At 38.4% G+C, this 576,716-nt stretch overlaps 2 protein-coding genes across 5 annotated transcripts; both read right to left on the bottom strand.

The window, feature by feature from the left end:
* Nucleotides 1-46,857: 46,857 nt before the first annotated feature.
* On the bottom strand, nucleotides 46,858-113,265 carry SYT9 (synaptotagmin 9). 3 transcript variants are annotated; one of them, XM_085063053.1, is made up of 8 exons: nucleotides 112,995-113,265; nucleotides 82,634-82,985; nucleotides 80,460-81,006; nucleotides 55,312-55,432; nucleotides 54,109-54,280; nucleotides 53,387-53,516; nucleotides 52,667-52,823; nucleotides 46,858-51,671 (listed from the first exon to the last, which is right to left on the bottom strand). In XM_085063053.1, exons 1-7 carry the CDS (start codon nucleotides 113,140-113,142, stop codon nucleotides 52,716-52,718), a joined length of 1,578 nt encoding a protein of 525 aa, XP_084919179.1. In that variant the 5' UTR covers nucleotides 113,143-113,265; the 3' UTR covers nucleotides 46,858-51,671; nucleotides 52,667-52,715. The 3 variants fall into 3 exon arrangements, with proteins under 3 accessions (XP_084919179.1, XP_084919180.1, XP_084919181.1); XM_085063054.1 differs by lacking the exon at nucleotides 52,667-52,823; XM_085063055.1 differs by lacking the exons at nucleotides 46,858-51,671; nucleotides 52,667-52,823 and having other exon boundaries at nucleotides 53,387-53,511.
* Nucleotides 113,266-202,953: 89,688 nt separating this feature from the next.
* SPON1 (spondin 1) lies at nucleotides 202,954-491,660 on the bottom strand. 2 transcript variants are annotated; one of them, XM_085063050.1, is made up of 16 exons: nucleotides 491,545-491,660; nucleotides 370,163-370,269; nucleotides 343,337-343,470; nucleotides 323,042-323,115; nucleotides 322,246-322,368; nucleotides 318,286-318,434; nucleotides 233,840-233,904; nucleotides 213,341-213,542; nucleotides 212,669-212,809; nucleotides 212,265-212,340; nucleotides 211,646-211,828; nucleotides 211,152-211,322; nucleotides 209,950-210,117; nucleotides 208,970-209,134; nucleotides 207,422-207,685; nucleotides 202,954-206,693 (listed from the first exon to the last, which is right to left on the bottom strand). In XM_085063050.1, exons 3-16 carry the CDS (start codon nucleotides 343,441-343,443, stop codon nucleotides 206,530-206,532), a joined length of 2,052 nt encoding a protein of 683 aa, XP_084919176.1. In that variant the 5' UTR covers nucleotides 343,444-343,470; nucleotides 370,163-370,269; nucleotides 491,545-491,660; the 3' UTR covers nucleotides 202,954-206,529. The 2 variants fall into 2 exon arrangements, with proteins under 2 accessions (XP_084919176.1, XP_084919175.1); XM_085063049.1 differs by lacking the exon at nucleotides 491,545-491,660 and adding an exon at nucleotides 376,901-377,373.
* Between the last annotated feature and the right edge of the window lie 85,056 nt (nucleotides 491,661-576,716).

The raw sequence follows: 576,716 nt of genomic DNA, 5'->3' as shown, positions 1-576,716 counted from the left end.
GTGCCAGTTTATGATGAATAATAAAGCAGATGCACTATGCTGACTGGAAAGGATATAAACAAGTTAAGCTGTCATGAATAATAGATAACCATTTCTTTAATTCTTCTTTAGAAGTCAGCTTGTTGTTTAGCAGAGCTACCATTGTTATACTGAATCCATTCCTCCAGCTTTGTTGTATCTCCAAAATTAATTATCTCCATCCAGGAAAAAGGTCACATATTTCTGTGCACACTGTACAACATTTTGCAGTACTGTATCAAGTGGATTTGATCTGTTCCCTTTGACCTGTCAGGGCTCGGTGCACACTGAATTTTTATGGTTTGAAATGTGAGTTTCTACTGAAAATATTTCAGTCTTGTCATAAAAATATGCAACTTATAGACTCCTTTCTTAGGAAAAAAGCAAAACTCTTGTCTTAGGAGATAGGCTGGAAAGGACCGAATCCATTCAGTAATAGATAATATATGGTAAAATTTTCCATCTCTCTAGCCCTAAGTTGGCCAGACAATCAGAAACTGTTTCTGTTAACTGATTAAAATAGGAATTCAGTGCCACCATTGTGGCCTTTTACTGGGTTGTAGGAAAAAAATAGGAAAAGCTGTTCTGCCCTGCAAGCTATCCAACCTGGCTCTGTTTGTTTCTCTGAGTAGATAGGGCATGACTAACTCGTCCATATGTTCAAACATAAAATTCCTGCTGTGATTCTCTGCAACAGAGGACAAGCAGCATCTGTACATGGGGGAGATATCTTTTCTGCACTTGAATCAGCCTAGCCCTCCAATGGCACATATTTATTCCTGACACTTGGGAGCTAGCACACTACTGCATCTTTCAGGCCTGCTGGTATAATAGCGAGATATCATTCCCTTTATCATTCCCTTTTCTGCACACGACACGTGAGCATTGCATCCAAACGTTCTGCCACAAACTCACTGTCTGCTCTGTGCAGAAGGATTGTACAGCCCCTGTGGAATTGTCATTGTCCTGGGCCCAGGAACACAGTTGGGCTGGTTTGGAGAATAGTCCCGGGCAAGCAATCTCTGCAGTCATGGCAGAGTTAGCAGGGAATTTGTGTGTGTTGGTGTTAACACGTGAATTTTGGGTTATGTTAGTGTTAGGACATGAATTATAGGTTGTGTTTGTGCTAATACATGTACAGGTATTACGTATATTCTTTTAGAGCCTCTGACAAAATTATCTATGTGTGTCTGCCTGAAAGGTGATTTAAAAAGATGTTACTAACTCACATGGCATAAAAATGACACATCAGATTTGGCCACTAGCTTATTTTTTGTGACTTTCCTCCTGGTCTTCATTACAGTCTAGTTCCCAGTCTTTCAAACTCTAAAGTACATCTGTAATTTACTAATGTCACACCGAATGAAATGGCATAGGATGTAGGAAAGACTCCTATGGCATGATTCTGCAGAGATTTTACAGAAAGAGACTTTAGTCTTTAATTCTAAGCTTCATGTTTTCTTTCACTGGAACTCCCTCTTAAGGAAATACTGTAACTTTCTCCATGTTTGACGCGTGCCAGGTATTGGAAGGTATAGACATAATAATCTGTCTGAATGATACCCTTGTGTGCTGCCTTTTGCTGCGTGTGTTGTCCTTGGCTCCTAAGGGGCATTGTTGTCACACAGCTGAGGATGTGTCACAGCCTGTTAATTACAGATTAGGCTCTCAGACTGCCTTTTCCTGCCGCCGTGCAGGACTACATATTTCCTGTTGGTGTGTGTTTCACATGGCTCCTTATCGAACCTTTACAAAACAAATATGCTTGTCCAGAGTCTTACAAACAGGAAAAAATAGAGAGTTAAAGGTGACTTATAAGAAAGCAATGCAAGAAGACCTGGCAGCCCAGATAATGCATCTGTAGCCCTACCATACAACAGGCCCAAAGCTGCAAACACACTGCTTTTTGTGGAACAACCAGATGCTGCCACTGGAAAATGTCTCAGTCTGACATCTATGGCCAGATGGTCAAACCTGTGCCCTCTGAATATTGTAATGCATGCAGAGAGTTCTGCCAAGTGTAAAAAAAAAGGAATGTGATCCAGGCACTGTCAGCAGTTAAACAGGATAACAGCAAATTCTTGCATATGCAGCCAAGGGACATCAAGTTTTAGTGATTGTTTATGCTGCGTGTGTGAGCCCATTGTGAGATCTAAGCTTTGGCCCAGCAATGCCCTGCCCTTCAGAGCTGTTTCATTTTAGGATGGACAGGTGCTTCTCCCAGGAGGGAAGTACGAGGCACTGGACCTCTGGTATTGTGGCTTCTCAGTTGCTGCTGGTAATGGATTTCATTATTTTCTTTTTGTTCTGCTATAATGTACAAAGAGACTGAAACCATCCACAGATTAAGTTAACCTGACTTTGAAATGGAAACAGGAACAATTTCTGAGAGCACAGAGGGGCAGGAACTGAGATCCCTACCTCATAAAACCCATTCATTGCATGGAAAAATGGCCTTTTGTTGTGTTTATCATGCTGGCTCTCTCCTGAGCAAACTGTTGTGAAGCCATTCAGTGCATCTGTTGAGGTAGGCTGTGAGTTGGGGTACAAACCTGGTCCCAAATCCAGTTTAAATAAGAATGTAGATAACTGCATTTATTTTATATGAGGATATGCATACTCATACACTGTCTGGAACTATTTGTGATAAGTATTAAGGGCTGGTATGGCATTTGAAGAGAGATCTCTTGGATTATGTTACTTGATCAGTAAAGTGGTAATTGCAGATTCTAATATATGCTTTGTGACATGAAATGTGGCTCCAGCTGGATGGTGTGGTAAAAGTGAATTCTGGATAATTTCTTTCTTCTTGAAGCTGGCATCAACTAAAATGAGTTGAAACACATTTTCCTTTCTCCCTCTAAACATTGCCTGGTTTCTTGGCATTATTAAGCAGTTGTGTTTTTTCACAGCTGCTGCATTTGCTCATAAACACAAAAGGTGAAATACACCTTGCATGAAAGATGCAACAGACCACTGAGTGCCATTATGGGACTTGTTTCCATTGTAGTTATTGGGAATGCAATTGTACACTTGAGAGTCTTTTTTACCTACCTAATTACCCAGTTTTTCTGTCTACAACTGGGATAATAAACTTTAAAAGTCCTGAAAAGATTTTACAATGCTAGTGATACAAACACAACATTTGCCTTTATTCTTACTGCTCTAAAGCTTCACAAGCTGTGCTATCCCAATTACCTGTTTTCAATGAACATCATCCAGTGAGAAATTTCCAATCCTCTGTAATCTAACTGAATATAGGCAAAATGGAAAAATGCACATGGAAAAATCAGTTGGCCCAGCAGGACTTTTGCACAGGCTAATTCTTAGAGAGGAATTCTAATTTACTCCAAAACACCTGGGGTGATTCCTCCGGGTAGCAAGTGGCAATTTATGCTCAGTGAGAAACATACAAGTAAATGATTAGTAAGATATACTTCTGCTCTCTGCAGCAGTATCCTCCATGCTGTAGAATAGCTGTAAACTACCCTTTTTTCCCAGATTGTGACATATGGGTTGTAGTGCTGCTTTTCCTTGTATCAGACAGGATTCACTGAGAGCAGCACTGGGAGTGGGGGAAGTTCTGCAGCCTCATAGTTGGGGACATAGTCAAGCATGACACGAGAATGGAATTCTTCTGGTTAGAGCACAACATTGCAGATTACAGGAGTTAATTGGGGGTTAGTTATTCAGAAAATATGGTTCTATTTCATGGATGTATATACACAGTTATGGATCTTTGGTTGGAGCACTTCACATTTGTGTGGAAAAAAGGTCACGAAGTGATTTAATATAGAACAGGATGCAGACAGTTTGTGCTGGATTTGGAGCCTCAGGGGAAGCAATCTTTGCATGGAATTGTATTTTTAAGTAAAGAACAGCCTGAAGTTTGCAAACTTTCCCATCTGGCACCTCTTGCAGTTTTATTTTCTTTTTGGCTCGAGCTCAACATTTTAGGTGGTACAGTGTGCTCAGGAGGCTTTAATGCCTGTGGTGCTCCCCTGCTGCAGCTTCCCCCAGTCCTTCAGTATCTGGAGAAGCAAGTTAAAGAGGTTGTACAAACTTGCTGAGGCTGACATCATTCCCTTGCTTTTGTATTCACATGGAGGGCTCATGAGAATGATGCATCTAGAAATGGTGTAGGAGAGAGTGTTGATGGCCATAAACTGTAGAATTATGCCAGTGTATTGGCATTGTGAAAGCATATTTTCTTTACCCAAACACAGCCAATTTTCTGAATAGTATCCGATACACAATGGTCTTTCAATAGAATTTTAAAAGCCTCTTTTTGGGATTTATGCTTACCCATTTTGGGATGTCCTGATCCTTCACATGTTCAGATTTCCTTTTTCTTCCCTTTCATAGCTGCTTGTAATATTAACTATACCCTCATAAATAAAAAACCATCTCTCTTGCCTGAAGGAAGTTTATTGTGTTTTTGTAAAAGATTGGTTCAGGGAGTTGAATTCCACTGGACCACACATGCTTGCAGGAGCAGTCATAAATTTTGCAATTGCAAGCATGGTTAAATCTTTTATTTATAAGTTGATGTACCTTTTATACTGTCAGAAAATAGTGAGCAGAATGTACTTCTGGTGCATCTGTCTTAATGTCAGGAATATATGCCAGTTTACAATTTTCAAACATCAGTTTCCAGTGTGAACTCCTGAGTATGAAAATAAACAAACTGTCTTGCTATAAATAGAAGGCAAACATGTTTTGATAAATTAATTTTAAAGTAACCTTAATTGTATGCAAAATATTGTGGAGAAAATATAAATTGTGAAGGTCTGTTTAATTACAACTGGCAAACAGAGGGAGCTGGACAGATTGTGGCTTTTAATTCTCAGCACTGCCTATGGGGGCTGAAGAACCTCAGTTCTCCCAGAACTGATTATAATCCATCTGACGTAGCACTGCCATCTCAGAGATTTCTGAAATATGGGAATTCTGCAGTAAAACTGGAACAAAAAAGACTAAATTTGCACATGGATCTGTGTTCTGTGTTTTTTAAACTCTGTCTGCTTGGCCTGTGTGCATGTATAACTAATAACTCAGCATTAAGCTTTGTGTCTTTGAAAGCCTTGCTTGTGTTTTTTCCAGCTGCATCCCTTGATATAATAAAAGGTATCATGTCTCCCAATAAATCTTACCTGGCTCATATCCTCAGGCTGTTGTAACTACAGCAATGTTAGGTAATTTGCCAATTTTTGCACGTGTATTTCAGCCAAGCTGTGGAGAAGTATAAAATAAAGTAGACAGAATTTGATACATGATGTGATCCACTACATGTTAGTATTTAGAGTATTTTTAGTCTGGCTGCTGTAAGTAGTTGGTAGCCAGGACAGAGTGGGAATAGCTGCGGAAGCTGCAGAGCAGAAGTGATGAGTAGGAGGGCTACTTGTTTATTTCTCAGCAAAAAAATGTGCACTTTTGTGATTTTATTTTACATTCTGCACATGAAACAATCATATTTAAAAAAGCTGTCTCTTCACAGCTTTCTGCATTGAGTAGTTTTCAAATTATTAATTAATAGAATAGGAAATGTTTCTGGAAGACTTAATCTGAATAATAAATAAGCAGAATAATTTACTACTCACCCTTTGCTAAACACATACTCAACAATTCCAGTTAAAAGCTACTTTCTGCTGCTGTTCAGTGAAAGTGGTATTATACGATGTTTTTGACAATAAAAATTACCAGCAGGAGATTCAAAAGGCATTCAGTAGCTCCATTTTTATGTTACATATGATTTATTGTTTTACTAATAGTCTTTATAGCGAGATAACATAGAAGTCCAGCCAGGTATTAGGCAAAATTTAACTCTTTGCTTTTATTTATCACAATATTTATAATATCAGTCCTTTACTGGCTGAAGTGAGGAAGACCAAACCTTGTTCAAGATTTTTATATCGCATGAATTTAAGTGTAGTTACTAGCACTGGATGGAATGTGTGGAATGGAATCAGTGACACAATAACCAAATGGTGAAGGACTTTGGCAGATGTTTTCAGAGGTACAGGCCTCCTGTGAGATTATCATGAGCCAAACTGGGAAGTCCTGTGGGGTCTTTCAGCTCCTGGTTGGACAATCCTGCTGTGTCAGAGTGGCTCCACACAGGAATTCATATTAAACAAGTGTTCTTCTGCTTCTGAGCCAGGAGGAGTAGCTGCTTTCTTCTTTTGCTTTTTAAAATGTTACCACAAATCTCCAAGCTGTTTTCTCTTTTCTCCCAATGTTCAGGGAGTGCCACAGATAAATCAGAGTAGATTATCCATTATGGGATGTATCTTGATGGTCGTTTACCTCTCAGATGTCTTTCAAACTAATTTGGACAAAAATAAACACTGGAATTTTCTGTCCTGAGTGCTTCAGACATGATTTCTCACTGACTAGCTCAAATGAGCATTTTGTCATTTGGCTTCTTCAAGTCAGGAGGATAAAATTGGGCACTGTCAATTGAAAGCACTCTAAATAGCTTAACAGCCATTACCTTAGGCAGTACCTTTTACTCTTCATTTTGTCTTGATTCCAAATATGACCTTTTATCTTTATCTTTTGTTGACTACTTTTTCAGATTTGCAGCCTCTGAAAATGAAGGTGCCTTCCTGTACCCAGAATAGCTCCCACAAATCAGCCTGAAAGAGTGTTTCAGAAAGGCATCACTATAAATCATTAGATATTTGCACCAGGGGGGTGCATATAACCACCCATTAAGCGAGTGATGCTTTTCAGTGTCTGGCCTGGGAAAGATAGGAGTGTATTGATGCTGTTGAGTGAAGCACTGATCTTTGGTTTCTATTCTTTCCACTGTTGGAGGTTCAAACACAACCCATTCCTTCAGAAGCATAACACTGTTCTGAAGAGGACCAGAACATGATGTTTTCTCCAAATCTCACGTGGTATTTAATAACCACAATAAGCTGTACATAAGTGAGCCATGTGTCTGTCAGTTATAGCCAGGGACCCCAAAATATTTTATGGATGTTAATTGTGAATGATATGCAATAACACTTATAGTGGAAGAAAATTTATTTTAGTTTTATTTCATCTTTCTCTGAGTTTAAAAGTCCTTTTTTGTTTTTTCACAAGTATCTGGAGGTATTAGGAACAAGTTTTAATGACTGAGATATTTATTAAAATCACTTTTAATTTGAAAATCAGAGCCCGATACTTAACCCTCAAATCCCATTTTAAAAACTAGAATATAAAAACTGCATTCCTAGCTTAAGGCACTTTGTGAAAGATGCCAGAGTTTAAATAAACCCACAAAATTTTACAATTTTATGTTCTATTTTTGTTTATGCTTCATTGGAAAAAGACTGAGTATTTAAGTGGCCCTGTAGAAATGCTTCAAAATTACAGGAATTAGAGCTGTAGTTTAGAGATAGAAACTGCTTTTGAGAGACTGAAATTGTTCTGGAAGCTGTCTTGAGCAAGATGGTCCCACTGTGTGCTGCACTAACTCTTTTTGGACACATCCATTGCACAGCCTTGGCGTCCTATCAGATCCTATGGAATATTGTGGGGGAATTTTCAGTGTGATTTCCATGCTGAGCTGAGGAACCTACTGTGAGCTTTGGGAAGGCACTGAAAACAAATGGGTCTTGTTTAGCTGAAAATAGGAAACAGGGGTGCAGCTGTAGGGGACACAGACAGCTGAGGGGGTCTGTGCTATCCTGGCAGATGTTTGGGTGGAAGTGCCCTGAGGGGCACACAGGGTCATCCAAACACCCCTGCACAAGCTCTAGGGCCTCACATAATGGTGCAGAGGGATTTTTAATGATGTATTGTGAAAGCTCTGTGTTTTTTCTCTGTGGAAAAATAACAGAAATGTCATGGCTGGCTGAAGAAAAAGAAATCAGAATGGTAGAGACAGAAAGTCCGTAAGAAAAGGTGGGGATCAGCCAAGCTTGAAGAATGTGGGTTTTCTTGTTTGTTCCTTGTGGTTGTTTGAGGGAGCAGGTAGTACCAGCTCTGAAAAGACAAAATTGAACATGGGGGATGTTTTGTTGAACGTTACACTGATTTACACATGCAAACAAGGACAGGACTGATTGCCTGCATCAAGCACAGGAAGATGTTTTTCTGCAAATCCCCTAAAATGGACCCTGAGGATTGGGCCAACAGGGCCACCAGCAGAAGGGTGTGCTGTGGGTACATTGTCTGCACCAGCCCCAGCCTTTGTGATCTGTACACTCCATTAGGGGAGTAAATGATTGCTTCTGTGTATGACCAGATGTTTGATTTGAAGGCCATTAATCAAATTTCCCAAGGCAAAAGAAACATTAAGCAATTAATTAAGATATAATACTAGACTTGTATGAGCATTCTGACTGCGCTAATTAATCAAACCAAGTTGGAAGATTTTGTTTAAGGAGCTCTGAAGCATTTTCTGATATACATCAAAGAGAGGATCTGTAGGTATTGCAGATGAGACCTAAACTATTCAATCCACTCATTTTGTGCTCACAGCTGCTGCCAATATGACAGATTTTGTGTTTGACAGTCATGGTGAAATCAGTATTTTTTTTTGTTTTGTTTTGTTTTGTTTTATAGTCACAAAGTCCTTGGTAATAAGCTGCAGTTTGGTGAGACAAGGGAAGCCTATCTTTCCCTCTGCTGAAGTGGAAGAAAAGTGCTTTGAGTTTTGAAGGTGAAGCCAGGCTACTGTTTTAACCAGTCATTTTGGGGAAGTATGGAAAGAACGTACAGTTAGGAAAAGCTACATCGTGATTATGCTCATAATTTGTAATGTTTAATGCAACAGAATCTAGGATCCATAGGTTGAAGGTCCTTTCTCGTGGACACTGTAAACTTATTGATGAAGGAAATGTTCCTTTGTCACTAGCAGAATTTTAAAACTGCAGAAGATTTCCTCATGTTTTCTTATGATGGGCACAGGCAGACTCTTTGAAGGCCAAAGTGAGAAGTTCTTCAGGTTGATATAAAAAGGATATTTACATTCATTTGGCACTGGAGGTAACAATGACTGGTCTGTTAGCTAATTTTTGTTTGAAAGCTTTTCGAACCAAGCTCCAGTTTTAGAACTCCTGTTTTTTGGTCTGTGGTATGAAGGTCCTGGATGAGGAAGTTCATGATAAACCTCCCATGGTCAGCCATGCAGGAAATCAGGTAGTGGCAATTAGATCAGGTGATTCCAGACTGTATTTAAGAAATATAACCATTAGGTATAGAAATATGTAAGCAAATCTCTCTCTTGACACATTATCAACTATAGGAAGCAGGAAAATTAATGAAATGTTGTAAATTTTCAGGCTAACAGTCAGTACACGAATGGGTGTATTTGGTTAATTGGGTACTGGAGCATATTTTGGTTGGTATGTCAAGAGACTTCCAGAAACTGACCTGACTTTTTGGGATAGCTATTGTTTGGAGAACATGTCTCTGTAAAACATAGAGAAAAAGTTCATTGATCAAAATTATCTGTAGCACTTGAAATTGAAAATGGAGAGCCTGCAGTTATTAAAAATTAAGTACGAAGTTTCAATGTCATAGAAGATCTTTAACAACTGAGGCAGCAAAATGGATGGGGTTTTGACAGGCTGAGTCAGATGAGAGGGCAGGAGCTGTGTTGTGTGGGGTTTGTGTGATGAACTGTGGCTGTCAACCAGAAGGAGATTTGCTAACTCAATCAAGGTTAAACCAATACCACCAGAATGAGTAGGCAAATAGTGGCTGTAGCAGAATTTCTCCAAAACAGGTGAGCATGAGAGTAAAATATCTTTACAATGGTTAAGAGGAAGATACCAAATAAAAGAACATGACTGGGAGGCTAACTTGGCTATCAGCTTGGGAAAGCAGCCAGGTGTATGTTTCCATAGAAACTAGAATGACAGATTTATTTAAATAGTTGCTTCAGGGCCAGAGTCTTCCCTTACTGCCTAGAGAGGGTTCATTGGCAATAGATAGAACAGACAGGTGCCAAACTGATGAAATCATCCCTGGGAATGAAACCATTAATTGAGATTGAAGTCTTACAGGGACTACAGAAGCTGATTCATTTGGAAAAATAAACAAGCTATCATGTTATGCTCACCCCTCTTTGCCAGCCTCTCTTTTTGAACCATGCTAATTGGTCTAATAAAAGATATTACCTCTGCCCACAAAGTTCATCTTTCTTCCATTGATAGATTCTCATGGAGCAAACATTACCATCGGGGAAAAAAATGTTGCTATTTAGTTGTAGTTGTTTATAGCACCTCTTTTTCTTTCCTTAGATCTCTCAGGAAAACTTTGGACACTGATATTCATGAACCAACTCAAACTGTGACCTGGCTATAGGAGAGTTGTTAGAGTTTGTTATGATATGATTAAAATAAAAAGAAAACATTTTTCATATTTTTTATGCAGAAAGAGCTCATGCTACCCTTATTCTCTTTCATATTTAATGGTTTCAGGTTTTGAGTGTCAGGGAATTTTTTCTCCCTTAAATCACAGAATCTCAGAGAAATGCTGTTGTAAGACTGATGGTTGAGAAGGCTAATCATTTTGTGTTCATTGTGCTGATTAAATAATATTGGGTTTTTTTCAAGTATCTATTTCTGCAGTATTTCAATCTTAAAAACATGATACTGCCACATTTGAAGAAGGATTAGAGCATATCGCAAGATATGAAAGTCTGAAATGAGAGAAGATTGTATCAGGATAAGGTTGGGAATGTAATTTTCATCATAGCCAGACATACATGTCTATACAGCTTACCCCAATTAGTATTTATGAGTTGATTTTTTAAAGGTCATGCATGTTGTATTCTCCTGATGAAGTTAAATTTTAGAGAAAATGTACTGGATGAAGCCACAGTGTTTATTATTTCACATTGAGGTATTTAATTTTTTATTTTTTTAATTTAAACGCTGTGTCACTGGAATTCATTCTCTCTACTCTAGAATATTTATTAGGCTAAATTGGCAATATTGAGATATGCTTAAATAGTTTTATTTCTATGCTTCAGAAATGTACACATTGTTTTTTGATACAATTTTTAAAAATATCAAAGCTTCAATATATATTTATTTCTTTGAAATGTGTGGGGTCAAGGAATTATTATGAATATTTATTTTTCTGGGTAACAGGTGGGACTGAAGGTATGGAGAAAGGAAACAGGGAAAGCCAAATCTGGACTCAGAAAAGTTTGCAGCAAAACTTTCAGTCCCGTGATTGGGACCAAAATTTCATGAAAGGTTCCAGAAACATTATTAATGAGTGAATATTATGCGTTTTCATACTGTTTGTATGCTAAATCTGCTACACCACCTTGATCATGTGCTTTTTTCTTTCTCTTGTCTTCAATGACAATGATTTATTTAAAATGCTTGATTTAATATTCTGGTGCAGTCAAGTTGAATTAATTTTGCTTATATGAACCATAAGCTTGTTCTTACCCTTGAAATATGAAATATTTGTATATTTTAAGTGTACACAGCTAATACAAAATCTACATAGAAACAAACAAAAATTCTGATGCAAGAAAAAAATTGTTCAGAGTAAAAGTCTTTTGTGAATTTCAGCATGAATATGTATATTAAAAAAAAAATCTGTTTTATGATTAAAGATTGAGACAACCAAGCCAAAGTTACTCTACTGCTATTTACAAATCCTCTTACAGTAAGCCTCTTCCATGCTCTCCAGATATTTTTGTGTGTCTCTTTTAGGAGCCCTTTCTTCAGCATAAATGGAGATGAAATTTAGCTGTGTGAAGTTTCTTTTCTTTCATTTTCTGTGCTGGCACCATTTGCACAATTTGTTATTTGTGTTCCGTTGTTTTGCACCTCTCCTCAGCTTTGCTGCAGTTGAAGAGAATGATGGAAATGAGCGCAGCAGCTGACACTCAGGTTGGTCCTTCCAGAGTGTGGTGTGTGTGAAGATTCAAGCACTGAGTTCAGAGAGCATTGGGAGACTGGGATGTGAACAGCCCAAATCCCAGTTTTCTCTGGAGTCCTCCTCTCAAGCACAATTGTATCACTCAGATCACCACCAGTATATTGACATATCTAGCAAGACAGCTAATAAATGTTAAATCTCCTCTGCTGTCACCAGCTGTGAGCTTTGTGCCCCATGCAGCAGGCACACCCTTCCCAGTAGGAAGTGCCTTTTAGGGGCACTCCAGAGTTTGCAGTAAACTTCCCAAAATGAAAAACTTTGAAGTCACTCTTGATATTCTGTCACTGCAGAAAAAGGAAGCAATGACAGTCTATGATTTGTCACAAGACAAGAAATAACCTCTGAATATTGGTCTCATTAGGTAGAGGCTTGTTGTTACGGCAACATTATCATCCCAGTTGATGCAGAAAACTGAACAGAGTCACAGAACAGCAATTACAGGACATGTCAGAGTGAAAGAACTGGGTAAGAAATAGTCTTTGAGGAACGGATTGTTGGCAGGTTTCCCAGGAAACTTCTAACACAGAGATGCCTGATTCACCTAATTCCTTGATACAGTCCACACAGCACAGCAATAATTGCCTGCTTACTGAATGAGCACTTGGGGATCAAGACCATTCACCAAATCCTGAATACACCACATTGAGCCAGGAGATTATTTTCTCTACCTGTCCCACTTAGGGACAGGTGGATTTTGTCCTGCAGGTTCTTAGGGCTCCAATTATCATACTGAAACCTTTCAAAATGTTCAGAGTTTGTGAATGAGATGATCACACTGTGCATATGCAGTATTTAATATAGGCAGAAAGATGGTTGCAGAGGGGGATGATTTTGGAGCTTTTGAAAAGCTCAACAGAAAGCATTGAAAAGCAAAAATAGTTTCTAAAGAGATGGAAGGTAGGGGCTGTTAGCATGGGAAAAATCTTTTCCTGTGCTAAAATGAGCTTTGTTAAACAAAGTAAATTTTTAACCTCATTTAATGAGCAAAGAGAACTCTTAATTTAAACAAATGGCAAGATTTAATTGTTGATGGTAAAATTTATCTGAAGGTTAAATAATAGCAGTGGGCTGAAATTTGTTGAATGGTCTTGCTCCAGCCCTGTTACAAGATGAAACCCTGTTTCATCTGCTGTTGCAAGTGGCTATAATAGGATCAAATCTAAGTGTTGTGTGAGAGTTTGGAGATCTTACAGGCACTTTTTTCAAAGGTAGAGGTAAAGAAGCGTTTCATGGTTCTGATGATATCTCATAAAGCTCAGTGCATTAGTGTTGAAAGTCTACAGCTGGATCCTGGTTAGGTTTATAGGTAGCCAAAATTAAGAAGCAGCATCCCATTCAGCCTTTCTTCCTTAGGGCGCGCACAAGCAGCATTCACAGATTTTGCAGAGGGCTAAATGCTGCCTAAAATATTTTTCTGACCTTCAGTGAACAAGGAAATGTTGCTACAGTTTAAAACCAGGCTCAGCTCCACTTTAGAACTTCCTTCATAGGCTAACAGAGCTTCATGCCATTTCTTTGATCCCGTTCAAAAGATACAATGATTTGCAGTAACAGAACTGGTACAACAGCTTTGATGCTCTTAACTGACTGTTTCCTCATCTTCTTTAAAAATATTGTATTTAAACTCTCAGGACTAGCATGTGAGGAAGTTGAAGTAGAGAACTGCTGTGTTGCCATTATCCCTTCATGATGAGACAGGATGTTTAAAATGAAATTTTAAGGCACCTGGAGTCCCAGACTGACTGAGCCATTGGTTCCTGTGCAACCTCTATTTCAATTAGCAGTGCTTAAATTGGGAAAGAATACCTGGTCTTGGTTAAAGTACAGGTTATTGGCAAAGTACAGGTTATTTATCTACAAAGAACCAATTTTTAAGGTCAAGAGCTTTCAAGATATGTTGATTCTAGTAAATTAAACAGTGCCAGTGAACTTCAGTATTTAGCAGAACACTATTGTCTGTATTGTCACTCTTTTCCAAAGGTCTCCTGCTCACTTTTGGCCTGAGCTCAGTGCCATTTTCCCAAACAGGAGCTAGGCAGGGTTCAGGCATCAGTGTTGGTCAGGAGCCTTCCCAATCTGCCATCTGAATGCAGCCTTTTTGGCAGGGAAGACAGTTTATTAGTGTGACATGAGCCATTCCTTGCCAGGTGGCCTGAGGGCCAACCAGCAGGCTTATGCATATTAATTTATTAGCATAGCAAAGGCACACTTAAAGGTTGGGGTTTTCTGATTTGATTTCTGGAAGTTTTTTTGTAAAATTAATTGCAAATAAATTCAGTTTCAAATTTTCATTTCAAAATGAAAAGCCAAGGCCTTTGGTTTCAAAATGCCAAAATTAAATGTTCCAGCAATAATACATAGCAGCTGTTTGTTCTCTGATGAAATCACTTAAAAATTCATTTGTATTCAAATAAAAACTTGTTTTCTCTGAATTGTTTTGGAAAAAGTCTTCAAGTTTTAGTGCTTAAAATTCCTTCAGAGTTTGGTATTGCTTCAGCTCTCACAATCCTGTTCATAATTTGTTGTATGGAAGGACAAAAAAAGATGAGAATTTTTCTATGATTTCCTGTAACATTGATCCTTCGTAAAACAACAAATCCAGAAAGGTATTAATGGTCTAATGAAATACCAGACACATTGCAGAAGGGAAGCAGAAAAACCTGCTCTGCTGAAAGAGCATGAGGCTGCACCTGGTTAAACCAAGGTCTGTGCGGGGGAATGACATTGAGATACCTGGAATTATGCCCATCCTGCTCTGGTGGGACACACACTGCTCAGGGATGGAGTCACTGGAATCTGAAGTGTTGATAATTGGGGATGGTAAGTCATGGCTTGGAGCACAGCATCAACATGTTCACCAGGCTGTGCAGATCTCCAGGTTCTGAAACGTGACCCTGCTTTCGGGAAGCCAGGATAAAAAGTCTGTGCCTGCCCAAAAAATGCTACTTTCTGTCAGGCAAGAGTAGACAGAAAGATGGGTTAGGTAAGGTGAAACTCCACTAATTTATGTCTTTTATAACAACAGCCCGTGAGTCCCTTTGCTCTTAGAATTTCAGGATCTTTAGTGAGCCAGATCCTAGAGCGTGGCAGAACCTCCCTCTCCAGGGAGTAGAGCAGAGCCCTAAATATAGCTCAGTCTGGAAAGTGTTTGGATGTCACTGGGGTAGGGAATGTTTTATGAGGTTTCCATGTATAAATAAAAGATGAATGCAATTAGTCCTCACCATAGGATATTTCCTTCTGTGTGACCCAAATTCATTTTTGCTGTGGCTTTCAGCAGGAGATGTGCCATCAAATGCCTTTTGAATATCAAACGGTTTGAATGAGCTGCCATAATCAGCTCCATAACCTTTTACAACCATCTTTGTGGAGAAAAATTTTCCCTTTGAAATCCATATTGGCTATTTTCTTTCAGGTTATTACTTCAAATATGCCATGCAACTCTCTCCTAATTAGGGATTCTAGCTTTTTTGTAAGCTCCAGATGAACAGTGCTATTTTGGTTCCTCCAGGTCAGGGCTACGTGCACATTATAAACAATGGGGCCTCATCTCTGTGCTTTTGGACATTCCACACTTTATTTGTGCCAGAGATGTTTTCATGATGGCTGCCAGCCTCTGAATTCACTCTGCTGTGAATCTGGACCATCAGATTAATTTAGAGCCTCAAACATCCATGAAGCTCCTGGTAGCCAGATCTGCTCCATACCTCTAGGGCTCACATCTCATTTTCTTCAAAACTGCAGTAAGATCCACAGAGTTTTTACTGCTATTAAACTACGGATGTAAATTTCTGTTTTTACTCCTGTTAATCACGAAGTCACTGGCATTGATTAAAATTGCTTAGAGTCCACAAGCAAGCCCGATGTCTTCTCTAGGAGGTAGTGATTTGAATGAACACTGAACAATAATGAAAGTAATTTGGGGGGATGTTCTTACAACTGTGCCACTCTGTATAAATTTTAATAAAATTGTTCAGCAACACCCTTCCCGAAGTTCCAAATGCCCCACTAATAATATTGTGCAAGAAGTAAAGGACAATTGTTGTTGGTACCAGAATGGACACTGACTTCACTGAAAAGAGCTGGTCTTCCCACTCAGGTGCAGAGCTTTGAAATCCATCTTTCTCTGGAATTTCTTCCCTCCTAATCCTTGTTCCCTACTTGAAACCATCATTACTTGTTTCTGGTATTGCCACCTCTGAAGCCTTAAGTTGTTTTGAGGAAGAAATATAGAGGCAAGGGAACTTTATATTAAGAAATAATTTTTTTTCTCTGGATTTATATTCCCAAATAATATATTGAAGACAGAAATAGCACGTCGAAGCTCAAGCTATCACACAAAAAGTAAAGTGAGACATGAATGCTTAAGATACAGAGTTCTAGACATTTCAGTGAATGAAACTTTGAATGAGAGCTTTGAAGGAAAATGATAGGATGCTGGATGCTGCTGACCCTATGTGTGGATTTTGGAGTGCAATTATTAAATTTTACAGAGGAAACCCACAGTTTAATGACATTTTTTGACAAGAAGCAATCTCCATAGAAACATTACTTAGTAAGGCTGTGCAGTGCAGTAGAAATCCATCACACTCTTTCACATTTCCAGTAATTGTGCTACAGCAGTTGAACAGTTCGGTCTTCATGTCTGTAAATAGTGGTGTCTGATTAATAATCTCAGTAGTTATGATCCTCCGAAATCCCTCAGGCTGACAGAAAACCAAGCAGAAAAGAATTCCTTCTGTAGTGTTGAATAGAAGAGACTTAAATGGGGGAAATGAAAAGAATTTATATAATGTAGGATCATCATCAAGTGCAGAAAGAGCATTTGTCACAATGGAAAAATTTGTAAGTGCTGAAGCTTTCAGTGTGCTTCACTCATTGTGTCTTACCAGTGCTACAATCTTTAGATACTGCTGAGTAAATTATGCATTTTTATTTGATTTTGCATTTGATTACCATGCATTACTTTGCATATCTCAGTCATCACACCAAAAAAAAAAGTTTCTGAGGATGCACTGGGTCTTCATGTTTTTGAAAAAAGACAAGAGAGTTGAAGGTTGATGCTATTGAACAGAAATGAAAATATCCAAGTATTTAGACAGAGTAGAAATCAAATCAGGACATGCCTTGTGCTTTTTGTGGGAGAAGAAGATAAATTGATTGTTCAGACTATAACTTGTTGAGACAAACTGGTGCTTATTGCAGAAATAAACAACAAATGAACCTAAACCATGGGAATTTTAAAGTTTATTTGCAGGTAGAATCAACTGACTTTCCATAATACCAGTTCTAGCTGAAAGCACTTGTAGATGACTGAATGTTGATTTTCTGAAAGAGTGGATAAATATTTTTACCTTGATTTTTTCTAAGTAAAATGATTCTAAATTGAGACAGGACTTCTCAGCTGAGTGACATTTTAGCTCAACTTTGGACCATAAATTGTTAACTGTTCCACAACCAGTTGTAATCTTCACAGAATGTCATATCACTAATTTCATATGATTTATCCAATTTATCTGTATCATCTTGAGTTATGGTCCTGTCATAGTGATGCTTGAAAAGCTATTTTGTTTCATTAGAACATGTTGACAGCTTTGAGAAAAGGTTTGTTTGGAGGGAAGGGAAAGCTTTTTCTTTTTTTTTTTTTTTGACAAATCCTTTGTGAAATACTGTCAGGCACTTGCACTTCACTCTCTTGGGGCTGAAGCTGGAATTTTGTGCAAGGGATTCCCATTGTCTTTTTTTTTTTAATCAGTGTAAAGCGTTAAATACTTGTAAGCTTCTGGCCTTTTCAAATAAGCTGCTGATTCAAAACTAATTTCTTGTACCTTCTTCAGGTTCAGAATTCCCTTTCACTCTAATATAGATATTGCTTTTGCATTTGACTCTGCTTGGAAAAGCTGTGTCCAGTGCTGGTGAGTAGCACTTCCAGCATTTTTAGAGATGTCTATAATTAATTTTACATTTATGGTAGTTCTTGCAAAACACCCACCATCAAAGCAACTCAAAATACTTTTTGATGAAAAGTTCATGGATTCTGTTTTTATGAATTTTGAACTGAGTGAATGTAATAACATCAATTTTGCAGTGGGGAAATCTGTGTAGTCATTTCAGTCATTAAATATGGCATTCCAGCCAGTAGGATTTGGATGTTTTGTCAGGGTACAGCCAGTAATAACTTTCATGCTATTTGACGAGCAGAGATCCATGCAGACTGAACTATATGGTGCCTTGAGCTTTTTTATGGTTTTCAGTACTTCCTCTAAAAATACACAGATATGTATGTAGAGATGCTCTGAGCATCTGTGTCCTTGTGTACTTCCAGCATCCCACTGAGATTTCCAGAGTAAGTTGGAATCATGAGTCTGGATGGTGTAGCTGAAGTGGCATTTGAGAAGTTTATTTTAAGGTGCAGCAATTTGGTGCACTTCTGCAAGTTTTCTTCTGCAAGTTTGCAAATGACTTCCCTAATTCAATTCCTCTCCCACATAAACTCCACAATCTCTTTACAGAATAATTTTTCTGTGAGCTTTTAAGAGAACTACTCCACAGCAGCATTAAACTCTACTCCTACTTTTATTTAAATTAATCCTGATAAATCAAGTTATAATTCCTTCCTGCATCAGGGCTTTTTTTCCATTCAATTTATGTCAATTGCAAATTCATATAATTATCTGTATTTATGCCACATAAGACTGTACTGCTGTTAATGCTGTGTTGTAGTCAAATAATTTTGTAGTGTTTTAAATACAAGTCAGCAAGCACTGAGCATTCCTGATTTCCCTCCTTTCTCCTTTTAGTTTTGCCTTCTCGTTTGCTCTTCCTGTGCTTTTAACTTTGGAAAGGTTCATCACTAACATCGCAAGGTTCAGCAGTGCCTTGATTTCTTTTTATTCCAGTACCAAGTTCCAGAATAATTTAGTAGTTGCTGAGAAAATTCTGTGTGCTACATTCATTAATTTTTCTGAACAAAGGCATGACCATTCTCATTTGGGAAGGTAATGTGCAGTTGAATGGAAGCATCACATATTAACTGTGCCATTCACAGTCTGGAGCAGCTCCAGGAGGGCAGAGTTCAGTAGCTTCTCCGTTAAAAAGAGAGTATCTTTATTTCTTCCCCCATCAGGATGTTCCTTCATTAAAATCTTGGTGCTAGAGCCTGTGTGCATCTGCCTGCTTTCTCTCACAAATGCCAGAGTTCTCTTCCTTTCTTTCTTCTGTCAAAGGACATCAGAGCACCTTAAGTCTCAGTGAGGACCATGAAAAAATAAATACCTGCCTGAATATCAGTGTCAGAAGTCCTGATGAACACATGCAGTTTGGATAGATCCAGATTTCTGTGATACAGGATGGTGTGTTCCAGTGGGACAGTCACAGCAAAGAGTAAAAAGGCTCTGGGATTCCTGAGATGATCAGAAAATACTGGTCAAATATTGTTTCTTTGGGTCTGGAGAGTTCCTGTTCTCATTTTGTGATTGATAGACACAAAAAGAATAATTTTGGTGAGTTAGTATATATTGAGAATTCTTACAGTGGAATATGATTCTATGTTTTGACTGTTTAGTACAATCTGGCACACCTAGTCCCTGCAGAGAAGCTTTCTAACAGTCGGGAAAAACCTTTTTCTTCCAGTTACCAGCACAGAATTTCTACTGCCTGATCATACTACTGAACTTGAACTGGTATAATGATTTAAGTATGAAAGTTAAACCACAGTGAGGCAAACAAACTGCTATCATATATATATAGCATATATCTTGAGATATATTACCAAAGTACTGTCTTTTTTCATCTGGCATAAATCTGTCATTTACTTTGCTTTCTTGTACTGTTTCTAGTATCAACTGCAGTTAATACGCCTTTCATCACTGCTAAATTCCATCCCAGTGTTCACTCACTTCTGCCATAAAAAATCTGAACAGAAGAAGTTCACTAAGAATCAGAAATAAAATGAATTGAAATTAATGTAAATTAAAAAGTTAGAAAGGTTCTTGACAACTTTCATCTAAGAGGCAGAAATAAATGCCTTAAGTTCTGTTCACCAGAGAGAACAGAAATGTAGTTAGCATTTTCCTCTTCTAGCTGTTCTCAACACTGTCATAAATTTTGGGATTTTTTTTGGTCTTTTAAGTGTATATTATAAAACAAGACAGAGGAGGTTATGCAAGTTAAGTAGCAGAAATTATATTAGCTGTAAAAATCCTGGCACAGAAACTCCCAGGGATTTCAGAGTCAGAGGTCTTGTGAAAACAGTCTGACCAAATATTTGAGTTAGAAATTCACAGATTTTGGGGGTCTAATGAATAGCTTGAAGGCCAAGGTGTGGTCATATACCAGCTGTATAAAAATTAGAGATGAGCAGCTTCATCTCTGAAATTCTTGATGACTCCACAAGACCTTACAGTGTTCATCTGTCCATAAACCTTCTTTGCATTCCTTTTCAGCAGGAAATCCAAACCAACCACGCAGTTTATACTGAGGAGTTTGATTCAACTCATTTTAATGCCAAAGATGATCTATGAAGTAATTGGAGGGTACACATGGAAGCTCGTATTTGCCATAAACAGGAAAATTGAAATTATTGGAGGCTGCATTCTACTTTTATTGAGAGCAACAAAGAAAAGAGGCCAGAATAAAAGGGTTCTGTGCAAAACCAATGAGCATGTGCCTATGTGAGTTAGTCTCTGCCTGTACACATCCTTTGAGATAACCTGCCTCTGGGCACAAAAATATAGCTGCAATTGTGGCAGGGATGTGAGAAAAGATTTTCCATTTAAAAATTCATCGGCTGAAAGTAATAGAACATTATATAATCAAATTATTTTCATAAACTATTGATAACTTAGTGATTATTTAGCTTTTTAGGCTGGCTGGATTTTGTTCACTGAAAATCTGTTAGAAATGCATAGTTCACACTGACATATTTCTTTAGTGGCCACCACTATTTACCCCATTCTTTATATTCTGTCTCGATGAAGATTAGCAATTCCCTTTTAAATATGTTCTCAGTAATAAGATTTTGCTGAAGATTGAGATATCACAGAATAATTTTCTGCAGTTCTAGATGATGATCTCAGCATTTTCAGAACTGTTAATTCATTGTCGTTTCCTGCACAACCGCTTTGTTATATCTGTTCCGGTGAGAAACACCAAAGAACATTTAGATTGAGAGAAACTAAAACTGAGAGCGAACAAGCTTCTTCCCATGGGCTTTTTACCTCAAAACCACTTTTCCAGCTGACTTCCCCAACGTTTACCTGCATCCCTGACTGCAGGGCTCTGAGACGCTCTGTGTGTCAGTGTGTTTGTTTTCATGTTATCTCACAAGGAGGAGGTGCACGTTGGCAAATTTTCTGTCAGCTGCTGTGAACTTCATGGTGGCTCAGCAGGAGCCTGTGGAAAACACAGCCAGTGTGGAGGCTGGCATGGCTTGCAAACTGCTCTGGCCATGTGGGGTCTTCTGGGGATATGGATGTAAGGACAGGTGTGCTGCTGCAAACACTCAGAAACTGATATGGCTTTATTTTGTGGGTGGCCAGGGGAAAGAGAGCAGTGGTGTTGCCGCTGCCTGTGCTTGGCTCTGTGTTGCAGAAAACAGGTAATTAAATTATAGGACTATTCAGGCACACTGGGTTTCTCAGATGCCCTAGAAAAGATGGGTGGAAGATTGCTATTAGAAGAGCTGCTCCTAAAAATCGATTAGCTGATCACTGAAAGTGATAGTAAGAGAATCTGAGCCTTTTCTCCCAAAGGCTGTGGATGAGAAAGCTTGGGAACAGCTATGTTTCTGCAGGTGTTCATCTGGGCAAAGCTAGGGGAAATTGAATTTGGAATTGAGTGCAGGAAACAAGGTCTGGAGTTCAATGTGATTTCTGAGTATTTTGCAGAAAAGCTAACAAGTAGTGGCTTTTAGAGACCTTCTTGAGATCAGATGGAAGGTGACAGCTGTGATTAGGGAGGTGTGACACACGATCCCTTGGGAATTGGAGCCTGAGCACCTTCAGAGAATACTGAGGTTCTTGTTCAACACACTCCTGTGAGGCCTGAGGCAGCTGTAGCTGGGGTTTCAGACCTCTCCCAGAGCCAGTCTGAGCTCCACCAGAGTTTCAGGAGTAGCTGAAGTGAGCCAAAGAGATGCGACTGAGAAAAGAGATATCAGAAATAATAAAGTGCTCTCCAAAAATGCTCGTGGTTAGATTATGAAGCCAACACAGCCAATTCCTCTGGAATGCTTCTCATACTCAATGGGAATTTATATCAGATACTTCAGGCATAAGTGCCCAGATGATTTTCATTCCAAATTTAAAGAATGCTTTATACAATCACTGGAATTCATATGGCCTCTCAATATTTTGGAGACCATAAAAATGCTGGGAAATTCAGCTTTACAACTGCTATTGACCCTGTTGCAATCAATAGCAATGATTTGTGGCTTGGTGTTTGTTGTCCCTGTCTAAATGTACTAGAAGTGAAAGTTATATTATAATTCCAAAACCTCTGCCAGGAATATTTCTCTGAATGTTTAATTTGCATTTGTTGCTGTTTTGTCACTGCCTATACATAATCTGCTGCAGATTCCTTTAAGAATAAATTCCCTTTATGTCAGAAAGATCTTGGGGAATAAATCTCATAACATGGTGTAGTATTAGTTCTACATGAGACTCTCTCAGAAGCTTTGTGTTTGGGAAATCAGAGTCTGGGGCTGGAACTCCAAAAGCAATTTTCATCATTTAAAAATAGCTCTAGTAAACAGCAGTGGCTGTGAGACAAGGAGACTGTGAAAGGCCTGGGAAGGGATGTGTGCACAGGAACTGTGTGCCAGGAATTTTCAGGTTGGTGTCTTATCTAGGTTGGCTTTTTCTTTCTACCACAGACTTCTGCATCAGAAATCAGTATCATAAACAAAATAAAGTTATATGTATGTATACTTTTCCTCTCTGTGGAAGTACTTAGATAAATGACCCTATAAAGGATCGTGAAGTGCTCGGAAACCATTGTAGTAAGGACTATCTAAGTACACTCTCTGATGACATTCCAGATCCAAACGATATGGAATACAGGATGATTTAGATGCACACACAAAACGTTTCATGTTAATGCAATATGAACTGAAGGGTCCAAGTTTTGACTGACTCAAAACTGCTGTCTGCTCTGAAGTTTTCTCTATTTGTTTGTGTTTTATTCACTTAGAGGCTCGTAAGATTTTTCCATCCTCTGGACTATGAGGGCTTCATGCTTCTTCATATATAACCCTGCCTTTTGCTGTTGAACTTGCAGAGCAAAATCTTTTCAAAATCTCATTTTGAGGAAGCACATGGATGGAAACAGTGAGGAATTAATTAAATGGAAAGCTTATTTTAAAGACAAGGGAATGTGTACCTGACTAAATATGTAGTGTAAATAATTAATGCTATATCTGTTGTATACACAATAAAAATGTACATCAGACCGAGCTAGCCTGGGGGCTCTGCAGGAGTTATGCTCTGTGTGTATCCCATGGGAGCAGGAGAAACCAGCAAAGCTTCTGCATTTCATTAGAGCTTTTGACAATTTTGTAGATCTCAGGCCTGCTGGGATAAGAGGTTGGCCTTACATGACTTTCTCAGATGAGATGTAGTGTAAACACGTTTCTTTGGCTGGAGTTTTCACAATGTTTTCCATGATACTGGATGTTCCTGTTCGGATGAGCAGGCAGCTGGCAACTCGTGTGTGCTTTGAGCAAATGCACTGCAAGGCATCAGCAGCCCTGCTGTAAACTGATATAGGTCAGGTGTAACAATGGTGATATTCTGAGGGAAGTATAAATAAATGGGGTTTTTTTGTTGATTTGTTTGTTTCCACCCACCCAAAGATGCTATAGAATGTACGTGCTGCATTTAGGCAGTTGATGAAATATTTCATTTAATACATGTTCTGAAAATCTGTCAAGCATTGCAGGATCCAGAATCTTGTGTCCTCCCTTTGCTCTCTTTTACTTACCTATATATCTAACCACAAGAATTTTATACATTTTTTGTAGATTAGTTTAGGTAATTTCTCTGATTATTTCATGAAGATGGTAATCAAAAATAACTTTCTTTCCAGAAGCAAGAGAAATACAGTGGCAACTTTTATCAATATCTTAATTTTGTGGCAGACAGATGTAGAGGGAACTTTGCTACAGCTGCTGAACATGCTTAAGGTAAGATATTTAGTTTTTTCTTAGTTTTTCACTCACTCAAAGCCATGAGTTGAAAGTTTCCACCACTCAGGATCAAAGATTTCCACCATGCAAATCCTATTCATACTGCGTAAAGCTAAAATCCTCTTGATGTCTGTAATTGTTTTGCTCATTCTAAAGATTCTGTAAGTAAGAAATTTTAAAGTCTGCTGGTACACTTTCTATGGATTTCCTACTCCTCAAAGTCGTAGATTTGCTGGATAGTGTTTTTAAATTATTATAAATATCTCACTCTTTTTTTGTTTTCAAAGAGATGGTAATAGAGGAATAAGTGAAAGCATGCCCATATATATACATATATATATATATATAAAAAGCTATAGTAGATGTTACAACACTCCTTTAAACTTTCTACCAGTGACATACACTTTGGCTCTATTGCTCTGCTCCTTCCTATATCAATTCCCTGTGCTTCCAAGGTTCAGAGGGTGGAATTATGCACTAACAGTGCTCAAGGGGCCCCTGCTAGTCTTTGATTACGATCTTTTCTGGGTCAGATTAATAATTCATGCAATATTTCTCTGTGAAAAGAAATGTGTTGTGTGTCATCTCCTGTCACCTTTTTAAGGTTTGTTTCAAGCCACTAACATGACTGAGGCTGGATATAAGTTCACTTGAGCATTGAACTTCAGAAAAAGGATGATTACTAGGTTATACTAGCAGGCTCCAAGTGAAGGGCACTCTTAAGTTGGATGTGTTTTCTGGATCTTCAGCTATTAGACTGTGTAGCAACTTCTCACAGAAAGTGATGGAATATCCATTATGTGAGGCACTTAAAATGCAATTGATAACATCTGACGGGGAGAAAAATATCACTGTGGGGAATAAATTTGCTCTGTGAAAGAGCTGTAGAGACAAATAAAATTTGCAACATATTTGAGGGAAGCAATACATTTTTCATGCATCCTTTATCTGGTTGCTTTAGGCCATTTCATTACTCATAAGATCTTGTTCATGTTGTTTGGGATACAGAAGTCATTTGATGTAGATTCTATATGTTTTAGATTTAAAAGATCATGTTTGATTTAAGAAAGAAATGTATCAGTTTACCTCAATTTTTAACTAAGTGAGGAAATCCATTTTCAGGCGAGAAAGTAATGGCATAAACATGGATTTGAACTGAATGGTTTAGAACAGGAAGAGGTGCCCAGGGATCCTGATCAGCTTTACATTAGCTCACAGTTTTTTTGGGTTTTGGGTTTTTTTTGTTTTGTTTTTTTCCCCAGTTATGCTCAGTTTGCCTGTAGTACTTTGGACACAGTGCTGTTGGCTGTGCCCTTGCTTGTTGCCTTCTTTCAAAAACAAAAGAGGCCAAGGGTGTCTTGGCAGTCTCATGTGGCTTCTTATCCTCTGAAACGGTGTTCAAGGAGAGCTCTGGGAAGGGGTGAGGAGAATTTCCTTGTGCAGACATCCATGGCTTGAGCATTCCTTCCTGCAGGGTGCAGATGAAGAGGGATGATTGTCCAACCCAAGACATGTCAATGCTTGCTGAAATCCTCATCAAATAATGAACTTTTTGTATGACTGTGGGAAAGTCACCATTGTTTTATTTCCCTGTCTAGGAGGCTGACTCTGAGGAGAAACCTGTTAATCTGATTTACTCTGTACTAGAAAATTTGGACTATACATGTTCTTCTTCTCCTAGAATCATGGCTCTGACATGGAAGAAGGCTTCTGCTTCAAAGCAGTCATGCTTCACTCTTTAGTTGAAGGAAATAGTAATTTAGCTTCACTTTAAATCTCAGTATCCAAGTCCAAAATGATTTGGACTGTTTTGTATTAAATTGAATAAACAACTGGGGTATGAATAATATTGCAGTACTAAGAGAAAGTCTTGTTGTCTTTTGTTTAAAAAAGAAATGAATATATAGAGGATAATAATGTTAATATTTTCTGCACAGATAGTTGATGATAACCGTGCTTTTCTTTCACATTCCATCAGCCTGGGAGAGATTAATTTCTAAAACATCAGCAGGGATTACATCATAAAAAATACTGACATAGGAGGGCCATAGAATTCCTCTCTTTTAAAATGGTATGAATATGATTAAATTGCAGATGAGGGACTGAAACTTTTTATTATAGCAGTGCAAAAAGGTAGATAGGGCTGAATGACTCTTTGAGGCACAGATTTCAATAACACTGCACAACCACACTGAGAGAATAGCAATAGAACTTGCAAGGGAAGTATTAAGCACAAAGAAATTTGCGTAGAGATAGAAAGGTCTAATCGTATATGTAAGTACTTAATCTGTGGCAGAGCTTGAGACAGCTTAGACTGCATGTGGAAGAAAAGGAAGTGGGCTTTGAGATTATCTGTGTTACATTTCCTAGGGAGAGCTCAGGACTTTTTTTTGAAGACTAAACCCAGCAGCACCCGGTTGGCATAAACTGGAATTACAGGTATCCTTAACTACAGTCTCCAAAGCATTGGTCTGGGGAGAACTGTAAATATTTTCTGCATTACTGGCTCTAAATACTTCACCCTGTTCTTAAATTCTTGTTGCACTAGGAGGGTGAGAAACAACTGCCATGAAATTTGCTCTGCCAGTTTTGTATTCTCTGAGGGTTTCTTTGTGCTGGGAGAATCCCTTTTTTCTCAGACAGGTTTAAGAGTTTTCTGGAGGTGTTTTTAACTCACATGTCTTTGCCTCACACAAAGCAAAATTGTGCTTTGATGTTTCTTGCTCTCTGGTTAGACTGGATGCAGAGGGAAGGTTCATGTTTGAGTCAGTAAAAGTTGCTAGAGATCAAATCCCTAGTGATTCATCAAAATGCATGTGTGGTATGGAAAAATGAGAGTTTTATGACTATGACTTCCTGTGGCTTTGTTACTTCCTTCCATGCTTGTATATAACTATGATTATCATCACTGTAAAGTCAACAAACACACAGGAAAAGCACAAAGCTCTCTCTCTACTGTTCTTGGTCCTCTTCTATGCAAGTATTTTGTACTTTATACCAGATATTATAATACTGTTTAGAGGACAGCAATGTAATTATGATTATATGGTTCTATTGTGGCCAGTAAATCTTCTGAATAGATTATTACAATCTTTTATACAAAAATGCAACAGGAACAAAATAAAGTCAAGCCTTTTTACTTTGTCAGAAGAACACACCAGTATATTACTGAAATAAACTATCTTGACATCATGTAAAAGAGGTAGCTTAGATTACAACTTTCTCCAATGCATTTTATTCAAAGAGGAATATTTTGATGGAATATACAAAACTATTTACTAGGACTGCAATTTGTGTATATAAAGCGGTATTGTCAAAAAACTCTGAGCTAACAGATCAATCTTAGTTGTAATGGCTGAGATGCCTCCATTATTTAGGATATAGAATCCATTTTCGAAAGAGTTCTAATGGTTACCAGTACACCACTGTTACACATTTCAGGAAAAAAAATGAAAACCACAGGACTCCTATCCTGTTGCAATGTTTTTCTTGACTACTCTCTTGCACATTCAGTATGCTACCAGGTGGCTCATATATAATTTCAGAGTTTCACAATGTAATCCATAGGGCTCAAACAATAAATTCCCACCTTGTGTTATTGTAATGTAGTTTCTCTGGAAGAAGCTGCCTTGCTGTGATATTTAACAAAACCCAGACCAAAGAAACAAAGAAGCCAAAAGGGGAGAAAAAGTTTTGGAGTTTATTTTTTCTTTTGAGTGTAGAGTCACTATTGTTTTTAAAGTTTTCTATGAATTTAATTACTGAGCAGCCCTTTAGTTCTGCCAGCAGTCAGTCATTTGTGCATGGCAAAGCAGCAGAGTCTGGCCAGCACTCATGGGTGCTTTTGAAGGCAGCCAGCTCACTCCGTGGTGCTGTGTGTGTTCTCCCGAGGACACCCTGGCATGGAGATTCTTTGTTTGTGCATCTCTGGAATCCTTGTTAGCCAAATGAGGGTAGTGGCATAGCTAGTGCCCTAGTTCAGGAGGTTCCTCTGTTTTTAAACTTTCATTGGTGGCAGGTAAAAAACTAGGTATATTTCATGAGAGAGCACTTTTTTTTTTCTAATTCTAAAGACTGTCACTCAAATCTATGGCTTATTATTCTCTAAAACCTAGTCTCAGTTATCACCGGTCTGAAAATGTGAAAAGAAATGAATCAGAAAAATGTTAGTTCATCCCCAGTCTTGTTTTTCTCTTTGTTCACACCATTATTAGTGCTTCTGTTTTAGGCTGAGATTCTGGGATAAAATTTTGTGGCAAAGGAATAATGTGTGTCTGTAGCATTGCAGGATGGCAAGAGCCCTGATGGATGGCAGAATTAATTACATGTAGATCTTTTGTGCTGTGTGATATTTTGCGTAGTAAGGACAGGTTGCTTGAGATTAGTAGTTATTATCCAGTCTGTAGAAGAGGCATAAACCTGAATTCTTGCTTCCCAACTCTGAAAAAATTATTCTTTGATAAAATTCTTGGTTGCACATGCATATGCTTATACATAAACCAGGTTTTCCTACATCCCATGATTCAAAAATCCTTGAAATTTAGGTTCCATTTACAAAATTTGGTATGATCCTATCAAAAGAATAGGTTATGAGAATCATAAAATCCTTGAAAATAAGAAATACTTGATTTATTAACAAGGAGTACATTTGACAGGTAATGTGAAGTCATAAGTAAAAAAGGGCAGCTCTTTATTTATTATTATTACCTTATTGTAAGAACTGGGCTGTGCTCAAAAATTAATAACTGCTAGAATTTGCTGGTTTTGGGTTTTATTTCACTTCAATCAGAATGTCATTTTGTGAAATTAACTTTATTTAACGCTTGCATTCTATATTTGCACACTATTTTCTTTGCACACTATTGTCTGTTTGGACTCACATATTGTCTTTGCAAAATTTCACAGCTGTAAATTTAGGATCAATGCTTTAATAGACTAAGATACATGAAAATAAGATGTGAATACCTTAAATGCACTTTTAAATTATCTGACACTCTTCATCACTGCTGATTTTATTGATGACTAAGTCTGAAAACTTATGAGATACATCTTAAAAAGGATTTGAAATTACCCCTTAATTCACATTCTAAAATTATCAGACAGTTTTCTGGCTTATGAAATGCGTGTTCAAATGGTAGCAAATTGTAAATGTGTAGAGAAATTTAATTATACATTTTAAAAATTGAACTAACCAATGAAGTAAACAAAAAAAGATAGAAAGCAAAAGCATCTTATGAGTTCAATAGACTAAGGAGGAAGACAGCTCTCCTGTCTAACTGTTAAGAGATGAAAATGTGTATTTTAAAATGTTGGATATAATATTTCTTGGAACATATGTCAGTTTAGACAAGATGACACATCCGTTACAGAGAATATCCAAATTGCTGCTCACAATATTAAAGTCACAGTTCTGTTCCAGCATATCTGTTTAATATCTTCCATGAATAATATTTCAAGAAATATTTTGCCCTTATTGGTGGTGAATGTACTGGTTTATAGCTTTGGTGTCCAGGCACTTGGCTTTCACTGAGAAAATTCCTTTGGATCAAGTCTTTCCTGTCAAAGAGGAAAATATTTGGTCTCTGACTTTCTGCAGATCTCTGATATGGATAGGCAAGGAGCAAGTATTGATCATAACATAATATATTTTTATTCTTTACCGAGTTTTTCATAAACTTCTATTCCTCTGCCTTCCTGAGATGTTTATTACTTATTTGATACCTCATTGAAATTTTCTGCAAATAAGTAGAATAATTTTTAAATTGCAGGCTTTCGCATAACTTTGATTATCAACCCTGAATGCTGCAATTCAGTGCTATTTGGGGTACCAGAAGTGGGTTAGTCACAGCAGCAAAGACAGACTGTTTGATCATTAATTAACACACACTCCATTGTGTGTGGTGAATTGTTTGCTGCTTTTTAGTAATTCTTACTGTTAAACAAACAATTGTGTAACGCCATTGCTAATCATCTTCTGAGATTATATTTGCACTTCAGAATTAATTGTAGTAAAATCAGGGCTGTTCTTCTGCATAGGATCTCAAAGCATTTTGTTACGTGACATTTTGATGGTGCACAGATAGAAAGTTTACCTGTATTTGTCCTAATTAAAATTATTCCTGGAGACCTGTTCTTTGCGTATTCAAATCAGAGCATTAGGCTCCAATATGACCTACTAGCCTGTTTTAAGGAAAAAAAAAAGATGGATCTGCCATTACATTGAAAACCTATCAAGAAATATGTGTTTCTTTTATTTGTATGAAATGATATGCAAAGACGTAGTGATGCTAATTGGCTTCCTTTGAAAAGTAGGTTCAGGTGGTTGAAGGAAGGTGTAAATTATCAGAAATACAAAGATTTTTGGGAGATCTAACAATCAGGCATAGCTCATTTCATCTGGAGTGTTAAAAACACATTACAGCTTTTAGTCTGAGTGATTAATCTCTTGAGGTTTGTGTTAGGAAGCACATATTCTTTCCAAAGACCTTGCTAATAATAAAATGCCATTCGAGCCGCGTCAACACAGAGATGGGGGTTAACAAGTTATTAGAATTGTTTCCCTGCATCCCTTAATGAAGGCAAGATGCATAGATAGAAGGCTTAAGAAATTCAGAATTCAGCTGCAGTCTGTATAATCAAGCAGAGAGTAGTGTCAAATCAGAAGCAGAGTGTTTATCTGATGAAACACACTCCTTTCCACAAATCGTTGATTACTCTTTTCTAATGAGAGCTGACTTGGGATAATAGCCAAGAAAAACTACTGTTTTCTTCACTGAAAGTTTAAATAAAAGCAAATGTCTTTATTCAAATCCTTTTATGGTGCAAGAAAAGTTAATTTTTATCATTGCAAAGTCAGAAATGTTTGAAGAGAAAAAAAGGAGAGATTTCTGTGCTAACTAGTAGTATTTTTTAAATCTAGTGTTACAAAGCTGAAGATTTCCCTCCTATAAATTCAGCTTGAAATATCAGAATGAAAACTATTCCTGTATGATCATTACTTTTGGACACACAGTAGTACGTATAGCCTGAAAAAATACAGACGGCACGAAGAATTATTTCATCAGACCACTTCATTGCTGAAACTCCAACAGGTTCAAATTGAAGTGCCTGAAAACCATCCTGTAGGCTAATTGAGTTTCCTCAAACCCCAAGGAAACCCATGATGTCTCCATGGCAACTGCTCTTTACTTTTTTATTTAGAAAAGTGTTTATGCATCATGCTTCACATATTTTCAGGTATAAAGAAAAACGTAATACTGGGGAATTTTAATAGTCAGCAGCTTTTCCTTTTGCAGTATTTCCCTCAGTGTGGATATTATAGTTGTATTTTCTGATCTTAACTAGATTTTTATAATCAGGTGGTTATTACATTTTATTCTTGCATTGCAAAACACTTACCTGGTAACAAAAAAAATGATGTCTCATTTTCTTACACTTTTAATCCATATCATGTGGTTGGTATTTGGCTATTTCACTGACCGTAAACTGGTTCAGAATTAGGCCTAATACACTGAAACTGAAAAGGGAACCAAGTTCCTTAAGAGTGAGTAGGAACCTGCTCTCTCTGATGTTCAGGCTAGCATATTCAGGAGGTGAACACCTAGAGTCTGTATTTGCCTTTCAATGAACCTGCAAAATGAATGCAAACAACTCATTTCACTTCTGTAACTCAGTTCCTGCATCTACACGTGGTATAAATGATTTGTTTTTCCAAAACACTGCAACATCTGCACTTTGGAAAAGAGATGAATTACAGCTCAAAGCTTTTGCCTCGTGGTGAATACAAACCAAATTTCTTTCCAGAAATATTTTGCCATTGTCAGTCCTTTCCTATTATTGTTTATTTATGCGATGATGCCAGGCCTCTGTGGCCATTTTAGTCACCTGCACAGCTCCTGTAGTTGCAGTCATTCCAGAGACTTACTCAGCAGTTTCAGTTTTACCTGCTTGTTTTTGTCAACACAGTATTTTTGCTAGGATTACAGAATTGTATTTTTTGTATTTGACCAAGACCTGGTTGGAGAGCTCTTGGTCAGCTGTCACTATCTGTACCTTAACACCCAGCTAAAATTGGGCTGGGACAGGCAAGAGATCTATTTAACCTGTTGAGATCCCCTCCAAACGTATTTCTACAGCTTTCTGGTACTTTTCAATAAGGGATATTTTAAAAAAAAAATTTCATTCTTACTTTACTGACAGTTTTTTTTCCCCTTCAAACATTTGAATTTGAAGTTTGTGTGCATGTAACTCCACTTAGGCTGAAAATCAAGGATTGATTTAGGTGCCTTATGGAATTGAAGTCGGTCCTCTCAGTGTCCCATTCTGGTTCTTCACCCTCTCCTAGAGAAATAAGAGCCCAGCATGGTGATGACTAAATTGCTGCTGTTGCTGTGGTCCTGTTTAGATGCATCAGGGAAGAATATCTTCAAGAACATTTCCTATTGTTTCAATTAAGCTTCAATAAATCAAGGAGCAGCAAAACTGCTCTGTGACCTTGACTGAAAATAACCCACTTCAATGACCAAATATAGAGAAAGTAGTTCCCAGACAGTCTGGAGAGTATAGATTGCTGGTCCAGAATAATCACCCAGTAATGATCACATCTACAAGGACTTTGTGATTGGTTTTTATGGAAAATATACAAACAACACCCTTGCCCCAGCTGTGCCACAATAATAATTAATTTATCAGTGGCATCTGTACAAAAGCAAACTGCCAGTCTGAGCTCTAGATTGTACTGATGAGAACTTTCAGTCTCCTGTGCTAGAGGAAATAGTGGAAAGCAGATTTAGACAAGCATTGTGTATGCCCAAATGCCAGCTGATTCAGGCATTTAGCTGCTTCTATTCAATGAGGTAAACAACTTGCTTGTGTTTTCATTTGCACAAAAAGCACAGTCATAAATGTGTACATTGCCATGAAACTTGAACACAAACTAGTTGTTACCAGTTGGCAGGAGAGAAAAGTATTGGCTTAAAACATGATTGTTGTGGTCTTTTCTGATTTGTTTTCTTCAAAGCAAGAACATGCTGTAGAGTGATTGCATCCCGTTCATAATTGCATTGCTTTTTCCAAAACCTAATAATAACAGCCTTGGTGGGATTTACTTAATGTTTACCTTTAATATCACCAAAGAGATGAGCTATAATGTTCTAGGGATGTTACAAATATATAATAACAGTCCCTGCTTGAGACTCTCAGACCTTTTTAATCTAATCGTGATTTGTTCATATGCCTCACTTATTACAGAAGACATTTCTTATATTTGACATCTCCAGCTCTGATGTCTTCCTTTAGATCACAAGCATTCAGAGCTAAGGCTTCAGCTTTTGTTTTTATCAAGAAGAAAAATAAAGCATGATTTGCTGTTGGAGCTTTTGGGCCCCCTAAAGAAGCCAAAAGGGAACAGGGGAGTTGCACACTATTTGTCAGATGGGTAATTGTAAAAACCATAATAGTGACTGCACACCTCCTAAAGACTCATCTATGCAGGCAGAAAACCTGGCAGGAAAAATCTGGCTGCTATCTGGTGCATTCTCAGTACAAAATATCAATAGTATGAGATAATAATAGAGAATCTGCTTTCAGAATTATTATCCATTTTAGGTATTTTTAGTGATCCTAATGGGTTCTACATCTATAGAAATGCTCTGTATTATAGAGGATGATTCCAAAATGAAAGAAAAAAAATTCAATTGTAAAGAAGTAGTGAAAATGAAAAGCATTCCAGAATGCATAATCCTCTCCTAGCAGTATTTTAACTCCTTTGGTGAAAGTCCAGTCCCAGAAACACAAACGTTGACTTCAATAAGCATTTCAGGCATGGCTCTTTCACTGTGCTGAGCCCTCAAGGCTTAATTTGAAACAAATAGAAGTTGAGTAGTTGATGGAAATCTCTCTTTCTTGAATAATGTTTCTATGAGGTAGGATGTTTCAAGTTAAGAATTTAGATCTCAATTAAAACATTATGCAGGGAACAAGGAGGAATGTTCATTGACCAATAATATAAATATAAATTAATGGGAGTTGAGTTAGAGATACTGAATAAATCAAAATGATATTAAGTGTGAATATAACCTCCTTCTTTCCTAAGCAAAAACTCACATGGAATACAAACAAACAGCACTAAACTTTGGACAGTAATTGTGGGAGAGTTGTGAAAGATGGGAAGAGGAAAATGCAGAAAATGGATAACAAAGGGTTAGAGTTTCTGTTCTTCATCACTATACTAGTTTTCCATTCCTTTTGTCCAGGTACTAAAATGATAATTTGTGTGAATTCCATTAATTGACCAATAACCTTAAAGAGACCTATTACTGTTAGGTTTAAGGGGAAGTTTATGGAAGAAATGTAGTTATGTGGTAGCATGCAGATCTTAGCTTGGAAACAGAACCCCTGAAGGACCTTCAGTATTACTGCCACTGTCCCATGCAATTCATGGGTGCAGAAATGCCAGGGAACACAGGGATTGCAACCAAAGACAGGGAAGGAGCAGTAGGAATAGATTCGCTCATAAGGAAAAGAAATCTGCTTTCCATAAAAACACATTAATTAAAAAAAAGGAAACACAGAACTCAGAGTAACAGAGAAACAGATTGCTTTTTATGGCTGTATTTTTATCACTTCTCATGGGTGATGATTTCTGTGGAAAGACAGCTTCTCTAGTACACTTTTTCTAAATGTTGAGCATGTGTGTGTGTGTGTGAGTACAAATATACGTACAGGGCTAATAGGGAATGATGTTTAGCATGGCATCAGTCATTCATAATGTACATACATTAATTCCCAGTTAAACTTTACTTGATCATGTCTTTTAAAGCTACATTTCTCCAGAAAAGTAATGAAAAATTGTTTTTTCATTAGTTACAAATATCATCTGCCAGTTTAAACCTACCTGGGGTTGGTTATGCTGTATTATAGAGGCGCATAAAACTGATATTATCCATTCTCCTTTTGGGTAAGGAAACAAGCATATTTCTCCTGATATGTCTGGGGATGAAATGGAGTATCAGAAGATTCAATTGATCCCACATTCCTTTGAAGGTGCCAAAACATCCTGATGTAGGTCAGGGTTTAAGGACCTCAGCAGACTCCTCAGTGCATGATTTGCACTTTTCATTTCTGAAATGTTCTTCTTTGCTATTGTAGATATATTGATTAAACTGAGAATGTTAATAAAACATATTCTTCCTGTTCCTCAGCACAGGAAGAAGCCACTCACATGCACACATTTATTGCATGTAGTATAGATAAATAATCAACTTGATTGATTATTGAGTAAAAAGTCAACTTGAGTGAATTCAAGAGTAACAGAAAACATTTATGTGGTTTTTTTAAACATCAGAGACCATGGAAACTAAGAGAATTTTCCAGGAGAAACAGATGAGATTTTGAGGCAGGTTAATCTTTAGAACCAATACAGGCTGCAGATGTCATAAACTAAAGCAGCATTTCATAAACACCAATTTTAGTTTATTAGGTAGAGTAGTTTAATTTTGGCATCCTGAAATAACAGATGAGACACTTTGTTCCATTTTCATTTTTATATGTATTTATATAGCTCTGCTTTTTTGATTTCATTTGTTTTGGAGCCTTTGCAGATCTTCTTTGACAACCCATTAAAGCTGTGAGGATTTTTTTCTACATCATTGCCTTTAATTCTAGTCCTGTCTCATTTTTTCCCATCACATTTTTCCTCTCCTCTCCATCTCTCTTGCTGTTGTCTACTTTTTTCTTTACAGCTCTCTTGCTGCTTTGCTTTCTGATCCATTATTTGAAGTAAAACTTCTTCCATATGATGAAGAATCGCAGGCATGAGGAACATGATATATTCTTTCCTCAAATACAGACATTTATCCCAAATTGTGGGCAGGAGCTTCTGTGTTATGTGGTTTAAAAGTATCTGTTGAATCCCTGTAGTTTCAGCAGAACATTGATTACTTCTCTGATAATGTTGTTCAAACTTAAAAAGATTGTCAGTAATGTTGGAAAGATAAGTGGAAGACCACTTTGAATTTGATGTGAGGATAAAGTACACTGGGACAAAATATAATCCCTTAATAGCAAAGCCTTGTAAAAATAAACAAGGCTAAAAGCTGGGGGTGTATTTATTATGGCATGTGTTGCAGAAACTCAACGCTTCGATATTTGTGCTTGTGATCTCTTGAATAACAGGGAAATACATCAAATAAATGCTGTTTATATATACATAGACAGATAAATAGATGTAAAATGTCTAGAGGAATGGGAGCTGTTTGCAATCACGCCCCTGAATTTGTTACACTGAGCTGGGACAAGATTCTCAGAAGTAATGAGTAACCTTGAGTGTCTACATTCTGGTGTCACAAAGGGACTTGCTCTAAGCTCTTGCTGTAAGTTATGTTTGTCTTTTTCCCTAAGTGTATTCCCAGCTGGACACCAAAAATAGAAGCTTGCTGAATCAGTAAAACCTGTTAATTTTGCTTTAAAAGGAATTATTGTAGAGAAAATTCTCAGCCTCCTCACCTGGGGGCTTCTGATGGAGAAGGGTCAGGATAAGAGGTTTCATAATGACGCAATGGGACAAGTGAGAAGAATCAGCAGCAGGATTAATTACTGCTCCGTCAGTGGTGTCCCTGTGCTGGCTTGGCAGGATAGGGGCAAAATGTTTCCATTTAATAACATGTTATCAATGGAGAAATAGACAGAAGATTCTGCAGTACAGTTTTCACAGGACTGCAGCACAAGTTGTCTGAAAACACAAGGGAGTTAATTGTGGAATGACTTAATAATGACAGAGCTGTTTCCATCAGACTGCCTGGTAAGTCCCCTTTGCTGGCTGGTGAATGATAAGGCATTTGGAAAGTTATTAACACAGTGCTCAACACTGTAATTCCTGGCTCTAGTGGGCTGAGGCAACAGACCTTGGGACTGTTCAGCCTGGAGAAGAGAAGGCTCCAGGGAGACCTTCCAGCAGCCTCCCAGTGCCTAAAGGGGCTACGAGAAAGGTGGAGGGGGACTTTTTACAAGGGCTTATAGTGACAGGACAAGCAGTAATGGCTTTAAACTGACAGAGGGCAGGGTTAGATTGGATATTAGGAAGAAACTGTGAGGGTGGAGAGGCACTGGCATAGGTTGCCCAGAGAAGCTGTGGCTGCCCTATCCCTGAAAGTGTTCAAGGCCAGGTTGGATGGGGCTCTAAAGAAACTGGGATAGTGGAACTGTGACAGGGGGGTTGGAACTGGTAGATCATTATGGTCCCTTCCAACTCAACTTGTTCTATAATTCTGTAATTCTATGATCTTATGATTCTAACCTACATATTGAGTGGTTAAAATTTTGAGGCGGCAGGAATTGCCTGTGGTTCGTAATAGATCTGACAGAGACCATTAACACTTTCCTTTGCAACCATCCAGTGATTCTACTTCTTTTCTGATATCCATGGCTCTAATATATCCCTCCAAAAAGGATGGTTGACACAAGTTAATAACATCCTTAAACAAGGATTTAGTTTTTTAATACTGAACAAAAAGAAGCACTGCATGCTTTTGTTAATATCCTATGTGTTCTGGTCCTTGCATTTTATGTATAAAAATAAACAAACAGGTTAAGCAACACCATGTTAAGCAACTTGTTGGCTTTTTATTTTGTAAGTTGAAGCACATATTAAAACGGGTTTTATTTTTCCTCATTGTAATCAATGGTAATAATCCCAGTAGTCTTATTAAGTGCAAGAACTGGCCAGAAAGCTGGTTGTGCCTGAGTTAAATGAGAGTACAATAGACTATTTCAAGAATTTGGAGCTTACTTAAAACATCTGTTATTTGGGGACTTTGTTGTTTGATTTTGATTTTGTTTTTGGTTTGCTTTTAATGAGATAACATAGTGCAGTCATTCTTTGCATGAAAAGAGCACTAAAACTTGATTAAAATATTTTAATGAGTCACTGAGGGACTGTACAAATGCCTTCATATGTTAGATTATATGCAAAAGGGAGGACTGTACCATGCAAACTCAGTGCTCTAAATCCCAGTATAAAGCTGTAAAAGGAATTGTTCACTGCAATTAGGAAGCAGCAACAATTGTTTGAGAGACAGAGACTCCAAGTTAGTCTAGACTGAAGTCCTTCTTGCAAACCTAATGGAAAGCTTCCATCAGAGATTAGATGGAGTCAGCAGCACTTTGTGGTTTCTCAGCAGATGGCCAGAAGGTGTCCAAAAGTTAAATCTGAAAGAAGGGCTCTAATTCTGCCATTTCAGAATTCTGACTGTGACAAGGTTGCAGCACTGCCTGAGAGAACCATGGACTCTGCCATGTGAGCTCTGTACCCACCAGGCACCTGAAACTACAGAAACTTATAAAGATACCGACAGGAAAGACAAAGTTTATTGGAAGACCCAAATTCAAAAGTCATAGATCATGTGAAGGTCACATGAAAATTTCTTGAGGTCTAAAAATGACTAATATGGATGAGTTCATTTACTCTGTCATTCTGAACTCTGAGATTTCTCCAAATACCTTCTCAGAAACTAAGTGAAAGCTGAGATGCTCATCCAGTGTCTTGGTCTACCTTGGTTTTAAGGAAAAATTCTGAACATGTAGCACTGATGAAAAAAATAAGTGATATTTTATGTCATTAATAACCAGAATGCATTTAAAAGTATAAAGAAGGCATTTGGATGGAATTGAGGTGCCCAAATCCAAAGCTGCAGCTTTGAATCTTTCAGTGCTATTAATATATTTATGTGAGATTTGCAAAACAATTAGATCTGTGAGATGCTAAGGTTTTAAGTAATTTATCAAAACTGTATGTGGAGAATCAGTGTCTGAAGAAGACCTGGATATCCAGTTATATCTTATATTAAAAAGATAATGAACAAAATACAGAAAAAGCCTTGGACTTCAGCAGACTGGATGTCTGCTGGAAATACAACAGAGAGGAAACAGTCCTGGAGATTCCTGACTGTACACTGGCAAATCTTGCTCAAGTAATAACTAATGCAGGAAATAATGTAAAATGGTAAAAATTCTCTAATAAAATATAGTATTTAGTTTTATAAGTTTGCAAGTATTTTTAGGATTTATTTTATTAGTGTTCTTTGACATTGTCAGTTATTTAGATAATCATACTTGTAAAAAATTTTAAAGATTATAACTTAAATGATGTTTATTATGTTATGTAAATGTGCCCTTTTGAAATGTTTTTTAAAATTTTATAGTGGCTTATTTACAACTGGGAAAATGTAATGATGGGTTATTAAAAATAGATCTCCATTTTCTCTGACTTTGCTTTGGGAGTAATTCAAAGTAATAAGACAAAAATAATGGCGTTTTGTATTAATTATAAAACAAACTCTCACTCAATGCTCTTGCCTTTCTTTACCATTACTGGCACCCTGTCCACTTGATCACCCTGACAGAAACAAAACCATCTGATGGGATTTCAGCTGAAGCTGTGTGAGGCAACACAGGGTCTGACCTCAGTATAAATACCTCAGAACTTTCATGGACAGGCTTGGATCTGGAGCTAAACTCACAGATTAATGTCTTCTTTCAGTGGTAGGAAGCACCAGAAACAGGCTCACAGCTGTGACACTTGGAAATGATCTCTCCTTGATCCGCATTTCCCTGGTTATGTTTAAGGTTTAGAGCTTCAAACCCAGACATATGAATTTGTATGAATATTCACATTTGTATGTATGAGCCATGCAAAATTCATCCTATAATGATGTTATTCTAGGGGACATTTTCTAATGCATTGGGCAGGAACAAGGGCAATGATACTTCTTGCTGAGAAGATAAAACAAATGGTTGATCCTTTGAAATACATTTTGCTAGAGAAGATCTGATTAGTGGCACACATTTTGAATAAATTCTATGTGTCTGTAGGAGAAATACACTTCTAATGAAAAATATAAGTACCCAGGGAAAATCTTCTAAGTACATGCAGCCAAAGGAGTTACAGGAAGGCAGAGGAAGGAGGAAATTACTTGTAAAAGCAGGAATGAAGTAAAATTATTTTGGAGATGAGAAATAGATCTACACAGTACTTTTCTTAGCATTTCCCAGGATATGTCCTGTGTTTTTCATTTTATTGGCTTAAGGGAAATGCTTTTATATCCGGAACACAAACTGAGGCACAGAAGAGGAATGCCCAGAGTAGGTAGTGCAGAAGGAAATGTCAGGGACTGAAGGCAAAATGCTCATCTCAGATTGCATTCTTTTGTCTAAAAGAGATGCTGGAATTCATTCATCCAGTTCAGTAAAGCCCAAACCTTTATCTTTCCAAGATGTTGTTCAGGGCTTTTTCCTGAGATGCAGTGAATGACATGAGGACTCATGATGGAAAAGGGTCATCTTCCTTGACTGGGTTTCTTCAGTAGCCTCTGTATAATCAGGAGTGATGTCCTTCACTAAGGACAGCAGGATGTTGGAAAGTGTGTTTGTGACTGATGTAATTAAAAAATATAACATTAAGGGGAATTTGTTTATAGGATTACCTAGGAAGTAAAGGTTGTGGTTTGTAGTTAAAGACAGAGCAAAGGAAATACTGCAAAGCCCTGAGCCCTGCTGGTACATATTGGAATTGGGGCATTCCTTTGTACCCATGTCCAGCATGGTGGGCCACGCAGAATTAATCTAACATAAGCACAGACATCAGTAGAGGGATGAAGAAATCTTTACATTGGAGAAAAAGAAGCCTTTGTGTCAGAGGTGATCTGTATTTAAGACATTGCAGCATAAGGGAGAATATAGGAAAACTGTGGTCTCACACAGCTTGTCCATCAGCTTTAAGGCACTGATAATCTTAAGGAGGCTTTAAGAGCCCATCAGGGAAGGATAAGTGCCTCCTGCACTTCCTCTGGTGGTTCTTTCCACAAGATCCCCAGAATGGAACATTGAGTTCTCTGCTGACTCCCTGCAGAGCATCCCTGGCAAAACGCTGCTTCAGAGCTGTCACACTTGGCAAAGGAATTGTGTCAGTAGGTGGAAGGAGATCAAGAGGATACTAAGCATATTTTTAAGCTCTTGAAATACATATCAGCCCTTTGATTTTGCCTGACACAACCCTGGGTAGCACAAAGATGTGTGTTTCCTCTCTCCCCTACTGTCCTGTGGTTAGCAGATCAGAATGAAGAAATGGGATCAGAAGTTTTATGGGTGTCTGATGTGTGTCTGGTTGCAGGGGAAAAAAAAATTCCATTAGTGAAAGTCGAATTTGGGAAGTCTGGGCAAACTTTTAGAGCACAAAGGTTGCACTGCCAGAATGAAACTATGAAGGCAGATGCAGGTCGGAATGGTTGGTACCCATAAAAATCACCATTGCACAAAGGTTTGGGATTAATTGGCCTTTATCCCACTTACCTGAAGTGGATAAACAAGACTTGATTTTACCCCCTCAATTAACAACTTGGTAATTGTATTGCTTTCCATGAAGAAAGGAGAGAAAAGTCCCTGCTTGCAGCTTCGATCTCCATAGAAGAATTATGTTTTTCTTCAGTTATTCAATAAGCGTGGTAATTTTTCACTTGGGAACAAATTTTTGTAGGTTCCGGAAACTGGGAATCTGCACAATTCTATTTATGAGCAGGATTAGATGGTAATGATTTAATTGATGGTTGAGCATGCAGACAAACCATGCATAAAAGATCTTCTCAATAATTATATCTTTTCATGGAGCAACAGGTTTTTGTAATTTAGGTTCCAGACAGTAATTACAAACCAGATGCTATTTTAGGCACAGTCTGCAGCACACCCTTGGTACTTACCAGGAAATTCAAAACAAACACAAAACTACTGCTGGAACACTTGAGGCAGAAAGGTGAATTAAATTGAGGTAATGTGGTACCACACATGAATTGCTATAAGAGTATTGTATATATTATTATAATAACCTCTATCTGAGTTCACTGTCATGGAGCATGACTGCTTTATGTGGAATTATATTTATAATGTTTTGTGTTGAACCGCCTGTGCCAAAAAGTTCAGGTTTTCTTGCAGACCTAAAAATAACTGTGTGCCAATATTGGGTGCTTGGAGAAGAAGGGATGAATTGTTTCCTGCTTTGATGGTTTGGCCCTGATGGGAGCTGCTCCAAGAAGCAATCCCTGCAGCCCCTTGTCTACCAGCACCTTGCTGTACAAACATAATACACTGCTAAAATGGAGGCTTATTACCAAATTGTGAAAGCCATTCCTGTAACAGAGACAAAACTCTGAAATAAATGTGGGGTTTGCTCAGGCAACCAAAACAAATAATGCTTTACAGGTTTTTTGGGTTTTTTTTTTGCTTTGTCACAAGTAATTACCCTTCTTGAAACAGTTCACAGCAGGTTGCAAAGGACAAAGGAAATTAATACAGAGCAGTAAATCCAAATCTCCTTTCTTTAGAAGTTCTTTCTCTTAAGGACAGCAATTTAGAGTTTGCTGTGCCTTTGGTTTAGATCAAACTTCCAGAATGTTTTTCTCAATTAATTGTTGTTATTTGGACAGTTGGATAGTTGTGTCAGTTCCCCTGAATCCTCTGGTAACTCCTTTTATAAACACAGCTCTCTCACTTGTCTATTTGCTCTCTGTGTGGTTGAACATTACTTTGGACAGGTGTCAGAATGTTCTGACATCTCAGGTTGTGTTATGGCCTCAAACATTTTATTAAGGTACTTATTCAAACACCTGAAGACATCAAATGTTTGATGTCTTTAGAAACAGACATGAGTAGCTATTGATTTTGTGATTTGCTGTCACCTTGGATTTTGCAGCATTCATCAAAAGTGTTTCAGGCCTGACCATTACTATTAACTCATTAAATTGAAAACTGGCAACTTATTCTATCATGTCCTCATATTCTGCAGCAACCCTTATGTCCCTACACTCCTGGTCTGTTACCTGAACACAAAATACACACCTTTCTAATGAAAATGTTGTTGCTGTGAGGTGAGTGGCAGATGAAATGTGAGTAAAGATTGAAACAGCTTGTTACCAGCCCTGTCTGGGACTTGGGCTTCCTGGGAAAACTTCTGTGTGAAGAATGACAACAGTTGAATACATCTGTCCAGTAAAATTCACTGAGGAAAAGAGTGTGAGGGAAAAATTTTGAGGAAAGAAGGAGACAAAAAGGCAGATAACAGAAGTTAAAAAAAAAAAAGAAAAAAAAAATAATAGTTGACAAATAAAATGAAAATCCATCAGGCATAGACAACTCAGAAGTTATTTCTCTTTGCAATTGAATTTTCATGGCAAAGAGTCTCAGATCTTGCCTGAAAAGCTGCAGAACTTTTGAAGGTTGAGCTGAAATGTGCTGTTCTGCCTTGGCAGGGTGAGGGCAGAGAAGGGTGTTGGAGAGAATGGCACTCAGTTCTCAGGCAGATTGGGGGAAATACAAAACTAGCTCAGCAGAGCCCCACACCCAACCATAAAGATGCTCCTGATGAAAGGAAGGAATTGTCTTTTTTTTTAGTGATCTCAACCCATTATTTGGCAGTGTTTGGAACAGTGAATTTTAATTTAAAGTGGATTTATAGTAAAAGTAGGAGGAAATAGCTTCCTGTCCTTCCTCACCAAGCGACGATACAGCTCCAATGTCATGTCAGGAATTCCTTCTTCTGTTTCAATCCACTTTAACTTTTCAAGTAGTTTAAGCAGTGCAGAAAGGGAAGCAGTCTTGGGATATTTTCAAACAATTGGGTACAGATGCAAGAAATTAATTAATTTTGGGAAATCTGACAAAAAACCTTAGCTACCAATAGCAAAACTTATTTTTTGTTTATTGACCAAAATGGTACCTATATTTCTAATTGCTTCAAGCACAAGACTTTTAGAAGTCTTATCTGCAGTTCCTTTAGCTCCCCAGTTTTCCATAATTTCCGTAAAATTCAAAACAAGCTTTATTTCTTTGCAAGGTTTTAGTACTAAAATTCAAAATGAAGCAGAATATCTTTAAAAATGTTGTTTGAACTTCACAATTATTTTATGTGTTTGAATGACCTGCCTACCCTGGAAGCTGGTGAGACTCCTCCAGGGTACCTGAAGAGAGGGGACCAGGGCCAGACTTAGCAAAGATGTTCTGAGGACGTAATGTTCTTTTCCTGAGATGTGGTCTGTGTTAAACCCCTTTGAACTGAAAGTAAAATGCCAACATGTTTGGAGAGCTGAGATTTTGAAGTGAGGAAATAACAGTATCAAAGGTTGTTTTCTGGCAGAAGAAAGAGGTATTTCTGCTGAAACAGTAAATATTTGGAAATGAGTTTCACTAAAATATAAAAACTGATTGATGAGTTTGGATTTTTTTTTTCAGCTAAGTTATGGGATTATTCTTCAATTGTTATCCAGGTTTTTTAATATTATTTTATGTTGTGAATTATATATATATTTTTAAGACAGACAAAAGTTATTGAAAAGGGCCAAAACTGCTGCATTTTTACAACATGGTTCATAAAATAATGTTTAATTTTTGGGAGCTGACCTCTATTAATGTATTTTTTTAAAAATACTTTTGTGTTACCAGGAAATAAATGATATGATTACAGTAGCATTCTTGAAACAGAATTTCACTTGCTAAACTGAAAATTACAAAATAGAAGTTCAGGGTACATTTTTTTTCTTAATATTAAGAAATGGTTTCTCCAACAATAATATTTTTATTAACAGTTTTATCTTTGGGTGAGGATCTAACACTAGTTAGCTCATTGGCAATTCTGACACTTCTAAATGATTCTTTAATTAAACAGCTTTAGTCAAGCTCTTTGAACCAGTCTGTTCAGGCACTTCCAATGTTTTGGAACATTTACAGATTTTCCTATGTGTTGATATCATAACATAAATTCACAGAAATTATTTTGCCAGTTATTAAGTGGTTTAAGGCCATGACCTTTGGATGGTGTGGTGGGCTAGAGTGAAGTGTGTGGTTAATTAATAATGAAATGATCACTGCATAAGTACACCAAATATGAATTATTTGATGCTATTTAAATGGCAATATTAGAATACCAAGCAGGGAGATGAAAACACTGATACTTACATTAGACACCTCTGTTAGGGCCCACTGTGACAAACTCCAGTGACAATATTGTTAGAGGTGTATGGAATCAGTTCTCAGAACAACACGCCATGTGATTTCCTTCCATGGGAAGGTCACTCCTGGAGCCACAAAGTTTCCCAACAGGATCCTGGCTTGGGAAGCAGAGTTGCAGCCCTGTTCTGTGTCTGTGCTGCTTTCTGAGGTACTGATTTCTCTTTACCAGCCCATGTCCTCAGCTCTGCAGGGACATCATGCACTCCCACTCCTGTCACTTCAGGCGCTGCTTGCACTCTGCTGTGTCCTCACCAGGCATTCCCCCTGCAGAGAGTCACAGGCAACAGCCAGTAGAGCTTCTTACTGACAATGTTCCTCCCTCAATTTCCATCCCACTGCTGATTAGCTGGGCAGGATTGCAAGGCTTCTCAGGTTTAAGGCTATGGGGGATGCCTTGCTATTGATCAGGCTTTTCCAGTGAGGATTCTCAAACTTTGGCTTCTCACTTGCAGTCATTAATGGGCTGCTGCCATCACTGTCCCTTTTTGTCAAGTCTGTAGGCTACATATGAAGACTTGCAGGATGATTCTGCTGGAAAAGTATCTTGAAAGGAGAGATGTGTGGGCCTGTTTTGACAGAGGAAGAGGCTTTTGCTTGCTTATTAACCAAGAAATAGAGACATGCAAACCAGTATTTTTGAAAGACATTAAAAACATTTTGAAGTTCATTTTTGAAGTATTTTATGGGGGCTTATGGGACAGAGAGAGATAATTAGCACTACATTCACTGACAGGGACAAAATGACTATAGATGTGTCCTCTGTTAATCTTCCATCTCCCACTACCCCAGCACGCCTGCAGGAAAAACAGGAGTCTAGCTAGGGCCTAAAGGTGTTCCCATTATTAAGGTTAGTATCAACTTCAAAACTCCAGGCCTGTTCTCATTTCTTTTCCATGTGTCTGATATCAAATAGTCCCAAGAAGAGAACTGAACTAAATTAATTTCCTAGTGGCATGAACTATTGTTTTGTGCCTTGTTACATGTCAGCAGCTCTTGATTAATGTGGTGTGTGCAAGCAGGCCAGAGCTTCCAAATGAGGAGAGACTGAGTTTATCCCTACAGACACAGAGAGACTCCTACTTAATTAGAAGTCATGCACATGTAAGACTTGCTGAAGGATATGTAAGTTCAGTTGATGTGAAAAAAAAGACAGGAGAAAAGGGCAAAGGTGTTGTCTTTTTGGGTGCATTTTGTGTTGTCATACCAGATACATCTGTTCTGTATTCCATTTGTTTCTGGACTCTGCCAGAATGCCCCAGGAACTTCTCAGAGCTACATGTCAGGTGTTGACAGGAGGATTGCTAATTTTGCCAGCATGCCATGCTAAATAATTATTTTGGTAATTTAACACAATGTCACTTGATAGAAGCACTTCTGTAGATTCTTGATTTTCTTCTTCACAGTAAGCATAGATAAGATTCACATTTAATATGTCAAATAATGTTTCTGTAATGATGATTGTGGACATGGGATGAAACAAGCAGAGGGTTCAGTATCCAAACTCCCTAATCATGTTTGAGTGTGGTAAACTAACTCATACTAACACCTTTGTCTCTCTAGCCTCGTCTATTTTTATCACAACACAGTATCTATGGAGAAAAACTGAGCAAAAACTTTTCCAAAGTGTGTGCTGGCTTTCTGAATAATGAATTGAACTTTAATATTTATTAAATACAAAATAGTAATAAATTACAATTGCACAATTTCTTACAGAGTTTTTATTAAGATCAAAACTTATTTGTTCAGACTAGATTTATATAAATAAATCACAGTACATTTTTACTTGTGTTTAGAAGTTTGTAATACATATTACAAAATTAAGAATTCTTTTGTCCCTCAAACCATCACTGCGAAAGGAATCATGCATTATTTCTACTAAACGAACAAAATGCCCACCTAATTGAGAGAGCCTTGATACAGGTACGGCTCTACTCTCCAAAATTAGACATGAAACATAGAGATACCAGGACTATTTATTGAACAAGAAATAATAAAGTATAGTACAATGTTCATGTGTTATCAAAACCAAAAGTATACCAAAACAACACACCTCTCTTCACGCACCTTTGCGATGGGTATTAAAGATGACAGCTGGCCAGCATGCAACCGAGTAAAACATCTCCGTTTTACAATGTCTACGTTTGAGCAAAAGGAGGAGGAACTAAAAAACCCAGACAAAACAAACAAACAAATGAAGAGCCCAGATGTTTACAAGTCCTCACGTCCCCTTCTCCTCTGTGCCACACGTGCTGCCTTTGCTCAGCAGATGACACCTTTGCTGGGCAGTGCCACCACTGCCATGGGGATTAGTGCCCCTTGTGGACCTTCAAGGAGATGGATGTCCTCTCAGAGAACCGCAGGGTCCTGGAGAACTTCCAGCTGTGGTTCCTCGCCCAACCCACTGTATCAGAAATGAACTGCAAACACAGCTCTTGGAACAGCTCAGCCTTGGATGCTGAGGTGCCACTGGAATGCAGCAGGCACCTGGCACAGCTTGGCTCACATGCTGCAAGGCTGCCACTGCAGCACCAAATGGTTGCACTGATTGCAGTGAGATTCAAGGTGATGCTGACTCAAACTCTGTCCTGCTGCCATTCTTTGCAGCATAGGGGGCTTCTATTAAATTCTACACTGTCGTGGATTACTTTCTCTACATGCTTTTTCCCCCCTACTAGATAAGAAAGCCATTGTTTTCCCTGTTGATATTGAGATGTAATCATTTGGCAATGCACTGTTCTAAAGCGAAAAAAGCATTTAATCGATGACACGTCAGATGGAGTCACCTGATTTACTTTTTTTCTCTTCCTTCTGTTCAAACAAAATGCACTAACAGCAAAGTCATTTCAGACAGATTTCTAGCTGGGTCAAACAGATTTTTCAACTGAATTTTCTGGTCCCTGTTTATTGTTTGTTACTTTTAAACCATAAGTTTTAAGTTTTTTTTTAAAATTTCAGTTGCAGACATGTCCCCTCAGTGCTTGAATGTTACTAGGTGATAAGCACATAAATAAATATATCTGTTGTGTCTCTGACTTTGGATGCTTATGTTAATGTAGCTACATATCATATTAATATAGCTACATATCATGTTTGGTGTCTAAAACACGTGAATGAAACCAAGCCAAACCAAAGAATAAAAAACAACCCAAAAGCCTCCTGACAACCATCCCCTCAAGCCAAGAAGGGTGGACTAAAGTAACTTATTTTTCATTCTTTTGCATTGCCATGAAAATGTTGTTTCATTTTGTATCGATCCAGTAGTTTAATTGGACCTCTATGTAACAAGTGTCTCACATGTACTGTTTTTGTGGTTTATGGATCTGCTGGCATGGAAAACTGAGCCATGCAACACTGGTAAAAACAGTTTGAGCACTGGGTCTTTTATGCTACATGTTGGTTTTCTGTTCTGGTAGTCCCCGCTTCCCCAGACTGAGATGAATGTTTGTTTATCCACTGCCAGGGCTATTTACAGGGAAAAGCAAAACAAAAGAGAACAGAAATGCTTTTAATGTCTTGTGATTTCAGTGGAAACAGATAAAGAAATATCTGAGCACTCAGCTGCAGAAGAGTGGTTCTGTGTTTTGTCATGGGAATATCAGGCCACTGTCCATGGTACTTGGCCTCAGTGTCAGGAACTTGGAAGGTTTTACCATTGTCACTCATGGCTTTTTCACAGAGCAATGTCTGACACAGTGGCCTGTTATGGAAAACTAAGAGTAACAATTTAATAGCACATTGTTAAAGATCCAAATAGGATTAAAATCTTGCAGAGATGCATTTCTAAGGGATTTTCGCTTCTATTTTGGAGTTACGATACTTGTCAAACAGTAATTATTCATTCACAGCAAATAAGAAAACAAATGAGGGTTTCAGCTTTGAAATCACTCTTGTGAGTCTAGTGCTTATTTACTTCTGTGAATCATAGTTCAGAAGAGAAAGATTGAGCAGTACTGGGACCATAGTTTTCCCTGGTTTTCCAGCTGAGTTTGTAGCAGAATTATCTATCCTCTGTTCCTTCCAACAAGCTGTTGTATTATTGTAATACAGTCCAAAGAGAGCAGCAGTCTACTGGCCAACCAGAACCAGAACATCAAAATATTTCAGGTTTAGGGAATATCACTAGTTAAATGGAGTATAAAGGTGAAGAGTGAAGTATCCAAATATAGAAAATATCTATAATTCTGTAGATGCACTACTATGATAAGGCAGGTATTTATAAAAAGCACATAGTAATGCCACAGCCTGAGTAACAGTTTGCAATTCATGAGCAAAAATTAGGAGAATTCAATAAATTTAGGGTTTTTTCCTCATCCCTAAGGTTTTGAAGTCTGCTGGATTCCACTTTAAATGCTCACTGTCACAGAGATTTCTTTCCCTTTTTTAGTAGAACTGTGTTCAAAATAATTCTTTTGATGCCAGACCCTTGAGCATTAAAAAAACTGAGTATGGTAATAAAAAAAAAAAAAAGAACTGCAACCCACTGTCAATTATAATGATACCACTTTTCAGTGGATGTCCCTTTGAGCTGCTGGGGGGCAAATCCTAGAAAGGCTCCTGCACTTTTTCATGAACACCAATTGAGCCTGCTGTGTAGGTGTTTTCCACTTCCCAGAAATTGCCAACCCTGTAGTGGGAAAATATGCCTGCTCTATATTCTAGACAGTGATGCATGTAGAATGCTTTGTCCAGGAAATCAGAGAACTCCTCTCTAAAGGAAGAGCTCCTCCTTCTTTGCTCATGCCCATCTCCCCTTGTTGACTCCTGGGAGATGAGCCTGGGCAAAGAGTGCAGGATTTTGCCCCAGGTGAGGCTCATGCATGAACAGATATGCACCTTGTGTTGTATCACTGGCGTTCTGATGGGAAGCTTCAGCTGAAGGTGCAGTGAAACAGGTTTGCCATGGCAACGTTATTTTCATTCTTTTGGAAATGCCCAGTGGTTACACTCCTGAAATTGTGCTTGGGTGGGTTTGGAAGTGCTATTTAGTTTGCCTGGTATACCCTTGTCTGTGGTAGTTGTATTCTCCATGGCATGGCAAGGGATTTCTGAAAACCACTGTGCTTGCAGGACTTCTGATTTATAGCTGCAGATCCAAGATCTCCTGCAAGTTCCAAGCTATTCTTTACGCAATTCTGATTTTGTGGAAGATCCTCATTGATAGGTTATACAACTAATTTTTCAGACTTGGGGTCAAAATTTTAGAAATTTCTTCAATCTGTGCATGCGTATTTGTGTCAGCAAAGTTGCAGATCCAAAATGCTTGATGAGCATTCAACACATAGAAGATGTGAAGCAATGTGTGTGCACATAAACTCATCTGAGCTCTATTTAAAGAGCAGGGCTCCCTCTCTGTAAGTACATAGCAGACATCTGTATTGTACAAAATACCCATAATTTCCATTTGAATTTCTTAAACAAAAATTCCCACGTAAAAACAGGAGTCAAGTTCTCTGTAGAAAACACTGGAGGATGAGAGAACTCCATCCATGGCTAAATAAGTGGCAAAATATTTATCCCAAGGTCTCTTGCTTTGGGGCACAGATTTCATTATGTGACAGAATTCAGTGCTTTGATTAATTTTCTTTTAATGGTCAGAATTTACAATATACCATCACATAAAACAGCCCTGCTAATTCTACCACAAATAATAGGGGAAGTCCTGACAGGCACTATATATTTGGAACAGCATTTTCAAACGACATGGGAAGTGTGTGTTTGTATGATCCAGCATTGCCACCCAGGACATGCTTCCAACAGTTTGCAGTGTCGTGGACACAACTCAGAAACATTGACTGGAAAATCATTTACAAAGGTTGAGGACTAACAACCTCCATGTTATACAGATGGTTATCTCCTTTCTCAAAGAACATGCTGTCAATTACAAATACCATATGCATTTTGTTCTCACCCGGCAGAACTTTTTTACAGTTTTTCAGATTTGAAGGATTTCTGCAAGGAGCCATATTAATTTGTTTTCATGTAAGGTGAAGGGAGGCACCAGCTGAGACTGAGGATGCAACTTGTCATCAAAAAAGAAATATCTGATGGCAATCATTCTTAAAAAAAAATGCTTAGAAAGCTAACCATTCACAACACTGCACCTTTTTTGCAAATACAAGGACGATATTTGTTGCTGCTTCCCATATTTGTTGGTTTACATTGGTTTACATTGCTATCATTTTGCTTGTAAAACCTGGGTTATTCTACTGAACAGAAATGATGGCTTGAATTTGGGTAATGCTTACGACCATACAAATAATCTATCAGTAGCAGTAGTGTCAGCTGGAGAATTAATGCTACAAGTGGATAACATCACGCTATTTGAAACCAATAGCTCTTCACACAGTAGAAGACTGAGGGTCCTATTCAGCAAATATTCAGGGTCCTATGGCTGTGGCCACAGAGGTTCCGGAAGCTCTCGCTGAGTCTAATCCTGATTCAGGAACCAAAATGATATGCTGTGTATATATTTCTCTGCACAGCCTGGATGCGCTGGACACCCTCCCCCACTTGACTCCTGGGAAGGAAAAAAATATGTCTCTGTTTAGTTTTTAGTGACATGAAAAGCAATCCACAGTAATGAAATCTAAAGAAGTTAGCCAGGCATGTATGAAAAGAACAGGATGCCTGTGAAAAGGGAAGAGCTGTCAAAACTTAACTGTGGGCTCTGGCTGCAATGAAATTTATCAAAGAGGGAAGACAGGTTGGATATAAGGATGTTGACAACTTCTGCTACAAGACACTTCTTGTACTTTGGGCAACAGTAACCCTTACACTGCTCCCGTGTGCTGCTTCAAGCCTTTCCTACCAATGCTTGGCTATGCTGAAAGTTCCCAAATGGCCAGGCTGGCATTTCAAGGTGGCACTTCAGCCAGTGTCTACCCTGCCACTGAGGGCACGAGGACATGGGCAGAGCTGCCCCACTTTGTCCCATCCTCTCTCACTTGGGTGCTGGCAGCACCAGTGCTGTGGGAAGACATTGAGCCTTCCCACTGCAACATAGCCTGTGGGCACTCCCTGCTCAAACTGCCCTGGCACCCAGAACACTATTCCTTATGGACACAGGGTAAGCCTGTGGGATTCTTCCCAGCATGTAGCATCTTCCTGGAACTGCCTGTGGCCAGTGCTTGCAACCAAGTAGGGAAATCTTCAGTGGAACTGTTGTAATACAGCTGCACTCAGGTGCAGAAAGTAAACTCAGAGGGGCTGTGAACTGCCTGTCTCCGAGTATTAGTGCTGACAGCATCATTCCTGGCTTCATTTGGTACTGTGCTCTGTCCTGTCTTTCAACACTGGGAATAACACTGTGGCTATTGATAAAAAAGATACTTCCTTTTGACTGGGATTACTGCCTGACTTTAGCCCGTGAGAGCAGCAATAGGTGTAAGTCATGTTAACTTTAGGAAGCAATTCAGTTCGATCTTTGATGAATTTCTGTGTCTCATGAATCAGGATTAGTGTTCCCTGTATTGGGGAGAGGATTAGACAGAGGGATTAAAAGGACATCTTTACCCCACTGGACTCTGTGGAATAGCCCCTGAGGATATGGCTAAGAAAGAGTTCAACAGGAATGCCAAATTTCTGCTGAATAGGTTAAAAGGGTGAGGAAGCCTCTTCGGCAGCCATCCAAGCGCAGAAGACCTGCATAACATTCCTGCTGAATAGGGCCCTAAAGACAAAAAACAAAACAAAACAAAACAAAAAAAAACATAGGAACCTTGAAAAGCTTTTCTGATTGTGTCGCTTCTTATCAGTGCCTCAGATCTCCAGAGACACTTAAACATATTTTTTTCACTGCAGTTAGGCATCCTTTGAGATGTTCTAGTGCCATGGATGATATATTGTTACAAGAAAAGAAATCAAATTAGGTTGTTGTATATAAAAAAAGCACATCTTGATTGTTCTGTAAACAAGGTCCATTTTTTAATATCAATTATCAGTGAAAATTACCCAAGATCTTATTCAAAAAACAAAACCAAACCCTTGAGTGTATAATGTTTGGTGTTTTCATGTATATATATTTGAGACATCAATTACTTTCTGTCTCCCTAAAACTGAAAGGAGCAGACTTAACTTGCGTGTTATGCCTGAATTTTAACATCAGTGTTTCCAAGCCCTTTTCTAGGATATACTTCATGCATGTGGGTCTTGGGTTTGCTCATAAAATTTTATGCCACTTGGGAGAATATTCACGATTATTGCAAAGGGGAAAGCAAGAAATCAAAGTCTTACCTCTACAAGAGGATGCCAGTGAGCGATGGGTTTCCGAGGGTACGAGAGCATTTCGTTCCAGTGGTCGCGACCTAGACTTTCTGCATCGTTGCCTACTTGACAAACTCCAATGACCTCATTGTGACCTACACTGTGAAAATGGTCCATAATATTTTTTTCTTAAAATTTTACCTTCAGAACCACACCATTTACATTTTTTATCAGAAACAGTGATCATGATTTTTTAAGATTAATTCTTGCCTGAAGAATATAATGCACTAGAAAATATGTAAGTTGGCTCTTTGCGTTTCCCGCTGACCAGAACAATTTAATATTTCCCCCCTTATAGCACACAAAAGGTTCTTTGCCTGTGTTCTGTAATTAGTTGCAAAGGCAAACAGGCTCTAAGACACAACTTTATAAATGGAACATGTGAGTAAACACCTAGCACAAATGTACAAACAGAACACCAGTGTGTGGCCTCTCTGATTAAATGCTCAGTTGCTTCAGCTCTGCTAAACACACATGCAGCTTACTTATGTCAGTTTTGGATACAAATCTATATTTTAAAATTTAATAAAGAAATTCTGCCTGAAAAATCAAAAAATTAGAGTTCAACATGACATTAATTCCCTGCTTATAGGGGAAAAAAATAATAACAACTTTCTTTCGGGATGCAAATCTAGTGTGCAAGATTTTATCAGCCAATATTTGATGCCATTTGACAGCTACAGGTATCTCACCGGTCATAATCCATAACAGCTATCGACAGGTTAATTTGGTCAATGTTTTCTGGAGGGACGTCAAAGACTATGGCTTCATTGTAAACGGGATTTAGGGTGTTCCTCTTGGTGGAAGTTTTTCTTTTCTTTAGCCGCCTTCCTTCACACATTAAAGAAACCTTCACGTAGGGATCTGTGTGGATCATAAGAACAGTGTGATTTTCTTTTGATGCTTTTAGGCAAACGTAAATGGAAAGTGAAGGGAGCAGACTCCTTGTATGCCCATACCTGCTGGCAGAATTAATCTCCTGGACCTGAGTGGAATTTGAGCTTCCCTGTTAGCATGAAAGCTTTACATGGTTGGCTGCTTATAATGAACAATTTAGGTTCAAGAAGCTCCTTTTTGTGTACCAACTTCTCAAAGGGTATTGAAATATCCACTGAAGCGTGTTATACATGACTATTTTATACAACAGCCTGTGTATCAGCCTATTTATAGCAGCCTAATTACTTGTTAGATTTGTAGGACAGACAGAAGATGACAATGTTTTTCACAATGGGATTTACTGATGTATAGTTAAATACAATTCAAAGTGTAACAATTAGTGGCTTATATTTCTCAAGAGAATTATGATTATTTTTAAACTCCTGAATGTAGCAAAAAAAAAAAAAAAAGCTATTTTTTTGTAGCTCCTTTCAGAGAGATTTATAACTCCCTGCTAGTATTTAAAAGTCATCTATGAAATCTTATTTAAATTAGTTTGTAATTTTTACTGTCGAATTTTGAAAGGGTTGCTGAAAGGCTTCTGGGATGATCACTGCTTTCTCTATATGCCAACAACAGCAGAATTGGCTCAGTGGCTCTTGGGGACTGTCAGAGAGGGTCACACTCTGTGTCTTTGCTGTAACAGTCTGCTGCACAAACAAATTCCCAGTGTTGGGAATGCATTTTGGCCAACTTATTCTACTCCAAATCACAGTGGCATTGGAAATAATGACCTTGCAGTCTTTTTGAGATCAACTTATCTTGAACTGTTGCTTGGAACTAAGCAAACTAAAACCTTTTATTTATTTCTCATAAACTCTTGTACTTGAGTGACTCTAGAGCTCAGAGTGCAACAACCCTCTTCTCAAAAATCATTCTGAGATTTGACAGTGTTAAATTCTGTGTCTTGGGAGGGAAATGGGACAGAAATCCACACTAAACATTAAATTCATTCATACCTGATGCTCCTGTGATATCCATTGCCTTTAAATTTCTTGCCTTTATTATTGTAATAGTTAGTCTACCAGCTGTTGGAAGGTAGCAGAGTGAAAACATAAGGTCACCAAGATCCACGTTATCCTGTTCCAAGAAAAGAAAGATAATGTGAAGCAGTAATAACAATTTTTCTACTCATAGCAGGACTTAAAAATATACCTTTGGTGATCAACAGTTATGCAGTAAAAGCTGAATACTCATTCTGAAACATATCTGAAAAAAACAGCCATCCATGGACATACGAGGTTCGAGCCACTGTGTTTGTTGCTAGACCACCAAGGTTCTCCAGGGTAAATGAGGTTATAGTTTCTAGCACTCAGTCCTTGGAGATGACACACATTTAAATGATGAGGAACACCGTGAGGGACTAGAAAACCTTTGTTCCATTTTATGTTTTGTAGTGATTTGCCTGTATCACTGACAAGCAGCCATGAATGTCTGTGCCTGTCCTTCTGGTCTGCAAGAAGGAAACCTACAGAGAGTTTCACAGAAAAAAAGCATGGTTTGGGCAGGGCAAATTCTGTGCAACTCACAAGTTTGCATGAACTTAGGTGTGAGAGCTGTGAAGTGTCTATGGCAATGGGACAGTCTCCACCAGAAGCAGAGTAAGGATTATTATTAATTGTTGATAATACTAATAATAAAAACTTTCTGTGCCTCACACAGACAAGCTCCCTTAAGTAAGCTTATCCACCTGTGACATTAATAGAACAACTTGCAACCCTTTCCTGTGCTAAAGGCATCAGGGTTTCAGACAGGTAATAGAAAATGTGCAAACCTTGATTGCAGTTACAAAGCATCTTTATTTTTTTTAAAGAGGGAAATCCATCTATTCCATTGAAAAATAGAAGAGAAAGGATTGTATTAAATGGTTTCTGTGATTTGATTTGCATATTTTTGACCGAGCAGTGAATTCATACTTTCATAGACCTATCTCCTGTAACCCAATATTACATTCTTGACTGAGAAAATGTTACCTGATCCAGCAATTTTGAGGCTACATTCCAGGTTTTATAGGGCAGAAAACACAGCTGTTGTGGGGTATGTGTATATTGCTTGCTTAGCTTTGTGCAACAGCTTCTCATCTTTCCCAAGCTGTTTCCTTCTATGTCGGTCACCAAAAGATGAAGGGTTGTGGATGACATAGAAGGAGAGGGAAAATACCTGGAAAGAGCCCCTAGCACAGGTTTGTCTCTAAGGCAGCTCTGCACAGACTGATGCCCAGAGCCTGTGCAGCTCCTTTACGTCACTTCATGAGTTAGCAGAGGACATAAGCAGGACAGGAGTTGCTGGCACAGAGCTGTAAAAAAATGTTGTGTCAGAAAGGAATTCTAGAGGCCACTTGATCCAACCCCTTGCTCAAGAGAGGCATCTTTGCTTTAGCTCACGGCTCATTCAAGGAAAAAGCCAAACAAATACATTCATTCAAAAGTAGGTCCTTTCCTTGTGCTGTTATTTAAGAGAGATGCTGTCAAAGAAAGAAAAGGCTGATGTTACGGGCCATTTGTCAGGAATAACCAGCTTTTAACCCTTCCTTGACTTCATCAGCTATCATCTTTCCATTCTAAAGATCAGCATTTCAGGGTAGCTGAAAAGCTGGTAAAGGCTGGGGCAATATCGAGGTAGCTGCTATGACTCAGCCTGCTCAGTGTCTCTTGATGGCTCCTACTTGGAAGCAGACCTGCTGCAACAAACTGTGTCACTGACTCACTTGGTGGGAGGATCACAGTGCTGTTGAGGAGGTGATGCTCTAAGAAGTCCTAGAGGTTAAAGAGATTGTTAGCACATCCAGGAGGAATTTCTCTCAGCTAACACCTGCCCTCAGCATTACAGGGAAAAATCTGATCTCTGAAATTTTCCCAGTGATCAGCTGAGCTTGATATCTATAACCCAAAAAAACAGCAAGCAAAATTTTCACTTATCCTTCCTGTGGCAAGGAAGAGGAACTTCCAGCATGTAAACGTACTTTCCCAGCTCTGAGGTGCTGAGATCCGTAGCTGTGAAATTCTCTCTTGTGCTGCAGCTCTGAGAGGAGCAGAATTTCATAAACCATTTAAAGAAATTATTGACTGAAGCCATCTTTTTGGAATTTGTCACTCTGGCACATTTTGATAGGTTTTTTTTCCTGAGGTGGTCACCACCCTTTAGAAGAGGACAGCATTGCTGAGTCACACAGGTTTTCCCTGGACACAAAGAAGCCCCTCAGGCATCTGTTGTTTTAGCTGTGTATTTTGGCATTCTTCAATATTGTCAGCTGTGACAAAGTCACTCTGTATTCAACTCCAGTGCTCTATGTGGTGACTAGGAATTCATTCTGTGAATACTGTAACTGCTTTACTGTCACTATCAAATGCAAAAGTTTCCATTCCAGACTTGATCACCCTGAAATGAATATTTTAAAAACTCCTATCAATTTGCATCAAGAAGTTTACAGGTAAATGAAATACTATAAAATTGTTTTAGGCACAGGTGCCAGGAAATCAGAGAATCATAGAATATCCTCAGTTGGAACTGACTCACAAGGATTATTGAGTCCAACTCCTGGCTTCACAGAACAGCCCCAAGAGTCTTACCCTGTGCCTGAGAGCATTGTCCAAACACTTCTGGAACTCTGTCAGGCTTGTGACCATTTCTCTGGGGAGCCTGTTCCAGTGCCCAACCACTCTCTGGGTGAAGGATCTTTCCTAATATCTAACCTAAATCTCCCCTGATACAGCTTCCTTTCATTCCCTCAGGTTCTGTCACTGGTCACCAGAAAGAAGAGTTAAAATATAGCTGCATAAATGAACTGCGTAAATGAACTGCTTAGGAAAGGAATGGATCACATGTGTTGAATTATGACATAATATACTTAACCACAAGCTTTGCCTTGCAACTGAAAAATAATTGTCACCTGCACTGTGGCACAGCTTTTAGTAAACGTGGTGATGACAATACTTTGTTAATGCTTTCTGAAAAATTGCACTGGGCATTATATGGGGAAAACAGTGTTATACTGGAAAGAGAGCCTGGGGTTTCTTTAGTCTTTTCCAGCTCTAGAAGCTGTAGGTGTTACAGCAGTAGGTCACAGATAATGGTGAGATTGTCTGTTCATAATCCAATGCTCGTAGTAATCTAACCAGGGCAGCCTGAGAGAGTGACCGAAGGGAAACCTGCAGGCAGCAGCAGGGAAGAGACACTTTTTGGCATGCAAATGAGTCTGAAAGAGAAGCCCTGTCTTCTCATACTTTCATTTTGAATTCTAGGGAATTAATGACTACTCCATCATACTGGCTACTTGTAAATGCTTTTGAAAGTTTGGAAAGAGTTTTTATAACAGAGAAAGCCTTTCCCCATGCCCTGGCTAGTCCTCCCTGTCTCACCCCTATTTTCTGTAATCAAACGGCAACATAGAGAATTGTTCCAAACAATGTATATATTTTGCTTTTGCATCCGCAAGGTTCAATTAGGAAGGTTTAATAAGGGTTTAATGTTCTTCAGAGAGTCCCACAAACCATGACTGCACCCCAGAATTTGCATCTGTTCATCTCCCTGGGTAAGTGCAGGGGAGCAGGCAACACGCTCTGACTGGAGATCAGCGTTGTCACAGGCATGACCCTCACATCCAGCAAACACAGGTATTTTCTACAAATGCAGCTTTTCAACAGAACTAAAGCCAATGTATCAGTGCACAGAGAGGATTAGTGCACATCTTCACAAGTTTAAAATCACTGAGCTACACGGCTTAAGCCACGGACTGTCACTAAAGGTGTGCTGTATTAGCAAGAAATCGCTTGGAGGAACAGAATTAACAAGCATAGAGGGTCGGATCTTCTGCAAGGATTAGTTCCTGTTTGAATTGGGTGCTTATGCATTACTGGGTATGCTCGACAAGTGTGGCACTACAAGTATTATACTGCCAGAGATACTTTAAAATTCCTGCTTAGGCAAAGATTTCATAATATTGTAGGTTGTCCAGTCATGCATGTTGTACATTCCAAGTTTTTGTCTAACTTCATTCAGTGTGGGTGTAATACCATACTGGGCATGTTAAAGTGCAACCATGACAGCTCTAATACAGGCAGAACAAAAGTCTGGTCAGTTGTATTAATAACTCAAAAGAAAACAATCAGAAGATAATTAAAATTGCAATTATAATTTATTTATATGTATATGCCCTACATTATTTTTCTTTTGGTCCCGTTCAGCTGGAAGCATAAAAGAACTGAATAAATATCCTGTTATAAACATGCCCTTCCCCCATTGTTCTAAAAAACTGGCCAGGTTCAGAGGAAGAAAATACTGCCTTTATTTTTAATCTTTAATGTGCCTATTCCTGTGTTCTAAAAAAGGCAGAACAAGATTGGGATCATCTTTGCTTTTCCATTGCCCCAGGCTTCAGCCCCAGGCTCAGGGTAAGGGTTGAGTGCCTTGAGGTTGTAAAATGTGCCTTACAGGGAGCCTCTGATAATCCCACCTAGATTTGTCTCTGAGCCCTTGCTGTGTTCATGTAGTTCTTTTTGCAGTGGAGCGAGACAATGAAGCTTCTTCCTTAAAAACATCCCAGTGTTACCTGGGAGAGTTATATGTATTCAGTCCAGGTGGAGAGCTCAAACCAGAGGCGTAAATCACAAGGTTTGCCTGAAAACTGCAAACAGGATGAATCCCATAATCCATGAAACCTCAAGGTAAATGAGTGCTGTTAGGAGCATGGAGACCTGCTCCCCTCTAGTATTATGCTTCTTTCTTACTGTGTTTCTGGTGGAAATACTTGATAGATTATAAAAATCATAATATTTGAATAATTTTCAGTGGCTTCTACTGAAAGGCTTATTGTCTTGCTTTCCACAGAAAACATTTCTGGCTTCCCCCCTGGAAAACTAAACCCAAAATAAAAATATATTTGAAAATGCTGAATTCTAATAGTAACATTAGTAGATTTTTAATCTATAATCACCCAGCCCTCATAGATTTAAAAATTATTCCATTTTGCTGGAGATTAGCCTGCAGGATAAATCGCTCCCTAGTACTGTGTCAGCAGCTCCATGCTGTTGCTTAGTGAGTACAACTCAGCATATTAAACAAGGAGATGTGTAACCTTAAAGAGGATGATGACTAAAGGTCCCTAAATGGCCTCACCTTTGATGCCTCTGGGGCTGCGTTAAGCAGCTCAGCCTGGATCAAATGTTCTCAGTGAAACCTGTAAGTTACCTAGTTGTCAGAGATATCCTGACAAATGGGGATGACATTTGGGATCAGAGTTCTCCTCTCCCTTCTCATAAATACATTTGAGTGCAGAAAATGGGTTTATAAACTCATGCAAAACAGGCAGCAAGGGATGGAAGAAAACAAGACAATTTATAGGTCATATCTTCTGCTTCTGCCTCTGGGCTGGAAGAAGATATGCTGTCCTTGATTTAGGCATTCATAAGCTTTGCACCCATTCCTTTGGAAACTTGAGTTTTGTATTTCTGGAGCAGAGAAGCTGTGATAGGCCTGCACCACGCAGTGCCTGTGCCACTCTAATTAAAGCATATGTCTCAATTATACCAGGTCCCTCAGTTCTCCAGCTATAAAAAGACAGTCACTACTTTTTCACTTTTCTGCTATGTTGCAAAACTAATTATGGCTTGTGAGGTGCCCACATGTATTTTTATGCATCTCACCAACCTAACATTAACTGGAGCACTTAGCAGGCACTGATGCCCTTGATTATTTCCTTTAAAGTTCCTAACTCTTGAGAGAGGTTTCCAAGGCAGAAGTGGTTTTAGAGATTTGCTGAATTCCTGCTGCTATGTCAGAGCTGTACAGCTCAGGCAATGGTGGCTTTGCATGCTGCCTCCTTTAGCAGCTCTACGTGTCCCTGCAAAGGACACTGGAAAAGAGAAACATAGCAGAGGTGTCATGAAATGAGATGCTATCATTGGAGCTTCTGAAGCACAGGAAGGACAGATTGCCACTATCTAATTAAAGTCACTCTTTCGCCTCCCCTCCAAGCTGAGGAGCATTAGTTGCATTTTAAACAACAAAAAATTCTTCCTAGTTACTTCCAAATCTTTCCTGGAATTAAGGGAATTACATTGCTATAGTGCAAGATAAATTTCACTGTACATCATTCTAATATCTGCTAATGTGGGGATTTGAATTTTGCAAGGATTTATTTCAGAGGCGGTTCACTCAGCTAAGACAAGGATGAGTGAAGTATTCTAGGTATATGTGTTAAGCTTAAATGGCTTAAAAATGCTTTTAGAAGTGCTATCTGCTTTTTGGGATGTACATTTATTAAATTGCTCATCTGTGTTGAGAAGTCTGGAATAAGATTTGAGTGATAATATACTAGTTCTGTTGGGGAACATGTCCAGGACACAAATATTATGCAAACCTCACAGACTCTAATCTGTTTGGGAATGATAATAAATCTAAGGTATCTAACATGAAAAAATTGTGAAGTTAGCTCTACATTTTTTATTATTTCATCATAGAACTATTTTGAGTTATATCTATGAGAAATATATACTGATAAAAACTCTTTTGAAATGTTGGATTTTAATTGAATTTGCATGTGACTAGAAGAGTGCCAGTTGCTTCTCATCACACATTTTGAGATGAATAGAAAAGACATGACTGGAAAATTCTATTTTCATGACATCTTAAATCAAAGAAATGAACTCTAGTAAAGCAGATATTTATTAATGCCTGAATCAATCTATATCTACAGAGATGTGATTAAGTAAAGTATGTGGAAAATGGGGATAGCCTATCTTTTATAATTATTCTTCCAATACATCAATGTCAGGCTATATTTCATGTTTTAAGTTAATTTGAAAATGGTATCATTTTCTCACTGCAATTTCATATTTTATACTTCATTGTCTCTTTTCTTTCTGCTTTTCTTAAAAAAATGAAAGCAAGTAAGTAAAGAAGCCTTTAGAGCTTGGTATGTCTGATTGAACTTACTGGGAAAGAACATTAACAAACAACTCTGAATCTTGGTTTCACTGCAGAGAAGAAATATGAGAAAGCTGAATTGTCTTCATGTAATTCTCTCTGGATTTTGGACTCATAGTTTTGTTTAGCATTTTGGCAACTTCTCTATAAAGATAGTATCAAAAGTAAAGCATCCAGCTGATAGCATATCCTCTGTCTACACTTTAGAGCCTAAAGATCTTTTGACATGGATTTTTGGCGTTTGTGTTTTGTTTTGTTTTTTCCTCCTTGTTCCATTATCCTTGTGTCATGACTACTTATCTTTAATTCAGGCCACATTAGAAGGATCCTCCAGACACAGCTTTGTGTTGTGCCAGTCATTCAAGATACCTCAAAATGAGGGTAGCTGGAGCACAAGTAGGAGCCTTTCACTTCCTGAGTGCTTCAGAACAAATCCAGTCAGTGTCCTTGAGAAGAACATACTGATAACTTTCTCTTCCCACAATGTCCTCAGTGGAATCAAGGACAGAGGCCTTTTCCTGTAGGCAGTCAATGTACTTATCTCTCTAAAGACCCAACATCTCCACTGTCGTCATTTATATCCTATAAATAGGATGGCAGTGATTAACTGAAAGTTCCCAATCGGTGAGCTGCATATGATCCTCAGTTATTGGGAGGCATTTACAGAATATATTTGCTCTTAGAGTAACTGAAAACTTTATTGATAAATTATTCTGTAATAAGATCCTTTAATAAAGCCTCCATTCAGTACAGATAAGCTTCCTCCCTTGCTTTTTCTTAAACATATGCTTAAGTCCAATAGACTTTACTGGGTTTGAATCCTTTATGCAGATTTTCAATTTACAATAACTACAGTGGTTTGCTGAATCTGGGCCTAACAGTGAATCTAATGAATTATCCTGTAGCTATTGAGATAGAAATAATGTCTTAATTTGTTCCAAAGTAAATTGATGAACTGGGGAGATAGTCTGAATTGAGCTAATGAAAATTAGTAGAGACATGATTGGAAAAGCTGGAGTACTTATCCTGTTTATGTGTGTGTGGCTGTGTCAGAAATTGATTTCATGGGAAAGCCAGAAATGAGGCCTTCTGAAAGTGAAACTTCTGTAGAAAGTTAATAGAAGTAATTTTTAACTCCCTCATCAGTTAAGAAAAGACTGAGTACAGAGTTGGCTCTGAAGGCTTGCTAGATGGCATTGTTGGCCAAAGACAAAAGTTAATTTAAGTTTCCCCTGGTGAATTTAGCTATTCCTCTGAAAAATATTTTGATTTCTTGAATTGTTGTTGCTTTTTTTTTTCAATTATTCTATGACTTGTCACTTTCTAGAAAATAAAAAATTCAGAATAGATTTAATAATACAAAAGTCTGCCCTGGCTCTTGTTTTCCAGGCATTGCAGGCTGCCTTGGGTAATTTTGGTTGGTACTGGGAGGCAGGAGATGCACGTGTGTGTGTGTGTGTGGGGAAGTGTTGCAGGATAAGGAAGGCTTGAAAAGTAGAATAAATAACTGCATCTTCACGCTGGAATGTGCAAAAATGTCATAACCTGCGAGACGTGAGTTTACAAGCAAGGTGCTGCAGAGAAATTTTCTTCTCCTTTCCTCCCAGTGTATCCCACCTCAACATATCCCACCTTGTCAGTGTTTACAAGCTGCCACCTTTGGAATGGCACTTCCAGAGTCTGCTGAAAGGGAAGCCTGGTTCTGGTGGGTTTGATTTTTCCACTGCTAAAGCCTCAAGGGAGAGCACTTTGGCACAGCTGACTCAGACCTTTCCCTCTGCAGGAAAGGCAGTGCCGCTTCAGAAATGTTGACAAGCTTGGGAATAGCAATGAAATGCAAATTGCCCTACATAGGAATATGTGTTTGGAGTGTGTTTTCTTGAAAGGAGACGAGGAGGGAGCTTCCACTGGGAAAAATAAAAGTTTTGATGTTGGGTGAAGGTGATAGAAATGGAAGGACAGGTGGTTCAGGCAGACAGGGAATGTCTCACAGAGGGAGCGTCACAAACCCATTGAACAGTACAGTCTAGAAAATCAGGCAGTGGTTGCTTAAAGTGAGGACCAAACATTTTAATGACTGTCTATCACTATCTTTCATGTCAAGCTCATTAGTTTTACTGCAGGCTTTTATTGACTTGGATTAGATTTCCATTTCTTTGTGAAATACTGAGACTGAAAAAAACAAAGTGAAGCAGAGGTTAATGGCATTGTAGTGTGCAGTACCTTACCATGCAATTTAACCTGGTGGGCTAACCTTGCAGATTTAAAATAAAACCCTTGGTAACATCACACAAATGGAAAGAGATGAGATAGCCCATGGTTTCAAGGCTAAAGGCTGTCTTGTTTTATGGGGAGGCTAAATTATGTGTTAAGTGTTCACTATCTCTAGGCAAACAGGAGCTTGGAGAAAATGAAGCAGCAAATCCATTCTAATGCATAAAATTATTCCTACCACGAATTATTTGCCAGTTACCTCTTGCTTCCATTCTGACATAAGTTGAAAGATATGTTCAATTATCTCCATATACTGCTAATAATGAAAATTTCATATACATCCAAGAAAAATTGCAAGGGAGGAAGCTGGTTTTAAAAGCAAGTTAACTAATCAAAATATTTTAATCCAAAATGTCTTGCCTGTTAATTTTTTCCCTAGTGTGTTAAAATGAAAATGTCAATTTAAACTAGATCTGTATGCAAATGAATGGATTGGCCTTTCACTCTACCTTGAGTTACGATGGCTGCACATGAACTTACAGCTCCACTAAAATATCAAAAGATCTTCTGTCTCCTAACCCCACTCAATTATCTGTCCATGTAGAGGGACTGAGAGCAGTCAGCCTGTCAGAGCCCCGGGGGCACTAACAGCCTTTCCTGGGGGATGGTGGGATGGGACCTGGCTGGCCAGGTCCTGCCCAGCAGCTCCAGGGTCACCTGCTGCTCCCAAAGTCCCAGCCTGCCCTGGTGTCCTGCTGACCTGGTCTTAATTAAGGATAAAGTCTTGCAGAGTGGCCATTCTGTACAAGAAAAAAGCTAATTAGACAGGCTGCTGAAATTTTATTAGAAGTTTTTGGGCCCTACTAACAGTTCCTCACCTTCCTTTAGCACTGAATGTCATTCCCAGTGCAGGCATTTTGTATTGTGCAAAGCAGCTCTGTTATAATGTGTATTCAGAGCACATCGCTCTGAGAAGGAGAGAAACTAAGTACCTGGGTAGTGCTGAAAAAAGATGGAGAAAGTCATAATATCAGGAAAAAAATGCTCTTTTCAGTCTGCAGAAGCACCTATAATGCGTTGTGGAGGTATTCATTATACTCACATTAGGTGCTCTGTACTGACTGCTACTCAAACTTAGCACAGGTCACTCAAAAAATGGGTAATAAGGAAAGGCCATTTTCACAAATCTGAATCTACCATTAATATAAGTTTTCTCTACAATTTTGAAGAAGTTGATACAAAAAAATGGAATAGTCCAAATAGTATTGTGCTTGAAAAATAGAAAGTTAATGTCAAACTATGCTGCAGTAGCATATCTTGCCTACCATTCTGGAAATTTTCTCTGAGATATGCTTAATTTTTATTTTTTATTTAATCAGATGTCTCCTGATAGATTTTGCCATCTGCTGTGGAATTCCACCCCAGATGTGATTTCAGTGGGCAAGATATGGTGGCCTGCTATCCATGTAGCTGTGCACCTGCCCTGGGAAGGTCAGGAGGGGCTCATCCTGCTCAGGGCTCCAGTGCAAAGGATGCAGAAGCCCATGTGCCTTGTTCATTGGAAACAGGCAGCAGAGCAGCACTTTGTCCCTAGATTTTGACCTCTTGGATGTAATGTGCTGCTTCCACTAAAATAACTGTTAATGAACACTGCAGTGCCATTAATCCAAACTCTGTCTGGTCATTTAAAAATTCTACTGATTGGGAAAAGCTACCCAGGGAAGTGGTGGAGTCACCCATCCCTGGAGGGATTTAAAAGACATGTAGATGTGGCACTTAGAGACATGGTTTAATGGTGGCCTTGGCAGTGCTGGATTAATGGCTGGACTACATGATCTGAAGGGTCTTTTCCAACCCAAACAATTCTGTGATTCTGTGATATCTGGATATCAAATCCATGTTCAATGAAATCCCTGGTGCACCTTTTCTTTTTTTTCTCTCTTTCTCTCTCTCTCTAATGCTTTTTGGCCTCTCATCCCACTAAAAAGTAATACAAGAATTATTACCAAAGTTGAACTTTTCAAAAGCAATTTTTTCTGTGTGCAGCTCCTTTTAAGTTTGGTGTCAATTTAGCAGGTGGGGAAAGAAGCATGGGCTTATGAATCTACTTCTCCTACTTTTTTTCTGTGAGTTACAAAGTGATTTTCTTCATTGCTATTGAAAGTTACATTTTTCTTTTCAATAGGTACTTTTCCTAGGCATCCTTGTGATTTTAAATCCAATGACTAAGTGTCTTTCTGCTGAAATTTCTTCATGTGTTTTGTTTCTCTGGAGACAATTTTGTCACGTCATGTCACGCATGCCCTCAGGTCAGGCAATGGTGAGAATACTCCATGTGTTTTCTGCCAAAAGCGGCTTCATTTCTAGAGTTCCCTCGTGTTGAAATCCTGTTACCTTTGACTTGGATGCTATTAAGTGGTGCCACTAAATTCAAAAAGTTGCCTTTTTCTGCTCTGTCACCTGTATAACAGTAACCTATATAGCAGTAACACCTGTGTAACACTAACAGTGCCAGACTCCAATGCACCTTCCACAGAAAGCTTCCTCCACCACAGAAAAGGTGAAAGAAAAGGTGAAAAGGGATCATTATGGCTCAAAACCATGTCTGAGAGCACTCCATGTAACCTTCCATTAGACTGAATGAACAACTACATTTCACAACATGCATTTTGCTAGTAACACTTCTCTATGAAATTACCCACTTTTAACAATAGAGAAAACAATTTCCATGGAAGTTTCATTTGCTTCTTTGCATGGGTCATATAGAAAAGAAAATATCTGCAAATGTCAAAGTGAAGCAGCCAAGGTAAAGAGACTGCTTCACTGCTGGGTGTATTCTGTTAATGGATGGGGTGCAGAGGGGTGCAGTTATATTGCTTTGAATGTCCTTGCACAGCCATTCCATTTTAATTGCAAGTTAAATGGAAGAATAAAATCATGGACCTTAATCCTACAAAACATAGTTATTAAGTATGTCAATATGGATTAATCCCCTGCATCTTCAATATTCCACAATTATCTCATTTGATAACTTAGAATGTCTCTGGTTTCCAAATGCAAAAGGAATTAAAGCAGTAGAGGGAGGAAGAATGACAATAAAATTAACGATAACTAGGCAGCATCATTCCAGAAGTGTGGACAAGAGGACAGTTTTCATCCTTTGGTTCTCAAACCATGCTGAAAAGAAAATTGCACATTTGAATTAGGAGATTTGTTGGGGTTTTGTTGATTGTTTTTCTGGGGCATGGTGGGGAAACATGGGAGAGAAGGCAGGCTCTTCTGTTTCCTCCTTGAGGTGCTACTGACAATTTCATAACAGACTACAAAATTTGCTGACTGCATGACATGCTGAGATGCTGTTGGTATCTAACCCTGTCAGGGGAAACCTCCCAAATCAATGCCATGGAATCTGTGGTGATCCACTTCTCTCAGGCAATGCCAGGAACATTTCACTGTTTCTTGCTATCTTCATTGCTGGTGCTGCCCAACAGTTCCTGCAAATCCTGCTGCCTGCTTTTCTTCAGAGACAGCTCTGGATTATTGTCATTAGGACACCTGAGCTATATGGATTTGGTCATGGAGAATTTATGCTGTTGCTGTGTATCCTCCACCTACCTTATGAATAAACAGAGTATTTTAATCTTGAAGCTGCTAGGTAGTTTACTACCCAGTACTACATCTACTTAGGAGCTACACAGGAAAAAAAAAGAGCTTTAAAGTTAAACAAGAGACAATGAGGAAGCTGAAGGAAGGTGAAGAGAGAAGACAGGAATCCATTTTAGAAAAAGCAGACTCTGAAATCATGTGTATCATCCATCCAGGTGTCTACAGTGTGAGCAGGGGAAGATGTGATTGTGCAGAGTGTGATAACAGCTCTTTTTCTGTAATACTTGTTCTCTATCAGATGTGTTTGTGCCTCCCTATTATATTTAGACGTGCACTGGAGGCAATTTTAGGGCCACTTCAGTGAGCATGTTTTTTCTCTTAAAGAATGCACAGAGGGTAGTGTAAGATGTGAGATAAAGAGAGCACTAAATATAGAAGTGGTTTAGTGCTTTAAGCCCATAAAAATGAGTCAACAGAACTCCCTCCTCTTAGGAGGCTTCTCTCCTAACTTGTTTCACCTTACACGTGCTACATGTAAAACATAGAGAGGAAAATTATTGTTTTCTGCAGCTTGTTCTGCTCTTCCTTGTGGAATGGCGAGTGTGGTGAGCTCCTCAGAGTTAGACCTTTTTGTGCCTATATTCAGAATAAATAGTATTATTCAGTACTCATGTATGGGTAGGAAAAAAGTAGCACTTTTGGGCAGCCTGTAAGTGACTTGGTAAACAGGATCTGAAAGTCAACTAAATGCGTCCTTGAATTTTCAGTTTAGTTGAATTAGTTTGATTAGTTTTATGAGTTAAGTAGTTTGATGGATTTTAGATGAAATTAGAGTGGTGAATTGGCTTGTCCTAAATGGTGAGTATGCTTAAGAACCCTGTTAGTCTGATTTTGGGCGCTTGATCTTATACCTTAAAAGTGCCTGACTTCAATTTTTTGGAAGTATGATTTCAAAAGAATTTAGTGCAGTTATCTCTGACCATCCTGACTCAAAACTGTCAGAAAAGAAGGATGCATGCATGCTGCTTTAGCACTGAAAGGTTTCCTGAAATAAGCGGCTTTTGAGAAGCACATGATGATGGGGATGAAGACAGAGAGCATCTACTGCTATAGATACATTTGTCTTTTAAAATATCTGTATTGTAATGAAAAAAGTGTTACTGTAACAGATAGGATAAGAAGTTCTTTATATGTCCTTCTATGATAAAATCTTGGTGTCAAATGAAGTGTTTTCCATGGCTTTCCCAAGAATGTTGGTGCTCCATACATTAAATAAAGTGAAGGATTTGGAAAAGGAGCTGGTAAATGAAAAATGATGCTGATCTACCAAAAGGAATGGGTCAGGGGTGCTCACAGCAGAAACTTTGGGAGAAAATAATCTGTTTTCATTCCCCTATGGTTGCTGCAGCCAGTCAGAAGCTGAAGATGTAGCTATAGAACCCAGGTAATTTCTGATGGAGAGATTTCTGTCTGCTTTCTCTAAAACCAAAGTTAATAGCTCACTCAGATTTTAATATTTAGATTTGGGGGGAGGAGGAGTACCTTCAAATCTTTTCTGAGTAGGTCATTGTCAGCATTTCTTATGCATAAAGGGATGGTAATTTGCTTGTTCTTCTGTTCTATTGCACTTTCTGATGTACATCTCAAGTTATCTGTTTACATTATTTCATTCAGCTTTTTGTACTGTTTACAAGATACTATTTCCAAACTATAGCAAGAGGATATGCATGAAATCTGAGCTTCTGTGGGAATTCTTTCCCTGACTTTACAGTAGAGTCAGGATATAATCCTGAGCACTACTCATTTCTACCTGCATAAAATGTTGTGGTCCCAACAGAGTGAAGTTTATCATTAAATTAGCATTTACTGTAAGATTCTGTGCTCAGTGGAGTGCAGATATTGAAAGGTTTTCATTATTTTAAAGTGATTCCTTTCTTCCTGATGATCGTAAATAACTCTCTAGGGTGCTTGAAACCAAAGTCTGCTGTTTTTCTCTATCATTTTTGTACACACTTTTGTTTTACTTTACTGCATACATATTTATTTTTTTGTTGGGGTTGTTCAGAAGAGTTATCATAATGCAGATCAGATGGTTGATTAAACCACAGCTGGCTTTTAAAAATACTTTCTAAAACCCCAGCATGCTCTTAAAGAGGAAACGCGTATAGAGTTCAATGAATTCTGAAAACATGTACAAAATACAATATGGAGAATTGTTCTTTTGTTCTTTGGAGTTAACCTGCAAAGTGTTTCTCCTATTCACTGCTCCTTTCAAAATAATTTTGCTGCAGGAAACAGAAGAGGACATGTTAGGTAGAAGGGGCAATAACTTCAGTCACACGACCTGAGGATGTCAGTAATTTGTTGCCAGGCAAGCAAGGTTACGTTTTCTGATGTTGTGATAAACTGCTACATTTTAGATGCCAGATTTGGCCCAAAATCTGAGTGGGGAATTTTATCCCAATAGTTCATATAGTAGACTGTGAAAACCTCCAGCTGTCAGTTGTTTTCTGCTTCCCTGCCCATCACAGGCAAGATCCCATCACTAGTCAGGAATCTTCTTCCAGATGGTGTATGTAGCTTTAATTTGGAGCTTGCCTGATGAAGGGAGCAGTGAATGATTAAGCACTCACTAAGGTGAGAGGTAGCTTGTGACTCCTGTTTTCTTGAGTAAATAGAGCAAGGTGTTTAATCAAGCAATGAAGGACCAGGAGAATGTAGCTACACAAATCTCAAATGTCATGATAGCACAGACATTGCTAATGCATTCTCGTCATTTGAGCCTGTCACTTCTCCAAAGTACATGGTGTGAAATGCTCACTCTAAATCGCTGTCAGGGAACCACAGGAAAGCTCAGACACTGCAAAAGCCTCTCTGCCTCATTTACCCCTGTGGATACTTCCAGTAACTTCAGCAAGACTAGCTACAGGAGTTATAATATCCATGATTGCAGAATTTGAGTGTGCACTGAGTGTGCATTGCCTTTCAGATTTGTGAGAACCAGCGCACAATTCGGACATTTGTGTGTCTGTCATTTATTCTTCCCCAGGCAAGCACAAAGTGATGTTGCTGTGGCCTGCTGGATTTTTTCAGGAAACACTATAATTTACATGTTGCTTGTGACACACATGTATTCAGAGTGTTTAGAGAAATGAGCACACATGGGGAGAAATTAAATAAAACAGTGAGTTAAGATGAAGTTCTCTGCTGCAAAGACGTCATAAACTTGGGGCTGATAAATCTTGATGAAAAAGCTTTCCGTCAGGTCCTCAATTTTGCCATTGTTTCTTTAGCTCTGCTCTCAGAAAAATAGCTCACTTAGCATGAAAGAGTGATGCCTTTCTGCCCCTCTTCCCCTGGATGGTTTGGCTGCCAAGTAACCTATTTTTCACAAAGTGAAAGAGTGGAGGAGCACAGATATGGATCTTTCTGCAATGACCTGAGCAAGGTTCTCTACAGAGCCTTGTCAGCAGCTCTTGTGCTCTGAGGGGCTGTGACTGAAGACAGAAAAGCTGTCACATACCTTGACCTCTGAGGCCACCCAGAGACAAAGAGGGCCTCCAAAATATCTGGAATGATACTTTGTAGAATCACAGAATATTCTGAGTAGGAACAGACACTCAGGGATCATCCAGTTCAACTCTTAAGTTAATGGCCCTCATAGGGATTGAACCCACAACCCTGGTATTATCAGCACCATGCTCTGACCAACTGAGCTCATCTTGCACTAAATCTTAGGAAAAATGGTTTGTGATCCTTTGAAGTTTCTACTGCCATTTATGTCAGCTCAAGGTTTCCTGGATGAGGAGAAAAACTAGAAAAGCTATAGATACATATATAGATACATATTATGGGAACAGTATGCCCTTCTCCACAAGTCAGCTCCCACTTCAGCTGCAGCTTCTACTGTTTTTCCCCCGCAAAGGCAGTGGGGAGGTCAGAAGACAGCCTTTGTATGATTGTTTAGCCTTGTCTTAACTTTGGCAAGTTCCATAATTTAGCCTGTAAGCACAAATCCCATGCCTCCTAGCACTAGTTACAATCCAGCATTTCTCCCTTCTGTACAGCCAATATTTTGTCCTCTGTTAGAGACCCTGGAATACTGAAAGGTTGAAGTGTGAGACAGGTGACATCCTCTAACAAGACTCTGAAGGGGACCATACAAATCTTTCAGTGAGGAAAGAGCCTGTGTGTAGCTTTCTACACTTCCTTTTCTACCTGTTTACCTGGGTCACAGGTGTACTCAAAAAGATGAAGTCAGGACTGTGCCCTAGCACATCCACATTTTAGTTTGTGTTAGGATGCCAGCCTGATGGATATGATGTGCTGGAGGTGCTTCCCAAACAGCTCTCTGCCCCAATAACCAGGATATCCTGCTGCGAGTTCAGGGCACAGTGACAGTGAATCCCTAAAGAAATAGGAACAAAAAAGTCCACTTGCTGCTTAAATATAAGACCCTGGGAAAATAACATGAGAGCTGGGTAAACAGACTGCACAGAGAGTGAAACTGTAAAACTCTGAAATACCCTGTTTGGTGGAGAAAGATGCCTGATGGCTGTGATATCAAGTGGGGATTAAAGGCTAAAAATGGCTTGAGGCTTTTCACATAAGCACAGTATGTTCAGAGGGAAGAATACTTTCAAGTTTGGCTCCAAATATTGAAACTTAATTTAAAGAGTAGGATTTTGCAGAAATTTGGATAAATCCATAAGCTATTGAAATGCTTTCTGTGACCTCTGCTAGAAAAAAAAAGACAGAGTAAGCATTCCCAAAACTGTTCAATAATTAAATGCATGTTTGAAGTGACTTTTTTTTCCCTGCCTGGCTAAATACATGTTCAAATTGAAAGTTATATAACCCTGTAGAAAAAAGGCTATGGCACAGTCTAATCCTGAATTATGTGCAGAATGGTTACAACCAAGATCCCTTTAATACAGCTATTTTAGTCTTAGTGCTGTGTGAATGCTCTTTGCTCAAGAATTGCTGCCTATGAATTGTAAAATACTGGAGCAAGTTTTTTTGTTTTTTTTTTTTTTTCGTATTTGCAGCTCCCACTGACAATTTTGGATGGTATAATTGAAGGACAGGCTTGGCTGACCGGGATCACATTTTGACTTTGGTTTAGATGCAGTCAGTGTTACTGTGAGCTTTTTCTCTCCCAGAGTCTTGTTTGAGAGAGATTTCTGGGAAAAAAAGGATTGGCAGAGGAGGGTGAGAAGAAAGGAGAAGGGGGACGTGTAGAACAGGGACACTTGCAGACACTTCCACTAACCAGGAAGCAGGAATTTCAGATTGTGTCTAACCTTTTTCAGCATGCAGCTAATGTGTGGAAGAAAATGTTCTTTATACACTATTGCTGTTCTGGGGCTGTTGTAGCAGGGAAAGAAACATGGAGGATACAGGGACCATAGAGAACTCAAGAAGATGCAGCACTGATGGGCAGGGAAAGTACCAGTTTAGAAAGGAGGATTCTAACATGAAAAGGAATTTTGAGTTATTTCCATTTTGAAGCAGAATATCCAGGACTTGACTTGAAGCATTTTGTTTTCAAAATATTTTTGAATATAGTAATAGAGGGCATTCCAAATGAGAAATCAAAATATATTATTTTGAAATTTCAGCTTTCTCAAAATACTAACTGTGAAATATTTTTTTTCCTTTTAAATTTTTAACTGGAACAGCACGATTTCTGCTACACAGGTTTGATTTTTCTAAAAAATTCTTTTGTCTGCTTTACTTTCTTTTGGTTGGTTAGTTAGTTGGTTGATTGGTCGGCTGTATGTATGGGTTTTGGTTTTTTTTTTTTGGTAGAGAAATATCCATACTGAAAAAGCTCCCTTGGAAATTTGGATGGCCATGCTCCTGGATTCTATAAACTTCACATGGTACACACACACACACGGACACAACTCTCTGAATTATTATTTCCTTAAACTGCTCCCAAAACCCCAATAAACAGTAGCTGAAGCTTCAGCGATATTAAAAGATTCATCCTGGTTCTGGCTATGCCTGTGGAATTACAAGGCTGTTAGGTAATCCTTTGCGTGAAATACTCTTCATTCCTTTTAGAGCCAAGCTTGCAGTGCTTGTACCACCAACTTGGGACCAACAGATCTGCATCTCAAACCACTGCTCTTCAAGGCATTTGACTTTTTTTTACTTCTGACCCTTTCTAAGTTTTGTTGTATATTATTCTCACTGCTACCCAGTTGCTCAAGCAGAATTAGGCATATGCTCTCTTCAACTTTCCTGAAAATTTGTTAATACTTTATCTCTACCCTGTATAAGTGTACATAACCACGTCTGTACTTTATTTAGCCATGCTGAGTGCTGGTCTCATATCATTTAAATGTCTGGCATTCCTGGCTAATCTTCTCCTACAAAGTAATTAGTAAAAACATTAGATTAAAATAGAAAACAAACAACCAAAAGACAAAAGGAAAAGCCCAGTGTTGAAAATGAATGCATTTAAATAGGTGGTTAAAAGGATATTTAAAAAGAAAAATGTTGGCTGCAGCTGTTCTCCACTGTACAATGTGTACTTTCTTTACCTGTTGTGCTGATGCTGAAACCTAATTAATTTCTATTTCATCCTTTCTGTGGTGACCTTAGAAATCTCAAGGATTAAAGATCTATGGCTTTCCAGCATCTTTTGGCTATGAAATGATTCATTACACATGCACATTCATTTTTTTTCTATACAGTTGATTAAGAATAGACAGAAAAAAATCATGCAACAAAGGTTGACCTTGTGACTCAGAAGAAGATGAATATCCACTGATCTGCCTCTCAAAGGCAATTATACTTTCTGTATTTTTTTTTTAATATTTCTGGGTTTGATTGTGGTTTTATTGTTTTTGGTATTTTTAAATTTTTTAACAAATTCATTAAATGAGGTGAATCTTACCCCTGGTGTTTACTGCTTAATTTGGCTAGCCATTAAATGGTAGTTGTTGTTCCTAAGCTTTTGCCATGTTTTAAAACAGGGAAGACTCCTATGTTTTCAAATCTGTCTCTTAAGAGACTTGCATTTGCAAATCCATTATATAGGCACATCTCCACATCCATAACTGGTTGCTTTCCTGATGCCAAAGCCTACTTGCTTTAAAGAAATAGAACACCGGGTTAATACAGGATAGGTTTCCTATATTAAAAAAAAATGAAAAAATCAACTTTTGTTTCCCTTTTACTGACATAAAAAGTAGATATGACACTTAACATTGATGGCCTGGATTTGAATCCATACACAGAGCCAGAGCCTTGGTTTGTTTCTGTTCCTCCTCAGACTGTTAACTCAAAAATTTTGTTAGCCATTGTAAATATTTCAAAGGCTTTTCTGAGCTCTTGCTCAATGCCATCACTTCTCTAAACCCTGCAAGTTGCCAGAACAGGGATTTCAGAAATACTAGCTAAAACATCTTGACAAGCTAAACAGTTTTTAGAACTGGAGTAGGTGGACTTAGCTGACTTCCTGCCAGCTCCAGAGTCTGCACACTGTCGAGGGAGATAAGCAGAGCAAACGGAGTGGATTAAGGCTGGTGCCAGGAATCTGCAGATCCTGGGCCTGCTCTCTTTTCTGCCATTAGTGGTGCCTTCAGCAAGGCGCAGCCTTGTTGTCTGAGTCTGTGCTGCTGGAGGTGAGCTAGGGACAGTATTTACCTATTTCTTTCAAGGAAGGATGTTTATTTTCCTTGGTTTTTGAAGGTTGAAGTCCTGAGCCTTATGACCTGCACCTATTCATGTGCATTTGGTAGACACTGAGCTGCTCACAGCCTCTTAGCAGCAATGGAACTGAGCAATGAAACCTTTGGGGAAGTTTTTTTTTAGTTCTGTGAGATTTCTATATTTTATACCTTTGTTATGCTTTCCATGAATAACTGACTGAAAAATTGAGTCTCTTTTCATCTGTCTTCCTCACTTATGGGGTGGGCATTTACATGTCTGAAATAGGGACCTTGAAACTTCCTTCTGGTGATGTTAAGATTCCAGTTGCATCTCAGTTATACAACAAAAATGCCTAAAAATACAAATTCTCAAATCTTTCTTTCTCAGGCAAACTCAAGAACAACAGCAGTGAACAATTAGCATTTTTAGAATGCAGAATTTCAAATACTTATAACCACCCTACTTTTTAACTCTCTCCTTGTCAAATCACTAACATGCATATCAACATGCAACTTTAATTAATTCTTTTTTTTCAATATGCTTTTATTTTCTGGATCTGTGCAAAAGGGCTTCAGCATTATCTCTTACCCTGTGGTATTTTTGACCCAGATGCTAACAGAGCTTGAAGAGTCTTACAAAGAGATGAAATCAATTTCTTGGCTTTGAAACTTCTAGCATATGTTGGGTCTTTCTGGATGTCAAAGTGAACAACTTGATATACAGCTCATGCTTCTTCACAGCTTTGAACTATCCATAACTCTCTTTTGGGTTTTAGTAAACACATTTTTTAAAGTCTGTGGCATGTAACTTCTCAAATTCTGAATGTATTACCCAGGGTCTTGTTTCTGTAATCTCTTCTCTCTTAGATTCAGAAATATTTCCCTTCTATAATTCAGTCTCATTTTGTACCCTGATCTATTGGGTTTTTCTGAGATGAGAGAAATATGCAAATGGGGTATTAGGAATAGGATTTTTGAGAAGTGTGTATATGAGCTTAAACATTCAGAAAAAAGTGCAGTTTTCATTGTTCCATGCCTAGATATTAAACATAACTATTTTTGACAACTGAAAAAATAACATCAGTGGTAGAAGGTATATATACTATAAGACCAAAGCCACAAATTTGCCTCCTAAAATGACTTCCTTACTCTCTTTATCCCCCCCTCAAAGCTGAGGCCTCTTTTTAAATACTCCTCTTCTCTACAAAGTTCACCTGCTTAGCAAGTGCCAAAGGCTGAACACTTTGGGAATCCAAACACCCAGAATGAACCAGAGTTAGGTTTCCAGTCGGCAGAAACCCTTTCTGTGCCCTGCATCTGCCTAGTGATGTTCAACAAGCAATTCTTGACAAGGGATTTTCCTTTCTAGGGGTACAGCAAGTTATGCAAGTGGATACTTGACACCTTCTAAAAGAGAAGGTTTTCCTTTATCTGAAATGGACCATCTGACACCTTCCTGTTTCATACCTGACACCTTCTTCTTTCACAGTTTTTTGTTTTATCTTGTGACAAAGCCATGCCATTTTGCTTGATCACATTTAAGTTTGAAGATGGCAACCAAGGAAATATCAACCACTTTTTTTTCTCTTCAAACATGCCATCAGTCCATGAACAAATGCAACCAAAAAACCCACCCCAAACCCTGATTGTGTTTCAGATGCTACTAAACAAAATATGCCAACAAGAGAAACCCAGGCTGAAAAGAAAAATCATCTTTTTTTCTTGATAAACCAGAAACCAGTGTAATCTGACTGGTAGATATAAAAAAAAATATTATCTAGTTCATTTCATGCTCATGCTAAAGTTGATCCACTTAATTATGTCTACCATTATACAGCCCACTGCTGCTTTTTTTCTGCTTGGAAAAAGTGTCAGTGTTACAGGAGAGAGATTTTATGCTCAGAGGACCTGGGCTTAGAAGAACAGTCATTTTGATATTGGAGATTCGTCTTTGGCAGCAGATTGCTTTTAAACATGCAAAAAATTTTTATGCTGATATGCATCTGTGTAACAAAATAATTTCAAACTCTGGGATGGTAACAGATGTTATGGTTCAAAGAATGAAAACTGCTGGTTTAGTATAAAACAATTTCCAGTGTTAGAAAACAGAAGAAAGCACATGGCATAATAGGTCAGTTTAATGGCATTGTTTGCAGTAAAGCTGACATTTCAGGAATAATCTGCAGTGCTCACTTGAAGTAGGACATTTTGCTGGGCAGAGAAGGATTTGAGACATTCTTTTATATTGCTGTGTCAAATTGGATTAGAACACAATAAAAAGAAGAATGTAAAATAAAGGCCTTTGGGCTCACTGGTTATGCAGTGTAATAAGATGCACAAGGAATTAAAATGAATTGTACTCTTCAGAAGTATGACAAACTTGTCGTGTGTAGTTTGTGTAGAACTTCCCTTTTTCTCATTCATTTCCTAGGTTTATCCTTCCCGTGTGCACTTTTTGTTGACCTACATTGAGTGAATTCCCTTTAGAAATCTTGCCCAGCATTTTTCTGTTCTCTAATTATTATTTGAAACAAGACCATGTTCGAAGAGAAATTATTGAAAACCTGTTACAGTCGATACAGTTTTGGTTGGCAACCATAAACTGCCCAATGGGGCTCTAAACTTTGCCAAAATTTATTTCTGAGTTTCACTAATGCTGCCTGCTGGCTTGGAGCGCAGCCACAGGAGTATTCACTGCAGCAGTGTCACTGAGTAGCCCTGGATCAGGATTCAGCTTCTGCTGTCAGTCTGAGACATATCTAAGCTACACAGACAAGAAAACAGGCTGGAACTTGGTTTCTTAAATGATGCATGGAGTATTTCTCATAACCTCATGGAATAAATTCTAACCTTTGAAATTTTGGAAATGTTAATTGGTAAGCTGAGTACTCCACACTTCCATTTATCTGATCCTCTTATCTCAGAACTCACATTACCCAAAATTGGATGTGTCTCCTATGTACCATGAGTCACTTGCTTTGAAAAGGCCTCTGTTAGCTGGAAACCCAGTGACAAGTCTAGATGGCAGGTTGTGGGTTCTGTTTGGATAAACAGGGTTACACTTCACAGGAGAATCGGTATCAGGAGGAATTAATAAATGACTCATGTTTCAGTCCTGAATTTAATTTCAGATATTATAGAAAATCTGAATACAAATGATATGCTGCATCACTTTTGAAATTTGGAAGAAGCAATTCAAAAGAAAATACCAGAGTCAATCTTCTGCCTAGGTTAAAGCAGAGAAAAAGGACTCGTACATATCAAAGTAAGCCCAGTGTGCATGCGCATTCAACTTTCAGTTGACTGTAAAAAATGAAGTTGATCTTGGGACACTTAATGCTGTATGAAGGCAGCCTTTCACTTGGAATGACTGTCAGCTGCTGTGTCACATCATTTCTTTTCCCTTGCAGCTGAAAAGCAGTAACTTCTCCTACCAAAGTCAGGTTTATCCTCCCTGACACCAAGTGTCCATGCCTGTACCTCAAGTGAGGAACTGCTTGTGCTGCTGCTGCTGCACTTCCATGCTTGTGTAGGACAGGATTGTGCAGAGAATTCACCTTAAAACTAGGAAAATGTCCATTTTTGTAAAGAATATTCAAACATAACAAAAGAAGAAGAAAAAAAAGGATTTAATCACTTTGATCTGTAACATGGCCATGTTACCAGCCCACAGAGATATGAGGGTCTGAATTCAGGCAAGTTATTTGTCTCAGAACATCCTTTACTTTTCAATGGCTTCTTGTTCTCAGCTAAGCAGATGCTTCAGTGCTTTCCTGAACCAAGGTCTAACAAACTTACCCTTTGATCTTACTGCTAATGATGTCTGGTTTATTTGACTCTAAAATGTGCACTCCACTGGAGTATGGTTTGACATAGCAAATGAAATATTTACTGACACTTGGCACTGGTGCCTTCACCTCTGTGGATTTGTGTAATGTATCATTCTCATTGAAGGTCTCTCCTCCAGAGGATGCGTGGGGATTCATTTCTAATGGCATTACAAGGAGGTTGGCTCCTGCTCTGAGTAGAAAGCTCCTTCTTTTTTGGAAGTAATTTTTGTGATTTTATACCTAATCACTGTTTGGATTCCTGCATAGAATTTGATAACAGAAATACAGACTTAAATATGCTCCCCATTTCCTTAGGAACAAAGTGATGCCAAACAGAGTTAAACCAATTCAGTGTGTTTCATTGCTTTAATGGAACAGCACTGTCTGAACTCTGTTTGGCTGGATTATAGCTGTGGGGTTTCTGACTTTGTCAGAATACAGTCTTTTGAAGGACTGAAGATCACTGCATAGGAAATGTTGAATCTGCAGTTCTGGCTAATTAGTATGCTGTAACTTACATAAAAATCATGCAAAAAACAGGAAGACAGGCAAAATAAGAAAAGTAATATTTGCTTAAGTAAATTCCAGATTAAGTAAGATTAAAACATTCTCCAGCATTTCTACCCTATCAGCAGGGCAATGACTAAACCCACTGTCTCCTACATAAAACAGTCTTTAATATATCCAAAGAACAAGAAATGAGGACTGAAAATGTACTGTCGATTTCCTTGGATTAAGGTCAAAGCTTGAGAAAGAGAGAGAATGGAGTATTTTCCTTCACTAATTCGACATACAATTTCAGTTATAATCAGATTAAGGAAATAAAGTCAGAAACAAATAAAATTCAAAAAGAAAAATTATAATACTTACATTGGTGACATATTCAATATCCTTCCAGATATTACATTCCCTGGGAAAATCTGCCAAATCTAAAAAATTATCCACTACCACTTGGCCAATCAAGTCATGCCTGGAGAATCTGTCAAAATCATACACAGAGAAATGGAGTTTCCTTGTGTTGAGATCATTGTATGGGACAGTAAATAAAAAAACTTCATCAAACACTGGATTTAGGGTCTTTCTGTGCACTTTAGTCTGGTGTTTTGTTTTCCTGTCGGGAAGCAGATATATCTTCACGTACGGATCTGAAGTTCCAGAGAAGTCCTTTGCTGGCAGGTTGATGGCCTTGTGAATCTTCACGATCAGCTGCTCTAAATCACAGTCATACTTGAGGATAAAGTTGAGTTTCCCACAGGCCTTGCTGTTCCCCCTCCTGCTGTCATCCGTGTCCAGTGATCTCTGCTTGTACAGCTCTGGCTTTATGCGGCCAATGCCCGTCAGCTGCTCCTGCTTCTGAACCTGCTGGATGTTGAAGTCGGGGTTGGAGAGGTTGAGCTGTCTCCGGATTGAATTGTGCCTTCAAGTGAAAAGGAAAGAATTGAAACAGGCTGTGCTGAGGGTGGTGAGAATGTGTGCACACACACTAAAGATCATATTCTCTGACATATTATTGTAATGTACAGTGAGGTGAGATTTTTAACAAAGGGATAGACCGTGAGACCCAACAGTTGTGAGAGCTGACCTTCAGCATCACACTGCTAATGCCACGACATTTTCTGCTCCCCTGGCTCAAGCTGGTCTGAAATGGTTTGCTGACCACCCCAGCAAGTGTCTTCTATTTTTTCTCTCATATCTGTTGTAATAAACCCTGTGGTACTTTGGCTGAAAAGCTCCTTTACTATCATTAATTGAGGATGAAATGTTGCTTTTAGCTTTGGTCCAGTGAAATTTAATAATTTACACTTATTGTGGCCAAAATTTCTCCTTCATGGATGGTAACAGAAATCAAATTTGCAATCCCTGTTGAGGTTGGGGGAGGTGAAAGTGAAAGTTGGGTTAGGTGAAATCCTAATTTTCTATGAATTCCATTTTATTGTCCTATTCATATGCAGCAATCACTCAGTGTGCTGGAGTACCAGGAGCTCAGGTTGAACACAGAAAGAGAATGTGGAAAATGCCAGCACGGGATTAGTCCAAAGCTATTTATATGGAATCTAATCAGTAATAGTTCCTCTGCTATCAGTGTTCATTCATTCCTGGTAAATATCTGTTTACCCATGCTTAAAGCAGGAACAGCCTCTTATGTGCTATCCTCATTTTTTTTTTCCTCTTGTTGCATAATAAATACATAATCTTATGGCTGTACATTAGTCATTTCCAGGATAAAATATTATCATGTCACCAAAAAAAAAAAAAAACCTCTGAAAAAATAATTCAACCCTTAAGCTCCTCATGGCAGTGAGAAGTACAGAATAACTTGTGGAGGAATAAAAAGAAGAGAGGCTAGGAAAGAGCCACTGGGCTAATGCTGTACCTTCTCCAGCTGAAGTGCATCTGCTTTGACTCAGATATTTACTGGCTCTTCAAATGCTGATCCTTATTCTTACTGTATAAAACATAATCCTTTTATCACCTGCCCCTGCACACACTCTCACCCTCCCCCTTTCCTCTTCCCTCATGTACTGGTTCTCCAGTTCCCCTGGAGACTTCATGGACTCTTCAGTCACTTTTCCCCCCACAGTCATGATTGTGGCTAAAATCTATGAGTTTTAAGCCTATTTCTAACTCTTGCAAGTGTTTCATTAGCGTGCCCTACTTTTCTTCTTTGGTTGTTTTAAAAATCTTTGAGGAGATATAACTGAGTGTTCAGCACCAGTGCTAAGTGCAAATGAATATGCTTTACAAGCTAAATCTAGGCTGTTCTGGTGCTTTTAAGGGACACAGTGCTCTGTGTTATCCAGTTTCTGAGGGAAAGGCACCAATGAGACAGTAGTTGAGAGAAGAGTGGAATAGGGTTGTGATCCTGTCCCTTTGACCTACAAGGTTCGTGCACCTCAACGAACAACTTCTGAGTCTTTTTTTTTTAAAGGAACGTGGCAAGAAAAGAATACATTTTTTTTAGATCAGTGTGCTGTATAAGCAAGCTATGCTTTTTGGACTGTACCTGAATTCATGAGTATGAGAGAGAAACTGGAGTTACTGACCGAGCAGACGAGGTTGGCTCAGTGGTCTGACGCTGCATTCGCGCATTGGGCGCGCAGTTCTCCTTGCTTCCCGCCTGGGTGTCTATGGGAATATCAGGGGAGGTGTGGCTGATCTTCATGGAGGACTCGGGATAGGCAGTTGGCTGGCCCAGATAATCCTCACTGTAGTCACGTTCATTGGGCTCTGTGTCTGTGTAGTGCAGCGGCTCCTGCTTGCTGTCCTTGTTCCCAAACGGCAAACCACGCTCCCGCCAGGGGATCCAGCACAGCTTCCAGGACACAAACAGGGACACACCAAACAGAGCGAGACCACAGGCCGTGACAACTAAGGACAGCAGGCTGATTGAGATATCTGCAAATGATAGAAACACAGCCATATCATATCTCTGGGCTCTTCAGAGCTCTGCATCTCCAGAGCTTCAATATGGAACGCAAACACCTCTGGACTGCATATCCACAAAAATTAGATTCTGATTGCTGCAACAGTCATAAAATACAAGCTTATTAAAAGTCCTAATTTTTTTTTTCCCCCAAGGAGAAAAACATTGTTTGGAATTCAGTATAAGGCTTACTTTGATAGAAGCTAGCTTGTAATTTCTCTCCAAAAGCTGGGTGGGGTGAAAGGTCATTCTAAATATGAAAAGGGTCGTTCACTTGCTCACTCAACTTCCTACTAATGAAAGACCTGTGCCTGAGGTACATTTTATCCCTTTTTTTTCCATTTCTTGTAGTGCAGTTTCCTCCACCTTCTTTACCAGTTCTTACTGCCTTCTCTTCCAGAGCCTGTATTATACTTAAACACCATGAAAATATGCACACAAGCACATCCGTGACAGGAATTTTTTAGGTATTTCACTCATGTATCTTGGTTCACAATTTTAATTCCATTCCATCTAATTTTAGACTCATTCCTATCTTTGCAAATTATTTTTGACTATCAATGCATGGCTTGCTCTTCATAATTTAATTAGGATACCAATATCTCTTCAAAACTGAGATTTTTCTGGGTTTTTGTAACTCCATAGGCTCTTTCTTTTCTGTTTTCAAGTTTCTGGTATAAAGAGGAATGTGGAGATGAGTTTTCTGTTGTTTTTTCCCACCCTTCCAGCATTATCTTACTCCATCACCACAAATAAGTTACAACTGGGAGTGGGTTTCGCTCTGTTTTGCTTTAAGTTGCACATTGGGAAAATGACTCAGTGGAACAGCTGTTTTTGTGGTTACAGTGTTTTTGAAACGAGTCTCTCTGTGGATTACACAATACATCATGCCTTAAACACAATTAGCGAGAATTCTATTTTACTGCCTTAAATTATAAACACAAGCTGATCAAAGCAATTTTTCACACTGTGTGTAGGTTCAGAGTGTCAGGCTGCATCTCTCTAAGCAAACAGCTAGCCTGAATTTTCAAAGGATGGCAGGAGGTTGAAATGTACTGCTTCTACTAAGACAATTATTTAAGAATGACAATTCAGATGAAACATTCCCAGTCCATTTGAAAATAAAAATAACATTTTTTAAAAAAGTGGAGAAGTCAATACCTTCTGCCCTGCTGTGAGTCTCATTCTCACCAGCCAGACAGATTAAATTTCCACAGTGGGGGGAGTGACACTGCAATCCATTTCACACAGGAGCTGTCCAGTTTATTTAGCATGCTGAAAACCAATTTCAAACAATTTTAGCCAGCATGGCCCTCTCTGTCCTTCTCCTAGTCATATGAAGACAAAGCTCATTAACAGTGGGGACAGCACAGCAGCTGCTTGGAATTACAGCAGAGTTTCAGAGCTGAAATTAATTAAAGAAATTCCTCCCATGCATAAAAGGGAATTTGGGAGAAAGTAGAAAGGTAGTTCTTGATAATTTTTGAATATTTATTGGTAAACAAGTCTGGCAGTGGAGGCAGAGCCCAACCTCTCTTTTTGATTAAAAAGTTGAGGATCAAGGATGCAGTAGTGAAATAAAACCTTCAGAATAAAGCAATTTGTCTTGAATTCCCTGGAGAAGAAGGAAGAAATACATCAGAGGTCTGCAAAAGGCCATTTTTTTCAAATAACTGATTCAAGTAAATGATCCAGCATTGAAAGAAGTGAGCAATTTGGAGTTGTCAGGACCAGCCAGAAGATTACAAGGTGAGAACAGAAGATTGCCCAGTGATAAGGATGTGTGAATATGAAGGTGAGGAACAATTCGAAAGGTAGAGCAGCAGTCGCCTACCTTACTTTGAAGATGACTTTAGGAGAGGAAATTTTCCAGAGAACAGACACCATGAGAAAAAAACCATGAGGGCAATATGAACTGGTTTTCATTTGGAGAGTTTGGAGGTCTTTAATAAGACCTGAATTTGATAATATAACAGCCTTACCTCACAGCTTGCTTCCAGAGAAGCTGCTTAGTAAACAGTTCAGGTCACAGCATGAGAGGGGATTGCTTATCCATCATCTTGGTTTTTCTTCTTCCTGACTCCTTAGTGTCAGAAAAAAGTTTTTTTTATGAAAGTTTTGTTTCTGTGGGTGGAAAAGGGGCCGTCATGTATCTGTCTTACTTCTATGGAAGACAGTAGTGCTCTAAGCTGTTCCCTTTCATCAGACAGTAATTTTCACATCCTGCATGCCTGGCTGGCAATTTTCAACAACTGGGCAGATCTATTGTGAATAGCTGAGGCGAGAACAGTCCCACGTGAAGAGATTTTTGGCTGCATCCTGGAGCTGCTTTTCTATTAGCCACTTGTACTGTTACATACTGTATTTTCTGTATAATTTTTACTCCATCTTTCCAGATGTCTCAGTTTTTCTAAGCCTGTTTATCTGAATTCTCCTGTGGTAGCAGTACTCATCTGATGCCAGTGATTTCCTCTGCTTTGTAATGAGAGCAGGGTAAGTCTTTACTTTTTTGTCCTCACAGAAATGAGATCTGCAGCACAGAAAGTGTTCCTCAGAAATCCAGCTGCTTCTGAATTTCCTCTGTGAATGCCATGATGCCAGCCAAGCGTCTTGAGGGGTTGATATGAATCCAAGTCAAAATTTCATATCTCTACCTTTGCCATTATGGCTGCAGTAAGAGCTGAGCTCCCAAATTCCAGCATGTCAGAATACTTGGACAGTATGACAGTATGTTGATGCTGGACAATGTGCTCCACAGAAAGTAAGGCTACATTTTTTGTTAAAAATGTATATTTTTAAAGTGGGTTAAAGGAACCAATCAAGGCAATAGACTTTGAATAAAATCATAGATTATTCTAAAAGAATTTGAATAGTGTTGAATTTTTACATACATATTGCATGATTGCTGTGCAGTATGGGAGTCTGTAAGACCAAAGACAAATGTATAATGGTTCCATTCCAGGTCTGACAGTACCAAATTGCAGGCCTGTGACTTGTTTTTTCTGGAATAAGTGGTTGTGCCTTACCTAATAAAACTCTGATGTTGGGAAAACTCCCCCAAAATTTTGAGAAGCAAAATACAGAAGTAATAGTGGTGGTTTTGTTCGTTCATATGTGAAACAAGGACTGAAGTATTTTTTTCCTTCTCATATTTATTAAGTTACCATTTGGATTGCTAGATTTTATACAAAATAAAATATCTAAATTAACCAACAATGGGAAAGGTCAATAGCTAACACAGATCAATTTATGTGTCTAGACATGTAATTGGAGTTATGGAGTTGAAAAGCACAAATTATACGATTTGGATTCATCTGACTCCAAAAGATTCAAATAAGAGCCAACATACAATAAATAAAAAAACAACTGAACCGGGAATTTCTCATTATCCAGGCACCGAGAGGACATATGATCAAAGGAACTGCTGATCAATAATGTAATTATTTAGACAATAAAGTTGTTGGTGCCTGGATGTGACTGGTGTTCTACCAAATGAACTACTTTCCCAACAAACTGGCTGTAATTTGGTTTAACTTGAGGCTGAAAGGGTTTTGCTAGAAATCCTAACTGGCAGAGTTCTTTTACACATTCTTATTGAAGTAAAACAAGCTCTCTTCTCTATGCCTTTAGAGATTTACTCTCTCCTTTTTATTCAAAGGACTATTTAGATATTCCAACATTATTGTAATATACAGTTGATCTGTTGGGTGAAGTTTGGTTAGCAAGTAGTGAAACAAGTCTTAGCAATCAAAAATCTTTCAAGACAGATATTTTTAGTCCAACAGACACAATCTTCCCCCATTTATACCCAAGAAATTTCAAAAGACATTCAAATAAAATAATAAAATTATTTTTTTTCTGAATAATCATATTACTAGATTTTAGGATGTACTGGGTCAATCTTTGTGAATATGATTCTGTCTAAATTCAGTGGAAATTTCAAGCTGTCATTTCCTGAAGGAAAAAATTCCTCCTTTCATTACTTTTTTTGTTGTTTAGGGGGAGATTTCAAGGAACGTGAAGTATTTAGAAGTCCAGTTTCTTGCAAAACAATGAAAACATCAGTGCCTATTGCTTAAATCCTAGCTGTGCTTTTGACAGTCTAAACTGGCTTTCTTTCGTGCAAGTACATCCATGGAGGTTTAGCCATCATTCAGCTCAGTAGTTGTACTGTGGGAGCAACTGGATTTTTTTTAAACCTAGAAGTCTGAGACCCTAACTTTTCCAGAGGAGAAGTGTTCTTAGGATGAAGTATCTGAAGCAGTTTTAAGCTGATATTGCACTGTAGTTTCCTTTGTGCTTCACAAGTTTTCCTTAATTAACATCAGGGGCACTTGTTCAGGACAGAAGGTGTCCCTTTGCAAAGACTCCTGGGACAAAGGAATAATTCTCAGCTAATGTATTCTTCTCTGAAATGCTGTTAATTATCCTTAATACTGTGTTTAGAAACTTCCAGTGCAATTCTTTAAAGGAAGGCAGCTGAAAACCAAGGGAATGAATCTCAGATTATATTAATTTTATGACACATATATGCTCCAACGTCTCTGTTTGACCCTGAAATTTATGAGTATGGGCCAACAAAACAGGCCTAAATTATATCAATGTTGGGGCTTCACAGGGTAGCAACATTCTCTGTGCTCTGAAGATGTATTTGTAGCTGGGTCTCACTGGTATTTGAGGCTGTTATTAGCTTTTAGTGATATTTTAAATTCCCTGGTTGTGTGTTCTACATCTTTCAGGTACACTTTAGAGTATGTAAAGCTCTTGTGTTGGTTAAAACACTGTAATCCTCTGAGTGGCTTGAATGTCTTTTTATTCCTAAATAGTGTTACAAATTCCAGTTTATCGGTGTGTGCTTTCTCTTCATCTGCGTTGCTTCGGTTACAAATTAGTTAAATGTTTTTCCCAGGTACTGCTTAATATTAACTAAGTCTCAGATATGAACCAGATCAATGAAATACAATCCTAGGACTTCACCAAGGTACTTGTCAATTAGTGTAAATCTAACTGAGTTCCACATACCATTTCAATATGAAATCAGAATTACTAAAGGGCTATATAAAGTACTCACAACAAAAAGTGCAAAAGCAGTAGGAGATTTATTTTAACAGAATATTTTCCTAGTAGAAATTTCTGGGATACAATTCAATACTGACGTAAGATTGACATAACAGTCAATCATATTGATAAGATCACAAAATGAAATCTTTAAGCCAAAAAAAGAACAACAAAACTTAAATTGTTCATGGACATTAAATAACAAAAAAAAAAGTACTCAAAACATAGTAAATTACTCCTTTTTTGGTTTGCAAAAAGAAAGTTTTGCTTATTAAGAAAAAAAGTTATGTAAGCAGAATGTCTTGTCTGTAATTCATGTCAGGTCACTTCATACTTAGTTGATTAATTACAATAAAAATTGTACTTTTTTCTATTTGTTCTAAGAAGAATTTATTACTGTTTGCACACCTAATCTCTAATATATTTAGTCTGCATTAATGCAAATTTCTTTGACAACTTAGCTGACACATAATATTCTGCTACAGCTTGTAAGTGACAAAAAAGCCTTCCCTGATCAGACAGCTGGATGAATGAACAGTGATTTTTAAAGACAGAGTTGAGAGGAATTGTATGTTCAAGGGCTTGCATTTTTCCCTGACATCTTGCAATAGTATCTACTGACAAAGAATGATGCTGCTCCTCTTGTGAAAACTAAAGCTTCTGCTTCACAAGTGACATGGACACAAAGTGTAGCAGAAAAAAAAATTTTCATGTCTGCATGTACGCAACTGTAATAAGATTTACCCAGGTTTCCATGCCTCATTATTTTTGGTTATTACCAAATTCCCTTTCAGTAGTCATTTCATACAGCTGATAAAATGTGCAAAATTACTGTATACTTTTGGTATTCTAATATCAAGAGTCAAATACTATAAACTGGGAAAAAAATCCGTAAATAATAATAACAGAAGAGAGGACAGCAGGTCTAAAAAAACCATGCCAGATTTTCAAGTGCTCCGTGTGCAGAGATGGCTTTAAGGGCTCTATTTTGTCCTATTAGGAAGAATCATTGAGAGTGATCCATTTGCACGACAGGAAAAGTAGCTGGAGCAGAGGAACATGAAATCTTCTAAAAGCCTTTTGGCATTTGAGGCATGCTGGTGTCTTGCTAGCTAAAAGGGAAAGCTGGTGTTATGACGAGTGGGAAAGAAATTTTGGGAGTAGACACTGATACTGTACATTGCTATGACCATCAAGCCTTGTGAGGCCCTTCACGATGCAAAAGCTGAGCAGTTGTGTTTTTTAGAAGTTCCTGTGACTGTAGCCAAAGCCAAATTGCCTATTTCTACCCACCCACTTTTTCTGCTTCTTCCTAGGATGTGTTAAATCCTAGAATCCAATTATTTATTCCAAGAAAACAATTAATATGACACACTTAGATGTTTCTTTTTCTTGCAGGATCCTTCACAAAGTGAACAGAGTTGCTAATTAATGTTTTGCAAGTGTTTATCCTGGCTTTTTTTTGCAGTATGCAAAATAGAAGTTCATGCAGTAATTGAAGAATTTAACTTCTCAACTAGTTGTACAAAATTACTATAGTCACTTTTGGCAAATACTGTGTATGTTCCTCATTAGCAGAATGAAAGGTTTTAATAACAAAATGAATGATGGAGAATGAATAAAGCATAACCTAGGAGAAATTTTCTAGTAGAAATTTTTTGGACAAATTGTGTGTGTTAAAAATTATGAAACTGTCAAGATTTGTGAATATTTTAATGACTATGCCATCAGAGCACACATTAATCTTGAACATTATGACCCTATGAATAATTATGAAGAGGAATTGCCATTTATTTCTGCAGTATAGAGCCAGTAGCAGGAAGTCCCCAGGTTATGGAAGAGCAAACAGCTTATTTGAACCGTGCCAATAAGCTCTAAGTTCCATTATAGTCCTTGAAAGCCCAGTAAGATGCAATAACAGTAAAGTGTTTTAGAGTACTAAAGGAAATGACAGAGCAGCATTTCATTTCCCATTTGTATAAAATTGAACAGCAGTGTTGTACCAAAGTGCTCAAAACAACAGTTAGAGAGATCATAAAATCCTAGAATGGTTTGGGCTGGGAGGGACCTTTAAGATCACCCCATTCCAACCCCTCTGCCATGGGCAGGGAACCCTTCCATGAGACCAGGTTGCTCAGTGCCTCATCCAACCTGAACTTGAACACTTCCAGGAATGGATCAGCCACAGCTTCTCTGAGGAACCTGTGCCAGGGCCTCACCACCCTCAGTTAAGGATTTTTTCCTAATATACAGTCTAAACCTACTCTCTTTTAGTCTGAAGCCATTCCCCCATGTCCTGTCACTCCAGGCCCTTGTAAACAGTCTCTCTCCATCTTTCTTTTAGGCTCCCTTCAGGTATTGGAAGGCCACAGTTAGGTCACCTTCTCTTTTCCAGGCTGAGCACACCCAACTCTCTCATCCTTTCCTCGTAGGTGAGGTTTCTCCATCCCTCTGATCACCTTGGCCTGCTCTGGACTCACTCCAACAGCTCCATGTCCTTCCTGTGCTGGATATCCCAGAGTGGATCCAGCACTGCAGGTGGGGTCTCCTCTGGTTATGTTAATAACCATCAGTAATATAATTGATATGCTAATAAAAGTAATAAAGAAGTAGCAATACTGATTTCTTTTAATTTTGATCCCCTTTAGGGCGTGATCTTTTCAGCAGTAAAACAACAACAAAAAAATTAATTTACCTAAATCTCTCAGTGAATGACTTTCTTTTGGTGGTAAAATTTGTGAAATTAAATTACTACAAAGGACCATGGGAGATGTGGACAGAGTACTAAAGAGTATGAAGGGCTGTTTGAGCTTTAGCAAAATTTAAGTTTCACAATAATACTTAAAGACATATCTGTGTAAATATATAGACACACACATTTATAATATGATGAGTATGATTAAAAAAATATTTTCATAGAGATAGCCAAATGATAAACTGGAGTTGTGTTCCTCATAGAGTTCTATTCAAACACCATATTTTTCTTTCAAACTTCCAATCTTTTTCCTACTGGAAGTATTGAATTTCACATACCGGTGGTCTCCTTTTCTTTACAATCTTACTAAGCCTAGTAGAAACCATTAGCCTTTCTGTTTTTGAATAACTTAAAAAAAAGTTTATTTTTTAACCTTTCTTAATTTGTTGGGGTGTTTTGTTTTTTGAGGGTTTTTAAAAATAAATATTTAGGAAATATGAAGACAGTACTATTATTCTGGACAATTAATGTAGAGTGGAAGTGCAAGCCTCTCTTTAAAGTCAGATTGCTTGGAATGGAAATGAGGTCAATTATTTCATTAGCTTCCTTTTCAGAATCAACTGCTCTAAGCCTACATGATGGGACTTTGGCCCATCACAGTGGTTCAATATTTACAATAGTTGCTTTACATTTAAGGAAGAGCCAAAATTCATTTGCTTTCTCTATACTGGCAGATCATAAAAAGGTTGTCGTAAGTGTCAAAACCTCACAAGGGACTTCAAGAAAGTTGCCTGCATAGACTGATATGGATAAAGAGGAAATTTATTGCTTATTACTGTCACAAATCACTAACATCTTAAGCTGATTAAATAGCCTGATTTTTCTTTTAGGAAGGAGTTGTTGGCACAAAGAGAAATAAAGACAGCCTTGAAAGCATTTATTTTTCTCAGATGAGGAGCCAGATGCACTGCAACATTCACACTGACTTCCTTTAAAAAGTGTTTCAGCCACAGCAAATGTATTCTGTGTCTGTTTTCCTTTGTGAAATTAGGACGCCCACTTTATAAAAGGAAGCTTTTTGGGCTGATTCATATGTATTAGGGTGTGATGGAAGCCCTACTGGCAGGGATATTTACTACTAAGAAAGATAACAAATTAATAATTTACAATCAAGTCATGTTTACTATGAATTCACTGTTAGAAAAAAGATACATGGAATATATTTCTTTTCCCTTTATACCCCATTACTAGAGAGCAAAAGACTTCGGCAGATTTATGACTGGCTAATTCTGGAAATCATGAAATCATAGAATCATTTGGCTTGGAAAAGATCTTTAAGATCAAGTCCAAATGTCTTGTCTGTCGACAACACTGTCTAAGAGAAAACTGTAGAATGGATATGAAAACAGAGAAAATCAAGTGAAATCTAAAGTGAAACATCTTAGGAATGTAGCAGCTAAAGAACAGAACTGAGAAACAGATTTGATAAAATTATCATTCAGACTGCTCTTCTGCTTTTTCATTCCTAGACATGGATTATTTTAAAGCTGAGATGCTCTTGGAAGCCTTCCTAATTTTGGCAAATCTGAATACAGAAAAGAACTTCAATTTGCTTATTTTTGCAAAGCATATACTAAAGAATGTATGCTTTGAGTAAGATTTGAATATATCTCGATTTCTGTTTTCTTGGGTTTAATTGTACTGCCATGCAAGACATTATATTAAAAGAAATTTGTAGAAAGAACGGTAGCAATAACTCAATTTCTGATGAACTGAATAATTTTATGTTGTACTTAGCTGTGAATGTAAAATTGAAACTGGGCAGCTTGAGGGGTTTTTCTTGTATTTCTCATTCCACAGTGGGCAGGAGGCATCAAATGTGCAGCTTTTTCAGGGAACAGCAAACTGGAGGTACTGTGCTGTATTGTAGTTCAGTGAGGGATGAATTCAGGGCTTTACACCTGCTGATTTAAGCACTTTGATTGGGCTATAATAGATTAAAAAGAAGAAAAAAACCCCAAGATGATAATAAATCTGAGCCGTGCACTTCAGCGTCAGTGAAACAACTGTGGGATTGCTGCTCTCCAACACAGATGTCAAAGTTCACAGATGGGATGCAAAGCTGCTGTCAGTGACTCAGGAAGATTAATGTATTAATTTGCCCTTAAATTCCCTGAGTCAAATTGGGCACCTATACCTGGAGAAAGGTGGCCCTGCCACACAGGTGAAGGGCACATTCAACAGATCAGTTACTGTGAAAAGGTCAGGAGCTTCTGAAGACCTGCTGGATTCACAGGGAAAACAAACCTTTAGAAAGAGACAGGTGGGGGACAAGGGACAAAGATGAAACTTGATATAATCCTCTGTGCTATCAACTTCCAAATTTGCCAATCCCTCTTGTAGCTTCCTGTCAACAGCACCCATAGCTTTGTACCGATAGAAAAATAAAATATAAATGCCAAAGAACAATATCAATAACTAGTTTATGAAGGCTAGCAATTCTGGCAACCAAGATTAAGATATTTCAGCTTTTATGAAAAACAGCCTATTTTTGCCCTTCCACCTCTATGTAAAAGCAGACAGTTTCCGACAAATGCAGTCCTGCAGAAAGGCCTGCTGCCGTAGAAGTTAGTTTATTTTTCATTCATTTTGACATAAAGGTCAAGATAGTAATGCTTCAGCATTTCAGGTTTTTAAGGCTGATAGAAACTTAACCAAACACATTAGCCTTGCATCTTTCTGGAGGTTTCAAAAACTGCAATGGGCCTCGTGGTGGATTTTGCACCTATGAAAAGCAAGAGATGTTTTTATTTTAGATATTTAAAATCACAGTGAGCTGCAACTCAGGAAACTTGTGAACACCAGAGACTAAGGGCAGAAAAGGATAAGAAACTCTTATGTTCATACAAAGAGATATTTAAAACAACAGCTGCACGTTAAATCCTATTTGCCTGTATCAATGACTTTGAAGAATTATGTTACTTCAGTGCATCTAAAAATGTCCAGCAATTAAAATATTAATAGTAAATATTTTAAAGCTGTCCTGAAGATTGTAATCTATTTCCCTCAATGACAATGAACGGGAGCACTTCATACACTCCACTTTCCAAGCTCTGCAGACTCAGGCAGGTGGCTCCACACCAATTCACACCGGTTTGTGTGCTCAGAGGTTTCTCCTTTGCTTTCTGTTCTTTTCCCTCACTCCCCCCTCCCCTCTGATATACACACTCACACATGAGCATCCCAGGCCTAAGACACATCAGCATGGCTGGAAAGATAAGATTCTGATGTATAAAATGCACATAAATTGACCACTGACATAAGCTTAATAAAGGATGTTGCCTGTAGGACTTTGGTGGTTTAAAAAATTACTCATGATGAGTAAAATAGGTCTGTATGGCTGGAGCCACAGTTTCCTGAGGGACCTTGCTCTGTTTTGATGGAGCTGTAAGGAGTTGCGTGAGAAAGCCAAGTGCAAGCTGCCCTCCTTGACCTTACAGATGCTGAGTCACCATCCCTGGAGATATTTAAAAGGTGTCTAGACTGGCACTTTGGCACTCAGGGACATGGTTTAGTGGTGGACTTGGCAGTGCTGGGTTAACGGTTGGGCTCCATGATCTTAAGGGTCTTTTCCACCCTTAATGATCTTATTCTGTGATTCTATGAAAAAGTTATTAGAATAACAAAGCCAAACCCTCTATGCATCTATGATACCTGGATTTATACCAGCAGCTAGATACAGGCTTATTTCTGTGCCAGGAGCCACTTAATTGCCCTCAGGAGTGATTAAGAAAAGCGGTTGACACTTTCTTGTCCAAGTCTTCAGACCACCTCTCTGATGCTCAGTTACTTCATTACTGTCCATCAACTTACAGTATGCCTCTCAACTTCTTGGATTATGACAAGAAAATATATTAAAAATATTTTTCTCCAGTGCTTTCAAATATCATATGAATGGGAAAAGATGAGACAATTGAGATTTTTAGTGAGAAGATGTAATTTATAATGCTTGAAGACAAATTTGCAAGCTATTTTTTTTCAAGTTTTGTCTTTATTTAAGTTTACTGACCTCTGCTACATATATAAGGCATACAAGACAGCCTTCTATCCTTATTTAACTAATCAGTAATGCTGCCATTTTTGATAGGATAAGCAAATTATTTTTTCTTTTAAAAAAATCAAGGTTTATTCATGAAAGCTGCTGAAAAGCATTAAAATTTTGCATGAGTTCTCTCAAAGTGTCTGGACATACACAGTTAAAACCACCGTGAGTAAATCTGAATCTTAAAAATGTTAATGGAATGTAAACAGTGTAGAAATGTTTTCAGAGGCCCTAGTGGATATTTGAGAAATTGTTTGTTTTTCTGTTCACAATACCAAGTAGACTGTTGAATAAAGCTGTTAAAAAATCTCAGTGATTAAACTTTTTATCACTAAGTAGCTTTTCCCCTTCGCTTATAAATGCCAAGTTACTTAAATGGCTTTTTAGAAACAGGAGCAGAAACCACGATGCAGCACAGTTCTCAAGGTGAGACTTGGTAAAACACTTTGAAAAGTTAAAAATGGAACCTGGATCTTCTCACCTTTCATTGTGAGTCTAGCAACTTTCCAGTTGCTTCTAGTGAAGCATGATGCAACTAAATAGAAGGGATGCATGCAGTTGGACAAGCACACAAGCAAGATTTTGACCACCAGACAGATGGGATGTTCTTTTCAAATGATCCAGTCATAAATGAGTTAATTAAATAACTGAGTCCTGAAAAAGCTGTCATCTCTCCCAATGCACCTGCTTTCTGGGAGGCGGCAGGCACACAGCCAACACGTGAAGGACTGACAGCATGAGCAGACTTTTGCAGAAAGTGATACAGGCAGCTGAAAAACTACCTCACCATCCCTGCAGCAAAAAAAAGTCATGCTGAGAGTTAGTTCTTGGGTTGCAAAACAGAAGAATTTTTTTTTTTTAAGTGTAGATTTCAGGAAGACTGAAATACCATGAATCGTAGAACTGTTTGGGCTGGAAGTAACCTTAAAAATCATCTACTTCCAAACCACCTGCCATGGACAGGGACACTTTCCAACTGACCAGGTTGCTCAGAGCTCCATCCAACCTGGCCTGGAACACTTCCAGGGATGAGTCACCCACAACTTCTCTGGACCTCACCACCTTCATAGGAAAGATTTTTTTTCCTAATATCTAATCTAAACCTACCTTTTTTCAGTTTGAAGCCATTCCCCCCTGTCCTGTCACTTCATGCCCTTTTAAAAGTCTTTCTCCCTCTTTCTTGTGGGCTCCCTCCAGGTACTGGAAGGCCACAATTAGGTCACCCTGAAGACTTCTCTTTTCCAGGCTGAACAAACCAAATTTTCTTAGCTTTTCTTCGCAAGAGAGGTGCTCCATCTCTCTAATCATCTCCTTGGCCTTCCTCTGGTTAATATCTCTCCCATGCAACTACAAATAAATTCAAAAGTAATTATAACCAACATCTGTAACAAAAAATTGAAATAGGGGTTTTGATAAATGTAGCAATTCTGGAAGATCTAAGCAGAAAATGCAAGGAATAATATTCATGCAGATTCCTCCAGTAAAGATTTGTAGTAGTCTTCCATGCCCCAAGTGATGCATCCCATCTTCTTGAGGAATATGTAATTGTAATGGTACATGCAGTTGCTATCAAAGTTAATAGCCTCTTTCAAGTTGGAATTCTACAGATTTCAATCTTGCTGTGCTTTCTTCTAAAGCAAACTCTGCAGCATTTCTTTTATAATCTTTTATTATCAAAAGACCATTTTACATATTACATAAGAACCTTAATCTGACAATTAATTGAATGTAGAATAGCAAAATAATTAACTGGGTTAAAAGTAAGATCTAAACTAGTCTGAATATCCTGGAAATCAGTCCATGGTATTTAGGCTTGTTTTTTTCATTTGGAAGAGCTTGAAAAAAACCTTCCACCTTGTGACCTAGACGAGCTCTTTTCATCTAGCATTCTGGTAGAAGATATTTCTAATGTTTTAGACATACAATTATTGCCACTATTTGTCATATCCAGACTTTTGGAGATATTTTGTGCTTGCGGCAACTAGAATCTACACTCTCTACTAGAAAATGTATTCTACTGGGTTTGCATTTTCTTTAATTAAGTTAATTTAGCTAGATCTGTATCTTATCTCCTGAAATTATTTTCTCCAGAAAAAATTAGAACAAGCAAGTTTCTTAACATTGGGAACTAAAGAGGAACTCTGCTTTAACAAGGACAGCAAGGAAATTTGTGATTAGGTCTTTCTTTAATAAACCACTATGACATGAAAAGAGTAGGTGGTTTTGGTCTAAATTTGAGAACCAGACCTCTCTTCCAACATCCAGGCTCTGGATGACAGCAGGAGACTATGTAGCTCTCCATTCATGGGAAGGAAAATTTTGCAGATTCCTGTTGTTGGTCTGTGGGAAGGGCTTCACCTATTTTTTTTCTGTCCTAGACTGTTTCTTGGCAAAGCTCTTTGTTTTACTGAGGTTTCTAGACAGTCCATGCTAATTCTGGAGCTTTGGCTGTTTAAATAGAAAATATTGCCAGGATAAACTGGCAGAGGAATTCATGTGAGCCATTCAGTGCTGCTTCTACCTTGTGACCTAGACGATGCAGAGCAAATCCATTCCTTTAAAGAATTCCTGTCTAGTTCCACATGCAGAAGGCATTGCTCTCTTACAGACAGCACAACAACTTGTTAACTTCGGTCCTTACCCACACTGGTGTGCAGCAAATGCAGCTCCTCTTGTGCCACAAAAGCTGGTAATGGAGATTAACTTGTGGTGCCTTTATGCACAAGTTGCTGCCTCTGAAGTCAAGTCAGGGAGATTTCAAGTACAGGAAGGCCATGAGTTTGGAACATGAATGATGTTAAAGTCTTGGTATTTTTCTACTCTGAAGAAAAGTACCTCACCACAAAGGTCTCCTTATTTTGAGCTGTGTTTTTGTAAGCAATTAACTCCCCATTTTTGAGAACCAAACAACAAAACAGTAATGTACTGTGCATTTTAGGATAAATACAGTCTAGCAATTACAGTTAATTGCATATGAGATTCTCAATGAGACCGGGGATGAAACAAAGGTGACAAGCAATTTGCCAGACTGCACTTTCGGTGCCAAAATCAATTACAACATCCCAAATCCTGTAAACATATATAGTAAACTATGTGTCATTGTGCATCTTTGACTGATGTCCAGCATGTACTGTCTGGTTGTGTTTAGCTACAGGGAAGATGCAGTAACAACTCCTTTAAAAGACAGCCCACAGCACATATTTATAGAGGGAGAACAAAATATCTGCACGTACATATATTGCTGCTGCTGGTGCCAGCAGCTCCAGCGTGTTTAGGCCAGCCTCTGGCTGTCATTGATAGCGTAAATACAGAGTAATAATTAATTACTAGGCAATGCTAACCAAGGCAGAATGAGGCTGAGTATGAGGTTGAATTCATAGCACTGAGCTTATTATTCAATTTGGCTATTAGATGATAGTACCAGGGGATTACAAATCCCTCTGGGGGTTATTCTGCAGTGAAATACCACCAGTTGCACAGTATCCTACTTCTCCTAAAACAGAATTTCAAATGTGTTAGGTTCACTCAAGCAATAAACAAGAAAAAGAAGATAAACAACCTTACCAGAGAGAGAAATTATAATCACAGTGTATGGCACTGTGTTGTTTTAAGATGGGCTCAATTATAATCAGTGATACATTTTTCACATGATGCACACACCAAACTCTCCAGGTGGATGCACACAAACAAATGGGATGGAGAGAAGGGACCACCAGCTTTGCAACCTTCTTCTTGCAGACTCATGGCTGCTCTTCCTTGGGCCTGTTCCAAGGGGAGAACCACTGCTCTCCTTACCTCCCCCCAGAATCACAAGGAATTTAAAGGAGATGTTGGTGTCAGTCCCTTGTTCCTAGAAACCATAATGCCATTGCTGTGGGATACTTAAGAAAACAGCATGGAAACACTGAGCTTTCATGTCTTTTCTCCTCCCACAAGACTTGCTCAGCTGGATTGCTCTCAGAACTCAGGAATTCCTTGGGTTTGAAGAACTTAAAAAATTCTGCTACTTCTAAGGTGGAAAACAAACTCAATGGATGGTAAATTTCTAGCCACAGTTTTTTTCATCTTCTGGTCTCTAGAAATAGTAATGGAGGCTTATTCTCATTTCTCCAGAGACAGCTACATCCCACTTTTCTTGCTAACTGGGATGTGCTGATGAGATTATTTTTTCAGTTATTTCAGCGGGTGATTTTAAGATAAATTTTTGAGAACTTGCTACTTTTTTCTTTGTCATCCAACACAGTTAGATAAAGCAACCACCAATATTTAATTCTTATCCTGGTTCCACATGGCCCCTCAAAATAAATAAAGAAAATTAGGTTAAAAAATAAATTAAAACCACTCATCTGAAAGCTTAATTATATTAGGAAAAAGTATGCCTAAAACTGAATTACATGAACATTACTTGAAATTTTCTCTTTAGAGTCAGGTACTTGTACACATCCTTTTCTCAGGAGGTGCCAGTGATCCTATTTGTTTAAAATTAACACAATTCCCACCACTGTGTTGACTCAGATGATTGTAGGAAAAAAGGAATAATTTTTTGAATGACTAAAATGTGAATGTCTAGAAAACAGAAAATATTTCACTTGTAAGCATGAGATTACATTCATTAAGGCAAAAAAAACCTGACAAAAAGAAAGAAGAAGGGAAACGGACCAAGTCCTTCCAAGAACTGCATGTTCCGTATTTCCAGAATTGTGAAAGTTGGGCTGTTAGTGGGTTGTTGAGCAGAGTTACCCAATGTTAATTTCTCCAGAGGACTTTCATGTAAGGGGTGGGTGATTAATTCTGTAAGTTTCCTAAACATGAGCACAACACACATTGAGTAATACTGAAATTAATAAAAAAAATATACATCCTTAAGGACAAGTAAACTGAGCCATTAAAAATACACTGTCTAATCCCAAACGTGAGTGGGACACAAAATGGGGCACATTAAAAAGGTGTGCTCTTCCAGAAAAAAACCCCTTTTTATTGCACATTTCTCCTACAATAATGTGAGCAGGATTACCATGACCATATTCCTTTCAGTTTCTGTCTCAAATGCTGTCACACCAAGATGTGCATTTGCAATCCAAGCCAGGCCATGAATGCAAACACTCAAAACTCTCATGCTGAAAATGGGGCAGTAAATGGTAAAATGCTGGGATATGCAAAAGATTACCTAAAGTTACCCTGTTAGAGCTGTTGCTGTGTCAGATACAGGCTGGAGTGTGTGGCATGACTTAAGTCTGAGAATGTAAATCCAAGCTTGCCAAAAAGGTATCATGAATAAATTCCATAGCTAAACATATGAAGCCCAGCACAGAAATAGAAGTTTTGAAATCCTCCTTATGCTTTTATTCGTTCCCACTTGAATGTGCATTTCACAAAATCACTGCTTCTCAATTATGGCTTCCTTGCTGATAAAAGAGGCACATTTCTATTTGCTAACCTACACAGGAGGAAAATGTATTCTGTTTATTATTTATAAGAGTAAAGTGCTGAGAGGCCCCAGAAAAGCCCAGGCACTTGTTAGGTGTTTGCTATGAAAATAGAGCGAGCCATATTCAGGCAGGCTACTTTCCACCAAAATCCTTGGGCCCACTGTTTTCTCTTGGCTGTTTTTAGGCAGTTTTCTGCTCAGTGCTTTACTGACATCACACTTGAGACATGCCCTGCTTCCTCTGCTGATTACAGACAGGGCATTAAATGGAGTTTTAACTGCATATCAGTACTGAAAAAGCAGCTGAAAGGCTGGAGAAAAACAGCACTGACAGATTCCTACAAGATCACATCCCAAGTGCTTGGCCTTAGTTAAAAAAAGAGCCTTAGTTTTCATGGTCCCCAACTAGTAACCTATTCCAGTCAACTAAACCATGACTCCTGTGTCTAAACAATATCCCTGAGTCAAACACATTTGTATTAACATATTGTTGAGCAATATTTGATTTGCAGGATTCACAGGCAGGCATCTCCTGTGCTGTTTTGTTTGTTCATAGTCCTCCTCAGCCGGGGTGAAGTCCTTCCATTACCTTGAACCAAGTGCGTCAGCATCGTTCCTTCTTTCAATTGCTGAGTCAGGAAATACTCTGTCAAAGCTTGCTTTTTCCCCTTTTTTTTTCCAAAGGCTAACAGGTAAAAATATTATAAACAACACTTGGGTTTTTAAAAACAATATTAATATTTATCTCAGGATGACTTAGGGATTTAGGATCTATTTGCTTTCATTTGCTGGGAACAGTACTTCTTGAAATGCTGTAAAAGGAGTGCTTCTCTGTTCATCAAGGCTGGTTATGCAACACCTCTGTACCTAACATTATTTCTATTCTTGTCCTAATAAAACTATTTTTATTTACTAGCAACCTTTCTAAATTTAACAACCCCAGCACGTGCTGTACTATATACCATGAATCCAAGATCTTACGTGAATATCCACTGTGAGGTGATGCTTCTTTTAGCATCAATGATTCTATGATTGCAATTATTAGCTGTCAGCCATGTTTCAAACTGCTGGGACTGCCACAAAAAAGAAAGAATTGCTCCTCTTTTACAGCTTTGGAAGTTTTATACTGCTGGAGTCCAAGGACTTACATATTTCCCAGATGCAGCTAGCTGTTCGTGCTGTCATGCATTCCACTACACTCCTTTACTGATTGCTTTATCACATTTAGTTTGCTCCCTGATCTTTGAGATAGCATTTTAAGGCACTAATTTTTCAGCTTTCTGATCTGCTTTGCTTAGAGAGATAATAAAAAGGGATTTTCACAGGCCTTGATGCAGCAGTGAAGACTTGAGAAAGGAAAAGAGCAGAGGATGGAGGGACTGCACAGCTTCTTTGCCCCTCCATCTCCTTTACAGCATTATGTCATAGCAGAAACTGTTAGCAGGGCTGTGGAAGAGAAGCAGACAATGGAGAAACAAAAACAAAGGGAAGAGAGCTGCCAAATTCACCCTTGGCAAAAAACATCTCACAAAGTCAGCAAGACCATCCCAAGAGGAAATCCAGTGTGGGAGAAAATTAGGGATGCTGCTCAAGAGAACAGGACCTGGTGAAATAAAAGGCAGTACTGATTTGGGGTTTTGAATTCCCTAATTCCCATCCTCCCTGGCTCTCATGATTTTGAATGAAACATTAATACTGCTTCAGATGCTTCTTCCCTCCAAGGCCAATCAGCTGCTCGGCAGGGCGTGAAGCGGTTGTTCATTCAAACAGCTAACGAGGGAGTGGAAGGACAGAGCTAATTCTGAGGCTTTTCCAGCACTGCTGAAGCTCACATTTGCCTTGACACACAGGGAATGACCTGAAGAGCCTCTCTCCACTTTGGAAGAGGAGTGGTGCTGTACTAATTCTGCGTAAACAAGCCTGACTTGTCAGAAGGGATAATTTTTCACAATACGGCCATAAACATCCAGTTTTAAGACTGGAGTAGACACCTCGCCCTGCTTAGTGCCATGGCAACAAATACCACTGGAAATCTTCCTCATACAGAGGGGTACAGAAAAAAAGGAGGTAAAACTGCCAAACAACTGAAAATGTCAAATCCCAAGCCTACCATTTTAACAAAATTCTCTCACTGGACAACAGAGCCTTTAGGATAAGAAGTGAATCCTAAGAGTGAATTCTAGATGTTCCTGAAGGTGAAAAACTGCTTTCCCCTAACCTGGCAAGGAATGAAAAGTTGAAGTGGCTGAAGATGCTGCTGGTTCTTTTGCTATTAAGGTCTGTTCTGGTTTCCAGATTCCAAGAAAGAAAGAGAAAAGAAGGAAGAAAAGTACATCAAAGGAAGAAAGAGCAGTTTTTGTTCACAATGCTGGGTCTGACTTGTAACACTACAGAAGGACCGATGGAGTAATCACTATCAAATTGCTCTGGCAGACCTATACCTGTGCACTGCTATTTTGGGAACTGCTTTTAGCTATTTTATCATCACTGGCTCCTAGCAGCAGCAGGAAAGAAATCATCTTGACTAGTCAATTCGCTCTTTATAACACAATGACAACAGAACAAGAGACAGGTACAGAATGAATAAGGTAGGCAGGAACAAGACATTAACTTGAGAATATGAGCAGATATAAAAATGTTACACCTTCTGCAGCTAAGAGAAGCTGGCAGGAACAGTGATGCTGCTGCACAGGGAAGAGTCAAAGTGACAAGTTTTCCTTATTAGGGGAAGCCATGATGGCCAAGCTTTCTCTTTCCTGATTAGCCACAGCCTGACTGTCAGCATCAAATCACAAGTTCTCAGGCTGGCTTAGAAAGCCATTGAACCCACAAAAAACCCAGGCAACAAACAAACCAACGATAGGACCCCAAGACAGACAAAAAATTTGGACAGATCTGCTTTGTCTTCTTTTTTTTCTTTACAGTAAACTCCATAAAGAAGCCCAAAAGGCTTTTAAAATCAGGACAAAAAGGGCAAGTTTTAGTGTAATATAGACCAGAAATAGAAATTCTTACAACAGAGGTATAACACAGTACATCCACAATCTTCCCTGTCTACTAGGTCCCCACAGGCAGGTCCTTAAAACCCCAGGCTTCAACTCTGCTAGCTCTAATTTTCAAGTGACAGCAAGTCTGCTTGGTGCTTTTTGGTCCCTTGGGAATATGAGGGATACCTCACTCTTCAGAGGCTTGGCTGCCTGTTCTGCTCCTCATGTCCACCTCCCGAGCAGCATGAATGACAGGCACTATGCTCATGCATGTTGCACCACGAGGTTTCACCCCTCTTTGTTTGTTCACCTAGGAACTTAAAACAAACAAAACAAATGGACAAAACTAGGTCAACCCCCTCACCAACTGTTTACCTGCTAAACCTCTCACCTCCATTGTTTAAAACTTATTAATCATCCTTAATATTTTTCAACATAAAAAGAAAAAAAAAAGAAAGAAGAAAAATTGATATTTGATTTTTGTTATCATGGATGACTTAGTGGCATCTGGAGAAATAAAAACCTTTCTCGATGGCATTATCTATTGCAGGGGAGAGCACAATCACAGCAGTAAACAAAATTTGAGCAACTGGTTTAGATTTGTGTCTTGTATTACCCCAAGCAAATTGGTCAAGCAAAAAAAAAATATACTGATAAAAGAATTTTCTCTTCAGAGCTTTATGTATTTTTGAAGTGATGCTAGATCTGTTTTCTCTTGTATTTGGTTGCTAATGGAAGTAAAATCTCTTTTCAGGAGGTAAGAGCTGCCATAATGGCACTGCTACACATATCCTACATCAGCCCTACTACAGGGAATAGGATAGCACTCAGCAAGAACAACTCAATACCTGCTGCATTTCCCTGTGGCCAGGCTCAGGAAACATCTCTTTCTTTGTGCTGTGCAGAGAGAACTTAGCATAATGAATACTTGAGATCAGCCTATTTAGGGTAGGCTTCCCAAAAAGAGATAGAACAACTAGGCATTAATTTTATCCATTCCACTTCTCTAGGGGAAAGAAATAAACTCTTTTAAATGGGTAAAACATCTGCTACAAATAGAAACAGAAGATCATAAGACTGTTGGTCTCATTGATCATTTTCTAATTAGCATTGCACATTCCTTTCTATAATAGTAGGATAATTTGTACGGAATTACAAGTTGTAATTATTTATAAAATTGGATAGATGTGAGAAACAGCTTTTGTAACGTCTTAATATTTACTGGTGAAACCATGAACTCTATAGCCATGAAGCTCTTGTGAATGACAAAAGAAGCAGAGAGTTTTAAAATGGAATTCTAAGGGAATTTTACATACCTGTTGACAGATGCCCAGTGACACACCACGTGTGTAAGATGGGTCAAACTTTATGTACTGATTGATTAGACAGCTGTGGCTAGCACAGGTTTTTCCCACGAGAATTCTTCTTGTGTTTTATAAATAAAGATAGGGTTTGGGTGTTGTTGGAACAGTGTCCCAGAACTTGGACAGTGCAGGCCTGGCCAATCAGGCCTGGGGGAAGGCTTCTGACTGACCAATCTGGGTGACTTTTGAAAACTCTATATATATATGATGAAATCAAAACAATAAAGGTCATTCCTTCTTGCCACTGAGAACTGGTGCTTTCATTACTCTGCTAGCTGCTCAACAGCAACAGACAGCCACTTAAATTCTTACTGCATTCTGAAATTACACTAAATGTGAAAAGAAAACAAACCATACTGTTGAAGTCAGAGGACTAAACCAGAGATGAATCAAAGAGATTAGAAATGCGGCAGTAAATAAAATGAGATGCTGCTTGAGAAATGGAGTGGGAACACCCTGAGGGGCAAACACCTGAAACACTGGTATATACATGTATTATTTAAAAAGGGATGGAGAAACCAGGCACAAAGTAACCTGGGTGGGAATGATGAAGACTGGTTTACAAGCAGAAATTTTAAAAGATAAATATTTAGTATTTTGCATATGCATATGAAAGGTCCATCACAGGGGGAAGGAAGTATTTAGGGAGTTTCACAGACTGTAAGATAGAATTAGGATATTTTAAACAAACTCCCCAAAGGAAATGTAATGGACTGAAGAAATGTATTGGAAATACACTGGAAAGGCTTTCTTCTTATGTGCATGTGAAACTCAGTAGGAAAAAATAAGAAAGTGAGAAAGTATCCTGGCAGGAATGATCCTATTTCAAATCCTCATTCTTCTTATTTTAAACACCCTTTGAAAGCTTTAACTCCAAAATCATTAGTGCCTGACTTTTTTTTGTTAATGTGGTGGATTTACAGCAATAATCTGAAAGCTTTCTCTGACAGATTATAGACTCTTCCAACATTTATCTTTGGTAGAGACACATCAACTGTAAATTGCCTTAAAACATACAGACACACATGCCAGTTTCGACTGCATCTGCTATATTTCTGAATTCCAGCTAACCTTGGGAGGTACACAGGATCAAATCCTGTAGCGTACACGTCTGCCAGAGGAAGCCAAACTGATCTCACTTTGCTAATGAATGCCTAAAATCAAAAAAAAAGAGAGGCAGCTGAATGTCTTGAGAAGCTTAAACCACACAATACCCAGTGTGACTACAATAGCAATTGTAACAAATGTGCAAACCACCACCTGTTATACATAACACTTTCTTTCTGTACTCTCCAAATAAATGGATCAAGTAGTCTCCACTTAGCAGTACTACAAAGCATGCAAAAAAGATTGATCTTGTAAAAAGATGAACTTTAAAACTGCAGGTTTTATAAGCTGTAACTGACAGCATTCCTTCCATCTGTAATTAATTATTCTAAATTCTTATCCCTTGAATGCAAATTTTGTTAGCAATATGAAAGGAACATAAAGCTTTAGGTCAAAATAATCTCTCTTTATCTCTTTGGTCTAAATAAAGCCACAGAAGAGCTTAAATGAATGATAAAATATAGCAAAAGATGTACAGTGCAATGTTCTTAAGTACAGCTTTGCACTACATCAACAATGATCATTATTTTCAGCAGGGGAAGAGCTAAACCCTAGAAATGTGGTTTTAAACAAAAATACATAAATTGCAGTTTATGTTCAGCCTCTACGTATTACACACCAAAGTTGGTACAGAGCTGCACAGCCTCGAGATTGAGTTTAACCAGATCTGCTGTTATGACAGCAATAATTTTGGACTTACATTTCTAGGTCTCTGAATTGTCAGTGTAATTAAACTCACACAAATTAGCTTGGAAAGGAATTTTCCAGAAAGCTGTCTGGGGGAACATGTGGCTGATCATTTGTACTTGGGTCACTAAATGTGTGGATCACACGAATACGTAACAATTCAGAATTCTACCAGTACTGAAAAATATCATTACTGTAACACAAGTTTGTGGGGTTTTGGCAATTAATAACCCAAAAATCTGTTACAGTAACACCTCTGCTAAAGTAATCAGAGCTTTCTGTGCCAAATGTAAACTGCTGCCTTGCACAAAGATTATGGGTAATTCTTAGGAAAGTGTAATTAGAAAATTCTTTGCCCTTTCCCCCCATGTACAAGGAATGTGCAAATCCCATTGAAATAAGAGCTATGACAAGTGCAGTGATCAAGATTTAGTGGCACAACCAGTTTGTATCTATAAGGACTAAATTTAGCCTGTTGCTCTTCATCAGCAAAACTGGCATTTAAGATGAGAATTCAGGTGTAAGTCAGACTGTATGCTATTTAGCCATCCTAATTTTCAAAGGTCATTACTCTTCAGGTTGTTTTCAATTATATATATTTTTGTTACTCACAGTTGAAAATAGCCCATTTTCCTTAATGTTCGATACACACTGGGAAGAGACTTGCATGAACTGTGTGATGACTGCAGAGATAACTGATTTTTGATTCAGTTAGCATGTTATTCTAGCTTGTAGCATTACTCCACAAATGGGCTTGCAATGGCTTTGGGAAATAAGTATTATTTTAATATATATATCTTAGAGGAGTAAACACATTCATGTTAAATGCAAAGGGCTGTAGTTGGCATCGGTCTATTTAACACAGTACAATCCATTGTTATAGTTTCAGTGTATAAGGACAGACTGTAGACAACAAACATTTGGTAAATTTCCCATATAAGTGAGGACTGAAACCAAAAGGGAAATGGAAGCCCCTGAAAGCTCCCACTTTCCACCCCTGTACTGAATCTGGATGCAGAGGCCAAGAAGGGCTACAAGGCACCTTCCTCCTGTCTTTTTCCCCTAGACTGAAACCCTTCTCCTCCCCACAGTGTCCAGGAGCAGCCATGGGACAGCAGTGGTGTGAGGTTTGCCCACAGGGACTGCAGAAAACCTACTCGTGTTTGTTTTCTCAAGGTAAAGTGCTGCTACAGTGAAGCTGCTTTGCACCTCTGAAAAATATGAAGTGATCTCAGCGGTGCAAGGCTCTTTCCTTTCATATCTGAAGAGTATTTAACATGACTGTGTTCCAGCCTGATCAAAGCTCAGTTTTATCATGAGGAAAATCTTTGTAGCCTTCCTTTTCTCTAGTTCTGAAGGGTAAATCATAGCTTAAACACCAATGCATCTCTAGGTTACCTGTAAAAAGAACAAAAATACGTTCTAGCAAAAAGTTATGCGCAGTTATAGTAAATTATTTACTTTTATTTACATTTATTTACCTTAATTATAGTTTCAAGTCTTTTTAAGCACACAGGTAGTACCTTTACTTTGAATAAGATTTGCTCTTTTCTACAAATTGTTTTGAAGTTTAGCTATCTGTTTAAAACAGATTTCCAAGGAATAAAACAGTATTAAACTCCTCCAGTATGACAGGAAAATCTCTGAGAGCCTCTTTGTTTAGAGGGAATTAAACTACCTGAGCATTTTAGAATTCAAGCAACAGGAAGTAATATTTTTTACCTTTTTCATACTCGTTCCTGCCTTTTCAAAAGAGAAAAAGAATACATATTTTAGTCTACAATACATAACATGACTGTATTTTTTTAAACTTTTGAAAAAGCACTTTGTTTCTTGAAAACCAGAGGAACTTGGGCCTCACATGTGTTCGTTCATTTGACCTCATGAGAGTGAATATGATTCACACTCATCCTCTATCCTACAAAGAGTCTTGCACTAGCATGACACTTGGAATACTATCAGTTTGGAGTGGTAGCATTCTACATGCATTTTTCAGGAGGAAAAGAAAAGTAAAACTATGGAAAGCAACTGCTCACAGTGAGTAAAATAGAAATAAAAAAACATACTGGAAGTTACTTCACCCACTCAAATGTTTTTCATGTCTTTACAACTTGTAAATGCTTTTTGCATTTATCTAGATAAATCTAGATGTACTTAGCATCTTGATGAAATTCTGCACTTTGATATGCTCCTGGAAGATTTCTAGGGTGAGGTTGGAATAAATCAGGAAGCAATTGGAGGCATAAAAAATTTAAAACACCTTTTTAAGGAATCAAACTACTTTCTGAAGACAGGTTTTGTTTTTAAAGTCCATTCTGAAATAAAGGGACACTTTCTGGGGTACAATTTAATTGCAAGTATTAGCTTTCCAGGGAATGACCAGTTTACTGGAACAACACTCCCCACAGAAAACCTTGGCTCTCACATTCCACCAGTGGGTTGGGAGGCCACATTTATGCCTGTTAGGCTTTTTGTGTTTTTCTCTGTCCTGAAGTTGAAAGTATACATTAAAAAATAAAGTACTAATTCATAAGATACTTAAATTGCACCGCAAGACCATAACTGCAGTTTCTCATATATTTTATCTTCAATATCCATCCCATTTCCATTCCCACATTTTTTAACTTCTTGACTGTCAACTATCTTTACCTCAATCAAGAACTAAATTCTGCCTCTTTGTCACTGTGCAATATTGATCTCATACTTGCAACCTGTAGAATACTATATGCCTAATGGCCATCACTGTGCCCACAATGTTCATTGTGTATTCTGTTTTAGCATCTATAAGCCAATTTTAAAGAACATAATTAAGAATATTTTAAGACCTTACTGGCTCGTCCTCAAGATGTGCAATCCAAGGCAAAAGAAAAGAAATCTTTACTTTTTATTTATATTCATTTTTCTACTACAAAATTAATGAAAACTCACTATGATTAGTGACTTCGACTTTTTTTAATAACTCTTATCTTCATAAGCAGCTTTTTTGTCTTAATTCCTCTTTTAATGTTTAGTCTCTCCATCAAGACTTTCTGCTTTCATCATTTTGTTGTTGTTTTGGTTTAGTGGATTTTCTTTTTTTTTACACATTGATAGAATTCTTCTTCTCAAGCAATGTCCATTCCTCCTCTACAACATTTGCTTTATCTGGTGTCATGGGGTGGTATTTCATGATCTTGAGTGATTGTTTTCAAATGCCCACATGACAAATGTGGTTTTCACTTGCATATCTCTGAGAGGTCCACCTGACTCTCCTTTATGAATGTATTACATACTTGATGTGTTCAGACTTCGCAATTTACCCTCATAAAGCCCTTCTATGATACAGAAATATTGTTGACATTTTACAATGGAACAGAAAACGAGTCAGCTTATTAAGGTATCTAAATGCTTAAGGATGCCTCCTGGGATTTTCAAGGTTGTTCTGACATATAACTCTTATTGAACTAATTGAAGATTTTTCACTAAATGCCTAATTTGCATTTTTAGTTTTCTGAAAAGCTTTAAAATCTGACTCACTTGTGTCACCCTTTAAATCCAGGGTACCAGTGCATTAAACCCAGATCTCATTAGCCCTTAAACTTATGCTCAAAGCACGTGCAGTACTCCCCACAACAGGGGGAAGTTGCATGAAAAATAAAGATGTGGTGCACACTGCAAGCATCCAGTCCCCTCCTCGTCTGAGTCACACAGCAAACACAGACGGCAGGGAGCCACAAAGCCAAGTGCATCAGATGTCAGGCAAGAGAGGAGCGGATCTCTGGGGATCTGGCTGCTCAGGGCTGGGACTGAGGGGCGCCAGGAGGCCGAGTTTGCAGACAAACACTGCTCTCAGGCTCAGCAGCCCCTCAGCTCATTCCCTCCCTCAGTTAGGGGTTGGTTTTTCTAACAACTCCTGACGGGGGACAGAGCCAACAGCTATGAATGGCTCCAACCAAAGGTGCTGCAGAACCCCCATGTCGTTGGGTTTAGGCAAGTAGCAACTTTATTTCAGAAGAACTTCTGAAAGCATTTCTGCTCACGTTAATTCTGGGACAACAACTAATCATGTATGTTTGCTAGCTGCACTTTTCTCCCCTCTAACGCTGTAAGCATTTTTACATTGCTCTTTTGGACAGCCCAAGAGCAAGTTACTCAGTTTGACTCAAGCACATCACCTTCACACCTTGGGGGGCAGAAAGCTGGAACAAGGACAGCTTCATCTTTTGCCCAGCTCTGGTAAGGAGACGCTGTCCTTCAGCACCGCTTTTCTTCACATCCCTATGTTTATGCCACTAGTGGCTGGAGAGGGAATGGATCAGCTGTCAGGCCTTTTTAAGGCCACTTCGCCCTTGTTAAGTCAATGAAACTCACCGTATAAAGCAAGCTGGATTTGGTCAGTTTACTTACTGCCCTCTGACTGTGAATGGTATTGCTTGATTTTGGAAGCCATGTGCACTGTCTTCCTGCAGCCCACAGCACCACAACTAAGCACCAGCCAAACAAACCACATGGACAGCCAGTTTATTGGGATAATATATGTATTTTAATCAAAGAAATCTGAGACTAGGTAAATTAACAAATTCCTTCCATTACTTCCTTACAGAAGTATTTTCCAAGTCATGGCTTATGCGTAACATGTTGCCTGCTAGACCCTCTGAGACTGGCTGCAGCTGCAAAAAATAAAAATGTTCAGATTGAGGCCAATGGGAAGATGCTGCCTGCAGCATAATTGCTCACTGTTGTTGCACATTGGCTGGCGAAGGTTAGGGACTGCTGCTCTGTGTAATCGAGCAGGTTCACAACAATACTGGAAGGCTGTTGTGTAATAACAGTTCAAGCAAAACAGGTAGAAATAAACACACATTTTATTTTTTTCATTTCATCTTTAGGTAGAGGTGATAAATTTTTACTGAGCACACCATGTTTTAAAATCACTCCCAAACAGATGCCAGGTACTCTTTTTGCCCGAGGCTGATGGAAAAAAAGCAGGTAGCTTCTGAGAGAAATCTGAAAAGCTGTTATCCAAGTAGCTGAGGTTAAAGTCTCCATATGCATTTCAAGTAGTTTTGTATCCGAAGTGAGGACTGATTTAAGCAGACGTCTTTGGAATCATGACCTGATATACAAATATGTGATTGATCCTTCAGTAAGTGAAAATTACAGAAAATCACAGGTGTCTGTCACAAAAATTACTGCTTATATGAACAAAGTAATTAAATCTGCCTATACAAACCAAACAATTAAATTTGCCTACTTTTAAGGAATCCTTATCAAACATTGCATGAATCATTTCAATTTGAATATTTTAAGTAGTGAAAAGCCAGAATGGCTGCAAATAGCTTTGGATACAAGCGAGCTGAATGACAGAAAATTCCTTATTCATTTATTGTGATAGGAGATCTTTCTCCTTCATCGAGTATTTTTTTACTTAGTTTTACTTGTTTTCTCCAGGCCTTCAGCATATCCAAGGATTTGTCAGGAAGTTGCACTCTGAGTGTCACTTCAGGCTCACTAAATTACAGAAAAATACTTAAGAACAGAATGTCATTAGACTGTCCTATGCTAAATGGACTGGTTTATTTCAGAGAATAACGAAGCAATGAATACTGTGCTGTGATGATCGGCTGATCTAGCAGCAAGCCTTTCCAGTACTGCAAACGTTTATCAACTTCCCTTTTAACTCTCTACATTTCTCCTCACACTGAGGAAACTCAACTCGACGATGTAAAAATAAATATACTAAGTTCCTACTTTAGATCGCAATTTGCCTTTCCCCTGTGTCCAGAGACATATCCTCAACCTTTTCACGTTTTTGTGCAGCTGGAGCTCAGCTTCCTTATGAGAAAGCTTCCTTAAGTTAAAGTTTCTAAGTAAGAGTGCTATGCCACGATGCGGAAACCATGATCCTGACACGCACCCAGAAAACCACCCAGCGCACATCTTGTCATACCTACAGCCCCCACATCCGCTACAGAAACGCGAGGAATAGTCTTTCTAGCTTGTGACATACAGAACTGGGGAGTTGGGTGAAATCGCGTTCCGGTTAAACCGAGCTACGAGCCCGCACAGCTCTGCGCTTCACGCCGGGCGCTGGGAGGGCCGGCGGAGCACGGGGGCAGCTCCGGGGCTCCGGCACTGCAGCAGAGCCGCGGCGGGGCCAGGCAGGGCGGCTCCGACCCGCTCCGGGCGGGCAGCGGCCAAGCAAAGTTGCCCGCCAGCCCCCCCGCTGCCGCACCCGGCGCGGGCTCGGGGAGCGCTGCGGGCTCGGGGAGCGCTGCGGGCTCGGGCTCCGCATCTCCCCCAGCGCCGGGCGCTGCAAGCGAGCCGGGCGGCACCGACCCTGGGGCAGCTCCGCGTCCCCGGAGCGAACCCCCGCAGCCCCGCGTCCCCGGAGCATCCCCCGTCCGCCTCCTTCCCTCCTCGGCCGCCCGCTCCCGGGCAGCCCCCGCCGCGCCGGCAGGCCTCTCCCCGCGGCACCGGCCGCCCGGGGACGCTCGGGGGACTCGCCCCGCTCCCGCAGCCGGGGCCGGGGGGAGGCCGCCGGTGCCCGCGCCCCCGAGGGCGGCGGCCGTACCTGAGTCGCTGAGGCGGGGCCGGGCTCTGTCCCGCAGGTAGTAGATGAAATCCCGGCAGTTCTCGTTCTCCACCGCCCCGACGGAGCACAGCTCGGCCAGCAGCTGCAGCGCTTTCTGGCAGATCTCGTCCTCCCTGTCGCCGGGCATCGCCCCGCAGCATCCTCGGGAGCGGAGCGGAGCCCTGCGGTCAGGCGCCGCGCCGCTGCCCGCCGCCCGCCTGCAGCCGCCGCGCCGCCGTCCGCATCCTCCTCAGCCGGCGGCGCCCGCCCCGCCGGGCCGGGCCGGGCCGGGCCGCCCGCCGCTCCCCCCGGTGCCGCGGCCGGGGGCGGCCGGGGGTCCCACCAGTTGAACGCGAGGGCGGGGAGCGCCGGCGCCGCGGCCGCCCAGCCGCGCTGGCGCAGCGCTGCCGGCGGGGGAGCGGGCGGGAGCCGCCGCGCCCCTCTCCGCCCCGGGGGCAGGACAGCCCCGCTCCCCGGCCCCGGCCCGCCCGCCGCCCGCGCCCCCGAGCGCACACGCTGCTCCGCGGCCCGGGGCGGCGCGGGTGCAAACTTCAGCGGCGGCGCGGCGGCTGGCGGAGGACGGTCCTGGGCGCGGGTGCTGAGGGACAGCGCCCCGTCCTGCGCCTCCCCATGGCGGGCAGGCCCGGCCCTCCGCCGCTCGTCCCGCGCCGTGCGCCCTTGTGCCGCGCTGCCGCTCCTCCCGGGAGCGAGCCCGCTCGCTCGGCTAACTGAGAGCGAACGCCGCGCTAGCGGAACGCCTCGCAGCCCGGAGCCCGGGGAGGGGGAGATGCTAGAGATGTATCCCGGGCGGAGCGGCGCTCTTCATTCCGCAGATTCATGTTTCGGCCCGAGAGGGTGACGGGTTAAAAAGAGTTAAAGCGCGGCTGAGAGAGCTCGGGCACCTGAGAGCCAGCCATAGCCGGAGGGGAGGGCAGGAGAGCCTTGCCGGAGGAGGTGGGGGCTGAGGAGATGTCTGCCATTAGGCATGTTTATCCTGACAAGTAGGAGATTCGTAAGGTGCTGCTTTGCTTTCTGGGTTTGTAGGCTGGGAGGCTGGTGGGTGTCATGAGGGGAAAAGCTGAGAACTGGCTGCTCCATTTAACTTCGTTTTCCCCCTCTCTTTTTCTCCCTTTTATAATAGTTTAAGCAAATATCAAAGGCCATGATGAGCTCAGAAAGTTCAGGCTGGTGTGGATGCTCAGCCTACTGTTTAAAAACTGCTGATAACGGTTCTAGAAATAGCATCATCTTCTAGTAGAGGCTTTTTTCTTCTTAAAGAAAAAAGTATATCATCGAAATAAGATGCATTCTGGGAAAGGGAATGATATTAACAAGAAAAGTTGTTTACTAGTATAACTTGCCTCCTAGTGCTTTGGCAACATTGCTCATGTCTGAAATTCATTTCACCCCCACCCCTCCCGACCCCACCCCCCTTGAATAGAAAACTGATATCTGTAAAACATGATTGTATAAGCCAGGCATAATGCTACCAGTAATCAGACAACTCACTCATGCTTGCTTGTTGTTATTAAGAATTAATAATAGACAATAAAATGAAATGTAGCTGTTACAATTGTCACCACTGTAATCACATTTTTGAGGGTCAGAGATTTTGATGACATCAGTATATGTTTTCACATCTAATCAGGTGAAACTCGGCTAGTCTCAATAAATGCTGCACAAATATTCATCTCGGTGCTGGAAAAACCAAGGCAATTTGCTTGTTTCTCCAAGCATGCAGGGAGAAAGGGTTCTTAAGAGGTACTGTCAGTCACAGCTTTTTCTCTGACACTACGGATCAGGCTGTAGCAGTCCTGCTGCTTTACCTATTGCAGTGAAGAAGGGCCAGATTTTGAAGAACTTGGTAGAACTAGAGATACCAGAATGTCTTTTTAGGATAAAACAGATTCAATAGGGCTATCAAATCATTCATATATATGTAAACTCTCTAGAGGCAGAAACTTTCTAATCTGTAACACAAAATCAAGTCCTGGCCAATACTAGTGAAATGTTAAAGAGGAGGAAGGACAGAGGAGATATCAAAGACCACTGACAGAGATATCTGCAAAGTACAGTCAATGTCCAGTAATCATGTGAGACCAGATTTTGAATTACTGTAAAATTAGCCTATAATTTTGATATTATTTGGATATATTTTGGGAGTTTGGCACTGGCCAAGATAGCTGTGCTGTTCTATAGCTTGACTTCTGTCCAGGACAGACAAATACATCAACTGCAAAGTGATATTAATGCATTTACCAGAGTGTGACTTTTTATCCTGTGGGACCACAAGTTCATTGCTAGCTTGGGATTCAAGGCTGGTACAGATTGAACTCTGGACAGCCTGGTGATGAAGCAGTAATTTCTTTATCCTTTTCCTATAACTAAAACATCTTGCTTCATTTTTATAAATACCAGCAATTTGAAGGGGCTGAGATGTTTGTAAGACAGGTGCTTAGAGATGGAAATTTTTCAGTCTGGTGGAGGAGAGACCATGAAACTATTTGGACTTCACTGCTAGTAAACAAAGACATCTATTCTCCAAAGCTCTAAGTGCACGGTGTGAGCAAATGCCCATGTCTCTGGAGATAACAGCAGTAAATGTAATCAGCTGTGTCTCAAAACAAGGGCATTTCCTTCCTGAGCGTGTTTGTGAGAACTGGATTGTATCTACCATTTTGTTATCATTGATTTCGTGTTTCTCTTCTTGCAGGCACCCCTAGTTGTGATGAATTTACTCATGTGTCAGCTGCAGATTTTCCCCATTGAGAGGACTGTGCTATGTTTGAGATCCCTAATGAATGCTGCACCAATTAACTTTGGTCCTAGAAGGTCATTGCATGACACAGTGGGATACTGTTATTAACTTTCTATTGAGAGTTACAATTTTTACTGACCACAATAAGTCTATTTTTTTTCTGTTTAGCTCAGAGCTGCCCTCACACAATACAGTGTACACGGAAGTTAGAAAAAAAAATCCCCAAGTCTGCTACACACAGAGTCAGAATAAGTTTAACTGTTTGACCTACAACGGTTCTGTCATCATCAATTGACACATTCGTCTTTCTTTTCTTGAAATAAAGCTTTTCCCCAGTGTTCTGGCAGCAGCACAAGGATTGCTGGCAATGAAGTCACCTTCAAAGCTGAGGCATTCATGAAACAAATGCATTTCTGGAAGAAAGTAAGGCAGCTTGCATCAGAATTTTTATTATGGCTGTGCTGCAATCAGAACTTATCAAGTGTTTGTGTTGAGTATTTATAATTCTTGGCTTAAATTTGCTCATTTGGGCATAACTCATCATGTGAGTACCTTTTTCTTTAACAAAAGGGAAGAAAGGAGGCCAGGGGTATTTCAGGAAATCAAGAAAACACATGGAGCTTACTAATGCAACACAACAAACAAGATTTTTTTGATGGCAAAAAATCAAATTTTGTGAATCTGTAATTAAAGAGTAGGACCAAAAGACAGGGAACAAGGAGAACATTGCTGTGGTTAAAGGAGGCCATTTCCCCAAAACCCAAATAGGTTTTTTTTTTTTTCTGAGATGATACTTTTCTGAGCAGTTTCATTCTTGAGATGAGTTAGTTACTCCCCACAGAAGATTTTAGGAATGCATTTAAGAGGAGGGCAGCTGGAAAATATGTATGCCCCAATTTGGGCTTTCCCTCACCATTGGCTTCTAGAGGTCAGATGGAAACAGATTAGTGTAACTAATTGTACCATTGCTTTGATGATGTTGATATGAAAAAATAGCTGTCCTTGGGTACAGGTAGTAATGAGGAGTCATTTAAAGATTTTGAGATCAGAGTTACATACTCTGAAGAAAGAAGGAATGGTGGTGTATTTTCATTACAGTTTTTATTAAATCTTAGGGCTTTTTGTTTGAAATCAGATGTCATTTATTGACATCTGTTTAGATTTTTAAAACGTAATGCATAAAACCAGTGTTAAATGCTGGGATAGTACTGAGCCTTGTCCTTTCTTCTTCAGGAGGCATGTAAGCTGTTCCCATGCCAGAATGAGTAAAATGTCATTTTGGGGTTTTCTGAATGATGGCAGGTAGCTTTCTCACAGCAGGTCCTGAAGGAAGAGCAAAACATCTCTCCTGCACTGAGCAGAGGAAAAGTGTGTCAAATCTCTTGGATACCATCAAGTGTCACTAGAAGCTGTGTTGCACTAGAGGATTAGGAGTATAGACCTGACAGCCAAGGTCCTGATACAACTGGGACTCGCCTACATTTTACAGACTGAGTTGAAGGGGTGTGGATAATGAATGAGTTGTCTGAGTGAAGGTTATGAGAAAAAATAAGGCTGTAGCTTGTCAGTAGGGTTTTAAGTTTCTTTTTCTTTTTTGGTTGTTCATTTCCTCATGTTGCTATCAGACAAAACTTTACTGCCTGGGGAAGAGAAGGAGTTGCAAGCTCAAAGTAGGAGATAGTACCCAGAAGACTGTAAACAGTGTGACATGAACACAAGCTCTTTCATCATGGATGGACCACTTTCATGACCTCTTTACAGCAGATTACCATTTTTTTCTTGATCTTTATACAATTCACGTTGCTAATAGAGAGTACTCTGGGTGCTGTAGCTTGTCACATACTATTTTAATCTATCTCAAGAAAGCTTCCTTAAAACTTTAGAAAGAGGGAGGAAAACACATCTCTTCTGATTTGCCTTCTAATTTGACAATCTCTTCCTTGACAGCTTTTGCAAACTCTACCGGGAGAAAAAAAAAGTGTACTGAATAATTCAGCCTTGAGAGTGAATTGAGCTTGAGGAGAATTGTTGAATTCCCAAGTCTGTGGTTTGTGGTTTTTGTTATTGACTGCTCACATGGATTTAGAGTCCTGTCTCTGCAGTCAGTGGTTTTTATCTCCCCTTTGGATGCTGCAATTTTGTCTGGCTTTCCAGCCCTGAACACCAGCTCTCTGATCTTGCAAATAAACACACAAGAACCATTGAAGGACCTTCCTGCTTCCAAGGGGAGCCATAGCTAGCCTGCTACACCAATAAATCAGGATTTAACCCTGGATCTAAATGTTGAAGAAGTCCAATGAAAGTTGATGGAGTCATCATACTGAGTATGAGGCACTCTTCCTACTACGCTGGAATATCCAAATTCTTAAGGAAAATGAAAGCTTGATATCAGAAAGGAACCTTCTGTAAATGGGGTCTCTTAACTCACTCCAGATATACTCCTGAAATTTCTTATTTATATGAACATGCTAGTGGAAGCCAGACAACAACTCAGTAGGAGTTGGTCCTGCAATTTATGCATTGGCAGCCAATAATTAAAAAAACCCAATTTATATCATTTTTTTGTAAATGCATAAAAAATAGAGCCCATTTTCTGCAAGGTGGAATGATGATGTCATGCATGTCACTGAAAGTAGCTTGCCTAGAAAAAAATGTAATTGCAAGAGTCTAGCTGGTATTCAGACTACATAAAACCAGAACCATGGTCATCATTTCTTAAAGCCACTGAATAAAGTTAATGTTATTAACCAAAAGCATTTTTTCCTCATTGAAAAAGCAGAATAATTTGCAAAAAAAAACCAACAAAATTAGTCTGGAAATTGTTATCATACAGTCTAGTAAAACCTTTATACATTAATTATATATATATGTGTATATATATATATATACAGTCTAGTAGAACCTTTATATATGAACTTTATATAATTGACAGTCTCATGGAGTGGTACAGTTCATATGGGTAAATATCTGAGCTCAGTCATAATGTGGACTGCAGGAAAGCTCTGCTAACGTAGTTCCACTCAGCTGCTTATAGCTACACGTTAACATTTCCTAACCAAAAGAAGGAATAAAAATGTTTTGTGGTTTTATGATGAATTTGTAAGAGAATGCCAAGAAAGTAACTTTCTGTGGGGAGGATATGGTGCCTTGTCATTGAACTTTAAAAGATAGCAGACCTTAAGCTAAAAAAAGAAAAAAAAAAAACCAAAACCAAACCAAAATCCAAGCCAAATCCTGAATATCCAAGAAAACTCATTTTTGATTCATGGTAAATAATGCTTTGTAACTTACAGATATCAGTAGTGTTTCTGTAGTCATGGACTCCTTTGAAAGATAGCTAAATATAGAAAACTTTTTAAATCAAGTAACAGATCAGATGGCATATACTTGAAAAATAAATCCAAAAGTTCCCTTACGGATTGATGAAATTTTTTATTCCTTTTACATCTATCTTTAATTCTGATTAACATATAATCAAATAAGTTAGAGCGCATTCAGAAGGTAGTATTGGTTAAAAATAGTCAATTTTTAAGAATATTTTTAAGAATATGCTTTCTGCTAGGTATTCTTAAAGTAGCAAATGCACAAATGGCAGCTGTTCTGGGTTCAAGGCAGAGTTTGGATGTGCAATCTCTTTTTTCACAAGCAGGAATTCAAATCAGAGTTGAAGCACATGCATGCACATTGTTTTAAGTACCAGAATATTTCTGGTTATAATTAAAGGAAAAAACCCCATGTCCTTCTGGTTATGATTAAAGGAAAAAAAAGCCATGTCCCATAAGGTAGATGCTTCCCAGGTATCAGTCGGAATCAGGGCTGCCTATTGAATGCTCCTGGAGTGTTGGTTTGAGGATCCTGAGGTAGAATCCTTTTCTCAAATCTCTGGTTAAAGTTGAAAGACTTACCTTGAACTCCCCAGCTTTTATAACAGCTGACTTGGGCTCAGCCTCGTTACTGAGCAGAGGATTAACAGGAATAACAAATCCCTCTTATCCAGGTGAAGAGGGAGATGAAGGAATCCCAGTGGAACATTTGGCTGCAGTGTAACTTGTGGTACCTCAGTGCAATGTCTGCCAGCCTCCTGTTCCTGTGCAACCACAGGACACAGTGCTGGGCATAAGTCTGCATAAGACAGGGACAGTTTTATGGGATCTTGGACATCTCCCTTCCCAACAGACTAACAAACAACTTCTCTCCCCTTTTGCAGTTGAAACACTTGGGGAATAAATGAGCTGTGATGCTGTGTGAGATACTTTTGAGGGAGAACCAGGTAAGCTGTTTCTTTGGCACAGGAATAATTTAAACGTATGACTGAAGTCCCTTGTGTAAATGAGGTTTTTCAAGACTTACTGACAGCACAATATAAACACTTTCATCAGAAGAATAAGGGTTTTTTTTAATGTATCTCTTTGTGCTGCTGAGGCAAAAGACTGCAGTTTGCTTTATTTGTTGTAACAATTATAACCTATACCTTAGAACAGTTTTTTCTTCCACCCTGTGATCATATGCCCAAACAGCTAGGAGCTATTTTTCCTTCTCTGAGGAGGTTCTGATGAAGCTCATGCTATGTGGTAGGTCCTGGCCACCTGCTTTCCTTGGTCATGTGAATGCTTTCCTGAGTCATACTCCCAAAATACATTGTTGCCTAAATCTAGGGAAAACTGACAATTGGTAGCAGTTGAACTTTTCATACTACAGCAGAATTTATGTTAAAAAAAATTCTCACAGATGAATACTGTCTGGAAAACACGAGTTTTTTGCTAAGAAACTAGGTAAGCACCTAGTTTGCTGTGTGAGAAGGGTTTCTCTTGGCATTAATTATCCCAGGAACTAAAGTCCTTGGCAAAACCCTACATAGGAAATTGAGATTCATGTTCCATACTTTTCTGGTTAAATATTGAAGCTGTCACAGAAATGTTCCCCAGCCTATGTCAGCTGCTGTTAGCTTTAAGAGCCGTGTTCATTCTTCTTTAGGCACTGAGACTTTTCAGTTCTTTTCAACACAGTAATATCTCTTCAGCCAGAAGAGTTAAGGTTGCTTTAGCAAGGAAGAGGGCACAGGCCATCTATAAGGTAAGTTGTTCTGTGAGCCAGAACCTGTGGGAAAAAATATTTTCTGTGATGAAATAACTCCTGCCCTCACCTTTTCGAATGCGATCTAAGCGAGATGCTGTTATACCGAGATCCTGCTGGTTTGGCTACTATGGTTTTTGATTTTAACCCTCCTGGAAGAATGCCTGTCTTTGGGAGAGGATTCTAAACAATATTCCAGGTAGCTGATGGAGTCCACCTTCCAGTCTGGAGGAAAGAAGGGGAATGTAAAGTAAGGTGTTTGTCCCAGTATTTGCTTGGGCTGTCTCTGCAGTGGTACTTGGACTGGGTTGATGCCAGAAATCTCCTTGGTCAGTAACTGAGCTAGTTTGAATTTTGCTGAAGTATGTGCCTGACTCCACGGATTGTGTGTGGAAGTCAATGGTCCCTTTCCCCCATACTGGAAATTAGAAAGTGAAGAGAACATTATCCACCCTGTTCTTGTACTGGCTAGAGTAGAATTTGGAACACAAAAGCAGGCTCATGGGGAAAAACAAACAAAGTGAGTTGACAATGTGAAGCTGTTGCAAAAAGAGACAAATGTGACTCTGCAGTTTATGGTGAGGAATATTGCATGAAAGACAAAGGACATAATTATCCTGATTTGAATTTGCTGGTGCTTCATCTAATGTGAGTTTTGGATACTGCAATTTCAGATGGAGACAAGTTGAAGAGTCTCTAAAAAAACAAGAAAAAGAAACAAAAAAAAAGTCTTAGAAAACAATGGTCTCTAAGCATTGCCTGTGAGAAAATACTTTAAAAAAAAACAGGTTTCATAAGCTTTTCTAAAGAAAGAGAATGATGTTATGACTGTGGAAAAAATTGTTGGTTTTCTGGCCAGGTTTTCTGGCTTCTTTAAGTAGAATGAATATGATTACATAGAGAGACAGGGAAAAATAAAATCAACACAACATATAAGAAAGCAAATGCAGTTTTCTGAGCAATAGAAGGCTATCTAATCAGATGAGAAAAGAATTTAAGTGAGCAATGCATTTTTGCCTAAAATGAAAATCATGCAAAAGCATTTTACATTGATGTCTTAGAAGTGGTTTCGGTTAGCAAAATTTTTTATTTTGATTTAAAATATTTTTCTTTAGTAAATAAGAAGTTTTAATAATAAGAGTAAATAAGTGCAGTTGCTGTTGAATGTGTACTAAATTTAAAGAAAACATGAAAGGTTTCTTAATTGTTTTGAAGGCAGCCCATCTCAGGCCATTTAACAAACAGTGCAACTCCCACCAAATTCACGGTGAGACCATGGTGACTTTCTCCACTTTGTACAACAGTCTTCACTCTCAAAGTTGGGTAAAAGCAAAGTGATCTGTAAGGGTGCCTGTGTGTGGTGCAGCAGGAACATTTCAGTGCATTGCAGCAGTCAGTTCTGAGATCTATTTGCCTGTGTGGGGTCTGGGGATTTTAGTAGATTGTAGGTTTCCATTGTAAATTGTGGATTCACTTCAGCACTGCAGTGGTGCATAGAACCAAAGGACTGGGAGATGAAACTTTTACAGCTCTTTCTTCTGAATCCCACAGTGGACTTATCACACTTTCTCTTTTTTTCATTTTTACTCCAAAAATACAAAATTATTAAACCAGACAGGTATGTCTGCTTCTCAGAGTATACTTTATCAAAGTACAGATGTGAGCAAACTAAGGAATGTGTGATATGATTTTTTTATTGGTATTTCTCTGCACTGAACTGTCGATGGTGACTTAAATTTCTCTACGTTATGTAACAAAGATGTTATTGGTAATAACTTTGCTCTTCCTTGGCAGACATGCCAAATATCAAGGGTATAGAAATTTAATCTTGTTATTGATAGCAACAAGACATTTTTAAGATATTCATCAAAAAGATCTTTGAACTTTTTGTTCTGCCCAACAACTTGATACTCACAAAACAAGGAGAAATAATAAAATGTGAGTGTTGTGTTTTTTCCAAATGCTCATCTGTCTCTCATAGGAGCTTTTTAACCTTTGATCAAAGTATCTAAAACTACACAATAAAGACCTTAAAAATTAACAGATCAAGATTTACACTCAGTTATGTCTCACAATGTAACCTGTATTAGTGTGAATGTTGAAATAGTCTCTTCTGACTCGATTTGCTGCTTTTCGCATTGAAACCCACTTTGATTAATAAATGTTAATTAACTTACTGTAGCCTTACATAATCAGAGTGTAATTTCTTAAGCTGAGAGTTCATGACCTGAAAGTTATAGTTAAAGTTTGTATCTGAATTCAAACTTTCCTTTTGTTCATTATCACGCAACCAGAAATGAGTGAGAAATATCTTTATAATTATTCAAAATTTGGAGAAATTTCCTGATAACTTCTGTTCTAGCATGGGCAGAAACCATGCCTTTTTTCAGAGTGTTTTGGACTCTTTTTGATTTTGCTAATAAAAGTGGGACTGTCTTCATTTAATCAAAGACTTTACCAACTTGGGAAGAGAGCACTCTGAATCAAATTCCTGATACCTCCTATATGAGTTTCCTCCCATTGCCATACCCAGCTGCTAGGAAGGAACAAAGGCTTCCCTTTCAAATTCTTTTCTCCTCCACTCTCTCAGAAAGTTTATTTTTCCTTATAATATTCCTAAACCAAGTGAACACACTGGCATTTCCTTACAGAAACCTGTTCAGTTAAAGCATTCCTGGCAATTTGTGTTGCTCTCTCTCGAAGGCTTTGGCAGAGCAAGCAGTGAGTGGGGCTTCTCTATTTTAGTCCTAGCATCTGGATTTGGGTTGACTAGCAAGATTCTCCTTCCTCCCTTGAGGCCTAAGATGACTTCCTATTTCTCTGTATTTTCTGTTGTTTTTTTCTGTGTTTTATTTTTTTCTCTTGTGTAGCTCATAAAGTCTTTACTTACAGACATGAGGGGTTGGATTATCTGCTTTCCCCAGGAGTCTGAACCCTTCAGTCCTAGATTCCTTGTTGCCATTAGGTCGGCAGAGCAATATGAGCCTGCTTATTGCAGATTGTTTCACCCAGTGCAGCCAGCTATTTTTCCCTCAAACCATGTGGAGAAAGAGAAATGATCCATAGCCAGCCACAGCCTTTGTTTTTTCCCTGCTGTTCTGTTTCTGTTCATGCGCAGGCTTTTCGATTTCATGAAGCAGCTTTACATGAAAGCTGAAATGTAATTGCATCCTCCTGAGTAAAATGGACAATTTCTGTGCCAACCGTGTTTTTAAAGAATAAGATTACAGCATTCACTCTGCTGCATGCTTTCTCTGCGAATGAATCCCTTTGCTGATGTAAAGGGATTAAATATTCTAAGACACCAGCCAGACCAACTCTTTATAATTCCACAAGTGTGGAGAAGATCACCTTCATTATTTTTGTCAGGGGAAGAAATAAAACATAACAGGGAGGCCTATTTCAATACACCTTGCTTTACTCTAGCAAATACTAGTGAGGATTCATTTCAGCATACCATCATTCTTATTGTTCCCCTCACCTCTCCATGTTAACTTACACTATAATTTCCTTGTGGAATTTGTGGCTTTCTGATACACCTTGTAGATCTAAGGCAACAAAATAAATATTGTGCAGTTCGCAGATTTTGATTCTTTGTTTTAAACTGAAGCCCTGGAGTGTGATAAAAATTGTTGCCATAGGAAAAAAAAATAAAAGGGTGCAGGGTTGCAAACAAAGTGGTTTCAAATATCTTTTTATGCCCCAATTTTGTAGTTTCTATTACTCTTTTTCTAGCTCTTAATACCTTTATATGGCTGTCGGTAATGGGTGGTTTTCACTATTTTGTCTTTCACTGATTGTACTTTGTAAGATTTCCAGGCTTTACTCATGCGTTTTATGTTTGACTATGGACAGTCATAAAATAGTTTTCTTATAGTTATGTTGTTAGCATAACAGTGACAATATGTCTCACTTTCTTTTTTGCCTGCCAGATGATGGTTCAGATTTACCAGAAAGGATACTTGATAGCAAATTATGCAATGTAGTCCTTGTTCCCAAAAATGTGCTTCATCTCAAATCTGCATGATTTGAAATTAAGGTTGAATTTTTTTTTTCAAAGTCATCCCTGATATCTCCTAGAGTGGTGCAAACAGCTTAAGGCATAGAGGTTAGGAAAAATAGCACTCTGGCTGTTTTGAAAAAGGATGTATTTGCAAAAGTGTTGGAGGTTCCTAAAGTCAGGACAACCTGAACTCAAGAGTCTGGGCTATCTGGGATAATGCAGTTCTGCTTTGGACACAGCAAAGATAATTGGAGGTATGGTTAAGTTGTAAAATTTGTAGTGTCCTTTCGGGAGCTGCTGAAGGGCTAATTCCCATTCATGTCCAGTCCAGCAGATTCAGCAGATTCAGCAGATGTTCTGTGTCATGGGATGAAGAGGGTGACAAGATGCTTCCCCTTTGGTTATTGTCATCCCTTCTCTCTGCTGATTGCAGCTGCTGCAGGAGAGACCCAGTGGTGCCACATCACTGACTCTGTGAGCTCTCTGCCTTCATCTCAACCACAGAACACAGCAATAACCAGACAAGCCCTAAGGAAGTATTAGAGCCTATGTCTATAAAATGAGATTATGTTCTGAAAGATGCTGAGCATCCGCTCTGAATAAAATCAGTAGGAACAGAAAGTGTGCAGTGCAGGGCAACACAGAGGAATACAGAGGGAGCACTGTGACTCAAGAGCATTGGAACTGTGGAAGAGACTGCTATGAAATTAAAAACAGTGAGAAGTATTTAGCCAGACTACAGTAGACTGTATTATAAACCAATGTGAGCAGTGGTACTTAGGGGCTTGGGGGAAGAGAAGGTGGGTGGATCATCAGAAGAACTGCAAATGCCAAGAGAAAGGACTAAACCATCATAATACTCAATATTCTCATGTGGTGTCAGATTAAAGAGGGAAACTTTAGAATGGGATTGTCATCTGCGTGTCTGCATCTGTATGTGGAAATCTAATGGGTACTGACAGCCTTCTTTTTAAGGAAATTCTGTAACTCCTGTTTTTTTCCCCATTAGTAATCATAGAAATTTTCTTTCTGAAATGTAAGGTGCTACAAATGCCATGATTTTTTCTTTCTCATTTTTTCTTTCAAGTGGGAAGCACAAAAAAAGTCTGCATTTTCAGAGAACAGCTGGCTATTACAGTATTTTTCTTACTGTTAACCTTACTAAACCATAACTAACCTAATTTTAGCCAAATTGAAACTAACAGTCTTCAGTCTGTAACTGAACAAAAGAATTTGTCAATCATCTTCGTGAGTTCACAGAATCCTAAGATTACAGGCAATTCTCATGTATTCTGTACCCATCTGCAGACCTTAACACCAGACAACCTTTAAAGCATCCTCTGCCTAAAAGGAAAATGATTCAAAGACCCTGTGGGAGAGAACAGAAGGGTTTTCCCTTCCAAGGCAAGAAATTCCCTTCTTTCTTCTTAGTCCAAGCCTGTAACTACTTCAACCTCACAAGGTCTGCCTTTCAAGAGATGCTTAAAAATTCCAGAGAGGTAGTACTTGAAATCTGAAGCCAAAGTTTTTCTACCGTCTGCACAACTTATGATGTATTAAGACCTCTGTTAGATGGTAAAAAGAAGAGCACTTTATTGGAGACTGCTGATGATTACTTTCTCTTTTAGGACCCACTGATTTTGCGTGATACTTGTGTAGAGCATTACTTGAGTCTAAAGTTTAGTCTTCTGTGGCAGATGTTTCTGCCAGGCCTTTAGACCTTTCCCATTGTACTTGATTATTGGGAAGGCAGAGCCTATGCTGTTGGACAAATGCTAACTGAACTAGCTGTGTTTAGCACTCAAGGAGCAATAGCAGCCTTCTGGGGGCTCTTATTTCTAAATACAGAAATATTTCTGCTACCTTACCACTTTTTGCTACCATAAACTGGTATCTGTCTTAAACAGAGTGATGGAGTAATTCCCTCTCCTCCCTCCAGCCCTTATTTTTTCCATGGGAGGTTTTGAACAATCACCATTAATTTCACCTTTCCAGCTCTGTGTTTCCAACTTTAAACCACCCTAACCCATCCTCTGGATTGTTTCCAGAGGCTCTGTACATGCTACAGCAGGAGTAGTAATTCCTCTGTGGTTCCTTTCATGTGTCTTAATTTTCCATCCTTGACAATTCATGGCTAGTTTCACCTCCAGAGTTTCTCTTCGCCTGACCAGCCCCAGCCTAAGCTGTACTCACCAGCTTTGGAAGGAGTGACATTATATTTCTTCCTGTGTTATCAAGCTCTTATTTTAGCTGTGTGAACACGTCAAGGTCTATCACTCAGCTGCATATGCTCTCCTTTTCCAAGCTCCATCCTTAACTTACATTCCATCTTCCAGCCTTGCAGTGGGACTTGCTGCATCCTCCTGCCAGTGGCAGTGTGTTTACACCTCTGCCCACAGTCCCCAGGTCACCCGGAAGGCTCCCAGCCTGCAGCACTCATCTCACTCCTGCTTCTCTGCTCTCCTGAAAGCTGCATTGAAGTGGAATTGTGGGGCTGGTTAGTGCTTGCCTGAATTGGAGTGACAGCTCATTTAGCCCTACTTCCTCCAACTCTCGTTTCAGGAGCATCTGCCAAACCGAAAGTAGGGCTGAATCTGGAAGGGTTTGTAGGAATGAAGTGAGTGCTGAGGATAGGACAGGAAGACACAGCCCATTCTGCAGGATTTGCCTGCAGAATCTTGGGATTCTGCAGAATCCAGGGAGAGAGTCAAATGCATGCTGGATTTTTTAAGACTTACAGGGCTGAAATGGAGCAGGTACAAGTTGTATTTCAGGTATAGCTTCTACCTTATATATTTCTGTCATCCTTTTATCTGTGGTCTTGCTGATCTTTTATGACATAAGGCTCACTTCAGCTTCATAGCTTCCCCATTCTTGAGCTGTCTCTCACTACAGTCTCAGCCATGACCAATGAGCTGCTATTTCTCTTCCCATGCTAGAAACTCCTTTAAGATCTAGTTCTGAAGATTTTTTTTTTCCCCTCATCCCTTAATGTATTTCTGGCCATGTGACTTGCCCTTCCCATTTCAATTATAAATCATTAACTTGTGCTTACACCATAAATGTATCAGATGGAAGGAAGCTGTAGCTCTTACCCAGGTTGAAACTGAGGAATCAGTTACATTTTGGAATGCTGTCCTCTGTAAGATTTCCAGCTGGAGCAGTGAGTCCAGATTAAACATGCTTTAATTTCCTATATAGAGAGCTTTTGTCTCATTTATCACTGCTGGAATCAAGCATCATCTTAGGGCTTTAGCCCTTGCTTTCTTGATTGCTGTTCATAGTCTGAGCCTTATTCCAAGTAATAAACCTAGACAAAGATACCAACCTGATTCTCTAGGTAGCCAGTCAAGTGATTTTTGTCCAAAATAGAGGTCTAATCCAATAACAAATTCCAGGTTTACAGGCCTTCCTATGGTGACCCTTAGTACTATTTAGTCCAGCTGCTCCTCTTCCCAACCTTCAGGCAGTTGTGTATGGATTGCTGAATTTAGTCTTTATTCTGTTTTCTGGGCTTCAAACCTTCTGCTTGACACCTCTAGCCTAGAAATACGTAACTGTGAATTTCTATGCTGTGTTTACTTTGGTAGATAAATCGAGTTTATTCCTAAGTGGGAGAAACCATAGCTAAGATTTTGATTTGAAATCCTGTTGAAATAATGCATTTACATGAGTAACTCAATATACATACACACATTTTCATTCTTAGATATGGCTACTTTAAGACAGAGAGCTAATTCACTTCATCCACCTATTCACTAATAGTACTGATAGTTCTTGTGTGTAGCCTTTCTCTGTGCAATTACATTTCCATTTCAGAGTGTAAGGAAAAAGGCTCAAGCTCTCCACCCACTCTCACCCTTCCCTTTGGGGCTGGATTTTTCCAAGGAGTGCCTCTCTTTGGAAGAAGCACAGGGAGTACTTTGTGCTTTTTTGAAAAATGTGTCAACCTGCAGCGATCTCTCCATGGCAGCTGATCTCTTGGAAAGCCTGGCTGCCATCCAAGTGTGCCAGAACATGATATCACCTTCCTCAGTGGGCACTTGATGGGCTCATTAAAACAACTCGACACGTTCCATGATTTTTCAGATAGATTAAATTCCGTCTAAACACGTTCTCACTGATGCATTCAAAAATACTTCTCCAGAAGGGATGTTTCTCGGCAGCTGCCCAAGTGTGTTTCTTCAAGCATTTGAATGGTAGAACTTTTAAAATATTCATCCCTTTTGATGATGAAGTATATTTTTAACAGATATTCTCTCTTGCAAAAACTAAGTTTATCAATTTTGCAAAGGACTCACTGTGAATTTAATGCAATATCCAACATGTAAATAGCAGAATTTATGTTGGAAGTTTGGAATTTGGTATATTGGAAGATGGCTCACATTCTCAGAGTAGATTGGAAGCAGAAAACCCAGATCAGAATGAATCTATAAACACAGTTTGTTAATATATCAGTAATGGAAAATCAATTTTCAGGTCTTGAATTTTCAGAATCAGTTTTAAGATCTTGAGTTTTCAGACTGAATGAGATATTGTCAGAATTAAATGACCTGCTATTGGTTTATATTTGTTTTATGAAGACATTTCAGGAAATGGTTTCTATCAAGGCTAACTGCAAGCACATGCTTATTGTCAACTTTAAACTCTTTTCTAAAAGGAATGATGAGAAGAGTAAAAGAAGACTGGCAATATCTAAGATTCCTGGAGTGCTCCAGATGTTCTGAGTGCTGAGGCCTTGCCAGAATCCTGCTGCCCTGAAGGATCAGCAGGGTGGTGGTTGAAGACAATGATGTTCAGTGATGTTAAGCTAAGTGCTTACACCCAGAAGCTGTGAGTCACTGGAAGACTTTCTGCTATAGGGATCCTGTGCTGTCCTAGAGTAAATTAGAGATGAAATATCCAATTCCATAATAGATTTACATTATGGTAGCTAAAGAAAGTCCTTTACTTCCCTTGAATTCGGATTGACGAGCAGCTGCAAAAATAACTCTCCTGTTTATTGATAAATTACAAAGGGCACAGACCAAAAGAGCTTTGATTATAGTAGAAGAAAAAAAAGCACTCTTAGCCAAATGATGCTGCAGCATTTTGATTCATAGCTCTATGACATACTTGTGGTTTTGAATCTGTTACTTTGCTTTTAGTTTGAGGACTTTTGAACACAGTCAGATGCTTTGTTGTTTGCCAGTGGGAGAGAGAAGACCTTTTGTCAAAGCAGCAGTTTCAGTGAGAATTCCATGGCTAAGGTTCATATTAGTCAGACCTTTCTTTAAACTGTAGGCAGCAGTCTTTTTTTTTTTATTTGTGATGAAAGGAGAAGGTTTGATAACCCTGCTTAGCCTTTCTCCATGCTATGTGATTTACTTTAATAAAATACCACTTTGCCTTGGGCTTTCTGCTGACTGTGCTGTAAAACTTGTACCCCAAAATGTGTTTGTCACTCTCTGTCACATCTCTTCTTATCTACCTTCATCTATCTGTCTATTTATGTAACCTTCTGCATCATCAAATGCTTATCAGCGCAGGAATTCTGGAAAATACCATCACAGAGCTGTCAGTGCGAGATGCCTGTGTTTTTCATCATTTCTGAAATGATGCTGCATGCCTGTGTCATGTTGTACCACGCAGCTGGGAGTGCTGAGGGCCTTGTAACTAGGTGAGGCTGGGCTTCCAAGGAGAATAAAAAGGGAGCACAGGAGTGTGAATGCTCAACACTTGATTTCTGATTCATTTTCTTTTCTATCCATGTAATGAGAGAACTTGCAGTAGCAGGGAGATGCTCTGTGAATGAGCTACACAAATTTCTCAGAGAACCTCGAAGACAGGGAAGCACAAAAGTGGTTACTTCAGCACTTTTTCTCTAAAAATAAATTTCCGTGACTACTGACTCCATTTGTCCTGTACAAAATGAAAGACTGTCCTTTACGCAAACAGTTGGAAAGGAGAGAATTACAAACCAAATAAGAGTGTATGACATGCTTCACTAGTCAAGAGATATAGTATGATACAGCAGTATGTATATGACAACAAATGGATGTCAAAATGTAGATTTCTGTAGTAGAAAGACGTGTGGATTACAGCTGTTTGCCTGTACAACTTGTCACAAATAGCAGAAAGTAAAACACCTGAGTGCCAATTCTGCTGTTCTGTTGTGAATGGTAGTGGATGAAAGCCCTGCACCTGAGCATTCACCAGGCCCCTGCAATGTGGATTTTTTTCTGTGGCTTTTTTTCTGTGGCTTTCTCTTGTGTGTATCTTGTCAGCTGCAGGATCAAGGGGAATAGAATAACTAGGTCTCTTTTCCAGCAAGCTATCCTTATCATTGTGTATGTTGGAATTTTGTGTAGTGTTGGAATTTTGCTGGCTTTATTTTAAACTGTTTTCCTTCTCTTTTATCACCAGTTGTGCTCAATATCTGATATCTTAGTCTTCTTTGAAGATTAAGAAAAACAGGTACTGGAAGTGTTTTGGGAGTTTTGCATTTGTAATTTGTCTTATTGGAGAAATCCTAGACTTATAATTTTCTAGGCATGTTTTTTTATTTCTTATTGCTATTTGTGTGTTTTCACAAATCCACTCAGCACTGCAACCCCCAATTCTGGCATTGCATGCTGATGTTTTTCTCCCATGTTTGTTAGCATTGTGCTTCATTTGATGCACCTGTGAGTTTGACCTAGAGCTGTCTTGTTCCTGTTCAGCTTTTCTCACTTCTTATTTTCTGCAGAATCATTGGCGCTGTCTCTCATGATCTCATTCAAAACACCTTCACACATTTATATTCTCAAACACTTTATTAGTCAGGTCTAAAATAACTGTCTCTTCCACCTTCTTTTTTTTCTGTCTCCTGAAACAAAACTTTTCCTCATTGCTTTTCCTGAATTTTTGGTTAGTCTGTGCCCAGGTACATGTTTAGGTTGCAGGAATTTGCCATCAAGAGATGTGAATTTCTCAAGGCTACTTTCCCAGTCCTACCACACAAGTAGTACAGGGCTCTAAAGCTAATCTTGGAAGTGCCACAACGAAGCCATTAATCTGCACAATTACAATGTAGAACTGGTGTCTAGGGCTTTCATGTATCTTAATGATTTTTTTTTTTTTTTTTGCTTCCTTTTATTGCTGTCAGCTGCGATAGATTAGGACAGGCTGAAATGAGTCATAACTTACCCCAGGCATGCTCTTTGCTCACAGCAGCACCCTGGAGTCCTGCAGCTCACCATCTCTGTGTCAGCCTTACAGCATTCTGCCTGAAATGAGTACGTGGAGGAACAACAACAGGAAAATGAGGGTGAATGGCACAAGGAAGTCAAAATGTGTGCAGGTACCTGGGAATGGATGGTAAACTTTAACTGAAGCAACTTGAAGCATTTCCTCCAAGAAAAAGCTGGTTCAGTTTTTCCTTAATATGTTGTGAACACGATGGGGATGTGGGGAAAGACAGTGAATCTCTTTAACTGTGCACTTTGCCAAAACAAATCTGCTTTTTGTAGATTAGGAAGGCATGGAAAATGTGATTATCCATACTGTGGGCTCCAGTGGGTTTCCTGAGGTTGGCTGAGGAAGAAAGCAGAATCCTCCTGAGATTCCAGAATACTGCAATAGAGAATTGCTGATACAACACAAATGTTGGCTTCAAAGAGTTGCTGATGGGCTGTGAAAGGCTGGATTTTGGATCTCAGGAAGATTTGCCCCATGAGTGCTAAAGTTAGATTATTGCCCCTGTTGTTGGTTGTACTATACTATCTGTGCTTCCATGCTGGAGCCTCTCCTGCCTGTATTTTCCCTTGAAGTAAAGATTGGCAATATCTATTGCAGAGAACACTCTGTTAAAAGGAAGCTTGGGAAGCAACACCACTTGTGAAGCTGTGTTGGCAAACTACCCAAGTTGTTAAACTTGAGTTTTGAGCAGCAGATTGTCTCTGCATTGAGCTACTTTCTTATGGCTTTTATGGCTTCACTTGCTATGATATGACTTTGATGCACTTGTTAGGAGAAGTATATAGAGGTCACTTGTCTCCTTGGAAACCAGAAGATAAAATTACTCTAGTTGTATCTGTATTTTGATATAAATAATTTTTTTCTTCTCCAAAGGATAGCTACCTAGACACTGAAGCATTAAGCATTTTGTAATGATTTTCTGTCTTTTGCAAGGTTGAGGGGGTCTTACAGTGGAAGAACAATAACAGCGCTCTTAATTGACCTTCTCAGATCTACTATTTGCTTCAAGCATCTTGCATTCTAATTAGAAATCAAAGCATTGCAAGGTGTTCCCTTCACCTCTTACTCCTGATAGCTTGTGGAGTTTCTCTGTCTTTTGTCCAGTCTTCTCTTCAGTGCAAGGTTATTTCTATGCAAATGCTTTAAATAAAAGCTTTGAGGAATATGTTCTTTCTATAAAACTTCTACTTCTAATGGTAAAGATCTCATTTATAATCCATGGCACTGAAGCAGTTGTTATTGTGGAGAAATTAATGCTGCACTGCAAGGAGAAGGAATGTGGGAAAGTGCTAAGAGTCCACTAACTGTAGGTCAGAAACACTTTTAGCAGATAAAATAGAAGTGCATTTCATTTGAAAGATAGATGTAGTGTGACAGGTGATTTTTTTCTTACTAATAGAGTTATGGTAAAAATCAGCAACTAGACAGATGTCCTCTAAGGAGATTTAGTCTCTAAACATCTTTATTTACTAGACTATTTCTTGTACATTGCAATGTTTAATGCAGGGAAAAATGACCACCTGCAGGGAGCCTAATTTGATTTGATCTGGATCACAACTGGACCTTATGGCTTGGTTTCAGACGTTAGAAAGATGAGAGTGTAATAGGAACCTTCAGTATAAAATGTACATATACATGCAGTGTGATACATATACTCTAAAGCCTAAAATTGCTCCTGCCATGCCAAAAATTCATTTTTCCATCTTGTGATGCATCTCTGATTCTTCTCCAGATGCTGCTTATGGGGTATCACATAGGTTACAGCAAAAGCCTGAGTTTCTTAACCCCTAAGTTTCTTAATCCCCTTCCCCTTTGCTTATGGAGGGGAAACCACAAGGTTTGCTTCTGTACTCAACTGTTAAGAGAACTAGAACAAATCAGTTTTCAGGGCTGAGAAGGGGAGTGTATTACGTATGGATTTTGACTTGAGAAAATTCCAGGTGACCAAAAAATCTAGTATCAAATTAATCTGCTCAGAGGAATCACATGCCAAAACAGTCTGCAAATCCTTTTGTTGAACAAACTCACACTGAACCTCTCCGTCTCTGTGGCAAAGGATATATTTTCGTTCTTTTTTTTTTTTTTCCCAAATGAATTGCTGAATGTTTTCTCTAGCAATAGCCAGTTTAATTGCCAGGAGTGTGTTGCAGCATTCTAGAACAGCAGCTATGGTTATGCTGTCCCCTGTGCCTCTAGAGCTGACTACTTCACCCACTGCACTTTATTGTGGGCTTAGGCTGTCCAACTGGCAGATTATTTCTCCAGTACTAATAACAGTTTTGTAATTAGTTTAACATGTAATCCACATCGTCTCTCGTGGAAAATGCAGTCTCCAAGACTACTATATTCTGTTAAATTTCTGAACTACTAAAAATTAGGCATAAATACCTTGCTGGTGAAATGTGTTTTCTTTCTACTCTTGTTGTATGCCCTTGTTTTTACTGGGCTTTTGGAGGTTCTTGATGATGACGGAGTTGGAGACACATTGCTCCCAGCAGCATTCTAATTCTCTTTTCCTGATTTTTCCTGGTCAACAGACTTCCTCCTGACCCCATGCCAACCAAAAGCAGTTCATCAAGGATAGTGTGACTGTGTCCACTGAATTTTGGAAGTTCAGACTTTATACTGTTGGCTTCTGCTTTGAACATGTTGCTGTAGTGCTAGAAATGGTTTGACTGAAACCAGTTGGTGGATCTGAAAGTCACCTTGGGTGTTTGGGTGAATTGTGTGGCACATGTCAGGTGGCAGGCAATGGTTTTGGCATTGGAACAGTTTGCATATATGTCCTTTCTCTGACTTTCCAGCTCAGGACCTGGTTTTTGGTTGCTTTCATGTGTTCTGAGAAACAAAGGCTGAAGCCCAGCTGTCTGTGCTACACTGATGCTCCTGAAGGGAAGCTTTTTGTAATCTGAAACAAAAATATGAAATAACTATTTAGTGTCTTTTTGTGCAATGCAAAGCTTGTTAAGGGATTTCTTTTTTTCTGTGTTCAGATAAATTTATCCATGGAGAAATGGACACGAGTTTCTATTAGCATTTAATGTTCTGCAGTATTTTTCTGTGGTTAACCATTAGTGAGTTTCAAAGTGACAGGGATGGGGATGATGACTAAATTTTGCACAGGGGTGATCTTTTATCATTTATAAGAAAAAGTTACCACTGTTTCTTCTTCCTGACTGATAATATAACAAGGAATCAAAAATTGTGTAGCACTAAATGTAGTAAGATATGCCTAAATTATTTCCTGAATTTATTATCACAAAAATCCTTCTGGCTGCCAGGGCGCTGCTGGCTAATATCCCACTTGCCATTGACCAGAGCCCCCCAAGACACTTTGCCCAGGGCTGCTTTCCAGCCTCTCATTCCCCACTCTGCACATCCAGGTGAAGAATCCAGTGCTTGTCCTTGCTAACCTTCATACAGTTGGTGATTGCCCAGTCCTCTGATTTATCAGGGTCTCTCTGCAGGGCCCATCTGCCTCCAAGGAAGTTGACAACTCCTCCTAATTTTTTATTAGCTCCAAACTTAGTATCTCTTGAAGTCCTGTGTCCAAGTCATTCAGGATGTTGCAGAGCACTGGGACAAGGATGGAGTTCTGGGGAACCCCATTAGGGGCAGGTAATGTGGTGTTTGTAGAATGTGATATCATATTTTGGTGCTCAACTCTGAGCAAATGTCAGGGAGACGTTTTCAAAAGGAATGAATCCAAAGGCAGCCAGTTGCTCAGCTGATGGAAAATGCCATGGAAGCTTATAATGTAAAAGCAACAGTAAGCAGAAGTCTGCATGTAAATTGTGATTGGTCCAAAAAAGGCTGAAATTGCCATAGATGAAGTCTTACATGAGGAATTTACAAGGCCTAAGGTAGAGTCCTACCTTTTTAAGTGTCGCTGAAAAGGAAGATCAAAAGCCCAAAATTGTTCACTAAATACTTGCCAAAAAAAAATCTCTACAAACTACTATAAAGACACCTAGATGTCTGTATCAATTGGATTTTTCTCTATGGAAACTGGAAAAGACTGTTGTAGAGAGTGGAGATTAGAGATTTTTTTCTTAAAAAGCACACAGCATTGACTTGTTTTTGTCCTTTTTGAACTAGACATATAACTCCATGTAATTTAATTTGGCTTCCACAGAAATCAATTGTGAATTGTCTCACTCTTTCCCAGTCAGTACTAAAGCATTTTAATGGTTTGGGATTGATCTAATGAGCCCTGGAATAACTTGTATCAAAGTGGCTTGGTAAAGACTAATTTAATTTTTCTGACAAATAGTGTCAGGATTTTAACCTATTGGGAATAATCCTCAAAGCTGAATGGGTGCACTGAGTGGAGCTGAGATGGGCTAATAAAGTCTTTACTGGCTGTAGGGGGTGTGATGTTCCTTCACTTCCAGATAGAGCTCTATGCATCTAAGTTTGTTTGGAACTTTGTGTCCGTGGTACTGGTGTGAATGTTCAACTTCATAAAGAGAGCAGCATTGATAATAGAATTAAAAAATCTCACATATTAGAGTATTGAAATTATAGTTTGAATTTCAGCTGAAGATAAAATTTGTGTAGTGCAGCTCTACTTTCATTTTTAAGTCAGCACCTCATGACTTGTGATAGATCTTTGCTTTGTGGAGGATCCTGACAGCTAGATGTATTTTAATGAATCTGTTTTCCTTTGCTATGCACAGTTATATTAGTAACTAACTGCTTAGCTTGAAATATTTTTATACCACCCAGAGGGAACTGGGAAAAGAAGCTGGAAAATAAAAGCAAACATTTTGTTCTAATACTAATGCATAATTTTCTTTAGAGTTTATAAAAGCCCTGGAAATTAAACTGTTTCCTGCAGAATGCTGTGAATTATTTACATGAGTTAAGTTTACATGATGCTACTTATCAGCAAGGTGGAATTTTCAATGTGAATTTTTTTTTTTAATTGGGATGCTTTGGGTGTTTTATTGCATTAGCCTAATGCTTAGGTTTTGAGAGATTTTGCATATCTCTAAAAGGTTTTTCCAGGAGACTGCAAGTGAGCTTGCTTTCCAAAATGCTCGAGGTGAATACAGTTGAAATTAATTAGAATGTAAAATTTGATGCAGAACTTCTCATGTTTCCTATGTAATAGATATGTGTGTAGGAAAAGGCAGATATGGAAGCCCTTGTTCTGTGGAAAGGTTTTTACTCTGTTTAAGCTTGGTGACTTTGATAAACTATTCATAGATTAAAGGTCTCCTGCATATATGCATTTTTAATCTGGCCCTAAGGAATATGTATGAAGTTTTAATAGTGTCTGAAAGAAATATATTTATATTATTTCAGTCATCCCTAGCTACTCATTTTGCATCACTTGATGCTCTACAGTCTGATAAATTCTAAATTGAGCAGTCATTTCTGGAACTTCTGTTTTTTTTAAACATCTTTGTACAAATAGTATCTTGTCAGATTACTGGGGAGCTCAGAACTATGTTGGGGTGCTTTTCCAAAGAATACAACTAATTTCATAATTCTTCCAGTTTATTTGTTGTTACTGTAGTGCCAGGAGGAGAGAATTTACTAACTGTTGCATATCCTATTCACCTATTGATTCTGTAAGTTTTACAGAAACTTAGAAAATGTTTTATTTCTTAGAAATGTTAGACTGAACTTTCTGGGTTTTTTTTAAAAGAGAAGTAAGGATGTTGGCTGCATTAATATATTGAGGCTGTTTGCTAGAATCCATTTTTGGGTAATAAAAGTGCTGGATTAAGTTGCTATGTAAGAAGCAATGGAAGTGCTGATTCTACTTGTATAAGTATTTTTGCAGGGGAAAGATACAACAGATGTGTTCAAGAGGATGTTGGGAAACAGCCAGTGCATTAACATAGCACCCAGCTTCTTCTTTTGCCTTGCCATGTGGAAATAAATGTGGCAATAATTGCAGTTATTTTTGCTATTTAACACCAATCTCCTGGAGTAAGTGTGCTAGTGACTTTCTATAATTTATCATGACTAGTCAGGAATCATTTGATGAGAAATGTTGTTTGATAATGTTTTTTTGGATTTTACTTAGACCAAATCTGGGTATTACATTCCTGGAATATGATAGAAGACCTCCAGTAGTGCTCTTACATGCACATAAACCACCATCAGGCAAACAGATATATGAAAATAATCAAATATTAGAGCATTTGTAGAAGAGTCAGGGAAAATATATAAAATACTTGGACTATTTCCTGTTTTGTTAATGAATAAGAAATGACCTTCATTACTTTAAGATATGCAGTATATCGAGATGAAACCTTCCCATGAAGACAATTGGGTCCAGCGTGCAATAAATCAGTAGTAAAAGTTGAAAGACATCAGATTAAAGTGCTGGTATCCATTACAATGAAATTAGTCTATTTTTTCCTTTTTTTTCTCTTTAAGGAAATTTCTGAATCAAACAGAAGTGGCTGCTCCCAGACTTTCAGAAAGCAGGAATTAAAAAATAGCATATGATAGCTGTGTTGACTTCAAAGTACATGAAGTCCTCGGAAAAATTTCTTCTTGCCTAACTCCCTCTTGAGCTGTTGGCACCAGCTGTGTGGGATGCAAGTTGAAAAACTCTACTGGGAGATAACTACTCAATGCTGCCTGAATTTTTTTGGTTCTTTGTGTTGCTCTTAGTTCCATCATTTTTAATTTGTACTGGAACATGTGGAATCATGGAATGAGATGAGTTGCAAGGGATTTTAAAGGGTTCTAAGTGTGACAAGGGTTTTTTTTAATAAATCTGTTCTCTGCTGGACACTACTGCTATGTATTCTAGAAATATGCCTAATTTGAGTGCATGTGGGGAAAAAAATTCTATTAAATTGAAAAAGAGCATAACTTTTTGGCCCTAGCTGCAAGCTCTCTATCTCTAGACAGACTCCCATGCAGACCAAACCCCCATGCTTTGTTCCCCTTTGCTTTCGGTGGGAAGGAGGTAGGGGAGTGAGTGGAGAAATGGTGTCTTAAGGGCTTATTTTTTCTTCTCTTTCTCCTCCTCTTTTCCGGTAATAATAAATTTCACTTTGGAATTTAAGAGGAGCCTCTTCTGTCCCTGGAGCATCTCCCAGTCCTTATCTCAACTCATGAGCCCTGTGTGTATTCACTTTTTTTTCTGTCCTTTGCCCAGCTGTGGCAGAGGAAAGTTAGCAAGTAGATGCCTTGGGTACCTTGGTGTCTGGCCAGGGTCCAAACCATGACACCTCCCAAGACTGTCCTCTCCAGATGAAACCATGGATCTGGCAGGCTTCAGACATTCTGGATCCTACCATCTGCCACAGCTTGTAGAGTTAGAAGAGTTTGTCCCCTGCTCTGTCTTATTTTGAAACATACTGACGTGCTTACGGGATAATTTGCATAAAGTGACATCCGTGTTCAAAACCTGGTAACTTTGAGCCAGATGCTTTTCAAAATTATTTACATATCTGCTGAATAACTTTGGCAAGGGAAATTCTGTACAACCCACTTGTAAATAACTCGTGACAGTATTTCTCACTGCAAATTTGAGCTACCTGGGTTAGAAAGAAGTAAAATCATGTGCTGCTCCTCCTTGGTAGGATGATGCATAACCCTTCACAACAGCAAACAAGAGGTGCTGTTGCTTTTTTGCCACCATTTTAAGACTGTTTCTTGTAAATGTGTGCAGAATCTCTGTCTTGTCAGTGGTGAATTCATGATTCCACTTCCCTGCCTTCAAAAATGTAGTGATACTAATGTTAATAATTCATCTTGTGAAGGAACACTGAAATAGCTATGGAAATGCTTTTTGCAATGTGCTGCCTTTGTAATTTTATTATCACTCTAAATACCTACATTATTTCTGTGTAAATATAATTAGAAGTATGTAATGGTGTCTTGTTAGGAAAAAAAGCCTGCTGGTTTTTTTTTTCCTCTATTCTACATTGTCAGGTTCTCTCTCTTACCCTTCACTGTTTTCTCTTGCATGTGCAAGAAAGATTTGGCAAATCTTTGCCTTTGAGGCTGACTTGCACAGGAATCTTCAGTGTCTTTCTTTAGAGTTCAAAGATGACCTGCTGGTCTATCAAAAGCCATCAAAATATGCCTGCAGGTGAGCAGTGCTTTGCAATCTGACTAGGAATTATTTAGTAATTCATATTTTCTGTGCACCTTTACTTGGCTTGTGTGCAGCCAACTTTTAATACAGGACATGGTGAAGACACTGGGCCTGTGTGTCTTTAAAATATCAGTTTATGGTGTCAAGGGGAGAAGTTCTAATGGTCAGCATTAGAACCATTAAATGGTGCTAAACCACATTCAATGCTGCTTCTGTCTTAAGGTAGTAAAACTCCCTCTGAGGTGTGTATGAATTCCTATTAGGTTGGATAAGTCTTGCAAAAACAACCATTGTAATTCAAACCTCTTTGATGCAGAAGGAACATAAAATCTGTTACCTATGTTAACACAGGCAGGGATTTCAGCAGGCGAGGTGAGAGAATAATGCACTCAGCATCTTGTTCCAGTCCTCGCACCTCGAGGCTTATAAAGGCATCTGCTAAATGCTGGATGAAGATAGGAATGCTTTGGAAATGCTCTTTTCTTTGTTTTATAGACACCATCATGCTAAATTTCCTGGAGACATGTTCTGTTTGTCCTGATAGCAGAATTTCAAAGAATGATTGACTGATTCTGTTATTAAAGACTGTGCCCAAGAGGAAAATGCTGCTCAGTCTTTTGTCTGTTGGGGTTTTTTATCACCTTCTATGTGTTTTTGTTAATGTAACTGTTTATATTAATTACAAACTGTAGCTTTATTTCAAGTAATGCATTTTTGAAGGCTCAGCAACAATGTGTGTTTGTAATGTAGTACAACTGTAAGATTTAAATACATGTTCTAGTTTCTTTCTGCTGTTCGGCTGTGACCTGTGCTGTGTTAATAAGAGTGAAGCTGGCACTCTTCCCACCTTTCTCTTCCATTCAGGGCTTGCAAGGCATGGAGTACAGTTTCCAGTTTGGGGCTGAGGAGTGGGATTGAGCCAGGGCAATCCCTGTGCCAAGGCTGACAGAGCTGGGGTTCTTCAGCCAGGAGAAGAGAAGCTCCAGGGATATATTTTTGTGGCCTTTCAGTACCTAAGGGGAGGCTGAAATGTGGGCACAGATATTTTAGTATTGCATGCTGTGATGGGACAAGGGCTGAAGTTTTTAAACTGGAAGAGGTCAATTCATACTAGATATAAAGAAGAAATTTTTCACAATGAGGGTGGTGAAACACAGGAACAAGGCAATGCCATGTCCCTGGAAACATTCAAGGCCAGGTTGGATGGGGCTCTGAGCAACCTGGTCTAGTTGAAGACATTCCTGCTCATTGAAGGGATGTTGGACTCACCAACCCAAAACACTCCAGGATAAGTGATGGGTTTGTGACTCTGTCATTCTACAAACTGGTCTGAAATACTGTAGCTCCAAAACTCACCAATTGGTCTGAAACATTTTAGCTCTAATGCTTAAATACAACCCAAAATGCTGCTAACAAGGTTTGTTGCCTTTCTTTCTTGGATGACAGGGAAACAGGATAGCTGATAGTATTTTCCAGCTGAATATTATCCTGAACATGGGGCATCTTGGAGTGCTACAAGGGATAGGAGAACTGTCAGAATCATGCTAAGTATGCACTTTATTCTATTAAACTCAATGCTTTGGGGACTTTATTCAGCTGAGTTGGGTCAGGCAACGCCTCATGATCCAAAGCATTTGCAAGAAATGACAAACTCTCTGCAAGTCTTTTTTGTGGTTTTGGTTTGTTTTGTTTTTGTTGTTTTTTTTTGTTTTTGCCATCCTTTTCCATTTACCCAATTAATTGGGGTCACTGCTTTGAAAGCAGGCTTGTTTTATTAGAATGAATTAATAATACACATTCTTGTTGCTATGTTTAAAAGAGTCTGATTTACAGTAATGGAAGGATCATCTGATTCTAAGCCTGGATAGCTTAAAAATAGATGTGGATGACTGATTCTATTGCAGCAATATAATGTTAAAATACATGAGTTGAAGAAAGGACAAATAATGCAAAGTGTTGACTGCATCTTGTAAAACTGTCTTGGTGAAATTCTGATGCCTTTTTCAGTGTAAGCTTAGTTTAGCTTAACGTTCTGTGCTTTGAAAGGCAAAGATGTTCAAGATCAGTAACTAAATAGCACATCCTGTTGTGCTGGATCTGCCAGGGAGGAGGCAAACATGGCAAAAACATTCACCAGCAGTCTTGCAAAAGAAGTTTTGCAAATTAGATGTACAGTCAACTTCTGAAGTCTCCCAGAAAGAGTATCCATGACATAAATAACCTTACTGTTTTGCCAACAGCTACTTCTGGAAGATAGGCTTTGGGACTTTGAAGAGGGTCAATTTTACTTTGATTAGTGGCTTAAAAAAGAAACCAAAGTAAATGAGAATAAAACTGAAATATTGTATCAAATTTTATGGAGAAAAATAAGTTTATAAAGGAGAGTTTTGGAATATTCCAAGTCTTTCAAATCCTCATTAAAGTGTTTGGTCGCTGCTTTGAAAATTCTGTGGCTAGCAAAGGAGACATAGCCATTAAACTCCAAAAAAAGCTGTGTTATTTCAAGTCCTGTTTCTATTAATAGCAAACCCAGAGTGCAGCTGAAAGGGTTAGTACTTAAATGATTCATAAAATGTTAGTAAATGTACCTTGAGTTGTACTTTTTCAAGAGTGCTGTATACACTATTAATTATGCAGATGGAGTAGTAATGGTTTGTAAGGCAATATATGTCTGCTGATTAGTTACTAAAATAAACCTCGACTGTTTGGGGAGAAATACTGTCTAATAATGAGCTATAACTTTTAGAACATAAATATTAATTTCTTACTGTTGTATTTTTGGTTCTTTATAGTTCAGGACTTTGTCTTCTAAATGCATGGTATCTGTAGAGGCTGAAAGGAAATTCAAGAGCCTGTGGAAAACTGCTCAGTTAATGAGAGGTAAATGAGAACAATGTTTTGGAAAATAGGCTATGTTTGGTGGAGAGAGAAGTGTCCTGGGAGAGAAGTGTCCTGGGAGAGACTGGAACTAAGTTTGTTTTAAATTTTTTTGTGCATACCATCTGCTGAGGCACAAAAATTTTCCTTTGCCTAATTTTGAAAAACGGTTCTTTAGCTTCCCCAGCTCCTGCTCTTAATAGGCAGCAGTGTACATTATCAGAGATGGGACTGTTACATTAATATCCTGTGGCAGTGTGTGGATTTAAAAGATGGAGTACATTGTTAGCTGCTTAGAAGTTTCCCTCAAAGGACAGATTTTGCTTCAAGTTATTGTACCAGTTGTAAGGAAGTTAGGTGAAAGTTAAGAACTAGCAAGGAGAGTAAATTTTCTACCTACACTCCAGCAGCTTTCATGCTTTTTTTATTATTTATACCCCATGAATATTCCAATGGAAGTAAACCCTGCTTATGAGCATCTGGGTGGGAAAGGGAGATGTTAGAGAAAACATTATTTTATACACTGTCTCATGATTATAACTATTCAAAGGACAGAGTTTCCACCTAGGATAGGTCTCAAAAAATATTTAAACCCAAGCCAGATAAGTAAAAACTAAGACATAATAATCAGATGGCAAATAAACCTTGACATCTATTTTTTTGGTAAAAAAAGAACATAAAGGAGCTTGAAAATGTGATCAGGGTGTCTGGTCTAACATTTTTCAACAGCACTGTTGACACAGTTTCCACCAGGAGTGTTTGTTTACTGTGGAAATGCTGTACAAAAATAAATCCTCAGAAAGAAGAGATATTTTTGCTGGGTGTGCTGCAAGTGCACAGTAGCAGTGCTGGTATTTAACTCGGGACAGACACAGATTATCTGCTGAGCCCTTCTCTCTTTCTGGGTCAGAGCCCAGGCGTGATGCACGGCCAAGCGATGCCTGTGGCGTGCGACACTTGCTCGTCAAGGGAGGATGAGCTGCTGGAAATGTCACCCCCCGAGGTGGCAGAGGAAAAGGGAAGCCCAGGGGGGAGCTGAGCCCTTCCTGCTGTGAGGTACAGCTGGGGCATTTCGAGTCAGGGTATTTGGGACTTTTAGAAGTGCTGAATGATACAGTCTGTGTGAGCAAAACATCAGTTGTTCTCCATATCCCATTTTTGCAACGGTTGTAAGGGCTAGAACTGCTGTGACTAATGCCTCATGAAATGAACCCATTTTCAGTTTTAAAAATCTTATGCCTTTAAACCCATGTTTGAGACTTGTGCATAACATTGTTTCCAGTTCTGCAAGACAATATGGTTGGACTGAAAACAGTGCTCCAGGGTCCTGAATTACAAACCTTTGTTTGCTTTAAAGTAAGGGATTTCATCAGATAAAGCCCAAAGGTCCCTTTCAACCTTAAAATTATTCTCTGATTTTTGCTGTTGGTTGGATATGTTAACTGGAAGAAATGCTGACTGTAATAATCTGTAGCATTTCAGGGACTTCTTATATGCTTTCTGAGAGGCATTTAACATCTATCAGCAAGCACAAATTACTTACCAGGGCCTTTTATCCACTAATGCAAAACATTTCCTTGAGAATTCTAAAGCCAGTTCAAAATAAATTCAAGCCAGTTCTGCCACGGATCATCATCTCAGACCATTAGCTTGCCTAATTATGGGCTTCATGCAGAACTCTGCAGCTCTCTCTAATGCTTTTCCACTACCTGTGAGCATCCAGAAGTTACTCATGAATGATCATCCATCCAGCAGCCAGGCAGATTCGGAAAAGGGCTTTTTGAAAATGACCATGTCCTTTGTTTAGGGATAGAAAGAAGCATATGGCTTTTTGCATCATTCTGCACTTCTCTGTTTTAATTTCTCTGTCAGATGAGTCCTGGAGGGCTGTCGTGAGCAGCTGTGTTGTGCAAGATAGGCCCCTTATTAAGCTGCTCTCTGATGCAGAGGCACTGCTTGGTGAGAATTGCTGGTATGGAACGTGCTGTGCAGCTGAGCCTTTGCTTTGTCCAGTGCCTCATCCCAATGGCCCTGTGAGCAAGGCTGCTGTGCCCAACCTGTGGGGAATCCTCCAGTGGGAATGTCTGGCCATGATTTCCAGAGCTGGGGCTGCTATGTGGTGCTGCAGTGGAGCAAAGTCATCAGTAATGTTTGCACAGTGCTGCCAGTAATACTCCTTGGTGGGAGAAGGAGAAATAACCAACAGAGAGGAGAACAGGTAATCCTCTGCTAATCTGTCATTTGGCTTTGCAAAGCATGCTAAAACTTAAATATCTTTGAGACGCTGTGAAAATAGATAATGCTATAAAATGCTTTCTTTAGATGAAGTGAAAGAAATACCACACATTAGAAGTCTCTTGGCATCCCCAGGGGTAGCAAGCGCTCCTTTCTGTATTTATGATCATACAGAGACCATACTTTTATGTTTTAGGGGGTTGTCAAGTTATGCTTCTCTCTTTGGGAGGTTGATAGTCAAAAGCAGGGAAAAAATATTCTAAGCTGCACCATGGTTTTATACTGGATAAGTAGTTTAGTGCTACAGGCAAGAAAGAATACAGGTAAAATAACTTAGGTTTTAATGGTTAGTTATTTCGTGTCACTTCTGCCAGGCTATGCTAAGAGCCAAGGAAAACTATTCAAGTAAAAACTTTGGGAAGCAGCTTCTGTTTTGGAGAAAGAGAAGTCTAATTGGTACCTGACATTGTTCCAAAGGGAAGAAAGAAAGAAATTAGCCCTGGTGAAACGCTGATTGCACAGATCCTCCCTGAGTGGCATGTGGGGTGTGCAACTCTTCATAAAGGTTATTCAGATGCATGATGAAAATAGAAAGTATGTGCAGTGATTCTAGAAAGAGAAAGAAAGCATTTTTGAATTGCATTTATCATTATGTAATGACTTCTTTCTGGTTGTGAAATCCCTGTGCCTTACGTTATGAAAAACAGCTGAACGTGCCTCTTCCTCAGCAGAACTGTTGCTGTAGGTTTGGAGGTGAAAATGATCCTTCAGTGTGTTTTCCATCCTGCATATCATGGAGCTGGGGCTGTGGGAGCCCTCTGTTTGTGCCACAGCTCGTATTTATCTGTGTTATAACTACTTGCCCTGTCCTGAGTTAAATGACAGTGGCTCCTCCTCCTCTGTCTCAGCCAGCTCCTCCCCTGGGTGCATTGCCTGCCTTAAATCCCAGATACAGTGCATTTCTTCATCCCTACCCTTAATTATTCCAGCTGCATATTTGCCCTAGAAGAAAGATGGTGGCTGTTTGGGTGGGTTTTTTTTTTTGGTTGGTGTTTTTTTTGTTTTTTTTTTTTTTGTTGTTGTTGTTGTGGTTGTTTGTTTGTTTGTTTGATTTTTTTTGGCCGGGGCGGGGTTTGTGTGTGTGATTTTTAACTGCTGCAGCTGAAATTGCTCCTGTTATAAGCAGTCAATAACAGTCACGGCAGTGTTATATTTGGAATATTCCTCCAGGAGGGAGGCCTGCCATGAGCTGTGCTGCTTGCACAGCTGGACACCTAACTTAGTGCTGGAATTTGCCATCACCTGGTAGGGAACAGCTGGCAGTGGAACAACTAATACCTAAGGCAGTTCATAACTAGAAACTGCTTCTCAAATCCTGTGCATGGACATTAGGTGGTATTGTAGAAGATAATGCAATGGTTTAAATTTGAGATTTTATTTACTCCTTCTTTCTTTTTTATTGTGCTGTTCACCTTGCACGACCTTCTTCCTCTTGTCACTTTTTTGTTGTCTAGAGCAGCTTCAGTCTTTGCAGTAGCAACAGATCCTATTCCTCCAGCTCAAAGGAAATCTTTATTACATTTTCAGGTGTTTGTGCAGTGATTAGAAAGCTTTACAGGGAGCTTTTGCAGTCCTTTCAGCTGTTTTATCTGATCACTCGGTCAGGACCGTGTTGTGTGTGTTTGGAGGATGCAATAATGTACACAGCAAATAGAGTATTTTGAGAGAATTGAAAAATCCAGCTGGCAGTAGTAACAATGAACCCCAACTGAAGGTTAAAAGCCTCTTGAAAACATGATACTTAATGGAGTTTGAACATAAAGAGAAAAAAAGGAGTATGATTTTCCTCTTATTAATCATGAAGCTTCAAGGAAGCTTTTTGTATTAACAACCACTTCACTGGTTTTGCTGCAGAACAGGTGGTAACACAGAAATCCACATTAGAAATTATGTCTGGTTGCAAGTGTGCCAAGATTGTTTGCACAGTGGGGAAATTGTGTCAAGATACTGCAAGATAATTTGTCTTAATCCTAATAAACTTATAGATGAAACTTCCAGGATGGTAATTGCTCTCCTGCAAGTAATTGTTGTGGAAAAATAGCTACAGTATGTAGAACATATTTTTCTCCACACTATGCTTCTTCATTGTCTAACCCAACACTTTGTTAGTCAGTTAATCAGCCCAAAAATCAATGCATGATCTTAATCAATATTGGTAAACAGACGTAATTTGTTGGTTAGTGTACAAGACATGACCCCTTGAGAGTACTCTGGATAATTATTCACAGATCAAAAATTGTCTTCTTAAAGTGAATTGTTTTAATCTTTTTGACAGAATATTCAAGTAAAAGCTTTTCTCTCAATTCAAAGGGTATTTAAAAGTATATTGCAGCCTGAAAGGAGACAAAACCAGAATCATGGTGTGGATCCTGGGGAAAGAAATTACTGCAGACAGTCCTGAAATAGACCTTGTTTCTAGGTAAGATATTGATCCCGTATCCTAAAATACTCCTCATTATGTTAGCTTGGCGTTGCATGTTTTCTTTTTCTGAAATCCTTGATACCAAAGCATTTATTTAAAGTAAATATGTAGCATGTATTATTAAATACTTGTATTTTATAGTTTAATAATTAATATTTTTATGACCAGCAGTGTAATGCCAGTAGTAGTTAACAGTGACAACTTTATGATTGTAACATAATATGGTATGGATGGTTTGCCTTATCCCATTGTGATATAACCTGAAAAGCCTGTGTCAGTCTTTGAAGGATGAAGAAACTAGGGATGATGTCTACAGAATAAAGGAATTATTAGCAGTTGTTTATCTTCATAAGTGGATTAGAGAAAGCAGTTTTAATGGGGCTTTTATTTTAAGGCAGTTTCATTTTGTGAAGTGGTGTGTGAGGATCATTAAAATTCACACTCTTTCAGTGGCTCTTGGGCTAGACTTAATATGTTTGACTGTGGGGCTGTAAGTGGCATTGAATCTCTGAGGAATTCTCTTTTTTCTTTCTGATGTGTCAGGTCCATGGTGTAAAACAAAGCCTGAGGTTATACTTGTAAGGCCTTTTCTTTGGTGGGAGGGGAGCAGCAAGCTCTGGCTTTGGGGCACACTGGAAGAGTCTCACTCTCCCCAGCACATTTGGATGGTAGTGGCAGGATGAACATTTCACTTTACTTTTAGGTTTTCCTGTTTTATAAAATGTAACAGTGGTTTCTAACTTTTTGGCAAGTGTTCACAGTGCCCAAGGTGGATCTGCTTTGCTCTGTTTGATGTCAAAAATAGCCAAATGGCATTTTGGGTCCTGTAGCTAGTGATATCTTGGTATCTCTAGCTTAGTATGGGTGACATTTTAAAGGATTGTACAGTGAACAGCCAGATGAGGAACTGAAAGGATTGGATTCTTAGCTATTATTTGCCATGAAAGGGGGGGAAAAAAGGCAAACTGACAAGTGCAGTTGTGTTTAGACCCCAAGTGGGATATTTAAAAGCAGCTCTCTGCTCAGCCATGCATTTAACTACGATTTTTATTTTGTTTTCTTTCAATACTTCAGCCTTTCATATAGAGAGATATATGTCACAACACAGTGATTAACAGCTGAGTTGTTGAAGCTATGGTGAGGATTAGGAGTGATTTTGTTCTCAGTGTTGAAAAATAACATCTCTTCAGAATGGAAGTGCTGATTTGATTGATATTGAAGGTAATTTCTGAAGATATTCATTGACATCCATAAATTGATAATTTAATATGCACCTTAAGTCATCCAAAGAGGTTCTCTTTGTACTTTGGGTATAGGCATAACTCACTGCAATCTCGAATTTATGCTGTCTTTAAAGACACTTCTGAGGCTTAGTATTGAATTTTGGCTTTATTGTAGCTGGAAACACATTTCACATGACTGTACACTGAAATTCCATTCTCAGGTTATTTATAAATAAGTCTTCATGCCCACTTGACTGGCAGGCTTTCATATGTCCATACAGCCTGGGTTTTGAGGACTGGTACACAAGAGTTCTTCCTTTTAGTTGCTCCTTCTTCTTCCAGCCTCCTGTGATTCTCTTTTGTCCTGTGAGAAGCTAATGAGTCACCTCTCACCATTTAGCTACTTAGATTTTCAAGTCACAGAGGAGTTTTCAAGGCCTCACATTCCCCAAAAGAATATCAAATACAACTGCAGAGTACTCTCATGGTACTGTAAAATTCTTGGCTCTGTAAGAGTGAAGGGTCTTGAAACAGGGTTTTTTTTGATGTCAAAAACTGTAATCTCTCTTCTCCAGACACTGATGATCTTCAGGGGATCTCTGTTTCACATCTGCAGTCTCTCAGGAGCCGTTTTAGAGAGAGAAGAATGATAGAAAAGTGATGGCATAGCTGATAAAAGGGTCAGGCTGCATCACAGAAAGCAAAAAGGAATTAGACTGGAGAGAAAATCAGTAGATTTAAAGATGAAAAGATAAATTCCATGATAAAGGAGATAATGTAGGCATCTGGGAGAAGTGTAAATACAGAGATGTGGTATTAGGATGAAAATGAAGAGAATATAAAACAGAAATCCAATTAAATCAAGCAGAAGATGTTTAAAGAAATCACCTGAAAACTGGGAAAAGAGAACTAAAGAAAGGTGGTACTATTAGGCATCAAAATGAGCTGTGGGGAGCAGCTTTAAAATAAGGGAACTAATTAAAAGAACATCCTGTGATGTGTATAACACTCTGAAAAGTGAAAAATGGATGTCTTGCAGCTCAGTCTGCATGTTCCCTTGAACTGGTGGTCTCATTTCTTATACTTTCCAGCAAGCTCTCTGATTAATGCTCACATGTTTGCCATTCACTCCGACAAGGATGACCTCTGTTGTTCCATATTGCATATGTTCTTGTGAGTTCTGTTGTAGCTGCAGTTTTTCCCCTTGTCAGTTTGTTCTTTTTGCCTGCTAAATATAGCTTTTATTCTTTTGAACATGCATTATTGGCCTCACACACTGTCAATAGTAAGAAATAGATTGGTGCAGAAAGAAACCATCGAGACTTATGAAACCACTAATGTTTTCTCAGGGTAATTGTGAGTGAGAGAGTGAGCAAAATACAGTATCTAGACTTAAAGAAATGCTGCTAGGAATCCATTTTTTTATTTGTATTCTGAACAGCCCCACAGTTAATGTTCCCGGCTTCAGATAAATTGGACTTTTTTTTTTTTCTGTATTAAGCCATTGACTCCTTGCTGCTGCACATATTTTTTTTGTTATTAAATAAGAAAAGTAAATTATATTTCTTTGAATTTAATCAATTCATATGAGATGTTAACCAATTAAATATATTTGCACTTGGTCACTGGTAGTCTTTTTACAGATGACCCCCAAGGTTTATTTATTAACTAAATATTGGTTAGCATTTAGAACTGCTGCTGGCATAGGCAAACCTCTTAAGAGTTTGAAGTTAATGCCTCAGACTTTCTCTATTGCTATGCTAGGCTACTTGAGAACACAAACCAGTGTGGAGATTTTTACCCCAGGGTGCAGTTTGTGGTAGAGGCATATTTGCTTAATTTGGGGCTGAATATGCCTTATCCCAAACCTGTGGATGCAGAGCTGCCATGTGAGTGCTCCTGGGCAATCATTAGAAGCCAGCAGAAGTTACTGAACATCATGTATAATTTGAATATCGACACTGATGGCTCTAGGAGGCAGCTTTGGAATAAGGTAGAGGTTCCTGAAACTAAGTGTTCATACAATTTCAGTCTCTATTACAATATAAGATGTTATATGGGAATGCTATAAAAAGTGTGATTCTTATGGGCCTTATTATGCTCACAGCTAGAACTGCTTACTCTGAAATCTGTTCCTTACTGGTTGTAATGGAAACCACACTTTAAAAATCTCAATATGGATGGTAAATTCCATTTCCAAAGACATTTTGGCTTGGGACAACATTTTTTGTTTGGGAAGAACAACCCTGCTGGATGTCACTTTGCTGCTGGCTTTGAGTTATGGCTGCAGTCTACAGCAGAGGAGGTCTGATAGCAGGTGTTACAATCAGAAGCATCATATTTAGGCTCAGATATCTAGATCCTGAGAGGCCAATGTGAGCTGTGCGTCTCCCCTAGTAAACATCCATGAATCAGCATGCACTGCAATTAAAGCAAATTTAAAGAGCTGCTTGATCAGTTCTGATGTTTTGTCTTCATTTTTCCATTTTATGTTTGCGTTGGTATCGTGTGCACGTATGAGAATATGTATTTCTTTCTCTGACTTTTGAGGGCAAACTGGAGGGATTTTAGTTTGTACAGTCTGTGACAGAATTTTTTCACTCTTCTCAAAGATAAATTTGAAGAAAAATTGGTCTTGCAGTTATATTCTTAAAAAAAAATAAAGAAATTCTTTGGTGAAGAGAACATCCAACTGTTTATGAAATACACTGTGATATTCTTTCTAGTGATGATTTAGATGTGGGCAGGTCCCTGGATGCCTGATTCAACTAAGCATTTATTTTCCTCCTTGGGATGAAGTTACATCAAATGTCAGTGCTGCTCTCCTGTTCAAGGTTTAGCTCAGCCTGTTTGCAAAGTTGAAGGGATGAACCTTACAGTGAAATAGCATTGAAACACAATTAATTGTCATGGGGGGGGTGGATAAGGAGCTTGGGAGGCAAAAATCCTCCTGCTGTCCAGAAGGCACATGGTGGATGCAGTCTGAGTTCTTGGTGGTCCATAGGCAATTTTGATCTGGAGAGCTTAGCAAAAGTGAGAGTTCATTTGGCTCACCTTTGCACTCAGCAGCTTTGTAAGGAAATTTCTGATGTTTCACGTTTAATTGAGAATGGAAATCTGCTCTCTGAGAGCTGAACTGAAAACATGAGTGCTGCCCAGGTAGCCAGCCAGAATGCTTTCATAGTGGCTTCCAGGAAATACCTGAAATATGTGATGTTATCTGAGCCCTTGTCTGGCGATGAAAGTTTTTAGGGTCAAAAAGTTTAAAAACAAAATTTATTTCTCAATAGGCAGGACTTATGTCTGAAAACTAAACTCACGTTGCAGCTCTTGGAGAGCAAGTTCATTCTGGAGCCTTCCTTGCCATCAGTGGGGACTGCAAAGGCCTCTCTCCCTGAACATGTTAAGGAGTTGATAAACACTTCCCATACCTGGGGATTTTTACATCTCCATTGCATTTAAGTGAAAATTGCAGATGGATTTGCAAGCCGCTGAAGTGATGCAGTTTCAATGCATAAATCTCATTTCTTTAAATGATCTGACTAAGAAATAAATTTGACTATGCCTTAAGAGCAAAAGGTTAAATGGGAAAAAGATTTTCTTTTGTAACAGTTTAATAGAAAGCATCAGCTGAGCCTGATTCATTTAAATGGCAGCAGCAATCATTGTCACTGCAACAAATCCTGTTGCTCAGGTAGAGCCTTATTTGTTTAAAACTCTCCAAAGGTTTTTGCTTTAATCAGAAATATAAAAATAGTCACTATGTTAATCAATGTGTTATGAAGGCAGCAACAGTGGAATATGCCAAAGAACACTTGGGAAAGGCTGCACTGCTCTGTATTGAGGTATTGGGTTTTAATTCAAGTAATATCACTTTAATCATTGCTCCAGATGTTTGGTGATAGTGGTAATTAGAGATTTATTTTGGACAGTTTAGGAATTATTTTAGGCATAAAAACAAAGATTATTTTGTGAATTTTTATTTTAAATTATTTTAAGAATTCTTTCTAAGACAGTTTTCCCTCTAAGAATTAAATCCAAAATGGAACATTAAAGTAAACTATGGTTGTTCCAATTCCGGTACCCATAGACTGTAACTAAATTAGCTAAACTATCTCTTTTCTGAAAAGAAGTCCTGGAGATTTCTATTGGGAGTGCTGTATGGCTTGGTAAACCTTAAAATGCTGAATTTCTAGAAGGCTGTTGTGATTCTCCGTGAGCCTTCTTTTTTCTACGATGTTAACGGGCAGCATAATTCCATTGATGAAAGGCCATTATTACAGAATAAATCTGTCTGTTAACATGTCCCCAGCACTGACAGGAGAGACACAATTATCTGAGGGCAGCATTTTTCTATTGAGACGCGTGAAGGAGCCCAGTTAATTCTGATCACTGGAGACAGGGATCCGGAGGATTTGGGAAACATTATTTCAGGACCACTGAGAGCACCGCTTTTAACTCCACCCTGGAGCTGAGAGTGGAGAGCAGAGCTGCGCCAGGTGGAAAGTGCCTGAGTGGTTTTTCTAGAAGACAAGAGTGCTCAGTTATTGGATTACTGACTCTCTGGAGTTTGAATTGATTTTCAAAACAAAGATTACTCTCTAAAGTCAGAATATTTGAATGGGCTCTTAATATCAAAACTGCTTCTCCCTCATAAACAACACATCTTCTCTTTGGGCTTTTTAAAAATCCCCTTGGTTTTGCCCATGTGCTCTCAGATTCTCCCTAAAATGTTAAGAGCTTTGTATGCATGTCTCTTTTCCTTCTGTGGTGACATTTTTGGCCTGAGATTGAGCTTTTAAAGAATACTCCTTTGAAGGACTAAGCCTTGGTGCCTTGCCAAGATTTTTTAATTAAAACTCTCTTCATCAGATATCTGTATTTTCTTTGAAAAAATAATAATATGCCAGAACAGTGATTTAAAAACTATATCGGTGGAGTATGCTTTAAATGTATGATTAGTTTGTGTGCACTTGAAATTTAATTTTACACTTTTCTCCTACCCCACGAGTTCCCTGCTGTGGCTTAATTGTTACTGGCAGTAAAAATCTGCAATAATCTCCAAGACATCTGGTTCCCTCAGTTTCATTAACTTGAGGCAGATAGGAGCAGATACACTACAGCATACCTATGCCTCAAATACTTGCAATCTTCAAAAATATTAGTTATGTCTTATAAAAATGGTTCGGCCTTTTTTTCTCAAATTGTTTTGCTATCTTAATGTTTGGCTAAAAAACATTTAAAACTTGTTTTCTGGTATGAGCTGTGAAAATAACCTGATATTAAAATCACATGGAGTTGGAGAGGTAAAGAGGGAGAAGGTAAAGGTCCAGAAGGAGTCTGATTGTTGATCTTCTTGTAAGACAGAAAGAGAAGAGAAGCCTCACTGGTTCCTTCTGGCAGAAGTAGCTGGACTCCAGCAGAGTCACTTTAAATGTGCAAAAAATAAATTATTGCAAAAATATTTAATTGTTGAGTGCAACATGGATAGTCTTTTCTATTAGAATTATACATTCTTTTAAAATTTTAAGTTTCTCTGAAAGACTGGTGCTTTCAGCAGTGTTTCAGGTTGGGGATGTTTAAACCCCCTGATTGCTCATCACCTCCTTGAATTGAGCACCACCCCACATGGCAGTCCCAGTCTTGGGCAGAGGTCAGGCAGCTGAATACCTGCTCTTTGTGCAAGGATGAACTGCCAAAACTAGAGAGCAATATGTCGGATAATTTGTTTTCCAACCCTTGCTAACATCAGTTTAGGCTGCACAAATGTTCTTAGGAATTTTTCCCTGCAGACCTATCAATAACTGAAAAACAAATTGTCAAGAAGCCCTGCACCGAACCAGATGCATTCACTTAAGCTGGAGCATGCATAACTCTTTGCTTCATGCTTAGGGCTCTTTTGCAAAACCCATCTAATCTTACCCTCCTGTACCTGCATTTTGTCTGGAATGCCTCTACATGCTGATATTTTCTATAAATAAATAAAACACATGCAGATGTGACTGAATATCTAATGGAAACCATTCTGGTGAGCAAGAAACACGATTTCTTAACCTTCTTTTCAGCATGACATAGGCACATATCATCACCTAAACATGCTTTGGCTTTTTGGGTTATTATTATTTAAATAATCATGGGCTTCTATTGCTAGAAGTGTTGGAATTGTTAAATAGAGATAGTGAAAGGAGCATCACATTTTCATATATATTTTTAAAAACTCTGATTTTTTTTCCCTAAGCTCTTTTCGCAAAGCTCTTGAGAGTAATAAAGTTTTTTAAAGTAGTTCAACATTTGGTGAACTACATTCATTATTTAAAATGAAGAAATAATATTGAATGGCAGCAGAGAGAAATTTTTTGTCTATAAAAGACTCTGTTAATGGGGGCTGTTAGAACTCATCATGAAAGCCTGTTTGCTTGGGATGTGAATTAAAAAATAGGCAGAAATGTTCTGAATTCAAACAGACTCAAAGGCATTTGATTTATTGAAAGAACAGGGCTTTTCTTCAGGAAAAATTCAAACCAAGAAAGTAGACTCGTCATCAAGGCAAGTGGGTTAATAGATCAAAGATTACTCTTTTGTTCTAATTTAGGATGTAATACCAAAGTCCTTATTTCTGTAGTGCATTTAGCTGTACATGAGCTAACCTTTGCTTTTCTCGTATTTTAACTTGTATTTATGGCAGAATCCTAGAAAACCATACAGCACAAGCTCTGGAGGAACCCTTCAGCTGTAGCACAGGATCTGCTTTTGCTTCATTTATATTAACATTACTTGAGAACTAAGAAAACTTTAGGAAATGACGTTTCTTTGAGCACATTAGAAGTCCTTTTGAGTTTAAAATATTTTAAATTCTTTGTGTATTATTGGCATTATTCTAGTCATTACCAGTAACACAAAGACACAAATGAGAGAATTAATCTGACTGCAAGTAGGGAGGTGTTGATGATTACCCACATGTCCAGCTTCCAGCTTTGTCTTGAGAGAAGTCCAGATTCCCAGTCATGTCTTCTAGGACACAGAGGTATCTGCAGTGGGAGTAAGGGTGGTTGGCAGCATTTGCACTTGAAAACATGAGGTAAATCTCTTGATAGCAAGAAAAACCCACTGGTGTTGTGGATCTCTTGAGAGAATGGAGGGAAAGGCACTTTTGTTCCCGGATTCAGCACAATTTAATAATGTTTTGGAAATCTGGAGCACTCACTATAATCATCTGCTCATGTTTGACAGGACTAAAGCTCATGCAGGAAGTGTTACTGGCGTTGCTGTTACTTGTGTCCACAAACTCAGCTCTTTAAATCAGAGTAAAATAAATAAAATATACAATACAATAGGACAGGAATAACAAAGCACAGTTCTGCCTCCTCAGCTACTTGTTGCTGTAATAAAGCAGATGAGAGGAAAATATATTTAATTACTTTGTGTGCAGAGACCTTAATGTATTTTGCCCCATTTTTTCTTTTGAGTGTGTTTTGTTCTGATAGTACTTACCCCACAAATGCCATATTAGTAACTACCAAATGTTCTGTTTGGTTTTGAGAATTTACTCCAATTTTAATCCAATCACTGCTCATGCACTGACAGTATTATGAGAGACTTTCTAGCGCATTAAATCAAAATCAGAGAGAGTTTGAACTTTTCTTCAATTTTCCTCTTCATTTGATGTAATGGTGGTTTAAGGAAAGCACGTTTGAAAATAGCTCCGTTCAAAGCAGCAGGATGTGTTTGGGATAGCTTCATGTTTAGGAGCAGTTGAATCAGCACAAAGGGTTGATAAGGATGTCTAAAATTCACAGGTGTAGTGGTGGCAATATGCATTCTTTAGATCCGTCCTTTAGCACTGTATATTTCTCAGAGATTTAAATAAATATGTGGCAATATTTTTAATTAATGATTTGATTCTATGAAAGTTGTGGTAAAGCCACAGTTTTGAAATAAATGAAAGATTGCTGAATGTTTATTACCACTGGGGCTTTATTTTACCTTCATTTGCCATTGTGTTCCCTGCTGATTAAGTTGTTGCCAAAACTGCTCAGAGTGTGATTTTTCTCTAATAAGCATCAAACTGCCCTTTACTTTTGAACACATTTTATCTCCTTTTATTTTTTTCCATACAATTGGTATGTTGAGATGTTGGTAGTGTCATATTTGGTGCACTACAACTCATTAGCAGTCCTTTGAAGTAAATCAGAAGCTGTTGTGGTTTGGTGGCTGAAAAAAGGACTAAAATTGGCACAAATAGGTCACAATTCTTGGTGTCATGGCTTGAACAAACTCACCCAAATTATGCTAATTCTGAACTGTTGTAGTTAATCTGGGATTATCCTGTGTAATCATAGGCCACTTGGGGGTTGAAATGAGATTTGCGTCCTGTACTTTGCTCTTTTCTGCAGTGTTCAGCCTGTGGTTCCCCTTGCAAGTAAACACAGGTATGGAGATAGAGCAGTAGTGTCTGGAGGAGTATAAGTCTACAGAGGAGGGACAGCCTTATGTGAATTTAAAAAAGTGATTAAAATGCTGACACTTAACACTTACAAGGATATGGAGCTGTTTTTGAGCCAAAGTAAATATCTTATCGGCAGAATGGGGACTATCCAAGGATGCTGAACCAGAAAAACAGAATTAACCTACTTATCAAAATGTTTTGAAAAACAAACCCAGAAATAAAGTGTTGTTGTTAAAGAGCAGAATAAGGGGACTGTAAGAAGCAAGAAAACACCCTGCCAAGAGATGAATCTGTGTTCAAAGGGAGAGATGCAGTGGCTGGGGGAACTCTACCAGATTAAATGTGATAAAACCAAGACAGGAAAGGGGAAAAGAAGCTGAATAATAAACCAATTTTTTAAAAAAATACATCGGAATCAGGAAGCTAGAGAGTAAGGCTGATAGATGACTGATAAGGCTGATAGATAGAAGGAACACTCAGAGAAAATAAGCCCACAGAAGAAACTTAATCTTCATTTTTACTTCTGTGCTCTCCACCCAGTGTAATCAGGCAGTGGAAAGCTTTCCAATAAGATGACAAAAATTCTGAAAGCTTACACAGCTTTCAAGAGCAGATCAAAGAAATTAATGGGTGAGGAACTCTCTTAGGGCTAAATAAAGAGATGTTCCGTGTCTCAAAATTTGCCTGAGCTGCACATCACAGGATGCTGGGAGAAAGCATCTCAATTTTACTTGCATTTCCTGAAAATTTCCTTGAGCACTCTCTTACTGCCTTGTTCTCCTTTCCCTTGCCTGAAAAGCCTTACTAAGTGATTCAGCTACATCAGGATCTCAGGAAACTGGAGCAGTGTCAGGATCTGAAGTGTCAGTGATACTCCACACAAGGCAGCTTGCTGTGTACTCTTCTGCCAGGTGTGTCTTCCAGAGCTGCTGAGGTATTGCCAAGTGCTGTGGGGTGCAGAAGGATGGAGTGGGAGGGCAGTAGCCACCCTGGAAAGGCAGCAGTTTGGAAAAAGGGGATTGCTTTTGGGCTGCCTGCCAGCCCCCAAAGAAACGTTCAGTTCTCAGCCAATTCTCCACAAACCTGGAAAAGCCCCAGGTATAGACTGGGTCGGGCACAGGCTCTGTGCTGGATGGACTCTGGTCTGGACATGAGTTTGTCCTGTGCTTGTTGGCAGCAAAGGCACAGCATTTACCTGTCCAGGTACAGTTCCTGCTCGTTAGCAGGGGGAGGGAGGAGCTGCTGGCTGCCAAGGGCTGGATCACACATGGATGAGACATGTATGGAGAAGCTGTGCTCCCTCTGCCATCACCACTGCTGTAAGGTGGGTCATGGCAGTGTGGTATGTGGCCTAGTGGAGCTAGAAAAAGTGACTTTAGTCTCACTTACTGAAAAATAAGTAGAAAACTCTGATGTAAAACTTGAGATTCTGCTTTTCTAACTACTTAGTCTTTTCACAGTGCTTTTCACACTACTTAGTCTATTAGACTGCAGGGAAATTCACACATTTCACTTATTTCAGGACAGATTACGTATCAGCTATCTGACATTCCCTAGAGTTTACCTATGCGTTAGTCATTTTGGGCTGCTGTGGAAGAAGTTGCAGAGACTGAGGAAACAACTTTTCTTAATGGCTAAAATACTACCTGAACTTCCAAATAAACGTTGTACTGATCAACACTAGGATCATTCTGCTTGGGAATTTTACATGTAGTTAATCTCAACTAAAATCTGATGCCTATTGCCTTGATGTATATCAGTTGCTGCTGTTGCATATTACATACCTTGTGTCTTATGTGAACAGATTTGTAGAAGTCAGGGACCAAAGTATGTCAGAGATGGTGGACCCATTTCTGCTTGTTTAACAAAATATTAAGTTTTCGTGTTTATATCTTAGTGATGTACAGTACAGAAGTGGAAGAGGATGTTGAACTCTTGCTATCACCTTCTGCTCTCAGTTTTAAGCAGGCCAGGTGGCTGATTGTCTCTTTGCATGGTCCCACAGCATCCCTTGGGCTGCTCTGTGATCTAATTTGGATTTTGCTCATCAGTGTGAAAGCTGCTGTGAGCATCAGCTTTGGCATGAGGAGATGTCAGGTTCCTGATTTTGCAGGCACTGCATGGACAAGTCCAGGCAAAAGTTGTGCCTGGATGGCTGAGGGACTTTTCACCAGCAGACTGGCAGCAAACTCTTTAAAGAAAGAAGAGATGAACAATGCAAGCAGGGGATATTTGCTTTCCTTTAAGCAGGGAAACCTGTCAGGGCAGAGAATAAAAAGCACTGTAAGCCAGTTGTCTTGTGACTGGGGCTGCCTTAGCCTGGATTTTAGTTTAAGAAACTATTTTCCTGTTGGAGGTTATCTCCCTGGAAAATGGATAAGATGTGAAGGTTGGCCTGAAAGAGATGTACAACACTCAGGCCAAAATCTACAGGCCAGAAGTTCAGATTTGTGATGTTTCAGAGAGGGTTGAATAGGAATTGAATTAATAGATTCAGATACTTTTTAAAAGAAAATGTTTTTTTGCTATCCTGTGTATTAATTTGCATATTTCAGCTGGTTTAGGGTTTATTATGGATGTACTTAAATTATTTTCTTGAATCCAGTATTGATGGAAATTTTTATAGACAGAGGATAAAAGAAGAAAATGGATGCTATTGGTGGTTTTCAGATTTCAGCTTGCAGAAAGTGACTCTTAAATCACCAGCAAATTCCTCCAACCCCAGACCACTCATTTGATGGGGATATTACAGGAATTTTTCTACTACAGTTTAAGTTTAAACCACATTATTCATTTTCATTGACTTAATTTTGAAGCAAGGAGTTTATGGAATTGAACTGTTTGGCTTCTTGGGAATGAGCCATTTGTATCTGATCATTTGCTATGTGCCACAGAGTATTTTTAAAATTTTGAAAATGGAAATCAAAAAGGTTTAAGGTAAGGCTTGATATTTGCTGAATAAGGTGTACCTTCTTGCTAACTTTTGGACATTGATATTATGATTCTTCTCCAACTTTGTGCCCATCAAACTAATTGATTTCAGTGGCACTGCATCAGTTTTACAGCAATGTAACCTCTTAGAAGCTGGAAAACACCTTTGCAAAGATATTTTCAGTTGCCTTTGGGAGATGGCAGCATTTGAAATGTTAAAACTTCAATAATTTGTTATTAAGCAGGCCCTTTTTGAGATTTGTTATGTGTCTGTAGTACCACAGTTTGAAGGCTGGGAATTGTAAATGAAACTCTGCTGCTGGGCTTTTTCCTGGTGTTTTCCTTGATTATTGTAAGAAAGGGACCAAATGAGGAAAATACACAAGTTTAATCTGTTCATTTGACAGTCGCCCTCTGGTATTTGAACTGCATAAATTACAAGTAAATGACTGGGAATATTTTTTTAGTTATATGCTTATATATAAGACTAAAAGTGAGATTTTAATACCTATATAATATGTTCAGGGTATCCAACCCTATGAAACATCGGAAATTCTTAATTCACATTGACTTCAGTGCTTAATCCAATGTGAATGTTGTGCATCACCTGCTATTGTAAGGAAAAAAATCTGTGTCATGACCAGTGCATAGAAGTGCAGGGGGACCTAAGGCAAAAGCTCTCAGTTATTTAGAGACCTGTGCAGGACAGGGAATTCTCTGCACTGCCCTGATCAGGTTGGCCAGGCAGGTGTGAGCCAGGAGCTCACAGACATCTCTCTTGCTTTGTTCGGGTTAATGCTGTGGGTTTACCGATGCACATCTGCAGCTCAATAAGTGCTTTTGCACCAGTCAATTCTTACATATTCACCTCCTGGTGATTCCTTTCTAAAATCCATGTCCCACATTGTCTTCTACACCTCAGTAACTGCAAATTGAGAAGAAATTATTGACTTGAGTGAAAATATTTTTTCAGCTCCTCAGTTAGTTATTGTCTGGTTACCATTGTCAGTCCTTTCAATGCAGCATCAAATAGATTCATATAAATCATTGCCAAAGGTGGTTTAGCTCAGTACAGAAATGGACCTGGGGCATTCATAAACCAGTTCTGGTTAATGCAGTTATAGAAGCTGCTCTTGCTGCCTCTCAGCTGTGAATTTCTGCAGGTTTTTCCATTGCTCTACTCAGTCTGCAAAGATGTAAATAGGAGAGAGGCTGCTTTCCTTCTGACCTGGGCTCTTGGTGGCTTCCAGGAGTGGTCAGAGGGGCACCTGATTGATTACCAACACAAGTGGGTGCTAAATTGGGAAACTTGGCCGTAATGAAGAGTTATGAAATTAAACCTTCATTTAACTGAGTGTGAATAGTGATAAGTGCTCAAGCAGAGGTCATGAGTGACAGAATTATTCACCTATGCTAACCATGGGTATAAATGATGCATTTTCAAATTAATATTTAATAAATGTCACTATTAAATATGGAATTCAAAACCACAGCTAAGAAAACAGTACTTTTGTCATCTCTGGGCCCATTTGGAAGGAGTGCATTATGAATGTTTGTTATGGAATAAGGTTTTCAAAAATAAATTTTTCAGCACACCATATTTATGTAGGTCTAAATATCTTTGGACTCAGGACTCTTGTCCAGAGTAACTCACAATTCTGAAATTCCCTGCTTGGAAGTGAGAGGATTCATGTTTTAATTGTATACAGGTAACAAAATAAAAAGAGTAGAGGACTATTTAATCTGTTTGATAATAGTTAAATAGTTCGACACCTTCCCTTGGCAACTCATCCCACATACACTCAGTGCCTCCTCCTCTGGCCTCTCTGTGCCATGGGCTGTGCTACAGCTCTGGGCAGGAAGAAGAGGAGTTTCTGGGAATGTTCTGCACCCACTGCAGGAATATCCTGGCTGTGGGCAAAGCAGGGAGAAGGTAGTGCTAACAAATCTCCATACCCCCTAGCTCCAGCTTCCTCTCCAAGGGAACAGATGGAACCTGATGGGATGGAGGTGTCTTGCTCTGTGTAAGCTGATTATGATTTAATTTTATGAATAAAAATGACTAACTGAATGTGCAGTTCTGATATATGCAATGGCATCTGATGCTTTATTTTTGTTTGGGTTTGGCCCTGGGAGGAGGGTGATTTTAAATGTTTTGGACTGCCACAGAAGTACCATCTGTAGCTCTCTCTAGGTTTTCTAATATTTTCCAGGTCACTGATCACTTTTGGTGGGGGAAGCCTAAGCTCAAGAGACTGTACAGAATTCATTTTACACTTGACACAGAATTAAAGAAAAAGGGAAGAGCTATACTACTGACAAATACCAAATGCTCAGTAAAAAGTTTGATTTGATAAAGGTTTTGTCAGGGGTTTTATTAAAGTTCAGGACAGAGAAGAAGGTAATTTTTTTCCAGCAGAAAGCAGGTGTAAGTGTAAAAACATAAATTTGATTTGATTCCATCTTTTGCTAAAGTAAATCCTGAAAAAGTGAAGACAAAGCATGCAGTTTCAACCCTATAACTGTACCAGTGTGTGGCTTCATAATGAGCAGCCTGAGGGAGGTATTGCCTGTTGATGAACAGTTTAAACTTTCAAAATGTGGTTTGTATTTGACTTCTTGCTCCATAAGCAGTTTGACAGATGGCTGAACTTGCATCAGGGAATACACTGATATTAAATTAGTCTAGGGATGGTACAATGACTGGAGATTTCTTTTAAAGCTCCCTGAATGCTAAATTTTAAGAAAAAACAAAAATTTTAAGAAGCTCCCTGAATGCTAAATTTTAAGAAAAAACAAACCAAGCTTCTGTTATTTGAGATGTTTGTCTTTGGGTCACAAGATGTTCTCCATAAACTCACAAGTCGTTTCCATTGCACAAACCAATCTTTAGTCCTGGAGAAGCACTACCAGGTGGGTTCTTATTGCAGTTTTACAGGAAGAAGAGAGTCATAAGCAAGGGGAATTTGCTCCTTTTCTTTTCAAGAACCAGCTCCTGAGTCAGATGCTGGCCCTTTGCCTAGCGGCTACAGTCTCATCCCTCAGTGCAGCTTTTTCCACTGCTTTATCACTCATCTGTTTTGATCTGATGGCTCTACCTGAAAAGAAGAGGATGGAAATGGCCGGAAAACACCTCTGCTGCCTGGCTGCAGTTCATGCTTAGAGATTTGAGATCTAGAACCCATTTCTCAAAGTCTAAAAACTATGTGTAAGTTAAGCTTGTGAGGTGTCTGCTGTGAAACTGCTATTCAGATTGCTCCTTTGGGCTTTTTAACAAGGGCTTTACTTCTGGATAAACTTTGAAAGCCTAAATGTAGGAGGAAATGCCCAACTTTATCCCTGGGAAATGCGATATGGATGTGTATATGTGGATTTTCTTTGTTTCACCTTTGTGAGGTGCATAGTTTCAGAAGTTGAAAAAACCAATTTTCTCGTGCTGAGCTTTGTAAGGGAGTTACATAAACCATCCATCATGCAAATTCCAAATACATGAAGCTAAGTGTTTCAGTCTAATTGACAATGTTCCATTAATTTCCACTGCTGAAAGGGATCTGGAACATTTCTAATGTAGTTATTTTTCCTTCCAACTCGTGCATCACGACAGCCCTCTTAGTGCTGGTTTTGGTCCATTCTCTTCCAATTTTAAGAAAGATATATCATACAGCAGTAATTTATCAGGTTTTTAGCTACCTGACTGTACTGGGGAATTGAGTTTTGTCTGCTCACAGCAGGATCTTATATTATTTCTTTCATTACCCTATGTTGATCTGTTGTCTTGAGATAATTGCAGTCACAAAGATTTCCTACCAGATATATAAGCACAGAGAAAATTGTCTGTAAGTCAAACTTCTTCTGTTGTCTATCAAGAGGAAAAAAGAGAATAGAGTCCAAACCAACTGTTCTTATTTTTTTTATTTTTGTAGATTTGAAATTTTGCTTTACCTAAAAATCACCACCAGAGGAAAAGCTGCACTGCTGAGAGGAAAGCTATGGAGAAACAGCCTTAACATTTGAAAAGTAGGTCTGGAACCTTAGAAGTGATAAGTGAGGATGTAACTTTTCAAGAATGATGAATAAGCCATAAAGGAGATAATTGATTTTTATTTATTTTAATTTTTTGTGCTAGCATTTTTTTATGCTGATTTGATGAAGACCACAAATTAGAAATCTTCCTGGTTAAATGTATCTTTTTCTTCTTTGTAAAAGTTCAAACAGGTGCCACAATATTTGGAAATTTGTACACTGGTACAATACCAACTCTTTGAAAAAGGGTGAGAAAAGTTGATTAAGATCAGATACCATTGAAATCAGTTGGAGAGCCTCCAAAGCAATTTAAACATGTGATACTATTGCTGTGAAAGTTAAAATTAATAGCAGTTTGTTGGTAGAGGCCATGTGCAAGTAGTTATAGTGTAAAGCTCTGGCAGATCCTCATCAAGCTGAAGAAAGGGAAGAACTAAATTAATGCTTTCAAACATTTTATTTTGCTAAAGCTGCTCAGTTTGTTTTGCATCTCTTTGCAATGCTAATGAAAGGCACAAATTAGGTGGCAGATCCTGCTTTTCCTTTCCCTAGCCCTGTGGAATTGTGCCTTAACCTACAATGGCCACATTGGAATCGGATGAAATCAGTTACAGAATAATATATTACCCTCAGTAAGAATGGAGTTAAGCTGCAGCTTTACTTTATTAGCAGCTGTAACAGCAGTGTGGAGTTTATTTTAGTGCATTTAATGTATTTCTCTGAAACATCCACAGTGCTGGACTGATTGGGCCAAAGTCTGGAGCTTTAACCTCTGTCAGCTTTATCACTCAATAATGAGACAGAGAGAATTCTCTATTTGAATGGTGTACAAATACCTGAATGTACCTACAGTCGTCTCTCTAGAGGAGAACAAATCCTTTCTGGAGAATGTCCAGCCATGTTGCTCGAGGTTAGAAGGGTTCTCTTTGACAGTGCTTTTACTTTGCAGCACTGGAGAGGTGAGAAACCTAAGAAAGGCTGTCAAGACAAAATTTTGTAAGATATTTGTCATCCTAAAATTACCTGGTAAAGGAAGGTACTTACAGACCACTGTGAAAGTGTATTTGTGTTCTTTAGAGATGCTTTACAAAGGCATTCTCATTAAGTGCTTTTAGGCTTTCAAAATGGTATGGATTTTGTGAAACTCCAGGTAAACAAGCTGAAAAGAATATTTTGCCACTTCTCTTGTATGAAGGAGGCTATGGGATAAGATAAAGCAAACATGATTGGCAGAGCTTTTGTACTCTTTCTCTTCAGAAACCTTAAAAAAAAAAAAAGAAGAAAGCTGAGAGACTGAGTCATATTCAGTAGACTAGAAAGAAAATTTAATCTCTTTTGTACTCAAGTGCATGGATCAGTTACAATGGGCACTTCAGCAGGTTTGTGGGCTGGGGCAGAGCCAGACCTGCTCTTCACTGGCAGCAGGAGAATATCCTGCTTCCCAGAGTTCTGCAGCCCTTGGGAGTTCAAATATCCCTCTCTGCTGAAAGGCATTTTGCCCCAGAAAACTTGTAATTTTTTTTAGGTATTTAGGTAATACTTCCAGGAATGGTAAGTTGCAGGTTCAAATGATCAGGAGTTGCATTTAAAGTCAGCAGGCACCACTGGTTTAATCTCTTCATGTGAGTACTGGTGAACTCTAATTACCTTCACAAGTACCAATTTTGAGTACAGAAAGAATATACCATTGAGGTGGGGGAAACAAGATTGATCTGTGTGCAGCATACCAAACACATGTATACACAAATTAGTGTGTTTGTTGCACAATACAGATGTAATAGATCTACAAGTGAAACTTGAGTTCCACAGCTAGGCTGGTCACCCGAGGGTGTGGACATCAAATACTCCCATAACATTCCATGATTATTTTTTTAGGCCCATCAGCACTGCCCAATGTTCTAGATAATTATTGTTGTGCTTCTAAAGAAATATGTTCGTTTCATTCAGGCATATATGTATAAAAAATATATTTAGCAGATGACAAGACATCAATTCTATGGAGAAACAATCTCCCTTCTGGAAAATGGTTCAAAAGCATCTCAACACATTTGAAATCTGGCATGTTGTCCTATTTCTGTACTAGACACTTGAGGCATCATAACCCTTTGGTGAAGTGGGTGCATGCTCTGTATTACAATATGAACATACAACACCATTCACTTTCCATTTTATTCTGTGTATAAAAGAAAAAGCTTTCTTAAAAATTCCACAGATCTCTACCCTGATTCTATCTCCTAAATGTGTTTCAGAACATTCATGTGTAAATTATTCAGGAGGCTATATTCTCTAGCCTCAGTTTTCAAAGAGAAATCCTTAAATTTCAGATAATGCTTCCTCCTTTACTCACTGGAGACTGGTATGTCTACACACAAGCTCAAATCCAGCGTGCTTGCTGAGCACTGATGTTAAAGCAGTGTTGTTTGTGCCACCCCTGCACCAGGCAATCCCACTGCACAACCCACGAGATGGATTATTATGTGCTGCCTGTCCAGCTGCCATCTGGGTTTAAACAACATTTTGCAGCTTTTCAGAAAAGCTTGAGATTTCACCTCGGCAGAGAGGGGATGAGCAAAATCATTCATGGCTGTGAAAGCACAGTGTTAAAAACTGGAACTAAATATTCATGCCAGGGATGTTACTATCATCTAGGCTTTTAGGGGACTGCCTGAATGGGTGAAATGAATTCTTTTTCCATTTAACTCAGTGGCCAAATTTACTTGCTTTAGTGGGAATAGGATTAAAGTCTTTGATAACAGAATTTCCTGAGGAAGGAAAGTATAGCGTGGTCATGGACAAATCTAATAATTTTTCTGCTCTAATCATCTTATGCCTCAAAGAGGAACTTATACCCCAGAGGGGCTAATATTTACATAATTGTAATTTATTGGGTAAAGATTTTCCTAACGCAAAGAAACATCAAAGTGTTTGTCTTTGTCAAGTTCCAGAACAATTCTGAACTTCACATGGAAACCAAAGGTAAAGGAAAATATTTCTTTTGGATCAATTAGACAGAAATGGCACGGAGTATTTGAAATCATATAGGCTGTTTGAGTATTTTTAATGGAACGCAATTAGCATTTTGTGATGAGCACTTATCAGTGCTGTCGCTGGGTATAATGTACATGGCTGAGGGGGTGGTTGGCTAGAGTATCTGATTAAAATAATTGGTTATGTATTCCAGCTGGGTGTTTGTGCTAACTTTATAGACAAGGCAGTGCTTGTGTGAAAAAGAGCTTCCCCTAGCATTAAAGTTCACTCCAAAGAACAACACTGGGTACTGTAATTTCAGTAACTCTAATACAGTATATCTGTTTAGGTGAAATACTGATTGCTTAGCTGTTACCTCAGGCTGCAATAACTCTAATGCTGCTGCTTGTTAGTATTAAATTGTGCTGCTGTTTATTTAATACTTTCTCATGTTTTCTCTTCAAGTAAAATCTAAGTAACTTCTCCTAGTGACACAGTTATGCACCCTTTGTTGTATAATAATCCTGAGGTGTTTTAAAGACATGAATTTCCCAAGCTTAATTGATTAAGCTTCCTAAAGATGTGGGAACTACTGTGCAGGCAGGAAAAAAGCAGAAATGGAAGCCCAGGCTTAGGAAATGGTACAAAATAGGTCCTCAAATCCAACCACAGCAGCTGGCATTGGGGTTTGGTCACAGCCACAGCTCATGAGGTCTCAGAGCATTTCAGGACCACTGAGAACATCACAAGGACATCATGTTTTGTTGTAATGAGAGGAAGGAAGGTTGTTGGGAAATATCTTTTATTAGGTTAGTGGTGCAGTTGAGGAAGGTTAGCAGAGAGCTCACACAGCAGATGCATGTGACAGAGAGGAGCTGGGGAACAGCTCAGGAGGAGTCAGGAGCAGCTTCCTAAACACACTCCCAGTGTTCCTAAACACTCTCTGAAGTGGTTTTCCTCCTGTGAAGCCTTAGGAGATGATCTCAGCTGTCCTCCAGTTTCAAGAAAAAGGCTAGAAGTTTTGAAATATAAGGTTTAGGCTTCTACCATTTTTTTCCATTAGAATGAGAGAGAGATTTGAGTATAAGCTCCATTTTTCTGTGGATTTAATTCACAACATAACAATTGCCTAGGAGGCTTGAACTTCTTGTGGTGCAAAAGCAAGGAGGAAAAACCCACATAAAATGTGTTGCTTTGTTCAAACATTTGAATTTTCCGTTGGTGCTTTTTAAACATTTCAGTGTCAGAAAAACTCCTAGAAAAGTACCCTTTTGACTTGTACATCCAGACCTGATGGGGTGATTTTCAAATTCACTTTATACTGACATTTGCCCTAGAGACTTCACCGTGGAATTTCTTCTTTTCTAGCTGAGGTACAGAAACATTGCTATTGATTGGTTTATTCTCCAACCAGGCCAAAGCACTGCCCATTCAAATATTGAAAGGAGGACTTTGGATAAAAGAGGTGCTATACAATTTCAGAATCTGAAATAATGGGGAAAAAAAATCAATTTTCTCATATTTTGAGGGCAGAAAATGCTGGCCTTAGTTTAATAGATTATAAATTGCAAAACCAAACTTTCTCTTGATAAGGCACTGTCTTCAAAAGGCTTTTCCCAAGTTTAAGCAGCATTTAAGATGATAAAAATGTTCTGTTATTAATGGATAATTAATAACTAATCACTACTATACTCCATGCAGAAGTGAAAAGATCTACATGTTTTCCTCTCAGGCAAGAGTTTTGTCTTTTTTTTTTTTTTTGGTTTGTTTATTGGTTTGTTTGTTTGTTTGAGCTGCGGGAATCTTTTTTTCTATAACTCAAGTAAGTTTTGGGTAATTTTTTATCTTTATATTTTTTCTGCTTTAATCATGAGCAATTCAAAACAGATAAAAATAAAATAGGAGAAAAGGGAATGCAAAAATTAGCAATAAAGCTGTTGGAAGCAGCAAAGTAATGGCTCCTCTTTTATTTCGCCACCTCCCCATGAAAAGGATTAGCATTTTCTAATGAGCCTTGGAAGGGAGATCGTGACTCAAGGACTCCTGGACCTTGGGATTGCACTAGATCTCATTCCTGGGTAGATGGGGTGGCATGCAGGATATCCAGGCACCAGGTTTCCAGAGAAAGAATTTGACAATTCAAATGCCATTCTCAGCTCAAAAGGTTCAAATTGGTCCTGGATCCCACAGATCTGTTGAGATTTGCTACAGAAATGTAATTAGCATTCATGAGAAGTGCTGCAGGGGTATTTTTTCTCCACAGTTTAAAAGTAGCTAGATGATCAGGAAAATTTCTCAAACGGTGTATTTTTTGTCTCTGGTGTTTTTTATTAATAGAAATAATACAGTGGAGAGAAATTCACTCTCTCAAACATTGTGATAACATGTTTGCTTTGTTTTGCTATCAATCCTCTCCACTAAATTCCTGCTCTGCCACTTCGTAGTTGCAACAGTGATTGCTGTACCCAGTTTTATTGGGAGTCTCAGTTAGTGAAAAATTTTCAGCGATTTTCGAGGATTTTGTTGATTGGGACCCCTGAATTTCCTCATATACAAAATACAGAACTTGAATTTCCCTGTTGCAGTTTATTCTGGTGGAAGATTTAAAAATAAATGTCTGGCAGAAACAGCCCAATTAAGCATTGTTTGAGGCCTTGATAAATTACATATAATCAATATCTCTAATCAATAGATCTCTTTCTATGAACTAGTCAGGGTTTTAAATTATGTGGCTGTTTAGGCAGATATTTATATTCACATCTTCCATAAGATTTTACTGCAAAAGTAAAGTTCAGAAGAACAGTATTTGGGTTCGATGATAAAATTTTGGGGAAAGATTTTTATCTTTCAACATAAATAGTGCAGATGTTCAGGTGGTGCAGCACCAAGGCATGGATTGCCTTCCTTTGATTTGTACTAGAAATGCCCCTGGGAGATTTTCATGCTATAGGTAAATGTTTTGGTTTACATGCTAGCATTTTCCTAGCCTTAACAAATCCTCAAACTTGTGATGCTTGAAGCCTGGCTTTGCCCTTGTGCTCCCAGCCAGTCCTGACCCCTGTGTCTCTTCAGTCCTGCTACATGAGATATTGACTTTTAAATAATTGTCTTCACTGGCAGAATCTTGATGTGACGTTTGTGCAAAATTTTGTGTTCCCTCTGTACGGCTGAATTATGTTCAGGGAAAGCTGGTAGTGGCTACAATTAAGGAAGGAGTTCCTGGAAAAAAACACCTGGGATATTCTCTCTCCTCCACTACCCTCTGGGTACCAGTGGTGAAATGTCCTTTGGACAATTGCCTGCATGCAAGGAGAATGCAGGGAAAATAGCATAAAAATATGCGGGGTTCACTATTTACTCATTATTGACAGAGTTATTGTTTGGGGGGTTGCTTTGGTTTGGGCTTCTAGCATTTAGTTTAATGATACATTAATCATCACTTATGTCTATGTATTCTGGCCTATTTCACTTCTGGTAATCTGTAATTAACATGCTTTTTCTGATTAAATATCAAAGTGTGACCCTTTTGACTTCCAAACCCTGTGAGTGTTATTTTTTCCCCTCTGCCCACTGTCTCTACTCTGTGTCCCTTCTTGGAGGGTGTTTCCAGCAGGCCCCCAGTGGGATGCACAGCTGCCATGGATACCAGCAGCACAAGCTGAGGAGGAAATTATGAGACAGTGGAAGCAACAGCAATAATGGGGGAATGTCCAATCTTGTACAAGTGTAAATTGTCATCCTGCAGCTTAGGTAAGCTAAGAGTGTATCAGAAATTAATTTTCTGCCTCCTTCAGGAGTGAGTTTGTATTTATGTCCCTTTGAATAACCTTGGGTTTTATTTGTAGGAAGAGCAATTTTTTCTTGTAATGACTCCCTTTGATACTAGATTGCTTCAGAAATTGCAAACCCAGTGGTAGTTACTGAGGTTTAAGCCTGTAAATCAGCAGGAGGAGCTAGTCGGTGAATTGGAGACTAAAGTGATGATCCAGAAGAGCTGTTTGGCTATTCAGATGCTGAGAAGTGAATGAGCAGGGAGTCGAGGACACAAAGTGGGATATAAAAGCAAAGTAAATATTCTGAGTTTGAGGTGGCAGCACTGAAATGTACATGGAACTTGTGATGTGAGCAGTGTGCACACAGTGGTGGAGAAAGCAGCAATTCCTCAAAGCCTGGCTTCAATCAGGAGTGATGATACTGTCGCAGAATTGTGTCATTTTTGACGTAAAACCACAGTAAATTTCTCTTGAAAACATGTATGAGTAGGAGGGCAGCTCTGCTACAGGTGAAGGTAGTAGAGAAAGCGAGACAATTCTGAAGGGACTGTTGAGACAGGCCATTTTAGATCTGTATGAGTTAAAATACTCTCATTTACCTCAGCCCCTTTTGAAAAGAGAGCAAAATAATATTTTCTGGGTAGGTTTCATCATATTTATTTGCGTGGTAGCCCCTTGCACAGCAGGCTTCTAAATAGGTTGTAATTCAGCATGCCTTTATTTTTTTTTTTGTTTGGTTTTTTTTTGGTTTTTTTTGTTATTTCTTTCTCAGAGATTCTGGGGTTTGAGCAGCAAGGAAACAGATTTAGTGCTTGTTTATTGTGGGATTCAGCTTTGTCTGATAATATATAGGCAATTTACTTTGCATTTGTTTCAGTCAGGCTCTGTGTCCAGTGGGATGAACAGGATGGGAGTACTCATTCATTTTTCCATCGTGGGATTTTGTTGCCCTTAGAAACAGAAGTGTGGATGAAATGTCATGCAATACAATTGAGTGGATGGTTTTACCCCACTGGAAGTGGTTTAACTTCCTCAGGTCCTGAGGAAAGGAAGAAGAAAACAAGCACGGACCTTCAGTTTCCCCCACTTTCTGTTTTGGGTCTGGGACAAGTAGGAGCAGGGAGGGTTTGGCAGGCTCCATACTTCTGTTCACAGAGGGACTATGAGAGGAGTTGCCACTTAGGTTTTTCCCATCTGGACATCGTGTCGCTAGTGAGGGTTAAAAGTGGTGGATGCAGCACCAAGACAGTGGCTCTGAGGGCTCTCAGGCACTGGAGAAATCTTTGAGATGTGATTTAAAGTACCTCTGCACTGTGCTGTGTCTCATTGCTCAGTGGACATGCAGGCTGAAGGACCAGGTTTGGTAAAGGGTATTGCCTGTGAGTCAAATGATGTGTTTTGAGCTTTAAGCAAGGCTTTGTAAATTCATTTTTTTTCTCTTCTGTTTCTTCTGCACGGTCAATTAGCATGGTGTGCTCCCAGGGCCAGGCACGAGTGTCTAGCTCAGCCTGGCAGGGTCTCTGGGTACACTTGTAATGTGAATAATGTTGCCATCAGCACAGCAGCATCTTTTAGCCATATTTTACATTGCTTGAGCCAGGCCCAAGTATGCATTAGAGGTCCCAGTGGCAGCTAATGTGCAGTGAGGATTGTGTCACTGGGAAATTGTAAAGTCTCATGGAATGGCTGCAAGGGTGCTTTCAGAAGTGATAAAGCTCAGCATATGTCAGTGTGCTGGAAAGCAGGGGGAAAAGGAATGCAAGCATCATCTCGTATATTTTTTGACTCTCCAGAATCTCAGCCCAGTCTAACTGCACACAAGTGATGCCCTTTGCTGCTCCTTCTCATCCATCCATCCTTCCATACTGAGATTCATGCAAGGGAGGAGGGGAGCTTCTTACACTTGTAGGATTCTGCCAACAATTAAGGCTCAAATGTGCAGCCTAGGAAGCATATTTTCAAAAGTCTGCATGGATTAATTCTGGCTGGTAGATGACCAGAATTATTTTGTGTAATTTGCAGTAAATGTGTATAAAACGCAAGGTAGTCCTTTGTCTCACTAGCGTGTGCAAGCTGACTTTTAGCAGTATGATCTCCTGAGAAAGTTGTGTATACAGGTAACTACGAAGGAAATTAGAATATTGAACACATGAATTTAAAAGGATGACATTGGTCTCAAAGGTTTAACTAAATCCTTTCAGTTTATTACCTTACAGCATCTCTGTTGGTGCAATGCAGTGCAACACCTGTATGGCAGCATCAAAAATATTGGTGGGCAACTTATTAAAGCACAAGTTGTCAGAGGTTTGATACTTTTTGACACACAGTTTTACACATTCCATAAGGCAAACTACCACACAGGGATTGTTAGTGGAAGAGAAGCATGTAGGAGGCTGTATGAACTGGTTTATACTGTGTGATTGCCTGAGATAGCAGAGAATTGGGCTTGTTGACCCAGCTGATGTCTGTGTTCAAATAACACTGCAAGTCATCATGCTGTACATGCATGAGGAATACCCTCCTGCTGTCATTTTCTGCTGGCAAATGTTAACTGGAACAGATTTTGACTTCAGTCATTATCTTTTCACCTAGCAGTTTCTTTTTGCAGGGATTGCATTGTTTGAACATTTCTGGTTTAAAATACAGAATAGGCTCTTTCTGGAGGGTATTGAGTTGGTATCAAGATCTTGGGCTTTGGTATAAGAAATTTGTCTAAAGCTTTAGTCTGGAAGACTTCATTGTTGCTGGGCTGTGCAGAATTGCCTTCCTAAACCTGAGGGCTGCTAGTTTGCATTTTATGTTAAACATTACTTGTGTTCAGGCATCTGTCCTCTGTCTTTGCCTTGTGGTTTCTCCAGTCAACCCTGAGAGAAAAATACAAAGACATAGGTTCAATGTGCGGTAAATGAGATATGCAGTCATTTTTTGGCCAGCAAACTCAAGTCTGATAACCATGTGAGAGAGATGAAAGGCTGTCATTTGCTGTTCAGAGCATTTTCAGTGAGAAAACACCCAGCCTTATTGTATGGAAGCATGACCTGGTAGGCACAGGAAGGTAACAGGGCTAGAAATGGAGACTGAGAATTTTGAAAATATATTCCTTGCTAAATGTGATAAACCCCAAAACAGTCTAGAAGAGGGAGAACAGTTATTTAAAGCAAATATGTCAGATCCTCAGTGTGAATAACTAACCTAGCTCTAAATAAATTGTGGTTTAGAAGTGTTTCATTTTTCAAGAAGGACTGACTTATGTGAGAATCACTGTAGTATAAGGCTGTAATTGAGAACATCAGGGAGGAGGCTGTGTGGATGTTGAAGAGTTGCTGATGATGCAGTGAAGAGACAATTGAAATACCACAGAAAAAAAGCACAGGGTGGGTCAGGCTGGAAGTCATTTGTCCAAGCTCCCTGCTCAAGAAGGGCCATCCCAGAGCACATGGCACAGGACTGCATCCAGATTGTTCTGGAATCTCTCCAGTGAGGGAGACTCCACAGCCTCTCTGGGCAGCCTGTTCCAGTGTGTGATTATTGCACAGGGAAGAGATTCTTCCTCTTGTTCAGGTGGAACTTGCTATGCATCAGTTTCTGCCCCTTGTCCTATTGCTCAGCACCATGGAGCAGAGCCTGGATCCATCCTCTGGCACCTCCCTTCAGACACTGCTCATCCTCACCTGCATGAAGTGCCCTCTCAGTCATCTCTTCTCGGATGGACAGGCCCAACTCCCTCAGCCTTTTCTGACGAAAGATGCTCCAGTCCTCCATCATCCTCACTGCCCTCCACTGGACTCACTACAGGAGCCCCATGTCTCTCTTGTCCTGAGCAGCCCAGAGCTGGGCACAGCACTCCAGATGTGCCTCACAGGGCTGAGCAGAGGGGCAGCATCACTCCCTGACCTGCTGGCAAAGCTCTTCCTGATGCACCCCAGGGGACCATTGGCCTTCTTGGCCTCCAGCACAGTTAACAACTTGCAAAGAAATTACTGATGAGACATGACAAAGCTAAACCATGGAACAGATCTTTGCCTGATGTAAATCAGCATAGCTCCAGGAAAGTCAAGAGAGGAATACTAATCTGTGTCACAGCTGGTAGTTTATTTCATTGAACATGTATTTTACTTCTTTATTTTCCATGCAGGATCAGAGTTACTCATCTGTTCATCTCTGTACTCCAGCCAGGATTCCCTCAGTTTGATAATCCTTCATTTTTGTGTAATATCTTAATCACTTCTGATGCAATTGCTTAGGATATTGTGGCTATGTAGAGGATTATAATTTGAAGTGAGAAGCAAAGCAGCTGGAACGGAAGAATTCATAGTGGCGATACTGAATTTTTTACTGTCTTTAATTTCAGATGCTTCATTACTTTGGTGATAGCCATAGAGAATACAGAGTGTGGAGAGTGAGGGTTCTGCCATGGTGAAATGGCAACCTGTGGTTTGTCAGTCCTTGCCCAGAATAACACCTGCTGGCCCATGACACCTCCTGAGTGCAGAGGGAATCTGATTTCTGTATTAAGCAGAGAGTACAAGGCAATACCCACAAAGCATCAGCAGAATTATGACAGAAATAATTGGTTTTGAAATATAATAGGGCTATTTCTCCTAAGGCCTTTTTTTTTTAATTAAGTATGTCCCAAGAAAATGCCTCCAGACAGTAGTTACTGCGAGACAAAAATCTTTTTTTATAGTAACTGTTAAATATATAAAATGCTGTTGGAGTCTCTACAGGGAAGCACATTCAAAGCAGGCACTGGACAGGTCATAAAGTGGCTGCTCTCAGACCTTTTGACACAGTACAGTTAATTTACAGACATTTCTTCCCTGAGGAAACATTTTAGGCCTCAGTCCTCTGGTGTCAGACTGGGTGAGTAGCGTTCAATCTATTAGAAATCTCTGAGGTCTTTTATGACTGATGCAATAATAGATACTTCATGTTCTGACATAGTATGGCTTAAAAAAAATGGCAGAGTACTGAAAATATAGTAGAAAGTTTTGTGTTTTTATGATGTGATGCTACTGGGACAGACAGAGGATGGTACTTTAGAGCTTTTCATAGCACAGGACTGGACATCCCCTAGGACCTTTTTTGGACCCAGGGATGTTATTTTGGACAAATAGTTAACCAACCAAGGTATGCCTAGGTAATTGACAAAAAAAATCTTTATTGAACCAAAATTACTCACAAATGGGGGTCAAAGATGCAATTTTTCCCCTTTTGAGTTGTGGTCCATTTTTAAAACTCCCAATATTAAGCTTTAAAGGTGAAAAGAGGCATTGATTAAACAAAATGTAATTTCAGAAACAAATTGTACATTTCAGATGGAACAGAGCTTTCTATTTGGAGAAAACAGGGATTTTTTTAGATTTTAAGTTATTTTTCCACTTTTTGGCTGAAGAGCTGCATTTTCTTGAAGTCCTAACACTGTGTCAGGCCATCAGGGTTCCTCACCTGTTGGTTTTTGGCTGATGTGGATGGAAGAGCCTTTCACACCCAGGGCTCACCAGCCTGCCGAGCTCCCTGTGCTTCCAGTGCCTTCCCTGCTGTGGCTTCACCCTGCCCATCCCTGGTTTTGCCACTGCTGCTGTCCCCCGTGTCACTGAGGCAGGGTGGTGGCAGCTACAGGTGTGCTGGTGGCAGCAGCTGGAGCGGCGGCAGGAGATGGGAGTTGAGGTGTTCCAAATTGCAGTTGGTGGGCTGCTTCCAAAGGGCTTCCTCCTTTGGAATCCTTGGTCCTTTCAGTTGCTACCGGATTCTCCTGGGGATTCTCTGGGAGTGACGGCAGCTGAAGGGCTCTGCCTGCCCTCAGTGACAGGCAGACCTGTGGCACACGACCTGCTCAGCCCTTTGCCTGCTGAGGTGACAAGTGGCACCAGCAGCCTGCTGAGGGGAGCGGTTCTCAGTGCAGTGTGCCCTCTTTGATCACACACTTAGCAATTCCAAAATGAAATTTCACTCCAGCCTAATTTCTGCTGCTGTTTTCCATCTTGATAACACGGGTACAGTAAGTTCTGTGTAAACTGATTATCTGCCCCTCGGGCTGCTCTTTTGTTTGTGCTCTGTAAGCCCTTATGAGAGGCTTTTGTTTCCCAGAGATGTTGATTGTGTTGTACTGCATCAAAAGGAAATGATCTCTGCCTCAGCTGAGGTTCACTTTGAACATGCTTTTACAGCGTATCCACCCAATGATTGCTCTTGATTTCAGGAGGAGAAAATTAAGATATATAGAGCCAGACACCATTATGTTCAGCTGTCTGAGCAGGAGTGTGTAGTCTAATACTTTTTGGACTTTCAGTGAAAACAGATTGAATTTCTCTCTTCTTTTGCCAGGAAAAGAAATTGCAGGGAAAGAAATTATGTCCTGAAGAGCTTTAATTCCTTTGAGTGATGTGAAAAGCCCTATAAATTTCTGATGATAGATGGCAAAGGGATACCCAGACAACACTGAATCGTTCAAACAACTCTGCTGCATGATTCCATCACACCCCCACGTTCCCCCTCCAAAATGAAGCTGATGACAGTGGTAAATGATTGGAGAGATAGAACTGACAAAATAGAAGGTGGCTGAACCCTGGGGGGTTATGAAAACAGAATTGCAAACTGAAAGACGGAAAGTTTTTAAAAATCCTAAATGCATTTAATCTTCATCAAGAATTTCCAGCTCCTTGCCTAGCAGCATGGTGTTCTGAAAACCTTGGAGCAGTTTCCAACCCTCAAGAAGAATAATGCCATTTCATTCATGGGTTTGTTTTTCCAACAAAATGATGACAAGTCGAGTGCTCTATCACCACTTGTTCACAGCTCCAGCGCTGCCCCTCCTGCCTGGTCCTTCCTCTGTCTCACCGAGTGGTAAAGGCAGGATGTGCTGAGCCCTTCACCAGCTGGCAAACCTGGAGTAATTTACAGCTGGTAGTCCTTGTACAAACCCTAGTCCTGCCCCCCTGGAGGAACCAATCTGCCTGGATCTCCATTAGGAGAAATTTATGCCGCCGTGTCATTAGCTTTCCTTCTCCATTGCACTTTATGCTGAAGGAATAATAGAGCTCTGTATTATGAAATCTCCTTCCATTATTTAGCAATCCAATCACATCCTAGCATGACTTTGCTTTTCCCTGTGGTAAGTCTTCCAAGACAGAACTTAATAAATAGTTTCTGCACAAATGCTACTGTATCCAGAGCGCTCTGTAATACTGGAGTGCAGTCCTTTCTGGTGGATTTGGGATTAGAAATGGAATTGCTGGATTCCTGGATATGTTTTGAAAAAATACACCAACATTATTCAGACATAGACATAGATAAGCTGGTTTATTTTTTTTTTAAGCAATTATACTTTTTTTGTATTTTGAATTAAGAATTTTATATTGAAACATAAATGATTATGTGGATTAGTAGCTGACTGAGAAATGAGGCAAAATAAAAATCCAGGCTATCTAGAATTTAAGTGTTACAGCAATTAACTTTTTAACATTGATCGTACAAGTACAAAATCCAGAACCCAGATTTAGAACACAGACTATAAGATAGTTTCTGCATGAACTTAAATCATGGTGGAAGAGATGCTGCAGAATAAGGTTAGGCACATCAGAATAAGGTTAGCCACATCTGAAGAGCATTTCAAGGTAGCAGGAGTGCAGACCAGTCCATGAGCACCTACTTTGAATGAGCTGAGAGAGAGCAGGAATGAAAATTAACTCATTGTCACGGAATCAGAGCCCCAGGAGCCTGGCTCTGTGCACTAGAAGTGAATATTTCTGTGCCATCTGCTGAAGCTCAGTACCTTTACTCTGCATTAAAAAAGTGCACAGAGTGCACTGTTCATAAATTGACTAAAAGTGAAGGCAGTGGAATGATCTTTGATGTAGCAGCTCGGTGCTTTGAGCTCCAGTTTAGGCAGTGAAAGAGCAGCAGGTTCCTCTGGAGATAACTCATCCTCCCTCCACCACCTGCTGCAGGAGTGTGAGCAGCCAGGCATGAAGGGGCTGGGGAAGGCACTTCTGCTGCAGCTCTTGGTGCTGTGTCTTCATGGCCAGGAAGGTCCAAAAGGCAACAAGTGGAAAAATATATCCTGTAGAGTTTGGCTCAAGGCATCCCTCAGGGCTGAGCACATCCTGTGCCTCAGCAGTCTCTGGCTCATGGGTCATGTGCTTCCCAAGAATTCCTCATGGGACTGATGGCTTCCCCAAAAAAAGAAAAAAGCAGTTCTGGGAAATTACAAGTTTGGATACCTGGAGAATTTGAAATTCAAACTGGGAGTTGATTCTTTCCAGTGTTACTCAAAAGCTGATGTGCTTTTTCTGGGACCTTCATTTACCCACCTAAATCATGCAGCTTCTTGCTTCATGACACTTAAAAATCTTTAAAATCTGATTCTGGTCTTTGAAGTTGAAATTAAAAACCTCAGAGTCCTGGTAAGCCTTTAAGAATGAAATGTCAAATATCCCAAGTTTGAAGGTTTATAATAAAAACACCGTGTTGACACTTAACTAAAATTAAAAATGATTGCTCCTAATGACTTTCCTTTATAGCAGTGTTTACACTTAAAAGGGTAAAAATGCATTTGATTTCTGGAAGCTTCTTCAGATTTTCTAGCAGTAAGAGGCAGTATGATCATTACTTAGTTTTCAAGGTAGAATTTCTTTTAAGTTATTTATTGATAAGTTTTTTAATTAAGCACTCCATGATTTGTTTTTTTTTTTTCACACAGTCTATTTCACAAGGAAGAAAGTTATCAGTAGATTACGTTTACCAAACCACAGGAGTGTTGCATATTGTTGTGGTATTTACAGCTAAGTTCTGTAATTCTTATTTTCTTTGAACTGATTTTGTCACATTTTTTTGGTTCAGAATATAAAAATTGACAATGTGAAGTGTTAGTCTAAGGATTGAATTAATTGAAACTTTTCATTCTCAATGCTTTTAATTTTAGTAACGCAGAAAATATTCCAAATTCAGAGCCTTAGATCTTCTCATCAGAAAGGATATACTTCTCAGTAATAGGCTGTCAGGTTTTGAAATCTTTTGAGTGCTGAGGGAATATGTACTGAAAATAATCAACTAAACTGGTTTTGGCCTCGCGAAGCCAGTCTGTCATGGAAATGCATTTCAAAACATGTGGGGATGTTTCACCAATGTGGCAGACAGCGTTGTTGGTACTGATATGTTCTGCAGTCTCTCTGCTGAGTACCAGCACTCACACCCAGATTTCATGCTCTGGAGTAAGGATACTAATCCTTTACATGTTCAAAAGAGGAAAGGTGAGGGAAGGATTGAAAGTCAGGGTTAAACTCCAGTTCGGCATAATCAGGGAGCTCAGCTGTGCAGTAGAATAAGAATGTATAACAAATATAATAATGTGTAATGATGTAAAGTGTTCCCTTTTCCCTTCTCTCACAGACTGTTTCTTTTTCCCTGCTAGGGTGTCATGTCACATCTTTCCTAGGTTTACTGGAAGTCACTTTTCCCTGGTTATTTGTTACTGAAGCTGATCCAACATTAGCGGAAAGAATTATTCAGAAGCAAAAGGTTCTCATTTTGACATGCTTTCTCTTAGCCTCAAAATCTCTGTTTTCTGTTGTTCTGGAAATGCAAATACCCTGTCACCTGCTGAAAGCAGCCACCCCGAGCTGCTCCAAGGTGGGTACAGCTCACTGCCTTGTGCAGAGCATGCTGGTGCTGGCAGGTTGTGGCAGTCCAGGTTTGGTGGTGTGGGGGAGGTCAAGAGCCATCTGGTCCTGTGGTTATGGCTGTGTGAAGGGCTTAGTGGGTGCAAGGATGTCCTCTGGCCACACTAAAATGCATAAAAGCTATTTGTGGCATTGTGGAAGCCCTTGATAAAGCCAGACCCAAATTTTTGGGAGAAGGCGTTAGTGTGATGTGCATGATTTGCATCTCAGGGTGCATTAAGCTCTCCTGATCACAGAGATGACTGGTGGTAGGCACTGGGTTACCCACGGCAGAACATGAGGAATTACCTGGTGGTGGGGAAGGAAATCACATCCCAAAATTCCTTGCAGTTGGTGTGGGCATCTGCTCTGTCCAGTGCTGCTGATCCCATGGCCCTGCCAGGGAGCAATGCCCTCTGCTCAGAAACCTCAGCAGGGTCAACTCCAGCTCCAAGGCAAGCCAGACCCCAATGCTCTGAAAGCCTCAAAACACAGTGGCCTGAATGATAATTTTGGTCCCTCACTTTGTCACTATTGATTGGCCTCTGCCGGATCGATGCAGGCAGATTAAATGTGAGAATGAACGAGGAGAGCTACAAGTAATGACCTGCAGGATCTTCCAGCAGTTTGCTGTACAAGTGCCAGATTGTGATCAAAGCTGTCTGTGCCTGATTGGAGTGTGAGGAAGTTTTAGAATGACTTGAACAGAAGGTCTCATTATTTTTGTTTGAATGTAAATACATGCATTATTTCCTCTGAGAAGAAGAGAATGTTATGTTTGTGCTTTTTTCTATCTGTGTGCTGGAAGACAGAATATTACATAAATGTTGGTGAAAGCAAGCCATTTTTGATCTCTGTGCTCCCTTCAAATCCTGGGTGTTTGTCATGGAAACAAAACCAGCTGTAAATCTGTTATATTTATTGCTTTGTGTAGTTGCAAAGATGACCTCTATTGAAAACCCCTCCTTGATAAGTAATTAAAAATTGACTCACTTGCTCACCCTTTTTGAAAACATCTTTGTAGCTCATTTCTGAATTTAATGAGCCCGACTTCAAACTAATTCAAGATTTAACAGCTACTTTTACTGCTGAGAATTGTCAGCAGCAGCCCTGGACAGGCTGCTGGCTCATTCAGCAGGCAGAAATGTATAAACCCTTTAAAACTCTCTGTTCCCTCCAAAGCCATGGCAACGCAGGACACGAGTTTGTGACTGGCCCACACCTCTGACTCTTGTTGCTGACCAGTTGTGTGTAGAACCTGCTGTTTTTACACTGATTTCTGAGGTTTCAGCCTTTTGCTGCTAGTGTGTATCCATGCCTATGCCTGTAATTTGCTGGAGATTTCCGTGGGATTAGTGCACAGGAAAAAAATTAAGCACTCTGCCTGTGCCTATCTTGATAAGAGTGCAGCTTTTCAATGCTTTACAGATGCATGAGTAAATGCATAAACTTCCTGATGTTCACTCTTCCTCTCAGGTTGCCTTAGATGAAGGGATGTGACATGATGTATAAACTTCAGTGACAGTGTCTTAAAAGTAAAAAGAAACAGAAGAGAATTAGGCAAATGGAAAAGGCAGATTTTTTTCCTGGCTTAGCGAAACTGATGTCAATTATTTTGTTTTTTGGGCAGGGGGAATTTCATCTTTCCTGATTGGCCCCTGTTAACATACTAAACTTTACATGCATGCACCCTGAGACTGATATGAGCCTAGCCTGATGTGCTGATCAGCTCTTTATTTTAAATACCTTTGTATCTTCAGCTGAAACACAGCCTATTGGGAGATACTGACCCTCACCCAAAAATGAGGTTCTGTTTTCACAACACACAGTTCTCATCTCTTTGGGTTCCTGCTCCAAGTGTATGTCTGGGAAGTCAGATGAGTGAAATGCAAAACCCAGTGACTGTTAAAGCCTGGGGATAATATTCTGCAGCATTTTAAACCCAAGATGTCACTTGTCAGTGCAGAGAAAGCCCAGTTATGTCACTATTCTTCTCCTTGTTACACAGGCAAGGCTGGCAGGGTGTGCTGGAGAAAGTAGCACAGCCTGAACAATTTTCCCATTCCTGGTTACCCAGTGCTGGAGGCAGGAGACAGGAGGAGATGGGTTTAGGATCTAATGGAATACAGTTATTCTAATGTGCTTGTGCTCAGATGATTGCTAATGTAACAGTAAACTGTAATCCCTTTTCCTCCTCACTTCTGTGTAATAAATCGTGGTTACCAATTTTACCTTATGGCTCTGCACTTAAATTAAATGTAAATAAATGGAGTATATAAATTGGTACATAGAGTGATGAAGGTTGATAATATTTACTCTAGCTGACCCTTTACAAATGTATTTATTTGTAAGATAGTCATGTTTGAAAATATGAAATAAGTTTGAGTGGGGGTTTTTAGGGTTTGGGAGTTTGCTGGGTTTTTGGTTTTTTTAAATATTTTGCTTACTTTCTGGTTAATTTTATATGTGTGGCTCAAATGGTCTAAGCTCAGAGTGAACTTAGCTGATCAAAAACTAGATGTACAACGTTGTGTGTCTGCATCCACAAAGTCCTGGCTGTGCTGTGGTTTCCCTGCTGGGGATCTGGAAGGAAACTCACCAAGACCTTCCTGATCTTTGCTTTGCTTCTCCTCTGCTCTGTGTGCCTGGCTGATGGGCCTTTCCTGTAAATGAGACTGGCAGAAAAAGAACCTTTGAGAGGATTTATGGAGTCTTTTCTTCTCCTTTTTGTTCAAAGGAAACTTTGTTAGGCATAGGGATTTTCATTTTGTTTCAAGGACTAAAATGGTTTTGCTTCTTTCCCTAATAAAAGAAGGTTTCTTCAAGAGTTACAGTGATGTCAAAATTAGTATAACAGCTAAACCCAGGTACTGAGACTCTATAATTTATATAGAAGTAAAATAAGCATCCCTCTGCAAATGTGTGTTTGTTTTCCTTGCTAGCAGCCTTTCCTTTTCCAGACCCCAGCAGTGCCACGGTTGCCTTTGTCAAAAAATTACCATGTTGTTTCTGACTGGAAAGAAATGTTTGTCTCAAGTAAATTGTAAAGTGGGTAGCTGCAGGATTTCTTCCAGGCAATTTGCTTCCATTATATATATAAGAATCACATGCTAATTTGTATTTTTTTATGTAAACATGTGGAGGAGACTTGCAGCAGTCAGACTCTTTGTTCCCAATATGATTCCCACTTGCATTCCTGCTGCTAAAGAGCCAGTTGAAGGGGAAAGTTTCAGCTCATGGACAGGAGGCTTCAGCCAGCAGAAACAGCCTCTCTGAATTTTTCCAAAAATGATTTTTGAAGAAAGATGGATTTATTGTCTTTGCTCTCGTCGGTGTCAGACATGTCTCACAAAGCTCACAGGAGCTCACAGGCAATGGCATAGGGATGAGTTCACCTCGGAAAATGAGAGGTTGTGGGATTTAAAAATGAAGGTGAACTCACTCCATGGCTGCAAATGCTCTCTTAGCTGATGATGCTGCCTTTGGGAGGAAAATTGGGTGCTGCCTTAGCTCGGTTTTGCTGGCAGCCACCCCTGTCTCATGGTTTTGTCACGTCCTTTTGTCCCCTGCAGGCTTTGGGGCTGTGCTGGATGCTGTGCTGATGAACTTCTTGAGAATGCTTGGGTGCCATGAGTTGTTTGGCAGTTTGTAATCAGGGAAATTTAAAGACTGAAATCTTTAATCAGAAGGGAAGAAACCTTCAGAAGAGGCATCTTAAGTGAAAAAGAACGTCTGGGTCATGATTTATCATCTATTTTGTGCCAGGATAATCTGACAAATCAGAACTGAGAGTGTTGGGGATTACATTCAATTTTTAGATTTTTTTTTTTTCCCCAGAAACAAAAATGCATGATCTGTTCCATACTCTGAAAATGCACATATACAGGGGGTCTGGATGGTAACAGAAAGCCTGCAAATGATATTTTGCCACATGCCTTTTCTCTCTGGGGATTTACCTCCAGTCCAGACCCTCACAGGTTCATTAAAAGGAAATTTCCTTGTGTGAACTTAACAGAATTTCCTGGGTCCAGTTGATAGTCTTTTTACAAAATATTCCCCCTCAAATTAGATGAATTCTGGCAAGACAGTTGAGTATTTATTGTGCTTCTGCTCTTGAAATCAAGTGGGCTGCTTTTAATCAGTTTCATGTGGAATCTATTAATTTTACAATTATCTCATCAGCAAAATTTCCAATGGGGTCTGATAGAAAGACTGACAATCTACAGAGATCAAAGAAAATCATATAAATGGCCCTTTTAAACCATGAGCTGGAAAGACAATGAGCTCTGCATTACTGACAGAGCTGATCTCCAAACTTCACAAAATTTCCCTCATTCTGTGTGAGTAATAGGTTTTGGCAGGTTTGCTTTCATTTTTGAAATAAATTAGTAGAACACTGGCTGTTTTCCCTTAGCATCAAGGGAGTTTTAGTTTCACTTTGTTTTCATGTATTGTGAGCTCTCACAGCGATGTAGCCTTTACAAATAGTGAAACAAAAAAATACATTTTGGGGTTTTTGAGCTCTTATTCCAAGAGTTCTCTTGTGTTTGGGTGTCCTGCTTAAGACATCCCAAATGTCAAATGGCAGTGAAGATACTCTGAGCTATGCCAAAATGGTGACCTGTTCAAGGCCCAGAAAAAACAAAAAAGAACTTATAAAAAGAACCTATTCACTGTGTCACTGCAGTGTGCTCCAACCATTATCTCCTTCTCTTCTTGCTTGACAGAGTATGGAAAAAAAATCACCCTTCTGGAGCAGAAGGCAGAATCACAAATCATCTGTTCTGCCTCAATTTCTTTCCCTTGCAGTTATTAGTGGAATTTGAAGAAACCTTATTTGGGAACTAAAAGCAAATTGACTGACCAAAAATGTCAATGCACCTTCCATCAATGGATTTAAATAGTGAAATTATGCAGAGATTTCCCAGTGTTTACATACCAAATTAGCAAATGCTGGAAATGCCAGCAATAATGCCAGTTCTTGTCCTGTTTACTTTCCATATTTGAAATCCTGTATAACCTTTGCTGAAACCTTTCAGAAAATTGAAGTCATCTGAGTTTAGCTTCCTTTGTCTCAGGAACTGTTCAACATTTGTGTTTCCCTCTGCTCTTCCAGCCTTCAGGAACTGGTTCATTTATCATTTGGCAAAAGTCTGGGGGTATGATCCAAATCCTTTTTGTTCATATAGGAATTTAATTTCTGCTCAGCTTTATGCTATATTTATTCATAAAGGGAAGTAACAACCCAAAACACATGGCTGCTACTTTATTGTAGTGTTGTTATTTTAGTAGAGGGACACCCTCTTTGTCCCCTTTTCCCAGCAGAACTGGGCTGAATTAAGTCAAGAATCCAGGAATTTTACTCTGTGGTCTTGAAGTGTTTTACCTCAAAGTTTTGAATCTCTAAACTGGATTAATATGTCCTTTTTCCATAAGAAAAGAAGTAGGCAATAGCAATTGTAAAGGATCATAAATATATTTGCTTTTTATATTGTTTTGTTTAAATCTTAGCAAAAGTAAGGTTATAATTATTATAAAAAGTATAGATAATTTAAAATATATTAGTTTTTGATGTTGGTTGTATGATCTGATATTCTTAGAGATCTATTATGCAATATTTCAAATTTTCATTGGAAGCTCCCTTTAAAAAAAAAAATTACACTGTGTCCTCAGTTGCCTGCCATGTGGTAATGGAATAACACAGTGAATTTAAATAATGGTCTGCTGATAGAAAAATGAATTCTTGTGTCCAAGATGACTTCTCAGAGTTCCTGTAACATTTTTATGTGTCTGAGGTGGCAAGGAGAGAACCATGAAAAATACCGGTATTGAGGTCTTTCTTTCTCAAACTTTTACATCCATTTGTTGCCTTTTCCCCACAGTACCTTTGTTAGGGTATTTTTGAAATCCCTTGTATATGTGAGAAAAACAAGTCTTCAAGATTTGTTTAATTTTATTCTGGAATTTAAACGTGCATTTCCTATTCCTTCACTGTATTAGTGGAGAATGAAACTGTGGGATATCAAAACCTGAGCCTATTCCTGTTTCAGGTATTGTCTAAGGATCCAGGAGCAGGGAGGGCTGCAGGGATGGGACAGATTTATGGTTGGTCTTGAGGATTTGAAGGTCTTTTCCAACCTAAGTGATTTTATGACAGGTATTTTATTTTATTACCCCACCTGGTACAGTGAGAAAATGCATGGAGTCTGTGGGGCTTTCTAACTTTTTGTCACATGTGAAAAAAAGAATGTCCAAAACAGAGAGGCTGTGAGACACAACAGCAGGAAAAAAATCCCTCCTGTGCATCTAAGGATGGAGATAAAGCCTGCTGAAGTTTTACTGGTTTTTAAATTTAGCATATTGGCTTTTTTGGAAGTGTGGTAATTAAGCAGGTATGGCTTCTCTGCATATTTTTATGATTCTAAGGCAATGCAGTGAGAGACCACTGCTAGTTTAATGTGACAGCTTCATTTTAAAGAGAATACAGCATTGAAATAAAAAAAAAATAGTTTGTACTTCATCAAATTTTCCAGCTTTATGTCTCCTCTGTCCTTTTTATAACGTAGTTTTAGCAGTAATCATAAAAAATGAAGGCAGGCACATATGATACAGATATAAAAGAAGAAATTGCTACCAAAATTTAGTCTATGCGCTGATTTTATAACAGAAATTTGAGGAAAATATAAACATTATAATTCTGTTTTACCACTTTAGGGCTGTTTCACTGTCTAACTCCACAACTGAGAGTATTTGTTTCATTATAATCACCTGATTATTAATGACACAGCCACTGAGCAATTGAATTGCCAAATTAATAACTCCCAGTATAAAAAATTGCTATAATGAATGCTTATCTTCTTATACATTCCAAGCAGGCTGGCCTTAATTTTCTATCCTTTTTTTTCTTTTTTACTCATGATTACAATGTTATTGTGACATAAAACATTTAATTGGAGAAAAAGAATATGATTAATATCACCACCAGGAATACCCAATAAATCAATGTTTTCTGTCAAGAGGTCTGTAAAGCCATTAGTGCACTTCACCTTCATCCATTTGTGTGAATGCATTGTGTTGCACCACTCTTCCCTCCAGTTCCTTTCCAAGTTTGTTGGTCTAGATAATTGTAGTCCTCTGCAAAGTGTATTTCCTTCCAGCTCTGTGTTAGTGCAATGCCTAAATTAAAACTCCTCCTGTTCTTGCTTGAAGATAGTATTTTATTCAGTAAAAACGAGGTATGTGAACTGGAGAGCAAGGACAATTTGGTGCTGAGCCCACAGGCTCGAGTGGAACTAAGGGAAGAGGTTCAGAGGGTGATTCTCAGAGGCTCTGCAGATCTGCTCAGTGCAGAGGGAGGCTGCTGTGTTCTCACCTTCCTTTTGAAAAGGCAGATTTGCAAATTCCTGCTCTCCCTGTTAACGCCCCACATAGATGGAGCTGCTGCTATTTACCCATTTTATTGTCTTATAAATAATAATAATAAAATTATAGAGAGCTTGTGCGGAGATTAAATGTGTTTCCCCACAGCAGTATGAATATTGACTCTGGAAGGCTCTTCCTGCCAGAGCAGAAACATGCAATTTTGTTACAGCCTCAGAGGTAAATACTGGTATTTGAACAGTGCTCAGGAGGCATAATGAAGTGTTTTAGTGGCTCCGTGCTTCATTTCTGTACATTCAACAATTTCTGTGGAGTTCTGATTGTGGAGAGGAAAGTTTTTCCCTTTCAGAGAATATTCAGTGTTTAAAATGTGGGAATCTTACTGCACTGAGGATTTATGTGATAGGCTTCCATTTATATGGGATTCTTTCTCATAAGAAGGTTTGAGTTCTTGTTAAGCTTTGACTGATATAAATTCTGCTATCTTAAGTATCTGTCAGAATATGACAGGTAGCATTATGCAGGTGGAATCTGGATTTCTCTGAGAGGAAAAACAACCCCAAAACAGTTTCCTTCCTCCACCTAGAGGGAACACAAAATGGGAAGCAAAGTGAGTGAGTGGAAGGGACACTAATGGAGGAGACAGGAGTTCTGTTATTATATTACACTGAACATGTGTAACAATCTTGTGTATGTAACTAAATCTGGGACAGGAAAATACACCAGACAGCTTGGAAGACAGAAGAACAGGTTGTCTCGATTTACAGTGTCAAATCCTGATGTTTTAGGGCTGCTTTCACCCTTCAGCTGAGTCCAGTTGGACACACAAAGCATGGGGAATGGGAAAGGGTGGCTCATTGAATGAAGTAGGAAATGGTCAAAGGCAAGAACAGGTTAAATGTGAGGAGAGCAGCAGGAAAGATGCAGTGAGGAGCTGGGCAGAGGGATGCAGGCAAAGGGGCTGCTGCACAAGGGCATCTCTGGTGGCTCTGTGACCTTTGGCAGAACATTTCTCATTCCAGGGCTGCTTGAGCTACAGCTGGGGATTTGAGAGCCTGAATTTGCTGATTTCAGAGCACGAGCTGGATTGTGCCTGGACAGTCTTGTGTTTCCTGGCTCACTGCTCACACAGCCTGTGACTGCTGAGGTAGGTAACTTGTGGTGTCTGGGGCAGGGGGATGATTATGGGTCTGAAAGCTTTGTGCTTTCAGCAACAAGAGAGAAAACACTGCTGAGGGAAAGAGCTTTATGTGGCCCTTATTCCCTGATGTAGGGCTGGGAATGTGTACCTGGGTTTGGGATCCCATGTGTGTGGGGGGTTCATCCTTGTGCCAGAGGTGTGGGTTAGCAGTGCCAGAGCTCAGGTAAGGTTCACCTCACAGGAGATGGGATCTGAGGGAAAGAGGTGTCCTGTTCAATGTTTGTCAGGATAGCAGCAGCTGGAGAGCATCTGAAAGGGAAAAGTTCTTTTACTATTTTGATTGAAAGGCATGGATAGGAAAGAGTGTGTAAAACTACAGTGTGAGCATCTCTCTTGTGTTCTCAAACAGCATCTCTGTTCTGCACAGGGTAATAATACACCCATACTGAGATCAGAACTTGGTCCTGAAACTCATTGTGCAAAATGGTGTATGAGGAAAGAGAGAGTGGTCCTGGACAGATAATAAATACAGGAGAATTATGTCAAACAATGTTTCAGAAGTGTTGCAGGTAGAAAATTATATATCACACATGTTGCATGAAACTAAAAAAAATTATTCTACTAAGTTGTGGTTGGAATGTCTTTTGGCTGGAGCTCTGGGTGTCACCGTGCCCTGCTTAGTCCTGACCTCCAGCCAGCATCTTGAAGCTCAGGCCAGGAGCCACGGTGAACACTATTTTTTAGAGAGTAGTTTTTTATCTCCAGATTGAGGGTTTCAAAAAAAGAAAATGTGTGTGCAAATGCACAGCACCGCTCCCGTTGTTCTCCTTTCCTTGAACTCAGTTATTTTCAGTATTTGCAGAATACTTTTCAGTCATTGTGTCTTCAGCTTTTCTAAACAATTCCTCATTCTGTTATTTCAGGAATAACCTCCTCCCCAAAAACCTACTTTGTACCAGCTGTACTCAGCTACTGAGAAACACACAGAAGGTTCCCCTGCTAATCTTTGTTTAGAATTATTTATCTTTTGCCCCTTCAAAATCTTCCTGGGGTCATTACTGCTCAGTTGTGTCACCACACAGCACTTCCAATCAAGGAGCCCTTTGTCTGTGGGTGGATGGAAAAGGTTGCTGCAGTCAGGGTTCTGCTGGAGCTGTGGGGCTCTCCTTGAAGCTGGCCTGACTGAGACAGGAGTTGGGTAAATCCTACTGCCAAGGGCACTCATTAGACTAAAACTACAGTTTGTTCTGGTGCGGCATTTCCATCCTTTATAAAACTTTGCTTGGCTGAAACTTTGTTTGCTGCATCCTAAAAAGTGCTGTGCATCCTCATGAGGGCATGATTTGCTGTAATAACTGATGTGGATGCTGCTGCTGTATTTAAATATTCAGTGTGAGAATGTTTGTGTGGGTATCATGAAAACTTCCTGTGTACTTCAAACTGGAAGCAGAAGCTAAGCCATGCATTTGATTTATAGAGAGAAAGGAAACAAACCAACCCGAAACAGGCCCTGCAGCAATGGTATGAGAATAATTTAACAGCCCTAGACCCTGCAGGGGATTGGAACTAGGGAGCAGAGTTCTTTTTTCCCTCCTCTGATCAATAGCTGCTGTGCTGCTGCAGGTTTCCCTATCCAGCAGCCTCCTCGTGGGGAGCTGATCCCTCTTCTGCCTCCCAAAGCTGTGCATGCAAAGCACCAGGAGGATAAGCTGGGAAAAAGGGCTGCATGAGTGACTGTGTGTTAGGAGGGGAGTGTGGACTGTCTTGACCCCAAAAGTTCTTCTGGCTTGTGCAATCCTGCCCGTGGCACTGGTGAGGCCAGCACCTGCGTGTGTTGAACCCACTCTAGGCAAGGCAGATGGTTGGATTTCCAGCAGATATTTTTTCCAGAACACGTTGTTTCCTGCTGTTTTGTGAGCTGAAGGATGCAGTAACTTCACAGTCAAGTAAAATTTAACTTCTGGTGCAGAGCACACCATGATTTTTGGAGACAGATTTACTTGTGTCTCCTATGCTGTCTACAGAAGGCATAATATTTAACAGTGTCTGTCTTCAAAACCATCAGCTAGTACCTCCTGAACCTTCCTTACACAACACTGTAACATACTTTTCAAAGCAAACCAACCTCTGAGAGTGCTGGTTATGCCAGAATTCTGGATGTTCCTACCACAGCAGAGAGATTTTCCACCTCCGCTTTCTCAGTTTGGCAGGAAAAGTATTCCCTAATTTGCTTGGTGTGATGAAAGCTGCCTCATCTCCTCTCCAGCCTTTCAAAACCAATGTCTGTTAAAGAGCAAAGTGTGTTATGGGGCTTGAGATTTGGTGGTGACATGGGCCTGTGGTTTGAAATGATTTTTCATTTATGCAGCTGTAATTACTGTGGGCCAATATTTGTCTGGCATGAGTGTTTCCCAAATGTTGTAACAAATGGCACTGGTGAGAGAACACCTCTTTGTTCTTCACAACTCCAGCCTTGTGAGTCACATCCTGGGGGGTCTTGTAACATACAGATCATCTCATCAATGTTAGACTGACTAAATATGGATTTGCTTCATCCCAGTAGAGATAACGGCAGCTAAAATCCCTGGCTGTTTAAATTGCACCTCATTTCTACCAGGGATGGAGAATTTAATGAAATTGTTTAGCAGATGAAGCATTATATAGATCCCTTTAGACAAAATGAATGGCTTTAGCTAATACTGTTCTCCTGAGATGGAAGGGAGCAAGTGTATCAAAAAGCATCATGTTTAATCTCATCATTTTCCTCTCCTAAAGGCTTTCACGAGTGATTAGGTGAAGCTATTTGGATGGAAAACATGTACATAACAGATGAGTATTTCACTCAAGTATGTTATTTAGTTTTTGAGAGGCACCATTACTTATGATCCTGACCAAAATGATGGATGCACTCAAATGGGTTAAGCTGAAGCCACTGTTATATGGACCACCTACCAAAATCCAATTGCGTTGGAAAAGGGGGAAACATGTAGAATGGGAGAATTCCTGTGTACTTGGAAACAGGAAGATAATCATCTGAGCATGTTTTTCTGTAGCACTGCAAGAGCCACTTCAGTGTCACAGAGAAAATACAACTTCCTTGGATCACCTGGGGAAACACAGCAGAGTACTCAGGTATTTTTTGACAGCTACAAAATCCACTTTTTTAGATTTGGGAACCCATGAAATTTGTGCCATTGCTTTTCCACCAAAGCTGGCAGCTCAGTGCCTCAGCCTAGCAGTTTTTCCATTTGCATCTCCTGCTGGTGACAAGGAGGAGCTGGTGGCTGGTGGCAGCAGGGGTGAATGTGAGCTGCACGGGGGGCCAGGGGGAGCATGGCCCAGCTGAGCTCAGCTGGTGTGGCTGTGGCAGGGCACACCAACCCTGCTGCACCCTGATGGATGCAGCTGATTAAGACAAGCCATTAGGAGAGCTGCCGTGTTTGATTAATTCAGTAACAGGCTGAACAAAACATATGGGAGTGTGTGTGTGTGAGGATGTGTGCTTTGACAGAGGCTGTATATAGACACTCTGGCTTTGAGAGTCTGAAATCTATTAATGCTTTAATTAAAATGATCTGTGGAGCAGGTGAGGAATGCATCAGGACCACTCTCACAGGAGAAACAGTGCCAGAATGTACATAAAACAGCTGTGATTCACTTTCTGTTGTTTTCCAATGCTTGTTTTATGCTCTGACATGGATATGAAAACAAAATCTTTATAACTTTCTATATTCTCTTTAGCATAACCCCTCCCTTCTCCTCTCCTGTCCTTGCAGCACCTGAATTCTTTGCAACAGGAGAAAATTTTGCTGTAAGCAATGGAAAGTGAAGTAGGTGAACCCATTTCTGCCTGAATATGCCAGGGGGCAAATGGATAGAATCAAGTTTTATCTAGGATTTAAGACACCCAAAGATTATCTTACCTGCCTTTTTTGTGGTAGAGCTGTGAGCTATTCCTTCAGTGCTTCCCCACTCCCTTTTTCAGGATTATACTCTCTCCATGCTGATACTGTTTTGTGAAAAGAATTTTCCCTTCTCCCAATTCTATTCCTACTAAAGTGTAAGTTGTGGCTCTGCTTCTAAGGCAATCAAGATTTGCACTTCAGCTTGAGTTGCATTTGAAGAGCCCAAGATTTATTCTTTCCTTGTTAGAGCCTCTGATCACATCACTGGCTGGGTTAACAGCTCTTGTCTGGTATAAAAGCTAATTCTGTTCCATTGATGACGACGAGAACCATATTTACAGTGGTTTGACTATTGTGTGACATCATTCTAGGGCAGCTTAAAAATATATCCTGACACAGACTGGTGTCAGAGAGAGCAGGTCAGAGCCGAGGAGTGGGTGGCCTGAAAAGTTTTCTTTTTGTGATGGTTCCAACCTCTAAAAGCAGAACATCTCCACCACCTCCTTTCCCAGGCTCTCACCTCTCCAGTGCTTCATGGGATGGACAAGTTTCTTCTTCCCACTTCACATTTTCTTTGGAATGGCTGGTTTTGTAGTATTTTGCCATTAAATTATTCATGTTTTGCTCATAGTTGAACATGTTTCCAAAATATACAGGGTCAAAATACAGGCTGAGCAGAGCTGGAAAAAAGAGAAATGGATGTAATGTATAATTTCTCTAATTCTTATTAGAATTATAGGATGGCTTGGATTAGAAGGGAGCTTAAAGTTCATTTCATTCCAGCTCTCCTTCCCCTAGACCAGGCTGCTTAAAGCAGTATCAGCTAATGTGAAGTAGCAAACCACTCCTGGTTTTATTCAGAGGGAAAAGCAGAGTGTTGTTGCAGAGAATTCCTGCTTGTTTTTAATGAAGAAGATCCAGGTTTTGCACTTTGTAGCTCTGAGAAGTGAGGCAAGCAGAAACAGTTTAACCACAGGAGAAGAAAGATGTGTTTCTGTTGCTCAAGGAGCATCCAAATGAAAATTGGACTTCTGAAATCTCAGGCAAAAAAGGGATGTACCTGATCCACCTTAGAATTACAGCCCATATCAGGATTCATGGGGTTTTACAGAGCTCCTGCTTTTATTATTTGATTGATGGGAATTTTTTGGGAACAGTTACTTGGATTTACAACTCATTATGAATTTATGTGATATTTTAATTTTTTTTTTAAGAATGCTGTAGAACAGATTGATCTTTGCTGGTCTCCCACTGGAGTCAGTGGAGTTATGCCATGAGGCCAAAACTTCCTTTTAACTCATTGTGATGTTAAAATTAAGGAGCCTTGAAGCTGTCAAACAAAACAAACCAACGAGCAGAACCTCAAACAACAACAAAAAAATCAGGAGTGCAACATTGACAATGAAATGTCCTGCAGTGGGAGGAGGAGAGAAATATGAGAGAAGAGCAAAAGGGTCTTCTAGCCTTCCTTCTCTTGAGAAAATGTAAAAGAAATAACTCTTCTCTCCCCTCCCCCCAAAAAAACCCCTTGTAACTACAAATTAAATGGTATATTATGAAAACTCTTCTTACTACTTGCTGTTTATTCAATTAGCTGGATTAGAATCTGAATATCAGTTTAATGACTTTATTGCAAACCTCTTAAACTTTATTGCCAGCTCCTGGCACTTAGGGCCAGGTTTACTTTTGGGAGCCTTTTCTGTATCCAGGATCAAACAGGTGAGAAGGGCAAAGAGCAATAGTCTGGGGTTCTGGCATGACATCAGTGCATGAAAAATAGCAGAACTGTGTGATTGTAATGCAGCAAAACAGGCAATGGAAGTCAGCAAGAGCAGTTTCTGCCAGGGCTGGAAACACAGAGGTTCAGATCTTCTCTCTGTGGTCTTTATCACCATGACTTCTTAATGCTGGTGGCCTACATGGCTTTTTCTGTGGCCACTGAAACTGGTTAGGGTGCAGAAGCAGGTCATGGGAAGGCTTGGCACTTTTGTTGTGCTTCTGTGTAAAATAAAGCCATCCCTGTATGAAGTGTGTACACAACATAACAACAAAAAAAAAAGGACCTCTAGAAAAATAAAATCAAGTGGTTTGTGAGTAACAGCTCGGTTTTAAAAAAATTTTTTGAAAATATCTGAGTCATCTTCTGTTTTGCCTGTCAAATCACTGGTGCAAGGGGATATTAAAATGATATTTATTATGCATTTCCTCTGTTATCCCCAGCTGTTTAATTTGTTTTGTCACTTCTTTGGCTTTTGTTGCACTTTGTCTCTTTTGTTGTTTGTTTCCAACTCCATGGCCAACTAAAATATTAGATTATTGCTGTGGGGATTGAGCACAGATGGTTCAAATCCTGGGCTCAGCACACGGATGGAGAGAGGGCTGGGATGAGGGAATCTCACTCTTTGCTGAGCCACCCCATGGAAGCTTCTCCCTCTTCCATCTGGAATTCTGCATTAATCCCAGCCCTTTTCCTCAGTCCTGGGGAGAGCAGGTCGGGAAGCTGAGCCTCCTCCGTGTGCTTTGTCCTTGGATTTCCTTGGATTTCCTTGGATTTCCTTGGATTTCCTGCCTCCCTGCTTGTGCCAGCACAATGTGCAACTCTTCCCTTCCTCCTGCAGAGGGACTGCCTTGGTTCTGATGGGAGCCACCATCCCTGGGAGGGGAAAGGGGATTTCTGCATGTTTTACCTTCAAATCCTTGCGGGTAAAGCTTGCAGGGTCAGCTCTCTGCATTTAGAAACAACCTTTTCTGGCATATACGAGGCAAAGTCCATCCAACATTGCAGTGAGAACTTTGTGCAGGGCACTTGCATTTCAGAAAAACCATTTATGTTTTATGGTGTGGATTTTTAGATAATCAAAACAAACCCTTCACATGCCTTAATTTAAAAATCACGAGATTCACGATGTTTTTTTTGTGCTGGGAAGGCTGATTATTTTGTATGGCAAGCTGCTGAGATAAAGTCCTGTTGAGGAGGGGAGGGAAAATATTTGCTTTTTTTTTCCCTGCAATTTTGCCTGCTGTTCTCAGTTATTATCTGCAAAGTTGTGAAATTCAGCTAAATCATTTTAGTCATCTCTTGGCTGCAGGAAATGTGTAACTTGGAGATATAAAGAATTATGAAATTGTTGCAAAGTTAAGTATCAGCCATGTGAATGCTGTTTCTATACAATTTCTGATGACTTTTTTTTTGCAGCCAGAGATACACTGAGTTTTATGGGGCTTCCAGAGAGATTAATTAACATTTCTTTAAATGTTAAAACCAAAAACAATAAGAGAAGATGCTGAAGAGTTTCTGAAAGAGCAAAGAATGTCCAAGAAATGGTCTTTATTTCCTTTTAGACACACTGAAATCTTGCTGAAGTCACTGGGCAGTTTGGCTTCCACAGATTCATGGAGGAAAAGTACTGAACTAGGTTATGAACATTAACCCAAGTTTGGCCTGAGAAAACACCAAAATTACTTTGAAAGCACCAAGCCATTATTTTTCTTGGTAAGATTTTGGAAAAAATATTTTTCCAGTTCTGACCAGTCATGTTCTTTATTTGGAAAGGGCTTTTTGGAGGACTGGGAAGGTTTAGGCTCTTCTGCCCTCTGTGTGGCTGTAGCTGTAAAATGCCAAGGAGGTGTTTCAGGCCACTAAGCCTTTTTATCTACCCAGCATTTCATGGTGAAACAACAAGCTGGGGGAACTGTCTCATAATTCTGTTAATCATTCAGTACATTCACAGCTGCATTTAATCCAAAATGAGTGTACAATGAATGTACAAACCCCATCTAAAGGGCAGAGAGAGCTGCTGCTGGCCTTCTGTGTCAGGAGGAACTGCAGCACCCAGAGATGGTTCACATGTGGCAGTAAATCAACACTGATTCAGCCAACAACCTCGAGAAAATATTGTGGGGCAAAAATGCGTGGTTTAAATACATATTGTGACACAAATATGCACTGTCTATATGTTACACAGATTAACCAGCCAGTACTAGGGTGACTGCAGCCTGATTTAGTCTGGTTTAAATCTTTAGACAATGGATTTTCTTATTTTGGTGACTTGGATAATAATATAATACCGAAAATCTCCTTTAATAATAAGCATAAATTCAGAGTTACATGTGTAAAAAGTATTGTGCATATCTGGAAAACATTACACTGGAAGCACTGAAAGGATTTTCAAAGAGTGAGTCTGAAATATGAACTTCCAGCAACTTTTCCTTTAACTACTGAGAACCATTTTCCTCTTTTGTTCCTTGGCCTGTGGTGATTTTTAGTGATTCCATGAATTCCAGATGAAGTCTGCCTAAGTGGTGGACAGGTGTAACTTATCAGGGCTGCAATGGGGAATAGCACAACCATTAATCACAGAGCAGGAGCCCTGGGCAGGGAGGCAAAGTGCACTGTCTGCCAAGCACTTTCCTGCAGATTACTTGATAACAATATTAAGATTGATCACACAGTGCTGATCTTTTAGGTGATGTGAGCTGACCCACTTTTAAAGGGGGTTAATTTGCAATTTCACTGTACCAAACAGAGATAATGTAATGCAATTTACTAATAGGATTCCAAACATGCATAACCTTAACCCTGTTTTGGGAAGACAGTATGGCCAATTCACTTTGTCAGTTGTCTTTGCTACAAGGAAGGATCCTTTTTGCAGAGATCAGGTTTTCAGATATTATTATTATTATTTATTATTATTATTACTCTGAAGAAATACATAGTGAACAAGAAAGGGCATAAAGACCTGTTACATAATCTACATACCATAGAAAAATGCCTGGCCCAAGCCATTCTCCAACAGGGAAAAAAGGTGGGAAAAGAAATTGTTAACAATCCTTTACAAAGGAATTCTCCCTGTTAAATGCAAAGTCCCTGCTACAAAGCATGGTGAGTTGTAAAAATTAGTTGTGAGCAAAGCAATACCTGATGATCTGAGAGATCTTTTCCAATGTAAAGAATTCTATGTTTCTATATTCACTTAAATGAATTATTGAATTACGTGACCAATCTTACATACATCTTAAAATGGGAACATGACAGAAAAATTTTAGATTAATATTCATGTGATCAGAAACTAGATTTTTAAGAGGGAAACTGTTAAGGAGAAGATGCTGATGTTAATTTATAGTCGTCATAGCAACCTAGTTCTTGCTTTTGTAACATTCTGGTCCTACTGGTGTTGAGGGGAGGGAAGAGGGAACAGGTTTTGTTGTATCACAAAGTTTGCTCTGCAGAGACTGTGCTTTGCTCTGGCTTGCCTGTAGTTCTGTTACCATTTTCCAAATGCTTTAACATAATCCCTTCATGCCAGCAAGGGTTAGCTCAGGGAACACCTAAAGGAGCAGTTTGAAAACTGAGGGCTGAGCAATCATTCCCTGCTGTGATTTATGGGACAGGATCTGAGGGGCCTGGCTCTTCCAAAATTCTCAGCCAGAGCTTTCAGATGCCTGAATTGTTGCAGGGCTGTTCTGTGGGCCATTTGCCTACAGCTTGAGAACGACAGGACTGATGGTTTTAACAGTTTGAGTTCTTTTTGGGATCTGTGCCAAAGTGACTTTGCTCTGGAGTGCTGCTTTTACTTGAAGGGAAAGCTCTCCCTGAAGAGATGGTGGCACTTTAGGGTGTGTGGGGAGGCAGTGCCAGGTCAGAGCTGTGATCAGCAGGAGGCTGAAGGATTCCTCCAGCCCCATCAGCTTTGCAGCCCCATCCACATCCCTCACTGTGCTTGGTGCTCAGCAGGTCTGGGCTTTGGTGCATGAACCCCATGAAGCCCAAACCAGCGATGCCCAAAGGGCTGTGCTGCTCCATGGCAGCTCTGCTGCTCCTGCTCTGTGCCCGAGCCCCTGCTGGGAGCGTGGGAGGCTGGGCGAGAGCAGAGCATCCTCATGCAGAGCTGCAAAGCTGCTCTGCTGCTGCCGCCTGCAGACGGGCTGGGAGAGCTCAGAAAGGCTCCAGCCTGGGCTGGACACACAGGGTGAGGGGATTTCTGCACATCTCTCCTCTGGAAATAGCTTCAGGCTGTTAATTCAAGGTATTAATTGAAATTAATTTTTCCTGGAATGAACTACACATGCAAAGGGTTTGTCTTGAAAGGTATAACTGAGTTGTCTCCAGTTAGAGAAGGTGTTGTGGTTTTGGTCATCACAGAAATGCAAAGCTCTGAAAAATTCATCTGAGAGCAAACTACTTCAGGAAGGAAAACTATTAATTGTGAATGTATTTAAGATTATAGAAAATAGAAATACCCAGCTCCAAACCTGGTTTGTTTTTTCTTTCCAATAGTACTTTAGAGCAAATGCAACACTTCCTATTCTAGCAAAACAAAAGGAAGCAAACCTATTTCCCAGGTGTCCTGTTATCCCTATGGCCACAAAAGACTTTATAAAAGTACAGCTCTGCTCACAAATTACTGCTTCAGCAGCACTGCCCTTCTTGAAACGTGGCAGGCAGGATGTTCTGTAAGGCACTGCATAATGTTCAGCTAGTAGTCCAAATATAAACTGAGAAAAGAAATCTTGGTGAGAATCTATTATTTTAAAGGAATACTGAGTTAGCTGGAAGTTATATTTTAAACTTTAAAATGAGGAGATCAGCTTTTTTATAGTTCTTAAGATAAAAATGTCAAGAGTATTCTTTGAGTACTGCATATTGTAATCACCAGTGAAAATTTGTGTCTTAATTACCAGAGCAGTCTCTTTTACAAATTAGAATTAGTTTGTCAAAAGGTACTTGGAATAATATAAATGCCTGTTGCTCTTACTGAAAATTGAAATTTTGGGTTTTTTCCTGATTGGCAAAAATAGGAAGAAAATAATAATTGTTTGATAAAGAGCTTGAAATGTTTTGCTTTGTTACATGACTAATGCTGAAATCCTTTTCAAATTACTTCAAAATAGACAAGACCGCTGTCTTCTTGACTTTTAAGAATGTTCTAATTTTGGAATGTACTTTAATATGAATAAGGAGAAAAAGATGTTTTGAAATAGTTAGCTCCTGTGAGATTAAATCATACGTTTAAACTTTTTAATTTCAGCTGCAGCAAAAATGTTTCTAAATTGGTACTTGCATATGAAGTTTTTTCTAGTTTTGTTTAACCCCCAAAAGATTCATTTTTAAAGGTTTATTTTCTCTTTTCTGCCTCAGAGCTAAAAAGCTTTCAGGGAACACTGAACAAGCACCTGTCCTAAGCCTGAAATCCCTGCTGGAATACAGCCCTGCCTTTGGGCTGGTATGGGATTTATGTTTTTAAAGGTTTTTTTTTGGTTTTTTTCTCCCCACACACAGCTGTCTGCATTGGCTTCCAGTGCCATCTAGTGGGATGACATTTTATTTTCCTAGGAGATGAGGTTCCACTAAAAACATTTCAAGCCTTTGGGTGTGAGTACATTGATTCCTTTCTGTGCACTGCTGTGTCCTTCAGAAATGATCCATTTACAGATATTTATCCTCATTTCTGGCCCCGAAAGTGCATACAAATGGAAATTGAAGCATGCAACAAAAAGGTATAGAACTATACATTTTTTGCAAGTATATGTATAAAAATATACATTTTTTTGGGAGTAGATTGACAAAATTTGTCTTTTCCTTTCGTGAAGTCTTTTGAGAAAGAGTGCAAATGTTTTGATCTTTTAAATAGTACAGCTGCCTGTTGGCACTGGAAGCACTGTTTCTATACTTCTGCATCTTGTTTTCTATGTATCTCTTTATGGAAGTGGTATAAAATGATATTCTGCCATTCATAACGTCTTATGCACTTTGAAATTGTGATATAGACCCTTTTAAAATTTTTTACTTATACTCTCACCCCTTGTTTTCTAGGCACTGCTTGGGTTTCCTCACTGCCTTAGTGGTCTTAAGAATACTGTAAGTGAAAAAATTCCTTTTTTTCCATTTAACTTCTGACTGACGTGGATAAAGTAATATGTAACACCTCGAGGTTTATGAGTAAAGTGTGGGATCTGTTATTTATGGGTTTTCTCAGCTTCTAGCCCAGAGCCCTTGGCTTAGTGCTTATAAAGTAGTATAAATCCTAACCCCAGCCTCATTAGTTGTACCTGGGGAGATTAGTTAAGGTGAGTTTGTGGATGAGCCACTGGCTACTCCTGTATATTCTCCTTATGATATCACAATATTTTTGGCAGCATCATCCAGTCTTTCAGTGGGAAGGAGAGCATTGCTTGGAAAGGTTCTGTGAAATAGCCATCTTTGCTCTTTCTATGCATGCGTGCTCTCTCTCTCTCTCTTTTCAGATAAAAAGCAGTTTAGGTACAGCTGCTTTGGTGCACACCAAGCTGTTTTGGGGCACTTCCAGTGCTCTGGCCTTGGTGGGTGAGGCTTTAAGGCTCTTGGTGATGATTCCAGTGGGAATGGTGAGCACCAGGAGAGTGATTGTTCACCATACTTGGGGATTCACAGTCCTGCCTGCTGTTCCCAAAGCCAGAACTGCTGGTTACCTTACAGGCAGATGTTTTGCTGTGCCCTTGGCCCTCCCCAGCAGGGCATTGTCCCCTGCAGTGTCCTTAGGCAGGCACTGGCCATGGCACTGCTGGTTCATGTGGAGCAGGGAGAAGGGTGACCAGCAGTGCCCATCGTGTTTGCAAACAACCTTTGGTCTTTCTTTGGAATAAGGGGTATCATTGAAAGGACCCATCTCTAAATACTCTGCCTTGAAAAGGAAGCAAATTGTGAGTTATGAGAGGCTTAATTTCTGCTCCTTGTGCAAATGTGGTACATAAAAGAGAGGGAGGACTCTCCTGGCTCAGTGCTTGCAAGTTTATTAATGAGAGCAGAGTAACTGAGGTTCCCAAGGGTTTCAGTGAAGAAGATGGGAGTGCAGAGCTCCCAGCATTAACATTTTAGGTGCATTAAAACACCTAGACCATGTGTGAAAAATGTCATTGCCTACTGAGCAGGTAATGTGCCCATCAGTTATGGCACCAAGTGCTCTGTCTTTTGGAAAGCAGAGGAGACAGAAGTCAGTGTCATTCAGGGGGCCCATAATTGCTGTTTTTGCACAAAACAGAGTCAGGTGACTGAGTCCCATGGTTGAAAGTGTGGCAATAAAAATATTAAATGGGTTTGCATGTGGAGCAAAGAACACTGAGTGCCTTGAACATGGTAGCAAGAGGCTTTGGGGTTTTTAGCATATTTCAATTATTACCTCTCCGTTACCCTCAGCCTTGTTACACTTTAACTTTAGGAAAGAGGGGCTTTTTTTCTGAACACACTGATCACTTTTAACTGGCTGTAAATGTTACAGACAATTGGATTTCTAGAGCAGCAGCATTGCTGAGTGGCCCTCCTCACCTCCATGATTTCTGTGTGATATTATCAGTGGCACACTTGGACCCACAGTGTCCCAAAATTCTTTTCTAGTAGCACAAAAGATCAGTTGAAAGTTTCACAAACTCTCAGACTTTTTGAGAGCTTATTTTTAACCATTTCCCTTTCATGTACCACCAGGCTTTAAAATGTGTTCTTTTAAATAGTTTCTCTTTTATTAAAAACTGACAATGGCAACAAAACCAACATGAGAGTAACACACAAATACATCATGTGATGATCCCAAGGTACCCTGTGATTTCTAGAGAACAAAAACCTATTTGACAAAGACCTTGATGCAAACAACTTCCAAGTAGAGAGAATGACTGGTTTTAGTGAAATCCACTCACTCCTGATATCCTGTTACCTTGAACAGGAGTAAAGTGTAAGCAAGAACATGACTCCTCATATTTTTAAGTGTTTTTTTGGTGTACATGATCCTATTAGTTGAACAGAATCTCATACAAGTGTAAAATTCATAGTAAAGATGTCTTTATTCCAAAATAATAATAATAATTATAATAATAATAATAATGTGTTAGGCAGACAGCTACAAAACATCTACACAAGACTTTGGTAAGAAATGTTCATGGTAGCTTTTTCATAATTCCACAGCAAACAAAAACAACAAAGGAAATCTAAAAATGCAATCAAATAAAACTGTAACTTGTATGCCGCACACAGAGAGTCCTACTGTACATTTGTTAAGCCCCTAACTTTTCTTTTTCATCATGTGTAAAGATTCTATAGTTTGTATATTAGAAAAAAAACATACGCACAATGCTAAAATCGGATAGTTGAGGTCTACAAAACTGGTGTGACATCTGTGCTTTCAGTTCAGCAGGATTATTCAAGACATCAGAACGATAACAGTTCTCATTTTTACTGACTGATCATCAGTGCCTATTACACTACTAAGAAAGTTTACAGTAACAATGCAAGACTTCTACATGTTGTATATCAGAGCTTTTTCTTTTTTTTTTTCTGAATAGAAAATCAACCTTATTTTTTCTTCGTTTGTTTTTGTTTGTGTTTCTTTTTCTTTTTTTTTTTTTACAAAATGTAACAAGCTTAAATGTTTCTCTTGTATCAAGTTAGAAGAAAGACGAGTGATCCGTAAAATGCTTGAACAGAAAAACAGTGTGAAAAGCTGAACATAGGCAGGAGTGTTCACACATTTCTGACCTGGTGCAATCTACCTTGTCACTTCAGTATTAACAAGGTGGGGGAAAAACGAATTGCAACATTCAGAACTTTATTGAGCCTAAGAGAAATGACTGGAAATCACACTGGACAGCCTTCTAAGAGAGAGACAAGGAAAAGTATATGGAGAATCAAATTGCTAAGAACCACGGAGAAAGGAATGGCAGATTGTTTTAATGGACAATGTTGTGGGCAGGTTTAGAAAGATGTTGTGTGTTTTCTGTATACCTAAAGGTGTTTTTGGACTATGTGGCCTTTGGCAAAAGAAGTATTCAGCAGACAAAAGAGCTTGGTCAGCAGGAACAAATGTGAAAATGAAAATACAACACTGGGTTTAATCGATTATTTGCTGAAACAGGCACGGTTTTGCAAGATGAGCTTGAACAAGCGGTAAGGGTTGATGAGCTAAATCTGGTTCCTGAACTCAGCAATATTTTTCCATTCAGGAGAAATTTTCCTCTTCTGCTCCCTCTGCCCCAGGCTCATAGATCCTTCAAAGCCTTCAAAACCACTCTGCAACACATTTATGGTCAAAGAGTACTGTTCTGAGTGAATGGCCTGAGCTGGGACACCTCTGCCAGCTCAGCCAGAGATATGGCTCTGCCCTGGCCAGGTCTCTGGCATTCATCACTGTGGTCCTTCTCTGCAGTTTCTTCACCTGATATATGCTCAGCTGGTCACTCCTCCAGTACCTATAACATCATTCCACTGTTTTGTTTTTGTTTTTTTTTTGTTGGACTTTCTTTTTTTGGTCATAAAAGTGAAATGTAAAGTCCTAAACGCATTGGTAAGGGACAATCTTGCTGCTATGCTGTAATGGCAGTGCTGTAGAGACAGAAACTGCAGAATTTTTGAACAGGCACAAGGAGGCAAACTATCTGAATTATTAAGTGAGCCAGGCTGTGCAAAAAGTAAAATGTTTGGTTTTAGCATTAAACCTTGCTGTATTCTTTATTCTCCTGGTTTGGTTGACTGTGGGCATTCACACATTTCCTTTAGCAGCAGCAGGAGAAGGTTCACACTGCAGTTGTTCCATTATTTCCCTGCCTTTCCTTCATTCCTAATCTGCAAAAAGTAGCAAAATACCTCAAGGGGTTGGGCTGTGCCAGCTGTGGGAGTCCTGAGCAGCCCTTGCAGTGTTCAGGGGAGAAATGCTGATTTAAAAATCCAAAATTAATGCACCCAGCCCATTGAGCCCATCAGGTACAGAGGATCCCCAGGGTGGTGTGGTGACAGTGGGGAGGAGGAACAGCTCAGAGGGTTGTGGTGCACAGCAGACACTCACACCCCAGGTGTCAGATCCCTAGGGAGGACCTTAACCAAGTGTTAAGGAAGTGAGTAAATTACTTAAGGCTGGTTTGAAGAGACTATAAAAAAATTTCTCTCCATTCATTTCTCTCAAGCTGAAGAGTCAGCATCAACAGTCTTTTTATTCAGTGCATTGTTATCACTTCTGTAGAGGCATAAGGGAATGCTGCCTTTCCTGGACCAAAAGATAACCCATCACCTTCCCCTCTTAATGCTTTGTTGAACTTACAAGACAATATTTTATTCCAACAGCAAGTGGAGCCAAGGGTCCCACTGATTACACCTGAAACTGTGGAGGGATGAAAGCTAAATTCTTCAGGAGATGGGGTAAAACAGTAATTAGGAAGGTGAGGAGGTATTTTCCAATCCCAGGCAGTTTGTTGATCATTTAAGTAGTCAGGGAGGGCATTTAACCTGGCTGTTATATCTACAAATGGCTAATTCTCACAAATTTAGTAATTTTTAGATTATCTTATTCTCTGAGTAAAAAAAAAAAAACATAGATGACACTGCAGTGAATGTATTGTTGTGCCAATCTCTAATTAGTTTTTTAAAAGACTGTCGTTTCCTTTCAGAGGCTCATTTCAATTTTAAGGGATGCATGAGAATGTGGTTCACCTTTTCTCTACCATTTTTGTTTTATTATAAACTTATTTCCCTCTTTTCTTGTGACTAACATCCTTGTGAAAATGACTCTTATTTTTTAATGTCTCTCATGTGGAAATTTTCCTGTGACACAGCTGTTGCAACACTCAGGACCAATTTCTACTAGTTCTGTATCCATTTTGAGAGGAAATGGACAGACCAAATATGGAATCTACACATATGATATTTGCATGTTTTCTTTATGTGCTCTCTTGACTGTGACTGTGTAGTAGTCAGACATCGAGCTGCAAAAATTATTTCCTTTTTAAGTTTTGAAGAAACAAAGACCTTTTTTGCATGGACCACAGCATCCATGTGAAGAAAAGTATTTAGGATTATTATTATTATTATTATTATTATAACTACCAGCTTAACCCAATAGTGTCAAAAGACAAACATGCACCTTTAATGTTATTGAACCAGCATTACTGAAATTACTCCTTGGCATAGTTGTGTAATCACAGAGGCACTGCTTTGGATTTTCAAAATCAAACCTAGAGAGAAATCTTCCCACATAGGAAACTTTCTGTCACTTTAGCTCAGTTTTGTTAATATGCATGCACCCCATGTCTTTACAAGTAGTGTTTGTATATGGCTATTCCATGTCCACAGATATGTCTATATTTTAGTTAAATAACTCATAATGACTTTATTATTTTTATGCATTAAGGGCTGGCTGGAGTACCAAAGATTTACTCTCAGCAGAAATCTGTGAGGAAATATTTATAAAATATTTTTCTTGCACCAGCAAGACTAAAAAGCAAACCACACTGCAAAAATGAAAACTAATATACACTTTATATTTGTTGCTGTTGTTGTTGTTGTTTTAAAAAAGACAAACCAAGGTTGACTTTCCATTTAGCTCAGAGTGCATCACTTGGAACCTTGTGTTTTGTTAACAAGGATGAACATTACATGCTCTCAGCTCCTTTTTGTCTTTGCAGCTGGTAAACTGAGTGCTTTTGGACCTCTTCTTTACCATCATGTAGCGCTCCTGAATTCCACCTCCACAGAGGGTAGAACATTCTGTCCAAGCAGTCCATGGTTTCAGCCTACAAACTGAAAAGAGTAAGTGATTTGATTAAGTTTTCACTAGTAGAAACCCCTGTTAAATATCAACAACTTGCATTTGTCAAACACTGAAAAAAAATTAAAAATAAATTTAATGTGTACATTATAAAAGATATAAAATAAGAAATGGTTAAATGTCAGACAAGTATGAGCCACAACTTAGCAGTAGTTCCTATCCAGGTAAAACTCTACCATAAGATATTAGGTTCTGTGGATTTGGGGAGTCAGTGCTTGATGATACTGTGCCCCATTGGAAAAGCAGTTCAAGCAGATCTCTTGGAGCAGTCTGAGTCTGAATCACACCATTGAGGTGGAAATTAATTTAGTTTTAAAATTCCCCATTGGATCTAGGAGCAATTATTTTAAATGTTTGAAGCTAGCTGGATGTAAAGGTTGTCACCCAGATCTGCTGAAATTGCAATCAGTCCTGTGCCAGGTGTAAATCTTAAACTTTGACAACCTTTTGTGTGGAGTAACTAAAATATTTTTAGTGATGGGACACAGACAGATGTGGGCTTTTCTCCATGGTGCCCCAAAGTTAGGCTGGGTGATTTTGGTGACAGGCAAGCCCTGAAAGTGACTATGTTTTATTGTATGGGTAGAACTTCTCCTTGACTGAAATGTTGAAGAGGCTCTCACAGAATGCAGTGGAGCTGCTCACAAACCCCTGTCATGCAGAAAAGCCATGAACACACTGCAGGTGGTTCCACACTCACCTGGGTACTGCTCACTATCTAAGTTCTTCTTTGCCTGTTCACTCCTCCTTTTCTCCCTGGCCTCCTTCCAGCGCCTCTTTTCCATCCCTGAGCCCCTCAGGCATTTCCTCACTCGGCATTTTGTGCGCTGGACGGTCTCTGGGCAAGCTGCTCCTCCAAACTGGGGCTCAATTTTGATCATCCTTGTCCTGATCATGTGGCCCTTCCCACACGAGGTGTTGCACTCAGACCACTGGGACCACTCTGTCAGCTCACAGTCGATGGCTGCAGAGAGGAAGAAGCAGAAATGTGACACAAAATCCATCAGATCTGAACACGAGGTCAAGGTGTGCCTGGTGAGTCTTTACACCCCAAATACATGAACCCTGCTTAAGCCCCCAATCTCCTCAGAAAATGTTTTGAGGCTGTATGTCAAAGTTTTCTGAGTCCATTCCCAGCAGAATTATTATTGGACACTCTCCTCAATTTCTTCTTCAAGAGTGGTGCTGGCAGATCACTAAAATTACAAAGAACATATAAATAATTCTCCTGTGACTCCTTCAATTTTCCCACCCATCTGTCTGTTTTGTAATGAAAAGCTGTTGAAAATTGAGTTATATTTAAAAAGAATTTGCTGCCTCTGAGATCTAAGCCTTGCTTTGCAGGCAGTGTTATGCAATAAGCCATATTCAATAATATCATTATATCTTAAAAGTTTTCATCTTTCAGCACTGCTTAACACTTACAGCCCCAGTGAATAATAAACAGAATTATATTTCACATTATTTAAGAAAAGCTGAATGAGCAATTATAGTGTAAAAGCCTTTTTAACAGATACTTTCTGTGAAAAATAATGTAATTTGTGATAAAACCTCATAAACCAGATGGAAACAGGATGCTAAAAGCAATCATATCTCATTCATTCAGCAGTGCCTTAGGCTATCACACTACACAAAGACTGAAAAGCAACTAGAAATTTGCACTGCCCAAGAAGTGGGGGATTTTAATGGAATAAGGTAAAAAAATCACTACAGCTGTCTCCACACCATCCACTGGCAGGTTGCAAAGTGATACCATTCAGAGATGAATCAAAGGTGGAAAAAGCCTCTTTTGTGCTCTTTTTGAGCTAAAAGAATCACACAGGTGATTTTACCTCTTCTTTCTTTCCTTCCTGGCACATGTTTTGCATTTGAGTGAAAACAGAAGTTTTATAATTCTGACTTATTTCCTGCTGGGAAGTTGCCTGAAGCTGCAGTGTGTTAAACATGCAGAACTGTATTCCCACAGCAATGCTGGGAATCTGCATAGGGGGAAGTAAGACATGGTCATATTCCAGCTCTCAGTTACTGAAAGTGTATAAAATAATAATAATTATAATAATAATTGTAATAATAATGATGATGGTGATAATAATTAATAATAATAATAACAATACAGGTTTTTTTAACAATGCACAGTTGATACCCTGCCTATGTAAGAAGTGATGCTAAGAAATGATGATAGAGGTTTGACCCATAGATTTTGGCACTTGTATTTAGCCTCCACTTCCAGGGGGTTTTCCAAACTTACGGCACTCGGGCAGCATGCACTTCTCTGCTTGCTCCAGCTCCTCGTTGCAGTCTCCAAGCTCAGCAGCAGATTTCAGCATCCTCTGCCTGGTTCTCATTCCCTTCCCACAGGTCACACTGCAGTCACTCCATTCAGACCAGGGAGAGAGCAGGCAGGGGATGGTATCTGATGGAAAATGAAAAGGTAATGAATTCTTATTATTAATAAATTATGAAGGTAAACATTTTGAAAATAATACAGGTGGATAATGTGCTATATTATCATCAACCAATTATACCTTCTTCTCACAAGCTGAATGGTGTTGCTGATGGAGCTCAGAAAGCTTTATATTAAATTGAAAGCTTTTGCTTGATTAAAATTTTTTTTTCTATATCTGCTGAGTCCCAGTGCAGCTGGGGGATAGCTTAAGGAGCTACGTTTCAATCATAACTCCTGTAAAAAAAAAGGGCATTGTTGCAGTGAGCAGAACTGGAAGTCAATTTAGTCTAAAAGGTGAAACTTCCATATTTAATCTACCAAAATTTAGTATTTCCTAGGAAATTAATAGTGACAGTAAGGGTGAGACTGGCTGACTGCACAAAAGAAACACCTTAATTTCTGAGCTGTTAATGGGCTAAGAGGAGAGGGCACTGTTGTTGAGGGTTTTTTGGGCTTTTTTGTTTTGTTTTGTTTTATTCTTGCCTTATGGTCAAATAAACCTCATATTGCATAACTTAGAGTTGTTTAGGTATGGCTGACTGATTCACACACCACTGTGTGGGTCACAGAGTAATAAGATCCCACTGAATGTCTTTTATTGATGCTCTCATCCTGATGGTGCATATGCTACTTAAATGCACAATCCCCAGGATTTTTCTCCTCATTTTAAGGAGAACAAGGAAAAGCAGCACTGGTTTATCTGTGTTCTTTGTGTGCTGGGACAATGTGTCAGAAATGATGTCTCTTTTTACAGCAGAGGAGAGGAACTCCCAAACACTCACGGCATTCAGGCATCATGCACTTCTCTGCCTCTGTGGTCTCTGCCTTGCACATGGATCCATCAGCTGGAGTCATCTTGATCATTCTGTGCCTCCTCTTCATCCCTGTGCCACAGCTGGCGCTGCATTCATCCCACTCACCCCATTCAGTGACAAGGCAGCTGCTGGGAGCTGTGCAAAGGGGACAGAGGAAATTGTTCATTAGTGTCACAGCATCAGCAGAGTTGAGATCATTGGAGTCCACTGTCATGGCCCTTTACTGGTTCATCCCCAAGTCACACCATGTCCCTGAGAGTGTTGTCCAAATGTTTCTTGAACTCTGCCAGGCTCAGTGCTGTGACCACTGCCCTCTGGACCCTCTTCCAGTGCCCAGTCTTCTCCTGATATCCAACTGAAACCTCTCCTGACACAACTTCAGGCCATTCCCTTAGTCCTGTCACTGTCACTACAGAGCAGAGATCAGTGTCTGCCCCTCCCCTTCCCTCATGAGGAAGTTGTAACTGCAATGAGGTCTCTCCTCAGTCTCCTCCAGGCTAAACAGACCAACTGAGCTTAGCAGCTCCTGCTATGGCTTCCCCTCAAGGCCCTTCACCACCTCTGTAGCTCCCCTTTGGTCACTCTAATATCCTTCTTACACTGTGGCACCCAAAGCTGCCCCCAGCACTGGAGGTGAGGCTGCCCCAGCTCAGAGCAGAGCAGGACAATCCCCTCCCTTGCCCAGCTGGCAGTGCTGTGCCTGATGTCTCCCAGGACAGGGATGTCCCTCCTGGCTGCCAGGGCACTGCTGGCTCATTTTCAACTTGCCACTGACCAGGACCCCCAGGTCCCTTTCCTAGACACTGCTTTCCAGCCTCTTGCTCCCATCTGTCTGTACATCCAGGGTTGCCCCATCTCAAGTTCAGAATCCAGCACTTTCTCTTGTTGGACTTCATATATTTGGCAATTGCCCAGTTCTTTAATTTGTTGAGGTCTCTCTGCAAGGCCTCCCTGCTTCTGAGGGAGTCAAAAGCTCCTGCAGTTTTATACCATCTGTTAACTTGCTTAGTATCTCTTCCAGTCCTGTGTCTAAGTAATTTATTAAGGTATTGAAGAGCACAGGGCCCAAGATGGAGCTCTGTGGAACCCCACTAAAGTTCACATAAAAAGTGATTTGGGCAGTGCTCCTGCTCTTGGCTGGATTTTATAAAGCTGAATAAAACACTTACAGCATTCCTCATTTACAATACACTTCTCAGTCTCTTCAGTAGGCACTTTGCACATGGAGCCATCCTCAGGGAACTGTTTCACATATCTCTCCCTGGATCTCGTTCCCATCCCACAGGAGACGCTGCAGGGGGACCATGTAATCCAGTCAGACATCATGCAGGTGGAGCCATCTGCAATACAGAGAGCCATTTCAATGGTGGATATTCACAGAACTGCTGCCCATTTGTGTGCAGCAGCACTTTCATGCTGTCTTTCACATTGTCCTCTCCTCCACACATCCTTCACTCCTTTCCTTCATACTTCTGTGTACTTCAGGCACTGACTCTGCTGAGATGCAGAAAAATTACTGCAGACAGCTTCCATTCATGTTCTGCAGCAACTTTCTGTTTGCCATAACCCAAACCACACTTCAGCAGCCAACATCCTAAAGAACTTTACAGGAAAAGTAAACTCTACAAAGTATTCTTCTCCTCCACCTTCCATTCCTGCTTACCTTCATCACTACAGCCTGGACCCATGCAGGGCTGGAAATCTTGAGTGTCTGGGCAGGGCACACTGAGGTCCAGCTGAGCTTTAAGCATTCTCTGCCTCATCCTCTTGCCCTTTTCACAGGTAGAAGAGCTGCAGGCTGACCATGGGGACCAGTTGGAATAAATGCAGGTCTCAGGAGTATCATCTGAATAGTGAGGAAAAGCACAGAATGTTAAAAATAGTCTTCCATTTTCTTTCCTTTACTCAGCTGATGATTACTTTAGATTCTAATAGGAAACATTATTTCCTTCTGCATTTTATCTTCTCCATTTTAGCCCATTAGAAAAAAGAATTACCAATTGCCAACTTTCATTTAAAAAAAATAATTATTTGAACCCCAAAAGTCTTCTCTCTTTTATGACCTGTATTGTTATTGTCATCTTCTAGGTATACATGCAATTTCTTTTCTGTATAAGGGAAGGCTAATAGAAGATACCAGAAGAGATGAAAACCTAAATCACTGTTTGACATGGAGAGAAATTTTTGCTCCTAAGTCACCTTCCTACCTTATCTACAAATGACAGAGAAGAATGGAACAAAATATAAATTATTAGTAATGCACAAACTCATTTCAAACGTACCTTCTTCTTTTTCCTCCGGTGCTAGATCTGCCACAATATCATCTATGTTATCAGGAACGATATTGCACTGTTCCCCCTGAAAAAAAATGATTGTGGACACTTAAAAGAGGAAGCTCATACATGAGGGGTTCAACCAGTACATTGGGAGGCACTACTGTGTCTGCAGCACCCTTTTCTCTTCAAATTCCTAGGCATACTTTGGGAAAATCCCCAAATTAAGCAGAAATAATTGCTAGAATTAGAAGAATACCTTAAGAGAGTTCTATTTTTTTAATGCCATTATGTTCGCTGTGGGTAGGTAAAGAGTGTAGATTTGGAGGGAAGGGGGAGAAAGTATTGATTGGTTTTTTGGTTTATGAAGTGGGGTTTCTTGCTTGTTGGAGAATTTGACTCATGTGTTCTACCTTGCGTGCAATTCTCTCAATGACAACTCTGGCCACCAGCTTGATAGATCCTCCTTCTGGGTCATAAAATGGACTTTGAGGATGATCTAAGCTTGTCAGAGGCCTGATCTTCTCCTGAGGCACTGTAGGTTTGTTAGGAGACTGCAATCAAAGAGAAAAAAAAGGTTAAAAATGAAACTAATGATTAATAATACAATTAATCTGCAGAAATTAAAACTTCTCTGACATGCTAAACTGCAAAACTCCAATGTAAGATGACCTTAGTACATTCATGCTTAATGGTAAGGGGGTTGTTCTGTTTTGTTGTGGTTTTGTTTGTTTGTTTGGGGGGTTTTTTTGTTGTTTGGATTGTTTGGAGGTTTGTTTGTTTTGGCTTTGTTGTTGTTTTTGTGGTTCCTTCCAGCCTTACCCATCCTGTGATTCTGTGGTAATAATGCCCCAGGTGAATATAATATTATCCCATCAATAATAATGCTCAAGGAATTCATGCACAATGACCAACAGTGAAGTGTAGTTAACATGTTTAAACGACTTTTAATTCATTATGAGAAACATTTTTACCAGAGTAAAAAGTATAAATTAACAGGGCACATACAGCATCACCACGGACCAAACAGCTTTCCTACACCCCTGCTTTGATGCATTTGAATAAGTTACAGAGAGTCCCTGTACCTCGTAGGTGACGCCGCTGTCCGTGCCAGCATCCCAGGGGATCAAATCCTGCACCACCTTCTGCACCCAGCCGCAGTCCTTGGTGCAGAGATCTTCGGCTGAGAGCCCCACGTTCCAGTCGGGGCTGGGGCCCAGCATGGTCAGGAAGGACATCAGGTGCCGGTGGCGATCCACGGAAAACTCGGCAGAGGGAGCAGCTCGCCTGCAAACCCGAGGAGAAGAGGTATGGTACTAACTACTGCAGCCAGGTTTGCGGCTAGAGGGAGTGGAATGAAGCTGGGGTTTCCGGCTGGGAAATACCGAACCATGCCTGGTTCATGGGATGGAGGAGCAGGACCAGGAAAAGGCACTCCTTTGGCATCATTTGAGGAGATTTGCACTTTAATAGGTGGAAGAGATATAGAAACACAGAGCTGCAGCAGTGTGCTCATGTGTTAGTGGTATTAATACAATAATAATAATAATAATAATAATAATAATAATAATAATAACATCTGTCAAAACTCCTGCAAAAATTGTGGTTAAAATAGCAGAGCAGTGCCCTGAAGCCTTGATTGGCAGGTTACTTTTCACCCCGGCCCCAAAGATAGTATAAGTTTTAATGCCAAAGGTTCTTGGAAGCACTACAGTGTGTGCAGAAAAGAGCTCATTAATAGAGTTTTAATGCTCATGTAAGTGAGAGATGAGTGGTCACTGCCAGCCCCGCAGAGTTCAGCCAAGACTTCGGCAGATTCCTGCCAGTGATGTGAGAATTCCTCCATTCATCCTGCCTTTGTCAGCTGTCCCCTGGGGAATAAACCTGCTGAATCATGCAGTGCTGACAGCAGCTACCACATTCCTGTGCAAATGGCAATCAAATCAGGCCTCACTGGAGGCTTCTGTTCACACATGAAGAGCTGGAACCCTTCGTGGCATTTTTCTCATGAGCAACAAAATTTGCAGAATTATTTAAAATATTACTTTGGTAATTCTGTACTAAACACTGGTGTGATGTCAGCCTTAAGTTTTCTTCAGCCACAGGACTTGGGTTAATACAGTCAAGTCAAGGTTGTTTTTCTCTCTTTTCAATTTTATGCCAAAGTACACTGGTTCAGAGCATCTAAAGACCACATTTATTTTAAATGTGGGGTGTTTTTACAGTGTTATTTATCCTTCCCATTTTAGTTAGGCAACTAATAATAATGTACATGCATTCATAATAGTGCACATACACTGTTCTACTGTAGTCATAAGGAGTTTATTCTTCCAAAAATGCTCGCATAGCTGTAAGAATGTGATTTTTTTTGTTTATTTTTTCTGGCTGAAAGCACTCCCAGCACATTAATAAAAACAGAACAGCTCAAAGACAATGATTTTTAGTAGTTATCATGAAGCTTCAGATGTAAGATATTTAAAAGTTAGTGCATTTAGTTCCTCTTTAAAAGGCAAGTTAAGAAGCATTTGCTAATGTGTAAAATGGTCTGGCCACTTCTCTTCCTTCCAGAGTCTTTAGAAGTTGTTTCTTACTGTGTAAATTATCTTACATTGAATTAAAGACTCTGAGTAGAAGAGTTGCTAAGTATTTTATGTCATTAATCCTGCCTTTTCCAGAAAGAAATGCAAATTACTTTTTGGGTATTTTTATTAGAGATAGAAGTCTGATTGCAGTTTGTCTAATGCAAAGTCATAAAATAATGAATGACGGTATCAGCTTCACTCAGTGAATGCAGTATCCTGATATATTTGTCAAGTAAAGAGCTGTGATTAGTCTTAAAAAGCCTATTAACTGGCTTCAAGTAGCTAAAGGATTTACTGCATTATAAGGGTTTCTAAGAATTCCCTATAGGAATTTTATATTTCAAACAGTGCACAGCAACAGTGTAAGCAATACACTGTAAAAATAACAGAGAGATGTGTGTTTGTGCAGCTGATTTTTAGATGGAGAATGTGTCTAACACGGAGGAGGAGGGACAGGGGAAAAGCAAGGGCAGTGGGAAGCAGCTCCTGGCACCCGAGCTGATCCCAGATCAGGGGGAATGTGTGGAGTGACATTGCATTTCAATGCCTTGTATCAGAAAAGACAAGAGAGGGACACACAACTGCACCATTTAAAGGCAGAAGGCTGGGAATTACATGGCCTCTTCAGACCCACAGTGATGGGGAACTTTTGTCACATGTTAGTCTGGTGATAGGCACATGCAATTAAGGCTTTGAATGCTTTTTTACAGAAAATAATATTAATCATCAGATCAATGAAAATAAAAATGTGTGTGTATTTAAATTATTAGTATATTTAAATTATAACAATATCAGTGTTGAAACCCTGTAAAGGAACACTTCAGTATGTGACAGACTCTGCCTACAAGCCTTTGGCTATGTTAAATTATATCAGTCAACTTGAGCCTGCCATCAGTTTCTACTTCAGAGCACTTTGCCAAAAATTACCTATCTTTGCTCCTTTGTTGAGACAGATAGGTAATGTTATAGCCATTTTACTGTATTTTATCCTGTAACAGTTGGAGACAGAAATGTGAATATTATTAGAGGACAAAGGGAGGTATGTTCTCTTCTCTTCTTTCTCCACTCCTGTGCAGACACACACCCAATGCACACAAACTTTGGCTGTAGTGCAGGGCTGGAAATTGTCAAAAAATTTGCATGCAGTGTTTAAGAATGACATATTTAAAATATATATTAATGTAAGATAAGGCACTTGTTACTTTATTAATTTCTGTGTAGGACTATGGATACAAATTTGAACAACAGTTGTGTGACATTGCCCAAAGTTCACCATCCAGAGTTGTTCCTGAGCTGCTGTAATTAAGGAGAAATGGGCTGATCTAAGGCACTGGTCATAGCTGCAACCTGGATGTAGAGATAGGCATAGACTGGGCAGATAAAATAGAGAGCTCTGGTGGGTTTTGTTAGTTTTTAATAATTGGAGAAATTTCAGCTGTTTTTCAGTGTTCAGCTGTACCCACATGAAGGACAGATTTATGAAGCTGGCAGGAACCTAAATCCTTCCTTCGTACCTCAGCAACACATCTGGCTCAAGTGCCCTAAGACTGCACCGTGGAACTCCGTGAGGGAAACCACTGGAAAAAGGTACTCAGTACTTCCTAAATCCAATTTCTTTTCATTTTTGTATTGTCAATAATTTGGATAAAATAGGAATTTGGATAATCTTCTTTCTCTTTTCAAGGCTTATAAATTTTAGGAAAGTGCTCTTCTGCAAGAGGCTGAGCAAGTTTGGTAAAGCCCACAGGAAAGCCTAAAGTGTAAATTACTTGTGAATTTGCTGCAAGAGAAAAATGTGTCACTTTTCCTTCTCCTGGACATATACCTGCTTAAAACCAGTGGCAAATGAGAGCTGCAAAGCAGATCCTAACCCTTAGAAAGTGCCAGGTGAGAGCCTTGAGAGCCCCATGGGGCAGGGGAGCCCTGCTTTCCTTGGCTGAAGCTGGCAGTACTTTTCCACTCTGAGCCCAAGCAATGCTGGCAATTCCTGTCACATAGCACCGAGTGAGACAAGTACCAGGCAGCGTCCTGCATCCCAATGCTTTCCATTTTCTTTATTTCTATTCTATTTTATTCCTATTAGCATGATTAGGATCTCCAGCTATAGGGATGCCATATACTGAGCAGTGTAAGAAAATTGTCTTTTTCCCCCCTGGTTTTGTGTGTCTGGGTTTTGTGGGTTTTTGTTGATTTCTCTTTTTTCTCCCCTTTTTAAGGCTGAAAGAGCACAAACATGATTTTCCTTCACAAGTTTTCTCCCTAAGTGACAATCTAGTTGCTATCAGTGCTGGGGGTGGGGGTCAAGAAAGTCTTTGACAAACCAACAGAAAACTCAGCTTGCTGCAAGATACATTTTTGAGTGTTAAATCAATATTGCTGTGTTCCTCTGAGGTCCATGAAAAAGGTAAAAGAGCACACACACACACAAGGAAAGTGGTTGTGTAGAGTTACTGAGTAGAAATAGCAAAAATAATATTTGGCAGAATAAAACTTTGTGGTTAGTTTTGGTTTAATATTTGACGAGCATAGTGAAAGAAGTGATTAGTAAGTAAAGGAAGAAGAAAAGGGCAGCCTGAGGATACACTCTTTTTCTTTTGGAGGCTAACTAGCTCAACAAATAAGATCATTTATAGGGCTGGGATTGTATCCCCTTTTGAAATTAAATTCTAATTCAGGCAGTCATACAGATTTTATGCAGGGATAAAAAATCTGATATACTATGAATTGAATAGCTCTATGGAGTGTAATGTTATTTGAAACAGTTTAGACTTCTCCAGATTTTTTCACAGATTATATTAAGGTATAATCATCTTAATCCCATTCTTAGAGTCTGGACCCTAGATTTATTTTAATATACCAGGATGTGATCTCCCTTGTGCTCAGGATGACACAGTAGCCTTTTCAGATAGGAAGAAAAAAGTGGAAACAGAGAAACTATTCTAAGTCTGATGCCTACAAGAGGTGGCAGGGAGATGAAAGCACTGTGGAGCACATTGCCACTGGTTTCATATCAGCGTCCTGATGATGGGAAAAAACACTTTTTTTGTTAAGAGTTTAGCTGATTACATGACCATGAAAACAGAATATTGCCAGAAATACTTAATGAACTTTCCATCTTCCTCTGGTAAACAAAAGCAGCATCCTTCTTTTTTTAGAGACTTAAACTGCACCCCATCTGCAATTTCCAGGATGAACATTCCTATTTACTCATCTTTAGAACCTTTTGCTATTGATACAAATAACATAGTGAGCATGGAAAATCACTTCACACCCTTGAACTTCCAACTCTGCACCACCTACCTACCTACCAGCAGCACCTACACAACATCTGCTTTATTGAATACACTTTAAAGTCATAATACCCTGAAAAGTGAACTAGCTTCAAAGGAAAAAAAAAAAAAGAGGAGGAAAAATAAGATCTAAACTTGAATGGAAAATACTCCTTTGGAAGTCTGCAACTAACAGAATAAGTCAGATGACATATTTAGATGATCTATTACTGAGAAAACCAGTTATGAAGTGATGGAAATTAGTATCACCACATGGGCAGAAAAGTTTCATGCACAGGGATCAACAGCTGAACATAAACTCAGAATTTCAGGTTGCACAGAAGGAGGGGGAGAATCTTTAACTTCTGATGAAATGCAGAGCAGGTAAGCATTTAATCTAATGAATAATTTAAACATGTGTGTGTCCCGAAAGAGTCAGGGAAAGAAAAGCTACAAGAACATGAGCACTGAATCAATGAAATTTGACTGACATCCATACAAAAAGTTGAAAAGCACTTTAATGTCAAGCTGTTTGTTTCTCTGAGCACCAAAAGAGAGGAGGTGACAGTAAGAGTTTGGCTATTTTATTACATAAGGAAAGAATGAAAAAAAGCCAGAAAACTCCTAATATGTTTAGCATTTGGACTACAAAACCCCCACGTAACAACCTCTTACCTTGCTTTTAAAAGGCAGCTTTTAAAATGAGAATGTTGCCTATAAGCAGCTGAAAGAGGTGGATATGGTATTACATATTGAACTAGGGGATTAAGTCATTGCCACTGGCATTTTAAACAACTCATCAGAACAAATGTTGCTCTAAAATATCATTAATCTGAGTGTTTTTAGAAAGCATTACAAGAGGAAGGGACTTTGTGCACACATGTTTTGGACATTTTCATGTTGTCCCCTAAGCGTACCTGGATTGCTACTGTAGATAATAATGATATATTTATTCATTACCATCCCAGCTCTTTGATTTAATACCTTCACTCATCAATGGGTATACCTTAATGATGTGATTAACAAATGTGAGCAGGCTTTCTACACTGCAAAAATACCTCAGGTATCTCAAGTTAGGTTGGCTGTTTCTGAAAATGTGGATTTTTTTGTGTGTTCCTCGGAGTTTGTCACAAACAAGGTGTGGTTATCCTGCATTGTGCTGGCAACATTTACTCCTGCTCAGAGGAGCTTTGTGTCCCTTCTTACATCACTTACAATTACACATTAGGTCACATTTACAATCAAACCATGTTTCAGGAGTCACCGGATGGATTCACAAAACCTCTCTTCTTTGTTTCCCAGGAGCTTTGGGGCTACAAATTGCCTGCCTGGAGTAATTACAGCTATATTTACAAAGGAAATCCCATGGGATGTTGTAAGAGAACTTTGTATTTACTTTGCTTTGTACCTATCTCCGTTTTCACCTGGCTGATCTGCCAACCCTGCTTGTCCTGAGAAGCAGCAGTGGCAGAGCAGTTCTTTATCCTGGCAGAAGAACCAGCCCAGCCAGATGTCTGATGCTCCCCTCTCCCACTAACAACATCAGATAAACAGCAGAGATTTATCTATGGGACCATGCTAGCAATGAACTCTGACTTGCTATCAATTTAATTTATTCTGAATGTTAGATTACGGCAAATATCTCCTTTTAATAAAAAATACCATGAGGCTATTTATTGGAATACCTAAAAATGTAGACACTCCAAAATCTTTTAAAGAATTTTAAAATAATATTGTCTTCCTTCTGAAAACTATTAAATTTTCAAACACCATAAGATGGGAATTGCATTTTGCATTTCCCCAGTCCCAGTGTAATCTCTGTAGATACCCAACACCTTTATTAATACAATACACATTCCAGTTCATTCAGCATCTCTCTCCATCCAACATGCACATGCCTCTTGGTGTCTGGAGATGGGAACTAGAGTAAATGTTTAATTATCATTTCATTAATAACACTGAAAAGGGGTAACAACTGGCAGGTTGAAATTTTGCAAATAGGATTCTGCTCACTAGAAATTTAAATGGCAAATTGTCCCATTTACTCGGTGAGTATTTACACAAGAATGAGGAGGCAGGATTAGTAAGGAGACACATAATTGCATGGAAATGATGCTGACGTGATTACTCACAATATTATAAAGGGAAATTATTTTGGCTCAAGGAAAGGCAACAGATGGTTGGGAAATAATCATAAAACTGTAACTACCAATGGGAGGACGTGTAGAGAAAAAAGAAAAAAAAGCAAGTACAGAATGGGATGGGGAAGTTTGATTTAACTGGGTGGTCATTAATTTCCATGAATAATTAGCATAAAGTTCTTGCAGTGATTGTTCTTAGTTACTTCTTTTCTATGTTTTAATACCCAACTTTTTTCTTGCCTAGTGACATTCAAATTTTAAGTAGAAAGTAAATGGTGACAGAAAGTGGAACTGCCATATGTGCTTGCTCTGACAAAAAAATGATCGATACAATTTTTTTTTCTTTTCCAACAAACACATATGTTCTTACTTAAGGGTGTTTTGGTTGTTTTTTTTTTGAAATTGGATTATGAATTTCTTAACGTGGGTGTCAGACCATCTGTCAGACAATGAAGTTTCCCTAGGTCTCAATAAAACACATTACACTTCAGACAATTTTCTTTTTTACAAGCATGATGTGTTTTTTTGATTATTTTTTTAGTCAACACCTAATAAATGTATATGACTGTAAATGGCACTCAGGTGACATGGATTCAGGTAACAGAGTGCTTCACAATAGCGTGGGAATGGATGCTAAGATAGGTAGAAATTTGCAGCCTTGAGCTGCTAAAATACAACTCGGCAGTGTTTTGTCCTGTTGTCTGGGAAAAAAGAAGAGACTCTTATTTTCTCTTTTAAATGGATCTCTGTAGAGACATTTAAATAGAGCAACCAAGTTGTGAGGGTAGTGTATGTTGTTGGGTTTACTCATTCCTGTTGAATTCCTGAAATATTAATGAAACAGAAATTCATATCATTAATGATTTTGTCTTATATTAATTATACAAATATATACATGCACTTTGAGACCAATCTCACTCAGTCTCAAATAAAAAGGCCTATTATTTTATGTGGATTTTTAAAAAATTTATCATCTCTGAGATACATCTGAGATTTTTTGATTTGGGGTAACAAAAATTTCTACTTTTCAAGGGAAAAAATTGTATTTGTATTTAAAGGAACCCTAAAAACAATACTATAAAATAGACTTTATTTTTTCAATATGAAAGAAAAGAATTACCATTTAGATCCAATTTTTACACAAAAGCTTTCATTTTGAAGTCAAAGCCTTTTAACAAGAGTGCTTTGATTCTGTCTCTTGATGGATAAGCTGTTCATTCAACATAAATTTCTCCAGCTGTCAGGAGTTTAGGGACACAACTAAACCTTCCACAGCCATGGAAATGGGGATCACCAGAGGGTTTGGGGTGTGTAAGGCAGCACATCAACAGTGTGAAGGAATGAGATGCAGCAGGAAGGAAGGATGCACCACAGGAAACTTCCTGACATAAAATACAGTTTAACCATTAGCCAAATGCAGAGCTGAAGCATTCAGAACTATTTCAGGGCTCCAGACAAATTTATGTATTTTCCTTCATGTTATCAAAAGCCACAGCTGACTTTTCCCCTGTAGTTTGATTTTTTATATTGGATTGTCCTTTATGCATCACTATTGCTGATTAGATTGGGGGCTAGGATTCTATTTTTGACAATATGAAACTTCACTGGATGGATCCCAGTTATCTATAAAATCATAAAAGAAGGAAATAGCTGAGCCAGACACACCATTGTGTTGCCATGGAGACAAGAGACTCTGTCTGGCCTCTTCATTCCTGTCGTTTTGTACACAACATCTCCAAACTTTGAACATGTTTCTCGGCACCATCCTGTCATTTTGTGGAAGGCAACTTGATTTCCAGCTGGATTGATAGATCTTGGCTTTTACCCCATTTTAGGGTAGACAGCACAATGTGACAGTGGGAGATCACAAGAGAGATAAGGATTCATGGGGGAAAAAGACCCCACAGAGATTTACAGCAGTAAAAAATAAAGACCCATGCTGTAGTGGCACCATTGAAACAAAATGTAGCCTTGCAAGAATGAAAATAGCTACTTTTTAGAACAATGTGTCTGAGGGAAAGCAACAAAGTTCTTTGCAGGCCATCATTATATTAAATCCTGGGATGCACATCCTGAAACAGCTAAAGGTAATGAGAGTTTTAAGGAGTCAATAGGGCATCCACATTCATAAAATCTTACATTTAAAAGATCAGAGCTATCAGAACATCATATTTTCATTATTTATTGATATGTCTTTTTTGCAGGAGTGGGTACCATAGAAAGCCTAAAAAATTCTGAGGGAGTTAATTGTTACTTCCAAGGCTTATGTCTAACTAAACTTATTGAAAATCTAAACCCAGAAATATTATTTTTTGCAGATTTCATTCCTGTCCCCTTCTGAAGAATTGGCTGTAAAACCTGAGTTTTTTAAAGCCAAAGCATTTTCATCATCGCTGCATAACTGTGAGGAAGCTTTTTTACCACACAGCTATGACAAAAGATCTCATCCAAAACTTGAGTACATTAATATGGAAAAGATTTTCTTTTAATTGAAGTACTTTCCTTTTTGCTACATAGAATGTATTTTTCCTCTGAGAGCTGGCTTCTTTTGCCCTTTGTTACATTTCCTGAGAAAGATTTCACTTTAAAGAAGTTAGTTTCTAAGAAAATCAGCTTGAATTTGACCATTTCTTAGGACTTCAAGATAATTTTTTTACTTGTAATGAATATAAGAAAAATATCACTTATTGAGATAAAGAATGAGGGTTTCACCTTTACATCTGTCTTATGTATTACATAAATTCAGGTTGTGATCATGTTTTGCAAGAGTAACACTGCCAGCCATGCTATAGAGTTTAAATGCCAATTTACATGCACTGCTTTCCTCCCTTTCTTCCTGCAGTTTCACCAAAATACATCACTTTTAACTATTAGGAATTATTTCTCGTTCCAGAAAGTTTCAATCCAAAAGTGTCTCTCCCACCAGCCTGACAGGAAAAAAAAAAAAAATTCTGATTTTGTTCTTGCTGCATTTCACTGGCTTCCACGATGGCCTCTGCAGAGTTTGTGTTCATCCATTTATGCTTTCCATGGCATCTCAGAGAAGGTCAGCCTCTGAAGAGATAATGAGCTACCAGATGCTGCCAAGCAATCACAGGAATACTGAGATCTCTGTGCATTCATTAAACTTAGTCAGATTTGGGGGAGTTTTTCAACTAACTGATTGTCAAGTCATTTTTCCAAAGGATGGCAATACGAGACCTCAATCAATAAACAGCTATTATAACATTCTGAACACAAGCAAAATGTTGTCTTTTCCTCCAGCTTGGCATGAAAATTTCAATCTGCACGCTTAGCATGCAGAGAAGTTGAACCAATTGAAAACAAGGTATTGGAATCAGAATCCTACAAGGTGAACCATAGCTGGTACATAACATTTCCCATAATTTTACACTTGTTAAAAAAATTAATCCATTGGTCAAATCGACTCAGAAAGGAAAATGATTGAGCATGCTGTTTGTCTCAGTTCAGGCAATCCTGGAGTCACTTTCTGTCATTCTGTGCCAGTAATGAATTGTAAGATGTAGTGACACTGCACAGCATCCTGCACGAGCACAGAGGGACGAGTGTCCATTGCATTCCATTGCCCAAAGCAATCTCCTGTCCCCAAAATTTGTCACTTCCTGAGCACTGTTCCACTCTCCAAATCTGCTCCTGCTGCAGTGTGTTTCTTACAGATGTGGGTAGTTTAGGTAGCTGTTTGTTATTGGAGACTTTTCATGGTTATAAATACACTACAGGGATTGTAATGCTTTCACTACAGAATTAGAGCAGGGGTTTAAGTTTAGACAAGACATACCTCACACAAAATCTTTTTAAAATATTCCCAGAGCACCTGTTTAAGGGAAAATATGGCCCATACAATGTAGCATTGCAAATTTTATTCTTATAACAGCGTAGCTGGAGTTGGAGAGAGCCACTTAGGGAATTTACGAAGTACTTTCAGGCATCTCAAAATTTAAATCAACTCATCTGTCAAGAGAAAAACACATCATAACTCTTCAGAAAAAAAAAAAGTATTTTCTTTTAGGATAACATAAATCCAATGAGGTGTCAAATATAACCACATTTCACTCATTACAATGGCAAGTCACTGAGAATGAATTTGCAACTCAGACAATTCATCAGCCTATTCCTTGTTTCCATTCCTCATGCTGTAGCTGCCAGCAATTTTATTTCCTTTTATTTCTGGTTGTTCATGATGACTTGTTATCAATTGGATGGGCTTGTGCAAATGTCATTATTTCTTTGCTGGAAGTTTTGCTTCCCTGGCTGCAGCTGCTATTGATTGGAATGATGCTTTTGTGAATTCAGAGTAGGTTGGGCACAGTGACGTTGCTGCTCTGATGGCAGTGACTGCTTTGGGGTTTTTTGGCTGACTTCCCCACCATGTGCCAAGTAATGTTCACACCACCGTGGCCAGACACCTTTTGCTGTTGCAAGCTATTAGCTGCAGTTAACAACATAAGCTATTTTTGCCCCCAAGAATCCCTAAAAGTTCATTAAACTTTGCTTTAGGCAATAGCTGGGCTCTATCTTAGCATTGTAGTTATATTTTAGTTTCAAATCAGTTATTCTTTTTGAGCTGTTCATGCTGTCTTTATTTTGTGGAGAGAGGCTGTTGCTTTTAATACAAGAGTTAACTCCACTCACTTTTTTTAATAAAAGAAACTTAAAAGTAATTCAACCACAGGCACATCATAAGGTGTTCAATGGGTTAAATGCAGCTGTGGAAGGGTATATAAAAGTGGAAGGCAAGAAAATGCACAAATGTTACTATTTTAAAAGTAAAGAGGAAGCAGAAACCAGATAAATGCAGTATTCACCTAGGAGAAATGTCTAACAAGTATGCACGAAAAACAAGCATTATAAGGAATATAAGAAGGAGCAATAAATAATAATCTTACTTATTTCTATATAACCCTCTCTTGACTCTTAGTCATGCAAGAAAAAATTATCCATGCATGATTTATTTTTCAAATCATTAGGTGCAACAGTGTTTATAAGCAATTTATATAAGGAAATATTAATGATATCCAGTGCATACATGATTAAAGGACTGTGATATGAGCTTCTCTTATCCCTTTGGAGACAGCAAAAAATAAAATTTAGACAATGCCCATTACAGCTGGTTAATTGCAGTTCATCTGTAATTTGCCCTTCTGAGTGCCATTTAAACCCAAACACAAGTGTGCATGTTCAAGTGTGGGGTTTTGTTGTTTTTTCTTAGTCTCAGTTAGGTAGTCTGGGGACTTGATTAATTGAGCATCAGAATAATTTACTCATTTGTATTGTACATCTTTATAAATTACATTCTGATAACAATATCACCTATTTATGGGTAGCTACTTATTTACTGCATGGCAAGCCAAGAAGTAATTTAATCACTCTTAATGGGACAGCACAAGGGTTACATCAGTTGAAAATGAGCAACCAGTCTCAGAATTTCCTCACCTAATGCAAGACTAAACTTTTGTGACATATTATTTTAAAATTATAAATGATACAATTTCAAATATTTTAAGGGGATGGGTAACAACTAGTAGAAATTTGTCAATGAATTTTAGTTTGCAAGCTATGAGGAATTTGGTACTTGTGAACAATTCTATCAATCCTTATTAAAATGTTCTAGGAAGACTAATTCACAGAATTAACTTACAGACATTGTCAGGTCTCCAGTCTCCAGGGCTCTGGGTATTTCATTATTTTTCATCTGAAGCCTCTCTGTTATCAAAGCTGAAAGGTGCATTGATTTGAATCTTCCCCTCTCAATGCTGATTAAAACTTAGTAGAGACAGCAGTCGGCACTGCCACTGGGATTCTGGGTGAGACTCAGCCAACACCTGGCTCCAGAGGATAACAGAAGGAGGATGTCTGTTTGGGTTTGGTGTGTTGCTGTGTCCACACTGAGGCAGGGAGTGAGACAGGAGTTGGCCCAGAGCATCCCTGGGTGGGTTAGTGTCCTGCTGACACAACCAAATGGACCATCTCTCAGAATGTGTGGATTTCCTAAACACCTAAACAAGCACTGCTGGCTCTGAACAAATGCTTTGTGGGCCAGTAAAAAGTGCAGCACTCCCTACAGAAGGTGAAAGCAGCTCTGTGGGAAGGTCATTTAAGCTGCAGCTACAGCACGTAGGCAGTAGAGGTGATTTCATTTTGGTGCACCCAAGCAGCAGCTAAGGTGAGATTTGGCAGCAGAGGTGTTGCTGTGAGTTGTGCTGGGGACTCTGAACACAAGCTGGGGACAAACCTTGTCTGGGGCTGAACATTGGCACCTTCTCTGCTCTTTTTGTCCTGCCTGCCTCAGACCTGTGCTGCTGTCACAGGATCTCAGCGCACACCAGAACAATCTGACATCCCTTAAGAAATGTAAGTGGCATAAACTGCCTAATTATTTGAACAGTGGCATTTGAAATAAATAACTGCAGTGGACTGTCTCAAAATTAAAACATGACGCAAGGGAATAAGCAGCTTGGTTTCACAAAAATCAGAGGCAACAATTAAACAAGGAGATAGAAAAATCTTTTTTCCTCCAGTAAAATCACTGATCAAGGCCACAAATCCACTCTGTATATCTGCTTCTTTTTTCTCCAACAGTGTCCACATTAATCTCTCCAAAACAAATCACTTCAAATGTAGGTAGAACAACAAGGTACTGACTTTGAGCATAGCCTATAAATATTTTTTTAATATAGGTCTGACTAAAAGAAAAGTGGCAGCTATGGCTGTGGCTTATGTGCACATATTTTATCCACATATTCAGTTTACAGAGAAAAAGATCATTCACATTGATTAATTGTTAAATTAATTTCTCAAATTCTCCAGATAAACAAGTATGCAGATCAATCTTATAAATCCTAAAACAAATATTCATTCAGTCAGATTTTCTGAAAATCTTTAAAAGATTCCTCAAATAACATATTTATTTTATAGGACATCACAAAAAGAAATGTCTACTTGAAATTTTGATTCTAAAGAACTACTCCATTTATCTTGAATTTAATGCAAATGTTGCAATTTTCTCCTATTTTCAGTGCTGAAAAATGAAGCAAGTAATAGCAAATCAATTTCAACTAGATGTGAGTAAATTATAATTTACTTTAAAAGTGCATCTTTGGTTGAAGAGCAACTTTCTGGCTTTTAAGTTGAATTCAGTAAATAACAGTCAATAAAAGGAGAAAAATCTAAGTGCTTTCTTTTCAAATTTACCTAATTCATGCATTCTGTTTCAAAAATGGTAAAGGTGTTAAAAAGTAAAGCTAAAAACCTGGAAATAGAGCAAGACATTTCTGTTCTCCAGGAACAGTCTCTCTTCCCAGGCAGCCAGGGAAGTGAAAAAGCCATTGATTATTAATTAATGAATTTGCTAATTAATGAGAACATGCAGCTGATCTGCACCCATTCCATACATACCCCACTCCCCATACTATGAAGTGGTTAACTCACTGTGCGCAAAACATTTTAGAGATTATTTCCCTTCAGAATACTCTGCTGTCTCTCTCCTCCTTGTTCTTTAGAGGAAAATCCTAGCGATTGCTTTCTTTCTCTGGCTAATAATTATTTGAGTATTCCATGCAAAACAGCAAGGCTTGAGCTGGAAGAATGTACACTGTGATAGAAGATGCTGGTTTGACTTTTACATTCGGGGGAAGCATCAGCATTCAAATCTCATCAGGAGACAGCAGAACTAAACCCAGACATTCCCAGTCCAGGGGGTGATGCCCTTTATTTTGCTGAGCATATGCCTGTGTGGCTGGCTTAAAAGTTGTACTTGAAGATCAGGCCCTTACTTATTAAACAGGCAGGGAATCAACCAAATTATTAAAGTTTGAATGTGGTTTAGTTTCAATCTGTTGCCTAAAGGGGTTCCCCTCACCCTCATGAGAAAACAGTGGTTGTATTCTGATGCATTAAGTAATGTCACTAATAGCTATTTAAGTATGTAAACATTTCAGGAACTGAATTAGATGTTTACAGCACAATAAATTGAGCTGTTTAACAATGAAGAATAAGATGAGGAGATGGAGTTATTTTCTTACATCTGAGACGACTGTAAGGAGCTCAAATTCTGACTTAGGATGTTCTCTATCTAACAACATCTAACAACATCACATCATTGAGTGATCTAAATGTGGAGGCTGTTTTAAGGAAGAAAAGTTTTATGTGCACAGAAGAGCAGCGGATTAAAGAAAAAACAAAAGCAAAAGTTAAAAATGCACATAAAATAAAATTAGAAAGAGAAACAAATGAACACAGAAACTCCAGACAGACACATCTGTGGCTTGGCTTTCAATCCCGAATGCTGTAAAGGAAACTTATTGATCAGAGTAAATTCACAGCAGGATCAAAACCTATGCTGGACATTTCTTGTGAAATTGTGGCAGAAGAATTCTGGAAGATTGAAAGAACTTTTATTCAAGAATAAAGGAAGGAAAATGCAACTGAGTATGTCAGCATTTTTCCTTCCAGCCTGTATCTGTCAACTTAAACTTCTTTTGGATCAGAAGGTTTCCCATCACCTCTCTATAGAGTACTCTTTGATTTCTGGAACAGTGTAAGTCACATTCTCTCTATCAATGCTAAAAGCCCATACTTGGGAATATGCTGTCACATTTTATGTCCTCCATGCAAGCCAGGAAAAACAGTCCTGATACCTTTGTAGTCTGAGAAAAGATATCACAGATATGCAAAACTTTAAATGGAAAGAGATTGATGGGATAATTTTAGGGGTTGATGAGGTAACCATACTAACTTGTAAACTTTGGACTAAATGTTTGTATCCATCTGAATTATAAAGCTATAGGCCTCCTTTTCTGCTAAGCCTCACAAGTGCTTACTGAAGTGTTTTCAGGTAATCTCAAAATAAATGGAAAAGAGCTGCTTAAAGGGGTGAGAAAAAGAGTAAGATGTGGGCACAGCCCCGAGGCACTGAGAAACCACAGGACCATGACTGCTCCACAAGCAGCACAGGGAGAGGTGAAATGGAAACAGGAGAGACAATAAGGAAGAAAAGGATGGTTTTATAAACTTCACAGAGTTCAGAATAATAATGAAGAAAAACACCTTTCACTTCAAGGTACGTTGGTTGTAACTAAGAATGGACTGAGGCGGTAAAAAGCTTGGAAAGAAGAATGGTTTTTGCATAAAGGAAAAAAAATAAAACGAGAGAGAAGAAAATTCTTGTGAATTCGTCATAAAAAGCTAGCCTTTTTAGATGTCAGATACTCCCACCATGCTGTTTAAGAAGATAAAATACCTTGAATTTTTGCATTGAAATATACTTTCGATAGGTTGACCTTTAAATTGACATACTGGAGAATAATTTCCATCCTGAATGGGATCCATGTTTGTATTTATCACTGTTAGGCTGTGCATGTACATGGAATTTCAGATTCCACAGTGTTGCATAGGGCTATGTTAATCCCTGTTGTACAGGAAATACAAAAAAAGTGGTTTGACAGAAGAATTACAATTCAGATACTTACTCTTTTTGTCTCAATAGTGATGTCCAGATTTCCAGATTTGAAATAAAGAAATAATGAGTAGAGAGAGAAAAAAAAAAAAAAATTGAAAAGATGGCATATATTTTGGGAAAGGGAATTCAAGACAAAATTTAAAATGGTACTAGCTCACGGTGAATTTGATGCATATTAACTTTAAAAGTCTTGCCTTCTTTATCCCAAATTTTTCTGTCATGGCTTGATTACTTTACAGGTACCAGATATGCAGATTTGGATACTAGTGGTACTATCTGTTTTTGATGTATTTTATCCTCCATACTGCCAAAGGCCAATGATTTGCAGCTGAGTATGAAAATAAAATTTGACTGCCTGAAACATGGCTGGGAGGAAGGGAGCAGTGAGCTGTGCACTTGTTTATACAAGAAAGATAAGAAAAACTACTTTGATTTGACAGCATGCTGCAGACTGATACCAGTGTGCTCAAGGAAGAATGCATTCCCTGTGAGTACTTTAAAGTCAGAGTTTCAGACACACAGACTTGAAAATTCAAATATAAGCAACAGAAAATGTTTTATTACTCGGTCTGGCACTCATCCTTCTCCTGCTCCCAATGCTGCTCTTTCAGTCAGGCAACCATAAAACTGGTTCACAAATATCACCCAAAGCTCTCTCTTACACAGAAAAACTCAGGAGAGTTTTCTGCAATCTGGTGCCCTGAATTAAGAAACTGAATTAAGGACAATGAAGATGAGTGATAGGAAGAAAAATAAAAGTGGAAAACAGTGACAAAGAGCAGGCACATATAGGAGCTGAGGAGAGGATCAATAAAAAACAGAGTGGAGTATGGCAGGATATAGTTTCCATGACATTATATCGTACTGGGAGATGACAATATGCTAAAGAGTAGTAGCCTTAATTGTAACTTACAGAAAACATTTCAGAAAATTACTTACAGTCTTTGTATCCTTCCCTGCTTAGGGCTGACAGCTTGTGTCAGCCCCTAGTGTAATTTCTTGTATCTGAACTCATGTCTGAAAATAAGTAATTCTCCCTTGGTTGCCACTTCATGCCTGCTGGGATCTGCACTTCTTCTCCATTAGCAGAAGAAAAGCTCCCAATTATATTTCCCTTCTAATGTCTGGTGTCATGAACCAAAGACTTTTGACATCCTGGTCAGATTTAGACTTTCTCACTTCATGCCCTCAGCATCTGCAGAGCTCGAAACTTTCCTTAATGCAGGGGAGCAGCATCGACCAGCACCCGGAAAAACCATTTAACTCCATGCTGAATCCCTGAGAGGTGCCCAGCCAAGGCCATCCCCCACATTTTTGTGGGTGACTGGAATGGAAACACGAGGTCTCACCAGCAGTTGCTCAAGATGCAGCCAGAACTGGGGTCCTCTGTAAGGAGAGGAGGTGCTGCCATGTCCCTTGCTGCTTTGGGGAGCTAGAACAGGAGCCAACAGTCACAGAGGCAGCCTGGAATCCTGAGGTAAACTCTGAAGTGAGAGCAGACTGAATTTTCCAACTTTAGACAGTTCACACCTCCATAAAAAATTAGTATTACTCATTTTATAATTATTGTGAAGCACATTTGAGAAGGTTTTTTTGTTGTGTTTAGTATGGCACATTGCAATGCCACTTTGACACTACAATCACGCCCTATTATCCATTACATACATAACCAATGGTTAGGCAAAAGTAATGAATATTCATGACTTTTAATCGATTCTTGATTAGTAAGATGGTTGTGCTATGCATAATAATAGACAAAATGTTTATCCTGAGGAGTCATTATCCAATACTTGCACAAATCTACTCTAAATTCCAAGAAGGACAATCCATTACAGAAAATGGGAAATTAAACACCAGTTAATGGATATTGAAAATTTTGGCTTCTTGTGAAACTTAGATCATATTTTTAAGTGGAATCAAAAAACAGGACACTATGTCAAAATATAGGGAAAAAAATTGTTTAAAAAGTCAAAAATCAAACACTACCTGTAAAGCGAAGGGTTAGGAGATCCCCTGCAGAGCATTTGAAAGCAAAAATACCAAGATTTATTCTTTTTGATGTTACTGAAAGGTGAGAACTGCCATAGAGAAAAGGTAAGAATTTACTGGAAAAATATGTGGAGGATGTTGTAAAAACATTTGCAGGCATGTCTGTGAAAGAATATGCCTTAGAAAGCATCTGAAGTTGTTCATACTCAGATTTTTGTGAACTTTCTCAGGGCTCTAGACAACTACAAATTATGATCGGGGAAAGACACTTTGATTAGCTGTAATTTTTGTGATGTAATAGATTCAAGGTGATGTATTGACACTCTGGAGCAGGAGATCTTCTCCATCTTTCTTTGAACAAAGTACAAACCACCCTCCTGTCCATGCCCAAGCCTCCCAAGCACCCACAGCAGTCAGTTCCAGGTGGTACTGCCAACCTTGATAACAGAAACATCAGCAACAATTATTGCTTTAGGCAAGTGACTGGAATTGGAGTGAAAAAATAAATGGCTTGTTCTAGATCGAGAGCTCATCAGAGCACAACAGAGAAGTCAACAAAAGTTTCCTTTTTAAAGTCTTAATTTGGAGTGAATGGAAAGAAGGCAGCAAGGGAAAAAGTGCTATCCACAGCTCCTACATGGCAAACACTATCAAATCCAAACCCTGGAAACTTTGGGGGAAAAGACCATAAATAGGAATGCCATTACTGTGACCTCTTGCATTACACAAGCCAAAAAAGCCTGACCTGCAGCTCCTGTGCAGAGCCTACAACTCTGTCTCAGAGTTAAAATATACTCCAGTGATGGAAAATCCATCTTATGCTCAGGTAAGCAGCTCTGAAGGTTAGTCACAGTGGTAAAGTCTTTTCCCAAACCATTTCCTTGTCAGGAATTTCTGTAGCTTCCATGAGATGAGGGATTTCATACTTTGATACTTATGTGTTGGCCTTCTTTCTTCATTTGTTTGTCAGGGTTTTTTTTCTAGATGAAAGAGGGATCAGCTATCAGAAATCTTTTCACTATTTAAGCTGAGTTCACCTCCTAACCTCTTCTTTTCTTTTTTTTTCCCAGAGGGGTAGGGGATAAAATGAATAGCTTAAGTCGTAAGCTGCTTAAGAGTTTCTAAGCCCTTTAGGGTAGGAGATGTTTTCTGAAAACTGAACTCTTCTGCAGGTTTGTTGTTTTCTTTTTTAACTAACCTCCAAGTTTTCACATCCTTTCTGAAATACAGATGACAAAATCAGACACAGTGTCTCACTATTTCCAGGAAACAGGACTATCTCTTCTGTTCAATCTTGCAGTAAGCTAATCGCCCTGCTTCTCCAAGGACCTCATTTACTGTCAGCCCATCGAGTGACCCCTTCTACTGGGTACTCATCTTTAGTCACTTCTTGTAGGTCTCACTCATTTGGGCTTGGATAACGAGTATGAACTTTGGGCCAAGTGTAGAGAAGTTATTCAGGCACCACCACCCCTGCCCTGACACCTCCCCTGAAGGGCCACCAGGAAATTCAAGAGGATCCTGAAAGAGGAGTTTTCTCCTCTTTTCTGCTGAGTGCTGGAGAGCCCAGAGTCAGGACCCTGGGTAGTAAATTTCTGTCTCAGTTGGTGAAGCAATCATGGTTATAGCACAATCTGTATCATGAGGCTGTCATGGAGTGTTTCAGATTGGCATTTTAAAGAATTAATCCTCTAAGAGTGTTTTGTTGGTGGGTGAGGATTTGCTGTTTCAGTGCATTGTCACAGAGTGTGAGAGAAATTGCCAAAAAATACTGCTGCCACATGCAGAATAGTATAACATATTTGAGAAAGCATTGAATAAACATCTTTATTTATATGTGGGAGGCACAAACTCCATGGGATATCCTGCTGCAACAGTTAGCCAACCAAAGCATGTAAAAAATTAGGAGATGCATAAGAGGAAAGAGAGAAGGAGATGTTGGAAAAAAACCAAAAAAACCAACAAAACAATAATCCAAACAAACACCCACCACCACAGAAAAAAAGTAGAAAAACTCATCTACCATCAAAACTTTGGTTTGTTTCTTTACCAGAGTGAACGGTTAGAGCAGCCCTTTTGCCAACACCCAACACAAAGCTCTTGAGACAGACAATTGCCTACTTACACATTTAAAGGTTGCCAGGCTGGCCACTGTGCTTTGGCCTTGATGACTGTTAAAACCTCATCGCTCTGTGAAAAGAGACAAAGGACAAATTTACAGCGAGAGCATTATGTTTTACAGTGGAAAAAAGCACAAGGCACTAGATCAAACTGTGACTGTGTGCTTTAAACACCAGCAGCAGTTTGCAGACAATATGTATTTTGCATCATAAGCTGAGGGAAAGATTCCACCAGGAATTTGCCAGGTTGATAAAAAGAAAGGACAGAAGAACTGCTCTTAATACATTACAGATCTACAGATAAAAACTAGAGGCTGCTGCTGCAGGCAAGCTAGCATACTCTGTGAGCATGTATGATATCTAATTTCTTATCCTTACATATTTCAGGGCATATGTAAGGATGTAAATGCTCCATGAAGGATGCACTGTGTTGGTAGCACTTTCTCTTTGCTCTCCACTTATGCAAGTGAAAATTACAGGGTGAGATATAGCAGCCATCTGTGGAAGCCCACAGTGTCACAAAGTCTGTACAAAGATTATTTCCTAAAGTCTGCTGCAATTCTTGCATCAGCACTTTTAAACTTTAGATTGGTACAACAAACTCAGGACAAAGTCAGGAGACCATTAACAAGGCCCTGATGCCCACAAGTCATATATCACACTTCTTTAGAAGCATTTTCCCCATCTCCCTTAGGAATCCCCACCAGTAATTCACTTGGAAGAACAAGAAGTTCACAATTCACCCCCATGAATTCTGCTGTCTTTTAAAAATATTTCCCAATTAGACCAAGAAACCCACTTCATGCATTACCAGTAATTGGCACTTCCAACAGAGCTGACTTTTCAGTTTAGTGATAACAGTGCCATTTCTTGCTTGATAGCGACAGTTCTGACACCCCAGACTAGCCCTAGTCCAGACACACCCCAGTTCAAAGAAAACACATTTCACTGGTTGTTTCTACCACTCAGTGTTTTCTGACTCCCTCTTTTTACCAAAGCAAGGGCATTGCAGAGCTAATAGATCTTCTCTGTGACACATGAAGCTTTCAGTCTCAGGAATATATGTGTGACATGACCTCTCCCTTAGCCTGAGTGGATGGAAAAGCCACTTTTTTTGGAAATCACTTTTATAAATATAGACGCCTGGAAAAAATCCTAAACTATATGAAATGTCCTGAGCTAAGACAGCTGAAAAGCTGACTCTACAGTGAGAAGCAAATATAAAGATATTTTACCAAGCTCCTACATGACTGATACCATTAGAAAACAGAGAATTTTGTGATGACAGGGAGCAATTAAACAGCAGGAAGCAGGCAGTCCATCTGGGGCAGACACACCCTGGGTGAGCAGCACCAGCCCAACCCTGCTGGGCTGGGAGGAACTGAGCAGGGATGTGATCCATGCAGGAGAGATTCACCACATCCAGCTTCATCTAGGGCAACCTTTTTCCCCACAGCCATGCTTTCACAAGTAGGAGAGCCAGTTTTGCACTCAAAGTGGTTTATAAAGAAACTGATTAACTGAATGAAGTTAAAGGTTTGAAGTTAAAAGGTATTGTCTGTCTCCCGACAATGGAATCTGCCTTAGTTTTTAATTTAGCTTGTTTCAATATTCTAAAGCTTTCCAGCCAGGTACATCTTCATTTACTTGCCTTGAGAAGAGATTTGCATTCAAAATTATTAACTGTGCATTTTACATCCCAACAAAAGCCTATCATGAACATAGATGGTTACATTTATTAAAGAAATACACTGCTTATCTAACAGAAGGTAGTAATTATGTCACTAGTATCAAAATCAGTCATGTCTGAAAGCATTTCAACATGTGCTATTCGAATTAAAAATGCACACCAAGAGTCAATGAGCAATGACTAATAGCTTAGTAGTAAGTGCACAGGGAAGGAGATAAGGAACAGAGTATGGTGCATCCAGACATCCCTGAAATTTTGAAAATTCAGGTGCAAGCACTGACTGCAAGGACACCTCCAGAATTAAAATTAATTAAAAAAAAAAAACAAAAAAAAAAACAAACAAACAAACAAAAAAAAAAAGCAGAATCCTGTGTTCTGTTGAGCCTGGAATGAAAATACACATTTTTTCATACCTAGAGCTCTTTGACAATTACACAGGATTAAGATACAACTTGAGTTAAGACATTACTATTCCAGACTGATATTCTAATTATGCAGGTGACTCCATCATGCACATTTCCAACATTTCTAATGAGGTCTGGCTGCCAGGCTTGGGGATCCCAGTTCTACTTCCCACAGGTGCTGTCACCACCCTGCACCTCCCCAGCCTCCTGCGGGATCAGGCTTGGGGAATTCCTCCAGAACGCAGTGACCTTCCTCTGCCTCCAGACTCTCCAGCTGACCTCTGTATTTTTGAGGATAAACATGATAAACCTAAACAGTCCAGGGAAGCTGATGTTGTCCACCACAGGAGTTCACAGCCTTGGGACCAATCCAGAGAGAGCAATCTATAGAAAAGATACTGTGCTTGGATTGCTGGCCAATCTCTTTAGCTGTAATTATTGGCAGATGGTAGAAACTGAGAGGATATGAAATACCTGAAGAGAAACCCACAAATTAATCACAAATAACCAGCTGATGTAACCCAACTGCCCTGAATAACCCAACTGCACAGACTTTACAGTAGACACACAAAACACTGCATTTTTAAAAATTCAATAAAAATATAATTTTATTAACATTTTCTTGGTGCTTGCTGTCCTACATTTGAAGCTATTTCACTCTTCATATACCCAAGGTTTTGCTCTAATTTTTGAAGTAAAGAAACTCTCAAATTCCTTCCAAAATATGTAAAAGAGAGCTAGGATGTTTTGCTGTGGTATGTTGCAAGTTGTCTTATCGTTTTTGTATTTGTCTTGGAAGCAATGATTCACAAGTAATGAAACTCTTACAGTTTGGCAAAGAAAACAAAATTGTTTGCAAAATGATGAAGTGTCAAAATGTTTCTCTGTCAGAAGTTAAAGGGAAGGGCACCAATGCTCCTGCTTGGAGCTAATGAAAATCCCTTAGGTCAGGTGTGGTTAGACATAACTACTGACAAAACTCGGTCTAAAGTCTTTCTCCTGAAGCTTCTTCTCCAATTTCAGTTATTAGTACAATCACAGGATTCCAGTTGCCATTTGAAGTAAAATGGCTCCTTCTCTGCATGCTTAAAACTTGCTCCAGTGGAGCCCAAGTGGTTTTCAGATTGACTTCAATTTAATTTGGATTGTGGCCTAAATTAAAACATGTAAAAAATAGCAAACAACTCTCCTTTTCTCCACATCCACTTTCTGCAGTGGTGTTCAAGCTGGAGGTGAGTGTTTGATTCAATAGCTGTTCCCTATGAAAGCACTGTTCCCCAAAAAAATCAGCCTAATAGCATGATTTTAAAAGGTTGATAATGTCATTCTAATACTGACAATAAAGGTAAAGCGGGTAAAAATTACTCATTTCCTTTCATCCATTTCTTCCTGCAATGTACAAATGAATTCTCATGCAGAATAAAGTAATTAAATGGCAACACACAGAACCCTGTGGTACAAAACCACTGCTAAGATAAAACCTTTTACTGTGCACCTACAAAAGATTAAAAACCTTTCCTCACTTCAAGAACAGAAAGTGGGACATTGCTCAAAAAGGCAGCATTAACGATAGACCTTGATTTGAAGCCTTTCTCAACCAAGGGGACTTAACATGTTTGAAGGGTAACATCCATTAAAAAGCAATGAAAGCTTTCAGCAGAAGTTTTGAATGTTATCTGAATACCTTTAGAAGACAAGAGAGATTGGTAGGATCCAGAAAGCCATACAAGTTATTCCATGTGCTCCTGCTACTTTCTGGTAACCAACATGATTAGCATCTTTTCTATACTGGAAGCTATTTCTACAAGTTTTATTACTATTTTTATTTTATGTGCACCAAATAATATCAGAAACTATTCCTGTGCAGATCACTTCGCACTTTGTAATAATGATATGATTCTGTTCAGCTAAACAAATTACCGTTTTATCTGACATCAAAATCAGAGTTGGAGTCAATGAACTGTGGGAATGAAAAACACCTGGTTTGGGCCAGAGCCTAATTTCATTTATTTCATACTGCTGCTGCTTGGCATTCATTGCATTGTTTTAGAACAGAGAACATTTAATTCCTTCCACAACACTCCTCACACTATCTGAATGCCTTTCTATCCACAGTGTATTCATTTTCACAACACTCTTAGAAAGTAGAAAAACCAACATTATCTTCAGTTCCCAGATGATGAATTGAATGTCTTCTGGAAACAAACCTCCATATCTGAGTTCTAAGATAGCATCTTCCCCTGCAGGATCATCCTTCCCCTCAAAAATAATTTGTTATTAAAGGAGAAAGAGATAAAATGAGAATGAAAAAGTATATTGCACAGTTCCACGGGAAACAAAATGCTACAAAAATTAGAATGATGTAGTGCTTTGGAGGGATAGTTGGGTGCTCTTAAAATCTGATCAGTCTTCCATGACTAGCATATATTTGCCTTATTCCACCTCCACTGTGTGCAGACACACAGAAATCACAAATAATTAAACCCCAATCTTGCCTTTAAAGTATTATCTAATGCAAAATACCTGGTTAAGTAATGGTCAATAAATTATGGACTTCCATGGTACTTTACTCAAAGTACAGCATGTTTTGTCCTGGTTAATAGAATCTGTAGACATTGCCTGCCTCAGATTTGCAGATGTATTTGAATGAAAAGGGACACTGCTGTAGGCTCATTGCTGAAATTTGTAAAAAACTTGAAAGAAAGAGGAAGTAGTTGGGATAAAAAAAAATTCTGTGATAAAAGCAGTGTTAAGATGCAGTTCAACATGCAGAGATGTTTTTAGGAAAGTATGTACAAAAGCTGTTTTTTCCCAGTTCTTAAAAAAGAATCTTTTTTGAAAAGGTTAAGCTTTTAGTCACAAATTGCTTCATTTGGGAGGGAAAAAAGCCCGTAATTAAAGATGAAGACCTATTTTTTATCATTTGATGACAACTAAATTCTGTTTAAAGTTATGAATGACTTTGATTCAGGCAGATTATACTTAAAGTGAGTAGCACAGATTTGAAATTATCATCAGCAAGAGCAAAACTGCATTTCAGCCAGTGGAATTATACCAGTACTGTTTTTGCTCATTTTACTTTGACTTCTCCATGTTTATGACAGCAATTTTGTGGCAGCTGAGAAAACCACACATATTATAAGATATATAAACATGCCTGAATGGAATTCATTATTTGATCATAGTACATACAAATTCAATATTTCTCTGTAAAAATAGCTGTTTCTTTAATTAAAAAGTCTTATTTATTTTCTTTGAAAAATAGGTAATGTCATTTCAGGGAATACAAAATCTGAATTTTTCAGTTCACCAATTATGAAAGTCTGAGGGAATTTCCAGGCTATTAATAATAACCACTCAATTACTAGACACAATTTTGGGCTTGAGATAGATAAAGAAATACTGCTGGGGTGAAAGTGAACAAAAATAGAAGGAAAGCTGAGCATTTAAATCCATTTCTGAATGGTTACTGCCTGAAAACATCCCTTCTTCAGGAGAGCAAATAACCCAGCACCTCAGACAGTCCCAGCCTAACTGCTGTGCTGTACAGGAAAGCTTTCTTGAATTGGGTAGTTAGCAATTTTACATTCACTTTTGCAAAGAAAAACCTCTCTGTCACATAATCAGGCTGAGAATTTTCCCCAAATATGGGTATTGTCCATATTTCCCAGAAAATAGGGAAATGTGTGTTAAAGCTTCACCATTTCAGGATGGTGATTGCACAGATGATAGCTGACACTGCATGTTTTAGAAAAAAGCTTTCTGAGGGTATTATAGGAATTACAATTCTTGACTTTAAAAAAAAATTACTAGGATGGGATGCAAAAAGAAGTGTGTGCATTGTTAATCTAAGTATACATCACAAAATTCATTTTGCATTAACAGCCTTCTGCATTACCTGTCCCCCAGGGTTTCCTTTCACCGAGGTGGTTGTTCAGGAGGTGAATGTAGGCTGAAATTGATAACAGAGCTGTTGCTAATGGCAACATTGAAAATCAGATGCACTGTTTTATTTCCATGAAGGTGCAGTTACATAATCTGGGATGCTGCAAACAAAGCAATAATTCATGTTTTGCGTAGTATAAAGCTTAGCAGTGTGTGTTAATGAGCCCTAGGTATGTTCTGAGAATCTGAGCTCTCATTTTCTGTGCCTGAGCAGATTCCTTAGAAAAAGGGTCTCCCTCAGGAATCCACTCCTTGATTGCATGTTGATTTTCTACTGCACATTTTGCTTCATTCTATATCAAATGTTTTGCTGTCTCTAGGACTACAGAAACGTTTGGGGATCCTAAATTACTTTGCCAAACCCAAGGGAAAATTTTTTCACTACAGTTCACAATGGCTACTTTTTAAAGGAGGGGATCGAACCAGATTTTGAAGCTGACCTTAAGTGGTGCTACTCCCACCCTCTGCTTAATAGGTTCGTCCAAAACAAACCCTTTTGACCTCCTTTTGTGTGAACTTCCCCAATTCCATTGATCCTTTAGACTAATCTAGCCTTTAAAACTAAGCGTATAAAGCTACTGCTACTTTAAACTCTCAAAAGATTGGACACCAGAAAAAAAATGGGGAGAAAACCCCAGACAAAAATCCAACACATTCTGTGTGCAGCAAAGCAGCTGTATGCAACTGAATGGCAACCTGCAAGAGGCAAGACAAAAACTGTATTCACTGGAGATAATGATGAAACTGGTTTAAAGCACTGGCTTCACCCATCAGATTCATATTCAGGGAACTACAGCATTTTTTGCTCAGGCTCCTGGAAATTGTTTCAAAACAGTCAGGGGTGAAAGCATTGAGACAGGCTCTTGGGCATGCTAGGAATAAGTGAGTCTCAACTGCCTAAACATCAGCAGGAAGCCTCAGGAGAAGGCTGGGTCTGCTCTGAGAAACTGCCCAAGGAACAGGGGCACAGAGCAATTCTGTCATCTGGTAAATGCTGGCAGTGAGACTCCAGGCGTCACAACCATTCTTCCTGATGCTTTGCTCACACATTAGCCAAATGTAGGAGCTTGAACAGAGGAGAAATAATTATTTGGATAATAGCAAGGGATTTTAAATAAGACCAGCAAATTAGCTCAGTAGGTGAGCTTTCCTGACCCTTGATAGCACTTTGACAAATCAGTGAAGGGTTTTTTTCCATTCAGAATGTACAATAAAATGTTCTAAATGTGCTTTAGCTGCTGTACAGAGGCAATCGTAACAGCTTCATTTCCCTTCAGTGAAGTTATTGTATCTAAACCACTTTTTACCATTCCTTAAAAAAAAAAAAACAGACTAAAACCTCCTTTCCTTGCAACTCCTTTCCCCTTGAAAAGCAGCTCAGTCTGCCCTGTGTGACTCAAAGGACTATCTCTGTATCCTCCACAGAGAGCAACTCCAGGCTGACAGCCCTGATTTTGCTTGTGGACTTTAATTCTGCCTCAGCTTTTCTTCTGTGCTCCTGCAAGTCAGGACAGACAGAAGGAGACTGACTGCACTGCCCATCCTGTAGACTGGATTGGCTTTTAGGAGCTTGGAGAGTTTTCATTTTTCTCTGACAAGGAACTCTTCTGTCCTGTTTCTCAGTGAAGATTAGCAAAGGGGTCTTTTCTGAACCCTGTGGCTCAGTGGGAGCTTCTCCCTGACAGTTTTGTCTGCCCCCATCCTCAGTGCAGTAAATAGTCATGTAGTCCTTGTTAAAACACTGGAGCAATTTATTGAACTTTGTTAAACCACTGGAGCAATTTACCAAACCTTGTTAATATTGTTGCTTCTTTCGTGCAAAAAGTGCATCTCCCTGTCCACAGCTGGGGCAAACCCACAGGCTGAGACTGACCCTGAAAATTTCCTTGCTCCTTCTTAGAGATGTCAGTGGTCCAAGCATAGGTAATGCTGTCACCCATCTCTGAGGGCTCCCTCTTGCTCTCCAGCAGTTAGACAGCAGGAAAATGGTATTTTGCTGTGGGTTTGTTTGGGTTTGGGGTGTTTGTTGGCTCGTTTGCTTGTTTTTGTAAGCTATTTAGCACTAACTGTTCCCCCAGAACAGTGTGAGAAGTGAGATGAAGGTTATCTCTCCCTACCTGATGCCCACAACACTTGTTTAGAATTCCAAGTGTCTTTAGATTGGTTAATATGACTAGACTTGACATGTATGACTGAGAAAATTAATATTAAAAGAGGAATTACATAATACTTACACATTAAAAACTGTAGGAGATGTTAGTAGAGTGACATCTGTTATATAATTAACATAGTAGGGAAGAGCTAATCATTCCACTATAGAAAGTGCTGTTTGGGTTTCTATTTGCTTATTTAGAAAAGCAAAAATGGAAGAGAAAACTAAGAATTCAACCCTGAAGCTTTGTGCTTCATGTCATCCTGCAGTAACCAGATATAAATGGTTGATGTTGTCTCTGTAATAAGCCAGACATGAAAAAAGGTGTTTGTCTTAAGGAACATCTCTAAAGTGCTCTGGAAAAGCCCATGGACATGGAATTGTGAGTGCAGCACTCACATAGTTATTTTATTATAGAATAGTACTAAGTTAAAGACCATGATCAGAGGCTTGCACTCTAAATGAAGGTATTTGCCACATTGCACCGTACTTACATGCCACAATGTTAACTCTAAAAGTAAGAAATTAGTGAGAAACAACCCCTGCAATGAGGTCAGGATAAACATAAGTATTTTGATTTTAGCTGTAAGATACCACTGACTAGCAGGGACACAGCCTAAGGCTGTTGCCTCAGTGTACTGCTAAAAATGCTTATTTTGATATGCATCCTTTGTTATTTCACGTGGTTGTTTTGAAATCATGTGTACACTGACCTGTATCTCTAGAGCTGATGTTCTGAAGTTCAGCTTAAATTTTAGAGGTTTAGCTGTTAGCCATGTTTTCATGAAATGACACAATGCTTTCTTATGCCATGAAACAGGCATTTTAAATATTCCATGACACGTTCAGTCCAAAAAAATTCATAGTAATTGCACATTTAATAGACCCCTGGTAGTGCTCATTCCCATAGTAAAGTACATATTTCTGTTGTGATCATCTCATTTGTATTGCTTTAGGTCTCTAATAAACTCTTTTCTTATAACTCTGTGATCAGAGTTGTACAGTATTAGAATTGTGCTCAGTTCTTTCAAATCAGGGGTACTACAAGTATTCATTTTTCTTCATCTCTTAATTTCTTTTTCTCAAGTCCACTCTCATACCAGGCTCCTGCAGAGGCATTTCCAGAAGGACACTGAACACAAACATCATTCACCACTTTATTTGTATAAAAGTCACAGGCCAGACTGGCCCCCACTCAAGTTGTAGTTCTAGGTGTTAGGCCACTGTATTAAAATCCTTTGCTATCCCTTAAAATTAAATTGGGTTGTTTTTTTCTTTAATTAACTCTAAGGAGATTAGAACAGCTCTGTTATTGAAGGGCAAACTAGCAAAGTGGTTAATAATTGGACCAGCAAAGCACGGTAAATGCCACATCTTATTACCAAGCCAGTGCTTGGACTCTATCCACTGGAGTAACTTTAAAAACACGTCATCCTGTGGCTAATCAGAATGAATGTTTTTAGCATTCATGTTTCTAATGCAAAAGCATACAAAATTCACAGGGCTGTCCCATCTTGCCTTCTCCTGACACTGCAGTTGCACACTGAAGCAAACTGATGGAAATGTTCACATACAGCAGAATTGCTGAGTTGTTGCACCACAGTAAATGGTGAGAGTCTATTAAATATGCAATTACTGCAGCACTCTCTCAAGTCTGATGAGCCAATTAATAGCACTTTGTATTTTCATGGCACCTTGCCTCAAAGAATATTAAAATGCTTTTAAATAACAGAGTTCTGGAGCTCTTCCATAAATCATTTGCACCATCATACACAGAAACTACAGAAAAGTTAGTAGACCAAATACACCCCTAACAGTTCAGAAAGCTTTTTTCCAAGCACCCTGACAAGTGTCTGTCTGACTGACGAGGCTCCAGCACTGACCCCAGTACCATGATGACACTACAGGCCTTACCAGAATAAGCCTGACAATGATACTGTCCTGCTCTGATGTAATAACTCCAAAGTGACACCAGGTGATCCACAAATAAAGGTGGGGACACCAAGCTTTATCTACTACACTGAATGACTTGTTGCTCCAAATTTCTGAAAATTAGAGAGGCTACATGTAAACACAGCACCATCCCAAATCAATTTGAATTTGTGTTTAAAATATTAATTAATCCAGCGAGCATCACCAAGCTGTCTGAGAAAACATTAACTTTGTGTAAACAAAGAGATGATCCACAGCTCAAACCACACAAAGCCAAAGCCTGTGAGAAATAAACCAGAGCCTGAGTAGGCATGGCTTTGAAGAACAAATGGATCTCCTTTGATATGCACCTGGCTATAACAGGCTTATAAATGAGGATATTTGTCTAAGGAAGGAAGATGAAAATTTTGAACAATTCCTTTCCCCCAATACCTTCCACAAAGCTGGACACCTGCTATATCTCATCCTGTTCTGGAATCACTGCTTTATAATCCACACTTGAAAAAAAATCAACCTTCAGAAAAAAATTCTCTCCAGCTATTAATTCACCCTCATCCATCTCTGGCCCAGTCAGAAAACAAGTGACCTTTTGCCACTTCATTCAGTCTTGACAGTCATAATGTCAAAACTAAGTTTTCTGCACACCAATAGATTTTGCACAGTGCTACTTGCTGTGCCAAAACCCAAAGAGAGGACATGACATTTCACAGGAAATATGCAAATTAAACAAAAGAGAAGATATAATATGATCCAAAAAGAAATTCTACAGTCAGGAAAGAAAGGAAATCCAGTCTCCAGTAAGATCTATTCTGATAGTCAGGAAAATCTACAAAATATTTTCCTAACCTGGGAACTAAGATCCAGCACTCTCTGCTGAGGAACAGTTGCTGCCATCTTACATGGTCTTTCTCCCCCACCACCCATCTGATTAATTAATTAAACACAGTCAATCTTCAAACTTTAGAATTACCTGAAATTTTAAGCATTATCTCTTCCTTTAGACTTTTCTTGTGTCAAATGAACATTTGGTAAAACTCTGGGAACAAAACCCAGTTCTACTGAGCCAAGGCTTAATGCTCTGAACCACCCAGCTTCAATTTTTCCTAAATATTCTGCACATATTAAAAATGAAAGCAAACCTCTATCTCAAAGGTCTGAAAGAGATCCCAATCACTCACAGGCTTACACCTTATCAATTATTCATTTTCTGAGTCAGAGTTGCTCTATACAACAGGCAAGAACTTTTGAAAGGGCAGATACTGTTCATGAAAAATGTTAGTTTAGTTCTGAAACAACTGAATTATACAAAAGTTATGACTCTTTTTGAAGACAGTACTACTTGCTATAAGCATGATCAGGTGAATCTGAATTTAACAATTTATAAGATATGATCAGACTACTGACATAATTAGGATGTTTTTTTACTTTCCACCTCTTTTACATGTAGTTCTTTGTACATTTTCCAGGAGCAGGGATCTCTAAGCTGCTCTGAATACCTCTCTCTTCCTGATCAGTCCCAATCGTATCAGTCCTTCTCAAAAACTTCTCTTAATCACTGCCTCCTATGGCTTCACAAGAACTTGCAAAAAGCCTTAAATATTTACAGTTTATTCAGGTCCACGTTTCTGCTGCTTTGTTCTGCACAACTCTTCTACAATAAATCAGCCAGCATTATTGGTCCCATGTGGCTGCGTGCCTTTCATTTCTGTGAACTAAAATCCAGCCAACTTATTGACTGCAGCTGCTTTTAAATACACTTTGGTGTCAGCAGTGATTTACTTTTTAATTATATTATTTTATTTTAGATAAATGGTCCTATTGTTTTCTTAACAGCTGCTTTAAAGGCAGTGCTTAAATAAATGAAACCTCAGCATCTGAGCAAGGAAAACAAGCTAATTCACAATTCCTTAACGAAAGAATTTCCTACAATAACATTCTTGAAGAAAATATCACCACACTTCCCAAATATTTGACATTTCACTGTGATGATAAAGGGCGTCATTTCCTTGAAGTGTGTCCTAGCTGAGCATTCTTGGGAGATTCTTGCTAAAAAGACCAGCAGGGACAGTACAAAGATAAGATTATTTCTGTCTCTCTTCCAAAAGCCTTGGAGACTGTTTTACTGGTTTTCGATTTCAGCTGCAAAGACAAGTCCTGAATCAAAGGCTCACCCAAATTAAAGACTTGGGATTTGATCTTAGGAGAAGGTCCATTTTTGCCCTCTGATATATGTATGCAATTTGTCTGCAGGAGCACATTTATGCTGGATCTGGGGAAATATTGAGCATGTAGGTAAGCTGGTATTTCTCCAGGGAGAGCTTATAATCAGTAAAAACAAAAACATCACAATCCATTGCAAAAATGCACTCTAGGCAATGGAAATGGGAAGCAAGAATACATTAATGAATGTGGAAGGTAGAAGTTTATCTGTGTTCTGTTGAGTTGATTTTAAGAAATATTTCATAAAAAATATCCTGGGAATGCACTGTATATTGTCTCACACATGCCTGAAGCATCACATATTAAAAATATTTATGGAATTTTATTAATCATTTGATGCACTTTCATTACATGGAAAGTTTATGACCATAAATGATGAAATTGTCTGCCAGCTCCAGATCAGGTAATTGCTTCCAATTTCTATGCTACTGGCCACTGTTAATCTGGCTGAATGGAGAACAAGGTATTGTACATTTTTGTAATTTCTTATTTTTTAATTGAATATGCAGAATTGAAAAGCAGCCAAACAAAATCTGTGGTCACTGTTCTGATTTTGTGTATCTGCCAAAAAACCCAGTGCAGTGCAAGGGTAACTTCGTAGTGGGCTTTGATTTTTTTTTTTTTCCTATTTTTTCCCAGCTACCTTCTAAAGATCTTTTTCTGTTCCTTGCAGCATTCATCTTCAAAAGAACAGAGAGGAGGGGACAAAGGCAAGGAGCAGATATTTAGGCTAATGAGCAAACAATAATGTTGTTGCCATGAGGGTCTTGCCATGACTTTCATTCTGGGCCCTTTTTATTCAGCACTAGGAATGTGTTTGGTTGCTGAAAATGTGTTAGGATGAGTCAAAACCATTTTCCAAGGAGCAGGTCTCAGCCTTTGTCCTCTCATGGCACTGGACTCTGAAGGAAGGGCCAGGAAGAACCCAAAGTGGTGACTTCTTGGCCACCCCAAGAAAGCATTAACCACTCACTGGAAATTAACCATTTCCCCTTTAGCCAGACACAACTCCAGCTGCAACTGAGCTTTGGCAATCATCTCCTCACTCCTCCAGAGAAGTTCCAGCTGCAGGTTCCCTCCAGTTCCCCTGTAGTCACATTGAGAACAGCAACAATCTGGCCATGAGAGTTTCCTGACAATTCCAAAGGACACCCTTCCGTTCTTCAGCCATGGACTGACAACATCACAGAAATGCTAATCATGTGCTCAGCTCTGTTTTGGGTCAAACCCTTCCTTTCAAATATAAATATTTACCTGCAGAAACAAAAAGCTTTACAAGCATTTCTGAGGATAGAATCTAACTTTTGTTATTAAAGACGAGAGGTCAAGCATTTGTTCCTGCTGTGATCTCTTGCTAGTATTGGAGCAGGGAGCACTTACAGAATTCATTAGCTCTGCATGTTTTGGTTCTGCATCTGTTTGCTTACCTAGGCAAACAAGGGAAGATATATTGAGGAACTCCACCATCCTGCAGCCCACAGAAGGCTTCATGAATGCACAGCACCAGCATTTCACAATCTATACCACCTACATACCACTCAATTCCATTATTTTACCAACAACATTAGCTCTGATGTGTCACAGGAATCTCTAGGGCTTAGAAATGACTTTTGAATTAATTATCTGAAGCATAATCATTAAAAAATATAATCAAACACCATGATTTCTCATTCTATTTCATTAACATGATAGAGAAAAGAAAGGACATTCAGCAAGTTTTCATGTCCACATTTGCAGATTTTTATGCCAGAACAACACATTGAAAGTGAAAAAAGAGCTTTGTGTGCATTTAGTAAATACAGAATTTTGGTCACATGGATTTATAATGAACACCATAATATGGGGTTGCATTAAGTGAGACAAACTCACCAACAAAATGTCATGGAAATTTTTTTCAGTAATGACACAATGTCAAAGTCAGGATCAATCTCCGTGTTTGGAATGTTCTGGAGCATTTTGGGCTCAAAGCCTGATTATATAGAATGGGTGTGTCAAGCAGCTCACAAATATTTGCAACTTTTGTGCTTTTAGATAGTTAGATTCCACACCCTAGTCACATATGTATTTCAAGTTCAAAGCACCACCTGTGCAGATGAGTGGAATGGAATTGTATTTCTAATCATCATGGTTAAAAGAACTGTGGCAGATTCTTGAAGATCACATCCTTTTCTCCCTTTTATTAGGCTACATCTGGATGTTCTGTACAGCTTCAAAAATTATTCCACCTTGATTCATTTAGAGAGGAAAAGAAGAAAAAGCAGACAAGATTCGGAGAAGTATTAAGGTTATTGCTGACATCTGACTGAGAAAATTTTAAAAGAGAGGGAGAGAGTGGATCCATTTATTTCGAAGTGACACCTGGAAAATCTATTGCTAGGATTTCTGTGAGTAAAAAAGGACAATTCAAGAAAGAGATTGGGAAAAAGGCAAAGTAGTCTTCAGCCTCTCAATTGGAGATCTAGTTGGAGTGGGACATGCTGCCATCTATTAGTCGAACTCCCAGATCTCACAGAAGACAAATTCCCAGAAGAGATATCTAACAGGAGCCACTGTTATATTCACTGAGAAATTTACATTTGCTTGTATTTTGACATAAGGCCCCTGGATTCACCTTTGCTCTCTTGAGATGTAAGAGGCCCTTGTTTGTAGAACCCCCAGTCTCTATTGTGTTTTTCCAAAAACTTGTGCTTTTATTCCAGGCAGGGAAATTGAAATGCTTTACAAGGAATTTGGCCTCAGTTCTTAAAACTCAGTTCTTAAAATCACCACAAGCTATTGCTGCTATTCTTAAGGTGTGATTGAAGAAAGTCCAAGATTGTTATTAGCTTGCAAAGCTGGAAGCCGAGATTTTCCATTTTAGTGGGAGATAGCTTTTCTTAAAATAACTTCAGTGAAAATAATCAATTGTTTATCCGCCTTTGCAGCATAATTTCTTCTGGAATACATTATAACTTAAGGAGTCATTGTTAAACAAAATGCCTGAAAAAATCCCCTACTGAATTCATCCCACTGATTTCCATCTAGCTCAGCAGGCAGCTGATGGCTGGAGGTGTGTAGAACAATCTCTTCTCAGCAATGGCAACTAATCAATTAGCATGGAACTGGTTAACACCTTCTGCAGTCTTATCTTCTCATCCACACATTGCTTCTGCAACATCTGCCTCAGGGGTGATCTGTACTTTATCTCCTGGTGGTAAAGGACTTGTTCTCATCAAAGTGTGCAGGATTTGAGAGAGCTAAAATTCACTAAGAGCTTATTTATCTCAGTGTTTGACATTTCTTGGCTGTTTGGTATGGGAGGGCCCTAGCACAATAAAAAATATCATATTGCTATCTGGTAAGAACTAGTCATTTATTCATTATACTCACATATCTGTGAGGCAAAGTTCTTGTCATAAAGTTCTTATTGCCTGGTGAATGGAGAAGTGACTCCTGAATTACAGCTGCTCTTGTTCAGACTAATGTACAATATAGGAATTCTAACACATTGCATTTAAAAAGAAAATAACCATGCTAACAGCTTGAGAAATTATTTTAGAAGAACCAGATCTCTGTTTAATGAAATAACAGAGCACTAGCCATTAATAGTATTTAAAAGTTAGTATTACTGTTATAGTTCTGCTATTTTATCTATAAAATGTAAAATAAACTTTCCAGTAACACATTTTAACCTGCAGTTAAAGTGCTGTAGTTTCCAACATGCATTTAGCCAATCTACTGTGTAGCATAAGCATGTAATTTTATCTGCAATTATAGCATATGTGAGTGCTTTTATTGTATTGTTTGTATAAATTGGAGCCTGTTTACACACATGTGGTGGTATTTTAAACAATAATGAATAGAAAATGATTGGCTTCCTTTACACTATACTTTACATAAGCATAGCATAAATGTCTTCATTCAAGTACTTGCCTTTATTTATTATAATAAGTCTTTGTTACAAACTGAACTTTTAAAAGAAATTCCTTTTCTTATGGGAGCATGGAAAAGAGCATGCATGAAAACTGGAAGACAGTCAGTGAGGAAGGGGTGGATATGATTTTTAAAGAAATAAAAATAAGATATTAATTCAATGAACACATTGATTCAGTGAACATCAAGATTTTCTACTATAAAATATAAAGATGCAGCTTGTGTCTACACACTTCAAATCTGCAGATCCTGATCTAGTTTCTACATATCCTGATCTAGTTTCTACATATCCTGAATCCACAGATAATCTCAGCATGAAATAGAGGTGCAAAGATATATTCACACCAGGAACAAGACTGATAAGTGAGGCTTGGAAATAGGCTCTTATCTCTCTTGGTAGCATTTTTCTGGGGTGACACTCCAAGACAGGAAGATGCCACCACTGATTCAAGTCAGTGATTGTCCTGACCCTTCTGTGGTGTTGCTGTCATGATGCTCAGGCTCAGACTCCCTACCCCAGTGCTCCCAAGTGACTGAGTTGTGAAAACATTGCAAGGAAAGGAAGACAAAGAAGAGATATTTGTGTGCAATTACGCTAATTGAGCAAATGAGATCCAAAATTTAAAATCAATATGCCAGTGCTCTAAGGCAGAAAAAGAACAGAATTTTAAAGGGTGCAGACTTCTCTCTGTTGCTGAACAAAGACAACTCAAACAGGGATTTCCAGGAGGAGTGGATTTGACCTGGTAGGCTTGTATAAGTATGCTACATGTAGTGGTTATCAAAACAATAATTGTTAGCTGAAATTAATCCTGATAAATTCCATGGCCTTCATCTGTGGAAACTCATCTCAAGCAGTCCTGTTAGCAGTCCTTTCCAGCTTTGAATATGTGCTGCAATGCAGAATAAAATGTGACTTCCTGGATTTTGTTTTGGATACTTCCAGTAGCATTAAAAATGCTATCCCTGCTACCTTGCCTGCGCTAATTAATATCCCAAAACATGATGAAAGCACACCAGTGTGGATACATTAACAAGATGGTATTTGCTGGGTCTACAGTGACCTGTGTATGCCTGATGCAAGAACAAGAGAGTCTTTTGTTAATGAACACACTCAAATCCTAAGCATTAAAATCTCTGCTTTATCCCATAATACTGCAGTGATTAACATTAATTAATTTGCACACATAGTATGAGAGTAATAACAATGTAACTTCATCGTCCTGTTTCAGTATTACTCCTGTCAACTGGTTTGTGTGCAGGTTTAACTATCTTGTTACTTTACTTCCTTTTTCTCCCCACATATTTTTAACTTCCTGGTGCTTTTTGACTTGATAGCTGCCTAGGGCATGGATTATCCCCGTCTTACATACCTATAAAAATATAACACATCTATGCCTAGAGGTCTTTAAGGCACTTCTGCAACAGCAAAAATCAATAATAGCTGGTATAGAGGAAATGAAAGAAGGTTTTTATATGTGAAACCTTTTAGGAATTAATGGCTTTGTAGGTGTAGCAACAGAGTTCCTTCCTAATTCCCTTCCTTTGTCTTTGTTGATTGTCCAAGAGGACTTAAGCTGAGGAGCAGGTAATGGCTCCTTTCTGCAGGATAAATCAGTTTGTGCACATCTCTTTGCTGCCACAGGTAGCCCAGTTAGAGCCAGTCTGAGCATTTGTGCACCAGGCTGTGACCACCAAACAGCAGGAGAGACACACACAAGAAGGTTTCACTTCACAGAACCTGGCTTTGGGGCATGCTTAGTCCCTGACTATCTGGTTAAACTCCTGTGGGTTTGGAGTCATCTCAGGTCACTGCAAGCAGCTCACAGCATGCCCAAACCACTGCGCTTTCAGAGGAAGCATCTCCACATGCCTTATTTCCCCACATTCCTTAGTTACTGGTCAGCAGTTCTCTATGTGGATAGAAGGATTTTCAGCCAATCTAGGCCATCAAAGATGATATTGTGCTGTTAAATACCAGAAATTGTGACTGGCAGAGAAGGTGGGTCATTTACACAAGAAACACAAGATTTTTCCATGTCATTTAAAGCCACAACAGCACGCAGCTGTCAGGAGTGACAAGTTCCTATCCCAGAATCATGAACACTGACAGAAACAGGAGGAGAAAGAAAAAGGAAGGAGAAGAAGAGCGCATTTTGATTAAGGCAATATGTTAAAGCCACGTTAAGGCAATATGTTATATATTATGCTTTGGTAGTGCAACCTGCTAAGTGGTGCTCATCTCAGAATGGGAAATCAGGAAAAACTTCCAAGACATTGGGTGAATCAAGGGTTAATATCACTACGTCTGGATGACAGCTTTTCAGTGGAACAATGCTAATTTGCTGAGATCAAAAGAGATTGTAGAAATACATATTTGTTTTGACGAATTCTTTCAAAATTGGGCAGCTTTCTGCTGGAAATACACTCGGTTCCCCATCTAGCAAGCTGCTGGGGAGCTTGGGATCTCATTTAATTTGCTCACGGCTGCTGCTTAAAGGTCTGACAAATCCAGGAGCACACCGCATATGCTCCTAGCGGGGACTCAGCTCCTCGCTCAAGCCATGACTTTTAGGATTTTTTGGCTCCCTGCCATGGAGTTGAAATGAGGTTGATTCTCTGTGCTGCAGCCCTGGCTTTCCAAGCCGCCTGTTGGCTGTGGCAGCTGCCCAGACGAGCAGGCTGGGGAATCGTGGGCTTCTCGCAGCACTGGGAGCCTTGCCTGAATCCAAGGCTCTTCCATTCCCCTGGCCAATTTGCTGGGAGTTGAAGACAGCCATTACTGTCTCGCTTTGGGAAAACAAACATGCAAACAACAACCCCCAACACACAACAGCCCCACAGAACCAGAAGGAATATTCCAGTTCCCTGGAAATATTGTGCTGCTGAAGAGCTAAGAGCAGCTGATGTGGCTGTCTTGGGCTGTGTGTTTATTTTAGGGCACTCTAAATAATAGCCACTATTCCAATTACCCACGATGTCACAGTGAGTCAGGCCTTTTTGACTGGGTGAACTAAAATACTTGAGATGCTGGAAGAGCATCTTAAAATGCTTCACATATTTTACAAAATCATGTACGAGTACTTAGGAATGCCCCCTCTTTCAAAAACCCTACTCTGCTTCTATATATCCATAGCCTATTAGTGTTGATTAGGAGATTAAAATGCAGAAAGAGCTCTTATTAAACAGAAAATGTAGTTTGGCTCCATCCTTAAGCAAATTAGCATCCCAAACAGGATTTCTAAGTGCATTTTAAAGAGAAACAGCTGTTATTAAGCCACTACATATTTTGGCTTAAAATGGACTAAAAAGTAGGCAATAGTCTCATTTAAATAGCATGCAAAAGAGATGTGGGAGGAAGGATGATTATCTATATTATGCATGACAGAAAAGCTAACTCCAGTTCTGTCTCTTTGTGCATCTAAATCTGTGGAGACACACTATTAGAATGATGCACAAGGAGAAGGTGTGAGAAGGAGTGGTCTTGGTTTGGATGCTCTGTGGGGTTTTTTAGAAGCATGAGGCTGTGTCTTGCATGAGGAGTGCACCCTGCCAAGAAACTGCCCAGCCAAATTTCATGTCTATATCTAAGTGATGCCAAGCACATTTCTGACTGGGATTTTTAAACAACCCCTACTTGTCAAAAGAATTGTTCTTGTCTTCTGTTGATGAAAAATACTTTCAGTACTTAACCCCACAGAGTCAATTTTCTTAACATAAGTTTGCCACAATGGGGAGTTTATATACATGTAAATAATGTTATTTGTAAGGTCAGGTTATATGCATGCATATGGAATGCTGTATGAAAATCTGGCCCTTACAGTATGAACTAGTTAAGCAAAAAGATGTGTGAACTCTGCTGTTGGGAACACATATTTCCTATGAATAAAAATCTTACCCAAAACAGTATTTCACAATTTTCACATTGGAAAATTTTGTACTGCATCCCTCTGGTAGGAACAAATAAAACTGTTTTACCCTGTTGGCCCAGACACCTGAGTTTATCACATTGAGATGCAAAATTACCTCTAAAGAAAAAAATCAGGCTGAATGTTGAATACAAAATGAGTTACATTCATGGATGCTAACAAACATGTGCATGCTTAACGATGTGTTTTGTTGACAGTTTTTAAATATTCAGTTCCCTCATTTGACTCAAAATTATTCTGCTCTCTGAAGAAAGGTGAAAAAGCTTTCAACTCTTTTAGTCTGAGGAAATAATAGCTGAACTCTTCAACTTGATACTCCTTTATTCTGACCTTTTTGAAATCCACTGAAAATTCTTTTTTTTCCACAGCTGGTCCTTCGCTGAGTAACACACACAACACAACCTCCTCTTTGTTCTGCACTGTGACTGATTAGGTTGTACCTCACTCATGAAAATGAACATTGATTATTACTGTGCACTTTGCTTACCAACACACTCTCACTGCTCAGCTCACTGTGCCTCCCATCCCTGTGTATCCCAATTTGTAATGTTGCAAATGGATTCAGTGAAGGTGTGAAGATAAATGGCAATGCTGCTCATACGTGGAGAGATCCACAAATGAGATGTGTGTGCTTGAATTGGATTGTCAATTAAAACATCTTGGATGCTTCTCCCTTGGCAAAGAGCTATGCTCAGCAACATGTTTATAAACAGATTTACATAGCTGTTAATATTTTATTTTTCCCAGATGATGCAGTAAAGATTAAAATGCATTAGTGGTGAGCCATACATATAAACACAATAAACCTCCCAATTAAAAAAAAAAAGTAGAAAAACAAACATAATAGAAAAACAATGGAGTGGAAAAATAAAGCATCAGCCATATGCTGAATTAGAAATTATCTGACTCGTTGGCAGCTTCTGTGACTTTGCATAATTCCTCTGACCATAACACAGCTCAGAGGCATTGAGCCCTGCTAGGTCTGAGAATGAAAGACTGCAAATATCCCCCAAAGTCCCTTTTGCTACATTTGTTCTTATTTCTGTGTGGAATGCTCTTTGCCTGCACGCTCAGAACTGTAAAAAAATACTGAAAAGGTTGGAAGGTTTGAGGTTGCTTTGAATTGTATTCAACCCAAATTAGGTTTTATAGGGATTTTTAAAGGTTATTTTAGTTATTGCTTCATTTCAGGGCATTTTTCTTCAGAATTGCCAGTGACCCCAGATTTCAGTTATTGCTAGGTTTAAGTGCAGCAGTCACTTAACCATAATTTTGATTTTTATAGTGTTTATTATGTTGTAAAATTATATTAGACTGCCATATTACAATCCCCTATTGTTTGTTACAGCATTCCAAAAACACCCCAAAGAACTAAGGCTGGTTCCCAACAATGAAAGAACTGAAGGAAGATGCTGTGCGTCCATATGGGCTGAGATACCACTTACAGACGGCACTTTGAAAAATATTTATAAATCCAAGAAATGACAAAAATTCACTAGCCTTTGCAGAAAAGCTCACTGGTGTGAGAGGTTTTCCCTTTTATCCCATTCTGCAGGTGGCACCGTGTTATTTGTTAAAATCTAGGCATTGCTACAGTCTCCTGAGCCCCACATGGCTCTTTCCACTCTGAGGATGCCAGAGCTCCTTTAGCAGCCTGAAGAAGTGACCAGGTTTGACAGCTTTTGCCTGGAGTTATTGCTTATTTCTCAGGTCTTTGTCAGTAACAACTACCATTAGTTCACCTCAGAGACTCTGGATAGGTGGAGTAATTGGGCTTTGGGGCCTTTTTTTTCCTTTTTTTCAGCTGCACTGATCAGTTGAGTATATTCCGGCTGCAGGGAGCAGATGGGTCAAGGATCATTTTTGCCTCACATAAGGACATACGAGGAGAGCACAAAGCTTCTATGCACTTCTCCATGCAATGCAGAGATTTGCAGGTGGAAAACTTTTTCATGGACCTGTTCTTGAAGCAGCTTCTGAATATATCTATAATGCACATCTAAAATACCCCAAAACTATCTTCTCCACAGCACTACTTCTGAAAGTGCCCTCCCTGGTTCCTGGTACCAGAGAAGAGCATGAGTATTTTTTAAATTATTATTATTATTATTAAAGAAATATGTCCTTATAAATGTAAATTGTTCTCATGTATGACCAGCCTCTCTCTTTCTGGAAATTAAGGATGATTTTCTTTTATAAACTGCAACCATTTCTTTGTGAAATGAGCAACAAACCAGAATATCATCTTTTTGATACTCCAAATAGGTGAAGGCAGGACAATGAAAAAAAAAAGTCTTCAACAAGGAAATCAGAGCCTTCCACCTGATATCTTTTCAGAGTGATAACCAATTTTGTGTGAAAATAATCATACTTTTAACAGCTTTTGGGTTTGGAGATAGTAGCAGCCTAAGACATTAGGAAAAATAAGGCAGTCAAGACCAAAAGAATGACATTTCAGTGAAGAAAGATGTAGTTGGCAGCTAATTCAGAAACTGAGGTCTAGAGCTCACATGAGGAAATTACCTTGTTCAAACTACAGCAGTGTTTATAAAGGCATTTAGATGCTTTACTCCCATCACAACCAGTTTCTGTAAGGTAAGGATAATCCTTTTATATCCTTTAGAAATCTTTTGTACTCTAAGAATATTACATGCTTGCAAAAAGAATATGACATGCCTGGCAAATGTAATCCTGACAGGCATGTGAGTGGCTGGCCCATCCCTGCTGCCACACGGTGGGAAGGACACCCTGTGGGTGGATGAGCTGCCATTCAGAGGGAAGCACAGGCTGGAGAAAGGAGCCTTGTGAAGTCCAGCAAATGGAAATACAAAGTGCTGAACCCAGGGAGAAACAACCCCATGCATCTGGGCTGACTGGCTGGAATGCTCTTGGGCAGCAAAGATCCCAGAGGTCCTGCTGGACACCAAGGTCACCAGGAAGCAGAAATGTTGTGACACAGGGAGAAACAAAGGAAAGTATTTCTCAGAATTGTAGCAAATCTCATCCAGTTGTATTCAACAGCTGAATACAAACTAGTGCTGCTGAAAAACAAAGGAGGTTCAAAGGCTTTAAATTCACACTTCAGCAGCACAATTAATTTTCTTGTCAAAGACAGCAAAAGTGATATCAACCCAGCTGCAAAAAGGTTACAGACAGAGCTGTTGTCTTATGCTCATAATTAAATATTTAATTTACAGTTATTATCAAATGTTATCTAGAATATGTTTCTGTCAGCCTCCTCTAAGATTCCATTTAGCATGCAAAACATTTCCATCAAAAAATCTATTTCCATTCTATTGAAGATAATATTTTTCCTCAAATGTGACTGAAAATAATTCTTCTGGTATTTTTTAACTCTAGTGTTTCCGAATGCCTCATTCCCACACCACATGGATATGCAGGATGGACAAAAAGCACAAAAAGCCAGATGATGATGATTATTATTATTATTATTTACAGTTTAGTTACAACAAGGCATCTTAATACTTCTCTGCCAGTAAAAAGAGATCTTCATTTGATCTCAAGAACAATGTATGGAGGAACTTTCACCAACAATCTGCTTTAATTTGAAGTGGAATTTGAGAATATTTTCAGTATATTGAAGAGCTGTGAATAAGCTGTGTTCCTCTGGTCCTTAGACTACCCAAATATAAAAACTAGCTGGAAAAAATCAATCAAGTGTAACTCTTTCTTTAATTATCTTCAATCAGAATTAGCTGTTGTTCCAACTGCAGGCAAAGGTTTGCACAGAAATATGTATGTCTTTTTAACAGCTGCAAACCTGCAATGGCTCTTACTGGAATTAATTCCAAAAGATCCAAGAATGGCCAGTGTCAGCTGGCTTTTATCTGATTTTATTTACATTGAGAAAACTAGAAGATCAAATATTTCTAGCGGACTAAAGTAAATTATATGGAAATCTGTCATTTTGAGAATAAGATATGAATTGTGAGTACCCCAGGACAGCTGTTTCTGTTCATAGAAATCTAACAGCAAAAGGTGCAGGCCTTGTTTTATAATCAGAGGTTTTAGAGCTGAAATTTTAGTGCAGTTAATTATGATTTTTTTCCATTTAATATACATTGGGTCTTGTACAAAAATTATAAGCAGAAGAGTATTAATCATGCCTAAGAAATTACATCTCCAATGGGCCAGAAAACTCATTGAAATGAAACTAGAATTGAATTTACCAGAGACCAGGTCAATAAAACATTTGGAATTCTTCATTTTACTTCAATATAATTCCTGTTATTACTCCCCATAAAACTCTGCTTGAACTTTAATGTGAAATAATATCCAATATATATCTCTCAGAAAAACCATAGATTTCAAACTCAAAGAGCTATAAAGCACAATTCTGTACTGATCCAGAGTAACATGAAAATGGACTTCCAACCTGGAGCACAGCTGCAACACCAGAAAGAGATGTGTCTCTATGGGAAATTCATATTCAGTTTTCATGTGGACAGATGTGTTTGAAGGCCACTGTCAGACTGTCCTGAAGGTTTAAATGGTTATTAATAGAGTGGAGATGATCAAGTCAATATATATTTAAAGACTAACTCAGGCCGCCAATCTCTACATCATGGAATGTTATTTGAATCTCGTTTGGGCCTACCCAAAGAGATTCTCATCCTGCATCCATCCTTTGGAGAATGCCCTGTGGGGATTAAAATCTGCTGACAATGATGAGGGGCTGAGCACAGACCTGGTGAAGGTGTCCCTCAGTGATGGGAAATCCTAAAAGAGAATCTAGACAGCTGCTTGAGTGTGTTGCCCAAATTATCTTAGCACACCCAGCAGATTTCTTCTGAGATATTACAAATATTACAAATATCCTGTTAAAACTCCTTTTAGTTGGTTTTCATGTATTTTTCTCACTGCTCCTAGAAAGTAGATAATTTTTTAAAAAATAGCAAATGGGAAGCCACATCCAGCCATTTCTCCAGAGAGATGTTAATAAATTTCTTCACTATGAACATATCATTTATATTCATTATTCTCTGTGCCAGATGGTAGTTTTTAGGCTATTGCACAACATAATGATTATAGAGTACCAATAGTTCATACTTGTTTTTACTCTAAATTTTTTGTTTTTCCTGATATGCAGCCATTCTTCTACAGGTTCCACAATGTTTACTCAGGTAAGGTACCCAGGTATTCTCCATTCTTTCATTACAGAAAACCTGAGAACTCTACAGAAGAAATCTGGTTGTCAAAGGATAATGAGTTTTAACAACCAACCACTCATGTTGTGATCAGCTGTTGTGGATTCTGCTCACACTTTAAAATTGTCCTCTAAAAAATATCCATATGGAGAACTATACCTCTGACACAAGTTAAAATCATTCTGTTGACTTGAAAGAAACTATGAAAGCCCAGAAATTAGCATTATCTGTTGAGAGAAAGAGTTTATGTTTGTTCCTTTGGTGTTTTTCCTACTATCGCATCTTAAATCTTTAACTGCTCCTTAACAATGAAGCATTTTGTCCACATGTGGACATAAAAAAATCTACAACAAGCCAAAAACCCAACCAAAAAACCAAAAAACCTCCACACACACACACACAAAACAAAACCTCACAAAAAAACCCCACAAAATAACCCTGTGCTATCAATTTACCTGCAGAAAAAATACATCTATATTTCTCACAAATGTTCTGCCAGTGGGTGACTATAAGACAGCAATAAAGAGATAAAAAAGCCATCAACAAGCTGGAGAACATTAAAAGGTGGCATCATATTTCTAGCACCCAGTACATCACCAGCCTGGACCTGGCAGCACCATTCAGAGCAAAGAAATAACTCATTCCCCAGTGCCAGGGTAGGCTTTGTAGTCTCACAAAGCAGAGCAGAAGAGATAATGAGATTTGCATTGTGCATGCTTGACTATTGAAAAATAAGTTGACATCAGCAACTCATTTTAGTCCAGCTTATGGAGAGCTACAGTTCCTGATAGCTCCCCTTTGAGCTGGGACCCAGCAGCTTAAGTGCTCTGAGCATATGAGTGACTTCTGTGACTTTATTTCCTCTCAGTAACAATTATAAACATTTATAGGCACTCATGGGCTTAGACTTGAAAAGGAGATATGATGAGCTAGTGAGAACTTCAGCTTTGGTCCTCAGCTTCACCTTAATTTTTTGATAAAATGTGTTTTTTTTCAACAAATAAGTTCAGACAGCTTTGCCTGTTTTATACCTACATCATGCCTAGAATTGCAGAAGGATAAACTTCTCCTGTTCATCACCCAGCATCTCCAGCTGTTCTCTGGGAGCTCATTAGTCATCTAAACAGGCTGAGGGAGCACAGAAGTACCACATTCATGGCACAGGAGAGGGGAACATGGCCACAGTGGAAGCTGCTGATGGACATGTTAACTCTACGCTTAATGTTTAGAAGTACCAAACAATCACAGCTCCAGTTCAAGTCAGATGTTGTTATTAAAAAACTAATGAGGCAAAAGATCATTTAATGTTGTAATTATCTCTCTCTCCTGTTTTCTCAGAATATGTCTTAATGATTTTACTGCAGAGACAGCACAGGTGGCCACAAGTTTTTGGGGAAGGGGTGACTGTGGCCACTACTCCAGAGAAATCAGAGTTGTGAGAGAAAGAAATGTGTGGTTAGAAAAAAAAGGAAGAGAATCTGGAAAGCCAGTGGGGCAAAAGGTATATAAAGCCTGTTTCCAACTGAATTGGCAGAAAGTCAAGGCCTGTCAAAGCAATAAGTGCAGTAAAACTGAAATTGTCAGGCACTGTTAGTCACTGTGTTCATGTGCTGGTGCTACTGGAAGCATTTAAAAGAGGTGTCAACCACTGCTATTTAAAAATACAACCCCCGCTCCACCGGCCGCCAGCCCACTCCAACCACAACATGAGTGAGGAAAAAACATCAGGCGACTCCACACTGCTGTCCTGTGGCTCTGCAGCAGCCTTAGGAAGAGACTGCTCAGGCTCTCTTTTGTGAAAGATGCAGAATGATGCTCCCCTGGCACGACCAGATACACAGTGGGGATGGGAAAAGCATTTTTTAAAGGCTACACAGGGATATAGGCACTATTTGTATATGGATATCTGCATACTTTTTAGATCATTCTTATTTCTAGCCTTTCTGATGGTGGGTAATTTATTTCTAAGGTGTATTATTCTTCCTAAACAACCATTGATCTCACTGATGAAAACATCTAAAATGTGTGTAAGAAAAAATAAAAAGGTTTTGAGATGCTGCCCATGCCTGGAGCTGCCACTTATTGAGGATCCTGGAATCTCTACTCCAGTGGCAGCACAAAACATGCACTACATTGCTGAAATATTTATCTAGGTAATAAAGTAGGGATAATGGTATTTCCCCAGTAACAAGAGAATATGGAAATTCATTAAAAATTGGTAGGAGAGACACTCGCACTTTAGAAGATTATAAATAATACATCGTGTCTTTGATCACACTATTATTAAAATTAATACATAAAAATTTTGTATTCTCAAAGTCACTACCACGAAAGATTGTAATTTGCTGACACAGATAACATGCTCTGATATGCAGATTCCCTTCTTTCCCAGTTCCCTAAGAATGAAGGCTCAGCACAGAGCTTTGTATAACCACAGCAGCAATTTGGGAAAAAATATATGGAAAGCTTGCTGGAAAATTTTCATATGATGCAAAATTTGGCAATGTGTTGCAGAAAGTCAAGAACAGATCAACTGTACTGCAAGGATTGCTTGTTTAGTTTGATTCATTCACTGCAGAGGTTTATAAATACATTGAAATATAATAGCTGGATTTTAAGTACAAAGCACGTAAAATACATAAACCAAAGAATAGGACCCCAGAAAAAATAATTCTGGAAATTGCTTAGGAAACTGCAGTTTATCAAATAAGATGTACCATGAAGACTACTAATTCAGACTTTTTGTGTATAATCTGGTAAATAGCAATTAGGAGAAAGGAAATTACAGCATTTGTCACCTCGTTGTGTGAACAAATGCTAGTACTGGCTTCAAAATGAGAAAAAAAAATTAAAAAGTAAAAAAAGTGTGAGGGAGAAAAGGTTTCTAAAAATGCAAAAATATCCAGATAAGGTAAATAGAAGCTTTAAGTGAAATATTTAGGACACTAGATTTATGAGGTTTCTTGTAGAAATTTTGTGGAATTAATTGATTCCTTAACAGCAAAAATACTGTAGATAGTAGCTAGTTCTCAAACCTGGCATGCAGAAAACCCCACCAAAGCCCCACAAAACCGATCAAGATCTCAATGACTCAGGTAAGAAAAGCCTGGTTATTAACCTTGCCATTCTGAAACAACCTCTCCACCTCCACCTTCCGTAAATAAATTAGAAATGTAACGTTCTCACTTGCAGGTCTTTAGATTAGCACTAGGATTAGGAATCAATCAAGGAGCTTTTCAGGTACATAATGACAAAAGTAAGAGGATATTTCAGGGACTGGCAGAAACACTGATGAATTTAAGTCATCAGTTTTTTAATTAGTCACTGAGACAGGATGGTGCATGAATTATTATGATGTATATCTCATTTGGAACTAGCCAGCTACAAATAAAAAAAACATGACAATGTTTTCTGATCATGATAAACTATCAAAGACAAATATTAGACACAATTTGCTTTCAGGATGGTGTTTAAAACAGCTGCAAAGAGTGAGATGCTCTCTGTTGTGCCTCGTTCACTGGGCTAAATAAAAATAAAACATCTGTGAGGAAAGGTATGAGAGAGGTCATGTGAGTGATTAAAAGTGTGGAGTTGAGAGGTCTTTTAGGACACTAACTTTCTCAATGACATGGCCACCAAAGCTGGCTCTGCTTCAGCTGGTGGGACTGCCTAGTGACAACGCAAAGGCAAAGCAAAGATTCCAGGGACAGGAGCAGCCAAACACACATGTACAGGAACTGGGTGTCAGAGGGTAGGAAAGACAGAAAAAATAGTATTTTAAAAATTTGTGGGGATCTGTAAGGAGCTACTTAAGTCTAATTGGGCACTCTGCAATTTCTGACCTGGCCTTTTGGCCTGTAAAGTCAATAAGCCATCTGAGTGGATATATTTCTTCCTTCCTCCAGACTGACCAGATGTCTGTGAGAGCCAGAGATGCCCATATCCTTTTCACAGAACCACTTTTCAGAGTTCAATGACAGCTGTTAATTTAAGTCCTTTAGGCATTTGAGTGTGTTGCTTTTCCCAATCTCTCATTTTTTGCCTCCTATATGATGCAAAAATCTCTTACTTATTAATACCACTTGACTAATGAGTAAATTTTACAGCACAGAATTCTTAAGAGCTGATCGGACATGAATTTGCACATTTGTAAGCAGAGGAAAAAAAACTAATACACTTTAAATGGAAACAAATGAACTGGAAGAACCCCACTCCAAACCACCCTCCTGCAAGGCTTATGGGATACATGGACAAGCCCCTTAATTTCAGTCACTGTGTGGAAATCATCTTCTCTAAGAATTAAAGGACACAAAGCTCATGCTGGTCAGGTTCAAAACTGACAGGAAGACAAGGTATGACACCCCAATGACTTTAAATATTTGGTTACTGTCACATGACACCACAGGACACAATAAATCCTTCAGGGCCAGATAGCACAAGTTTATAGAGAAGGAATTAATGGGAAAACCATGCATAGTTTGGGAAGCCATTGTGCTGAACATCTTTTGTGTTTTGGTTATATATCTGCTCAGTGCCCAACATTCTCACCCAATCAGTTATTCACTGATGTTGCAATGCTGCAATAAAGGACATTTTAAAACAAACATGTATTTGGAATTTAAAGGCAAAAACTACCCTCTCCAGTAAAACAGATATATTCTCTGGATCCTTTTAAAAAATGATACCTATTTGAAAAATCATTTAACCAAGAAGAGTCTAGTGAAATTAAAGCATCTCGCTATACTGCAACACTATTTTTTTCTTGGACAGCCATTAACTAAATTAATTACCTTGCTGCTGAGTTAATTAGGTAATATTAGTACATAAATACCCCAACTAATTATTCTAAGCTAATAAAAAACAAGTGCCGTCAAACATGTTTGACACAACAGTATACGTTGAATGTAAATTTTCCCATTTGCTTCCCAATCCAAATTTAATTAAAACATTATAAATATCACTCACTCTCATAAATGAGTTTTATAGCATCACAAGCTAATCATTCCAGAAAAATAAATGAAAAGACAATAATCCCTTGCATAATTATCCTGCCAGTTAGAAAGAATGAGTTTAATAAATAGCTCATCAAGTTCAGAATTTTAACATACAATGTTCACCAGCCAAATAAAGGTACCTGCAGCTTAATTGCCTGAAAATGAGCCCATAAAGATATGAAGGAAACATACTTTTTTATTGGCCTCATAATTGCTCATTTCGGCTACTTCTTTCCTGTTTTCCAAGGCACCATTTTTATAGCATTAGTTATTAATGAAGACAAATGTTATTAATGAAGACAAATATTGATTGTTATCAGATTTCTGGGCCCCTTAATGCTGTCTAGTATTTTTTTAAATTATTTTGACAGTGAAGACTTAGTTTTTATTAGTTTCAGGTTTTGTTATTTAATGGCAGTGTGATTTACAAGAGGAAATTCAAAGGTTTAGGCCAATATTCGTCAGGATTCAGAGCTAAATATATCAGCTAAAAGCTTACAAAATGGATAAGAGTTGACAACAAGAGCTTGATAAAAGCTTTTGAAAGGTTGGGGGGTTTATGCTTTGCCTTTTTCCAATGCATTTGAAAAGAAGAAGAGATTTTCTGACAGTTGCAAGTTCCTAGCCAATGGCATTAAGAAAAAAACTCTCTTTCAGGAAAATATTTTGAAAGTTTTCAAAGGGATCAAGTTTTTTTCTTTGATTAAGATACCATGTGGAGTGGTATAGTAATTTTTTCAGCATATCTATGCACCCACCATTTAAAGAATTACACAAAAGAAAAAAAAAAAAGGAAGAATTAATTATAAATACTACATGAACTAGGCAAAATAGACCTATCAAAAATACATTTAAAGCAATATTTGGAAATTCCTGTCATTTCTGCTAGGAAAATATTAATATTGTTAAGCAAACATCTTCAAGATTTTCATTAGAAGTTTTAATTTCATTATCTAAGTGAAAAAATTATTGTTTGCATCTTTTTGTGAATTAAAACAATTACATTACTTCATTTTGAAAGAATCAAGTACAATCCTTATCTTCTTTATTTTTGTCCTTGTCTCATCAAATGCTATTTCTGTGATTCAAGAAGCTGAAATCTATTTAAAAGGCCAAACACATTCTCTGGTTGTCACTGACATAAACAAAAATAGGATTTAATTTTTTTACCAGCATCGTTGAACTTTTCAACTTGTGACCTAGTCCTGGAAGTTTTATTCAGTTTTTAGAGAGTGTGGCCCTGTGAGCAGGTTGCAATACATCCCTTCTCCTCACAGCCCAAATTTTCTGTTTGAAACCTTGTTACAAACCCATCTTCATGTGTATTTTAAGCAAATATAGTATCTGAGCAAGAATGTGACTTGGTCATTAATAATCTGTGGATCAAGGTGTCAAGTGGAATATTGATGGTGGCTAAACCGAGACAGAAAGATTTAATTGGAAAACATTGTGTTCACATTAGCAAACAAAAAACAATGAACAGTGGAAATTATGTCTCAGAGAAATCAGGTTTGAATCACGACTATTTATTGCCCTGTGGAGTTAAGGAGGTGACCCACTCACTCCTTACCAATCAAAGCATGCTCTGTGTCAGCTCCTCAGTAAAAAAGATCCCAAATATTATTTATATATTGTAAAGAGCTGTCAGTGAGCCTGCCTTTGATCCAAATTTATTTGAAAAATGTGCAAATAATTAATCTTCTCCAGAAGTAAACATTTTTACTACATTCACTGATTTGCTTGAAGATAACTTCTAAACAAGTATCTTGTTGAGAGTAACTTGGAAGCAACAGAGAGATGACAATCTGACCAAAATCCATTTGTCCCAGTCTGCAGTGACCATCTTTCAAATCCCCAAAGTGTTGTCTGACATGAAGACCTATGTTAGAGTTTTAGAGAGATGTCCAGCCAATGATATGGCAACGTTTTGGAATAGGAGTTGTTTGCTTTTCCCAGTTACTCAAGGGCTAAGAAAGAAAACTTTTCTGCTTCAAATTTTCCTGCCAAATGCTGTTTTATCACCCCAAGTATTTTTAAGTCCCCAAAAGAGCTTTTACTTCTCCTATGTCTTTAAAAGAGAGAGAGAACAAAAGAGGTGAACAGAGGGAATGGAAGGAGAGGAGGAAAGAAATGCTGACTTGCAGCAAGAGCATCTCAAAGACAGAGGTGTTCCTTCCTAGGTCTCCAGAGAAGAGAAAAAAAAATAAGATTAAAACCCAGAACACCTCTGTTCACATAACTTGGTTAAAGATAATTTTTCCTTGCCTCACAGAAGCAATGAAAGGAGAACAAAAATCTCAAGGCTTCTGACATAGATGGCAGGAAAACACCAAGTGCTGCTTTCCAAGATTCAGGGAGATCCATAACCACACTTGATCCAAGTGCAGGGCTGTGGGAATCCAGGTGGGGCAGGACCTACTTGTCTGCTCTGCTTCTCACAGATGTCTCTGGGGAGCAGGGAGGACACTGCTCTAGAGGAAATCACCTCTTCCAAATAATTAACACTGACATTTTGGGTGGTCTGCACACAGCAGGGGACAAGTACATTGCTCCCTCTCTGGGTTTTACTGCACAGGAGTCAGGCATGACCCTCCTTCGAGCTATGTGGATAAACTTGTTCAACAAAGTCAGCATGGTTATGATCCTTGTCATGGTTTTTTGCAGAAGTACTTCTTTCTAGTAACAGATTTCTTATTTTCAGGCACTTTTCTCCCCCCATAAGCTTATTTTTGCTGGTTTTCTACATTTGCTTTTGTTTAACTTTATGCCAACCTTTTCAGACACATAATATATAAAGCTGGACATGTGAGTGCCCTAAATCCTGAACCTCATAGCAGGGGTGGGAAAGTAGAAGGAATAAAAAGGATATGTTTATTTATCAGTACTTAAGCACAACCAAACAGACTGTATCACATCATTATTCTGATTACAGGCTCTGCCATGGACCACTGCCATATTTCTTTATCAACCACAAGAGCAACTGAGAAATGCAGACTGTTTTCAAACTGTTGTAGACAGTGCACTCTGGATTTTATTCTGAGTTTATAGCGTTAAAAAAGTGTAGCAGGAGATAAAGATCCCCAGTGTGTGGCAGCACCAGACTTAATGGCATTTCCCTACCCCTCACTTTCAGTGAGATTATCTCAAACAGGCAGAGATGGGGTGGCAAACTGGGAATCCATTTTCACTGGGCAGATATCAGTACAATATCTGCCCCACCATGTATTTATAAAACACTCCCTGCTGTTCCAGGAACCACTTGAGCATGAAATAGCTGAGTTCCAATAATTTAGACTTTCTGAATTCCTGGCATAACAGGCTACAGCAAAGCTCTTCTGCAGAAACTTGGTAAAAATTATTCTAGCATAAACCTAAATGAGTAGCTTTCATTTTGTGCTACTTCTAACATCTGAAATGAGCCCAGCAGTGTATCTGAGAAATCTAAAAGCTATTTCTTAATTTATTTTGTTTTCTAGGTACACAAAAGTCCTGTATATATTTTCCTAAAAGTCCTGCACTTTCACTAAAGCGATTCAAAGTTTAAATCAAGACTGCTGCCCTGTTTAACCATTGGTAAGAAAAAAAAGCAGTACCTACAATACCTTTCCTTGCCAGACTGTCTTAAGCTGAGATCACTTTGGAGCTCAGTTCCTATAGGATATATTGCCCTTTTTGAGCAGGCAGAAAAAATTTGCTGGGCGCTCCTTAGTGATAAAATTTAATTAGTAAGGGCTAGAAAGTTTGATTTTTGTCTTACTGCTTGGTTTTATACAATCATTAAACTAAAATACTAGTCTGATTTCTCTACAACATCTGCTCGGTAGCAACAAGGAGAAAACACTATTTTCCAATAAGCATTGTTCTTTCTAAATACATGAGGTCGAAAAGGATTGACATTGACATTTTCCTTTGAGAAAGAGAACTTTCCTTAGAAAACTCATTTATTTCTTGAACTAACAATCACCTTCTCAAATTGGTAGTACCGGATATACTGGTCTGATTGTCCTAATCCTCTCAGAAATTCAGATCAAATACAAATGTTCTAAATAGCTTTGACCAGAACACTAAAGGAGGAAGAGAAGGACCCACTCTGGGCTGTTTCCAGTTGTCAAGAATCCAAAATGACTGCGGCCAGCTGCAGTCCCGGCAACATCCTGGCTCCTTCCTTGACCTTCTTGGAGCAACTCAGGAGTGGCTGAGATCCAGCAGCAGCACAGACCTGCTTTCTTCTTTGGCAGGGTTTCCTGCCAAGCCCTGAACAAGTCACTGCTCTCCAGAAACAGACTCATCCACCTGCCTGGTGCTGGTCTGGACACCACTGGCCCCAGCGAGACACATTCCCTCTGTGATAAGCGAGACAATTGAAAAATCAGAGCTGAGGAGAAACTGAAAGCTACAAGTCCTCACCACCAGATGAGACAGGATGGCAGCAATTCTTTCTGCAAAAAATATGTTTGGGCACATTTTGGGGCTGTGCCAGCACACAAACCCCATCTTCCTGGCAGAGCTGATTCCTGTCTTTATGAAAGCACTGGCATGCTTGTTCCCAGCAGATGCCCAAGGACAAAGCCTCTGGAGGCTCCCACAGGATTCAGTAATAGGAGCAGCTTTGCAGCAGGAGACTGAAGGAAATCTCCTCCAGGGCTTTGTGCATCCTGACAAATGGAACAGTTTCCTCAGCACTGGAAGCAATTGGTTTAACATTTTTGCATTGTGCAGATTATGGACATGCAAGAAAGTCCAAAAAAGTTGGGCAAAAAAACCCCTAAGAATGTCCAATGTCTGAAAGCTGTTGTGGGAGAAATTAATCTCTAATAAGGGTGCTAATTTCTACCAGGAAGACTATTAAATATGAGAATACCTTTGACAGGGAAGTTTTATTGGGACTTGAAGTTTTTTTTTGCTCAAAATTGAGGGTTTGGAAAACTCTATGGGCTGTGCAAACAGACATTAAACAGGAAAACAGCTTTGCTACTTTCAGGTCACAGCCCCTATAAGGATGTCAAATGTCAAGTTATTTGATATGGTAGGAACTGTGCAGTAAAGGGCTTCTTCAGGTGAGATAAGAACAACAGATATGGAATTAGAGCCTCCTACTTTACTGTTAGATTACTTCGGCTGTATTTATTCCATGTATTTAGAACTCCCTTGCATCAAACCTTCTGTCACCATCTGTGTGCCAAAAAGCTCTAAGCCTTTTGCTCCACTGAGCTTTGGAAAAAAGAGAGGCAGAATTCTGACTCCAGAAACTCTTCGCTATACAGATCCAAGTTACTGACATTTCTAGACCTAAATATAAAATTATTCAACAGGTATTACATCATATTGTATTATATTGTAATATAATATTATTCTATATTATATTAAATTATAACTAATTATGTTAGAATTTTTTTTGCACATGAGAGATGAGGAATTTCCAGTCCTAAAGTTTGGTTCTCACTGTTCCTCTGCCACTAACACCATTCTCAGAGGACGGCCAGCCTGAGCTGGGGATTTTATCTTTTCCTTATGCAATTCAGCTTTTCCATCTTAGCTTGCAGAAGCAGGATGACTTTTACGAGGCAGGGAATAACGTACCACCAGAATTTTTAAACATTGGCATCTCCTCTGAAAGGCTGCCAGAGGTATTAGCTGTAAAGCTGTGGAGGAGAGTTAGGAATTTGAAGATGCAAAACTCGTTTCTCAAATAGCCATCATCTCCCATTTGATGATGCACCATTTCCCAGCACTGCTGTCTTGGCTGAATTCCAGCTGGATTTATGCCTATCAGTGGCATTTTCTGTTTTATTCCAGTCTCCTGAGATATCCATCACCCTAATAACAGAGTCATCATTAATTACGAGTCACATGTTGTAGCATTTTGTGTAATTCCTGTATGCTTTACACACATCACACAACCTATATGGAAATAAAATTTCATGGGAATCCAGATCATGATTAGAATTTAATATAGAAAAACCTAAAAATTGTATAGAAAGCTTATCTCCTTTCCAAATATTTGCATTGCCATCTCACCCCAAGCAGGCAGCAAATAATCAGCACACAGGCAGCAAATATCTGCCTCATTTTAATATCCATGCCTTATTCTGCAGTGGCAATGGTGTTTCTCTGCCTTGCAAATAAGAACACAAACATGTGGAACATCTGGATGTTTAATGGGACGAAAGAGACAGTGGTTCCAAATTGTTCACTAAGTGAATGTTATTCCATATGCCAAAAATACTTTGACAGATCCCCTTGAAACATAATTTCAATTATATATGCCTCTGCTCTCAAAAGCTAAGCTGTAAACATCCGACAGCTTCACTCAGTGATTCTGCTTCCCTGGGGTGCACAGAGTCCAATCTTGTGACTGAAGAATTAACAATGCATTTTGCTCATAATTTCTCTCAGTTAAAGTGATCTGAGGAAACTTGTGTCTATCTGCTTCTTATTAAGAGAAATATTCACAAATTTCTTGTTAGATATTGAGTTAGCCACACTAACAAGGACTATAGATCAATGAAATCAGGGCCCTAATCTCAGAAAAAATCAGATTGCTCTGTGTTGAGGATAGCTTTATTTAGTGCAGGGGAATGTAGATATTAAAGCCACATGAGACTGCATGCAAATTGCAGGTGGAGTAAATGGGAAAAAAAGGCTTTTTCTCTACAGTTAATGAATATTAATACAGAAATCACTAATTGAGAATGAGTCCAGAACGTCACAATCTATATTTCAGGGCACAATTTAATTTTAAAAGAATTTTTTAATGAAATCTTGCATAGTAGATGGGTGACAAATCAAAAGACTGAAAACTACAAATATATCTGTGAAAACTGTTATAGCAATATATTGTGTGAGCTATGAATCTCTGCTGTTTCTCTACGAATTAACTCTCTTTTAAGATGAATTTTCTTACCTAGATATTCTCTGCTCACAGCCTTTATAGAAGCTTTGGGTCCCATGTATGGCATGCTAGTTTTAAACTCCCTTTCCTCCCCTTCAGGTGTTTCTGAAATCCATTGAAACTTTCCACTGAAATTCATCGAAATTTTCTCCCAACACTCACTACAAATGAAGTACATAGATCTTTACAGAGGCTACTTTCAGAGTGTGTGCAGGATGAATTCACTACCAAAAAATACAATTAAGACCTCCACAAAGAAAACAGGAGTCTTCAGCAGTGACCTTTCTCCAAAGGCTGAAACAGTTTTTTTTAAGGAATAGGTTAGCACAAATACTCTACATGTGAGGAAGTTCACTTGCTAGGTATACTGAAAATATTAATTATAGCACAATTGAATAAAAATGAATATAAATAATACTAGATGCAACCCTTCCCTGAGGCAGTTTAGGCTGTGCAGAGCAGTAGGTCATTTATATCACAGAGTTTAGGACCCAAACCTCAGGGAGCAGAAAAAAGTTAAGCCAACTCAGCAGATGATTCTTCCCAATCAATATGTTTTGTCCCTGTCTTGAAGAAGAGGTCACCTGAGTCCCTGGCTGTTTACCCAGCCCTGAGGCAGCTGGCTTAGTGTTGCTTGCTACAAAATGTCATTCAATGCTCTACATTTCTGGAATTGGGACCACACTTCCTCTTCAGTCCACCCTGAGCTACATCAAAAATGTGTAATAAAATAAAAGATTGCTGTTGTTGCTGCAGCTGGGCATAGGCACCAGAGAGAAAGCTATCCCAGCTTGGTGGCCCAAACAGGACTGGATGAGTCCTGAAAGGTTCCTTTGCACTGCTGGCAAATTAAAGATCAAAACTAGACTTCATCACAGGCTTTATACATCACCTAAACATACCTAACTGTGAAATAAGAAGCTTAGAAAGCAACTTTTGACATCTTTACTCCATTTTAAAATGATTAGTTCTTCCACCAGATATTGCAGAAGTTTGTTCAATTAGAATTGGCGAGGGAACAGAGGCAGAAAGAGTCCTAAGTCAATGACCTCCACCCAAACTAAATAAAAGGTCCCAGACTAATAAGCCACAGATATGGTTAAGGAAAGTTTTGTCAGGAGGCCCCAGTGAAATATTTGCAAGCAGTCAATTTTGTGAATTAGTAATGGGACCATAATGCAGCCTTCAACTCAGGGATATTATGTTGGTGTGTGCTTTCTCTCGCTACCCTTGCATATTTGAGCAAGGAGCAAATACAGCAATATTGGTGTACGTACAAATACACACATATTTCCATGCTCTGTAATGGCCTCAGCATCCTTCTGACACCTAGCAATCATCTCTTAGTCCTCTCCCTTCCCTGAACATAAGTGCTCTACCAGGGTTATTTGTTTTTGAGGTTTCCTCACTCCTGTTTAACTTCCTTTTGGACAACTCCATTAAAAAAGGTATTTGTTCTGCTGCTACTAAAAACTTGTCAAAGTTTCATTTGTCCTCCTTGGCACTATTTTTTACCTTTTCTCTATGTCAGCCTGCTGGAGAGAAGCTGGGCTCTGCACTCTGACTCTCATTACCAGCTTCATTACATTCTTCTCTGCCCAAAAAGACACCCTAAATTTGTTTGTCATCTATCACATTGCTTTGCAAAGCAGAAGTGAGAAGCACCAAGGCTGTACCTCACACATCATGTACTTTTCTGGAAGTTAATAGTCTTCACCCTCTATCACAGTCTCAAATTTATGTTTTATCTCCTGCCTTCCCTCTCTGAAATCAGTGCATTGTTCATGGACAGGTGTGGTCTCTTATAGGAAGTAAAAAAGCTGGAAAAACCCTGACTAACCCAAATTTTTACACTAACTACTTTTGAGAACTTTGCCTGTACTTACACCCACACATATTTTTCCATATAAACAACACAATAGCAGCTAAAAGAAACTGTGGAATCATAAATATAGGGGAAATGATGTGGACTCAGAGACAAGAAAAAAGGGGGTTAAAAATCCAGGCAGGAGGACAGAGATGAGTCACGAAATAGCCCTTTTTTGTGGTCCATGCCTCCCCTTAAAATGAGGCCCATGAAATAGATAAGACTGTTTATGGATTGGCTGCTAATGGATTGCCACAAATCTAGAGAAATTAATAAGGAAAAGCTCCCCGTGTAAAATGAAGAATATATATGTAGACCAACAATTTGAGTCTGATAATTACCAATGTAATTTTGTTAATTGGGACAAATAGACTTTTTTTTTTTTAGAGCACTGCCATAAAAAACAAAATGCTATTTTTACATGCAGAGAATCTGCCAAGTGTTCTCTTTGTACCTGATGAAAGACCATACAACCAGCTTACTGAAAATCACTTGAAGGTAAAAGCAGAATAATAACAAAACTGCTAGGGGGAAGAACAGGAGAGAGTCTGCTGTAAACATGAGAATATAATAGAAAGAGAGTATAAAAAAAATCATATAAGACTACTGTCACTTGGCTCTTAGAAAATCAAGCATGGCATAAAAACAGTAATGATAGTGACAGGAACAATAAAATGAGTTCTTTGTTCATTAATGTTCATTAAGACAGAAGAATAAAGATTTATTCTTCCTGCTATTACAGAATATTTATCTATGCAAAGCATATAAGCAAAGCATCATTACAAACTGCTGTTCTTTAGCAATCAACCACAATCTATTGCCAGGGTCAGTTTGTTGCCCTCATGTCCATCTGTAGGAACACTCTTGGGGCTGTAACTCAGAGATGAGCTGGTCTGTTTTAATAAACAACTTGAGTGAAATAAGCAAATTAGATATTTGGGGATCACAGGACAATTTTTGAGGAATTCATTGAAAATGCCAAGATAAATATTGTGTGATTCTCACTGGTTACTGTACCAGTAACCAGTTTGTGTACTTGGAAGTTACACAACCAGCCTGGCGAGTGCAGCTGCTCCACTTGGTAACCCAAAGGGAAATGTCCAGAACTGATGCTTTTCCTCCTACAAGCTTTTGTGTTTGCGGAAGGGAAAGGCTAAAGAAGTTTGACAGGGTTGGTTACAGTTCTTTCTTTCTGCTGCTCTTGGAAGGAAGCTTCACTTCCCTTCCCTGTCCCTTTTCCAGAAACAGCTTCCTACTCCCAGGAGTGCCAGATGAAAACTGACAGCCAGGTACTTGCTGGGGGCTCAGATGCAGGTATGACAGAAGTGAGGCTCTGGCCTGCCACCAGTAATGGGTCTGCTTCCCCAAACCATATGAAATTATTGGGGACCAACAGCAAAATGGAGAATTAGGGAGATTTCAGGGAACTGTGCTAAACACAGAACTTATGTATTTCCACAGTTTGCATGACTCGTTTGAATTCTCTGTCTAAATTTTATGTGGCAATTTGGCTGCTATCTTTTGTCTAATTAGAACTAAATGTAGGCTGTACTTTAACTCTATTAACTCCCTTAATGTCATTATCTCAAGTTTGCAGAGGTGCTCAGTACCATCTACACTGGTGCCCTTTACAGAGGGTTCATTGCTTTTTCAAGTAATAATGCAGGTTGAGGATTCAAGGGGTGATTTAGTCAGAGCTAAATAAGAACAACTTGAATTAAAAAAGAGGCTTCTTAATTTGTGCTCTGATTTTTTCCTTTTGTATTATCACTGCTTTTCCATCTCTCCTTTAATAAGATGTCTCTCCCTCCTGGTAAATATCTGTCTACTTGTAAGGACCTTTGCATCTATCTTTTTCTTGTCCTTCTATTTTTAGTGCACATCTGTTCCTGTTTTGACCTCAATTCTCTCTCATCTGGGGCTTAATTTTTCCAAGTTTTCCTACTGCTAGTTCTTCTCACAGCTGTCAGATCCTTTTTTTTTGCAAATCCATAATGTTTCTGTTGGTGGTAAATGCCTGGACTCCCTGTCTTGCTGTGGTAGGAGAAGGCAGCTCTGCAGGAAGAAGAAGGCAGCTCTCCTTCCCCCAGCTCCTTGCTCCCAAACACTGCCAGTGTGGGCAGCTTCCAGAGGTTGCAACTTGCTCTCTATTTTCTCCCTGCACTTCTTTTGTGCTTTTCTGATACCTCAATATGTTCCCAACCACTGCGAGTTGCGCTTGTTGGCATGCGTTACCAGCGAGACAATAAATGCCACTTTTGTTCCTTTCATAGGCTGTATTTCATTTTTCTTTGGATCAGTAATGAGGAAATTTGTTTTGTTCTACCTCATTTCTTCCCTTGGCAGCAGAATTAGGAGCATGAGCAGGAAGATGCAGGAAGGTCTTTCTGGCTTTACTCTCAGCCAGAGAAAAGAAACATGTTTGCAGAAGGAAGCGCTTGTCCTCGTCTCCTCAAGTGCATCTGCTAATGCACCTAGTGCTGCTACAAACCCCAGCAGTGCCAGCGTGCACTCTGGGGGATGCTGACAACACTGATGCCTGCTGGCACTTGGCCCTACCCTCACGCTCCAGTGGCTGTGAGAAGAGCACACAAAGCCCTTTGCCTCCCTCCTTGTCATTCCTGAGACCACTAATGCTGCTGTTGCCCCATTTGTAAAAACTGATTTGGAAAAAAAGAGTGGCATGGTTGTGCAAACAAGGATCAGCTAACACAAATATTTTTCCCTGTTTAGCTGATGTATCCAGTACTTTTGTCTCAGCCAAGTTTCCATGCAGTTTCAGTGCTTTAAAACAGTGGTGTAGCACCCAGATACATTAACCTTTAAATAAGGCGCTCAGGCTAATATTTTTTAAAAATTCAGTTTAAAAAGATAAATCTGTACTCAATACTTATTATCCAAAGGCCACGTACACCTTTAGCAAATTTAGATAACATAGTGAACATGTCAATGCTAGAAATTTTTACTTCTAATTGCATGGAATATTGTAGGAAAGAGGTACATGCACTGCAAACAGTGCTCAACTGAAATGTTAAAAATTATCCCTTCTGCTTTTCCTCCCTCTTAGAGCACAAAGAGAATCTAATTAACATGCTCAGTGTCTCTCCAGAATTCAATTCAAACTCAAAGTGTGCTATCAAAGGCTTGAACATCAGACAGAAAATGATTTAGGATGACTGAGCTATCTCTAGAAATACATTCATTTAACTCTAATGGGTCCTTATGATAAATGATACTAAATGCAGTTAAGAGGACTTTACCTGCTTTTAGTAGAGAATAATAAAGTTATTAGGAATTTTCTTTAACCTTAAAGCTGTCTTGCAATTGTTGAGTACACTCGAGTAACTTGACAAATGCAGCAAATATCAGTAACTTGTGAGCAGACTTGCACATGACATTTTTCTCTTCAGCTGGTCATTTTTCACTGAGAAAAGTTTCCTCTCTGTCTTGTAAGAGACAGAATCTTTCAGGATCTGCAATTTTTTAGGTTCTCTCTAATTTCACCCAAGAGTGTCATTTACAGCTTTTGCGTTCTCTTTTCCTCTTTTGAAAAAAGAAATTTCTATGTATTAGATTTCAAGCCACCCTGATAGCATTTCCCAGCCAAGTAATTCTTTTGATGCAGTATCCTGCACCTCTACCTTGCAGATGATAAACCAGGTTTTAACATTGTTTATCATGTGCTCAGGGCTGGTGTGCCATTTCAGTAAATGCAGGATGCTAATCAGCTAAATTATAAAGAAGAAAAGGAGCACAAACCCTGTTTCTTTCAAAATCCCCTTATGGGCGGCACAAAAGCAGACCCTCCCACATTCAGCACAGTAAAGGAGTAGCTCACTATCACCTCGCAGTTTTCTAGTTTATGCAGGCATCTTATGCTGAGCACATTAAAGCTATGTTGATAAGAGCAAAATGGTTTAAATTTTTTGAGTTTAGATTTCAAAGAAATGTTCTTAAGAAGGAAGGTATGTCTAAGAAGCAGTGCCTAGCCACAGCACTCTTATTAGCATTTCTTCAAAGATGCCTTCAACTTGGTCCCAGCTACAAAGACAAAATCTGCATTTGAATAAAGATATTCAAAATGAAGTTGAAAATTATTGGAGTCTTATGAAAAAGATGGACATAAGCCACAAAGCTAAAATGTAGCAAAAGAAGAAAGACACTAAGTGTGCACAGATAAGCAGCTCTTGTGTGTTGGATATGGCATCAGAAAAAAAGGAGAGACTGCCTACGTTCCAGCAGCTTCATGCTGATCCCAAAAAAGCAGGGAAAATTCAGTCATTTGACTTGTCACCAATTACCACCAGGGCTAATGCCAAGGAGGTCTTGCAGTGTCTCTAAGTAATTACTGCCAAGATCACTGAAATAGACATTCTAATAAATCCAGACCTGTGTGATAAGAGCCTGATCCTTCACAAAAACATATAACGAACCCAGGGAGGATAATCATGCTGTCTCGATGAGACAATTTTTCTTCCTAAGGCCAGGCAATTAGGGTTCAAATCTCAGTATGCTTTTGTTCTATACTGCTTACTTGGGCCAAATGTGTACAGAAAAAGCAATATTAATCACAGTTCTTGAAATAATTTTTTAAAACAGGACTTAGAAATGACCACAGCAATGAATTTCACATTACCAGCACAAGAATGCAGTGTTTGCCAAACCCCATGACTTATTTTTAACACTATTTGTGGGCTACTGATTAATTTCTTAACAAAAAAACCAACCAAACAAACAAAAAGTCTTACATTATATATAGATCAGACTCTTTCAGTGTTTATTTCCTAGAAAGATGACTAATAATGACAGCTCATCCCCCCTTTGTGAGCATCCTTTTGACTCCATTCGTAACCTTTTTCAGTTATAAATTACTGTATTCAGGTTCAACGACTAATTGTAATTTGGACATATCAACCATTCTAAACTCCAGGACATAATCCTTAATATATTAAAGTATCACATAAAATGCTTGCCAAGAATATATTTTCTTTATCTTGCAGTGAAAACCAGTGAAGAAACTTGGATCCATTACACCTTAGCTGTCTAGTAATATTCAGAGGTTTCTCTCACAGAAACATTATTTACCTTTTTTCCCTGTGTGCTTTACTTGTTTGTAAAACTCCTTACAAGTCCCCTTAGTTTGTTGTACATTTCATTTACCTCAGTTAATGTTTCCATGGACAGGCATTCTTTTTATTTCATTCAGATTTCATTTTTGTTCACCTAAACTCTCTGAGAACTGCATTTCATTATTTATTCAAATATGTCTTCCTGGCTTTTCACCTGCATCCTGCCAGTGGGTAACTTACTTCTTGTGGAAAGATATTGGAGTTCAAACCTGTGTTTTCAAAATGTGTTTTGTAAGAAAATTTTCAGATAGAGCATGAAAACAATTAGAGGTTACAATCCAATTTTTTAAAACTAAATCTTGTGGAACATTTGTGGGAATAAGTGGTGAATCCTAAATAGTTTTAAATAAAATCTGACACTCTAAATCTGGCATTGTCCTTGTCCTTGTTATCAAGGAGCTGCTTCAGAAGACACCAATTTCCTGAATCTTCCTATAGAAGATCAAATTTTTAGAGATACCCCCCTTGGAGTAACTGAATGAAGAAAAAAGAATACCCTCTATTTTTTTTTTTAATACATCCTTGTTTAACAGGCGCTATTTTCTTACTACATAAGAAAATGGTTAGTTTCTAATTACAATGTTGATGGAAATATCCTAGATTTAGATTGCAAAATTTTGACTGATGGCCTTTACTATGTGAAATTTTGAATGGAGCAACTAAAAGCAAGAACAAATAAAAATATCCCCATGGAGGAACAGAGAGCAGGACATTCGAACAAATTTACACATAGCAGAAATAAAACTTTGTGAAATTGGGATCAGACCAATAAAGCAAGCATCGTTTACATCCTGGTTTCCTAACTGTAAGGTTTATGCACACATCTACATATGATTACACACCATTCAGTGTATAAAAACAAGATCATTATAAAACTCAGTCCAATATCCATAACTAATTCAGGCTTTAGTCTGCACCACTTAAATACGAATGCGTCAGATTTATTTGGAATAGCACAGAAATGCACATCAGGGCAAGACCAAACCAAAAATAATAACTTCATCTATCTGGAGACCAGAAATTCAATGACTGAGAAATGCTGCAATTTGACTCAGGACCATTTATAAAGATATATTGTTGTAATAAAGAAGGCAAGAATTATGTTTGTCAAATACTACCAGCTTACGCTTTCTCCTTTTAAGCAGGTTGGGCTTTTTTGGAGAGTTCTTATTTCAAAATCTGTAACTCTGAACATGCTCAGGAAGTAACAGACTTCATGACAAGTAAAGGAAACAAATGCAGTGAGGTTTTATGAAGGGGGAAGGGATAGAAGGAGTATAATCTGAAATTAGTTTGGTAAGGGAATCAGCATTACTAGTAAAATTCTCACTCTCTGCATAGCCCTCCATAGGCTGAACCATTAGTCTACTTCTTGCAAGTCCTGAACATTATATTAATATTTGTACTATTTCTTTTTATGAGCTGCAAGGACAAATGATAAAACCGCACTGATACAAATATTCATCACAACAAACTGTAACTCACACCACTTCATCATCCTCACCTGCTGGGAATTACTAACCCCATCAAACTTGTTACAGTGCCTGCTCTACATGGTTACAGAAAAACAAGACTGAAGAACAGAGGGAAAAGCCACAATTTATCTCATGACTTTTCCTCTTGTAGCTTATTACAATGGTTACCACGCTACCTTGTCAAGCTGGAGATAAATGGAACAGTTGGAAGCTGAAGCCTAAAACGGTTTCAAGCCTGGCTGTGCTCTCACATTTAGAAATGACTGGAAGCAGCCTCAGCTCAAGGAGAACTGAGTGCTCTGAGAAAAGACATAATTTCAGAAAAACAGTGTACTCTCCAGCTATTCTTTTATTGTCTTTTTTATTCTTAAATCCTGCTGTGTTGAAATGTTAGCATCAGTTGGCGCACTTTCTGCTCCCTGCCTGCCAACATTTCGGTAAAACACTGATCATTTTGATGAGAAAGGTGAAAAAAACCATTGGGTTCAAACGGAAAGTTGTATAAAGTTCATGCATGATTCAGTCTCCTGTAGGGCTTTTTAGTTGATAGCATAAATCTCTAGAGCTAAAATGTAATAAAGAGGGAAAATAGTGCAGGCAAATGAGTCCTAAAACTTTAAAGACCAAATTTTACCCTTGTTATTCACACAGAGCATTACCTAATCCAGTATGGAAAAAAAAAATACTCAGCTACTTTCAAAACAAGCAGTAGGGAAATCGTGAGTATAGCACGAACACAAGTATTTTTAAAATATATGATCCCTGGCAACGTTGTAACTTTGGCACCAAAGTTTTTAATTTCCTGTATGTTACCATTCTAAAGGCAGGAGACTTGAATATACTAGGGTTTGTAGAAGAACTGCTCTTCAACCTAGCAGGTGTCACCCAGCTTGACTCTCAAGCTCACAATTTTGACTGCAGTGCTCCCTCCCAGCCCAGCCCATGCATCCAGCAGAATAAATCTGAGCAATTCTGCACTGGATCACAGAATCCTCCTCCACAAAAGGCCAGGAACAACCACTTCATCTCAATGCATTGGCAGCTCCCACCTGCAGCACTATGCTCCAAATCCGAGATCCTAGTAGCCTCTGTGCAATTCACAAAATCAATTTTTAAACTGGAAAAAACTAACCTAAAAATATTTTAGAAACAGGAGGTATCACAATCAGAAATGGCATAAAACTGTCTGATTTTCAGTGAAAATATTACTGAAATACTGTCTATATTCGGCAATTACTTTGCAGCTCTCCCACTCAATTTCCTGTGTCTGCGATGCAACATATTTACAAGTTTTAACAGTTTTTCATGATTTCCAAAAGAACTGCTCTGGTATAGGTAAACATTGATCCAGAGGTTTAAATTATTAGCAGGTAAAACACAAACTGAGGAAAGAAATGAAGAGAACTGATTTTATTCTGTGTGAAAATTAACTGCTGGTAGGTAACTTGGAGCTGGCTGGTTACATAATGTCTTTAAAACAAAATGTTTGCACAATAGTATAAGATTCTAGATTTCTCCATTATTTTTGGGCAATAAAACCACTTTTCTGTGCCATATTTGTCTTTTGGAAATTGCACAACTTTAACTTAGGAAACTTGGTGAGCTTTTTTGGCATCTGTCCTGCTAAGTAATAAAATTAATTCAAATTGCAGTATTAAATGTTTATATAGCTGTCTTGTGTATGTGTTGAGTGGCTATATACCTACACGAGGCAGAGAATTAAAGAAAAGTAAAGGACCATTAAAAGCTCTAAAAACCAAGTTACTATGTTTTTTTCCTCTCATATGACATGAGATAATTTAATACCTTAAGAGCTTTCCTCACAGAAAAGCCATTGCCCTCCATTTTTCATAATCTGTCTTGTACTTTCCTATAAAGAAAGGAAAACATTCTAACTGTATATTTCCTCATTTTTTCCTTTCCCTTTTAAAATATAAATTAATCCTGTGGAGCTGCCTGTTAATGTAGTGGCATCAGACACATCTCTCCAAAATTAGGAAAAAAATATTTGTTTTCTTCAGTAATGCAAAAAAATCTTTATCCAAGGTTGATTATGTCCTTCAGATGTCTGAGAGCATTAAAAGACTTCCTTCATCTTTAACTTTTCCTCTGTGTAGGTTTGAATAGATACATTAAACAGACAGAAAGCCACTTTTCTGAGTTGCATGAAGAGCATTTAAAGATGATATCTCAAGTTACACGAAATGTCTTCCTTATCACAGCCTACAATATATTTTGATTTTTCAAACCGCCATGAATGTCCTTAAAACCAAAGGCTGAAGCTAAGGCAGCATAACATGGTGAGCTGCCCTGCAAGACACCCTCACACCACTGCTGTAGCTGTCTGCAGCATCAGCCCTGCAGAGAGGCTGACAATTTGGCCAAAAGGCAGCAGTTTTGAAAACTCCTCAAGGATAAGATCACTCCTGGTTCGATGGAGATTTGGGGCTTGTGGCTTCGGAGTGAAAAGTTCAATGAAAGACTTCACTGCACAAACAGCTACCACTTGGAGCTTTTCTCAGTTACAGATATTTGCTCTCCAGTTTTGCCTGTGGTAAAGTAAAGCATATGTCTGCAGAGGACCTCAGGCCTCTTTTGAAATCCTGTATGTTGGCCACATAAGTTGCTGTAAAAAGTCATAGCGTAAGTTGAATACTTAAAACGCTTTAAAAAGAAAAAGAAATAATTTTAAATTACTCCCACATGGGCTGCTTGCCTGCATGTATACAATGTCAGCAAAAGGAAAGATGCACAATGCTTCTTTCAATTATATAAGAAAGTTTACCATTAGATTTATAATTATATATGAAAAAATACCGTTTTAAAGACTCTCTGAATGACTGCCTCCACTGGGTAGGAGATTGGCTGTGAGGAATTGTTTTGAGCTGTTGGTGCATAATAGCTGATCTCCTTCGGTGGGTGGCACACATTTTTGGGTGAGCATCAAGGGCTGGGGCGTTGCTGGGGAGGCTCCCTCTGCTTTCAGCTCTGCAAACTGACTTCCTCTCAAGGTACGTGGGAAAGAGCAGACACAGTGATGGTGAAAGCTCGTCAGAGAGGAAACCTCCAGCCAAGCAGAGCTGTTGGACACTCACTGCTGTGGACAAAAGAGAGGGTTTGCAGCCCTCCTTGCTGGTAGGTACTGCTGGTGCTCCTGCAATCCATGCAGCACTAATTAAAGCACTGCTTTCCCTGCTCCACCAGTGTTTCCCTCCTGTGCTGTTCAGCATCCCCGTGCTAGGAGCTGATTCCCCTGACTAATTTTAGCCATGCGGGCAACTTTTCCTGTAATTAGGCAAGAAACATATGGCTGCTGCACTGTACCTGTCACAAGTTGCCACGTTGAGTTTGAGGAGCTATCAGCTGAATCCTGCAGGGAGCATTCCCTGCATCTCCCATTGTGCCATTGCCACGGCGCCAAGGACAGGTTTACAACATGTCAGATCCCATTAGCTGAGCGCTGTCCACCCAGCTCCCAGCAGACCCAAGCCCTGCTCCATCTGCTGAGAGCCAGCAGGACTAGGAGACATGGCAGCTTGTGCTCTCCCAGGCCCTGGCAGCCAGGGCAGGGTTATTCCTTATCCAAACCAAGAGCCGAGCTTAAAACTGGCCACCTCCCATTTGCACCAGACCTGACCCCTCTTTCACCCAGTTTCAGAATGGGAAAGTTGAAACTTAACAGATTGCATGGGCAAGAAGGTCTAAAATGCCCACCAGACTCCCCTTCCTGTTTTTCTCTCAATTCCTTGGTTGCAAGCCAAAAAAAGATTTCGAATTCCAAATGACACATGCACACGAAAGAATCTCAGGGATAACACTGGAGTTTCTCTAGATAATCTCAGAAGAATCACAGCCTCTGCTACTTAGGTGAGATTTGCTTGATAGATCTAATAGGATGATTTTACTCTTAGTACCTATCTGCTCCTAGACAGGCAATGTGATTACCCAATGCTGGATTTCCACTGTAAAATTAAACTTTCTTTCCCATATGGCAATAATTGCAGTACAGGATCTCAGTAGGCGTATAAAACAGAGAGTACAAGAAAGATATATAGCAGAGGCAGGCTCTGCCAACTCTGAAAACACTTCTATGCAAATTGAAAGCTAAAACCAGAATTTGTAACTAAACAACACAAGTGTATTCTCGGGTTTGGGAATCAAAATAAATGCAAGCATTTTGTTTAGGTCTCTCTGTTTAGAAAGCAATCATCTCCTTGCTTGTTTTAAGAAAATTATATGTAACAGAAATTCAAAATAATGCAAGATTATGCAAATCTTAATAAACATTAAAGAAAACATCAAAGAAAACATCCCTAACTCTGTGAAGACATTGGCTATTTCAATAGTTCTTTTTTTCATTCCTTAATTTGAATCTTTGTCACTAACAGTGAATCAATAAGGTGGGGCTCAAAGAATACTGAAAAAAACTTAAACAAGAAGGGAAAGGGTATTGGCTCAGTTGATTTTTCTCTTCTGAAGATTTCATGTCAAGAAACAAAACAGTTGTTGAGAGAGCACCTATTGAGTCTAGAATGACCAGAAAGTTAGGGTTTTACTAGAAAACAGTAAGAGCCCCATGAGCCAAAATAACTTTTTTATGTGTAGCTATGATGAGAATTTTTTTATATCTATAGAAACAAGGTCCATTTTTCATCTGAAGTTCTAGTGGGTGTGTTAGGAGTGGCATTTGTGCAATAAATTACTTTTTATTACTTCTCCTTGCTGTTAACACTGCAATGCTACTTCAGAAAATGAGAAATATTTTACTTTATCTCAAATATTAACACAATTCTTACTGAAGTCTACTATTGCTGCTGTTTTGCACATGATGACATGAAAACCAACAGTCTGAATAAACCTCAAGTGATATTTTGGTCTTGGTACCATTTTTCAAAATTAGAAGTTTAGAAAACCATGGCAGCACATGTTTCTAGATAGATCTACATTTATCTGCTAATAAAAGGAATGTGCTTTCTATATAACCTACTCAGTTTTTCATCCAGTTTTGTTACCAAATATTTAATTTTTCAAAGGCAAAGACAAAATTACAAAATCCTAATTTGACAATATTTTTTCATAGTGTCTCTATAGATTGCATTCCATAAATCCCTGAAAAATAATTTTGCCTCTACAATGACAGTCATAGTAATAAACCATTTGGGAAAAAACCCCACATATATTTTCTCTTTAAATCTTGTTGTGAAGGTCTTAAAGATTTAATACCCCTCTTACTCAATCTCTTGTCTACCACAGGTTCTTGTTTAATTTCAAAACCCTTTCAAAACCTTCCTAAATCACCATTAGTTTGCTAATTAGAGATGGATGTTTCCTCCTTTAACTGCAATGTGTTGCACTGAAGAGGTGAAAAAGAAAGTCTGCCAGACACATGAGATGCTGCTCAGACATAAGATACTGATCCTTACATCAGTAAAAGTGATACACAAGTAGATTTCTTTTTAAAATAATGAACATAATTTCCTAGGAAATTATGTATTATTTCCTTAAAAATGATAGGGATAGAAACCCATGCCTGAATAACATTAACTAAGTTTAAAAAACGCTTTGTTTCATAAGATCAAAACCTTTTTTCTCTAACCTTAAAAATATAGATGTAGGGAATACTTGTTATAAAGGAGGATACTTTTGAATTAAAAAGATATTAAATAGTATTACAAAAGTTCTCCTGCTTCTTTAAAGCATTACAATATAGAGAAAAGATGATTTAGTAAAGCACTATGGTTTTAATTCTTCACAGTATAGGTTAGTTCAGATGTTTCACCACAATTGTTGCTAAGAGCTCAGAGTTCTCCATCCAAATATTATATAAACACAAGTTGGTGTGCTATGAAGTAAGAAAATAGTAAATCACCATGTCTCCTCATCTGTAATTAGGAAGCCATAAATTCCAAGCAAAGAGAGAGAGGCTTTTTCCTTCTCCTATATGCATGTGTGTGTTCATATGGAGAAGTTTCTCCTGTGCTGTAAGAAAATCCTGCAGCAACTGCAATCTCCTTCCATGGGGGAGCTAGATGGTCTGTTTGTTGGAACAGACTTTGCTTATTTAGAAACCACAGAAATTCAGCTCTGGCTCTGACAGTACTGTCTGCTTACAGCAAGCTCATTCTATATTGGCATTGTTAAATTCATTTATTGAAATAGCTCCAGGCTCCACAAGCAGAACCTCCCCCCGACCTCCCCTCTGCAAAGTGAACACAAGGACTAAATAACTGTGAGTGCACAACAAGAATGAGAAGCACTTGAAAACAATAGCTAGTTAGGAGAGCAGCTCTTTAAAATATTAGTTAATCAGCATGTGGCTCTGCAGAAGAAGACATTTAAAGTCTCTCCCATTCCCTTCCTCATTTCTCATTGTTCTTTTAGAGGAATGAAGCAGTTAAGAACAGCATTTGTTTAGCACTAGGAAAGACCTCAGATTAAGTTAGTGTTTGGGGAAGCCTCAAGCCCAGGACAGATCATTTAGGAATTTGGTGGGACAAAAGAAAAGCCTGTATTCATCAGTATGGCACCTTCTGGAAAAAATTCTTTCTTTTTTTTCTTTTAAACAACAGATATAAACAACATTGCAAAGTGAGTTCTGAGATCTCAAAGAATCCCATTTTGGCTTGATATATTCCTATGAAAGATACATTATTTCCATCTTCCTAATGGGTTTATGTACCATACTTTAAGGCAACACGCACACAAAGTGCATAAATTGTTTATAATGCTCTGCAAATCATTGAAGGAATTATATATACTAAAGGAGTAATATACATCAAATCAGCTTGTAAAAGGCAGAGCAAATATAAAATGAATGGAACAGCAATGCAGAAAAATAAGCCTATTAGTATTGAACTCAGTAGTAATATCTCATTTCGAAGTACTTTAATTAATACCAGTCCTTGAATGCTTGTGGCAACTGGAACAAACAAACAGATTATGAGGTGCCAGCATTTTCCAGCCTAAGTAAATCCTCACATGATTATTTACAATGTTTTAATTGACTGTGATGAGAAATTGTTACTTTTGATTTTACTACATGCCCTTAATTTGTTCCTGCCTTTCCAAATATTATTTCAACAGCAATGCTGGTAGAGAAAAAGTAACTTGAGAAAAATGTAACTACAAAGGGCAGCTCAGCAGAAGTGGTGCTGTACCCTCAGAGTAGGTGGTGAACAGCAGTCAGATAAGAAACAGAGCCAAGTTGCACAAAACTTCCCCAGGGCAAAAGATCAGACAGACAAATTCTCCCAGGCTTCTTCTTTCAAAAATAATGCTTTTATGCTCTGTGGTGAAGTAATTAAGAAACATTTTTTACTAATCATTTTTTCCATCTATTTGAGACTGGTACTCTTGCACAGCCAACTCCTTAATGGCATAATTTCTCTCAAATCACTCATGATCTTATTTCCTAAATACGGCTCTACAACAAACTTAGCAACAAGCACTCTTAGCAGTAAGTAGAAAAATCTATGTTGATAAACAGAGTCAGTTTAATTTTTACACTGCAATAGGAAATATTGATTTCCAACACATCCTGCACATTACATCATTCTTCCTTCATGGTAAAGTGTACATAGATGCTGCATATTTTCATCTTCCATAAGCCAAGCTCTAGCAGTAAGCAGCAATTTAACCAGAGAATGCATAATTCAGCAGCTCCCCAAACTTCCTTGTTCACAGCCACATTACATATGTTTCTGTTTCAATTCAACACCACGAGGATCTTTGATAGACAAGCGTGTTACTCCTGCAAACTTACACATACATACAGATCTTTTACACATTTTCAGCACTCATTTTTCCCGGGATGTTTTTATTTGGGTGATCTGTTCTTACCACTTGCAGTTCTGAATTCCCAGCTACCCTTACACTGAATCAATATTGAAATGATTTTCACACCAAGCTGGTCGTTCCCCAGTAGGAGAAGCTGTGCTATGTGAGATAAAGATTTGCTTTAACAACTTAGTCCTCCTAAAAACACACCCTCATCTCTATCTCTGGAGTGCAAGCTCAGAATTCCATCTGCCATTGTATTCACTGGGAGAAAATGCTAGAAAAGAGGCGGGCAGCAGAGACCAACCCCTTCAAGTCCATGGCTGCTGGGATCCATTTTTCCACCCATGTTCCTTCTCTGAAGGACTTCTGGGCAGCTTCCCAGGAATTTGGGCTGCACATATATTACACTTTGTCATGTTGACTGGAGGTTTTGAGCTGGTGGATGGAGTTAAAGAAGCAGGAGATAATTCACTTCAGTTGAAAAGAGAAAATAGGAAACAAGGGAAGCTCTCCTGAGTCTCAGTGAAAACAAAGAGGTGAGGGAAGTTATCTTGATTCTTTCAGATGCCCAGCTTATCAACATGTCAGAGGCAGTGTGGTAATGAAACAAATTCCTGAAACAAGATCAGCAACTGGAATGAAATCCTGCTCTAAGAAATGGGACCACTGCTCTGAAGATTTCCTTCACGTTTAACTGAATGTTCACAACTACTCTTCTACATGGTGCATTTCAGCTTATTAAATACCAAGTGGTACAATATTCAGTGCACCCAATTCTGCCAAGCCACCCAGAAAAAACTCAGACTATTTCTCTGAGATCACAGGTCAAGCCTATAAAATTTTCCTTTTATTCTTTTCAGGAGACAGAGATTATATAAAATCCATCTATTCTGTTGGCACTGTCAGACCTCTGCAATACACAGGTGCTTGATGTATGGTTTTAGCTTTCCAGACGTTTTGATACCCTGTAATTCCAATAAGCTATTGAGATTGAAAAGTGAATTGAGAGGAGAGAAGGAAAATGCCTCCACTCCTCTGACAGCCAAGAAGAATTTCACAAATGCTCTATTCCCACCGAGGTATCAACAGATAAGCACAAGCTCTATTCCCATTCAGCTGGCACCTGCCCTGTCACAGGAATGAAGATGCATTGTCTTCTTGGGAGCAGCACGAGAAAATGTGACAAAACATGAAGAGTCATCAAGAAAATCTGCATTAACCTCTGTGACTGTAAAACACTCTGCTTCTGCAGCTTGAGCTAAAACCCACAAGGCAGTGCAAACAGATGGATTTGGACAGAACTCTAGCAGCATGCAGCACTTTTGAAGGGTTTCAGATCTGGGTGTTTGTGCTCAGTAATTACGCCTAGTGCACTAGATGTCATCAGGAAACTTTGTTTTCTTGTGAAGCTGAGCTGCTTGATTTTAATGTTTTGCATGGTTTGTTCACGTACAGCAGGGCAGGGCTGATCTGTGTAGGTTGCCCTGTTTAAAAAGAATTTAAAAACCAAAAAGGTATTTTCAAAGCTCAGGCGAAGGTGGACGCATTATTTGGTTATCCCCCACTGCAGCTACTGAGGAAGAGTCTCAGGTGGGCAGATCCATGCAGAGACCACACTCAGAGAAAAGCCCAGTGGGTCCCTGAGAGAGCTTTGCAGTCTCTTAATGAGACTTTATTTATCGTCTCTCTACAACCTGGCACAGGGTACCTCAAATCAGCCTGTCTTCTGAGGAGACCTCAAAGAACCTCCCACACAGGTTTTCCTACTTTGTTGTGTTGCCTGTGAAACCTCAAGATTTAGGCTCCAGCAGAAATTCATCATGATGGAATAAAACCACAGGATTTTTTCCTCCCACAAGGATGAAACATAAGGCTTTGTTTTACATGTCTATTTTTTTGATGCAAGAGGAACAGAGAAGCACCAGCAGCAGCAGGCAATGTTCCCTATAGCCACACCACACAGGATGTCAAGGTGGCATGTTTTACTGTATCTGGGTTTTAACTCCTCCAGGTACAGATAAAACCCCACCTACTCAATCATCCTTGTACCCCTCCATTCTTGGTGAGAGCTGCTGCATGCCACATGCAGAGTTCTCCTAAAATATCCTTTAAAAAAAAAAAAAGTAAAAGTCACAAGTAACTTTTTTTTATGTTGAGCAGGAACAGGAAATTTGGATACTCCGTATCAGAGCTGGTTTTAGAAAGCAACCACCAGGAAAAACTCCTTGTTGAGGAAATGGCAGAGAGGGGACTGCACCTGTAGATTTTGTGATGCAGCAGGGCAGGATAACCCAGCAGTTTCACCTCTGCTCAGAATCCTTGTGAATCAGCCTTCTCCATTTGAAAATGCTGAATTAGCTTTTCTGTTCAACTCCACTGATTTCCCCCCACACTGGTAGGTGCACAGTGAGGACCAGGGTGTTATTCATACCCAAGAAATTGCTATTTTGTGCCATTGTGGGCCCATTTGTCCTCTTTCCTTGTGTTCCTTCTGAACTAATTCTTGTTGGGATGGTCATGCTGGATCTGCCTCCCCGAGTGAGCATTAGCTAAATATCCTGGCTGAGCTGCTGTAGGAAGACAGGTGGTGTGCTCAGGAGCAGATAGGAGGATTAAATGAATGAGAATGAAAATTAATTGCTAAGTTTCAGGAGGCAGAACTGACTGAGATGAGAATCAGCTAGAGAAGAGGTATGAGAATCTTCCTGAATTGCCATCAGGCTCCAGGCATTGCAAGGACCCCCAAAATGCCATATAGAGACACCATATATTCAATATCACCAGGGTTTAACATTTCTTTGTTCTGCAAAAATGTGTTAGGTGCTTTTGAGCTGCTTTATGCCACTGCTGCCATTTTTTTTCCAAGAAATTCAGAGAAGCTTCCTTGGTGCTAATACACAACAACAGGATCCAGGAGAAAAATAACTGCTCAGTTAAGATACCTCTGATGGGATAAAGCTCTCCAGCTAAGCTTCCTGCACTCAGGCTACAGGGAAATCTTCTTTACCTCAAGGATTAGAACTATCATTCACTGAAAGGAAGCTGTTGACAATACATAAAACCCTCCTTGCTATGATCTGAAAATGTGCTTTTCACCTAGTTATGAGCAGACCCATTGGTCACTGGACTAGTTTTTATTTTTAAGAACAGGAAAGTGTGCCATTATTAAAACTAAGACTAGCAATTCTCTGAATAAAACCATAATTATAAATTTTTTTGTCCTTATGAGCATATCTCTGCTACATTATAGTAAACGTATAAATTTGCTTTGATACACAGTTAATAATTTAGAAACTGTAATTGCATGACAAGATGAAATGGTCTAAACTGTCAGATCTACTCCTGCAAGATTTTCCTCTGTCATTTTCAACAGATTTTCATTTTCCCTTTTCCTCACAATGTTTAAAAATATTACATACAATTTGAAAAATCATGAAAATGTGTTCCTGTTACTTTTGCTGCAGCCCTAAAATAAAGCATCACTAAGACTAAAATAATAAACCACCAGCATTACAGCATATTTAGCCAACAGAACTAAGCAGCTTTGCTATTTGAAATTCATTTGTTCATTATATTAGATACAGGGTTTGTCTTATGCTTGTAAAATTTGATCAGAATTTCCTGCCTTTTAATTCAAAATGAAAATAGTTGCTTAGTTTCCTGGAGCATCCCCTGACAGATATTACAAAATGTTATGGATTCTGTGTTTATTATTTGGTAATAAAAGCACATTTAAGTCCTTGCATCGTAAAACTGTAATTAATACTAATTAATCCAATAGGTTTAGATTATTATGAATTTCCACACCAAATATTTGACATCTTCAAGTTTTTCCTAAATATGTATCTTAATATGTTAATTATTTTATCAGAGAACCTCCTCTACCAGTGGCATCCAACTGTACTGTTTTCCTAATATTTGATTAAGGATATTTTACACAGTTTTTTTCTGAACAGTGGCTTCCTCAGCATGTAACAAACATCCCAAAATCACAGTAATTTCCTCCCAGGTTATTGCAATTAAATGTTTACATTTTGCTCATTTGGTGATTTCTACAGACTGATACTCTTAGAAACATAATTTTGTTAAACCTTAACAGAGTTTTGGTTATTTTTTGCACAATTATATAATTGACCAGCTTGATTAATGACAAAAGAAGAAAGGACTACACATTTTGAGTCAACCTTAATGTTCTTTTCCAACCTAAATGATTCTATGATCCTACATGAAGTAAGAAAACAGGACAGATACGACAAGTTTTCATGTTACATTAAAAAAAAGCAAAACAAAAAAGAAATGCTACAAGGATTCCTACTCTGCCAAATTTATGACATTGCAACATCTACACTGGATTGATTATTTCTTGCCATGAAAGTAAGAACTCATATGGCTGCAATAATATCATTTATGACTGCACTGAGATCTTCAGTTGATTAATCAGCATGATTTCTACAGCCAACACCTTACAGAAGGGAAACAAAACCAAGCAACTAAATTATTTGGCCACAACATAAAGTAGAGAAAGAAAACCTGGGGTTCTTAGTACTGCTCAGCCATGTTCTCTTTCCCACCTTCAGGTTGCCAGATTATCCTTTTCCTTTTAGATTTCCTGCCCAGACCTGTTTGGAATAAACTGAGAAAGAAAGGTGTGTGATGAATATTTATTTCCATAAGTGATTTTGCAGGACCCCTGAGCCAAACTGTGTAGAGTGCTCAGTGCACTGAACATCAGTCTTGCAGTCCTCCCTAACAGAAAGACAAGCAATTTTTGGCACTTGGGTTAATTCTATCAGTCATTCAAATAGCAAAAAAATGTTATACTAGAATATAAACGTGCCAATGCTAAATAAGTGTTTGGAAAGGCATAAATGTGCATAAAAGCTGCAAGGCAAAGCAGCATTTACAGATAGGCAATAATCTTATTAAAGAAAGACTCTGCTGTCTCTTCTAGAGAAACGTGATGACTCCCATCTTCAGTAAAGTGCTCAGGGAAAAAACACCTTTATTCTGGTAGATAAGACAGCCCGTATTTATAGACTAAGTTAAAATTAAGCATCATATTAATGTCATGTGTATATATATGTGTGTGTATATATATCTATATATATATAGATAGATATAATGGAATGTACTCCAAAAAAAAGCATTATGAAGATAACAATAGAGCTTTTGTCAAATATTTCATAAGGAATTAAATTTCAGTGTGATGCAGAACAAAATGGGGCAATTAATATCAAATACAACAGATAAAACCAGGAACAAGATAATTAATATTCCTATCAATATTGGAGGAGGTAAAAGAAAATGAAGAATAACATAATGTTTGTTGAAGGACAAAATGTGAAAATAAATAGGATTGATAGAGGCCTTATGGGTATTAAATGCTGCACTGGAAAAACCATGGTGTTTGAATGTCATGGGCTCTCTATACCATAATCAGGTTACAAAATGACCATTTAGAAACAAAATTAAAGCTTGTACACGGTGATGATATTAGGAAAATAAAATATTTCACATACATTCTCCATGAATGTTGGCAATAAAGATAGCAGAACAAGATATTCATTTGTATATTTGATCACAAATGAAAAGGAAAAAACCCAACACCAGGAGTGACATAATTTTAGGCATACTCAGCATAAAGAATAGAAAACAGCAGCAAGCCCAAGGTTCTACATTAACTTTAATGACCAAAAAAGGAAAACTAAAAAATCTGAGTAAATGAGACTGTAATACATAAAGAAATTAACAGGCTTATTCTAATGACCAGCAACAATTTAAATTTAACCACTGAAGCAAATCGTGGACTGGTTTAAATCAGCATTACTTCAGTAGCTCGCTATAGTTATGTTTTTGCACTCACTGAAAACTTGATCCCTAAACTCAGCCAACTAGAGGACATCCACAATCCAGTCACTGGGGAGACTTAAATCTTGAGAAATATTACTGATATATCTGTGAATTATAAGACGACCTGAACATGCTGACTAAAGAAATTGAAAGCTGCTACCTGAAGCACCAGAAGCATAATAAAAGGCTGAGCTACCACATTAACATTTGGTGTCCATAATTTTGCCATTCTGCATTTTTGGAGATAAAAAGCAATGTTCCATAATTCTTCAGAATATGCAAGGAAAATGGGAAAACTTTTGTTGGTGATGCATGGAGAATTAATGAAATCAGATAGTCACTAATCTGCTTTATTGGTTCTGAGGCAGTTGAGGAATTCATATGTCAACCTAACAAGCTTTCTGACATCAACCTGGTAATACCTATTATTGAGATGGTCATCATCTGAAGCAGGTCTGTCCTCAACAAAAGGACAGAAACCAACAAAAGTTGAGGCATTTTCTCACCATAAAGTCCTCCTAAACTGTTTCATTCTCACAAGTTTCCCAGCTCAGGGCAAAGGGTGCTGCCCAGCAGGGACAGGGGTAGTGGTGTTTCTGCATTCACCAAAGTTCAAAATGAGATTTTGCCTTCATTTGTACAGAAAAGTGAGAGCAGTGGAAGATGCCCTAATGGCTCAAGCTCCACTTAGAAATATGAGGTGAAAAAGCAGAAATCCTTCACTGGCACTTCAGGAAAGTGTTTTATATTGTTCTGATAGGAAATATTAACATAATAAGTGGCTAAACGTGACTACAGCAAGAATACAAGCATGAAGTTTGCTTCATGAAGCAGAGAGCCTGAAAGGGAGCATCTCTCTGTGTCGTGCCTCTCTGCCCTTCCCTCAGAGGAAGATAATTCAGCTGCATCTTTCCCCTCTAACCTCCTGACAACTTTCCCTAATTATCCTCATCTAACGAAAATTCATTTTCACTTTCTACCCTCTGTTGAGGTTTGCTCAGTAGTTTTCAGATTTACAGCTGACAGATGAACAGCACAATCACGTAAACTGCAGTTTCTTAGGAAACCAATCTAAAAATGAACATCCAGGCTTTTCAGATATTTTTCACCACAGTGTTACAGTTCAAGATCCATGCTAAAAGAGAATGAGTACATGTGACAGAGAAAAGCAAGCATTCAAGTCCTTTGAGAAGCTGGGGTCTCATTTATGTTCACATGGCCTGGCCTCTGTAATTGATAGATGCAGAACACAGTGCATGCTGTGGGGAATATAAAATCCAACAGCTTGAGGAAGGGGCCACAGTGCACTGAAGATATATATATAATATTGGAGCCAGCAGGAGGCAAGCTGCTTCCTAGTCATATTTTACCCTAAAATACTTTGTGAAGAACACAGGGATTAGTCTTGGGTTTAGAGACTTGTTTAAAGCATAAAGGGTGTAAAGTATGGACAGATGGGAGGTTATATGCAGTTGAAAATCTTGCTGTTTTACAAAAACAATTACAGCATTCAAGGTCTTACTCAAAACCTCAAGGAATCTGGTGACTTTTAAAATTTTCTTTTTTTAAAAAAAAAGATCCACGTATTTAATTTGTAACCCAATAGCTGGAAATATAAATATATATTTAAAAAAAATGAGCACTTATAGAAAGAGGAAGATTCCAATTCTTCTAAACTTCAATTTTCCCTGTTCTTACCTATTGATTTTAAAAAGATTTTCATGACACTGAGTGTTTTCATCATGGTATTGGCACACCTTAGCCTGGCAGTACAGAGAAGTAAAATGGTATTCAAAATGATCTTGTAATCCCATCCTACATTCCTAAAATTGGAAGGATAACGGAGGATGTGAGCAGGGCAGTCTAGAGGAAAATCTCATAGGGAAGTAGCATTCCAGTAGAACAGGAGCTAGGTTCCCAGTGCCTGGCACTGTGTCTAATCTGCCTTTCTGCTCTGCTTCATGATGATACACATGGGCTGTCTTAGAGGGAAAGCCATCAAAAAGGCAGCAGAAACTTGCTGCTGACTCTCCCAGCTCTCCAGAGGCCAGGCTCAGCCCAAATCCTGCTTCAGTGCCCAGGCAATCTGCACTGGGGAGCTGCCAGCCTGACCTGCAGCGGGAGGAAAGGTGACCTAGCCAGCGTCGTATCTGATCACACATCAAGGAGGGTTTAACCCACCAGGGGCTGCTGGAAGCCCCAGTGTCAGGTGCTAATTCTGCACCCAGAGACTGTATCTTGCAGAACCAACAGCCAGTGCTGGCTGAAGCCTTTCACTGTGCTCAAAGCACAGCAAAGCTCTGCAAATACTGTGTGACAGCGACAATAAATAGCATTTTCCTCACAGAAACACACTCATGCTCAGCAGTTGCTCTAACACAGCACCTGGCCAGGGAAATATATTTAGTAATCATCACAGAAATATTACTCTAAAAGTTTTTTAAGTTGCAAATCTCATTGGGTTTGATTTTTCCCCCCTTTTTTCTGGTTTAAAAATATATTAAAACTGTACGATTAAGGGACAACACTAATTTGTTGTGGAATATACAAAGCAATAAATAAGTTTGGAAGATAGTTAAATTGTGAAAATAGCGGTAAGGTGTTAAATAACCATAAAGAAAATTCTATTTATTCCAAGCAGTTATATTCCAAACCATTAGCATTTTTTTCTATTATGTATGATCAGATAAAACAGACAGAAAAACCTAAAATTATTGAAGATAAAGAAATTACAATAGAGGTGTTATATACCTAAATTGCATGGTTCATGAAAGTTCCATGACCCATGACTTTTCATTGTTTCACTGTGACTAATTGAAGAAATGTTTTAAGTTAAAAATGTGAAAATTGTAAAGATTTCTGAAGAAATAGCAACTTCCTTGTACATAAAAATATATTTCTATTTTTTTTATTTTTAACTTTTTATGTATATATATTTTTTTTATGTGGGAACTGCACTCTATTTATATAAGTACATTAGGTGGCCAACTATTTCCACATATAAAATGCTGTCTCACCTCTAGTCGAAACATTTTTGTTTTATTTGGAATCCTAAGTTTTCCTTGGAATCCTGTTTTTAAATTATCTAGTCATGAGCTTCACACTCCCATTAGAAAATCAAGTTAGATATAAGAAACACCCGATTATAAAGTATTTGATTGAAATATATTTTTTTTTACATTTACTTTTTGTAAGGAAGCATTTCACACTTGCCTGTACAAAACACCTGTGAAATAGAAGTGATTTTTCAAAATGAGACATAGTCCAATGTTGAGACCTCATGTTTCACCTTACAGTCAATGTTAATAGCCGTGTTGTGATTTCCTGAAATGTACAATCAGTGATCAAAAAACAGATAATAACACTAATTCTAGCTGTAATAGCAGAAAGAAAAGATTTTCTAAAGCACCTGAGAACTCTTTTTGAAATAAAAGATGCAGCTCTTGAGGAAAATAAGGGCAACAGGCATTTCCTTGAATAACACTGATCATACTCCTGCTCAGTCTATAATATAGGAATTTCAAATACTATCAAGTAGCACATTCTTATAGCTGCTTTTTTTTGTTTTTTAACTCTCTTAATGGGTTTTGTTAAATCAGGAAGAATTATGTATAACTCAAAGGTTTATTATACTACTCTAGACTTTTCTCGTAATTGACGCTTTCTTCACTTTTTGACAAAATTCATAAATATTAAGGTTCACCTTAGACTATTTCAATCTTGTTTCAATTACCATCATCTGTTAATACAGAACGTGTGACATGGCAAGAATATCACTCACTGAAAGTTGTTCACTCTCAGTCAATTTTGCAATTGTCTCTGGCAAATTATTGCATTAAGTGCATTTCCCACCTTTCCAACACAAAACCAGTGCAAAAACTGAAATACAGCCACAGGTCCCTCTTGGAAAACCACTGTGACCCCTTTGTGTCCGAGTGCTTTAAACCAGGTTTGCAGCTTTCAGATTCATCCACACACAACCCTGATATTCCCAAAGCACGACAGGACCTCCCAATTACCTTTATTTAACTATTTTAGGGGTGGAAGAAAAACTGTGCTGCACATGAATAATGCAAAACACAGAATTTCAGCACAAACAATGAGTTTCCATTGCTGCATCAAGGCATGGTTCAGTTTTGAGATAAAGCCAGATCTGACTCCAAAGAAACACGTGATTGAACTTCAGTCTAACTGCTCACTGTTTTTACATGCAAAACACTAATTGTTTCAAAAAGAAGGCGGGTATAACAAAATCCAAAGGAAAGAGTAAAGGTATAGACAGCATAAATACCTTAACTTCACAGTCATGGCACTTTTATGGTTCAGAATTTTTATGGTTCAGACTGTTTCCTGGGAAACATGTTTGAAAAAATATTCAACAGCAATTAGGTCCACAGATTTATGTGTGTTTAGAAATTCCCTGTCAAGAAGGAAGATAAGGTATTTGAAGTACTGACAGGTCCTAGCAGCCAGACAGAATGGGGACGGGAAAAGGCATGAAAATTTGCTGAAGTCTTTTAAAATAAAGTAATTCCTCACACAGTAGTATTAAAGTCCTACTGCTGTTAGTCTGCGTTGTCAGCAAACACCTTAATGAGGAGGTCACAGACAAGCTGCTTTATTCTACAGGCGCCATTAAGCCTATTAAATTTATTTCCACCTTTTTGACACAATTTTGCATTTGAAAGCGGGTACCAATGGCATTAAGCCTCTCAGAAGTCATTAACATTTAAACAAAAGTCTAATTTCACAGGAACCCAAAGGTTCTGAGGGTCAGAATCAGTGCTGGTGGGGAGGCATATGTGCACTAATTATTCCATGGGAAAGTAAAACCCTTTTCTGCCCGCAATGTGAGATGCTAGAGGTCTAGGAACAGGCTGAGGTGTTGCTCTTGCAGCCCCACATGCTCAGATCCTGGAGTGATGGAGCTGCACTCACTGTGAGCAGCAGACAACAAAGGAGAGATCAGCAGAACTGCTCTCCACATTCTTCTATCATGGCAAGAAAAAGCAGGGCTCAGTGTTGGCCTCATCTACTTGGTTGACAGTGGGTGGCAAGAGTGGCAAAATTACAAGGTCAACAGGAAAGCTAAGAAAACTTGATGATGGGGAGGAAAACATACAGAGAAAATTTAATTGTGCCACAGTTGCAGCTAAGCACAGTAACATTCTTACAACCCAAGAAACTTTTTTTAAAATCCTCTATTTATGTAGCTCTTTTTAAATTTTATTCTTAAAATTGACAGTGTTTTCAGGTCTGAAATGCTCTCACTGGAGATTCAAACGAAAATCTATTGACGTTTTCAGAGATCTTAATCTAAAATTGTGTCTGGCACAGTAATAGTTGTTTCTTTTCTAAAAAATATGAAAACAAAACCAAAATTGCTTGGCTAACCAAGACTCTTTTCATTCTGTTTTCTCCTAGGCTTCACACTGTGATTTGGAAAGAATTTGTACACTGGAGAAGGGGAGAACAGCTTCCAAGGTGAGAGAGAAATGATCTTCTCTTAGCTTTGATTTGGGAGCATCAACACTGCAGGCAGAGGCTGATATGTGACTATGATTCAGGATATATGCTTGGGGGAATCTTACCTATCAAGACTCCAAATGTATTCTCACTGCAAAGTTGGGAAATCTGCTGTTTGCCAGTAAAATTTCTTTTCCATTAATGTGACACGAGTCTAGCAGTTTACTGCTTCAGCAGAAACAGACTTGCCCTTAATTGTTTTCCATCATTTCTCACAGGGACTTCATCTTCCTCATCATAAATTTTGTTCTAGAAACCCAATTGTTTTGTCTCCTCTTCTATCCCATATTAACTCCTTCGATTCCCACTGTTGGTTGTATAGGGTGGGTGCTACATTTTTCATTCATATCCTTTGTGTTGGACTCTATTTCAATGCATGAAATAGATTTTCTACTCCCATCACCATAAAAATCAGTTTAGCAAAAAAGTAGATTTAGGAAGAAAATAGGAACCTGTTTGAAGCATCAATTTTTCAAATAAAATATTCATGTTATTAATTTAAAGTGGGGGGGTTTCCTTGTTCACTAATTCTATGTACTACTCTATCTCACAGTAGTAATGGTGCACTTTCAGCTGCTCTTTTGAGAACCATGTGATGTACAATATAACAGCAAAATTACAGAATTAAAAAAAATAGCAACTTATCAACCTCTTTTAGCAACATCAAATCTTGTGAATAACCTAGGATGAATGAGTATAAGAAATTTTCTGCACAAAAAGCTTCAGAATTTTAGGATTTTTCTCAAACCACTCTGTCTGAGCCCAATTCTTCATATCTACATCGGGGATAAGAGCATGCCTTGGTCTTCAAGATGTGCCATAAGTTTAAAGACATTTAGAACAGATAACAGCAGAAGCAGTGGTCATCAAATAAATCCTGCAGGTAATGTATGGCTATTAAAAGAAACCAAGCAATTAATGGGACAGGCTTGGATTTCTCTCTCCAAGTCCTAAGTAATTACAAGGGGGGGCAAGAGCAGAACCATATCCAAGATCTATGGTGTGCTGTGATGCAAATAAAACAATTAGAAACCAAGGAATTAACAAAGACTTCATTTGTGTCACATCTGAAATATCTAACCAATATAACTGGCTTTAATTTGACATTTCTTTCTCGGGCATACGACAGGAATTTAATTAAATCAATACATTTCTCCTCAACGTTAAGTATCCCTTTTTTTCACGTCTATACTTGCATCTTGACCATTATTAAACTCAGTAACTCAAGTCAAGTAGATGTGAAAACTTAAAGAAAAAGCCTATGATAAGTAGACAATTAGGTACAAGTGATTTTTTTTTTCTATTTTTAAGTAGTATTTTTATTTCAGAGGAGAAAACTTTAACACCTCCGACTTCTAGAACTGTTTATTAAGAAGGAAGATATCAGGGGATAAATAATTATGGAAATAATATGCAAATGGATGACTAATTCACTGAAAGTTTTCTGATAAATACTTCATCTTTGTTTGCAAAATTTACAGGTGAAATTTCGGGAAATGTGTATAAGAAAACCCAAACTGCCACCAGGAGAATGTTTTGATGGACATCTTGGAAATTTTGTCTGAATTTAGGGCAAATAATTATTGTCCTAAATGACTGTGAAACTGTCTTCTATATGGGACAAAGGTCCCTTAAAACAGTTATTTTTTTATAAATACATCTGAAGAGAGAAACTCTTTAATTGAATACTGAAAAGGCCCTGGTTCAATTCTGTGGATGAAATTATCAGTATGAATCAACACCCAAGCACCAATATCCACAAAACTTCCAGCAACAAAGCACAATTCTCGTTTTAAGATCTTGCTCTGTACAGTCTCAGACAAAGGAAAAGAAAGGGAACAACAGTACTATTCTTTAACTGGAAAAGAAGGAAACAAGTTGGGCTCCTTGCTGCTATGCTACAGGAAAGTACAAAATCTCATTAAAAAAAAAACTGGAGTATTAAACCCTCACAAGTACAAAACGGAAGGTATGGATGCAAAAGCTTGTGATTCCCTTCTACCAGCAACAAAAATAGCTGTAGAAAAGTTTATTATCAGTGTTTATATCAGACAGCCTGTTGGATTAAGTCCTTGCAAGGATCTTCTTGCAACATCATTATATTCTCGAGTTTGAGGATAGTGTCTTTTTCTAATAATTTTATCTCTAAACTAACTTCATCTAAACCAGCCTCTAATAAAATTCTCCCACAGGTCCTAGTCCTTGCTCTCAGGTGAAAACACTCAACCAACTATTCCTTAGCAACTAGTTTACTCTGGGTGTAAAGCAGCATTATTTCTAGATTCCAAACTGGTTGCAGTTATCTGTGTCATTTCTGAGGAGAACTTATGATTTTTTTCATTTACAAAATAGCTTTGTGCCAGCTTTGCACTTTCTAAGTGCAGCATAGAGCAGAATGCTGGTTTTTTCCCCTGTGTATTTCCACTTGGCCCAATCAGATTTTTACTTAAAAAGATGAGGATTTGTATGGTTTGGTCGTTTGTTTTGTTTTTTAATTGGTATTGAATCCTAAATCAAGGTGAAACAACTACAAAAGACATTCTTGAAAAAAAAATATTCTGCATTCATTGCTGTTTAAATAGATCTGCTGAACCAATTCACCTCAATAAGAATGGGATTAAGAAAATAACCAGGCTGAATTATGCTTTTAACTTTAAAAGTGATCGTTCTGTTTACCTCCAGAGAGCATTCAGAGATAAATGGCTGCTATTAAAGTGATGATCTCATCAACACATGCCAGCCTTTCTCTTCTCACACACTGTGAGGAAAATAGAATTATCCTTCTTCTTGGAGCCCATCTTATTTCCTCACGCCTCACAAACTGGGAGAAATGAAGGCAGCATCATCAAGTGTGAGCTATCATGGAGAGGACAGATCAAATTCTCTTCATTCTCACTTTCAGATGAGCAAAATTTATAATAGGATTTTAATTAATTCTTACAGAATATCCTATTTCTCCTCAAATAATGATGGAGTGGTTTTTCTTTTGCCTTAGAAATATTGGAATGGTCCATCTCTCTTTCACTCCTGCATGGAGTATTAAGAGCAGCACAAACCTTCACTTTTTTGAAGGTGAAAAGCACTTTACAATGTTTTACGAGGCTTTGCAGAAGCACAGAGAGTATCAAGTACCACAATAGATTCCTGTCCTGCCTGCCATCCCAGTGACTTCCCAGACTGACTGTCACAGCTAGCAGAGGACAGGCTGCAGAGCCCATTGGAGGGATGCAATGGCATGGCCAGAGCCGAGGAATCCTGACTGTTTTCTGCATCAGACAATAGTCAAGACAATGTTCTGTCCTCATACACAAAAAAAATAAGAAAATATATGCTACATTACCCACCCTATTTAACTGGTTCATATTGTCACTGACTCTTAAGCAACAAGTTCCCATGCAAATTAAATTTGTTCTTTCACCTCATAATTGGAATTTAGTTTCAAGCAGCCCTGAAAGTCATGCACAGTCAAAAACAGTATTCAAAGACAGCAGTCAAAGAAAAGACCCTTTGACTTAGGTTTTACTTAAAACTGGAAAACAATGCTCCTCTTTCACAATTCAGTTTTAGAGATTACACACAATGGAGAGACATCAGTGTAAAAAATACTAATTGATGGAGGCAATTAAGCATTTCCACATAGCAACTAGGAAAATCTTTACAAATATATTTTTCCTTAAATTGGTCCAAAATTTAATTCCCAGTTTAGTCTCTGATTTATTACATATGTAAGACACTTAACCACTCTACACCAATAAAAACTCTCTCATCAACTTGTCTGAGTATTAGGACATTTATTTTCTTAAATATTTTAACAAGCTCTGAAACCACTAGATGAACCTTGTATGAATAGAAAATCTTACTGGATATCTCTGTGGGAAAGGAATTCTCGTCTTAATGATGCCATCAAGGAATTACATAATCAGTTAAACAAAATGTACAAAAAATTATAATCCAGCCCCTCCCCCTGCATTTTGATATGCTTAACAAACATGTATTAAATGAATATATATTAATTTATTCTCTTAACACTATAATGAGAAAGATGAGATGAATAATCTCTTTTATCCGAAAGGTGTATAAAATTCAGTGGAGAAAAATGACTATCCCAAGGAAAAAACAATGTCAAGCATAGTGGTGACTCAGTCAAGTCCAAGGTCACTATCTTATCCCAAAGTGGATATAATTTTATTTTTCTATATTTCAAGCACTTTCTGCTTAATTTTTTTGAAAACAGTTGGGGCCTACATGAGGTCAAATGGAAAAGTAGTGAGCTCATCTAAGAGGAAAACAACAGGTAGCAATCAATCCTGCTGTCCAGCTCAAAATATCCACAAGAATTGAGGTTATTCCATGCCAGCAGCAGCAGGTTAGGAAAACAAAAATATCTTCAGCTGTAACCATTGAGATACACAGGTTATTGCTCCTCTCAATCCCCCGTATTCCACAGATTTCTCTCTAATGTGGAAATTTGACTGCAGGCGCTCCAAGCACAAAGGCAATGCTGCATTAGCTGGACAAGACCCAACCTCCTCTGCTACTAAAATTTAATAATTTTACAGGATCACAAAGCTCTGATTTTTTCTGTAAAGTGCTAGATATCTTTCCTGCTTTATCAAACACACCCATGGCATAGAGGTAAGAAAAGCCATTCATTTAACTGGGGTTTTTTTGAGGGGGCTGGTGTTTGTGTTGCTATTTTTGTTTCTTTTTAATGTCACCAGCACATGGGAAAAGTTAGAGGTCTTAGTTACCATCTGGACTGTCAAAACCTGTTAGGAGTATAAAGGAATTTATATAGTTTACTTGTAAATTTAACAGTGCCTCACAGTATCTTTTTTCAGTAGACATTGGCCAAAATAAACTGGAATTGAAACAAAGCCTGGTGTTTCTGAAACAGATGTTACAAAGACATAAAGGCAAAAATAAAAACTGACAAGGAACTTACAGGCTAGTTTATTATACCTTCCACAGGAAAAGAAAACCCAAGGTAAACATTTTTCTCATGTAATATTATGGATGAATGAATGGCCTGCAACTGAATTCTTTCACATAATTTGAACATCTATTTAAGAAATGGACATATAGCTTTCAAACTCTGGAAAGTTCTATAATTCAGTACAAAAGAATTGGCCAAATGGTGGCACACACTCTGGAAGAGGTTGAAACATAGGTGCTCTTTGAGAGAAGCCTAGAATATAATTTCAGAAGAAGTTCATACAGGTTTACTAAAATGCTTTTCAGTGCAAATATAGAAAAAGAGAGGAGATGAAATTAAAGACGGGACTGAACATGTAAAGAACTAATTTCCTCTAGTTTGCACAACAAATACCTAAGAAATGGCAGTGCTGTTGCAGAAAACATTCACAGATAAACGTCAAAGGATCAAATTATCTAGATTATTTATTGTGAATTTAATTCCAACCCTTGTCTCCAGTGGAGCTCCACTAAGGTGATCAAGGTACTTCCTGCAGTTCTGTCAGAGCCTCTGCTAGGAGGTACTCAGGGGCACAGTGACAGGTTTAGGGCAATTGTCCAAAGCCATAAAAAGAACAGCCAGTCACTGACAGTGGGATCAACACAAGGAGCCCAGCAGAGAGCAAGGAGAGCCTCCAGGATACTGATGGTGACACTAGAAGAGCATCTACAAGGCAAACTGCCCTCTTTTGAAGATTATTTTACAACACTGACTAGAGTGACACACATCCAAACATACTGCTAAGTGGAGCACAAGTAATCAGCTAATTATCTGTTTTACATAATGAGTGAGGGACGTGCTTTCACCCAAGGAAAACTGATAAAAGGAAGAAATAACATTTGCCATAAGCATCAGAGGGGCTGTGCTTCCAATCAGTGACAAGGCAGACCAAACTTCAGAGACATGTGTCAAAACACCGAGTCAAGTAGAAAAGAACACCTTCTCCCCAGGCTGGGAGGAGGCAGCAGTGCTGAGATCAGAACTGAGCTGCCTGTGTGGGTGGCTGAGCCAGCCCTGGAGTGCTGGGGGCAGTCAGAAAGGGATCTGCAGAGACAAATCTAAAGCACTGGTGGAGGTAAGTGGTTGCTTTGATGGCAAAAATTATCTCAAAGGCTAAATTAGCCCTGCATAACCTACAGCATCCTCGTAGTTCTCTCAGGGTGCCTGCCCCTTCTTCCAAAAGTCCCAAGCTCTCCTCTTTTTCCTAAGTTCCAGCCAAAGCCCTCTGTCCAGCCAGGCTGGTCTTGCCACCAGCTCATCTTTCAGCCCAGGGGATGGCCTGCTCCTGTGCCTCTTAACACTTCTCTTTTGAAGAATGTCCAGTCTTCCTGGACTCCTTTGCTCTTCAGGAACACTCCAAAAGGACTCCTGTCACAGTCTGCTAAATTGGCCATGGTCTGTCCTTCACATGTCCAAAGCAGCTGTTCTGCTGACACCCCTCCTTACTTCAAGAATCAAAACCTCATCATTTCATAATCACCATTCCCAGTCTGCAACAAGTCCAGACTCCAAAACAGTCTCCAACCAAATAGAATCACAGAATGCCATTATAGCACACCAGACTTCTTGGGAAAAGAGTTTTTCCCTTGGAAGACCTCAAGTATTACAGACAGCACCATCATTAGAAAAGCCAGTACAATAAATGTAAGCTAGAATATCACCAAGTTTTTAATTGCAATTCTGAGTGTTACCAAATTGTTAATTACTGAAGTAATCTCAGGGCAGACAATAAAGTGGCCCAGAACCAGTACTGACAGAGAGATCTCACATTCAGTAACAATCAAAACTATTGAATATTGATACTTCTCTGAATGTCTGGTAACACTCTGACTTTGGAGCCATGACAGTATTAAAAAAGAGCTAATCAATAAAATAAATCTGACTGCAATTTCTCCTGATAATAATTACTCAGCCAATAATACCATATTTCTTTTTCAAAGTTTATCTAGCTTGTTGGGTAGTAAACATGACCCTTACTGACAAGAACAGCTTTGCAGTTTTGCTGCTGCATATATTTTATGTATTTTAGACCTGTTAGCATCTAATTATATAATAGAAGTATCCTCCGTCTTCTTTGATGCTCTCTGAAAATCGTTTTAACCATTTGAAATATTTTCTTTTTCTCCTTAGAAGAAAAGAGCAGTAGAGAAAAAATAATGAGGGAAATAGTGAGTAAGGGAAATGGGCATCATTTTGCAAGCCTAAATTTCAAAGCATAAAATTTGGGGTTTGTTTCATGATTGAACACCTCTTTGCAAATGCAATCTTGCTTTCACTTTGAAAATTGGGTTATTTTATATCTTTACAAATTCATATTCTCCCTTATTATTTGAACAAGAAATATATATATATATATTATGATCTTTGACATTTTAATTAAAACCTATTAAAAAGTCTATAGCAAGCAATAAAGTATAAATTGTCTCCCTAATTTTAACCTGCATTGCAACTGCGTCATGAATTCAGATAACCATGGATAAAAATCTTTCGCAGTGAAGAGCATGGGCTGAGCAAAAAACTTCTGGGCCTGACACCTAATGAAGATATACTTCCCCCTGATGAAGAAAGTTCTTCAGCTATTACTGTGTGTTACTGTGGTTCAGGGCTATATTTAAAGGACCATTAAAAATGTACCTGAAGGCAAAGTCAATCTTTATATTTGACAGCTTTTTTGCAGTAAGTAGCAAAGTGAATATTTTATTGCTTTATGATCTAATGACCATTCTGTTTAATCTTAATGGTGTAAAGACGAGAAGAAAATATGCTTAGGGGATATACTAATACATCAATTATGGAGAGTGGGAAAGTACTTTAAAAAAGTACCAGTAATCTATTGTAAATGAACATCTCAATAAGCACTCCCAGCCACAGGGAGAGCTAAAAGAGATGCATTAAAAATCTACTCAGATTCTGCTCATTATAGATATGTTCTTCTCAGCTATTAAGTAATGCAGCAATCACATAATTAACTTTTGAAAAGGGAAGCATTTAAAACAACTTGTATCTATGGAACATTGTAGGCTTTCTCCTTATTTTGTTCAGTGAAAATGAATTTTTCCATCTGGTTTCCTCAACATTGTTACAAAAGAGCTAAGACAGAGTGGCCTTTCTCCTGAAGGTACTGCAAAAGTATAAACATGATTCCACAAACCAAACAGACATACATTTTCGTCAAAAGAAAAAGATAAGTAAAGAAAGATAAATAAACTCTGATCCTGCTTGACTGTAAATACAGTATCCCATTTCAAAGTGGATGCTTGTCTCCCCTGGAATGATGAAATTCCTGAATTTTACATGGGAAGGTTTTAGCTTCTCAAATAATTTTGATTTAGACCTCTGTCCTGTCAGGTGACATGAGATGACACAGCCCAAAAGATCTGTATGTCCCAAACCCACACAACTAGCTCCAAGGGAAAAAGTTACAGAACTTTCTGAGTAAAATCACTGGGCCTGCTGAGATGTGACGAACTGATTCAAGCCCCATTAAAGTGATGAAGAGCCTCTCAACTGAATTTAATGAGCACTGATACTCCATGCAGTAATTCAGGGAAAGATGCCTCTACTCAGTAATTCTCAGGACGGAGAACCCTGAATTCTTATCTTCACAGAATGCCTTCAGTCAGAAGGGATCTCAAAGACCATCTTATTCCCATGGGCAGGGACACCTTCTACCAGACTAAGTTGCTCAAAGCCTCATCCAACCTGGCCCTGAACACCTCCAGGGATGGAGCATTCTCTGAGTAACCTGTGCCAGTGCTTCACCACTCTCACAATAAAGAATCTCTTGCTAACATCTAATCTAAACCTCCCAGAAGTTTCCAGCTGGGGAGTTAAAGCAGCACAGCAACTGTGTGGTAAACTCAATCCAAATCTTAGATCCCCAGGCTGTCCCCAGCTGAGTCCCGAGGGTGTCAAATGCACTGAGTCACCCAGGCAGGCTCCTGACTGAATTAAGAAACAGGAATATCATTGACATGAATGTGATGTGCACTAATTCTGCCCAAAGTTTCATGGAGAGAAAAAGAAACAGGAAATATCAAAAGTGGCAGTTGACAGATAATTTACTGACAGGTTTTTATCTTATGAATAGGTGTCTACCATGTGTATATTTCTTTGCCTATATAACTCAAATGAAACCTTTTTATTTGACTAATAACATAGCAAACCTTAATTTTAGGGAGTGATTATTAAAGTGAATTTATATGGGATGTAGAAAAATTGCATTTCCATTTGTAAAATGAAAAAGCCTCTGTACTACAATTCTAAGGTCTGTGTGTGGGATTCAAATTCTTATACATTAAAAAAAAAAACAATTTTCACTTGTCCATCAACACAAGCTGTTTCATGAGTATTTCAGAACAAAGTCTTGTCATATAGCTTAAATAACAGAGATTTTATTTCTTTGCAGCATTACAGATTTTTTTAAATGAAGGACAAACGAAGATATAGTAATAAACCATGGGAGGAAATAATTTTTACAAATTTCTGGATGCCTTTCTTAATCTAAAGATTGGGCATATGTGTGCATCTTGTGTTTGAGAAAGAAGATTGCTACTCTTCATGGCTGTATATTAATCAATGATAAAAGTGGAAAAGCTCCAGCAGATTTTAGTACATCTAGTATAGTATATCTAGTTACATTTTTATGTCTAGCTACAGACTTTTGATGTAGTTTACATGGATAAGAAAATTATTATAAACAGTTTTCTCATGTCTAAACATTAAACTACATCCATTAAATGGCCATGTATGTCTTTGTATATTATACACATTTGTATACCCACAGACATTCCACTTTATGTATATTGCTTTAAGCTGATGATGACAAAGATCTATTTATTCTTTTGCTTTTTATTTTAAAAACACGAGTCACATCGTGAAGTTTTCAGCAGAATGCACTGCACACAGCTTTGGGAAACTGCTTTTAGAGGACCATTCTCAGCTGCTGGAGGAACGAAAGCAAAAAAATCCCTGTGTTCTGAAAATTGCTGTGAGAAACTAAAGCTGTGAGGATGGAGTAACAGCAATGATGCAGCTGAGCATCTAAACTGAACTAATTGTTTTGGAAGAATGCTAAAATGCTGCAATTTTGATGTTTTCAAGCATAAATGTAAGGAATAAGAAAAAGTGCTCTGCAAAGAGTCTGTGGATATGAGTCAGTATTGGATTAGCAGTACAAGGTTTTGTACTGCAAACCCCTGCAAACCCATGACTACCCATTTCCCCTTTGTTCCTCTTACCCTCATGGAAAATTTGCAGTTCTGATTAAGGTATGCTGAAAATGAAATTCTTCAAGAAATCATCCATTCTTGCCCAGTATCTCTCCACTGTCAACTAATGCAGGAATTTATATCCAAATAAGAGCACTAAAATCCCGTCTCATATCATTCCCTTTAAACTGCCCTAAGGTACAAATGCACTCACACTTTCTGAATTCTTGCTTGGTTTAGAGGTGCATCTGTCAGATATTCAATAAACAACCCCCAAACCTGTAACTGATATCAATAATTGATCTGCCTTGTGAATCAAAAAACATCTTGAACTGGATAGCCCAAATGTTCTTTCAGTCTATAATTAAAAATTGCTAAATAAACTCTTTCTTCTTTCCATGTTTCAACAGAATTCAAAAATAGAATTCTTAAAACTTATGTTTTCTATATTGTTACTTATTCCTGAACAAGATGTTTTTAAAGCATTGAATCCACTGAAAGTATTGAAAGTATTAGAAAATTCAGTTATAAAGGAAAGAGAGAAGGACAAAACTTGTTGCATTCTCCCCATCTACATTAATATTGCCAACTTACAGGGCATACAGAAAAGACAATAATTTTAAAATGCATTCCATTTCTGTAAATAGAATAATTTATCCAGTCTCTTAACTAGTTTTTTTGTCCTTTCCTAGGATTGAGAAGTGTTGCATAGAAGGCAACGTGTTAGGAGGAATAAACTGACTTGTCCAAGCTAGATTATTTAATATATTGGTAAAGTATATGCTGTTTAAGCACCTCGGAGACCACTCCAGATACAGTGCTGTCCTCTTCTCACTCAGAAAGAAAAAAATCAGCATTTGAGATACTCACTGTTTATCCAGACAAAACATCAACTACCTTGTGGTGCAGCCTAATATCTCCCTTAAATTACTACATTTTTATTTGAAAACAAATTTTCTATAGAATATTTCTAGTTATGAATACACCCACTTTTGAGGCCAGTGCTTTATATAATTTGTGTAAATATTAGCATCAAATAGTGACGAATGTCAATGCAAGTAACAACTTGCATAGGACCCTCTCTACTCTTGATTGTCTCCTTTCCTGTAACTTCTGTATGGCTTTTTTCACAGGATGTCCCTGAAATAGCAGAATACACCTCATGCTCTAAGTAAGGGTATTCATTTGAAGATATTACTGACTGAATTGAGAATATAACGAGCTAGCTGTGTTTAAAGGAGAGAGCTGATTGAAGGAGAATCCAGAAACATCATCTTAAAAGGAATCTAGAGTTTGTAACTAACAGTTAATCGCAATAACAAACATTTTCATCTGAGCCTTGTGTTAATTCTTGAAGCTGTTTCAGGTTGCAGCATATAATACAGTCTCTAAATTCATGCATATGTTATTTTAAATCAATATTTGACAAGTGAACTTCAAAAAAACACAAAATATGCAAGCATATCATTCTTTCCTGAACTAAAGGCTAGTCAACGACATTAACCTCCCCCCTACTAAAAATAAGTACTCCTGCTTTTGATTTTGACTGACAGAAACTACAACACATTAGAGTCCTCTTGGATTCAGGCTAGAAAAGCAGTGTAGGAAAACAAAGTTAAAACTTTATGTAAAGACTTAAGAATATCCTCCCTATTTGGTGCCTTGAACCAGCTGATCCATTACATATTAAAACAGATGTAACATAATACCTGAACATTTCTATTCTCTGAATATTAAATGCAGTAACTAAAATATTTAATCAGTCTGTGTGATCTAGATATTTAACTGAGAAGAGCTGTCTTAGAAAAGGACACAGGCTAAGTAACATTCACAGATATGATATTTGTACATGGTATTTTTCTAAGTATTCTGCTGAAATTCTGCTGAAGGTGGAAATAAGCATTTGATACAGAGTAAGAGATCTGAACTGAGGTTCCTAAGCAAACAACCCCCCAAAAAGTTAATCCCAGGATGACAAACTTTGCATTGTGGGTTATTTCCTTAGTTTTTGTTTATGTTGAAAACTTGTCTGAATAATTAAGTATTTGCAAGTCAAATGAGCTGGTAGGACTCTTCAGCCTCAGCTGTTATTGCATGCTGTTCCTTTGAACAATATTTACAATGCAACAAGAGAGAAAACAAGGAAGATCCTGTGGTTCCTGACAAATGCTGCTAATGAGAGTTCAGACCCTTGTTTAGCCTTTGCAGCACCTCCTTAATAGGCAGCTGAATGCCACTGGCTACTCAGCCACAGCATTTTAATTACAGGTTGAGCCACTGCAGAGGAAAGTATTCAGAGAGAAATCAACTTGTCCCTAATTTAATTTTCAGTGGTTTTTTGACCCTTAAAGAGCAGACTTTGCTGACGTCCACAGCAATTTGGGCAGTGTCTCCCACAAAAGGAGGAGCCCAACCATCTGCTCTACACGCCTGACAAACAATTCAGCATTATTGGCCTTACCTCTTCTGCACTTTGTGCTCCTTAACATTCAGCTTGTGTTGCTGCAAGACAGCTCCTGAGTGCCTTAGTCTCACTCCTGAAATGCAGCTGCTGTGCCATGGCAGGATTTAGAGCTGCCATTCCAAACCAGAATAGCTGCAATTAACACAACTGATTTCTCTAACCAAAGTCTGGTGTTAGGAGTGCTGAACTTCTGCTATCAGGTGGAGTTGGTCCCTCAGTATAAGCAGCACAAGAAGAATAATTTGAAATGCTCATGTTTTAAAAATACTACAGTGGTAGACTGAAAGAAAATAATTCAAAAGTCATTTCATCACATCTTTCCACTGGATGAATCTGCAACAGGATGGTAATAATTTAGTGACAGCAGAACAGCATGATAAGATCTAACTGCAGGAAATGAAAAGGCAAGATATTTTAAAATACTAAAATTAGCAGATAGTGTCTAGCAATCCAATCATATTGTCTCAAACAGATGACCTTTCCTTGTGATTTTTATGTCTGTATACTGGAGAGCTAAAATTATTGCATGCAACCCAAATGAATGGATCTACCAGAAGCAACTGTTTTGCTCCTCCAGCATTGCTTAGCTGCAATCGAGACAGATACCAAAGAGCCAGAGAAAATCTTCATGAGCTTTGATGGGCCTCTTAGCTGTTATAGAGATTGTGAAAAGGGTAGGAATTTTGATAAGCCCCATTTCTACACAATTTAGCATCAGAATTCCCTATGATGGGTCTTTGAGTTGAGCTTGTGTTTTTTCTTGAAGGGGATGTGTTCTGCAAAAAAAGCACGTTTGAAGACCTTTTATTCAAAGAGGACCTGATTACTGGAAAGGTGTGTTTCTCCTTGCCTTATATAAGAAATGGAGGGTCTGTGATGATTAGAAGAAAATAAGTAGCAAGGCAAATTGAGGTAAATGAAAGAGAAATTAAATGTTGAGCTAACTTAACACCGTAACTCATTGTTTGGTTATGCAAATTGCTTCATATCAATTACTGGATAATTATTCAGAGGGCAAAATCTCAAAGACTCACATAAAAGTTAGAGGTGTCAAACCTCTGGAATTCATTAAGCAAGATGAGAGCTCACCAACAGGGAATTTTAAAAAATCAAGGTGCCTGATTGAATAATCAAATAGCAATGGCTGTTTAAAGGAGAGAAAGTGAAACAAAAAAAATGGTTTAGTTTTTCAAATATTATCTCTCCCTGTTTATTGAAAGAACAGTCTTCAGCTGACAAGGGGTGAGGGAATGTAGAAAGAAATGAAGAAAAAAACCATTATTTTAACTAAGCCACTATTTTGCTAAAGTTTTGACCAAAGTCTAAATAAAAGTTCAAAATTATATTTTGCCTGGTGTTCCAAATCAGGGAGATTACCACAATAATTGAAAAGACATTTTGCACAGAAAATGTTCAGCATCTGCCAGCTCTCACAACAGAAGATGGAGTAACTGTGGCATAAGGACTGTGCTCTAATCACTAAGAGTTTATCCACAGCACAATGGTATTTTCAGAGTACTCAAATAAGCACAATTTTTTCTATTCAGTTTTTATTGGCTGACTGCATGAACTAGTAACAGTGTGTTGAATCTTTCATGTTTTGGTCCAGAAAATAATACACCACTTAATGGTTTGTCAGAGCTTAATTTTGTGAAAGCATCATTAACTTCAAAGGTTTTTAGACTAACAAAAGGTGTATTGTAGCACAGAATGCAGTATCAGTCTATTTTTTTATTAGAGAAGCTGCTCTTTATTATCATCAGATACTGAAAAAGAGTGAAATTGGGATGAACATTTTTGTTTGTTTTTTAAAGAAAGCAATACTAACTGAATGATTCTAATTTCAGTTTCCAACAAAAGTGTATTAAAAGACAGAAGCCCCCCTAGAAGGGGTGTTCTGAGCCCTGTTGTATGAATTATTTACTGGCACATAAATCTTCTCTTTATGACATAAGTAGACAATTTCTTTTTGGCAGAAATACTTTAGGAAATTTAGCACAGTATACAGAAGTTTCAAAATTTCTAATTACTAAAATGCCAGAGATTTTGAATTATTATATAAGGTAAGTCTTCCAAAAGGAAAGCATGATAAATCTACCATTTAGCCTTTTCAAAAGGCATTTCAAAGTACCATAATTCACAGCAGAGGTGTATGCACAGAGTGGAGAGGCGTCTGACTGAGCAAACAGAAGTCTAGAAACCAATTTATGATCAAGCAGCTTGATCTGCCCAGAATTAGAATAAATATCCCATTTAAACCATGCTGTCAGGCTGTAAGTAAAGTGGAGAGCATGCTGGGACAGTGTTCTGTTGCTTCACTGTTCGACCAAGTCCAAAACTACTGAAAGTTTCCAGGGGTTTTGCACAGAAACCTAAAGAGCTTTTGGATTGTTTGGAAGAGCAGCAGCCATGCTCTTCATATCAGACTTTATGGCCACACTAATATTTGCTGTCTTTTCAACAGGGAGAGGCTGGTGCCTCTGAAATCTGGATGGGAACAAAAATGCCCTCTCTGGGGACTGATGAGAAAGGGGTCTGTGAGTATGTTGATGCCATTCACTGGAAGTTTGGTTAAGCAAAAGTAGAACATCCCAGGTGGCAAATTCTTTCTGGTTTCCATGAGTAATAATAGCAGCAGAAACATCAATAGTAATTCATGGCAAAATAATCAAAGACCCTGCACAAGTTTCAATCTCCTCTGCAATGAAGGCCAAGCCATCATGTAGTCACTAATTTTTTAGTTCCTTGAAACAAACACAGACTGAACTATTTTGACAATAATCCCAGTTTCCTAGTGCAATTCCCAGCCTAATTCCCAGGCACTGTCAGGGGTATCCTGGTCTCTGAGGTGAAGTGTTCAGGGACAATTTCCAGCTGTTCTGTCAAGCACAAGTGTAACTGAGTTGAACCTCCCAGGCTGGCTAATTTTAACCTCCCTGAGCACACAGTAACAGCTGACTCAAAAAGCAAACTTTTGAGCTTGTTTCAATAAACACAATAATTTCCCCAGTGCTGCAATAAAAAGTGATCAATATCCTGCAGCTTACTCTTTGTAATTCAGGTGATTTACCAGCCTAAGCCGGGAAAATCTAATGACTCCATTCTTCTGTGGAGGAACACAACACTACCTTACAAAACAGATAATAAAATTATAACTATTCAACTGAAATACTGAAATTACTTTAACAAAATCAATCAATCACGATGAATCCAACAATGAACTTGAATTTTTACTCCCTTTTCTTTTTTTTTAATTAAAAAAAATCCAAACAAGGACTATTTTATAAAGATAAATGTTTAGGTGGAGTCATAACAATTGCATATTTTTTCTATAGAAATTTTTTGCTATTTCAGGTTTCATCTTCACACACATAATTTAAATTATCATGTGTCTAAAACTTTACAATCGTCTTCCTAAAAAACAGCACTTACTCTTCTGAAAGGTCTGGAGGCAGTCAGCTTTCATCTGAGGACATTGAAGACAATCTAAAAAGTCATCCCACTTACTGACCTTTCAGAGAGCATTAAACCAAACCTGTAAGAATGTCACTTAGGGCTCCACAGGGAGTATGTAGAGAGTACACACTGCTTTTTCTGGAAAAAATTTCCAAGTTACAGAATATTACTTTCCTTGGTTTAAAAAAAAATAGTGGGAAAATGACTGAATATTTATTCTAAAATAATTAGGCAAAACAATTTTTTTTTGTATTGAGGTGCGAGATATTTAAAACAATGTTTCTATTTTAATTCTGTTTCATCTGCCTAGGATGTGAGATTTGCACTTCTGAGTCATGTTTTACCCATCTTGTTTGTTTGTTCATTTGTTTAAACAGAGCAATCCCCATTTGAATGCAGAATTTCCCTTTCAAATTCTGTATTTGTTTCCAACGAGCCAGTTTATCAAATAACGGAGAAATCAGAAATTCTGAAAACAAAGTGAAAGTGTGAATATATTTCAGAGATACATGAGGTCAGTGCACATTGTTTCCCTCACATAATTCCTCTTCCATCTTTTGTTTGTTCATTTATAACCCCTAAAGTCTAACGCCTGAATTATCCTATTGTACACATCAACCACTTGACAGATTGTTTTAGTAAAACTCTTATGTGCCTTGGCTTTCCTTCCAGGCTGCCAGGACCACTTTCACAAAAAGGCTGATTAGTTCCTTTAAGTTCTCCCAGATAAACAAACTACAAAGCAAGTTTACAGTGCCCAGGATCATCCATGCAAAAATCCCACAGAGGCTCTTTACAGTAACAACACAAATCTCAGCAGCCCAAGGTGCCAGGTCAAGAAGAAAAGCTGATGATGATGCAGCATTCTGTCATATGGGGAGCACAATGTTCACGCTTGAGGATTTTGTAGTTAATGACACGTAATTGTTAGGACAGTTCTTAACAAAGCTCCTTGAAAGAAAGACCTTTTTTTGTTGTTGTACAACGCAAATTTTGGTAATAAAACAGAAAAATAATTAGATTTCTTTTTCTTTAATAAAACCTTGCATAATGTCAATGATAGAGGCTGATTACATAAGTATGTGTATTCACCTAAGGAACTGCCTACAAAACACAGCAGACACAGGAGATTCCCAAACCCAAGTGTCACCCATTGACTGCAGTGGGTGAGCTCTGAGTCCAGGCACCAGAATTAAACAGAAATTGCCTTTTCTTTGTTTTCAAAAACATCAAGGCTGCTTGGAGAGAGGTTTTAATGAATTGCATCCTCCCATCAACCCACAACAGAAGGCTGAGAGGACAGCAGACAGGGGAAAGAAAGGTAGAATTAGAAATGGAAAAGGAGCAAATAGATCCTGAGGTAGATTGCAACACGTGGGGAAGGAAACATCTTTATCAAATTTCAGGGAGGGTAAGAATATTGCAAATATCCTAAGGAAAAGGGGCAAAGTGAAAATTAAAAAAAAAAAAAAAAAAAAAAAAAAACCAGCCTGACTTAAATGTCAGCAAATTAGCTCCTGGAATCACTAGCTTTGCTGTCTTGGTTCAGAATTTTACTTCAAAATATCTCAAAAATATTAGTGTAGCTTAAGCGCATGTTAAAAAGAAAAAAAAAGTCAAATAAACTCAGTAAAAATGTTTTGCCATTTGATGACATTCTGCACTGTTCTAAGTAATATCCAGTGAGACCACCAGTTCATTGCTTGGATAAACTGACCCAGGAGAATCAGGGGAACTAGTGCAGGGCTGAAAAAATCAGACACCCCAATGCTGGAATTAACTGCACCATCCATTAATTTCATGTTCAATCTCAGCAGCCCCTGAAACTGTAGCCAGCTACCTATTTGAAGTGGTTCAAAAGCAACAAGCTCCTCTGATTTGAATCCAGTGTATAAATACGTCCCATTTTTACAAATATACGGCACAAAACAACAAAGAAGGCAGATTTGGAAAGCAGATAGAGACATGATTTTCATTTTTTTCCATACTCCCTTCAAATTCACTGCCTCTACTCCCAGTACTCAGCGTGACCTTTCACAAGTGCACCTCTACTTGCTCCTCACTCCACACCCTCCCCATGCTCTTGCTGCTTCAGGAGACCTAATCTTTCTATAGTCACAACTCCGATGTGCCAAACCACTGTTTTTAAAGTATTCATCAAGACTGTAATAGAAATTATATTCTTCAATACAAAATTGCTGATTTCTTTATTCCACCTGGGCCTATTACAAGAAAATATTGATTTCCCAAGTAGGCAGCAAAAGTGATGTTACATGTGGTATATACAACACTCTGCTATAATTTAAATCCTTCTGGGTTCATATCCTATTGCTGGGATAAAATCCAGCCACTTTCTTTTGAAAGTAGGATCAAGGCCTACTTTCCAATTCCAGGTACACCAAGGTTTATTACAGGTTAAGAGATAATGTATCCATGATCAAAATTCACCCCACATCGAAATTGTTTTTTCCCCTTCATATTCCTTTGGTATCCATTTTATATATTAAGTTATAAGCTAGTGTTATTTTATTTTTCTTGGCTTTGGGAGTTTCTTGTCAAATAAACCAGCTGTTCTTGTACCGTGATTATATACACTAAAGCATCACAAAAAAGCAAATGAAATTTAGCACACAAAGCCTTTCGCTATACAAGTTTTCTGATGAACAAAACAGTCTTTGAGATTGTTTTACACTATTTATATAAATATAATTGAAAATTTTTTTGTATCCCTCTGTGTAACTCTGTATGTAATCTGCCCTGGAGGTCTCCAAATACTGTCTCCTTAACAGGCAGCAGTTACCAAAAGGGAGAATGATTAATCAACAGCGTCATCTTGAACACTGCTTTTACTTTTGCTGACCTAATCTTCAGAAGGGTCAAATATAGGAAAGATCCACACAAATGTAGAAAAAGTGTCCATATGTACAGAGAGTTTCTTGCATGTGTTCAACATTAGGAAATAGATTATTTTCTTTGTAAAAGAGATTATTAGGGAAAGCATGCTTGTGACACATGAAGAATGATGAGTAAAGAAACACAGCACTTTATATATTTGTATAACACAAAATGAGGTGATTCATCAAGAAGCAAAGTGTAACATTCTGCAAAGTGTATCTAAATGATAGGTAGTAATGCACTATTTTAAGATAAGGATATTGATTGCTGTCTTCAAAGTTTTCCTTCAGCAAAATCCTTGTCTTCACAATTAAGCCTTAAAAGGTGAGTTTTACTTTACTACTTCTGATTTATGTTTTACGTGACTCATACATTTTCTAAATTCAGAATGCTGTGACTTACTTGTCCTTTCCCAGACAAAAACTCTTGCCAGGGTAAGAATGAGTCTAGAAAGAGAGGCAGAACTCCTTATCCACTTCACTGAGAATTAGTCAGCAAAATGACATTCACAGACATTGTCAATGACAAATCATTCACAGACCAAGGTAGGATCCTTTTTTTTAAAGTATGAATTAAAATACACCTACTTGCTGTCGAATTTCTTCTTCCATCTTTACTGGGGACCCCAGCTCTGCAACTTGTTTGACACCTTCACTGGCATACCCTCCATACTCCCACAGGATGTAATTCTTCGAGTGAGAGCTACCAATGATGGCAGACCAGTGGTTGGTGCGTCCTGTCCGGGCAAAAAAACAAAACAAGACACATCAAACAACCATACAAACAGCCTCAAAGCATGATTCCTGACTTTTAATAAAGCCATTCTTGAGGCTTTTGCATGCTCGCACTACGCCAATACATCACATCTTTAGAGTAGTAAGAACATGCCAGTGGCTGACAGCAATTGGGTATAAAGCAGCCCCTCAAAACAAATAGGCTTAGTATACTTGTTCTTCATCAAAGATCTCATTTCAGGAAGTTTAAGAAAACTTTAAACTTTCTATGTCAAATATTTTTGAGAAGGAAACCTGCAAGGGAAGACTTCAGTGGTCTACCTCAGATTTAACAGCATTTTCCTAACTGAAGGCAGTGAAGTAAATCTTTCTATATGTACTTTTATATTCACTGAGTTTTCTTGCTCAGATTTCTCATAATATAAGAGTTGTAGAGCTAAGCAAAAGGATTCCCGTTCTTGTTTCTTGTCTTGTTGAACAAAAAAATGGAAAAAAATGTTTAAAGAAAAAGATATCAGAGAAGTATGATGGAATTGAAAAGAGAATCAAGCAGAAATAAGGAGTCATAGAAGTCCCAGAGTCCTGGAAATAAAAATCAATTCACTTAAGTGTCAAATAACCTTCTGCAGATCTATGGACTTAAAGAAAAAGGGTGAGAAAATGAACTGCTCACATAAGCAGACAGTCTGGTAACAAGGCAAAGACTGTAGGAGATGAGGGAGTCAGAATGATGGAGTGAGACAATATTTAACATTTTTCTTTGCAATGTGAAAGGTAGAGAGCAGCAGTAAAAACAGCTGCAAACTGAATAAATGAATGAAAAATGAATAATGAAGTAAATAAAAGGAATGCAAATTTAAGATGTGAGAGGTGGAACAATGAAATTGAAAAAGACAGCGCAGAGAATTGTATAAAGTCAGATGCAGGAACCTAATCATGGGCGAGTAGAAAATAGATCAGAAATAAAAAATGAACACCAACACTAGGGGAAAAAGCTAGAAAAGTGTAGGAAGCAGAATAGATGGATGAGGGAGATGGCCTAGCAGAGCAGCACACAATCCCTGCATAGCTTCCTTAGTCCTAAACTTGCACCAAAACACATTTACAGAGCTCTTAATTGTTGTGGGCCTGACGTTTTCAGAATCAACTAAAGCTAATCAGTAATTGAGCCTTAAATGCAAAAAAACCCCGTAACTAAACCTTCCCTCCTCCATAGCTGAAGAGACTGCAATGTCAGAAGATGGTTTCTTGATCTAAGATCTAGTAACTGTTTCTTAAATACACAGTGGCACCGTGTCAGAGCACAGAGGGATATTGTCACTCAGCTGCAGCCATGAGAACTCCAGTTGTGCCCATTCTCTCTTCCTAGCACAGGGGTCTGACTATCTCACAAGCCACAGACTGCAGCTTACCCTGGAACACAGGAAGTGCCACTGACGCTTTTGGAAAGAGAAGAGTCCCTACAAAAAAATGGATCACCACAGAGAGGAACCTGAGTGCCTGCAAGTCTTTAGTCAAATGGGTGAGGAACTTTTCCATGTGCACAAAGCTTCTCTCCCTCCCTAGTCTGAGCAGGACAAGAGGATCTGATGCCTTTGCAGTCAGAGCAGAGCCTCTGCCACCAGCCAGCCCTCCCTGAAGATACTGGCTCTGCAGAGAAAGCTCCCAGCCCACCTACCTGCCCAAATTAGCTGTTCAAAGTCATACCACAACTACCCCTAAACTTTGCTCAGAACTCGACTACACTTGCAGATGTTTCACTCCTCACCTTGAACTGTCCATTTCTTATAAGAACAAAGAGACAACTTGATATTTCTTAAGCTTTTTCCTCTAACCATCAAAGAGCCTTCTCTACATGAGATAATCTGAGCAGCACGAGGCCAGAGCTATTTTACATCCAGTGGCACTCCCCAGGTCTTAAGACAGCAAACAGAACACTGACAGCTTTCCAATGCTTTTATTTCACTTCATTCTTGTAGTTTTGAGCAGTTTCTCAAGTTATACACCTATATGTATATTTTTTCATAAATATCCAGGTGCCATCACAAGATGAGAATTTATCCTCTGACACATTTCATAGATGTGAGCATATGTATTTCTGTTATTATATATGGGTGATACCCAGAGAGAATAAATGCTTTGCACAAAGTGCATACTCTTTGGGGTTTTTTAAAGCAAATCAGAAGTTAAAGATGCAAAAAATGAAGTTTATTATCTACTTTCTATTTCAGCCATATTGATAGTATAAGAATAGAGCAGAATTTTTGATGTGGTGGCTTGGCAAATAATTAGTGATTTACCACAGTCCATAATGAATTTTTACATAATTACTGCACAAACCCAACATTTTAAAGAATAATGGAAATGACTAGTTTTCATTTTTAATATCACTATATCTGGATGAGATATTTTCTTAAATTTTCAGAAATTTTTAATGTAAAATCTTGTCAGCTGCAATTACAGGGATTAGTTGTGTAAGTACCAAATGGGTTTTTTTTTCCCTTTTCCGGTTTAGGTAAAATATTGATTTAATTTATCATTTTGTAACAGGGGAGAGATAGCACGCTACAGAGTAGCCTCTGTTGTAGCAAACTATTGCAGCTCACTTATTTTCAGTGATTCACCCATACTCTTCATGATTTTACTGACTCGGATGTAAAAGAAAAGGCCATTTATCCCCAGTATTACATCACCAAGTCACAGTAATTTCACAGCTCTTCAATCACTTTCTTATGCCCTATTTCTAACCAGCAGCTGAATCCATGCAAATAGTGCACATAAAGTTCACACTCAGCAGATATTTAAACCATCCAGTAGCCAAAAAGAGCATTCCTGCAATTATCAGCTTTGCTTATTTTACCTCCCATGTATTATGCTGACCAATAGCAATTGAACAATGCTATGCTTCAAATGTGAGAGACTCAACACAAGCAGTATTGCTTAGGCTGCTGAAACTATGAGATGATAAAACCATATTTGAGTTATATGAGGATATTCTGACTCTGTGACAATAATATTCTTTTAAAGCAACATAAAATGTCACAGAAAACATAACAAAGTTTAAAGACCTGTGAATGCAATTCATAACCTTACATACTCTCCTAGCCTTTTTTACCGCAGACTTAGAGTCAGTAATGAAAGACCAAACGCATAATACACATTTTTGTAACTTCACCTTTTTACAGATATTTGGGTAACTGCAAAAAGTAAAATTGCAACAAAAATACTGATTCTCTAATTCAGCCACTTAAAACCTCAGACAGGCAAAGTTCAGAAGGTGTCTTTTATTTGTGCATTTAACCAACAAAAACAACAAGACTATTCTAAGTTCTATATATACAATTAATATCCTTGGGCAGCAAACTTCAAATCTCACTAAAACTATCTGAAATAATTCAAAATACTTTGAAGTAAAACAAACTGGCTAGATTGGCATGGCTGAAAAATCAAAATGTGAGTGAGTTGCCCATCCTTTGTGGCCTTTTGCCTAAAATCTCATTTCCTACCTCTACATTATAAGCCAGTCTAAGCTTTCAACAAGGAAAAAAAGAAAGGAACTTTTCACCCCACAAAGATATCTTGAAAATACAATCTCATACACACCTCAGCTCAAAATGCCAGGCAAATCAATAGAATTTACTGGAAAGGTATAGTGCAGAAAAATCCATTGATTTTCAATACTGAATGTCAGCAGGATTCCACATATGTCATAATTTGCACTGCTGAGCTGTAAATGAGTGATTCTGTGTCACACAACCAGCTCCAACCCTCTCCAGGGCCTCTGTATGGTACAAACAAAAAAATGATACTCACGTGGGAAATCTTTGGGATGTGTTTTCTCTGACCAGTTTCCATAAAAAGTCAGCCTGTATTTGGCAGTTCCACAGGCACAACAATCTAAAATTGGTTTGTCAGTCACACCTTCCGAGGCTGAGTCTGAAAAACGTCAAAGCACCCATTGAAAATGGCGACAACTCAAAAGCAGTGAGGACAGTGGAGCTGCCATAATAAATACTCCAGTAAATAAATCTGATTTAAACACTGGGGGGCTTTGTTTACTCTTAAGTTTACCATTAGACTGAACTAGAGCACAGAAATACCTTTACCATACTTATAAGTGAATGGAATGATTTAAATCGACATTTTTCAATTAGAGGGCATTAATATTTCCATCATCTTCAGATTCAAAAAGGGATTTCTAGTTATCTGACAAGAACAAACCTCAGCTGATATCAAAACACAATAGGCTTGAAATTTCTGAACAGCCAAAGCATATGAGTTCTTCAGTGGGATGCAATAACCAGCTGCCACACTAAGGTTTAGGAAAGGATGAAATAGCCCAGGATTCAATAAATAAAGTTCCCTGGAAACCAATGAGTATCACTCAGAGACCAGGTAAAAATTGCAAGTATCACATTTAGGGGGAAGCAAGGAAGATTGTATGGGATGGAGTACATGTGCTAAGGAAGAACATAGCTGAATGGCAGATCCCAAATTTGAACTTGGCTGAAACTGTCCAACACCTCCAACTTTTAGTTTTATACAACCAGTTAAGAGAAATATGCAGAACACAACAAGGAGGTCAGAAAGATGTTTTACTTTACCTTACCTTGTTCACAAATTTTTTTGGTGAGAGAACCCTCATCTTGAAAATAAATTATGCGCTTCTGCACAATACTGGCTCTATAAAGGGAAAAAAACATTTGAAATATATTTATTTCTTAAAACAAAAAGAAAACACTTGATAAATTAGCAAAAGGAGAGAACTGTACTACTAAGACATGATTATACTTCCCCATACTGACAATATATATACACAATCTAGGACTACAGATTTTCTATTTTTACTATTTTTCTTTCAACTTGCATTTTAATTTCATTGCATTTTACAGAAACCTGAACTATATTGAGCTCTAGGGAAGTGGTCCTAGTCATATGGTGAGGACCTGGGCTCTTGAAATGCATGACAGTCAACTGAGTATTCAATTTTTCATTCAAATCTTAATTAAAATACTGAAGTTGTATTTAATTTCAGCCAAAAAATAACACAGCTAAAGTAAGCAGCTGTTCATAGGAAATTACATGGCATTCTAAAGAGATAAGTACTTCTGATATATGACAGCAATTCAGTGCAAATATCATGCAAAACAGAAGTTAGAAAAGACCTAGCATAAGGTAAAGTCTTTGAAAGCAATTCACAGGTTCCAAAAGACAAGCTGCTTTAAAATTAATTAAATCTAGAATATTTTAATAAGGTTTATATTTCAAACAAAAGGTAAATTTCTAAGCCTCAGTGCCTTAGGGGTGGATATATTCAGTCCCAAATAAACTTTAACCACCTTCTTTAAGCATTTTTAACCATACAATTTTATTCACATGTAAAATTTATCTTCTTTGTATAAGAAAACAGATTTTGGTTGAATTCTAAGACAATCTAAGGACAGAGAATTTCCTGAGGACATCATGCTTTGGGAGCTGGCACTCTTCCTTGTTTACCAGTACAAGAACACATTCTTCTAGCAACATTTTGTACCATCACTTGTATTTAAAACTCTAAACAGCTAGGGCCAATTTCTTGTCTTACTTCAGTATTAGTCAAATAATTATCTTAATCTCTCTAGAATTATTCCTCACTCATGATAGCTCAAGTGAGAAGAAAGGTGAGGCCATAGACACTTAGATGAGTTGTAACCTTCCTGTGACAACATCCCACCCAGAAAATTATCAAAAATAAGATGCAATTTTACTACACTTTCTTTGCCAAGATGCAAGGCCAGAGTAAGAGAGGAAGGAATCCTTTTCACATCATAAAGCACCCAGGAGAATAACTGGGTTTTGCAAACCTCTTCAAGCTACATCAACCTGAAAAGGATGCAAAAACTCTTAATCCTGAACCGAGCTGGCAAGTCCTCAAGGAAGATGTGGGACAGAACACAGGCAACCAACCAAGGCTGTGAAAAAACAGCATGAAACAGAGAAAAGCAAACTGAGTTCTACTAAAAGCAAGGACATGCCAGTGTTGGGTGAAAGGAAACTCCTAGGCATCATCTTTATAAGGGAGTGCTCACACTAGGGAGAAATTAGAGCCTGTAGCTATTAATAACAGCAAGTGAATGAAACTCAGAATTAGTTGTATTTTATCAATACAAGAGCTGACAAGGGACAACTTAAAAGGTGGCAGAAGACACTGATTAAGTATGTGAGAAACTTTCTGAGAAACCTTTTTCAGGGTTTCTAACAAGAAATAAGAGGAAAAAAAAATATAACAAACATAACTACCAGAACAACTGCTAGGAATAATAAGAGCCCAATGGCCAAACGGTGACAGTGGTAAGCTATCTTGGCTTTTGCAGCCTTCACACTGAAAGCCAAGGCCAAGTTTAAAGACTTTTTGGATGCTACACTGCAAGACAACAGAAAGCAGGGACACAAGAAATGCCATACAGATACAAGGGAAACCTCTCTCACCATGGGGAGGGCCAAAAAGATTAAACCCTGGAATGGGCTGCCTGGACAGTTTGTGCAACCTCCATCTCTGGAAATACTCAAAACTTGACCAGATCCATGCCTCAGCAACCTATTGACATAACAACCAAACTGATGGTTCAACACCTACTTCAAGCAGGAAAATGGACTAAGTGACTTCCAGAAGTCCTTTCCAACCTAAATTATTCTATTACCTTCATCCAAACAAATACAAAATCAGCTGTTTGATAAAGATCTCAATTCTGCAGATAAAAAAGATATTATGGGTATTTGAGAAGCAGTTACTAGTTATTTTACAAAAAAAAAAAAAAAATAGAGAAAGATTGTGAGAAGCCTGAAGTGTACTTGTATTATTCTTCTTGCTGCAGTTAGCTTGTCACTGTAAAATGTCAAGGGAACAGTTCCTTTTCTAATAACAAAAGCTTCACAGCTTTCTGAGTCATTGTCTCTTCAGCTGTGTTTGAGACTATATAGAGAGCCAACAATTTAAATGGGAGTTTTTATACTGATTCCAAATGCACCAGGATGGGCACATTATATGGCTGCATAAATATCAAAAGCAGGCACACAACTGTACAAATGCTCAATCATAAATTATTCTAAAATATTAACTGTTTTAATAATCAGCTTCTAGACTGAACAGACAAAAACAGATGATCACAGTATTTGCTAGCTTTTAAAACTACCTCTGTTCCCTTTTTTTTTCTTTTAACATAATTTTTATTCTTCTGTAAAAGTTCTGATCTTTGGACTAAGGATTCTTTCCTTTGGCTTTGAGGCTTACAAAAAACACCTAAAAATGGAATGGCTAACTTCAAGAGAGAGGCAAGAAAACTTTTAAGAATTTACACAAGCTACCCATCTGTGTAGTCTACATAAATCCTTCCCACCACTTCAAACATCCAGTGCTGTCTGAATTTAATGGGAAGGGGTAATCCAATTGCTTTCCATCAAATATATATATATATAAAAGTGGATCTTCAATTTCTTGTTTCTTTTTCCCTTATTGACTTCTTTTTTCTCTCTGCTTATCAGTAAAAGATGGTTTAAAAAAAAGGAAAAGGAAACAAATTTGACTGAAAAAAATCCGTTTGTTTCTCATTTTCTTCAAGGTGAAACTTCTGGATTTGTGCTAAAGCTTTTCCATCACCAAACTAAGAAGCAAAACTGTAAGTTACAGGCATATCTACACCTAACAGCACCTGCTTTTATTAAAGAAAATCAACCAAATGAGTTGTCCTAAAAGCATCAGTACTTCTTTTTTGTAGTTCTCACAGTAAAATAAAAGAATATCTAGTTACTTCTGTAATATTTGCCTTGGCAATACTGCTTTGGAATGTCCCTGTCCTGGCTGTTCGCTCAGACCACATCTGAGGGCAGCGTGACAAGACATCCTTGAAAGACTTCCATGGGGAAAGAAGTGCCTTTGCAGCACAGTTCCACAACAATTGTACCATCCTGCTGTGAAAAGCTCTGCCAAAGACACATAAATTACATTTGGCATATTAAGAAACAGGAAATTTCATAAACCATAAAAATTCAGACCAGCCTTGGGAATGCTCCAATTCATACCAGAAACACAGGGGTCAGTTTGGGTTTGTGGTTTTTTTTTTTTTTTTTCCCATAGAGACATCTTTAGATTATTTTCTTCACTCCTTTTGTCAAATCCTAATGTGAAAAGAAATATTCTTATTTAAAATTACCTCTGTGAGTGTAGTGATGTGACAAAAGAAGTAAGGAAGAGGATTTGTAAGAATTGTTCCTATGACCTTTTTTTAAGCTTACATCAAAATCATTAAGTATAATATTAGATTTACATTTGAATAAAACAGGTTTGTCAGAGCTGGTAAGGATACCCCAAGTTTTACTTGGATATTGAGAAATAATAATAAACTCCTGAGTTGCAGATAAGACACTTTTTCTGCTCTATATTACCTGTGAGTTAACCTTGTCTTGCCCTTCTAGTAATCAAAATTATTTTCTTTAATTATTCCATGCCTCACTGACTTAATTACAATATGACAAGTTGTTTCCCAACTCAGAAAGATACTGAGAGCAATTAACAGGATGTTAAGTTTGTTTTTAGGGTTTGTTGTTTTTTGGAGAGAAAGAATTTCTAAATGTACCATTTACTTGGACAGTAGAAAGTGGCATGAAAACCACACAGTTACCTCCACTTTAATTTTGTTAGTGCTACTGGGTTTTGTCATTCTAATGCATTATTTAGGATGCTCTCATTTTATTTCTTTCTATATTGTCCTAGAAAAAAGCCATCCCTGTGTTTCTGACAAGCACTTACAAGGTCAGGGAAAGCACAAACTCACAGAATTTTACCAAAAAAAGCGTCTCCTTTTTTTTAATATTTAGGAGAATTTTATTAAAAACAAATTAAAATTCCTCTGAAAGCATATACAACCCTTTAGCCAGTACATGTCCAGCAAGTTTTACACTGATAGTATATTTGACAACCATGTTCTTCAAAATAATTTTCAGTTAGGAAAGTGTGCTGTCTCAGCCAGGACAGGCTCCACTTACACCAGAATCTGTCATCAGCCATTAATGACAAGGGCCAATACTACTAAAAATTTGGAGCAAATTTTTTTTTTTTTTTTTAATGCTTAACTTAGAAGCTAAAATAGTAGGTGCATTTTGTATTGTCATCTTGTTGGTTTCGTTCATTAGGTTTTTCTTTTAAGCACGCTGTTAACAGAGTTTGAACAAAACAACCAGATGATATTTGATGTTGGATAAAAGACAGTATTATTAACATGAAATTTAGTCAATGTTGTCATAATTCCACATTTACATCCGTGCATTGGATGAGGATCTTTTCTCTAACAGATTAGTCACATGAAAAACAATAAAACAGGTTCATTTCTAAAAACTTCAGTACAGACACAGACCCGAGAATATCCTTCTTCGGTTTCATTTTTCAGCATTTCACATATACTGTCAGAAACTCTAATTCAGAGAAACCCCACAGCAAGAACAAAGTATTCTAAGCTTCCAAATCCTTTTGGTGTCCTTCATGTCATACTCGCTCTGCCACCACACACCTACACAGGAGCTCACTGACTTCAGGACTAATTTGGCCATCATATATAATACAACAAAAAGCTCCCAGGGAAAAAACAGCTATACATGCTGCTATCTTATATTTTCCCTCAGAAAATCTCTCTGTTCTTTGCTTGAATGACCACAGGATATAAATGTTAAATCTAAAATCTTCAGGATAAAAATTTGTACTGACAATAATTTCTGACACTAACACTACACCTATTACTTGCAAAAAACCAACAACAACAACAAAAAACCCACCAAAAACCCAAAAAACCCAAAAAGCCCAAACAACCCGTGACAAAAAACCAGCATCACTTAAAGCCCGTTGCTGTTCATAGTCTATATCTTCACAAGGGATTCTGGTGTTCACTATTTTTTGTAGCAAGGACCATCTCCTTGAATTTCAGAGCAAAGCATTATAAATTATACTGCAAGGGAAAGTCAGAAAAGACTGGATAGGACTGAGTGTTTGGAAGATGGATTGATCTTGTTATTCCAAGGAGTGGTTATGTGGAGTAGATGCAAACAATCTACTAAAGGTGGGAGTACAGATTTTTTCAAGCTGGTGAACTCAGAGTCCTGCTACCTGATAACTGCATTCACTGAGCTAACTTGAGATAAGAACCAACACAAAGCACTCATGTACTAACAAATCCTAGAAGCAATATGACAAATTACAGAAAGGAATAACCTGCACTTTATTTCTGCTTGAGGTCTGTGCAACCTGCATGACACTCATCCACTTGCACAGGGAACTCAAATACGTTTGGATGCTCCAGCCTGCTTTACGTGATGTGCCAGGATGGGGAAGAAAACCAACCATGTGGGCAAAGGCCACATTTCACACCCTCACACATGTGCTGTTCTCCCTTCATCTGTCCCCAAGTTCCCTACTTGACCTGAGGTCACTGCTTGACTTTTGTTGTTTTTGCCATTATTGCACAGCCCACGTGGACAGCTGAGATGCAGGAAAAGAACATTTTCCCTTTTACAGCATTTCTTTTAATCTTTATATCCTGCTCATATTCCCCTCCTCTCTTGAATCACCTTTGCCCACTCCAGGTTGGGGCAGTAAAAAAACCCACCACTTTTTTCATATATCAAAAAACCCAAAAAAAGTAAAACTGAAGCATGACCATGAGCACTCAGTTAATGAAGCCACAAAAAGATTCCCAAAATTTTAGAAAAATTTTTGTATCTCTTCAACATTTATAAAGCATAAAGTAAAAGAAATTGATGATAAAACAAAAAATAACAGAGCTGTCATTCTCTTACTATTTTTTTAAGTTGACAACTAGCAATATGCTGAAGTTACACTTTAATGAGTAAATTATTTGCTTGTACAGACAAAAATTTATTTGCCAAAAGCAATATCCTAACAAAGCCCACCCACTGATAAAATACTGATTGTGGATAATCAGTAGCAGGAATCTAGACAGGAATAAAGTGATGTTTTCAAACCCAGAAGAATCTTCTCCTCCTCTGAATTGACAGGAGCCTGAAGGTGAATGCCAAAACTAATGGAACAAATTAACACCCACTGAAACAAAGATAATCTAATATTAAAATGCTTAATGCTGTTTCTTAAAAGAAACCTTACTATTATGAATGTATTTCCCTGAGGAAGTTTTTGATACAGTATCTGTAGTACTTGAGGTTAAGTAGTGGAACTGGAACCATCAGAAGAGACTTGTCAGCTCTTTAGTGCAGCTGAGACACACATTTCATCTGTCAAGAATTAATGCCTGTAACAACTGAATCTCCTCTACCTGGGCTGTTCTGAGAGCTCTCACTGACAGCTGAGACTGCACAGCCTACTGAACATTCAGCCAGATAATGCCAGGAGAAGCTGGGTGTTTGTGCTGAAAGACAGGAGTGCAGAGAAATAAAAGAAAATAAAGAACGAATAAAGATAAAAGGGGTGATAGCAGTAACTTTTCCACTTCCCTCATTCTGAAGGGGAAGTGTATGGGAAGAAGGCAAATTCAAATTTTATGTGAGAAATAGATGAAAGACCACCCTGCTCATACAACACACAATTACCAAAGAAAGATCTAATTAATCCATGAAATTATGCTACACTATTAGGGTGGTTTTCACCAAGCTTCTCCACCCACCCATTGTTCAACATCTGCTTGTGGCTAAGAACAGTGTTAAATGTCTCGAGTTCATACAATTGGTCTGCTTGTGAAAATTACTTGCAGTAGGGATTTGTAGCAAATATTGTTGCCAAACTTTCATACAGAGATTTTTGCAGATTGCAATGGCATGGGACGTGTATATCAGGGCCTGTGGTCTTCCTGCTTCAGCCCTAAAAATGCCAAAATCATACAACTTTCTTGTGTCTGATTAGATGCCAACACCAGTGGCACTGATTGCACTTCTGCTGCTACAGAGGAAGCAAATGATGGAGAAAGAATTGCTAAACACATGAAAATCAGAAAAATACTGTCAGGGATAAGGTAATAACAGTGTTGAAGGGTAAAAAAACAGATTAGGAAATGGATCAAAAATTGTCCAAGACATGCACAGGAAGGCCAAGAACCAAGTCTAGGCATATCTCTTTGCTGCAGCAGTGTATTGCCAGACTATGGATGTGATTACATTTAAATTATATACTTCAACCCCTCAAATCACTCTGGGATAATGAAACTCCCTGGAAGACTGTGATCCCTTTTCACTGTGATTTTAAGCATTTTCTACACAACATACAGCAGCAGGGAGAGGAAACAAACCCTACAGTCTCAAGAAGCTTTTTACCTCAGTGGGGTTCCTAAAGTCTTCTTGATCCGGATAAAGGTCAGCATTTCATGGAGGAAGTGATTACAATTATGCTTAGAGGAGCAGGGATTAAGCAAAAGATCCAGAGTTGGTATCTCCCTCAATCATCGGGACAAGGAGAGCGCATGAATAAGGCTATTAAAGCAGCATTGTGAACAGTAGTAAGCAGCAATGACAGGGATTAGAATGAGAAATCACCCTTTATACTGAGAAGCAGGAAGAGACTAGGAACTGGAATTCAGCCTGACCACATTTTATTTGGAACAAAAGTGCAGTTAATTAGATTCTTAACTTCATTAGAAACTCCAAGAGGGAGATGTTTTAATGTGCGTAATTGAGATACACCAAGTGTGATTAGAGATACAGGAGGAAATAGAGCAAGGGTTCAGACTTTTTGTAAAGAAGCAGGAGTGCTCCTTCAGGTATTTGTATGGGAAACAGGTGAATCCATTATGGGTTTGAGGTCGACACCCAAGCAGTGCCATTTAAACATTTCCAAATCTTGACTGAGATTTTGAAACTGAAGCAATGAGGAAAACAAATCTCTCAATGTTCTAGACAAAAGTATTATGAATAACTATGTGGTTTTGTTTACTATAGTGGAGAGCCACTTGTTTTCAACAAAGATCAAGCAGAAAGAGACAGAAAAAAAATTGCATGCTTTGAAAACTAACACCATATAATTACCAGATACACAGATGTTGAGGGTGTTTTGAAAACCCGATGTGTCCTGCAATCTCATGCTGCTCTTATATGACACTCTAGTGATACCAGACTGACCTTCTACTGAAATCAATTACCAACTTCAGTTTCACTTAATCAGAAGGGAATTGCAGCCTGAATTTCTTATGAGGCATGAGTGGCCACTGGAAAGCTGGGAAATTGTAAGGACAGTGCTTAGAACTTTGTTGTCACTGAGACAAATAGCTTACTGAAAAAGACAATGCAGACAACACAAATCCAAATACCTGTCAAATTCACCTCCTCTTCAGTTTAGCTTTATTTCACTTACTTGCCTGAACATATTTAGCACTTTGTGAGTAGAACTGTGTGTGGCACAAATACAGATTACTATTATAAAGCCAAGAAGAATGATAACTATTTGTGTTTCTTCACCATATTGAAGACAATGTTTTGGCCACAATTATTTCAGACAAATTAGATAAATGCAATTCATTAATATTTTTCTACCTAAATTAAATCTGATGAGCAAGACAACTTCTTTATGAGCAATCATGAGATGGTGGTGCTTCAATACCTTTGCATGTGTAACATATTTTTAATATTAGTTTCTTTTATCACCATATATCAACTTAGACACCACTGCAGGGCATTTGCATAAGAGAGCACATATTTATTTCTCTGTATATAAAACTAGTGTATATTCTATTTTCAGAGGAATCTGTGGGAAGAAACTGTGTGATAGGTAATCTGTAAAACCTAAATGTGTTGGTACACATTAAGGGTATCATGGGGCTTCACATACAGCAGCAAGAGAGCATCCAGCTCATTATCTCTCTAACGAACAGAACTGAGTCCCTCCCCAGACACAGGGCCTGTAACCCAGCCCTTTCTGCAGCAAATGAAACCCAGAAACCATTAAAAAAAAATCAAGTGTGCTTTCTGGTGCATTGCAAGACTTTAAACTACATTCTGCTGGAGCAGTGAACTGATGGAGCAACAAATCCATTTCTCCGGGAAAGCAGGGCAAAAAGCATTCTGGCTGCTGCTGTTCAGATAGAAAAGATACTTAATGCATGTCTAATGATGTAGAAAAGATGGAAAAAGTGGGTACCTAATTACTGCAAGGAAAAGAAAGGAATGGCCCACCCAATTATTGGTTGAATTAAGTGTTTCAATCCTTTCACAATAGCCTTAAAATTGTCAAACCGGGTAACGAGAAAGACGATAACAATCTATTCCACAGCCAGTTCATGCAAAGAACAATTTCTTTTCTGGGTGGTTTTTTTTTTGCCTTTCAGAATTTCTAAAGAACTGCAATAATACAAATAGCTGTTCCTTTAAGGAAACAAATCAGAATTGATTTTGTGGTGTTTCACATGAAGAAAAGAATCAAGATAAATACAGTGTTCAGGTTCTAAGGCCCTTACTGATATTGCACGCCACTCTTAGGGACTCTCCAGCTAATAAATGTAAACTCACCTCAGAATTGAAATACAACTCAATACAAGTAAGGATGGCCAGAATCCAGCGCCTGGTTAATTCATCCATTTGCCTTTCCTACTATAATAGTGCTGTGCTTGAAATTTTAACTGCAAAATGTGCCCTACAGAGCTGTTCTAGATTCCTGTCAACCTGCAGACACCTTAGAAAATATTTACATCAGCCTGCTAGAAAAATTTTGTTAATGAAAATTTCATGCAATACCTCCAGTATAGCTTCTTACATTTAACTGCAGGATTACCTACATACCCTCATAGAATACAATCTTGAAATAATGATTGTATTATGAAGAAGCAAATGACCAGTTGTGCCATATTTATGACTAACTTAAATTAGACTTTGTAACATCTAAGGATTACCAATGTGTTGTAGGATTGAGACAATTCGTTGAAAATCTCCTTTCTTTTATCTGGGTCAATAGACATTTTGGATAATGGAGGATCTCGCCAAGTTGTTATAATGGCAGGTTTATCAAAGCCTCAATCACTAGGCACATACTGGATAAAATAATTTCTTGCTAAAACTAAAAATTAACCACAGTACATTACTTAGCTTTTTAATTACCTCCTTTCATCATCGCTGTGCTCAATTTGCCCTTCACATTGACTGATGTGCAATGAGAGCACCACCACACTACAGTAAGCAAAACATATTGGGGCCCACTGGAATGCTGGTTTCAATACAGAGACCAAAATCTCTTTATCTGTAACCTGCAGAAATGGTATGGCATTTTGATTCACGAATAAAATTCATATTTTAAAACCGTATCACATTACATTAAAATAATACCTTCAGTTCCTGACATGAGACAGATCAGTTCCTTAACATGAATTATCATGCGTAACTTCAGGCAGTTATAAAAAACCTGATTTCAAACATTCAGTAATAAAAAATGACAACACTTCTGATATCACCAATAGTGACTCTGTTGTACGTTTTGAAAGGAAATCAAATTATGACTATCATTATTATTTTTATTCCTTTCCTCTCTTTGTTTCCCCTCAAAAAATGACAATGGCCTTGAAGTCAAATTAAACATCTGCTTGCAAAATAAACCAGAGTGCTACTGACAGCTGCTGCCGAATGGCAAATGTCCTACAGCTGTTGGGCTCCTCAATTAACAATGATTTTCATTACAAACAGCAAACAACAAGCAAATTATGGAGCTGATTTTTTTCTACATCCCACTATTTGAAATTTATGAAAATGCAGACTCTACTAGAGACTCAGACAGAAAGAAATCACAGTTTATGTTTTATTTCCCAACTTGCGGGGAGCAAAAATTCAGAGAGAAACAGATTTCAGTTAAAATACTTCATAGAGCTTCCCTCCTGACATATCTTAAACCCTTTTTTGCATTTTCCTCTAGGATATGTAAATAGAGTTAATAATTCATTGAGGATTTATCTTTCTCTGATGTAAATTTTGTCAATAAGGAAAACTATTGAAAAACATTTTCTTGATTTTTCCTATATCTGTTTAGACTTGTAAATACACAGGTGCATCAAACCGGCAGACTTTTTCAAAGCTTTACCTAAAATTCTTACGTATTAATTGCATCAGAAGTTAATGGCAGGAATTTTTTAGACAGCAATGTTGTTATTTTTAAAGCAAGAGGTGGGCACGGGAAGCTAGATCATAATACTCCCTCCAATGATACAGTAAAGTCAGACAGAAAAGGCTTGGGTAGTTCATTAAAGACGCTTCTGACTTCACTTGTTATTACTTCCTTATCTATCTTCAAGTTTGGGAGCAGAAAGTAGGAACATTAGAAAGCAATATACCTCATTTTCTACTTCACATAGCTCTTTGAAGTGCACAATTTAAACACACAAGTATCCTTAGAACAGTGTTGAGAATCTGGAAGGACTGAGAAACTCAGATGGATAACAGTTAGGAAATAAAAAATAAAGTTTTAAATGTCCCATGTGGTTTTGTAAAATGCCAAATTAGGATACAAGTGACTTCTGATCAGTTCTGTGTTTGTGTCCACTGTTAATACATAATTTTTTAAAGGATTTCCCCATGAAGTCTGGAGAAAGCACGGTGATCAAAAAGGTAACTGATATCAGTGATCAAAAAGGTAACTGATATCAGTGTCTTGTCATAAAGTATGCTTAAGTTTTTTAATGCCTGAATTCCTACCCCACTACGCATCAGTGCACAATTTTTTTATTTTTCACAAAACAGCTTCTTTTACAAAAAGGCATTTGTGAAAAGAAGTAAAGATATGCACCAATGAGAGCAACTGCACATTCCTTCAGTTTACCATGAAATATGCCATAACAATGATTTTTTTTAAAATAAGAAATTATTGTCAGCATTTTCAAGGTCGAATGTAAAAAAATTTAAAAATATTATCTTTCATAATAAAGTCATAACTACATTCCCTTTGTTGCTAGAGGAAAGATCACCACCCTTCTCCATACTTCCTTTTTCTTATAGTTTTTCCACTACTTTGCACTCCTCAAGGAATAAACCAATCTTGGACTGGCAAAACCATTAAGCTGTTTTGCAATACTAAATCTTTACAAACAAAGCAACATAAGGATGAATCTAACTAGATTATGTAGGATTACTTTATTAATTGCACCATAAAAGATTATCTAGAAGAACACAAAATTACAAGAAAATCCATTTATAATACTTTCCAAATTCACATGCTCCCAGTGTAAAGTTAAAGAAGCAATATTAAACCTGTGTGAAAATGAAAGTAAATTGTATTTTGGTTTTAAATGCAGATGTGTCAGGAGATCCAAGGGGCTGCTACCATATATATTGAGATGAAAATATGCATTTTTAAACCTAATATTAGAGCTGCTAGAAATACAGAAGCTGTATAGAAATGCAGAAGGTTATTTTGTCTTCCTAACACAGGTAAACTCAGTGGGTGTTTAACCTATAAAATAAAAAACAGGGTTCTAAGTTAGTTTCATTGACTAGTTCAAACTTTTGTTGTATTTGTTTAAAAATAAAATAGAATTGCTGGATGAAGAAAATATTAAATTTATTTTTAAGCAGCCAAGACAATGCAATCAAGCTTTTCTATCGTGCAGTGGTTTATAGAAGAGTCACTGGCCTCTAGCAGCTCTTGAGAAAACAGAGGTATTGAAAAACTGTACATCAAAATCCAGCATTGAATAACAGGAATGGACCCAAATCTCCTCACTCCCAATCTATGTCCCTGGCCATTTGAAGCTGGGCACATTTCTTTTACATCTCCTAAAAGTGAAGAAGAGGGGAAATGAAGGCACATCAAAAGAATAGCAAATAGAAAATTGCACATTTTATATCTATCATTGTTGCAGTTGTTCTCTGCACTCTTAGGATACACAGAGGTATCTTCATTTGTTATCTTAATTGTGTAGAAATATATAAAGCCTCTCTATAAAATATTCTATTTAAGCTATGAAATGTGAAGCTATATTACTGTTATCTCTATAAAAAATGAAGTTCAGAAGGTACTGCTGCTGTTACATGGTAGCTAACTGGAAGATAAAGATTTTGGTTTTTTAAAAAATAGTAGTATGGAAATCATAAAAATTTCTCCGCATGCAGAAGACTCATTGATTCTACTACAAAAAACAATAGTTATTCATGAGTACTGTTATCTTCTATGGTTCCATAAACAGATTGCTATCAAGAGCTCTCGCTAGGCAAGGAAGGCAGTTGGTCTCTCTTTTCCTTGGCTGTTATATTTACTCATAATGGAAAGCAGTCAGTAAATGTTTTACAGCTGTGCTCAATTCCTCCACTATTAATATTCTCATAAACAGTCAGGTAAAATTGTTGACATGAAGTGTCTGGACAATACCATGGGAAGAATGAGAGGATAAATGGGAAAGACTGAATAACAAATTGAATATCTGATTCAAACAACCAGGCTTCCTTTGCTGTGAGTTTACACTTTGAACATTTAGAGACATAATTTTACAGTGAACTCCTCATAGCTCTTCAACTATGTGTCAGTTGTACTCATCTGCTTCAAAATAAACAGTGTGATTTTTCAGTGAGAGTAAATCCATGAATCTCCTTCAAGAAGTACAACCCACAAGTATTCAGGAATCCTAAAAGAACATGTAAGATCCTTATTTCACATTTTTGTAGCAAATAAGATGCTTGATTTAAAGTGTACATTCCACATAAAATATTTACATATCCAATTAAACATAAGGAGATAGAATTGAGCTATATTTTCATCAGGTAAGCATCTCAAAAAATCAAGAAAAATGCTATGTATTGGGGTAAGTAAACCCTAGGAAAGAAAAGGAAATGTTTCAGTGGTGAAAACATCAGAGAGGTTTTAATAAATTAAAACCATGTCCAGCTTCCCTTCCCTGTGCCAGCTCATAGAAAGTGATGAGGGATTTAGGACAAGGACGAAAAGTAGCAAACTAATTTTTCAGCTGTAACTGTACATAATTCTTTGTTATTTATTTATTATTTATTTATTATTTATTTATTATCTTTATTATTTACAGATCTCTCTGTGATCATCTATCAGAGGTTGTTCTTACATGACTGGCAGCAGTTTCAGATGCACCATCTCTTCCACCCATGTAAAGGAGTCTGACAACTGGAATTTTTTTCTGCTAGGGACAAATTTGTGCAATACTGGTTTTGTGAAAATCATAATATCAAAACTTTTAGTAAGAGAGTTTACATCTGAAATACATTTTGATTCTGAGCATCTCAGTTTGGCATTTCTGATAAATGCTCCTCTTAATGCAGTATTAATGACTTGGTCTTGTATTAATTTACACACCACAGAGCTATTCTTCTGTTGTTTGGGCCTTCTTATCCAGGTGCCTTGTGCTCTGTTTCTGGCCCAGGGTTCTCATAGTGAGTTTTGAGTGTAAAGAGACTTGGCTGCATACCAAGGCAGTTTCAGTATGTATATATAGTTATGAACTCCTGGGGTTTTATGACATTTGGTTCTTCTTTTAGTCTCTCCAACACCACATTTCAGCACAGTGTTTACTCAGAGTGACACGCCAAGCGACCTGAATGAATACAATGCTTGAAGTTGCAAGAAGTCAAAAGGTAAATGTTCACAAAGATCTAACTGGAGTTCATTCACCATGAGAGCTCTGAAGTTTGGGAGCAAGAGGACTATCAGACTCCACATGGAGGTTGGAAACTGGGTGTTATAGCCAAGGCCAGACCCATGGACTAGGATTGAAGTTGTCCTCAAAGATATGACAGCTTTGCTACAGTAGCCCAACTATCGAAAAGATTTTGACAATACAAGCTTGATGTACACTAAATATGCCACAGTTTTTACTTATAAGTCTGCAATTCTTTAAAATTCCTCTGCTCTCTGATTGCATGCAAACAAGACCCAGTGTAATTAAAATCGTGAAGATAATGACATATTCAGGAAAACAAGATGCTCCACATTTTTCCTCAAGAACTATAAAACATTTCCCTAGAGATGGCTCAGAACACATTTCCAGAAACAAACAGCAGAGACAGTTTGATGAATACAGTGCATTTCTGCAAACACTAATGGTAATGAACAGTATTTACAGATACCAGATTTTAAATTGTTGTGTTAGTTGTTTAAGCGTGATATGTATAGCAGAAATAAATAACTCGTCTGCAGGAACTTTTGCTACATTTGCCATCCAAGTCACATGGGTTGTCTGTGAACTCAATTATTTCACAAACCAATCAAATACTGTGGTTTCTTCTCTAAATGGTAAATTAAATATAACTTATCTGCATGTGGCCATCATTTACTGCATTTAATAATTAATCTCAGTTTCAGTGAAAATCAGCAAATGCTAAAGGAGGAAAAGACAATTACCATCTCACAGCACTTGACTCTTCATGACATCTACACCAACTGACAGATTTCCTCCATTTGGATATTAACAAGATTCTCCCTACCATAAAATTTTAGTATGTGACAAGCTAAGAACTGTACAAAATGTTCTTCACTCTTGTATTATATTAGAGAATTCTAAAGGACTTGCAGAAAACTGTTTGTTCTGCATTTGCCACCAATTACCTGGATCAGACCTTTACCCACCTGTTCAATACCTCACTCAACTGAGACACTGTCTTGGGAAATGCAACAAACCAGTTGAATCTAGACACCTGGGGCTCAAAGCAATCTAAAAGAGGTGATTTTCCATCACTCCTAAGAAGTTTTAGTAAATATTTATTGTCCTTTTTTTGGTCAATGGGGCCATACTTTAATACATACTTTAAACTTTCTTTGTTTAACAAGATAACTCTCCATTACTTGGAGGTTTTTCTATAGAATTAAGCACAACCTCTGAATATTAGCTGTCAGATTTAAAAAAATAATGGATGTGTAGGGTTCTACTTTTTATGAAAAATAGAATAAAAACCAAGCATGAAAATCTACATGCAGAAAAGGAATTTTTTTTCAAGGTAAAACAGTTCTCATTCACTTCAACAAAATATTAAAACAGATTGACAAATGCTGGGCTCAAAACCTGGAAAATTTCTCTACTTCCATATGATGATACAAATACCACCATGTTCTGCCACTGCTCTATTGTCTATGTAATTTCTAGATACATTGCATGTGGCAAAAATAAACACAAACTTTTCTCAGGGAAGTTTTAACAGTAGGTTTTCAAAGACCTTAGAAAGCAAATGGATTCTGAAGAGCTCAGAAACCTAGTAAGTAAGGTTTAGAATGGAAACTTTTGTCAGAAGATGAACTGATGACCTGGCCCTCCCATACTGACATGTGACATGTTGGTGTCTGATCAATCACAAGAAACAAGGTAAAGAAAATAAGGATAGAAAGAGGTGGCACTGGGAGCATGGAAACAAGTCTGTGCACAGCATGACAGCTTGGAAAGGTCCAAACACACAAATAGGAAAGAGGGTTTAAAGCTTGAGGGTCTCCCAAGTGGTGCGTGAAATAAAGTCTTTTTTCTTGTGTCTTCAGCGGGACTGAAGCACAGGCTTAAGGGTGTGGATAAATGGAGCCTCAGCTATTTTTTGCATCCTGGAAGCACATTTAATACTGGCAATTTCAGTAGAGTCTGGAAGGATTGGAACCTATAGGGTATTTCACTGTCATCTCTCGTGGGAATGAAGAGCATGCATTAGTTATCCTCAACTAAACAGATACAGTTAATCGATTTCCTTCTTGTTTTTCCCCTCAAATTCTAAGACTTCCTACAGAAAGAGACGTTTGAGAAAGCAAGGTAGTGACATTAAGTCATATTCAAATATGTTTTTTCCTCTAAACTTTGTATTTTGCAGTCACTAGGACACAGCTAGCATTCCACATACCTGTGCATATGCCAAAGGATTTAGGATCCCTTACTAAAACTACAGATTCCCATTTGTCTGTCATTTTATGCTTGTCACAGCCAAACAGATCACACACACCATGCCTAGAAAGCACTGGGAAGGCTGCTACCCAAATCTGAGCAAGTGTTTCTATTAGAGCTACCAGACTCAACATATTGCAGAAAAACAGCTGTACCCAAACCTCAGTACTAGTCCTGGAAAAGCTTCCTGGAAGACTCTATACTTAGTTATACCACTAGAAAAAAACAAAACAAACAAACAAAAAAAAAAACCACAAAAACAAAAAAAAAAAAAAACAAAAAAAAAAACACCAACAAAAAACCCTAAACTTTATTTTGCACTTAAACTGTAATAAGTTTTTATGGATCTGTTATGTTTAACTTGTGACAACATTTAACTTTTCTATATATTGAAGTCAGTAGATCAGGGCATAGTGAAAAATTAAATCCTTATGGTCCAGAACAGGCTCCAAAATGCTGCCATGCTGTTTTGGAAATTCTAAGACAAAGTTATCACAGTCTGCAATGATTGAAACAGGTATGTGCTGATAATTTAAAAAAATATTTGGAATCCCATCATTTACAGAAGAAAGAAAAATCAGACAGTTTATTTCCTCTAAAGTTCAAGGTTTCAGAATTTTCCTATGATGAGTTTGGACTTCACTCTTTAAAACAATAACTGATTTTAGACTTTTGCTTTTAGAATAATTATGAAAAAATTTTTTGCTTTTATCATCTAGAATAATTATGAAAAAATTATTTCCAATGCTAATGTTCCAATAATTATTTCCAAATTATTTCCAACATTTCCATGTGATTCTGTGGGAGCTGACTATAAGAAGGTTTGTGAAGAAGGCTGACTACAAACTGTAATTCATATGGCATCAAATCTTTACATGCAGAAGAGGAAATGTAAATGTTGTCAATGCCATGACCCCATCAGTAATTGCTATGTATGGGGCCATGGAGGACTGCACTGCAACACAAACAAATGCCACATTATGATGATAATTTCTGGCACCAACAACTTTCAATAATGGTAATTCTTTCTTTGAACAGTCCTGGGAATGGAGCTGTTACTTATCTTTTGAGGTCAAGAAAGCAATCACTGGGAGGAAGCTCATATTTCCTCTATTTTTTCCTGAAAGGTACTTAATATCTTCCTTTCCCTTTTCAGCAGCACATACACACACAAGATATTCACAACACACTGTAAATAGGCAATCATAACACCAAAATTTTTCATTTCTCTCTGATCCTAAATTTCCAGGCTGCTCTTTTATTTTCCCAAACAGATAATGAGAACTGGTGCCAGTCAGCTAATCTAGCTCTTTATTGGCATTTTAGTGTTTAGTTGACACTGCTGATGCATATCCAGCAGCCTGAGAGGGTTGTAAGCCATTGGTTCACTCTGTACTCTCTTTGAGGCAGTGGCAATTTCATACTTTCATGTGTAGAACATCAGAACTGCAGTTCTGACTGTTACATTTTGTAGCCTCTCTTGACTTTTCAGCAAGAATTCGAGTACTTCACTGGAAAAATCAATGCTGAACATCCAGCATGAGCTGAATAGCAGCAAGGAGAGAGAAGAAACACTTATGAAGATCCTGTAGCTGGTAGTACTTTATTGCATTCCTTCTCTGACTAGACCCTGCCAGGCCCCTGAACCAACTTCAGCCACAGATATTTAAGTTTCAGTGAGAAACGTATAGAGCTTAGTTAATTGTTTGGTTTTTTGGTTTTTTGTTTTTTTTTTTTGTAATGGCAATTCTATTTAAGACAGTAATGAAAAAAAAAAATCCATTAACCCATGTTGTTGAATATCATTACTGGATTAAAGTTTAAAACTTGTCACTTTAAAAAGCTGTATAAAGCATCATCACCTTATAATTAATTTACTTAAATAGCAAGTGCCTTAAGCAATATTGGTTATGCAGCTAGGAGGGGGCCAGTCCTGGGGGGAAGGCCAAGGAGCTTTACTGATAAAAAGCTCAGAAACACTCAAGGAATCTTCTGGATTGCCAAAAGAACTCTTGAAAAATTCCATTATAAACATAATACAACTTATAACAGATTTTACTGCAGCCAAGGATTTGAGGCTGTCCCACAGCCAGTGCCAGAACTGTGTCAAGAGCACCCTCACAGATGTGGAATAGGAGGACATCAGTCTCTTGTGCCCATCAGAAAGACGAGTGAAGCACAGGGTGAGAGGAAAGCAGCCAGAGACCATTTTTGCCGGTGGCAATTTCACAGCCTGCCCAGAAATCAATAGCAATTTTAATAACACAATTTCCAATTGCTCTGAACTATCTTCAGCACAACCTTTGTGACAGCGTTTCCTTAAAAGCCTAAAAGTCACTATCCCTGGCACTGATAAGCTTCTTTGAAATACTTTGGTCTGCTGCGAGGCCAATCTTAGCAAATTTTAAGTTTTCTCCCACATGTGAATTCAAAGCAAGCAAAGCAATCCCAATTGTACATGAATATTTGACCAATCTGTCCAATTGAATACAGTAAACAAAGTCTTAGGAGACAGGACAATGTTTCTCTGGCACTCTAGTTCCACAGACAAATGAGTGACCCTAAAGCAAAGTAGCACCTAGCTTTATCAACTGCTTGAAAAGCATGATTATATATGAGAGAGTAATAATAGTCAAATATCAGTCAACGATCACTAACTATGTCTAAAATGAAAGCATTCATATCTAAACTAATAGATTTGGTTTTACTGATAAAGGCCCATTTAGACAATCCTGACTCTACAGAACATTCTTATTATTCATCTCAACTAAGAGTATGGGTTTTACTCACCAGTAGATGCAATTTTGATCCTAAAAATTAAGACCTTTTGGGTTTTTTATGTAAAACTAAAGGCTAACAAGTTCAGTTAGGGTTACTGACTCAATGCTTATTGAAGGCTTGGAGTTATTTTTGCATATTTAGGTTTTAAATTGCTAACATTATACTGAGGAAGTGGAACTAAATTTGGTCAAATGTGTCCCAGGAGAAAAAAGAATTAAGAACTCCATTAATTCCAATAGACATTAGACTCATTAACTGAATTTTACTTTAATATGCCTTAAAATACTCACTTGAGAATCACACAGCCTGTCCCGGTGGGAGGAGCTGTCCAAAACACCTGGATTCGTGTTCTCCTTCTGGGTGTGCTCTCAGTCACAGCAACAGGACAATTGCTCATGAACTGTGTTTCTTCTTCATCTATGATCTAGGGAAATGTAAAGAGAAGAATGGCAAAAGATAAGGATGTGCATGGCCAGTGCCTCTTGAGTTTGTTTTGTCAGTTCATGTTTTCTTTGATTGGAATATTTGTAACTCTCTCTGCTTAGCACAGCACTACTTCAGTGAATTTATTTATAACATGCAGATTGCTCACTGAATTGAAAATTAAAAGATCACAAAATAAAGGCAGAAGAAGAAGTCAGTTCTAGGTAAAGAGAATTCAGGCCTTTCTGAGCATCACTGCAAATAACCCTTTTTGTGGATCCTGATTACTGGACCTTCCTGTAAATATTAATGAACAGAAAATAATAAAATATTCATAATTTCAGAAAATTGAGAATCCATTATTTAGTCCAGACTGCAGATGTTTTTGCTTGTTTTGATTGATTGATGTTTTACAGAAAAGTCTAAGCGGTACAAACCAAAAAACAGAGAGGCTGATTTGGAACTGGTGTTCTAAGGATTTTGCTCAAAGGTGTCATGTCAAAATAGCTTTCTCACTGCATATGTGTTTCATGGATTGTACTTTAAGCCTTCTGTTCATCAGATCTCAGAGAAATTTCATCAGAAACTGCTAAGTTTTATCTGGAAACAATGCAATGCTGTGATATTGCACAATTTCTCTTCAAAATTGCTCAGTGGTCCTGCTTCGTTTGATGAAGCCACAATTCACACAACATTGGGTCAAGATTCAGAAAATTAATTACAAACCTTACCATTTTGAGAAAAAAAGCTGTATTTATTGATTTAGAGCAAGATTCAACTCTGAAGGGGCTTTTTCAGAATCCTGCTTCTAACAATATGCACACACACACTTTTACCAAATAAAAATACAAAAATAAATAAAATCTTCTGGTAGTAAGCATAAGCTTAAACAAGTATTTAAAAAAAAAAAAATACTATGAATTCTAAAAAAAAAAAAAGTGGCAATATCTTCAATTGGGCCAGATCTGCTTTAGTGAGCAGGCATCCTCACTACCTCACCCAAGCACACCCGCCAGCATTCCCAAATATTTTTAACTAAGCAAACAAACACTTCTGTATTTCCATGGCAGAATGAAGTGGCACTGGCCCAGAGGAGTGCTGAGAAACTCGATTTAGCTGGTCAATAGGGCAACGGCTAATGAGTTTTAAATTTAAAGCCATTAATATGCTTCAAGTTTTTTAATGCTTCACAGAATCTGTGTAACCAAACACAATGTGCACATTTGCTGGGTTTTAATCAACGGGAAGCAGTGGGAAGCGTGGGATCTAGTGGAGGCTTAAGCTGACTGCACAGTTTCCACTTCTGCTGGATACAATTTAATGCATGTAAGCTGAGCACTAAGAAATCCCTGATCTCCACTTCAGTTTCAGCCACCAACTGTACTCACTCAGTCTGCCTTATTCCTGCATCAGTAAAATAAGGAAATCAAACTGCCTACTTGTCTCTCAGAAAGGTTGTCTCAATTATTTCAGGACCATATCAATTGACCTTTTATCCATATCTCACAGTAATTCATTCTCAATCAAAACCCAATTTTGGTGGCAGCTCTGAGAGAAGAATGAGTGATTTTATACCATCTCACACGCAATAAAATACTAATACATGTTATATAAAAGCATGAAAATTCCCATTGAAAAGGCTCCTGGGAGGTCATGAGAAAGTTCTTAAAAAGGACAGCTTTTCTGAAGAAATGGAAATATTACAAATTACTGTACAAATTACACTGGCTCCCTTGTCAGATGCGAAGTGCTGCTGTAGTATAACCACATTCTTGCATAAAACTTTAAGACTATGTTCAATTGAGGTCAAGATTACATAATTACATAGAAGTATGAACAGGATTGACCAGATGCAAGTTATTCAACAAAGATCAATGAAACCTTTTCCCAGTCTAGTTTAGCGCTTGCCTGACATATGCTCCATCAATTAACATTTTTGAGAAGCCCAACTGGAATGAACCTGTGCTCTCCAAATATCAAATCACTATTTTCAGTTAACAAGGCCTTAGCTGCTTCCATATCCCTAAAGATCCTTTCTCCAGCAGTCATCATCATAGACCTATCCATGGTGCATTTGCATGTAAAGTAAATTCTTATCACCAAGTGAATCCATCCTGCTTTTTCCCCCAACAGTGAAAGTAACCACAAGGAACACCAAAACTGAATCCAACAGCCTAAGGAGGGAGTTGTGAGCAGCTGTGAGTAGTTATTACAAATCAAATTGATGACTTCACTGTAAAAGCAGAACCTGAAATATGTGTTTGAATTCTAGATAGTCATTATGTGGAAGCATATCCTAATTCCAGTTGCAACAAATGAACACAGAAATATTTTTTGCACTTCTATTGCCTACCTAATTCCTGCAAATTAGCAAGTGAGTTTTCTCAGGGGATACAGATGCCTAAAATGAACTAATTTGAAAGTTCTGATTGCATTTTAGAACAAAATCCTGGAAGAACAGGAAGTGGCTGAGCCTCAAGGCTACATCACTATTTCCTGCATCACTAACCATCAAAGCAAAATACTTATGCAATGAGTGTCTACTGGAAAAAACTGAGCATAAAATCATAAGGTCTTCCAAAAAGCACTCCTTTGAAGAAAAATTGGACAGAAGCTTTCTCAGTAAAGACTCCTAATGTTGACAGAATACAGCACAGAACTCCTAAATTAGTTGGAAAGGCTCAAATGCCAGTTGATTTGAGATGATTAAAGGAAGTCATTTTACAACACATAATAAAACTGAGAATTTTCCAGATTCTAGGATTTAAGATAAATATAAACCCATCTCAAATATATTTGTTAAAAAGATGTGTGGGGGTTTTTTCCCACATCCATGGAGGTTCAATTCTTTAAAAAAAAATTCTTACGAGTGATAAGAATGGAATCCTGATTTATGCACCAGGATTACAAATTACATGATAATTTAGCAGGGTGGATGATATTATTACAGTCACATGTAACACAGGAGAAAAGTAATAGAATCCTGGCCAACGTTGGGGGAGAAAAGAGACATGTAATGCAATCCTGATTTTTTTTTTTTTTTGGAGTCAAGTCAGACCACATAGGCATGAAGGAAAAATTTGGCAGGGGAAAGGCACACAGATTAAAACATAGCATTTACAAAATTATAGCTTCTAAAACCCAAGTTATCTGTAATGGGAAGCTTTACATTTTCAAGAATGGGCCAGCAAACTAACCACATGTTGGCCAAAAGTCCTAAAACCAAAAAACGAATACTTGGCCAAAGAATCTGAAGCCTCAGAGGGAGGGATATCTATTGACTTATCTTTTCGAATCCACAAATGCAATGAAATTAGATTTTAATATTCCACTTAGGTTTTCGTGTGGGGCTTTTTTCCCCCATTTTGATTGTAGTATTATTGAACTTATTCCTTCAGGGAAACGCGTGTAAATCCAGAACAAGATTTTTGGAGTTAACTGGGATTTGCACGAGTGTCACAACAAGTAGAACTTGGCTGAACTTGGCTAAATCTACAAACTTGAAAGCAACGATATTACAAGGGAAAATTTACCAGCTCCAGGCTCAGTCTTGCATTCTTTGCATATTTCAAACACTGATGAGATTGAGGACAAGTTTTGGGTGTTCCTAAAAAGCAGGACTGGATAACTGCTTAGTTGTAAAAAAAAAAAAAAAAGGAACAATTGGTTTTCTCAGAATTGGAACATTTCATGCTGAGTGACAGAGCTTGCTATATGTTTCTGATTTCTATAAACTGTTAGTCAAACAAACCAGGCAGTTACCCTCTCTATCCTTAAATTTAGATCAATGTTTTTAAAAAATTAAAAAAAAAAAAAAATGACATACATCACAAAGAAAGGGATTAGCATTAAGTACAAAATGAGATGAAGTTACATAAATCCTCTGCTGGCTTGTGTCCACTGCCTTAGTTGAAACCACTGGCTAGGACCTTCAGCACCATTTCCTATTCTGTGGACACATCATCACTTTCCACCCACTGAAACAGCTGCATTCTACTAGAACAATAGAATTAAAGAAAAAAAGAAAAAAAAAAAACACAGCTAGAAGTTCACAAGATAAGCGTAATTGTGGGCAGATTTCTTCTTTGGAAGAGCTAACATGAACGTTGCAAAACTGTCTTCTCCTTGAGGAAACTTTCCAATTATAAAAAGAATGTTTGGTCTATGTAACAGCAATAATATTTGGCCTTTAGGGATTAATCTAGAACAGAGCTTATTATATGGAATGTAAAACTAATGATGTACCAAGTCGGTTTAAAAACCCTGTTTCAAAGATATGCTTCACATAACCACAATCTTTGACTAAAGTTCACAGCATTTCTTTCAGAGTCTGTGCTCCGAATCAGAAGAATCAGAACTGGGACTTTTTATGCAGCATCAGTAATCAATCTTGGTGCAGACTGTGATTCTAAGTTGCACAGAACCACTGAGCACCACAGGGCTCTCTGTAAGATTGGCTACCCTTAGCAATGCACTAGAAGGCTGGAGTTGTCTGATAAGGGTTAGGGTAACGATTTGGTATGGGTTAGGGTCTGATAAGGGTTAGGGTTTCTCTGGAGCACTGAGAAAAATGCAGATCTATTGAAGAAGGGCATTGTTAAAATATACTTGTAGATCATCATTATGTTCTGGTAACTTCTAGCACAAACTTTACATAAGTATTCCACAAAGTTGCAATTAGAAATAAAATTTAGTTCTTTAAACGTTACCTGAGCAAAAAAATTTTTGCTATCAAGAATCCACTGTGTGTTTCTCTTCAGCCTAAAGAAACCTGAGCTATATTTTACCCACTGTAACGCAGGCAGGCTCTGCAGGGCTACTGTAGGGTCTATTCCAACATGCAATTCAAACAAAAGGAGAAAAAAAGCAGTTCAGTGTGACAAGAACTGGAAGTGCAGTAAAGATACAGCACTACACACAGCTAGCTTTCACACTAAACAGCCTTTCCTGCCCAAGCCTGGTTATGGGAAGCTTAAGAAAATAGCTGTTTTTCTTTACTTAATATGTATGAAAAGAGTAAAGCGATTACATATATTGGCAGAAACAGGTAACAGTAGCTTGACAGTATTTAGTAAAGGTAAAATGCTATATTGTATACTTGCTTTTCAACCACTTTTAGTTAAAGTTATAAGATGCTGAATTTTGCTTACACTGAAGGCTTATGATTGTAAAATGAAAATGACTAAGTAAAAGCTGTTCATAAAACTCAGGAGATGAATAAGCACAGACTATTTTGAATTGAGGCAGTTTTCATCAAAGTATTCACTAAGAGGGGACTGCAGGTCCAGAATTTCATCTTTGTTTCCTATGAAATTTTCTCCTTGACTGCAACATTAATATCTCTATAAAAACAGTTTGGTAAGTTGAATCAAACTACTTTAACAGACCATATTACATGGGCCTTTTTGACAGATAATCCAGCTTTTCCCAGATAACATTATTTTTATCATCTCTAAAAGTGAAACTATATTTGGCACAGAAAGCTGTCATTATTCTCATAGCTATAAATCTCATTGGGTTCTATCAATAACTTCCTTTAAAAAGTAGCCATTTCGACTAAGGAACATTCTCTCACTTCATGTTTAAAAAGCAATTTGCAAACACTAATTTCCAGCAGGGAAAGGACCAAATCTTTATAAATTCTATCACCTTTTGAAATCCCTTCAAATATTCCAGCTTCTTAGCACATCCAGTACTGCCCAGGAATGCTCATCAGAAACCGGGAATTATTTTGAATACTGAACTTGCTTTTCACACCTTGGCACATAAAGGCCCAAAGTGCCCCAGCTGGCTCTTGCCAAAAAGACTACCCTGGCATGAGCATGAGAGCTTACAAATTAGTCACAGCACCAGGGGCACCAGCACAAGGAAACTGTGCAGAGGAACTCCGTGTGAAGCTTTGTACAAAAGCAACGAGTCACTCTGTGCCTTGCATGACAAATGGCTTAATTCCATTCTCATTGTCTGGTCTCCAGTCTACACAGCAAATTTTACAACATTTGAAATTATATATAAGGATTCTGGGAAAGATTGAAAATGTTAGTTCAAAGAAACAGGACTTTTGGCTCACTTTTATGTACAATTTAATCAAGTTAGACCCAAACCTAGAGTAAATTTACTGAGGTCAGACTCTGGGCTGACCAATTCAAACACATTAATTTGGGGGTTACAGGTTTTATTCATTATATTCAGACAGTAGCTAAAGAAATACATTTGCTTTCCTACGAAATGAGACAGTTTTATAGTCTTTATATAGTTTAGATTAGGAAACATGAAATAAAAGATGAAAAAGAGTAAATATTGTGACTGTGAAATGAAAATGAAGACATTTTACTTCCAGAGCTCTCTTCCCAGGATTAGGAAGCAGAGCTGTCCCACTGCAGCCCTCAAACAGACTGATAACCAGTGAGGATGATGGGGACACCGATGAAGGCTGTGCTGTGGTGTACCTTAGCAGGTCCCCTGGGAATAGAGTCAGCACTAGTCACTCATCCTCTAGCCAGTTCCCCACACATGAGCCAAGGCCAACCCAAAATGGCAGCTACAGAAAATAAAATCTAATACTGAAAAATAAAAAAATGGAGTGCAGCCATCTAGGGTTCATGCTGGCTCACATGGATTTGTGACTGCTGTCTTCCATGTAATGGAGAGATCAGAGGGCAAACAGCTCTTCCAGCAAGACAAAACTAGCACACTCATTTCAGTTAAGAATATAAACACAATAAACCTCAACCAAGATCCATGCAGGGTTCTCTGTGGAATACTTCCACAGAGACATTGTTTATACTCAGTGTTATGTCAAACTACTTCAGTGTGAACATTATTTATCTGGCAAAAAAATAGCAACTATTCCAATCTGCTAAAAAATTTTCACAGGGAAAAAAATATAGCTTTTGATAAATGATGTCTCAAGTGCTTTAGCCTGGGAGAAGCATTGCTTGTTGAAGGGGATAGTGCATAGAAATCAAAAACTTTTAGATAACAATCACTTGAAAGAAGTAAAAGTTTAAGGATTTTCTATATTTCTCGTTCAGTCTGTATAATTAGGACCTTTCACTCAAGTCCATAATACGCATTTCTCTGCAAAGAGAGAAAACAGTTGTCAATTCCTAAATATATGTCCCACCACTATATCCAGATATATATAATGCAATTAGCTGCCTCATATTAAAGAGCACACATTAATTTGATTTTCCAGATAGATAAAAAGCATTGGAAAGTCATTTAAAGAACACAAGCTTTTGCAGCCTCATAAAAGAAAGTGATGTAAAGCAAAGCAATGTGCATACAACCCTCGACTGGAAGTGAGACGTGACTTGTATTGCTGAGCAACCTTTCCCAAAGCTCTTCAGTGTAGTCTGCAAAGTAGGGATACAGATGCTAAGCTCCTTTTTGAAAATAATATATTAAATGCTCTATGATAACATACTTATTATCCTTAACAGCTTGTCACACCTCAAATTGGGCTCAGGCTTCATGAACAGCAGTTCTTCGGGAAGATATTAAATCTGAGATTCCAGACCTTCAGCCTGGACGTGCCAATTGCTCAAATTAAATGGAAAAGTAGCTTAGAGAGTCAACTAGAATTTAAGCCAGGGAAATCCATGGAAGCCATAAAGCTGGAGTGGCCCCCTGTGTACCAACCCTTTGTCTCACTTTTGTAAAAAGAACAGCCAAATTCTATCAAAGATCTCCCAGCTCAGTGCATTGATGCTCACAGAACCCAGGAAGCAGAACAAAACTAATCTGGCAGAGCTGCAGTCTGACAATTGCATCTTCTACACCACAGTACTTTTCCAGTGTTTCCAGGGACTGTGGCACAATTAATTATAAAGGAAATCTAAATAATGCTAAAAAACCAAGAACCTTAATTAGCGAAAAAAATTGTTTCTATTTTCATTTGGCTGCACAACGGGATCAGAACACAAATCTTTTTTACTTATTTCTCTTATTTATCCTGCAGAAACAGAGACATTCTCTTAGAGATTGCTCTGGGACCAGCACTGAAGACTCTACTTATGATATGGAAGGTGTAGATTCATAAATCCATTCTGAATTAGGCAGTTCACTGTCAGTGCAAGATTTTACAAAATGAGCAGCCTTCAGCCAGTCTCTTTTCTGAACTGTTCTACTTCATGTATATCCTGAACCAAGGGGAAAAACTGACTTCCCACTCAGGTAATGAAAGTACTAAAGTGTCTTCAGATCTCTGCTCTGTTTATTTTGATGACTTTCCCCCCAAGTTACCAAGCCAGCCTCTTCCCTGCTGCTCTAGTGAAGTGTTTTACTAGTTTTAAAAGGCAGAGGGATTCAAGGTAGAGAGGCTGAGGGAAATCTATCCTGAAGAAGACTGCTGCTGATTGGAGAAGGAAATTTTAGGACTACAAAACTCTCTGGTGCAATCCTTGTTTTAATGGCTCCGAGACCTGAACTTTGTCCCCCCCATCCAGGTTTAAGTCCTTTTCCCACTTATGATGGATCTCTACTTCTGACTGCAAATTATATCTGGATGAAAAGTTTTCACAAAAAACACCCCAGCGAAAATTTGTATATTCCATTAAAAGGGTCAATATATTGGTGTTTCTTTCTGGGGAAAAAAGAGACTAAAACATTTCCCCAAAATATTGGGAATTCCTTCTACCATTGGCTTGATAGTCCAGGACTGAGATTCCACCAGTTCTAAGAGTGTTAATTCAGAACTTTTTTAAAATGTTCGATTAAAAAACAAATCGCAAAACTCATTTTGCATTTATTTCTGACCCCCACAAAGAAATGGTCTTGTTTGAAAAGAGACAAAACAGAGTTCTGAAGTTCCTCCCCAGACTTGGCTTTGTGTGTTGCTCTGAACCAGGGCACATACACATAAACCAAACTCTACAAATGCATAAAGCATATTTCACACACACATTTCCCAAATCCATGTGCGAAAGAATTCATTCAGATTTGTTCTGTCTCAGCATAAAGCAATGATTTATAAATACGCACCTAAACCAACTTCCAGGTTTTATGCTAAGCATACAGTTTAAGGCCATTAAAAAGTCAGATGCAGAATGCTCAGTATCTGGCAGGGTAAAGAAGAATTATATTTATGGACATGTGCATGGAAAGCTGAAGGACTATCTAATTGCTGTGAGCAAAACTCAGCAGTTTAATTTTTCTTAAATGCAAATTAAAATCTTGTCAGCACATTCTTAATTCATCAAAACAATATGGAACTTTTCGTACCATACCAGGATTTTACTCAGTTTCTGCAGCGACTCTCGTTATCTGCCTGAGCCCATGTGTCTTTACTTCTGTCAGTGCACAGAAGTTTTTGCACAAAAATACCATTTATAAATGCTTGAAAGAATGTGCCTTCACTGTGACTAATAGATATTTCATTAGTAAGGGTCTCCAGTTACCGTTCAAGTCCAGCCAATAACATATTTTAAATTCAGTGGTCCAAAACTACTATTCACCCTGAAAATAAGCTTTAAGCCCTCACACAGTTAAGAAATTTAAATAAGAAAAAAAATTGTGCTCTCATATTCATCATGAAACAGTACTTGAGAGAAAGCATGACCTAATCCCAAATCTACTAGTCTTATCATCAATTCTATAAAGCTTGACTAAGAGCAGCCAGGAAAATGTGACCTTCATATCAGAACAAACCACAGAGGTTTGTTGAGTGAGAGTTGTTACTAATTACAGTAGTTTCATAAAGTTAGTGTTAAATGATACTGATGAGGTGTCTCTGCCATTTGAAATTAATTACATTATTATCTTTCTATAAGATTATCTTTCTTCATGTACTGTTGCCACAGTTGTATATTACCAACATCTTTAGCCCCACAATGAGCAACGTGTAAGTAATGTGGGTGCCAGAGAAATATTTGTTGTGGACTCACACAGAAGACATGGACCTTATCTTCTGCTCACACTGACACTTCTCATTTACATTTCTGTGGCAAGGAACTCCAGGTTCATTGTCAATTCATTCTGAAACTCAGGAACTGCCATTTTTATTTCAAGAACAAAATCCCAGATAAGAGCACTGTTGCAATGCCAGTCGATCAAAGAAAAAGGAATGTTACATTTAAGGAGGCACATAAAACATCTGATAAGGAAGAAATTTTATAGTGGCTGGTCAAACAACATGTATAGCTCCTGCACTAAAGGCACCCTTCTGCGTGTCAGGTGCTCTCTGCAGAGGGATGATAAGAGCCTGCTTTCCTCCCCGACCATTCTCTCTTTTCCATTTGTCAGAGCATTAATTGCCAGCCAAAGGAACCTTTTCCAATTGTGACTTGGTTGAGTACAAAGAGCAACATGGGTTTAAACATGGAGGGGGCTTCTTTGCTAATATAATCAATAATAATATTACTATAGGGGTGACACTTTTCTGCAATACAAGGTACCGTTTGGCAGCAAAGTACAAAGGAAATGCCTCTTTTGCATTTAGGAACACCGGAATTGATGAAGGTCATTTGAAATACATTGTAAAATGTGAGTCTGCACGATGTACTGGATCAGCATTTCTCAGTTGCTTAGTTTGTTCAGGCTTTTCATTTAACCTTCGTTTTAGAAAATATTACACTACTCAGCATTATGACTATAGTGCCAAGAACAGCTACCTCACTTGGAGCTGCTCAGCTAAAAAGGGATTAAGGATTACAGAAAATACATATTTTTAACAGCATTATTGTCCTGCTTGGAGCTTTAAAGCATCAGCAGCTCTGGCACACGTGCTATTCATGTTCCTCGTGAGTATCTCAATGCCAAAATATACATCCCAACCTGGTTCAAGTGGATTCCACACAAATTCTCATCGCCTTTGGATGACTGTGTACAGAACATAATCTATTTCTGAGAGACTTAATCCAGTGCTAAAACCACATTTACAGCAGAAATACTGGTGATCTGGAACTACAGGCTTTGTGCAGATAAACTTAAGAAGGCATTTACCTCCTTAAAAAAGCTCTCCAATCTTTTGCTCAACAATTTGCATCCACTGTCGGATCAGGAATGCTGCTTGTGCAGAAGAGCTGCAGGAAGTCTGGAAGAGTTTCTGGCAGCACTGACAGTAGTTGTGAGCAGTTATAAAACCACCACACTTTCTGTGTGCATGTGAGTATGTGCCTGAATGTCAGACAGAGTCAAGAGATAATAACCCAGGCTCTGGCTCTTCTCATTTTTGATATGCTGATGAACTACTAATGAACAATTTCTCCAATTCCTTTCTTTCTTAGAGGGCATCACAGAATATATGGTCTATTCATGATCCATTACCCTGCCTGATGCTCTGCCCAAGGCTTTCCATAAAGCCTAATTTCATGTTACCTTGAGCACCCTTCCAGCAAATTAAATCTGCAGGCCAAGAGTCTCCAAGAAATCAAAAAAGTTCTGCTTTGTCCTCTCAGGTAGGAGAGGATTCTGACTTAGGAACACACACTGCACTCAGACAATGGTAAAGCCATGGTTTGGCAAAAAGGAGAGTCTTGTGAGCAGAACAGATCTTTTTAAGAGTTTTGTAAGCTCTCTTCAAACACTGACTGAAGTCCAAGTCAGTTAAGTGCTGAGACTAAAAGAAAATATCACATTAAAACATGGTTTAGACACTTTTTTGACAAATGTCTTGCACTAAATGTTCATTATGGGAACAAAACAGTGACATGAGTAATACAAAAGTAACTTAAAGCTTCATGTGTGGTGTATGTCAGTGGTTTTACTCGATTTTGGGGTTTTTTGGTGGGTTTTTTTTTCCAAAGTTCTCTATTGTCTTGAACATAGCAGTGTATTTCCTCATGGTATAAGATGTCTGCTAGAGAGTTAAAGGAAATAAACATGCAAAAAGGAATTCTTAAAGAAAAATAGAATTACAAAGAAATTTGCTAATGGTTTCTAATAAAATTTTTCATTGCTCTTCAAATTAAACTATTCTGAAAAAAAATGCATTTCCAAGAGAGGCTGCATAGGGGACAAAAAATTTCTGAAGGACAGAAACACAGGAAGACCAAGGTGAGGAGGGAATGGGTGAAACCAGACCCTGCAAAGCATTAGACTAAGTTTTCAGCCCCTGCTTTTTTGCCATGTTTTGTTTGAAATAACAGTTTTCTTTATATGTGTCAGTTTTGTGGCTGTGGATAGACTTCCCAATTAAAAATTGTATTCCCATCTTGCCATACATGCATATGGCAACAAAAAACCTTTAGAAGAAAACCACGAATTTATCTCAATCTTAAAGGGCTTTAATTCAGATGATTATGTTTTTCAAGACTATAAAGTTATTTTATTTGAAATTTTATGAGGGTGTGTGAAAGTTCAATAAATGCAGTTGTAGACCAAGAGGTTGATGAATACTTTTTCTTACAGGGAGTCCCTTGCAACTCAGAATATTCTGTGACTCTATGAAAAAGATTTCACAGTGAGAATAATCAGGCAGTTGAACAACCTCCACAAGAACGTGGCAGAGTCCCCGTTTCTGGTTTTTAAGAAGGGGCTGGGCAAGGGCCATGATAACCTAATCCAGGCTGCCTTTCACATGAATGGCTGCACCAGGTGATCTTTCAAAGCTCCTTCCAACCTACATCATTCCATGATTTTATGAAGTAGGCATTCAATCAATTTCTTTGTCTCATTTTTTATATGCATTACAAAATCCATCTTTGCACCTCCTGCCCTTTTTTCCCTACACTTAATCTGCTACAGGTATTTTTTCCAACCCTGAACAAAGCTTCTTTCAGCCACATGACTTCATTTTCTCACTATACTTCTCTCCAAAACTCTTATACGGCGCAGCAGCAAATATGAGTCCAGACAATACCACCTTCTCAAACAGACAAAGTGTTGGTGTGCAGGAATATAAATAGCTGTTCCTTTCTTCTGGACTCCCATGTGAGGATCTGAAGTGTATAGCTGTGCAAGTTTTTATCTGAGAATTTTACCATAAATGGCACAAACCTCTCTATTTAAGCATTTGCAGAACATGACCATGGAAACACAAGAAATAACTCATATTTTCATTGCAGAAACTAAATATTGCCCTGCAGGTCAGCACTAACTCATGAGGAGTCTCATGCCATCTTTCACTACTAAAGCTGAATTTTAGTGATACAGGAAATCTACCTCAGTATTTAGGGACAATCAATCACACCAGCAGCTTTTCAGAGGCATTTGATGGTTTCAATATTATTCTGAATTATTCTCAATAAATTTCAATGAATAGCTGTATAAAGCTCATAGTCAGCACTCTGGATCTGTTATTTTTCTGTGTTTTTTCATATTTTGGAGACTAATCATAAAAATTTTGCACAGGTACTTGAGAAAACAATTCTGTAAGGAATGCAACCGTAAAACAACTTTAGCTAAGAAGGATGAAAAAAGACCTGGCTCAAAAAGAGCAAAACAACTTCTAATGGTCAGAAATTTAACCACATCTGAAGGAAAAATTAATTTTCAGGAGATACCAACACTTGATAAATGACAGCTAATCTCCAGAATATGAGCTATGTTACTAGAGAAGTATTAAAATTAAAGGCTAGAGATCATATTTCATAGATAAGATTCTAATTATTTCTTATTTTCACCTAAAAATCCCAAACCACAACACTTCCATTTTACACAGAGCACAATAGGCATTACACCACCCAGTTTAGTAATCCAAAATACATGTAAATGTTGCTGTTTCTGATTCTGTGCCAAACAACGGGAAGAACTAAAGCATAGTATGAATCCAAACACATTTATTTGTTTAAGTGACTAAGCTTACTGTGCTAAAAGAGTATTTGGAGGGGTTTCATCATTTTAATCCTGTAGTAGGAAAGATTTGCTTATCTTTTTGGTACATACTAGGACAACAGCTATTATTACTGGAATTGGTTTTAGGGTTCCTACAAAATGTATAAAATTAGACTGTGCTCCCCTGTTTTAAAATCTCTATGTTATATTTCACACCCATGGTTGGAATGTTATACATTTAACAAACACCTATTATTTTATGCATGGACAATATTTACATGCAAGGAGACAGGATTATTTAAACATTCCTGACTTGGGATGCAAAAACTATATGTGAAGAGCAGAACCCCTGAAATTTAGTCATGACTCAAGTGTGATATGTAATCTTGAGCAAGTTCCTTCAATATTTAATCATCTGTAAAATGAATATCATAAACTCACATCCCAGGAAAAATATTTAAGTAATTTAGTTTATGTAAAAACTTTAAAGTCTTAATCAGAAAGACAATATAAAAGAATGTTTGAGAGCTGTATTATACCCATAAATGTAAATGCACGTGTGGAGAGCTGACAACAGAAAATCATAAGGGCAAGCCTCAGTATATTCAATTGGAAAAAAAAATGGTTATGATTTCTCAAAATTCAAGAGAATGTATCAAGTATCTTAACATCAATGAGTTTAGCATTTTTATCCTGCCTTTATTTGTGTATCATGTTTTTGATCTTGCAATATTCCTTTCCATATTTATCTAAGTTTAGCTTATTAGGCTCAGGTATATCCCTGAATTTGAATGATGTGTATAGATGTAAAAATATGAACAGAAATGGTCATGCTCCAGGACCAGCTTTCACACAGGTTTGTTCCTCCCATGAAGAAATTCCAAATCTCTTTCCTAGTCATCAGAGAGAGGGCAAATGGGTTCAGAAGCCTAAGAACACATTGCCATGTACACAATGTTCTTCCTGTGAAAGCTGCCAGTTGCATAACATCTGCACCACATTCAAAGCTGGCTGTTTAGAATGTGGGTTTAATACATTTAGCAAGTAATGTAATCAGTGGAACATCAGATGAACTAAAAGAAAAAAAAATAGTCAAACAGAATTTTGAGAAGGTAACATATGGGTCTTTTTCATCCTTTAGGGAAATCGTTAGCAATGTCTAAGAAAAAGTTCCAAATTATTGTTAGGATCATAGGGTATTGAAGCTAAGGCCATTATATAAGCCCAGTGTCTAAATATATCATAACCCAATTCTAGTTCATATAAGCACTTTGTGTAACCTTTATGGACAATAAAACTGGGTTACTGAAAGATTCTAAAGGAAGCCAAGAAACTTTGCGCAGTCAAAAACCCCACTGGTCCTCTGCATGCAGCTAATACAGAAAACATTTATGATTGTCTTAATCTGGGATTTATCACAATGTGTGGGCAGATTTTCTTAACAGGAAGGATTAGTGGGGGGGTGATTTACAAACTGGAGGTTTTTCCTTTACTCCTACATCTGGGATTCCCACACTATCATGTAAAGAGAGGCCAGAGCAAAAGGACAGCAATAAGAGGCAAACTGCTGCCTTAGCAACCATTTAAAATACCTCCCTGAAGCTTCCAGAAAGCATTCTTCAAGTAAGGGTATAAAATAGCAAGTTCATTTTCCTATGAAAGTGACCTATTGCTCAAGAGAGATTGTAGTGAAAAGCATTTCCCCATTTTCATTATTTGTTTGCTACTTTATGTCCCCTCTGTCCCCTTCTCTGCATTCTTCCTATTTAAAAGCAGTCTGTTAGCTGAAATAAGTTTGTGATAAACAGGCTAAAGAGAGCAATAACAGGTATAATTAAGTCTCTCATACAAAGAGAGTCAACTTTACTCATGCTGTTGAAATTAGGAAAAAAGAAAAAAAAATAAAAAAGATTAAATGAGCTCTAAGAGAACAAAACCCTGATATGTGCCTGACAAATAATGAATAAACACTGGCAATGCCCTAAGGAACCTCTACTACACTTCTGACTGTATTGAGATATATAATCATTAAAGTTATAGAACACTAAGCACTAAAGCTACCTCTTACATACTCATTCTTTTAAATGTTTCTTTTGAAAAGAAATGCAGGTTCAAATGAGCTGTGCCCACCCACAAGGAGAAAAAAAGAGGCAAGAGCAGCAACAGTGCCTCAATTCACATAGATGAGAATAATTGGAGCCCAGCTCAATCTGTGAAGTAAACAGAAGCAGGATGAAGGCTTTTCAATTTACACCTACAGCCTACAAATTAGTAAGCAGTCTGGTAGGGTGAGCTTGCCAGGGATTGCATAATAACCCTACTCCCAGCAACAATGCAGGGAACCAGGAACAAAATGGTAGCTCCATACCAGCAGGGAATTTCCCTTTCTAATTACTGAGTACCATGAAAAGCATTCCCAAGAGCTAAATGTCAGCTTTTTGTGTAACTGGATCGGGAATTTCTTCATTATTCTTGATTTATTCTCATCTGAAAATTAATGTCAATGCTGTTTTAAGAATCAAAAGTAACTATGCATAAAAAAATACAAATTATCTTCTGGCAAATATTACTTGAGAATTTATTTGGTAAAATAATTTTTATTTTGTACGAAAAGTTCAACAGATTATCAATAATTATGGCTTGTTTAAATATCTTGTCTATATCACCATTATACATTCACTTGTCTATATCAATTGAAACCAAAAGTACCTAATCCAGAAAATTCTGGTTTTGCAGAACATGTTGTGTACATTCTGATCTGCCTCTTATGCAACCATGAGAAAAGTAAGGCTGAATATATGATTTTCAGTTTTTCTCACAGATAGTGAAAAAGAAGACAAAACAGAGCAAAGGGGGATGGATAAATTATTTTTTAAAAAGCGACTCCTGAGAAACACAATCACAAGTTTCTGTCCCATTTCAAGGATTGCTCATATGTAGATTTCCACTTTGGGTGATTCCTGTAACAGATCCTTCCAGAGGGGCAACTACTTGGAGTAGGAGTCAAGAATCATTTCAGAAAACAAAACTAGGTAACTATAGTGGCAAGTGGTACATATTTCTAAATATATACCTGAACTTTTACTGCTTGATTAGTAAGTCAAACTCCTGTAAGTCATTCCTATAAGTAGCTCTCCTAATGGTACTGGAATGGGAACATTCATACTATGGATTGAGAGAAAGCTTGACTCAGAAGTGGTGTGTGGTGAGACCATATCTACTGGTGTTTTCCTGCTAGCGACACACAAAAATGAGAGACTGAGGAAAGGACCAGACTCAGACAGTGTAGGAGGCAAGAGAGCTCCTTATACTGAGAGAGGTCACAGAGTGAAGGGAGTAAGTCAGAGAAGTGGGAAAGCAGAGATAACCTTATCTTGTGATAGAAGTGAAAGCCAGATCTCCTGACTGATTAGGCTGACAGTCCTGCACAGGCAGCAGGGCAATTCTGTCAGAAGAAAAAAAATCAGCAGATGAGAAACCACCCATAAAACCATTACTCTTAGAGCAGCAATGACCTTGCTCAGGAAATCCACGCAAATCGAGATTCAGGGGACAGGCTGGAATCAGTGTGACTGGTCAGTGGAAATGTCATAGAATGACAGAACATGCTGAGCTTTAAGGGATCCACAAGGATCACTGAGTCCAACTTCTGGCCCTGCACAGGACAATCCCCAAGAGTCCCACCATGTGACCAAGAGAATTGTCCAAATGCTTCCTGAGCTCTTTAATGGAAGAGCACCTCATTCAGGTGATAATTAGGCAGAGGTTGAGAGCAAATGATAGAAGAAAATCAGGATGTGGGATAACAGAGCAGAAGTAATTCTGACGACTGAATTTGTTCCATATGTCTGAAGAGATCCTTTTGTGTAAGTACTTTCAGCTAGATATCCTTACAATCCCAGGCTTCCCAAAGCAGGGATGAACAAAGTCACTTTCCATTGAAAGTTCCAAGTTCTGTAAAAGTATGAAAGAAACAGAAACTTGTAGATTTTTGTTCTGGGATTCCAAACAGCCTCAACCTGGTCAGGGAAAGAAAACTACGTCCCAGACTTACTGCACAATTTTCAGAGAAAACAGAACAAAGAAAAACAAAGCATCCTGATCAGAAACATGTCCGCAAAGTCTCTTGGGTAAAGACTAGCACTGAAGCAAAACATCTGATGAGATTAGGATGAGAGAGCATATTTTCCAGTTGTATGAGTCCTTGCACATCATTCTGAGGACACCATTGCAGATTTCCATTCATCACCACATGAAGTGAAATGACCAAAACCATCTATGAAGGCATGTTGAGATAAAGCACCAAAAGGCAAACATGTTGAATGCAGCAGAATCAAAAGATATAGTCATTTCCTGAGCAGGTCTTGTATCATTGTGAGGTAGAATAAATACACTGGGATCAGATGACTAATGAGCCTGGGTTGTTAGGTCATGAGAAAGAGCTATCACAGCAAAGACAATCATCAGTTACGACAGTTCAGGGCAGCAGTGGAAGTTGAAACAAGATCCCTTGGCAAACACTGAGAGGTCACTACCACCATTAAAAAGGGAAGAGTTGCAAAGGAGGAAGACTGGCAGGTCTGAGAAGGCTACATTTGCAGCCTAGAATAGTGGAAGCTAAAAATATTGTCACTTTAATAATGCAGAAATGCCTTCTGAATTCAGGAAGTAGTTCTCAAGACAACAGGAATAGCAAGCAGTATTTTAGTCTAGCAGCAATTAATTCAGCAATGAGTTGCAGTGAGAAGTGACCTGCCTCACTTCACTGAGAAGCCTGAAGGAAGGATTTTGCCCACAGCAGCCATTAATGAGTGAGTCAGGTAGGTAAACTCCTGAATTTAAAAGAGGCATTTTGCTTCTTAGTCGCCAAAACCTCTCTTAACACAGTGGAGGGAAAAAGAAGGAAGAAAAAAAAATAAAAGAAAGAACTCCACTTAAATTTAATTGGGAGATATAGACTACCTATACTGGCATCCGTATACCTTCAAAAGTCCAGAGGACTGACAGCAGGATTTTCTTATAATCCATATAACTTGGCGAAATTGTCAAGCTGAGCCTCAGCCTTTATCATCACCTTCATTCACCCTTCTCCCCTCTGTCCCTACTGTCCCAATTCACATGATGTGAAAAGAAAACACATCATGAGAAAAGAGTGTCAGGTACAGACATAATTCCATATGTCCACAGCCTGTCATTGTAGGCTAGAAGCTGACAGGGCTCATTTGGAAAGAAGTGCAGGAATAAACACATTATGCCAGAAAAACCTTTCTTTTTAAAGCCCTGTGTCATTCTGGGGGTGGCATGCATGTCCAGCTCCATAGTTATCACAGTGAGGATTACAGGCAGTGATAGCTGGAACAGTCCAGCTCAGGAGGGAATACCTGATAAATGCTTACTAACCTGATGCAAAGAGGAAGTGCAAAGAACAAACACTTGCTCTAAGGTCCCATTGATTGGAACTGACATGCTGAAGGCTTCCTGATGCTGCATAAGGCAAACTACCTCAGAGGTAATTCTCGGAGCATTACAGAAGGGGATAGGAGCCAAGAGATAAGTGTGCTGATCTCTCTCAGTTAGAGATACAACCAATCCAGAGTAATTGGTGAGTGGCTTAGATTAAGTTGGTGAATTACAGGTGACAAAAGGGAAATCTAGGAAGGAAAGCTTAATGGCAACATTATAAATGAAGGAAAGAGATGATGAATAGATGTTTCCATAGACCTGGAGCCTACATAAGTCTAGAGTTATAACCCATGACAGCTGCCATATGGCAACTGCAAAGCATCTGACTGTTGCCAGAGGGGTTAAATGTCTCTCCTAAAATTTCACATGGCCCAGATGTCACCATCTGAAGAAAGATTATCTGAGAGAGAAATAAAAGTGACTTAGGCAGTTTACCTAGGCTGGGAAAAAAAGGGATATTTGAATTAAATCCCTTTAGAGTCACTGAGACAGATATGTCCACTTAAATGCTGCCTGGGGAAGAACATACAGCTTTTACTGATTGACAAAACAAAGTTAAAGGGATCCACACTTCCAAGAACCAGACTTTGTCTCAGAGCGAAACAATTGAAAATACAAAACTGACCTCTGGACAAGAAACAAGACCTGAATAGAGAACCCTCTTAAGGTATCAGATAATCCTAAACTCCAAAAGGCCCAGAATGGGACTCTGATGTGTCTGAAGAGCAGACTGGGATCTTCAAGGCAGAAAGGAACAGTGCTTCCAGTGTAATTTCCTCTCTTGAGAATTGATTTGTTAAGTGTCAGTGCCAAATTCCAGGAAACAATTATTTAATGAGTCTCTTTGGAAGTCTCTTAGAACCAGGAAATCTTGCAGTTAAATGTTAATCCAAAGAACAGAATAAACTAATAGATATTTTTCTTGAACGGGAGATTTAATTAGGCAATTCTGATATTTTGCCACTACGTAGTGCGGCTCTGCTGCTTTGGCAGAGTGCAAGGCAGGGCAGAAGTTTCACTTGAGATAATCCAGCTCTGATAAGCCTTGGGTTGGAAAAGCAGTCTGGAGTTTTCGCTAACCAATCTCAAAAGGTATGCTTCCTGTTTTTGGTTTACTGTTTTTAGAGGGTTTCTTTGGTTTGTGTTTTGGCTGGGTTTTTTCCAAAACAGAACTTGAATCAACACAAATTAAATATTTGTTTAGGCATAAACCTTTCCAAGAAACAAACTCTTACTGAGACACTATCATGATTTGAAGTCATTCTCAGGAAAAAGCTTTTCCCTGGCAGACATAAAAAAAACATAAAGAAAAGACAAAAATTAGATTAGATTAAAGAAAGAGGACTCAGTTTTACATGGCAAGAAATTAGATGCTTTTTTCCACAGCCAAGCAGGGAGACAGGGAAAGTGTGAAGAAAAAGACACATCAGAAAAGAAACTAAGGCCAAATTAACTAGAAAAGTTTTGGGTTTAAAAGTGGTAGTGATATAGCAAGAAAACCCTTAGAAAAGGCACTCCAGTAAAGCTGAGATGAGCAAGTTGTCAACAGAAGAATGAGCCCAGGCTGAGAAACTGAAACCTGTTTTTGTTTAGCAGCCAATCAAGTTACATTGCAAGTACAATTTAGTATTTATTTCCTCTCTGTACACATGTTAGTAGTTCAAAGATCCACTGTAATAAAATACATAACAAAATATTCGGAAATTTCTTATATTTTCTAATTTTGGCTGTGAAGTATTATGGTATGAATCATTCATTCTAAAAGACACAGCAGCTATGTATAAAACCAGCTGGGGGAGTGCCCAAGATGTAACAAACCAGTTGGGTCATACAAAACCGGAAAAACTTTACCACGTAAAAATGTCTTGTCTCATTCATAGCACAAGCTGAAACCAGAATAAAAATGTGAAGGAAGGAAGCAAAAAAACTGCACAGTGGGAACCCAGTTTGGTTTTTCTACAGCCCCAACAGGAGCAATGACTACCAGAGCTGCTTCTCTTCTGCAAGTTCCTGGTGCTCATCACTCTCTTACATTGCCTTTTACTGTTCTAAAGCAAGGCATAACTATCTCATGAGACAATTCCTTACCCAAAACCTTGCCTATAAGTGGTTCAGGGTGAGTTTTTTCCAGTGTACCAGAGACATTTCCATCTAATCTCATTCAAAGTCTTCACATTTTCCATACATTGCTAAAATTGGCAGTGGCAGACACTTTTTTTGGAGATTTTTATTTATAAACTCATATTTAATCCCTGAATTTTATGATATGGAACTTGGAGTTCTAAAGAAATGTGTGAAAGTCTCCATCAAGGTTAAACAATTCCACCCTATAGGAAAGGTGAGCTAGACCTTGGTTTACCATTATAAAATATAGGGGGTTTATGTCTAGAATAATATTTGCAATGATTCTTATGGAAAGAAAATTTGGGAATACTCTTGTAAATGCACAAGAATAGGAGATTTAACTTTTATGGACTCAGAATTCATGTCTACCTGCTTAGTCTATAAATTCTATAGCTGGCATATTCTGATTCTTTCCTATTTAAAATACTCCTGTAATTATAGCTTTGGATCATTACCTCCATATGCTTTTAAGCAGTAAGATGACAGACTATGTTTCAGTGATGAGATGCTGGGACAGCGAATGCAGAGAATGCAAACATGAGCAAAATACTTGGAAGTTCTGGGCACTTGTTAAAGAAAACATCATTTCATACACCTCAGAATAAGCTACTAACAAAATAGCCTGATGAGTTTATATTGGGATACAAGGTTTAAAAAAACCCCAAACATACAAACCTAATACAACATCAACATTGCACAAGTATAGGTTAATTTTTAATATTAAAAGCTTAAAAAATAATTGCAGTCATTAATTCTTTTTAAAACTATGAAAAAAACTTTGCGTATAAATACAAGAATAAATAATTTGAAATGCCTAAAAGCCTTTCAAGACTGCTTCTTAAAATGCTGGAGCATGGAGTTTGAGGAGCTGCTTTTTTTATGAGAGGTTGTAAAAATACCTTTTTATTTAAATGCCATGCTAAATCTATCAGTCAACTAAACAGCACCAAAAGAAGAGTGACCAAAAATAAAGGACACATTTGGGCTGTTTTTTCAGGGACTAAAGATAAAGGACCACTCACTTAGCTGACTACTCCAATTTTCCTTAAATGTTTTCTTCTTCAGCACAGCCTCAAGCTTTTATAAATGCCACGCCTTTAATGAAACCTTTATTCTTTCCACTGCTGTGCCAGCTCACTTTCTTACATTGGTTTTGCACTGGTGGGCTGTTAAATTCAGTGACCTAAACTAAGATTTTTTTTTTTTTTGGTTCACCCCTAGAGCAAAAAAAAAGCCAAAAGGACGCCTTCAAAAAAACTATCATGAAGGCATTTAGCACTAAACTATCACAAACATAGCAGGCATAACTTACAAATCCAACTACTAATTATGCCAAAGCAGTACAAAGAAGTGCCTAATTTTGACAGGACATTTTTTATATTGGGTGTTTAATTACCAAGTATGTTCACAAAAAGCACCGTTTTTTTTCTAGGACTGGATGGCATTTTGAAGGACAGGATTGTAGTTTATAGCTTTCTTGATAAATTGAATGAAGCTCTACATAAAAAAAAAAATGCACAGAGGGAAAATTAGGAATCACAGCAAAGACAGCAACACTTGAAGGAAAGGATTTGGGGCTTTATCCTGCACCTCCTGTACAATTCCATGCTCCTGCAATACAGGTGAGTGGCATTCACTGAGAATATTCATCCTGAACACAAGGTTCTCCAAAGCTGTGCCTGGCACTCCAAAGGAATACTCTATCCAAATTCTATATGATTTTTGCTGTGGGTCCAGATTGACTCCAGTGGACAGTTCTGAGGAATATGAGACTGAAATCTCAACTTTACTGCAGAAAAAGCAAAGTTGGAAGAAGATGGCCTACAATGAAAATATGAATATTTTAATAAGGAACAGGTAGAGACTGTGTGGCACTGGAGGGAGAGTAAAGGAAACTTCACAATACCTCATAAGGTACCAAGAAAATTCTTAATGTAGGAAGACAATCTCACAAGAAAGCAATTTAACCACTATCCATGAAGATTCAATTGGGATGTCAGCAAAAGCTCTACAAAGCCATCCTTAAATTTTCTGTAAAATATAATAGATCTAAGTGTTTAAACTTAGAGACATGAATTTGTTCTTCTGGTGGAACACTTCAGAACAAATACACAAAACATCCACCAAAAATTTTCTTGAATATTTATCCTTCCTCAGAGAACAAAAATAGATAAGACGAGGTTCAGCACTAAATTTCTGTTATTCTACATTATTTATCAGACCAAATTTATTACTCTGCATACATATGTTGATTAAAATGGCCTATATAGATACTCTTCTACAGTCAGTCAGTGGTGATTGTTGCCCTCGGGTTTAATTTGCCTTTGAAACAATTTGCAGACTGTTGCTAAACATTATAAAAGAGAAAGATCAGCAGTCTGCATGACAAGAGCTGGGAATGGTTTGTGTAAAGAGGCCAATGGGACAGATACCCAAAGCTTTCAGAGAGCCTCACTGCTCTCCTGAGTTATACAATTACCACTGGCATAAATAATAGCCCTATCACTATATCGCCAAATTTCTGTGACTGAATTTGGCATCTTGGATTCCCTAGCCATATTTAATTTAGCTATTTAACATGTGTTTGTGGGAGACAAAGTGATTTATTTTAAGGCTGAACTGTGTCTTGTGTGTACTACAAGGACAAAAAAAACCACAAAAAAGGAAGTTTGGCTGCATTAAGTAAACAAACAGAGTAAAATCAGATTTTAAGGTCTCACCTGTCTCAGAGGAAAACAGATTTAGAATGGTGGACTCCAAACTACACTTCTCTAAAGGTTTCACGTATAGAGGTAACCAAAAGGGGTACAGAAAAAAATACCTGTTCAACCAAGAATTTTAACAGCTGTGTTATTTACAGGATTATGACCCTGCAGCTTGGTGGTTAATGAAGATTGATCATACCTGGTGACCTGCAGAGTCACACAAAAGTAAATGAGCCATGAAGGGGTTAGAGCAGCTGCTTAAGTCCAAAGGGGCTGCAGCACTCCACCCACTCCAGCTGGACTGTGACCCCTGAAAACAGTGCTTTCCCAGCTTGAGTACACCACATCCACGGAAAAAACTCCATGTTAGTCCTTCTTCACTTCCTGACTACTCCAGCTCCTCTACAGCACCTTGAGGCACTACCCCTGCTGGTGAGGCCAACACTCTAGCTGTGCAAAAGCACCAGCACCAGCCACAGCCCCAGCGGGGTCTGGCCCTGGGCACAGAGGGGAGTCAGGTTTTCTCCAGGAAATGTGTAACTCACATTTCACAGTTTGAAAGCAGCACTCAGAGGCTTGCAAATCAAGTGTTTTATAGTCTCTAAGTCATGGAAGGAAAGTCTTATTTGGTCAACTACCATTTCATTCTATGCTGGTTGTATTGGAAAATTTTCTAATATGAATGAAGCACTTGCTTCAAGCAGTGCTTTGTTTTGACTATGGTTTGAAGATTAGATATGTCTCCTCATGGAGGCAGAGGCTTATGCCTGAAGTCCAAAAGCAGCATTCAGTCTCTTGCCACTATTAAGGAATTTTCACTGAGTTCTGTTCCACTGTGTAACCCTTTGAATGACATATCGTCCATCTGAACACAGGAAAAACAAAACTGTGAGTGGCATTCAAGTTACTGTACACACAGCTTCTTCTTACTCTGCACACCTGTTTAGCCACCCTTAGCAACTTCACCTTCTAATAAAAACACAGTGAAAACCCTTGAAATAGACATCTTTTTTCTTCTGGTTGCTACCACCCAGCCATGACACAAGGGACATCTGTATTTATCACTGCAAGCATCCTTTGGAGACCTAAATAAGAATCTTACCTCTGTATCCAGAGAGGCAGAACAGTGAGACACCATCTAAACAAACTTTAGGGAATTGTGCTAATGTGGGCTGAGCATGGTGAGTACTGTTTGTGCCACAGATGGACAAATTTAATAATGGATAACCTTTGAAACTCCCACCTACCAATATGAACACCGAGTTCAGATTGCAGCCCATACAATGCAGCCAATTAAACAACCTTCCCTCAACTGACACCCATTGGGCACTTTTTTTCCATTTATATAGAATTTCCATTTGCTTCCCACTCTGCTAACTTCAAAATGCCTCTGTACTTCAGCAACCTTAGTGAGTTTCTCACTGGGAATTAGACATGAAGACAAAATTCAGGCCAAATTTTTCCCATTACCAAGACCACAGAGATATTAACAACTGAAATGAAGAAATTAATGGTCACAAGCTTCTTTTAAAATAGATGAAACATCACTATGTCTACTTCTTAAAAGTAGCTGATCCTTCAATGCTAGCTTATTCTTAAACCCAGCTTTATTAAACGTCCATATTAAAAAGAATTCTTCCAAATCTGAATCTGTTTCATTTTAAGGAAAATGAAGTATTCAAACCTCAAAGAAATTCTCACTTATTCTAGATTTTCTTACGAAATATGTGAAAGCCAGACAGAGGCCTCTAAGCAAACCCAATAGGAAAACAGGGTAATTATTTGAATTTGTATATCATATTTTCTATATACAAAAATATAGAAGAAATATAGGAAGAGATGTTGATTTCTGTCTCCTTGTAGATCACCAAAATTGGAAATTTTGAGTATTTCCCTTGAAAACCTGTAAACCTGAGGCAAATGAGGTCTTTCACCTAGAAATCATTATTAAAATTACTGCTAATATCATTTTATATCCTGTAAATTATAGTCAATATCATTCAACAATATTTCTAAACCTGGAAAATCAAACAGCAAACAATACCACATGTGAGAACCAAACCTACATACTTCATTTCTACCCTCTTTCACAAATATGATATATATTCTCCATTTCCAGAATTCCCTGCATGAAGTAGCTGAAAATAACAGTTTGTGAATCATCACTCTGGATTCTAATCCTTTTAATAATAAACATTTCATCCCACTGAATGTGTTCATTAAGTAAAGTACTACTGAGCATAAATAAAACAGCAGAATCTAATTTATGAATGATAAAACAGTCATTACCGCCATGGTAAACACTTCTCAGAGTCATGCTCTACATCTCAGTGGACAAAAATATCAAGGCAAAGAAATACAAAAAACCAAAATGTGAATAGAATAATTTTGATATTCACTTTGGATAAAAAGTTCAGGTGTCCTAGGCTCTAGTTCAAATAACTTATGCTCATTATAAACTGTAAGAATGTGGGAAGGCAAGCTGAAGTCCAGGTACAGGACCCTTGATCCCTTGAACATGCATGGAATACAAAAGATGCTGTGTTGTCCTCATGTCAACCTCCACAAATATTTATGCTTACTTAAACAGAATCTGCATTCTGCTGTGTATATAAAATTTCCCTTTAAGCCAAATTAAGGGTAAGGAAGACTCCAAGGCTTGGAGGTCAGGGAAAGTTCTCTCACCTGGAAAGATCCTGCATGGTCTTCCTCTTTGTCACCTTCTTTTCCTTCCTTGAGGGCGATCAGCGTGAACCCTCGAAAGTAGGCAGGAGTGGCAGCAGAAAGCGTCACTGGGATGTGATGAACAGAGAAATAATGAAAACATAATATTAATTGTGAAATCAGCAACTTGCATACAATTTCACAGCTTGAAAGGTGTGTGTTCTAATTTGGCATTAACTAAAGCTAGGGCACTAAGAACAGGCAGCCAAGCCAGCCAGAATACAAAATGTTCAATCCAAGTTTCCACATAAACTGAGAAACACTGGCATGAAATACTTCAGCTTTTTTCTTTTACCTCAATTTTTTTTAAGCAGATTGATAATCTGCTCAGATTTACAGGAGGGTTGTTTTGTTGGTAGTTTGGGGATGGGAACACATGTGCTAGGGGTTTTTCTCCTTTGTGGTTTTTTGTGAGGGTTTTTTTGATCTGTTTTTGGAGGTGAGGGGTTGTTAAACCTAAGGGAGCATCCCTAAATATTTGAATTCAGTTTTTGTCCTGTTCTGAGCACAGACAAGGCATTTTAGTACACAGAAAGTCTCTGTAATGCCAGATGACCACATTGCCTGCTCCAGCTCAGCCACACTCAACACAGCACTCCAGCGTCTGGAAATGAGGGATCTCAAAATATCCTTCCTTCACTTCATCCTCAGGGCAAAACAGGACACAAAGTTAAACTCATGGCTGAAGCTGACCTCTAAAGGTTGTGCTGCCAGCTCTGATTGGAAAACGAATCCCACACATCAGCAAACACCCTTCTTCACACATCTGTCTTGACTGGGAAGCAGTGTTGGATCCACCAGCAGAGCCCAGATAATGTAATGCTGACTAATCTGATTTTGCCGTGCTCAGCATCAGGATTAAATCGCTGATTTTATGTCAGGGCAAGACAGCTTTGTATCATCTTTCTGTTTGCCATCAGCAGCACCCAAGCACCACCCAACACCACCTGAGTTCACAGAATCACAGGATATTCTGGGGTCCAAGGGACCCACAATGGTCATCAAGTCCAGCTCTTAAGTGAATGGCCCCTACAGGGCTTGAACCCATGTTTTTAGCACCAGGCTCTAACCAGTTGAGATAATCTCAGGGTCATCAGCTGACCTTCCTTTGAACACTATCAGAAAGAGAGAATGAAGCAGAACTTCTGAAATTGCCAAACTCTCTTCAACAAGTTATGGGAATCCTTTCCTGAAACAGGAGTAAATTTTAGGAAAAAAAAATTATTCTAGAATTAAAGAGAGAGAAAACTGAACTCTTAATGTTTTTAAGAAGCTTTTACTTTAAGCATAATCAGGCAGCGTCGCCTGTAGTACTTTATTGTCACACTCTCCAGCCCTGACAGGCACAATAAAAACTGAAGACCACCCACAGTTTTCAGAGCAAACTGCAGCTACCAAGGCTGCTCCATAGAAGAATATCCACAAGAGACTCCCTCTCACACAAATGGGCTGTGAGGGGTAGAATCACACTGCTAAAAATTACAGATTGAAATAGATAAAGATATGGACTTCAAAATATGCCCAGAGTTCATTTGGAACATATGGAGAGCTCTTTGATCTAGAAATTCAGTAGTGGAAAAATATAAAATAAGCTATTTGAAAATTTCTAGCATTATGCAGCTGTCTTTGGGTCTAAACTCCATGGTGTTTGCACAAATACCCAGCTTTTCTGACTATATGTGAAAGACAAGGGTTGGAGAGATTTATATCAATTTTTAACTTTTTGAGTAAGTGCCATGCTTAGACCTATAAACCTACAAACACCTCTACAAATCTGGGGTAGTGATTGACATAATAGCAAGTCCCCTAACTCTCAAGATTTTTAACACACTTTTCATTCCATGGAACCTTATTATGAGGTTAAATGTCATGTTTTTGGGGGAGAAAGAAAATTTCACATATTATATACCGAAACTGAGCAGCACTATATTGTCATTAAAATTTCTGCTTGCTTAACTAAGTATTGGTCCAATTCATTAATTCATTTTCTGCCAAATAATTACTATGATTAGTCCAATTTTGCAAACTTCTGCAGCTCTATCTAAATGAAAACCCACAGGCAGCCTCTCAGTTGCAATAACTGAGAACAGTACACTGCTGAACTCAACAGAGATGAACACACTACTCCTGCTTGAGCACTGATTCTTAGAAATTAACTGCCATAAAGGACGTTTATGTGCAACAAATTTTTCCATATCATATGCAATTAAAGACTCTGAATCACTATGAGTAAAAGGTTACACCAGAAATACTTAAATATGTATGCAAGCAGAGAATCCAGCTGTGAATTGACTCAACAGTTATTTTCCTCACAAAGTTACAGATCAAACCAAACAGTTTTCAAAATTCTAAACACCTACCTACAAAACAGAGAAGATCTGAAATGCTACAGAACCATCAGAAAAAAAGCACAGGGAAGGCAATTCCAAAGCCTGACTCATAGTTTTTGAATGCCTGGGGTTAGCAATACTCCTGCTGCGGTTGCAGTCATTTTAACCCGAATAAATCCACGCTCCCTCCACCAGGAGTGATGCCGCCCTCCCCCAGCCCGCGCTGCTCGCTCAGCAGCCGCATCCAGGCAGCTGTGCTCTCAGCTGGGCTCGGGAACACGTCCAGCTGAAAAGTAAAACAAACCGAGCCCAGCCGGAGAGTTCAGCTGGGTCCATCCCTGCGCGGGATGGCTGCTCCAGGAGCGCTTGCGCCAGCGGCGGGGACACGGGGACACAAGAGAGGTGCCAGCAGGGCAGGGACCCGCCCGAGCAGGGCAGGCTGACTATTTAGCGTCTGTGCAACCTCGGCTCAAGGGCTGCAGTGCTTTGGGAGCCCTGAGCTAGGCCAGAACACAGGGCACCACCTGAGCTGGGAAGGTTTCTGTCAGCGCTCTGAACTACCCGTGTGCTGAGATGACACCGCAGCACAAGGGTTCATCCCGAGCGCTCCCAAAAGCAGAGCTTGCTCTGAGGATGGCTCCGGAGTCACTGGCTCTGGGCTCGGTGTTTCAGCACAGAGAGGCTCACACTGCACAGGCAGCACTGGGAAGCTGTCAGACCACATCTGGTTTTCACAAGAGAGCAGCTCTTTGTTGCATAAGAGCTGAGAGTTCTTGGGCTAAACTCTGCCATTTTAAACAACAGCTGAGTCCTGCTCACACTGCGTTCACACTAATTAAATTTCACTGAACAATATGAACTTCCTGCAAAGATGAGTTAAATCTCAGTGCAAGCCTCAAAGTTAAGGATTTCACTTTAAAGGGAAGATTACATATCAGCAGTTACTTTTGTCTGCTTCCATCCCTCCGGCAAATCTCTAATTACTTTACAAGTTGCACTTTGGCACACACCTTCAACATGTTCCTCTTTCCCCAGTGTCCCCAGCGAAAGGTGGGGTGATCAAAGCAGTTGCTCCTTTGGTTTCAGGCAGGAAATCTGACTTTTCACATCCTACACAGCTGCAAATCCTGTGCTTTACATTGCACAAGTACCAACAAATCCATGTTCCAGATTATATATTTTTATCCATATTTTGTGAAACATGGGAATGGCTAATATAGTCACAGAATGAGTGCTTGTTTGCAAAGTGTTTGAACGTTAAGGGGGGGAAGAAAGAAATGGAAAGAAAAAGACTCAACATTCCTGAGAAGAGAAGTCCCCAAACCAATGCAATGTAGCACAACACCTTAAATGAGAGTTTCCTCAAAAACTGAGAAAGGGAACTGACGCACAAATGGAAATTCCATTAAAACCAGAAACAGCATCCACACAGAAGGTATATTTAAGGATTATAACTAGTCTAATCCTCCTTTTCTTCAGAATAACAATTTCATTATATCATAGCAGAAGTTGTGTCTACTGCATGTTAGCATGTGAAATGGACATACCACTGCCTTTTTATAGAAGCAATTTTATTTACATTTTAATAGCACGAAACTTACCTAATTTTTTCATGGAAATCTCAAGCAATCATTAATCTAACTTTACAATCAAGAAAGCCAGGACTGAGTATTTTCAAGGATCATTACCCTGTAGCACCATCCAAACTTAAGGCTCGTTTGTGTCTTTCAATGCAGTGGCACAAATGGAACTCTGACCTTCAGTGGAGACAAGAGCATCTCCATCAAGGCTGCAGGTAACCAGCAGGGAGGAGAGGACCTCGACCCTACGGTGGTGTGCCCACAAACCTGGTCCTGCAGGAAGAGCTTCCCACCACATGCATTTGTCTGTCTGCTCCACAAGTGGAGAGGCAACAACATTGCAGCTTAAAGTACCAGGCAGGTGGAGGCCACCTGCAGGTTACAAGTCCCAGATAAGGTGTCATAAATCAGTCATGGGACTCCACAAAGACCACAGCAACTGCTGCTTTGTTAGGCACGAGGGAGCAAAGGAGGATGGCTCCCTAGCCCTGTGCTACCACATTTGTAATTATCTGAAAGGAGAATGTGCCCTTATTTAGTGCTGCCATTGTCTGCAGACAGAGGAGGTGAACGCCTGAACACCCACTCAGAGAAGTTATTCAGTGCCCAGGGCCACTGTTTTCTATCCTAGTTCCAGAGGTGGAAAACCAAAGTTTCACAGACCCATACACACAGATCCAGTCAGGGTTTCCTCTTAGGGCAAACAGATTCTGCTTGATCTAAAGGTGAATAACTGCAAGAGAGCCATAAAAACTTCCCCAAAGGCAAACAGCAGCTGTGAACTGTGGTCTCCTGATTCCCACACTGCAAGAGTGTTGAGATATTTCCTCCAGTCTTTGCAGCTTGAGAGTTTGATGTGCTACATCAGCCAATGTCATGAAGATAAATGGATGTCCCTATGCTGTCACTTTTGTGGAGTACATTTGCATGTACAGTTAATTCCTGTGTTATCCACCTTGAAAATACTAGTTTATTCCAAAAGCCCACTACAGAATGTGCCAAGGATCCAGATTGCATTTAACCAGGCAGGGGCCATGGAAACAGGAATATCTGGCTCCAATGCTAAGGAGCTTGTGCAAGTCTTCTGCCACATTGAATATATAATAATTTGCAGATAAACAAACAAACAAACAAACAAACCCCTACAGACTTGTCATAACATCTCATTTTTTTAATCATTAGTTGGATTTTCTATCCTTTGCTTATGAGAGTATTGAAGTTCCTGTTAGACTGCAGCAGTGCCTTTGAAAATGAGCTCTCAGAACTTTCTGTATGTTGTTAGTCTTTACTGCTGCTGTAGATAACATTTATGTTACAGCAAAATTTACTTGTGTTCTTCCAACCATTCAGGAAGTGTCCTTAAAGAACTATCTGCACACCCTAATGTACCACCTGAATACTTCAGTCCTAAGTATCAGAAACACATTTTGTTCTACATTTTAACTTTTTACTATTAGCTGTAATTTTCTTACTTCCAAGGAGCTATAATAGCCTAATGTGGTTTTATTAATTGAGTTCCTAATGCCAAGACCTAATATCTCCAGAAAATTAGTTCTGCTAATTCATCTGGGAGTTTTTTTTCTTCCTACATTTCTGTGCAATAGAAACATCTTTGGTAGATGACTGAAAATGTCCACCAACATTTCTACAGAAGTGAATTCCAAAACTTTTAAAGAACATTCACATTTGTCACTATCAAAGAACATCTTTGTCCAGCTTAGTAGATGCATCAAACTGACATGTAACATGAAATATTTCAGACTCAGGGTACTAATCCTAATGTCTGGAATAGCTACATGCACACTTTTATCTCCCTAAGTATACTAAGATTCCCACGTTCATGCAATGGGAAAACATTGCTCTTTACCCTGGATCTAAGAAACACTTAGAAGAATCTCCCAAATATTTTCTTCCAAAGTGATACCTACAAAATATGTTAGTTATGGTACCTAAAAATGTCCAAATTCTTTTTAAAGTGCTTTTAAAATAAAAAGTTAGCAGGATAGTCCAAGAAGATTTATCTCTGAAGGTATTATACAGTGAGGCAGGAAAAGTGACCAAAACCTGCCTTTGCCTATTAATTAGTAAAATACACCTAAATGTGGTTTGGAAGTTCATTTCAAGGATTGTATGCAACATGCTCAGGGAAGAACGAATGCCTCCATCTCTTATTTACAGTGGTCGTTAGCACTGTCTCTGCCTCTTTTCTGTTTGAACCATCTGTTCATTTACCCAGGAAAAAAGAGGGGTGGGATAAACGTAAGTGGAAAATGTGGGAAGTTGGCAGTGTGCTGTATCATGTTTGCCCATATGCTAACTCATTATATTAACATTCGTATTTCAGGGCAAGAACAATTAGCTCCGAGTTTCCTCTCCTTCCTGCTGAGTGTTAAAGCTTCTCCCATGCACTGGGCTATATTTAAAGGGATAGGAAGAAATCCCACAGAAGTAGGTAAACGGGGGAAGAGTGTGGTTTGTATCGCTGCAACTTGTGATCTTGTGCTAGCGCTGAACCGGTGGAGAGGATTCATAAAAGAGAGGAAATTCCTCCTAATGAGGAATGCTTGGGAGTAAAGTGATACACTGAAACCCAACTCCCTCTCACTTGTCATGGAAGCATCCCCAATAAAGTAATGCGTGGGAGTATATTCCCCTGTCTTAACCCACACAGTTACACACACACACGCCAAGAGGCATCCAGAGATGACAGGCAGAGACACGTTACAGTTCCAGAGCCACTTATCCTGACCAGTATCGCTAGTATGGGATGTAGAGGATGTCCGACTTACCCCGGTAACTGTTTCCAGGCTTGTAAAATTCTGGGTCGCCCTCCACCCTGAGGCTGAATTCATTGTACCCTTCCCTCCTGGTGCCTTGGGCTCGCAGGATCCGACTGCAATATCCCTCGGATTTCGCGGCTTTCTCCAAGGTTTCATCGGAAAAGCCCTTCGCCACCAAGGGGAAAGTCAGCGCCAGGAACCGCAGGGCCAGCGGCTGCAGATGCGCTCCCATCCTCGGCGCTCCGCACAACTTTTTGTCGCCGGGGCGGCGGTGCCCGGGAGCGGGGCGGCGATGGGAGCGGGCCGGGGGGCACGGGGGGGCACGGAGGGCAGGGCACCGCAGGGCTGGGCTGGGCTGGGCAGGGCACGGCAGGACGAGCTGAGCGGTCCCGGGCAGCCCCAGCCGGCAGCGGCCCCCAGCGTGAGCCTGCCAGGTCGGATCGGAGGGACCGGCTGGGCTGCTGCCGGCGAGAGGGAGGGGACAAGCAGGGAGGGGGCAGAGAGGGAGGGGACGGGAGAGAAGGGGAGGGAAGGAGGGAGGGAAGTCTGATCTTGCCCAGATCCCGAACTGAAGTGCTGTTTTGTTTCAGAGCGTGTGATTAGCAGCTCGGTGATGTTTACTTAGGCGAGCTGAATTCTCAGGGTTTGGTGAAAGAGCGGAGCAGGGGACGCTGCTGTCTCCCAGACACCCAGCGCGGAGCTGCTGCCGCTCGGCCTGAGCCCACAGACCTGAAATTAATCACCCGCATTCCTGCCCAAGTCTATAGTTACTGTAGGGATAACAAGGCTCAAAGAATTTCCCGACACCCTTCCCGTCTTTCTCCAAAGCAGCAGACATGATAAACGTTACCAGCTAAACCAGCGCAGACGGACCGAGGCAGCCCTCGCCCGCTGCACGCCTGACGAGCGAGGAGCATCGGCTGCAGCTGCTCGGGTACCACGGAGGAGACAGGGAGAGAGCTGCGGGGAGGTGGCAGTGCCAGAAACACGAGATCCCTCTCCACACCAGCCTGTCACTGTGCAGATCACGGATGCAGGCTGTGTGAGTATGCTCACAACAGCTGGGAGCGCAGCTCACCTCCGTGAACGTGGGAGGTCTGCTCCAACACTCGGGAAAATCCCGGCAGATGCAAACGGGAGAAAGCAAGGAGAGAGCAGGGCTCATTATTTTGCCTTTACACAAGGCACACTGAGGCGCAACGACACTGAATGACTTATCCAAATCCACAAAAGAAGATTACAACAGTGAAAAAAAGAAAGTGAACCTAGACCCCTGGGGTCCCTAACTCCAGGGTTTTGATCCTAAAATGCTTCTCTCTCTCTCCCTCCACTGTTTTGTAAGTGAAGGAGAAAGTCAGAAAGGTCTTCAAGTAGGACCTGAATACTTTCAGGATGACAGATGCACAAGAGGTCACAAATCCCTTTCTAAGCCCTTTCCTCAGGATAGGACTCTAGCAGATGGATAAATGCAATTGCATTTATGCAAAACTTGCAAGAATGAAAAAGAGCAAGCAGTTTGAAGTCCTCCTAGAACCCACTAAGGCACTTGTTAGCATCAGATTTGCAAAATTTTGGGTTCCAAACTTACCTTTGTAAGTTGATTAGCAGCAACCTCGCATTGTGTGCCAAATCAGGGTGTTTATTTAAGTTGCCTGTGAAGATGCAGGACCTTTCACTTTTTGAACGGTTACTTGCCAAGAGCTTTGCTGCTGCAAGCTTGTTTATGTTTCAGTCTCTATGTTACATGCTTATAAAGAACGTAAACTGTCACAGCCTCAACCTATTCATTCACTAAAGATGTTAACAAAGATGGGATTGGTTGGACCAGGTTTTAGCTTTTACTGCAAACACAGAGCTCCTGGTAATGTCCCTCCACACGCCTGTGAAGAGGTGGTAGTCCAGCTTTTGTAACCACTCTGAGTGGTAACATCCAATCCATAAGGACATGCCTGCTTAGACACCTGCTACAGTGGCTAAGGCTGACTGCAGAGATTTCCACTGCTGAGAAAAGAGTCTGGTTATGGAAGGATAAGTGGTCTTGACAGCACAAGTTTCTTTTTCTCATCCTGAACATCCTGCTGGAAGAAGGAGAACGAGCAATCCTGACTTTCCAGTGGAATATGCCAGGTTCTCTGCTTCCACTCAGTCTGCTCCCTTCACTATTTCCCTTCTACCCAACCTGCCATTACTGGGGCAAATCTTTAAGGCAACAATATTCAGTCTGCTTTTGCTACTGCAGCTATGAGTTGGCACAGCTAAGCAGAATATTTCATTTTGTGCTTCCAAAGACCCATGTTCATGTGGTTAATTAAGTGACTACAGTTCAGCAATGTCATAAACCCTTGGGTCTCATTTGACCATGATCTTCACCTCATTCATTGATGAGAACAAGCTTTGCTTTATGCAGGCTCCTCAGTCAAAGATGCCTGTGAATTTGATTAATTCGCCATATTTGACTTCTCATTTCTTTTGCTGAGATTGATTGAAAAGCAATTACCTGACTAAAGTATTCTTGACAGGAACTGCACAGGCTTCTGCACAATCCACCTTTGTTTTGAGCCAGGGCATTGTGCTTTAACTCAACACTTCTCAAAGTGTTTCAAGTCCTTTTCAGATTTCTGGGGACTTTATACGGTAACTAATTCATCAGCATCTATTGACTCTTAATTTTCAATAGATTTCATATCTCTTACTTTTTAATTCCTGAATTGGCCTGTCCTGTTGCTTCTAGTACTTTTTTGTTCAAAAGCATTGTAAAGTTTCCTAGAAAGGCATAATACAGTGCCTTGCTAAAAGTGAATGTTCAACTTAGCAACTGATGTAGACAAATTAACCTGCACTGCCTACAGCCACGAAATGAGTAATTTGTTGTGGAGACAGTTTAGAATGTGGGCAATGTCATCAAGCATGGGCATCCTCAGGGTTTTCTATTTGTTCTACTAATTAGTGTGTGCTTGCCTAAAGCATCCAGCGTGATGTATCAGTCAGAGATGCATGCAAACTGATGAGCCCAACCATCCATGGCAAATTTAACAGACGAAGCCTCGTATCTTAGAGACTGCAGTGCTGCTTTCCTTTGTGCACTTTCTAGGATGAATAAAGTTGCTGTCCATGACTATTAGGCATAACAATCATTACTGGGATAATATTGCATCTGATGGAGCTGTAATGGTTGGAGGAAACTCCCTCTCCCCTCCCCCTCGCTTTCACAAAGTGGACTTTCCTAACAAACAGAATAATTTCACAAGATCAGCAATCTTTCTTACTTTTTGCTTCCCCAGTAAAGGAGCCCATATTTTCCAGTGACATTCTAAAAGACTGCACTAACTCCTGCATTGACTTGAAGATATGATAAGTGGCATTTAATTTTTTTTTCTCCTTCTGTTTCTGTGATTTCAAATAGTTGTTTGAAGTCTTGGCTATTATCTACAAAGCAACAATGTGCAACGCAATTCTTGGCTACACAACACCTGATTTTTAGGCACCCTAGACCTCAAAGTAAACCAGTGCCTCAGGTAAATATCTCAACTGATTACATGAATATTAGACCCCTTAAAAGTGCCAGTTCACAGAGCAGAGGCCAAAAAAACTAACAAAAATGAAACATTGGGGTGAGAGGTGCCCTAAACCTCACAACTATCAGGTGCTTGATAACTTCTCTAGGCTGTAGGCTTCACCTCCCTAAACCCAGGAGCTTCAGTATTTTCTGTAAATAAATATAATAATAATAACAACAGAGGGGTACATCTCTTTCACAAGATATCTGACAGGAATGTTACTCACTTTTACACAAGAGCTAATGATTAAAATATTCCTGTAGAATGTCAGAGACAAATGGGTTTCAGTTTCTCGCTTGGTTTGCAAGTCCTCAGATCCTCATCTCTCAGGAAACTGCTAATTGTGAAAATCTAAATCTTCTCACAGCACCCTCAGTCCCTCATGGAAATTTTAGACTTCTAAAGTTGATCTGATGCTCAAACGATAGGAAAGAAATTGAGGGTGTTTTATCAATTAGAATGGATTTTCTGGAGACAGATCTAGGATGCCTTTTCCTTGTCCTCAGACATTAGCTGTATTGGGATCAAAATCTATCCAGGGGTTCAGGTGATCGCTGCACATCAAAAGTTTGCAGTAAGTGCATTCTGAATACCTCTGCCAAATTGAGATACCTAAGTTGAGGAAAGTCCCCAAAATATCTTTTCCTTATGAGCTAAATATTCCATTGCTCACAATTGCCAGGACTGAGGATGCTGCTGTGCAGGCAGAGTGCATTGGATGACTGGGAAACAACACGGCAACACAATCTGCAATAAAACCTTCCATCACTGGGAGGGCAAGCAGGGAATCTGAGGATTGCACTTTCAACTATGCCTATCTCATTTTTACACCTTTGTGCCTTACTATAGATTTAGCTATTAGTCTAATTTGCATCTCTCTCCTTTCCCACTGCTCCAGCAGTCACAGTCAGTTTTTCTTAAGCAAGATAGAAACTCCCTCTATTGATATAGATGGAATAATAATCCTGTTGCTATTAAAATTCCCCTCTATCTACAGCAAGAATGAGGTTTTTCTAATACAGTTCATGCTGTCTGGAGCCTGTTTAGAAAGGGATCTAGAGATATCTGCTGTCCTATTAGACAAAGTAAAGAGCTTGGGAGACACTTAAAATGATTTCTTACTTCTCTGTAGCACTCTTCTCAACTTTTTTTCTCTTAAGAATCGAAGCAGTGACAAGTAATGACAGTAAATGTTTGCAGAGGTCTGTTTGCCATTTACACCACTGTCAGTCAATACAATGTATCTCCAAAATTAAACTTCCCAGCAGCTCGTTACATTTGCCTGTTCAGTCATGCATGCCCTCAGCATATTTTCACACTGACAATGCAGAGAGTTTTCATTTCCAGGACATTTTATAGAAATATTTCCTCCCTGACATGGTGAGAATAGCATCATACATATTACTGGAGGAACACTGCAATGCTGAGAGAAATGGAGGCAGAGAGAGCAGCTCTGTTCAGATTCTTCTTGGGCTTTATTGGGGCAAACCTCAATGAAGCTGGAAAACTGTGGGACAAAACATGGGTTTTGAAGCAGCACAGAGGCTGCAAAACATGCAGGAAAGTCTTGTCAGCACCCTGGATAACACAGGCAGAATATGATTTAAACTAAGGCCACTCTTGAATGGATTTTTGAAGGCAAAATATTGACAGAAGCTCATCTTCCACACAAAGCCCACAAAGGGGAGGAGGTTTGCTAAGGAAAGACCCAGGCTTCTTGGAATATTTATCTCAGGATTCCTTCCAATATCAGAAAGTAAATATGCTCTTCAAAAATCTCTCCCTTTATCCCACACAACTATTCAAGATCTATCTTGCAAATCCCTGAAAACTCCTAAGAACAGAATAAACAACCAGTTTCTCCAAACTCAGTATGAGCTCCATTTACCCCTAAGAAACAGCAAACCTGGAGCACCAACCATTTCTGGGTCACATCTCCTCCAATTACACCTGACTTTTGCCTCAGGAGCCTCTGCCTTTAGGAACTTCCCAGTTTCCATGGACAGGGCAGGAAGGGACATGTTTCCTGCTGCTCCCTTTGGTGCCCCTGCGGCCTGGCTGCTGCCCCTCACAGAGCTGCCCATCGCTGCTGCCTTGCTGTGTGCTTCCATCACCACTGAGTCCAGCTCACCTTGGACATCACCTTTGAGCACAGAGTACAAGCACAGCTCTGAAGAAACCCAAACCAAACAAAAAAAACCCCATACAACCTCCCCCAAAAATTTCCTCTCCGCTCCTTCCAAACTAAACCACACAACAACAACTCTGCAAGAGTGTGTGTTAATTTAAAACCTTAATACCAACTCAAAATTCAACATCTTGGTAATTTATTCAATCACTGCTCGCTGATTTGACAAGATTGCAGGCTCTTCTGCATCTACCTTGACCCCAGTGCCTCTAACTCGACTATATCTGGCAAATGAACAAAAACAATGAACAATAACCAGACTGAATTCAGTTTTTTGGCATCTTTGCTATTTAGGGTCAGCTATTCAGTGTTTTCTCATCACCATGTTTTCATCCTTGAATTACTTAAGGATGTAGATGTAATACACTTGTAGATTGGCTGTTGCTTTCACCTGCTCACCCTGTATTTTTATTCCTCCAAGACATGGGATATATGATAAAGTTTCTGGTTTTTTTCAGTAGCTGAAGTCTCAGAATTGTAAAGTAAATTAAACTTTATATACAGAAGAAAATATTTTTTTACCAATTCTCAGGCTGGTTTTTTTTTTAGGAACAGCATAAAAGATAGCTTATACTCTCTAAGAAAATGAATGGCTTATATCTAGACAAATAATTCATAAAAATACTTTCACTAAGTTTTACACATGCCCATTATTTATTTAATCAGTTCATCCTCTTTTTCAAAAAGCATTTTTTAAGCAATACAGTAAGTAATTAAATCTGCAGTCAGTTCTGGTAAGAATAGGTCTTAATTAGATTGCAAATATGGAAAGAAAATGTGCAGTAACACATCCCACGAACACAACCAAGCACGACCCAAAAGCAAGAATGACATCATCTTCAGAGACCAAAAAAAAACCACAAAACCAAAACTAAAAAAACACCTCAGAAACTAAAAACAAAAACTCACAGCCAAGCAGATAAGGGAAGGATGAAAAATTCTTTGGGATTTCTGGCACTGACCATGAAATCAAGACAGGCGAAAACAAGAATAAATCATAAATATAAGGCGATGCCATCAGTGAACTTGCTGACACATTTGGGAACTGGGACTATACTTCAAGCACTCTGATATTTGCAGGATAGAACTGTCTCCCAAAGCAAGCTCTTTTCAACAACCTCCTGCTACGTGGTACGAATTTATTTTGCCCATGTTCTCCTGCTGTATTCAACAGCCATTCCTTTTAAAGGAAATATTTACTGTACCATGCTAGACCATTGCATCTCCTTTCATCATTAGATGGCAGGTTTATTTGAACCTCAGGCTGCCAACTGCAGTACTCCTGTGGTTTATGGACTGTTGACACTTCCCTTACAAGACCCATTGTCCCTGGGAATCTAAATCAGCTACTTCTACCTCCAGCCCCATGCAAATTAAATATTTGGAAGCACAATGAATTCTAAAAGGGGAAGTGTTCATCTGACACAATGTACTAGCAAGGAGAGAGCGTGGCCAAGCTGAGAATGCAGGACTAAGAAGAGACTTGATTTCAGAATTCATTCTGCCACTGAGCTCTCCACATCTCTCTGTTGCTCAGTTCCTTATTAGACAGGATAGCAGAACATCTCCATGTGGAAACATAACCCAAGAACAAATAATATCTGTGTATTATCACTGCAATGGTTCAAGCTCTACAAGTATTAGAACATGGTTTCATAGCAGTTTTTGCACAATGAAAGGTTTTTAGAAAGTTTTCTTTCAGTTTATTTGTGCAATTCGAATTATGCCAACTGTGTCTAGATATTCCTGTGGATCACCAGGAGCCCAGATGAAGAACAGATAGCCACTGCCCATAGAATCCCTGCAGAGAGATTCTGCATTTGGGGATATCAGAAAAAAAAACAATAGTTCTCCAAGAAAGTTTCCTAAATTTCTGATTTCCAGCTTAAATATTAAAGGAGCTTTGGGAAATCATCTAAAGATTTACAGACCCACATCTTTTTCATATCAAAGGAAGTAATGTGTATGTAATTTTAAAAGGAATCTAAACTATCTGACAGCAAATGGGTAAAAAATACATATGTGAAGACTTTTCAAATATGGATGTTCATATACATAAGAAAAAAATTATTACACATTAAAAGTTATCATCTCTTGCTTGGTAAACAGACAGAAGGTCAAATAGGTAAAGGTGTTACATTAACAATGTACCTCATTGTGAGTTCTGTGGCTATGTCCTCTTATTGTTATTGTCATCAGCATACAAGGTTAAAACTGCAAGCTAGTAGCGCTAAACAGAGTTTGTGGGAGGAGGAAATATCTTTTCCCAGAGCAGCTGGTAAAGCTGAAAAAAAATGTACAAGCTTTCAAACATAGCAGCCCTTCCGAAAATGAATTATTTTACCAAGCTAAATGCATGTTCTCAACAATTTCTCAGAGTTTAGTTGGCTACACATTCATTAGAACAGCTCTGAGGAGAAAGGTAATTGGTACCACTGAAATAAAGGGGCTGCAAAAGGGGAGGAAGGAGGGAGGTGTCAGGGAGAGAGGAGGATGGTGATGAGTTGGTGAGAGAGAGGTATTTTATAGCCTGCAGAATAAAGGGAAGTTCATGAGGGAGAGGAATCATGGAGAGTGCCATAAACCACTGTCTCCACCAAGCTCCTGGGTCTGGTGTCCCAAATGGTGCTATAGTTCAGTTTGCAGGCTCAGCTTTGGAAAGTATTTCATAAGTTTTCCTTAATTTTACGAACAGAGAGAGATAGAGACACACTTTGCTGGGAAATGTTTGGGAATGGCAGCTGGGAGTCCCGTGCTTGATGGATCTCCTCAGAGATTCCCTGGTGTCCAAAAGCACGACGACTTGCAAATTGCCAGAAAATTACTCCTCTTTTTTTTTTTTTTTTTCTTTTTTCAGTATCTGTTTCCCAGGTCACATCTTTTGCCTGAGCAGACAATGAAGGCTGACAAGGTCCATCTAGACTTCTGTTCTTTAAACTGACAGAAATTCACTTGGAATGTTTCTAGATGAAGCAGAAGAATTATAAAGGGAAATTCTGGACACAGAAGTACGTATGCTACTCTAACCCGTCCCCACAGAAAAAAAGCCTAGAATCCAATACATTTATGAAACATTTCCTTTTAAAATAAATCACAGGAGCAATGAAGGGGCACAGATTTCCTGAACTACCAAGTGTCCTGCCTTCTCCTTCCTGGAGCAAATATCATATAATACCATATTTCATCAATCTCCTTCAGTCATCAAGATTTTTTTCATACTTTGCACTGTCACATATGAAAATCAAGTGCAAAACAGCAGCGTCCAAAAATACAAGTTTTATACCAATACCATTTTTTTTCTATGTAGACAACAAAAAGTTTCTCCTGCTGTAAAATGTGCTAAATTTGTTTCTTATCTTTCAAAATATTGTTTTGTTTTACTTTGAATCTCACTTTCAAAATTTCACTTCTAATCTCCTAAATAATGTCAGTGAATATACTTCATCAGCATTGTATTCTGCCTTATGAACAAATAAAATCACCTTTTTTTCCCCTCTCTTTTTTTAATTCCTTTTCCTTTAAATCAAGGGTTTCTTAGAGGAAAACAATTCCATAAGAAGGTTATGATGAAAGGGTCTATGAGAAATAAGTAGTCCATTACTCTAACATGTAAGGATATGGGGAAATTATATTGTGGAATTGAGTTTATCAGAACAAGCTCAGCATTCAAAAGTATTTTTATTTCGGCTGATTCAATGGAAATTCTTTTTAAAAAATGAAAAATTATCCATTATTGGCCATCAAAAACTTGTACTGTAAGGAGATTGCATAATGCATGAAAATAAACAAACATTGATCATATCTTATTCTAATATTGTATGTAACATTTGCATAAACAGGGTGAACTGTAATTGCATTCTGTACATTTTAGTTATAAATCGCAGAAAATAATATAAAAAGGTGTTCATATATGCACATGAACATATATATTACAAAATATTTCAGATGGCAGGGACCTAAAAGGGTCATTGAGTCCAACTCTGAAGTGATTGGCCAACACAGGGATCAAAGCCATGACCTTGGTGTTATTAGCACCATGCTCTACTTGAGTTAACCTCAGGTATCTCCACATAAATTTCATATCAGATAGAAAAAATAGTGTTTTCCAGGACAAATTCTACTCCATTTTAAATCCAGACTCAGCTATAGCTTGACTTCCATTCAATGTTATCACTTTCACTTTCAATGGGATTCAAATAAGGCAGAGGTTTTATAACTGAATGAGTTATTTTCAGGCCATTGTTGACCAAAACCAGATCAACTGTGTTTCCTATAAAATATACTTGGCAATTATAAGGAAAGTGTTCTGGGTAAGACTACTATGGCATAACCTTTGAAAAACATAATTAGTAAAAAATAATAATTATATTAGTTATTATTTTAAACCTCATTCACTTTTATATTGAACTATTTTTAAATTTTCCAGTGTAGAACAGACTTTCCCCTACCAAGAAACAGATTCACACATCCACCTGGATGTCTTCAGCAGGACTGCTGTTAAAAGTTTTAGATTACATTAGTAACCTCATTAAAACTATTTAATAAATATATAAGTAATAACTAGCAATAATAAATAATTGGATATTATGTAATGCAATAATATATTATAGATTCACGTTATACAATAATGTATAATTTTATTAATTGATAAAATTATTGCTAATAGTTAATTTAAAATACTTAATAATTAATGACTCCAGTTAAAATCACAAAATTACATTAATAAGTGCAGTAAAAAAAATTTAAATTACCGCAGTTAAAATTACTGCAGACTAAAAATGGCAGAGGTTCAATTTGCTCATTTTATTATTTTAGTCAGAACAAACTTAATGAAGATGGGCCTAAAGAAGTTATTGTAGACTGCTCTTCAAAAGTCTTTATAATTGTTAGAAATCTGATCCAAGATTACCAGTCAAGTAAATTTGTGCTAAAATAAACTTCCTAATACGGCAGCAGCCCAAATGAGTTGAATGAAGACTTTGAAAATCCTAAACTGACTTTAACTTAAAGGTTAACAAACTATGATATCATCATAGGGGTTAGATACTTCTACAGTTGGGGTGGTGCATCCCTCTCCCCTCCTTGACAGTTAAATGATTCCATGACTGAAATGTGGGAAAAAAATAATTTTTCCACTGAAGAATTTATTAGTTATCTTTTAACAGTACATAGAGGTATATATACACATCTCTTCCTATTTTTACCTCCACTCTCTAGATCCATTGTTAAGAACTCATAATCATCCTCTGCTTCTAATGAACACCATAAATGACTTGAGACAGTAACCCAGAAGCCATAAAGTGAAATTTTTAGTGTTTTGTAAAAAGTCTTCACGTTCTTTCACTCAGTGAAACAAAGCATGTTACTGCTCACTCAGTTCCACAGCGGACAGCAACTCATGAAAAATTAATCATAACACAGCTATTGACAAATATGCTATTGATGACTGTGATTGGATCACTGGAACAATCCTGTGAAACTTCATAGCAAAAAATATAACTGCACAGGCTATAAAACTTTCAACAGATTATTTGAAAGGGTTAAGGGTTATAACAACATGTACAGAAGTACCTCTGTTGGTTTGTCACTAATAAATCCCAACTAGCCTAGTAGGACATTATTGTTTTCCACTATTTGATAAGGAAAAAATACATCATACAGTCTGTTTACTACAAGTTCTGAACAGACAGACAGGAGCTTTTGAAAACTATATAGCATTTGAAAATACATTTTAACTTGTCCTCAAAAATTATTTGAAAATTGAATGTCTAAAAACATAACAAGATATTTTTATAGATGTGTGCTCAAAGGTAATGGCATCAAAGGTGATTTTTGTAACTATGGAAAAAGTATATCCTTTTTAAAAAATCCAAAGCCTGAGATTATTGAAATTGAGAGGAAAATAATTCTCTAAGGAAATTATCTATCTTCTCTACCTGGACATTTTATCAAAGGACAAATCACCATATAGGGGATCTACCCACAACCTCTGAAGCAAAAACTATCCTACATCCTGAAAATGCAGGGAGAGCTTTTTGGCAGTCAAAATGCTGCCTGACTTAGCTTTCTCTGGAGACTCAGTCCTACTCCCCTCAAATTCCAGATGAAGGATCAGAGCCACACAAACTGTGCAAATTCAGTACCTTCATTTGGGCATCTTAATACACAGTGAAAAGTGAAAAGATTGACAAAAGGACCCTGTGATTGCCTTGATTGGGCCTGCTCCACCCTAATTGAAAGTACAACATTTTTGCATCTTACCTATTCTCCCTGAGAAACAGGGAAGGTGTCTCTAAAAAGACAACAGGTTGTTGAAGTAGAAATATCTCACACACAGGAAAAATCTGAATGATATTTGAGGAAATATGACATTTTGAAAAAATGACTGTGGAACATCTAGAAAAATCTTTGTTCATAAGACAAGGTATCCTGCATCATGGGGAGCAGCTGGACACAAAATGGGTCAGTCCCAAATGCTTTTCTGGGAGAAAATTAGACCAAAATTTGCCTGGAGTGGCAAATTCTAAGACTATTCCTTTGCTCTACTGATTGCAAGGTCACATACAGGTCCTCACAATTTAATTTATGCAATATAGAAGGGCTCATAGGAAACACAAAATAGGCTGTTGAATTGCAACTGGTGAAACATACTGAAGAAAAGACAAATACAAGTAGAATTTTTCCAGAATCAGAGAAAACCCAGCACTTCATGATTTCTGGAGTAACAGACAATCAAAAATAAGTAACTGTCAGCTAAAAGCAACTAGAACCCACTTGTGTACTTGTGGCCATAAGTTAACTAAGGTTGAAAGCTGCATTTAAAATTACATACTCAAAGAGTTACAGTGTTTTGAAGCTCATTTACAGATTATATCTAGAGAGGACAGTCTGTCAAAGACTGTCCACGCTATCAGGGTCATGAAAGCTATCAGGATAAGACTTGAGCACCTAAAGCTGCAAATACATCAGTAGGATCTCCTGAAAAAATTAAAAATCTAGCTGTGCAGTAATTTTATTTTATAATCTCATTTTTTCAGTGTTTTCTCTGTGCAACCTGACACAGATGTTAAATTATGCACTTGTAAACCCACAAAGTCTTAACTCCTTTGTGAAAATATACAACATTAATTTATCTTCCCCTTGTAAAGCTATCAGCATTGACTACAGCAAGTGCAGGACATTACGGTAGCTGGTCATTAACGCCTAAACGCTCATTTAATTACCAACAAATCAATAAATTTAGCATTTAGGAAGGGTTTAAATGGGTTTTTTTTGTCATTTCAATTTTTTTCAAAGACAGAAATAAACATCCCATTTTGATTTTACCACAAATAGCATGATAATTAAAAAAAGTTGGTACCACTGCAGTTCCACATTAACCATTTAAAAATTAAAAAGCCAACAAACCCACCCTAGAAAAAAAGTGGAAACACTTGCAAATTGGGGAAATAAATTTCTTTAGCGGCAACCTATTACTATGTGATTCTCAAAATCTCATGGGAAGCTGGCAAACACTGAACAAGAACTTATGAAACATATTTATAACTAATCTACAAAATGTTGGTCATTTTCATGACCAGCCAAATACAATGAAGTGCAGACTGGAGGAACCAATGGCAAGGTGAATAAAGCAAATAACAAATATAGCAGCCCTCAATATTTAGTTCCAGGATGCATTTGCAGTATCTGAGTGTTTCTGACAGCCTTGTGGGTGAATTAGATACAAAATAATGGAAAATATAGTTTTTACAAGATCCAGCTTCAGGAATTGGAGGCATGGAGATAAAAGTCTCTCAGAAGAGAACAGGTAGTTGTGTCACACTTACTTTGTGATAATGCTTAGGTGATTGTGGTCTCAGAGCTGCTACACCTCTCAGAGAAAGAATGGATTAAACAACATGCGGCAATCTGAGAAGTACAAAGAGTGCCTTCAGGAGTGCCAGATCTCTGGTGGAGTTTGTCCCATTCTGGGATGTGGAGCAACCAGAGGTGATTACAGCATTATGGCCAAACCATCTGCATATGAATATGAAGCATCTCATTCCATTATTGTAACTTAAAGACCGATTTTGAGGCTTTTTCATATGTTTTTGTTTGATCAGGAGGCTTGCCTGGCAATGGAAGTAAGGTAAACCACCCCTGACAACAGTTTAACATTTATCCACAAAGGCAGTTAATCCACACCAAAATAAATATTCTTAGAGACATTTTAAGGAACTGTATTTAGGAGCCTGGGTTTGTGGGGAAATAAGTCTTAGGAGTCAAAATAAACCCAGTAGAAATTCCATCTTCACTTTTTAAAATATTCTGATGATTCAGCTATTGCAGAATTGCATATTTTTGAGCTACAAAAGATATCAAGATAGCTTCTGCTACTGACTGTTCCCAAAGCTAAGGAAAATAATTTATTTCAGAAAAGGTGAAAATTAAAGGGTAAAAACTGATTGACTCAGTAGAGATGGTGGAGGAACAGACCAGTGTCCAAATCATCACTCCTTGCATATTCTCAGTTCTCTTCTAATTTTTATGTAACTGATTGCAATAAACAGATTGACAATTAAAAAAGAAAAAAGAAGAAAAAAAAATTTGTAGCCTGTGTTAAAGAGACCTCAGTCAATCCTGACCTAATTAAAGGATATTTTTCAAGAGTACTCCCTCATAATGAAAATACAAGCCTTCCGCTGAAATGCTGCCAGGGAAACCTTCCTCAGGGATTATATTGTCTGCAGCAGTAGAGAATTAGACTAACTGGATCCCCAAGTGGTATTCTACTAATGAATTGTGCTTCTTTGTTTTATTTCTTGTTTAGATGTTTAGATTTCTTTAGGTCTTCGCCATTGTCCCTCCCACAGAACATATGTTCTGCCAAATGTGGGGGAAGCTGTATTTTGGATTGTAATGGCAGGCAAATGCTACATTTCATAAGTTGGTTCTTAAAACATTAGTCTTACTGCAAAGAGAACTTGAAGTGCACACTGTTTAGTGTGTACTGAAGGCAGAGAACAACACTGAATGTTGTAGAAACAGTGAGGCAACAGAATTTTGGAAAGGCTTAAATATGTTCATTCCAAACATTATGTGCAAGAAACTAATCAAATTATTTATACTAAATTGTAGAATAAAAGTGTTGTGCCTAGTAATGCTAAAAGTGGCATTTCCTCAGTATTTTAAGCCTCCTTCGTGCCTAGCTAAGGTGACTTGGAAAACACTTGGGCTCAGAGCTGTCCATCACTTCAGCAGGAGGCTGCAGGGTATGGAAAGTATTAGTCAAAGCTTAGAGCCATGGTGACCATGGCACCTGCGAGAGAAAGTTGTCAAGATCTTTTTAAATGGCCTGACAGGTTCACCAGCAGTGTCTGATTAACCAGAGAAAACTGAACTAGTCCACATCCCTAGTCCACTGGGAAATATTGTTATCATATTAAAGAGGGATCTGGACTATTCTTTTAAAAATCTACTGTCTATGACCAGACTTTTAAATAAAAATATTGAATTACACTCTTTGGTAGGTGCACATTAGGTGATTGCTAAATAGAAATGCACATGCATCTGTGAGCCAATCTCTGATTTCACAATTGCACTTTTTCAGATGGCTCCTTCTCATTTTTTAAATAGAAGGCCAATATATACCAACAGTAGGCATAACTTCTATCCTTCTGTTGTAATGTACAGCTTTGTGCATTATTTATGGGTTCTGTCACTTCAGGCTCCTATACAAAAACGGTGCTAAATCCACAGGGGAACTTAGGTGCCAAAATTACACAGAGTCTCAAAATCCTCAGTCAATGCCACCCACCCACCAGATGCTTAAAGATGTCTAGTTATGAGAAACAACACAGAATAATAAACAACCTTAATATCACAACAGATTCTTGAAACACTACAGTTCTGGAAGGAATTAATGCAGCAAAGCTCCTAATCAAAAAGGCTGGCACTTGTCTCCTGAGCCACTTGGAATATGTACTCCACATGCTTTGCACAGTTATTAGATACCAGGAATATCTCAGTTTCATCGAATATATTTCTGTTTAACATTGCTAAGTGCATATGGCAACAGCCTCCTGGCTGGCTGCTGCATAGACAGGAACACATAATAATTAAAGCAGACCAGTCTGGGGAGGGGGAATTAAAAGCAGCATCACTTGGCTGACACCCAGGGTGTGTTTGGGGGGGTGTTGGTACTTTTTTTAACTCCTATGAATCTTTAATTCACATCAGTTTAAAAAAGACCATGAATGTAGTTTAAAAATTGTCTCCACCAAGTTTTTTTTCCTAACCAATACAAATTGGTTTTAAAATGGTAGGAAATATTCACCTCTCTGAATAATACTATGTCTATACAAGCACTTTTGCAAGATCTGTGCATTTTTCTTTTTGTCCCTTTCACATTTTTTTTAAAAATCCTCCAAGATTTTATTTCCAGGCAAAGCTGGAAATGCTGGAACTAACAATAGTTAGAGCAGTGGTGATACCTTGATGCTGACTTCCCCCAGCCCTTACTGAGCACTGGACCCTCAGTGACTGGGTCAAATAGTCGCTTTATAAAATGTGATTATTTGTCACACACCGAGGAAAAAACAGGGTTCATACAGCATCATTTAGAATATGTGTTTCAGTTCCAGAATCCACCTCATTCCAGAAAGTCTCTTAATAAGCTACAACAAGCTTTGTCCATGTTCTCTTTTTAGGCAACCCAAATTTATTTCTGCAGCTCAAAGCAGTACTGGGACATGCCATGTGCAAGGTGGGATTTTATTTCACTCTAATGGAGCTTGTGCTTAGCGTGTGAAACACAAGATTTGTTAGAGTCAGAGCTTTGATTTCTAGGAACTGGAATTAACTTTCGATCTAATCTTCAGTCTTTCCAGATGAAGCTGTTCAATATTACCTAAATTAATTATTTTGCCAAGTGACAGCCCATAGCTCCTGTTTAAGTCTTAGGCTATAGAAAGGCATTTTGAGCCCCTACCCAGAACACAGCATTAGTCTTTTCCAATATATCAGTTTGAGCATGGACCAGTCACTTAGACTTAAGTTTCAGTTCTTTCAACAGCAGGATGAGATAACATGAAGAAGCTATTTTACACAGTTTAGAAATACTTTTTGACAATTTTATGATATATTTGTCTCAGAAAACAAAAAATAGTGTAGACATAATTTCAAATAAATGAGCTGTTATAACAGCAATAATTCTTTTTTTTTGCACTTCTATTGTTATTTTTAATTGCATTTGTTCTCAATGTCAGAATTTGTAGGTTTGTGATGTTACAGGAACAACATAATTTATGTTTTGCTGCTCATCAAAAATACTTTGTCAATAATAACTCACTTCAACCATGAGTATGAACTACATGCATGAACACTTAAAGGCAAAACCCACTCTATTGACAGATTGTCACCATGGTGTTTTTATTTTGGTCTGACTCTGCTTATCATGAAAGGGAGAACAAGGACTCCCTTCACATTGATTTGCCCATCACAGAAATGTGCTCAATGAAGAGGTGTTTGCAGCATGATATTTCAGCTGTCTGTGCTCAGAGAGAGATGGTGGAGCATTATTTGTCTCATTCAGATTCCGAATATAAAATGTATTAAGTAGATACACAACATTATGGAGGGATGCCAAGAGAGAGAAGTGAGATGCAATAAAGTGCAATTCTCCAGCTCATCTGACCCTGGAGCCTGTAAAATTAACCACCCACTTGTGGGAATTTGCTTTTAAACAATCCTAGTCTTTGTTCAGGACCACACCACCTACAGAAGTAACTCCTTGCACAGCATTCCAGCATTTGTGCTTCCAGCCTTAGGTAGGCAATGCAGGAACAATCAGGAAAAGGCAACAGTTACTCAACTTGCAGAATACAGATGAGTCTTCAGACAAGTTCACTCCAGCTTCAAAACCCACTCTAACTCCTACTGGAGCTGATGAAAGTTATACCAGAAACAATAATGAGTTTTTGCTTTTAAACCCTCCTTGCATGTTTTCACTCCAAGTTTGCCTTGATGCAAAAGACACTCGGTGCCTCCGGAAATTGTGCAGAGCTCTGCAGAGCTCATCCCAGATTTTTATGTGCTTTGCTTGACAAGGAAAGCAATGGCAATGTCTGTTCTGACTCAGTTATTCAAAGCTAGAATTTCGCAGCAATTTTTAGAAAATAGATTAATGTTTAAAAGAAACTAGTTCTGAAAATCAGAAGCACAAGAGTGTAAAAGAATCTAACTAGTATTATCTAATGGAATGATAAACTACCTGGGTTCAAGTAAAACCCAGACAATAAATTAATACATGCAGTGATATTGAACAGGCTGCATTGATTTCCAGTTCTTTTTCATAGTACGTACTATCCTTGCTTTATGCATAGGTACATGAAATAGAAACTGAGATCATGGACCCAGGAACTCCAAATATCAACCAAGCATCACAAGAAAATAGCACTTTTAAAGTAAAAAACTGAAAGACTAATTGAAGTATCTTGTGCATTTGAAATAAAGTTAACAATGCTATATATTTCACCTATGCTGTAATCAACTGAATCATTCTCTCTGTAAAATACTATGTGACTTTATCATTTTTATCAGTTTTTCCTACTAAGTTACATTTTCTTGATACATCATTTCTCTTCTTTATTTTTTTGTTGTTTTTGCTGTCGTGCATTGGCCCAAAATATTTAGGCATAAATGCAACCTGACTCCGTTCCAAAAGCAGCCACTGTCCAAAGTTTTTGGCATGGTGGATTAGGATTCTTTGATCCTAAAAAAAGTAGAGCCCGGTTCACAGAGCCAAGGACCACATGGCTCAAGCTGCAGAAATGGGATCCTGCACTGAGAAAAGACTAAATTCTGTAGGTTTTTCAGATGAATCTATTGCCAGACTGAACCATAAAACTTGACCAACTGCCAGAAAAGTAATAAAGGTGAAAACATATGCATTTTAATTTTATGTTACATTATATATGTAGCTCGTGCACCTCTACAATTTTTTATTTGCTGAACTGTTAAAAGCATGTTCACAGTGACCTTCACTGTGGTACTGTCATAGCCTCTAGTAAAGATTAATGTTGTTATATGAATAATACAATTTCTTATGGATAGCAAATCTTCTACCTGATAATCACTTCTAGTTATTGGGGATTTATGTTCCACAGTACATCCATCAGAAAATGGCAGAACAAGGGGTTTAGCTCAATTTAAACAAAAGTTGTCAACTCTTTCTAAGTCTACTGCATTTCCCTTGCACATCTCTGTAAAGTAGATAGGTGCCAGGTAGTCAGATAAATTCTATTATTAGAGGTCAATCCTGGATTGTCTGCTAAAATGTTATGTCACTTTTTGACAAAATTCTTAGGGAAGTTATTTTGGGAGAATTGCTGCTCAAAGAATTCAATGTTTAGCATCATCAACCATATTACTTAAATTTTGCTTATCAAAGTAGCCCTGAAATAACAAGGAACAAATACTCTTTTAACTACATTTAACTTCTGATTATTCTCCCTTTGATCAGGGAACAAGGAAACACCCGAACTCCTACAGTGGTTTTATGATTCAGCATTTAGCACAAATTGCCTACTGGCTTAGAACTTAACTTCTCTGACTTTCCCAGTTCCTAGAAAGGGCATTTATTCAGGAGGTGATTAAGTAATTTTTCCTTAATTGTTATATCAAAACTGTAAAACACAAGAGCTAAGCAGCAGCTTATTTACATACCAAAAGCTGGAGGCTGGTCTGTTGAAAAGTGTGTTAAATCTCCCAAAGCTTTCAACAAAGACTAGGCTGCAGCCTGAGAAACGTCTGAATCTATTTAGCACTTTCAGAGGAAAGCATAAGGAGCAAAGAAACCAAGGAAAATGTTTGGATTTCAACTTCCAGTATTTGGGTTTGCAAATAACTTATTCTAGAGACCAAGTACAGCTCTAGAGCAGAAATATTCCTAAAGCATTCAAATGCTGGGCTTTGTTTAGATTCCCAAGAGGAAAAACCAAGCTCAGATTTAAATGTGCAAATATTGAACACAATCAAAGAATTTCTATTTACTTGAAATTTAATTCCCTGAAGAAATATTACAGCTTCAGGGATAGATGCTAATTCTAATTGCATTTATAAGCCAACTGAACAAAACCAAGCTCCCCAAAATAACTTCTAATGAAAAAACAGCTCAGAGTGAATGAAAGTTTCAGCAACTAGACCTCAATAAATATGCAGGCCTAACACAAAGCAACCTTAACTAACTCTGTGGAGTGGGATGCAGCAGGAAGTCTTCTGCATTTTTAGGTGAAGGTCAGAAAAAGTATTTTTACAAAAATCAGTGTTAGTGCCTGCAGTTCCTAAGAGGTTTATGAAGCACCAACACAGTTCTATAGCCTTATCCAGGGTGGGAAGATGATGTCCATCATTAGACTTCTTCACGGATAATTAAAGTTTCTCCAGGGAGTACTGAAAATCTAGACATTCTGATTCAGACATTTAGGACAGGAATAAATTTCATTCTTTCTTAGGACTGACCTAGAAAAAAATGTAATTGTGAATTGAGGATCTGGGATTGAAAAATATTATTGACATATGGAGACAACAATATCTAGGCAATTCCAGCAAGTCATGAATGCCAGACAGGATATTTGCATACTTCTATTTCAATCACAGCATGAAGATATTTAGGCTTGTTGCAGATAACAACCTATTTCTGCTTTTTTCCTTGCTCCACAGTCATATCTACTATTATTTGACCTGACTTTATTCAACCTGATCTTCATCTGATTTCAGATTTAAGTTTTAATATTTTTATTATTTTAAATTTAGAATGAGCCAAACCAAGAAATTATTACCCCTCTAGAGACTCCCCAAGCCTCTCTAATCTCTCTCTAATCACTATGGGCCTGACAGAACGTGAAAAGGATTCTCAAATTTTTAGACAACACCAATGTTGTAAACAGGGGATCCTCCTGCCAACCGCAAATCTGTTGATGGGTTTGAAGTCCACTACTGCTTCAGGGATTCAATGCTTCCAGAACAAGTCTTTATTTCTGGCTAGAGAATTATGTGCCAGAACCTGACAGGCTCCAGAAGCTCCAGCTTTCTGCTTAACAGAGATAAACAGTTATCTATTACACAAAAATGAAAGGAATCTGCTACACTTAAAAATATTTTAGTGACATAGCAACCAGGAATCAGTTACTTGTACTTGAAATTTTACCCTCTTAAACACATTCTACTCAGGAAACCAGATAAATAAGCAACTCAGTGGGAACCATTTCAACATGTCTGCCCATAAAATAGTGAAAGCTAAGTTACAGTCCAGGTGCAATACTTGGAAACGGGATATTTGCATAAGTCTATCATACTAAGATTAAAACTGCAAGACATTAAAACTCATTTTCAATTAGTTTGATTACCATTTTCATTGTTTCCCTCCAGATCTGGACATGTTTTAAAACATCAGTTTATTATTCTGCCAGATTTATAAGATGTAGATAAAACAATCTGGATTTAAAAAATAAAAATAAAAAAACCAACAAAAATCAACCAGCCAGAATTACAGTTCACAACTAAATATAATTTTGGCAGTCGTACTCAAAATTTCCATGTCTCCAAAAAAAATTATGTTTTATGTCCAAATATAAATGATTCATTCCTTTTCTAAGTCATATAAATTGACCACTGTCTTCAAGCAGAAGATGGTGTTTTGTTCTTTTACACAAGATCAAGGTCAGATGACATGTAAAAGAAAATAGAATTTCTAAGTAATTCATAAGAAAGTCCTAAAACTATTTTTACCAGCCACCTCTTGAATTAAAATATATTATGCCTGTATACTAGAAGAGATTTTTACCATTCTTATCCTAAAATCAACTTTATGCTTATTACCCTGCTGTATCTGGAAGTTTTTACCAACAGTGGTGTAAAATCCCAAATTTTCATGGCAGAACTTTTTTCTCAGGTAAATATCTTGTACAAATAGTACAACTGTAAAAATCTTTAAAGAAAAACTTCCTGAAAGTTTCCTAAAAAAGAAAGATTCAATTTGTGTTTCTCCACACAAAAAAGAATAAGGCTTTCCACAGCGAACAACCTATTCTCACAGATTAGACATCTCATCTTTATTGATTAATCTCAGGAACTCTTGGAATAGAGAGCATTTAGCCAAATCTCTTCTCCTTATTGCTGCAGGTTTCCATTAAAGTCAAAGAGAGCTTCCCCTCCAGTCCCCAGAGTTATTTCCAACATATTAATTAGGTGCATAAATATCTTTGAGGATGTGAAACGTCAGCTTTCTGTCATCCTTACATTTATTTACCGAAAATACGATAGCAGTTTCCTCTCCCTCAATGCCACTACCCCAGAAGCTACACGTGACATTAACCAGCAGCTCTGTAAGTCCTCCCCATCAACTGGGTTGGCAGTGGGGTGGCAAGGCCAGCTTTTAAATCTGCATCAAACCAAGCGAAAATAAAAAGGACGAAATATTAATTAGCTAAGGAGGCAGGGATGTCTGGGAATGAATTTTGTGGGAAGTTGCAGGTCTGGCTGACCGGCAGTGGCGGGGTTTGGTCAGCAGGTGGCGCTGCCCCGTGCCAGCGCTGCCCGTCGGCTCCGTCATTCCAACACCTGGGAAAAGCAGGGATCTGCTCTCCTTCTGCCTGCCTGGCCAACCGCGCCGCAGAAAGGCAAACTGCCCTTCCGAAACAGCACAGCTCACATCAGCCTGCTCAGAAAGGCTACTTGTTAGGGAATAAAAGGGAGAGGGGGAGAAACACACGCTCAGATCTGGTTTTCTCCCTTTGGAAAGGTGAGATTTAAATACTTGATGGATGTGCTGTTTTCAAATCTCAAGCTACTTTGCGTATAGAAAAAATTAATTCCTTAACTGTGAAGAGAGTAGAGTTTCTCCTCCAATGACTACATGGTTTGTAGCCCTCAAAACCTTCTACCACCAGTTCTTGAGTTCCATCAGCTAATTCATCAAAGACACGTGAAGGAGAAATCATTGCAGGAAATTATCTCCTCCCTGAACCAAGCCAGACTGCCTCTGCACCATCAGTGCAGTCTGCTTTTGCATGATTGGTAAATCCAGAGGCCCTGAACTGCTGCCCCGACCCAGTTCAGTTCATCAGCTTCCTGTCTGCTCCCATTCCATCCCAATTCCGAGTACAGCCTTTTCTTTTCTATCCCCAAGACTATTGCTGTTCCTCTATGTTGCTAAGAAATTCTTGGTTTTCACCTCCAAAAGACACTTAGTCTTTGTATAAAATTTAGGTAGCATGAGCAAGATTGGCAAAAATGTCCAGGTATATAAACGCGTATTAAGGAGTGTGACACAAATCCTTAGTGGGATGCAGTCAGTTACTTAATTCCTTCACAGGATTTTATGAATTCTAGCAAATCCAACTATATCCTCATGTACTATCCAAGCCCATGCTACTTGCTTAGCTTGCCTATTGTCAAAAGAGTAATTTCTAAAGAAGTAGCATGAGTGACCTTGAAAAAATCATAGCACACTCTCAGTTCTTTTGATTCATTGCTGCATTTCCGATCTGCAGACAGAACAGATCACAGGAATGACCCAATGTGGAAAACCTTGCAAGCTTTACCAGTAAATGTTGGGACTGGTCTGCTGGCTTTGAGCCACACAGGGAGAAATACAAGGTACAGGAGACAGTTTCATGATCCTTATGATTCTTTGATTCATTGGTGAATTTAGACTGGATGTTCTAGCCATAGAAACACTATACACCACTTCAGATCCTTATTTCAAATTTTCTCTACAAAAGGCCTTAGGTTGTGACAAGAACAGGACCTAAGAGATTTCTTGGTCTTTGCAATTGAAAGAGAAGAAAAGTCTTAAAGTAAAGCTCTCACTTTGTTTTGATCCTGACAGCTATAACTGAAACTTGAAAGTAGTAGTGTACAAAAAAATAAAAAGTAATGAAAAAAGACTACATGGCCTAAAATTACAACTATTAGTTCATTCTGTATAGATGCTTAGCAAATGAGTTGATTTGATTGTGATTTTGTTCATGAGTTCATTCAAATAATTTACTCTGAGCAACAAGTGTTTTCTGTGAAACAGAAGAGAGAGTTTATATTTTTTAATCAGCTTTAAAGGAATAAAGCTTTACTCACACAGCCTTAGTACATTAACAATGATAATAAAAGCTAACCCCAATTAAAGTCACTTGGTCACATAAAGTGTTGCAGTTAACCAGTATAGCTTAAGCTTGCACTGAAATGTGATCATACAAATGATGGTAGATCTCCTCTCTTGCTTTATTCACTTATTCTTTAAGAAGGAAATATTAGCTCTAGACCAAAGTATTACATGTGTCTTATGAAAGTTTCTACATAATAGTTTGGCCTATAAACACAAAGGGTCAGAAAGTTTTGCAGCCTAGGAAGGGAAATTGCAAAAAAGAGATCATTATAGAAGGGTATGCTAAGAACATCCTCTCAACCAGCACAAGTGAAAAAGCAGAGCTTTCTTTTCTGAAAAAACAAATATAACTATAGAAAGAAATGAAGACTTTAAAGTATATTCTTCTCAGAAAAAGTCCTTCCAAGGGAAAGAATGGAATTCTTATATATTTTCTTACATGAATGAGGCAGAAATAAGATCTTTAAAAAAACCAGGAAAAGCTGGCACTTCTAGAAGTGCTGTGAAGCATCTGGTTGTTTTTTTATTCCAGTGGTTAAGAATTGAAAAAGTACTTGTGAAAGGTAACTGCCCATTTTTGATTGCATTTCAATGTCCTTTCCCAAAAAGTTTTTATCCAGAACTACTCCACAAATGCTCATACACACCCTTCTTATCATTCTTGAAATACTTTTCTTCTTTTTAGCCCTGCATCTTTCATAAAGGCTTTCTAAATTTCCTAATTCTCAGGCAACCTGACAGTGGCTTGGTAAAAGCCTCAAAAGGCTGGGGAATGGCTCAGGAGTTGAAGCAACTAATAGAGTTCATAACATCTGCTGACATTTGCTTCTCACTAATCATAGCCTCCACTCAGGGGATTTACCTTATTGGAGAGGCTGATGCTAGCAGTAAATAAGATGATGCAGAAAAAGTATTGCAGAAGAAAAACAGTGGAGCTCTTTTGAGTTTTTGTGTGTCTTCAGATCACAATTATACTTCACATTAATTTTCTTAAGCATTTCAGCTCAAATAACCCAGTTATTCAACTGTTCATATGAAAAAGAAATCATATTAGTTTGACAAAATTCTTCATTTAAAAACTAAAACCTGTTTTCCCTGATTTCTGTTCTTTGTATTCATCTAAAAAGATTAAGACTTCACTGACAGTCAACACACTTTTGCAGCCAATGCTAGAACCTTCCATACCTGCTTCTAAGTTATTCAAACTACAAGACCAACAGTAAATTTTATGTTAAAATTGTTTTGTTGACCAGCCCACCCTGAGATTTCATATAAAACAGGCATATTTTGCTCATGTTGCCTTAGTCTTATGGTCTAACTTTCATAACCACCATGGATATGATGCCCCAAATTCTTGTATTTCTCTCCAATTGAGATAAGTTTTGTAGAAAAAGAATAACCAGCAAAAGCTTAAAAAAAAAAAAAAAAAAGAAGAGGGAGAACCAAAGAACCAAACTAACTACAGAATGATAAATAAAACAACTCTAAATTAAACTACAGCATAAGTAGTCATGATGTTTCACCATAAAATTAGGGAATGGTAATGAGTAGTAAACCCAATATATTATTTAAAAGGGTTAAATATCATCTTTCCACACATGTATTCCACATATATGGAAGACTGAAATACTTTTTCCTGAAAAACAATTTCCTGATAAACAGTTTGCATCCCGCCAAATACAAATTTGATTCCAAAAAACTAATCTTTAGCAAACTTTCTGAAGATTAAATTCTTTATCATTCAGTTGTATTTAATATGTCTTCTCAAGGAAAATTCTGTTTACACATATTCTACAGCAAGTATACCTTGCATTATCATTAATTACACCAAATTAATTAACTCAGGCTTCCACAGTAATGTTTTCCTTCACTCCATAACAATTTCACCATCAGTCTCTGAGAACTGCATAAAATAGAATCTCATTCTAAAGGACTGGAATTTAGTTCTCACTGAGAGATTCTTTCTGGTTTTTACTCCACACAACCAGTATGTCTGTTTAAGAAATCTCCAGCCATAAAAGAGAATGAATTTGCCAAAACATAGCAATACCAGTAACTATTTTTCACCTCAACACCACACAAAATATTGTGACTGCTAGTAATAAGTTTGATAAGCTTGTTAAAATTTTAAAAACAAATAAACAACACCCCCCCAAAAAAAAAATCCCAAATTTTGCGTTTGCTTGTAATTTCTAGAAATGTATACCATAACATCACACAAGAGTGCCCCAAAAGACCAAAGAAAACTCGGAAACTTAAATCCAGAAATCTCCAAAACTTAAATTTCCTGAGAAACTAGAGGAGTCCTAGAAACCTTGGGAACTGTAGAAACATTTTACAGAGTTCTCTCAGCAGCCAAACAGGAAAAACAAAGTTTTCTGAAATTTTGACTCACATTAAATATTTTGTGTTTGGCAAATTCATAGCACAAGACCTGATACTCCATTTTTGCATATTGATCTTGAATTAGAAGAAAATTTCATAGTCAATACCAGGTAATTTCTACATTAATAATCCAAAGAACTCAAGTTTTTTGTCACGAAGTGTGCATGAAGTGGAAAATTCTGCTAAATCTCAAATCTTTATCAGATTTATTTTTTTCTTACAACTCTGATATAATTAGTTTTCCAAAGCACCTGGGAGATATTCACAATCAGATTAGTACAGCATTTGCTTTTGAAGCTCTTTCAACTGGTACCAATGTACTGATTCCAATCTACCTCTTCTTCACAAGCAGGAAAGCTCAGCTAAACCTACTGCAAATTGACAAGAGTAAAATAATAATAAAGGGGCAAAATCAGAGGGCGGAAATGAGACATTAAGTGATTTTTTCAAGAAACATTTGCATTGGGAACAGTAATTTGCTACAACATGTATGCAACCATGTTTGCTACCATGAAGAAGTATTTAGCTTCCTTTTTTTTAACCTGCAGAATGGTTGATTTGCTTAAATCTGTGGTTCTTTAAGCTTTTGTTACGGCAGGGTCTTTGATCCTCACCTGTGTAGGCCATAAAGAATCTTTATGCCAACTTTTCCTCAACTTACCAGATGAGCCTGCATTTTACCTATATAAAGTTATCCCCACCTTGTTTGCAGGAGAAGTTGGGTAGTTCTGTCTCCTGTCTAACTAAAATACATCATCATTGATGTGTTAAAACGCCTTTGAAGAACTGAAGGATTTTGGGGATGGTTTTTTTGGGGGGAGTGGAGTGTTTTATTCAGTGCTGGGTTCTTGTTTTATAGTTTTGAGTTTTGTTTGATTATTTCAAATTCTGAGAATACTTTTGCTATTGTTCCATAGTTGAATAGCTACCAATATTCACAATTCAGATCCTGGAATGAACCAAGCCAATGCAAGACTCCCAGTGGTTTTAATGGGATCAGGATTTGGTGCTGTAAAACAACTGGCTGCTCTCCTCCTAAACTCCATGAGGCCTGTAATGTTCTTTATTATGTGGCATCAAAACCATGGGTGGTGTAATGCCTGCTCTCTGCATGATTTTACTGTGTGCACACTGTAGCTTAACATCATATGTGGCACAACTCATTGCAGTAAAGTTTCCTGGGAAGGAGCTGCAATATGAAGTAATTAAAATTACAGCAGGATTTGCCTTCTTAGCCTTAATAAGCAATTCTATAAGTGTACAAAAGGCAACTTTGAACACATAGACTAAATTTAAAAAAAAAAAAAAGTTGGGTATCTGCTTAAAGCTGATTTAATGTTAAGAATGAGAGAAACAAGTTTGCTTCCATTTGCCTGATTTCTGAGGAACTTTCCCATTAAAGTTACAGCAATATTTAGTTAAAAATATTTCTGTATGAAACATGTGATATACACTTTAATCTCTGTATTTCAACAACTTTGACAGTAAAGTAGAAATGGAGAAAGACATGAAACAAAGAAGTTAAAGATAATTTTCATAATTTCACATGCTTCAATTATAGGGCAACCTCGTTCATCCATTCTGTGGCTTCTAACTCTGATCCTGTTTAGATTAAATAAAAATACATTCATTTTGTAGTGAAGCCATGTGTCCATGTTTTCTCTCAGTGAGAAATCATAGGAAAAGCCTTAGGGCTTGTAAGTACTGCCTAAAATGGGAACAAAGGTTTCCAGTAGGCACTTTAAAGTGTTCCAAATAATTCAGAGATAAAACAGATTGTTTACATACAGCAGACTGAGAGAAAGATCTGTGTGGATGGACCATCCAAAAGGAAGTAGAGAAACCAAAACTCAAATGCTTACTCTGCACATAGTGATTGGGTAGAGCAGCTTTATCAAGGGTTCATTCCAACAAGACATGGATAGGAACAAATATAGAGCAACTGGAGAATGGTTTCCTGTAGTTGTATTCACAGTCTGTGTGGGAAGTTCAGTTCTGAAAGAAAAATCTTTAAGTCTTCCAAGTACTAAAGTTATTGTTGTGGAAAGTCTCCACATACACCAGAATACCCAAACGTTGGGGTCAAGTTCAAACTCAAAGTGTAGCCAAAATACACTGTAAATAAAAAAGCAGTTGATGTGCTAAAGGAAGAAATACTGGTCACATAAAATCTTTAAATGTTTATTCAGAAGGAAATTAGCAGCTCATAGAGGAGAGAAACCACTTTTGTTTGCCTGTGAAGAACACTAGATCTGTGAGAAAGGACTCCCACAGAAAAAAAAAACCAAAAAAAAAAAAGAAAAAAAAAACCAAAAAAACACAGCAATCCACAGCTTGCTCTGCATTTCCATTTTCATGCCCCTTCATGTTTTAGGTAAGGGAAAAGTGCTCATGAACTCTAATCTCTAATGAATTGAGATACAAAGCTGTGAAAAGTCAAAGGCTTGGGATTCTGCAAAAACCTTGACTGGACACATCACAGAGCATTTCTTGTGTACTTTATTACATGCCTTTAGGAGTATACTCATTCTTAATTCAAAAATATCAACAGAAACAAGAAGAGAAAATCCTGCCTAGAAAAGTCAAGACCAGGATCATAAACTACACAAAATGCTGGCATTTCAGAACACATTTCCATGCTGGCAGAACTCAGCCCCTACAAGTACAAGATTCAGTGTCCAACATAAATTGGCTGCTGTGAGGATTTCTCTGCCTCTTTCTGAATATTTTCAACAGCAGCCTCTTTCTCAGTTTGGCTGAAATCAATCAGTCAAGACTGAATGGTGGGGGGAAAAAATGAAATGGGGTAGCAGTTGTGTGGGAAACAAGCAGCTGAAACCTCCCTGTTGAGGCGAATGCTCTGTTCTGAAAAGCCCTCTCTCCTCTCCCCAGTGACCTTGGTGATCCCTGCAGTTCTGTGGCAAACAGTATCCATTTCTAACACAAAAAGTTTCATTTTTTTATAGGTTGTATAAATCTTCCCCAACAATTTCTAAGACAGAAATGAAGTATTTCATTTGGTATTTCCTTGGTATTTCCTGTGTCATTGAGCAGCATTTTCCATCCCAGCCCCTTTCCCTTTGAGGCCCACTTTCCACATGGGGCACAAACAAGCCAATGAACACAGAGTCAGAAATTAGGCAATACACTGCCAAATACTGTAGGTATTCCTTCCTTTACAGAATCTAGTGTTCCATCACTCTAGATATTCCTAAAGAAATATATACAACAATCCAGCACCAGCTATGGGTGAATATTTCACTTAAATGGTGAAATCCACCCAGGATTGTTCACAGTGTTGCTACCCTCTGTTTGAATAGCTTGTTATAATACCAGGCCAGACCACAAATTGTTCTCTCAGGATTTTTGGTGAGGGGATATGGGACCAGAAATTGTATTGAGCTTCACGAGTTGCTGAACACGCTTTCCATCTCTTCCTTGCACCCCAAGCAAGGACAAATAAAGAAAATATCAAATAATGAGTTACACAAGGGATTGCACAGAGATCAATACATATTTATAATTTTTTACTTGAATAACCAAAGCAAATTTAAAAAAAAACACGAAGCCTCAGACACATTTCCATATTTCTGGATATTTTGTCAAAACAGACCTTCACCTAAACAGCCTCATTTTTCTCTGCAAGGTTCACCTTCTGACACACTCAACCTGCCTTTTAGCACATCTTCCAGATCTGTGGAGAAACATACATCAACGTCTAGTTTTTGGAGACACCAGGAGCACTTCCACTACAGTCAGCCCGGCTTAAGGAGTGCTGAAATCAGAAAGTTTATCAGATAAAGTAAATCTCACTTCTGCATGTTCATTAGCCACACACTGAAATCCATTTTTTGGGGCAGCCTTAGGACACAGTTTTTGTCAAAAAAGCAGCGAGATTAGCATCTTAGATTAAGATGCTAATTTAAAATTCATCACACAGCTTTGTTTTCCTACTTTCAGATAAACCTTTCCAGGTTTTAGATATGCTATTCCTTAGGTAAGAACTATTTTTTTTTTAATCCAGTCATTTACATCCAGATTGTCTCAAACAAAGTGAAAGAATTTGAGGAATATTTCCTCTTAAAAAATAAACAAATAATCTGACAGATGAAGACAAAAGCACTAAAATGTCACACTCTGAAAAATGTTCCAGTCTAAAATTCAGATTGACACTGGCAAGGCAGCTGTTGCTCTATGACGACACAGACTTTTACAAGGTAGGAAGAGAAATGATCAAGAATGCCTGGACTGTAGATTCTTAAAAGATCAGGCTTTGTTGATGAGAAATGAAGGAAAATTTGGGAAACCACAAACACTGCAACTCACTCAAACAAAGCTCTTTCATGTCAATAGGAAGTATATTATAAAATCCCAATGAGCATAGTCTTTAAAAAAGATTCAAATACAAATAGCTGCTGCATGGCTTTGTTTCCCTACACTTTAAAACACAGTATGTTCATTAAAGAACATCTGTTCTTATTACAGCACATTATAATAACTGTTAGGGAAAATATTTTGTTTTAATTATTAGCTGATGCAGCATGCTTAGAAATGTTTCTTTAAACATAGAATTTCTGCAAAGGTGGCTGAATATTATGACTAGTTTCATTCTTTAACCAAGGCAATGCAAGCACCATTAACAGCCAATTTGTGGCCAGGCAGCTTCAGCATCTGTTGTTATATATTACATTATATTACACTACGTTATATTATATTATATCATATATCATATCATATTTTGTAGTATATTGCGTTATAGTACATTATATTATTTTCCCCAAAAAGGGAAAGAAAATTGATTTATTCTCCTTCTCAAGCATCATTAGAACAGTTATCCAATGAGTTCTGGTCAGCTGTACTTGCAAACCCAGCAGCATAATTTGTCTTGCAGAACATGTCCTGCATCAGTGGAAATGGATTTGAAAAACAAACAAAAAAAAAAAGTAAAGAACAAAAACCATGCAGCACTTACAATTTAGCCTGAGTTTTCAGATATGGGATTTATCAAGCAACACTTTCAACAGTAAATATACTTGATATTTAGTTGCTGAAGTAAAGCAAATATAGGACCCAATAGTGTCATTTTCATGGAGTAGAACTATACTTTAGAGTATATGTCAAAAGTGAAATTCATTTAACTAAACTGAAAAGAACCACCTAAAACTGACAAGGCATATGAAAATAGGTTGATACAAACATTTCAAAGATTCTTTTACTAGGTATCCCTGAGGAAGAGAAACTGTAAGACCATCAAAAAGCCTTATCCTACTATGTACATAGACTCTTTGTGTTGGATATTACATTTATGCTTCAAAGTCTTCACTGTCCATTAGAATCATTTTGGGACTCCTGTGTTTCTCCTGTGATATTATACACTCCGTACTTGCTCATTAAGTCCCACTATTTGTTTATCAAGAATGTGTCAACCCAACAACAAATCTGGAGTTCAAAGTTAGACAATGCATATGATCAAAGGAAAAAAACAACACTCAATTCTCTGTCACCTGGTGTGAACTCATTACCGTGTATTTACATAATCTTGTTTTGGAAGCTGCTGAAATGACACTCTGCTTCCGAACCTGGTTTTTTTGGAGAGGCTGGGAAGGAGGGGAGGAGGTGTTGCAGTGGGTGTAAAGGAATGGCTAGATTGGGAAGAGCAGCCACAAACAGGGTAAAAATGGAGGATCACGCCCCCAAAGCACACCTTGTGGCTGGGGGTCCACTAGAGGCCACTGACCAGGGCAGAGCTGTCTATGAGACCTTGCTTCAGCTACAGGAGGCAGCACACTCTCAAGCTCTCAACCTGGTGTGGGATGTCTCCTGAGAAAGCAATACAGCTGTCTGTAAACAATCCAGGAGTGCAAGGAGAAAAACGTTCAGGTCCAGGTTTGAGACAAACCAGAGCAGGAGTATTACTGGACCTGGTGTCCACAGCATGGATAAACTCATCAGAGAAATGGCTGAAGGCATCCTGGGCTGTAGTGACCATTCCCTGGCTGAGTTCCTGATCTCAAGGAACATGGCCGTGGCAAAGAGCAAAATCAGGACTCTGAATTTTAAAAGAGTGAACTTTTAGTTTGAAGAATGAGTGGGTGAGATCTCCTGGAAAACTCTGTTTAGAGATAGCAGAGCTGGCCACATTTTAGGATCACTTTTCTTAGCAGCACAAGAGTTCTCCATCCTGCTATGCAAGAAATCAAGCAAGTCAGGCCAGAAACTGCTGTTTTTACCAAGGGAAGAAAGAAATACCTGGGGAAATGCAGACCTCAACTCTGCAAAGATTATGGAGTAGATCCTTGTGGAGCAATATTAAGGCATGTGTAAGACAAGGAGGTGTATAATCAAAAGGGAATTGTAGTTATAAAGAAAAGCTTCTTGATGGGACTTGCAGCAGTAGTTTAAAGGGCTTGTTCTGTCCTTCAAAACTATCCCTGCACATTTCTCCTCTCTGGAGAGGACGTAGCAGAGCAGGTCTGTGTTCTCAGGCCATTTCATTTGAGTATTCCATGCTAGCATGGCTAGTTGTTTATATTCCTGGCCATAAAAAAATAGACAGGAACCCTGTTTTCCTTAGATAAAAAGAGAAACAATTATTGGGTTCTGATGCTTTGGTATTTGTTTGCTTTCCTTACCTTGGGGCAGTAATACTGAGAATGGTCAAGATAGAAAGGAAAACAAGGCCTGGACTAGATGATATTTGGACTTTACAAGAGTAGCTTGATTTTCCTACTGAAGGATTACTAACAGTGTAACTCACACGATACATGGATAGAATTAGGAAGTTGGCATAGGGCAAGATAGAAATGAATACTCCTAACTTTTTTTTGCTTCATACCTCATGCAATGTGTGCCCACTTGCCTAGCTGAATTCAAGCACTTCAGTCATTGAGTATCTTTTCCCCACAAAAACCACTTTATTTTGCTCTTGGGCAGCAGAGCATCTTGATCTTAGTTCACATACAGGCCTATTTCCATCTCTAGAAGCCCAAAGAAATCAGAATTACTTTATTATGTATGAACTTGTTGAAGGAAAAATCAGTTACTTGTAAACATTCACAAGCAAGCCATGCAGTAAGCTATCAGAATTCAATTATATTCAATATAATGTCCTACTGCAGGAAAATAATTAATCTCGTATTCAGAAGGATTACAATGAACTTGAAATATTTGTTGAGGAAGCCAAATTTTCAAAAGCCTTTGTAATCAGCTCTGTAACTAAAAAGGGGAGAAAAAAGAGTAAGAAAAAGAATTCACACCTGTGCTCTCTAGAAGATAGCTGTATAAAATAACTGAATGAACAAAGATATGCATTTCAGATCTGATCACCTCCTTTAAAAACAATTTCTAAAATAAATTCAGCTGCCATTATGAAGTTCATTAGTTTATATGCATTATTATTTCATTTAATTCATAATTTGTAGCAATTTCCCCTTGCTGCATGCCAGGGGTTTAGACTGTAGCTTTCCATACAATCTGGTGTCATTTTGCTTTGCTTGTGTGTGTGGCTTTTTCTTTGCTAATTAAACTGTCCTTATCTCAACCCATGCATTTTCTACCTTTTACCCTTCCCATTCTCTCCCCAGTCCCGCTGGTGGGGGAGTCAGTCAGTGAGTGAGTGGCTGCCTGGAGCTTGGCTGCAGGCTGGGGTTAAACCACAACATGGGCTCTTACTTATAAAGGTTTCTCTTCCACCTGCCCTCAGGTTCTCTGTTTTTAGCAACAGAGACTTTGTCCTGTCTTTACAGAACATAACACAATGCCTGGACCGTGATTAGATGTCATTACAGCTATGAAAATAATATCTCAAAACTATTAGCTTTGTTTAGAAGAGAAATCCCCATTTTCTCTGAAACAAAGTGGATCTGGATTTCATTATTGTCTAAATCTCCTGCAAAAATATTACAGAAAGCCAAGACAAACTAGGGCAGTTCATTCCATGAATTTCTTGGAAATGTTTAACATAAGCCTTTGCAATTAGAAGTCCCACAGAATAATACAATGAAATAATTAGTTTTCCTTTAAATTATGACATCATGTAAAGGAATGTTTTTCTGCACATTTTAAAGATTTTGCTCTTTTTTAATTTTTGATAAAAGAATCCCTCATGTTTAGTTTAGGCCAAAACCTGACCTATCTTTGTATCAATTTGTGAGTAGCATGCCAGGAAAATGATGTTAAAAAAAGGGGCCACAAATAAATACCTTAAAATCTACCTTTAAAAAATTTTGTTTATAAAGCAAGCAAATGCACTTGACGCAAAAACAGTGGGATCACCAGCTGAGCTTTAGTGACCTGGACCATTTAAAGAGCATCAAGAAGGCTACTTTAGTAGCTTATCTATGACAAGAAGAGAACTATCACACAGAGAGACAGCCAAAGTGTTTTGCCTTCCAGTCTCACCCTAAGTCACCTTAGGCGTCTGCTATGGATCTTATTGTTATACAGTTAGTGAATTCCAACAGTCACTATCCCAAGTATTTCTATCATTATTATGTTTCCAAAACATCCAAGCAGCACAGTTGGAGCTGGAAATATTTTGCAATCCACCCATTAAAAAGATCTTTTTTTCCCCCTCTTGAAAATCTTGATTTACCATATTCCAGAGTAGACAATTTTTTGCTTCAAAAGAGCCAGTTATACTCATCTAAAATTCCAGCTACAGCCCAGGAAGTGAGAATTGACATGTGGCACAAGAACTAACACTTATTATGTTATGTGATTTATATATAACTGAACAATCTCAGAATGCTTAACACCGTAGCACACTAAACTTTCTCTAAGTCCTGGACAACATTTTATGCTCATCAATGATCAGATTGGTTTTTTGTTCCTCAAAAAGTAGAAGGTGGCACAAAAGAAGTACTCCAACTAAAAGGTACCATTAAGAAAGGATCATCATGTTACACATGTTCCATTCCTGATTGTCATTGGAAAGCATGTCTGACACAGGTTTGATTCACAGGTACGTACTGAGCTCTTTCCTCCTTTTCTCCAGACTCTTTCTGCTGAGAATATCTGGACCAAAGGGATCATGATTTTATTACAGGATTGCAGGTCTATTTTAATATAGGCATCTTTTTTCACCCATCTCCACCTCCTTCCCAGGGTACAAAAGTGGTTGTTAAAACACACCTTTCCCACAGAACACCCTTCCTTTTTGAATACAGACATTTGCTAATCTGTTAATTACAGCAAACTTCCTCTCCAACACCTATGTCTCTCACCAGTTATTTATAGAACTCAAAATAACCCTGGTCCAACACTCATTTAGCATCTCAGAACTGCACACTTCCTTCTTCTGCAGGCAGTGCCTTAGCATGTTCACTGCAGACTATGGATGGAAGCATTTGATTTCTCAGAAGCTCTTTCTGAGCACCTGGCACTGTACTGCCCCACCAGACGTCACCAGGTGATGGACATGCAGGTGCCTGTCTGCCTCAAGGCAAAGATAACTCACCCTTCTTGCCTGCTCTGTGTCAGGTTTGTGTCTCTGCACAACAAATAGCTGCTTGTAAAGCTTTGCCCTCCCTGGATCTCAGGCACTCAGAATGACCATATGAATGCAATTCATTTGAATGATTGGTTCTGTTCTCTCACACTTGCAACATATTATTCAGCAAATTACCTTTGCCTCTCCGTCCTTTCAAAACACCATGAACAGCCTTTCCCAGCACAGAATATGGAATTGATTCTTTTCCTTTGACCAATATGTTACCATGAGGTGATGGTTTGCTCTTGTTGTGCAGTCTATTAATTCACAGATAGTCCTAGGTGAGCAAAATGTTAAAGTATTTCCTAGAAATAGGAATCTATGTGTCCATAATGAGGTATATGGAGAGTAGTTCCACTCTTAATGCAGCTGAGAATCAAAGGTGCTGTAAGTGGCCTGAAATAAAAAGACATTGAAAATATAGAGCCAAAACCTTGCAGCCTCCCCAGCTTTTAATTTCTTTGATATTTTATACTAGAGCACAACTTCTGACACTCTTTTCTTTCACTTTCATTTTCTTTCTCTCAAAAAAAATAATTTAGCAATCTTTTTTCTACAGAGTTTTACATTATCTGAGAAAGTATATGTAAATATATGGGAAATGAAAATAGCAGGCTGATGGGAATACTTTGGTAAAATTCTACATGAATAAAAGATGTGAAATCATACTGTTACAAATGTCTTCATCCATTAAGTTTTAGTATCAAGTAAATTTCCAGCCATACAAAACTGATCTCTGCATCTGTCTTTCTCTATAGAAGTCACAGATCACATTTGGAATATTATATGTGCTTCATAATTGAAAGAAAATATTATCAACTCTCAAAATTTTCCTCTGAATTAGTAAGTCAAAAGAATTTAATTCCTCTGCCATCAAAATGTTTAGCTTTAGTATGAACAATGAAAACTATTAATATGTACTTTTCCAGAGTTATATTGGAGGCTCTGTACACCATGGAAAAGCATGCTATAATTATAAACTTTTCTTTCTTTATCCAATCGTGCCATTACTATTTGGCTAAACATATTACATTTATAATTAGGATTAGATGAGTCTATACCTTACAACGTACATTATATGCATTGTTTCATATATAATTTACTGCATAATCATGCAAACAGTGAATTATTCCTATTTATACTCTTAATTTGAACTCATTGTAGTGTACAGTTTAATCACCAGAATAGTCTGAGAGATGAGAAAAATTGAAAATACAAATGTGAAAAAAAGTGCAGATATTTGTTCATAGATATTCCTCCTACAGTGTTCAACATTCGCCAGCCCAGAAATCAAGTTTTGTCTGCTGCTGAAACACAGAATCAGAGAATGGTTTAAGGCTGGAAAACACCTCTAAGACCATTGAGTCCAATCATTAACCCAGCACTGCCAAATCCCACTAAACCACATCCCTAAGTGCCACCTCTACATGTGTTCTAAATCCCTCCAGGGATGGTGACTCCACCACCTCCCTGGGCAGCCCATTCCAATGCCTGTCCACTTTTGTAGGGGGGAGATTTTCCCTAACATCCAATCTTAGCTTTCCTTGGCATAACTTGATGCCATTTCCTCCTTTCTTGTTACCTGGGAGAGCTGACCAGGCTCCTTTCAGGTAGTTGTAGAGACCCATGGGGCTCAATGTCTGCTTTCCCTCCCTTTAAAAGAGTAAATTGGAGAACTTGGACTTCTGTGAAAACCACTTGATTCCATTTCCAAAACTAAACTCAGGAATGGTTCAGCCTTTGGTTCCCTTTAATCAAGAGCCACAGAACTTCAATGCAGCACAGCTTCAAGTTGAGACACCCTCTCCCTTTGAATCAGAGCCTACTTCATAAGGAAAACCAAATCCCATTGTGAACTGGTACTCAGAAATACAAAGGCAGCCAAGTCTTAGCCGATGGTGAATTTCAGAACCTCAAAATATGCATTTATAGAAGACTGGCAAGATTTCAGTAGGGAAGGTAATCAAATGGATGTATTTCCATAAAGCAGGGCCAAAGATGAACAGTGAAAGGCATTTTACTCACTCTCAGCCATTTTACACTCTTCTGACACACAGCTAGCATGTCCAGTTTTAATTCAGGAGCAGTTCACATGTCGTAACAGTGATGATATCCTGTGAGATGGCTGGGGAATACCTCCAGAATGATGAAAGCGCACAGCTAAATGGTATATAACCCCTTTCACATGCACTGGCATGAGCTATCCCTAGCAGCAAGGAAAAGAAAACAGATAAATTGCAGTAAGACATTTCATTGACCTGTCAGAAAAAAACATGGGTTTAGAAATTGTTCTCAAGTGTCACAAGAACAAGTTGTTTCTTCCTACACGTTTTCCTAATCAGAGAGAAAGAAAGTTGCAAAACTGAAAAGTCTGTTTATACCCAAGCGATAGACTGGGGGGAGCTGAGAGATGAGGCTTGTTTTTGTAGAGGCAAGAAGATACAAAATTCTTGCATTTGCTGCTCCCAGGTTACAGGAGAGTTTTGAGCTAAAAGTCTATGTGTTTACTGTGCAATATGGAATTATCAACCATGTACAAATTCATTTTATCAAATTTAAAATCGTAACTTCGTCTTCACAAAGGCTGTGTCCTAACTGGAATCCAAATGCATTTTTACCAATCCAGGTCTTTCTTCATAACAACAAAACAGCCATCACAAGTTACATAAAAATTTCCTGCAGTACTAAGGACTGGGAAATGCAAGAGAAGAATTTAGATGACATGGCAATCAAAAAACACAACCTACTCCCCCAAATGCCTACATATCATGCTCCCAAACCCTGCTATTTTGATTTCAGAAAGCTAAAAATAATTGTCTCTATGTACCATTTCTGCTCTTTTAAATTACCTGTTCTGTTAAGAAAATAAGATACTGTCTGTTGCTATTTTGGAATGTCTCACTAGAGATTGTTGTGTATAATATTTCAGAGGATTGTCTAAGAGTTCATCACCTGAGAGCTTCTATTAATGGCAAGGCAGCAAAAGGAGTTTAGTTTTCTAATCAATTATGTTATAGAGTACTGCCTAAATTAATTATTTTAAAGAGTATATAGCTATGATCAAAGCATAAAACTTCAATGAAATATAAGTTATAACCAACTGGCAACCACAGTGTCATAAAAATTCCCAACAATAAGGAATATGGACAAAAGAGTCTTTTTTTTTTTGTTTTCCAATTTACCACTTTCAAACTCCATGGAAGACCTATAAGCCTCTTGCTGCCTTTTCAAGATTAATGTTAGTTTAGGGAAGATGAATGATTCCTTAGCCACCAGCTAAGGTAAAAAACTTTTCATTTTTACATCCCACTTGTCAGTTTGTCACAGGTAAGAGTGAGTATGTATTTGGGTCCAATAGGCTCATAAATAAAGCCAGTAGTGACTAGAGCAATATACTGGGAACTGCTAAAAATGTTTTATTTTTATGCCTGCTTCTTCCCTCATTCCAATCTCAAAAATACCTCTGAAGGATCTATAAATTTCCAAAAGAAGATGCTCAAGACCCTCTGCGACATGATGTTTCTCAGTTGTCATGCTTTGACACAAATTAACCTGGTACACAGCTTCCCAAATTTTTTTGGCAGATTTTAGCATTCATTTGCCTTTGAAGAAGGTAATATACTGAATTTACCTGGCTGTCCCTCACATAAGGAAGGAGCAATTTCTTCATTTGTTACAAAGCAGTAATATGAGCAACCTATAGATTTACTTTTAATAAATATTTCACAATGCTACTTACATCAGAAGTGTTTTGCAGATTTTAAATATTTAAAGTGTGTTGTTGTCTGATGGCAGAAAAAAATTCCTAACAGTCACCCAGAAATGAAAAAAGTCATAAAAGCAATCATGTGGGGCAAAAAGATGCAAAAGACACAGGAAAGGAAGAAAGAAAAATGTTTAAAAAAATAGAAAGATATGTGAATAAAGCCTAGTGACAAAGAGTTCATTGATGACAACAGTTGAACAGAACAGTTTTTCTGTCACCCTAGATGGAGGTTAGGGAGCAGATATTGGAAGGAAAGAAGGAAGTGAACAAATGTGAGATAGTCCTGATATCAATTGTATAAGGCAGATTAATTGCTGCCTTAAAATTTTTCTTGTGCTTTTCATGCTATATTTTAGGGTCCAGTAAAAAAAGGCTTTGATAAATAATATTTTAAATAAATAAAAGTTTTGCAGTAAGAATTTTTTTCCACAAAAGCATCTAAATAAAATCACAAATTTTCTTCATAAAATTGAAATTTTGACAGTGATTCCTTCAAATAAAATTAAAGCTAGATCTCATTTCCAGAGAACCTGTTGGAAATATCAATTGAAGGCTTTCCAGTATTAGTAAATATGTATTTCTAAATTTTGAGAGCCTACATTACTCAGCTGAAATTCTGCAGAACTTCTTGCTGGAATTTAATTATTTATTACACAATTTCTATCTATGATGGGATGTAACTTGCTAAAATGCTGCAGTGGCATGTGTCTGTACAATTTTATTACAATTTTGTAAACAAAAAAAACCCCAACAAATAAAAACCTATGAATGATTGAGTTCCTCTAATGCAACACAAAGAACAAATATGGAAGATTTAATTAGATTATTCATAACAGTCAAATATCAAACAGTGAATGAAAAGGCTGCTGCATTAATCTCTAAATGTAAGTCCTTTAAAGTCCACTGATTAATAAAAAATCTAACTGTGCATTCTTGAAAACTACAGCAATTATTGCAAACAGACTAGAGAAAAGGCTGGAAAAGAGAGGCAAATTCCTTCTAGTTGGTAATTTAATTCACTTTCAACTGCTGAAAAACATTAGAAAGTCACTAGAAATTAATGTCTAAAACTCACAGATCTCAAAAGATTCCACAGTTTGACATCAGTCCAAATAAAACATATCAGCCAACTTCTGAAAAACCTAATACTGGAAAAGTATGGATTCTGTTTCCCACATATGATTGTACGAACACATTCAACTACATACAGTTTATATACTTCCTTTGTTTTGGTTCCATGTCTTACTGGAAGTCATCAAATGTGCATTTTCCACACAAAATGAAGAAATGGGATACTAAGCCTTGAGCACATATAAGCCTTATGACAAATGGAAGCTGTTGAATCCAATTAGATACTGAGTTCAAGGATTTCGAGCCATGAAACTTTTCTCCTTTCCAAACAGTCATCTCTCTACTAGATTAGGTAGCACTGCCTTAGATGTCCAACTGCTACTCTTTGAACTTTACCCCTAGTGGAAAAGGAATTTCATTACGAAAGTGAGGTCTAAACCTTCCCTAATCCTTCAGGCCTCCTCAACACATTGCATAATAAGAAAGAAACCATTTCTTCTTTTATGGTATATAATTTCTTAGGCACTGACAAAGATGAAAATAAAGTCAAAATAAGTGAAAATAAGACAAATGAAAAAAACATTTCATGAAGGAGAACAGGAGGGTTCTGAATGATCCTGAAATCTTGTTGAAAAGTCAACACCTGCTCCACAGGCAGGGATTTATTCCCCTTGAGAGACAGCATTTAACCTTCCAGCCTTTTCAGTCATGTGCAAAGGAAAACATGCCCAGCACTTCTTTCCACTCATTTTATCTTAGATTAAAAGTCATTTAGAGTGTTTTATTTGAGGCATCAGCCATGTATGTTATTTATTCATCCTTATTATATAGTTATTTTTTTACTACGAAACATTGAAGAAATTAGTTTTAAACAGAAACCTGTAGTTTGTTCAAAAGGCTGTGTTTGTGATTACACTGTGGTATTTTTCACAAATCATGCCAGGTGTTTTCACAAAATAGTCCAGTGTTTTTCAGCGGAAAACAAGAATTCTGAGACAACTCAAGATAAAACAGATTTCTATGGAATAACTGCAATGCAATATGTCACAGGCTTCTGGGCGAAAACTGGGGATACCTGAGCATTGCAGCATGATTGACAAATAGGAACCATCCATTGAAAGCAGGATAAAGAGATGTAGGGTGTTCCAATATTCCTTAAAATCAAAAGCCAGTTCCACAACTGGCTTCAGTGGGCTGCAGACCAGGCATGGGACTGTGGCACTTCTGACACTTTGGAGGACGTTTTGAGCATGTTTCCCCAAGGGGAAGATTCAAGGAGCAAGAGCTGGAAGGATTGAATAAGAGAAGCCCACATCAGAATAGAGAAGAGACAAGCAATCAATTGACTGAAAGTATCCAGACGATTCCTGAGGTGCACAAGTGAATTCACTACATTCTCTTAATATCTAAGCTGGGCATCAGAATCTGTGGTTACTGAGGGCCCCAGGATTCCACAACTCTACGGATCCATGGCTCTGTGACGCCAGGGCCAGGCTCGAGGGCAGTCTCCCAGCAGCGAGAGAGCATTGGTGGCAGCAGGAGGTGCTGCAGTGCAGGTGCAGCGACAGTTGAGAGGCACCTGCTGCTGCTGGTGGCATTGCCGTGGTGTGGCTGAGCTTTGGCATCTGCAGCCTGCAGCTCCTGGGAGCTCAGGGCAGAGCCCACTGACCCAGGCTGGGATCGCAGCTGACGACAAACAGGCAGAAGGAAAACTGCCCACTGACCAGGCAGAGCAGGTCTGTGGCAAGGAGGGAGGGCAGATGAATGTCCTGCCCAGGGCTGCCAAGGCTGCCAAGGCTTTGGGAGGGCAAGGAAACCTCATCCTTACACGGAGCCCTTCAAGGAGCCAGCTGCCCACACTGGGCAGGATTTCATCAGGCTTTGGCTCAAGACAGTTGAAGAGGTGGGAGCAGCTGGAAAGCAGGACAGTGGATTCCCTCTCCCCATCCCATTTGGGAACATCTGGGCAAGATCTCCATGGTCTGCCTGAACACAGCTTGGGGACCTTTCCTCCTGCTGCATGGGGGACTGGCCTTGGTTTCTTGTGTCACGTGCAATGCTGAACTTGTCTCTCCTCAACACTGGCCCTTCATGGCTCCTGTCTCTGCGTCTCTGTGCACTTTCCTCCCCTTCCTCCTCACCATGTGCTCATGAAGCCTCTCTGGGCAGCTGCATGTGGAGCTGGCAGCAGCAGGAGGGCCCTGAGGAGCACCTCTGGCCTGCAGCCTACTTGCAGGGCTAGCAAGGACACCAAAGCTGTTCTTCCAGAGGGGAGCTGCTTTCCTTTGTCTTCCTGAGGGAATATAGTCTGAACCTTGGCTCTTTGCTCCTTTCTTCCTCTGTCAAGGAAGGATCTGTCTTGGCCATGGGATTCTTCCAGGTGGTCCTGGTGCTGGCGGTCATTGTTGGCATCAAGAGGTCAGTCTGGCCCTCTGAAGAGGTTCAGGAAGAGGAAGAAATCCTCTTCCAGGAAGAGAAAGAAATCCTCCAGAGGTTGAAGATGCTCGTGGCAAAGCTTCAGCTGCAACGGCTGCTCTTGGAGAAGGAAATTGCAATCCTGGAAGCAAAACGCAGGGCTTCAGCACATCCTGCATTGCACCCGGAGAGAAAGAGGACACAGGAACACACCACAGCATGGCACATGGACAGAAAGAGGACACAGGAACACGCCACAGCATGGCACATGGACAGAAAGAGCACACAGGAGCACACTACAGCATTGCACATGGACAGAAAGAGTACATGTGTGCACACCACAGCAGAGCACCCAGGAGAAGACATTGACCCATGCCTCACAGGGAAAGCCTGTGAAAGAGTGCTCATCCCGGTATTCACCTTTGTGCTGCTCATGGCCATTTCCATCTCCCTTGAGAGAAGTGTAAGCAATCTTCGCTCAGTTGTAAACAGACTGGTTGAATTATCTTTGAAATTACTCCATTTCATAGGCAAAAATCTTTATTTTTTAATACGTTAAGTATTTCCTTTTTGTATTGATTGCTAGAAATAATCTCTGTAATGATTGCTAGAAATACTCTGTATTGTTATACTCTCTGTATTGATAGTTAGAAATAGTCTCTGTATTAATTCTTATAAATAATCCATATTGATTGTTATATTCTCTTTATTGATGACTATAAATACTCTGTATTGATTCTTAGAAATACTCTGTATTGGTTGTTATACTCTCTGTATTGATTCTTAGAAATACTCTGTATTGGTTGTTATACTCTGTATTGATTGTTATACTCTCTGTATTGATTGTTAGAAATACTCTGTATTGATGGTTATACTCTGTATTGATTCTTAGAAATACTCTGTATTGATTGTTATACTCTCTGTATTGATTGTTAGAAATACTCTGTATTGATTGTTATACTCTCTGTATTGATTGTTAGAAATACTCTGTATTGATTGTTATACTCTCTGTATTGATTGTTAGAAATACTCTGTATTGATGGTTATACTCTGTATTGATTCTTAGAAATACTCTGTATTGATTGTTATACTCTCTGTATTGATTGTTAGAAATACTCTGTATTGATTGTTATACTCTCTGTATTGATTGTTAGAAATACTCTGTATTGATGGTTATACTCTGTATTGATTCTTAGAAATACTCTGTATTGATTGTTATACTCTCTGTATTGATTGTTAGAAATACTCTGTATTGATTGTTATACTCTCTGTATTGATAGAAATAGTCTGTGTAGGGATCATTAGAAATACTAAGCTTCTGGTAATTAGATAGATCCAAGCAAAGGAATAAACTTGGAATTGTTGGCTTGCAACGACACGATTTCCTCTTCTCTTTTGCCTGGCATTTTCCTTACACTGTACGTTCCTGTTATGGGCTGAAATACAAACATCATAGAAATAAAGGCCACATGTGCAAAATATAGCTTGGGGTGTCCAACATGTCTGTACTCTTGTAATGACAGACATTGAGAGGAGGAGGTTTCAGAATGAGGCTATGGAGATTTGGGCCTGAAAGCAAGGAAAAACCAGTTTAGCACAAGGTTTCCTTCAGCAAGAAGGGAGGCAGACAGAGGAGATTGTTTCAAGAGAAGTCACCTAAGGCTGGCAGCAAAGGTAGAGAAGCTGAGAAAAAGCCTCCATAGGTTTAGTGCTGATGACTGGGCTTCAGTGATGAGGACAAAACCTTATTAAACTGGACTTTAAATCTCAAACCCATAGATGTTTGGGAAGGAAGGCCAGGAAAAGGATTTCACTCCTTGTATGCATGAATGGCTGCTGGAGTGCAGAGTGCACCCTGTGAACTCCCAGGGTGTTCCCACTAACCCTCACTGTGGGTTGTGAGGAAACACTGCCCTGGCATGGCATGGGTTGTACATCTGTTCAAACAAATGAGAGCTGGAGAGAAGATTCTTTCAAAGCCTGACTCCATCTCATTCCATGAGCAGTGCTGGAGAGAAGATTCTTTCAAAGCCTGACTCCATCCCATTCCATGAGCAGTGCTGGAGAGAGGATTCTTTCAAAGCCTGGCTCCATCCCATTCCATGAGCAGTGCTCTTCCCAGGATTTCTAGGTCAGGAACACAGACAATCCATGGGACAGGGAAGCTGGGAAAGCAAGGAGTGCTGTAGCAGGATGGCCAGAATGGTGCAGGAGCCATGGCCAAACAGAGTGAGGCACCCAGGCAAATCCCAGCTTTCCAGGGCTCTGGGCTGAACACACAGCTTCAATAACATGTGCTCTTCCCACAGAGCCTTCTGTGTAACTCTGGGTTAGCACTGTCAGCTTTCTGCTCTATTTCAGATCAGAAAGAGAAATTTTTCTCTCATTTTGCCCATCTTAGCTACACAGATGTGATGATGGGAGGCCATCTCTCCATCAGTACAGGTGTTGAACCTGAGAAAGCCAATCTGTAAGGTTTTCATGCAAACAAACCGGGATCAAGAACTACAACCAACAAGAAAAGTGCACACCATACCTGCATTCAAACCCCCTTCCAAAGCAACCACTCAGCCTATACTATCACTTTCTTCAAAAGGCTATGTTCATGATTATATTGTGGGTTTTTTCATAAATCACCTCAGGCAAAACAATTTTCACAAAATAGGCTCGTGTTTTTCAGCTGAAAATGGGAATTCCAAGCCACTTCACCCTAAGAACTATTTCTGTGGAATAACTGCAATATAATAGGCCATAGGTTTCTGATTCATAATCATTGGTTTTGCTCTGTCTTACGAAACCACCCCTGCACACTGCAAGTTTTTCTCTCTGGGGAGGATACACAAATGAAATGCTCTGCTATATCTCATGTGTACATGGTTACTGCTTTACATTCCTGGCCATTTTCTATGCACAGAACCCCTTTTTTCTCATAAATAAAAGAGAAAAAACATCACTATTGGGTTCTGATGCTTTGATTTATTTGTTTATTCTTCTTACCTTGGGGCAGTAATGCTGAGAACAGCCAAGAGATAAAGGAGCAGTGGGGGCTGAACCAGATGATCTTTAGAGGTCTTTTTCAACCTAAAATGTACTATAATATTGAGACTCCTCCCTGAGAGGCACCAATAACCCACTTGCTGTTTGGACAACCTCTCTAGAGAGGTTTGCTCCCTTTTACCTTCTCAATTTCCATTTAACTGAGCTTTTTAAGTTGGAAAATCTTGCCTAAAAACTCTTAATTTTTGTTTAGAATGGCAAATGAAAGCATCTGGGACATTTTTTACTTGATCATCATGTTTTATGGAATGTTAAATGGCATTGTCCCTCAAGATTTCTTTAAATTGCTTACATATTTTATATCATGTACAGAATAATGTATATAAAATCCTCTCTTATTCTAGCCAAGTATCTATCCTTGGCGGATTGCACTGCATAGCACAGCTACAGGAAATAAGAAAAAGGGCATTAAAGGACACGTTAGCTTCCAGAACGCAAGAAAACAAAAGAGGATGCAACACACCCAATGTTTTTCTACATCTATACTTTAACTGGCAAGTAGCAAAATAAAACCAGAGCCCAACTGTAGAGAAAACCATTTATTGCTGAGGACACAATGTCCACTTACACATTTTGAAACTTTTAATTTAGACAAGTTGGGGTCTGGTCCTGAGGGCTGCACACCCAGCGACTGGTTGAAGTGCATTAGACTCGTTCCTAGAACATATTTTCCAGTCAATATTATCCAAAAGTAATCCATGTCAAGCACTCTGAAACTGCATCATACTATCAACCACAACCTATTCAAGTACGAACAACTAGGAAATTCAAAAGCTGATCAAAAATCAGTGCAGAAATAATACTCAAAGGCAGCAAAAAACCCCCAAAGCAGGTCGTTAGTCATTCCACCAAAAGATTCCAGAAGAAAATATGGAAGTACAAAATGGAAGGTCTATGTATACCTTAGTATAACCAAAGAAAATTATTTGTCAGTTAAACAAAGAAATTTACTTTTCTTTCTTACAAAAAAGTAATTTACTTTTCAAAAGCTCAATGTCAAATCATTAAATATGAAGTTTCCTCTTTGAAGGAACAAATTTACACAGCTGGACCGCTAGAGTAAAATGCTGCTGATATAACACAGGGATGCTCAAGATGAGATGGAAAGATAAACAGTTTTCCTGCCTTATGCAAACATCTGAGATGTTACAGTTAAGCCAAGTTGAGACTTTTAAAATCTGTGAAGCCTATGGCCACTTATATTCTCAAAACCAAGATAATTTTGTTTAGAGTTCTCAGGAAAGTGAGGTTTAAGGACTTAAATTTGCATTTAGAACAGGAAGAGGCTGACTTTTGTACTGGAATATCCAGCTCTCGGTGAATAGTAGCCCCCAGCCTGCTGTAAGTTTTGTGGGGTAAGGGAACATGGCAGGACACCTTCCCTTGTTTAGAGCTGAAATTCTGCCTTACAAGAACGGATGGCTGCAGTTGTGCCAAGATTTGCTTGTTTGTTTGAAATGAATCAACACCTTCTGGTCAAAACAGAAAATTCCTCTTCAGCTCCAGAGTTCATGATGTGACAGTGAGAAGAAAAATTTCCAAACTAGAGCCTAATACAAATGCACCAGTCTGTTCCTTGGTGTTTGTTTATGGATAAAACCTGTTACTGCTGCTAGACATTACACAAGCATGTGAAAAGGCTTATTTAGTAATCAGGAGACAGAAATGTATCATCCTGGACACCAGTAAGGTAGCTAATTTAAAATATAAACATTAGCACAGAGTCAGATTCCTAACAACTGCCCTCAAGAAATGAAAATATTTAGTGACCTACTTGAAGTCTGATGCCTCCAAACCAGCCTCACCACTAGGCAGTCAACTAAGCCAGTGCCTAGAACACAGCAGTCGATTCAGAGTATCTACAAAACTTCCAGCAAATCTGCTCCAGCTTTTCTGGAACCATTAGCTCCCGCCATACCCACATACTGGGATTATCTATTACCTCCAGCTACAGCTCTAAAAATAAGGTTGAATCACCACATCATCCATTTTACCACTAAGCACTGCTCTGTTAAGAAGTGCTTCTGGAAGATAATCTACATAATGTGGATTCAGAACTTTATAATAAAGAGTCAAGAAGTACAGCAGCATGCCTTAGGTTTCTACTGAACAGTTAAACATTAAAACAGAAAAATCCTTTTATCATGTTTTAGCTATATAACCTTTCCTTTGGTGCCTTTTCAAAAAATCCATGCACAAGGACAATCTCAATGCTGTCCAAGCATATGTGGGTTCTTTAAACACACAAGAACACGAACATTATGTTCTTTAGCAGAACAAAAGCCCTGCAAACAATGTTTTCACTTTTTCTGTCCTTTTTTAAAGGCATTTAAAAAATGCTTTTTGTCTCTATCTCCCCAAAAGCATCAGCGTGCGTAATTTACAAGATAAACTGACTTTATCTTACAGTGTCTTGGATCTCCTGTTTATGTACAATAGCCATTGAATGAGACTGCAAGATGCAAGCTATAGCAAATGTTATATATTTTATATTCTGGAAAGTGAGAACTAAACACATAGAGTCCAGGTAAGCAGACTTTTCAAAACTCAGAACAGTTACCCATCTGAGATGAAAAACTGGTAGCTCTTGAGAGCTGTGGTATTCAGAAGACATTTGCTGTGATGAGCAATTACCTTATTTGCCCAGATAGGTCTACAAAATACAAAATAAATTCCCGTGAGGCTGCATAAATTGCTGTTGTTCCAAGCAGTTTTATTACTAGCTCACTGGAGAGACATTATTCCTCTTAGGAAAGAAACTAACCTAAAAACATGCATGCTAATGTTTTAATAACATTAAAAAAAGTAAATGCAAAACTCATACCAGATTTACATATATGACATTCTCGAATAACTGCCATATTAAAGCGCTGGTTTGATGATAATGCACTTGTGTCCAAACTTTGAGAAAATTATTTAAAATAATCAAAGGTCCCTGTGGCTTGGCACTGCAAAGCTCCAGCAGTGAGTTGAAAAGGTTCATGTAATACTGAAGAACAGGGAGAGTTTACACAACACTCCTTCCTCAAAGTACACTCCCCACCCCCCAAAATATAGAGGATTGGAAAAGTGTCTTTGGCTATGATAACCTTTCTTGATTAGATTTTAATGTATAAATTGAAAACAAAAAGATACCTATCGGATATCTTAATGAAATAAAAATAGACCAGGTTACTCAGGGTTCCATGCAACCTGGCCTTGAATTCCTTTGCATACATGGGCAAAGGAATAAGCAAACAGAGAACAGAAAATAAAGCTAAAATTGTCAGCCATATGAGCAATAAACAGGGAAGCACTCTAGTACCAGAACAGGTGGACATAGAAATTAAGTGCAGCTTATTCTTTGTAATAGAATATCAAGTGCATTATCTTTTCTAAGTTCCGTTTTTAAGAATGCTTATTAATAATGCATCATTTAATTTAACAATGCCTTTTAGTAAGAAAAGAAAGGTTAGTGATTACAGATTTAGTGCTCCTAGAATGTGCATGTAAGGAAAATGCTGAAATACCACATACAGCAAAGTGCTGCAGCTATTAATATAATCTCTGAAGGGTTAGAGATTCTGTCTTTTAAGCAAAAATATCAGTGACATTTGGAACTGTTTGTTTAAAACTGCAGACTGACAGAATGGGGACATAAAAACATACTGCAAAAGAGAATAGATGCAGCGAAGTTGTACGCATCCACTTGCTATATTGATTTTTAAAATATATTCCTTGATGGACGCGCTGTTCTCTGTTTTCACAAATTAGTTTTCAGTAAAGCACTTGCTGTGATACAAGGAGTGGTAATTGGACTTACTTTTAGCATAAAAAATACACACTTTAATGTCTCTTCATAGTGTGATGTTCTTTTTCTGGTAAATTGTAGAGCTATCTGTCAGTTGTCAAAAGGACTTTAAAGTCTTGAAAAATTAAAGTCATAAACGTAAAGTTGTTCAGAAAGTTTTATATTCCCAAATTTCATTCAGTGTGCCACAAACTGAGAACACCCTACTAGTAAACCAGTGGTAAAAAGATGGTCAAATAAATAAAAGTCTGATCTTGCACAGGGAAATGGCTCAATACCTGCTGTTTACTAAGGTTACCACTGCTCACTTTAGATAGTTCCTGAAATATGAAGTATGCAATGTCACAGAGATGGATTTCACAACGTTCTCTCTCCCCCTAAATCCAAAAGCAGCTCGTGGAGGTGTGAGCTTGGTGTAACCGGTGAATTAGACCATCTCAAACTATGAGCATTCACAGAGCAGCAGAAAAGGAAAGTTAAATTTCTCGTAAACACAATTATTTGATATATCCTGTTTTCTCTCAGCTTACTAGGCTCTGCTGAAAGCAAGTTAATTCTTCTACTTAGAAACAAACATCAGCATGGTGTGGTTTCTATTTAACTGTTAGGAAGAAGAACTTATGAAACTTTAAGTGTTAAAGACAGAATTGAACCAAGTGTCTGCTTTCTTATTGTCACCAAACCTCAATCAAACGTAGATTTTAAAGTAAACCTGCAGCTTGAGGTCCCATTTCTTTTCTCCTGATGATCTTCCTTGTGATTACAGGGGGTAGTGACATACTGCACCGGCTTTGAAACTACAACAGATAGTGCCTGCAATCGTTTAGGAAAGGTTTAAGATGCATTTTACATTCATTTTTACCACTCTTATTTTTCATTTTTGGAGAGTTTTCTTTTTCCTCTAAGAGCAATATCTCAAAACTAAGCTCAGAAGATCCCTTACTGCAGGATAGGTCTTTGAGTGTTATCAGGGAAGCTGAAAGAACAAGAAGTTGAGCAAAAGAATGCAGCTAAGTGCTATAACACCATCTCACTCAAGTAAGCACAAGTAAAAGCTGAGGCCAAGGAAAAAAAAAATGCCAGTTGCAATTGTTTTAAGGACCTAAGGAAGAATGGATTTACAATAAAATGCTACAGAAACACTTACAATAAATTTCAAAAACTCTTGATTTATAACTGGAAGGATCAAATACAGACTCCAAGCCGTAAGACCAGTAAGAGGATTCAAAGAATTATCACTACTCTTGACTTTGGAGACATCCACTGCTGTTTCAAGAAATCCTAGTTGATAACAAAAAAAAACAAGGACGGCTCCAGCTGTCAGATACCCTGTTTAATAGAGATCCTAGATTAAGTGGGAAGTGGAATGCAACAGAAATGTCCATCAAACAGCAATTGATACCACCTAAGCATATCTCAGTCCATTTTTTTGGCTGCTGCAGATACTTGACAGCAAATACATCTTGATCCCTGCTATTCTGTGTGTTGTATAAAGTAATATCTCCCAGATTAATTGGCTTAATTTACTTGTTTACTGCAATCTTCATCTGTAAAATAGGGTTTCAGGATGAAATGTAATGGACTGTGAGATACAAAAAGTCACATTGGATAAACCTAATGGTTCTTTCTGCTTCTGAACTAGAAAAAGAGGAATAATCTAATCAGCACTGTTTACAGGGCTTATATAACAATAGTTTGACAACACAGACATATTTCAAACTACTAGGAAAGTTACAGGTATTAGAGGTAAGATGTAACCTAACAATAAAGAATACTACGAGTTTAGAAGTCCAAATGACCACTAGACCCTTTCAAACAGGCAGCACAGATTCTGGCAGAATTGTCATCATCTGAAAGTGGAAAAACCTGTGTATGGCTCACCAACCAGTCTCTTCTTTCCCCTTTTAGCAGTCTCACCAGCACTTACATAAACCTGTCTTTGGCACTTTTTTTTTTTTAGCAATCTCATCAATTTTCTTCCTGATTTCCTTTGACTAGTCCTTAGCAGCCACTGGGGTATATATCCAACAGAATGTCACTTTTCCCTTCAGTCCTCACACCACCCCACCTGGAGAATGTCTCTCAGGCACAACATTTGTTTCTGCACATCCATAGAAGTGAGATAGACATGACAAAGATCTGCAATGATGTAAATAAGGTATTCAGCTTATGCCTCAATTATTTATTTAAACCAACAGCACTATTTCTTTTATCCCAGAGGACTTTATATACATATTCTATGAATCTACATATTCTTTAAACTTTAAATCTACCTTAATTTTCTTAAACTCAATCACTGTGTCTGAAACAAGGATGTAGTTACAAAATGTTAGCATTTGGATTTACAAAAAAACAAGTAAAAAGTATTAACTGAAGAAAAAGTACCTTAATTAAGTACTACCTTTTTGAAGTAACAGACAGTACAAATGTTTTTCCGGAATTTCTGTGAGATTGTTTAAAAATTCATCAAAGGACTTCCATATAAAGTTGGGCTTTGAAATATGTAATCAACCTCAGTGTTAGTATAGATCTCCCTGCCCATTTTGAGCCTGATTGCCTAAGGAACCACAGGAAATGTGACCACCCTCTATGCCAGCCTCCTTCTTCCAGTCCTTATATTTCCAAAACTGTTAACCAGCTTCCTTCAAAGACAGAAAAGCTTTAAAAAAGCTCAAAAATAACAGTATTTCGTCAAGTTAGAAAAAATGTTTTCTAGGTATAGAACAGACATTAATGCTGTAGACTGAATCACATCCTGAGACACAAGTACCTTTTAGCTCTAGCTGTCTGCACCTGAATTTTGTGGCAGTCTATCTTTGCCTCTGCTACCTTCATATTTGTTTTGTTGGATATATAACTGAAATTTTAACCATGTACAGAAAAAAGCAACCCCCTTCATGTGTGGCAAAAATAACCCTTCATGAAAAAACGTACTGAAAACAAATTAAATTCTGAAGGACAAAAACCCCAATCCTGTTTCCACAAATCAATATAGTGAAAAACTCTCCATATTTTAGATGAGCTCTCATAAACCATGCAGTTCAGTGGTCACACATTAGATTTTCTGTGCAGGAATATAGTGAAGCAAACACTTGAAAGCAAGTACAGCTGCCTTGGATATTTGATAAACAAGTTTCTTTAGCAAGGCAGGGGGAAGGTATATTTTAAATTGTAACTGACAGTTCCTTTACCTTGAAGGTGTTCTCAAAATTTGAACATCATCTAATTTTTATTGCGAAGAAAGACCACTAAATAATCTTTTTGAACCCTTTATCTGTACATTTTTCCATAAGCCTGCTGAAAACTCAACAACAGGAATAACCTCTGGTTCACATTGAAAGCTACCACTGAGAGGGCTCTCCACTGAAGAGGTTGATACTCTTACATTGTCCAACATTTAGCACAGCTGTAATGCTTAAAAGCCTGATGCAATTAATCACATCCACATTTTCGGAATTAGAATCCTGACTGTGTTCAGAGGTGCTTGGGTTTCACCTTTAATATTCACTCACTTCTAAATTTAAAAACAGTTATTTAACCTGCGAGAACTTACAAATTAGCTTTTGGTAGAAAATTGCATAAGCTGGATTTCTATATAATTCATTTTCCACTGCAGTTGGATTCCCACAGAAGCTGCCTGAAACTATTTAGCAGGCAATGGTTTGCAATGGAATTGTCAGCTGCCTTCAGTGGGACACAGGTGAAGCAATGAAGATGAATGGCAAATGAAAGAGGTACAGAGGAAGAACTCCTATGGTTCTGACTTTCTTCCTTGAATCCCATGCTTTAAGGGACCAAATCTTATGGGGGGAAAAAAAAAACAAGAAAAAGAAAAAAGGGGAAAAACAAACAAACATAAAAAACCCCAGAAAACCCCAAACAAGCACCAACAGGTTTATAAAATCTGTCTACCTTTAGCCATTTCTAATTCAACTTACTACACAATTGTGTCCATTGGCACCCAGCAGCCTGCACAGCCTGGGACTCTTGGCCAGGGTGACACTGCTGCGTGACAGAGCTTTTTAACCAACCAGAGATTTCCACAGCATACTGGTTTACGAGGAAGGCACTGCCAATCAGTTCAGGAAAGTTTCTCCAGACATAGCGCTACTGACAAGAACATGGGGAAATTTTTTCACCCTCAGGAACTTGCTTGTGACTGGCAGCTGATGAAAGACTTTGTGAGAATTACTGAAGCAATGTGTACTCCATGTGGCAATCTGTCCCTTCGTGTTGTACTGAAATAAAACAAGCATTCGATACATTTTCACAGGATTTATTATATTTTATCTATTTTTTCTTTTAAGCTTAGATTCTTTAGCAACAGGCATCTGCAATTCTCTGACAGCAATCTTTAACAGTAATACAGTTTCATGTCCAAGGTCTCGAAGTGACAATAAAATGATGCAGTACTTTTTGTCACCTCCTCCTGAAAAGTCTATGCTTTGAGTTGGCAGAACAGCCCCAGCAAACTGTGATTGGTGATGTACGAAATGAGAGCATTTGTTCCACAAACAAAGGGAAAACATCGTCCTGCAAGCTCCCTGCTCTGCTGAGCTTTTCTCTGGGTACTACACAGGAAAAAGCAACAGGGTTTTTCACCAGCATCTCAAATTGATAGTTTTCCTTTGAAACAATGTCATCTATTTCTGTCAGAGTGAGTCATTTACAGTTCCCACAGCCTGCCTCAGGCTACCTCCAGTCCTGAAGACCCTATCGAGGCAAAGCAGGGTTCTGTTTCAATAAGGACTTGATCATTCACCCTGCAGCACTTGGGTCCCACTGCTGCAGCCCCTGTACATGGTTATTCCATGAAAAATACATTCTGCTCTACTAGACTGTCTTACTGCCGACTATGACTGAAGCTGCAGGTCTAGGCCATTTGTATTTTGCCTTGCCCTACTTCAAAAGATTTCAATCAGAACTTGAATATTGCCTTCTGATACGAACATGGAAAAATGCCTAAAGCTATCTGAATTAAATTTGGCACAAAACAGTGCTCTGAAAGTATTATTTAACTACTTTTAGCCTACAGCAAGGGTTTTACAGCCAAGCTATAAACTCCCTAATAATAAGATGCCTAATAAAAGTGCTGACAGACCATTCACAGCTTCAGCAGTGCTCATTAAAATGCACTAGAATAGAACATTCTCAGGATGACGGATTTTCAGTGCCCAGGAACACCCGATACCTTGACAAACACGCGCATTTCTCAGCATGTGCACCACAGACTCACTCCTTCTCTCTGGACAGCTTGGAATTACATTACTTTCTAAAAAATAATGACTTTGGCACTGAATATTAATGACCTGTTTAACAACTAGCATAAAATCATATCCTACCTCTCTGGAAGTACACGCAACTTTAACCAATATTTCCATAAAAATTAACTTCAAAGGAATACTTTTATTGAAGGATTTCATAATGGATTGCGTTGCCTCAAGGCTTTATTTTTTCTGGGTGTTCTTTTTTTTCATAAATCAGTTTAATTTTCAAGATAGGTCCACATGCTACAGGAATTCCCTTTAATAATACAAGCTATTCCTCTGAAACATCAGGAAAAGACATAAATATTGTTTTCTTCTCAGAAAGTCACATGTTCAAGCATTTAGGATACATAAAAGTGCTTCTGTACTTGCTCCCAGGAATAGCAAAATAGCATCCAGACTTGGATTAGTAAACACAAGGGCTGGGAGGATTTTAGCTCCTACAGAGAGGATTCCCAAAAAGCACCAAACAAACTTCACAGACATTCATGAGATCTTAAAAATTATTATGAAATTATAAATTCATAGCATAATTTATGTTTTTGCTTAATTCTACCTCCTCCTCAGAGCAGCACTAACTTCAAGAATAAGTCAAGGATAACTTCAAGGATAAGTCAGCTTGCTTATGGCCTTGTCTCATCAAATTCTGGATTGGACTGGAGATGCCTTCCAACCACAACTATTCTGTGAGTCAGTGGATTTTGAGTGTCTGAAGGAAGGAGGTCCTATATCCTCCTCTGGAAAAACCTGTGGGAGATTCAGACCCACATTTTCCTCCTCAAACCACAGAGGCGTTCCTAATCCTCTTGAAAACATCTTTGACTTTCATGTAATCACTAAACCTTTGCTGAGCTCTAGTGTAAGGGCTGAGCACAGCACTCACATGGGAGAGCACAAGCCCAGTTATCCTTGTTGCAGCGACTGTGAGCAGTTGGTATGAATCGCAATTTAATAAAATGCAAAATTGATGCTGAAGCAAGAACAGAAATCCCAACCTAACTCCTGGAATCACCTGCCACTGGAGTCATACCTAATGCCTTCATACTCATTCTGTGCAGAGCAGGACATAACACAGAGGAAATCCCACTGACTCCTTCAGTCACAATTCCCTCCCAGGTAATGATTACCTTAAAACAAAAATGGAATTTTGACACAAAGCCTTGCTGGCAGGACACTGTTCAGCAGAATGCTTAAATCCCATAACATGAAAGGTACAAAGAACAAAAAAATATTGACTAAAGAGCACAGGTAATACTTTACTACTTAGATCTTAACAGAGGTAAATGAATTATTTAATTCAAATGTATATAACAAAACTATTTCTTGTTATAAATATTTTCTGATTTAGAAAAAGTGGGGGATTTTTATTTTTTAATAGTCTATAAAACATCTGTTTTCCAGCATGAAAGCATGATTTGTCATAGTAATTATTGATTTCTACAGAGCCTCTAATGGGACTGGCAGTCACAGAACCACACAATTTTCAACATCCATAATGAGGCCACAGGCAATATTTCTGCTTTTACAAGGCACTCTAGCCTGGAGTATCAGGTTATTTGAAATATCATTTCTAAGTGGGAAATAGCTGTAGCATACAGGCATTCAAGTTGTCAGTTGTCAGCTACTTTTTTTTTTTTTTTTAAACTAAGTGGCATGCACAACTGAGTGGCATGCTTTTTAACCAGACAAGGTTTCTGTGTTGTTCAGGAATGGCTTCTAGAAGCCTGGACCCAATACTGTCTGATGTTCATGCTTCCACAATTCTGTAGGTCAGAAAGTTCTCCATACATTAACTACTCCTCTTTCATGGTGACCTGTCCCTTCAAGCTCTCTTACTTAGCTAGATCACGTATCAGATGGGAAAAAATAGAGAATAATTACAGTAAATTACAAAATGCTATTAACAGATATGCTACAGAATAGTCAGAGAAGTTACACTTCATACTGTGTCACAGAAGAGTCCAAGAATGCCAGCGGTCTCGGAAGAGATCTTCCACCACAATTACGGGTTTTGTTGCCTTGAACAATTCTTCTCATAGTCTTAAATTCTTGGATGCTTCTAAGGTGTCCTATAGATATATTATATAGCCTTTGCCAGTGCGTCCAGGAGAGTACTTTATGCCTTTTTTCTGCTTTGTGAGAGAGTTTATGAATTCTGTCGTATTTCTGACTATTACACAATTCTTTGTCAGAAACCAGATTTTTTCCTATAAGAAACCAAGTACCCAAGAATTAAACCCCTTATTACCCTATCAATTACCTTATTACAGAATTTAGTTCCTCTTAGTGTATTTTCTAACAGACTTCCCACTTTATTTTTCTCAGAACACCTTTGCCAGAAACAAACATGAGACTTCTGCTGGACTGTCTGCTTTTTGCAGCCTGATGTCTCAACCACAAGAGACTGAACGTTCACTGGACTCAGATATATGCTACAGCTGTCAATTGTTCTCTGGTTCAAGCAATTCAGTCAGGTTTTACTTGCAGCCAGAATCACGGATTCGAGCTCAGAAATCTTTCTATCACAGCTGAAAAATATTCCAGGTGCACCTGAACACTATAAAAACGGGAGTTCTACACCCTTTGAGAAAATCGTTGCTAAAGGAAACAAAAATTCAGTCTGCTTATTTATTCCATAAATAAAGTTTGTTAAAATCTCCCACAGCAAGGGATCATCTCTGTTACTCACATTAATCAAAGTCTAAAAATTGAATTATTTAAATATATTTGCAGCTGCAGTTCAACCACCTTTTTCTTTCATTACGAGTTTTTGATCTTTAATACACTTTTGAAGGCATAGACCCACTTCTTTTGTTACAAAATGAAACAATAAGAAACCCCAAATCTGTGGCATACAGTGAATCCCAAGAAGCTGCAATTTGTCCCTCATCTGCACACATTACCATGTGGAAAAGTCACAAAAATAAACTGCCTAATTTATCAGACAAATTTTAAATATGAACAAAAAATGCAGAATAAACAACCAAAACAAAAAAATCCTTGCTTCCAATCAATTTCCAGTTGATGCAGTGATGTTCTTTCTGACCTAGTGTTTCATAGCATCAGATAATGAACCAAAGTCACAGCACAAAATCTCTTTAATAGCCTAGTAAAAAAGGAGCTGTAAATTAGGATGCCTTAGGGATAGATAAAACTATAGCACAGCAAAGAAAGGCAGATGAGTATGATGAGCTGATCAAGTTCACTTACAGTTTTCCAAGACTGGACAGGCCCTCATTTTTATAGAGCTTAGGTTAAAGTTAGAGAAAAGAAGACCACACACATCTCACAGAAACTTTGAGATGACCTGTTAAACCCTAACAGGTGCATTGTATAGAAAATTGACAAAATCAGATCTTAACTATTAGTATTAAAACATACAGGAATTTTGAAAATCTAATCTCTGATAGCTTGAGGGCCCCCTCCAGAGCACTTGTCTCAGAGCTGTCACCATTTCAGAGGATCCAGAGACAAATGTCCATTATGAGACATCAGTCAGATATTAATCCTCTAAATGAGGCATTAGCTGACACATGACAATACTGAAATTCTCCTGTTACAATTAGCCTGTGGTCCCATAGAGGCAGGTGTTTGTTACAAGCTCACTTTGACACTGAGATGTTTCCTCCATGATTGTTCTGCTGCCAAATAGACACCAGCTACTGTTTGATTGCCAAAAACTGTCTGTTCCACAATAATACTCCATACTCCACCTACAAAAACACCCATCTAGCTAAACTGCAATGTAGTTTGTATTTCAAGTGTCCTGTTTTGGAGTCAGCAAGAGTATGCAGGATTACCATGCCAACATGCTGTCATATTTAGATTCACCCAAAACTTACCCTGGAATTTCTTCTCATTCCTCTGTTGATCTACATACAATGTGCTTAAGAATTATTGAATGGTGGATTTCTGCTGCACTTGCCAAATTGAAACCACCCCTCTTGACAGATTTTCCTATTATTCTACTCATGAAATAATGAAGCATTAATCCAGTTGAAATGAAAATCTCCTTCCAAATCCTAGGGTTTATCTATAGGTACAGTTTTTAATATACTGAAGATTAAAAATGCAGGAACATAAGGATATCCCTGTTGGGATGTTTCATCTTATTAGATGAAAGATATTGGAAAATACACCCCTGCTTATTCCCTTAGTGTCTTTGCATGGACTTGTTGCCTATGAATTGGAATCTGTCCCCACATCCTCCTTTGGCAATAAATCTCAGAATTCCAAGTGCTTTCTTCTCAGCCTTAACCAAAGTCCTAATAGTTTCATCAATATACTGTAACTCAAACAATGCAGGATAGGGAAATAAGAACTCTGTATTCATTTTACCCATGACCTTCATGATTTTGTGAACATTGATCATATCAACTTTCAGCCTTATTATCTCCTAGCTGCCTCTTTTCCCAGCCTTGTCTCTTCCTTATAAAGTGACTGCTCTGTTTCCATTAATCATTTTGACTCCCATACACAAATATATTGTGGAAATCATTCTCCACACAGACAGACATAAATAATGCATGAGTTTCCTCAATACTTCTTGATCAAGACTCAACTTCAGTGCTTGGTAAAAATGGAGATGAATTCTGCTAAATCTAGCCCCAATACTGTGCCAAGATTTTATCACTGATTTTCCAGATAAGGCTTAACAAGAAGTATGACAGGACCATGCACAGGTCAGGAGAACCCTGTTGTGTGATACAGACCTTTGCCACTCCTGTCAGCAGGAAAAATTTAAAACTATCTTATGACAAATGCCACCTGGTTCTTCCCTTACTCACCAGACATTTGTTTGGGTAGTTCCCCAAATAAATCACCACCAAGTACGAGAAAGTCTTATAGAATTAAAGGATATGCTGGTGATAGGAAAGAATTTTTTAGGGGAGCTAAGTATGCACACACTTCATTCCCACTCTCCTTTTATTTCTTTTACTTCTTTTATGAGATTTCCCTCATTCAACATCCTGAAAGAATCCAAAAGGGCAATGGACATTTCTCAGAAGTACTTTTAGCTGAGAATCATTTCTATGCAGAAGTGAGGTTAACAACAGTTCAAAGTATTTGCAAGATTAGAGTCCAGCTCCAGAAGTATTGATGAAAAAAAAACCCTGGTGCACAGGAGCTGTAAGGAAAGCAGTACATCTCTGGAATCTTTGGCATTGCAATTTACAGGACTGCAATTTCCCTGTGCTTTAAATTACAAAAGCTTTAGACCTATTTTAAGTGCTGTACTCTATTATGTAAGATAGGGTCCCCATACACTTTTTCCACACTTAAGAGTGGGATGTTGCCCCTTATCACCACTGTTTCACTGAAAAAAGAATAAATTTAGAAATCCTTGTCTTGCAGAATTTGAATCGCATCAGACCATCTTGCTTTTTTTTTCTTTATGTATGTCATTTTCTCATTGCTTTATATAACAAAAATCTGAAGAGTAGCTATGCCTCACTTCAAAATACATAAGGGATAATTTGAACTGCCAAAAAGAAAATGCAAAACATTACTTTCTTTCAAGTCTGTAAACTGGATTTTCTTAACAGATTTTAGTTTGAATCCCAAATGTCTTTGCAGAAATATATATATACACACACAAACAATTTTGGAGTTTAGATTCAGAAGAACACACCAGCACTGATGGTGCTTAGACAGGAGACCATGGCATCAATCTCTCTGAGAATGCCTCCTCAGAAACAGAAGCAGCACACACAGTTATGGTCACCACCCTGTAAGCAATGTCTCTATTTTGGAAGAAGCCATCACTAAGAGTTAAAATGATAAGGACACATGCAAGAAAAAGTTTTTTGTGAAATAAAAAGTATCACCCAGAAATATGCAGAATGTCAACTGAAGCAGCTATTTCCATTTTATTCTCATTTCAGATTACCTGTTAATATATTCTTGCTCACCAAAACCCCTCCACCACAACTGGTAAAAGGAATTTAGCTACTTAGAACAAGCATCTCTTCCCAGTTATCAGGTACTTGGGAACTTTTCTTGCACAAATCCTGCTGCAGGGACCAATTTCCTACAAAACCTTTCTGCCAAAAGATCAAAATGTGTAGTTTTATTCAAACAAAAGTCCCTCTGAAAATTCTACTTGATTAGGGACTGATTAAAGATTTCACATTGACACCCAAAGGCTAAAATTTTCAAAACATGCAGAGAATTTAGACACTCTTTTTCCATCAATTTCAATCAATGATCTGCTTTGGAAACCTCAGTCCAAATGTGCATTGGATTGAAACAGAAGACCCAGCTCCTAAGGCAATTCATAAGTGAATCTACAGGTTTAAACAATGCCAAATAGATAAGTAACTGCCCTCAAGGGACAGGGCTTTCAGGGGTGTTTACTCATGTTCCTCATTGGATTTGATCACAGAATTTCCATTAATTTTAATGGAGCAGAGTTCAGACAACACTTACTGTGCTCCTAGAGTATTAGCTGATTTATAACAGCTATCTATACCTTGTAGGACACATCTTTTAACTTGTCATTTCAATCCACTCCTACCCTTGCTTTACAGCATTTTACAGGTTTACAGACCAATATATATTACAGTTTAAAATTGCTAATAGCAGAGCAGTATGAATTCCTACTCAAGTATTGCCTCGATCAGAGCTAGCTTTTATTCAAAGCCATTGTTTGCAAAATCCCATGCAGCTATCATCAGCTGAACAACACCAATAATGTCTAAGAATCTGAAAACAGTTCAGTTTGGCAAGTTTTTTCTGGTGTCCCACATAGTCACCTAAACCTGTGCTACCCAAGAATCGGCACAGTACTTCAAGTCCTGATTCAAATCTATCCTTATGTGCTCTTTCATTCAACTGTGAAATAACACAAGTTAAACCAAGATTTCAGTTCCAAGTGTTACCATGGTAAGCAAACAGCACATCCTTGGTTCATTTTGTACCCTGGAGACAAAATCTATTTAACCCAGTATCTTTAAGGAACTTTTTTTCCTGGCCTTCTAGGTTCATATTGGGTAAATAACAGTAGATTCACAGTCAGAGCTACCAAAAACTGAAGAAAACTTTGCAAAATTTGCTTTTCCAGAAAACATTACCATACCATCTTCAGAAATGTTTTATTCTAAGATGGTCATAAGAGTTTGCATGCAACCTTTAGCACTTACACAATAAGCAGCAGCAAGGCACATCCCACCCAGCTGTTTCTGAAAGAAAAACCACACTTCTCCAATCATCCAAACGCAGAGAGCTGCAACCAGCATTCCTCACCACCATCCCAAATGCATCCCAAATGCAAACTGCTTCTCTGGAGTACTTGGGGCTCACATGCTGTGTGTCATTTGTAGCTAATGTACACACACACATCTGGGTGCTAGAGCCAGAGCTGCTGCAGGTGTTACTAGAGATGTACATTCATGCAGCTGTGGGAGAGGCACACATGGCACTTCTTTCCTGAGTTGCTCCCAGAATCATGGAACTGAGTTATAAAAAGCTGACAGATTGTACACAATGCTCTACTGAGGGCAATGCACAAGCAAACCAAAAGACAGACAAATATTTCCACATTTTCTACCAGTCATAGCAGTTCTTGGGACAATCATATTCTCTGCTTAAGATCTTGATGAACGTGATTACTATTTGGTATTTTTGCTTTTTGGATTGTGATTGCAGCTGGTTTGTTGTTTTTGTTTTGTAATCATTACCTTGCAGAGAGAAAATGAATCAGTTCTCTTACCCGAACATGTTAAAATCAGTCACTGGAGCACACTTCTGAATGAAGAGCCCTTGAAAAGGATAAAAAAAAATTTAAAAAAAGGTTTTAGTGGTTAGATTAAAATTCTAAAAAGCAAGAAACTTGAAAAGCTTTCTGTGAACTATTTAATATCTCTAAGCTCCGTGACATCAGATTCAATTCAAGATTTTATAAGACCTGGCTAACTTGAGCACAATTTCCAATGACCCTTTTTGGTGACTTCAGCAGTTTTCGGCCAGTCATTCCATAGCTACTTAAGAGGCAAAACCACAAACTGCGCCAAAAGTCTCTGAATAAGCCCTGAGATAGAGGCACAGAGATAAAAAAGTAATTTCACCAGTGTACATCCTAACATGTAGCATCATATATCCTTACAGATAGTTTTCAGAGTGACACAGAGCTTTACATCATTTAAAGACACTGCTGTCTTCTAGGACTTTTCCTTCACATAGCTGAAGGTGTTCAGAGTAACATCCATTCATGCCCAGTTGCACCAACCATCCAGGAAGAAAAAAAATGAGGAATTTTCTCATACAACCTTCTTTTATAAACATTTGCAAAAACATACTTGGCTAAAAATTCTATGCTTTCCAATGCAGGGTTCTTTATTTTTGTATCATTATCAGTGTTTTAGCTTCTTCCAGAAGCATAGTAACTTCAGTACTTTTTAAATCAGCAATTCAGTTTCAATACACATTTGTATCAACTTTGGTGAAGCTAGTTTGAAGTGTCTGTATATCTCATCCAACTCTAGTCAGTGACAGAATAGCACAATTTCCTTTTGTCCTCTCTACGCAATTTATTAAGGATTTTGTCTAAACAGCTGTTACACCATATTTATATATTAAGAATTATCCACTCCATCACCTTTTTCTTCCCTCTTGCAGTTGTACCACTTGTACTACTACAAAGTGGTCTGTGGTTTTTTTCGCAAAGTTTATAGAGATACTCAAAGATGAAACTTGCAATTCTCATAAACTGCAAGTTTTTAGTGCTTCCTTTTACAACCTGTGCATTCTAATAGCACGTATTCCCTTTGTGTTTTCAGCTGAAAAGACAACATACTAAATCAAACTCCTGACTCTGGAACTTGATAATGTCCCCAAATCACTATTAGTCTTGAACTGCTCCCTCCAAGCAAAACAAACCCCACCTGAATGAAATATTTTTTCTTGTTCTGCCTGGATAATAGAATCTATTCCTCTGCACACTGCTACCCTGACAGGCCTGCATCAGCATTTGTGTGACAACTCCTAAAGCACTTGCAATGCAGTACTTTACAAGAGGCTATTTCAGCTGTACTTGTGTTTCTGACATTCCTGCTAGCACCTAAGTGTTTGCTGAAATTTTCTGAATATTTAATAGCAGGAAAAGGTTATTTGGTCTTGGGGATTTTAGAAGGTCTACAGGGAAGCACAAAAGCAAGTTATCTGTGAGCAACTGGAAAATGGGAACCTCAAGTCTTTTCCCCCTTATTTTTGCTATTTGGGCTCAAGGATACAAGACACTGGACACTTCAATAATATTGCATTGACAAAGAGGTGATCTCTTTCTATATAATATATGTGATTGACTTGTTAAAAAACAACAATCACCCATTGACAGTACTTTTTAGCTAAAACCAGGACACATTAACAATCACAGTTAACACAAAAACATAAAAGTCAAATCTTGTTAAATTCAAAGTCGTTAAGAACTCTTGCCTTGCCTTAAACACTCTCAATCTCCCTTTTAGCAATAACTCTAAAGAATGGGCTCTTCATGCCATAGACATAAGTGCATCAAAGAAAAAAAAGACACTAAGAATAGGTGGATTTAAATGCAGGAAAAACAGATTCAAATTAGGTTGTGAACGCCTCATTCCAGCACACCAGGGAAGCACTCTGAGAGAGACATGAAACCAACACACAGATTTTCTTTCACATTTGAAGCTGATCAAAGCTATCTGTACAAAGCTATATGTAAGCTAAGTGCCAGAAGATTAAACAACGTCCAGAACAAAAGGTAACACTTTCTTTCCTGAGCCGCTTTGTCTGACCAGAACATTATTTCATTAAGCCTTTTCCCATCCTGTAGTTCAATCACATCTTCACCAGGGTAACTACCTGAAGCTGTGCCTTCACAGCAGCCTGAAGAGACTGATGCCCTTTTTACAGCTTAGCTGCAAATCATGCATCTAAGACAGCTTTATGATTAGGTGTGAGGGAATGAGGAGGAAAGGCAGCTAATACATCCATATTTTAATATGGATCTGAGGTACTTAATGATAACAACATGTTGATTTGAACAGCTACTCACTTCAATCTTCTAATTTACTGGCTGATGGGAGAACTAATTTATTTTATGCAAAAATTCAAAGGAAAGTTCAAGAAGACAGCCTGAGAAGCATTCTATAAAAAGATACCTACTTTCAGATGATTGACGCTGCTGCAGCTATCTGCAAGGCATTTCCAACAGATATTGATTTTGTTGATGTAAGTGCAACTCATAGATAAATATTGCTCCACAGAACACACTGTTTACAGAATTTTCTATGAGACTAAGTAGAAAAACTTTTTTGATCAAGTAAATGTCTTGGGAACAAATGTTGCTTTGGAAAAACTGCAAGAATTTTCCTCCTGTGTCTGGCTGTTTAATGAAAACATGAAACCGATTAGTGAAATATGCATAAAGTAGACGCATTTTCAGGGAAAGTGAAGATGAACAGAGATTTTTTTTTCCTCCATACAATACAAAAGCTAAGATATCCCAAAATATGTATGGGAGGGAAAAATAGAAATTTAAATGATGTATTTGCTTCTGGCTTTTTATTTCACTGTTTGGTGTTTGCTTGGGCTTTTTAAAGATGAAAGAGGAGGCACTTGCTCTCTCTGAACAAAGATACTGAGTTTATGTGGATGTCCCGGGGTGTTTGCTGCCAAAGGGAGGGAGAGGTGAAACACACCAATGTTATAATATCACTTCTGTCAGAAATATGGCAATTCCAGGGCTCATAATATCACAACTTTTTCCAGCAGCCTCACTTTCCAGCAGACAGAAAGTGGGGAGAACAAGTAATTACCCCCTTTTATAGGAAAAGATGTAAATTTTAGTACTTGAAGGGATAAGGCCTAAAAAATGAAATTCCAAAACTTTATAAGAATATGTGATACAAAAGATAATTTTCCTTTTTTTCTCTTCTCTTTTGTACCTGTGGAGTGGAACATCCCTGTGTCAGCGGGTGGATGAGTTTTTAGGCCTTGTTTTTATAACCAGGCCCCGCGCTAGGCCGCGTCTGTGTGAGGGGAGGCATATCCTTGGAAATAGCTAAACTTTCCCAAACTGAGCCTGTTTTGCCCATGACAGAAATGGGTAAATTCTCTCCCTTGTTCTTATTTTGACCCAGAAGCTTTTCCCCCGCCTTTTCTCTCCCTGTTTTGCTGAGGAGGAGGGCGGGAGAGCAGCGGGTTGGAGACGGGCAGCAGGCCAAGGCTATTCTCCACACACACGCTGCACTTGTGCTTCGGGTAAAAAGGAACCTCAGATCCATATGAAGCAAAAAAGTCAACAGAAAAGAGCATAAATGCTAACAGCAGTGGGAGAGCTCCCCACCTGCACAGATATGTGACCTAAAATAACCTGAGCAGCCCACTGCTCTCAGGCATGACCCATTTAGATGTCCATCGCACACATTGCTGGAAAACACTGCTGTTCCAGCAGCAGGGTTTCCAAAAAGCTTTAGGATGGGGGTGGTTTTTTTAGGTTTTTTTGGTTTTTTTTTTTAAACAAAGTGTATGTTCATCTTTGACAGGAAGCATACAAAGTCACAACACCCAGGATTAAAGAGAAGTATGAATCTCCCTCCTGAACAAACTTCATTTTAATATCTGTATTATGTCTTTTAAAAACAGGAATTTAATCAACACTCAGACTGATATGCAGAGAATTTGTGAGAGTTCTAGTTAAAAGCAGTGGCTTACTTTTTATTTGTTTGTGGGTTTTTCCCCCCCCCACAAAGAGGAGAGAGTTCAAGTATCTCCTTTTGTTCAGTTTGCTTCCTTAAGACTGTTTAAACAATACTTTATAAAATATTATAGTTGCCATCTACATAACTACTCTTGATTCTTCCAAAGCACTTAACATTTGTCTTACTTTAGAATTCAGTGCTAAATCTCACATTGATATTATCAGCAGAGCTAGGACAGGCCCAGCCAAGGTTTGAAATATCTGTTCTCACTTATCCAGAAGTTAATTTTCTGCCATACCGTACAGCAACTAAAACTGACAAGAGAAAGAGGTGTTCTAAAGGACAAATTAATAATTCCATTAGCCCTGATTTACTTCCAGTGAGAGTGACCACTGTCTCTCTCCTTTGAAAGGCAGCAGCAAGTTGGACAGGAGCTAAGAAATGCCTCACACAGCTGTGTAACCCCAGATACACAAACAGCCAACAGCTCCACAGCTGCCACTGTGGGGACAATTTTAACATGCACCCAAAGCAGGTGAGAACAATTTGCAGTGAAAGTCACTAACCCTGAAAGTAGGGTCCATGATTAATTTTATTGCCAGTAATCGCATTTTGAAGTAGTGTTATTAATATGGAATTGTACCTAAAATGAGGCACTTGTGCGAGTCTAAAGATCAGAATGCTGCCCAGAAGAGGCAATATTTCTCCTTTTTTCCTCACGATATGTAACTCAGACAAGAAGACAATTCTTCTGAGGAAAAAAAAAGAAAGTAATCCAGCTGCCTTTATAAGCACAGCCCTTTATTAAAAATGTAAATTGAAACTCAACTGCCCATGTAACCTTTACCTCCCACTACTAAAGTATCTGTTAAGATACTGTCTGATGGAATAAGCAAAAGGCTTGCTTCTCATTTACTGGGTGACTGACTAGCAGTGCATACACTTTCAGTCATTATAATTGTAGTGTTGTGGGGGTTGTTATTGTCTTTTTGTTGTTTTGTCTTTTTTTTTAAACAATGCAGAATGATAGGTATGTCAGACACATTAGAGAACAAGTTCTCTTAAAGTAATACTTGCATGACCATTTCAAACTTAATTCTAATTAATTTACTATATTATACTTCCATAAAATGACAGCTTGAATAAAATATAGAGTATTCTTGTCATGTAGTTCTTTAAAACAAAAACATGATGCAGCAACAGAAGTGTCAAGTTTCAGAGTCATAGTCAAAGCTTGGGTGGGATATTCCCCTTAGAGGAAACATGGTGCTCAGGAGTTTATTCCATAAAAAATGCAAACTCAAGAAATAAAGCACATCGTCAGTTCTTTGGTTTATGTATTTTGGCTTGAGGTTATGCTGTCCCTGGGTAAAAATCATGTTTCATTCTGCCCAGACTGGCAAAATAACACAAGCTTTTGTATTTGATTTGATGTTTTAATGGATAATTAATCCAGCTCAGATAGTTTAAAGCAAGGAACACTTATTTCAGCAATGTACTTGATCCATTGACAAGACACTATTCCAACTACATTTCCTTGGAAGAAAGCCTGCAATGCTGACACACAAAAAAATCCAAACTTTCTGCCTACGGAGTTCCATTTTACCTTCCAGTTTTTAAATATTAGCTCTGAAGTGTTGTTATACAGATGAATATAGTAGCTAAATTTATCATGAAGCAGAGTTTACAAGCACAAAAAACTTGAAGCATATTGCTAGTATGAAGATACTAGGGAAAATACAATGCATTTTTGAAGGAAAATAATTTTATTTTTTATGAATTTGCTAAAGAATACAGCTGCATAGCTTGCTTGGGAGTGGAAAAGTTATGAAATAGATTATTTTCTTTTTGTTTTTATTCAATAACTCATAAATTGATTCTAGAAGTATATTCTTTCAAATGTGATCATAATGGTAGGAAAGATGTTTGGATTAAAGAGCTTGGGATGTACTCCAGTGGAGATATGCAAAGCTAACACTCAGTGTATTGGACACTGCACGAAAAGTTATTAGGATGGGGGTAAAACACTGAGAAAAGGCAAAGCAATTAGCAGTCAACTTCTCTTTGTAAATATGCATCTGTGAAAAGAAAGAGCACAAAAGGAGGAGGACAGACATTCAGAGACAGATACTGCATGTGAAAGTGCCCTGGGAAACAGACTCTCCTCATTGCCAGTAGAGTTCCTACTACAAGAGAACTTTCCTACTTGGCTGGCTTCCTCTAGATGAAAACATGACTAGAAGCAGATAGATGTGTACAAATGATGTTTGACATCACTGAATTCAAGTCATTCTCTGTGGGATATCAAAGAGGGGAAGAAAAACCCCATAGCATTTGTCCATTTTAAAAGTAGGATGTTGTGACCCATTCAAACAATAAAACAAGAATAGAGAGGATAAATTGCCAGTTTCTCTATATGAAATAAATAACTTAGATTCAGAATCACTAATAGTCAATGCTGTAAGGGTGTTTCTTGAAATAACTAAAAGTGGCAAATCATATAATAGAGCTTTAGAGCTAAAAGCTTTTTTAATTCAGGTGTAACTGTGTTTCCTTCATGCATCTACTAGTATTTTAGTTATCAGCTCTCTTCATATTGTCAAAGCCATTAGAATATGAACACTACTTAAAGTTCAAAAGCAGCAGAAGTCTTTCTGAGATTTTTTTTTATACTTTTGGAACACTGTACCTTAATAGAACTTACTTGCCTCTAATGCCTTTTAAATCCATGAAGTTTTCATGGCATAGAAGGACTTTTGAAGAAAAACGGGTTTTCAGAAAATAGTGAAATTTGAAAAAGATTCCTTGAAAACACACCAAAAAAAGAACCCTCCAAGACTTCATGAAAGCTTAATCTCTTACCTTATTACCCCAGCTGAAACTCCCAACAACATGATGAATTATCAGTTTTAGCTCCTCAAACATTCCTGCAATATCTGATTTCACAGATTTTTTTCTCCAACTGCTTTTTCAGAAATAGCAGTATCATGACCACAGTTGATTTACTTATTCAGATACATTCATCCTGCATTTAACAACTACTATTTCAGAATGTTTATCCAATGACTACCACAGAAGACAGATCAGTCTGATTTCTTCTCCTTTCACTCAGCAATATTTTCATGAGTTTTCCATGAAAATCAGTGCAACATTGATGAGATTTTGGATTTGCTGTTCTGCCTTCAGGAAAAGACATTGTATTAGAAATCATATCCCCCATTAGTTAATGTTCTTGTGTTAGGGAATGTCAGTTATGAATCTGAAAAAGCATTTACAGTGTGTTACACTAAAACATGCAAAACCATCTCAAAGCCTTTTAAGGCTGACTTGTTTCTCTGTTAAAATTCACATTCAGCAACCTCTTCATTAGCATGCTGTCTGATTGGGTACGTTTTCCCTGGAAAAACAAGCTAATGGATGTTCCTTAAATATATGCCCTACACAAAAAACACCTCATGGAGAAAGGTGCAATGTGAAAGTCATTGCCTCCTGCCACTTAGGAAAGTGGAGCATCCTGTCTTTTATGCTTATGCATTACATTTGTTATTTTTCACCCTCCTTTGTAATATATTTAAGAGTGAATACATGGAAAAAATGTCGTGGGCTTTCCAGTGCTTATTAGAAAGAAGAGGATGAAGTTTTCATAGGTAATAAAGCAACCAGCTTCAGGCATGTAAACTAACTCTCTTTCATCTATGCAAATATATTCAGCTATTGTTTCCAAACCTTTGTGTTTCTAAAAATATATTGAGCTTGAAGTCTAAATCTCAGTTTGATATCACTGTTTGTCACAATTTTGGTGCCAACAGTGTCTTAGTGCCAGCAGAGAAATTAAGAGAGCAACTTACAGCAGTGGCTGGGGCAGTCCTGGTTATGAACTCCTGCAGAAATGCCTGGTAACAGAGACAGAAGTAATCACATTTGCACAGAGGAACAGGGGGAAGAAGGTAGCCAGAAACTGTGAAAAAGAAAGGAAAGGGAATTCTGCCATGAAAGCTGTGAGGACAGCAGTACTGTCAATATTTTTCCTCCAAGGTGGAAGTTTGAATCCTGTCCTTCCCATCACAAAACAGCTGCACAGCTATTTTGAAGACAGCTCTGACAAATTATGATGTTAGTTCCCACCAGCAGTCTAACTACCACAGGAGATTACATTGAAGACAGCCAGGTTATTTTAAATTGACATTTAAAGTATGCTGTGCTCATCTGCTTTGGTTTTGAATCAAAACAGATTAGAAACATTCAAAGAATCTGTTAACAGCAATTTGGCTGCGCAGAGAGCAGAGTCCAGCTCAGTAGTAGAAATGAAAAATTGTTCCAACTATAATTTAAACAAAATTCTCTGAGCCCGCAGAAATGGAAAATAACAACTAACATGCTGAGTGGAAATTTTCCTAATAACAATATTCTGAGCAAGGTAGTTTTGCTGGAAAGGAAAATACACAGGGGAAGATAATTTCTGAAATCCCAACTCCCTTAAGTCACTTTCCTTAATGATGATAGAGGCCTCTCTGACATTCCGGGATTGCATCCTAGAAATTCCTCCTAATCTGGTCACCATAGACCAGGTTTATCATTAAGTGCAGGGTCACTCTTTTACTAAAAGCACTGTCAGAGAAAACTCTCTTTTAAATGCAGTACTAGAGAGAGCTATCCATGATGTGAAAGATATGATCTAGTTGTCTCTATTGTCCAAGAGGAATAAGATTGAAGGATAATTCAGGTTAGAAAAGACCTCAGGAGATCTCAGAGTCAGGTCAGCTAGGAGATCAGATCAGGCTGCCCAGCACTTTATCCTGTTTAAACTTTAAAAACTCCAGGGATGGAGACCACCTCCAAACAAATCTATTTCACTGACTTCATAAAATGCTTGTGAAGAAGTTGCATCCTTATGTCCAATGTCTGTATTCAAGGAGTGTTCAGAATTCCTGCAGATGCTTCACTAAATAGCAGGATTGCTGCAGTTTTTGCAGAGTAGGCACTCTGCAGCACAGAGCTAATTTCAGCCTTATTCTATAAGATATTGTCATTAGCATAAAGCAGCCTTTAAATATCCTTTATTCACAGTTCAAAATCTCTGCTCCGAAATGGAGCAAATTATCCAGGCATACTGAGAAGAACTAATTTCACAACTTATAGATTCTTTATGACAAGGGTACAGAAATTAAAAATTTGCCTTAGGCTAAACCTGATGCAAATGTGTGGATAGAAGTGTTATTTATGTACTTAAAATATGGAGTTCAAGCAAAAGCATACCACCTCACAGGAGTCTTTCTTGCATCCTCTCTCAGCAATTTGTCTAAATGGAATAAATTTTCTCCTATGTTTATGCTTTTCTCACAGAGCTTCTTTGATATAGAGGACACTGTTGAGGATGGAAAATGAAAATATTTTTTTGCTCATTGTACAGAGAGGGAAAATGCTTTCAAGACTCATAAGTACTATTCATGTTTTACAAGGAAGGACTTTAAATCTTCAGAGAGATTACATGATTTCCCAAAGTCTCATACTGAGATAATGCTTGAAACAAGAACAGAACTGCATTACTTCATCCAGTATTCCCAGTTCTAACCTATCACCTGATTTAGTTCATCTCATCTAATATTAGGTATTGAAAGTTAACAGGCTCAGAGAGTAATGACCAAGTTCCTGGAACAGAATCCAATGAAAATGATGATACATAGAAACCATTCTTGGCTGAGGAAGGCTCTGAGGCAGGAGGGGTTGGGAGACAAGGAGAAGGCTCAGGTGAAGCATCATCACTGTTTACATTCTTCCTCAGCCTCCTCAGTCTGGATGTTGCTGGATAACAAACACCAGGTGAGATGATCTTTTTTTATAATTTACCTTCCGTCTGTGTACTAAGTAGCATAGAGAATTTGGTAAGTCACTAAATCATCAACAAAGGAGACAGTGGTGTAGAAATAACACTATGGAAGCATTTGGCTGTTGGAAGATTGCAGGAGGCCAACTGCTTAAAGAGTTTTGCCTCAGATTCCTAGACTTTTGAAGTTACTATAACAACACACCAGCACCACCTAAAAATGTTTTCTCTCCTTTCTTTCTTATATAGGCACAAGACTAAAGGGTTTTAGAAAATCTGATCTAATTGAGGAACCTCTGAGCAAAGAATAATATTGACCAAATCTGGCACAAGTTGGCAGTCTCACAGACAGGGTTGTATTGCACTGCTTGGTCACTTGATTTTCATGAAAGGGTTTTAGCTTTGCATCCTATTTCCCAGGATCCTCAACAGCAGTGAAGGTTTCTACCTAGATACAGAGGAATTCACTGATGGACAGTTTTGGACAGTATAGAAATAGCATCTTCATTCAGCAGCACTGGGAAAGCTTGGAGCCAAGAATGGCCCAGAATAACAACTCCTTAGGAACAGGATTTGCATATTAACAAGGGTGGGTGCAGTGGCTGTGCCTCGAGAGCAGGCAGTGTTGGCCTCTGAGGAACAGGGTGTTGCTCTACACATCTGATTACATGGGATTGTATCAATGCGCCAGAGACGGCAATGTTCTGCTGCTCAGGGAAATCAAGATGCTACTAAATATTAATGTGACTATTTTATGGTGTTTTAAATACAATGTTCCAACAAATAGCCTGGTTGATCCTACTGGAAATGGGAGAGGAAAGACATGAGAGGCTGCCTACATTATTAAAGTGTTGTGGGAGCTGCAATGAATTGCCAGAGTACAAAAAGTATTTACCTTCTTCCTAGCCCTTCTCTAATATCCAGTCACAGCTACACATTTGTTTAAGCTCCATGGCTTGGCTCTGATGACAGGCATATAACTCATATAGATGGAAGAAGCCACGCTGCTGGGGTAGACATAGTGCTGACCTTTCCGTGTGATAGTTAATTCTCATATTTTTGAGAGTCTTACTTGTTATTTTCAACTGTCTTAACCCATTGACCATAAAGAGCTTCCACATAGCCTATACAGATAAATCAGCTGATGCATCATGGGGGAGTTTGCTACAATATAATTTTGTAACAAAAACCTCTAAGTGCTACAGTTTAACACTGAGGCTAATCAGTTAAGAAACAGAGAAGCAAAGAAATACAGCATAAGATACAGTACTAACACGCACAGTAAAGTTCTTGTGTTTATTTTTAAAAAAAAAGAAAAAGACTGCTGCACTTGTCTCCTGCCCAGATACCGATCTACCCTCAGAACTGAAAAATACATTTTTGAGACACCCTATTTGATGTCTTACTGGCTGTGTTATATATTCAGAGCAAGTAGTCTGAAGCAAAGAACAAAGACTGTGTAATTTGAACTTTAACTCATACTTCACAGGTCGATGCCTCACTCAGCCTGCAAGAAAAAGCAATTATTGCACTTGAGCTAACAATATTATAAAAGGGGGTCAGTGACACACCATTTCGTTGGCAAAAGTATAGGCAGTAAAAAAAAAAAATTAAACTAAAAATAATTCATTTTCTTAAAAGCACCATAATTTCACCACCCTGACTGGAGAACTGTTCAAAAGCATAAAGGAACACAGCAACATGACATTATCTGCTTAAAATCTTACCCTGAAGTAATTCTGGATACAGTTATGATTGAACCTTTTATTATTATTATTAGAATACCACATTTTTCCCTCTATGTTGTTAATTAGATGCTTTCTTGCCAAAATTTTAAACAACATCTTCAACACCAATAGGGTTTCTATTTGTTATATAAATAAATATAAATCTATTCCTAAGTAATATTAATTTAAAGTAATCTTATCCACTTTTGGTGGATAAGATTTTAACTCTTTTAACAACTCTGTTAAAAACACTGTTTTCAACAGTGGCTGCATTCATTCTTGGAAACAATTGCTGTGCCTTTTGGAACAGGTAAATTACTCCAGTAAGTGACAAGTTAGTCCTCTTACTGTGAGACTGGAAGCTGTTCCTTCAATCAAAAGTAAGCTAGCTGGAAATAACAGATTTTATGCTTCACCAAGTTTGGTCTTGCCTGAATACAAGAGGACATTATCTCACTGCCTGCCACAGCCATGGAAAAAGGGAAAAAGACCCTATGTGACTGATGTACAAAGTACTTAGCCAGAACCTGCTGCTTAATGAGAGGGACAGGGAAAGGACAGAAATCTTTCAGCAACCATTCCAAAACACAGCACAGGATTTGGTTCTTGGTATAAGCAAGCATCCCCCCAACTGTTCCCATGGCACAATCTTTCCCTTGAAGTCCTTGAATTGAAGCACGTACTAGAAACGTTTATGGATTGTGGAAATATTTGACCTAATGTAAGATGAGGGATAAAATTCTCCCTTCCAACTCCCCAGCTTGCTCTCATTTTGCATTTTTACCTGTTAATCAAAGTGAGGATCAAAACACTTAATTGAAGCCTTTGAACAAAAATCAACTTGTAACTCAAGGCATTTGCTCATGCTTACCCAGGTCTTCCCCAATCTCCCATAAAGCACTGCTTTATTTAACAGAACAGACTAATTAGCTTCGTGTGCTCTGTTCAACTTAGAGGGAAGCAAAGAAGATGGAGAACTGCTAGAGACACATTGCAGCAAATGGAAAAGCAGCTGGAAAAGCAAATTCATCCACTGTGGGAAAAGAAAAGTTTAAACCAGTAAATGCAGTATCAGACAGTGCTTGACCTTTGAAACTGTGTGTCAGCCTTGGTGGGAAAACAAATATTCCCCTTGTCATTGACGGGCAACTCTTCTCCATGTGAACAACAGGCTATTGTGCCACAGAAAAAAGCAATGTCCTCAACATCTTACATTAATCCTCCTTTGGGGGAGTAGAGGGGGAAATGTGAGGTGGAGGCACACATACATACACAAAAAAAAAAAAAAGAAGCCCCCAAAAGATCAATGCTGTAATTGTTTCCTTTAAATAAAAAAAAGTAAAATCACTGTGACAAATTCAGTTTTAGGTTCTAGGTTCCAGAAGACTCTAAAAGCAAGAGTCTGAAATATTTAAACTTACTACATGTGTATAATCATGTAAAAGGTGTGAGGGTGGAATGAGAATATCTAAGCAATGCAATGCAACAGCCTGGGCAAGAATCACATGGAAAATCTAAAAACCAACATTGTCCTTGAATTTCTTCCCCTCCTACCTTCAAAATGTGATAATTTGCAGCTAATGACCAATATCACAAATGCTAATTTCATTTGCAATATTGTTTTGGAAGGTCAAAAACTGCACACAAACAGCTTATGGTGAAATAGCATAAGAATGAGAATGTTAGTCCAACTCTAATACATCTGCTGAAGCACAGTTAGACACCAAGTTGACTCTTCTCTTTTTAAAGACACTAAACACTATGCTGGTGTCAGGACAGCTAATCATGTTTTATTATTAATACAGCATTTTAAAAAATCTTTTACCTGCATCCTGATAAGAAAACTACTTTAAAAATTATGTTAACCAATATGTCCCTGCTGTCTTATCATAGGAAATAAAGCAGTTTATTTCTGAAATCAAGCATAAAATGCAAGTGTCTCAAATGATTAGCTGGCTGTATATAAAATGGAATGCATGTCTATTTATATTACTTGATAGGTTATATGTATGCGCTGCAGAAACCATATTAAGAAATAAAATATAATCAAATCAAAATGTGGCAGCTCTTGAACTGATCTTATCTCATACTTCCTAGCTGCAGACAGGCCAATCTGCTAAATCTAGAACAATCCAAAGTGAGTGTCTTTTTAGAGCCCTCTAAATCAGGTAAACTAAGGATGACACCTTTGCAAGAACATCATTTCTGCAATAAAACACATGGGGAAAATGAACTTTATGTCCAGTTTTTACAACAGCTGCAAAGAAAGTAACAGAGAAAAATCTGCCTCAGTATACAGATGTTACTGAACACTTACTGTTCTGGTGTGTGTAACTACAGCTTCTGCAGCATTTCGTGTCAGGAGGTTTCTTGATTGGCAATGTTCATTAAGAGACTTTATATCAAGGCACTGATGCTCTCCATCTGTTTTGAGCATATTGCCAGTGTAAATCAGCTTAAAGCAAGTTTATCCACCCCTCACAAGATTATGAGAATCCTCATTTGGCACAAAACCATCAATTCTCATGTGGTCCATTTCCAGGGATGCAATGCAACTTAGAAAGAAGGCAAACAGATGACTGCAGAGTGCCAATGAGTTGCATTCTGCCCACAATTCTCTAGTACCTGTAGGTCAGTGGATTTATACATTTCAACTCTCAGCAAAGATGATGTTAAGGTGCTTTTATTCTCTGTCCCCAGAAATCTGTCATATCTGAACTACTGCTCTCTGTGAAACTGAATTGCATAAGCTACCCATAAAAGAGAGGTTACTTGCAGAGTTTTTGTACCTATAATATGGCTCATTTTACCCATTTGTAAATCTAGTTAAATCACACTAAACCACCAAACAGACCAAAACCTGGCATAAAAATAGAGCAACTAGCAAAGTTCAACTTGATGAGTTACCAGAATTCATTTCCTACCCTTTACCTTTTAGATTTTGTTGCCTGATTTTAAACTGAGACTTAAAGCAAAGCATGAAGAAAAAGAAAATCCACAGGGAATTGTACTCTTTCATTCATAACTACTAAAGAAACAACTTAGCTCTACAAGGACTGCTGCAAAGGACAAAGGCTACACCTTCAACAGCTCAGGGAAAGCCTTCATGTCCACTTTTAATGAAGAGTTGGTTTAAAGGTCTCTTTTCTTTCAGAAAAATGTATTGAAATAAAATATTCCTGATACAAACCTCTCAACTGGTTCGATGGATTCAGCATGTATGGCAGAAAATAGTCCAAATACTTCTTTTCAGATTTCTGCATGTAAACATAGGTTTTATTTTCTAAACTATGGCATTTCTAAGAAGGAAGATGTCCTGTCCACTTCAATATTTCTGGATCATATTAGACCATAAATTCTTTTGATATATATAAAAGTAAACTGGAAAGATGCATAATTTCACTCAAGCTGAAAACAGCCACACTCAAACAGAGCAGTGGTGGGTGTTCTATCTTCTCAGAGACAGAAGACAAACCTTCCCTTTCAACGTTTCCAGTCTGCATGGGTACAAAGGGCAATACTTGAGATTGCACTTCTAACAGCCTGACCATGCCCTGTTTTACAAATAAGCAACTTGCCTCATCTCAAACATCTATTAAAGACTCCAATATAGATTTTCCTTCAAAGAAAACTTTCATGCATCTGCTACACTACTTCTTACAGAATTCCAATTATACATCAGAACTAGACCAGGAAGCATGATAATTTTTTTTAATCCAGTTCCCTGCTGTTTATGTTCCTTTTATTAGATTTTGTCTAACCAATTTTGAATTATTTCTTTTTGTATTGCCCACATTTTTTATATTTATTAATTTGATTAAGATGATTAATAACCTACAATTCTCATCCCTGACAGAAGGAATGAACAGCAAGGCAGAGATTCAGCAAGAGGCATTCTTAGTTTCCATGTGAGGCCTCAGGTTGGAGTTTAAATATTACTTAACCATTGAGATCTCTGCACTGGGACAAATTCTACTGTAGGCAACAGACTTCATTTTATAGGTTTTCTTTTTTCCCTGCATATTTCTAGATTTACTTTTCCCCTTCTTATCTCACCCTGTTTTCTATAGCACATTTTTTAAAAGACCTCAGGGAGACCCTCTGCTTATTCTCATGTCTGAACTAACCTTTCTATTTTAATAGCTTGAACAATGTTTTCATAAGGTGTTTTATGTCCATTGATACCCCATAAACAACACTGGGTCCTGCTATTCTGTTAGAATAAATCAGCATAAGCTCCTTGTCTACAGAACTAAGCTGGCTTGAATTTGCAGTAAATTTGGCCAACTCTTTCTTTAGTGATATACAAAACTGAATCCAATTGCTGAAAGTTGGAGCTGCATAAAATGCAGTGACCATGCAGACACTCAGTGCTTCTCAAACTTAGGATTGATGTAGTTTAAATCTCCAAGTCTAAGGTCTGAAAGTATCCCAAAGAATTCTGTGAGAATGTAGCTGGCCAAAAAATAAATGGCAAACTCTGCATAATTTTCTACCAAAAGCTACACATTGAACTTTGAGTTCAATGCAAGGTCAAGATAAAAATGGGATTCAGTGGCTTTTTACCAACCTGCTTATCCTTAGTCTCAGCTAAAAGAGAGAGGAAGGGAGACCAAGGACACAGAAGGCATCCACGATAAAAGCAGGGGATTATGTGGGGATCCTTGGCATCACACAGCCATGATCCTCTACACCTGGAAATGCATAGAAGGATAAGGGATGGTGGCAGCTCCTCCCTGGGCACGAGACCCCAGAAGAGTAATGGGGCAGGGCAGGTTGTGCTGCACCCACAGCAAAGGACTTGGCGCAGAAAGAGCCATCCAACACAGGAGATATCAATCTTTTTTAATCAATGACAAGTGCTGCAACAAACTTGTTTAGAGGAAGTCTCACCCACAGAAAGCCCTGGATTTCCACAATCTGTCCAGAATAGCAAACACCTCAGACTTGAGTGCCTCAGAGTAACAGCTCTGGCAAGCAAGTGGCCAGGTTTGTAGCAGGCTCAGCTGAAGCCGCTGCCATGTCTCGCCATTTGCGTTCTCATTCGCGGGATTTTAACTCTTGTTGCTGTGATGAGCCCCGAGCCGGGAACTGGCATCAAAATTCACACGTACAGGGAGACCAAGTGCAGAAGTGATAAAGTGGTGAGGTGGTGCTTGGATCCTGGTGATCTGTGAGCACAGACAGACCATCATCCCGGCTGTTCCACATATCCCACCCGCCTCGTTTGCACCGCTAACATTCGTCACGTCACAAGTAGGACCTTCAAAGCAAACTTCTGCTCTGAGTTAACACCGAGTGGGATTCACTCCTGAGTGAGAAACTTATGATCTTTTGTGCTTTCATAATTGCTTCAGCAAGGCCAGAGTAAATCAAGGAGGAATGTGAGTCATATTTCAGATTAGAATAAATATGCCACTTACAGTTTCCCTGGCCTGATTCTACACACACACACCCTCTCCATGACATGAATAAACAGCTGTAAACAAAGATTTGCACTTTGAGGAAGCTGGACTTGAAGCCTTGAAGCATTTTGGGTCCCTGAGCCTGGCAGGTAGCATACGGAGCTGTGGACTAGCAGCACAATATTTTTCAGGATCTGTATGTCTCAGATCAGTAAAGAGGAGGATGAAACTAGGATGTACTGCAAAGAGGACAAATAGAAAAACCGGTGAAAAACTGTAAAAGAAAGAACTTTTTGGGAAGAAATTTACAGAAGTGGAAATAATATGCACTTGAATAGAAAGGAGCAAGTAAAAGTTTGGGATTGTAAAAGTGCTTCAAAAACCTCAGTTAATATAAAGTGTCATAGGATTTACAGAAGTGATTTAAACAACTGTCCTTACGTTTACTCCATTTTCCACTCCTTCCCAATTCACATTTCTGCTGGTGTAGCCTCCTTTGGCCACTAAAAGTGTTTTATTGGGCAATCTTTTCTTCATTCATATTTGATGGGTTAAATACCATATACTCTCTACATATTACATTACATCTACTATCTATAAGTTCATATGTATGCACACCATATTGGGTAAAAACAACATATGAAAAGCCTACCATTTTCCATTGCAGAAATAACATTCCAGCTCATTCCTGAGAATGCCACTGATGAAACCAAATACAGACACACTTTGTTGCCTCACTCAGCTCAATGACTGGTGTGAAAAATTTCCTTTTTTTTTTTAACTTTGGATCTCTTCCATAAATAGTGGCTATTCAGAATACACAAGCTGAGGAATGTTGACAAATCTGCCATAAACTTACAGAAAAAAAAAAAAAGGACTATCTGTTTCTTCCTCTTTCTTTTTCTAGCTCTTAACACTGTTTAATCTCAAACTTTTTTTCAACAGCTGATAATGATAGTGAACATACTTCGCTATGATGTCCTCAGCTACGATTTCTTCAAGGTTATTCACAGTGTTTTACTGAATCACCTTTAATATTAGTTGATTAGTGCAGTGTAAAATTGATTCCTGACAGATCAGTTACTAAAATGGTCTAGGAAGCCATCATAGGCAAGAAGAAATCTTCTAGAGCAGGTTCCAATTAAAATCAAAATGGTACAATCCTGGCCCCACACTTAAATGAAATTGCATTTCAGCTTTACAAAAGCATGAATTGAAATTGCATTTCAGCTTATAAAATAAAATAGCTTTGCAGATCAGTTACTTACGATGGTTTCGTTCCTAAATATTGTGCCATCCTTTCTGCTGCCACCAAACTATCAATAAAATCTTCATCCTTTATAATTTAACTAACAATCTCTCTTCCTAAATGTGATCTTTTTATACCTTGTTCTCAAGTGGACTGCAAATCAAGTTCTCTTAGAGCTCAGTTTGGGTTCAATCAAACCAAAACTTCAAGGACTGTATTTAAGCAGTACAGTGATTTAAAAGCACATGGAGAAAAAACATCAAAATCAGCTCTGGCATTTACAATTCTCCTGACAGTAAGGTTTGCAGACATGTGCATGCCTAAAAGCCATAGCATCATTAATTTAAACTCCAAAAATGAAAATCTAAGCTTTCTTTTGAGAAAAATTTGATTCAATCTATTTTCTTCTGGTATGAATGGCAGTTTGAAAATAGATGTTATTCAAAGAATATAAGACTACTGGAGCAAAACCAGTTCATTTCACTGGGTTTTTTGCAAGCTGAAGAAAATTAATTATTTTTTCAGCAGAATGTGGACATCTTCTCCACAAAGAATTACAACAGGAAGGAAGCGCTCAGTGAGAATCCCACTCAAGAGGGCAATTGTGTCTAAGTAATTATAGGTCATTCCTATCCACAAAACCTCAACAAAACAGCACCAAAATAAAGTCTTTCAACTGTAACAAAGATGCAATCTCATTCTTCCTTACCAATAATTCAATGGCACAGGAAATGTTTTTCAGTAGGAAGCAAGCTACCTCTGGAATCTTGGAAAATAAATGAAGGGGAAGGTACTCAACCACAGCGATAAGATTTCTGGGGTTTGCGGGGTGTTCATTTCACAGTAAATTTCTCTCCAATGGAAAGTTCTTTAGCCCAGTCCAAAAAAGACAAGGAAATCCTCTCCCTTAAAATCTGCCAACCAACTTTGTTATCGACTTGTTATTCCCTTCATTTTCATGCTCAATTTGAGATTTTGTCCTGTACAAAGGAAGAGGCTGTTTCTGGCAACAACCTGTCTTCAAATTCTGCAGAGGCTCAAACCCTTCCTGTCTTGTCACAGTAATGACAAAGCATCACAGTTTGATGCTGATGAGAAGAGACAAATTCTGTCTACAGAAACATAACTGGCTGCACTATTTCCAAAGAAATTTAGTGTGTTGGGCTTATCTGACAAGGCTTTGGTAGCAGGGACTGCAGGGGTGACTTCTGCAAGAGGGCAGCAGGAGCTGCCCCACCTTGGGCAGAGCCAGTCCCAGCTGGCTGCAAAATGGACAGCTGAATAAACACAACTTGAGCCCATTTTCACGAGTTTCCTCCATGGTCTGTGTACCTTGATATATTCTACACACATGAATAGTTATCTTCTGCATTTCGGGAGAGGCAGTAGCAGATTAAAACTCCAATATTTCAGGAAGGTTCTTTTCCTGATTAGATGCTGTCAAGAGTCAATGTGGGGCTAAATGAAAAACAAGCCTTTGGAGGTTCGAATTGTTATCTGAGGAAAACTGTAGAAAGAGTGACATCAGGGAGAGTAATGCATATTTTCAAAGGAGAAAAAAACCCCAGAGCCTAGCACAATTTTATAAAAAATATATACACACGCATGTAGTTTCTACCTCCTCACAAAATCATATATTTCCATTCTCTTCAGCAGCAGGGATCACAAATGTGAGCATCCTTCCTACCACATTAGTATGAAATCAGCTCTGAGGAGGCAGTGACAGATGCATCATTAAAAACATGAACTTGAGTGCTGCCCCCAAGGTGTCTCTGGGTTGTGGCACTGAGGTCTCCCATAATTAGTGATGAAGCAGCATTCAGATCACTGGGAGCACATCTGCAGCAAAGCAGGTGGGGAAATCAGTCACATCACTCCCACAGCAGCTCTTCAAGGTTTCATATTTACAGCAAAACTCTTCCTCTGCACTGACAAAACAAAACAAACCCACAAACCCAACACTCACACACACCACCACCAAGAAATCTAAAACACTGCATCCAGTTTGGAATTTTTTGTTTTGTAAGTCTTTAAAAGACCATTCATGCCATGATTCTGCCGCATTGTAATCAGAGTTGAGGCACTGGGCTTCCTGAATCCTCCATATATTGTGCATGAACACCTTTTTCACAAACAGCAACATTAAACTAAAAACCAAACTAAAAAACAAAACCAGAACAACTGGCAACAATTGCAAGCTATGAATAGCGTTCCCAGGTAAATTTCCAAATGGAAATGATGGTACTAAAGCAAGTAAAAGCAAAAATACATCAGAAATATCACAGGATTTTTTTTCCGGGGGTGTATGTAGTAGTGCTTAGTCTGGGGGAGGAGACTAGCTGTTATTTTGTGTTAGTTTTTCTTACAAATCCCTTTTTATTCCTCAGGAATTTAAGATTACAGTCTGCTGAAACAGTTTCTTGCCTTACAAGTAGAGTAACAACAAAGGCATCAGGTTTCCTAACTGGCATAGGAAACGACTGAAGGAGCTGTATCGTATCTTAAAGTGCTAATTTTAATGGAAGCTTATCTCACCTCATCATCTTAATGACAGGTTATATAATTCTATGTTAAGCCCCTCAAAATGTTGCCTGGCTCTAAAAATATGCCTTAGCTATCGCTACCTTCCAATTTTCAGGTAGTGATTTTTATTCTCATGGTTTTTATTTAGCCGAGACTCAGGCATGCTTGATTTCCTTTACATAAAACACGAGACCTTCTACCACCAGCAGATAGTTCCCTGGGCACATGTTCTGGAATCAAACATTTGTTTGATTGTTTTGATTTTTTTCCTCTTGCCTCGGTCAGGTTTCAGGAATTGAGTTGCTTGTACTCCTGCCCTGGGGGGGATCTGCTTAATGACTCACTTTGTTCAATCTGTTTAGTGCATCCCAAAGTCAATGTGATACAGTGAGGGTGTATGTGACAGGGGGTGGGGAGAGGGGAAAAAGTCAACCATTTCACCAATAGCACACAGGTAGAGACTGTACAGAAACTTGTTGGACTGACAGAAAGCTATTTTATACTTGTTCAACCTCTGTCTCCTGGGAATAATACCACAGTTCTAGTCCCACTGTTTTGTCATTGCACTTGTTCCTGCTGAGATACAAACACACACACTACTAACCATTTTCACTGCGTAGCCAGATTTTTCTAGAAAAAAAAAAATCTTTAACTAAAGCATCTCCTCCATCCCCCAGTTTAATTAAAACACTTCAATTCTTCAGATAATGATTTACTTGATTACAGATTGGAGTGGGATATGGGGTCACAGAAGCCCAGAGTGTGGTGGTGCATCCTCGCCATCACCTCACCAGGAGCTGAGAAATGCTCTTGAGCTTCTCAGCAGCACCGTCTGTTACCAGAATTAAGATGTGTCTAAAGAGCACGTAGTTGTTAACCAACAGCGTGGGAAACTCATTTACACCCTTATAGTTTCTGGAGAACAGCACAGCACAAGTGCAGGGATGAGGCCAAGAAGTGACCATGGACTGTAGGGGTGCATGAAGACCCCCAAAGCCTCTGACCCATTTCCAGAAAGGCCTGAAAGCACAGACTGTGCATGAGAGTTCATTTGCACAGCACGCGAGAAACCTGCCCACAAATAGGCAGTGCCTCCAGGACCCTGGACATCTCCTCAGCCAGACCAGCACAGCTGGGCCAATGCTGAAACCAGGAATTACATTCTTTCTGCTGGATCGACTCTGGAACCAGCACTGATGATCTCTTTTTCTCTCTTTTCCTCTCTTCCTTTTTCTCTCTCCCCCTCTTCAATCCATCTCTTCCTTTTTCTCTCCCTTTTTACCATTAATCCAAAACCCAGTGCTCTGTGTGCTTGCAGAGTAGGCCGGGGACTAATACACCAATTTCCATGCCAAGAGTGTAATTTATTAATACAATTTTCTGATTATTTGTGGCCCCTCTGATTTTTGTCATTTCTTTTGACCATGAGCATTTATGAGTCTTAAGTCTTTCCTTCCCCTTAGGTTGAGTGGTCACAGAGGTTCAGGAGCTTCACAACTGCTATCAAATGTACAAAATTGGCTGAATGCTGCAAGAAATGGAAAAATGGGGTTTTCTGAGCTTCCCCAACCTTTGTTTTTTTTGCTCTAATTGCATGTAAAGGTATTGTGAGAACTGTCTCTCTGTTTTACATCAGCCTGAGCTGAGGGGGAAAAGGGGAGTAGTGTGAAAAGCTGAGAATAATGGAGGAAAGAATGAGACAAAACTTCCAAGAGTAAGCACTTCCAAACTGCTGGATGTATCCAGAACTCATATCCAGAGCTGAAACTGTCATTACTGTATTTCTGAGCCTTTAAAAGCAGGAGCAATAGCTCTGGTGCTAAGCTATTCTTAAGCATTAAGAATGTTTATTTCAGCTTTGTGCCTGAAGCTGGTCAGAATTAATAGCACTTTTTGCTCACGGCAATTTCTTTTTTATTTATTTTATTACTTTATGAGTAAATTTGTTCTTAATAATTTTCTCTGCAGGGAACAGGAAGACATTTATTTCCACAAGGAGCATTTTTCTTTCCTGGGGGTCCCAACAGTTACATTAAGGAAAAAAAAAAAAAGACTGGGGAAAAAAGAATATAAAAAGTTTTAAAAGAAGGATATATACACTCCTCTCACTGTGAAATACTATTTTTTTTTTCCAAGTACTGACAGTGAATTGGTTCTTTTAATTCCCAGGCATTTCAAGAACAGCATGAGACTTGCAAAGGCAAGAGAAAACAATACAGAATAAAAAGTACTGATTAACTTGTGGTGGCTCATTGAGTCAGAATGTGGTTCCCTACTGTGCTGTCTCCAGAAACCTTAAATCATCCTTCCCTCCCAGAAGCACAAAGAATAATTTGATCTTTCAAGGTAAGAAAGTTAATTCCTTTAATCCAAAGAAAAAGTTTTTCAAGGATAGAGGATCTTGATAAATTGCATTTTTAATTATGAAATCTAATTAAAATGTCCAGCAATATATTACTAAACATGGGGGTTATTTTTCCTTTTCAAGACAATCTGACACAACTATTTCTTACAAAATAGCCTCACAGGTTTATGCTAAGAAAACATTTTCTGCTTGGTGTTACTTCATTGCTCTACTACTGGCTCCAGTTTTAATTGCCAATATTAGAAGGTGTTACCATCAGGATGCCTGAAGCATCAACAGAGAAACCACATTACCTACCAACTGTGAGCTCTCCTAGTTTTTTCAATATCTATTGGTTTCTTTCACTAGAACTTGCTAAAATTTTCACCCATTTCTTGATACCTTTATTACTTCCAAAAATTAAGGTATTACTACTTGAATTATTTGATTACTAATATCATCAATCAGGGATGGGAGGGACAGGGATGACACACAGCATGGATGGATGAAACACTTGGAGAGTTCCATTGCACGTTTCCCAGAAGCATTCCCATGCTTCTTTTCTCCTTTATTTTTCTTTGTTTCTTGATGACACATTATGAATTCCTACTTGGAAACCACCATTACAGTGTCTCCAAATCACTCTATTCAATGCTTTGTCCTCCACAACTGTCCCAACCTTTTCCTCACTACAAAATTTCTCCTCTTCATTCACTGTTGTTGACTTCAATCTCCTCCAGGCATTTGAGTTCTGAGGAGTATAAAGCCAGCTTCTTCCCTGTCTATCTGTTAGATGCACGTGATCTGTCATTTTTGAAACTATGCTTTTGTCAGTGTATCTCTTTAAATTCTCTTTTGTTGTTCAAATGCTGTCTTTTTACATCCAGCTGATTCCAAATTATTCAGCTGACATATAAATTCATTCCTGAGTTTTTCTTTACATCCTCTACAGTACAAATAAAGGAGAATGAAGCCAGAAAGGAGCCATAAAAGTTTCTCTGGGTGTCTCCAAGCTTTCTTGTAAGTTAGAGAGATCCTTTAATAAATTTTTCCCTTCGCAATAGAGTTACAGGGCTCAGTGACCAAATTCTGCCATCTCCACACTGCAGCTGTCCCTTGTGTGTCAGACATCATCTCAGTGAGTACCTAACAGCCTCACTTCTCTCGGTAGGTTTACTCACAGCAGAACACTTCACAAATAGGGGCATTGAACCCAGGCCCTGAAATAACATAACACCAATTAGCCCAAATGCTGAAGAATGAAAGGAGTTTCTGAAGTTAGCTGTCATTAGCTATATCAGGAGAGAGAAATGGCAGACTTTTGTCTTGGGAATATGACATTAAAGCACCAAAATATTAAATTAAACATTGTTGTGCTTTGGTAAATGTCAACAACTACCTCAGTGGGAGAGTGACAGGCCTCTGGCAGAAGAATTCAGTATAAAAGAACAGATTTCAAAAAGAATCTGTTTTACTCTTTAAAAGGAACTGTCAACACAACTCACAAAGGATGACAGACAGAAATGAGATTAGGAACAGCTTTTTAAAAAACCTGTCATCCTAAGAAATCAATAGGAAATAATTAACTAATAAATTATAGCATCTGCTATTTTGGGATTTAGTGTTCTAATACAAACCTTCTTTCCTAATTTCATTAAAGACAATTAAGATATTTAGTACTTTGGGAAGACATGGAAGCAACATTAATGCCCTGGGTCTCAGACTCCAATACAAAAAGAGATAAATTACTATGTAAACACATTTCAGAATAAGGATCATCTCAAAGAAAAAGGCATTAATAACTTTGTAATCTTTATCCTTACTACTATCAGGGCAGTCTGTTTGTATTCTGTCCTGTGTCAGTGTTTGGACAATTACTATAGATATATAAAATAATATATATATATATATATATATATATGTCAGCAGCGGATACTTGAGTTGTGTAATATACTTTATCCAGGTCAAGTATCGTCCATACAAGTAGCACTTCCTAAAATAACCCAGAATTATAAGCAAAAATTATGCATCTAATTTATTCAACTGGTTCAAATCAGAACTCACAGCTAATCCCTTTAAGATATTGAAACCTCAATGGAACATCACATTTCTGGACCTTGTTATCTTCTTTCCAGGCTGTAAATCTACAGTGACATCCATAAATCTATGAAAGCTACTGAGCTTGAATCTAGTAACCCAAAACTCCATCATAAATTTCTAGCTTGTCATTTTATTCTGCATTTTCTCAAAATCTGCTCTGCCTAGCTTCCTACTCTAAACTGATTTGTGTAATCTATTGTTGGGGGTCATGAAACAAATACTGCTTAGCCAAAAAATGATCTTAAGCTATGTATCTCATTAGTGCCTATAGCTGACACCGATGTACCAGACACACCTTCTGTGTAATATATTTTTGTAAGGCAGCACTGTTCTGATCACGTGCAGATCAGAAACCAGCACGATGCAAAGATGGTTTAAGTCCCCATAAAAAGAAATATCTTTTCTTCATCACTAGTTGTCAGTATTTTGGTACATCTATTTACCCACCAAAACACAGTACAAGCAGCAAAGAGAATAAACTTGAAAGAAAAAGATTCAGTGTGTGGATGCATTTAAGAGTTGCTCTGATTTACAAAAATCATTTAGCACTTACATACCGTTTTGAATAAAGACTTTTTTCATCTTATACTTGAGATACCAGATAATGTAATTGATTATTTTCATACCACTGAACCAAGACTGTTCTTGCAGTGATACTAAATTAGGTGTTAATTTCTCAGATTAGTAGGCAGATCTTTGAAACATGCCAGCTGAAGATAAGATAAAGGATGTTTCAGGTAACACCCAAATGTTAGCTTTCACCCACCATCAGGTAAGGGCTACCAGGAAGAAAGTTCTGCCTATGCAAGGCATCTTGTGAGCACTAATTAATCCACTTCGTTTAAAATTATCTAAATGTTTTTTGCTTTCATTAAGAACATTGATTTATTGAGGGACTTTTTTCCTTTCATTGTATTAGGAAGAAGTCCCATGATCATTTTCTGTGCGAGACCAGCAGGGAGAAGTGACAGCAGTAAGTGCAGCACCATCAATATTATGAACCTATGCAGCTGTTTCTATGTGCAACCACACAGAAAAGCAAATAGCCTTTTTATCCATCTTAAAGTTGAGCCAGGCTGCACATAGAAATATATTTTGCTTTTATTTCCTCAGGCTAGCAACTACAAAGGATGAACTGAGATACACAAAATGGGACAATCACTACTGGTAGCCTGTTACATTCCAAAATACATATCTCATACACTAGACCTCATAGAAGGAATGTCCCTAAATGCAAGAGATTGTCAGCTAAATAGCATTGTAATTGCTAATTTGGCAGACATCTGGTTTTAATGAGGCTGGAAGAAAAATCCTTATCTACTGGTGTAGCTGAAAACTAAGAGCTGAGAAACAATTACTTAATCTAAAATGAGTTTTGTTACATAAATCCATATAAAGCCATTGCTAAAGGGTTTCTATTTCTTTACCCTCTATTAGTTCTCTTACATCAGCCTTCTTAGGGAGTTTTCTATTATTTCTTATAATAGAAAAATCATAATGTCAGAGTAATTATCAAATGCCAAAGCCTTGGAAAATGTCCTGCTACCTCAGAAACCACTGATTTTAGTTTTAATTCTTGGGTTTGCTTCCTTTGCTCATGAACAATAATTATTTGCTGAATGAAACCTTTCCTTGTCTTTTCAAATTCCAGAGAACTTTTGCTAATTACAGCATTCATAATGCAGAGAAATGTGTTTGCACTCTCCAGACTAGAAGTTCAGCCTGGAAGAGGAGGAAACAGGAAAAGAGAAGGGGGGCAGAGGGGTTGTGTGAAAGAAAGAAAAGGATGAAAAAATCCTCACAGTGTAGGGCCAAGCCAGCACTACAGCAGAAGGCTCTGTGAGAATTACTTCCCCACAGTGTGAATGCTGCACCCTGATGATAAAATAAAGCTCTTGGATCCACACAAACTCCAAAAGCTTATGCTGACCCTCTTTGATTCAGACATCTGACTAAATCAGCAGCATCTCTTGTAAATGAAAGTAAATTTTTTTTGCAAATAATGGAACAATTCTGCCTGGTGGATAAGGAATTGCCTGGATGCTCATGCTCAAGAAGCTGTTGTCAGCAGCTTGAGGTCCAAATGGAGACCAGTTAAAAGTGATGCTCCTCAGGGGGTGATTTCGGAACTGTCACTGTCTAACAGTAACAGTTACATTGTTGTCAGTGTGGGCAGTGGGTTGGCGGGTATCCTCAGCAAGGTTGCCAACACCAAGCTGTGTGCTGCTGTCACCATGCTGGAGGGAAGAGATGCCATCCAGAGGGTCCCTGACAGGCTGGAGAGGCTCAGGGGAACCTCATGGAGTTCAGGGCCAAGAGCAAGGCTCTGCACTGGGCTGGGGCAATCCCCAGCACAGACACAGCCTGGGCAGAGAATGGATTGGGAAGGCGCTGAGGAGAAGGACTTAGGGGTGTTGGATGACCAGAAGCTCAACAGGACCCAGCAATGTGCACTCCCAGCCCAGAAAGACAAATGTACCCTGGGCTGCATCCAAGGCAACATGGGCAACAGGTCAGGGGAGGGGATTCTGCCCCTCTGCTCTGCTGAGATTGCACTGGAGCCACATGTCCAGCTCTTGGGCACACAACATATGCAGAATGTGAACCTGTTGGAGCGAGGCCTCAGTGATCAGGGACATGGAGCACCTCCCCTATGGAGACAGGCTGACAGGAATAAGCTTGTCCAGCCTGGAGAAGAAATGGCTCCAGGGAGATCTCATTGTGGCCTTCCAGTACCTAAAGGGGGCCCTAAAAAGGATCTGGAGAGGGGCTTTTTACAAGAGCATGCAGTGATAGGGCAGGGGGGAATTACTTCAAACAGAAGGTAGATTTAGATTAGACATTAGGAAAAAATTCTTTATGTGAATGTGAAAAGACATTGAAATACATATCCTGGAGAAGCTGTGGCTGCCCTATCCCTGGAAATGTTCAAGGCCTGATTGGACGGAGCCCTGAGCAAACTGTTTCAGTGAAAGATGTCCCTGCCCAAGGCAGGGGGTTTGGAATGAGGTGATCTTTAAGGTCACTTCCAATCCAGGCCATTTTGTGATTGCATGAAGTGCAACCTGAACTGTTCCTTGTTTCCTTGAATACTATGGTCAGAGTAGTGTTACCCCTTTTTATAGTTTAAGATGAAAAAAGATGAGAAAAGATGAAATTTTCTTGTCAATAAAATAACATCTTAAACCATGGGTGTCAATGATCTTTAGGCTGTCTCATGATCTTTTTTAGAAATCTTAGGAGAAAATGGGGAAATTATTGAAAGATTTGGTGGATATGTTCCAAGATTATTCAGATCTGAAAGTTGGTTAAATTATCTCAGGCAATGATTTTTGTTATAGGCTGTGACAAGGCTTTTTTCCTTGCTACCCCTAACCCACACAGAACATTCACAGAAAGATAAGGTTACAGGGCAAAAGTTCCTCCTGCCTCTTTTGACAGAGGGCTAGAGTGCCAGGGCAATTAAAAAAAACTCCAGAACAGTAGAAGAGGATATGTACAACCATCTTTTCTGATAGGATACTGCCAGAGAAAAAAGATCAGCAACAGAGCTTTGAACTTTGATGAGGCTCAGACAAGGCAATTTTTATATATTGCTGTGTGTGCTAGCAAAGAGGCACTGAAAGTTGGTTTCAGAAAATATCGAACAATAAAGTCAACTTAAAGAGGATAAAAAAAACAAGTGTGCATTTCCTGCTGTCACCCGACACTTGTAAAGTTACCTGGCATAACCCTCCAACTCCTCCTAAGCTCCAAGAGCTCTGCACAAGCAGCAAAAATTTGTCATCCTTTTTTTGTGATGACAAAGTGGTGTTTAGCCAAATATCAGTCTATTTGTTTCCCCAAGTGCAGCCTTTTGCAGCAATCTTTTCAGAATTTCACATTAATTTCAATTTCTGCCATTTATTATGTTCACTTTGAGCTGTAAGTTAAGAAATCAGTAAACATTATATTATACCTAGGACAGACCTCAGACTTCAGGTATGCAATTTTGTTAGAAGAGCTAGAATAGTACTAGCTAGGATAGTTTGAATAATTCAATAATTGGAATGATTCACTGCATAGTTTAATGGTTAGAAGAACAATTCAATAATTCCATAGTAAGAGATAGAGTGAGAAATAGAAATATGAAAATTATGGTTTTTTTGCTTTTCACATGGCACCCTGGACTAGAATTTTCTGAGACATGATGGGTCCTCACTGCAAAGAATCATGCTGAAGAGAAAAAAAATCTCCAAAACATCAACAATAAAAACAAAACAGAAAGGTAAGGAAAAACATAAAAGTATTCCTTTTGGATGTATTTTATATTGATACTTCTAGCCATAGTTAGAAAAAATAAATAGAATGGGACTAAGCCTAGGGAAAAGAAGAATTTTATGTTATAAAGTTAATTAATGATGCCACAGCACCACAGGTATTGCAGTAGCTGTATCTCTCAGAAAATACTTTAAATGTCCTGTGTATTTCTGCTGTTACAAATGCACCTTATTTATAATGTTCTATGGATTTTAATTGCATAGCTCCAGCTCAGTGCTTTTCTTCTACTTAAAAATTACAATTATCCTTTTTCTTTCCTTAAGTGTAACACAAGCCTAAAGCAGATGAAAAGCCTAAAGCAGCCTAAAGCTGCTATGAGCTCCTTCACCACGTGCAAGCAGAACACAGTAACTACAACATAATTTTTGGAAAACATTTTGATACTCCTCCTAACTTCTGTACAGCAGCAATCTTGTCCAGCAAATGGATCCTCCTGCTGAGGGAAATGGCAGGATAACTCATCCCTCAGACTGAGGCAGACAACCCCAGTGCCTGCATGCTGGGGGTTGGTTAGCTCCAAATTTTATGGCTTTTTGTCCCTTGCCAGAAAGCTGTCCTAAAGATTAGAGGGTAGGGGAAAAAGCTAGAGGGAGGTGTCAGCTCAATTTCTGTCAAGGTTTATTGGTGACTTTACCACAGCCTCCTCAAGCAGTCCAAAGGAAGCAGTGCACCCATTTTACAGCCAAAGTTGAGGCTGCCACGCCACTATCTTTGCCCAAAAGTAATTTCCTGCTTTGTTTCATTCAAGTTGATTTTTGAGGGGCCAATTTTCAATGTGACTCTTCAAAAGAATAAAAACCAATCTGTACACATATAGCTCTTTTCCCATTTTCTCCATTGTTTTTCCTTACTCTGATAAGAAAACTAATTAAAATAGCTGATTTCTTCAAAAAGAAGAACTGGAAAGTTCTGAATACAATGAACTCATCTAATTGCAAGCCTTGAAGTAAAAAATATTTTTCAAATGTATTAAAAGAGCACAATGGTTGATTTTAGTTCTAAAGCCAACATAAAGCAGCCATAGATGCAGGATGGAAAATCTGAACATCAGCATGGTCCTGAGCCTATACAGTATTGTCCACTGGGCTAAAGAAAAACATGACTTGAGGGAGAAAACGTTTTCTGCTGTTCCAAGAAGTATAGCAGCATAGTTAAGGAGCAATGTGCTAAGCGAGGATGGCATAAAACAGGGCTTTTAGAACATAAAAACCTAACAAAAACAAAAGTTTAAACATCCAGTTCAATTCTCTTCCTTTGCTACACTTAAAAAAAAAAAACTTTATCTGTTGTGCACACTCAATATTGAAATACTGCTTTAAAAAAATAGTTATTGAAAGGTAAACTTTCTTCCCACTCTCCAAGAAAGTCAGGGCACCTGTTGTGCCCTGTGCACAGTCTGTAACACACAATCACTAATGACTGGTGAGTGGTTCCATATTCTCCCTAATTTTTAGCAAGCATGAAAGAAATTACTGAACTGAAAAGAAAGAGATTAAACTAAAAATTAACTTCATCCATCACTCTTTATGAGCCATGAAAAAAGTCTTCAGAGGGAATAAATCTTTGTGTGAGAGACTACTGCTGTTGAAAAGTTTCTGTGCTTGAAAAGCGTGAGTACTTTAAAGCTTGTAAGCTGTTCTGTTGACATTTTGCTCTTTTGATTAAATTTCCTGTGCTGTTGTGTATCATGTGAAATGGTGGTGAGTTGCTGTTGCATTTCAAAAGTACCTTTGCAATATAAACACATTAGCAGTCTATTTAAATTCTTAGACATATTATTACTGGCCTGGAGCTCTTCTGAGTAGCAGTAATAAGCTTAAGAAGCATGTTTATTAGCACTGCTAACATACAGCAGTAATTAGCAATTACAGCACTCTGCTCAGGTTCAAAATGTTCTAGGAGTCTCAAGGAAAAACACAAAGAGGAGCTCAATCTTTTTCTTATTTGTAAAAGACATGACACACAAGATTGGAGTTAAACAGGGGTATTTTACAAATATGAGCTAAAGTGATTTGCCAAGGCACAGCTGGGATCACCAGAACAGTGGGATCTGAAATCAGGCTTCCTAGTTTTCAGTTCCAGTGTCAAGAGTGATTTAAGAGAATAAAACTAATTAACTAAATAAGAATTATTTTTCTTATCATCTTGACCAGAAATCTTCACGCATGCAGCTATGCATTTTTATGGGGTTAAGTGATCTATAAAGCTGAAAATCATAGGATATATTCTGAATCTTTACCTGCATATAGAAACCTTATTCTCAGTGAAAAGTCACATATTTCTGAACAGTGATTTTTGATAGAAAAGGCATCCTAAGGATTTATTTCTGTAGTGTGAAAGCAGAGAGACAAGTTTCGTAAGAAAAACCACAGCTAATCCTACTTTCAGAAGAGCAATTCACACCTCATCCCCCTCGCTTTGTCAGAACTTCATTGGGATGTGTTTAGTGGAGTGAAATGGGCCGAATTCACAACTTCAGTGCCTGCAGAGCCTGGCCTGTAACATCCTGAGCATCCCCAGCTCCGACTGAGGTCAGGAGCAGCCCAGATTCTTTCAAGTGTTGCTGAGCACCTGGCAGGGCTGTGACCAGGGAGAGAAGACTTTCACAGAATATCACCATCCCCAGTTTCTGCAGGACTGATATTGTTTGTGTGAAAGTCTTAGATGAATACCATCAGATCCATGGAAACACTGAATTCAACTTTTCTCAGCTGAAACATGAGTTAGAGGGCTTTGGACCCTTTCCAAACAAGAATTCCACTCTGTGTACACATTGTTAATTTCTTTCCCTTTGAACCCAAAGGAAAAGTTTACTATAAAGACAAATATTTGTTAAATAAGGCTGCAAGATAAATCTTAATGATTTTTCTATAAACAGGTGTGGCTTTGGGCACTTACTTTCAAAAGGGAAGTGGGGAGATGCTCTTTATCAGTAGGTTTTGCATGAAGTTGTAAAATTAACTTTAGCTAAAGCAATTGAGCTTTCTTTACAGCATTTGGCTCCAAGAAATGCCTCATACACAAAAGCAGATGAAGAACCACTGCAGCACTGTTCCTGACTTGTTTAAAACCAAAATGAATGACAAAACAGGTGCCCTTCTGTGCCCCTGGCTCTGCTCAGGATTTCCCAGGCTAACATATCCTAGCACCAGCCACAGCCTAAGTTCTTCAGATGCTACACATTTTAAGGTTCTCAGGGCTGTGGTGACACAACATAAATGCCTGACAAAGCCAGGCTGGGATTGTGTATAAATCTGAAGGAAACCATTACTTTACTGGGATAACAATCTGGTTTTGTCAGTGCTCAAAAGGAACACTTCTCCTGAATTACATCTCCTGGCAGAAAAATGCCCCAAAGCAAAACTACTGCTCACTTCACATCCTGATGGAGGAAATGTGCACTTGGACTAAGGAGTGGCTGTGAGAGAAGCCTACTTGAAAAAAAAGTGTCTGAATAATCTTATTTTATTCAGCATTTTGAACCCACATCCTAGAATTATGTATCTTGCTGTGTACCAGGGTTTGCAGGTGACTGAGGTATTAGGGAAGTACTCTGCTAAAGAAAAAAAAAATTATAAAATATTTTTTAAAAGGTTACTTTTCCACAAACTACAGTAGCAAATTACAGCTATTTACAGCAATTTATCCTCCCACCTTCTCTGAGCAATAAAGTTTGAATGGGGATGACAAACATCCGAACAAAACCTCAGGAACTACAGAATCAGCACTTGGTGACATTGCTTGCAACAGTTCCTCCCTTCATATACCAAGAGGCTTTGTGGTGATCCATTTCTGACATTTTCAGCAATAAAGAAGAAAGAAAAAGATGCTGCCAGCAGCCCTTTGCAAACTTTCAATTGATGGCCGAGAATGATAAGAGGTGACCTCTAACTCCTGCTGTCTGACATCGCAACTCTCCAGTTAGGAGGGGTGAGACTCACTCCTGTCAAGCACAAACGAGGAAGGATTGAAAAGGAAAAAGGCTGCTCTGTATCAGCTTTTTAGAGTCCTTCCTGCCTTTCTGTGCCTGCTAAAGAGCTTGTGTTTGCCAGCACTTCCAGCCAAGAAGTAGCATCTGAAGGCAGCACTAAAACCTGAGCCTGCACAGCCAAGGTGTAATTCCCCTGCACAGAAAGAGCAGAGGGTCCTCTTGAGTTTAGGAGACTGGATGTGGCCTGTGGTAGAAAGCCAGGTGCATCCAGGAATTTTCTTTCTCCCAGAATTTAGCAGAGCAGCAATCCAACTGAGATGTTAGAGGAAAGGGCAGTTGCATATTCGTCAAAATACGAGGAGTTAGTGGTTTTGCTATATTTGAATTCAGTAAATTCTGCCACAACCTGCAGTGCAATAAGAGAAGCAGATGGACAGAATTAATTATGGAAGAGCTTCGCAAAAGTAGTGGAATGAGATATGTTAGGTGCCATTTTTCCATAACACACTGAGAAATATTCCAATTCCAGCATCCTAATTCCCTCGTCACTTTCTCAACAATGCTTTTAGTTTCACAGTAGTAGAAAATAATTTTTCCTAGCATTTTAATTTTTAAAATTTCTCATGAAAAAGTTTATGCAACATGGTGTTTGAATCTTTGTGAGTGTATGCTGGTGACATCTACATCAGGAATCCCTCTTTAATTAATAATTTTGCTTTTATGCAACATTCAACTAGCATCTTACTACCTAGCAGAGACAAAGAGACAAGGGGTAGAGAACAGTGACAAAGAAATCAGAAAAAGAAACAGAAGACAAAAAAAAGAAGAAAGTCTGCTTTCCAATAGAAATTTGCACTTTGTGTCACACTATTTAGCTCACCACAAACCCTACAGAAACCAAATTATATCTCATTCTTCACCAATAAACAGCACAGAGAAGGGAAAACTTCTTACCATCAGTTCATACCAGAGGGAAGCAAAAATGGGGCCATGCTCTGCACAGGTATTTTTTGTTTCACTATGGTAAAATTTAGGCCTAAAACTGCAGAGTATCTGCCTAGCTCCAACAATCCATCTGCCACATGAACTTAGCATCACCTGTAGCAAAATAAATTAAAGAACCGAATGCTTGGAAAGCATCATCTCGGAAAAAAAAATCTGATCATAATAGAGTATTGTAGCTGTCTGCAAGAAAATAGAAATAATTCTTCTGACTAGCTGACATTCTGGCAATAAAACACAAGGCTTCTCAAAATTATTTGCTGCTTAGTTGATTTGTGAGTTTTTAAAATATTTTCTGAAAATTACCCTTGTGCAAGAAACCTTTTATCAATCCATTTCATAGATATAAATTAATGTCTTAATTACTTTATTGATATATTCCTTAATGAAGATACTCAGAGTACAATCCCACCGTATTTATCAGCATATTAAATTTTAATACATGTATGTTTTAATCTGGCCTCTTTTTTTCAGTAGCAACATAGTCTATGAACCTAAAAATTGTAAATGCAAATCCTGTATGATTTTATTCCTTTAGCATCAGTTCACTTGGTTCCACATCAGGTTTTGGTTTTAAATAAACATCTCTTCAGAAAATCCAAACAGCAATAAGTTATTTGTTTCGCTAGACTTTTATAAGACAAGATTTTCCAACCCATTGTATTAACAAACTGAAGCTCAGTTTTCAGGATAAATGATAAGAAGGGAGAATAAAAATACACAAGCTATCAAAATATCATAACTCTGAATATAAAGGAGTTGAAATTCTGAAAACAAAACTCAACCATATTACTTCCAGAACAAGCCTGTGTGGGTTGTTGATATTTGTGAGAATCAAGCCTAGAGCTAACTTATTTGCATCCAAATTCTCATTAGACAGAGCAGAAATCCAGTTTTTAACAATTGATCCTCCCCTGCTCAATTCCAGCAAAAATTAGAAGTCATGGAGAAACCTTTAATATAGTCCATTTCCATGAAGTCACTTGGGTATTTTTTTCCAGGAAAAAAGTTAGCATAGTGAGCTTCTTTTCCCAATTCATCACCTATTGTGTCTCTTGCTGTCATTAGGGAGGGCAGGGAGGTGGATTTCCCAGGAGCACAGGGCTGTGCTGGAGCATTGCCCAGCTAAATGCAGGGGGAAAGGGAGCCATAAATATTGTCTATAAATGGTAAATGGTGGATAAACCAATTGTCAAGGACGGGATAAACCCAGCGTTGCTTCTGTTGAATTGACACACAAATGAGTCTTATGTGAGTGAGAGACAACAAAAAACCAACACAGAAGCAGGCTTAGGACACTTAGGCAAATTTAAACCCAAGTTCAGCCAAAGCCCCCAAAACTAAACTAAACTCTATCCTGTATATAGACATTACTTCCCTCCTAGGCCTCAATCTATGAATTGCAGGCAGTATAACACTTTCTTCCCCTTTCTTTTTTGTTGGCAATTTGCATTTTAAAGTTTTCAAGCCAGTAAATGATTCTTATCATTCCAATTGTTATTCTTTTCACATGTCAACTTAAATAAGATTTTGAGTCCAGATGCAATGCATCTTCAAATGAAAGGACTCTTCTCCTCACCTCAGAGGACTCTGAATGAGATCCTGTCCTCAGAAAACCTCAAGCAACCCCAGGAAACAGTAGGAAAGGAAAGCAAGGAGAACAAAAGGAAAAAAGTCTCCTTTTCCCAGATGTATGTTTATCAGCAGCAACCAACCAACAAAACACAAAGCACAATGAGAAAAATTTCTGCAGACAAAGTTAATTCTGCAAAAGCACTTGTGCATTATTGAAAATCTATGTAGAAAACTGATCTGACTGAAACGATAAAGTTTCTTGGCTTAGGGACGAGGAGTGATTCTCCCCCCTACTCCCATGAACAAACAAGTTTATTGTTTCACTCAACTGACTTGTCATTGAGAACACTCACAGGGGAAGATTTCAAAACCATTGAATGTATACAATTAACTGACATTCTTATTAACTTGTTTCTTTTCAGAAGAAACAGCTGTTACTCTTCACTGCTTCATGCAGCATTCTAACAATTGCTGCATTTCATCAGCTTTGGCTGTTTCAGAAATTTAGTCAGTAACAAGCTGGGCTAAAAAAAACCTAGCAGAAATATTTTTAAAAGATAATCACATTGTTCAAGTTCTGATGATCATTCACCTGCAAGGAGAAAAAAGCTCTTGTTCTGCATAATGCAGCTGGGCAAGCTCCTGTCTAAGCACTAAAATTAACAGTACAAGGACTCGGGCAGCACACGTGGGAGTGCAGGAGGAGCAGGTCACAAGATGATAAGAAAAGAACATCTGTTGCTCTTAAATAAGACTTAGGATGCACAGCTCTCAAGTGCTAGGATTCTTTTTCATGCCTGTGATATAAGATGCAGTTATTCCTCTTGGCACGAAGCAAGTAATTGAGACTACAATGAGTACAATTAAAAAGACTGCAAAGTTCTGCTCCAGGTTCCCGCCATGCCTGTGAGAGTGGCAAAACCCTGGCAAAATTTGCTTTATATAGTCCCATGCCTAAAAATTGGGTTTATTCTTCTACCTCTGAGATGAATCTCAATAGACGATAACAGAGAAAGGAACCGCAAAGACAATCTGAACACCTTCACAGTAGTAGGTGATGGGAGTTGAAATGAAGGAGATTCAGGTGCAAGGAAACACTTCAGCATTTTACCAGTAAAGCAGTGGACCCTTCCAACCTCAATTATCCTGTGATCCCCTGAAATGAATCGTGATTCTGCACCTGGTATTTTTTCGGTTTAGCCTCATTTGTGACCTCACGTGTTTTTGACCTTACACCACCCAAACATGGCATTCAAGAAAAAATAATTGGTTTCTTTGAAGGTTTTGGACTCCTATCCTTGTTCCATCTACCAGTGTGTTATACATTTCAATTTTTTTATGAATTTGACAGCTGGATGCATTAAGAAAGATTAAAATAGAAATTATAAATTTGAAACATCATATTGCAAGAAGACCTAATCTTATCAAGACAAACCAGTTTTAGGTATATCTGTTTTTTTATTGCACCTATAACTGCAACTATAATTGTCTCAGTGCCCTTTTAACTGCAACTAAAACTGCAAGTCCAAAATGGATCTGAAGAACCACCAAGTAAATATCAGGAAAAGAAGACCACAGAGTGGCTAACTGTGAAAACTGTGGTTTGGTATTGCATAGTGATAAAGGTAATAAAGAAATTTGAATGAATTTAAAATTTTTGCTTTGAATCCAAATTGTTGTGTGGCCTGGTTTTGAAAGTTTCAGTATCTGCATTTAGCATAGAAGGCTAAGCTTGGCACCCTGTCACGAGCTAGTCTTATCCATCACTGGACAAAACCCAACCCACCACATCTTTCCACTGGGCCACATTTAATCTTTTAAATCTTTGCCTCATTTACTGTACTTCAACTTCCTCATTTGTGTTCTTGTCCCACAGATGACAGCTTTCCTCACCACTCTTGATTTAAATCTAAAGCATGTTCCCAGCCCTGATTTAACTGCAAAACACCACAGCAGACAGCAATTTGGTGGGAATACAGGACATGCTTATTTAATTACAGACTGTATCACAATGCATATGAATATGGACAAGAGAGCTAATTTGACATTGAACAAACAACAGGAAAGGAGAAGCCTGTGCATAATCTTCTGTTTTAAAGGCTATGAATAACAGGAGTTTAATTACATCATGTCATATCTGTATGCATGTAGATCATCAACAAGGCTGCTCCAGACAGCACTCCTCCAGTTACATCAAAGATGTACTTTTATCACATGCAATAAAAGCAGTAAGTTGTCATCTTCCTCATGAAATAACCCTGCCAGGAATGGTATATTCTGGCTGGAGATTGTCACAGGTATTTCCTGACTAGAATAGAAAGGAAAGGTAGAGGATTCCTAGTTCCATTTCACATCTCAAGCAAATTGCCCTTAATATGTTATTTTTTTAACCCCAGCACAATAATTTCTCTGTCTCTGCAGCCAATATGTCCTTAATGCACTTCTACTTCTCTCTCTTCTTCGGTTTTTTTCCAATCTCATTTTCTTCCGCAGCTTTCATTTTTTTTATTCTTCCACACTCCTTATGCAAGCACTATTAATGTTATCTCCCCACGACATTCAGTACCTTAAAGTTTGCAGCTTACTATCAGTCCCATTCAGTCCATCCTACTCAAACCAGCCAGCATATATACATCCCTTATTTATTTCAGTTTCATGTTTTCTACTCCCTCTGCTTCTCCCAGTCTATCAACATTTTTAGAATTCCCATCAATTATAAGAATTTTGCATCTGTAAAGCACAAAATTATCTCTAATGCAGACACGAGACATGGGAGCAGCCATGGAAGTACACAAGGGATCAGCATTCTGAAATATTCTGTCTCTCATGAACATCAAGATTTCATTCCCCATCTACCATAATTTAAACTCTGTGGGGTTTTTTAATTAAAACCATATTTACCTATGAATTTAACTGTATTATCTATGGTTCCTGTAAAGCATGATGTAAGAAAAAGCAAAGAACTTGCACCCAATAAAGAAGAACTTTTTCTTTAATTAATTCATGCTTACAAATTTCAAAGTTCTTTTACATATCGACAATCCAGATGGTCTTGTAAATAAGTAAGAGCTTGGGAGGCCATTTTTAGAAACAAGTTGTACAAAAGATGTAAAGTAGAAAGTGTACAGAGATGGGTGACATAATTTATTGACAATGTGGAGAGGCTATTTTGTGATGCAAGCCACAAGCTAAACTACATTATTTCCAACATATTATTTCCATTATTTCCAACTCTTTAATATTCTGGAATTTGATGGGCAGTCAGAGAAGGATAATGCCATCCAGAACTGGCAAGACTATTAAATACATGAGGAATATTAAGCATGAATGTATTTTCCCTAATTAAAATAAAATATTTATATGATATAGCTTTTTAATAAGGGAAATCTAATTTCTTTCTTTTCTCATACATGCCGCTGCTCAGATGAGCTTTTCTTCCTGGAAGAACTACCAGAAGAAAAGACTTCAATTATTTCTTACATAATAAAGAAGGTTTATGAGTTGATGATAATCCTATGCGAAGAACCACCAACAAAGCAAAGTTATTAGAGAGCATTTTACATGGGAGAAAAGAAAATGCCCCAACTTACTCATGTCATACCCCATAAATCAAATGAAATTTAGAACATTTTGGATGCTGATCTAAAGAGGTGCCTTCCAACAATGCACACATTTCACAGTGAGGGTAGAATTTTCCTGATCTTGTTAAAGAAAAAAATTCAGTAAGGAAATGACCTCAGAGTACCTACAGAATTATTTTTTTAGACTGAGTTTGCTAAACCACAAACTGTGAAGTTCAAAATAGCTGCTGCATAAGTAATTTGTTTTAACAATGTACAGAGTTTCTTATTTTGGTGATAAAACATAAGGGAGTCTGCATTTCAAATGTTTGAATGTCTCAGCTTCCAGATTTCTTGTTTCTAGTGGAACTTAACTTCTGGTTAACTTGCAAAGGCATTCATTGTTTCAAGGGGGAGATTTAATCTGTGGTGAAAATTGGCTGCTGTGCCCTAACCCTCATGGCAGTGCACCTGAGCATGTGCTATCAGCACTTTAACAAGGTGAACATTTATCATGTGTAACGTTTGACTTGCCCTCTCTGGGATGGACTGGTACTAAACACCCATCAGCAGCACAGAGGGGATGCAGTTTATAACAAAAACACAAGAGAATCACCCTTTTTCTGCATTTGTGCAATAGCAAGGAAGCTCTCAGACAGGAATCCTCAGGTGATCTTTGGGAAACAGCTACAAGGAATGAGTTAATTTTTCCTTTCCTATATACAGACTTCTGTGAGTGCAATTGGGTTCAGAAATCCCCAACCCTTGGGAAAAGGGATTATCACCTTGACATGCACTTCTACAGAGACTGACACAAGTGGATTGAATTCCCTGCTTGGCCTTATGCACATCATTACAGGGTACTGCACTGCCTAAAGGTGAGTGATACTGTGAATATCTGAAATTATCACTTGCTGCCCTACATCTAACAATGCAAATGGATAGCAGTAATAAAAACAGAATAGTAATGTTAGCTATGACAGAACACGAGGATCAGAAGCATATTTGTCAATTTATTCTCTCTCTCTGTTTTGGGGTTTTTTCAATACACACAAACTTACACTGGGGAGGGAGAAGGAAATTGAGTCATAGCACAGTCTCTAAGTAAAAATCTTTAAACCAACTATTTATTCAAAGGTATAAAAATTTAGTTCAATTACAGGTATTTTCTAGTCAGTTATTTTTTGTTTGTTCTATAGTGCTAACATCTTGAACAACCAAAGGCTGTGGGTATGAACTTTAACCTATTCCAGACAAAAAAAAATCTTCTGTGCAGCCTCTTGAATAGTTTAGATGAATATCTGTGAAGTTATTCCTTATGACAAGAAACATTCTTCCTGGCTTTTCCCTACTGAAGTTTAAGAATCACTTGGTTCATATAGTTGTGCTTGTAGAGATGCACAATGGATAACTTAAGGAAATCAAGATCATTAATTTATAAAGAAAAGTGGATGAAATAATTTTTCCTCATTTTCTTTTTCCTTCAGCAGTTGATCATAGCATCATAGAACAGCCTGGGTTGCTGATGACTTAATGCAGATGAAACAACCCTGCATTCCATGTTGTTTTCAACAAGGATTCTGTGTTGTACAGGAGTCTGCTGTCAAATCAAAATCCCATTGACAGTCTCACTGCCCCTGTCCAAGGTGATGAACACATCGCGTGACTCGTTACTAACATGTTCATTTAATTTTTATCCAACAGAAGTCTGACTGAACTTTGGTAAGCATCTGGCACCAGTGAAAAGCAAAACTGACATTTCTCTTGCTGAAATAGTGGAGAAATCTACTGGTAATTGCAGCTTTTAGGGCCTTGAAGCATGAAGCACTGCTGTCACTTCATACAATTTTTTACAGGTAGAAAAACCTGAACCTTCTTTGGATTGAAATAAAGAGATGAATCTGAAGTGTACAGAGAGGTATTGGGAATCACAGAGAAATCCAGACATCACCGTTAGCACTCAACAAAAGAGAAAGCAGCCAGACAAATGGGGGAAAAAAAAAAAAAAAAAAATCAAGTTGTCTATTTATCCAGGCACAATATATTTACATCCATAGGAAATGGGTGTCACACAGCACTGGAATTTTAGAAGAAACAGTAAGATTTTTAACTTCAGAGCAAAGCAATAGTGGCAGAGCTGCAGCCACACAAACACAAACAGATAAGAATGGTATAAATTTACACGTCAGCCTCTTGATTTTCATGTTCACCATGCAGACCTAGTTTCAACCTTTTTTTAAGCTAAGCCTGACATTTATAGAATGTGTAAATAAAACCAAATCAATACTACCTTGGATGTGTATCCCTTTTGCTATTTCAGCACTCTTCTATCATTCTTTGAATCTATTCTATTGTAAATGTTTTCAGAACAAAACATTTACTTTGTATTCCAAGGAGACAATAACTTAATTCCAGAATGTAAATTTTCTAATAATCACAAAAAAAAAAGTTAGCAACCATCTCAGTAACACCTGTTGAATGTCCTAAAAAAGCACTCATTGTGATTGGTATTACAATTGCCCTGACCCTTGTCCTTGAAAAACTTTTGTCTTTCAGTTCTTCAGGCAATTCTTCATCTGCAAGTCTACCTGAAGGTGTTTTTTCAAGACTGCATTGTCCCCAAATTCCCTTTATTCTCACCCCAAAACAGGATTAAATCTGAGCACCAGCCCTTAGTATGCTTTTTTTGTCTTTCATTGCCCACTGAGCAGTAAACCTGATTCTCTTTGATGTGTTTATGATATTGGCACTGCACATACAGATTTACCTGTGCCTACCTGCTAAATTTTCACAAGGATCTAAATGACTACAACAGAAGCTATGTATTAATAATCTTTGTAGTCTAATGTCTGTGGCTGGAAAACACATTTTATGCATCCCTTTGAAAGTATGGCAACAATTTCAGGAAAGTAATACATGCACAGATATTTAGGGTTTATTTCCATCTTTCCACGTCCCAAACTAGACTAGTTATTTAATTAAAACAAAATAAACAAGCACCCTCCCCACAAACAATCCACAGTTTCCTGGCAAATGAAAATGACCTGGCACACAAGCACAGTGACTGAGCTAACCACGTCCATGCCTGATATAATGCTTCCAAAACATAGATTTTCCTTACTCCAGACTGAACTCCAGTTACTATTTCCACACTGTTCATGTTATTTTTATTCTGTTAAATTGAAAGAAGAAAAAATAAGAAGTATATGAAACTAGCTCTGGAATAATTTAAAAATAAAGAAACCTCTAATACATTTTTATATCTGTCACGCAAAGCCAATTAAAGTTTCCCTGTGGTGAGCATAGCTTTAAAGTTTGAGTTTTCTCCTGGATTACACTGTGAGCTCCCTTCTCAGAGTGATTCATCATAATCCTCATTATTTCCAGCTTCCCATTTCCCTGTGCCTGGCTGGGTTACTCCAGCAAATGACCATTCATTTGCAAATAGTGCAAGTTATACATTGCCATAAACAGATCATTTGTGGCTTCCCCAAACTCTAATGGGCCTCCCAAATCGAATTATGCTTCCTAGAGCAGTAAAAATCTATTTTTAACTCCATTTTCACTTTTATGAAGTCAGCCAGTTTTTCAATTAGTTTTCCCAGAAATAGTACTTTGCACTTTGGGTCCCACAATACCTTTCAGTATAAAATAAAATCAACATATGATTGGAATGGATGGCTGCATTCTTACAAAGCACTGTCCATTTGTCTTTTTTTTTTTTTAAGGCTAAGTTTCAGCTCTTGATACCACTTAAATATACCAGCAAAGATTTATAGTTTTGGTGAAGTTACTAAATTGCAATTGCATTTTAATAAAGATGTGATTAGTTTATTTTCTTCCTCTTGACTTTAATAATCCTCTGTCCTTTCCATATTTACAGAAAACTTTATACTTCTTGATCATTAGACCATCACACACAGCCCAAGAATCAGCAGTTTCACTAAGTCTCAGAGAAAGCTGCAGGAAACTGGGAAAAATAGAGATTAAAAGATAGTTATAACACATGCAATTCTTCTTCATTATACTTTAAGGAGCATCTATTAAAAAAAAAAAAGACTTATATAAAACAGTTTGTGTAGATGTATTAGATTGTGTGCCTATTGCAAAATTCTCCAAAACAGTGAAATAGATAAGCTTTTACTAGATCTTGATAAAGATAAATTCATCAGAACTCCTCCCTTTCAGATCCCAAGGCACTAAAACTGCTGAACACACTTCCCCTCACCTCCACTACTTGCCCAGCATAACTCCTTCAATATCCAGCTAATGTATATCTATATATAAAATTAATTTTCTTCCACATCAAGATTGGTGATTATATTTTATGAAGTATCAGGAGCTGCTGATTACCTTATGGGAGTGTTATACACACCAGAACTGCACACTCAGAAAGCTTGGGTTTTAATTTCTTAACACATCTCTGGTTTTGAATGAGGTGGCATTTAATAGCATTCCTGGGAAAATGGCACTAACAAATGTTAATGCTTTTTTCCAATCAAAATGCCTGCTCACTTGAATGTAACAGCAAGTATTTCCCTCAGTGTAGTAACTGTGCATAAAACTTTGACATTGATGAATTCACAGTGTTTTAAACTATTATTAACTTTTTCCAGTTTTGAATAAAAGCTTCCTTCTCCTGAAGACAAAATTAGTTTATAATTTACAATGTTTGCTTAGCACAGTGCATGCAATTTCAGGCACTGATAAAGCTGGTCGTTTCTTTGCTGATGTATTTCCTTTGAAGTGCCTCAACAGAACTGATAATCAGTGCAGAAAGCATCTGTGTGCAATGCCAGTAAGTACATTGTCATGCCAACTAATGTAAAATATTATTTGTAAATAGTTCAATGTAAACAGCATTAATAAGACTTCTCATTATAATTCAGATCAGGAATAGAGTTCATGTAATTTATTTAAGAAAACTTATTTTAAATAGGACTTTGGGAGAAACATTGTCTCATTAATCCCCTTTGGTTGATTAGTTTAAACAGTTCAGGTTAGATTTAGTTTAGTCTCTGAAGAAATAATTCTCTAGTCCTTAGTCTCTAGGATTTTTGGGGGGTTCCATGCACTCATATCTCTAGTCTAAATTCTCTCATACCCTTAGTACACAGTGACAAGACAGAACCTCAAAATTTCCATTCTCTTTCAAGTACATCTTCAGTAAGTGCCGGTACTCACTTCTCTTCCTCCTTCTCCTCCTTCCCACCCTACGTGGAATCTTCACAGTGATCAAAAGGAAAATTTCGCCTTCAATTGAAGAACCCCTCAAAACTAATATAATCTTATCACTACATCAAACAAACCCAGAATATTAGGAATGAACAGAAACATGGTTACACATTTTTGAGGCTGGGAAGGTGTCATCACACAGTCTGACCCCTTCCATAACATAGACACCAATCAATCCAATTAAGATAATATATTCCCACCAAGAGAAGGCCAGAAAGCTCTTCATGTCTAAAAGAAAGATTTCTTTCATTTGTTTTTTGTCATCCTAACTCATTATTTCAAAGGGCACTCTTTTAAGCTCCTTCTCATGACAAAGTACATCACTAACTAAAAAAAAAACCAACCAGAAAAATCTACAGACCTAAAAAAGTTACAGTATTTATAAGGAAAGCTACTTTATATTCAGTCATAAATTCCTTGGCATCTACACATATCATTTCACATCTCTGCAGCCTTTTCACTCATTGAAGATATTGTTAGTAGTTTCTATTAAATATGTCATAGGATGCCAAAATTGCACTGTTCATCCAAAAGAAAAGCAGGGAAAATAGCTTCTACTGGCTAATTAATTAATTTAGTGCTAATTTCAGGAAAGGAAACATTGAGCATGTGGAGATATTAAAACAAATATGTATTTTAAAATATCTGACATAAGCTAGGGCAAAAAAAATTAAACATCCCTGGCATGTGTTGAACAATGAGTAACAAGAGGCAATACTACAAGTTCCAGCAAACATATGCTCTCTGATGAGGAAATAATTATGTTGGCGGCTACACAACACATGCCTGAATACCCTTTAACTGAAAAACAGTGCTTTAGAAACAAAATGTAGCAGCTGACAGCTTTGTGTGCTCCAGCTGAAGTAATTCCATGGCTTTGGAAGAGTGGTGTGCTGCAAGGGGAGTCACCAAAACACAGCAGCTCACAAACTGAGACAATGAGCAGGGCAGTAACGGGTGTGAAATCAGAGAGCCAATGCATATTGTCACATGGTGTATCTTGAAGCTCATGTGTGTGCACTGTACTAATGACAACCTATGGCAATGCCAAAATCTGAAATGCAGAGAAAAGCCAGAAACTCAGGTGAGACTGATGTTGGTTCACAGAGTCATTACCTCACTGCCTTAACGAACAACCAGGACACTGCACTCAACATGGAATTAAACTTTAACAACCCCTGGACAGTGCCACTGTACCCAATGTGACACTGCTCTACAGCAACCACTCAGAGTCTGGTCAGACACTTCAGCCATGCCCTTGGAACCAGAGCCCAGTTCAGGGAAATATTTATTCTGTGTCACTGTTCATATACCTGAAGCAAGTGCTCACACATTTTGGGGTCTTCCCCCCTCTGGACTCAAAAATTTACTGCCTAATAATGCTTCAGGTCAGCAATAGGCTGATTTTAATTTAAGCAGCTTTGACTTGGACAAACCTGTTTCAAGAACTTCCACGGCATCTGCAAAGGCTGGGATAACAACCACTTGAAATTGAAGGTAAGGAAAAATTTCTTCGTCAAAAGGGTTGTCAAGAACTTGAGGAGGCTGCCCAGGGAAGTGGTGGAGTCACCATCCCTAGGGGTATTTAAAAAATGTGCAGATGTGGCACTTGGGGACATGGTTTAGTGTTTGATTTGACAGTGCTGAGTTAATGATTGGACTCAAAGATCTCAAAGGTCTTTTCCAACTTAAATTATAACGTGATTCTAGCAAATTAAAAGTAAAAAGTCTTTATTAGGCAAAATTGCTATGAACTAGCAAGAGCACCTCAGCTTCTCCATTTTGGAGTAGTTTAGTTACTGCACAATATGACACAGCAAATTACTTTAGTTAGCTCTACCATCCTACACTGGAAAAATAATCTTTTGGCAGAAGGAGATATACAAAAAGCATAAAAATAATTGTCTACAGATTCAGCCTGGAAAAAGAAATTGTTTCTGATAAATTTAATAAGTTTTAGAAAAAGTAATTAGAAATTTCAATAAATAAGTGATCAATTTAAAGCTCATTTGGATTCTAGCTGACAATAAGTTCATTTCTCTGGGTGAATTTTTTGTATGATTGAAAATATATCTCCATTAGTTTCTCTGTGCCAATGCCTTTCTCTTATTTCTCTCTACTGCAGAGCAGTTAAGATGTCAACTGTTTTGCATTTCACGGACAAAAGGAGTTTCATTTCACTTTATTTTTTAAGACTATGCAAACTCAAGTGATAAAAAATTCACCTGAAAGCAACTTTGAGAGTGGCTTAGAGCAAGGAATGAAAAAACCACATTGTCACACAAGATGGCAGTTTTTCCTGGTGCAACATGATAGTAATTTTCTGAACACAGAATAGTAATTTTTTTGATATCTCCTCCATATATTGATAAAGTGTTTGCACTACAAGAATCACTAGGACTAAGGTATAAAGTAAGATCATTTTTTGAGATGCTAGAAATTGGCTGAACTCTTAATTTCTTTTGTTTTTCTTTGGTTTAGCAACCCTGAAATATATCTTCTAGGTAGTAAAAGCTAATGACAAAATCCAGCAAGCCTGCTCTTTATTTCCCTATAAATGAGTAACTTTTAACATTTTAAATATGATCCTTTAAGCCTGTAGGACACATCACCTGCTCTGCTTAGAAGAGATGTTAGAACAATGGAGAAATCCATGCTTCCTTTCTCCCCCCAAGACAGACACCCAAATAGGTGGACAAAACACTCTTCCTCTGTTTTTTTCTTATTCAGCTCATCCAAAATAGGGAGAAGCTGCTTTGTCTCACTTTTCCGCAGTGTTTTGGAAATACAGCAGGAAGACTAAAGTTCTCTTGGAAGAGGAAGGAGTTGACATATCATCCTCACAAAAGACATTATATTTTAACAATGGTGATTACCTTCCAAAAACATTTAATATTTCTAAATTACTTAAACCATTGTAATTCCTTTTCATGAGCTAAGGGCCCATCAACAAGGCAAGGACCAGGTGTGCTTATTATGCACTTCTGTTTTTAGAGCACAGATCTATTTTATGCAACATTTTTTAAATAATACATCATTTTCTGCACTGATAACACAGAATATTTTTAGGAATTAAGAAATACTCGGCTAAATAATTCACAAAAAATAATTGTTCATTGTATGCTTCCATTTCATAACAGCACAACCTTTTTGAGCACTTTCTAACAGTACAAATTTGAAGAAGCTGCTCTTCAACTGTTCTTCAATAAACTGGCATGAGGTGAAGGGTCACAGTACTAAAAAGGAATTTCACACAGGGGGAAGAAACACTTATTGATTGCACAAGTTTGAAATAGTCTTTAAAGCTTTATGTCCTCCCTTCTGAGGCTGCAAAACACATAGAAATCCAAAATCAAAACAAACACAAAACCAAATTTCCAGCTATTCATACCAAATTATCTTCAAAAATGTGACAAAGTCTAAGTCAGTATTGAAGACTTAATCCTGTGTGTATGTACATGGAATTTCACACTTTTCCTATGTATTTTGGAAACATTTGCAGGACCTGCCATCGTTACCCTAAATGGGTGCTAAAGTCATTAGAGCCAGAAATGGATGATTTTGGCTTTTTTTGTTGTTGTGATTTAATAAAATAAACCACAAACAAATAGTATCAGAGACAAAATGTAGTACAAATCATCAGCTAAATAATTTCCCCTGGAGTATGACATTATTCTAATGTAAATAATGAGTCAGAGAGCACTCAGAACAGCATCTGAAATAAGTACATCATATATAAACCTAAGTGTATTGCAGAGCATCAGCCGTAGACAGAACCTGATGTAGCTTAGGAAAAATGATGAAACAAAAAAATAAAGTGTCTTATTGGGTTTGTGGGGGTTTTGTTTGGTTAATTTGTTGGGTTTTAATATTTTTGGGATGGTAGAAATAATTGAAAATATTTTAATTACTGCTTTATTTTCAAGTGTAGCTAGAGTTTAAAATTCAGTAACCCTCACTGACACAAGCCTGTGCAATTCACACTCTCAGTGGTGAATTGCACACAACTTTTACATGGATGACATCCAAAAGTGTCTGCCTAGTCACCAAGGCAAGTTAGGCAAGACAGGACAGCAGCACCTTCAGGGCCAAGTTGTCTGGAAAAGATGGGGGAATTTTCCTGTCCAGGGTAGGATCAGACTAATCTTTGCTCTCTCCAAAACATGCTGCTGAGTGAGATGAGTGGAAACATCTGAGCTGGAAACTCTGCAGTCTGAGAGAGAGTTGTCAGTATTGCTTTCACATGTGCTCCAGGGAAATCCAGGTGTTCCCACTCTCCTTCACCCACTGAATATAAATATCTTCTCAAATTTGAGCAATGGATACCCTGAGATCTTTGTTTTCTTTTCTTTACCATTATTAACCTTACATTTTATAGCAATGCTACTTCTAAGAGAAAATAAGTTGCCTCTTGCAATGCAAAGGAAAGGATTGTTTCACTCTGTATTTAACTGTTCCACGACAGCCACCCCACACTCCTACACAGCTTTCCACACCAAAATAAAACAAGTCCCTTATTTAATAAAATACGTACCTTATTTCTCCCTCCCCTTACATCTCCCTCTCTAGTCACTGCACACAGCATGTGCTGCTCCTGGCTAATTGCCACTAGCAGGGATTCCCACATGAATCCCTCACTAGGCATGCATGGCTTTTTTCTCCAGTCTTCACAGTATATTGAAATAAAGATTCAGCATAACACATCCAGCACAGGCCATTAAGCATTATTTCTATGTGAAATAGAATGTAAACCATCTCCTACTCTTTCAACTAAAAATGTTACTTTAACAGTCTTAACTTCTGCCTGTGAATTAGCCAAATCAACCTAAATTATTTGTAAATTATTTACAGTTTCAATTGCCTGACTCAAGAGAGAGGAACAGAATACTTGAATCAAACAGGGATGATAAATTCTAAGTTAATAATAAAAAGGGGATAATACTATTTCACCCTCCCCTGCAATGCCTTCGTTTCCATGAGCTGCAGGAAAGCAAAGACATTCCTGTCATGAAAGACAGGAGATTTGAAAATATTTAGTAAAGTCCACAAAGATAACTGTGCCCAAATGTCTACATTTGCAGCCACGAGCAGGGTTTTTATCTCATAATATTTGCCAATTGTAAAAGGGAAAAAAGTCATCCTGTCGAGGCTTTTTGCTTCTTTTCCCTGAAGATTATTCCTCAGCATTACCTATGTTGCATATTCTGGTTTTAAACCATTCATAGCAGAAATAAATTGATAGATACTGAAGGACCCTGTCCACAACCCTTTAAATTTAGTGGAAAGGTTGCTGGAACTGTCAAGGGAGAAGGAAAAATAATTTTATTTTACAGAGATGGCTAGTAATCTTTTCTTCTTGGATACATCTATAGCTATCCGGGGCCTGATTGCTTTTTCTGTTTTCTCTTACCGAATTTCATGAGCCATTGATAATATATGAAGATTACAAAGGCAATGTACAGCAATTTCAGATGCAGCAGTGCAGTATTTCAAACACTGGCATAAGAAATCAAGAGATAGAGTTAAACCATGTTTATTACAAAGAAAATGACAAATTTTAAGATACCATGTTTCACTTGTGATTTTATGCATTGGTTTGATTTGAAGATGTTCAGCATTCCTTTCTATGCCTCATTTATTCAGCTCCTGCTAATACACAGAGTCAGCTTGCTAATGCAGCAAAAACAACCTTATCCAGAGAGGACATCAGCATGAGAATTAACCTGGAGTGGCAGAAGCTGATCTGTACTTAGCAACTACTAAAGAGTTTGACTTCCTCAGGAAATGCAGCTGTGAGGAGATAAGAGGTCTGGGCTAAATTCCTTCACCACCATAGCTGAACAAATGGCCTGAATAGCAGAGTTATTGGTTGTCTATTTTAGTTGATAACTCGAGAGCTTTTACTGTAGTTCTATATGTATAACTAGAAAATACTTTTAGCTGAAAAAGTAAAATATTCAAATTGATGCAATCTCTTTATATGGGAGAGAATATTATAAATACACTTAAATCACAATACTTCATACAGATGGATGGATAGATAAGCCCTCACAGAAATTTCATAATGTGGTCTAGATTTATACAAAAACTCTGAAATTGTGAGAAATTGAAATAAGAATCAAGGACCTCCCTCTCCCAAGTCACAAAAGCTCATGAAATCTTTACTCAATATTCCTTCTTATCTACTTTAGTTTGTTACAAACTCACAAATATATGTTCTAATATATCGCCAACTTCCTAAATAAAGAGCAGTAGTCACCTGAAAAGTAAATGTTACTGCTGGATGCAGGTAGAAAAGTTTCTAAAGCCACTTCAAAAAAGAGTAAACAATTCTAAGAAGAGCAAGCTAGCAACACAAAGCAAGCAGAACACTGAATTACCAAAATGGACAAGAAGTGTGTTTTAGAAGTACAATAGAAAACCTGATATTCTAGTAAAAAAGTCTTCAGAAAGAAACAAAATGAATAACGAACTCTGAACCCCAAAGTTATCATTTCTTTGGTACCATATTATTATGCCTTTTTTCTTGATTCGGTGTAAATAGTGAGATAACATTTTCTCATCCAGTCCCAGAATATCCTACTTAAAATAATCAAGGGAAATCACACCATGTGGGTTCACAGCTCTACTCCTCAACTTGCAAAAAATAACTCAAAAATCTCCTCAGAATACACACTATCTAAAGAAATAAATGTGCCATGTTTGCATGGAAGAGTCATCCTGTTCAGCTGGAGGAACTCAGACTGAAAAAATTATTTGTTCCACCTCAACATACAACCTCCAAGACAAAGAACAAATTCTCTTTATACCTTGCTGCCATTCCCTTCCAATTCAGAGTTTAATCAGGAATGCATGATAAATACCCTTAAATATTGACCATAAAAAATTCCGAACATGAAATACATGATGAAGAGAGAAAGGAAACGAAAAATGCTGTAGGCACACCCCCAGACAAATACCTAGATATTTAACGCACATACCCCAAATAAAAAATTGTTACATTATTAGCACATGTGGTTTTATCCAAACTTTAAAAACAAAGCTTTAGGACTGACCTTTAACTTCCTTGAAGACAGCTCTGCTTCTTTGGATTTGCTGTGAAGGAACATCCACAATCAGAGGGGGAAAAAACGGAGCTGTTTTGCCATCAGCCCAGGGCACTTAAATACTCCTTGCACTGGGCAAGACAACAACTCACCCAGCCCACCTGAAGCTCATTAAATCCTTCTGGCCTCTGCTAAAAAGCAAATGAAGCACAGGTGGAGCATCAAGTGATATTTCCCAAAAGGGTTAATGGTGATGTTGTGGCAGCAAGAAACTTGCTGTGGTTTGATGCCCTGCAATGCCAGGAGGGCTGCTCCCTTTACCATGAAACTTTTGGTTCTTCAAGTCTCTAATTTTACATTTTATGCTGTGCAAAATGGGGACATGAGATAGGAAATGCTCAGCTGGCAGAAGAAAATTAGTAATATTCTCTTTTTTACCCTAAACAATTGATATTGACACCAAGAATTTTTTGCAGCCATGCTGTCTCTAACCTCTGGAAATAACGAAACAATAAAAAATTTAAGCAATTACTCAGAATACAGTCAAAAATATTGTACAGACCTTATGAGAAGAATAAACACATGCTACTGTATCAGTGAATTTTGAAGCAAAAAAATAAAATATTTATAAATGACGTGTGTGTGGTACCTCATTCTGAATTTTGGTGTTAAAAGCTCAAGGATTGAAATGGCATCTGTCAGTTAGAATAATTGGGTAATCAAAAATAGCAAGTTATTAATGTTCATTAGTAGCCGGATAGTAGCAGATAGTTAGAAATTTGAAAACTCTAAGCTTGCTTACTACAGGTTCTCTTTGACTTACAGGGCTTTTACTTCCCAGAAAATGTTGATTATCTTACATTTAAATAGGAAGAGGAAAAGTTACAAGAAATACAGTTAAGAGAAAACAATGACTCTTTGTCTCTTGGATGCCAATAGAGTGATCACTTCATAAACTGGAACCTACCTTCATTTTGAGGCAATTGATGAGAATGTGCTAAACTTTTATGCCAGAATCTCTGAAACTCTTGATATTTATCAGCAGTACTGATGGACCAGGCAGGACACACAACACCATGCTGCACTATACCGAAGGTGTGCTTCAGGCAGCTAAGCAAAAGTGACGTTTCAGAGCTAAAAATTAATTCAGTCAATAACTCTTCAGCAAAGGAACTTGCCCATGAAAATACTTTTTTACAAATACATTCTTCATAAGCTGTGTCATGGAACAAAAATGAAACTAATGTATTTCACATTAAAATAATTTGAAAATCATGCATTTCACATTGAAATAATTTTGCTTTCTTATGAGCCATGAGTGACATAGTTGTATTGAACAGTTTTATGTTCAAAACATATTAATGTTTTGCTTTCAATGAGTAATTGAAAGGGTATAATTTTTTGGTAAATAATATTAACTCATAGAGTAGGCTTCCCAACTAATTTTTCACTCAAGTTTTGAAATCTGATATTTTATGGAGCTTTAATTTTGTTAGCCAACATATTTAGTAGATAAAGCCTTTCTTGTGATAATTGCTTTTCTTCTTTCCATGTAATTTCTATTGTTTGAAATGTTAAGGAGCCTAAAATGCATAAAACATGGAAACCAAACACCACTAAATGCTACATAATGCGACAGGGGAGAACAATCGCAGAAAATTGTTACTACTTGAAATAAACTCCATTAATAAGCACTTAATTTCTTTATTTAGAAAACAAAAACTCTCTAGACAGCAACAAAACAGCATTTTTAATGCTGTTAACTGTGGAAGCTCCAAACTCCTGAGGGTTTTGAGCCACACAATTGCTGTTTTCTTCTCCCAAGTCTCTGAAGCTTCTCTTTGGCACAAACACCGAAGAAAAAAACTACAAAAGCATTACCAGTCTTTGTGACAGACTTTTTCTCTTTCTTGTTAGGGAAGAAGATAAGATTTATATTACTGCCTGAAGATCAGAAAATGAGGAAACATTTTGATAGCTGAGGGAAACAAGTTTTGATACTGTAGAGCCAGCGTTGAAGTCACACTCTGAATTGACAGAAACTCCTTTGCACTTGACAGTTTTCATCACATTAGGGAAAAGAATCTCTCAGCAGTTTCAGATGCTGATTTTGATCTCACTTGTATTGCTGGAAACTCGGAGTAATTCCTGTGAAGTGTTTAATCCTGCCAGAACATCTTTATTGTACTGTTATAATCCATATTTATTTTGGCCCAAGCTGTTCCACCCCCTTGCACAGCTCCCCACCAAGGGATTCGTGATAGCAAGGGAATGACCAAGAGTTCAGAGATGGTTTTTGAGGAGAGAGAGAAAGAAAAAGGCAATACCAAATTGAAGGGGAGTGGTGGGGAGAGGGGACAAATGGACAATATTGGACATGGTACAAAAGAATTAAAATACCCCTACAAGCACCCCTTCTAAAATAAGCAACCATCAAAAAATACCATCAGCTTTGCCATCTGGCAAACCACAACAGCTTCCCTCCAAAGCTGGAACAGCTGCCATCATTTTAAGGTCAGGTGCTGGTCAATATTTAAAACATCTCTCTCCCAGATTAATCAAGGAGGATTGCTTCTTAAAATACCTTTCCTGAGAATCAGTGTGAAACATTAAAAGGAAAGCTTATATAGTGCAGCATATTCTGACATTTACTGTGGGACTTGAGGGAAGATGACAGAGAAAAGAAAAATATGGTTTTAATCCCACATTTTTCCTGTTAAAAGAGAGATTACTTCAATTATTATTTAAATTAGGATTTTATTAATCTGTCTTCATAGCGATGAATATTACAAGAAGAGTGATTTTTAATTCCATTTATACTATGACCCATATAGCTTGCACATGCACATTTTTTAAGAAATAAAACATCATAGTAATAGGAGACAGAGGCATATTTGCATATTAAACACATATTATTTCATTGGCTTTGATAATAAGAAGATTTTTCTTACCCATTTTGGAAGCACAGACGCTAGGAGAATAGTTATGTGCAATATTGATAGCTGATTAGAGCTTTGTTCTGGACTTAAGGCTCTCCTGAAGCTTCTGCCAGGTATTTGGTTCAATTTTATAGGTCCCTGATGGGGGTTTCTAAACGAAAGCCACTGGCACCAACAGCTCTTTTTATGATTATTTTTTCTTCCTTGGTACATGGAGGAAAGTGCAGTTACTCAATAGTTTTGCCCATCAGTTACACCCCTTTTTCTCTCCTCTCAGTCCCACCAGCAGAAGCAGCTGGTAATTGTGATGATTAATCAGGGTGGTAGAATAGCTGTGAAATATGGCCAGAAATCTATTTTCTGGAATGGACATAATGATAGAGAGATGCAGAAGCAAAACTGATGCATTTTTCATGTATCAGACTTCAGGAATTTGTTTGGGGTTTTTTTGTTTGTTTGTTTTTTGAAAGTTACCTGAGGGGCAATATAAAAAATATGGGGTTTTTTTTCAATCAGCTTTTATATTTTTATGTACAATTGCTGGAGTAAAAAAACAAAAGTAAGTTTCTGATCAAAGAAAGTCCTTTCCTGTGGAAGGCAGTTGCCTAAATTGAAGAACGAAGAAATGCAGTAGAAATTTGTGCTCATCACAAATTCTAACGATTCCTCTGTGATTTTACAGGGATCAATAGGAAGAGGAAGAAATAGAAATAATTTGGTACAGACCAATAACCAGGATACTCCAAGGAACTACTGCCTTTCCAAAGGAGTTTCCTTTCCCCCTTTCTTCATCTTTCCCTATCTTCAAGCCCTGGTACTCTCGTTGATTCAGAGTTTTGAGATGCTGCTAATGAGAATTTTATCAGTCTTAAGCATTTAATTGATTTTTACCTTCAGTATCATGTAGCACAGTCTCCACATGAGGGGAATTAAGAACTGCCAATTCCATACACCATTCTACTTATCTATTATAGCCCTTGCTCTTCTGCTTCGTTCTTTTCACAGAGTGCATTTATTACTCTGCTCAGCTCACAAAGCCTTTTCCCAGCTACATCAGCTAAAGCTAACAGAACAAATACTCTTTAAGTCCCCCAAAGTCTTGTAAAACTGCAGGAATAATGGTGAGTCTCATTACATGAAGATGAAAGAAGGAAGAACGAAAGGCTTGAACAATCAGTATCTTGAGCCCAAACTATGCTGCTAAGACCTTGCAAGAGCCTTAGGTCATTAATGGATGTGAGGAAATAAATTCATTCTGATACTAAGATTCATCATTCCGTATGAGACTTTAAGCCATTTTAGAATAAAAGCATTATCTCAGTGTGTGACAGGATTGTGACAGGTTTCTGTCTTCTCTTACAAGCCAGAACGTCACTGTGAATCGCTACTCATAAAAAGTGTACATAAAAAGTGTACAATCTTAAAGCTTTATCAAAAAGCAGGTGTTGGAAATTGAAATTCAAAATAATTTTGTATACACCAAAGGTTCGTTGTTTATGGAATGCATTGACAAAATTCTAGTGTATGCTCAGGTTTATTTTCATTAAGTTCATAAAGAAAACACACCTGGTTCTCTAACAACCCTTAAATCTTGTTTCCACTGATGTGTTGCCATCAGATTAAAATCTGCGAAGTACAAAGCAAAAAATATGAATTTTAAAGCCTCCCCAGAACTCGGGAGCACTTTGCATAAGAAAGTAACCACACTAAATTAGAAGTGCTTTTTCATTTCAGCGGAGTGCACTGCAGCATGTTCTCAGGCAGAGAGCTTGAAGAAGTCTGAAGTACTGTCCAGGAAAAATGAAGAGTCCAGTTAGCTGATATACTTTAATTAGAATCTAAATTTTCCTCTCAGCGAAAAGCTTTGAACAACTCAATTAAATTCATACTGATTTGACACCCTGAGCTGTGTGTTGGTTCATTTTCAAACCATAAAAGCTAGGACAGAACTCGCAGTACAACACACATGTACACTCCTTTTTAGAAGGGTGGAAAGATCACTTGGAAATAAGATGAGGCTGTATGTACAGACTGAGGTTTTGCCACAGGCATTCCGTGCTCTTTGGAGCTTTTAAGCAGTTTATTTTTATGGCAGGCACATGGCAAATAGCACATTGCTGATTTAATTAATCCCATAAATAACCTTTGCAAAGCTGAGCGCCGAGGCTACAAGAAGTGGCAGTAATGACATATCTTTGTTCGAATGGTTACAAAAGTTTTTTGAGCCAGATTTTTTGGTTTGAGTTTAATATGTAATTGAGCCTAAGAAGAATTTGTAGACACACATTAATTAGACTATTACCTATATTGACTTGCATAACACATAGAGAACAGAGGCTCAACACAGTTTAGTCTAATGTATTTAAAATATGATAGAATAAAACCAGAACATTATCCTATTTCTTGGGCACAGATACATCATGGCATCATCTAAATACCTTAAAAAGGAGGAAAAAATATATTCAAAATATGTCTTAACCCTCAAATTAATAGTAATAATACATACATATTTAACAGAAAAACTAAAATACCTTTACACCAATTGAGAAATAACTTTACAGGAATTTGCTCTTTTCAGAGCCAGCTCAACAGCTCTCAATAAGGTAAGAAAAACTGAATTTTGCCAATTCAAAAACAAGAATCAGAACTGCACTGTGCCTATTCCAGAAAAGACAAAAACCAGAGCTAGACACAGTACCTTGGGTACTGAAAGAGGAGTCAAAGCAGCTCATAATCAGAAAAACCCTTTTGATTATGGGAGAATTTCCACTCTTTCTCTTGGTAGTGCCTAGAAAGTCTCTATTTTTTGCTATGATTTGCAAGACTAACATTGACTGTGCTGTACCATTCAGAGCCTCATACAACTCCTCAGGAATTGTAGCCTCTCTGTCTACAAACATACAAATACAGAAAGGTGCAATGCACTAACTGACAAGCTCAAAAGAAGACTTTTTACATTTCTTGTGTATAAAGCAAAAGCAAATATTTAATTCTAGGTGAATATTTCATTCTTAATGTACACCACTTACATTTTAAATTCATCCCCTCGTTTCTCTTTTACATGCTCAGTATCTTTCTATTTTAGGACTGCTCTTGGATGTTGAACTCTTGGTAATGAATCTGCTTAAAATGTACATGTTTTGACACAGCACAAAAATAAAGCAGGGGAAAATGTTACTTAGTCCACTGTCAACTAAACTGAGCTGTCCTCGTCAGAATGTGCATGGGAAGGATGCAATAGGAACATTTCATCATTTTAGAAAATAAGTAGATGGGTGTTTACTTCAGTGTGTGCCTCCCTTAAGAGATCAACGCTGGCATAAATCCATACAGAATCTATCATTCTGGGGCTTCCTGGAGATGTGGTTAAATTCAGGGATAACCCAGGCATCTTCAGGCATAATGTATCATCACTCAGTATTTTTAAAGCAGTTCCATTGGCAAAATCTTGCAGAAGAGTGGAAAACAGCTGATAGTTTGGTATTTCAGATCTTGTTCCTCACCTGTAAGTGGTTTATTTTACACACAGGCCTTTCCAAGACTCTGTAGCATTCAACCATTCAAATGTGGACCTTTGGCACAGTAAAGTATTAGATTTATTATTGAAAAATACCTCCAAGTGTACAGTAAACCTAAACATTTTGAAGGAGCAGATGCTTATTTTGTAGATGTCTCCACGGCCGGCAGAAGGCCCAAATTCTACTTCCAATTGCATGAGAAGGAGTTGCAGAGGAACTTGCAGCAGAGAAACAGAGCTGAATTAGGGCAAGTTCTAAAGGTAGGAAATAGTCATGCTAGCTGGTGTAGGTGTAGCTGTCATGTTGCAGAAGACACCATCTAAGAGTACATCGAGGAAAAGCTGTGCTCTCTTGTTTCCAAACCTAAGCCCATGGGTGAAACATTGACAGGGGATGAAAGTAGGCCTGAAAAGGAGTTTCTTTCTCTCCCTGAAACACATATGCTGTCTGTTTCTGGTAGCTAGAGCACAGCAGATTCAGCTAAATTGGCTGTTATCGGGCAGAAAAATCTGTTGAACAGAAAACATTTCTCCTCATGGTTTTCTAGACTTTGAAGCAGGAGCTGAACAGAGCTCCCACACCCCATGCCTCCTCTGAAACTGTTTGGTGGAGTAGATCAAAGCATTTCCAGAATAAAGAGTCAACTTGCCTACAGTTTGTAAGTGCAAATAGACAAGTCCCTGGATATTTAATGTACAGATGACTGGCTTAACAGATGCCAAACAATATTCCAGCATCAGAGTAAAATAACAATTTTACTCCTTTAACGTTCCAAAATATTGCAACATTAAAAAAACCCATATTTTTCAGTACTCCTGTTACACCTCCTCACTCTGTAGTGTTCTTAGACACTACTTTTTTTAGAAAAAAAAAAAATTAAAAGGCAAAACAAAGGTGTGCTGTATGGGAGGTAAAGAAGTCTGGAGTTTGCTCTCCTATGACTATGTTCAATTAAAGAACACAGCAAGAAATCACAGAAACACCCCAAGGAAATTAGTCAGATTGACTTAGATCTGAATTATTTAGAATTATTTCTAAATTGGAATCTTTTCAATAATACCTTTCCCTGCTTAGTGAAAAAATAATTACTTATTGCATTTATGGACCTTAAACTTGCATGTGGAGGTCAGTGAAATATTTTTAAAAAAACTGTGGCCTAATTGCTTTTAGGAGGTCATGTCAGGCAATTTAGTCTTACTGATGTGCATCTTAGAAGTTTGTCATGGTTCTCCTACAATTTGTTACATTCATGAGACAAAATTACACCAAACGTGGTTTTAGGCAATGTTTAAAAAGTGTCACCCAGCCCAGGCTCAGCGTGCAAAGGGACATCATTAAGTTTTTATGCCCATCTACCCAAGTAGAAAAGACCACAAGAAGTCCAAAAGAATGGGAAAAATCCATGTCTGAGGTTGTTTTTGCTGTGAATTTTAAGAGCTGGGAAGTCCATTTTAAACACATTAAATCTCAGTACAATAAACTGCTTCCTAGTTAACTTCACCAGTTGCAGCACAGGCTGTCCAGACTTTCTCACCTCCAGCTAACCAGGGTTGGGAGGTGCATTCCAGAGGAGGAATACACTTTTCCTCCTCAGATTTCTCCAGGGAAGACTGAGAAGTAGTGAGCTTGATGTAGCTGGACAGAGGTGAGAAAGATAAATGTTTATTAGTTCACTTCAGTAAGAAAATGTCAGTGTATTCAAAAGAGGTAACAGGCACTTATGAAGCAAATTATCTTCTTGAAATGAGATCACCATCCAGAATACACTTTCAAGTGTAATCTCAGTATTCTTAGTTCTTAAGAACAGGAATTTGGTTTTTTGTAAATTTGTCTTTCCTCCTAACAGAATTTACTTAACTAACTTGAAAGTAGATAAAAAGCTTAGAAAACCGAAAAGTGCTGATTTTCCAAAATGCAAGAGACTAAGAGGAATATCCAGAAAGTTTTTCATATCTGTGTACATATCTGTTTATATATAGGGATTCACACAAATAGCTGGTGTTAAATTACAGATGACATAAAGATTTGATTAGATTTTTAAACTCAAAATTTGAAGAACACCTCCTACTCAATTTTCCCGAGAGTTATTTCTGGATTCTTAGCTAAAGTGATTTATTTTTTCAACTGTTAATTCTCTTGTCTCCATTTTTCTATGTATCACAGCACAGGAGCAAAACACTGAGGACAGCTTTGGCAAGGCACTGGAAATGGAGAAATGAAAAGTTTCTGAAAAACTCTTGAATGCCTAACACTATGCTTTTGTGATAACACATTAAACTTTCAATAGTATTTTCTTTTACTGAATTTCCTTTTTTAATTTCACGCACACAAGATATTATTTGGCATGTGAATAGCCCCCTGTTGTTCTGAGTTCATACACTGGATAGATGAACAGATAAATTCCCATCTCTCCTGCTCCTGCTGCTTGCTGGGGACAGTTTTTAATAGCAGGTTACAAGGCAGCAGCTCATCAGTCGATTATGTAAGATTATAGTCTCCAAATACAAGAAATCTTCCTTCTTGCATTAGCACTAAAATATTTTCAAGTCTCCAACAAATCAATAAGTATTTCAGTTTGCTATTTTTGAAAAAAAAAAAAAGCAACCACAGGAGAACCTTGCAAAAAAAAAAAAAAATGAAGATGTAAAGAGCAGCAAGCAACGTCCTTACAGCTGAGTTTACAAAAGTTGTGACTCCTCCATGGGGTGTGAGATGACTCTGCTCAAATTCACCTCGTGTTTAATGTCCCCACAATGAACTCCTTTCTCCCTCTTTCCCAGGACAGCAAGAACGTTGTTGCCATGCTGCAACAGATCTCCCAAAGTCAGTCCTGTTCAATTTTACATGAAACACTGAAATATTCATTGGGACAAATAGAGAGCCTTGAGAATGAGTCTGTAGCTCTGGGCTTGGGGCACTCGGCTGGCAGGGGCAGCACCTGAGTGCCAACACCTTTCCCAAGGAATCTTTAAATATTTATACCAAATTGAACAGCTGCAAAAAGAGAGAGAGAGAGAGAGAGATCTCCTGCCAAGTGGGTTAGAACCAAAGATCACCTCCCAGAGATGATTTGAGGTAAATGGCTCTAGAAAAAGCATTAGGGCTATTCAGCCAAATCCAGCAGCTGAAGGAATTTTCTTCAGTGAAGAAGCACAACTAGCCCAACCCTGGAATTAATAAAATAGTACTACAATAATGATAACAATTACAGCGCTGATTAAAGATTTTGGTTCAAATGCCATCCTATTTTTTCTCTCTTACATAATCTGGGATAAGCCTTCCTCTTTAACCATAAACCTGAATTTCTATATGCAAGCTGTTTGATATTATGAAAAATCTAAAATAAACCCAGTGATTGAAGTTTTCATTTTACTTATCTATTCTTTCCTTTTACTATTACAGTAATCCATAATGCTTAAAAATGGATGGATTATTTTTTCCTCATTTTAAATATCGTTTCTTTTATTATCTTCCCAATTAAAATTTTAAGTCTTTTTTGCCAAAATAGTGTCTCTTTTTCTTTGAAACCCATGATCATGGATAAATAAAATCACATTGAGCTTTTCACCAGTGCTTGAAAATCTTTTGCACCCAAGTCAATACTCTGACAAAAAAAGGTCAGGTGTGTCAGACACAAAATCATATCTGTGAAATGATTCTGCAGTTGCTGACAGCTTCAGCTATCTACATTTTTTTGGCAGGTCCAAGACAATTCAACCACATTTTCAGGAAGGTCCAAGAGGTTGTGTTCAGCTTCTCTGGTTGTAGAACCATCCACAGACAGAAATGGTAACAAAATCTACTTCCCAGAACTCAGGAGAGAGTTTAGGAATCCCATCCCTAATTAATTTACCTAATGCCTTCTTGAACCCACTGCTACTCTTGATCTCCACAGTGTCATGTTGCAAAGACAACAATCACAATCCAACTGAATTCACTGCCTGGGATTTTGCTGACATTTTCTTGTTCCATTGACCATGATCTCTTCAACACAAACTCTGTATTTCAGATAAATCACCTTGAGAGAGTATCTGTAGAATATTCCTTCAGCAGTTCTGATTCAGTTTTCTAATGCTAAAATCAATGTTTAACCAACCCACAAAAACTAAAATAATGCCTAATATTAAAATTCTCTCATTTGCCACAAAGATCTGAGGGAAGTAATTGAAAAACTAAAACTAGCTGAAGCAAGTTTGGGAAAATGAAATAGAGATTAGTGTAGCACAGCTTTAAACTAATTGAGGCAACGTGTACATTTATAGCATTGAAAATGGATGGCAGCATATACTTTACAGTTTACTGAGCCCTATCGATAAAAGCATCAACATTTTTCACCCAGACAAGGTTTCATGTTCCTGTTAAACAGCTGGCTACACACACTCCATCTTCCTCCCTGGGCTGCAATCACAGCCATCAGTACAATTCCAAAGCGACACCTTTCCCTCAACGCCGACCCTGTGCAATGGAGAACCTGCCCACTTGTTTGTTTTTCCATTTAAAGCAGGCAGCAGAAGCCTTGTCTTAGCAGCAAACATGCTGGAAACAATTTGTCAGCTTTTGCAATTTAACTCCCTCTGCGGACCTTTCATGGTGCACTTTGTGAAGCAACAATTCAGATCAATCCATCAACATCCACCAGGTTTCACTGTCATGGGAAGCTATTTAGGAAACCTGGATCACACAGAGCTCTGCTAACTCTCCTCATCTAACGTGAACATTGAAATTACAAACATCTTTTTTGTTCACAGCTCTTTTTCCTCCACACACTTCACCACAAACTTAACTCACACACACACACATCCCCCCTTTTTGTCCCTTTTGTCTTTAACTGATTTTCATGCAGAGTGAAAACTGCAAAATTTTCTACAAGTGCAGGGGATTTCAGGATGGCTTCTCTGTACAGCTGCAGACAGAGGTTATATTTTTGTTGGCACCCAGTTCCTGAGAAGCTAATTTAGAAACAGGTGTTATATTGGAGTATTTTCTTTGCTATTTTCCCCTGCATGAATTAACCCAGAGTGAAGGAATCTGAGGACTACTGAACTTGACAAAAGCATAAAACATGAGAAAGACATTTTCCAGTGAAGATTCAAGAGAATTTTGTGATTAATCTCAAATAAAACAGTCAGTCAATCCTACAGTCTTGGTGCAAATGAGTTCTCTCTCAGAGCAGAAGAAAAGGTATTTTTGGTGTAGTTTGTCTGGGTACGGATAATGAAAATGTTATGGGTAAAAATACTGATATTGCAAAAAAAAGGATCCTCGGACACTGGAAGATTGGATCTAAAATGCCTCAAAAAACCCAAACACCTGAGACAGAAGGGCCCTTCCAGCCCCAAGGCAGAGCCAAAAGTAGCACACAACCATTACAGACAAGACTGTCAGTGTTATCCACAAAAAGGGTTGAGACATGCAATTGATTTCCAGTTGTTTGCAGGTAGAAACAATGGAGAAATTGGCACCACCTGCTCAGATAAATCACTGACGGCAGCAACTGAATGCTGCTGCAGCTCCAGCAGTGCTGTAAAATCTCACACATTACCAAACCTCTGCTAGCTCTGATTAGTGACTAGAAAAGTCACAGACTGAGGATGATAAATAAGAAAGAGAAAGGATGTGCACAGGAAAATTATCCTTATTAGCGAATATGCAAACACTGTAATGAGGTGAACTCACTGGAGCCAACACAATTTAATAGTGCAGGGGAAAAGGGCACTTGTTAATGGGTTAAAAATGTGACAAATCCTCAAGTCCATCACTGAGTCTAAGGCAAGAAAGCACAATCCACGGAAAATACCCAAGGAAATGGCTAACACAGTTATATTTTAAAATAAATATGTCAGGACGTCTGTATCAGTGGCTGATGCACTACTATTTCCTTAAATGCATAGCAACCTCTGGCTTTAGAGAGTGCCTTTGGAGTTCTGTTCTTAAATACTCTTGAAGCATTTGTTCTTTAATTACACCAAGGATTGCATAGGTGTTGGAGAAGGTTTGTCCCTTGGGCATATGAAATATGATAAACCAAAATATCCTGGCCATCAGTCCTTAGACCAGAGACCTTGGGAAGATATAGCAATCATTTTAAAACACACTATATATCCTCATGGGTTTTCTTAAAAGAAAAACACCTTACAATGATTTTCCAAAACTGAGCTTTTGTAGATGTGATGGCTGACACTGACACATAGCAGTTCACAAAATTTAAGTTCCAAGACAGCTGCCAAGATTATTTACCCATCTTTCACACAAAGAAAGAGGCAAAAACCATTAAACACATACAATTTTAAGTGTTTCTTTTAAATTATTGTCTTTAGCAGATGTAGAACCTGGAAGAAAAAAATAATCTATTAAATATTTGGGTTGTTTTTTTGGATGGAAGTATAGAAAGAACTGTTATTTGGTATTATTAAGCTCTACTGATACTTTCATTATAATTGTAAAAAGTCAAACATACGTAATTTTTCAAATGCTGAGAGAACTATCATTATGCTGATGATCTTCATTTGCATTGTTGAAAAGCAATTGTTTCCTTAGGAAGAGCAGGAAAATTGTATCTGGGAAAACATTTCCAGTCCTGCAGCAGAGCAATGGATCATTTCCAGTGTAAAACCGAATTAGAGGTTCCATTAGCACAGGCAAAGCAGCTATGCATCATCACTTGGAGCTCATGGACAGAGGCAAACCTTCACCCTCTGCAATTTCGTGAGCAACATAACCTAGTCTGTGACTTAAGCAATTGCCTAATTCAGTTTTGTGAAGGATTTCCTGCTAGCTTGAACAAGGACAGAAAAGGAAAATACCACAAATATTAAATTGAAAAAAGAAAATAAGAAATAAAACTTGTTAATTTAATGGAGAAAAGATACAACCACCACAAAATTAGTAAAATGGAGACATAGCAGCATGAAGCTAAACCAAAGTTTTCTAACTTCCAAAGCTTTTGGAAGTTAGATATTGTGTTCAATGCAATGTTGATGACATTCCTCGAGCTATCTTCATTTATTAATTTTTCCCAGCAGCTAACCATTCTCACTGTGCAATAGTTTCTTGAGAGGCAAGATTTTAAAATCTTAGGTTTGAAAGCAAAATCTGTAATTACTAAACAGACAGAAAAAAACCAATTACTAGAGTGACTTTGTATTTTGCATGTTTTGATTCCCCTCCCCAGCTTCATTTTCAGCTGTACTATTTTACCAGGAAAAGAAAAACCCAATAAGAAATATTTTTTCCTCAGGACGTGCTTAGGGTTGCCTCTCCAGATTAACCATCAGAGACTGGGAAATTAAATGTAGTGTTCAATGTTTCCTTTTTCCCCCTAATGCTGATGATGTGACAAGAGTGCATTACCCAGTGTCTCAAAAGCAGCTCGTGAAGCTCAGGTAGAAAATACCACATTGTTCCACCTAAACAAAAGGCCAGTGAGGCAAACCCAGCAATAACATAATTCACAGATACTATAAACCTAGCAGGGAATTTTTCTAATGATGTTAAATTGGTTTTCTGTCATAGAGCTATGGAACATTGATTTTTTTTTTTCTTCCCTTGATCCCAGGGAAATCTGGATTATAACTTCACACTGTTTATCTCCTCCAATAGCTTTGGAACACATTCCTCAATTTTAACAAAATTTGACAGAGGGATATGGCCTCAGAGATACTATGTTCCCACAAGCTCTGTGACACTAAACAGATGGGAAGAGGAGAGAGATCTTTATGTTATCACATTGCATATTCCACCGAGAGAAAAACTTCAGAACATACTTCTGCTTTTTTAAAACTGAGTATTTCCAGGAAAGAGAACTTATGCCCTCTCCAGAGAAAAAAACTTGAGACAAAGCATGCCAGCAGAGATAAATCACACATAAGCAGAGAAAGAACTTCCTAATTCTGGTGTTTATGAAGTTAACTTGTTAAGAAGGAGAGGCAGTGCTGGAGACATCGAGTTTATTTGTTATTTCCTACCTGGCTTTGGAGATTTCCAGATGCCAGCAAGTCTGATGACTTCAGTGGTAGTGATAACACTGGCAGGTTACAATTCATGGCTCATGGGTGCTGCTCTGCAACAGCATTGTGGTGAAGAGAGATCAGAATACAATTCTTTTTCATTTCAGATTAGGAAGGGGCAATATATAACTCCTGACTGTATACTGATATCCTTTAAAGTGTTTTTCTTTTACACGGTTGGACTTCAGCAGCAAATGGCTGTTTCAGTGTTTACAGCACACTTAAAAAGTGTCAACTTTGCACACCTTTGTCCTCCTTTTTCTGAGGTTACTGAATAGCAGTGCTAGCCACGATTTCTGTCAAGCTATTCAAATGTGAGCTATTTTTAAACAAGCATGTAGGAGTCAATATCCCAATGGAAACCCTGAGGAGCAATGTATTTTGGAAATGTGTTTTTCCACCACTGTGAATTATCTCATGAGTACGTAAGGAGTTCACACCTGACGTTAGCTGCCTACTGCAATTTATTTTAAAAAAATAAAATCATTAAATATTTCAGTTCTTAATCAACATTAGGCAATGGAAGGTTGGATGATGTGTATGACAAGGCAAGTATACAGCTGAATCTCCTCAGGGTTACACAAGCAGAGTTGGAGGGATAAAACTTTCCTAATAAACTTCTTTTCACCTCCAAGTAGGCTGCATCTGCTCCACTTTCTCTAACTTGTCCCAAGTGCACAAAGACACAAAATCCCCTTCTCTTCCTCAGCTGATTTTTACTACACCTTTCTTGCCAACTGTAATGTCAAAGCAGGCTAACTAAAAAGTTTTTAAAAAATTAAATTAAAAAACCTGCTTTTAAAAGAGAACTGAAAGCTGCACTTACAATAAGTACTGATATTCTTGAATTCAAATATATTTAAATTATAAGAAATAGTTTTTTCATGCATAACCAGATAGTATTAAGATAAGCAAGTATTTCAATTTTCTTTGTAGGCAAGATTAGAAGGGAGGACGATAAGTGATTTTGTCTAAAAAGACATGGAAAATAAGGCACAGAATTCTGTGTAAAACATGATTCTACTGAGTTAGAATAAGAAATTTCAATATTACTAATGACTTTTATATTGTGCACAGGGACATTATTCCCATACCTTCTGAGCATCTTGTCTCTGAATATTAAGCTTGTATCTCAAATTTCTATTATTCTCTGTGCCCCAAAAACTTTGGGAAAAAGTGACAAAGTTCTTCAAATCCAATTTTATTTTCTTTTAGGTGTCAAAGTATATTTCAGCCTTGAATCATCTGTTATGAAAAGAAAACTTAAACTATGTTTTCTTTCTTATTTTTCCATGCAAATGATAATTTAAAATGACAGCCTCCAGAATAAAGATGGTGAAAAAAAAGTCTCATGGTCTAGTGGTATAATACTGCCAGCTTTGAGAGTTGCAATTACAAGAGCTGGAAAACTTTAAACAAAAAGTATATTTTGAAGGAAAAAAAAAAAAAAAAAAACTGCATTTCCTAATGAATACCCTTAGGCAGCTACTACAAATATTCCTATAATGTATCCAAAATGAGTTACAAAAAGAGAATGAGAAGCACAAGGTAACTTTGAGCAGCCTAATCAGGATCCCATCCATGGTACAAGTTTTGTCCCATCATGATACAAGAGCTCGACTTTTCCTGCCCAAAAACACCTCATCTGGGGAGGCCATTTGCAATTCCAAGTGTGAAGAATGCCTTAAATTTCCTTCTGAGCACCTTCTGAACTTTCTGCTCGTGGTGTATAACGTCTCTGGCGTTCAGAAAAGCTGTAGGACAGCAGCTCAACACAATTCAGATTCTCATTTTGAAACACAGAATCCTGAGTGCTCAATCCGTGGGAAGCACACATGGGGAGTGAAACAAGCACACCTCTCTCAGTCTGACAGAATCTTTTTCCAGTTCTGCCTGGATATCTTGCTTCTACCAAGATTTAGGTGTTCCTCTTTTAGCATTCATCCTCCTGCTTGTCATCCCACCTGCTCTCACCCCAAAATTCTGCATACCAAAGATTCAGCAAGCCTCAGTCTCCAACTTCTCTCACAATTAAAGGCAAGCATTTAAAGAGAGTTTCATAAATGTTCTGAGCTGGGTAGTCTCTGCTCCGAATTAATGTTGTCTCAAAAGCAAGTGCAGCACTTCTGCCAGCAGAAGACAAATTTGCTCTCTATTTTGAGCTTCAGATAAATCTTAAGCACAGCTGAAGGCATTCGAGACATCAAATGGGAGAACATGCAGCACTTGCATAATATCTATCAGCATATGGATAGCAGGGGCTGCTTGGGTCACAGGGGTGGATCCTCTCACAGAGAGGGAGCACAGTTTGTTCAGGTTTCCAGGCTCCTTGGAAAGAAAAGATCTGTTTCAACTCCAGGACTAGTTATTTTCCTGTGTGAAGTCCTGGCAGCATACCATTTTCTTAGAAGCTGTAATTTGGAACTGAGGCTTTTTTTCCACTAATGGGAAAATCTCAAAGGTTTTGTAAAGATTATATATGCACTTAAAAATTCAGGGGATTGTTCCAAGTGCCTGAGCTACCTGAATCTGAATAGTTCTTAGCTTTCACAAAACCAACTGGTAGGCATGGTTGAATTTTTTTTTTCCTTAAATCAGGTATCTCTTTCCACTGACTTTATCTGAATAGTTTTCTCTTTTCCTGCTCTGTTACAGGGAAAAATAAAATGTAACTGATTTCTCTATACACTGATTTATCTATAAACACACTTACTGTTTCTCCTGAAACAGTAAATGTGAAAAACATGCTGCTTTGCTTTTCTAGACAGTGTGTTTATTCCTAGATATTCCGAAAACATACAGTTGCACAGTTTTGTGTTGTCCCTTAAAATCTGAATTTAGCCTCCAACTGTCTAAGCAAAACAACCCGTAAAAGAATAGCGGAACCAGAGAGATCTTGAAGCCTGTACAGAGACACATCAAACAACAAAAATAAGGTAATCCATGGGCAGACAAACCAGACGAAAAAATAAGGCAGATCTGTCCTTTGAACAGATGCCAACTACTTAATTCAAAAATTGAAAGGATATGAGTGTTACAACATAAAGCTTGTTTTGCATAGATTTGGAGTAACACTTCTATTTTGTCTAATTCATTGTAAATACATGACTGCAGGAAAGTACTGTCATGAAAATCATATCCTCAAGCTCAGTTATGAGTATGTCCCATGCAAATTATCTGTGCTCCCAAATCCTTTGAGCAGCTGTCAAACTCTCATTCAAAATATTTGATAACTATTGTTCTCCCAGCTTTCCTAGTTGCCTCTAGAAACATCACTTCTGAGGAAGAACAGGGTCTACCCAGCTGTAAATAAAAGAAATAATTTGGTGAAACATGGAGGAGAGCAAGACAGGCAACACCTTAAGAGCATTTTAATGAAAGTTTGTTGCTCTTCTGGGAAGCTGAAGAGTTGTTGCCTGGATTGCTGTCATAACCTAGGACATCTCAAGCTGGTGGAGTCATGTCTGACAATACAGACACGTTTCTGCATTTTGAATCTTTATTTAAATACCTGTTCTGGTCATGGAGCATGCTGCAGGCTAAAACCTGGAACTGTTCCTGTGGGACACCTCAGGTGATGGGGATGCTTCCCACACCACGTCCCACATGGACACAGAGATCTCATGGGTGTGTGTCTGGAATTTGCATCCCATTTTCCTGACTCCATCAATTCTGTGCAAGTCCACCCAGCTGTACCTGCTGGGTAGATGGCTCTGCTTCTTGGAAAAGCAGCACTTCTTAGAGGGGTGCAGATGCCTTTTAGGATTATGGAATAAATGAAAAAATTCTATGTGCCTTTTTCTTATTTAAGGCATACAACTCCCCATAAAGCCTTCAAATAGTTCCACTGTACTGCAGAAACTTTTCTTCTTACAGGTGTGGATACTCCCTCTCCAAAAGTCTCTTTTTATATGTGCACTCTACATGGTAATGCCCCACAGAGATTTTCAAGTTGAGCTGAAATTATAGAGAAGGACTCAGAAAAACCCTACTATCTTACAAACTTCTTGAACTGAACTGCTGGAAGTCCTTGAGCTGCTCCTGCAAGGTATGGGTACATAGGGGAGCTGATTTATCCTCCACTACATATGGAATTAAATGCATTTTACTGCACCATTCCTGCTGTTTAATTCTAAAGCATCAAATTAAAGCTTAATAAACCCCTAATTAGGTTGCTTTATCATAAATTATTCAAGAGACATTTCACATATTCCACAGTAAACTGAATTCCTTTCAGTTCTTTGGCACACAAATATCTCATTTCAAATATTTACAGAGGAACATGCCAGAAACCTAGTTCAAAGGAGTTTTGACAAATCAGAAAAGTTTTACTACAATATAATCCCAAACATATGGTTTCTTTAGCTCATGCAATTTCTGAGCCCAGGCTGAAATTGATAGCTAATGAAGAATGAAGAGAAAAAGCTACAAATTTAATATGAAAATTAAATACCCTATGAAAAGATTAAGTTTCATTTCCACCAAGGAAGAAACTTTTCTTGAGCTCCAGTGGAAGCAGGATTGCCTTCCAAATGGTGCCAGATTTCACTGACGCAGAGCTTGACATTGCAGACACAGTGAGGAAGATATAATATTCTACAGAAAATAGGATTTAAAATGTGCTTCCTATTTGCTGCTCATTTTTAACAATCACCTTGGATTCAAACCTAAGAAAAATCCCTTAAAACTCAAGAGCTAAAAGAAACAAACAAAGAGATCTGTGGATTTAGAAGAAAGCTTGATAATATTTAAACTTACAGTTATTTTTAACTTTTTTTTTTCTTTTCTTTTTTTTCAGTGAGAAAACTCAGGCCTCCTTAGCGTTAGCTGTTCTGGTAACACATTATTCCACTGCAAAGTTTTCCTCTTCACTCTGCCTTGCTGCTTTATGCCCAACAGTGCTTTCAATTCGTCACTTAGTGTCAGAACACATAGCAACATGTGTCAAAACACATCTTCTGGAAAGGAATCCTCATGTTTTCTTGCAGCATCAATTATTTCATACTTCTTACAGTCACACTTGAAGTTGTTAACTGCACTGGATTAAAAATGTGTTCCTAATGAATGCACCAAATGATGGGGACCCTATAAGCTTTACAGCCTGTTATGAAGTAAAGCTTTTTTTGTGGTTTGAATTCAGCAGTGATCCAAACCCACACTGAAGAATTTTTCCCAAATTATAGTGTTTCACTTCATGCTATAAAAGCAAGGGGTCTGGTGGTGTTGTAGCAGCAGAACAACCACTTTATAATGGCTAATGAAAAATACCACCTTTTTCCCCTCATCCCATCACCAGCTGCACTCAGAGAAGTCAGCTCCTGGAGCAAGCTTTAATTCTCACATTATTTATTCCCTAACAGCAGGAGTCCTGTTCAATAATTTCTGTGAAGGCTGAATGAAATATGTGCCCAGAAACTGATATCTGCTGTTCCCAAAAGCCAGCATGGTGTTGCAGCTACATTTGTGAGCTGTTTGTCTGAGTCTTGCCCTTAGTCCTGAACCTGGACTAAAGGTGATGCCTTTGCTGAAAAGAAATGGAAAATACCACACACACAATGTATATGAAGAGGCACAAATCAGTTATTGGTAGCAAATAGCAACACTGGCAACCATGTGCAGGTGAAAATAAGTTATTAAAGGGTAAGTTGGTTTCTGAACAAAAAATATTCATGTCATGTTCCTGTGCTATGAATATTGTATAGAAAAAAAGGCTATATTTAGATCACCTCTATTTTAGGATATCTTTTCTTTTACAAAATGTCTTGACTGTTCAAATTGGCAGCTAGCTTTATGACTGTAAAATCTGTTAAAAGTGTCTGACCTTTTTGGATGGCACTACAAACTTGTAAGCCCTGCTCTCAGCGAGCAGTTCAGATTGCCAACCTAATTTCCATTTGTTCCATTTATTATGTCAGTTCATGGGTATTTTATGAAATTTGGAAACTCAAAGATTCACATCAGAAAATAGCATTCAATTAACTCAGCAAAGCATACTGCTGCTCCATTTTAGGATGCTTTTGTGTAAGATGTATTTTCAAGAAAGCAGTTAGAATAAATGAGGTTCTGGAGAGCCATGGAATCCTTTCAGTTGGCAAAGAGCTCAAAGGCCATGGAGTCCAAGCAGTAACCCAGCACTGCCAAGACCACCACTAAGCCATGTCTCCACCTACTTGTCTTTTAAATACATCCAGAAATGGTGGCTCCACTCCCTGGGCAGCCTTTTCCAGTGCTTGATAACCCTTTTGGTGGAGAAGTTTGTCCTCATGTCCATAAAACTCCCTCTAGCCTGTCCCCTGGATGCTCAGGGGTAAAAGTAAATTAGGAAATCATCACTAACTCTAATAATACTTGGTTCAAATGCAGAAAAGACACTTTAAACTGTTGGTAAACAAGTTCTAGTCTCAGTAAGAAAACCTGTTTAACAATCTCATGGGTTTATGTGAAGATATAAAATACCTTAGGGATGAAAACCAGATGTTTCTGGAGCTGCCTGAACTGTCAGAGAAACACCACTAACACAAGTCAGAATCCACTTAACACCCAGTGCAGGCCTGACACAGAACACTGTTTAGCTAGAGAGGCCGATGGGGTGAGAGGGAACACCATCAGCTCTGACAGATTCCTTCATGTCATAGAAAGGAAGATTTTGCCAGAGAGGATCAGGCACACTTTACCCCCAAGGAGAGGGCAGTATCCAGGTGAAGCAATTTTAGCAGATGCCTGCCAAAGGAAAAAGGGTACAAAATGCAGTTTACAGGCAGCAGCTCTTCAAGCAGAGCTGCTGGGGACAGAGCATGGTCACAACTGCATTAAATTTATCCTGCCTTGGCTCTCAAACAGCTTCAGAGGAGCTCTAGTCAAAGGCAGTCATAACCAGGACACCAAACCAAGAAATCAAGGGAACTGTTCCTAGAGAGTTACACTCCACCTCAGCTACATGGATGTGAAATTAAGAGCAGTGTTCACACAGCAGTGGAGATCAGCATCTCTGATAAACATAGTATGATTGAAAAGTACACTAAGATTGAAAAGTATTGTGCAGTCTCCACTAACAAGCAATTTAAATAAATAGCATATATTTAAAATATGTGACACATTCATCATTCTTCACATAGCTATAATTTTCCAGAGGGCTTGGGTGGGTTTCAATAGAGGGAACAAGCACAGACCCACTGTTTGACTGGATGCTTAAAAACAGATTCTGTCTTGTTTGTAGTCCGTATGAAACCAAGGCATTCAACTGAAAAACTCTCCAATTTCTCTACAGCTCAGAAAACTTTTTCTTCCTGAATGCAATGTGGGTTTTCCATTAGAAAGCTTACTGCCAGACAAAAATATTCTTGGGCAGTGCCTGCTTACAGAGCATTTATACTTCCACAAGTCCCGTGGTCATAACACAGCTCAATCTGAATGACAGTAAAACTCAGATACAGAAGAAATAGCACAGATTTTCAGCAGATTGATCTAATTAATAATCCGTTACAATTTTGATCTACAGTATCAACACAAGCCTTAAAATAAAATGCAAATTATAAACTTACAGTGACAGATGAAGGCACAAGTTTAAGCACTCAAAAGTCAAGACATTTCTGAAAATAAGACAGGCAGTTACTGATTAATATCACAGAACACTGTATAGCCAAAAAAAGCCTTGAAATGTCAGACTTTATGTTCCTGGTATGAACCCTGGCTGTACATTGTCTTCTGTACCCTCTCTTCCCCACTGGTTTTTCAGGTGCATCAGACAAAGCACTTCAACCACAGTAACTTGTAACAGGTATTAAAGGATTCTCCATTGAGAAAATACCTTTCTTATAGGCATTTACTATTGATATTTTTTTTCTCTTTTTATTTTCCTTTAGCTTGTCTCTTACTGTCTTTTTCCTCTACCTCTGTAATTTCTGTCTATATGTTCACATAATTGCCCCAGTGAGCAAGGAAAACCAAGATTACACTAGATGTGGAAAAGTGAGGTGTGCTAGTATTGTGTGGTAGGGCATAACAGGAAAAATTCCAGGGTATAAGCAAGATATTTCTGAAAATTACAGCTGCTCTTATAGCTACCACTCCCTCCTTTATCAGCTTCCTGGCAAACTGATAGGTTTTTCCTTGGATCATGTGAAATTGAACTGTGATTTCTCCTTCCTGAAATACAACATCAAGCTCTCCCTATTAACAATAAACACAGAGATCACAGCTATGAGAAAATAAAACGAGATACTGAACCTTAATAAGGAATAATTTGGCAGAAGCAAACTATTTTGGGGTCATCTGCATAAAATAAAATAGAGCAACTACCTAAATTCAGCTTTAGCATTAGATGAATTATGCCAGTAGTAAATTTAATCACATTCATGGTTTCTGTATTACTTTCCCATGCCAGTGGTGGAAGCTGCAGTGCATATGAGGTGTGTTACTTCATACCTCATTAAAACAAAATAGCTTCCAGCTACTGAAACTTACATTTGCATTATTCCCAAAATTGCATTCTATCATAATGACATTTGAAGTGAATTCAGAAAGAATTGCTATTGTTGGAATGAACTGCCTTCTCTTATAAAGGAGAGATTGCCACAAGCATAATTAATCTCAAAGTACCTCAAACAATATTTCTCCTACTTACTGGTATTATTAATGAGATCTGCTGTAGATGATATTGGTAAAATTGGGAATAGCAACTTGACAAAGCAATGTATCAATGTGTTCCAGGAGATTTCAACAGACTGAACAACAACGACCTCCAGAATATAATTATGCAAATATTTTATTCTTTTCATTCAGTTTAAGTTAACTCTATATTAAACACGATCTCAAGATCAAGAAGTTGGACGTGAAGCATAATTTATTTTTATATCAATCTTGTTATCTTTGAATCTTTGTTTAATGATAACAGACAGAATTATTTGACACTTGTTTGCCCTCTTTTAAATCCATTTACTTTTGTGTGAGGGGAAAAAAGCAAGCTGTCTGTCATCTTAACAACAGAAGACACAATACTGGTGCAGTTTCATGTCACCTGGAAGTAGAATTGGCTATAAAGGTAATTACTTCTCTGTCATCCAGGAAACTGGAAGCCAAAAAATGATGACTGGAGAGTTTCACATAGATGGTGAAAAGGGCAGTGAAAAGAACAGAACAAGTGGGTCTTTTTCTGCTCAAGGGTTACTGACTTAGCTGCTACATTTCAGGAGCTCCCCCTGAGTTCTACAGTCACAGAAAAGATGTCTGAAACAGGCCTTGGGAAGCCATTTATTTTTTCAGCCCCATTTCAAGGCAGGTATGTGTCTTATCCAAGTCCTTCCTAAATGGTATTTATCTAACCTGACTTTACAACCTCTGAGAGTTAAGATTCAAAAATCTACTTTGCTGTTTCACCATGAGAAAGTTGTTAATAATCACATGCCTCTCTTTTGCTGTAATTTAAGGTTAGTAATTCTTGTTCTGTCAATCACATGGGAAACAAATTATGTCCTCCTGCTAGATAATTCCAGGTCATTGAGGCCTAAGATGTTTTATCTGGCTTTCTAACCTTTTGTGGCTTTCTCTTTAGCTCTTTTCAGATGATACTCTTTTTTTCTTTTTTTAAATACACTAAGACAGACATAACTGCTGAACTGCTGTGCAAAGCAGACATTATTTTACACATCATCTAGGCTACAGGCATTTTCAAATACAGCCCAGCATGGCTCCTGTTCTTCTTGCAATAATTTAAAACTGTAGAGTCACATTCAATTTACAAACCAATGTAACACCAAAACCCTTTCCTGAAGAACTGGTGCTAATCAATTTATTTTCCCATTCTTGCTTGTGTTATAGAGCTCCCATTCACAGCATCTTGCACATGCTACTCTTAAAATTATTAATTTTTAAATTATTGCTTCAATTGGAAAATATTGTTTTTCTATTCAAATGCTATTCTCCATTACATCTGTGCACCCTCTCAACATCTGTAATGGGAAAATATTTTTAACAACTTTTTCAATCTACTGCAAGCCAAAGGAACCACATGAAATAGCAGAGAGTTGGATTTACAGACAAACAGGCCTAGGGTCAGGAATCTGATCTCAGTTCCTCCCTCCAGCCATGTCACTTTCTCAGCAAGCAAGGATGAGCAACATTCCTTCTGTAGATGCTTGATGTCATCTGGGAAAATAGGGATAAACAATCCACGTTTATTTTTAGGAACTTTTCTGATATAGCCACAAAACTATACATACAAGAAAATATTTATAAATTATATGCCATGAAATTATTATGTTTATATAATAAAGCACAAAATTACTGCAACACCATCTGGATTGAGCAGGGGAAGAGACATTAAAGTTATGATGGAAATAGACTAAGATTTTAAAATATTTCAAAAATATTCAGGTTACAGTCTCAGATCAAGGATTTGAATCAGAAAACCCCCTTGCTGCCAGATATTCTCACTCCACATTTTGAGATTGCCTTGAGTCTGTGTTCTGATTTCAGGAAAACACTGCATTGGAGGTTTGAATCCATCTCTGTCCAGCTGACTAAACAATATCAGTGTGACCACTGGGCTAAAGTGTGCCTTCAATGAGTATGATTTAAAGGCCTTTGCTTAGCAGAGATCCATACAAATAAAAGGGAAAGGGAATCAAGATTCAATGACTTTCCTGCTGTCAGAAGCAGCACAGAATTACAGAACGATTATCTGCCAAAGGCTGAACATATGAACACAACTAAGCTCCTAGTTTTCCTTCACAGTATGACAAAAGCTAATGATCCTTCAGCGTCTTTTCTTTATACTGTTATTTTTCCAATAAATAGCGTGAACTTGTTTCTTCTCACCCCCTAAGTAATCATTTATGACAATTTATTTGGAATGACAAGTTGGTGTTATTTCTCTAGTCCCTCTGCAGGAGATGTACTGGAACATCTTTATCTCGCTGAGTCTTGCCCAAAAATGTACAAAATTGAACAACCAGGGTACAAGAGATTTCCAATTGTCTGAAGCATTTATTCTCTCAGGGAAGTTCTTGAAGTTCACACATCAAGTATGACAGCAGTGGCAAGATTTGTGGTGTTTGGAAACTTTCCACAAGGAAAGTTTTAAAGTTCAGGCATTTGCAGTGAGGCAGCTGTAACTGAAGTATTGTTAAATATTAAAGTGGTAAAAGAAAAGGAAAAACAACTGAGGGAATCTCAGGTTAAAGCAATGGTTCACTACTGTTATATAAAATGATTTCCAACCTGCACATCTGTGGTGGGTTGGCACTGGCTGGCTGCCAGCACTCCCTCACTCTCCCTCCTCAACTGGAAGGGGAAAAAATAAGATGAGAAAACTTGTGGGTGAAGCTAAAGGTGAAGATATCACTTTGTAGTTATTGTCATGGGCAGAACTGACTTGGGGGCCATTTAATGTATTGGCAATAGCACAAAGAAGACAAAATTAAGATGAGACATCCCCCCTTACTGCTATGCAGTCAGATCTGCTGGCATCCCCTGGGAGATGTTCTGACCAGTTAAAAGATGCTCTTCATCTGCCACAAAGAAGATCTGAAAGAATGATTTCTCTTCCTGGTCTCATAGATCAGCCATTGCCCAAATGCTGTTCTGCTCAATAAACATGGATTTAATTTTAAACATGCTGGGCTGTGCTTGCATACAATGCACTTATTTCTGCCCCTGATTCTACACAAGGGCTCACCCCCCTAAAACCACTGCTACAAAATAAAACAGGTCTACATACGAATCAGCCATGAAGGAACATGAAAATCACTTTTGGTGGGTATAAATTTAACAGCAAAAAGCGAGCCTTGTGCTCATTTCCCACAAGCAAACAGGAAGGCTGAAGGAGTTCCACGCTGTATTAAAGACACTGTAAAACCTGCATAAATTCATTGTCTTCAGAGACTATTTCCCCAGAGATTACAGCAGTGGGGGATGTGTTCCTTTCCTGCAAAAGCCCTGCTGCTGCAGAGGGCAGCCCATTGCATCCTGGCCGGGAGAAACATGCCAGTGCATTTTGAGTGAGGTTCATCACCAGGGTGAGGGGACAGGAAATGGACCTGTGAGATACAGGACATCTCCTGCTCTACTTCACCTGCTCTCCATAAATTATGGGAATGTGGGGCAGAGCTAAGGACTGTGAATAACTGCGGAAGGCACTGCACTTGGCAAGGGAAACCTGTCAGTGATTGGTGTCTGGGCCAAGGTTTGCTGCATGGATTCAGCCATCAGTTCAGCTACATTTAAGAAGTTGAATTTCAGACGGCAGTGTTCCTTCTCTGGAGTAATGAACTCTAAAACAATCCTTATCGAAATGGAACATGGCACAAAATGAAAAGAAAAATGAATTGTTACAGAAACTAACTAGGAAATCTTCTCAAAGACAGAGAGCTGAAAAAGTTGAAAGAACTGTATTTGAGAGTCGGGGTTAAACAGAAATCTTTCCCTCAAAATTACCCATTAATTTTATTATTGTGCTTTATTGCATTATCTACCATTAAAGTTCTGTGCTTAGATAACGCAAAACAAGATGCTGAGAATATCTAAGTGAAGATGCCAACAGCTACAGGAATTCTGCCTTAACTAGGTTTTCTGTTGCACAGGTCACAAGGTTTTACTCTCCTGACAGCCTACAGCTAGAAGTAAGAATTTAAAAGGCTGGGATTAGCCAAACACTGATATCTTCAGTTTTCTGTAGTATTAACTAGGAGAAGACCAAAGTTATATTTGTTCTTAAAAATTACAACTTTGAGATTCTAAAATGTATTTACAAACTGGTCGACCAAGACCAGGAAAACACATAGAAGTCTTTCAGAATCAACACCTAGAGGCAGATCCTTTCATTTTGAATGGAAAAAATGTTAAGTATATCCTGCAACTATATTTTACTCATCTTTTCCCAACTAAAAAAATTGACTTAATCTATAGATAACATTATTTATAGCAGGGGTGGAACAAGATTTACTTTCTGTTTCCTCCCCCTTACCCCCATGAAAAAAGGAGAAGCAAACAAAACAGATATTGATTTGGCAGGAATCCTGCTATCTTTTCATTTTTGGACTTAATACAAAATATTTTATCTTATCTGGAATATTACATATTCCATGAAAAAGTAGAACAATTCAAATCTTTAACTGAATATAATAGATAATCTAGTCCACTGAGACTAGAAAAATTTAATTTAGTATATTGCAGGAGAGCAATATTTTCTTTCTGTAAGTCATCTGATGCCCACAGGATGCTTACACTGAGACAATGTAAAGTTCTAGGAAGAACTCTACAGAGCTGAGTTTTCCCCAGGGATTTTTCAGATGGATTTTGGCTTAGGGTGAGGGGCAAATAGGCAATAAACAATAATCAGAAAATGCAGGAGAAACTATATCAAGTTTTTGTGTTAATAGAAAGGCAACGGAGAGAAAATTGGCTACTCAGGTGAGGAATTAAGAACATATTGAGAATACATTTTTAGATGATTATACATCCAGTAAAAAATAAAAGAAAAGCTGTACTCAAAAAGGCTCTCTTTAGTGCTTCACTACTAGCCCTGGGTGTGTGGTTTTTATTCAAAGAGGAGAGAGAGACTACACAGATGAACTCCAAGAATCAGAATTAGTCTTTGGAGAAACCTTTCCTCACTGACTGGAAAAGCTACTCTCACAAGCCTCTTTAAACTGCTCATGTCACTCAAAATGAGACAAAGGTTGCCAAAGAGTTACCATTCTTGAAAAAGACCTATATTTGTCAGTTTGTCAGTCTTTATTAAGAAGGATATATAGTAAATATATTGTAAGCTCCTCCTAAGATAAAGAAGAAATATTTTTTTAGTTATGTCAAAATTCTTGCTGTAGTCTAAAAAAAAAAAAAACACCTTTGAATGTCTGGACTAGCAAAAAATTGTATTTGTAGAAAAACAGAAGCAAAAAGATACAAACAGCATATTGAGGTTGGTGGGATGGATTGGATAAACCCAACGGGAAGAGGAAGGCAGAGGAGGCAGGAGACAAAACATCTGACTCAAATGACATCCAGACAGCCCATCTGCACCTCATCTGCCTCCACACTCTCTCTGCCTCTCATCTCCAGAAGTCTGAGTCTGAAAAGAGAAACCTCATGCCTTTAAGCCACCCTGTAGCTCTACTTTTATTAGTGGATTATTCCTGGTAATCAATTGACTTTGTTCCATCCTGGGAGATATCAGTCTGGAAAAGTTTCACTCCTTGGAGGCTAAGCTGGAAAATCAATTTCCCTGAGTTCTGAGCAGGACAGCAGGAGCTGGAAGAGAAACGAGATTCAGGATAATCTTTCCATCGTGGTGACTGCTGCAGCCTGCCTTTCACAGGATTTGTGGCACAAAGCCTGACCAGCAGGGATTTTATTCAATCCAACTGCTGAGTGCTGAAGCTGAGATCCACTGCAAGAACCTAAAACTCTGCAGTCTGTTCTCCACTCCTCATGATGCATATTGTTTCCACCAATGTCTGTAGACAACTCAAACTTTAAGAAAGGGGGAAAAGGTGGGAATCAGATCCCCTAGTTTTCTCTCCAGCCTGTTCCAAGGGAAAAAATCAGCAAAAGCCACATTCTGACTGTTGAGAAGTATAAAAAAAAAAAAAATCAATCCACAAGTCACAAGAAAGAAAATTTAGCAAGAGGCTCTGAGATAGGAAATAAGGCCTGAGAGGAATAATGAAGCCAAATAAGCACACAGAAAAATGAGGAGCATTGAAAAGCAGCACAGTGACAGAACAAGGGTTTGCAGATTCACGTTCTCCAAACTCACTGATCTTTTTCATGAAAGTAGTCACTGAACTCAAGGTTTCAGGGGCAAGAGTCACAGACAGCTCTAAACTATGAGAGTACATCAGAAAACTGAGACCTTACTCTGAAACAAGCAGAAACTCATGACTCTATGTACTATAAGTAAACCCATCTCAGTATTATTCTCCCGGATAACTCAATTTTTCTTTCTTTCTAAAAGCAGCAGCTTGTAACAAACAGGGAGTGCTCCCATGCACAGACACACAAATGGAGGCAGGCAGCTTTATTTGGAGCCTTTTCAGACTGGTTTGTACTCGTTCTGCCTGTTAACTTGGGCTGGTTTGGTTTTCCTCACACAGCAGGTGTGTGGTCATTCACATTAACATCAGCAGGGGCAAGCTGGGGTTCAGGTCCTGTTCAGAAAGGAGTGACAAGGGGACAGTGTCATTCATGCAAAAGTGGCACTAAAACCTAAACATGGGATGTAAAATAGTATGTGAGCCAAAGCAACAGCACAGAATGCAGCCTATAGGACAGCAAAATACATTAAAATTGTCCACACTGTGTTGTTTCTCTCCCCCTTCTCTGCCCCAATGAAACAGCACTTTTCTTGTGCCATAACACAACATCACTTCTGCTGCTGCCCTTAAACCTGCTTTTCCATCAATTAACTGTGTGCCATTATCACTGAGCAGAAATCCTGAATAATTGGCTCCCCATGCCTGTGAGGGGTAAGAAGAAAACCCCTTTCTTGCAAATGTACACAACTAAACCTAAAAATGCTCCTCCCAGCATTGCAGCTACAGCACTACCATGCATGGGCTCCTGTTTGAGTGGCTCTGCCATTTCCTTGTGGGAAGAGCTACATGTAATTACTTCTATTTATTTTGCACTGGCCACTTTGGAGCACTAGAACAGTGGGAAGAGTTTAAGTAACTGATCAGGCACTTTGTTTGTGCTTGGTGGAAGAAAAAAGCAGAGATTCCTTCCCACCATCAATTTTCCTGACAGCCTGTCTTCTTTCTGTGTTATCTCTTTCAGCCTTTTATGAGGAAAGCTTCAGTGAAAGATGTTTCAGTTAAAGGTTTGCTGTCACTGCAAGACTATCTAAAAGAAAAGCATCACCTGGGACCAGTATAGAACCTAAAAATATTACTGGAGGCTTTTGGGTTGCTTCCTTTGTGAGTGGATATGGGGGAAAAATACGTATATCAAGACCTTTTTTTTCCCCTTTAATAATTCTGCCTAGCCTGACAAATATATTTTCACCCTGCATTGCTATCAGATGAATATGATGCTATGATTGCAGCGAGCAGGCTTGGCTTGCAGCAGCAAGGATGGCTTTAATAAACTCCTGAGAGAATCCCTATTCATTTCTTCTCCCTTATTTGTGATGAAACATTTAGCTCTCTGTCTCTATTAATCTGGAACTCAGTGCTATGCACATGAGCCAGCTCCTACAGCATCCCTTGTTTCTGGCTTTGCAGAGCAGTGGAACACAGCAAAACAGGGCATCTCAGCCTCTCCTGAAAGCTAAAGGCCTTGCCTGAAGCTAAGCTGACATTTTGGCACACAATAGACTGTACCAATGTTATCAAGAGCACTTAACTGACCCAAAAAAAATACTTTCTGTTGTGATGAACAGCAAGTTTTGGTTGTTTTGGGGTTTTTTTCATACTAGGCAGCAGGAAAATGAAGAAATAAATGAGATTTCTGTCTTGTTTATTCTGATAGATACAGAAGGCAATAGGGTTGGGAACTATTTAAATTTTTAGTAGGGTACTTTTAAAAAATGTAGATATTTCTGAAGACATTAATTTGTTCACTCCTTTTTCCACAATACAAATTACTAAAATATTCAGATTTTTGCCACAAGTAAATTGTGGAAGAGTAGAGATCTGGAACCTTGTTAAGCACTTCTGCTTCTCATTTTCAGTAAATTACTAGCCAAAACTAAACAACAATTATTTGAAATTGTGCCTAAAAATCTTTTTTTGCTCATTGGATTCCAGTGAGAAATTTTCACTGATAATTCCATCGCATTATTTATTTTGACACCAAGGCTCCCAACAAGGCTGAGTAGGCAGCACCTGAACCACCAGCATCAAGTACCTTATGTTCTAAACCCTCAGTTCTTCAGACTTTCTGTGCACCAGCAAGGAACAAAAAGTGCAGCTCAAAATGAATACATCAAAAAGAAGCCAAAAGAGAAAAAGATATTTCTTCTCCCATTTGTGGATCACTTTTGTCAGAGAGTGTATTTAGGGTCACAGTGAATTTCTCACAGACGTTCCCTCCATTCAAGAGGGGACCAGAGAACTTCTCAACAGACCCTTTGCCCTTTAAGATGCATTTCTCCATCCAAACCAATGTTCTGCAATCTCCTTTCCTTCACTCACCACCGACAGCTTCAATTATAAAAGCTGCTGAGATAAGGTCTCTGCTTCATGAGACTAATGAACACTCCAGTTGATGTACTGAACTAATGGACATTGAATACAGAATAGCTATTTGTTGTTTGAATTTCATCACCTCTTATTCCTTGCATGTTGTTTTCCAACTGTGGTAGCTTGTAATGGAAAACTATTGATATGATAAAACTTTTAACTCCCTAAACACCAGCCTGAAGTATTTATTTGAGTGGAGGTTTTGTTTTATAGTATTATATTTGAAGAAGTTACTTTGAAATGGGGATTTTCAATTCAGATTGTATTCATATAAAAATCACTTAGAAAACAACATTTTTTAAAATAATTCCTTGCCAAAATAAAACCCTGCAGCAGGAGGATGATACCTCAAATGTAAAAAAATAGAAGGGTATAAATTACATGGATGGGAAATGCCCTGTTTAATATTCCAGTGGCAAAAATAGCATTCTGTCATTCAGCATAAAGAAAATGCCAGAGGAAATATTGGTCATGTGATCCTACAGGGAGAGGAAGAATCATGTTCAGAAGCAATTTTGGAATTACATTTTAAAACTGCAATGTCTACATTTCCCTTAAATCTGCTCGTGCAATAAACACTGTCTCATCCAGGGAAACTGCAGGATGAGATGCAGCTATTGAACTTCTGCTCTTACCTTAGGTCACACCACTTGATCTCCCTGGTTAAGAACTTTAGAAGACACTGATGGAATTGGCTAATGAGTTATTTTTCTAATAAAAATGTGTGAACAGAGTAGTAACTCCTCTAAACACATATTAAAACCTTTGCCCTCAACTCTTTACCTCCTGTCCCAATCTGTCTCTTTCTGAACACTTCATGCCAAAGCTCCTGGCAATAAAAGGATGGACTGGGTGCCTCCAGGTCTTCCACCTGTGGAATTGTAAGAAAACTGCAAAACACAGCAAAGATGGACTCTTTCTGAAATTATCTTTGATTTAAAGCCTTGCCACCTCCAGCAACAATCACAGAACATGAAAACAAAAACCTCTGAAACTGTGAAATTTATTTTGAAAAGATTTTATATCATTTTTTTAAAGTTCTGATTTCCAAACTATTTTCTCTAATGACAAAGTTAAATTTTTTTCTTTAAAAAAAAAATCAAATAGAAGTTTGTTTCAATTCAATCCAGTTCTTTACAGCTGGCCAACAATGGTGTCACCCTCAGCAACTGTTGTCATCTTTGCTCCTACTGAAATCACAACAGGAGCTCTGGTGGATTTAACTTGCAATTGAAACTAAAGAATTTATAAATTTTAAATTTCAGCTTTTCATAACCCCATAAAAAGGATCTAAATGTCCTGAGTAATTCTCCCTGAAAGAGGAATAAAATACTGGGGATTATTTTCTGAGTAATCTTGGGAGCTGGCAGAATTCAAGTCACCTGTGAGGAACTCAAATTTTGAGGTTTGTTTTCAGTGATTTTTTACAATCACTGAAAGTTGCAATAAAAGTTGAAATAAACTGTTGCCAAGCACAAGCTCTTGGTACAGACCGTACAAAATTGCTTTCTATTTACAGAACTCTGCCACAGTGCAGAAACAGCACCTGACACAGCTGCCTGGCAAGTCTGCAACAGAAATGGTCCTCAGAAATGTTCCACAGGAAACACTTAAACCTTGTGCTTCCCTCTGTCTCCAGCTGAACATCTTTGTACCCAGAGGTATGATCTGGGTTCAAGGGTGCTCAGGCATCACTGCATTATACAGCCATGTAGAATTTCCAAAAACCTTCACTTCAGCAGCACAAGACAATACTGAAATGTCTTCTGTAAGTGGAAGAAAAACACTGACAGGGCTGGAAATAGCACCTGCATCCCTCAAGTTTAAGCGACATTTAAAAACAGATCTGTCCATGAATGAACTAAAAATCCAAAGTGTTTCATCATATGCAGTTTGGGATATTCTTTTTCCATGCATAGACAGAAATTCTTTGAGTACTGCAACATATGATGTAAGAAATCCCAGAAATGGGGTGGAGAGAGGCCACCAAAATCTCAAGAGGAACAAGAGACTGAGCTATTTGCAATGATCAATAAAACTAGAACAATTTTACTCATGCCTGGGCAAAAAAAGAATAATCTGGATGCTTCCTTAGTAACTCTCCATAGCACCCAGTGGGGTTATGAGGAAATGCCTGGAGTCAGGAGCACACCTAAAAGAGGTCCCAGAAACAGACTGGCTGAGGAGCAGAAGGTTCTAGGTAAACAACCCTCATTTGCCCTATGTGCACATCAGGCACAGCCTGGCTCAAATCTGTTCTGTGGGAAGGCCCAGGGATGAAATCAGTCATCACTCCAGGATGATCCCTCACAGTGCAGGAGGGGATCCCACACAGGCTTTACTGGCTGTCAGTGCACTTCAAACTGTGCCAGGAGGGGAAAAATGGAGGCTGACTAAATACTTTGGGCAACAAACTCACCAAAACAAACCTGGGTTTGGGGTGTTTGTCATTGTAGTTCTGACAGGGCTGTGTAACTGAAATAGGGATGGCTCACACCTGCTCATCAAGCCAATTTATTACTACAGTGAATTTCATATTGTGTCTCAGAGAGACACATCTATCTCCTTACTATAGGAAAGTGTCTGTACATAAATTTAATCTGGCATGGCTGCAAACCTGGGAAATCCTGATCAATCCAGGAGATGTCCTAGAGCTGCTGTGCAATTTTTTATTGATGGTGTAGGGCAGGAAGGGAGATTTATACATCTCTATCATGAGTAAGTATATCCCCAATTGCTAAATCAGAGCCTTTAAGTACATGTTTATTTCAATATTTTCTGAAGTCTCTTTTTAAAAGTTAGGTTTTATTGGTTGATATTCTTCTTGGCTATTGGAAATTTAAGAAAATCTAACAAGCTGAGCAAATATCTGAGGTCTGCCTGCCTTTTCTCTGGAAAGGATTTTTCATTCTGTGTATCACTCACAAATCACTGCAGAGCTCACACAAAGTCAAAACCTAGGCTTATCACAGTGAAGGTGAAGCAGATTTGGTTTTGATTAGAAGTTAGATAGAGACCCACCTTCAGTGCCCTGGGTTAATAACAGCAAAGTCACACATTCAAAAGTCATGAGATTATGGAGCACCTTCAACTTGTGCTTGAATCCAAAATAATTCAAAGGTGTAAAGCAAATTACTGTATTGGATCACAGAGGGAAAATTAGGAAAGAAGCTCATAGCACCAGGAAACATTCCCTGATTTAAATGGTCTAATATCTCTACAAGAGGCTACATGTTCAGAAACCCACATCACTTGGCTATCAAACACAAGAGGGAAAAGAAAGTAAACATTTCACAGTGGTTATTCAATGAGTGTATTGAATTGCTGCCAACACATGTTGCTTCCCTGTGCACACCACATGAGCAGTGAGTACCATTGCAGTCCCCAGCTTTGCCAGCACTTCCTCTCCTAGATTACTGTTACAGGAAAAGAGAAAATAATTTTTAAGAGTTTTATTACATTTAAAGTGATCTTCATGATGTCTCAGGTGCATCTATAAAACTATTCTAAATTTTCCAATTATTTTCACATACACATAAGTTTTAACTTTTGTTCTTTTAATGGCACACGTCTCTAAATTTAGTTTCTCGGCTTATACAACTCACCATGATTCCACTGACAAATAGCTTAGAAGGACCAGAAATATTAAAAAAAAAAAAAAGGAAACGTTTAATTGCAAGACACTATAATTTATAAGCCAAGGAAAATCAGATTGAGGAAATGTAACAAAATAATAATTTTTTAAAAATCAGAGCAGAACACCACAATTTTTACAAAATATTTCTATTCATTTCCAAAGCAGCAGCTCAGTATATTCAAAAATATGTGTTTTGGTCTGTGGCAAAGAGGCAGAAATTATGGTCATATGGTATTCCTAATCCACAGTGATAATAACAGAATATTTTCCACCAAAATAAGAGGAATAACACAGCCACAAGCTACTGACAAAACAAAGGTGACAGAAACACAAAACACCATATGAGAAATTAGATAAATAAGAAAGTCTCCCAAAGAGCTCTCATTTGTGTGTTCATGGACATCTCTGCAATTGTAATAAATGAGTTATTTCAGGGAAACATACATGTTACTGTACTGTACCTTACTTACCAGCATGAGAACTTATGAGCAAAGAGTCTTACACATGTAAGGAATGTGGTTTTCATTCACCAATAAAGGCAAAATCCATAATTGAACTGCACTGAAGTATCCATCTTCCCACTAAGAGTCTCTAAATCCTGCAATTTTAAATCAAAGAATGAAACTGTAGATTATAAAGAAACTGGTGCACCTTCACTGCCTTAAAGCCATTTTTATTAGGAATGCATTATTTGTAATTAATCATAGGGTTATGACAAGTAAGTGTCATTAAAAAAAAAAACCCACAAAAAATGAAAAGCAACTGTTTCAATTTGCTTGGAATCATACGTTATGCAGAAAATTACTCAATTTAGAAGGGAGAAAGTTGTATAAAAACATAAAAAACAACTTGGAAGTCATTACTGACCTTCAAGAAAACATTTTCTAAAAAGAGTTAAGGAAAAACTGTATCTCTTTAAATGAACTCAGAAGGGTTGAGCCATTAACAAGCTGTATTCATTTTCCAAATGCTACATGGACAGTATCCTTAAAACACAAACAAATTCAGTATTGTACGGGAGAGGTGGGAATTAAGGAGAAAACTCAATTAATTTTGTGCCATAATTTTATCTGTGTGACCAAGACTGCAGGCAAAGACCCATCTTTGCCTTTCTCAAGCTCCTTCACTCTCCACACTCAGCCCTCTCCCCATCCATCCTTCCCTGTGTCACATTAAACATTTAGGTTGCAATTATGAGAAGCTGCTCCCTGAGACAGGGATGGGGAGAAATAATGAATAGTAGCTGGAAGGGATGGCCTGGAGTGTGATGACAGTGGGCATCCCCTCACAGCTACAATATAAAATTTTCATACGCAGGGAGGATGGAACAGCACAAATATCCTGATAAAGATAAATATTAAAGGGCATAATTTTGAGCTGAATTGTGGTTTTAGGCATTTAAAGGTGCAATGTTTATTTAATGGCCAATGAACAGGAGTCATAGAGTCCTTAAAGGAAGGAGGTTTGACTTGGGCATTAATTTACCGTGGGAACTGTGCCACCCCTTGAAATGGCTCAGTGTGCCTCCCCATCTGTTTTATGGACAGCTTTAATTCTGGCAGCATCAGAGGGATGGATGTCATCCTGGCCACACTTCCCTCGAGATACGCCTGCAAAGGAAATTCAGTGGATTATAAATATACTTGACAAAACATTTTTATTTGCGTCACTGAGCACCTACCCCGGAATAACTGGGTTTGAGGACATTTTAATAGAACTATACTAATGCCAAGGTTGCAGGTTTTGGTTCTAGAAACACTGAAAAGATGCATAACTTTTATCCTATATGATTTAATATTATTTTATTCCTTAAGAATATTAAAATGGATCTCATTAAAAATTCACAGAGGAAAGTTTTCAAGTACATCCCATTATACGTTATTCTCTGTTCACTGTGGGATTTGATTAATATAAATACTTCCATTTTTTCAAGGTCCAGAAATACTACTGTAAAGGAACATTTCAAATTATTTGCCTCTGCTTTCTTATTTTTTAACCATCAAATGCAATATCTGTTTAAGTTCTCTCACTATATTTAACCTTAATTGAATTTCTTCTTCATTTTTCACTCTAATTTTTCAAAACCTCCTCACATGGGAGTCTAAAAGCATCAATCTTCCATGTTTACTCACTAACATTCCTGAACTGTTGATACACAGAAAAGTTAAAACAAAGATAAAAGGAGACCCTTCCTGATACACCATTTATTGTCTTCCTAAGAGAAACAAAGTACAGCAGAAAATAGGAGAAAATGAAAGATGAGTTGCTCTGAGGGAAGAAATCAAAACTATTGGACAATATAATTTTTGTTTCATTAATAATTCTAACCTAAAATTTATCTCAAAAATGTTATTCCATTCATGGCTTATCCTACTATATTTTTTATTGCAATTTTTCTGCCAGATCCAAGGGAAATTTCCAAGGTTCTGGTGAGGCAATAAACACACAGAGGTGCTGACTTGAACAGCAGTGATATTTTTATGGAGGGGAGAGCAGGGACCTTCTAGCAGATGGGGGTTCCAAGATTGCTGCAATAATTTTGCCACATCCCCTTCTCTGAAAACAGCACATCTGCACAAAAGCCTCCATAAAAGTGCTAAGGGGGTAATAAGAAGCTGTTTAAATTTACCAACAGAGGAATCAATATGCAGAGGGCATGGTCAGCAGGACAGATCTGCTTTGGGCCTCCAAGGGAGACTGAAATACACCCACACTTCATCATCACCTGCCCACTGCATTCTCTGAGGCAGAAATTAAGAAAGCTTCCAAAAGGCATTTTCATTCTTTGGAAAATGTTTAAGGCTCTGGTGACAGCATAATCAAGAACAGAAGTCAGGAATCATTAGCACTGTCTAAAAAGTCTGAGTGAAAACACAAGTTCTGAATGTTAAGAGGCCTAATCATATATTTCTTGAACTAAAAATAATATTTGACCCTGAAAATATTCCTGAGAGATGAAATTAGAGTAGATTACTTTCCAACAAGTTGCTAGTGGACAAGGTTTTTCAAACCATTTATGTGTATTTATTCTCCTCAAGTGAATAATCAAATTTACAAATATGCAAGCAAATCTTCATAAATATGCAAAAACAAGTCCTTGTATGAAATCAAAGTCCCACTTTGATAGTTATTATATCATCACCCTAAAGAGAATGCTAGAAGAATACTAAAGTGGCAAATGTCAATCATGTAAAACTATCAAACCCCAGCACAAAACCTGTGTTTAAGCATTGTAATATTGCTATGGTCATGTTTCCCATTGAATCATTGGTTAATTTCATTTACAGATGAATTGTTCTCATTAAGCAAGAGGCCATTAAGTATTTTCAGTACTTTTTTTAGCAGCAAACAGCTCCATAATCTACTTAATAAACACTCTTCAAACTTTGATGATAAAATTACTCATTTCCTCATGAGATTTTCTAAGACACTTTTCACAGATCCTAATGCAGTTTCACAGGAGGTAAGGGGATAATAGAACCATTTTGCAAAGGGGGAGCTGACACCTGCAGGAGTTATGATCAAAAGTGCCTTTTGATTTGTGGCTCCACTTTAAAGGCCTTAAACTGGATTTTCCAGAGTAATTCTTATAATGTAAAACTATATTGAACATTTCCAATGCTTCTGTTACTCCTAAGGATGTTTAGCAATCAGATCACTAAACCCCACAGAACACAATTAGAAAGTTCAGATAACACAAAGTTGTCATTTCTTTGCTAATAGCTCTTTGTGAACTATCAAAAATGTCCCATAAGGATGGATTTCCAATTTCTGGGGGGTTGACTTAGTTTTGTAAACTCTGACAGGCATCTGCTTTAAGCTAGAACTTGTTAAACTCCATGCTCCCTAGTCATCCACTTCAAGTCATTTAGTGTCCTGGGATCCCTGGGATGTTAGAGCACCAGGACCAGGAACAGGGACTGGAAATTCTCCTTTCCCTCTGTTCTCATCATATGGGACTGACTGAGGGAATCTCCTGCTCAGGCTCTGCAGCTCCAGCCTCCAACATGTCCAGTACGGATGAAAAGCCTTAGAAGATTTAAGCTGCTAACCTAGCACACCTTTACTGAACCTGTGCAAAGTGCAATTTTTTGAAGCCTTATAAGTTGTTTAAATTTGGGGTATTTTCAACAAATGTCACATTCCCAGTTCCCTGCTGAATTTCAAACCCTGGTCCCAATTATTAACATACCAAATTTCTCTTCAACATAATACCACTGATTCCTTGTCCAGCATCATTCTCAAAAATACAGTCATTGCACAGAAATTTCTATGTTATTTCTAGGAAAACACCTTAGGAAAGGGGGGAAAAAAGCACCTGCCAAAAAAATTACTGTCTGACAAGGCTACCAGCATAACACCATCTTGCCCACAAGCATCACCAGCAGTCACATTCATAATATATAGATGAGGGGAAAGACTAATTATATAAAATAATTATATATTATATAATATATGTGGGGGGAAAGGCTCAAACAGTGTCTTGAGCAAGGAAACCAAATGAGCAAAGAGTGTTGTGAGGATTGTGGTGTTGTTATTGTGGAGTTGCTGTGGGTTGTGCATCTGTTTCCACTTTGTCCTGATGAAGCTAATTTTGCAGGTTTTTGATCCAATTTCCTCTTTTCCAGGCCATCTAATTAGGTACAAAAGAATTCCAGTTTTGTGACAGAGCTTGAAGAGGTTTGTTATTTTCTATACATTGGTAGTAAATCTGCTCACACATCACCATTCTGAGCAGGAGCACAAACCCCAGGGTTGGTTCCAAATTCACTTTACATCACAGGAAGCTTCAAAGAACTTTACCAACCAAACACAATTAGAGGCAAAATATTAGTTGACCTGCAAGTACCAGTATTGAACACTTCTCTTATTGAAGTTACAGCTCTATTTTTTTCAGTTCAGGATTTAATGCAACCTCCAGCCAAGTGATGGAGCTGAGCCCTGAGTGTCACAGATGACACAGTGCAATGACCCCAGGACAGATGAGGAGGTGGCAGAGCACCTTCTGGTCTTGCTTCTTCTTTTCCCAATGTATTCACACCCACCAGGGGTGGATAAAAGCATTGCTTTAATCCTAATTTTATGTTCTTTAGCTTAAAGCACCTCTAGCATGCCTCAATTAAAAAAAAAAAATCAAAAAATGACTGACATGTAAATCTAAAACTGTTTATTTCTTGGCAGTTCATATCTGGCAAATGTTAACTCCTAATCCTGTTTATGAATGATAAACTGAAGTTAAAAATTTGTGTTTATTATCACCACACTCATCATATTTTATCTTACAAGTAAACAATATGAGTGCATCATCTCATCGATCAAAAATAAAGTCAATAGGCATTTTTATTTTGAAAATAATGTTAATTAAAACAGTTTACTACAGCTCAACAGAGTAATAAAATTAATTGGAAATTCTGAAAGAGATTTCTATTTAAACATAATTTCACATTTTCTAATTGAGACCCTCTTATATAAATTTCTTCCCTCCCAGCTCTTGAAAAATTAGGACACAGGGTTATTTTAGGAAACTCAAGTACACATGACTGCTAGGTCTGCATGCAGCACCAGTGCTCTAGCAAATCAATATAAATACAGGATGCAGCATCCTACATGGCCAATAATCTAAAAAGCTTGTTTTCAGAAGCCATAAATATTAACTTTGAGATTTATCTTACAGTTATCTAACAATAACAGGTCTGAATTGTCCTACACTGCCACAAAATTGCACTTTTTGAAGGCTTTCATTTCCCCACATAGCTTCTGATGGCATTTGTAGATCACCACCTGTCACTGTCATGTGGTGATGTGATGCTAATAATAAACATTATGCCTTCTGTACTGTTTGTTGAACTTGGTTATGTTTTATGACTTCCTGTTCTGCAACATTAAACATAGCTTTTAAAGAAAAAAGTTATTAATGTTTTAGTTGGAAGATTGTTATTAATTTAATTGCCATCTGATGTTCCTTCACCTCAACAGAGATGTTTAATTCAACTCAGGAGAAATGTAGACTCTTAACAAAAAAAGGTCATGCAACAATGGTGAAGAATCACCTGTAGGAAGAGATGATGGAAGTAGGGAAACAAAATTCTGTCTGCTCTTACATTCTCTTCAACTCTAATTCAGTGTTTCTATGTAGCAACCTAAATATGAAATATAACTATCCCAATCCACACAGAGCTGCAAAAGACAATCTCCCTGAGGAAACAGGGATAGTTGAGACTTAAATACAGAATTGATGACAAATAATGTAAGCATAAGGATCCAATATGTTTAAGAATCTATCCTTACTTTAAAAAAACAAATTAAGGTATGCAACCTCTTCAAATTAAACAGACCTGTAAATTTAGCAGAGATGTCCAAAAGATTAAATAGCATAAAATATTAACACTTTTCTGTTGTCAATTCACAAGCTGATAAAAATAAAACTCTAATCTTTAAATTGTTGAAGTATTTTAAATCACATTTCAGGGGGTATTTCACACTTGCAACAGTTTCCAGTACATTTTTAGTAACAAACCTATTAAAAGTAAAACAAATGTAGACCTTAAAATGCTGCATTTAAGGGGAATTGGATGTCTAAACTTCCTAAGTTGCTTTTGAAATAGTATAAAGATCCTTGCTTCTATTCTGGTCATTTTGATTGTGATAAGAAATGTTCACTTTTTCTTTAGTAGGTGCCTTTCATTCACTTAAAACCTAACTGAATTCTCTGCTGAGAATTCTCTATCAGTTCCCAACCTCAATATGGTGTTAAAAGCATCCAGAAGCTCCACTGGCTTAGATCTGCCTGGAGTTCTCAGCCTCAGCTCACTCTGTGATGGCTTTAGGGGGTAGAGACCCAAATTCAATACAGCTCAGAGCTCTCAATGTAAAAATCAAGGTGCATAGCATCAACAAAGACTCAAAAGCAGAATAGCCAGGTCAGGACAGAATGAAATCCTAGAAAAGTGATTTGAAAACCCTAGAGAAGTAATTTTGAAGGAAGAGTTCAAAGGGTGCATGGAGGTTCAGAGCTAAACTACACAGAGACAGAAGCAGCAGGGACCAGCTCAGGTGTGGTAATTTTTATGATAACACCATAATTCCTGTCTGTCTTATCCAATTATTCAAGCAATGAAATATCTCACAGTAGTTTGTGTAGTGAAGGAATTTTGTACTGCCATACCCAATCTGCTGTGCTGAATTGCACATCCCTTAGAAATCTTCAGGCTCTTTTGACAACTCACAAATAGGAAAAATTTATTACCTCCCTTAATTTGGGGAATATTATCACCATCTTATGTCCATTCAAAAGTCTTTGTTTCACTTTTGACCCAGTCCAAGAACACCTCTTTCAATCCAATTTCCAGCTCTGCAATTTGGATGCCTGTGTGCAATGAACAAACAGATTGAAAAAGGGAACTGGTCTAGTTATAGCAGCCCCAAACACAAAATAACTAACCTGACATGGGAATAAATCATTAGCATGATGGGAAAGGGTGGCTGGGAGATCTTTTTCCAGAATGAATGACAAACTTGTAGCTGTTCCAGGTAATTGATCCATGATTCAAGCATGAAGCTAAAAGAAAATGCTTCACCTGTTGCTAAAGAGGCTCTGAAAAGTCCTGCCAGAGCAAGGAACACGGAGGACAGAATTTGGGAAGAAGATCCTAAATGGATCTAAATGGATCCTATTCAATGCCCAGAGGCAAACATGCAGAAACCTCCATAGGAGAGATTCCTGCAATCAAAAAGACAGAAGTCTGGAACCACTAAATTGCAGCCCAGCATCCTTTGGGAAATACAAGACATTTCTAGAACTGCTTTATTTTCAAAGAATATCCTAAATTCTTATTTATACAGATATTTCTGTACCCATAGGAGTCTTCAGAACACTTTATATACTAATCAAATTTTCATTCACAGGCGTCATTAAGAATTAGTAGACCTAAGTCCTAATGATAAATGTCATTCTGAGAAAGTGCTTTGACAATGTCAAATGATACACATGCTAAATTATAACTGTGGGAAATTGTGGTTTAAAAAAAATAAAAATAAAAATAAAAATAAAGGAAAAAAAATAGAACACTTTCCATGTATTTGCTTAGATTGTCTTGCATTTTTATCATAGATCCTTAAACTGTGTGGCTCAAAGCTGTGTATTGCCCAGATCAAATGGGGCCACATATCAATAAGTTCATTTTTTGTGGCAGAACCAGTTTTTATTTACATCACTCAGCATGTTCTTGGGCATAGACACTCACAGACCAGTGCTTAAATGTCATAACTGTGGGAATATTGTGGTTTAGGACCTACAAAATTAAAGAGCTTCATATTGTTTGCCTCTGTTTAACACAGTTAGACAGAGTTCCAAAATACAAGGTGTTTCTAGTGCCTCAGTTCATGTATCACTTACAGCAAGATATCAACAGAGGTACCATCAGCACTTCATGGTCTATACTTTTGACTAATTTGTGCAAAAAAGTTGGAGTGATGGAATATCAACAAGAAATTCTCAAATACTTTATTCAGTGGTGATAGAATTCTCTGAAAGAACTTATCCACTGAATTAATAATTCATCAGATATTAAGAATATCAAACAGCTGGATTAATGTGTGTTATCATTATACAGGCTGAAATTTCCAATCCAAAAGTTTAAAAAACTAGAAAAGAAAAAGAAAAAATAATTGATATTGCTGTTGCCTTGCACCATGAGATTTATCTGGCCAAATGTAGATATCTAAAATGTAAAAAAATACTACTTTAAAAAAAAGCCTCCATCTCAGCTCTTCCTTTAAAGTTCCATTAATAGACAGCAGAAAAAAAAGGAACACTTAAATTAACCATATCTTAAGAATGTTTTTTCTTTTCCTTATCTTTGAAGGGAGCTCGAGGCGACTGGCTCAGACACAGATATCAGACACAGACATCACAGACATCAAAAGGGAGGTGAGAGAAAATACACTCGGAGATCCTGTTCCAGCATTTGTCTTGGCAAGGTGAACAGGATTCTCACATTATCCAAGTCTTCAAAAAGAACAGTTAGGTATCCACATTCTGTTACAGAATTGAGATATTGCACACACTGGTCTGGCAGCAGATTCCCTGCCACGAGCTCCCACCGCTGTAAGTGGACCTTCAAAGTGGGCAAAACAGGCAAGATATGCCTGAACTGTACTGACTTTTCCCACTTAAATAACAAAGATGCTGAAAAATCAGATGTCACCTTTAAAATCTGAAATGCTCATGCTGCAGCCAACAGAGGTGAGTAACATCCACCTAGAGCACATCCCTTCCTTCAGCACTGCTGCACTCCATCCCCTTCAGGGCTCCTGCAAATCAGCTCCTCCTCATGGCGCAGCCATGCCGTGTCCCAGGGAAGTTCTGGGGCTATTTATACCTGGAGCATCCATAAAACATAAACCCAGGTGTCACTGGAAGTGCCAGACAGAGCAGCAGCCTGGCACTGTCAGCCATTCCTCCCAAGGCTCAGCTGGAGCTGTGCTCTCCTTCTCTTTTGAGCTGGTGGTGGCCAGCAGCACATCACACAGAGCTCTTTGTGGAAAGGAAATAATTGCTCTTTGGCCTTCTTTTGAATCTGCTCCTTCTCACTTTCACTCCGTTGATTAATTTCCATCCCATTTTAGCTGATAATTTAGCCTGTGCTTACCACAAACCTGAGTGAAACCCTTGTTTCTTGGCACTGCAGAGGAAAGGGGCAGCGCCCTCTCCATGAGTGTATGCCTGCCTGAACATCATATTTCACATTTATATTCTGCCTGGGAGTTGTCAGATATATTATGTCATGTCCAGTAAGTACTTTATAACCATCATATTTTAAACATCATCGTACTTTAGCAAGAGCAATCTCTTCCTGTGTGTCTGCATAAGGTGATACATCTCAGCAAATAAAATTTCTGATGGAAAGATTACTTCCATATCTGCTTTGTTTTCCTTATGATATTAGTTCTTGAAATATTGAATTTTTTACTTCATGTCTCCACACTACTTCAACCCTATTGGTAGCACAGAGCAAATTTGACTCAAACATTTTGCTCCTGTCTTGAAATTAACTTTCTCGAGGCGATTTCAGCCTTTTTTCATTTCAATACATCTAGGCAATTTTGCTCTTCATCTGGATAAGCTGAAAGGCGGATTTTTGTATCATTGCTGATTTGAAGCCTATAACACCAATTGTCATAAATTCATGTCATAAAGACAGCAGAAATGTAGCTTCTGTTTCAGGATGTCAGTCAGTACATTCCCCCCAATTCTGATTTATAAAGGTAGCATTAAAACACAGCATGTTTTCCCCAGTCAAGATTTAAGGCATAAAATTTCCCCTAAGATAGCTCCATGCTCATTACCTGGTATAAATTCACTTTTATGTTGAACCATATCTGGGACATGCACATTTTTAGGATCTTCTTAAGGAACTTGGCTTAAGCTCTGGTTTAACAGAAGGATTAAAAAACTTGTCACTGTTATAATTTTCATTTCATTTGAACCAAGGACGTTCAATTTAATATAAGCTACTAGTGGAGGAGCAGTTGTGTTACCAATACCTAGAAATAAAGTTGGGTGTCCCTAAAGGTTCCTTCTTGTGGCTTTGCAAATGAGACTTGAAGTTTACTGTGAATCCTCCTTCACTTGGAGAATTTCTGTAAAGAATTTTCAAAGTGCCCAACTTTCTGCACAGATCAGAAATCTCATTGAAATCTCAGCTTTTTTTCAGCCTCTGCAGAAAATTAATATTACATTTACCTTAATTATAGTGCAATGAATTAATTTATTTTTAAAGAAAAAAAAATCTGTGTTTTGATACCTGTTTTTTCCTGAACCTTTACATTGAAGAAAAACGTAATAGTACGATTTACAATAAAATTTGTCAAACACAGGTCTGAAATCTTTCTACTTTTTAAAAGGCTATGGCTGCAAGAAACCCATCTGTAGCACCCAGCTAATTAAGGCCTTGCACTCCAATTTATCAGGAATCACCTGAAACAGACAGTTTTAAACTGAACATGAAAATTTCCAGCTACTTTGGCATGTGTTTGTTTTTAAAATATTCACTGGCTTTTTATTTCTTTGAAATTCATTGGCGAAGACAACATAAATTCATATCAGTTGTCAAAAATTCTTTCATCCGGGAAGTAAAGTAGTAGGACTGCTAATGGTCCAAACTGAAATAACACATAATGTCCATGTTCTATGCTGATTTAATGCCAGAAGTTGCAGTTAAAATTGATTCCTAGCCTGACAACAGTTCCAAAAATCACAGCTCAGACTGGGAGTAGAAATGCTGCTCTGAGACCCTAACTGGGTGGGTAGGAGGTACAAATCTGCCTCTCTTACATCAGGCAACTTTCCCAATGTCAGGTATGACATCTCTTTTTGCTTTTTTGTAAATGGCACATAAGTACCCTGTGGTACATCCTGCTAATTAAAAAAAATAAATATAAAGAACTTTTCAGTTTTATCTTTCCCCCTTTTTTTGGAAACACAGCCAATTTCAAAGGGGTAAGTTTCAGTTGCCTCAACACTTCACTTCTCATGGACAAATAATTTCTCAGAATGTTTCTGTTTTGTTGTCAAATTTTGTTTGTGCACTGATTCCGTGCTGCTAAGAATTAGCAGTCTGCAGCATGCCAGAACACGTCTATTGGAGCGTCAGTTGCAATCATTAACTGATAATTAGACTAATTTCACAGGGGCAGGAGAGATACCAGAACTGCAGCAGGAGCTGGGAGGGAATAGGATGAAGGGAAGATGATAGAATTAATATCTGTTTATACAGGTCTTTCTCTAAAGACAACAAGATTTTTTTCTTGCCTTACAGCCCACATATACTCAAGTGAATTGTTCAGATACATGAATATGGTGTTTCCTCATTATTTTAACTAATTTATGCACAAACTGCACAACTCATTTAACTTATGTGCACACTAAAAAAAAAAAAAAAAAGTTGGGGGAGAAATAAAGAAAATACTTAGAAAATACTTAAAACCAAGACATGCTCAAGTGCTTGCCATACCAGTTGGAGACACTGCTGGGCACACTGTATGCCTATGGAAATCACTGGAAAACACCATTTTATTGTGCTGTCACTATTGAAGGGGGCTCTAAAAGGGATTAAACAAATTTATGAAGAAGAGATCTCATCCCTCAGTGGCTATTAAGCATGATGATTTGGCTTAGCCACTAAAGTGACGTATTATTCAGAAGAAAACATAGCACTTGACATTTCCTGTCTTTCTTACACAGCTGATCTCCCTTTTTTTGGTAACAGTGTGACACAGGACACACCAAGTGGCCTTTGGGGTCAATCTGCTTCAGATTCTGACCTGTTCCAAAGGACATGATTCATCTTCAACTGCCAGCTTAAAAGTGTATCTTCATAATGTAATACATTGCATTGGGCTTTATCTTCATTTTCCATAGCAGCTCCATAAGTAAACTATAATTACTGTCATGAGTATAACTCCTCAAAAGCATTTAGGAGCTGATCTGCATAGATATTAAGTTCTAAAAGGACTGAACTCATCAAAATCCGGAATATCTTTTGAATTTTAGTTGATATTTGCCCAGGGGCACAGGGGTTTGATAGAGCAGCTTTGGTGGGTACCTGGCAGCCAGGCTGAGTCAAACCACCACACACACTCAGCCTCCAACAGCAGCAGCACAAACCATGCACTGGACATTAATAATGGTAATTTATGCACCAGATTTAGTACAAAAATGCCATATTTTTCATCCCCAAACACCTCTGAGGTAAGCAAGAAAATTGAATTCCTCTTTCTATAACACTGCTTCCCTTCCAGTTGAATTGAGTGAATTAGTTGAAAACTTGAAGCAATGTGTTGTTACTAATTATCTCTGTATAGATATTTAGATTACAGATAGATAATACTTAGATAATACAGATATAATACTTAGATAATAGATCATTTCTTAGATAATACTTAGGATAATACATTTGCACCTAAATGACTGTTCCTCTGCAACAACCTGTTTGGAAATTGAGGTGTGATTCAGACCATAATTTTGCTACCTGATTCACAGTGCAGGATTTCTCTGCAAACTCAAAAGCCTTTGTTTAGCCAGGATATTGCTTAGCTCTTGATACTATGTGCAAATTAGCATCCATTTTACAACCTCTCTGCTAATTGTTATTTGCTAAAGGATTAGCACTCAGTGTCAGCAGTCACTGTAGTTATTGTATGAATATTCATTAGGATTTCATACATAACACCCTCACTATTTGCAGCTTAATCTCTTTATTTTGTGGTGTTCTTGCTTTCCCCATCTGTGAAGTAGCTGCCATTATCACAAGCACGTAACTATCCGTGTTTTAATCAGAAAATCTGTTTTGTTGCTACCCCTACCTCATCTTCTGCAGGTGCCAATACAAATTACAGCCCTCACAGCTCCTCACACGTTTTATCCAGGCATGCAAAGGTGATCTCAGCAATGCAGAAGTAACTTCACTACAGGGGGAGAAAAAAGTACTCGAGAGGAGTTTTGAGGCAAATATCAAAGCTCTAAAAGAGATTGGCCTGTTTAAAGCACGGGTGCCAAAAATGCCCCTACCAGGATGCACCAGGGATATTGGATGTGAACAGCACCTTTTCCAGGGGTGCTCAGGTCCCCAGAGTCTATGCTGGTTTTACAAAACACAAAAAGAAGTACAAATTTGGAATGTTTCCAACCCTGTCTTGTAATAATAGAAGTGTATTTGCATACATGAATGTTTTGCTGTCAGCAGTTAGACCTGAAAAGCAGTGGAGACCCAAATCTAGAGTTCTCCATGATATTGGGATCCTTGGTTTGGCCTATATTATTAACAGACTCCTCAAATAAGAGTAATTTCAAATTTGATCTAGATTCACTATTTATTTTCACATATTGTTTCATGGAAACAGTTGAACTTTTGTTAAATGTTTATTTTCTAAGATTTTGGCCTATGCTTTTGTGTCTTTTCATTAGCCATTCCCTTGCTTTTTTCCTATTAATAAACTTTGCTATTAACAATGTTTGTTCTTCCAGTAGCTTTAGGAATTTACCCTTTCTTAGTCATCTGGGGGTTTTGTATACATATTCTTTTTTTTTTTATTTCTAATATTGTCTCCCTATCTCCATTCCGAAAAGCTCTCAGAAAACCTGATGTATTGATACAAATATTAGTGATCCCCATTTCATACTGTTAGCATCCTTGTCATGAATAAACAACAAATAATGCAATTGGGGAAAGATGAGCACATCTGATAACAGAGAAGATTGATAGAGTAGAAATGTTACTGGTATAAAAATCAAGAGATTTTTAGTATATGCTGCTCCACATGGATGGAGAAGCCAACTATTCAACAATAAATCTATCCAAACCTGTCTAGGTTGAAACCATGTGTCTGACTACTGTAATTCATGGGTGCACAAAACATTAATTCTACTCAGCCACCAAATACCATCTAAGCCAAAGTAATATTTTCAGCCCATATCTTTACAGAAAACAGCTAGGTTTTCACACAATAAAATCCTGCAATATAATTTCTATATGGTTTTGACTAGCAAAAAGAAATCCTAGCTGATGCTACAGCTTGCAAATAATATAATAAACTTACTCAAAACTTCTGAAGTTACTTTCAAAGTTATAAAAGCAACATTGCCAAAATCTTAATTCATATGCCACTGCCTAAAACAGCTTTCGTGTGTAGTTTCCTGAGTCTTTTGGACTGGATCATGACTATAACACTTATTTTTCCCGTGTCTACCTGGCAGTCCTGTGGCATCAGGAGTGGAAGGTGACAGCCCTAGGTGTGGTTTATGCTCTGAGAATTTTGTTATCTGGTAATCACAGACTTAGAGAGCTATCTCTTCTATGCAGTGTTGTCCTTCAAAAACCGCAGAAAATCACTCCAGAAAATCCATCAAGTAGCTGAGAAAATTGCAATACATGATACAAGCTGCTGTAGATGGTCTTAAAAACTAGAAATACAACAGGTTTTCCTAATGCAACAAGTAGGTCATCTAATTAGTACTGCAAACAAATACAAGTTACAGTTCTTGTGTAAAATACACAATTGTGTGTCAAAGAATATGTACATTATAGTATCATTATGTGTTATAATCTCATGGTGTGCAAAACATTTTATTTCAATGCCATCATTTTTTCATCATTTTCCATCTTTTTTTTTTTTTATCCCTCAGGATAAAACATCTTGTAAAAAGAGAGTGTATATCCAAATGTGTTATAGAAAGATGAAAAGACGTACTCTTCTAGCCTAATAAATTGTTTAGTTATTCACATAATCTGAATGCCAGCAAAAATTCACTATGGCAAAGAGGATTCATGCCAGAGGTAAAATAGAGGAAGGAAGCTGAGTCAACAAATGAAAATATGTGAGATTCTTTCTTGGGACAGAAAGGATAGAGTGGATCAGTTGCAGGATACCCTGAGACACAAACTTGCCTAAAATACTGCTATCATTCCATTTTGGTGCCCATTTTAAATGCTTCCTATTTCCATCTGACCTAAGGAGTTTTTTGTTGAGAAACAGCAGGAAAATCCAAGGAAGGAACCTGAGGGGTTTGGGTAAGGAGCAGGAGTGCATCCTGGTAAGTAAGTTAGGAAGCTGTGTTAGGGCAAAAATGTCTCCTGTTTAATCAAGCAGGATTTAATCAAACTTTTGCTTTCAGCATAAAAATTTGGTCCTTATTTGTGACTAGATAGGGTCACACTATACAAGGACATGGAGCCAACTACCTATTTCTAAGCCAAGCTGGAAGAGGACCACAAACATCCACAGAGCTGTGAAGTCAGATGGAAGAATTTAGGTCAATCTAAATGATTTGAAACTTGCTTAAGTAGCAGTAAATTAAGTGAGAAAAAAGGTTTCACTTCCTCTTATCTGCATTTTTGGAAACTCCAGAGTCATATTTTCAACTTTCCTCAGCAGTCAATTAAGCCTGAAAGACAAATTCTTTTAAAAATGAAAGCTGAGACTCTTACATCACTAAGTGCCTCTAGCAAGTAAAGAAATGTTGCTAGACTCACCACAAAAAATTCCTAAAGAGTCATTTAATACGAAATCAAAAGGGTTGTGAGACTTCTATTAATCCCATTCACAGACTAAATTGTATTCCTATTCCTCCAAAAGGCACATTTTTTCTAGAAGGTAATTATTTGGAAAGATAAAAAACGTATCAGTCTCGCTGATATTTTCCAGACTACCATGTAGTACTTATTTTATCTATCCAGTGGGACATCACAAGATTGTTTGATTTACTATCTCAACTCATGTGAGAATCCTACACAATATTTTAGCAGTACTGAAAAACAGTAAAGTGAGAAATGGCAATTTATGCATCCATGTTATAGGAAGACATCAGAAAAATCAAAAAGTATGAAATTCAACAAACACTTGTCCATTTAATTACGTGACTTTCCTGAAGTTCCTAATCAGAAAAACATCCAGAAGTGCAATAGGAAAGGAAGATTTGGAGAGCAGTAAGCCTGAGAAAAAGAAACCCAAATGGGGATATGGGAGGGCAACATAAATAGAGCTGGTGAACCTATGGCCAGCTCTGTGAGTGGGGTGAGAGCACCAACCTGCAAGGTTCTGTAACACACTCCAGGTGATGCTATTGCTCAGCAGCTCTCAAAAATGGGCTGTTCACAAATAAGGATGCCAGGAAAAAAAATTTTAAAAAAATTAAAAAAAAAAGACACCAAAAAAACCCAGTGAAAAAGGACCATCCACAGAACGCTTAAACATAAATCTTTACAGAAATTTTAAGTTTAGATACTAATCTAGCAACAACTGAACTAAGGGGGGACGTAGTTGTCCAGAAATATTTGATGAGCTAATCACTTAGGAAGAAGAGGAATTGTTTAGTGTGATACCTAAGGCTATAACAGCAAAAAATGGGATGAAATTAAGAGGGGAGATTTAGGCCAGATATCAGCAAAACATCTCAGCAGAGTTATTGTACTGTGAAATAATCTCCCAAGGGGTGCAGCCAAAACCCCATTGTATGGGAAATTGAAAACTAGCTCAAATTAGAGCTAAAAACTTCAATGCAGCAAACAATGCTGCCTCCATGGAATGATGGCCTGGATTGATTTAATAGCTTTTTTCCAATTTCTATTCTATCCCATCGTAAAATGCACAATGTAAGACAGTTTTAGAGGAAGAATGTTTTTCTTAACAAAAGACACTGTTTTAGCTAAATGTGCTGAAGTTTAAGCATCTACTGCTCCACCAACCACTACTACAGTATCTGAATATGCCATATGGACAAGGATATTTTTTTTAAAAGTGATCCTGGCCTTCAGAATTCTGTTTGATCAGCCACTTTAATAGCTGAAACACATCAAGTAGAAACTCCACCTGAAGAGGTGATTAGGAACACTCACAACACACAGCAGCATATCAAAACCAGAACAACATTATTGCCAGTGTAAAAACATGGATGCAAAGTTTATCACACAAAAGCTAAAAATCCTTTGAAAAAGTGGTGAACTGTAGTAGTTCAACACTTTTCAAACCTACATGTTCACCAAGAGTTTGCCCAAAACAGCTTGCATTATGTTTGTGTTTACTTTCCCATCACATACTTGCTTTTTCTGCCATCACTCAGTTTGTATCTGTGCAGAGCTCCCAGGTGATCATATGAGTGATAAATCCATTTGGAAATCCTACTTAGGGGCACAATCCTTCCTCAACATGCACAACTCATGGTTGGTTTGCTGGATGTAGTTTTTCCTGACCCAGCTAAACTCTTTCACTAAGCACAAAATGAGAAGCAGCAATAAGACTCAGCACACGCAGAAGTTTTCATACATAAACATGTTTCTGATAATACAATTTTCTACTACTGTTCACATCTGCCTTCTCTTCACTATTTTCTGCACTGTGGTCAAACTCTGATGTGACTGCAACATGATGAGATACAGGCAAATCTCAGAAATTGCTATTTTACACTATGCACAAGCAACTGAAAAGATAAGAAAACATGGCAACTTCATCAAAATTATATTAACTTCTTCACTTCCTTTTGCTTATGAATCAAAGGACCTTTTGTATGATCTGATGGCTGATTTTGAGTGCTGATTGTTGCTGCAACACAAAGAAACAAAACTACATCTCCCTAAGAACAGAAAACAGTCTACTTTCTTGACAGCTAGCCTATCAACAACTGGTAGGGTTATAAGCAATATCCCAGAAAAGCTGAATTGGATTGAACCTTTTTTTAATAGCTACTTGAATTAATCCAGAGAAATGTCCTCTCTTTTAACAGTACATCAGGGTGTACATAAGTACATAGTCTGTGCTGACTTGAAACTAAAATTCAGTACGAAAAAACCCACCTGTTATATTATCCTCGAATTTTAATTTTTTTTGCAGTCAAGAATTCTAAACCTTTCAAGAGATACGCTGAGTGGCAAATTTTACACTTAATGTATACTTTCATACCTCCTTCATGACATCCAGGTTGTGATACAGGCAGGAGATGTTGCAGTGCCAGGGCTGAAACTCTGGGCACATTTCCTATGTGAGGCAGCCTGGGGCAGCACCAGAAGACAGGGAATGTTATTAGGATATCAAGAGCTCAGCTCACATCAGCCACTTGTTAGAAAGCCACAAAAGCAGTGTAGACTTCCATCCCCAGTTTCCTAGGAAACTTCACTGTGTCACCCTGGCTGTTGCAAGGTGTCCTAGAAACATGGAGCTGCAAAAAGCATTTTTCAGCTGATGAGCTGTGAGCAGTGCTGCTGCACTCCCCAGAATCCTCCCCATGTCTGGAAACATTAGGGATTTCATGGGGCATGTTCAAGACACTCATCCCAAACAGTTACTGCCATCTACCAAATGCATTTAAATTATCTGTTGCTGATATGTGGTGCAAGGTCTGGTATAAGGTTAATATCAATTCCTTGAAATCACTTACTCAAGAAAGTCTTGCAGTTCTCTTGCACCAAAGGTGAGTTTTCACTGTTTCCAATTTGAGGATCCAGAGAGACCTAGCAGCAACTCTGGGATACAGGAAGATGATTACATTCCATTTGGCTTCCAGAAAGTTAATCCCATCATCCTCACAGGAAGTGAGAAAAGTTAAGTGCATGGAAACTGCTGACACTTGCAAGAGTTTGCAGAGCAGTTGTTTTCTGTTTTAAATAGAAAAACCCACAGGAAGTCTGCATCCAGCAGGTAAACAACCAATTTTCAGAGCAATTATGCTTTTGGATATGTATAGCAGCTTTCACCCAAAACAGAGCTCAAATTAACACAGTTGCAGAGATTTAACACAGATACAATTTCAAATGTCTCTTACCAGGAATTTAGGATTAGATTTCTATCTGAATGAGAACATTTCTGGGAAATTTTTGACGGACGCAAGCAGAAAAATTTGGGTTTGTTGGAACATCCAAAGCAGAGGAATTGCCCCACTAGAGCACTCCACCACCATGTGGAAAACAGTGAGTGCCCCTCACAGATCAAGGCTTCTTGTGGTGGATAATTCTCTACTCTTACTTTCAGACAATTATGATTATGGCTTACCCCTCTCCTTAATAGGATTTACAAATACAGAGGACTAATTAATTTAAAAGGATGTAATTTAGTAGGATTTGAGGAAGCATTAACACAGGCCAGTTTTGATATTGACACACATATAAAAACATGCAGCTTTATGTTGTTAATACTGTATATTTATCACATTTAATCCCAGTAAAACCTTTGGGTTCCTATAGCAACCTCAGCACTCCTAAAGATAACGAGCTACCTTGCTAGGAACAAACCTCACAGAATATTTTCTGTTGTTAAAGAGTGTGGAACCCTCAGTGCATACACACCTCTATCCACAGAATCACAGCGTGGCTGAGGTTGGAAGTAACTCTGGAGGTCACCTTGTCCAACCCCTGCCCAAAGAGGTCCACCTACAACCAGTTTTTAGAGCCACATCCAGGTGGCTTTTGAATATCTTCAAGGGGAAAGACTCCACACCCTCTCTAGACAACCTGGGTCACTGTCTGGCCACCCTCACAGGAAAATAAGGGTATTTTTTTCCTTATGTTTAAACAGAACTCCCTGCATTTCCTTTTGTGCCCTCTGCTTCTCAGCCTGTCACCAGTCACTGCTGAGAACAGTCAGAAAAAAACCCAAACCACATTCACAGGGGATTTCGGTGCTAGCCAAAAAAAAGTTATCCATGGAGTTTTCATTCTCCCACAACTCAGTGATTCCTATTTGCTTTCTCTCTGCTTCTCCCAGCTACAGCTCTGAGAACTCAGCCTGACCTGTGTCTTTCCGAGTCCAATGCAGGGAGTTAAAACAAAGCTTCTTTTTTCACATTCCCATTTCCCACTAAGCTATGTCTACTGCCAGTTTCATTAGTCTTAAATTCAGGGATTTTGGCAAATGAATCACCGCTAAAGCAGTTGTGAATAAGGAAATGGCCTCTAAAAAAAACACTGAAAAAGCAACAAAACAAAAACAAAAATTGTTTTTAATCCTTTTATTCCTTTCTTTTAAATGGAGACTCTATCACTCCTGTCTTTTAAATGGAGACTTCATCACTCACCCCAACCTGAGAAGTGCATTATGACAAAGAATGATGTGCTCAAACTTCAATATAGTGCAGACCATATAAGCCCCTCAAGAAGATAACGTGGGTTGGACTAATTTACCCAAATTAAACACGATTTTCACTGCTTCTTCAGAAAAACTCCTCAAAATAAGGCAGAAGTAGTAATTGGCTGTAATTCTTTAAGCTCACCTCATCACATAGGAATTCTAATCCTCATGAATGCCAAGTGTGCCAGCACACCTGCCCTTACCATGGAGGCACCTGCCAGAGCATTTGACATATCTGGTAGCAGAGATATTTGATATAAAAAAAAAAAAAAAAAGAAAGAAACCTGTCTCACAAGAGCATCACAAGGTGATGGAGGAAAAGCATTATCCCCACAGTGGCTGTAATCATATCTCCACCCCAGTTAAACCTTCTTAAATACTCAGGGGAATTTCAAAACAGTGCTTTCCCTGCAGAGCTCACACTGCCATTTCTGGGAGTCAGGATGATAAATCCCTTCACACTGCTCTGAAAGTTCCCCAGCGTGTTGGAGGCATGTGTCAAAGTCAGGAGAGCTCTCCTAATGAGACCTGCTCCCTTTGATGTTTCTTCTGGGTAGCGGTTCTGGCACTGAATGAATATTTTAGATGTCTTATGCAAAAAAAGTCAAACAGTTTTCTCCTTTGATAACCACACATCCTACTTGAAAGGCCTTAACTTCTAAATATTGGGGATGAAAGGTGATTCTTTTATGTCTTTTTCTGCCATTGAGAAGTAATGCTTTTTTTATTAAAAATGAATAAGGTATCACATTTTGTAACCTTGGAATACTCAGCTAACCAATGGCATGGAGGTTAGAAATCAATACCCACAGCTAAGCAGTGTTAATGTAGTGGACAGCTCATTTCTCAATTAAAAGTGTTTTAAAACCAACCACATTCATTTTCATGTAGCCATTTGAAAAAGCCCATGGAGAAATTATCTGGAATCTTTAAGGACATTAACCAGAGATTCTGCTGAGCCAGACTTCTGAGTGCAAAGTTCAATTGACATCTCTGATTTTAGTGTCCTTAGGTAAATTTAGTTCACAGCAAACAGCAAAATGGAAAGAGAGAGAGCATTAGGCACTGATTTTCAATAATGTTAATCAACTTCCTCAGGATGCACTTGCAAAGGAAAATATTCTGACTCTTTAATGCAATTAGTGGGATGTCAGAAAGTCATAGCAAGGAAAAAGGTCAAATAGATGTGCATTTTAAATCCCCAAAGAGCAGAGAAATTATTTCTCCTATTGCTGTTTTTGCCCCATATTTTCAAACCTTCCCTTAGTTTCAGGAAAGAATGAGAGCCCCTGAGGTTTTGAGAGGATCATTTAAGATCTCTTTGCTGATCCAAAAGGGTCTATGCCGTTGCTCATTCAAGAAGGTTCACAACTTGAAGAATTTATCAGGTCAGAGTGCACTTCAGAAAAGTCCTAAGCAGGTTTTGGGTATGTTAACACAGAAAGCAAAATCCCAAAATTCAGAAAGCACACAGTAGAGCTCATCTGGGGAAGATTTTCAGAGAGGTTTTCAAAGTAGAAAAATCTGATTTACTTCTCTGATCCTCCAGCTCAGAAGACAAATCTCCTTTCCCAGCCACAGAGCCAGAGCCCCTGGAGACACAGCCTTGCTAACAGGGAATGGCACAACAGAGTAACAGCATCAGGAGCTTCTGACCTCTGCCCAGCTGTGTCTACAGCAGCAAATCACACCCTGATCCTCAGTTCTGCTCAGAAAACATAACCACTAAGCTACAGAAGATTTAATCAAATGGCACATACAGGATATGACCTGGTGCTTTATACTGAGATCTCCTGGCGACTGCACCAAAATCCCTGAGCTACAACAAAGGCTGCCTGAAGAAATGGAAACCCTTTATGGTAAATCCCTCTGCAGGGTAGAAGTGTCAGAGAAGGTTTCTTTGCTTGCTTTTCCTGTGCAGGTGCAAGGAAAGTGTCTCTACAGTACATACAGGAGAGCTTTTCCAATCTCACAGACCCATCTCGTGAGATGGTTTTCACAGCTACATCTGGACACCAGAAAAACTGAAAATAACAGCTGGCCTCATGGTTTGTCATGGGTTTTTATACAAATCTCATCCCACCAGGTCACTGGTGAAGGCTAAAATTCCTAAAAGCACAGTCAAGGACGTGACTCTGCCACTGCTGCTGCTGTCACGTTTGTTTGAGGTGACTGAGGCTCATTCATTCCTGCTGATTTTATTTCAGACATTGCATTCACAGGGTTACACCAAACTCAGGAGCTCACTGAGACTCTTCACGGAGTTTGGAAAGAACAGTGAAATGTGGAGAAGATGATGATCTTGATTTTCAATTATGAGGTGAATTCTTGAATGTCTAACTAGTCAGCGCTGACAAGATGATTATGAAAAATAGGTTTTAATGTATGGTGTAGTCTCTGAGTATGTTTTGGGTCACATGTGACAGACTTGCAAAGGAGAAAATTGTTCCCCTTCATCATTCTGACAGATATTGTAAGATACACCTTCCAATGTTCTGGGTACATCTCATTAAGTGTCATTACCTACATAAGCAACTCTCTGTGTTCCATTCCCATCCCTAAGCTCATGGCTCAGTGTCCCACAGCTCCTGCCCACCTAACGAGGAGGGGCAAATGATCCAGAACACATTCAGTGCCTTCCTCTCCTGCAGAGCCAAGACTGCTCACAAAAAAAACTTACATTTGACATATTTTCAGCCGTACACAGCGCTGCACATAACAAAGAAAAAAAAAAAAAAGGAAATGAAAAAATGAAGTGCTCAACAGAAACTACAATAGAAGGTTAATATATAAAGCAACTGCAGTTTGACAAGAACACAGGAGCTCCAAATTAAACAGGTTTTTTTTTTTTTTAAAGTCTCTATTACCTGGCATCTGGAGCAAGAAACAAGCATTGCAGCACCAGAGCTGTGCAATCACAACACTGAGGCACTGAGTAATAACCAATTTTAGTACACTTGAACAGCAGGAAATAAACGTAAGAATGGAAGACATTCCCTGAATGGTGTCACAACTCTAGCCTTGGATTCTAACGCATTTCAAGCCAATAGAAACTGAAATTAAATTTAAAAAGCATCTTACACACTGCCCCACTTAGAGCCAAATTTTGGCACAATTCCTTGATGGCACATTAAGGAGAAATAGCTTTGAATAAGAGTAACTGGGAATTCTTCACATCACAGTATCTGTAGTGGGAAATCCCCTTACCTGGCTGACCCTCCAATATTGCACTTGCCCTCCTCAGTGTGCTTTAGGCATAATAAACACCAAACTGTAAGACATAAGGCTGGCACAGTTAAACTCAAGAGCTACACAACAAAAACACTGTGATTTTCAGTATCCACAAAACGAAAAAAAAAACAAAAAACCCAAACAAAAAAACCAGTACAAAACAAGACAACTACGATTATCAGCATACATTTTATTTGCCACTTGTTCCCCCCTTTCAGCCATCCATTGTTATTCAGACTATAAATACACGATCTGTTATTTTTTCCCCCAAAGATTATGATTCATTCAATACACAAACACCTGCTGAAGAAAAAATTCAGCCCTAGCAATTAACGTTTGGCAACTCAACTTACTCAAATTTACTCAACTGACAATGGCATTAAGCTCAAAATAAAGCATTCAGCTCAACCTGAAATCCATTAAAATTATTGTATTGTGATGAGCATCAGGAAAACAGTAGGTTTTAAAAAAAGCAGCCTGAGACAAAGCTGAACACACAACAGGTAATATGCATGAAATAGAACTGCTTGTCAGAATGGAGAGTTTTTCTACTGAAACCAGCAACCTTTATTAGGATGAATATCATCATGGAAAAAAGGGATTACATTAGAAAATCAATAAAGTACAGTAAACAAAAGTTAAACTGTTTCAATTTGCAACCTCTGATCATGTCAGCCTTTGGGCATACAGGTGAGTGAATACTCACTTAAATTGGAAATATCTCTCCCTGTGTTTCGATAGTTTCTTTTGTCAACCTTTGCCTTGTTTGGTCGATAGAACCTAAATGATTTCATGGATCTGTCATGGTTCAACCCCAGCCAGCAGCCAAGCCCCAGGCAGCCACTCACTCACTCCCCCTCCAGCAGGATCAGGGGGGAAAGAAAGCACAGAAGGCCTTGGCTCTGTGCAAGCTCTGCTCAGCAGTAACAAAAACATCCCTGTGTTATCAACCTGTGTTATCAACCTGTGTTCAGTAAAATCCAAAACACAGCCCCACACCAGCCACGGCAAAGAAAATTAACTCTACCCCAGCCAAAACCAGCACAAGATCCCAGTCCATTGCATGAGTTCACCACTAAACAATGCACAGAAATATTCCATGAAAGAAGCCTTAACTACTGTGCCATGCTAACAGACTGCTCCAGGACCTTATTGATTAAAGAGTGCTAATTTCCTTCACTGCTTCTCTTACTTATTGAGTTGAAAGCAGCCCTGTGGAGCAAATATCTAAAAAGCTCTTGGATCCCCCTTTTTTAATCTCATTTTATTTTCATCCATTCTTGCATCTCCTCTCAAGGTTTAATGTTATTTAGACAATCTGACTTCCTGCAGTCCAAACACAATGTTATGACACAGGTTTAAAACACTGAACTGCTTTTTTGTCATAGCAGGAAGAAAATGTTTTTCTTTCTTTTTATAAAAAGAAAAACATCTGAAAACTAGTGAGCTGAGAAAACATTATTCTCTTTCTCTGTAGCAGCTATTAATTGAACAAATTAAGGCAATGAGGTAAAATTGCCTACATTCAGAGAGCAAATTCAGACCTAAAATCCTCCCTGACTCTCCAAGACTGAAAACACACCAAGTCTAAGGAGGCTGTGAGAGTGACACAATGTTATTTCTCCAGCAAAGGGTTCAGCTTGGTGGGCAAGAGGAGAGCAGTGGGTGCTGCTGGGCTGTGGAGCCTCACTGACAAACTGATGAGGCACCAGATAAATGGACACTGACCTGGACAGGCTGTGTGCCCAAAGGGTTGTGAGCAGGGGCGCAATGTCCAGCTGGAAAGCAGCCATTAGTGGGGTCCTCCTGGGGATGCTGCTTCTTAATGCCTTCATTAATGGCCCAGGCAGTACATTTTGGAAGGTATTTTGTCTGGGGACAAAGTGACTTTCTGCTATTCTCTTTGAAAAAAAAAATCATTAAAAAATGAAAAGAAAGAAGTAAGAAAAAGAGAGACATACTGAATGGGCAATGAGAGTTTTAGAAGAAGGAAACTCTGTCATAAGAAAAGTTCTAGCTCTTCAAGCACAGCTCTGTATTACAAAATTTCTAACACTTTTAAAACAGAAAATCTTATCATTATTACATAATTTAGATTTTTTTAAGCAAAAAGTTTGAAACATTACACAGATCTAAATTTTCAGTTCCAGTTTACAACCACATTTTACTGTAAATCAGCTTCAGAAACATTGATTTTAATTTTGCCTAGAAAAGGATTTTAGTTGTTAGTGAATGCATTTAGCTCAGGAAAAAATCACATTTAAGCTAAACTAAGATTTTTCCACTGGTTTAATTAAACTAATTTAAAATTCTACTATTCATGAAACTGGAACAATCCTGAATGTCTGTGACATAATCTGGGAGCCTAAATCTCATAAAATCCAAGGGAAGACAACTCCTGCACCACTTTGCACTTTTGGCAATTTTCTCTCAGACCCTAGCTGTGCATGCAATGTGTGCACTCTGGATCAAAACTAGAAAAATGAACAAGACAGTGCTTCCATGGGCACATCTTTGTAACCTGCTAAAAAAACACTGAGCCACCTAAATGCAGGATTTATTCAGAGTAGCACCTTGGACACTCTTTGCCTCTAGGTAAGAATAGCTTTCAGAAAGTTGCCAAAACAGTATTTACTAAATCCCTTGCTAAAAGAAGTTGTTCTCTCAGTTTACCTTGCTGCAGATAAGGACAAGGTCACACACTTCAGTCCTCAAATGCTTTTTTCAGCCTGTTTGACACAGCAGTTGTCAGGTTGGTTTTTGGATTATAGCCTAGTTAATCTCTGCTGCACCAGAGCATCAGGTTGTTCTTCCTCCTCATGCCATCCTCCCAAATCCTTACAGCAAATCCTTACCACAGCAGACACAAAATTCATGCCACCGAGCATAGTTAGAGTCAGCAAACATTAAATAATTCCTCTAATCAACTAAACAAAAGAATTTTGTCTTTATATCATGTTTCTCTGATGCAGCCAGTTCTCAGTATTTTCACACAAGGGCGCCTATGCCAATTTAAACACAGAATATAAATTATCAATTTATAGAAAAATAAATATTGGTCTGTGATGGAGTGTGATTTACTTGAAGGGGAGATTTGAATACAAGGCACAAGCAGCTGCTGGTGAGTTTCTGCCACTTATTTTAGCCATGGTTACTGCCTCTTTGAAAGCTCTCAAAGTCACAGAATTATCTACTTCCACTGTGTCCTAAGCCTTCAGCATCTCCCCAATACTTTGGGTTAGCACACACACCAAGCAAAGGCAAACATCCCAGGCAGGCTCACAAAGCCTGTGCACCATAAATGTCTCAGGCTAAATATTCCACTCTGGTATTGCAGCTGATTATCACCTGCACTATTTGAATCAAACACTAAGGCCTCTGCAGCACCCATTAGGACTAATGAAGTTGGTAGGATAAGTACAGAAGAGCTCAGTCTCACTGCTGCTGAGACAGATGTCAGACACCTCACAAGCACCTCAAGGTAATACCAAAGTGGCAATTAGTTGGTACTTCAATAGCAAGGCTTTGCTTTCTTGGCTCTGAAAAGCATGAGTTTGCACAGAGTGCAACAATTTTCCATTCGAAATCTGATTTTTAAAAGTACTTTGCAGCTCCTGCAGAGATCGATCATTAAGCCACAATGCCTTTAACAGATTGTGTCATGATTAAAGCTTCAAAGAAAACCAAAAAACTCCTTTGTCCTTTTGAAAAACCTCTTGAAAATACAGAAACTTTCCTATTATCACTCAGATGGAACTAAGATGTCCTAAATTATCATGTACCAAAAAAAAAAAAAAAAAACCCAACCAAAACAAAACCAACCCCCAAGCAAGGAAAAAATCTATTATACTTTTACAAGCAAAAGGACATTTGCACATGACTGTGAGTGACTTGGTTCCTGTCCTCACCATGCCATTTTCCTGCCTCACATGCCTTAGGTGTCAGATTGCATGGGGAGGCTCTTTTTTTCCTCTTCTGCCCACAAAATCTGGTCCAAAGATACCTTTTCTGACAACTTCTTTCCCCAGTGGAACATCCCCAAGAAAATGTCTGTTTTCAATAATTGAAACATTTCTGAAAAAACATAGGTTTCCCAAGAAATAATAATTCCTGAGCAGTTCTAGCAATGTATGACATTAAAAAAATACATAAACAGACCAAGAAACTTATTACAGAATCTTCCAGGGGAAAATGGTTTCCTTGTTACAATGGGCAGGGGACTGTGAAACACAGGGAATGTAGAGAGAATTTCTGCCATAATAGATTGGGGTTTTCAGGCACCCAATTGTTAAAGATACATTTAAAGCATGTGCAAAAAGGAAAATAAATTAACTGATACCTTTAAAAGGGTTCTATTTCAAGTTGTTTCTAAAAATGAACAAAACCATACAAAAACATGAGGGTTTATTAGGTCACTATATAGGTAAAGAATTTGATATATATGAGTCAGTGGTGTAAAGTGTGCATCAAGCTGACTCACAATTTGAATGTCAGTAAAAGTAGTTTTGTTGTAAAACCACAGCTTTCATCACCTCAATTTTAAATAATCCCTCAAGTCCTTTTTGGACTCTAATATATCCTTCAGGACCTAGCTGTGTTGTGAGAGAGTTTACCTGACTAGCCCTGATCAAAAGCAGATGCTTTTTCCAGAAAAACATTGTCAATGTCAGGTTCCCACAACAGCCCCAGTTGCTCTTTGGCTACATTTATATCAATAAATTAACAATACTCTGAGCAGCTCTCTATCACTGGAGCCAGAAATCAGTAAATCTCCAGCACTGTGTTGGCCTTATCAGCCTTTTGGGGATGTTCCCACAAACTCTCAAAATATACCAGGAATTGTCCAGGTGGACATGCTAGGGATCAAGAGAACTATTTACAGTACCTTTCAACAGTTCTGTTTATGGACCTCCAAACTGCCACTGTTTAATTTACTGAATAAACTGGAGGGGCAGCTTTTTTGTATTGTTGAATTATTTGAAGTGCCACATGAATGAGTCAGTGTCACAGTCTACTGGAGCACACACATAAAGGAATGGTGCATTCTGTAGGTTGATAGATTTCTGTGGTTCAGCCTTTCTGCTAGGAAAAAATTAATGCATTTTTTCAAAACCACAGATTTACAAAATAAGACAAAGCTGCAATAATACCAACACAGCATTAAAATTGCTTTTTGTATCAGAGATTGATTTAGCTTCTCAAGCTGCACCTAGGGTAGGACAAATCTCTTCTACCCCTGACTATTCTGGGATAAATACAGCTTGGTCCTGTGAGAGACCCTCTGGTGTCATCTTCAACATCCATGTTATCTCACAGTCAGTCCACAGTTCATGATTATCCCCAAAATTCCACCCCGAATCATTTCCTTTCCCATAAAGATGACATAAATGAGAGATAACAGGAAGAAATGCTTTGTTTTACACCCAGTGTATTTAAACCATGCTGGCAATGCAGAACTGGGAAACTTCCCCCTTCTGCTGTTGCACTGGGTAACTGAAGAGAGTGAAGTTGCTCTGATATTATTTGCCCTGAAACTTCACTCCACCCTTTTCCATTCTTTGCCTGAATTATTTTTAAATGTGCTCTGAGCTAGAGGAAACATGAATTCCTTTTCCCAGGAGAGTCCTGAGAGCTTGCAGAGCTGTCACTTATTTCACAGGATTCGTTAATTGTTTGTTTAGTCTAGGGGGAAGAGGATATTTATAACACTTTGGTTTAAAGAAGGGTTCCAGGAGCATGATTCCTTATTACAGCAGTGGCTGTATCACAGCTTATTGTACTTCTTATCACCTCCTTTGATAAAAGAGAATAGCTTATTTTAGAATAAACTGTCAGTGGCATTGAATAGAATCATAATCGCTGCTTCAGGGTCTGTGGAGACCCCAGAGATCAGCAGGCATATTTTTCATTGTCACAAGCTGGTATCAATGCAGCATTTCATTTGAGAATTTCAATGCCCAGAAGACAAAAGGCACTCATCAGCTCCCCAGGGAGGGGGAAGTTGCAGCCTGGTGTCTGTTCTGCCTTTAGCACTTCACAGCTAATGTGGAGCTGTTCAGAACAGGAGCCACCAAACCCAGCACATCAAAATCTGCACTAGAAGCTGCACTTTAGAGGAACAAACTTTGCTGCAAGACTGGATTCACACCAGCTCAAAATATTTGTTCAGATTTGGGCCTGCCTGCCCTCACTTACAAACCCATCCTCAACAATGGAGGAGACTAGCTGGTGTATTCTAGTTGGTGGAGATTTGTTCTCACAGGAAGGTTTGCAGAGCCCCCATATAAAACCAAGCCCCAGTGGTGGGATAAAATGAAGGAAAAGTTCTCTGCAGGGGACAAATTTAACATCTGTGAGGATTGCTGCGCTCCTGCTGCTTTAATCACTGCCAGAGCTGACTTCCCTGCTCTGCCCAGCCCATAAAAGAGAAATCCTCATTACCTATTAAAGACTCATTTTCTTATATAAACAGATTACTTGGGATGCATATTGATAGTTTGATTTGTCCCTGGTGGAGAACACAGGATGTTTAAATGTCCAGGAAATATATTCTCCCACCTGTCTTCTTGCAATAGTTAACAAAATAGAAATTGGAATAATTACCAGTGCAGGCATCTCCACTCTTCCTTACCAATAGGTTTTTCAGACCTGGGAAAACTTTTATGACCTGTAAGACAAGAGATAGCCGAATTTAACCACTGTCTGAATTTAAAAAGGATCACTTGCAAAATCCTCACAGACAAAAAATATATAATTCTTATGTTTTGTTTTTTTTAAATTCATAAAACATTTATATATTCACTTAATGCATCATTAACACACTGCTACATCACCTGAACATTCAAATGTAAAAGAAGCAGCAGTGCCTCATAACCATTGCAAACAAAAGCCAATGTTACTTTGAAAAAAAATGGGCTTTGACTTTCATTGAATTATAAAATCACCTTTTTTTTTTTCTTTTGAAATCATACCAGAAACACATTTATCTAACTTTGGAAGTCAATAGGCTTAGCTTGCATGAAGGAAAAATCTGTTTAAGGGTTGTTATTCTTCCTCAGAAGAAAGCAGAAACAAATAATATGGTTTCAGACCAATTTACTGTTGATGGGAATATTGGAATTCCTTGTATCCTCTCCCGTGAGTTACACAGTCTTTGAGCAAATTACATCGTGTTCAGCACAGTCTCAGATTGGGAATTACAAACAATACAACAAAAGCCTACAGCAATCAGGTGTATTACAGTAAACATAATTTGCAGTAGATTACACATTTCTAAAACTGTATTATTTTTAGCTAAAGAATGAAGCGTGGAAATTTATTTTCATTTTCCCTATTTTTATAGAGTCTGACAAAAGTGAAATAAACGTTTTGCTGAGCATAATACATGTCTATAAAATAGTGACAAGTAATTATCTTCATCAGTGTCGTAGGGAAATAACACTTTTTCTGTTTGTGGCATTTCCAGCTGTAAACAAAATTTCTCAATATTTAACCAAGATATGTCAGCCACATTCACTGACCAGGAGTTTTCTAGGCAGCTCCCTAAAAGGATCATTGTTCTTTTTCTTTTCCATGGACTGCCAGGTTGTAGTAGCATTCACAGCTTTTGACAGACACCTCACAAAATATAATCAGTGTTTGCAGGAAGTAGATAGAGCCCCACTTGGAAGTGACTGAGAAGTCTTGTTCTGTATCTAGTCTTCAACTTAGGGGCAAAAAACATAAGGAATTAACTCCTTTTACAAGACAGTTTAAGCACTAAAGATTGAGAACCTATTATAGAGAACCTATTAACGTATTTACTTCCACGATTAGGAATAAGCTACTAAAAACTTAAAAGGGACATTTTTGACAGATGAGAGTATAGGAGTGATAGCATTTTTAGTATCAAGAGGAAGTTACTATTTTCAGCCAACAAACATTTCCCACCAGGTTCAGTGCATCTGTTGTAAGTAATGAAGACCAAGCAAACAAGGCAGGGATTGCAGCCCAGGACTAGCATGCTGCTTGCACCTGCTATGATACTGGAAATGGGCAGAAAACATCTTTCAATATCTTTTTATAGATGTGATTGACAAGTTTAATTTATTTGATGCACTCCTTAGTTATAGGAATAGCAATAATGCAACAGAAGGATGGTGCAGAGTTGCCGTGGCAACAAAGCACTCAAAGTCAAGGCATGAAACATGAAGGGACTGGATAGAAAGAGAGAATTCTCTGTTGGCACGGGAGAATGAGAAGTTTTACAACAAAAGGCAAATTGCAGCAATATAACACAACACTCACCTGTGACACTGGTAATATCCAGAATATATGACTCTGAACGTCTGCCTTTACAACTCCCAGTTTGTGAACGCTGATAGCAGTCAGCAAATCGTGGAAAACACAGAATTAACAGCCTAAATCTATAGGATAAACCAGGACATCAGTACCCACTCCTGCGTCCTGGTGCTTGCAACAATGAAACCTAGAGGAAAACAGATTTCCCCTTTTTCCTGTTGTCCCTCTTGCCACACACTACCTGCCCTTGCACAGGTGAATGTGTAAGTCCACCCTATATTCTTCCTAAGGCTATGATACACAGTTCTCAACGCTCTCTTTCCAAAGAGAGTAATGTTTAGGACAGATGGATGCAACAGCTTCCATTTTCATTAGCTTCATAATCACTGGAAAATGCCAGAAAAGCATACTGTGTTTTGAGCAGGAAAATTTTCATGGGCAATATTTTCAGGCCCCGCTGGAAGTATTTCCTTGTAGCAGGAGCTTCCTTTGCTTCCTTCGTTGGGAAATCAAATGGTAACCAGAAATGCCAAGCTGTGCATACTAATGGCTGAGAAATAATTGAAATACAGTACAGTTACAAGAGTATAAACTGCAAGGGACTCAGCCATCTGGAAATATTGAAATCCCTCCATGTTTCATTAGTTTGAGTATTTCTGTGATGCTGCACAGAAGGGAGCCAGAGATCCCCAGAGTGCACATCCCACCTGGGCTTCCCACAGCATCCCAGACATGGTGACACCATGCAGGGGGAAAATGACACTGCTTCAGGGGAAGAGAGGGACTGACATTTTGCAGCCACCAGTGCTGCTCCAGTGAGGCCAGTCGCTGGCAGAGGATGAGAAGAAATGTCACATCAGGTGGTAGACAGCTGATGTGGACCTCTGCAGGCCAGATGGGGAGGAAAAAGATTTTAATTCAATACTTCTTCTGGAGTTCCATTGTGTCCCATTGCACCTGCAATTTGCAACAGAAAGCAGTTCAGTTTTTACTGTTTATGCCTTCTTTGGAACTTTGGAATCATTTATGCATGGCATAAAGGAAACAACCACAACTGTGACTTACAATGTAATTATTTGTGCTGTAGAATTTGCTTCCATTATAAAACATCTGCCCTGCTTTCAAGCATGAACACACCTTTGTTCCTGGAGTGCTTCATACAGTTTATGTAATACTAAAGTTTAAGAGATCTTCTGTTCACCTTGCACATGGCTTTACGACGAGCAATAATAACACCATTATATTTCCTCCATATATCTTTTTTACCAGGATTGAAACTAGATCAATACTGTAAACTTCAGCCTGCTGCATCTCTCAATTTAATGACTTCAACAAGCTGCATTAATCACTTCATGGTCATATTGATAGCATCAGGCAGCCTTGAAATGTCTCTTGATATTTAGCTACTCCCATTTCGGAGAGCCATGGAGCTCATTCTGTAGCAGCCATGGCAAAAGTGTCTTTGCCAGGAGTCCCCTGAGCACAACAACCCAGTAAAATCCAATAGCTCTATAGGCTGCACACTCTATTAATTTCTTATACTCGTGTCCATTCAAGGGTTCTGTGGCAGCTTTGCACCATGGAGTTCTACAGTTATTCCACATGACCACCACTCCCTTTTCTATTTGTGAGAAGCTGGGGTACAGCACCCTGAAATGTCTTTACCCTTACATCACTCAGAAAGACAACTAAAACCAGGAGTTTTACATATGTGGGATTATAAGTGGACTACATGTTCCTGTGTAGAAGCAGAACCAAGCACAATCAAGGACAGAATCTCAGTAGCCAGAGCCCAAACTTTCTCCCTCAGACTGAGCCACTTCATCCGCTGCTTCACCCAACTCAAGCACAGCGTGTGCTCAGCACATGGTCTAGTTAGACAACTTTAAAAAACATAAGTAGCACAAATCTGCAGCTGAAGACATTGCTGCTTACCCTACCTTATTATTTTAAAATATTAATCCAGACTTAATGCTGTGCATTTCAATATCCATTTAGTTGTCTGTTCCAATAGGATTTCTTTAAAAAGTTCATTGGAAAACCAATTTTATTCTTCTGCTGATCACCAGCCCATATTCTCTAAAAAACCTAAAAATAACCAGTTACTGAAATCAACTGTGTGCTACCCAATGATTCTATTTGTTCTTCTGTCTTTCTGTTTTCATTAAAAGCATGGGGAAAAATAATAGAAGCATAAATATTTGCAATCAAACTTTATTAAAAGGAGCACTTGCTAAAAATCAAACTTGGCTTCATGGTAACTGATGGAAAGGTCTAATTGTATTAAGTAAGGCTAAAACACTTGTCAACAAAACAATTTATAACGAAAAAAAGGTGCTGCTTTCTAATTACAGGTAAAACTACAAGGCAAATATCTGATTTTATGTCAACACAACCACTCCACACTTCTCAGTGTTCCATAATGTATTAATACATATATGCATTGAACTTATTCTCTACAATGAAACAAATGTTAAGATACTTCTTCTTTATTTAAATTGCTGGTAACTAATTGCTCTTCTTAGCTAATCTTTCCTTTGGAATTTCAGTCAGATTTTAAGATAATTACATACCTCAAATAAAAACTATCTCTCAAAGCATCTATTATTTTTTTCCGAATTTGAATGGGAAATTACCAGTAAAAAGAGCTTTAAAGAAACATTTCATTCACTAACTTTAGTAAACTTCCTTTGGTCACTAAGTTTGAGTGAAAAATAGGTGTCATTTTAAAAAAATGCCTCTATGTAATTAAATCAAGTTTACTATTAAATTGCATTTAAGTTAAATTTCTATTTGCATGCCTATAGCTGGATAAATTCCAAGTAAATAAAATTAAGAAAGGAAATGTTACCTAATGAAAACACAAAAATGAAGGCTCTGAATAAATGCATACAAAGCTACAGAACTCAGTATTCTCCAAAAAAAAAAAAAAAGCACAACTTTGAGTTGGAAATAGACTTTACTTAGAGGAATAAAAGAAAAAAAAAAAAAGGATGAAGAGTGAAGTTTAACCAAGAGTTCCAGCAAGCCTTAAAGAGGAGGAGCAGCCTGTGTTTGGGTCTGCAGAGCAACACCCTGGAGCCACCAGCCTGGACTGCCATGCAGCTATTGAAATAAAGTGCAGAATACACTTTTTCTTATTGCAATACAGCAACCTGGGAGGGAATTATTTTCTCCTTTCATCTGGCTATGACTGAAATGCTTTCAGGAGCCCATGACACTCCTGGCTGTGCTGCATTTTCCCCTTACTACAAAGCTTTGGCTGCAGATGCACAGGCAGGAGGTGGTTCCTTTGAAAACATACAGTATTTTCCTGAAAATAAAATAAAAGAGGGGTGGAGGGCAGAGACGTTAGGCGAGGAAGTGGAAAACCTGGCTTTATAGAATGCTTAAAATACAGCCAAGCTGGGGCTGAAAACATTGCTTTTCCATTCCCACTCTTGGAGAGATCCACCAGCTCCCAGGAACACGAGCTGAAGTTGAAAGATAAACCAACTGCATCGTGCCAAGACAAACCTGCAGCACGGTGTCCCCTGCCTGCCCAGCCAGCCCTGCCACTGCAGCTCCTCCAGCTGCCACAACAAGACTCAAGCACACAAATCCAGCTGCTGGATAAGGGAGGAACCTGGTCACAATTCCTCCACCTCCGCTCCACGCTCCTGAGAGAGATGTAATTGGCACTTGAGCTGAAGCGTTTGCAAGATCCTTTCCTCTCCTCCACTTGCTTAGCTTGGAAATTAAAAGAAGCTATTGATAGCAATTTAGATGCACCAGAATGGCTGCAAGAGGAACTTGAGCAGGCTAAATTGCAAGTAATAATTCTGTGACAGCTTAACAGAACATAATCACAAAATTTAAAACATAAGATTTGGTAAAAGGATAAGAGGACAAAGTCCTTCTCTCTGCTCTTCTCACTGAGCTTCTCTTCATAAACTTTGCAATAGAATCTCTGATTATGGATGGGAATTTAAAAGTGCCTAAGACACTGTGGCAATTTCTACTTGCAAACATGTGCGTTAAAAACAAATCTCTGCACTTGAGTTTAATTCAAAATCTCTACAAGAGCCTAACATGCTTCTCACTTCCATACTAGATCAAATGCTGCTTTGATGGAAATTACATACACTCAAATGGACAAAAGACTAAATTTTATTGACTGGACTTCTCTTTAAGAGACTTCTTCACACCAGTAAAAACAAAATCTACTTCTCATAGTGACCCTTTCTGCAGAATGTCCACATCAAGAGCTAAGTACATATTTCCAGTTTCCTAGTGCTCCAAAACTCCCATTATCTTAGGGAAGGTGTTTCCCTTCTTATCTTCAATTGCAATTTGAAAATATTTCTTGCCTACTTCTCTTATCTTTTCAGCTTTAAATCAATTTTAGCAGTTTGAGGGAAATATGGATACTTAGTACAAGTATGAAGGTATTGACAAAAGGCTGAAAAAATATACTGGAGCCAGCCAAATACTTGAAGAGAGGGAAGAAAAGGAAGGAGACCAAAAGCAGACAGAAAAAGGGGCAGGTTTGCATATATGTTGCACACACACTTCAGATAAAGATAAAAACCCATGTTATATGTAATAAACCCTGTGTTATTTGGTGCTAATCGGAGATATGCCAATTGGCATTCAATGGCACAAATACCTTATTCAGGAGCAATGCTAATCCCTAAAATCTCAGGCATCAGAGACTATACACATTCCTATTAAGCTACAACAGCAGAACAAACTGAGTCTTTTTAATTTTGTATGAATAAACTATTTTAAATTGCTGATTCTCTCCTTCACCAATGCATACTCCTGCACATTATTTGTTGTGCTTAAAGCTTACGATTCTCAGATGGGAAATTAAGGGTGAGAAGATTCCTCACATTTCACTACAATTCACCTCACTTTCCTGCTCAGTTCATAAAAGCAAGAGGGAAAGAGACATTCCAATCTACCTACCACCCCTTGCTTATCCTTTTCAAAATGACAAATGAAACAGACTTAAATTCATTCTGGAACACCATGCAGAAAAGTTTGCTTTTGCCACCAGTGACTGAATGAGACGGAAAATATCAACAGCAAACACATTTGCACCTGAGATTTGGTATTATCCACATGGCACCACTGGTCAGTAGTTAATTTGAGTGAAATAAACCTTATTTTTCCACAACCTTAAGATTTTTACCTTCAGATATTTTTTCTATCTAATCTGCGGGGGCTCTTTCTATTCTTACAGTAAGCAGCCAGTGTGTATGTTCCTTGGTACAAAAGAGAATTACCCACTTGGTCACCTCTGCCTTTATTTCCAGCTTTCCTCACACAGCTTCTCCCTTACCTGCCGTGACTGCAATTGGCACCATAAAACAGCAGAGCACAGAACTTTATGCAAGGGAATTTATCGCCAGAGGCAACAACAATAGACACCCACCAATACCACGAGTGAAACTAATCCCATTAACCCTAATAATTACAGCTGACAATGAGTACAGCTGTGAGCCAAATTGATCTCACAGGGGTGCCCACAGTGGCATTGTCCCAGCTGGCGCCTGGCAGAGCTCAGGGAGCAGGGGGGAGAACATGTGGGAAGTCACTTTGCATCCCAGTTGGCATGACAAGGATAAAATACTGTCTCCTGAGTCGTGTTTGCATAAATTGAAGGAAAAGCAAACCCTCAGCAAAAGCCCTGAGATTTCCTGATCTGGCTGGCGAAGGAAGGGCCTGCCCAGCCTGGCTGCATGGGCTCAATGAACGGCATTAAGCTCTTTCTCCATATCTCTGGTGAGAATCTTGTTCAAAGGTGTTGTGTCTGACACAGAGGCCTCCATTCCAGCCCTTCCCACAGCAGCTGAAAGATCTGCTGTCTGGAGATGGGTTATCTACAGCCTGGACACAACTGAGCAGAGCACATTTCCACAGCACTTATTCCTTTCTGTAATCAAGATATTGATTTGTGAAATACCTTCATGTCTTGCAGAACTGATTTTCCACAGCTTCTCAGAAAGATTAGCACGGCACAAAGTGGAATTAGAGGGTGGATCTGCATTAGCATTTGATTTGGATGAGGAAAAGGCACTTGAAGCAAACCTCCTGATGGCTTTGCTCCCACTGCTCCTGCTCTCTTTGGCAAACATAAGGTCTGGAGCCCTGAGCATGAACAAAGTAAAAAAGATATTTTCCAAGCCTTCTGCACTAAGCATTGTGGTGTGTGTTTGTTGTTTGCTGCTACTGCTTTTTTGCAGCTTTTCACTTAAGCTCAGAAATAATGAAAAACACCTGTGAAGGAATTATGTATCACATTCAATTGAACAAAAGGTCCCCTTTGGGTCAATATTGCAAGGAATTTTATTTCTTTTTTTTTTTAGACCTTCTCTACAAGGCACCAAAAGTGCATTGGTGGGTAGAAAAGCAAACGATGAAGGAACAGATTCTGCAGAATTAATGCATTTGTAATCTTGGAACAGCAGGTCATAATAACATTTTAAGCAGATTACAATGTATATCCTTGTTATACATTTTAAATGCTCCTTTGTCAAGGCAAGCAGCTATTTCAGCTGAAATTTTGCAGAATTCTTATCATTAAATAGTAGTACAGAGTTCCTAAAAAAGACCATTTCAGGGATGGCCATTTTCAGTGTCTAAATAATCCCTACAGGAGATGGCTAGGTCTAAAGGACACAGATTTTTTTTGTCCCCTGGAAGAGAAGGGTGGTAAGAGAGACCAAAAAATGCAATCAGGACAGAGGCAGATTATCAGTAGCAAGTTCTGGAAGCAGAGGGGACAACTCAGGAACTGACAGAAAGATGAGATAAAGCATTAGACATTTTGAACAAGGGCAGTAGAATGCAAACATGCTTTTGCAGGGCAATAAAGGTCTATTTTTACCCTGCTTTTTCCACGCTGGAAGATTCCATGATGGAAGAGAAAATAGCACTGTAACAGAAAATGATCATGACCTCCACAACAAGCCTGACCTCTGCCAGAGAATGTGCCAGTGTGATGAGGGAAATGGAGAATCTTAATGAGGGGAGAGGAAAGGAACTCATCCTGGTGCTGTGAGCTCCTCCCAGGAGATCAGCCAGAAAGCAGCATTCTCTGCATTTTGCAACTTTATTTGAATCCATCCTGCTTTATCTTTGAAACAAAAACCAAGACTATTCAGAGACACAATCTATTTGTGACCTTCTTTTTTCCCCTCACGTTTTCCTGTGAAGAGTGCAAACTACATCAAATCCTGGCAGCTGTAGGACAATACTGAGGCAGAGGGGTCTGAGGAGCCTGGACAAAAGGCTGGGGACAGCAGGTGGCCACCAGGTCTGGCTTGCAGGAGGAAGGCAGGGTGACAGGCAGCTCAGAACAGCACCTTGAAACCCCAAGGCATGATTGTGTCCCTCAGATCCACTTCTGTGCTATGGAAACTCCTGGCAATCCCACACACAAATCACTTCCCCTCAGAAAAATAACTAAAAAATTCCCACACGGACAGACTATCCCACACATGGCCTGAAGGTGAACACAGACACGTTTTTGTCAACATTACCATTCTTTTCACTTTCATCCATTGTTTCCTTTTGCTGTGTCTCTTTCACAGGCAGGGAAGCAAATCTAAAAATAAAGTCCCTTTATCCTTGAAAAAAGTCACTCACTGGTAGCCCTTTTTAATCTTCTCCCTTTGCTCCCAGTCAGCTGCTCTTCTAACACAACCTGGATTTGATAAAAGAAAGCTGAAAATGGAGGGTAAAACTTTGTTTTTCTGAAAAAGCATAAAAGCTACAGAAATTATTAGATTTTGGATGTTCTATCCATTTGAAACTTGGATTGTCCTGAACAACAGCTGCTTTTTAGGCTCCTGAACTCGCTGGGGGGGTTGGGGTTTTGGGGTTATTTTTTTGGTAGGGTGGGAATTTTCATGTATTTTCCAGTCTGATCAGGTGAGGAATACTAGCCCATCACTTTGCCTTCCCACGCCCTGCTTTCTAGCTTATGCATTTCTTTTTTAGGCCTCCATGTGATCATTTTCATAAATGGAGCCTTTTTATAGAACCACAGAATCATTTAGGTTGGAAAAGACCTTGGAGATGATCAAGTACAATGATTTCTGTCTGAGACAGAAAGAGATAATTTTAAGAATGCCCAAATCATATTGTGTTCACTGCAGTGAACACAATATGCAGGTAACAAACCTGCAGAGGACAGCTCTGCTCACAGCATTATTCCACCTCCAGCTCTGGGGCTCAGGAAGTCCAGTGAGCTCCATCAAGCACTGCTGATTCTCCCACACCCTAATATTCTGTAGGACAGGAGGGAGAAGCAGAGTTCTGCAGCATTTCTCTCTCTTTTCTCCCTTCTTTCTTTTCCACACAGAATCTTCTCTGAAGTGTAGAAAGTAGCACATGAACTTTAACTCCACCTTTGTAATATTACAAAGTTGTATTTATACATTACAGGAATGGCACACACAGAAGTGCTGCAGCCAGGCATGAACTGGAGCAGCCTTGATTCCTTTCCAAACTGCACAGAGGTCAAAACAAGTCCAGCACCTCAGTAGGAGAGAAACACTTGATCCTGCTTAGCCACCTCCTCATCAGTGGCACAAGGAATAATTCAACCTTTCCATTTTCCATTTGAACTTCTTTCTGAGCCTTCAGCAAAACCAGTGGCATGCTCTGGTGATAGCTATTTTCACTTCAAGGCATGACAGTTAATAGAAGCAAATGCCCTCTTACAAAACATGGTGCTAATTTGAAAACACCCTGTGTGTTTGTTACTCAAGCAGCATATTCAGCTCATTCAGAGCTTTACATCCTCACAATCCAGACAGGTGAGTCCTTTAGACAAAATCATACAAAAAAAGGCTCTAGTGGTTGTCAATGCTAGCAAGTTGCTGTCTGGAAAGGTTCTTTTTTTGTGCAATTGAGCCTCCAGCTGTGCTGGGAACCTTGTGGTGGGTGCTGAAAGCTTCCCTGCTAGGGAAGCTCCCTTGGAACCAGGGTGGGCTCAGCAGCAATGACTCAGACACAGAAAATACAGTGCAGCAGGTCACACCTTTTTGAGTCAATTGAGCAGATATAACACACACTGGGACCCAAAGTGGCCTTAACGGTGAGCCACATGGAGCATAAACTCCACAGCTCAGGTTTTATGAATATCTGACAAAAAATTTTGGGGAGGTGACTCTCACATATATAATATATCATGATGATTTTGGTCAAGGTTTTTGCAGCATCCTGTTTCCCTCAGGAAGACTGGCCAGCAGTGCCAGTCTTCTCTACTTTTGAAAAATGACTTTGCCCCTTCTTTATAAGCCAAAAACTGCTTATGTACATCTTCATGAAGAATATCAAATATTTAAAATCCAAGTGTCACAATGCACCACCAAATCAATTTTTTCTAACTTGAGGTGCCAAAAAGTTCCAGCCAGATGCATTTTATTTGCGTTGAAAAGTTAACAGGCACAGATAGTGAGTATTGAAAGGCTCCAGTGGGATGAACCCAGAGCCTGGAGACATGCTTAAGATGGCCTAAAACAAAAGGAAAAATAACTTCTGTACTTCCTGGACTCTCCCAGTTTGATGCCAGCGTGACCCCCCAGGACAGAAAATAGGTAGTTGCCACACAAAGCAACCCAATCCTGTGATGCAAAGTCACAATGCCCTACAATATATAGATTGGCAGAGAAAGACCACAGCATCCTGGAAAATCAGAGATTCAGAGGTTCTGAACAGATACATAAATTCCCCAGGAGCTCAGGGCCAGTCAGACTTCTCACTAACAGAAGGAAGGAAATTATTTTTTCTGCAAGCTACTCCTCACTCACAGCTCTATCATGGTGTGACTAGTGGGCTCTAATGAAAACCATTCTTCAAACTTTGCTCTTCTCAGCTCTGCTAAGTCACAAACAGCTCTGGGAAGCATTGGAGGGGCTCTCCACTTCATAAACAGAATTATTAACCAAGTTCCAATTGCAGAACCAAAACCCTGACCACTTATCTCTACCTGCCATCACATTAAATCCAATGATAATTGAGTTGAACAGATGTGTAAATCAGGGCAGAATCTGACCTGCCAGATCTCTATTATTAGTGATGCTAAAAAACTCAACTTGACTTTCAGACACTGGCTGGAATCTGCATTTCTGCCTATTAAAGAAACAAAGTCTTTTTCCTTTAAGGCTGTCCGAATTTTAAATTGGAATAAATAGGGGGGAAAAAAACCCACAGTCCCTAAATTCTCATTTTATGCCACCAAATACAAGTACACTTGTAGCAAATCTGGGAAGAGAGGAGAAATGTCAACTAAGCCTGGGCATACAATGTGAACAAACACTGTTAAGAAGATGATTTTCAGCAGAAGCCATTATTCAAAGATGGCATTAGCACACAAAAAGCAGGAGTGGATATCTTGCACATCCTGGTTTTATTCACAATTAATGATGTTTCCTTATCTAGACAGAAAACGTTTAAATCACATTTTCAGTGCTATTTAAAAGGTGTCACCCTTCTCAGAAACAGCAATTCAAACAATTTCTGGCATGTAAAAAATGCTGCTTTACTATATGATGTATATAACTTTCAAATGACCAGTTTTGCTCAACACTTGTGAATGACTTGTTATTGATTTGTGATATCCAGGTAGGAAGGACCTACAGGAATGGCTTTTCCTCACTCCAGCAGGACACTGTGTGTGCTCCTGAGCCAGCATGGTAGGACTGGTACCTCTGGGAGCCAGAACTATCCCACACTCAATTTTTCCCCACTCAACAGACAAAACATGCATGGTTCCTCTATATAGAGAAGACAAGGCATGTATTTGCAACTCCCTCTCCACAGGAAAAACCAAAATATATTCATATTGTTGAAAAATGGGGTACTTTTGTCCCCACCCACACTGCCCCTCAGCATCTCTCATCCATGGCACCATCCTAGCTGTGCTCCAAAGCCAACCCAGCATGGAGAGTCAGCAAATCCAATCCCTCAGTTATCACAGCATGGAACAAATCCAACCAGCCTACATGAGTCTGCTGCAATTGCCATTAATGTCAGTCACAGCTACCTCAGCTATTTGCATCACTGAAGCTACACCAGGGACTGAAATCCCAAAGGAGGAATGATCTGTGTTTGCCATCCAGACACTGAAAATTGCTCCATTCTATTTTAATTCCATGTACCTAAATCTCCCATGGGATTTAGAGCAATCGATTTAAGGAGCAATAAAGTAACTGGTAAATAACTGCAGACCACAAAATTTGAAAAAAATCTGAGGAAGGAAAATTTGCAAGTGTTAAATTCGATTCAGTTGTTGAGATTCCCTAAGTTCAGCTCAGTTTTTTGACCACAGATAGGAAAATCAAAACAATTAACCATAGAGAAAAGGTCTTCAGTCCAGAAGCCTTTAATCTGGTTGAATGACTGATTTTTATCTGAAATGCTCCTACATAAAATGTTTCCCTATGATTAATAAGTAATTACTATGCATTGTTATCAATAAGAATGTCTTATGATGCAGGGCAGAGAGGAATTAAGCTCACAGACAATGGACTGAATCATGAAGCCCTTTACAATGATTTTGCATGAATTATTGTTCCAAGTTCCCTTCAAAGCAGCTGGCCATTCCTAGAACTATGGGGTTTTTTTTTTTTCCTTTAGATATCTTAATTGGAGAAAATAGGCAGAACAGAAACCATTCAGAAGACTAAAAATCAAATTCAGATTAATTCAACCACTTGTTTTGTTCTAACACACTGTGAAACTACACTGTCAGAGACATGTGAGTTGGAATAGAGCTAATAAATTATCTATTATCCTGTCCGATTCCTTAAATGTCTCGAAACAGTTGTATTAAAATATATTTCCCTTACCTGTTGGTTTGGGGTCTTCTAATGATGCTGCTTCTTGTACTGCACATTTCATGAAATAAACACCTTTGTGCAGATCTTCCAACATGGTTTTTTTAGGGCTGAAGAGGAACCCCATGAGTTGTGGTTGGCATTTCACCTCCTGCAGTCCTGAAACTTTATTCTACTGGAAAAGTACTTACTCCTATTTTTTCACTTTCAAACAACGACTATTTAAATTATTAATGGTATTTTTCTCTGCTATTTAAATTTAAAAAATTTTGTTCTGCAGTGCTTGAATACAACTACTTTCATTCTTGAGACTGGTGAAATTATAAACAGGTGGATTCACTTAGTAAAAATCTTGTCTTTTAGTTCCCCAAAGCTTCAATAATTCCAGAGCTGAATAAAAAAATCATCATTTTAGCAGACATCCTTAGTAGTTTATCCCAGACATAATCATTACTGCAGCCGCAGCGACAAGGTAAGAGCAGAAAATCAGTTCTTCAGTCATGTATGAGGGAATTAAAAATGCTTTCCTTCAGCTGTGATACTCATGAATTTGCTTACCTTCCTGAGTTCTAGAGGCTAGAATTTCCTTGTGTTTTGCTTTCTTTCAATAATTTATGTATTCCTTAGAGCACACAACATATCAGGGCCTGTGATCAAGTCAATTCATGTCACACTCAATAAAATATGATTCAGAATTCTCACCAATTCCTGAAGTATCTTTAATCTTTAATTTGCAATTTAAGATTAACATCCAAAAGAGAAGCTATTGAAAACGAGTGCCACTAGGAAAATATCAGCCTCTGAAGACAGAGATTTATTAATGCCACATATAACTTTTAAAGCAAATCTTCAAAATTAGATATGTAAGTAATACACAGAGATGTTGGTTTCTAAAAAAGGAGAAAAGTAACTTGCAAAGCAGAGATAAAGAGGTTTTGATGTAGTGCACACACCTGCCTGTGCAACAGCAGTATGTTACCTTTAAATAATATATAGACACCATGTAAATGCACTTTAGTTACTAGCATTTTAGAGGAGACTATTGTTGAAATCAGCTCCCATTATATATTACCACAGTATTTTACAGAGTTCTTTTAGTGGATGTTGAAATGTGGACATGCAGTGGGTTTTGTCATACACTAATACATAAAACAAACTGCAGAAAAATATTGTTGTTTTTATTAAATTCTAAGTAATACATTTAAAGCAAGAATAACAGTGTGTTCTTTCTTGGCTTCTCCCAAAACCTGCTGTGACCATTTCTACCTCAGCTACAGAAACACAATTACATTCTTCTTTGAAGGCAGACAATTGAAAGAAAATCTATCAAATTTTAAAAACTCAGAACAAATCACACCTTACTTACACAGTGCCATGGTTTACTGTTTTGTTTCTTTTGCTGGAAGAAATTAATGACTCGGCACTTGATGCCAGAGTTAGATCTTTTATTTATTTTGAGAACACTCCCAAATGGTCAAAGTCCCAGTTCACTGTAAGTTGCACCCTGTTGAGTTAGTGCTCCACTAATAATTAGAAATATTTGTAGTTAAAACAAAGTAAGGATGGACTAAGTGACCATGTGAAGCCAGCCTCTCCAAACCTCTCCATCCTGTCAAACTGGGATAGAAATCACACCAAAATTGGATTCTTTCATGAGCAATTTGCTCCTTTCTGCTTGCCAGAGGCATTGCTTTCAGAAGACCTTTATATCCAATATTTCAATAATTCTTTTAAAACACACATGCAAATGTTGAGCTGAGGGAGTTAAAAAATCAACTCAGATTATAAAAAAAGCATCATTTGGTTTCCCCCGTCTCACATAGGCTGGGCTGTGGCATTTCCATGTAAATGTACACATTTCTGTGTGTTTTTCCCAAGGCTGGATAAAACAGCTAAGCACATCACACGTCCTTGCTCAGGAGGACTTCACTGGGGTCAGCAGAGGGAGGCAAAGGATGGAGTCTCTCCACACAACTCCTGGTTTCAGCAAATAAAACAGCATTATTCCACACACAGCTATCAGGAAATTCCAGCATCCATTTCCCCACCTGTGCATTTACTCTGGAGGCCCAAAGCAGAAACCCCAGCACATCCCACCTCACAGGACAATTCCCACAACTAACCTCTTTCCCACTTCAAATTACACATTTGACTCTGAGATTCTTTGATCAGTGCTCAAATTAGAGCATTTTTCCCTGCCAGTAGCATGGAGAAAACCTATTGCTGGCCCCACAGTGTGAACCCAGAGCACAAACACTGAGGGCAAAGCAGCCCAGGGCTACAGCCACTGCCAAAAAGAAAAGCAGCTGGAAAAATAATTCCTTGGCTTGGAGAAGTAGGGAAGTTTCCTGTCTTTGATAAGGTGGGAGAGTAGTGCTGATCAGCTTCCTATCTGGCAATATACATATATATGTATGCACACACATACACACATAGGGTGTAGATGGTTCAAAAAACAAAGAGGGAGGGGGAAAAGAGTGATGTGTAAACAATTAATGCATCTGTGGCAAAGTCTCGAGTAACTGGGCTGATCTGCCTTCTGCTACTTAATTAGAACACTCTGTTCAGTACATACTGTGTCCCCAGTAAGCAATGCCTCCAAAGCAAATTGAAAGGAACATAATAAATCTTTTTTTTTTTTCCTCCAGACATACATATCTCTCTCTACAGCAAATATATACATATGTAGGGAGAGAGAGAAGATAAAAAAAATAAAGTTGCAGGAGGAAAACAGCAACAGCCACTGTGTTCATTTTTTATCTCTCTGAGAAATTAGCTTTGCAGGGCTGTAGAGCTGATGACAGCCTGCACAAGGACAGAGTTTGGTGAATAATTCAGACACAGTAATTTTCAGATATATCTCACAACTTCAGCATCGCACAGATCAGTTAATTGTACTCTTATGTCTGAGAAACAAGCAGCAAAATGTAAAACAAGTCACGTAAGAGTTTGAATGCACATCCATGAAAAAATTTATGTGGCAATAAATCTATTTTCTCATGTCAGTAATTTTATAACAATTATAATGCATTCCAACACTAAAGATAAATCTTCTACCTACTGTGTCTTGCCTTTTTCTTTTTTTCCTGCATTTGACTCAAGTGGGAGCCAGCTGTAACACCTGAGTGTTTTTTCTCACAAGCCATAAATGCAATAACAAGAGCTTTGGGCTTCTCAGCATTAGTATCCTTGTGCCTTTCAAAATGGCCACACTGTAAAAATGGTGCTCACCCAGCAAGGGAGGAAAAAAATGTTGTTTTATTAAGGCAGAATAGTTTACAAAAACAATGAGAGACCTAAAGTGATACACAGCTTGTGTTTATAAAAATTCATAAGCACTTCAAGTGCACTCCTAAAGGAATCGTGTAGATGCTGCAACAAATTATTATATAATATAATTAAACACAAAAACCTGCAATAGCAAAATGGCATTAAGGGACAAATTTTCATTGCTGTAGCAGTGGCAGATTGCAAGCAAAGAACCCATTAGAGGTAATGGGAGCTGAAGTTATAATCCACTGCGCTGTATCAAAAATAATATCCCTGTGGCTTTGGCTTAAACTGGCAGAGTTAAGGCAGCAACCTGATTTCTAAATCTCCCCATTGTGTGCAGACAGGAGCCCTCACAATGTCCCTGCTTCCCTTCTCCCCATCAAACACTTTTTTTTTTTGTAAATCACATTGGAGCACAAAGGAGGCAGGGGGGAATCAGACATGTTATGTATGGTTGTGAGTTTCCTTTGCTTTTATTGGTATAATCAAGTTTATACTTCATTTTAGCATGGCTAACACTAACACAAAGTGCTACCACTGAGACTTCTGGTGCTTCTCACTCTGTAGCCTTGGATAAATCACCTCTGGACTGGTGTGGACGGGCTGCTAGCAAGGGGAAAAAAGCTGCTCCCCCTCTCTAAAATCACCCTTCCTCTCTTGCAGGCACAGATTGCACCAGCCTGTGGCCATGCACACCACGGGCATCCCCAGTGCTAAATGGTAGATGCACTTGTCACACGAAATTTGTCCTGCAGGGCCACTTTGTACCACTCAAGTTCCTGTCACCTGCTGTCACAGGTTTTGCTGGCACAGGGTTACTGCCTCTTAAGCTCTTGCAGAGTACTGTCAGCTTTAAACAGACTGGATGCTCAAAGAGAAATGCTGCAGCCCAGCTCCAACCCAAACCTGTGGGCTTGGGCTGTCTCCCTTCCTTCAGCTGGACCTGCCAACTCCAAAATGCTGGAGTCAAAACAATGTGGAATCTGGACAAATGCACAGGGCGTTTTTATCAGTTTTCATAATTTCTAAGTGTTTGGAATGACAAGTTTGTGTAACTGCTGGAAAAGAACTTTACCCATGCTTAGAGAGGAGCTGGGCTTTCATTCCTATGACTGTGCTCTCTACAAACCTGCAGGTGACACCAAAGATGGGGAGTTTGAAGGCAGAGCAACCATTCAGGGGAACTCAATAAGATGGAGGTAAAGCCATCAAAAAAAACCTTCATGAAATCCAAAAAAGACAGATGTAAAGCCCAGAATGTGGGCTGGACCAGCCCTGGGAATCCCTTCAGAGAGGGGACTGACTGGCTGGGCAGCAGCTCTGCAGACAAAAACCTCAGGGTCCTGATGGATGAGTATTGACCCCTCACTTGAACCCCCAGACAAAGTTTCTGTATCATTCTGCCTGTCCACGAGCTCAAAGCAAGCTATCTTCTCCATATAATGCTTTATCTGCTCTCCATCCAGAGGTGGCAGGGAATTAATCCCATGTTGTGTCACAGAAAACAGACACTTGCAGACATCTGCAAAGTTGTGCCTGGCTCAGCAGCAGCTCTGATGGCACCAACCACACAGTGAATCAGTGGCAGACACTGAACTAGAAAACAAGAATTGCTGGCTTCCAGTTCTACCCATTATCCATTCAGCCATGATGATTTTCCATGAAAAGCTTGTCTTGCCTGGGAATGCTCTAAGCACAACAGCTTTCTGGCCTACAGCTGATAATTCTTGGCATTAGTGTAATGCAGATTATGGTAATTATTAATAATGTGCTGGGGTAGGAATAAATTATGTGTACAACACAAAATTATTCTGGTGCAGAGCAGTGAAGCGCTAACACAACAGAAAAAATAACGTCTGGCAGAGTATGTGTAATAAAGTAATGATTGCCACACAAGTGATAACCACTTGGACAAAGGGTTTTTCAGGAAAGAACTGGCTTTTTCATGGATGTTTGTATAGGATTTAGCACTATGCATAATCCAGCCTGCTACATACTATTATGGTCCAAATAAATTTAAAAAAAAAAAAATAGAAAAAGATATTAATATAACATTTGACACACATAAAGACCTTTTCTCCATTAAAGAGACACAAAAAGGCAAGCAGTATTCATACAGTAGGGGAAAAGTTTTTCTACATGTACACCTCTTCTTCTCCTTTTCTGACCATCTTGACTGAAAAAAAATTAAAATCTGAGAAATCAGAACGAAAATTTCTGAATCAATATTCAATAAAATTAATTAAATCTGTTTTCAATGCAACACATTTTCGGATTTGGCATTGTGTTCAAGACACTTTTATGCTCCTAATTGCAAGCCTCAGTGTGAATAATAGGACAATAAAAGGTTTTAAAGGTATTTTCCTGGCCTTAGCCACTCTGTCATTTCTAAAATTTCATGGACCTTCTTGTCCAGCAGATTCAAAAGCTCACTCAAAAAAAAATCTCTATGTGACCTAGGCTTGTCTCCCAGGGAGAATACCAGGAATCCACCAAACCTGGTAATTCTCTGTAGTGAAGGGGTCAAGTACAAAGTCATGTTTTGCTTGAACTTTGTTCTCTCCTGGAAAAAAAGGGTTTCAGATGAACTGAGAAAAGGAAGAAAAACCCCACAGTAACCTGTGCAGTAAGTCAAGAGGCAAAGTCTATAAATATCAGCCTGAAAGGGTG

Source organism: Lichenostomus cassidix, chromosome 5 (genome assembly GCF_008360975.1).
Source record: "Lichenostomus cassidix isolate B80296 chromosome 5, HeHo_3.0, whole genome shotgun sequence".
In the NCBI taxonomy this organism is placed as follows: Eukaryota; Metazoa; Chordata; class Aves; order Passeriformes; family Meliphagidae; genus Lichenostomus; species Lichenostomus cassidix.
This window is presented reverse-complemented; position numbering and strand designations above follow the sequence as displayed.

Coding starts and splice junctions, on each gene's coding strand:
- SYT9 (XM_085063053.1), bottom strand. CDS start 113,142: ATGCCCGGCGACAGGGAGGACGAGATCTGCCAGAAAGCGCTGCAGCTG. Junction 81,007..82,633: donor GAGCCAACCTCGTCTGCTCG/GTCAGTAACTCC, acceptor TTTCACTTGAAG/GCACAATTCAATCCGGAGAC. Junction 53,517..54,108: donor GCTGTTATGGATTATGACCG/GTGAGATACCTG, acceptor CCATTTTCACAG/TGTAGGTCACAATGAGGTCA.
- SPON1 (XM_085063049.1), bottom strand. CDS start 377,123: ATGGGAGCGCATCTGCAGCCGCTGGCCCTGCGGTTCCTGGCGCTGACT. Junction 323,116..343,336: donor ACAGGCTGTGTGATTCTCAA/GTGAGTATTTTA, acceptor TTCCCTTTATAG/AGCCAGTATTGTGCAGAAGC. Junction 322,369..323,041: donor CAAAAAAATTTGTGAACAAG/GTAAGGTAAAGT, acceptor GACGTTTTTCAG/ACTCAGCCTCGGAAGGTGTG.